At 37.8% G+C, this 488473-nt stretch overlaps 1 protein-coding gene and 1 pseudogene across 3 annotated transcripts; one reads left to right on the plus strand and one right to left on the minus strand.

Moving 5' to 3' along the window:
- Window positions 1–133584: 133584 nt before the first annotated feature.
- On the minus strand, window positions 133585–473364 carry PLCL1 (phospholipase C like 1 (inactive)). Of its 3 annotated transcripts, none has more exons than XM_012473240.2 (6): window positions 473125–473364; window positions 191966–194440; window positions 189159–189362; window positions 175972–176047; window positions 173334–173443; window positions 133585–134144 (listed from the first exon to the last, which is right to left on the minus strand). In XM_012473240.2, exons 1-6 carry the CDS (start codon window positions 473362–473364, stop codon window positions 133962–133964), a joined length of 3288 nt encoding a protein of 1095 aa, XP_012328663.2. In that variant the 3' UTR covers window positions 133585–133961. The 3 variants fall into 3 exon arrangements, with proteins under 3 accessions (XP_012328663.2, XP_012328664.2, XP_064229279.1); XM_012473241.3 differs by lacking the exon at window positions 473125–473364 and adding an exon at window positions 269796–270005; XM_064373209.1 differs by lacking the exons at window positions 173334–173443; window positions 473125–473364 and adding an exon at window positions 269796–270009 and having other exon boundaries at window positions 134017–134144.
- Window positions 140695–145004, plus strand: LOC105731474 (large ribosomal subunit protein uL30-like; annotated as a pseudogene).
- Window positions 473365–488473: the final 15109 nt, after the last annotated feature.

A 488473-nucleotide genomic window follows, 5' to 3' on the forward strand; every position in this document is an offset into this window, starting at 1 on the left:
TTTGTGGACTTACTAATCTCTTCATTTACTTAAATAATTTTAACGTCTAGCATGCATTTGGTCTATTAAGCGTTTGGATCTAGAAGATCTAAGTTAGCTGGTTATACCGTGAAAATCTCACTGTGGTTCCCCCATCCCATGTTTCAATGCTGCCTTCGTCCTCCATGTGGATCATCCTCTTGAACAGAGAGGCAATGATGTTGCAAGTCAAGACTTGTGATTTGCAAGATCCAGCAGGCTGGAACTTAAAAAGCTAGGCCATAAAGGATATTAGGCCCAGAGTTCCTGCTACAACAAAAGATTGGAAGGAGACTAAAAAAAAAAGCCAGGCCATCCCACCTCCATAGACACAGTCTGTTCACACTTGTGAGCAGCACTTTCAGAGAGGTGGAAAAAACAACTTATAGGCTATGTCTGGCAGGCCCCATTCTGGCTTAATCCCAGAAAAAGAGGAGCACCATAGAACTTTCTTTAGTTATGACAATAAGCGACAAGGCACCTGTGACTTGCTTCCTGGATGAAATCTAGAGAATGGAGAACTTCAGGGGAAAAGGTCTCTACGACAGTAAGACCTGGAAATAGGACACTTCTCTCTGGGGGTTTGCAAGGGCAGCAAGCCCCACAGCACTCCCCATGCCACCCCACGTGGGAGAGAGATGTTTGCATGGAGTGCTAAGGCCTTGGTAAGCTACCTGAGAAGTCCATGTGTTGATGATGGGGTGTGATGAGGCATCCCAATGTTTCCCCTGGCAGCAAAGAACAGTGCAAGTGGGATACTGAGAAGCAGCAGGCAGGCATGGATCTTACATTCCTAGTGAGAACTTACAGACTCCGGTGAGAGGACACAGACCAAATGGCACATGGATTGTGTAAGTCAAGCTCAAAGGGAGACTGAGCTGCCTTAATTGGTACCAGTGGGGGCTGTTGCTGATCACTACAACCAGTGGACCACTTGCATTGCCAGAAGATGCCAGGAAGATCAGTAGGACCATCTCAGTCTAGAAGTCCTACCTAACAACACAACAGGGACAACAAGGTCTCCTCCACCTGCAGATACAAAAGAGAAAGAAAAGAGAAGAGAAAACCAAGATTGACTGAGAACATCTTGAATTTGAGTAAGAAAAATCACCGCATGTTCTCACTCATAGGTGGGTGTAGAACAATGAGAACACGTGGACTCAGGGAGAGGAGCATCACACACTGAAGACAGTTGGGGGAGCTAGGAGAGGGATGGCAGCGGGTAGGAAGGGTGGGGAGGGATAGATAACATGGGGAGAAATGCTGGATATAATATGCACCTATGCAACAACCCTGCATGACCTGCACATGTACCCCAGAACCTAAAGTAAAATAAAAGAAAAAAAAAGAAAAGTCACTGAAGGGACAAAGTTTACCTGGAAGTAAAGAGACTAGGTTTTCTGCACCAAGAATAATGTCATCTCAAAATAGAGGTTAGGTCATTATAGAGAATTAAGTTAAATTCTACTTTTACACTCCTGGGTGTCTGACCCACAAAACAGTATCTGCTACACAGATAAAGTAATATTCCTTGCATTCAAGGAACCCACAGTCTAGCAAAAAGAAATAGTGCTCATAGTATTTATTATATTATAGTTCCTTGTTCCTAAGCTTGGTGTGGCACTTCCTCATAAACGCCATGAGACTGGGAACTACTTCTGCCTTTGTTCACTATCGTGGCCCGGCTGCATAGCACAGTGCCCGGCACACAGTAGATGCTCAACACTTATTCATTATACTCATTAGGGTAATTACTTTGTTAATTATACTGATGAATATTCATTGTGGATTACTGAAATAATTATTAAAGAAAATAATCGTTTTAAGTGATTTTTTTATGTGCTAGGCATTCCACCAAGACCTTCACACACACCATTTGACAAATATATAATCTTGTCTTCAGTGCTGAGTAATAAAAGTTGAAAAGTGCCATTAGAATTTGAGCACGATAAGATTATTGATTGGAAGTCGCTGTATCTCACCTTGCTTGCCTCCAACCCACACTACAGTCATATTTATCTTTCTAAAATGCATATCTGACATTGCCCATATGAATTTATGGCCATAAAGTCAGATAAATATAAAATACCATATTTCTTTAACTCTGTAAATTTTATTCTGAGCCCATAGTCAGACATACTGTGGAAAAATTCAATCTCAGTCATAAATGTGCCATCTCCTTTTTTGGAGTCACACAAAGACCCTTTAGGGTAGAAACTCCTTTGGTCTTTAGCCAACAGGGCTCCCTTCTGATGCACCCAGTGTCTGAGTTTCCTGTCCCTCAGAGTTAAGGAATCGCTGTTCCTGTACCCAGGAACAGGCGAGAAGTCCCTGCGACTGGCCAACCTCGCCTGGAGCCCCTCTCATCCACTCACCACCCGTACAGGTCCACACACCAACTCTCAGCAGGGTCAGAACCCTTGGAACACAGGTCCTTTCCAGACTTGGGGAAATTATTCTCTCCCCCACTAATACCCTTACAGGCTCTTCTCCTCTACTCAAAGTCAAGTATCCTGTCTTTCGCAACCTTCGCTTTGGTTAGCTAGATAAGCCTGTGGTCATTTAGGCAGCTTCTCCTTCACTCACTTTTAGTCCCCACCAAAAGTCCTGAGGCAAGAAGACCAAAAGACCAGGATATCAGAATCATTGGATAAAGGAGTAAATAAAGGGAGAAAACAAATTTTTAAGATTATGCTACCACCTGATTATGTTACTTCCCTGTTTAAATCCTTTAATAGTTTTTCATTGCTCCTAAGAAAAAGACTACACTCCTCTATATGGCCGACAAGATGACTTCCCTCATACCCCCCTCAACTGAACAGAGAGACCCAAAGGGGTCTGATCTCACCCCACTTCTCTAGCTTTATGGTGAAGAATATTGTCAAATGCCCAGTGAGATGATATTTTTTCCCCAGTTTTTCGGAAACTGTGGAACACCAAAGAACTAACTACCTCCATTGTAAGATCAGAGACCCAAAGAACTGCTCATTGATAGGGCTTTCTGCCTACTCTCAGGGCTGACAGAAACTGCCATTTCTGCATATAACCATAACACCACTGTCACCACAACCAAGTATTAATAATAAGAGGACTGAGGAAAGAGAAAGTTTGCTTTTTTTTTTTGGGGGGGGGGATGGAGTTTCACTCTTATTGCCCAGGCTGGGAGTGCAATGGTGCGATCTCAGCTCACTGCAACCTTCACCTCCTGGGTTCAAGTGACTCTCCTGCTTCAGCCTCCCGAGTAGCTGGGATTACAGGAATGCACCACCACACCCGGCTAATTTTTTGTATTTTTAGTAGAGCCGGGGTTTCACTATGTTGGCCAGGCTGGTTGTGAACTCCTGACCTCAGGTGATCCACCTGCCTCAGTCTCCCAAAGTGCTGGGATTACAGGTGTAAACCACCTCGCCTCGCCAAAAGTTTGCATTTTAAAGGACTACAGTGTCTGTGAAATAGACTATTCCGGCTGGGCAGGGTGGCTCATGCCTGTCATCCCAGCACTTTAGAAAGCCGAGGCAGGCAGATTACCTGAGGTCAGAAATTCAAGACCAGCCTGGTCAACATGGTGAAACCCCATCTCTACTAAAAATTAGCTAGGTGCGGTAGCAGGCACCTGTAGTCCCAGCTACTCAGGAGCCTGAGGCAGGAGAATCGCTTGAACTCAGGAGGTAGAGGTTGCAGCAAGCCAAGATCATGCCATTGCCCTCCAGCCTGAGCAACAAAAGCAAACTCTGTAGACTATCCCTATCCTAAGCTAACTCTGAGGGGAGTAAAGGGAGTTGTTACTATCCCCAAATCTGAGGTATGCCCAAGAGAATTACTCTCAGATAATGATGTTACCTTCACTCCATAAGCCGAGGACTAATGATGATTTCCTCTCTTGTCTGAAAGCTGTCTCAATCTAAAACCCTAGATTGTCTGTTCTGCTGAAATTGCCACTTTAGGGTGCTGGGGGAATTAAGGGGGAGGTAAGGGAAGAATCCATTCATTTCCTGTGGGCAAGTGAGTCAGAGGAAAGTGGCTGGGTTTCAGCAGTCTTGCTAGTGCCCAACTAAGATGTCTCACTACTGGTTAAGTAAAACTCAACATCAAGAGATCATGGAATGCAGCATGTAAGGTAGGGATTAGGGAGTAGGGATGAAGAGGTTAGACCTCAAGCAAGATCTTCCATAGCTTCTATTCAAGAACCACACATAGGCAAGCCTTTGGACAATGTTTGCCTCACAGATGCATCCAATAGGAAGTCAGTATTAGCCAGAGAAGAGGCCAACTGAGTCATCACACAAGAAAATCTCAGCCTCCATCTACCATCTTTTCTGCCTCAACACCAGAAAGAAGTGTAGAAAAGGGGAGGTGGGAAGGGATGTGAGAACTAACCACACCTGCCTTCCATTTCTTTGGTTTTTTGGAAAGATGGAGTCTCACTCTGTCGCCCAGGCTGGAGTAGAGTGATGCGATGTCAGCTCACTGCAACCTCCGCCTACCATGTCAAGCGATTCTCCTGCCTCAGTTTCCCAAGCAGCTGGGACTACAGGCATGAACCACTATGCCCAGCAAATTTTTGCATTTTTTAGTAGAGATGGGGTTTTACGATATGTTGACCAGGCTGGTCTCAAAGTCCTGTCCTCAGGTGATCTGCCCGCCTTGGCCTCACAAAGTGCTGGGATTACAGGCGTGAGCCACCACGCCTGGCCATGCCTTCCATTTCTTAGTTTGCATCTCTGCTCACATCTCCCTGTGACCCTAAACTCTTTTTCCTCCCCTTCTACTTTAAAGAACCCTTGTAATTATTGGTCCTGCCCTGATAATATAGGCCCAGCACCCAATTTTAAGGTCAGCTGATAAACAACCTTAATACCAGCCACAACCTTAATTCTCCTTTGTTATGTAATATAATATGTTCTGGGGCTAAAATGTGGACACCTTTTTCCAAAGCATTTGTATTAATCAGGGTTCTCCAGAGAAGCAGAACCAATTGGGTGCATAAAAGGGATTTAATGAAATGGTTCACATGACTGTGAAGGTTTAGTGAGTCCAAAATCTGATGGGGGATACTTGGAGGCTGGAGAATCAGGAAAGAATTACAGTTGCAGTGGAAAGGTGGTCTGCTGCAGAATTTCCTTGTCTTGCTGGGGAGAGGTCAGCCTTCTGTTCTTTTCAGGTTTTCTACTGATTGGATGAGGCCCAGTTTGGAGGGCAATATATGCAGAATGTAGGAAAGCAGTTGCTTTACTCAAAGCCCACAGATTTACATGTAAATTTCATCCAAACACATCCTCACAGAAATATCCAGAATAATATTTGACCAAATATCTGGACCCCATGGCCCAACCAGTTGACACGTAAAATTAACCATCAGAGTGTTACCTTACCAAAGAGCCAAAATGTCTCAATAATTCATTTATACTTATAACTTGTCACTCTCATCAAACTTGCCCTCTCCGGTGTAGTCAGAAAGCAGACACTCTCTTGTTTCAATCTTTCCGCCATACTGTTTCTAACTCCAATTCACCATTTAAAACTTTCTTGAGGAGTCCTTTTACATGCACTCCCACAATAATAGCTAATATTTATTGAGTGTGAGAAAAGAAAAATAGCTCAGAGCAGTCTGAACTATGTGAGGTATGCAATTTATCAGAACCAGAGAGACACAAGTATGGGAATTCAGTCACCCCCCACCCCTACACTCTTACCCGGAGGCAATTGTTTCAAGGTATTTTGTTTATAGCTGGGTGTAGTTTCTATAATCCCTTACTGCTCAGGAGTCATATGGCCAGAAGTCACAAGATATGAGACTTTCCCAATTGCTCCTATCGATATCATTACTATTACAGAACCTAAGATAATATGTAGGTTTTTTTCTGAGATGTTTTTCAGACTGGTCCAACCCAGCTTTGTGACTCATAACTCAACTAGTCCTGTGGCCTGTGGCCCCACTCAGAGGCAGACTCAGTACACAAGGACTACTTTCCACACCTGTATGGTTTTATCCCTAACTAATCAGCAGCACCCATTCTGCCCACCAAATTATCCATAAAAACTCTAACCCTCATGCCTTGAGGAGACTGATTTGAGCAATAACTCCAGCTTTCCCATGTGGCTGAGCTCTGGTCTATTAAACTCTTCCTTTACTGCAGTGCCTTGGTCTCAGTGAATTGATGGCTGTGCAGCAGGCAGGAAAAGCCCATCGGGTGATGACAGCCAGGCAAATGGCAAAATTGGGATCCAAACATAGTGGCTTCTATAATCTTCCTCTTAATTTCCACGCTAGAGCACCCAAGCAGAGAAGGTACCTATGGAGTATATGAAAACTGCCTGTATTTCTTCCATACTTAACATAGGACCATAAAGTAGACTGCTAAAGGAATGTGCCCATAGTAGGGGTATTGTTAGGACTATCTAAGGTTTCAAAACTGTTGACTCTGAATAGCTTTTGATGAGCAACAGCCTCAAATTCAACCACAATCCCCATCTCTCCCTGATTTTTTTATTTCCCCCACTCCAACTCACTTCGGGCATTTATGTTACCAACCTAAGAAAGCAGTGGAATTTGCAACCCCAGTTTCAACTTAGATAAAAGCCAAAACTACCTATATCTTGTTCACAGTTATGTCTCAGTGCTTAATACAATGATTGGCACACAGCAATGTCTGGTCATCAAAATAGGATCCAGTTAGAGGTGACAGTGAGTGAACAGGGTCAGAGAAATTATAGTTGCCTAGTAGCAGAAAGTCAGAAGGAAACAGACTTAGGACTCTATCCTCAGACTCCAAAGCCCATGTTTTAAAAGCTCACTACAATATAATGTGTAAATGATGTTTTATTCTGTTTATAGTTTTGGTCAGTTATTTCAAATAAAGCTGTGATATATAAATAAAAAAGAAAGATTGGCTTTGGAGAATAACTTAGCTTTTGACATAATAAATCAAACTTTACAAAATGCATTAGTACCAGACACAGTGGCGCTTGCCTGTAATCCTAGCACTGTGGGATGCTGAGGCAGGAGGATCGCTTCAGCCCAGGAGTTCAAAACCAGCCTGGGCAACCTAGTGAGACCCCTTCTCTACAAATAATTTTTAAAAATCATCTGGGCATGGTTGGCACATGCCTGTGGTCCCAGCTACTCAGGAGGCTGAGATGGGAGAATCACTTGAGCCTGGTGGTTGAGGCTGCAGTGAGCCAATATTATGCAGTGAGCCAATAAATATTCCAAGTATTCCAACCTGGGTAACAAAGTGAGACCCTGTCTCAAAAAAGCAAAGCAAAAAAAACATAATGTTATCACATGTGGCATTTGGGGCCAGGAGAACTCTGCATAGTCCTATTCTCTAGGAACTTATCTCTATAGAAGCTGACTTGGATAAATTAAAATCATGAGCTATCCCAATCATGAATGGAGTTTTGCAAAATAAGGTTAATGAGTCCTCTACCTACAAGATTTCAAAGATTGGAAGTCTATACAGACTTCCTTATCTGTGTGCACTTTCCTGAAACAACTGACCTATGAAGGAAATAGACAATAAACCAAGCCACAGTCCAGACAATTGCCAGTTTGCCAACCTCGATTATGATTTATTAGACAAGAAAGTATAACAGTGCTACTCAACTATGAAACAACCTCTGATTTACAAATGTCATTGTTCTGGCCTAACAGGTATTATGGAGATGGGATGAGAAAGGAATAGTGGTGAAGTTAAAGGAGGTTCAACACGTTTTTCAGTAAATCACACAAGAGCTGGTAGCAAAATAATAAGCTATAAAGTTATGAAGATGGATGTAACACACAGATAAAATTGTATACGTTAACAAGGGCCAGTGGGCTTTCCCCAAAAGCCTTTAAATAGTGCATGCAACAGATTTAAACCCTTTCAATCACAGAATCTAGCATATTGTTTAAAATAACACAAGGCCCGGCACAGTGGCTCACACCTGCAATCCCAGCACTTTGGGAGGCCAAAGCGGGTGGATCACCTGAGGTCAAGAGTTTGAGACCAGCCTGGCCAACATGGTGAAACTCCATCTGCACTAAAGATACAATATTAGCCAGGTGTGTTGGCATGCACCTGGAATCCTAGCTACTGGGAAGGCTGAGGCAGGAGAATCTCTTGAACCCAGGAGGCAGACATTGCAGTGAGCCAAGATGGTGCACTACACTCCAGCCTGGGTAAAAGAGTGAGACTCCTTCTCAAAAATAAGAAATAATAATAAATGTAATATAAATTAGGTCTCTCTAATAGAATGTTCTACTTTGTAGCATTTTTCAAAAATGAAATTATTTAAACAGTAATTTTAATTTCCTCTTATATGTCTGTTTTATTTATTGTCAGAAATCCCTAATCCACATGCCCCTTCCTTCTTAGCATCAGAACTCCACTTTTCTTTGGCTCAGCAATGCACTTAGCTACAAGGCTGAAGTTCCAGCTTCCTTCGGACTTAGGTAGAGCAGTGCAGTTCAGTGGTCAGAGATATAAATTAAACCCCTGTGTGTAGCATTTAGGAAGGTTGCTTAGAGGGAACTGACTCAGCTGAGAGAAGGAATATTTTGTTCTTTGGTCCTTTCTCTTTTTTTTTTTGAGATGGAGTGTCACTCTGTCACCCAGGCTAGAGTGCAGTGGTACCATCTCAGCTCACTGCAACCTCTGCCTCCCAGGTTCAAGCAATTCTCCTGCCTCAGCCTCCCAAGTAGCTGGGATTACAGGCACAAGCCACCATATCCGGCTAAGTTGTGTATTTTCAGTAGAGACGGGGTTTCACCATATTGGCCAGGCTGGTCTTGAACTCCTGACCTCAAGTGAGCCACTGCGCCCTGTCCCTTTCTCCCTTCTTTCTTGGAGCTGACACAAACGAAATGGATAAGATGCAGGAGGGCAGGAAGAAGGAGACCAGAGAGATACGAGAACAGCCCTGAATTCCCTAACTCCAGACTCCTTATTTTGGGAGAGAAATAAACCTTATTGTTTAAGCCAGTATTATTTCTCAATTACCACAGCTGACCCATATCCTAAGTGATAGACCACAAAGGATCATAATCTCCAGTATCAAGATAAAGTATGTCTAGCCTGGCCAACATGGTTAAACCCCATCTCTACTAAGAATACAAAAATTAGTCGGGTATAGTGACACATGCCTGTAATCCCAGCTATTCCAGAGGCTGAGGCAGGAGAATTGCCTGAATTTGAAACTGAGTCAGTCAATACAGAAAAGGTCCTCCACCCTACTCTTGGCTGATCACCTTTGCCAGATGTTGTTTAACTTGTTTTATCCCCACTGTTTCCTATGATTTGGAAGTTAGATTTCTAAATAATGTTAATTAGACTCATTTTTTTTTTTTTTTTTTTTTTTTGAGCAGGGTCTCACTCTATCACCCAGAGCACTAGAGTGCAGTGGTACAATCTCAGGTCACTCAACCTACCAGACTCAGGTGATCCTCCTGCCTCAGCCTCCTGAATAGCTGGGACCACAGGCATGCACCATCATGCCTGGCTATTTATTATTATTATTCGTAGAGATGGGGGTCTCCCTATATTGCTCAGGCTGTTCTCAAACTCCTGGGCTCAAGTGAATCTTTTGCCTCAGCCTCCCAAAGTGCTGGCACTACAGGTTTGAACCACTGTGCCCAGCCAGGTTTGATTTTTATGTGATTTTTACTTTATAGATGATGCCTTGTACTTTACCCAGCATCATATCAGGAGGCACCTCTTGTTTGGTTTTCTCACTTTTAGTAATGCTTGAGATTAATCAGAGTTTAGCTCAGGCCATAGTGCAGTGGCATGATCTCGGCTCACTGTAACCTTCGCCTCCCAGGTTCAAGCAATTCTCCTGCCTCAGCCTCCCGAGAAGCTGGGATCACAGGCATGTACTACCACCCCTAGCTAATTTTTAGTAGAGACAGAGTCTTGCCATGTTGGCCAGGCTGGTCTTGAAATCCTGAGTTCAGGTGATCTGCCTGCTTCGGCCTCCCAAAGCGCGGGGATTATAGGCGTGAACCACTGTGCCCAGCCTCCACCATCATTTCAATGACTATTACCTGCCCCAGATCATTTATCAGAGCTTACAAAATATTTTTTTTCCAATTCTATTATTCCTTCTGCATTTATTAGCCAGAATTTTTCTGCACAGAAAACATTTCCCTCATCAACCAATGCCATTTGATTATCCTGAAAAGAACAGTTAATACCAGAAAGCTGAGATGAATGCTTCATTATTTTCCTTTAGTTATCAATGTTCAGAGTAATGAGCTGAGTCCTGGTTCCTCTTGTTCTTAGTCGGCCTAAAAGACCCCAAGTACAGCTTATTCATCATTGCACTGGCCCATGCATGTTAATGAGTGTTTCGCTACTGCTCTCTGCAAGATGTTTTCCCTGGCTTTATTAAGCTTTTCTTTATGTTTGAAGAGCATGGGGGAGCAGACAAAGCAAAAGGACCAAGTCAGGGCCAATCTTGGTTAAAATTGTAAAAATAGGCACTTCTCTGCTTCCTCTGTTCAATACCCTGCCTGGTTATCCCCCTTAATTCTCAGACGTCTTAAAACACCACGTGGCTCTTCTAAGCCTGCTCCACTCAGTGAGGCCTAATGCCTCTAAATTATTCCTCTCCCCATCTGTGTACAAACTCCTTTAAGTCCCATCTTCTTTCAGTTGCCAGCTAGTACAGGTGTCTCCAGCCCTCAGGACACGGACGCCAGTACTGATCATTGGCCTGTTAGGAAACGTCCCTCACAGCAGGAGGTGATCAGGCATTGCTACCTGAGCTCGGCCTCCAGTTGGATCAGCAGCAGTATTAGATTCTTATAGGAACTTGAACCCTATTGTGAACTGTGAGGGATCTAGGTGGCTCCTTCTGATAATCTAATGCCTGACAATCTGTCATTGTCTCCCATCACCCCCAAATGGGACCATCTAGTTCCATGAAACAAGCTCAGGGTTCCTACCGATTCTACATTATGATAAGTATATAATAATGACAGGAATAAAGTGCGCAATAAATGTAATGCACTTGAATCACCCCGAAACCATGCCCCCACCCATCCCTGAAAAATTGTTATCCACAAAACCAGTCCCTGGTGCCAAAAAGATTGAGGACCACTGAACTAGTACAACTTAACATACATGGGGTTTTAGAATGGAATACGGAAGAAACATGATACTATCGGCTTAAAGCATTCCAGTAAGAACAATGGTTGATGCTGACTGGTATAAAATGTTTCCCAAGCCTTTGCTATTAACTTTTTACCTCATATTGTAGCTATGACCTGTTTAACCCTCAAGTAGAGTGGGCTTCTCAAGTATAAGATTTCATCTTATTCATCTTTGTATCCTTTAGCACCTAGCATGATTCCTGACCCATAGCAGATGCTCCGTAAGTATTTTGAGTGAGAATAAATAGTGAAATGTTTTCCATGAATAAAAGCTAATGCTGTATACTACAGACATACCATCTGTGCCAGAGCTTGGGATAGAATAAGAGAGGCCACCTTCTGATCACAAATACCTCAGCCATAGTAAATCTAGGGGTTGGCAGAAATGGAGGGGTACCTTCAAGTGTCTGCACCTGTTATGAACTGAACAGTTCAATTGTACCTATTGAAAGAGGATGATGTTTAGTACCATAAGGGTGTTACTTAAAGAAAAATGTTGGCCGGGTGCAGTGGCTCATGCCTGTAATCCCAACACCGTGGGGAGGGGCTGAGGCAGGAGGATCCCCTGAGCCCAGGAACTTGAGACCAGCATTGGCAGCATAGATAGACTCCATCTTTGTAAAAAATAAATTTGATTTAATTTTAAAAAAAGAAAATACCATTCACAACAGCTAGCACTCTAGTTATTGGCCATTGGGAAAAATTCAGTCATAATGTACCATTTCCTTATTATTAATATTCTCTTTTTTTATAACTCAGGGAATTTTTTTCTTTTTAAATAATTATTATTATAGGTTTATAATTCTACTACATTTCCCAATCTACATAAGCCCATAAGACAACAACTAAAAGAGATGCAAAAAAAAAAAAAAAATCATTTGAAGGCTCAGCATTCAATTTCCTTTCATCCACTTTTGCAATAAATCTCGAACATGATGCATTTGTATATTCTCCCTGAACAGGCAGATAGCTTTTGGAAATTTTAGTTTGATCTAGGAAATACCTAACATTTTTTGCCAACCCTTTGTTCATGTGGGTAAAGGTACATTGTTCATGTTCATTTTCAATTACACTTGCAAATGTAGCCATCATTGCTGAACTAAGTGTATTTCAATTTGTAGATGTTTGAATCACTATCTGGCTCAATATTTCAGTTTAGTTGAGGTTGGCTATTCAATTCATGCAAATCTTTGTTGAGAACCCTAATTTACACAAACCTAGACATTCATTTTATTACCAAAAGAACTGTGCCAAGGATAATATCACAAATATTGTGATTTCTAATCTTAACTGTGCAAGGAGGCTGCTGCTGCGTGTGTGTATAGATTTAAATCCTTAAAAAAAATCTTCAGTGTCACTTTGAGCTGACAGGTATTTTTATCTGACCATTCTCTGGTAATACAAACACATAACCTTCCAACTGCTATTTAATCTTTTACACTTTAGACATATTTATAAGACAAAGCTTTGTGAAGCTTAACTTTCAGATCTGTGTACTAATAACTCACTTCTTCTCCTTGTACTTCCAATTCACTAGTGAATCATCTCACAGTGCCCTTTAGTACAACAAGCAATGGGAACAACAGAGTGCAGAGAGGGACAGTCTGTTTCCCTCTCTGCACCCCATGTAATGGATACTGGGACTCTGTCTTAGCATTTATCAAACAAAGATTTGCCTCATTTCTTCATCAGACCAGAACTTTGTTGATTATTTTTCCTTTATTTGATCAAAGTGAAGCAAAAATTGTAAGTCATCAAAAAAGAGATCAGTCAAAAGAAAAGTACATTTTCTTCTTAATCTCTATCAAATTCAATGTCATGTTATATTTGCTTATTTTTTTAATGTGGTAACTAGAAAATGTAAAATTCCCTATGTGGTTCACATTTGTGGCTTGCATTGTATTTCCGTTGAATAATGCTTATCTAAATGGTACTCATCCTCCCTCAGTCCTGACCTTTCCTGGAAGGCAGAACTCTTTCAATCAGTGCAGGGGTCCCCAACTAGTTCATGGTCCGTTAGGCACCAGGCTGCACAGCAGGATGTGAGTGGCGTACAAGTGAGCATTACTGCCTGAGCTCCACCTCCTATCAGATCAGCAGAGGTATTAGATTCCCATAGAAATGCACATCCTATTGTGAACTATGCATGCAAGGGTTCTAGGTTGGCACTCCTTATGAGAATCTAATGATAAACGTAATGCTCTTGAATCATCCTGAAACCATCCCCATTACTCCCTCCTCCAAAAGAGTTTTGGATTTTTTCCAAGACCAGGGGGGAAAAAAATGTCTTCCATGAAACCTGTCCCTGGTTCCAAGACTGCTGCTCTATAGAGTCCTCAGCTTTAGAACTGGCCTTGTCACTCTGTTGTTGGGCAGAGGACAGAGGAATCGCCCACAATTTGTAGCCAAGCCTGTGTGAATTCAAACCTACCTGGGTAATGTTCCAGGTGAGGAGATGGAAGTAGCTCTGACCCCTTTATCACTTTCCAGGGGACAGAAACTCTGGCCCCATTATGACATCTCAATACTCTATCAATTAGAAACATAGGAGAGAGCAGCCTTTTATAAATATATATACATATACATACTTTAAGTTCTGGGGTACATGTACAGATTATGCAGGTTTGTTACATAGGTATACACACGCCATGGTGGTATTTTGCTGCATCCCTTGCCCCATCATCTACAGTAGGTATTTCTCCTAACGCTATCCCTCCCCAATCCCCCACCCCCTGCTGTTTCCCCCCAGCCCTCCACCCCTCAGGTCCCAGTGTGTGATGTTCCCCTCCCTGTGTCTGAGTGCTCTCATTGTTCCATACCCACTTATGAGTGAGAACACGTGGTGTTTGGGTTTCTGTTCTTGTGTCAGTTTGCTGAGAATGATGGTTTCCAGTTTTATCCATGTCCTTGTAAAGGACATGAACTCATTTTTTTTTTTTTTTTTAAGATGGAATCTCATTTTGTTGCCCTGACTGGAGTGCAGTGGCATGATCTCAACTCACTGCAACCTCCTCCTCCTGGGTTCAAGTGATTCTCCTGCCTCAACCTCCTCAGTATCTGGGACTACAGATGCGTGTCACCATACTCAGCTAATTTTTTGTATTTTTAGTAGAGACAGGGCTTCACCATGTTGGCCAGGATGGTCTCAATCTCCTGATCTCATGATCTGCCCACCTCAGCCTCCCAAAGGGATTACAGGCATGAGCCACCACACCCGGCCAGCCTTCTTTTTTAGAAACACAGAAAGCAAATTAGCATGATTCCAAAACAAAAAGGAATAGAGGCATTCTCAGCAAACTGACACAAGAACAGAAAACCAAACATCCCTCTTGTCCCTCCAAGACAAGAAGGAGGCACAGGTAGTAACTTAGCCAAAGTCACATGTGTTCCTCCTTCACATAGATCTTGTCTTGGAAGGGGACAAGGATGTGAAAAAACCCAGGCAGAGAAGACTAGTCCATCTCCATTATCCACTAGTAAAACCCATTACCGTTGCAAACAGAAATGGTCACCTGGTGATGTTAGGAAGCACAAGCCCCCACCAAAAAGGAATTTTCTAAGTGTCTTCCATGGAAGTCTTGCTAACTTCCCAGGCTGAAGAGATCAGCACTATGTCACCTGTGAACTGGGCCATAAATATCTTGGTGAGAATATAGTGCATCCATTTTTAAAGGTTTATAAAAATACTAATTATCAGGATTGCCTGGGGGAGCTTTTCAAAAGCCGGGCTCCACCTTAAACCCACCCAGTAAGGATCTCTGGGGGTTGGTCAATGTGAACAAATGGCCAGAGCCTGCATGATGCTCACCCTTCCTACTAGGCAAAGAGAAATTCTTACAGGAATAAAATGAGGCCAGCTTCTGTTTCTTGATTCCCAATGAGTTTTTAATTCTGTAGGGGAAGAAAAGGGTGGTGTGGGACATTGTGCTAAGAACTAAAATCTGGGCATATGTTATGGAACATGTATACCATAAAATGATTCATGGATTATACTCAGCAAGCTTATCATGTATAAAATATCCAAACAATATTAGTTGTTAGATACATTTAGACATGAATTCTACATATTGTTCTCACAGTATTTTAAAAATACACTAGTGTGTCATGATTCTGTTCTTAAAAATTAATACCTGAGGATGTGGTATTATTGCTGGGAGAGATTAGCTCCTTGTTGAAGAGCAGAAAACTCAAATATAAGGTAGTATGAGCACCTGTTGTTCTTACCCACTAGGCGCCCTCTTTCCAACTGGAACATGCTCTTTCCTGGTCCATGTGATATCAGAGTAAGTGTCAATTATAATTACAGGATCTTTTCTGACATCTGGCCACAAGAGTGAGAAAATGATCCAATCCTTGATTTCCCAATTATGATATTCCATACTGTGATTAATCCAAGGATCAAACAAGATCAAACCCCGAAGCAGGGGGTCACATTGCAATAGAGAATGTACAACTCCTGAGTGACTGTTTTTCTTCTCTCTGAGATTTTGACCTGGGAGAACCTTGGAGCCCAGAGCTTCTCAGAATCCTTTTCATTTGTTCCCAATTAAGTAGGAGTCACAGTTTAGGGGAACTGGCCCAAAATTCAGCTCCAGGGATGGATCCGAATTTTCATAACTGTATTCTCATCTGCCTTGCCTCAGTGAAGACTTCCATCAGTGTAATGTGCAGGATTTCTGTTTGGTGACTAGGGTAAAAGGGAACCCCTCTCTTGCTCTGGACAATATGGTGTATCACTGTGACACCTGCAGCTGCTACAGCCATTTGGCTACTGGGAGAAGTTAGTACAAGAATGTAGTCAACACATGAAGGACAGAGCCAAAAGACACACAGACATGGAGACAGCCCAGATCAAACCTCTGCCGTGCAACCTCTAGTTATGTAAACCATGCAACTCCTTCATTATTAGAGCCAGTTTAATAATATTTTCTGTTATGTGCAACTCAAAGTACTCTAACATATAGAATTAAGAGCTAAGAATGAGAAAATAAACCTCTGAAAGACAGACTTGGCAGAGAGGAAGAGGGCCAGCAGAGGGCAGTGTGGAACCCAGTGTCCCAACCTAAAGGTTGGCATCCCTACTCAGAGGCTGTGCCAGCTGCCATTTATTTATCTCTTCAAATTGCACCATAACAGTAAAGAAACTTTTTCCTATGCTGATGACTATTAAAAGGCATAAAAAGTAGAAAACCTTTTCTATTCTATTAAAAGTAGAAAAATGAAAGATAGCAGAGAGTATTGCTGGTTTCAAGAAAGAGGAGAGAAGGATCTCTGGGCCTGCTGTGCTCATCAGACATCACGGTCTGATCCCTGTAGGCACTTGAGTTTACAAGCCCTGGGGAAACTGCCACACAAGTGATTTAGGGAGAGGAGGGAGAGTCAGGGAGGAATATGGTGTTTAAACATAAGCCCAGTTTCACTGAGAGGGGCAGAAAGAGTATTCTGATAAAAAGGAATATCATGTGCAAAGACCCTGTGACAGAAAAGAACATCAGCATGCAAAGGCTACAGAGCCAAAGAGGCTGGAATGAAAAAATAATTGAGGAGCCAATATTTGGTTGACCCTGAAGAATCACTCACAGCATTTCTTCTCAAAGCTTAACCTACTCTAATATTCAATTGAGTTCTACAGCTTAAAAAGACAGTGTATTCTAATAGCCTCTATTGATTCCTTCAGACTACGTTTAGTCTTTTAACTAAGGCATACATAAAATCAGAAGGCTGCCATGATCAAAAGAGTATGGCCATGTAAGAATCCTTTTTAAGTTATTAACATTTAACTGCTTCAAATCTTCTCATTCATAAATTTATATTATATCACAATAGCTTATGCCATGTAGTATGCTAAATTTTTTTCCATTTCTGAAGCCCACTAAGAGGTGTCAGTATCTTTGTAAGAATACTTTCAAATACAACACCAATAAAGAATATCATACAAAATCCAGTTCAGATGTATCTGTTACTGTAGAGGTTTTGCAAGATGAATGATATGTGAAAGTGAGCCATAAGAAAATGTACATTTATTTGTGTCTTTCTTTAACGGCATACATTCCAGGAACAGAGCAGTAGGAAAAGAAAATTGAATTGTATACTCTTTTAAAAACTAATATTTCAAGGGTGATATAATGAACTTTAAGGCAATACTCAAGCGGTAGGACAATTAGGGTTCTGTGTTAGAGCTACAGCCTCTGTAGACAAATTTTGAGTCAGAATTTGTAACAGCCTCTGTTTCCAGTACTTCTTACGTCCTGAGTCAGGACCAGCCTGAGCCAATTTTTTAAATGACCGCAATTGAGATCAGATGTTTACAAAATCTTACTAAGCAAAAATCAATGTGATTTTATGTGAGACAGTGAAAGAGAATCAAATGTAAACCTAGATTTACTAATATTTTCTCTTTAGTTGTAAAGAATAAAGGATGGAACATGGTGTGATGATATAAAACAGAGAGGGAACTTTCCAAGCTAAGCATAGTTCTGCATGGTGAGATAGAGCTAGACTTCTTAAGAGTGAGGACTAGGAGTTAGACTGCCCAGTTTAAATCTATATCATTTATTACCTATGAAACTTTGTACAAGTTACTTACCCTCTCTACCTTTCTGTTTTTTATATGTAAAATAGAGATGATAATAGTATCTCATAAAGTTGTGAGGATTACATAAGCTAATCATGTTTAAACAGAACAGCATCTTGTACATAAGAGGGTCTTCATAAATATTTCTATGTTCCTGGTACATAAGTGTTGTCATTTGCAAGTTGTCTAGTAAGACAAAGAAATATTATAGGTTTCCAAAGCTTGTTATTTCTAGGAAACTGCTGACCACTGTCTTAGAATTCATAGATTTCTGCTGATGACCTGGAACTTTGTTGGACAATTCATAATTGATTCCCTATGCTATTTACCTTCAATATTTCCTAAAGGTCAGTTTCTGAGAATGTCTGAACAATAGTTGAATTTTACAGTTCCATGTATTAAGTAAAAGGCAAAAGATTTATTCGTTATGAAGAGAAACCAGAGCATGCCTCACTAATTCCATTTATTAAGTAAATTATGTTTGTTAAATGATTTCATTTCTGAATACTTATTGGCACATGACACAATACAATGGCTAATGGCCACTTTTCCCTTTTGCTTTATAACAAAACTCTTCTTAAGGTAATACAAGCAGCTGCTTCTTTAGGCTTAGGAATTTCCCTGCACAAACAGGATGTAAGTCAAGGCTTAAAATTGGGTTACTGTGCAAATAGGGGAAAAGTGATGTGCACATTACTTATTATCCTATTTTTAGTTTCACTGCCTGCCACACTGCTGCTAGAGTTATATCTGAAACGCAGATGGGATTGTGTTATTCTACTGCTTAAGTCTTCAAATGGCACTGCCTAGAAAATGTCCCAACTCCTTAACAAGCCCAAGGCTCTAAACAATCTGGTCCCAATCTGCCTTTGTAAGCTCGTCTCCACTCATTCCTGTCTCTACATCCGTGCTGATTTCTGAATGCATCTTGCACTTACTTCTACTCCTTTACTCATGAGATTCCTATGATTGGAATACCTTCTTTACCTGGCATATTGTCTCCCACCAAGCTCAACCAATATGCTATCTGTGTCAGGCTTCATGCTTACTCCATCTCTCACTGACTTCCAGGCAAAATTAATCATTTTCTCCTTAGATCTTGTAAAGGCTTCATTTCAAGTACTGTGCTGGGGACACAATGGTAAGTCAAAACATTCTCTCTGCCTTTGTGGAGCACACAGTCTAATGGAGTGTAAGATATTAATTGATTAATATCCCAAATATAAATTAAAACTATGATAAGAAGAGAAACACGGCGATATAAAACCATTTAGGATTTTAAGGGATTTTATTAAAAATCTGAAGAATTGCAGTAAATAAGGTGATGGGGGGTAGGAAGAGTATTCTGAGAAAAAGGCATATCATGTGCAAAGGCCCTGTGGCAGAAAAGAGTATCAGTGTACAAGGGCTGAAGACCCAAAGAGTCTGGAATGGAAAGATCATTGAGGAATACAGACCCTGAGAACTCACAAAACAGCCTTTCTTCCCAAACCTTAATCTACTCCAATTAATCAATCCTCTTTGTCATCTGGAAGAAGATAATGTGAGATTTCAAGAAAATTCAATATGGAATTAGTCATATTTTCAATATCCTATTGATACAGAAAACTGGCCCCTAAGAACTACATAAATCATATTTCATAAATAAAATAATAAATGATCTTCTAGCCCTACTTTTAGCATTCATAAATGATTTTTTATGTATTATTATTATTTTAATTTATAAAAGAAAGAGGTTTATTTGACTCACAGGTCCCCATGGCTGGGGAGGCCTCACAGTCACTGCAGAAGGCAAATGAGGAGCAAAGTCACATCTTACATGGTGGCAGACAAGAGCTTATTTTATTCTTTTTAGGTCTTTATGGACTGCTTCTGATTGACCGTTCATGAGTTACAAAAGCTGTGCTCAGAACCAGGAGTTGTGACAACTCGGAAAATAAGATACAGCTTGTTTTTACTGGAAGAAGTAAATCAACAACCTTCTTCTGACTTCCACTGCCAGTGCAGCCGTGCCCGCTGCCCCCAACACACACACACACATACCCAGTATATCCTGTAGAGCATAAGTAAACTAATTGTTAGGGAAATTAACAGCCTCTAATTTATTAGGCTACATTCTTCACAAGATTTCTAGTATCATTGATCCTAGAAAATTGAGTATATTGTTCTGAAAGTAAATTCTTTCAAATATTCCTGAAGAGATTCATTTGTTAAAGCCTTTCATAGTAAAAAATAAGGGAGATATTTGATTTCTCAGGATTCATTATAAAAACAAGTTTTTTTTAAATGGGTGGTAGATTCTCTGTTTTTTTTTTAAGACAAATAGTTTTATATTTATCTTTATTACAATTATGGTTAGAATATGCAGTGATTTGACATTTATTCCACTTATTCAATATATATTTATTATTTACCATGGGTTCCTCACTATGACAATTATGGTCACAAATATTTTTGATCAATGTGTTTTATTTCCTTAATTCAGAAAACTGGAGTATCACAGAAAACAAAGTAATTCCTGTAAGACTTACATATCTATTCTATCCATTTGATCTTCATATGCAGAAATATTAGGTATTACTTTCCACTTTGTAACTGAGGACATTAGCATGCCATAACTAATTATAGTGCCGGTCACAGAAATGATGGATGAGGTAGCACAAATTTTGAAGATGATTCCTGAATCATAGCACTCTATCACTTTTGATAGAATCAGAACAAAACTTTCCATTCCGTTTATGTGAAGTAGGTGACAGAGTAAAGCAAAAATGTAACCAGTCTCTCTCAATTCTAAAATTAGGGTTTTTGTGTTTTGACTAAGTGACTTTGTTGGTGATTCTCTCCACTCAGGACAAGAAGTCCCACAGTGATGTGGAGAAAAAGGACTCATGGCAGACAAGTCTGCACCCAATTTGTGCTAGTCACCCTTGTATTACTACAAAAGGACCTTCACCTGTTCATCCACAGGCAGCCTCTCCTCAACTAGACATCCAAGCTCACTATAACAGTGTTCCCCGCTAAGTTCAACTTCAGGTTCTCTCTGTTCTTTTTAAAGAAAAACTTACATGACTCTTTCTTTGTATTGCAGTAGTTCATACATCTGTCTCCATCTGTCAGGTCTTTAAGTCCTTACAATATCAAACACTCAACCAGAAATTTACAACTGTTGGGATACTGAATATCCTCCAAACAGAAATAGGAGAGGTGGTAGTATCTTTTTCCTCCATTAAATCACTGTTTCACAAATAGTTGTCTTCGTGATTTTGGAGAACACATTCAATATTTTATTTTCACCCAAGGATCACCCTGCTTCTTATGTTTGTGTGTGTTTAGATACCCCTTTTTGAAAATAGTGAATTTCTGGTAGGATGACCTCTTTAAAGTCACATTCTTAAGAATTTTGAAATTATTATGGGTAGAACCTGAAAAGAAAGTAAAAACTGACATTTTAAACCTGTAAAAATGTTATATTGCAAGATATAGTAACCTCAGTTCTCTTATGAGACTTACAATTTCTTTGTACTTGATTATGAGTGAATGCGCTCCCTTAGCTATAAAAATAAAACACAAATATTAATCCATTGTCTTTGGGGATAACTCTGAAGCCCCATAAACACTTAAGCTGACATTAGGAATGAGAAACTATCAGCTTGGTGTACTCGTATAAACTGGATGGAGTCTCTGCAGACATTGTTGCTTTTTTTATGAGGCAGGCAGTGAGAAAGAGAAAAATGTTTCTTTTTCCTTTGAAACTGAGAGTATATTATGCCTAAAAATTATGCTTATTTGTGTGAAGAGATTGTATTTTGGTCTGAGTAGAAACTCTTAGATGAGATGAGAAGCTAGAATCAGAAAACCTGGGAAAAGCATGTCTATAGCCTTTTTGTAATCAAATTAGAAAAATGACCCAAAAAAGACTGGACAAAACCTAATGACTTCCAAGCAGGAACACACTGTTAATGTTCTTTTTGTGCTACTTCACATAAGACAAGCCAGACTGAGAAATATGCTGACTTTGGACCATTATGTTTTGAGATCATTAACTTACTGGCCAGAGTATGAAGTCACACCCACACTCAATAAGCAGAGTTAGGACTGCCCTTGAAGAAGATAGTGGATATGCCAGTGTCAATTACCCGTGAAGAGGTAGTTTAACAAACTTAGCCTTTGGTGAGGACAAAAACTTTTTACCTATTTCTTGCCCCATGACTATTTATATTAGTCCTACAAAAAAAAAAAAAAAAAAAAAGAAGAAGACCCAATCACTGTCAGCTGCCTAAAAGTAGGCTAAAGAGAGCTCTACCTGTACTAGAGCTAAGCATGATTGCCTGATAAGACTTCCCAGGAGCAGGAGTCTAGTTCTGTGGATTCTGAAAGTCATCCCATCCTGTAGCAGTTGTATATTTTTCAGTGCTAAACTTCCATTGGATTATATGCAAGTATATGGTTTAAAAAAACAGTAAAAAACTAAAATGAAAAACACACTAGAGGGGCTCAGCAGCATATTTGAACTGGCAGAAGAATTTAAAACAGACAAGTTAATATTATCCAATCTGAGGAATATAAAAGAAAAAGGGTGAAGAAAAATGTATAGAGCCTCAGAGATCTGTGGGACACCATCAAATGTACCAGTATATCCGTAAGAAAAGCCCAAAAAGAGAAGAGAGAACAAAAAGGGCATAAAGAATATTTAAATAAACAACAGTTGAAACTTCTGAAACTCAATAAAAACTATTAATCTGCACATCTGAGAAGCTTAACAACGCTCAAATAGAATAAACTCAAAGAGAGCCAAACCTCGACATACAGTTAAATTATGCTAAATTTTACCTGAGGCTGCCTTCATACCTTTAGGCCCTATATAAGGAACTGCATCCTAACTTAGTACATAAATAAAGACTTAAAAGTATATTTTTGGTAAAAACTGGCTGCATCTCAGCCAATAACAGCAGTCAAGCTTGAGCCAATCCCAGACAGCCAACTGATCAGATCATGTCGATATAAGGCAAATGTCAAACTATAAATAATAAAGCTGTTTCTGTACCTCACTTCCATTTCCTGTCTACAAATACTCCTTGTCCATATTATGAAGTGGAGCTCTCTGAACTACTGGTTCTGATTGGCTGCCCAATTCACAAGCCATTATTTGCTCAATTAAACTGTGTTCAGTTTAATCTGTCTAAAGTTTTTCTTTCAACAATATTCACACTGTCAAAAGACAAAAGCAAAAAGAGGATTTTGGAAACAGCAAAACAATTATTCATTATATACAAAGGATTCCCAATAAGATTGACAGCTTATTTCTGATCAAAAATTGTTGGAGCCAGAAGGCAGTGGAATGATGATATTCAAGGAATTGAAAGAAAAAATTCTGTCAACCAAAAAATTTATATCCAACACAACTATCTTCAAAATTGAAAGAGAACTTAATATAGTCTCAGACTTTAAAAATCTAAGAGTCATTGGCAGATAACTCCAGGCCAACAAACACTTATTAAATTTTGAGGTAACCAAACAGAAGATTTAAAAGTATACCTTCTCCTATTTTGAATTGAAATGTAAATGCAATTCTGGCTCTCTGAATCTAAACATATGTCCATAATATAATTTATGTTCTATCCCTAAATGTATTTATTGATCCAGCAGGTAAGAATCAAGAGAGGTCACTAGGAAGGTGAAAAGAAGTCACAAATTAGAACCATTTTCCAAAAATCACATCAAATTTTCAGTAACTCCTAATAGTTGCATAGGCTAATGCACTTCAAAAAAAGATGCTCATTATTTGACAGCTCTGAGTACAGACTTTGCTCATCTTTAGCAAAGATGCTTTTTGAAAAATCAAGCACTATATTCACCTGCTTATCTGGATATACTGACTTCGATCTGATTATCTTTGACAACTCTGTTCAAATCAGCCTCCTCTACTCCTAGAAATCCTCCCACAGGGCTCTTTGGATGTTTCCTTTTTTTTTTTTTTTTTTTTCCTAACTCAGTAGTTCCATGAACATCTCTGGATTACTTGTCTTTTAAAACAAAAATACATCATCCTCTATAAATCCTTTTCTGATATCCTGAAAACTGGTCATTTCCTCCTTGGCAGTTCCATTTCTACTTTTATTTCTAAAACATACAGGTCCTATTATCCAGTAATGGCTATCCACACAGCTGCCACTACCACTAGACTGATCACTCCAGGAATAGCACCTCTCATGGATTTCTGTATCCCTGACACTCAACACAGTAACCAGCAAAGAGAAGGGTTCAGTGAGGACTGGTTTAATGAATCACTTGAAATACATTACTACGTTTCACTAATGAATTATAGACATAAAAGCCTATAATGGAGTAATTGGAGACTCTTAATGTAACAGGGTCTAACACCAATGACCTGAAAATAAGATACTCTCTGATAATTCACCAATGTAGAGAAAATCCTCTGCTTCTTCATGACTACTAGTGATATAAAAGGATGTGAGTAGTCAATGTACCAGGGTCCTTTGTGTATGTTTTATTTACTTGAACACATGAAGCAGTACCCTTAAGAAGTAATTAATATTGACCAGGTGCAGTGGCTCACACCTGTGATCTCAGCATTCTGAAAAGCTGAAGCAGGCAGATCACTTGAGGTCAGGTGTTAGAGACCAACCTAGCCAACATGGTAAAACCCCATTTCTACCAAAAAATACAAATTTAGTTGGGTGTGGTGGCACACACCTGTACTCCCAACTACTTGGGAGGCTGAGGTGGAAGATCACTTGAACCTGGAAGGTGGAGGTTGCCATGAGCCAATATGGCACCACTGCACTCCAGCCTATGTGACAGAATGAGACTGTGTCTCAAAAAAAAAAAAAAAAAAGTAATCAATGTTAACCTCACCAATTTGATCACTCATGCCAATCTATGTCTGCTCAGCTCTCTTTACAAGTATTTTGAATGTGCCTAGGCATGTGTGAAAATAACAGTGAATTCAGGTTTTGTCAGGGAATGCAGTATATACACTCAAGTAACTTACAGCATGTAAGTTAGTCATTTTATCTCCTTTTACCCAGTACAGTGTTTGGCATAAGATTGATGATAAATGGGTGTTGAGTCAGTTAATTAAACAGAATTGTCTTGATTTAAGTAATATGAGTAATTCCTGCATCTTTTTCTTATATTTACTCTTGCTTCTATTCCTAGTCCAAGGCATGATCCTCTCTCTAAACACACCTTGTCACTGAGGAAATAAATCCTTTTTTCAGAATGATTTTCTGTAGTTATTCCTCTTGAGATCAATTCAGCCTCCATCTGCAACACTTGATGTCTCAAATAGAATTGCTTTCCTAGTTTTCCATTTCAGAATTTCCACTGAAATAGTAACAAGTATAATTTGATCACACAAAAATAGTCTCTTTTCATTAAACTCACATCCCTTGTGAACCTTCTTGAGTTTATTCTCAAGACCTTTCTAAATGATTTTTCTGCAAGACAATAATGAAACTTTTCATCTCCCAATTTTTCTTCAACTCTTCCTTTTCTAAAACCTTTAATATTTCTTTCTCTACAGTCCACTCTCATTTGCATTTCTTTTCCTGAGATCCAAACATTAGTCTAAAGATCAGTCTCGGTAATGTTATCTCCTCTTGTCCTACTTTTAAATACTATCGAGTCACCGTTTTGTCTGTGGTCAAATAGATTTCAGTGTAATCAAGATACTGGCAAATGAAGTGCTTTTTCACTCTCCTCTAAATAATGGGTCACTTGGAAAGAATTAAATCTGTTATATGAGAAATAATTCTAAATATATTTCTTTATCAGCCATCTTAGATGAATTCATGCTGGTAGAATATCAGTTTCTAATTATAGTAGTCTGCTTGGGCTGCTATACAAAATACCATTGATGGAGTGACTTTAAACCACAAATATTTCCCACAGTGCTGGAGACTGGGAAGTCCAAGATTAAGATACTGATAGATTTAGTTGCTAGTGAGGGCTCTCTTCCTGGCTTATAGATAGCTGCCTCCTTTCTCACTGTGTCCTCACATGGGTGAAGACAGAAGGAGTGTAAGTTTTCTGGTATCCCTGCTAAAGCCACTAATCCTGACATGAAGGCCTACCCTCATGATCCAATCTAAGCCTAATTATATCCCAAAGGTCCCATCTCCAAACACCTTCACACTGGGAGGAGGGCTTAACATATGTGTTCTGGGTGGACACTATTTGGTCCACAGCACCAACATAACCTTGTTAAATAGAATAAGTTATAGATAAAACTCAGCCATCTCATTCTTCCTTTAAAGTATACATCTTTCTGATTCACATTCAAATTGTCATCAAAATTTCTGAAATGGTAAAATTTTAAAATAATTGACAATATGACTAATGATCTCAATGAGCAGTGTAACTCTCTGCCATATACTCTCAATATTCCTTTAATTTCATCTTGACCAAAGGAGGCAGGTCAGTTTCAAAGGTTTCAACTTCACTTTTTCCACTATGGACAAAGGCTGCAATGTGGGTATTAGTTCAACTGCCAAGTGTATCAATCCTAATTATACAAAGCGAGGCTGGGCACATTACCACTAGGTAGATCTGCAGAATGTGAGCCTGACTTTAGTTAGGATTGCATTTGTTACTGGTCTTTATAGGTCTCCACTCTACCTGGGGGTCTCATGATGAATCTATTCTCCAAATAGGAATGCCAACTCAGATCCTAGTCTGCTCTTCAACTGTGTGTACTCTTCCACTGAAGACAATAAAGACATCCTTATTATCTACAAAGAAAATTACAGAAGAATCTTCTACAATTAGATTATAAGGATGTCTCTGGCTCCCACTTAGAATTTATTCTTTTGTTTCTGTAGACCTCCTCTGTGGACACCACTTAGATTTTAACTACTTATTAATCTCAGTTTTTCATCCCTCTGCCTGGAAGCAATAAATCATAGCAATAACCAGCTATCTCCACTGTCTTTATAGGTATTGTTGCCCTCTTATCTTTTAATTGCCTGAATTATGGCACTTGCAGGGGTATTCCCTTCCACAGGGACATTTTCTCAGATCACTTCATGTGAAACCTTTAGAAATTGGACCAGCCCTATGCACCAGGAATAATCAATCATTCAGGGTGGTGCCTTTTTGCCCAATGGGAAGTGAGTAAGCTAGTCCCCAAATATTCATCTTATTGACTATTTTCTTGGACCTCCCCATGCCCGGTACCATCACTTTAGTTTGGATCCTCAACAAATAGATGCATAACAGTTCTAAGAAAATTTTGGCCAGGATGGGAGGACTTCAAAGTCACCTATTAGAGGAATCTGGTTTCCTGAACTCATACTGCTCATAGGCTGGGAGCAGCCAGGGTGAGCCTTGACTCAGAATGTGGTACTAAATTAGCTGGACTTGTCAATCAAGATCTGGAACAGGAGGTCTAAGTGACACCTTTTTTGTGGTTTTTACAATAGGAGAGAGTCCTTATTTGGGGAAATATACACTTATATTTAGGAATATTGGGCATTATGTCTAAAACTTGTTTTCAAATGTTCCAGAAAAATGATAATAGATGAGAGAGATTAAACAAATGTAGCAAAATGTTAATAGTTGGAGAATATAGATGAAGGTTATTTGAGAGTTTTCACGCTGTTCTTGCAAATTCTTTGTAAGTTTACAAGTATTTCAAAATAAATTAACTTTTAAAATTATTTTTTAAATCTAAGTTGTTTTGTAAACCTAACTTATAGGAAAAATAAAATGTTTCATATTTAAGGTTAATTACATGATAAGGAAATGAGTCCACATTCCTTTTACATATAAATTAAATTGGAGGAAGAGACAGAATAAAGGGAAGACTTTTAAAAATATTAAGGTGGATTTTTATACTAAAGGGAAGGGCCCTATTTTACCCCTATAAAGGCTTTTTTTTAAAAAAAAAAAAAAAGACAATACTGGAGGAGAGAAAATGTCTTCAGAAGGTAAGAAGAGAGTGAACCCAGAACACATGAAGAGAAATTTGCATTCTACAGGAGGGTAGAAACTATTGCAACTAGAGGCAAAGCAGACACAGCAGGATGAAATGGTTCTGGAGGGTAGATAATATTTTTTGGAAAGTTTCTATATTCTCAACGAAAGATGAGGCAATCTTAGATACTTGTTAGGGAGAGGTATCAGAGGAGATTCGTGAAGAAAGTAGCCTGGAAATAATCATTTGGGGATGACTAGTTCAGTAGGAAAGCAAGCACACTAGGAGGAACAGGGCTATGGTGAGACAGTGGTTAATGAGTGGTCATCTAAGATTTGCTCTATGTTTTGGCTTCTTATTGATGCTCTAACACATTACACATACCTGTGGCTTGAAACAACAGAAACTTTTACAGTCCGGGAAGTCAGCACTCCAAAATCAGCTTTGTGGGCCTAAAATCAAGGTGCAGTCAGAGTCATGTCCCTCTAGAGAGTCTAAGGGAGATGTCATTTCTGTCCTTTTCCTAGCTTTCTGCATTCCTTGATCATAATCCCTCCCCCTATCTTCAAAGCCACCAGGGTAGCATCTTAAAATTTCTCCCTCTGTCTGACCTCTAATTCTATCTTCACAATTCCCATTTTGAACTTAAACCTCCTACCAACCTCTTATAAGGATTCATGTGATTACACCGGGCTCACCTAATAATCCAGGATAATCTCCCCCATCTCAAGAGCCATAATTTAATCCATCTGCAAAGTCCAACATTCACAGGTTCTGGAGATCAGGATTTGGGCATCCTTGATGGGAGCATTATTCTGTCTATCACATACTATGACTTTGAAGTGAGCACAGTCAAAAAAGTTACATTTTTCTACAGCTGATGGGAAAGAAGCCATGGAAGAAGCAGACAGCTTGGTTTGACCACAGTTGTAACTCTGCCAACCTCGGAGGGAGAGAGGACCAAACTAGCTAAAGAGAATTATAATGATAGACCTTACAAGCTAAGTGGATAAGGAAGAATGAGAAGACACATTGATGGGGGTGAGGGTGATTAATAATGAGACTGTGGTAAGGCCAATAGGTTAAAGATCTGGATGGAGTCAAAGCATTGCCAAATAAGATGCCTCAAGCAGACTAGTAGATGCTAGGACTCAAGATTTCAGAAGCATAAAATCATAAGTCAAAGGTGTGACCATAGAAAAGAAGTGCCGAGGTGAGGGGAGGTAAAAGGACACTTACTGGGTTCATAGAGGCTCCTCAGGAATTGCTGTGATTAAGAAAGCTGGAAAGAGGTGATTCACTGAATAAAAGGAATTAGGTTGATATTTGTCAACAGATGCAGCCCATAAAAACTAGAGTAAAACATTTGTGTCTAAACAGGCTTATTCCAGCTAATTCTGTAGCTTTGCTCGTTAACAAAACTAAAAGTCAATTCATAAGTATTACTAGATAGAAAACTAAAATCATTCCTATGCTGATCTCTTTCATGAATTGCTAATAATCTGGGTTACTTGGTGTTATGTGGTAAATTGTAGCCCCAATGATGCCTGTGGTAAAGCCCCACCCCCCAGTACCTCAGAATATGAAGGTATTTGGAAATAGGAGCCTTAAAGAGGTGATTAAGTTAATACAAGGGTGTCATAGGATGGACTGTCATCCAGTCTGACTGGTGTCCTCATAAGAAGAGAAAATTAGGACACACACAGACACCATGGGTGGGTGTACAGAGTAACAATCATGATGACACGACAAGAAGGTGGCTGCCTGTGACGCACGGAGAGAGGCTAAGAAATGAAAGCTGACACCTCGACTTCTGACTTCTAGCCTCCAAAACCATGAGAAAATAAATTTCTGTTGTTGAAACCATTCGATTGGAACCACCACACCTACTTTGTTTTAGAGATTATTAGCTAGAAATTGTTCTTAATTTTAACACGACTTCAGAAATTTCTTCCTACCTAGAAAGTTCTTTTTCTTTAGGATCTCAGAATTCATTTCCTCTTACTTAATCCAGAGTTCTTAGAGTGTTAGTGAAAAGGAAGTGAGAAGTATTAATGGGAGCAAAGGGAGGTGATGGGAAAAATCTCATTATGGCCTGGACTTGACTTTGATCTGCATGGAGGCAATCTTGGTATATAGAGACTGTGTTGTGAAATGCTTCTCGGAAAAGACATGTCTGAGGCTCTTCCAAAGGCTGCGTCTGGAAAAGTCTGAGTGCAAGCTGGCAGTAATTTACGAGCAACCTAGGAGTCCAAGTTCTTTCTAGCCTGCCTCTACCACATGTTTTCCTTGTGGCAGCTGATTTTCCATTGACAGGCTAAGGGGTTTTGTCATCTTTGAGTTAAGATGTTTTTGCTGAAACATTCAGGAAACAAGCAGGAGTAGGAGAATAGGATGTACAGTTCTAAGCAAACAAGCAGTGAAACATAAAAATTAAGTGCCTTATGAAGGAGAGTTTAGCAAGATGACCCACATTCTCCCACCAAAGACATTAAAAAGGCAAATGTCTCCATTTGGAAATGTTACAATGGGAACATAATGTTGTGTTCTTGTGTAGTCCAACTCATGTTTTTTAGCTACTATGACATTAATATGTGGATAGGTTTCTACTCTTTTGGATCTTCAAGTTGTAAGGCCGGTTGCCTCACCGGGGGCTCAGACACACCCCCTTCCCTCTCCAGGAGCTCAGACACCCTCCCCCAGGAGCCTGGGAAAAAAGCCCCACCAGGACCTACCTGATACTATTTTGTCCCATTTGGGCCCCACTCCCTGCCTGCCATTTTGTCTTCCTGCCTACTATTTTGTCCCATCTGGGCCCCACTCCCTGCCTACTATTTTGTCCTATCTGGGCCCCCCTCCCTGCCATTTTGTTCCATCCGGGCCCTACTCCCCTCTATTTTGTCCCATTTACCTTGGGCACAACCAATCAGATGCCTCCACTCCCTATAAAACCCCCTGCCTGAGAGGAGTCTGTGAGACTTCTCCGGCCCCTCCTGTCTGGACCGCAGAACCTCACCCAGGAGCCTGAATAAATTCCTTTGCATTGGATTATTTTTATGCTGGCCTCAGTTTCTTCATTTTAAACGTGGCAAGAACCCAAGAACAAACCTTACAAGTGGTGCCGAAACCCGGGAAGGAGTTGTAAGACCCCTCCTGGGGGAAACTGACTCCTCCACTCAATGCTGGACCGGGGAGCAGCCCTTTCACTGCAAGGTAAGACTTCTGTTGCCCACTACCCCTCCCGCTGCTTGCCTCATTGCGTGGACTCCCTGCTCGCAATCGTGGCTGCGTCAGGGACTCTTTCTCATTGTTTGCTGTGGGCCCATTGCCCTGGCCTCGTCGTGAGGACTTGAGTGTAGAGGAGACATCTCTACACTCTTGTCTTCTCCCCGTGAGGGTTTCTTAGGGTCAGGATTTTGAGGGAGACATCCCCACTTTCCTGAACCCTCTCATTGTCATATCAGGGTCAGGATTTGGAGGCAGACATCCCCACTTTCCTGAACCCTCTCATTGTCAGTGCTCAGTAAGCACAGACTGGGACGCCTAGCCATTCTTCCGACCACCCCCGCAGCAGCGATTGAGGTGTGGGTATTCAGAAGCCCCATTACCCCTGGCTTATACCAAATTCATTATTTTAAATTAGTCCATTTGGCATAAAAGGCTCCCGTTTATTTAAGAAACTGTATTTTTGGCTTCTTTCTTTTTCTGTCTCTCTCTCTTAACTTTCTCTTCCACCTAAGATGATGGCCATACCGCGCCCTTAAGATGGCGGCTGCTTCACACTCCTAGCTTTCTCTTCCACCTCAGATGGTGGCTGTACCACACCCTTAAGATGGCGGCCCCTTTCTATTTTTAACTCTATTTTCTCCCGCTTTCTATTTTTAACTGCTTTCTCCCGCTTTCTATTTTTAACTCTACTTTCTCCTGCTTTCTACTTTTAACTCTATCTCCCACTTTCTATTTTTAACTCTACCATCTCCCGCTTTCTACTTTTAACTCTACCATCTCCCACTTTCTACTTTAACTCTATTTTTCTCCTTTCTTCCTAATTCTGGTGTGAGTGAGTGAGTGAGTGAGTTTATGTGTAGTCCCATGGCCTAACAGCTATGGGGCTTGTGTGGGTCTCCACCCATGGTTCCATGGGGATGTGGCCGGGAAGGCATCAGATTGGTCTCCCATCTGGGGGGCACCCACCCTTTGTCTGTCAGTCTTCCCTGTAATACTGTCTTTATTGTGCCTTCCAATTCTCACATAGCTTCAGCTTTGCCTCTCTCCATTCTCTCCCTTTTAATACCCATTGCTGCCTGAAAATTCCTGCAACCACCTTCTTCAGCAAAGCGTACTTCTGCTTGTGGTGAGTGTAATACCTACTCCTATCCCTTCCCTTACTTGCTTCTGATTGCCCCCATAAAAGTCAATTATGGGGAACCAGAATTCCCGCATAGACCCCAAGTCGCCATTACTATGCCTAGTTCAGAATCTACCCAAACTAGGGCTTTCCATAAAGAAGAAAAAGCTGGTCTCCCTTTCTACTGTAACCTGGCCACAGTATCCTCTAGACAATCAGTCCAAGTGGCCTCCAGAGGGCACACTTGACTTTAATATCTTAATAGACTTAGATAATTATTGCAAGAAGAACAGTAAATAGCCAGAGATTCCATATGTGCTGGCTTTCTGGTATCTTCATTCCTGTCCCTCTCTCTGTTCCTCTTGTACTGCTGCTCAAGTACTCCTAGCCAAAGAATCTTCCTCTCTGCCCTTAGCCCCTCTACCCTCCTCCTCTTCCTTCTCTGACCCCGATGCACCTGAGGAGGTCTCCTTTCCACTGGCCTGACCCAATCCTCCACCACCTTATGACAGACCTCAATCCCCTTCAGCTCCTCTACCTTCTACTCCTCCACCTCCTGACAACAACCTAGCCTCTCCTGTTAGTGCACACACCCACTCATGCAGTGTTCCTAGTGACGAAGACTCCCTCCTTTGTCCCCTCTGCGAGGTGGCCGGAGCAGAGGGTATTGTCCAAGTGCACGTTCCCTTCTCCCTCTCTGATCTGTCAGTCATTGAGAAACGCCTAGGATCTTTCTCCACCAATCCTACTGCTTACACCAAAGAATTCTGCTACCTTACTCAGGCATATGATTTAATCTGGCATGACACATTTGTAATCCTATCCTCCACCCTTACCCCAGATGAGCGTGATCAGATTTTTACAGCAGCCCGGGAACACGCTAATCAGGTACATCTGACTAACAACCAGATGCCAGTAGGCACAGCAGCGGTCCCCGAGGCTGACCCTAACTGGGATTATCAGGACAGTTGGGATGGCCACTGCCACTGAGACCAAATGCTACAGTGTCTCCTGGCAGGCATGCAAAGTGCAGCCCAAAATGTAGTCAATTATGATAGGTTAAGTGAAATAACTCAGGGACCTGATGAAAACCCAGCCGCCTTCCTTGAACGCTTGACTAATGCTATGATCCTCCATACCCGGCTGGACCTGGCCTTCTTAGCAGGAGCTACAGTCCTAGCCACCCACTTTATCTCCCAGTCAGCGACTGATATAAGGAGGCAGCTTAAAAAAGCTGAGGAAGGCCCCCAGACTCCCATACAAGACCTGGTAAACATGGCATTTAAGGTCTTTAATGGCCGAGAGGATAAGGCTGAGGCCACCCGACAGGCCCACTTATGGCAGAAAGTAGGCCTCCAAACCCAAGCTCTTGTGGCAGCCCTAAGGCTGGCAACCTACCAAACATCCAGTGGGAAAGGTCCGTCAAAACCCTTCCAAGATGCTCTAAGAGCTCCGTCCGGACCATGTTTTAAATGTGGTCAAGAGGGACATTGGGCCCGGCAGTGCCCCTGTCCTCGTCCACCTCCTGGACCTTGCCCAAGCTGCAAACAGACTGGACACTGGAAGGTTGATTGCCCATCCCGGACCAAAGGCCCACTCCCCGCACCTCTATGTGAGGAGCAGGCCGGTCCGCAGGAAGCAATCCCTCCCCTTGAATTTCTTGGCCTTCTAGATGACTGACACAGCCCAGACTCGAGGACCCCCATCACCCTTGCCAAGCCCAGGGTAACACTGCAGGTAGCGGGTAAGTCCATTTCTTTTTTAGTGGACATGGGGGCTGTCTACTCTGTATTGCCTTCCTACTCAGGGCCTAGTACACCTTCCCAGGTCACGGTCATGGGAATTGAGGGAAGCCCTTCCTGTCCTAACCGCTAACCGAACTCCTCCCCTAGCCTGTGTCCTTGAGGGACACCCCTTCTCTCACTCCTTTTTAATCATACCCTCATGCTCAGTTCCCTTGCTAGGATGAGATATTCTCCAGGCTGTGGGGGCCACTCTCCAACTCACTAATCTCACATACACAAAGTCAAACCCCTCACATGCACACCTCCTACTGTCTCTCCTAACTGAGACTAACCCCTGTCTTAACCCTTCATCTCAACCCCCTATCCCTCCTGATGTAGTCAATCCCTTAGTGTGGGATACTTCCAAGCCTATAGTGGCAAGACATCACACACCAGTTAAAATATTTCTCAAGAATCCTACTCACTTCCCCTCATGTCCACAGTTTCCCATTTCAAAGACCCACCATCAGGGCCTGAAGCCTATTATCGCTCGACTCCTAGCCCAGGGACTCCTTATTCCCACCAGTTCTCCTTGTAACACTCCTATATTGCAAGTCCAAAAGCCATCTGGTGACTCTCACTTGGTTCAGGACCTACACATTATCAATGAGGCAGTAGTACCCCTCCACCTGGTAGTCCCCAACCCATACACCTTGTTATCCAACATTCCCTCTAATACCTCTCATTTTACAGTTTTGGACCTCAAGGATGCCTTGTTTACAATCCCTCTACACCCTGAATCTTATTTTCTCTTTGCCTTCACCTGGACTGATCCGGACACCAATTTGGCACAATAGCTTACCTGGACAGTCTTGCCCCAAGGATTCAGAGACAGCCCTCATATTTTTGGGCAGGCCTTAGCAGCTGATCTCAGCTCCTGCCCTCTCCAACCCAGTCTCCTCCTGCAATATGTAGATGACCTTTTACTCTTTAGTCCCTCCCTCTCCCTGTCTCGACAGCATACTGCCACTCTACTTAACTTTTTGGGATCTAAAGGATACCAAGTATCCCCATCCAAGGCACAGTTGTCAGTTACCTCAATAGTTTACTTAGGCATTCGCCTCACCCCTACAACAAAGAGCCTGACAACAGACCGAAGAAAAGCACTCCTTTCACTACAGCCTCCAGAGGCAGCAGACCAAATTCTTTCCTTTCTAGGGTTTGTGGGATTCTTCTGCCATTGGATACCTAATTTTGCCACTCTAGCTAAACCTCTGTATATAGCAGCTAAAGACACACCTACTGGACCCCTCTCTCACCCTGGAGTAGTAAGTAGTAAAACAGGCTTTCAAAGCCCTACAAACTGCCCTGTCCAAGGCACCTCTGCTCCAGTTACCTGATCTCAATTGTCCCTTCCACTTGTTTACTGATGAAAAACAGGGAATTGCAGTTGGAGTCTTAACCCAACACCTAGGCCCTGTATATCGTCCAGTAGCCTACTTATCAAAGCAACTTGACCCCACAGTCAGGGGATGGCAGCCTTGCCTGTGAGCTTTGGGAGCAGCAACAGAACTCACTAAGGAATCCCTGAAACTTACCTTAGGCCAGCCCATCTCGGTGTTTTCTCCCCATCAGCTCACCAACCTTCTCTCCCATAAGTCTCTCGCACACCTAGGACCTTCTCGGTTACAAGAGTTTCACTTATTTTTTATTGAAAATCCTTCAGTCAGTCTTCATCCCTCTTCTCCACTTAACCCTGCCACTTTACTTCCCCTTCCATCCCACTCCCCTTCCCCAGTTCATTCCTGTCCTGAATTAGTAGAGATGTTTGCTAAGTCACGAGAGGGTCTGTCTAGCCTTCCACTCTCCAGCCCCGACTTTACCTTGAATGTAGATGGGAGTTCAGTAATAACAGCCGAGGGACAGCGAAAAGCAGCCTATGCTGTAGTCACAGATTCATCCACTCTCAAGGCATGCCAACTCCCTGATGGGACAACATCCCAAAAGGCAGAGCTCATCACCTTAACCCGAGCTCTCACACTAGCAAAAGGGAAACGGGCAAATATCTATACAGACTCCAAGTATGCTTTCCTTATTACTCATTGTCACTCTGCCCTCTGGAAAGAGCGAGGATTCCTTACCATAAAGAGGACCCCCACAGTCAATGCCACCCAAGTCTCTAACCTCTTACAAGCTCTGATGCTGCCCAAAGAGGTTGCGGTCATCCACTGCTGAGGGCACCGGGTCCAGCAGGATGCCGTTTCTTGGGGCAATGCAAGGGCAGATGTGGTAGTAAAGGCTCTAACTACTACCAGACCAGCTCCCGTTCCAATTCTTTTCCTTACCACAGCTACATTGCCAATGTACTCACCATCAGAAAGACAGGACCTTATGTTAAGGGGAGGAACTGAGTCTGACCAGGGCTGGATCTTCCTAAATAATAAGATCGCCCTCCCATGGGAACAGGCTCCTACAATTATTGCTGAAATACACCAATCCTTACATATAGGGCCCAAGGTATTGTACTGCTTTATACAACCCCTCTTTTATTCACCAGACCTACAACAGACAGTCAAGCAGATACACAAAACATGTCACTTGCTCTAAGGTCTCGTCTCAGGGAAGCCTAAAGCCACAGTTTCCCACCCACCAAATGTGCAGCAACCTGCTGGCCCAGGATTGGCAAATTGATTTTACTCACATGCCCTCTCACAAGAAGCTTCGTTACCTCCTAACTTTTGTAGATACCTTTTCAGGTTGGGTTGAAGCCTTCCCTACCTCTCAGGAAACAGCAGACATGGTAGCCTCCATTCTTATTCAAGAGATCATCCCCTGCTTCAGCCTACCTGTCACCATCCAGTCAGACAATGGTTCAGCATTCATAGCCCAGGTAGTCCAACTGGTCATCAAGTCTCTCAACATCTCCTGGAAACTACATATCCCCTACCACCATCAGTCATCGGGTAAGATCGAACGGGCCCATGGCATCCTCAAGGACCATTTGGCTAAACTGACTATCGAGGTAAAACTCTCTTGGCCCACTCTCCTACCTCTTGCTCTAGCTCAGATACGAGCCACCCCACAGGAACCAACAGGCCTTAGCCCCTTTGAGTTGCTGTATGGTCAGCCCATCTTGGTTTCCCATAATTTTCTGGTGCAACCACCTCCCCTAGCCACCTACCTTCCCTATTTATCTCTCCTTTGCCACTTAGGGAGCACACAGATTGTGTTCTCCCCGTTGTTCCAGGGCCTGGAGACTCGCACCCAGCAGCACCCCTTCAGCCAGGTGACAGTGTTCTCCTTCGGGAGCTCCAGCCAGGATCTCTGCAGCCTAGGTGGTCAGGACCCCACATCATTATCCTAACCACCCCCATGGCTGCCAAGCTCCTAGGTCACATCCCGTGGTATCATGTGTTCCACCTTAAGGCAGCACCTCGAGATGACCAATGGGAATCCAAACCCCTGGATCCCACTCACCTCCGCCTCACCTGTGGCCCCTGCCCATCAATTCCTAACCCTTCAAATCCTCCTCCTAACAATCCTTCTAATATCTCCCCTTAAGGCCAGTCCCTACTATGCCTGGCGGTTCTATTTGCAGGAATCCTGGAAACAAGGCCCCACTACTAAGACCCAATATATTGCTCAAGTAGATTGCCAGCCCATAGATTGCAAATCCCCCATAAAATTTGAGTTCCCAAAATCCAAGGCCAATACTATTAAGAACTCTCAGAATAGCTTTGGCCTCTGCTTTCTGTATGACCAAACCAAGAATTTTGTCATAAGTAGAGCGCTATCTTTGGTGGATGCCCGTACGCCTCTTGTGTCATGCATAAAACCCCAAAAAGTGAAGTACTTTCCACTGACAACCAAGGCAAGGTGTCCCTTACTATTCATGACCCCTGGCATGATTGATGGGAAAAGGGAATTGCAGGTAAAATATGCACCAGGTTTACAAATAGCCACCCCAGTGGTACATGGCAAATATATCGAACCTATACCCGTGTCGTGCCAGTGGAAGTAGACTGACTCAGCTCATTAGGCAACACCATTTTACAAAATGAGGCTGCTTTAACTAACCAACTTGGACCCTCGAGCAATAACCCCCAACCTTTCTCTTGGTTAACACTAGAACAGCAAGGTGTTGATATGTTATGTTTAACTGAAGCCATAAACTTTACTGCTTTTTGTGTGCCTCCCTCAATGAATCCCCCTTAGCCACAGTTCCCCTCCGGACTGAGTTCAACCTGTCACAATCACCTACGGGACCTGACATCACCCTAATGGGGATCCCGCTGTTCAAAGCACACTCCCAGGATCTCTTTCTCTGCTACGGAACACCTGACAGTCCCAGCTGCAACACAACTGTAAAAGTAAGATCCACCCACTATGCACCTCCAGGAGGATACTTTTGGTGTAATGGGACCCTAACCAAGGTTATAAATGCCTCCCTTCCCTCCCCTTGTGTACCTGTTACTCTGGTCCCACAGTTGAAGGCATATGGGCAGGCTGATTTCCTATCCCTCCTTATGCCTCCTCCCTCTGTTCGCCGAAACAAATGAGCTGTTTTCCTCCCTGTAGTAGTTGGCCTCTCTTTAGCATCATCTCTAGTAGCTGCTGGAATAGGAAGCGGAGCAATGGGCTACAGTGTCACTTCAGCCACTCAACTGGAAGACAAGCTCCATGTAGCCAGTGAAGCATCAGCCACTTCTCTAGCCTCCCTCCAGCGACAAATCACATCACTAGCTCAGGTAACTCTCCAAAACTGATGGGCCCTTGACCTGCTAACAGCAGAAAAAGGAGGTACCTGTATGTTTCTCCAGGAAGAATGCTGCTACTACATCAATGAATCAGGCCTAGTAGAGGAGAACATCAACACTCTCCACTGCTTCCAGGAAGACCTCCGTAAAAAGCAAAATACAGGAGCCTTGTCCCTAAGCTGGTGGCATCCTATGCTTACCTGGCTAACCCCCATCATCACTTCTATCATCGTAATCTGTTTGCTTTTACTAATGGCCCCATTTCTTCTCAGGTTCCTACAAGCCCGTATGCGAGAAATTGGATGAGTGGCTGTTAACCAAATGCTGCTTCATCCCTTCGTCCATGTCTCGGTCGAGGCACCAGCCAACTGACCTGTCCCCCTTACTTCGCCCCCATTCAGCAGGAAGTAGTAAGAAAGAGCGGCGCCCTCTATCTATCATCAAAAGGTCGGAATGTAAGGCCGGTTGCCTCGCTGGGGGCTCGGACACACCCTCTCCCTTGCGGGGAGCTTGGACACACCCCCATCCCTCTCCGGGAGCTTGGACACACCCCCTTCCCTCTCCAGGATCTCAGACACCCCCACCCAGGAGCCTGGGAAAAAAGCCCCACCAGGACCTACCTGATACTATTTTGTCCCGTCTGGGCCCCACTCCCTGCCTGCCATTTTGTCTTCCTGCCTACTATTTTGTCCCATCTGGGCCCCACTCCCTGCCTACTATTTTGTCCTATCTGGGCCCCACTCCCTGCCATTTTGTTCCATCCGGGCCCTACTCCCCTCCATTTTGTCCCTCTTACCTTGGGCACAACCAATCAGACACCTCCACTCCCTATAAAACCCCCTGCCTGAGAGGAGTCTGTGCGACTTCTCCAGCTCCTCCTGTCTGGACCACAGAACCTCAACCAGGAGCCTGAATAAATTCCTTTGCATTGGATTATTTTCGTGCTGGCCTCAGTTTCTTCATTTTAAATGCGGCCAGAACCCAAGAACAAACCTTACACAAGTATTTGTAGAAACCACTAAAGTTTTGGTCACCAAATAATTTGTGGAGTTACTGTAGGAAAAAAAGCGCAGAGATCGGTCAGTAAACACAAGCTGGGTGAGAGTATTCGTGTTGTTTATTTCCCATGTCACCCATCTGATTCATCTTTGGCAGCAGAGGCCTTTTGTAAAAGTCTACACCTGGTGTCCTCAATTGAGGCAGGCCACCTGCCCCAAGAGGAGCCAGTCCACTGTAACTATTTGGAGAGTAATATTTGCAGCCTTCATGGCACCCAGCAGGTAGCACACTCCATCTTTAACTTGTCCTGTGAGGCCTTCCTGCTGTTCCATCAGCTCCTGCAGCAAGTGCAGGATGGATGCTCTCATCCAGAACATATCTGGATTCAATGATGCTCCACGTGACACCCAAAAGTCTGTGTATAAACAGTCGTCCTGCCACAAATGCCTGTCACTGCCAAAAGTGCATGGCAATAGGAGAGCATGTATTAGAATACTTACAGCACAAAGGGGTGCATGCATATATTTTTAAACAGCAGAATTAAAGCTGTAATTATTACTCATGCCTCCTTCATATGAGTCTCCCTCACCATGAGAGGAAAATCAATTTTAATGTGTTTCATGAAATCAGAGAGCAAAACCCATCATTTTACTAGTGAGACCGGAAGAAGTCTGTTCAATGTCACACAGAAGGTCATGATGTTTGCTTAATATTTGATCAAAGATGCTTGTTAAAAGTTCGCATGGCCTTGGGATCACAGGTTCTAATAGAGTAAGCCTGGGTCAGGACTCAGAAATATGAAATTTAACAACCACCTCCCCTTCAGTGATTTGAATGTAAGTGAGAAATACTTGGATAATTAATTGCAGGTCTCAGTCACTCCTGTCTTCAGTGGCAGCAAGCTACCTGTGACTTCAGTAGCCTGAAGGTCTCTTGCTAAGTACCTTCATCATAACATTCTTGTTTTAAATCAGAAATAAATCTTTGGAACTCATGTTGAGCTACAGCTTGTGCATGGCTTGCAGGCAGTTAAAGTATTTGTTAATTATTTAGAAGGCAGCAAAAGGATATTTATAATAAACATTTTATTTAGAAAAATAAATTCAGCTTTGAATTAAATCCTTGAGATGAAATAGCAAAATAAATAGCACTTAGAAAATTGTAAGTCCTATGCTAAAGTGACTGCCTTTAAATGGCAGACAAAGCTGGAGCTGAGAAATGTCTCCCTGATTTCCTCCAAAGCCCTAGATTTAACCAGTGTCAGTGAATCCACATAGGAAGGGACAACTTGGCAGGGAGGGTCGCTGGCAGGTGACAGTGGAAAGACACTAACCTGAGATGCAGGAGATGTGGCCACTGGCTTTCACTGTTCTACTAACTAGATGGGTGGGCTCAATTAAGTCACTAAAACTATTTAATCTTGGTTTCCTGTCTGTAAAAAACAAGCCTGCAGTGGCTTCAAATCTAACAGCTCATGACAACTACCTGGGGGTACAGATTCTTTGACCATGCTCCCAGAGACTCTCATTTGGTAGGTCTACCTCCCTATGCACAAAGATATTTTCACATTCAGTGGGTTCCATGGAAATTCACATCCACTTCAATGTTCAAAGATTTTATTGTAGCCCAACCTGAAGGTGGAGTGTGGGAAAGACATGAGCAACAACAACCAATGAACTGTGCCCAATGATACTGGCTTCAGGCTCTCAACCTAAGAGCAACTGACCTGGTTTAGAGGTGGCATGTTCTAGAAGGTGCTTTCTGCCTTAACTAGGAATCCTAAATTTAGTACACCAAACACTGTGAATGACATGTTTATTTACATAAATTTACCTTCAGTATTGTTCATGAATTCTCCTTTAGATAAGTTCTTTTGATTTCTTTAAAGTTGACAGATAATATTGTATGCTCTTATAGTATACAACACAATGTTTCAAAGCATGCATACATTGAGGAATGGATGTTGATTCTTTTTTTTTATTATTGCATTTTAGGTTTTGGGGTACATGTGAAAAACATGCAATGTTGTTGCATAGGTGCATACATGGCAGTGTGATTTGCTGCCTTCCTCCCCTTCACCTATATCTGGCATTTCTCCCCATGGTATCTCTCCCCAACTCCCCACACCCTGCTGTCCTCCCAACTCCCCCCCAACAGACCCCAGTGTATAGTGCTCCCCTCCCTGTGTCCATGTGTTCCCATTGTTCAATACCCATCTATGAGTGAGAACATGCGATGTTTGATTTTGTGTTCGTGTGTCAGTTTCCCGAGAATGATGGTTTCCAGGTTCATCCCATGTCCCTACAAAGGACGCAAACTCATCGTTTTTGATGGCTGCATAATATTCCATGGTGTATATGTGCCACATTTTTCCTGTCCAGTCTATCATTGATGGGCATTTGGGTTGGTTCCAGGTCTTCGCAATTGTAAACTGTGCTGCAATGAACATTCGTGTGCATGTGTCCTTATAGTAGAACGATTTATAATCCTTTGGATATATACCCAGTAATGGGATTGCTGGGTCAAATGGAATTTCTATTTCTAGGTCCTTGAGGAATCACCACACTGTCTTCCACAATGGTTGAACTAATTTACACTCCCACCAACAGTGTAAAAGTGTTCCTATTTCTCCACATCCTCTCCAGCATCTGTTGTCTCCAGGTTTTTTAATGATCGCCATTCTAACTGGTGTGAGATGGTATCTCAATGTAGTTTTGATTTGCATTTCTCTAATGACCAGTGATGATGAGCACTTTTTCATATGCTTGTTGGCCTTATATATGTCTTCTTTTGTAAAGTATCTGTTCATATCCTTTGCCCATTTTTGAATGGGCTTGTTTCTTTCTTGTAAATCTGTTTTAGTTCGTTGTAAATTCTGGATATCAGCCCTTTGTCAGATGGGTAGGCTGCAAAAAATTTTTCCCATTCTCTTGGTTGCCAATTCACTCTATTGACTGTTACTTTTGCCATGCAGAAGCTGTGGAGTTTGATTAGGTTCCATTTGTCTATTTTGGCTTTTGCTGCCAATGCTTTTGGTGTTTTGGTCATAAAGTCCTTGCCTATGCCTATGTCCTGAATGCTTTTGCCTAGGTTTCCTTCTAGGGTTTTTATGGTGTTAGGTATTATGTTTAAGTCTTTAATCCATCTGGAGTCAATTTTAGTGTAAGGTGTCAGGAAGGGGTCGAGTTTCTGCTTTCTGCATGTGGCTAGCCAGTTTTCCCAACACCACTTATTAAACAGGGAATCCTTTCCCCATTGCTTATTTTTATCAGGTTTGTCAAAGATCAGGTGGTTGTAGATATGTTGTGTTGCCTCCGACACCTCTGTTCTGTTCCATTGGTCTATATCTCTGTTTTGGTGCCAGTCCCATGCTGTTTTGATTACTGTAGCCTTGTAGTATAGTTTGATGTCCAGTAGTGTGATGCCTCCCGCTTTGTTCTTTTTGCTTAGAATTGACTTGGCTATGCAGGCTCTATTTTGGTTCCATATGAAGTTTAAGGTGGTTTTTTCCAGTTCTGTGAAGAAGATCATTGGTAGCTTGATGGGGATAACATTGAATCTGTAAATTACTTTGGGCAGTATGGCCATTTTCACGATATTGATTCTTCCTAACCATGAACATGGAATGTTTCTCCATCTGTTTGTGTCCTCTCTTATTTCGTTGAGCAGTGGTTTGTAGTTCTCCTTGAAGAGGTCCTTTACGTTCCTTGTTAGTTGTATTCCTAGGTATTTTATTCTCTTCGTAGCAATTGTGAATGGCAGTTCATTCTTGATTTGGCTCTTTAAGTCTGTTATTGGTGTATAGGAATGCTTGTGATTTTTGCACATTGATTTTGTATCCTGAGACTTTGCTGAAGTTGCTTATCAGTTTCAGGAGATTTTGGGTTGAGATGATGGGGTCTTCTAGATATACAATCATGTCGTCTGCAAATAGAGACAATTTGACTTCCTCCTTTCCTAATTGAATACCTTTTATTTCTTTTTCTTGCCTGATTGCTCTGGCTAGAACTTCCAGTACTATGTTGAATAGGAGTGGTGAGAGAGGGCGTCCTTGTCTAATGCCAGATTTCAAAGGGAATGCTTCCAGTTTTTGCCCATTCAGTATGATATTGGCTGTTGGTTTGTCGTAAATAGCTTTTATTATTTTGAGATACGCTCCATCAATACCTAGTTTATTGAGGGTTTTTAGCATAAAGGGCTGTTGAATTTTGTCGAAGGCCTTCTCTGCATCAATTGAGATAATCACGTGGTTTTTGTCTTTGTTTCTGTTTATGTGGTGAATTACATTTATAGACTTGCATAAATTGAACCAGCCTTGCATCCCCAGAATGAATCCTACTTGATCATGGTGGATAAACTTTTTGATGTGCTGTTGTAATCGGCTTGCCAGTATTTTATTGAAGATTTTTGCATCTATGTTCATCATGGATATTGGCCTGTAGTTTTCTTTTCTTGTTGAGTCTCTGCCGGGTTTTGGTATTAGGATGATGTTGGTCTCATAAAATGATTTGGGAAGGATTCTCTCTTTTTGGATTATTTGAAATAGTTTCAGAAGGAATGGTACCAGTTCCTCTTTGTATGTCTGGTAGAATTCGGCTGTGAACCCATCTGGACCTGGGCTTTTTTTGGGTGGTAGGCTCTTAATTGCTGCCTCGACTTCAGACCTTGTTATTGGTCTATTCAGGGTTTCGACTTCTTCCTGGTTTAGGCTTGGGAGGAGGCAACTGTCCAGGAATTTATCCATTTCTTCCAGGTTGTCTAGTTTATGTGCATAGAGTTGTTTGTAATAATCTCTGATGATGGTTTGAATTTCTCTGGCATCTGTGGTGATATCCCCTTTATCATTTTTTATTGCATCTATTTGGTTATTCTCTCTTTTCTTTTTTATTAGTCTGGCTAGTGGTCTGTCTATTTTGTTAATCTTTTCAAAAAACCAGCTCCTGGATTTATTGATTTTTTGAAGGGTTTTTCGCGTCTCTATCTCCTTCAATTCTGCTTTGATCTTAGTTGTTTCTTGTCTTCTGCTAGGTTTTGAGTTTTTTTGATCTTGCTCCTCTAGCTCTTTCAATTTTGATGATAGGGTGTCAATTTTAGATCCCTCCTTTCTTCTCATGTGGGCACCTATTGCTATATATTTTCCTCTAGAGACTGCTTTAAATGTGTCCCAGAGATTCTGGTATGTGGTGTCTTTGTTCTCGTTGGTTTCGAAGAACATCTTTATTTCTGCCTTCATTTCAGTGTTTATCCAGTCAACATTCAGGAGAAAGTTGTTCAATTTCCATGAGGCTGCACGGTTCTGGGTTGGTTTCTGAATTCTGAGTTCTAACTTGATTGCACTGTGGTCTGAGAGACTGTTTGTTATGGTTTCCGTTCTTTTGCATTTGCTGAGGAGTGATTTACTTCCAATTATGTGGTCAATTTTAGAGTAGGTGTGATGTGGTGCTGAGAAGAATGTATATTCTGTGGATTTGGGGTGGAGAATTCTGCAAATGTCTATTAGGTTTGCTTGTTCCAGGTCTGAGTTCAAGTCCTGGATATCCTTGTTAATTTTCTGTCTCGTTGATCTGTCTAATATTGACAATGGTGTGTTGAAGTCTCCCACTATTATTGTGTGGGAGTCTAGGTCTCTTTGTAAGTCTTTAAGAACTTGCCTTATGTATTTAGGTGCTCTGTGTTAGGTGCATATATATTTAGGATTGTTAGGTCTTCTTGTTGCATTGATCCTTTTACCATTATGTAATGTCCTTCTTTGTCTCTTTTGATCTTTGTTGCTTTAAAGTCTATTTTATCAGAGATGAGAATTGCAACTCCTGCTTTTTTTTGTTGTCCATTTGCTTGGTAAATCTTCCTCCATCCCTTTATTTTGAGCCTTTGTGTATCCTTGCGTGTGAGATGGGTTTCCTGGATACAGCACACTGATGGGTTTTGGCTTTTTATCCAATTTGCCAGTCTTTGTCTTTCGATTGGGGCATTCAGTCAGTTTACATTTAGGGTTATTATTGTTATGTGTGAATTTGATCCTGTCATTTTGATGCTAGCTGGCTGTTTTGCCCATTGGTTGATGCAGATTCTTCATTGTGTTGATGCTCTTTACCATTTCGTGTGTTTTTGGAGTGGGTGATACTGGTTGTTCTTTTCTATGTGTAGTGCCTCTTTCAGGAGCTCTTGTAAAGCTGGTCTGGTGGTGATGAAATCTCTGAGTTCTTGCTTGTTCACAAAGGATTTTATTTTTCCTTCACTTATGGAGCTTAGTTTGGCTGGATGTGAAATTCTGGGTTGTAAGTTCTTTTCTTAAAAGATGTTGAATATCGGCCCCCCACTCTCTTCAGGCTTGTAGGATTTCTGCTGAGAGATGTGCTGTGAGTCTGATGGGCTTCCCTTTGTGGATAACCCGACCTTTCTCTCTGGCTGCCCTTAGTATTTTCTCCTTCATTTCAACCCTGGTTAATCTGACGATTATGTGCCTTGGGGTTGCTCTTCCAGAGGAATATCTTTGTGGTGTTCTCTGTATTTCCTGGACTTGAATATTGGCCTGCCTTGCTAGGTTGGGGAAGTTTTCCTGGATAATATCCTGAAGAGTATTTTCCAGCTTGGATTCATTCTCTTCATCACATTCGGGTACACCTATCAAACGTAGATTAGGTCTTTTCACATAGTCCCATATTTCTTGTTGACTTTGTCCATTCCTTTTTACCCTGTTTTCTCTAATCTTGCCTTCTCGTTTTATTTCATTGAGTTGATCTTCGACCTCTGATATCCTTTCTTCTGCTTGATCAATTCAGCTGTTGAAACTTTTGCATGCTTTGCGAAGTTCTCGTGTTGTGTTTTTCAGCTCCATCAATTCACTCATATTCCTAAGTTGTCCATTCTCATTAGCATTTCGTCGTCTTTTTTCAAGGTTCTTAGTTTCTTTGCATTGGGTTAGAACATGTTCTTTTAGCTCATGGAAGTTTCTTATTATCCACTTTCTGAAAGCTGATTCTGTCATTTCATCACAGTCATTCTCCATCCAGTCTTGTTCCCTTGCTGGTGAGGAGTTGTGATGCCTTGTAGGAGGAGAGGTGTTCTGGTTTCGGGTGTTTTCATCCTTTTTGCACTGGTTTCTTCCCATCTTTGTGGATTTATCCACCTGTCGACTTTGTAGTTGCTGTCTTTCTGATTTTGGTAATTTTAAGTCTGCAGCAGCAGAACTCATAAACCCCCTTTTCTTCCCCCCAGGTGTTCTGTCCCAGGGAGTTAGGGCTTTATGATTTTCTGCTGTGCTGCTGCCATTTTCCCTGCCCACAAGGTGGCAGTCTAGTCACACTCAGCCTGCAGAGGCTTTGCTGAGCTGCTGTGGGCTCCGCCCAGCTTCCGTGTGAACTTCCCTGCAGTCCTGTTTATATGGGTGTAGTTAGAACTGCTTCCGCTATGCTGGCCCGCCCCTGTAGTGATGGAGTCTCTGTAGTGGTGGGTTGCCTTGACTATGGAAGATTGCCCTGGGAACTGTAGGGTGCCTCTGTAATGGAGGACACCCCTCCTCCACAGAGCTGGACCGTCCTGGGTTCAGTTGTGTTTGCCGTGGCACTTTTTTTGCCCGGGAATCTTCTGGCTTGACTCCCTGTTTCAGCTCCCATTGCTGGCTAAGAGGGGACATCGTCTCGTCTGCTCTGCCCTGGGAGCCACTGCGTCAGCTGAAGCCATGGCTCTGAGATTTGTGGCGCTTTTTTGCCCAGTAATCTCCTGGCTTGACTCACCATTTCAGCTCCCCTTGCTGGCTTAAAGGGGACTCAGTCTCACTCACTCTGCACAGGGAGCTGCTGTGCCAGGGCGCAGGCCAAGTGGCCATGACAGTCAAACCAGTGGTGCTGGCGACCCATGGGGCTCCTCCGCCTGTGAATCTCCTGGTCTGTGGGCAGTAAAAATCCGTCTGGAAATGCGGCATCCACTCACCCTCTGCGCTTTCTCTCGGAGCTGCACTCCTGAGTTCCTCCTAACCGGCCATCTTGGATCTCCTCCCTTGGGTGTTGATTCTTATAGCATCCCACAGCATATCCTATATTCTCTTGAACACAATTCAAGGTATAAAAGAATCTAGCTGCTGGATCATTTGGAGCTTGATTCTCCTTTAAATTCACTTGTTTCTAGTTATGAATGGATCCCAAATGAATTCAGCCGTTTTTTTTTCCTCACTCTTCTGGGGTAAAATAAATGCAGTTATTATATTTTCACTAGGGAAAGAGTATCTGATGCTTAGGCTCACATAAAATTACAATGGTCAAGGTAACATACATAATAAATCAGAAGACAAGGGTTAGCTTATAGCAGTGGTCCCCAACCTTTTTGGCACCAGGGACTGATTTCATGGAGGATAATTTCTCTACAGACAGGGTGGGGATGGGGGGATGGTTTCAGATAAAAGGGTTCACCTCAGATCATCAGGTATTAGTTATATTTGCATAAGGAGGGCGCAACCTAGATCCCTTGCATGTGCAGGTCACAATAGGGTTCACACTCCTATGAGATTCTAATGCCTCTGCTGATATGACAAGAGGTGAAGGTCAGGCGGTAATGCTCACTTACCCCTTGCTCACCTCCCGCTGTGTGGCCCTGTTTCTAACAGGCCATGGACTAGTACCAGTCCATGGCTGTGGGGTTTGGGGACCCCTAGCTTATAGAATCACTCAGACACTTGGGCAAGTATGCTATGTACCAGAATCACTAGAACTTTTCTACAAAAGTACTTATTGAGCAACTACTTTCTCTAAATCTTGTGTTAGAGGTTAGAGGAGAGTCAACATCCTACAATCATCAAGATATCTGACCAGGGTAGAGGATGAATACAGAAAGACAACCAGCAGTATCTACTTCACTCACCTAAGTTGCTTATACTACAACATACAGCATAGACAGAGGTGTGCTGGAGCTGGCTAATATCAGCTTGCAAGATCAATTGTTACATTTTCAGGAATTTTGCAAATCAGTTGTTAAATACAGCCATATTTAAAAATTAAACTATATAAATTTATAATAAAATTATATTACAAATCACAATGATGAATACTCAAAACTCATTACTTCCTAATAATTTTACTACATTCTACTATTGTCTCTACTGTTGGAGTGACTTATATCCATTATATCTGTATGGTGGAAATAAAAAAAAAGATAACATACATCTCTTTTCAGCTTCGAATTCAGTGACATCATATTGATAGCTTGAAGTCAGCCATGACGGTCAGGTTTACACCATAGAAAACAGCAAATGCTACAAACCAGGGCTTGAATTATTGTTCTGTTGATTGTCTAAACTGGGGGTTGGCCAACATTTTTGATTGAAGTTCAGAGAGCAAATATTTTAGGCTTTACAGGCTATACTGTCTCTGTCGTAACTACTCAATGTTACTGTCATAGTCAAAAAGTAGCCATGGACAATATGTAAATGAATATAATGGCTATGTTTCAATAAAACTTTATTCACAAAAACAGGTGGCAGCCAGATTTGACCCACAAACAGTGAATCCCAAAGGCTGAGCTCAGCTGAAGGAAATGAGGACCTTGATGGTCCTGTCACATGGAAGCTGGAAGAGACATCCCTCAAGGCAGAGAGGGGTCGGTCAAAATACTCTGGGGCTTCTTTCCTCCTCCAGCCCTCTGGTCACTCATCCCATTGATCAAACCCTAAGAAAAGCCCGATGAAGGGGACAAAAGGAAGCGTTGTCTGCAGCTGTCACTCCACACTTAACAAAGTGATGAAGAAAATATTTATGCACATCACATTTAAAAGGATGTTGTGATATAATGTAGCCATTACATCATAAAGAGCACAAAAATGTTAAGAAAAATGTTTTCCAACATTCTAGAACTATTTTCCAAGTCAGCAAATTCTTTTCATCTCATTGATGAAACAGAATACATCATAGTTATTTCACTTTCATCTGAATTGCTGACATGAAAAATATCAACAAACACATCAGAACTTCTTTTAAAACATATTTGTTCCAAAAATAATGTGTCTCTAGACTTTTTGTCAGGTGATTGGTCAGATATTTAAAAAGTTTTAAAATTGGCTGACATATAATCACTTAGGTGTTTTTTCCTCCTTCCTTTTTCTTTCCTTCCTTCGTTTTTTAACCATTAGACTCAGAACACTTACTTCTAATACTTATTGTGCTAATTTTCTGTACAAATTAGAATACTTTACACTACAGGTAACAAGAATCCTAATGCAACCTCCCTTCAAAACGAAGGAAGTTCCTTGGCTTAAATAACTGGAAGTCCAGAACACAGAGCAGGTTTCTGAGTTGTTATCATCTGTGGCTCTGACTTTAGGTCCCTGCTGTTTTGCCCTCTGGTGTGTGTGGCTTCCTGCTTATGAAGTGATTGCAGCACTTCTGGGCCACACATCAGCTGCCAACAACATTCAGAGGAAGATTAGAAACAAAAACACTCTCCCAGAAGAGAAAAGATGCACTTTTCTCAAAATCTCTAACAGAGCACTCCTTAGTGCTTATTGGCACAAATTGGGTCCTATGTCAGTTCCTGAACCAGTGCCTGGCAAGGGGGATAAGCTTATGTAAAAGCCTACCCCTGGAGTTTGGTAGAATCATTTTGCCCTGAGATATGTGGACTGAGTCAGGCAGGGTTGAACACCCGAACAAAAGGGAGGAGGGAGGATGTGTATGATGAAAAAGGCACTGGGGAGATCCACTATTATGTATTTCTCATTTACCTTTTCTTTGGCTTCTCATTTTCTCTGCAATTTGATCTCAACTGAGATTGCAAAAAAGGAGGTGTGTTCATAGCAGTTATGCTAAGTAGGCATTGAAAATTACTCCTCTGGATATGATAAAATGACTCCATTGGTCTGTAAAAAAGACCCACAGCTCATTGACCAGAGCTTCAGTTAGTTCCAGGAAGAGCCAAAGTTCATATCCCTAAATCAATTTCAGTCAGTTAGAGCCAGTTGTGATGAAATGAAACATTATGTTTTGATATCTCCTAGGTAAGAGTAAAAGATTTTCTTGCCCAGTGCAGTGGTGAGCACCTGTAGTCCCAGCTACTTGTGAGGCTGAGGCAGGAGGAGTGCTTGAGCCTAGAAGTTCCAGGCTGTGGTGCACTATGATCACACCTATGAATAGCCACTCCATTCCAGCCTGGGCAACATAGCCAGACCCCATCTCTACAAATTTTTTAAAAAAGAAAATTATTTTTATATCACTTTGATCCCACATCATTCTGGATCCAGCAAGAAACACAGAAACCACACTACCATTTAAAGAGAGAGAATTTAAGTCAGAGAATTGGATACACAGGAGATGAAAGAGTTGAAAACTCAGTGGAAGATGAAAGATTAGCAAAAGCAAGAAGCTACTATCCCAACCCTAGGCTGGGGGGACAAAGGGAAAGTCAGTGACAGTGAAGCCGAAAGGCTGCTGTTGGCTGAAGTGAGGACCTTGATGGTCCTGTCACATGGAAGCGGGAAGAGATGTCCCTCAAAGCTGAAGGTGGGGAGCAGTGATCAAAATACCCTGGCTTCTTCCTTCCTGCAACCCTCCAATCTCGCACCAAAGTGTCCCATTGGTCAAACCCTGATTGAAACCACATGAGGGGGAAATTGGGGACAACAGGAAGCACTGTCTGCAGCTGTCATTCCAGTTCCCATCCTTTGCCTACAGAGCAGAGAAAGAATGGATCTGATCACAAATAGGTCAAGGTCTGGTACAGAAGGTCTTGAAAGTATTTGTGTGTAAATTACAGAGACACTCCTAGAAGTCCATCTACACAGAAGAATATTACTCATTGTTTTTCTGGATTATAATAGTTTTATTTTCTTATATTCAATTGTTTTTATTCTCTGATTTTTCTTCAATGAATATATATTACTATAGTCATTTTTAAAGATTACAAGCTGTTTTAAAGAATTATGTTATTTAAAAAGGAATTACAAAGATTTGTTCAACAAGTCACTGTGCTGTCATAAAATCTTCTGTATTGTTATTCATGTCCTTGTTGCCTTGGAGGGCATGTAGGTGTAATTGATCATGAGAAATAAAATCAGATTCTTCAGGGTGGAGTATTTGCAAAGAAAAAAAAACCTTCCTTTTGCTACTCTTAGCTGATTCTCAAGAATAAAATATTAACATGTTATTGTATTAAAAGAAATGATTTTTTTACTCTCAGAAAAGATCCTATCTTTTCCAGGGATAAACAGTGAAAGTAAAATAATGGTTGAAGAAAAAGAATATTTCATTCTGCCACAGTTCTAATGGTTCAAATATTTGCTCCCTATGGAAGAGTAAAGTATAATTGCAGGATTCTCACAAGGCTGGCAGGATGCAATTGACAGAAAGGTGCTAATGGACAAAGCTAAAGCTACATGCAAATGTTTGTAAAGGAGACAGCTTACTGCGCATAAATACACAGATAGGGAGGGTCATATCGTGGCATGTCCAAGCTTCCAAAGCCCTGTGAATATACACCACATTACTGGGGGAAAGTAGGAAGACAGCATGGAATCCAGTGGGCTTATTGGAAAGGCTCTTCTTTGCCATTCTCATAGGGTATTTATAGCCACATGGCACTGTCTGCAGACACTGGCCACCAGCTTGAACAGTAGATATAAGTAACTACTAACAATGCCAACCCATTCCCAAATGCCTCTTAAATGGTTAAGAGACTAGATGAACTAAAAATCAATTTTCCTGGCATGCTACTCCCTGGTACAATGTATCTCAACCTTAACTGCTCATTAAATTAACCAGGGAAGCATGTTTTAATACCAATACCAGGACCCCATGCCTAGAAATTGTGAGATATGTGTGAACCTGTAACATCCACAGTTCCTACTTTTCAATTGCAGCCAGGGTTTTAGATCACCACAGTCCACCAAGAGTTTATTTCTGAAAGTGTTCCTTGATGCACATACATGAATCTCTTGCTGGGTATGGTATCATAGCTACTCTACCTCTCTTACTCAAAGACTAAATGGAATTTTCTAGCTGTTAACATTAGACACTTTTTTTAAAAGACATTTTTCTTAACTATCATCCACTCAAAAGGAGAATTGAAGATATCCAGTTCACTTAGCCTGTGGCTGGGCAGCAGCCTAAGACTTCTTTCCCCACACAGAGTGAAGTTCAGGAAAGGCAAACTATTTACCCTACTTCTCCACAAGTGTCTTCGCTTTGTTAAGTTTTAGTTCCAAGACACGTCTGTAATAAAAATTAGGCACCTACTCATAAACACAAAAAACAGATAAATTTGCTGATTTTAGCCAAAGTCCTGTTTTGAGCAATAGGACCTTAGCTATATAACTTTCCTCATTTCACTGATGGAGAAACTGAAAAGGGATGATATGGTTTGGAAGTGTGTCTTTACCAAATCTCACATCCAATTGTAACCCACAATGTTAGACACAGGGCCTGGTGGGAGGTGACTGGATCATTGGTGTTATTTCTTATGAATGGTTTAGCACCACCCTCTTGGTGCTGTTCTTGGGATAGTGAGTTCTTCTGAGACCTGGTTGTTTAAAAGTGTGTAGCACCTCCCCCTCCCTCTTGTTCCTGCTCTCCCCATGTAAGACATCTTGCTCCCACTTTGCCTTCTGCCATGATTATAAGTCTCCTGAGGCCTCCCCAGAAGCTGGGCATGTGCCAGATCATACTTCCTGTATAGCCTGCAGAAACATGAGCCAACTAAACCTCTTTTCTTTATAAATTACCCAGTCTCAGGTATGTCTTTATAGCAATATAACAATGGACTATACAACTGGGTCATCTGGTTTTCAATTTAAAGGTCTCTTCTCCCAGGAAAAAGTCACAGTTCCTTAAGTTCATGTCCTTTTCCTATGGTTCTGCCACTCCCTCCACTTCCCTATCAAACCACATTTCATCCTGTTTTATACTATCCTGGTATTGCCCAGTGGAGCTGGGATTCTGATGATTACAGGCCATTTAGGCTGAGATTTACACTCTTAGTGGTTTGGTAGTGCTTGGAAAATAATCAGCAGTCTTATACTACTGAAAAAAAATAACATTAGAAGATGCGAGCCAATGGTACAAAGTAATAATCTCAATTACCTAAAAATCTTCCTAATTTTGTCTTAATACTATAGAAGAAGACATCCAGTGGAATGCATATTTTTAGAACCCCATACTTTTCCTAATGTTCTCACTTCAAGCAAAGCAAAGGTACATTTAAGCCATTAATTTAAAGAAAAATATCTTGTTAAAAAATATATTTTTCCCAGCTTCCACATCAATTTCCTATAGCTTTGAATAAATAAATGTTTAGCTAGTGTTTTCTAATTATTTTTTTTTAAAAAAAAGACAATTGCCTTGTGTTTTTAGGCACTAAAAGTCCCGATTAAGTAAACTGCATCTTTAAAAATGTTCCCCTTTTACATGAAAATATAGAAGAAAAAAATCTATTAAGTCTCTTTCAAACAATTCTGTAGAATTTTCTTCTTCTTCTTGCTTTCTCCATTTTGTGAACTCAAGCATTACTACCAATACTTCCGTCTGTCTTGCAGCAATGAAGATCTGCTACATACATTCTTCTCCTAGATATTTATCAAAACTCAGAGAGAAGGCTGTACTCTCTTTCACACACTGTCTTTCCTGTGCTCCATAGTCTCTCACAGGCAGGATGGGAGTGCTCTTGGTATTTCTCCACTCCTCTCCTCCCCATCTCACCAACAGATCTTTATATTCCCCCTTCCTAGTGGCATAAGAGGGAGAGAAGGCTAGTTTCTACAAACACAACATTTAGTCAAAAAGAAAAACAGTGTTAGTAAAGCAGACTCCCCTTGCTGATAGGGGAAGTAGGCAACCGAGAACTGCTGTTGGAAACAGTTGCTTAAAAACAAAAAATAAATTCAAGCACTCAAACAACCAGGAGACAAGTTGATGGGTTGTGAGCCACGCTGAATTAAAGACTAAAACATTAGGAGACAGTACGAAACAACACGCTGTTGGGCTTAACCTCAATGGTCAACATCAGTAAGGTAAATACCAGCTTATTATCAGCTTTTACAACAGAAGTCCTTGTTTAAGGCAAAAGACTGAGGTTTCCTGCCGGGCCTGTGAATTGTACACACATGACAAGCAGATCAGGTCGCAGCTGCCTGACAGCTACCCAATATAGAAGGATAATATGTTTAGGAATTAACTGAGGCTTCTCTCCCTATCCCCTGTTTTAAAAAACAAATAATAATCTTTAAACAAATTAGTTATGAAAATATATCAAAATTGTACTAAATCTTGCTTCAAGGAAAAAGGCCTTAGCAGACCAATTCAAAGATTCAGTAGGATATTTTAGAGGAATAGAGAATGACTCTATGGCTATTTCTCAGCCTCAGCACTATTGACATTTTGAGCCTAATTCATTGTCAGGATGTACAGGATGTTTGTTTGCATCCTTGGCCTCTACTCCTAAATGCCAATAGCACCAACACCCCAAGTTGTGACAATCAGAAAACACCCCCAGACATTGCCAAATGTTCCCCAGGAGACAAAATTGCCTCTGGTTAAAAAGCACAGAGATAGATTAACATTCTTAGACTAAAATAGCAAAAAAAGAATGGTTTGTTTAAAGTTACCAAATTCTTGACAGACATCAGCTGGGTAGGTGAGTGACTGGATTCCCAGAACAAGTTTTGATCCCATTAAAGTCCCTCAGGAAATTGCTTAAATATTTTATCAGGAATGCTATTTCCCACCTCCCTGGAAAAAGTTTGTGAATTACATCACAGAAAAATTCTGTCCCAGATCAAGTTTGGGGCAATTTTCTTTTACAATCTCCATGGACACACTTCTTTGTATTCATTACCCTCTCCCCAAGCATTTAAATGATAACAGTGACAGCTTTTCATATGTGCTGCTGTTGAGGGAAGAAAGATACAGCATGAAAAAATAAGATGGATAAATTTCTAAATATTATTAAATGTCTAGCTGGAGTAAATATGGGAAAGTTAACTCATGAAAGCCAGACCTCCTCTTGTAAGAACTAGGCTCTTTGAAAGACCAAACATGCATTGAACTCAAAGTTTGAGAATCTGGAGCATTGAGAGTAGAAAAGGATGCAAAATGCAACATTCCCACCAAAAGAAAAATATGATAGAAATACAGAGATAACTCCCTAGTTATTTCTGAAAGGGCTCTATCCCTGACCTTAACCAAAGTTAAAATACGGATATGGCAGAGGGGGTGATACATCAGGAAACACATCCAGATCCCAAAAGCAATAAGGGCAGGTCAAAACAAACTCTAAAGGGCTACACAGGGCTACAAAATGACCCTGTAGCAGAGACAAAAGGACTGACCACCCAAATCAAGTTTCAAATGAGAATCACAGCTACCTTGGGAGAACTTACAGCTTCACCAAGAGCTGGGTCAGCTGAGTCATCAGTATGAGACCTCTGTCCACAGATCATGCTAAAAGTATGAGGGAGTTAAACCAGTGGTGGACACCCCAACAGCGGATGCAGCAACAGCAGAGTGGGAGGGGGAAAGTGGGGCAGTGGAGAAGATAGATCTCAGATGGTACACAATTAAAAAATTTTAAACAGTTCTTGATAACAAAAGAGAGCACTAGAGTTGTGAAGCTAAGCAAACTATACTGACTTCTCCTCCCCTCCTGAGGAGTTCAGGAAAACACATCTCACCCAAACACTAGCAACAGAATGATTGTAACTGAATTCCCTATAACGTTATTATAAGCAAAAAATAAATAAAGAGTAGAACAATATTTCTGCAAACAGTCATCCAGAAATTTATGTACAAATATAAATATATAATATTTTAAGCAAGTTAAAATAATTTAAGATAATAGAAGCTATAAAAGTACAACCTCAATCATAATTTTCAAATCTCAGAAATGAGATGTTTGGGCAACAGAGAGCTGACAGAGCAGAAAATTAAAACTAATAATAAGGTAGGTCAGGAATTAAGATAAATTAGAAGCAAATAATTATTCCATAAAAGAAATAGGAGTTGAAAGAAACAAAGTATTAAAAACCAAAAGGAAATGAAGAAAGAAAAGATTGAAAAGCTGAAAGAAAGCCAGGAACCCTCAGCATACATATAATAGGAGTCAACAAAAGATCCATAATTCAATAAAGTCCCCTAAAATGAAAAGAAAGATATATATTTAAAGGACATTTCGTCTACCTGGGAAAAAAATTAAACCAGTCAGTCAAATATCAAAACACTGTCTAGGAAAACTATCACCCAATAGAACAGAGGATGTGGGGATTCAGACTAACAGACCAAGTCACTTATAAGGAGAAAATCGGATTGAAAAGAACAGTTTATAACACTAGTGTTTTATGCCAGAGGATAATAGAATAACATCAAAGTGGCTCAGGAAAAGAAATTATGAACCAAGTCAGTTTTTGTTGTTTGTTTGTTTGTTTGAAATGAAGTCTCACTGTGGTCACCCAGGCTGGGTGACCTCCACCTCCCAGGTTTAAGCAAGTCTCCTGCCTCAGCCACCCGAGTAGCTGAGATTATAAGCATCTGCCACTACACCTGGCTAATTTTTGTTGTATTAGTAGAGACGAGGTTTCGCCATGTTGGCCAGACTGATCTCAAACTCCTGATCTCAAGTGACCCACCTGCCTTGGCCTCCAAAGTGCTGGGATTTCAGGCATGAGCCACCATGCCCAACCCAAGTATTTTATATCTAAGTTTATTGACATTTCAATATAAAAGTCACAGAAAAACTGTTGTGAACATATAAGAATTGAATAAATATTGTTCCCATCAACACTTTCTGAGAATTCTAGAAATGGAGTTTTTCTAGAATCTGGAGTGACAACTGCAAAATGACTGTTGTTGAGCATTAAATACATATTTGCCTGTAATACTTACTTTTGTTTAATTTTTATATTATGATTCTAAAAATTGCTACTTTACTAAATTCTTTTTGTATATTGTACTTTTCACATTGATTTTTGGAGGCTGTTAAGATATATAATCATATTATCTGCAAGTAGATATAGCTTTGTTTTTTTATTCTAATTCTTATTTCTCTAATTACTTTGTCTTATTCAAATTCAATGCCTACTACCTCTAAGATAATGTAGAGATGTGCAACCTTGCTGTGTTTCTCATCTCAGCAGGAAGTCCACTAACACTTGTCCATTAAGTAAAACTGGCTTTAGTAGCCTGAGGTATATATATATTATCTTGTTTAGAAAGTATCCACCATATTCTATTTTATTAAACTATTGTTTAGTTTTCTCAAATTATTTTTCTGCATCTATAGAGATAATCATATAATTTTTCTCCTTATTTGTGTTAAAATGATAGATCATATTAGCTGATTTTCTCATGATGAGCCTTTGCTTTACAGGAAAACAACTCATTTGGTCATAATGTATTATTTTATTAATGGGTTGTTGGGTTCTTTTTGATAATATTTTATTTAGAATATTTTAACTGATGGCCAGGAGTGCTATGATCAAATGTAAGTGTTCTTCCCAAGTTCATGTGATGAAACTAATGCCCAAGGTGAGGTATTAAGAGGTGGGTGGTCTTTGGGAGATTATTAGGTCATGAGAGTGGAGACTTCATGAATGGGATTCATGCCTTATAAAGAAGGCTTGAGGTTACCTGCTCACCTCTTCTGCCATGTGAAGATACAACAAGAAGTTGCCCTCTATGAGGAATTTTCCCTCACTATACACCAAATCTGTGGTGCTTTGATTTCATACTTCTCAATCTCCACAATGGTGAGCAATAAATTCTCTTGTTTATAATCCAATCTAAGGTATTTTGCTAAAGCAGCCAAAATGGACCAAGACAATAAGATTGACCTGCAGTTCTATTTTTTGGAGCAAATTTTGTCAGATTTTTGGATCAATTTACTTTATAAAAAGAATTTTGAAGATTTATTTTTAAACCATGTTTTGGAATAGTTTAAATCCTGTTAGGATTAACTGATCTTTAAAGTTGTAGTAAATTCCTATGTGAAACCATCTGGGCCTAATAGTGGAGTGTTGCTTGACTTTTCTATTTATTATCTCTCAATTGGTCCATTTAGGCTTTCTATATCTACTGTGAAATTGTATTATACCATAAATTTACCCATTTCAAATTTATTTGCAGAGAGTAGTGCAAAGTAGCCTCATAATTTTTAGTTTTCTCTCCTCTGAACTTTCTTATTTCTAATTTGTGTATTCTTGAGCTTCCTTTATTATTTCTTCATTAATATGGCCAGTGGTTTATCTATTTTGTTGATTTTTCCCAAAGAACCAGATTCTGAACTTATTTTTTAGTACTCCTTTTTTGCTTTGTTTTCTAATACATCATTTTCCCTTTTTATCATTATTAATTCCTTCCTTTTTTGTTGTCTTTGTAATTCTCTAGATTTTTGTGTAAGATGTACCATTGATTTACTTTCATTTTATTGCCATAGCTATTTAATGTCCTGTGTACTACTGTTCTGACATACTCATGGCAAAAGCAGCGAATTCTGAAGATCTAGCCTCATACAGAAACTAAGAACATTACAAACACACTAGAGACTGGTTGATTTAATAGAGTTACATCCATACTATAATGCAGCCATGAAAATAAATGAGTTAAATCTATACAGGTTGCCTGGCAGAAATTTCTATAAAGAGTTGTTTAGTGAGAAAGCAAGATGCATAAAATGGCATATAGTTTTCTCTAAAATAAACAATGATAAGCCTTTAAATACATACTCAAATATGATTATCTATCCAGGGAAAAGGACTAGAAGGATAAATACATTAGTTACTTGAAGGAGAAGGGAGAGTAGGTAAAGACAAGAATATATAAAGAAAAATGTTTTTAAATATGACCAATAAAAGAAATTTTATAATCGTATTTAAGATAAATTATAAATGTGTGAAAATAAATATAAAGAGAAACACAAAAAGATGGTCACTAAAATGTAAAATCCTGATACTTTAAAATGATATGATTTAAGATGTTTTTAACTTTGTTCATTATATATTTTTTTTAAGAAAATAAGAGGATAGTTAGAAATTTATGATATGAGGAAAGCTTCTCATAGCTATGCATGTTCATCCTGATTCTCATTTATGCCAACATATAATTATATATTTTCTATTATTGTCATCTATTTTTCTTATAGACTAAAAATCTCTCAAAGAGAAGTTGATTTTCTGAGTTGAAAGGTGATTTAACAATGATTTTTGTAATGAATATTGTATAAGAATGAGTAATTATCCTATTAATTTCGAAAATGTTTAGAAATGTAGTAGCATTCCATGAAAACTTGAATCCCATAACTTTATAGCAGTATGGTAAGCTTACTAAGAATTCAGAGAAGTATCAAAAAGATAATTAAAGGACCTAAAAAATAAAATTTATGGGGCAAGTTTAGAGGAAAGTATTGTTTAGCAAAGTAGTTGACAAATAAAATCATTTTACATCTATAAAAGCCTCTTCTACAGAAGAAGGGGGCCAGCTGGTTTTAATATCCAGAAAAGGGGGCCGGGGGAGGAGGAAATTGCAGCAGATGAGACATGGACTAACTACAAACACAGTGGTGGCAAGATTTGTCAAACCTGAGATGAGTTACTAAGAGAGGTTGTGGGATTACCTCTTCCCTCTCCTAAGAAGTGCTTTCCTCATCTCTCTGGAATGGTTTAAATGTAAGCCAGCCTTGAGAAAGGTGAATGCCTTCATGACTTATAGACTCTCCTTGTGCTACATGTGGAAGATAAATTTAGACAAGGGTAAATTTAAAACTAAAACAATTACATTCCCTTCTATCACTCCTCACTCCAGTGGGAGTATACAATAATGGGATACTTAATGTAAAAGTTTATGAGGCAACATGGCAAAGATTGGCTCCAGCAGGCAATTCAACAAAGAGAATAGTCTTCGGAACAGCATAACCCTGGCTCTACTACACACAAATTTCAACAAAGAAATTTTATTGTGTCCTGTAAACCTAATCAAAATGCTTTTGCTGCTTTCCTAAACAATTTGTTTTACTTTGGACCATTCTATTGATATAGAATCTTTTTTTTTAAGACAGGGTCCCAACTCTGTCACCCAGGCTGGAGTGCAGTGGCACAGTCACAGCTCACTGCAGCCTCAGTCTCCTGAGCCCAAGCTATACTCCCACCTCAGCCTCCCAAGTAGCTGGGACTATAGCTGCACACCACCACACTTGGCTAATGTTTTTTATGTTTTGTAGAAACAGGAGTCTCATTATGTTGCCCAGGCTGGTCTCAAACTCCTGGGCTCAAGGGATCCTCCTGCTTTGGCCTCCTGAAGTGTTGGGATTACAGGCGTGAGCCACCGTACCCAGCCTTGATATAGAATCTTAACAGTGGCCATAGAGCTGGGCTTCTTTGCAAGATGACTATATCTTATTTTGCAACCATATTTCATAAGTAGCCACTTGCATTTATCATTTTGATTCTGAATATTAAGCATTAAGTAAACACTTGTCAGAAAGTAACAATGAAGAAGAGATCAAAGATTATTCCACAGCATACGCATGGAATAATCAAGTTCAAGGTGGGATAAAGTCTAAGGATTCTCTGCAAAGCAATATAGAGAAATCTATGGAAAGCAGGCTGAGAAGTCAGTGAAGAGACTTAAAATGCCTTTGAAATATTAATAGCTAATGCCTATAGGTCTCAATTTCTTAAAATTTTTAATTATGGTTAAAAAAAACCACATACACACAACGTATAATGGGTCATCTTAACTGTTTTCAAGTGTGATGATTAAGAGTGTTAAGAACACTGAAATTATTGTATAACAGATCTCCAGAACTTTATCTTGCAAAACTGAATCATTGTACTTATTAAACCAACTCCCTATTTTCCTCTCCCCCCAGTCCCTGGCAACCACCATTCTACTTTCTGGTTCTCTGTGTTTGACTACCTTAAATGCGTCATATAGGTAAAATCACATGGTATTTATCTTTTCATATTTGACTGGTTTCACTTAGCATAATGTTCTCAGGTTTAATCCCTGTTATAGCATGTGGCGGGATTTTTGTCTTCTTTTAGGCTGAATAATAATAATCCACTGTATACGTGTATCACATTTTTTTAATCCATTTATCCATTGATGGACATTTAGATATGCCCTCTAATTTTCTAAAATTCAGCATAAAGCATTTTGAGAAGTTTGTCAGTTATGATGCTATTATTTCTCAGCTTCAAACCCACCCTTCCATACACTGTTTCAGGCTATTGGACCTGAGACTGGAGAATCCCATTTCTGCTTTGCAAGCTGACTCCAGTTAGGTTCTGTCAGTAGGGGGTGCAGGAAGAGTGCTGCTGGGGGAGGAGGAAGGCACTGTCTCCTTGACCCTATTCCTTTTTATACTCTTATAGCTCCTGTGTCACCCTGCAGTGTACTGCACCAAGCAGGGCAGTCCCCTTCTGTGCTGTAGCAGCAGCTCAATGCAGTTTGCCTTTTTTCTAACACTTGCAGAGCCAGCCTTAGTGCACCCCCGCCCCAGCAGACCAGGCTCTTTCCACCTGCCTGGGTTTTACCTGCACAGGTTCCTCCTCCAAACATCTGCCTTTCAGAAATTTCAACCTGTGCCTTTTGCCCCCAGCCTTAGTGAAGGGCAGCAGCTGCAGTCACTGCCTCTGAGATGGAACAGTGTTCTCTTTTTGCCTTTCCAGTTATCTTTCCATACAGCTCTCTACATGAAATTCACACTGTTCAAATAACTGGTCTGGTTTCTTCCTCCTGACTAAACCCAGACTGGTAAGAAATCATGCAAACATCTCAAAACCTTTCAGAAAGCAATTACAAGCCTGAGTGTGGCCAAATAACTAAACACATCTGTTTAATCATTCATAAGATGAAAGCAAAGATTATGGCACAGTGTGGTAAGCCTTATTAAAAGGAAACATAGGTTGTTATGGGAAGTCAGATGAAAGACCCTCAAAGACAGAGAACAGTCAAAAACAGCTGAGGGAGGCCACCGTGCTCCTATCAGCAGTCAGTGTGAAGGACGGGCCGGTGACGCTTCAGGCCTGCACCATCTAGTGCTGCTTCTGCACTCTGCCCTCCCTCTCTAGGTGATTCTCTGTGGTCATCCTTTAAAGTTACCAAAAAAAAAGGGTGTGTGTGTGTGCGTGTGTGTGTGTGTGTGTGTGTGTGTGTATGTGTGTTTTCTCCTGTCTTCTTTATGTTCTGAGTTCTGCAAGACAGTAACAAGAACAATAAGGGAGGGCCCAGCCAGAAGATACTTGAATAGACAGTCTAGGTCTCTGTGTGCCACAAAAATTCATTTGGATGGGAGGTGTGGATGAGCAATCACAGGGACAGGTCCACAGGTGCTCATCAGAATAATAATGACATTTCCTGCAGAAGGGCTGTGTGCCAGGCATTGTCTTGATTGCTTCATATCCATTAACTTCTATTTTTCAAAAACATTATATCATTATTATCATTACCAGCATCTTACTGATACTCAAACAAATTAGACTCAAAGAGAGGTTAAGGAGCGTGCCTGGCCTCACACGTGCAGGATTTGAACTGTTTTGTCTGATGCAAGAGGTTGCAGTGTTCTCTCTACTGCCCCTGTTCCCACCCCTTTTTCAAATATATTTTTTAAATTTTCTTTTTTTCTTTTTTTCTGAGATGGAGTCTTGCTCTGTCAGCCAGGCTGGAGTGCAGCAGCACAATCTTGGCTCACTGCAACCTCCACCTCCTAGGTTCAAGCGATTCTCCTGCCTCAGCCTCCTGAGTAGTTGAGAATACAGGTGAGTGCCACCACATCTGGCTAATTTTTTGTATCTTTAGTAGAGACAGGGTTTCACCACGTTGCTCAGGCTGGTCTCAAGCTCCTGACCTCGTGATCTGCCTACCTCGGCCTCCCAAAGTGTTGGGATTACAGGAATGAGCCATATTTGTTCATTTTTTTTTTTTTTTTTTTTTTTTTGAGACAGGATCTTACTCTGTCACTCAAGTTTGAGTGCAGTGGTGCGATCTCAGCTCAATGCAGCCTCAACCTCCCAGGCTCAGGTGATACTCCAGTCTCAGCAAGTAGCTGGGACTACAGGCATACACCCCCATGTCTAACTAATTCTTCTGTTTTGTTTTAGAAAAAGGGTCAAACTACATTGCCCAGGCTGGTCTCAAACTTCTGGGCTTAAGTGATACTCCTGCCTCAGACTCCCAACGTGCTGTGATTACAGTCCTGAACCACTGTGCTCAGCCTACCCACCCTTTCTATGAATGAAAATAATTTTAATAAATTCTGTTAGTCTACTGATTTATCTTCTAGTTAATTATATTGTTTTAGAGATAATGTTTAAGAATTTTTTTTTAAACCCAGCTGTTGGCTTTTCAATATAAATTGACTCTTGCTTGACAATAGAAACTATTCATAGTTTATGATGATAGTATATATAAATATAAAATCATTTTTACATTAAACTGTTGGGAGTTAGAGTAACAGAGCTATTCTGGAGAGTAACATTATGGCAGTACTTAGTCAAAAAAAAAAAAGTGTATATGTACCCTATGACCCTAGTATCCCACCCCTGGGTATCCATCCCAGAGAAAACATCACACAATCTAGAAGAATATGCATTGGAGCTTTGTGATAGTAGAAAATGAGCAATCTGCTTGTCCACACTAGGGAAGTAGATAAGTTAAAAAGTAGGTAAGGGCCATGTGCAGTGGCTCTCACCTGTAATGCCAGCACTTTGGGAGGCTGAGGCAGGTGGAGCACCTCAAGTCAGGAGTTTGAGACCAGTATGGCCAACATGACAAAAACCCTATCTCTACTAAAAATATAAAAATTAGCTGGGCATGGTGGCGGGCTCCTATAATCCCAGCTACTTGGGGGGCTGAGGCAGGAGAATCACTTGAATCCAGGAGGTGGAGGCTGCAGTGAGCCAAGATAGCACCACTGCACTTCAGCATGGGTAACAGAGTGAGACTCCACCTCAAAAAAAAAAAAAAGTAGGTTAGTGTGGTTGATGCATATTACTGAGTTCTATGCCAGAATGCTAAAGAATCACATTTCCCAGACTACTTTGCAGCTAGGGCTGGATGTGATTGATGCTACTCTATCAGATATACTTGTGTTGCTGTAGGGGCTTCCTAATTACAAGGGCCTCTTGGTTTGTGGTAGGACAGCTTGATTCTGGCATCAGCAACTTCCCAATAAAAGTAGTTACTTGGTGGTCTTTGGGCTTTTTTTATTTAGACAGGGTTTGGCTCTGTCGCCCAGGCCGGGGTACAGCTCACTGCAACCTCCACCTCCCGTGTTCAAACAATTCTCCTGCCTCAGTCTCCTGAATAGCTGGGACTACTGGTGCACACCACCACATCTGGCTGATGTTTGTATTTTTTTGTAGAGATGGGATTTCACCATGTCGCCCAGGCTAGTCTCCAACTCTTGGGCTCAAGCCATCCACCCACCTCTGCTTCACAAAGTGCTGGGATTACAGGCCTGAGCCACAGCACCTGGTCACCTTTAGGTTCCCAAATCAATTTTTGAAGTCTCAATCCTTAACCTTCCCAATGATTCTGTAAGCTGATTAGCGTGTAATAAATTTATTTTGCCCAAACTTAAGTAGACTTTCTGTTCTTTGCCCTGACCAAAACAAACACCATTGTCTATCTTGAAAAAGAGGCCTTGGGAATAACTTGTCGGAACCTGAGAAGAGCAATCTGCCCCTCTGCTGCAGGGTAAGCAAGTTTTGGATTTTTTTCTTTTGCTAAAAATAAGACTTTGGTGTCTAGCATGTTTCATGGCTAGTAAATTTAGTGTAAAAAATAAAGCTTTTTAAAACTAAACATGTAGTGATATCGCCTACCAGCTATATACACAAAATGCTTAGAAATATAGCCTATCTGCATCAGTAGGCACAAATATGACTTTATTTATACTCATATCCTTGGTGCAAGACTTTCAGGCACCTCAAGTGAAACCTTGAATCATGTTTTGTTTTACTTTATACTCCTAGCTAAAATGGAATATACTTTCTTTGTTTGTGTAGTTTTACTTTAGCTTATATGAAGCTAACAATGGAATCTGAGGAATCTCAAGGAAGCTTCTCATATTCCCCTGCAGCAAAATCAGCAGCCATACTGCTGGATGGGATATCTACTGTGTCCCTACTCTTGCAAGGCATTTGCTTTCTTTTTCCAGCCATTTTCACCATCTAAGGAAGAAGGGACCAGATTTTAAAGCTAGTATTACAGAAGGGATCAGGATCGGACCATTTGAAACTAGTAAAGAGGATGGTGCCAGCAATGAAAGGAAGCCTCCAGTCAATGGCAACAGTTTTCCAACCACCTAGGCCTCAGGCCCCAACACTTGCAATGTACATAAACTTTGGGCACCATGGCTAGGCTTCTCGGCTTCTCTTACGTTCATCCTTTTGAGACAGAGTCTTGTTCTGCTGCTCATGCTAGAGCAGTTTTATATTTTTAGTAGAGATGGGGTTTCACCATGTTGACCAGGCTGGTCTCAAACTCCTAACCTTAAGTGATCCACCTGCCTTGGTCTCCCAAACTGCTGGGGTTACAGATGTGAGCCACCGAGCTCAGCCTTACCTCCATCCTTAATGGTATAGTCAGCTGTACCTTGGGAAAGGAATTGTGAAGAAAAACAAAAACAAACAAACAAAAAAACCCCACCATTTTCATTTGCTAAATTACATCTGGAAAAAGGGAAAAGTTTAACCCTTAATATTCCAGAAGGAGAAAATGATAATACCAAACCTAACAGCATTGCTTTGAATCGTTAAATGCAGAACTTGAAAATTAAAAATCTGTGCATAAGTGTCCACCCACCCCACTACTTATTAGCTGTAGACATTAGGCAAATCACTCAATGCAGGTTTCCACTTCCTCACTTTGGGGATAATTTCTTTCTGATCTAATCCCGGGATTGGAGCTGGGAACATAAAACTCTGTGTATGAAGCCACCTTATGAACTTGAGGAAAATCATATCATTGTCAGGTGTTAGTGTAAAAATACATTATACTCTTGTCATCCATATAATGACTACCAAGTTCCTAAAACAACATCTGCTCCCCAAACTGTTGCTAACAGACATTGATCATACTTCTTTAGTAAATATTTATCAGACATAACTGTTTGTTGAATGAAGACATGTATGAATGACTACAGTTGTGATCCGAGGGAGTGATTTGTTTCAGTCATACAGGGAATGCATGTTACAGTGTAGCACAGAGCCAGAAGAAAGGAAGGCAGATGCTCCTTTGCTTCATCATCTGTATCTCTCACTGAAAATACAGCAACTGAACTGTAATCACTTTTGAAATCCCTTGCAGGTGTTTTGTTTGGCACCTCTGCTCTAGCTCCAATGACTTTCCACATTCTGGAATCTGTGGGGATGTCTGATAATCATACATGGTGACAGTCATTAAATTAGGAAAGAGAGGAAAGTGTGTGTCATGACTGCTTCCAATGGCTCCAAAACATAAATCTTGCATCTACTATGATACTGGAGCCATTCAGTAATGGGTGTTATGGTAATACGCAGTGTCTTAATAGACTCACTGATGTTTTTTCCAAAGAGTCATTTTACCAGCATGGTACATCTGTGTTAATAACTGCACAGTCTTCTAATGCACATGGTTAGCAACTGCCGGCTCTACAAGCAGCATAGAAACACCAAAGAACTGGGAAACAATTTTGTAAGATATGTATCCAGCAGCTTCTCTTTCACTCCCTCTTTGTCTAGGGATACTGCTATGTTTGATTTTTAAAGGTAGAAGATTCTCAAATAACACTGAAATATGAACTCAATTTTGATTTTTATATTCAGCAAAAAATCACTTTTCAGATTCAGTTGATTATAGTAATGACTAGTTACATGTGTAAAACAGTAACATGTGTAAAACATGTGACTTGATTTTTCTTCTAAAATTTGAAGCAAACTTAAAGCTCTTGGAGTTATTTCTGGGCTAATGTTTTATAACAGGTTTTTTAAGACTCTACCATCCCAAAGCAAGTAACATTAGAAATGAGAAATCTTGCCAAACTCTTTCAATTTTGATGTAGGCAATCCAACTGTCTGGAAAGTGTCCTCCCCAGGATTACATGAGACATAAACTCTTTCACTAGTCCAAAAAACTTCTCCTAATACATTTACCAATCTTTGGATGGAAACTATTTCTTAAGAAAACTTGTTCTCCAACAGTAGCGTATTCCCATGCCCCACTGCAGGCCTACTAAATTAGTAACAGTGCAGGGAGGGCAACAATCTTTGGTTTAACAAGTACCTCAGGTGATTCCAATGCAGCAGTTCTCTAACTCTCAAACTGCAGCCAGCCTGAGAATTTGCATGTCTAAAAATGAATTCCAGATGGGTTAAAGATTTAAACATAAGACCTAATACCATAAAAACCCTAGAAGAAAACCTAGGCAAAACTATTCAGGACATAGGTATAGACAAGGACTTCATGATTAAAACACCAAAAGCAATGGCAACAAAAGTCAAAATTGACAAATAGGATCTAATTAAGCTTAAGAGCTTCTGCACAGCAAAAGAAACCATCATTAGAGTGAACCAGTAACCAACAGAATGGGAAAAAAATTTTGCATTCTACCCATCTGACAAAAGGCTAATATCCAGAATCTACAAAGAACTTAAACAAATTTACAAGAAAAAAACAACCCCATCAAAGAGTGGGCAAAGGATATAAACAGACACTTTTCAAAAGAAGACATTTATGTGGCCAACAAACATATAAAAAAATGCTCATCATCACTGGTCATTAGAGAAATGCAAATCAAAATCACATTGAGATACCATCTCACAACACTTAGAATGGCAATCATTAAAAAATCTGGAAACAACAGATGCTGCAGAAGATGTGGAGAAATAAAACACTTTTACACTGTTGGTGGGAGTGTAAATTAGTTCAACCATTGTGGAAGACAGTGTGGTGATTCCTCAAGGATCTAGAAATAGAAATACCATTTGACCCAGCAATCCCATTACTGAGTATATACCCAAAGGATTATAAATCATTCTATTATAAAGACACATGTACATGTATGTTCATTGCAGCACTGTTTACAATAGCAAAGACTTGGAACCAATCCAAATGCCCATCAATGATAGAAGGATAAAGAAAATGTGGCACATCTACACCGTGGAACACTATGCAGCCATAAAAAAGGATGAGTTCATGTCCTTTGCAGGGGCATGGATGAAGCTGGAAACCATCATTCTCAGCAAACCGACACAAGAACAGAAAACCAAACACCGCATGTTCTCACTCATAAGTGTGTGTTGAACAATGAGAACACATGGACACAGGGAGGGGAACATCACACACCAGGGCCTGATGGAGTATGGAGGAACTAGGGGAGGGTAATAGGGGGTGGGGGAATTGGGGAGGGATAACATTAGGAGAAATACATAATGTAGATGATCGGGGATGGATGCAGCAAACCACCATAGCATGTGTATACCTACGTAACAATCCTGCACAATCTGCATATGTACCCCAGAACTTAAAGTATAATAATAAAAAAAAAAGAGGTTTCCAAGTGATGCTGCCTGTCTGGGGACCACTTCTTTATGGTATTTTTTAAATCCTAGTATGACTATCTGAGAAGCCAAAATAGGCTTTCCCAAGTAATTTTAATAAAGCTATCAATTATTTAAACAATCGCCTTTCTTTCATAGATGCAGTATGTACTGAATAAATTTTAAAAAAGCATTGTATCCTAAGAAAACTCCCAATTGATATTTTAATAATACTATGCTTTTTGCAAACAGCTGAGTTTTGAAAACTCTATTTTGTTGCCATTGGTGTCTATGGACACACCCCTGTGAAGCTATTGAAACCTCTGTTTGGCTTTGTCGTTTTCCATGAGTGGTAGACATGGAGACAGGGTAAAACTTGATTCCAGGATCCCTCTAGTCTCAGGTACAAATTTGTTAAATGCTACATAAGTGATTTCATGGTAGAATAAGCCTTCAGCAAAGTTGAGAACAAGGATGCCACAGCAAAATTCCAGGGGAACATGATTCACATTGCTGCAGAATGGTGGTGTCTGGAGTCATGCTGTGCACAGCCTGTACAGCCTCACTCAGTCACCCTCCCACCAGGTACACACATACATTTACTACTTTCTTTTATTCCTGGCCATTAGTTAACAGTGCCTAAAGTTAACCATCATACCCTCTGTCCTAAAGAGAGAGCTCTGATAATAGGCTCATGACTTCATGCAATGTAAGACAGCTATTCAACTTATATTTGAGAAGCTGACACTTTTGGAGGTGCCCGCCCAGCCACAGTCCCCTCTCTGAAACTGCCTTCTTACTCAGGGGAGTAAACTCCTACAGCCATATCTATACTACATGATGATCTAAACCTCTGGTCATAGCTAATTAGATCATGAGGAGTATCAAACAAAGGAAAGAGATTAGACTGGCTGACTTGTGGTCAACAAAAATCTGTCAAGAATTTGAATTAAGAATGTGGGGACTAAAAGTATTGGGAACTGAATCATGTCAGTGTGAAACATTAGCAGTAAAGTCCAAGAAAGTGCTAAAGTTTTTGTACCTGGCTGGGATACCTAATGTAATAGGCCTAAAAGCAAAATGTATAAACACATAATTGTGTGCACAATTACTAACCATAGTAATGCACAACCTGAGTCTTTTGATGAGATCCGTCAAAAGCCTGGATGAGTTATCACTACATCATCACTGCACCAGTAGCCCAAAGAGCCAAAATCTCAAGAAATTTTATCTTTCATAAGTACAGATATGCAAAAAGATATCTCTTCATTTATTGAGGAAGTTTCAGTTTCCCCCCACATGTACGATACTTACACACAAAGTCAACCTTGTGATAATACATTTTCATGGAGTCACATTTGCCAAAAAGTACATAAAATGAATTAGAACTCTCTAAAAATCTACACATAATTTTATACCTCCAGTATTGAAAATGATGTAAAGATGAAATACTGAGCATGGAAAATTGTGAAAAATAATGCTGACAATTTAAAATAGTGAAAAAATCTTTTTAAAAAACCAACCACCTCAAAAAAAACACACACACACCCACACTAAAATGAAAATTTGACATACGAAAAAGTAGATTACCAGGGTAGATTATGGGCGATTGCACAGAGAGAATCAATCCATAAGAGCCTGACAATTTTCACATCAAATGTTTTGAAGTCCTACATCCCAATGAATAGCTGCCTTTTTTTTTTTTTTTTTTTTTCCCGTTTTAGAGTGTGACTCTCTTCAGAGAATACATTCACATTCATTTTCTTTTTTGAGACAGAGTCTCACTCTGTTGCCCAGGCTGGAGTGCAGTGGCACAATCTTGGCTCACTGCAACCTCCGCCTCCAGGGTTCAAACAATTCTCCTGTCTCAGCCTCTTGAGTAGCTACAGGCACCTGCAACCATGCCCAGCAAATTTTTATATTTTTAGTAGAGACAGTGTTTCACCATATTGGTCAGGCTGGCCTCGAACTTCTGACCTTAGGCGATCTGCCTGCCTCAGCCTCCCAAAGTGCTGGGATTACAGGCGTGAGCCACCACGCCCACCCCATTCATATTCATTTTCTAGATGGCTCTGCTTTTTTGAAATTCTATGATTTAATATACATCAATATAAGCATTCCTTATTAAGTTTTTTCAGCTTCTCTGTCATGCTTCTATGTTATTTTGGGTACTCGAAAATTCGTTTTGTATGCACTCACATGCAAACCACAAATTTGGCAGAAACAATACTGATGATGAAACAGCAACGCCATTGCATAAAGTGTCTTTTTGTCCTACTATACACACAATTATTTTCTTTTTCTTTTTTTCTTTTTTTTGAGATGGAGTCTCACTCTGTCACCCAGGCTGGAGTGCAATGGTGTGATCTTGGCTCACTGCGACCTCCACATTTGGGGTTCAAGATATTCTCCTGCCTCAGCCTCTTGAGTAGCTGTGATTACAGGCGTACACCAACACACCTGGCTAATTTTTGCATTTTTAGTAGAGATGAGGTTTCACCATGTTGATCAGGCTGGTCTCAAACTCCTGACCTCAAGTGATCCAACTGCCCAAAGTGCTGGAATTACAGGCATGATCTACCCTGCCCAGCTGAGAAAGGACCACTTTTAAAGTGCCATCCATTAGTCAGAGTGAAGCAAGCACTAGGTCTTCTATGTTAGATTTAGTGTTGCTCATTAAAAAGTCTATCTTCTTCAAAAAATTCTAACAAAAATAGTTAACTGTTTAATGTGTTTTTTAATACTAGAAAAACCTCTATGCCAGCCAATGTCTTTGGTTCAGAAGGTCACTGATGCTGTCAAATTCTTTTTATTCTCTAATGAAGAGTGTTTTTTGAAGGCATGCATGGTACTATGTGTGAAGGGACATGTTTGAATAATTTGGCAGGGGAAATTTCTTGTATTTTCTGCCTGTGTTTTCACTTCTATGACCTTCAAAACACTCGCCGCACTTGTATTTGGAGAGTGGTTGTGGCCTACAAATCTATGTTGCCCATTTGAAAGCCTGGTTATTGCTCAGCCATTGCAATTGAGCAATTTTCCGCTTTCATGACACCAATAATAATTCAGCTAGTGAGCCTGGAGTTCTGATGTCCAAGGTAACTGAAGAAAAAGCTGTCGCAGCTCTGAGAAAGAAAGAATCATGCCTTCTGAATTTGTTCTCTGCTGGCCCCCAGCTGATTGGATGGTGCCAAACAGCATTTCCAGCATCTTCCCCACCTAATCCACTCAGATTCATTCACTAATCTCCTCTGGAAACACCCTCATAGACACACCCAAAAATAATGTTTTACCAGGTCCCTAGATATTCCTTAATTCAATCAAGTTGATGTCTAAAATTAAGTCCATAAATTCACCCCTTGTCAACTTGGCACCCATACACATCTCCTTAAACTGTACTTAATTTCCAAGTAAAGACAAGAACAGGGTAATAGTTCCACCTAACATGATGCAACTAACACGATGCAACTATCCTACAGACAACCAAAAATCCACTAATCCCTTCCCCCAAATTCAGCTTTTAGGATTTCAACATTCAGGATTTTAATATTTTGGAATTATGATTTTCAAAAATTTAGACATTAGAGATTTTAGAGTTTAGAGATTTTGATCTTTCCAGATTTCAACATTTAGGATTATGGCATTCTGGATTGTGTCTCTCAGAATTATACTCAGCACTGCTGCACCTCTGTAAGCATTTCTTTCATTAATATTTATTTGAACCATATGGGTGAATTACGTTTCCTGCTGGAACCCAGACTGGCACCTTCCATTACAATTCCCATTACTACTAGTAATGGTATTTGTTTAAGTTGGTTATGATTGAGCTGTGGCACTTGCAAGCAAACATTACTTAACTAAGATATGCTGCCTTTTACAGGGGATTGAAAATTCCAAAAGATAACACTTTCAGGTAAACCTGGTAGATGTATCTTCTTTGAATCAAAAATTCCATTGAATGACAGAATTAAAACATTTAACAGGTACCAATCCATAAGAATAAAGGAATGGGAGAGAAGGCAACAGTGAACTAGAGAGAGAAGCAAAATTTAGAAAATACTAAGTGGACAGAGAAGTAATAACCAAATTAGCACAGAAAACTGCAATCTGGCAGAGAATACTAAGAGGCAACAGGCTGATTTCCCCTCGCCACACCTGCGAAAAAGTAAGGACTTAGAAGTAGCAGGGAAAGGTGGGGTCAGAGGTGGGAAGCTGGTGAGACTTTTGCCTTAAAGATGAAGATTAGTTGAAAGCCTGTATATAACGTTATTGAAATTCTGGATCTCCTCCTCCACTCCCCAGGAGATTTTGCACTGAAGAAATATAACCAGGATCAGCAGAGGATGAGCCTTAACATGTGGCTGAGCTCAGGGGGATTGTGTGGGAGTCTGAACATCTATTCAGCCTCCAGAATTCCAGCAGCCAGAAGGGAGTGGAGATTTCTCCTCTGGAAAAAGTGACCTACTCAGAGAGAACATGCCCAAATACTGACAACTGGAAAACTAATGAAGGGCTGGATGCATGCCTGTTCACCACAGAGAGAATCCTGCAGGTTGATGATCCTCACTGTTACACCCTGGAAAATGTCTTCTTAGCCCCCTGTTCTGATGAGTGAAAAGCCAGAGCAGAACCACTCTTGGGCCCAGACAGGAGTAGCCCCTTCCCTGGCCCTTCATTTTAGAGGCCGCCATATATCATTAGCACAAAATTTAATTTATTAAAGAACACGGTCACTCTGAACTTATCATAAAGCTAGTATAGTGATCTACTACCTTAAAAATGCCCTCTAAATATCTTGAATAAAAATAAATTTTTGACAATATACATAAAAAATAAAACGTTTACTTCTTTTACCTTCACTTTAACTTATATTTTCAATGAAAATGTTTATTGTCAACAAGTTATATAAAATTCTTCCTTATAACCTATTTGGTGCATTTGCTTAAAGGCAAGAAGAATAATTTATAGAATATATAAATTATTATATATATTCTATACATAAATTATTATATATATTCTATAAATTATTCTTCTTGCCTATATATTTTATAAATAGAATATGTAAATTATTTTATTACTCATCCACACATCTATAGATATGTAGAACACCCAGAAATGAGCTATAATAATTAAATTCAATTGTCTTTGATGCTCTGATGACTTCTAGTCCTATAAAAGCTGGCTTTACATAAATTTATAATTATTATTATCATCATCATCATCATTGTTTGGAATTATACTTGTCAAGATAGGAGGATTGTGGTATAGTCTTATATTTGTATCTTGTACTGGGCCCCACAAACAGTAGGGACAGGCCTGAACCATAATTCCTAGGATGTTTAAGGAAAATGAAAAATTTTAAAATGAATAAAAAATATAAAACAAACAAAGTAAAGAAATTTCCCAGGTAGAAAATAAATGCAGATATCAGAAGAAAACTCCCTCTAAGAAATCTACATGATTAATTAATAATCTCAGAAAGATAAGAGAAGCCATTGTATCCCATGTAGAAAACAGATCAGGATCACTTTTATTTATTTTTGGAATTCAGAGAATAAGAAATATTTCATGGAAATAGAAACAACCAAAATAAAAATTTAAAACTATGTACTGGTCAAAACTCAACAGTAAAAAATAATTCAATTAGAGCATGGACAAAAGACATGAAAAGACATTTCACCGAATAACTTATACAGATGGCAAACAAGCACGAAAAGATGTCCAACAGCATTAGATATTTAATTTGTATTAATACAAATTAAGTATCAAATGCAAATTAAAACCACAACAAAATACAAATCAAAACTACAATGAGATGTCACTACATACCTGTTGGAGTGAATTAAATTTTAAAAAGTGTGAAAAGTCAAATGCTGGTGAGTATATGGAAAAACTGTATCATTCATACAGTGCTGGTGGGAATACAAAATGATACATTACTCTGGAAAATAGTGTGATAGTTTCTTATAAAACTAAACATGCAACTACCATGCAATCCAACATTTGTATTCTTAGGCATTTATCCCAGAAATATGTAAAACTTATGTTCACACAAGAATCTGCGCAAGAATTTTCATAGCAGCTTTATTCATAGTAGCCCAAAACTATCAACAACCCAAACATTTTTCAACAGTTGAATGGTTAAACAAACTGTGAAACATTCATGCTATGTAATACTACTCAGCCATAAAAAGGAACAGACAAATGATATACAAAACAACTTGCATAAATCTCAAGGGAATTATATTGATATTCAATTAAAAACACATTAAAAATGTATCAACTTTATGACTTTGTAACATTCTTGAAATAAGAAAATCATAGAAATGGAAAACAGATTAGTTTCCAGGGGTTAGTTAGAACATTAGGGAAGGGAAGTGAGTGTAGTTAGAAAAGCCCAGTTAATGGATCCTAGTAGTGATGGAAATGTTCTGTATCTTGACTGTATCAATATCCTCATTGTGATATTATACTACAGTTTTGCAAAGTATTACCATTGAGAGAAATTGGATAAAGGGTACACAGGCTCTCTCTGTTTCATTCTTTACAATTGGATACAGATCTACAATTGTCTCTGAATAAAAAGCTTAATTTAGAAAATAATAAAGTAGTAATATTGGAAGATCAATTCAAGGGAACCTAGAAAATAGAATATAAAGAACAATACATTTAAATAGGATAAAATGGAATTTTTTTTAATTGGAAGGCCAATCCAAATGGTCTAACATTTAACTAACAAGAATTCCAAAAAGAAATTACAGTAAAAATAGAAAAAAATTATCAAAGAAAAAATATTTGAAACTGTCACTAAACTCCAGATGTGAAATGTGGGACTCCAGATGTGAAAGATAAAATGAAAGATGTGATAGTTAATTTTATGCATCAACTTAACTGGGCCATAGATACCCAGACATTTGACAAAACATGATGCTGGGTATGTCTGGGGGCATGTTTCTGGATGAGATTAACATTTGAGTCTATGGTCTGAGTGAAGAAGATGGTCCTCCCTAATGTGGGTGAGTCTCTTTTAATCAATTGAAAAATTGAATAGAACAAAATGGCTGAGTAAAAGGGAACTCCTCCTGCCTAACTACTTGAGTTGGGACATCAGTCTTTTCTGGCCTTTGGACTTAAACTGAAATAACTCTTCTTGGGCCCCTAGCCTCAAACTTTTGGGTTGGAATTTACACTGCTAGCTCACTTGCTTTTCAAGACTTTGGATTCAGACTGTAACTACACATTAGCTCTCCTGGGACTCCAGCTTGCTAACTGCAGGTCTTGGGACTTGTCAGCCTCCATAACTGCATGAGCCAATTTCTTAAAATAAATCATACTATACACATACACACAAGATTAAATATAAGGAATATCTTATATTCCATATACACATACATATAAGGAATCATCTTAGACATATATATATGTCTAAGAAAAGTGTTTGAAACTATACATACATATAAGGAATTGTCTTAAACATTTAAACATACGTCTAAGTATTTGAAACTACACATACATATACATATACACATGTGTGTATGTGTGTGTGTGTGTGTGTGTGTGTGTGTGTGTAATATCTCCTATGGGGATTATTTCTCTGGAGAACCTTGACTAATACAAAAGACCTTACTGAGCACTCTTAAAATAAATGAAGAAAAGTCTCATAGCATATCACCAGTATCAAGAACTATGAAAGGTCTGACATTTTATCCTACTTGAAAGCTAACAAGTCAGCCTGACACAGTTTCATAGATTCTGGCAGAAGACATGATACTCATGGGTCAGAGACAAATAACTTTAATATAACACAGCAAGCAATTTTATATTCACATGGTTCCCTTTGCCCCTAATCCCCCATGGGGACAACACAGAGTAACCCAGATGTGCACTGTACATGCTGTGGTTTTGTGTCACAACTGAGAAACTCTGAGCTTGAGAAACATAAATCTTTTATAGTGGGCTTCAGGCAAATCTGCCTAAAGTTTTGCACTGGGGGAGATATTATTATGCTAGACAACAAACAAGCCTGCCCCATTTTAAAAAGAAAGACATTCTATCTTTTAAGACTGCTTTCTATGCAAATATCTTTGAAAAGACAGGTCAGAACAAAAAGCTGTCAGTCCTTCAGCTCATAAGACATGCAGAAATGCTAAAGACTTAGGGATAATTGTTTCCCAACAACCAGAAATAAATAAAATAAGAAGAAAATTCTAAATGTTTACACAAGGAAAATGCAGACCTATTCACATTTTTAATTGCCAGTTCTAAAAACTAAAATACAATGAAGCAATGCTAAATGTCTAAGGGAAATTATTTTCCACCAAAAATCTTACACCCAGCCAAATCATCAATTGAGTGAGGTAGAATAAATACATTCTCAAATATGCACAGATTTTTTAGAAAATAAATTGCTAAGCACATTCTACAGAAAAATACCAGCAAGCTACACAGCAAATCAAATGAATATAGAAAGAAAAAATATAAGATATAGTATACAGGGGATTCAACATAGGTGATCAGCAGAGGGAAATTCTAAGGTGATGGTTAAAGAAATCTCAGGTTAACTGCTTAGCAGGTCATGAAAGCATGCATTATAGAATAGGAAGAAGTGATGACTTGGAAGGAAGAGATCAAGTGGAATAGGAGGGAGGGAGAACTCATAGATTTTATTTAAACTTACTATTTGAAAAATAGTACTGACAGAGGATGACAGATCTGCTCCAATTTGGGGTCTAATTAGTAACAGGTTGCTATGGTCAGAATGTTTATGCTCCCCCAAAATTAGTGCTAAAATCAATTACCAGTGGGATGATACTAGAAGGTAGGTGGGGCATTTGGGAGGTGATTGGATCATGAGAGCAGAAGTCTCATGAATGGAATTAGTGCTTTTATAAAAGAGGTTTCAGAGAGCTAAATAACCCTGTTTACCATGTAAAGACACGGCTAGAAGGTGCCATTTATAAACCAAAAGCGGATCCTCATCAGAAACTGAATCTGCTGGTTCTGAATCTCAAACTTCCCAGTCTCCAGAACTGAGAAGTACATTTCTGTTGTTTATGAGCTAGCCAGTTTATGATATGTTGTCATAATAGCCTGAAAGAAATCAGACATAGGTATATTTTTTAAACTAAGCATGTGAAAAATTGGAAAGAGTTAAGTCTAGGAAAAGAGTTACAAAAAAAGAGAATAACGCTACAGTATTTGACTAACAAAGACTAATATTAAATAGTTAAAATAATTCAAACAAATACTGACTATGGAATGACTGTGTTGTAACTAAATTGGGAAGATGGGCAGAAGAGAATGGGAAGTGATAGTTATATAAATGCTAAATACTAAATTCTCATCCACTAATAGAATATAACAAATTATGTCTACTATTAACAACAAGAAGTGACAATCCAAGCATTTTATTTTAAAATGTGGAAGTAGTATCACAAGAAATAGCTAAAAATGTTGAAAATGGTTTATTCATTGGTGAGTGGGACAAGGGTATTTATGAATGAGCTGTGGAATGGCTTGGGAGGAAGACAGAAATAGTAAGTAATTTTCTCATTGACTTCAAATTTGTTATATATCCTTAAATTCTATAGACCTTTTTAAAACGTGCTTATTTGACTCAGACAAAGTTAAACTGTGTTATAGAACTCCATGTTTATGTGGAAGTGTTTTAACCTCACCATTCTTTCAGTTATTAAAGTACCTCTGTTCCCACTTGTTTTGTATACTGGGCTTCTATTTGGATTATTTTTAAGGCATTTTTTTCTGTTAAAATATAAGTGAATGAAATAAAAACCTAAATAATATTATCTAACAAAGCAATAGTATAATTAAATAAAATAATAATATAAAATAACAAAGTACACTTGGAATATACCACATTAAAGCAACATAATAAACTGTTAAATATAGGATGTTATGTATCAGAAATGGGTTAGTATAGAGATCATCTGAAGGTGATGCGTGATTTTTCTTGTTCTTGTTGTAGGTCATCCTATGTTGGCAGTAGACAGAGCAAGCTCTATCTAATAGTGAAGTTATAATTCTTCTTTGGAAGGAAAATATTCCCTTCCGCCTTTATTCTTATAACATCCAAATCTTGCTGATACATTTACAAACTAAGATCTTTTAATTGCAAGTGTCATAAGCTCCATTTAAATTAGCTTAAGGGTTATTCCCAGCTTTCTTGTGATCAGTTAAAAATATTAGCTTAAGGGTAAATAAACCGAAACTTCCTGACTTGTGTAACTGAACAATTTAAGAATAAATTTTTATGCTGGTTAGGTCCAGGAGCTCAAATATCAGGTGTTAGCCAGAAGAGCTTACTCTCTTCATCCTTCAGCTTTGCTGCTCTATATCAGCTTTATTCCAAGGCAAGTCCTCTACTCACAGAATGGAACTCCAAACTGATAGCCAATAATCTCAGTTACCCCAAGAAAGATTCACTCTTTCAAAACAACTTCACAAAATTTCCAGATTAGTGCTGATTGAATCAGTTTGTTATGTGCCCTTCCATAAATCAAAGCCCTCTAGATCCTCATGGAACACTAAAAATGGGAAATAAAAAGAAAGAGCCATGCAAATTATTTGGCTGGACAGGTACCAATCCGGGAACTGGATGCTGAAAAAGGGTACAATTTAGCCTGCCCTCTATGTGAGTAAAGGTTGAACAGTTAGTGAGGGTGATTCCACTCCCTGCTGCCCCTGGATCCTCAAGCAAGGCCTCAGTAATGAAGGCTAAATCTTGCCTCTTGGCTAAGTTGCCTTAGATGATAGCTTGGAGGAGAACTGCTTTCCAAAGAAAGTAAGTGACCTGCCTAAGGAAGTTTCTATTAATTTGAGAGTTGTACTTTTGTTGTTGTTGTTTGTTTGTCTGTTTTTTTAAATGTGTGGGTGGATAGCATTATTATCTTTAAGCCTTTAAGTTCAACTTATAATTTCTTTAAATTTTTATAAATCTAATAATTGTTATATTGTTAAATTAAATAAGCAGGAGGCCATTGGCCCAAGGTCTTCTCCATATTCCAAGTTCCTATGTAACAAAACACAACCTAGCAAAGGATGTAAACAAACTGAAAACCTAACCAAGGAGTATAACAAACAGCAGAGTCCAACTGGTGAGGAACGGAGACTCAGTCAATCATAGGCAGTCAGCTGATCAGATGATGTCCAAATAAGGCAAACACCTAGCTTGAACAGTCAAGCTATTTCTGTACTATATTTCTATACTTCCATGTGCCATCTGTAAACACTCACTGTGCACTTTGCAGAGCAAACCTCTGAACCGCTTCTGGTTCCAAGTGCTGCCCAACTTATGAATCATATTTTGCCCAAATAAACTCCGTTACATTTGTCAAAAGTTTTCCTTTTAACATATTGAAGTTTCACATTTGATCAATAATAAATTAACTGACAAGGTAATTTATAAAAAAGATACCTCCAAAGACTGAACCAGGAATAAATTGATTTCCTGAACAAACCAATAACACGTTGAATGAAGAAATTGAATCAGTAATAAATAACCTAACAACAACAACAACTAAACTTGATAGATGCACAGCTGAATTCTACCAGATGTACAAAGAACAGCTGGTACCATTCCTACAGAAACTATTCCAAAAAACTGAGGAGGAGGGACTTCCCCCCACCCAACTTATTCCATGAGGCCAGCATCATCCTGATACCAAAACCTGGCAGAGACACAACAATAAAGAAAACGTCAGGCCAATATCCTTGATGAATGCTGATGCAAAAATCCTCAACAAAATACTTGCAAACAAAATCCAGCAACACATCAAAAAGTTTATCCACCAGTCTTATTCAACGTAGTATTGGAAGTCCTAGCCAGAGCAAGAAGGCAAGAGAAAGAAATAAAGCACATTCAAATAGGAAAAGAGGAAGTCAAACTATCTCTGTTTGCAGACAATATGATTCTATATCTAGAAAATTCCATATTCTCGGCCCTAAAGCTCCTTCAGCTGATAACTTTAGCAAAGTTTCAGGATACACAATCCATGCACAAAAATTACTACCATTCCTATACACCAACAACAGCCAAGCTGAAAGCCAAAACAGAAAGGCAATCCCATTCATAATTACCACATAAATAATAAAATACCTAGGAATACAGCTCATCAGGGAGGCGAAAGATCTCTACAATGAGAATTACAAAACACTGCCCAAAGAAATCAGAGAAGACACAAACCAATAGAAAAATATTCCATGTTTATGGATAGAAAAGATCAGTATCATTAAAATGACCATATTGCTCAAAGCAATTCACAGATTCAATGCTGTTCCTATCAAACTACCAATTATATTCTTCACAGAAATAGAAAAAACTATTTTAAAATTCATATGGAACCAAAAAGGAGCCCAAATAACCAAGGAAATCTTAAGCAAAAAGAACAAAGTTGGAGGCATCACATTACTTAACTTCAGACTATACTACAGGGCTATAGTAATCAAAGCAGCATGGTACTGGTACAAAAAAAAAAAAACAGGCACATAGACCAATGGAACAGAATAGAGAGATAAGGCCACACACCTACAACTACCTGATCTTTAACTAAGTTAACAGAAACAAGCAGTGGGGAAAAGACTCATCTCCACTAGTGCTTAAGTATTTTTGTTGTTATACATGGAGAGGATTTACCATCTCAACAAACCTGAGGTCATTGGGTGGAAGGCCTGGGATGGTGATAGATTCCTTATCTGTCAAAATTTCTAGGCCAGGACATAGGATCTGATAAATTGCAGGATGAGTCTATCTAAGCCACAGGTGAACACTATGAACCCTTTTCTCATAGTTATTCACAATCTGTGATGTCAATGAGCAAACCTAAGTCCATATCTTTCAGTTAAAATGTATTTTGCCAACCAAGTCCATATGCAAGGCATCTGTGAAGTTTTATCTTTACCAATGTTTCTCTTCCATCTGGACTTCTTTATTGCAAAATTTTATTTCGTCACTATCTGTTTATTGAATAATAAAATTATATATTCTTTTCATATTCTCTGGCCTGCTTATAGTCATTCTATTGACAGTTATGACTGCTTAAAAGAGAAAGACCAGAGCTGGAGTTAACTTGGCTGTCTTTCTCGTTCTCCCCCATGTCTACTAGGACCACTCTAGTAGACATGGGGTAGCAGGTGCAGAAAGAAGGAAACATAGCTCTACCTGGTAATGAAACACTGCCACTGCCCTCTACATTGTCCTCTATACTTTGATGCTTGTGATGGTCCCAGCCTGCTCACCTGCTTTTCACTTGGGTATGAACTATCCTAGAAAACCTGCCTTGATTATTCAGACCTCAAACATTCCTTTACTCAAGACATAGCAATACAAACATGCTAAAATTATGATAACTACTAGAAGAGCTAAAAACAAACAGAGGGGTTGGGTTAAATTGGGATACAGAAGGAATACAAGTATTATAGTTCATTTTATCTCCTACCTGTCATTTTCCCCATGGTTAGCATATAGTACATACATAATGAAAAGCTCCAAGAGGGTTGGTACCAAGTCAGTTTTGTTCACTGCTTTATCCCCAGTGTTTTGCCTACAGTATAGGCTGAATAGGTGAAAGATTGGGTGAATAGATAGGTAATGAGCCATTCACACAGTGAAATACCATACAGCAATTAAAGCAAATAGTTAAATCTCTAAACTGATATGAAAATATGTTGTATTGTTAGTGTTTTGGCAGCAAATAGCAGAAAAATTCCCAAATAAATAAGACATGTAAAATAAAAATTCTCATATAAGAAGTCCCTAAAAAGAGAAACTATTGAGTTAAAAAAAAAAAAAAAAAAAAATCCAGGCTAGGCATGGTGACTCATGCCTGTAATCCCAGCACTTTGGAAGGTCAAGGCAGCAAGATCATTTAGGACCAGCCTGGGCAACAAAGTGAAACCTTGTCTCTATTAAAAAAAAAAAAAAAGAAAGAAAGAAAAGATAAAATTAGCCAGTCATGGTGGTGCATGCCAGTAGTTTCAGCTACTCAGGAGACTAAGCTGGGAAGATCACTTTAGCCCAGGCAGTCAAGACTGCAGTGAGTTGTAATCGCGCCACTGCACTCCAATTTGGGCAACCGAACGAGACTCACTCTCTCAAAAAAAAAAAAAATCCAGTTTCTATTCATGTTTCCACAGTCAACAGTAGGCCAACAACCTGTCCTGAGGCTGGCTCTCCTCATGTTCAAGGTAGCTACTAGAGTTCCAGTTGTCACATGCCAGTGTAGCGCTGTCCAGCAGAAGATGGGTTGTCACTTTTAATTTTTTATTTTATTTTAGGGATGGGGGGTCTTGCTATGTTGTCCAGGCTGGTCTCAAATTCCTGAGTCCAAATAATTCTCCCACCTTCCAAGTACCAGGGTCTACAAGCACATGCCGCCATGCTTAGTATATTTGCTGTCACAGTTTAGGAGCAAGAAACCTTTTCTACACTTTCCAATTGACTTCCCTTCATCTCTCATTGACATTGCAAACACTCCTAAATCAATCCCTGGAAAAAATGATAAACTTGTCTCAAATAGCTTGGTGAGGCACATGGTCAGAATTCCTTATCAAGGGTGAAGAGGAGAAATGGCCTTTGGCTATGCCACATGCAGTTCCTGCTATAGATGTCTGCAATGCTGTGAATAGAAGAAATGAGTTGTAAAAAACTGTATAATATGATTCCTATGGTGTTAAAAGTATATAGATATTTATAAATTATACATATTTATAAATATTTATTTACTTGATATTTATAATATAGATATTTATAATTTATATAATTTATAAATATATATGTAGACACATTCTATTTCTATATTTCTTTTAATACTTTGGGTTTCAGGCCTATATGGTAAAAACAATTCTATTACAAAATCTAAAATCCTTTGTCCTTTGTTAGATTTATTACTAAGTATTTAATACTACTGTGAGTGGTATATTATTTTTAAAAATTATATCTTGTGTTTGCTGCTTGTATCTTTTAGAAAGAGTTTAATAGTCTTACTGCTCCTATCTCATAATCTCCAAACATTCCTCTACCTACTGAAATATAGTTTTTGCCCCTAATAGTTCTTGCTCAAAGCAGGACTATCCTCCTTAATCCATACCTTACACTTATAGAATCCTTTCACCTTGATGAACATTTCCACTTTCTTGAAATACTCTCTTCTCGTAGATTCTGTGACTACTCTCCTACAGCTCTAGCTTTCCTTCTCAGTCTCTTTTGTGTGTTCTATTCCTTTGTTCACTCCTTAGGTTAGTATTTCTCAACATTGTTGCCCTAAACCCCCTTCTCTCTCTGCACATTTTATGTTGGCAGTCTCTTCTTCATGTATGACTTTACATATTATTTATAACCAAATGACTACTAACTGCATCTTCTGCTCTATTCTTTCAGAAACTATGCCAGAGACTGTTGATGTTCACAAATATCCATACTCTCCTCTCCTTTCTGAGGCACAAGCTAGGATGTAGTTTTCAGCCATTTTTGCTGTTCAGAGTGATTATGTAATGTTACTCTGGAAGTAAAATTACTACTTCTAGGGCTGGCCCATAAAACCCTCCCATGAGGAATACTCATTCTGCTGGGGAAATAAAAGAATATCAGAGACCTGGATGAAAGTCGTAGATGAAAGGAGCCTGAAATATCACATGCAGCAGATTCCTATTCTACCACTCCAAACCACATTGGACTTTTAAGTGAGTGTGAAATAAGCTTTTATTGCATTTAGTTTAACACAGCATTCTCCCCTTATCCACGATTTTGCTTTCTGTGGTTTCAGTTGCCCAAATACAATACAATTTGCTATTTGGAGAGAGAGAGAAAGATCACATTAATATAACTTCTATAACAGTATATTGTTATAATTGTCCCATTACAATTGTTGCTAATCTTTTACTGTGCCTCATTTATAAATTAAACTTTATCATAGGTAGATATGTATAGGAAAACACATTATATGTAGAATTACATACTAACTGTAGTTTCAGTGAATATTGGGCTCTTGGAATGTATTTCCCATGGATAAGGTAGGGACTACTGTACTAAAGCATTGTCTGTTTCAATAATTAACATTATTTACTTTAACTAATAGGGACCCACATATTTAATTGCTTCCATAGCTTTGTTAAATACAACCAGACACAAAGCAAGCTCATCACCTTCCTCTCCCCCAACAACCCCCTACCTAACCTTCTTCTCCTTTAGCTCTGATCTCTCTCAGTTATTACCTTATCTACCTAATTTTTTAAAAGGAATATCTGTCAATCTTGAGTCCTTCCTCTGTATCACACAGGGCTAATTATCAAGAGCTCTCTGGAATCCAACCACTTTTCTGCGTGCCCACTTCTGCCACTTTCATTCCAGGCATCATCACCTGGCTTACTGCAATAGACGCCTGATTTCCCTGCTTATATTCTTGCCTTTCTCCAATTTATCTTCCATAGTGCAATCAGATTTGTCTTGCAAAAGTGTAAATAAAATCATGTTACTATTCTCCTCGATATTCTGAGAATAAAGCTCGTCCACCTTAGCCTGATTTAAAAAGCCCTACATTAACCCTCCCTTGTGTATCTCTCCAGCCCCATCACCTGTGCCACTTTTTCTTATACTCAATCCTCTACCATGCTGAATATTTTTCTATTCCTTGAACATATTATAAACTTTGTTCTTCTCTCTGCTACTGCCTATTAATGTGAATAATGGCAGTGACAACATTTAATTTTTATGCTATTGTGTTTTCAGAGTGTTTGGTATAAGTTAAGACCCAAAACTTTGAAAGTGATTGAGAGACTAAGTTTGGTTAGACCACAGACAAAACCTACATGTATATTCCATGTAAAGACATATGTCAGAGTTCTCAGTCACATTAATATCTATAAATAAAAACACCAAAATCAACTGTACTTTTAAAATAGTAATTATATTAGAGAAAAAGGATATATGTAGCTGTAGCAAAGAGACTCATAAGGAAAGTTGCTTAAAGAACAAAAAAACTGTATTTCCCACTCACATCACTGTTCTAATGTGGATTGTCCAGGTTGGCAGAGCAGCTATTGTTCGTATGGACATTCAAGGATCTGAATCCTTTCCTCATACAGCTCCTCCACTCTCTCTTGGAGATTGTGCCACCATCAACATGGTCAAAACTGGGTCACCATGAGTTCTAGCCAGTGAAAAAGGAGAAGAGAAGTTGGAAGAGGCAAGAGAATAGAGCATGTACCAGCCTGGCTTCCAACAGAAAAGCAGAACTAGTAGGATAGATATATAGTATAGGCTCCGTGTCCCCACCCAAATCTCATGTTGAGTTGTAATCCCCAGTGTTGAGGAAGGGACCTGGTGGGAGGTGACTGGATCCATGGGGGCATATTTTTTCCTTGTTATTTTCATGATAGTGAGTTCTCAAGAGATCTGGTTGTTTAAAAGCGTATAGCACTTCCGCCTTCACTGTCTCTCCCCTGCCACCATGTGAAGACATGCTTGCCTCTCCCTCACCCTTCTACCATGGTTGTAACTTTCCTGAGGCCTCTCCAGCCATATCTCCTGTACAGCCTGTGGAACTGTGAGCCAATTAAACCTCTTTTCTTCATAAATTACCCAGGCTCAGGTAGTTCTTTATAGCAATGTGAGAACAGACTAATACAGCAAATTGGTACCAAAGAAGTGGGCCATTGCTATAAAGATATCTGAAAATGTAAAAGCAACTTTGGAACTGGGTAATGGGCAGAGTTTGGAACAGTTTGGAAGACTCAAAAGAAGACAGAAAGATGTGGGAAAGTTTAGAACTCCTAGAGACTTTTAAAATGGTTTTCACCAAAATGCTGATAGTGATATAGACAGTGAAGTCCAGACTGATGAGGTCTCAGATGGAGATGAGGATCTTACTGGAAACTGGAGCAAAGGTCACTCTTACTACACAATAACAAAGAGACTGGCAGCATTATGCCCCTGCCCTAGAGTTCTGTGGAACTTTGAACTTGAGAGAGAGGATTTAGAGTGTTTAGTGGAAGAAATTTCTAAGCAGCAAAGTGATCAAGATATAGCCTGGCTACTTCTAACAGCATATGCTCATATGCATTCAAAAAGAGATGGTCTGAAATTGGAACTTATAATGAAAAGCAGAGCATAAAAGTTTGGAAAATTTGCAGCCTGACCATTTGGTAGAAAAGAAAAACTCATTTTCTGGGAAGAAATTCTAGCTGGCTGCAGAAATTTACATAAGAGGAGCCAAATGTTAATAGCCAAGATAATGGAGAAAATGATTCCAGGGCATTTCAGATATCTTCACAGCAGCCCCTCCCATCACAGGGCTGGAAACCTAGGAGGGAAAAATGGTTTGTGGACTGGGCCCAGGGCCCTGCTGCTCTGTGCAGCCTCAGGACATGCCTTCCTGTATCTTAACTGCTCCAGCAAAAGCAGTAGCTAAAAGGGGCCAAGGTACAGCTCATGCTCTTCCGAGGGTGCAAGCCCCAAACCTTGGCAGCTTCCACATGGTGTTGGGCCCGCAGGTGCACAGAAGGCAAGAGCTGAGCTTTGGGAGCCTCTGCCTAGAGGATGTATGTTCATTTCAGAAAGTGTATGGAAACAAATGGATGTCCAAGTAAAAGTCTGCTGCAGGGGTAGAGCTCACATAGAGAATCTCTACTAGGACAGTGTGGAGGGGAATGTGTGGTCAGAGTTCTCACACAGAGTCCCCACTGGGGCACTGCCTAGTGGAGTTGTAAGTAGAGGGCCACTGTCCTCCAGACTCCAGAATGGTAGATCCACTAACAGGTTGCACCGTGCATGTGAAGAAACTTTACACACTCAATGCCAGCCCGTGAAAGAAGCTGTGGAGGCTGTATCCCACAGAGCCACAGGGGAAGAGCTACTCAAGGCTATAGAAACTGACATGCCATGGGTGTGACACATGGAGTCAAATGAGATTATTTTGGAGCTTTAAGATTTAATGACCATTCTGCTAGGTTTGGGACTTACATGGGACCTTTAGCCACTTTGTTTTGGCCAATATCTCCCTTTTAGAATGACAGCATTTACCCAATACCTGTGTCACCACTGTATCTTGGGAGTAACTAACTTGTTTTTGATTTTACAGGCTCACAGGTGGAAGGGACCTGCCTTATCTCAGATGAGACTTTGGACTTGGACTTTTGAGTAAATGCTGGAATTAGTTGAGACTTTGGGGGACTTTCAGGAAGGTGGGGTTGGTTTTGTAATGTGAGAAGGATATGAGATTGGAGAGAGGCCAGGGTGAAATAATATGCTTTGGCTCTGTGTTCCCATCTAAATCTGATGTTGAATTGTAATCCCCAGTGTTGGGGGAGGGACCTGGTGGGAGGTGGTTGGATCATGGGGGTGAATTTCTCCTTTGCTGTTCTTATGATATTGAGTGAGTTCTCCTGAGATCTGGTTGTTTAAAAGTGTGTAGTAATTCTCCCTTCATTCTCTCTCTCCTGCCACCATGTGAAGATGTGCTTGCTTCCCCATCACCCTTCTGCCATGATTGTAAGTTTCCTGAGGCCTCCCTAGCCATGCTTCCTGTACAGCCTGTAGAACTGTGAGTCAATTAAACTTCTTTTCTTTATAAATTACTCAGTCTCAGGTAGTTCTTTATAGCAGTGTAAGAGCAGACTAATACATATATCAAGAGATTTATTGCAAAGAATTGACTTGAGTGATTTTGGGTAGGAATCCAAGGAATATTCGCTGGAAAAATCTCAAATGTGTAGAGCATACCCCTCAGGAAGGGCAGGCTGCAAACTCTATTACAGAAACTAATGTTCACAGATAGAATTTCCTCCTCCTCAAGGAAATCTCACTTCTGCTCTTAAGCACTTTCAACTGACTGGATTGGTCCCAGTTCAAGGATACCATCTTTTATGCAAAGGCAACTCAGTTATCAATTACAGCTACAGAAGTTATCTTTAAAATACCTTCACAGGCTGGGTGTGATGGTTCTTACTTGTAACCCCAACACATTATGAGGCCAAGGCAGGAGGACTGCTTGGCCCAAAATTTCCATACCCCAGCCTGGGCAACACAGTGAAACTCTGTCTCTATTTTAAATAAATAAATAAATAAATAAATAAATAACCTTCACAGCAATACCTCAATTCTCATTTTGTTGAATAACTGGGGACTGTAGCTTAGCCAAGTTGGCACATAGAACTGACTATCACAGAGGAAAAGGGAACATGGAGGAATGCATAGAGGAGAAGAACATCTAGAGAAGAATCACCCACTGAGTTCAGGCCCAGGTGAAGGAGGCATCTTGACTTGCACTCACATTCCATTGTGAGATCTTTGTCATGTGGATGCACCTAATTGCAAGGAGGGCTAGGAAATGTAGTCCACCCACATGCTCAGTATAAAAGCAAAAACAGTTTTACTGGACAGCTAAATGAACACTATGGCTTATGACAAAGTGGGTCTTTTTGAGAAAGTGGGTCTCAGTTCTTTACTTGCACATGTTTGGTCTTCATGCTACAGAACTGAGAATGGACTTTTTCCAAATAAAGTCCAACTAATACCTAAAAACCTGAAATCATTACTGATACATATTGGCTTACATATGCAATGGAACATACAAGGCAATCTCCTCAGCATTGCTTGTTCAGCTGCTGTTTTTTCCAACAAAGGTATGAGCTTTGATCAAACTTCAGTAATTATTTGTGCAAATTTTCATCATATAACCCTGATAAATGTACTGAGTCCATATTATATCACTGACATTCTACTACCTATTTTATAATAAACAATTGAGAACTACTAGTTCTAGCAATTCACCGAGAAAGAATGATAAACACTGAAATATTTTGGCTGACTGAACTAGAGAGATTTGATCCTGTAAAAGCAAGCTTCTTGACTTTAAAACAAGTGAAAGAGTGTGAGATAACTCTGGGACTGGAAACATGTTTCACTTCTTTTAGCAGCTTTATTTCATTTTCACTCATTCACTCTTTTTTTCTATCTATAGACATGACTCCAAAATAATCTTTCTGCTGGCACCCTTCCATTCATTTTCTCCTCATTGTCAGTCTTCCTAAAATCTAATTACTAAGCAAGGAAGAAAGAAATAGAAGGAGACAGCCTGGAACTTCACTGAGTTTGGCTTCCTTCCAGCTCTGATTTTTCCACAGGCATTCCCAACACTGCTAAAGAGGCTTAAGTGACTTCTATGTTGGTAAGATAGCATTATCACTATACTACTATCACTCCAGGGTCCCTAAAACATTATGTGTGGCTATGTATCGTAGTTACTATTTTAATATGTCTCACTTTCAAATGAGGTGAAAGGTAGTGAGGAATCCAGTTAAGACATGGTAACTGTTCTCCAGAAATTTACCAGTTAGGGACATGATAGATATGCACAGAACAAAATTAGAGCCCATCCCTTACTAGAAGAATCTTTGGGTTTTTATGAACTTTCTCCCTTCTTCCTCTCCAGGTTTTGTTTCCAGATTTTTCTGAAAGCATTACTGAGGCCAGCTGAGAAGAAGAGCAGTTCGGATGAGATGGGGATAAGAAGTAGTTAATAAAACTTGGTTATCTATTCTGGAAAAAATAAACAGCTGATACCATCATTCTGAACTATTACAGTGAATTCCACACAGACACTGGAAATGTAAGCTTTCATGAATTGCTTGCCTTTGAGTCAGGTACTGTGTTAAGGACATTATGTTTAGGACTAGATTTACTTCTCCATAAAGCTAATTCTATGAGGTAAGTATAATTAGTCCCAATTTTCAAATAAGAAAATCAGTGTTTAGAGAGATTGATTAATTTGCCCAAAATCAAATTGCAAACGTGGCAAAGATGTTACCTTATCTGTGTTTTTTCTGCTGCACATAAATGCAAAAGGATCTGAGTTAAAAGAAATTGTCTCTGGCAGTATCTTAGTGCAAGCTGCTAGTTTTAAAATGTTGTTTAAGCCTGGGAGACTTAAATAACAGAAATGTATTTCTCAGCTCTAGAGGCTGGAAGTCCAAGATAAAGACACCAGCAGATCCAGTGTTTGGTAAGGACCAGCTTCTTGGTTTGTAGATATCCATCTTTTCATTGCATCCTCACATGGCAGAGAACAGAAGGCAGAAAGCAGAGAGCAGAGAGAGGTGCTACCTCCTGTATTTTTATAAGAGCACGAATCATTTATGAGGGTTCCACCCTCATGACCCAATCACTTCTAAAGGCCCTACTGCCTAATACTATCATATTGGGGATTTGAATTTCAACATATAAATTTTAGGGGTAACACAAACATTCGGCCTATAGCAGGTTTATTTAAAAATAATTATTTCCACTCATTAAGAATATGAAAAATAAAAATGTTAATTATTAAAGATTTTAATGTGTATGAGACTGACTGCAGAATCTATTTTCAAAAGATCACAGAACTACTTGGATAAATTGAGTGAAAGTTTATAGAGTAAAAGTGGTGCAAGGACAAAGAAGAGAGGAGGAGGAAAGAGAACCTCTTTTTATCCTTTGGTTGCTGAAAGGCTTGCCTGAAGTTAGCCTTAACTAGATTTAGAAATAAATTCCAGCACGTACTCAAAGTTAGTGGGTCTTAAATTACAATGGTATTAGGTTTATTTACAAGCTGCAGATATTAAAAATGAAATTTTATTTGTATATATTTTTATTCCCTCATTAAATAGGCCTTTTAAACTATCATTACAAAATAATATAATTATCACTTTTTAAATGAAATGACCTCAATCTATATTCTACTTGCCCTTCAAGACACCAAGTCCTTAGCTCACATAGTATTTTCACCCACAAAGACAACTCTCAAAGCACCAAATTGTTTCTGCCTCTATTAGCATACTTTTTACATTATACTAAAATTCTTTTTATGTATTTATAAATGACATCTAACATGGTACCTGCATAGATAATAGTGGATGAATGAAAGAGGGGGAGAGAGAAATGAAAGAAAAAAGAGAGAATGAATACTCAAAGAAGGATTTTTGCCTATGATCCACTCACACTCATGGAAAAGAGCAACAGCACTGCCACCCTTGGTAGCATTCACTGAGTACTTACTATATGTTGGGCCCTACTCTGTAAATAGTTACCATCATCCTTCTCATTATTGTCTATGAGCACGCATTATTTCTCTGAGAGAAACTCAGATTATGCAATAAGACCAAAGTTAGTAAATGATGAAAGTCATTATTTAAACCCTAGCAACCTGAGTCTAGATCCCATACGCATATCCAGAACTTTCTACCACCTTCCAAATAAACAGGTAATTACAGTGTTCCATGCCCAAAGAGAACTGTGTTCCAAGTGCCAGAGGAACAGAGAAGGCATACTCTGTGCAGGTGAGAAAGAAGACAAGCCCAGGCAAAGAGAAGAGTTTACCCCAAATAATAGAACCCTGAAAGCCTGTGGCAAATTTCATGTGTTAAGAAGGTAGTTTGGGGTGGAGTGGGGGAGCAGGGCTGGAGACTCTAAATGTGGACTGGGAACTGATTGTAAATTATATTTTCATTTCATTTTCATTCAGCATTTCACAGTCAACTATTTACTGAACACCTACTACAGGCCAGCAAACAGCCATGAATAAAGCAGACAGAAACTCTTTATGGGGCTTACATCCTGAGGGGAAGGTGACAGATAATAAATGTATATGTTGTGGCACATGGTGATGAAACAGGAAAAGTTTTCCCTTATCCCCCTCACAGGGCATGCGATAGGGGTGTGGCTTGCTTCTGTGTCCCGCTGCTCAAACCCCTAGGTGGAACATGCAGAGGGGAAAGTCATGGGGTTCTGACCCCATAGTGCATCTGGGGTGGTGTGTTTACAGCTCCCGAAGCTACGGTGGGTGTGTTACAGTGTGCTGTTTCCATTTCACCATCTGCAGGTGGCTTGTGTTAATTAGCTCAGTTAGACCCTCTGACTTATCACAAGGGCAGAAGGCTTTCTGTATCCTGGGGTTCTTGCCCTGTGTACCGGAAAAATCAGATCACATGTGGGCTTGGAGGATGGGTGCAAGGTTTTACTGAGTGAAGGCAGCTCTCAGAGAGGTAGATGAGGAGGCCAGAAGGGGTATGGAGTGGGAAGGTGGTCTTCCCCTGAAGTCTGGCCACCCAGAGACTGGACTCTCCTCCAACTGAATTCCCCTCGGTGTCTGCATCATTCTTTCGTCGATGGCTTGCTGGCATTTGCCAGTGTTTTCTTCTGCTAGTGTATTCCTCTTGACGTCCAGTCACTTACGTGTATGCCCACTAGCATCTTGAGGTTTTTATAGGCACAGAATGCGGGGGTGTGGTGGTCTTGTGGTGGTCATTTCCCAGAGTGGTCTTGGAAAGTCCAACATTTGGGCGTGAAAGCAGGAGTGCCTGTCCTCACTTAGGTCTGGTCCGTGGGCACAGACCTGAGGGTGGGCCCTCACCAGGGACCCTGCCCTTCTCTACCCAGTACTGCCCTGCCCCCTCCTATATCAGTGGTAAGTGCTAAGGATGAAAATCAACCAATATAAGAAGACACAAAGTGAGGAATGGGTGCTATTTGAGATACAGTGGTGTCTGATAAAACATTTGCCCAGAGAATGCAAATAAAGGAAGGCTTTATTTTATGAGCAGGGACAGTTTATGAAGGAGCTTAAATAGGGATGTGATTTGATAAGATTTCCTTTTCTGGAAGCCACCTCTTGCTAATGGCTTGGGGTGGTGACAGGGAGTTGAGGTTGAGGAGAGGCAGAGGACCACTTAGAAAACAATTGTAAACTATTATAATAATAATGGGAAATTATGATAGACTAAACAAACCATGGTGGCAACATGTGTGTGGTTTTTAAATAACAATAAGCTTCTAGTAGAACCTAGAACACTGAGGACATCTCTTTTCAGTAACTTGGACCAGAGACAACTGTAAATGTGTTAAAAGCCAGAAGATGTTGGGGAAGCTGGCAAAGAGAAAACCTGAGAGTTATTTATTGCTCAGCCTTCAGCATCCATGAGTGACTAAAGGGAGTATGTGGACCTTTTTCTCACTTCCAAAAGCAAGTGCTACCAGAAAGGAAGAAGAAAACCTTGAAGTTATCCTAGCTTATGACAGTGGTATCATCCAGTATCTTTATTGTCAAGGATGACAATAGGAGATAGCATATTCTGATAGCTCCTAACTCTTTCTCACTCACACAGCCATTAACCACCCCATGGTCAGTCCCCCACCAGCATGTGTGCCCACCACAAAGATCACTGGCACTCGACACAGATGCAGTGAGGTTAGGTACTGCCATACAGCAGAGAAAGGTGAGGGCTGGCAGCCTGGCAATGAAGAAGAGGGAAGAGGTCAAGGTGGTATGCAGACAGGAGGGAGGGCCTAGGCTGTGCCTGAGCTAGCTTTATTGGACCTACAGTTAGAAGACTAAAAGAACTGAAAGTCAGCCGAGCACCGTGGCTCATGTCTGTTATCCTAGCGCTTTCAGAGGCTGAGATGAGAGGACCACTTCAGGCCAGGAGTTCAAGATCAGCCTGGGCAACATAGCAAAACCCCATCTCTTCAAACCATTTTAAAAATTAGCTGGGCATGATGGCATATGCCAGTATTCCCAGCTATTCAGGAGATCACTTGAGCCCAGGGGTTCAAGGCTGCAGTGAACTATGATCACGCCACCGCACTCCAGCCTGGATAACAAAGCAAGACCTTGTCTCTAAAATATAAAAATTAAAAAAAAGAAATTGAAGTCAACAACCCATAATGAGGACAAACACCAAAGATCACCGTACAGAAGGGGAACAGGGGCTTCAGGACAGTGCCCAGCCCGGAGGCAGTGGGTGGCATGAATTCTTTCTTTCTTCTTCCCTAAATCATTGCAGCACTGTTTACAATAGCAAAGACTGGAACCAACCCAAATGCCCATCGACAATAGACAGGACAAAGAAAATGTGACACATATACACCATGGAATATATGCAGCCATAAAAAATGATGAGTTCGTGTCCTTTGTAGGGACATGGATGAATCTGGAAACCATCATTCTCAGCAAACTGACACAAGAACAGAAAATCAAACACCACATGTTCTCACTCATAGACGGGTGTTGAACAATGAGAACACAGGGACACAGGGAGGGGAGCATCACACACTGGGGTCTGTTGGGAGGGGACCAAAGGAGGGACAGCGGGGCAGTGGAGAGGTCAGGGAGGGATAACGTGGGGAGAAATGCCAGATGTAGGTGACGGGGGGATGGAGGAAGCAAACCACATTGCCATGTATGTACCTATGCAACAATCCTGCATGATCTGCACATGTACCCCAGAACCTAAAGTACAATTAAAAAAAAAAGAAAAAAAATTTTTTTTTACAGGGCTTTGGGTCAGATTTTAGGGAAAAATGAAATAATTCATTAAACTAGAGGTTCTGAGAATAGATAACAGGTGTGCCACAAAATACTGATGTTTGTACTGTTTTCAGTGATGACAAAATTGAGTCATTTTAAAACAACTATTCCAAATTTGCAACAGCTGAAATTATGCTTGAGAAATATTTTTGTAAAAGTCTTTCCGGATGTTTCCTGAACTCATGAATTCTTATTTTGCTGGCAAGCTTGGATGAATGGCAATCTACAGAGAGCCCTCTATAAAAGCTACGATGTAGCACAAGTCCAGGTGTGTAATACAAAATACAGTTTTCCTATGTGCTCCATGATGTACAAAGACAGGTTAAACTCTCATTTGTTTTTTAGAAGGAATGTAATTTATGACTAAGTTTTGTTTACCACACTGTCCTTGCCACCTAGCAGAGGGGCTGGCACCATAAAAAGTTTACTAAAAGCTTGTTGAGTGGGAAAGTTGATTTAAGAGCCCTGGGAAGCTGTTTTAGGGTCTCTAGTGGCCACTTGATCAGCTGGAGGTCCACTTGGGGGCTGGAGATACCTTCAGTCTGCAGGTTATTTTTGATTCTGAAGACCTAAAAGGAACCGGAGCAGGGCAGAGAAGAAGGAAAGCTGGCTGCTTGCCAGAATCAGGAGACGGAGAAATAAAGGGGCTTCCAAAGCTTTCCTTGAGCATAGTCAGTCCAGGCTCTCCAGAGTGGAAAGAAGGCTGGGACTCTAGAGGGACCTAGCAACCATGTGGTGGACACTAGAGTTGCATGGTACACACACTTAGCTTCCACACATTCACCTAATTCTGCTCCACAACAGGTAGTGAGAGAGTGGGGGTGGGAGTCAGGGAGAAGGAGTAAAGAGAGGAGAGACTGGAAAGAAAGAGAAGAGAATAAATTAGAAATCGCTACATTGTGCTCCATGCACTGAGCACCTCCAAGTGGGAGATATATATCCATTGTTCCCTTAGCCGTTTGGTACCCACATGCCTCTCACAATATAAACATCTTGCTGAACTAATCTCTTCAAACATTTAATTTTTTGTAGCGTAAGGCATCTAAACATAGGTACTTAATCTAGTGCTAAATTATAGAAACAGGAATCTATTCTAACACTTTGTCAGACTTGTAAGAGATGGTGTGTTGATCTTTACCGTGACACTTTTCTAATGGATTTTCAAAGGTTTGACTTTGTGGGCCGGGCTTTGTATCTAACTTCAGGAGACATTTGGCATTGTTATATTGCTCAAGCACCTGTTCCTGATGAAATGGGAAAAAGCAACTTTTACCAGCCAAAGAATAAGTGCCATTGAACAAGATGTAAATTAGCCAACTTAGTAATATGATAAAAGGCGCATATATAAAGACACAGTTTGCAATCAAGTATATTGCTCCAAACATGTCTGATTTAGTCAGAACTTCCAAATTGTGAATGAGTATTACTTCTCCCTCTGATTAGGCTGATTAAAAGCTTCACCTCTGTTTCATAAACCATCTCCCTTGCACAGTTTTCCAGATGCCCTTATTGTAACCCCTAGACCATTTCTCCCTTACCACATACTTCCATGTTCTGGAATTTTTGCTTATGCTGTTCCCTCAGGGTGAGAGTCCTTTCTCCCATCTACTAAATTTCCAGAAAGCATATTCTTCTTGCAAGGCTGTGCTCTAATAGCCTCTTCTGTGTCTTCTATTATTTGCCTAGCTGTCTACTTGAAACTCATAATATAGTCAATATATTACTCTATAAGATGACAGATATGGAAAGGGCTTAGAACTATGGATAAAGTGTCCCGCAACTGTTAAACACATTTCATCACTTTTTTCTACTTTGTACTATAATTATTAACCTTCCTTCTTGTATTAGTTTCTTATTGCTGCAGTAACAAATGACCATAAACTTAGTTATTTAAAACAACACCAATGTATCATCTTATAGTTCCGGTGGTCAGAAGTCTGGAATGGACTTCACTAGAATAAAATCAAGGAGTCAGGCTACATTCCTTCTAGAGGCTCTAGGGGAGAGTTGTCTCCTTGCCTTCTCCAGCTTCTAGAGGTTACTTGTATTTCTTGGCTCATGGTCCCCTCCTCCATCTTCAAAGTCAGCATCTTCAGATCTCTATGACCTCTGCATCCATCATCACAGCTCAAACTCTGACTCTCCTCTTCCCTTTTCACTTACAAAAACCCTTAAAATTTTTGGAGGCCCACTCAGATAATTTCCTCCTTTCAAGATCCTCAACTCAATCACATCTGCAAGGTTCTTTTTGCCATGTGGGGAAACAGGTTCGCAGGTATCAGGGATTAGGACATGGACATCTTGGTGGTAAAGGGATCATTCTGCCTAACACATTTCCCTATTGAGCTTTTTCCAGCTTTATTAAAAATGACTGACAAATAGAAATTGCATATATTTGGGTACACGATACAATGTTTCCATGTATGCATATATTGTGAAGTAATGAGCTAATTAATATATCCATCATCTCATATAGTTTTGGGGTTTTTTGGTGTGGTGAGAAAACTTGAGATCTACGCTGTTTGCAAATGTCAAGCATATAACACATTATTAAATATAATTGCTATGCTGTACGTTCTATCTCAAGTACTTACTCATCTTAAAGCTGAAAGTTTGTACCCTTTGACCAATATCCCCCCTTTTCCTCACCCACACCCCAACCCCCTGTTAACTACCATTCTACTCTCTGTTACTATAAATTCAACTTTTTTAGCTTCTACATATATAAATGAGATAATGTTGTACTTCACTATCTGTGTCTGGCTAATTTCACTTAGCATAGTAGCCTCAAGGCTAAATGATATTCTATTATATATTTATATATATGTACATACATATATATGTAAATATATGCACACCACATTTTCTTTATCCATTCATCTGTTGACAGACTCTTAGGCTGTTTCCATATCTTGGTTGTTATGAATATTGCTGCAAAGAACATGGTAGTGCTGATATCTCTTTTGAGACAATTATTTTCTTCCCTTTGAATATGCAGGCAGAAGTAACATTGCTGGATCATATGGTAGTTCTATTTTTAATTTTTTGAGGAACCTCCATACTATTTTCTGTAATGGCTGTACCAATCTACCTTCTCACCAACAGCATACAAGAGTTTTTTTCATCCACATCCTGGCAAACCTTGTTATCTTTTGACTTTTTGATAATAACTGTCATAACAGGTGTCAGATGATAGCTTATGGTTTTGATTTGTGTCTCCCTGATGATTAGTGATGTTGAGCATCCTTTCACATACCTGTTAGCTGTTTATAGATCTTCTTAGGAAAAAATGTGTTTTCAGATCCTTTGTCCATTTTTAACCAGGTTATCAGTTATTTTGGTATTGAGTTATATGCATTTCTTGTATATTTTGGATATTAATTTCTTATTGGTACATGGTGTACAAATATTTTCTCCCATTCTGTAGGTTGCCTTTTTATTTTATTGTTTCCTTTGCTGTGTAGAAGCTTTTTAGTTTGATGTGGAAACAAGGGATCATGTCATATCAATCTGTGTATCTTTCACAGCACCTGCCAAAGAACCTGGCACATAGTAGGGTGCTCATAAAAGGTACATGAAAAAAAATTAATGTTGCCCTTGCACCTCCTCCTCTGGATTCTGACCCTATTAGAATCACACTTGCCTATCAAAGTCCAAACTCAAATAAATAAACTTGAGTGTCAATTGTACAAAAGCAAGTATTGTTTGATAATCAAATGTAAACAAACAGTTTATTGAGCAAATCTTCGTAGTCCTCAATCCTAGAAATGTTAAGAAGGAACTGGACAACCTTATACCCTGATGATTTAAATGCTGACCAACAAAAGGGAGAAGGAAGGATTCAATATGAAATGAGATGGTTCACAGCCTTCATCCTCTAATTTTGTTCATTTTTCTCTGAGTAACCATGTTCTCTTATTGAGGTTACCCTCCGCCCAGGGACTGATTCAAGCCATTCATGGTTGTTTCATTCTCTTGCAAGGTGAATGGTTTAAATACAAATGTATTTTGTAATTTTGTTCAGTTATAAGTAAGGGGAAATCAACTGGGATGATCACAGAAAGGTTTTCATTACTCTTAAAAAAAATAAGCAAAAACAAATATTTCCCCTTTGTCTACCTCTGAATATTCTTGTCTTCATAAGATCATTTGTAACCAAGCAGTCATTGTTGGAATCAGCAAAAAAGGATGGCATAAATAAAAAAGTGTCTCTGTTGACATTTGAGGAAAGTTGAAGGTAGGGCAAAAAAAATTGCCCTACCTTCAAACTTCTAGGTATGCAGTATAATAAGTCTTCTTATTATTTAGACCACTTTCTGGCATGTTTTCCTTTTTTTACTTGTAGCCTAAGGTAGATTAAAGATGTCCATAAATTATGTACTTCTCTTATTGAGCAGTATTGTCCAATTGCTCTCCCCTTGAATCCAGGTGGGCCCTAGTGGCTAGCTTGATCAATAAAATACAATGGATACTTACGAGCTCAGGTCATAAGAAGCTTTGCAACTCTCATATAGCCTTTTTTTATTACTTTTTTTTTTTTAGAGAGATGAGGTCTCATTATATTACACAGGCTGGTCTCAAACTACTGGGCTCAAGCAATCCTCTCACCTCAATGTCCCAAAGTGTTGAGATTACAGGCATGAACCACCATGCCTGGCATCTATACAGTCTTCTTGAAGGCTCCCTCTGAAAGACAGTAGCAGCAATGTAAGAAATCTGACTATCCTGAGACTGCAATGCAGTAAGAAGCCCAAGCAACAAGGAGAGGAAACAAACAGGTACTCTAGTTTATAGCCCAAGCTTACTTCCTAGCCAGTTTCAAAGACAAATTGCATCAAATAGGTTAAGTAGGCAAGAAATACTTAATTCAAGATGACTGCAATAGGGAACTGAACTCTGAATACAACTGGGGGTTTACAGCTAATGGGCAGGATAAGGAAGTCAATTACTGCAACAGGGAAGAGAGATGGAACTGAACTCTGAATACAACTGGGGGTTTATAGCTAATGGGCAGGATAAGTAGCAACTGGGAGTTTACAGCCAATGGGCAAGATAAGGAAGTCAGTGGATGGAAAATTAATAAGGTGAACTTGATAAGCTGTAAAGGTAGAAGATTCTTGCTAAACTGCTTGGCAGGATTCTTGATAAAACTAGGCTGGGCAGACCAAGAACAAGAGGCCAAGGATGAGGTCTGGTAGAGAAGAAGACTTGGAGAAGCCTGACTATAGTTTGTTCAAGTAGGGAGTCCTTGTCACCAACAGCCACATCAACTGCTAGTCACATGAACAAGCATCTGAGAAATCCAGCCCAGTTAAGTCTTTAGATGACTCTAGCCCAAGCTGTCATTTCACTGCAACCACACAAAATATACCAAGCAAGAACCCCAACTGAGCCCCATCAAATTATAGAATCATGAGAGATATAACAAATTGTTTTAAAACACTAAGTTTTACAGTTTTTTTATTCAGCAACAGATAACCAAAGCACAACCAAAAGCATTCCAAGTGATACAAAGATCTAGAAGATATGAACAAATGTCTTTGCCTACTAGTATCTTCTGAAGAATTCAACTGTTGAAGTGACATAACGAAAAGATACCAGAACTATTCAAAGGACCTGTATCACTGCAGCAGGAGAGGAGGTGCTACTAAGGCTTGACATATAAACAGGGATATTGGTCCATTTTTACACTACTATAAAAAAATACCTGAGACTGGGTAATTTATAAAGAAAAGAGGTTTAATTGGCTCATGGTTCCATAGACTGTACAGGAAGCATGGAGGCACTGGCTCAGCTTCTGGCAAGGCCTCAGGAAACTTGCAATCATGGCAGAAGGCGAATGGGAAGCCAGGCATCTCTTACATGGTGAAGAAGGATCATGAGAGAGAGCAGGGAGGTGCTACATACTTTTAAACAACAAGATCTCACAATAACTTACTGTCATGGGAACAGTACTAGGGGGATGGTGCTAAATCATTTAGAAACCAAATTCATTAGATCCATACCCTCCCACCAGGCCCTATCTTCAACATTGGGGATTACAATTCAACATAGGATTTGGATGGGGATACAGATCCAAACCATATCAACAGGAATCACCGGGTGGCAAGAAATTTGAACTAGACATGTTTTGGAACCCTCTCTGTTATCAAATAAGAATTGACGAGCTTTAAACAATAGCTGGAAAACTCACTGAATCATTCATTATACAGTCAACAAATAATGAGAAACTTACCAGAGACGTAGACCAACAATAAATGAGTGAATGGTAGGACATAAACAGAGCAGGAAACTGGTAGTCCACAGTGATTGTCATTTTTGCTGACACTCCCTTTGCTACCCCACACGGCTGTGCTGTGCCTGGCCTGGCCCTATCCCTTGACCGTGCTGTCTGAGTACACTTAGAGGTGCCCCTTCCCACGGCTCTCTCCTCAACCTCAGGCATGGCCACAGAGACCCTCACTGATGACTCTCAGGGCACTTGATGTCCAGTGCCACAGCCATTGTCCATCCATCCCTTATCTGTCTAGTGCATGCAAGTTGGGCCTGGTGCTGCCACTGAAGGAAACCCTCAGTGCTCATCATCTCCCCTTTTTCTGAAGATGACTTTCTGTCTCTTGGGTTTGTCCACCCTTGCCTTATCTAACCCTCGGCCATCTACCTTTGGGCCAATCCAGGCTAATCCAAATCAGTGACCTAGAAACCCTTACACTGCTCCACCCAGAGGGCTGGTGGGTAAGGATGGCCGGAGGGAAAGAAGCCCCGCCTCCAGGAAGCAAGGTCAGGTCTCCTTTTCGTGGGATGGGGGTGGGGTGTGAAAGGAAATCGTTCACAAGAAGGAAATTAACAGTTTTTGTCTCCTTTTTACTAATAGCTCATCCTATTGCACATGGTATTTAGAAAGGAGAACTCGGTATTCTAATCCATGGGGAAAAATCATTCTGAACTCTTGTAGTACATTTAAATTGTTTCTTGAACTAAAATGAAGAAAGTATATTTCAGAGGAAAGGCTTGAAGGTAAAAAGTTCACAGAAAAGATTTTCCTTATTTATAGCCCAGCCTTCCCTTGAAATGAACAGTTTTTCAGTTCATATCAAGATAATTAATAGACCCAAGAAAGCAGTATTCCTAACAAAGATGAAGGGGAGAAATGCCAGATATAGGTGATGGGGAGGAAGGCAGCACATCACATTGCCATGTATGCACCTATGCAACAATCTTGCATCTTCTTCACATGCACCCCAAAACCTAAAATGCAATAAATAAATAAAGAAAGAAAAAAGAAAACTGAAAAAAAAGTGCCTATTTCATTAAAAAGCAAAACAGACTACACAGCATAAAGTTGACCTGTGTGTCCATTTTATAAATTCAATCCTCCCAAAAAGATAAAAACATCATAAGGCTCAGCATTTCATAAATTAAACACAATCAGCTAAACATGAAAGTAGGTTTTGATACTGATAGATGAAAGTGCCAGTTTGAAGCAGTAACATTTAATACAAACTGACAGCAATTTAAAAGGGGTCATTTCCAGAGGTATAATCATTCAACCATAGTTTTTTGTAATTTATATAGAGAAAAATAATATAAGAGCTACAATTGATTGTTCCATCATGAAGGGAACATACCCACAGGGAAGTTCCCTGCAGTTGGAGTCAGAAGCCTTGGCACTTGATGGCATTGCAAACATCAGCTGGGGGAGTGGAGGCAAGTTGCTGACCCGGGAGCTCCTTGCCTCACCTCTGCCTTGAGGATACTATCACCCACACTGCCTGCCTTCCAGGGACTCAAATGGGAAATATGTGAAAAATATGTGTAATCTCTTTTCAATATATAAATGCTAACTACCATTGTGATTATTGTTGTCAAAGCCAGTTTTGACAGTACTTGAGACACGGTGCCACACAGGGCAGAGGTAAGTGTGCTCCAAGAACTTAGAGAACTTAGAGTGCTTAAGGTTACAATGCTATGTGTAGGAGTGTGTATGTGTGTTTGTGGGTGTGAGTGTGTGTGTATGCAAGTCTGCTGAGCATGTCACAAGAGGACAATAAATAAAACGAAACATTTTCACAAAGAAATATATATTTCAGCAAAATTTTTCCATGACTTAGCTCAAGTATACAGTATTTTTAACTCTTTCATTATGAAAAATTTTAAACACAACACATAAGTAGAGAGAAATACATGATGAACTCCCATGTATCTATCATACAGACTCACAATGATCAACATTCTGCTTGTTGTGGACTGAAATATGTCTTCCCCAAATTCACATGTTGAAGCCCTAACCCCCAGCATCTCAGAATGTGCCTATATTAGGAAACAGTTCCTTCAAATAGGTCAGTAGGTTAAAATGAGGTCATTAGAGTGGGCTCTAATCCAATCTGACTTGTGTCTTTATGAGAAGAGGAGACTTGGGCATAGGAGAGAACCAGGGATGTGCATATATAGTCACCATATGTGACAGAATCACTGCATCATTTATTATACAGTCAACAGAGGAGGAGGCCATGTGAGGACACAGCAAGAAGGTGGCCATCTGCAAGCCAGAGAGAGGCCTCAGGAGAAACCAAATAGAAGCTTGCTCACTTACAGAGCTGTCAGCAACATGAGCACACCTATGTCAGTCTTGGATAGGATTATAGCCTGGCAGCAACTCCAAAAAGATAAAGGTCAAAGTCAGAGCCTACAGCATGAGGGCAAATGGGAAAGATACGAACTACAAGAAGGTTGGCCCTTGCCATGCTAGATCCTTACAAATTAGCCAAACACATTCTCAGGGGCTATAGGCCAGAGGCTGTTTCCACAAAGTTCTTCAATTCCATATCTAAAACTACAGCAGCATTCAAGACTTCTGAGTAGAGAAAAGAAAATGAAATAGGAGAGAAATGGAGCCCAGATCTTGCACTTGCACTTCTGACCAATATGAAGTAACAGAGATCAGATTTATCTTCCTGTGTGACACAACTAAAAAACCCAAACATCCATATATATATGAAACATTGACATTGAACATTGCACATCTCCCATGACATTACATATCAGTTAACAAAGAACAGTGATACATAAGAGATGTGGAATAAATGAGATGAGCCCCATGAGTGCCCCAGGTTACTGCCTAAAGAAAGTTTCCAGACTGTCATGTAGGGAGCAGGAACACAGGTAGAGCCAGTGATATCTTTGTGTTGAAGATATCCAAGGTTGGGAATCTAAGGAGCACAAGGTGGCTGGAATTTAAAGATCAGGGTACTGGAAAGGTCTTAGCTATACAGAAAGAGGACTCCAAGGGTCGCCCTCAAGTACTCAGTTGAGTACTGATCAGAACACATATTTAAAAAAAAAAAAACCTGAGGTCTTGGCTGGGGTAGGGGGTGGGGTGGTAGCTGGAAAGGATTGCTGAGAATAGTGCCCAGAGATCACACAGGATCAAGAATAGCTCCTGCTCCCAAGCCAGAGTGGAAAACCTCATCACTAATGGAGAATTGGTTAGAGAACTAAAAAGTCTTTTGCTTAAGTAGTAGGAAAAAGTTAACCCTTGACTAAACACTGTAACAAGGCTTGAGGGCAAGGCACAGAAAGATCTGTTTCTAAAAAGCTTTACTGCACTGCAGAATATTGCAGAACAAATACTGCAGAATATTTAAAGGAGTACAAAAATATTTAGTATCCACCAAGGTATAATATACAATTTCTGCCATCCAGTCAAAACTTGCCAGGCAGGTAAATAAGCAAAAATATACAACCTGTAATAAGAAGAAAATCAATTTATCAAAACGGATGCAGAAATTATATAGATAATAAAATTAGTAGATAAAGCCATTAAACAGTATTGTTTTATTATTGTTAATGTACTGTAACTATTATTGTAACTGTATTCCAAAGGCCTTTTAGAGATGTCTGAGATGAAAACCTCATGGATGGTATTAATAGCAGTTAGAGGTTGCAGGACAAAGATTAGTGAATTTGAACAGATAGCAATAAAAACCATGCAAATCAAAACAGCAAGGGAAATAACTTAAACGAGCAGAGCGTCAGTGAACTGTGGGACAATTTCAAACAGCAAAATATGTATATATGTAATTGGAGTCGCTAAAGGGCAGAATGTGACAAAATATTTTAAGAGACAATGGTCAAAATTTTTCCAAATTTGATGAAAATTATAACCTCCCAGATCATAGCAATAAGCTGAACAAATCTGAGGTACAAGAAACTTGAAGAAAATTACAGCAAGGCATATCGTAATCAAATTCTAAAAACCAGTGATAAAGAGAAATCTTAAAAGCACATCTTAAAAGATATGCCATGTACAGAGGAACAAAGATAAGAGTGACAGTATGTTTCTTGTGGGAAACAATGCAAGCTAGAAAACAGTGGAGAATCATCTGGAAAGTATAAAAAGATGAAAAGTGGACAATTGGAATTATTTGCAACTGAATATAGCTTTCAAAACAGAAAATTAATATAGCTGAATTCTACCAAACATTTAAAAAAGAATTATTACTAGTACTTCTTAAACTCTTCATAACAATAGAGCTAGAGGGAATACTTCCAAACACATATACAAGGCCAGCATTACTTTGATAACTAAGCCAGACAAAGATACTTCAGGAAAACTATAGGCCAATATCTCTGATGAACACTGATACAAAAATCTTCAATAAAATACTAGCAAACTGAGTTCAAAACACATGGAAAAAAATTGTACATTGTACCAAGTAAGATTCATCCCTGGCATACAAGCCTGGTTTGCCAAATGCAAATCAATAAAGGTAATGTATTGCATTAATAGACTGAAAGATAAAAACCACATGATCATCTTAATGCAGAAAAAGATTTGACAAAGTTCATCATTTTTTTCTTGATAAAAACTCAACAGTTTAGGTATAGAAGAGGAGATTCTTAATATAATAAAGGTTGTTCATAAAAAATCTACAGCTAACACCATAACCAATGGGGAACTACTAAAAGATATTTAACTAAGAACCAGCACAAGTCAGGGAAGCCCACTTTCACCACTTCTATTCAACACAGCACTGGAAGTACTAGTGAGAGTAATCAGACAAGAAAATGGGTAAACAGCACCCAAATTGAAAATGAAGAAATAAAATTATCTCTATTTGCAGATGGCATGGTCCTATATGTTTCTACATATAGAAACCCTAAAGATTTCACAAAATATCTTAGAATTACTAAATGAATTCACTAGTGTTGCAGGGTATACAAATCAACATACAAAAATCAATAGCATTTCTGTGTGCAAATTAGACCCAGTTGAAAAAGAAATTAAAAAAATAATACCATTTATGAAAGCATTAAAAAAATCCTTAGGCATAAATTTAACCAAGGAAATGAAAGATTTGTATTCTAAAAATGACAAAACACTGATGAAATAAATTGAAGAAAAAAAAATGAATGGAAAGAGAGCCTGTGTTTATGAATCAGAAGACTATCGTTAAAATCTTCATACTATTGAACATAAGATACAGATTTAATGTAATCTCTCTCAAAATTCCAGTGGCATTCTTCATAGAAATAGAAAAAGCAATCCTAAAATTTGTATAGGACCCTGCTCACCAACAAAAAACCAACAACAAAAACCTGAATAGCCAAAGCAATATTGAAAAAGAAAAACAAAGTTAGAGGCATCACATGCCTAGTTTTAAATTACATCATAAAGCTATATTAATCAAAACAGTATGGTACTGGCATTAAAAACAGAAATATAGACCAGTGGAACAGAATAGAGAGGCCAGGAATAAATCCAAACATAAATAGTCAATTAATTTTCAACAAGGGTACCAAGAGAAAACAGTCATAAAAGAATAGTGTACTCAATAAATTGTGCTGAGAAAACTGAATCTCCACATGCAAAAGAATAAAATGGGACCCTTTCTTATACCATACACAAAAATCAACTCAAAATGAATAAAAGACCTAAATGTAAGCCCTGAAACCATAAAAATCCTAGAAAAGAACACAGGGAAGAGCTTGTTGACATTGGCCTTAGCAATGATTTTTTTTTTTATAACACACCAAATACTCAGGTTATAAAAGAAAAAAGAAAAAAAATGGAACTACATCAAACTAAAAAGTATTCACAAACCACATATCTTATGAGGGGTTAGTATCCAAAATGTATATAGAACTCTTACAACTCAATAACAGAAAAAAATAATAATAACCAGATTAAAAAATGGGCAAAGGACCTCAACATACATTTCTCCTAAGAAGACAAACATTGCCAACAAATACATAAGGTACTCAACATCACTAATCATCAGGGAAATACAAGCTAAAACCACTATATCACCTCATACCTGTTAGGATGGCTAATATCAAAAAGATGAGAGAAAACAAATGTTGGTGAGGGTGTAGAGAAAAGGAAACCCTGGTACACTGTTGGTGGAAATGTAGATTGGTACAGCCATTATAGAAAGAGTATGGAGGTTCCCAAAGAAATTAAAAATAGAACCACCATATGACCCAGCAATCCCTCTGCTGTGTATATAGCAAAGAAGATGAAATAACCACTTCATAAAGATATCTGCACTTCCATTTTCAGTACAGCATCATTCACAATGGCCAAGATATGGAACCAACCTAAGTGTCCATCAACAGATGAGTGGATAAATGCAGCATGTATGTACAATGGAGTATTACCCGGCCTTAAAAGAGAAGATCTTGCCATTTGCCACAACATGCATAAAACTGAAAGGCATTATGCTAAGTGAAATAAGCCAGACACAGAAAAAAAATATTGCATAACCTGATTTATATGTGTAATCTACAAAAAAAATGGAACATACAGAGATAGAGAAACAATGGTTACCATGGGCAGGGCATAAAAGGGTGATTTCATCAAAGGATACAAAGTAACAGATATGTTTGATAACAAGTCAGAACTCTAATGTACAAGATGAGGACTTTAGTTAATAAAATCATATTAAATATTTGGAAGAAAATATAGGAGAAAATCTTTGTGACATTTGGCCTGGCAGAGTTTTTAGATACAAGAACAAAAGTACAGTCTATAACAAAAAATATAATAAAAAAGGAGTTGACATATTAGATAACAATTTAGAAAATTTTGCTCTGAAAAACATTGTTAAGAAATGAAAAGACAAGCTAGTAACTGGGAGAAAATATGTTCAAACCACATATCTGATGAAGGACTTGTATTCAGGTTCAAGAATTCTCAAAACTGAACAAATAGGAAACAGATCAATTTAAAAAAATTTTTTTAAATGTACTAAAAATTTGAACAAACACTCCGCTAAAGATATACTGATGGCCAACAAGCACCTGAAACATCAGACTTTTTAAAAAACATGTAAATTAAAACCACAAAGAAGACCAATGTATACCTATAAAAATGGCTAAATATAAATAAAAAATAAATAACAAAAACCTACCCATACCAAGCGTTGACGAAGATGAGGAGCAACTGGAACTCTTATATGTTGCCAGTAAGATTGAAAAATAGAGCTGCTCTTGAAAACAGTTTCGTAGTTTCTTATAATATTAAACATATACTTTCCATATGGCCCATCAATTCCACTTGAAAGTATTTACCTGGCCGGGCGCGGTGGCTCACGCCTGTAATCCTAGCACTTTGGGAGGCCGAGGCGGGTGGATCACGAGGTCAAGAGATCGAGACCGTCCTGGTCAACATGGTGAAACCCCGTCTCTACTAAAAATACAAAAAATTAGCTGGGCATGGTGGCGCGTGCCTCTAATCCCAGCTACTCAGGAGGCTGAGGCAGGAGAATTGCCTGAACCCAGGAGGCGGAGGTTGCGGTGAGCCGAGATCGCGCCATTGCACTCCAGCCTGGGTAACAAGAGCGAAACTCCGTCTCAAAACAAAAAAAAAGAAAGAAAGTATTTACCTAAAGCACGAGTCACACGTTTTTGAAAACAAAGTTGTATTGGAATACAGCCACACTTACTCATTTATGTAATGACTGTGGCTCTTTTTAGACTTCAGGGGTAGTGTTGAGGAGTTACAACAGAAACTATATGGCCAGAAAAAGCTAAATATTTATAATCTGTACCTTTACAGAAAAAAGTTGCTGATCTGCTCCCAAAGAAATAAACACAAATATTCATTGCCCCCCCCAAAAAACAACCAGAAACAACCCAAATATTCTTCGATAAGTGAATGGTTAAGAAATTGTGGTAAATATATACAACGGAATTTTACTCAGCAATAAAAAGGAATGAATAATTGATACATGAAACAGCACAAATGAAGCTCAAAATAATTATGCTGAGTGAAAGGAGTCAGACAAAAATGAAGAGTATTCCAATTCTTCATTTTCAAATGAAGAACCATCCAATATCGAATGATTCCAATTATATGAAGTTGTGGGAAATGGAAAACATATAATGACAAAGTGTAAATCAGTTGTTGCCTGGAGATGGAGGCTGCTGCAGAGAGGCAGAGGAGAGGATTGCAAATGGTCAAGAGGAAATTTGAGGGATGATGGATATGTTTGTTATCTTGATTGTGGTAGTGGTATATGTGTGTACATACACAGAGGAAACAGATCAGTTTTTTTAAATGCTGTATATGTCAAATCCTTTAAATATATGGTTTATTATATGTCAATTGTCTCTCAATAAAGTTATCAAAAGCCCAGACCTGCATGAGTCCAATGCCCACACATTTCACCATGATGTTATACCTTATCTTGCATGACAGGAAGGAGCTGCACCACGGAAAATCTAACCACTGATACCAGGTTGTAAACAACAGCCTGCTGTGTTTTAATTCCACATGCTCTGATCTTAGTGTGGGGCTAGTTAGGAAGACACAGTCTGTCTCTTCACAGAGGAGCTGTGCAGTCATCAGAGCCGGAGGAACAGGCCTTCCCAGGAATAAGCCTGCGTCCTTGCCTACCACGTCTCCCCTTCCACACTGACTGCCTGATCTGGCCCAGGTAGAGTGTCTTAGAAGTCCTAAGAGAAGCCTGGACACCTCTATTTTTGAGACTTCAAGAAGCCAGAAAAGCATAGGCTTATTTAAAATAAAGAGTGTCATTCACTGTCACAGGTTGGGTTTTCTGGAAGCAGACACTGATACTGAGTAGGGTGCAAAACATTTATGAGGAACCAGCCTGTGAAAAGAAAGGGACCGGACAGAAAGAGGGTTAGGCAGAAGGATAATCAAACTGTGACCAAGTCCAGCAAAGCCTTGGTCAACTCAAAGGGGAGCTCTGAGGGGTCCCTGGCAAGTACGTCCCAAGTCAGATCCAAACAGTTGGTTCTTTGTACCCCTGCCAGTGACACTACATGCAGCTGACAAGGAAAGGGTCAGCTTAGACTGAGCGCCCTTCAGCAGCTAAGGTGGACCTTGAAGGGGCTAATGGCTAGATGCTGTCATCTGGATCACAGGGTCTCTGTAGAGTCAGGGTGACTTGAGATAATTATACTACGCTCATTTGTCATTAAAAAAACACAAGCCAAAACAAATCAGTGTGCAAAATATAAATGTGGTCTCTTGACCATTTTCACTAGCCATAAATTCAAGGCATCAGAAAAGAAATTGAGTCCTCTAATTACAGGCAGATCAACGTCACTAATTTATCTTTTGTCCCTTTCATGTGCTGTCCAAGGTTTCCCCAAGTTTTCCAAGCTTTGTCACATTGTGAGTGATAATGTCGGATGGCAGATTTCCGAGCTAGTTAAAAAGGAAAAATTTAAAAGCAAAACCACATACCTGACCTGTTAGGAAGAAACTGCATATTATATTCAGAAGGAGAAAGTAGAGAACTAGTTATTAATTATGGGTATGCTTGACTGGTTATAGAAAATCCCATAGGTGTAAAGCAGTAGAAATCGGATGAAGATAATGAGGCAGCCAGCAGGGGCCGAGGATCCTATTTATGGTGCACCAAGCTTAAAATGGGTGTCGGCAGGAGCAGCAGGAGGAACGTGGGCTGTCAGGTCTGTGATGAACAACAGAATTTCGGGGAACAGTTGCTGCAATAGTAAGATTTTGCCAAATACTGAGAGCAAAAAAAGTTAGTGTGCTGCTGGATCACGAATAGAGACAAGTGACTGAGTTGGTATTTCTCAAAAATGAACTGTCAGGAGTAAGCTTTTATTAATCAAGTGTTAATGTTTTGCTGTTGAATGGTACTGTTTGCAGACTATGGAAAAATAACGAATTAGGATTCACAGAATATGTGAAATGCTGGTCTATGAAAATATAATACCCTTGCTTTTAATGATGAAGGAAAACTTCTAGAATTTTCACAGAAATGAAAGCAGGGGACAAATGTAAGTAACAATAGCAGTGGAATACATGGTAAAAATGGACAAAAATGGGCCTCTGGAACTTTTTCTCCTCTCCATTTGTCACTTTCACAGCTTCATGCAGGTCCCTGCCAGCTTACAGATAGATCATCTTCCTCTGAGGCCCCTCTTCAGCCTACTCTACCCAGATAAGCCCCTGTTCATCAGCTGCTCTCCAGCACACCTGCTGTGTGTTTTTTATCCTGGACGATCTTAATAAGAGTACACAGCAGAGAGCCACTGGATCTTATATTAACCTTTAGTTAAAAAAATTAACCCTAATGTATATGGTCCTTACAGGAGAATTTTGATTTTTTTAAAAGGACTCCAAGACATAGTTTCCTTGCACATTGGTGGGGGAAACACTTTCAGGTTGTTTAGGAGTCCTCTGGGGATTCTCAAGTCACACAAGTTAAGCAGTGACATCTCTGCCAAGTAGTGAGACTAGCCCAGTATCTAACCTTTGCTAAATGAAGTTCATATAAGCAGGAAGAAACTCCCATCTCCTCTCATTTTCAGCAAAGTATTTTTTCCATGACTCTTTTCCTGCTTCCTTATCTATTCTCTCTAAACATAATCAGAAGGCAATTGATACAATAGAAAGAACAAGATAACCTGCATTTAAATCCTGACTTTCTGATCACCTGAACGAGGTGCCTGGCAAGTTAAACCTCTTTGAATCTAAAATTCACCTGTAAAAACTGGTGATTATAGCTACTTCATTGGGTAGTTGTGAGAATTGTTCGATGCTTGGCACATCCTAGACTCTCAAAAGTCAGTTTTTTTTCCTCTAAGCCAGAAAGCCATGAAATGAGACTGCCACGTGTTCTCCTGGGCACTCCAGGTTACCCACGGCCATAGCAAGAATCCCTGATGCTAAGTACATAGAAGAGGGGACATTTGTGTTCCTGCCATGAAAGGCCACGTAAGGGAATATGCCAAGGCTAGAGCCAGCAGACCTGGCTACAAAGTTCAGCTCTGCCACACACAAGCTGTATGATCCTGGACACTTAAGTTTGCCTTCCTGAGCCTCCAGGTCTTCAAATGGAAAAGGAAGGTGACACCCATGGCTCTCTCTATTCCAGAAGAGCATGATAAAGGTCAAGTATACATAAAAATGTCTTTATAACAACAAATTATGCAATGTAACATCACAATTCTAGAAATCCCTTGAATAGCATAAAGGAAAAGATTGTTAACAACTTTTTTTTTTTTTTTGGAGACAGGGTCTCACTCTGTTGCCCAGGTTGGAGTACAGTGGCATGATCACAGTTCACTGCATTCTCAACCTTCTGGACATAAGCAATCCTCCCACCTCAGTCTCCCAAGTAGCTGAAACTACAGGCTTGCACCACTATGCTTGGCTGATTTTTTTCTGTGGAGAAGAGGTCTCACAGCTGAGCATGGTGGTTCACGCCTGTAATCCCAGCACTTTGGAAGGCCGAGACGGGCTGATCACGAGGTCAGGAGACCGAGACCATCCTGGCTAACATGGTGAAACCCCGTCTCCACTAAAAATACAAAAAAAAAATTAGCTGGGCATGGTGGTGCATGCCTGTGGTCCCAACTTCTCAGGAGGCTAAGGCCAGAGACTCGCTCGAACACGGGAAGCAGAGGTTGCAGTGAGCCTGAGATTGCGCCACCGCACACCAGCCTGGGTGACAGAGTAACTACATCTCAAAAAGAAAAAAAAGAGAGAGGAGGTCTCACTTTGTTGCCCAAGCTGATCTCAAACTCCTGGGCTCAAGCAGTCCTCCTGCCTCAGCTTCCCAAAATGTTACAATTACAGATGTGAGCCACCATGTCTGACCTATTAACAACTTTAAAAGGAGAGCTGAAAAATAGAATCAAGAATCAATGCCTTGATTTTCAGCCATCTTACTTTCCTCCTGATATAAGATTCAACCTGGCTTCAGTTACACCAACATCTACAAGGTTAAATATATTTTTCTTATTTTAACTTTAAGGCAAAATTAATTTTTGTTTTAGTAACATTTTAAATGTGGAAATATCAAATATTGAATTACTGAGGTTATGAAATTTATACACGAACCTAGAGACTTACAAAACATAACACATTTCTTAAATTAACCAGAATATTTCTGGATCAAGAAAGCTGTACTTATACCATATCCTATATAACTCAAACTAAGTTTTGGTTTCCAGAAAGAAATTTATACCAAATTGATGTAACCACTGCTATATATACACTATTGTGACCATGATGTTATCTGTTCCAATCACCATGTCACCTCTTGCTCCCAAACAAATACTTGGAGAGGGGTCAGAATGGAAGACAGTATGAGAAAGGTATTTGTGAGCATAAGGGATATTCCCTGAGGACTCCCAGACACAACTCGGTGAGGCTTTCATCTAAGTGGGACTGCAAGTCCTATGTCAGCTATGAGGGTTAGAGGAATAAAAATATGGATTTTGCTTAATGTAACCTGCATGTGTATCCATAAGCTGTGGAGCTGAAAAACATCCTGGCACCTGTACTACTTCCTGACATGTATAGATATTCCCATAGACAAAAATGCAAAGAAACAAAATACTGATAAAGTACCTCTGGCCCTGAATATTCAACACTGAGAGTCTTCTGAGGTTCCTCAACAGAAGACTTCCAAAGTGAAATGGGTCAAATCCTTTCAATGTCACTTTCCCTGAGTGTATTTTAATTAGGAAGAAAATGTATTCACCACCAGCTCTGAATCCTGATACAGTAATTAAATGCACCAGTGGAAAAACCTGTACTGTTTGAACTAGCACCATTATCTTAAACTGTTTCATTTGATTTAGTCTCAGTCTCTACAAGGATCTTAAAACAGGATGCCATTACAGGCAAATGGGAACACGTGTACAAATGAATAGGCACAAGGAAAGCCGTAGGGTATAATCCAAGTAGAGAGTTATAAGGGGGTGGGAAAGGGAAGAGAGACCCCTTGGGAAATACGGTAGCCATAGCAAGGTTAGGGTATGTCCTTAACTGCTAGTAACTTTTAAGTTTCTGTATTTGCTTTACTTATAGATAATGAAATAAAAGAACAAGCTTTTCTGGGGGAAAAAGTATTCTTCAGTTATGGTTTTTCTAAAACCTCTTAAAAGCAAAACTTTAGCTTAACTTGAATGAGCAATGGGTTTTGAAGAGGGAGAATCATGGTTTACACACACATACTTCTCTTCAAGTAGGGTGGAGAAAGATCACTGGACACAGACAACTGTTACACATTCAAGCCCTATAAGACCACCATAAGCTGCTTAAACTCCCTAGAAAACATACTTCATTGGGTTACCTAACCTTGGTTGACAACTGGTGAAATTCTACCTTGTAGAGTTTATAAGTTTCAGTGGACATTGAGTCCCGTGTAAGACTCAGTGTTTCCAATTAGCCAAGGCAATTTCACCTTCTCCACCTCCATCACCTCCCAGCAAACACCTGTCTGTATAAAGCAGCTCCTCCTGGGAATAGTCACCGATTTCTTCCCAGCCACCAACACCTCTGAATCCCTGCTATATTCCAGGGAACAAGGGACATCACTTCCCCTCCATGTGGCCCAGATCCATCCTTTGTGGAAAGAACACCCTGCACATGTACAGTGTGATATCCCCAGAGTACATTGACACTGGTTTTGGTTCTCTTTGCCTGGTCAAAGCCTTTGCCCATTTCCCTCACGGATTATTTCTTTTTATTAGGAACTCTTGTCGTTAGCTGGCAAGCTAGCTGGTGTTTCCATAAGCCTGTTCAGCTCCTCTGGTAATAGACAAGGTTACCTCATACTCTAAGTTGTCAATTCCTCCAGATCAGAGTCTATGGCTTTTTCTCTGTGACACCAAATTTTGTTTAATGCTAATTTTTTAAAAAAAGTAAATACTGTACCCAGTAATTCCCGTTAAACTAACAAGCACAGATAGGAAGAAAAGCCTTCTTATACCACTCTACATGAGTGACTAATTGACTTCAGAGCAAAAGGTTTCCACAGTTTCTGTTTTGTAATCCTTCAGAAGATCTCCTAGAAATGTTCTGCAGAACCTGCCTGGGTTTTTCCAAGGCTCCCCAAAAGACGGCCTCTCAGTTGCCTGTTCTCACCCTTTTTTTCTATTCTGTACAAATCTCACAAGAGAGAAGCACCGCTTTCCTCACTGAGGAATGACTAGTAGATCCAAATTTCAACAGCAGAGTATAGGGAGTTGAATAGCGTCCCCCTCCCCAAATTCATGGTCACCTGGAACCTCAGACTATGACCTTATTTGGGAATAGAATCTTAGCAGGTGTAATTAGTTTACGATCTCTAGATGAGATCTCCATCCTGGATTATGGTGGGCCCTAAATCCAATGACAATTGTCTCCATAAGAGAAATAATACAGAGGTTTTGCAGCAGAAGCATAGAAGAGCTGCAAAGAAGGCTATGTGAAGACAGAAAAAGAGACTAGAGTGAGTCAGCTACAAGCCAAGGAATGCCAGGATTGCAGGGAGACTCGATTTCAAACTTCTGGCCTCCAGAACTGCAAGAGAATGTGTTAAGTCACCCCATTTGGGGTGCTTTGTACAGCAGTCTTAGAAAACAAATGCACAGAGAAAGGGTCAACCTTAATATGCCCAAACCTGTCCTTCACTTTCCACCATCCCCTTTTACCAACCTCAGGTTCTGAGAATAGAATCTGATTGATAGACGTTGATGAAGACAGTGTAGAATAGTAAAATACCAGCTTTAGAATCAGATTATATGCCACAAATGTGACTGTGTCATTGAGTTACATGATGCCTGCTACCTTTATTATCAAGAAGTAGTACATTCCCTATTAATGAGATGATTCTGAGAATTTAGTGAGATGATATGGATAAGCATACCTTGAAATATTTAAAATAACCTAGTGTATCTTGATTAAAACTGGAATGTAGGCCCATATGTCAGAGTGATATGATGCAAAAAGAAACATTTACCAAGTCAAATGTGAATAATCTCTAAAGTGATTAAGCTAGTCAACCTTGGCCACACATTGGAATCACTGGAGAGCTTTCTCAACTTGTAAGTCTCACCCCAGACTAGCCTCTGTGAGTCGGGGAGGCATTACTAATTTTTTTCATAGTCTCCTTTGTGTAGCCTTTCTAATTTGTTTTCATTTCACCAGACATGCTTCTTTTAATAGATCTTATCTACTGATGTCACCAATAATTTCCTCCCCTCATGTCCCATCATAGAAACTAGGACAAAAGAATGAGGGTTCAGATGCAGAAAAACAGTCACACCCCAGTGACCCTTGCTAATATCCCTAACAGCACAGACACTTGGTGACAAGACACCACTGAATACATTTTTTATCTCCATGACAAATTTCACAGTTAAGATGGCTGAAAATAAACCCTTCCACATTAGTGCTTGAGCATGCAGAGTGGCTGTTTATTATACTGAGGTGTCTACTGCTTTGCTGTTGATGATGTGCATGTATGCATGTGTGTGCATGTGTGTATGTGTTAGCAGTGCCTAATTTGTTATTTTCTATCTATCCCCACTCCTTTAGCTTATTCTGGTGCCTAGCCATACAAAAATTTCCAATAATGCAGCATAGCAAAGCCCTTTAAATATAATCCGTATTTTGCTTCCTTAGTGAAGAGGCATTGATTATCTTTCCATCTCATGCGTATACAATAAATAAATCATTTCTGCAGTCACGGTGCATCATAATGCATCCAAAAATAAATATTAGTAAAGCAGATAGCTTTGAATCTCAAATATAGAGCAAACCTTAAGAAAAGCTGGCAGTGTCCTTGGTGATAGAGTTGCCTGTTGCCATGGGAATGAGTCCAAAGATTCTATGACATTTCCAGGGACCACATAAGCTAAGTGGAAAGGACTCTTTTTAGACATCAACCCTGTGTTCATATATTTACCTGGTAAAATCTAGAGAATGAAAAACTCAAGATGAAAGGAATATTTAAGTAGTTTCTATGTGACTCAGGCATTACAAAATTTCTATCTGAATATTCTTTTTAGTTATACAAACTGCAAAAGAAGCAGAATGAGAGAAAATAACAATAGATTGCCTAAATTAATCCCATTAAACCTTAAAGTATAAAGCATGCGATAACAACATTGTCACTGAAAACACCAGTAGACTTATTTTCATGTCTCTAACTCTTCCCCAAAACAAACTGTACTAAGCTTTGCAATTCACACAATCATGAGGCCTGTAGGTACAAATGTGGTCACTCCATTGCCTACCTTCATGGACATTTTGTCTTAATCTAGGTTTCAAATAAGCATCCTAAGGATTTTTAGTTGACTGGTTTTGCTGCAACAGACACTCAACCAGAAAGCTATTCTGACTTGATCTGACTCTGTTCTTCACCACGGAACTCATGTTTGGAAGTCGCAATGAAAGCTGGCCCCATCAGCAGTCCGTAGACACTGTGCGAGGTCACCGCCAAGAAATAGGTAGCTTAGTTCTGCATTCACAGGGCTAGGGAGCCATTGGCCAACACCCCTACCAGCCTGTACCTTATAAGGTCCATCCTTTTCCAAAAGTTGCTACATTTTAGATATTAGGTTTAAAAAAAAGGAATTGCCTATCTTCAGCCTCTTTTGACCTATAAAAATGGCAATTCCCACCTAATAAATTGTTACTCTGCTAGGCTCTACTTAGAATGCAGCTACTAAATATTTATATTTGATATTTAAAATTCTATATGGTTTAAAATCTATATAATATGTACAGATATAACGACATCACTTATCTATGCCCCATCTAACCTGGCTAATTTATTTTTTAGACATTTCTACATTTTTATAATAAGTATTGAGTATTTGCTATGTGTCAAGCACTGTGCTAAGAACCATGTATGTTTTTTATAATTTAAGACAATATGAGGTAGATGAAATTATTACCCAATTTTAAGATCAAATTGAGGCTAAGGCAGGTGCGATATTTTGTCCTAGGTCTTATAGCCCAGAAGATGTGAAGACAGACTTTGACCTTGGGCAGTCAGACTCCAGAGCATAACAAATAAGGGTCTATGGCACATTGGGGCCAGAAAGTGTTTTTGGGTGCATTTAATCTAGTGCTTTCTTCATTTTTTTTAACAGCAGCAGGAAACTGTTATTAAGCAAAACTTTATGTGGAACTCCTGGTGATAATGCACTGGTAACAGAACTGCTTTGGTCTGTTTGGAGAAAGCAGGGACTGTTGAGACTGACCCCACTGGGAATTTACCCCTTTTAAAAATTGTAGGCCACTGTTGTGTTCCTGCTTCCAGGAGTCATGCAGCAGCACATTATGTCCAGCTGTAAGTTCTTGCTATGGAAAACTGTGTTATGGGAGAATTCCCCATGTCAATACATCCCCTTCTGCAAGCTTTGTATTCTATTTCCCCTGATCCAATACTTTCAAGAGCCCACCCTATGTGGGTTCTCCTGGTTTCACCAGTATATATTAGCCAGTTCTTTCAGAAAGTAAGCTGTGTTCTCCAGGAGAAGAGACTTACTCCCCTCTATGCCGAGCCCTTACCTCAGGTACTGGTCTGGAGGAATACAGCAAGGTGATGATCAATCTTGAGGAAGACAGGCCTCACCTTCCACGGCGTCTTTCTCAGGTCAGGATTTTAATGGTCTTCAGGCTGCTTTCTCGACCTCAAGACAAGGAGAAAGAGGCTGCTTCTGCTGACTCACATAGTTCAGAAGCATCTGGAGGCTCTCGTATTTTTGGGCTCATGCATCCAAATATTCTCGTCTTAAGTCTTCTTTATCAGGACCCTCATTTTCTGTACAGGAACCTGTCACTCTTGTGCATTTTCTCCCCTTATCTCTACCGTGCAGGCCTGATTTTCAACACAGTCTGCCTTGTGGCTTTACGAGAAGAGAATCTCTTTAAATGCCGCCTTAAATGACTTTCAGATTTTACGCTCACTCTAAGTTGACAGTTGGCTAAACTGATCCAGTGGTTTTCTTTCTTGAGGACTTTTATAGCCAGTGCCATAATCTTTCAAGTGACCATGATCCTCCTACTATTCCAGTGCTAGAGCCTTTGGGTGGGTAAATCCTTCACCTCCCACCTGTACCTCATCTGAATCTACCCAGGTGCGTCTTTGTCTTGGGGATGCTTCACCATGCCGCAGGTTACATCAGGAATCAGCCATTTACCACCAGCAGCAGGTCCTTGTTACTATTTGCCTGGTGAGTGAGTGTTCCAGAATCTGATCGTAACGGGCTCCTTTCGAAAGCGATTCCTGATACCAACTGGCTTACCTTAGTTTCCCTGCAAGTCAGTCCCTGAAATGAGGCCTGTGTGTTAGTAGTCTACTTAAGAGCTGATTTCAGGGCAGAGGAGAAGAGTAAGAAAGGGGAAACAACAACAATTTAGGCGAGTCATTGTCATTACAACGGTGATGGCAGGGGCTTGGTTTCACCAGGACCTCCAGAGCAGCAGAAAAATTGTCTCCCAAATTTGTCCCATAGGAGGACTAGAGGCAGAGAGCTTTATTATTCATTATGTCACACTTTTCACCAAAGTAATCCGGAAGCCCAGAGCTGACCCTTACATAATTATAATAATTTCACTTGCTAACATTAACCATATTCCAAGGTACCAAGTCTGGAACTAAGGCAAAAGAGATTACATTGTTTTGATTACATACGCATGAAAAACATCTGCTTTTTATAAAAGGTCAGCCTACTGTATTAAACTCAAATCATCACAATGCCCTTTTTTCAGAGATAGGATACACAGTAACAACAGATGCATTTGGGAAGAAGTTTAGTTTTTTGTTTTTTGTTTGTTTGTTTGTTTTTTGCTGGGGGTGGAGGTTGAGATAGAGTTTTGCTCTTGTCACTCAGGCTGGAGAGCAATGGTACAATCTCAGCTCACTACAACCTCTGCCTCCCAGGCTCAAGCAGTTCTGCCTCAGCCTCCCGAGTAGCTGAGATTACAGGTGCATACCACCATTCCTGGCTAATTTTTGTATTTTTAGTAGAGACGGGGTTTTACCGTGTTGCCCAGCCTGCTCTCGAACTCCTGACCTCAGGTGATCTACCTGCCTCAGCCTCACTAAGTGCAGGGATTACAGGCATGAGCCACTGCACCCAGCCAGAAATTCTATTTTAAAATGTAGAATTATTATACCTGCAAAAATGTTTCAGTAGAGATGAAAGAATTCCAGAATAAATTCTTCAGTAAAAGTCAGCTTTCCTGAAGCAAATTATGATTTTCCCTATGCAACTTCTGTTAGCTAATTTATTATGTTAGTTACTTTCTAACCTTTATGAAACATATATTTATAGGACATTTTCTATATTCCAGGCACTGTGCTAGAAGCCAGGGGTAGGGTGGTGAATAAGACAGATGAGGTCTCTGCATGTTTATATTTTACTTGGAGAAGGCAGATAATAAACAAGGAAGCCAACAAATAAACACAATGCTCCGAAGAAGTAAAACAGTAATTAGCTGGAGAGTATTGGGGGACATTACTTCAGATTGTGTGGTCAGGGAAGGTCATTCCAAAAAGGCAACATCTGAGACCAGAATGACACAAAGAAACGAGTCACAGGGAAAGAAAAGATCTAGTACAGGCAGGTATAATCTTGGTGGGTTTGAGGTTAGAATACAATGGCAGAGGGACTAGCAGATGATAAAGGCAGTGAGTAGGCAGGGACCAGAGTTCGTAAGTCATAAGGATCATGCTTAGGCATTTTGGTTTTAAGTGCAATCAAAAGCTATTTGAGGATTTTAAGTAGAAGCATGATACAACTATACACACACACCTATATCATTAGACAGATATATACATGCATACATACATTTCTTTCATTTAGTCTGACCACAGTGGAGAAAAACAGACTAAAGTGAATTTAGTTGGAAGCTATTTCAGTAATCCTGGCAATATGATAGGTGATATAAGTAGATGACAGAATTCTAGACAGAAAGATGCAGGAAAATCCCAGGATATATTTGGGAGGAGATACTGACAGAAATTGGTCATACATTGGATATGGGCAGTGAGAGGAGTGACATGAAGATGCCCTTCTAGAATTCTAGCCTGAGCTTCTAGGAAGACGTCAATGTGGTTGACTAAGAGAGAGAAGATGGGGGAAGGCCAGGTGGTAAGGGGCATGTACTTGTGAGACTTTTTTTACATGATGCTTTGACTTTAAACTCCTCTAAATATAACGGCAGAGAATACTGCTAGCATGTTTATGACTTCAGAAAGAAGGTATTATTTTGTAAATTGCAACAAAGAGGCATTCCCTGCATATACCTTGAAGAAAGAACACAATCTATCACTGGCAACAAATGAGCCCATAATCCATGAGGTCTTATTGTATCTGTGGAATATATTTTTCATAATTATTTAGAAACTGTTGAAGGACAGAAGTAATGAATGAACATTTTCTTACTCAGAAATTTATTTTAAATCTTAGAGGTATCAACATGTTCTCCACAAATGAAATGGGATAAAATCTGACACTGTTAAAAAATGAACAAATATAGAAAAAAATTTTAATAGCATTTTTCCTTGCAATTTGGTTTTTAAAGTAGCAGAATTACAATTCCCTAAATTGTCATGTTGAATTCCTTCTCGCAACTAAATTGAATTGATGGCACAGAGAAATTGATAGTAAAGAACTCTATTGTGATATTTCAACCAAAACAAAAGCCTCCTCAATTGGTGACTGCTACAATACACAGCTTCAGTGTGAAAGCCCTTTGTTTTCACAGTGGAGGGTGGTTCACTATGATCTGTCTGGCCCATAGAACAGGCTCAGAAACATCTCTTTTTCTAGAAGAATTAATCAATTAGAAGTTAGAATGGCACATAGGAGTTAAAAATCCAATAAAGATGGCACAGGGATAATAGAGGATTTGATTTGTTGGAGGAGCAAATGCAGAGTGTTAATTGACTTACCTTCCTACGGTGGCCTATGAGTTATGTTTTTAAATTTTTCCACACAACTTGATATTTTTCTTGCTTGAAAGGCTAATTGAAAATTTGAGCACAGGAGGAAATCAATGAACAGATCGTGGAAACAAGGAAAAACATCCAAAGTGTAGTGGAGCAGCAAAAAGAAGAGTGCCATGAGAAGAGAGAGAAGAAATTCAGAATAAGCAGATCTAATTGCAGACCAGGATCTTTTACCCTGTGTCCCCCTGTTGCTCTGCCAAAAGGAATGCAGGCCTTCATAGGTACCATCCACTGAAACCTGACCCAAATTTGATGGCAAAGAGGTTGGAATACTAGAAATCCAGTATGTTATTTTGGCTTTTTTTTTTTTAACCTAAGTCCTTATATTTTGTGAAGAAAAAATCAGAATACATAGTGTCTTCAGTATAGATATACTGAAGACTCTGTGCAGAAAATCTAAAATCTGAACTCTCCAGCTTGCAAGGTCAAATTACTTATACCATATACACTAACTGGTAGCAGCTGTATTTTCTAAGTAAAACAGATAAAGAGAACTTTAAAAATATGGACCTTAATATTAGCTACTGAGCTAAACTTCTAATCATTGAATAGCTACAAGGACCTTAAAATTTTATGTGAATAACATTTTTTTTCCATTCAGCTGTGCCTCATTACTTTCTTTAGAGATAAGAGGTGCTGTACAATATTTATATAAAAGCTATTATTATTCTCACCAATGTCAATGGTTTGTTTTACCCAACAAGTAATTGTGAATTCATTGTTGAGAAATGCTGAAATTTGTGGTTACATAAAAGACAGTTAAAAGGACTTTTAAGCATGTGCCAGGAGCTGTTAGTATATTTGTTTGTTTCAGTAATTCTAAAATCTAAACATTTATATGCTATATTTTATGAAGATATAGTACAGAGATGACAATATTTATGTGCCACATTTGGAAATGGACAAATGTTGACAAAAAATGAGTAGAGCAGCATCCAATCTACCAAACAACAGACAACAGTTGTCCCTCAGTAACTGAGGAAGAACGGTTCCAGTGCCTCCTTTGGATACCAAAATGTGCAAATACTCAACCCTCTGATATAAAGTATTTGCATGTAACCAATGTACATCCTCCTATATACATTAAATCATCTCTGGATTACTTATAATATTTAATACAATGTAAATTCTATGTAAATAGTTGTTATACTATCTTGTTTAGGGAAATAATGACAAGAAAAAATCTGTATATGTTCATGAGAGATGCAATTTTTTTCCAAATGTTTTCCATTGTGGTTGGTTGGAATCCAAGGATGCAGAACCCATGAATATAGAGAGCTCACTGTATACACATTCCTATAAAAATATATTCCAATTTACATATCTATTTTCCAACATGTATGTATATATATCATATATATAATATATATAGGTATATATATTTCCAGACAGCTTGGTATGTCTCTTGCTTGAAAGGCTAATTGAATAGAATATATATAACTCCTCTGAGATTTAAAATACATTCTGGAGTAAGAAAATATTCATTCATTACTTCTGTCCTTCCTCAACAGTTTATAAACAATTATGAAAAATATATCCCACAGATAGAATCAGACTATAATAGAATATATATATATTTGAAATATATATATATATTTCCAGAATATATGTATTCATTTTTTTCCCAATCTGGGACTGTAGAAATTTAAAGACTTTAGAAAGAATTTAGAACCTAGAAGACCATTTTTACATAATGTCCCCATGATGCTAACAACATGCTCACTGTGATAAAGAAAGGAATCCAAATGCCCATCATTGCATCCTCAGAACATCATTGAATTTAAACTGAAATCAACTATGACCTAAAGATATTTTGAATGACTTACTTTCTGGTTTCCTTTACCTTGTTCACAAGTTACTGCTAACATTCCTGTGAATGAATGAAAGTTCACTAAATAAGGAGCCAGTCAATATAACTTTCAGGATCTACTATACAAACAAATATGCTTTGGTTTCCCCAGAAGACAAATGAAGATTTTAAAAACTGCTGTAAAACATTAAGAAAGTTGCAAAACAAATCATTTCATAGGTACTGTCCACTGAAACAAAATTATTACACCATTTAGGAATGAAATAAACTGCTGGGTGTAGTAGCTTGCTCCTGTAATCCCCACTACTCAGAAGGCTAAGGCAGGAAGATTGCATCATGCCAGGAGTATATGATTAGCCTGGACAATGTAGCTAGATCTCATCTCTAAAAATAATAAAAATAAAATTTGATTTTAAAACCATGTAAAGTTATTCCCCTTTATTATCATATAGTTGTGTTTTTATTAGGAATTGAAGGCGCTTACACTTTGGTATGTTTTAGTTCCTTACCCCTAAAATAAGAAGATCACTAAATAAATAACATCAGATTCTGCAGCTTATGACCAAATGTTTAATTTTTCATTCATATTTAAGTAAGAGTTTTAATAACATACAAGCTGAAAAGAAAATATAGCAAGAATAAACTCATGCCATTTCTTAAGGAAAAAAACAGGTTTAGATAAAATATTATAGAGTAATCAGAAAAAAACAGAATGAATCTTACAAAAATATTTGTAATATAAAGTAAGAGACTGTAATACAAGACCATGTAACATAAAGAAACACAAGAGTAATGGAAGGTTATATTTATAAGTTCTTTAAATTGAATTAGCATCTCTTTTATATCAAACTTAAGAAGACCTGATTTCGATGAAATAAGAATTCCAGTGTTATTAGTTATCATGTGACCTTATGAAAATTGCTTAATTTATTTGTAAAACATTTTAATTTTCAAAAATGGCAACCACAATATTTCTGGTTTTACCTACTCTTCTGGAACCTCACCATTACCTCACCAAGAGTTAATGTTTATCCCACCCCTCTCCTTGATATTGGGTGTACCTTTGAGGCTTCAATGAATATAATGTGATATAAATGACCTATGTGACTTGTAAAGCTAGGTAGCTCATAATATGTAGCACAGTTTCTTCCTGGTTTGCCCTATCTAGGGATGCTCACCCTTGGGACCTAGCCACCATGTTGTGAAGAAGCCCAGGTGACATGCAGAGACTACTTATATTTCATATTCTATTTTTCCATGAGTGAGCTGTGTGCATGTGTGTGTTTCTAATTTGTAAACACACACATACATGCACACAGCATATGCAGAAAAATACAAAAATGTGAAACAGAAATCATCTATAAACTGAAAAAAGCTTAATCTACAAATTCACTAATTCCAAGACAAAAGAAAAATTCAACTATCATTTTTTTAATCTACCTCAAAATTATTAACTTAGAGATGCTTCTATGTATTTCTAAGAGCTTTATTGAGATATAATTCCATAAAACAAACTGCACATATTAAAAGTATGAGATTTAAATTTTGACATAAGTCTAACATGTGAAAACACAACCACAATCAGGGTAATGAACACATACTCATCCCCAATCCACTTTGTAATCTCACCCTCCCCATGCCACACTGGAATGATCTGCTTCCAGTAACCACTGATCTGCTTTCTGTCACTATTCATTAGTTTGCATTTCCAGAAATGTATATTACTGGGTATACAGTGTGTACTTTTTGTCTAAGTTATTTAACTCATCATCATTTTGAGGTTTGGTAATTTGTGTCTTTTAAGGAATTTGCCCATTTCATTGAAGTTGTAGAATTTATAGGCAGAAAGTCTTCATAACGTTTGCCTATTATCCTTCTAATATCCTTAAAATTTGAAGTGATGTAATCTCACTCCTTTTTTTTTTTATTCAATATTGAAATGATGTCTGATCTTACTCTTGATATTGGTGATTTGTGTCTTCTTTCTCTTCCTTGTTTGAATAGAGATTTATTAATTTTATTGATCTTCCCAAAAATCCAACCTTTTTATTTCATTGATTTTCTCTATTGTTTTCTATCTCATTGATTTCTAATCTTTATTCCCTTTTTTCTACTTTGAACTTAATTTTCTCCTTTTTTTTCTAGTTTCTTAAGATGAAAATGGAAGTCTTTGGTCTTAGAAATTTCTTTTTTTTCTAATACAAGTGTTAACTGCTACAAATTTCCTAAATATAGTGTTAGTGTTATCCCATGAATTTTGATGTTTTGACACTTAAATTCAAAGTAATTTCTAATTTCCTTTTTAATTTCTTCTTTGAGACAAGAGTTATTTAGAAGTGAGTTATTTAGCTTTTAAATGTTTTGAGATTTTTCAAAGATATTTATATTATTGATCTCTAATTCTTTTGTGGTCAGAGCACATACTTTATATAACATTAATCCTTTTAAATTTATTGAGATGTGTTTTATAAACCAGAATATGGCCCATATTGGTAACTATTTTCTGTGTACTTGAAAACAATATGTAATCTGGTGTTGGTGGTGGAGTGTTCTATGAATATCAATTGTGTCAAGGTAGTTGATCATATAATTTAAATCATCTACATCCTTAATGATTTTCTGTCTGGTTGTTCTATCTGTTGAGAAATAGATATTGAAAATTCTGACTGTAATTGTATAATTGTGTGTTTCTCCTAGCAATTCCACTGGATTTTGCTTCATATATTTTGAAGCTCTAATTAGTTGCATAAATACTTAGGATTATTACATCTTTTTGATGAACTGATGCCTGAGTCATTATTTAATAACTTTCTTTATCCCTGGCAGCTTTCGTTCCTCTGAAATCTACTACATCTGATATTAATATATCCACAGCAGCTATCTTTTGACTTGTGTTGTCATGGTATATCTTTTCCAATCCTTTTCCTTTAAACTATTTGTGTCCTTATATTTGAATTTTGTTTCTTGTAAGCAGCATATTATTTAGTCTTTTTATTTTATTCAGTCTGATAATTTCTGCCTTTTAATTTCATTATTTAAACAATTTACAATACGATAAGAGATTTAAGTAATATACCTTTTATAGCTGTGCCACAATATCAGCAAAAGATTAGTTCCAGGTCTCCTCACTCACTGCTTGCAAATACCCCATTTACCCCCTGCAACCAAAATCCCTAGATGTTCAAGTCCCTTTCATAAAATAATATAGTATTTGCATTTAACCTTTATATATCTTTGTGTATATCTTAAATTATCCTTAGATTACTTATAATACATAATAAAATGTAAATGCTATATAAATAATTGTACTGTATTTTTTATTTGTACTTGTTTAATTTTGTATTGTTATTTTTATTTTTTAAGTATTTTTAATCCATTGCTAGTTGAATTTACAGATGCAAAATCCCTGAATACAAAGGGCCAGCCATATTTATCCCTGCAGTTACTATTTCTAGCTCTCTTCATCTGTTTTTGTACATCCATATTTTTACCTGGCATAATTTTCCTTCAGCCTGAAGGATTTCCTTTAACATTTCTTGTAATGTAAGACTATTGGTGATGAATCCAGCTTTTGAAATTTTTTTGTATAACTCAGTTTTGAATAGGTATAGAGTTCTAGAATTCATTTTTACTGGGTATGGAATATAGGATTACAGTTTTTTATTTGTTTTCAGTACTCCACTGGCATCTCATTTGCATGGTTTACAATAAGATATATCTGTCTTTCCTGTTTTCTCTGTACATGTCTTTTTTTACTGGCTGCTTTTAAGATTATCTCATTATCACTACTTTTGAACGATTTGGCTATGATATGCCTTGATTGTTGCAATGGTTTGAAGGTGTCACCAAAACTCATGTGTTGGAAACTTAATTGAATTCCCAATGCCAGAGTGTTGGGAAGTGAGGTCAAATAAGAGGTAATTGGGTCCTGAGGGCTCCACCCTCATGAAGGGATTAATGTGTTATCATGGGAGTGGGGTAGTTGTAGAGGAAGGGACTTTGTTATAAAAGCAAAGCCTCCTTTATATGGGCTCTCTTGACCTTCCACCTGTTGCCCTTCTGGCATGGGATTACACTCACCAGATGCCAAAGTCATGCTCTTGGACTTCTCAGCCTCCAGAACTGTGAACCAAATAAACTTCTTTGTAAGTTATACAGTCTATGGCATTGTTACAGCAGCAGAAAACAGAGTAAGTTGTTTTTCTCATGTTTCTTGTCCTTGGAATTTTTGAGATTCTTGGATATATGGGGTTATAGTTTTCATTAAAAATGAGAATTTTTTCAGCCATGATTTCTTCAAATTTTTTTCTTTCCTGCTCTTCTCTCCAATGTCATATATATTAGATTCTCGATGCTATTTCATTATTCTCTGATACCCTGTTCATTCTTTAAATTCTCTTTTCTCTTTATTTCTCCTTCTTTAACCCTTTTACTGAGATAATTTACATACCATAAAATTCACCCTTTAAAATATAAAATTAAATAGCTTTTAGTACATTCACAAGTTATGTAAACAAACATTAACATTATTTCTAATTCCAGAACATTTTTGTCACACCAATAAGAAAACTCATACCCATTAACAGTCACTCCCCAGGCCCCCACAGCCACTGGCAACCATTAGTCTACTTTCTGTATCTATTGATTTGCCTATTCTGGATATTTTATAAAAATGGAACTGTACAATATGTGGCCTTTGTGCCTGATTTCCTTCACTTAGCATAATGTTTTCAAGGTATACTCTTGTAGCATGTATCAGTACTTCATTTCTTTTTAATGTTGAATAATCCAATGTATGTATATGTAATTTTTATTTATCTTTTCATAAATTGATAGACATTTGGATTGTTTCTACTTTTGACTATTATGAATAATGCTGCCATGAACATTTGTGTACAAGTTTTTGTGTGGACATATATCTTCATTTCTCTTGGGTAGAAACCTAAGAGTAGAATTGCTGGGTCATATAGTAACTCTTATGTTTTTTTAATCTTTTGAGGAAATGCCAAGCCGTTTTCCAAAGCAGCTGCACTATTTTACATTTCTACCAGCAGGGTAGGATGGTTCCAATTTCTCCACATCCTCACTAACACTTGTTATTATCTGTCTTTTTTATTATAGCCAAAGTATTTAGTGTGAAGTCATATCTAATTGTGGCTGTGACTTATGTGATCTTACTGGTTAATGACCTTTAGCATGTGCTTACTTCCCGTTTGCCTATCGTCTTGGAAGAAAAGTCTATTCCAATCCTTTGTCCAGTTTTTAAAAATTGAGTTGTCTTTTTATTATGTTTTAATAGTTATTTGTAAATTCTGGATGCCAGTCTCTTATCATAAGATTCATGACCTGCAAACCTATTCTATGGGTTGTATTTCACTTTCTTGATAGTATCCTTTGGAGTACAGAAGTTTTTACTTTTAACGAGATTATTGAGAGCCAATTAACATATAAATATGCATCCAATCTCACTAGAGATAAAAGATAAATAATATTTTTGTAACTTAGAAGATCAGAAAAGATAAAAATAAGAAAAAATAAATTTATTATTAGCAAAGATTTCAGCACTCTCATAAACTCCTGGTGGGGTTTTAAACTGAACAAGATTTCCAGAGACTATTTGGCAATGTATCTCAAAAGCCCTAACAAACAAAAACAAAACAAAACAAAAAACTCTATATCCTTTGACCCAACAATTCCACTTCTAGAAATTTATCCCAAAGAAAAAGTTGAACAACTTTGCAAAATGGATTTTATTACAGGAATGTTTATATAACAAGAAATTAGGAGAGTAAAGTCTAACAATAGGACATTGGTTAAATATATTATGGTAAGCCATATAATAAGATTCTATGTAATTATTATAAATGATAATTAATTTTTTTACTTTTTAAAGACATTGTTTCCCAGGCTAGTCTCAACTCCTGGCCTCAAGCAATTCTCTCACTTTGGCTTCCCTATAAATGATAATTCGCATCAAGTTTCACCACCTATCTATAATGTCCACAAGGTCCAGATGTAACATAAATGAGTGAAAAGACTCTCTAGAAAATTTGACAGCATATGCCCCTTTTGGAGAGGGCAGTTTCTATTAATTGGTACTAAGCAAGAAAGTATATGTGTGCTGGTTGTGAGGTGGGGAGTGGGAGGTGTCTGGTGTTGTCAGATTATCCAATACTTTAAAACAAACAGGACATTGAATTTTACATAACATTTTCTGAATTTCAAATGCTGTCTAATGGTTAAATATTAAAAAAAAAAAAATCAGTGGCCAAATAAAACACAGCATTTTTGGACTAGATTCAGTTCAATGGCTGGGAACTCTAATGTACATACACATTTATTGACATAGATAGCCACAACATATTGTTAAAATTTTAAGCACCCTGCTACAAACAGTTTATATAATATCTCAATTTTGTTAAAATAAAAGCATATTTACATATATGTATAAACTCTAAACAGTGTCTAAAGGGATATAAATCAAAATGTTAATAGTGAGTAATTTTGCTTTTTGGTTATATATAGTTCTCTATTTTTGTATTTTTATACTGACCATTAATATTTTGTATTCAGAAAAAAATGATATGGCTCTTTGTATCTGTGGTTATAAAGGTAAGAGTTAATAGTCTGGTTTAAAATTTTGAGAATAAACTTAAAATCAAAATCACTAAATATATAATCTTTCACATGAAATCAGACAGACCTGAGTTCAAAATCAGTTATTCCACTGATTACTTCAGTGGCCTTGGGCTTTCTCACCTTTAAAATGCCAGTGATAATACCTACCATCTCCACCTCAGATTCCACTGGTGATGTAAAAATGAATAAATAAAAATAGAATTAATATCTAAAACACTAGCTTCTTAGCATCACCAAATCTAAGTGGACAGAAGAGAGAAGGGGGCTTTTTCTACCACAGTTCAAGTCTAGAATGGAGATAGATGCTCCTTGTAGAATGTAACAATGTCATGGAGGCATAATATGCAAAAAAAATTGTTTGTTTTTGCTATTCTGTCTGAAGGAATGTACATCACAGGAGATTAGGAGATTTTTCCCTTGCCACTCCTCCACTCCCAGAATCCAAAGCACCTCCCTGCTCCATATCTCACTCCCCATCTAGCAAGAACATCCAGTGGAATGAAGCAGAGTATGGCTGATGACCCACTGCCAGAAGTAGCATCAGATGAGGTGGAATCCATATTATGTTCTCGAGAATCGTTGGGTAGGTCCTAAGTGTGAGTGGAGCTCTAGGACAAATAAAATAAACTAGGGAATCTACTTCAAAAGATTGGATTAGACCCTGGAGTAAAGAAATGTATAAATATTATTTTAGAGTTTGCCATCCTTTACCTTCTCTTCCCACCTATCTGTATATTCAGTAAAGACATGGATTTACCAAATGAAATTCAAGTAGATGAAGAGGTACCCTAGTAAAATCAACAAATCCACTGATATAAGGTGGGTTTTGTTTCTGTTTACAGAACCTTTTCACCACAAAGGGCTTAACACCTGCATTCTACTATTCATCCTACCAGCAAGTTAAATATAATAGAGAGTAAAAAAATTTTTTCAGGCCATTGTAGTACCATTGGAAACTTGCCTTAAATGATTTCAGGTACCTCCTCCTCGAGTGCCCAGTTTTAAACCCAAGGAATAATTTCATCATATCTGATCCATGGAAATAGCAAACTCTTTCAGATATTTTAATGTAGCAACCCATTTTCATTAGCTTTGCTTTCTCAATTCACAATAAAAGAAAACAATAAGTGTTTTTTTCATATCTTTACTCTTTCAGTTATGTGCAACATGAACGTAATATAGTGTTAAGAAGTCAGAAATAACTTAACACAGAAGCTATAGGAGATGTTTATATTTGCAAAATTTCAACAGTTATCTTCTCTAGGTTCCCCAAATTAGCATATTTGTTAATCAAATTAATTAAGAAGCTTTTCAAAATAAAAGCAATGTTTTAAATAAATATATTCTCTCATAACCATAGAACATTTAGTTCTGCTGGAGGTAACAAACATTACACTCAAGTACTTTATGAAGACATTAGGGTAAAAATTCTCTAGATGCAATTATAAATATACCCTAATTAGTCATTTGTTTTCGTATGTATGCTTTTCTGTGTGCATTAGGATTATATCATAGATGTTTTATAACTGGTTAGTTCTTAAATTATCACAAAGATGTTATCTGACCCACAGAATTTATATCAGCTCAATGTGATGATATGATATTGTTTGAACAATGTCTTTAAATTTAGTACCCTAAATTACATCCAAAGCCAAGACCTCTAAGCTGCCTTATCTGTTACAGAAAATGAGTGCTAGAGTTTCAGCTTGAAAGAATGAGATCTTCCTACAAATCTTGAAATTATACAACAATATTATTGTTACATCAAAATCCTAATTGCAACAGAGCTTTCAGTATGTTTCAGAGTACCACACAGGTAGGTATAAATTCACTTATGATCAGCTTTTCTAGTGAAATCATATGTTTAGTAAATGACTACAGAAAACTTTCTAAAAATTGATTTTATTTAATAAATATTTTTTAAGGTTTTCTAACTGAAGAAATGACTTGCTTATCTTTCTAGAAATTCTGATCATCTGTTTAATCTTTCATTCACTTTTATTTCTACTGTGATTCTTAGGAATTTTTCTAATCTATATTTAATCTACCAAAACATCTATGCTTTGATAAATTTGATAAATTTACTTCCTTCAATAACAAGCTATGCTAAGATCTCTAAATTAAATGTCAAAGGCAGAGACGTAAAATTAAATACAGCGACAGGTTACAGTAAGTGCTCTTTAGAATTTCAGCCATTAAAAATGAGGAGTTCGCGTCCTTTATATGGACATGGATGAACCTGGAAACCATCATTGTCAGCAAACTGACACAAGAACACAAAACCAAACACCACATGTTCTCACTCATAGGAGGGTGTTGAACAAGGAGAACACATGGACACAGGGAGGGGAGCACTATACACGGGGGTCTGTTGCGGGGGAGTGGGGGGGACAGCGTGGGGGGGAGTTGGGGAGGGATAGCATGGGGAGAAATGCCAGATATGGGTGAGGGGGAGGGAGGCAGCAAATCACACTGCCATGAATGCACCTATGCAACAACTTTGCATGTTTTTCACATGTACCCCAAAACCTAAAATGCAATAAAAAAAAAAAAAAGAATTTCAGATTAACAAAATAGTCCCAAAATGATCAAGGAATAACTCACTAAATGAATAATGCAACACAGAATAGATTTTAACAGAATTCCTCTCTCTTTTTCTCTATCTCACACACACACACACACACTCTCTCTCTCTCTCTCTGTCTTTTCCAAAGGCATCCACACACAGGTGTTGACACATGTCTCAGAATTTAAAACACTGCTACTAAAGGCTTTAACTTAGATAAATTACACTAAAATACTGACATTGTGAAAATATCTATGTCCAATACGACATAGAGGGTATCATTTTGTGAACTTCTAAAACATTTAAAGAAAGAAAAGAATGAGAAACCAGAGTCCTTTCAAGATGGCTGAACATGTCGATAATGCCCAGACTCACAGCTTCCCATTCTCCTCGCTACTTTCCTTCTCCTCTATGGCTTCCAGGCTGCGCTTGCTCTTGGCCTCAGCACTGCTGCTGGGGGCTTTACTCAGTCCACAGGACAAGCACGCCAGCTGGATCTGCTTCATGTTTTCTATAGCTTCATTCTTGGCATTCTTCAACAGATCTCCTTGGCCCTACAAACAGAAAAAATAGATATCAAAGAAGACAGTTATGGGCCAGGCATGTGCTGAGTGACATCACTCTATGCTGAATAAGGAAACAAATTTTCCAGGGTTTAGCCCAAGGTTCTTTTCTAACATTATTAGGTGACTTTGCTTGTTAAGCCAAGTACTTGAACCTGAGCCTGACTAACTGGGTATGCAGTTGCTGGCAGTCCCTTGAGATTCCTGTTGCAAGGAACCCTCCTCTTTATGTGCTGAGGACATCAACTCTCCCATCACCGTGGTCTGAGACTCTGCACACTGCTGCCATGCCTACCCCACCCAGACCTAACATCCCTAGTCTTGGGACAAAACAAGGAAAGGAGCCCTTCCTTAAAGAAGCTAAAAATCTCCCCCTCCATGTACAAGAGCTTACAAAGCAAAGTGTCTTCTATAAAGTAAGTCACATACCCTTATGCTTGGTGAGCTGGTTTTTATTATAGTGGGTTATCCTTGCAATCCACCTGTTGTTAATTATTAGTTACCTACATTATTTCTGCCTTTTCCATCATCCTAAAGAAGATTCCCATCTGGCAGATGGAGAAAAAGATTCTCCAGAGGCTCAGTATGTTAATCAAAACAAAAAAGAAATAAAGATTGCAGGAACACATTAGCTGTCATTTACATCAGTGCCCAACAGAGATCTTTTCCCGCTATTTTTTATTTCTTATTTTAGTTCATTGTTATGATGATAAAGTGCACACGCTGATACTGGCCCAAGGGTTGAAGGACTGAGTGTGGGGAAGTGGGGACAGGTGTCTATGATGTATAGACAGAGGAGGAAGTAGCTTCTTCCCTCTCCTCTCCATTCTCATGACAGCACCGTAAAGTGTGACCTTGAAAGTAAAGGTCAATGTGGGAAGATATGGGGTTATGACAATTGCTGGAGCATTATTCTACAAAGCAGAGGCTCAGAGAAAGGATAATTCACCTATTTTATGGAAGGCCATTCCATCTTGTTAATTTGATAAAAGCTTTTTCCTTAGGGCATATGAAGAAACTTGTATTTAAAAAAGCTTCGAATATTTTAGTTCTCAAAACGTAAGCATACATTTGCCAATTCTGTCCTTTGTAAAAACTGCTAAATCCTTCTAATAGCAGCTTTTAACTATATGGGATGATGTTGGGCCTTGCCTAATGTTTGTGTTAAAGAAACTTCCTCTCCAGTACTTCAATCATAGTATGGGATTTTGGAAGAAGAGTTGGAGGTGGATAGTTTTGACTTCTCATGAGGAGAAATGAAATTGAGCTGGATAAGGTTAATTGACTGGCCCAAGGTCACAGCTGGTTAATAACTGAGCTGGGACTAAAGTTCAGGTATTTGGCCTCCTGGATCAGTGCTCTATTCCCCACACAATGTTTACGATCTAGTCTGAGACTAAAGACTAGAGATTAGAATCTAAAGTCTCTGACAGTGAGAGATGTATTTTCTAAAAAAGTATTCACTACACCAGCAGACTTTGGGAAGTCTGTTCTGAGCAGTATAGACATCATGAATGAGTCTGCTCAACAAACTTGCACATTATGCACATGTATCCCAGAACTTAAAGTAAAAAAATAGAGTGAAGTCACATCCACTTTAAAAAGTGCAACTCTTCAGTAATAACAACAGACCAACATATAGAGTGCTTCCACAGTGTGGGCACTATTCGTGCTTTTATATACGTTCATTCAATCATTCATTACAACATCCCTATGAGATAGGTACTTTTGCTATTCTCAATTTACTGATGAAAAAACTGAGACCCAGAGCAATCATTCTTCTTAAAGTCATACAGCTGCTGAGTGGTAGAGCTGGAGCTTAAAGTCCAGCAGCTGGCTCAAGTCTGTGGTCTTAACCACCACCTGATAGGCATCTTTTAGCAGCAAAGCAGGCATTCTCTGCAAGGCACCCTAAAGCCTCCTATTCATTGTTACCCAAGGAATCAACACAGATAAAAAGAAAAGCACTGCCTATGTGACACAGCCTGACACAATTTAGAGATAGCATCCAGAATCAGGAAGACGGGGCACAGCAAGAACACACTGGCAGGGACAAAGGTCAGAGCATCTTCCACCAATTTTTATCTGGGCCATTTTCTCTTCTGCAAAAATGATGAAAATATCCTTTGGCCTTTCTCACAGTTCTAAGACTAAAGAAAATATATTGAAGAGCTCTTTATGATTTAAATGGCCATAAGTATAGGAATCATAATACTATAAGGTGATTTGGAAAGTGGTTAACATTATCTGCTACTATATATAAGTATCTTGGTACTATGTATATTTTATTAAAAATCTGACTAACATTTAAAATGCATTTATCATAGTCTGTTTTACAGAGATATGTATACTGTATATGCACTACTATTTTTACAAATAGAAAGAGTCCCTTTAAAATAATCTATTAGTAATGAGATTATATCCTCCTTCATTTTCAGAGTATTACTTTTAAGTGTTCCCTTTTCATTTAGTTTTGAAAATTTCATCAAGCATTTTAAAAGCATATCAGTAGCAAAAGTGGCAAGCTTCCTCATTGCAAGAGAACAGTGAAACATGCAAAAACATCATTTGATACTACTATTGCATAAAGTTCTTACATCCCCTTTCCCACAGCATGGCATGAAACATATTTTAATAATCCAGAATGTCATCTCACTGGTTCTGAGAGATGGCATCCAAATGCAAGACTGTGTCATTTCTGGTAAATAGAAGTCAGTCTCTGTAGAAAACAATGGCCAATGGGAGAAAACAGTTTGTACCAGTGCATAACTAACACAACTACATCATCTCCTGATAACTCTGGAGCCAACACATACTGGCTGCACCATACAGGGAGAAAAAAATAGTTAAACTATTAACTAATAAAAGAAGCAAAAAATGAGAGGCTGTGTTGTGAAGCATGTACATGGAAACATTGATATAAACTTTTGTTTTCTCTTTGTTTATGAAAGAGGAATAGCAGTCCTCTTTCTGTTCTGTGGTTCAAAGAATCACATTCCGAATCTCATCTCTTCTTTGGGTCTTCCTAATCAAGGCACCAAACCAGAAAAGACATTCTGGTGAAAGTTGTAAAGAGGGTGAGTTTGATTATTAACAACCACCACCCTGGCATTTCCCTTGGAGTGCTGACTCTTTTCCCATTTTATATGTAGAAATTTTCCCTAATCATCTAGCAACCTCTTTCTCTCTACTCTGTCACAAACACCCCCAAACTTCTCTTAACCAGCCAGCTCAGACCAGATCTTCCTCTAAACGTCTTTGTCCTGTGTATCATTTCCTCCAAAACTTATTAGGTACAGCGGGTATCCCCAACCCTGGGGCCACGGACTGATACCAGTCCCTATGACCTGTGAGGAACCAGGCTGCACAGCAGGAGGTGAGCAGTGGGTAAGTGAGCATTACTGTCTGAGCTCTGCCTCCTGTCGGATCAGCAGTGATGTTAGATTCTCATAGGGGTGTGAACCCTATTGAGTACTCTGCATGCAAGGGATCTAGGTTGTGTGTTCCTTATGAGAATCTAATGCCTGATGATCCGAGGCTGGACAGTTTCATCCTAAAACCAACCCCTGACACCCGCCATGATATTCAGGTCAGTCAAGCCATTTAAAAGTATTTGTTTGTAGTATATATTTAAAGAGTAATCTAACAAGTCATTCTTAGAGAGTGTTTTAATCTTACTCTCCCTAAACAGAGGTCTTAGAGGGAGAGGAGGGAGCCCAGGAGAATTCATTTTATTTGGTGATATAGAAATTGAAACACCTCTTTAAGTCTAGGGTTATTATGGCATTGAATGAAGAATTAACGTACAAGTTGGCCACTAAACACTCAACTTGAAAAAAAAAAAATGTCAAGCTGCTGCCAGCATTTCTATACTGTCAATCTCATGGGGATTTGAAGTATCCTCTGGTACTGGGGATCCTTCAGGGAAAAAAAATCAGAAGGATGCTTTAACCCAAAGGAAAGTAAGGGTAATAGAGAACACCTCAGGTAGACTGATGCTGATGGGACAACAAGACTAACAGAAGTCCCAAGAGCAATGGCCACCATTTAGGCTCCACAGTGGTTTGGCTTCTGAATGTAAGTCTCCATTGGCAGGTCCAACACATTTAGAAATTAACATGGAATCAAATAGAGCCACAGAGATCATTATAGAAAATCTGAATTTTAAAATGAGTAACAGTGAATATTTTAAAAACTAATATTAAGCATTCCTTATCAAATCTTTCCAACTGCATTAAATTGTAATTAAAGTACATTATCTAGAAATCAGGAAATAACTTATGCAATTTAGATTGCAAATTGGACTGCCGTACACTGCTGTGGTGATATATCACCACAATTTTGATTGCTACCAATACATTTACTACTGACAAGAAATATTATCACAACACTAACAGTAGTTAACATTTATTGAACACTGAATATACTAAACATAAACCAATTTGCACACATCTCATTATATCCTAACCATAAAATAGGGTAGTATTCTAAATGTAAATTATCTTTTAGTTATATATCTTATAACTTATCAAAAGACATTTAGGATTTCTGTTATCCCTATTTTTTACCAAGAAATGCAGTCCTCCCCGCACCACCACTGAAAATGGTTTTGGCTACAATCTGGCAGAATTATTCATGAAAGACATCCCTGGATCCTTCAACCACTTTTCCCATGAACCGCACTATCCCTTGTGATATTAGTACACAAAAGAGCAGGAGAATATCGTAACTAGTGGTCTCATCACATGTAAAGGAAATGCGTGGGTTGTTTCAGAGCACACCACAAATATTTAAAGCAGCTAACTGGGACTCTGGGAATGAGAAAACCCTCACATGTACAAAACTACACACATAAACAAATGCAGCTCTGTCTCCACATCAACTCGTGTGGGTATTTTTGAGCCCACATTCAGTAGCAGACTGGATTCTCTGATATTCTTTCCATGGGAGAGTCCACACCCACAGTAGAATCACCTTTGGACAGTGCTGCAGTAGAAACTGGTCACAGACACCATAATGGGATGAGTAGTTCTTTATTTGGTCCACTGGTGGACCATACTGTGGAGGGCTGTGTACAACTGCCATCTTACTAATTCAAAAATCATTCTTTGGGACTCTGTCATTTAAGAGGTTTAATTCTTTGCTCTGAAGAGGCAAAAACAACTGCTACAATAATAACCTCCATTTTTGAAATTAAAACAACAAATCAAAAATGTTTTGGTGTCATGTCAGACTTTTTTTTTTTTTTTAATGTTACATGCTTGGTATGTTACTGTGTTTGGAATACTGGGAGAAACTATTCAAAGATGGCCTGGAATTCTCTCTAGAATGAAAGTCTAGCTGTGTAGGAAATATAAACAAGATGTTAACAAGAGTTACAGGTACAAAGGTGTAGCCAGTAAGAAATTGTATATGAAAACTCTTAATTTTGCATGAAAATAGAAGTGTCCACTACACTAGGTTATCAATGCTCACATTTATGTGCAACACCTCAACAACCAAATATTTCAACCTCATTCTACTTGCCATTTAAAAAGTTAAATTTTTACTCCATGAACACTCAAGAAATATGGATGAATAGTCATAGAGTAGTTGTGTCCTAACAGTCTTGGCTGTATGAAACTATCTGTTATTCTTCTGAAACTCTAAACCCGAAACAATGAAACTCTGCTTTTCAAATCTTTGTTATATAATGCAATAAAAAATAATCTTTATAGGAATATGAAGAGAATTACAAAGGACATGCTCACCTGAGACATTAGATTTTGTAACTTTATATAAAATTCATTTTTAATTAGTTTTCTAAATGATGTATTTTAGGATTGGTCACAAACTCTGATTAATTAATTGATACTTCTGACAACTGTGGAAACAGAACATAAATAAGGCTTTTTCATTCCTAAGAATCAAATTCTCAAGAATTAGAGTACACAGAAAATTGTAAAATGCAGCAGATGACATGTCTAGTAAGCACAACCATACAAAAGGCTGAAAAAATTTTGAAATCATAGCCTGTTACAATTCAGCATAATGAAAGTCAAATGTGAAACATCTTCTTTTCCTACATTTCTTTCACAAATAACATCTGCATTGTTACAATAGCTTTGTTATCAAGAAATCTTGAATAACTTGAATGTTGAAGAAATGAAGGACCCTAGTTACTTCAAAATAGTAATTACCTGCATTTTAAGCAGAAAACCTTTGGATTAGCTATGTTTTTAAAAAATAGTTTTAATATAAGGACGCAATTTTTATGTACTTGTATATATAGAATTCTACATATAAGTGAAGTCTTTCAACATTATTTAAACACTACTCACTGATGATAATATAATAGGTCTTGATAATAGGTCCTGTTACTGGTGGGAAACATCTGTATCACTCAGTAAAACCCGCTGCATGGAGATGCACTTGTTGACCAGAGCTTAAAAAAGAATTGTGAAATTTAATATCTCAAATTCCCATTTATTGTCCCTGTTATATCTTGTTTAAAGCTATGTATATGTGAACTGAGACACACCCATCTCTTCCCTGTGCTTTAGGAACAATGGTGGTCTCCCTTAGCTATTAACAAGGACTTGCACCTTAGTTTTCATTTTATTCACTTATCCATTAAACAAATATTTATTAAATACTTACTATATACCAGATTTTGGCCTGTGGTTTTCAATCTATCAAGACCAACCCTTTGAAACAAATATTTTGTAAGGTTTCCTTTATTATCCTAAACTTAAATTCGCAGATAATATAACCTACTTATTTATTATTAAAATAAAGAAAATATAATACCCTATAATATAAAGTAGAAAAGGAAATGGTAATTTAAAATAAAATAACATGTTTTACTGTATGTGAATGCTCAGGCAGGCACACCATAAACCTGAAGTAGGCAGATGCTTGTACAAATATGATGCATAAAAGAGAAATAAGATCAGATGCCATTCCACACAAAAAATATATATTTATAGGAAAATGATAATGCAAATGTACAGATAGACACTAGCATGGAAACAAATAATGGCAATAGACCAGATGTATTTGCATATAATGAAAGAAGGAAGGAAACAACCTCAATTAAGGTAGACATAACATGCCATGACAAATACAAGCCTTCACCATAGAGAGAAAAAGCTGATGATCCCATAAATGAGGAAGTAAATAATGTCCATACACCACGTCAAAACTGCCAAATCTTTAAAAGTACTTCAAAGGTCATTTTTCTTTTGATTGATAATATCAGCTGATACCTTGTGGGACCCAGGGGGATGCCTACCGTAGATTATCAATAATAAAAAATAAGACATCAAGTTAAAACCATTATCTGACTTTCCAATTTGTTCCAAGAGTATTGTGTAGCAATTATAGAATCAAGTGGACAGAATACCCAAGGTAAGTAAATTATTCAGTAATTTGGAAACAATGTCTTTATTTCATTTAGGCTTACCTCTCAATACCTACCTTTTACTCAAGTTCTGGCCTTTCAAACAACTTCGTGTAAAACGTAATACTAATTAGTTAATTAAAACCATACACTAAAGTACTCTGTTTTTATTTTAGAGGGTGAAATGGTTTGGCTTTGTGTCTCCACCCAAATCTCATGTTGAATCGTAAACCTCAGTGTTTCAGAAGGCGACCTGGTGGGAGGTGAATGCATCATGGGGGTGGATTTCTCCCTTGTTGTTCTTGTGACGGTGCGTTCTCAGGAGATCTGGTTGTTTGAAAGTGTGTTGCATTTCCCCTTAGCTCTTTCTCTTCCCTGCCACCATGTGAAGATGTGCTTCCTTCCCCTTTGCCTTATGCCACAACTGTAAGTTCCCTCAGGCCTTTCCACCCATGCCTCCTGTACGGCGTGAGGGACTGAGTCAATAAAACCTCTTTTCTTTATAAATTACCCAGTCTCGGGTAGTTCTTTATAGCAGTGTGACAAAGGACTAATACAGAGGGTTTACTCAGGCAGGACTTAACAGAAGTCTTGCAGGACACATGGCAATTTTTCATCACATTGTACCATCCTGCCCAGAGCATGGCATCAGGTATTCCTGCCTGTTCCCTAAATGCCAGGAGAATCCTCCTAATCACCTCCACAATTTCCCAGAACACACCCTAGGGGGCAGCACTGCACTCATTGAGAATCACCGGGCTGGACTCCGGTGAGTACACAAATGAGCGCAGACATCATCCCTGCCCCTACAGAACCTAAGTCTAGTGTGGGATACAGGTATATATAAAATAACCACAAAAATAAAGTTCTTTCTAACCATAAGTTATGCTAAGTGCTTGAGGGAAAAGAACGTATTGCAGTGAGGACTAGGAGATTAGACAAGCCCTCCCATAGAAAGTAACAAGAGAGCAATCATGTGCAAGATGAGCAGGCATCTTCATTTTTTCTTGGCTTCTTACGATCAGTGAAATACAGTACAAGAATTTTTTTTATTGCATTTTAGGTTTTGGGGTACATGTGAAGAACATGCAAGATTGTTGCATAGGTGCATACGTAGCAGTGTGATTTGCTGCCTTCCTCCCCTTCACCTATATCTGGCATTTCTCCCCATGCTATCTCTCCCCAACTCCCCACCTGCTTGCCTGGAGGAGGGGCAAGAATCCTCCTCTTCCAGTTTTACAGATACAGATATGCATGGTATGGAAGAGTGTTCTGGAAGGTTGCCACCTTTATGGCACAGCATCAAATTGCCTAATACATTCCATGTTTCCTTATGTTTTCTCTATTTAGGATTTATTTTGCTTCCTTGATATTTATACTGAAAGGAACACTGAAAGTGGAAAACAATAAAGTGTCATTTAGTGACAGTATCTTTGAGTTCTACTAAATAACGGTTCTTAGTAATTATTTCAATTTTTTGAGCTATTCAAAGGACTGCTTTTATAACTTTACAGGTGAATAAATGGACCCAAAAAAGCTTTAAAAATTTTTGCCCAGATTCACACAAGAAATAAGTGTGAAGGAAATAACTAATAATGCTGGCTTCCCAGACCGAGTTGTTTTTCTTAATCACTATATTGTTTGGTTTTGTGTGTGTGTGTGTGTGTGTGTTATAATTTAGGTATATTACATTATATGGTATACACATGTCATTATACATGTCATCAAATAGATATTAGAAATGCAGAAAAGAAAAACTAGCTTAAGTCATCTTTGGTTTACAAAAGAATTACTTGATAGAACTTCATGAAAATCCCAGACATAAATACTACCTTTGTGCTCATATTTTGATTTCTGGCTTCTGTCTTCAGTGTGGGTACAGGGTTTTGAAGCATTTAATAATTTTAGTCTGAGCCAAATTTTCAGAAAACCAAAATACAAAAGCAATGACAGAAGATTCATGAGTGGGAGAAGTAGTGGGAAAAAATGACTGGTTTTCACTTCAAAGGTATCATCATAAGCCCTGATGGATCAGATCCAAAAAGGTTACTAAAGAATCATATTCATGACAGGCACCCACTGAACATTTTGAAGGATGCTATTAATGTGAGTCCTCATCAGTTAATCTCAGGGACCCTGTACTGATTTCTCCTTGGACCCTGTACTGATTTCTCCCTGAAGCACCCGTGAGCCCCCACAAGCCTTCTATGTAAGATGGCAGCACACACAAGCTGAGGAATGGAACTCCAGGAGTGATAAAGGAATACATCTGAATTTAAGGATTCCTCATTTCTCTCATAGAATAACAATCTAGACTAGAGACTTTGAAACATAACCATATTGCCATTCTTCTAAGTGAATTTACAGCACAAGCTCCATTCTTACTGTATCTGGGCTCAAATCCTGGCTCCAAGACTTATTAGATTTTGACCTTGGATGAGATCACTAGGTGCCTCAGTTTCCTCATCTATAGAATGGCTATAATAATTGCACTCACCTCATAGATTTTTTTGTGTGAGATTAAGAGAGATAATATATCTAAATTCTTTAGAACAATGCCTGCCATACATGGCAAACACTAATTATCATTAGCAATTATTTTTCTATTATATAAACAGAAATAACAATGTTATAGATAAGTCTACTGTCCTTTGCCTTATAAAAATATGAGGAAACAAAAACATCTTGAAACTTAAAAAGACAAGTTGACCTCTTTTTCCGGCTGGAACCATGGAGGGTGGAGAAGAGAAGAAGAAATAGATTGCTGCTGTGCCAGAAGCCCTTAAGAAAAAGTGAAGGAATTTCACAGAGCTGAAGATCAAGCACCTGAAAAAGAAGTTTGCCCAAAAGATGCTTCGAAAGGCAAAGAGGAAACTTATCTATGAAAAGGCGAAGGACTGTCACAAGGAATATAGGCAGATGTACAGAACTGAAATTCGAATGGCGAGGATGGCAAGAAAAGCTGGCAACTTCTATGTACCTGCAGAACCCAAATTGGCATTTGTCATCAGGATCAGAGGTATCAATGGTATGAGCCCAAAGGTCCAAAAGGTGTTGCAGCTTCTTCGCCTTCGTCAAATCTTCAATGGAACCTTTGTGAAGCTCAACAAGTTAACATGCTGAAAATTGTAGAGCCATATATTGCATGGGGGTACCGAAATCTGAAGTCAGTAAACGAACTAATCTACAAGCATGGCTGTGGCAAAATCCATAAGAAGCAAATTGCTTTGATAGATAACACTTTGATTGCTTGATCTCTTGGTAAATATGGCATCATCTGCATGGAGGATCTGATTCATGAGATCTATACTGCTGGGAAATGCTTCAAAGAAGCAAATAACTTCCTGTGGCCCTTCAAATTATCTTCTCCACAAGGCGGAATAAAGAAAAAGACCACCTATTTTGTAGAAGGCAGAGATGCTGGCAACAGGGAGGACCAGATCAACAGGCTTATTAGGAGAATGAACTAAGATGTCTACCATGATTGTTTTCTAAGCTGGTTGGTTAATAAACAGTACCTGCTCTCAAATTGAAAAAAAAAAAAAAAAGACAAGTTGACAAAGTGGAGAGAATAAACTGTGACACAATAAAAGCCAGGATTGCATTACTCATTAATCTAATAAGAGATCCCATAATGTTTAAAATAAAAATGACAATTGCATTAATGTGGCAACTTTCCTTGAGGAACCCCAAAAGGCATCATCCTCTCCTCTCAAAAGCTTATTTTCTTATTCATAATTTAGAGGCTACAACATTGTTTAGTGTCAAACACCAAAGCATTGCTCGCTATTGGAATAAAAAAATGTAAAACAGCTGTTTCATTTAAGCCAGTAGAGAAAGTAAAAATGAACTGAAGTCATTTGTCACCAAAAGAAATTAATGCCAAACATTATCTTTTGTGACAGACCTATTTTATTTCTGAAGATACCATAAGATAGATTCCTACGGGGGTGCTCTGTTTAAGAAGCCATCTGCCTGCTTTGGGCAAATGACTGCAAGCCTAATCCACTTATAGAAAATGTCAACAAAATTGCTTCACCACCAGTGAGCTGAATAATAGAAAACCCCAAGCTAAACTTTAAAAATATAATTCAACTGCAGGAAGCCTTATGAATTTAGGTTTGTGTGATGATACTGGTATCCTGAGAATTCTCTTACAGTCATTTTGACAAAAGAACCATTCAATAAAATAATAGCAGTCACTGCTTGTTGGTTCCCCTGCTCTCTGCTCTTTCCTTCCCATTATTGCAATCATCTCCCTCTATGTCAACAGAACTAATAGGATAGGACAGAAGATTAATGTCAATCTTTAGCAAGGTGATGAAGGTAATTCATTGCATTTCAAATGAAATTTAGTAATAGATCATCATTAGCACAATAAACAAACACTGTTTAAAAGTTCCAGTATTTCAAATTAACTTTCCATGGAAAATAAATGACCCAGAAATCTGAATTCATACTACCTCCATGAGTGCCATAAGCCGAATACAAAAGGAGCTTCTATAGAAATTTCTACTTGGCCAACTCATGCTATTCCCATTTCAAAAAAGATCATTTATAACCACTTGAAACACAGAGGATGGTCCAAACCCCAGAGCAAAGGCTATCGAGATAGTTATGAGTATTAGAATATTTTTAAAATACATTCTGGTATTTTCTTGGTAAGGTTTCACACTAAAAAGTTACTGGTCAATTGTTGCTCAAATTATTGGTTAGTTGATCTATCCAAAAAGTAATTCTGCAAACATGCCGGAACAAAAGTGCAGATACAATAACAACAGTGTACCATAGAGTGAACTGATCACAAAAATGGCTTCAGCTGCTTCACCACCTCCACAGTGCTGAATTCAGCAAATAAGTGGCTTTTCATGACATCTGGTCCCTTGTTACACAACTCCAGTGGCACAACGCACCCTGCCTTCTACGTACATGGCAATCCCTACAGCCCAATGACAGTTGTATTACATCTGGTCTAGATATGTTCTTTTACCAAGGACATTCATTCCTTATTCTCTGCAAAATCATAATGCTTTTAAAGAGCCTGAAATTGTCCTTTTTAATGGTGAATCATGGCATGTGTATGGCTGGCCCATCCAGTGGCCTTGGAGGCACCCATCTAGGCTGGCATGAGTTCCAGGTTCAGTGTTAATTGAAGTGGCCAAATAGTTATCAGCAAGATATTTCTAAAGGGGCAACTTCTTCCACCCTCCACCCAATGAGTCAGTTTTTAATGAATGAGGCTGAGACAGCTATCAAATAAAACAGGCTACTTCTTAATAGTTAAATCAAGGATGTGGCCAACTCAGCTTCCTCCACAATGACTGGTTTGGAGATTTGGTCACTCATGAGATATTCACTCTCAGTGCCCCAAATCCAGCAAAGCATTCATTTAAACACCAGATCAATGTTACTGCCAGGAAAGTCAAGACCTATTTTCCCTAATGTGAGACTGGCTCCAATTTCAGATTTCAGACTCAAGCCATCTACACCAACAGACTACTAGCTACACTTTTTCCTCCAACTTTTTATATTATTTAAAGATTTTTCAACCCTACACAAAAGTTGAATGAGCAGCATCCATATTTCCCAATTTTTCAGATTGTGCTGTGTTGGATTGATCAATTTATCTATCCCCATCTAGCTAACAATGTATACTTCACCCTAAATACCTCAGTGTGCAGATCATGAAAATGAGGACATTCTACATAACTGCAATACTATTATTACCACCAAAGAAATTAACGTTCATTCAGCAATTACATCTGATAAATAGTACGTATAAAATTTGCCCAGTTGCCCCAAAACATCTTTTTATTACTTTTTTTTAAAATCCAGAAGCTAATCACACATTACTAGAACCTTTGAAAATAGCAACTCAGTTACAGGAAGTTAGAGTAAAACCATGAGTGATGGAGAGTGTATTGGGAAACGGAACAGCAAATTCACAGCAGTAAATACCACTCACTCAGAAGACAAACATTTCCACAGCTTCACTCCTGTCGACTTTATGGAATACGCACGATTAAATCATCACATACACTTGTCAAAACATTTCTTCTAAATGTCAAATACCATCATTCTTACATTCTTATTTTTAAATCAACTTTATAAGTACATATGCCTGGAAAAAATTCACCATACATTCACCAAACCCATTCAATTTTTTGAGTGTCATGATAAAGCCTCCCTAGTCCTTCCTCCTATCCCAATTTCTTCCCAGAATATCTTAATGTGAAAATCAAACTATCAGCATCTAGTGGGAGAGGACATTCATATTAGATTCCTTAATATGTCAGTAGCTGATATTTCTTAGAACTTTGAATGTGTGGACCAAAAAAACCCACATTTTTAAAGAAACTCTAAATTATCACCGTGTAGAAAATCCAGAAGTTTATTTGACAGGCCTTATGCAATGCTGTCCACATCCACAGACCTCTGCTAAAGAAAACAGCCCCAGGCTGACCTTGAGTTGGAATGGCCCAGCTCTGTACTGTAAGAACCAACCTCCCCAGCCAAAACCGGTTGGACCACAGATTCACACATGGCCCAAGTGTGGCCAATCAGTAGCTGACCAGTGACCTATGAGATGTCCTGACACCAGGCAGTAATGACAGTAATTAGACAAATCAATTGGATTAACTCTTTCTGAGACTGGAACCGAAAAATTCAGATTCTTAGTCATTTGTGAACAGGAAGAAATGCTAGAAAATGGAGAGGAAAGAAAGAGCAGCAGAGCTGAGCCCCTATAAGGCCACAGCACTAGAGTGAAAAGTTACAATTCTTGCTCTCAAAGTAAGGAAAGGGGAAATGGGAAAAAAAAAAAGATAACACAGTCCTCTAAAGGATTCAATTGTGAAGGCTCTTCTAGCCTGAGATTCCATGAGGCTGCTCGTCTTTGGCTCCTCCTATTCCTAGGAGATGTGGTCCCTGCATTGTCACATGCGGTCTCACTTCAAGAAATCTGTATGAATCCTGTTTTATTTTAAATGAGAAATGACAGGCCTGCTACGATTTTAATCACACCATTTGATTGCTTGATAACCAAGGCAAAATAGAGTTTAAACCATGTCCAGGCTAAGGCTTTCAAGCTTCTTGTAGAGAAAACCAGCATCAGTCAAAAGGATACAAAGAATTGGGGTTATGGCTGATGTCTGCAGTGGGAAGAATGATTAATAAGTTATGAATTGACTTTGTGACCTTGGAAATGTCCCTAACTCCTGTGGGCAGCAGTTTCCTTTTCTACAAAACGTGGGGATTTGATGAGATGTTCTTCGATTTGATCTTACATGCTAAAAATCGATTGATTATTAATTAGGGCTCAGGTTAAAATTGATATGTTAAAATTCATCATCTAATTATTTAAAATAATAGAGACTGTCTAGTGAGAGATAAAAAAGCAATTAAAGTTCTATAACTGGAGTAACAGGACTCCTTGGGAATACATGCAGGGATACCTAACTCTGTTGAAGATGGGGGGCAGGAGAAGGCATCCTGAAGACTCTGTAGTGAGTGATCAGCCATGCAGAATGGGAGTGATTAGCCATGTAGAATGTTCCCAACCAGTCAAGAAAGATAAAAACTGAAAAATGTGTCCATGAGATTTTGTGACAAGGAGGTTACTCGTGACCTTGGTGAGAATGATTTAATGGAGTGTCAGGGGAAGAAGAAAGATTAAAGTTGGCTAAGAAGTGAGTGGGAGGTAAGGAAGTGGATTTGGCAAGTATCAACAATCCTGTTAAGAAGTTTGACTATGTAGGCAAGGAGAAAGAGGAAGGAGATGAGCTAGAAGAGGGCTGAAAGTCCTTTAGAAAAGCCCATACACACACACACGTGTGTGTGTGTGTGTGTGTGTGTGTGTGTGTGTGTATTGTTAATCAAAAAAGCCAGCCAAACTCTGTAAAATATTAAAGAGATTTATTTTGGGCCAAATGTGAGGACCATGACCTGTGACACAGCCTCAGGAGGTCCTGATAATGTGGTCAAGGAGGTTGAGTTACTTGATATTTTCCATTTTAGAGAGATATAAGACATCAGTCAATACATGTGAGGTGTCCATTGGTTTGGCAGGGAAAGGCAGGACAGAAGACTTACAAGTTATAGGTGGGTTCAGAGATTTTCTGATTGGCAATTGGTTGAAGGAGTTAAGTTATTATCAAAAAACCCAGAATCAATAGAAAGGAATGTCTGGGCTAAGATAAGTGGTGTTGGAGACCAAGGTTCTTATTATGTAGATGAAGTCTTATAGGTGGCTATCCTTAGAGGCAATAGATAGCAAATGCTTCCTATTCAGATCTTTAAAAGGTACTAAGACTCTCAGCTAACCTCTTGAGGATCAGAAAAAGACCTAGAAAAGGAAGAGGATTCTCTACAGAATGTAAATTTCCCCCAAAAGAGACAGTTTTGCAAGGCCATTTAAAAATTATCAAAGAAATATATTTTGGGGTAAAATACTTGATTTCTTTCAGGGCCTGCTATCTGTCATGTGATGCTATACTAGAGTCAGATTGAAATTTAGTATCTTATTGCTACAAAGAGTCTGCTTTGTCCGTCTTAAGATCTCTGTTTTAATTTTATGGCCCATCTGATCCTGTGATGCCCACCCAGGAACTGACTAAGCGCAAGAAGATAATAACGCCCCATGATTTCATCTTCGACCCAACCAATCAGCATTCCCTGACTCACTGCCCCTCGCCTCCCACAAATTGTCTTTAAAAAGTCTGATCCTGGGGAGACTGATTTGAGTAATAATAAAACTCCCGACTCTGGCACAGCTGACTCTGTGCAAATTACCCTTTGTCTATTACAATTCCCCTGTTTGATAAATCACCTCTATTTAGGTCCTGTGAAAGGTGAACACATTAGGTGGTTACACCATCAGGTTCCCATCATGACCTGAACTAGATTTTTGGATCTTTTGGTAATCCCCTTCCCCCCAGAGGAGAGGTCCAGTCAGTCAGTTAAGGGGCTTAGAATTTTATTTTTGGTTTACAACATAAATGCAGTTAGGCTGAACTATGAGTGAAACAAAAAAGACAAAATATGAAATGGATTAACTAAAAGCCTCTACTTCTAAGATTGATCATTATTTAAATTTGATCTTCATAGCATCCTAATTTTTTTCTCCCTGTTTTGGAGACCTTTATTAGTGTGAAGTGAAAAATTTACTCAGGAAAATACGAAGTATATAAATTAAAATATGTAAGCAAATCTACCTAAACTTAAAAGTAAAAAAGCAGGGATGACTACTTCCAGGAAAATGAAGATTTTTTGCACTGTCCAGCAGGTGGCTCCCCTGCTTTGGGCTTAGGTAGGGAATGCCTGCTGTCCACAAAAAGCTTGTGCTCCAATGATCAGAAATGGCCTTCTAAAACCATGTGCTTTATTCCTCTCCTTCCATGTAGATTTGCACCTCAGTCATTCTAAGTATATAAAAGTGACTCAAATAGATTATAAACTTACAATGTCATCAAAAAACATTGGCATATCCCCAACCTGTGTAAATAGGCATTTAAATTAGAAGGGAACACTGTGTACACAAATTTTCAGATGGACACTATCTTTCTTAGCAAAACCTGAAACTGTCGTGCCTCTTCAAAGGGAAAAAAATGTATCTAGCTATTTGCTCTCACAATTTGGTGAAAGGAGAAAAAAAATGGTAACATAAAAAATGTCCAATATTTCACATAATAAAAAATAGGTTAAAATAGCCATACCTCTTATATGTATAAGTATATATTTATACTTGCTGTTTGGAAAATCTTAATATATACAACTTAATCTAATATGATATAAAACTCTCAGGTTTAAATAATTTGTTGGTATTATACAACAAAGTTCTTTTCTCTACTTGGTAGGGGTCATTAGCATGATTTAGCATGTGGAAAATGTTACCATTATGCATTTATGATTATTCACAGTACAGAGGGTATGTGGATGGAAGGGCAATTGAAAAGGTTCACCCCATAGACACCTCCCTTTGCAACTCTCCCATTCTGCTGTGCTACAAACTGCCTACTAACATTGGAAATAACAAGGGAGAGAGAAGGGCAAAGTTCAGGTTTTCAACTGTCAGTGTACAAAGGAACTAAGAATACACAGCACACACACACACACACACACACATTCACTGTACCAGCTAAAACCAGCATCCCTCACCTGCCAATCTGCTCAGGAAATGGCTCTACCTCGTTGTTTTTGTTGTTATTGTTTGAAACAAGGTCTCACTCTGTCACACAGGCTGGAGTGCAAAGGTGCAATCATGGCTCACTGCAGCCTCACCCTTCCAAGGCTCAAGCGACTCTCCCCTCAGCCTCCAAGAAGCTGGGGCTATAGGCGCGTGCCACCAAACCCAGCTAATTGTTGTATTTTTTTGTAGAGACAGGGTCTCATCAGGTTGCCCAGGCTGGAGTCAAGCTCCTGAGCTCAAGGGATCTGCCTACTTGAACCTCCCAGAGTGCTGGGATCACAGGAATGAGCCACTGCGCTTGGCCTGGCTCTATTATTTTTAACTTGCTAATGGTATGCAATAAATGTGAGCACCTAGATTTGGAATCCTCATGGTTATTAGCTCAGAGCTAAGGTAGGGATGGTTCCCTCCACACAGCCCCTAGGTGGTCCCCACAGCCCAGGCAGCAGATCATGTGAGTTCTCACTTTTTCTATCTTACCTCATTTTCTACAAAACCTAAAGACAAAAAAAAAAAACCGAAAAGATTAGCCAGTAAGCAAAATCACCTCAGAAGGAGACATGGGCTTTTTTTATAAAGCAGGTACAGATCTATCATCATAAATGCAATTCTTGTTCAAAAAGATGTCAAGACTGAGTGTTCTAGATTATAGAGGAGTTGGAGGGTAAGCACAGAAGAGAAATAGTGTATGCAGAGACATAGAGGCAAGAATACGCATGGGATATTTGGAGAATTGCAGAGGGATGGCCATGGTGGGAACGGAGGGGCTAAGTGGAAAATAATCAAAGAAATCTGAAATCTGTTGTAAGAAAATGTCCTATTTAACATGAGGGAGTAACCCCACTAGAAACAAAGAATTATATGCACTTAGACAGGATTTTAAAACTTTTGTTATCCTAGAGATTTGAGAAGCTATATTCCACTAAAGAAAATATATGTTGACTAATACTTGAATACTTTATATGTCTGTTGGGTTGCTAAAGCAAAAATTTATACATATCTGTTCAGAACAAATACTGAAGTATTCAGCCCAGTCTATTAGCAGAATCCCATGGCCCTTTCTTCCTTACTCTTTAATTTTCCATATTTATTTGTTCAAACAGTCAGGCTGACACCTGCCAGAGGATGTTTCAGTACTAGAGAGAAATCAATGGATCCTGGCAGCCATCTCAGCTTCCTTCAAAGAGTGACCTTTAGGTGTGGCAGCCAAAGATATCCCCCACCATGACATATTATTTTTTTATAATCCTCAGATACAGATTGCATGTTTTAATAAAGTCCTCTACTAATGTCAACTTCAAGGGTATTAAACCAACACGGCCAATTTCCTTATTCTCTACCCACATATTCTTTTCTTCTTTTTTCTCTTGTACTTGGAAAAAAAAAATGGGGATTGGTGGTACTGAAGCTGAGTTTAATTCTTTCAGCTGTGAAAAGCCCAAACATTGCTATACTATTTTAAAGTAACAGATTCCAACACTCCTCATATCTGTAAACCACAGGTTGTTTATTTTATTCAGTCAGATATTCAAAATAAAAGGAAAAAATATAAAAATCCCCTAGTTCCTATGGACAAATTGCTTATATATCCAAAAATGAGCACTCCCAAAATGCAAAACTCTAATACTTATAAGACTAAGAGAAAAGGAAATCTGTCCTTGGTTTAAAACCAAGCCCATTCTTCATTTTGAAGGCCAGACTAAGATGAGATTTATACTATGGTCTGCAGCCAAAAGTGGACTATTTCGGTGTGTATATATATATATATACATATTCTGTTCTCTAAGGAATTAAGTTAAGGGCTCTCTTTCTTGACTTCACAGCTCTGGCACAACTCTAGAGCCCAGACAGAGTTCTTGGTAAAACCTTCAGCGATGGCAGAAACATTCTGTATCTCTGTGGTTCATTATGGTAGTCACTAGCCACATGTAGCTACTGAGCACTTGAAATGTGACGAATGCCCCTGAGGAATGGAATATCTAATTTTATTTCATTGTAATTATTTTGTATTACTTAAAATTGCACACCTATGGCTAGTGCTTTCTATATTGGACAGCACAGGCTAAAAGGTGCCAAACTTCAGGAAGAAAATGAATTAAATAAAATTATTTTTCATTCTCTCTAGCCTTTTTCCAGAGGCATTACTTGCCACAATTACAATTAAATAACTAATTATGGCTTGTACTTTGTACTGTCTGTATCTCCCATAAGAATATAAACTCTGAATGCAGTGGCTGCTTCTATCATGTTCATAGAGACACCCCAGGAGTTAGCATAGGGCCCAGTCAAAGCAAGGCTCCTAAGTGTTTGTTGAATGAAAAAATAAATTGGATGCCACTGAATACCTACTCTCCTCAGCCTAGAATTTCCAGGGACCATGACTACTTACCACCCAAAAACCTCATTTTCCAACTTCTTAATTCTGGCAAGGAATAGTCAACTTACCCAAAAATTAGCCCATTCTCTTATAACTAGAACATTGCCCCCAACCTTTTATGCAGGCCCATTTTAACAAAAGTTTTCTGGAGAAAACTATCAAAAGACTGACCATCATGCTAATTACTAATTTCAAGGTCAGAGGGAATTATTATTATAATTATTTTAATTACATTATATTATGACAGGTATATCTGGGGGAGGCAGAAGCCAGTGGAGTAACAATGTGTGTATTTGTTGAGAGATAAGCTAGTGAAATCCTAATCACACTGGTTAAGGAGACTGTCCTATCTGCCCACATAAAGAACGAGTCATGTGGCCATGGGCACCCCACTTTACATAAAAATGCATTCTAATTAAATTATATTTTTCTGCCAAAGATCGAGAGAAAACTGTGGAGTTTTAAATTTGTTTCCTCATGAGTTTTGCACTAGGAGACTCAAACTTTAGCTTTCACTCGTTCTCCCTCCTGGGTCCCTGTATTAGTCTGCTAGGGCTGCCGTGACAAAGCACCATAGACTGGGTGGCTTAAGCCAGGGTCCCCAACATTTTGGCACCAAGGACTGGTGTCATGGAAGACAATTTTTCCATGGACTGGGAGGCTGGAGGGGGGTGCATGGTTTCAGGATTAAACTATTCCGCCTCAGATCATCAGGCATTAGCTAGATTCTCGTGAGTATGCAACCTAGATTCCTCAGGTGCACAATTCACAGTTGGGTTCCCATTCCTATGAGAATCTAATGCTGCTACTGATCTGACAGGCGGCAGGGCTCAGGCAATAATGTTCATTGCTGTGCAGCCTGGTTCCTAACAGGTCACGGAACGAGGGTTAAGGAACCCTAGCTTAAGCAACAGAAATTTATTTCTGACAATTCTAAAGCTAAAAGTCCTATATCAAAGTGTTGACAGGGTTGGTTTCTTCTGAGACCCTACTTCTTGGCTTATAGAGATGGCTGTCTTTTCCCTATATCTTCACATGGTCTTCTTTCTGTACCTGTCTAAGTCTAAATTTCCTCTTCTTCTAAGGACACCCATCATATTGGATTATCCTCCCTGCCACCAATTACCTCATTTTAATTTAGTTACCTTTTTAAAGGCCCTATCTTCGAATACAACCACATTGTGTGGTACTGGGGGTTTAAGATTTCAACATACAAACTTGTGGAGGGGACTCCATCAAGTCCATAACAGTTAACCCCTCCCAATGTTCCAATGTCTGTTGCAAGTTGACTTGTTATCTACAGCCAACCACACTAGAAATCTCCGTATTTAAAATTGGGGGATAGTTTGCCTATTGTAACATGAATAACATGCCCTTCCCTGCCCATCTGAAGATCAGCATCTATCTCTCTACATTTATATATTTACAAGTTTAGGAGTTTAATTGTTATTATGAAGTGTGGATTTACCATTGTTATTGAGCTTTTTCATTCATTGTATATAAAACAGCTGTGTACCAGGTGGGGCAGTCTTGTCAGACTGTGGACAAGGACTCCAGGTCCACACTGCCTGGTTTCAATCATGGCACTGCCACTTATTAGCTATTACCTAACCTTTCTGTCCCTTGGTTTTCTCCTGTATAAAATGGACATCATAATAGCATGTACATGGTTATTATAATTTAATGATTTAATAAGTACAAAACACTTAGAACACTGTCTAGAGAGAATATATATTTTATAACTATAAGAGATTATTTGTTGTTGTTATAGTGTATTTTACATTTTAAAAATATATTTTAAAACTGGGACAGATTCATCAGTTCCAATCAGTCATATGCTTGATTCCAGCTTTATGGTGAATATTCTGATCTTCTCTAAAGTGTCCCATTTCTTTCTGATACACCCAATTTGTTTCACAATAATTCTCTAATTTATTGAACAGAAATAATGATGATCCCAAGATGAGAGGCTTATTCCAAAAGTATAACTGAGACCAAAGGGTTTGCCAGTTTGTAACATAAGTGAATACTAAAAAGGGGAACATTTTCTAAAAGCATTTTTATATATTTATGGCACTAGATATATGATGAGTTCTTGGTAAATATTTTAAAATTGACAGTGATGAAGACTGTGATGATTCACAAAGGAAGGAAGACACTCAAAGATAAAAGTAACCCAGATTTTAAGAAAAGATCATATACAAAATCTAACGTTCACTCACTTTGATTGTTAATATCTGAACATGCTGGAAAAAGACAATAAACCTAAAGAAAATTAAAGTGTCTTTTTTTAATCCTCTTATGAGTAACCAAAGGCAATAGTGACCAACATCTTCTTGCACTGGGATAACTAACATTTTTTATAGATTTAAATTTATATAATTCAATTCATCAATCATGTCTTGAGCACATTTTATATGCTTCTTCTACAGTAACAACAAAAAAAAAGTAAACATAGGCACTAGAATTATAAAATGTAGAATAGGACCACAAAAAATTGTTTATAATGTATACTCAGGATATCTGTGTACGTATGTGCACAGATGCCTCTATACAGCATGAATTGAGGAAAATGGCTGAAAAGAGCTGAAGCACTGATCTAGAAACCTGTGCAATTCTATCAAATAACTCTGAGAACAGTCGCCAGTTGCCTGACAGTGAAAAGATGGCTACCAGAAGGAAGAGAAAAATAAAGGTGGGCACTGGTCCTACTGAGACAAAAAGCCAAAAGCAAATTACCAGTCCAGTGCATATGGGAGCCTGCCTGTATTCTGAAAAGATGGAGTGCTCTGGTAGGAAAAGATGAAACTGAATAAAAGAGTAGGCCAGGGACTTTAAATTATACAACAGAGCTGTAATAACCAAAACAGTATGGTGCTGGCATAAAAACAGACACATCGACCAATGGAACAGAATAGAAAACCTAGAAACAAATCCACACATCTACAGTAAACTCATTTTTGACAAAAGTGCCATGAACATACAGTGGGGAAGAGTCACTCCTCAATAACAGTGCTGGGAAAACTGGATATCCACATGCAAAAGAATGAAACTAGACCCCTATCTCTCATCAAATCAAAATGAATTAACGACTTAAATTTAAGACCTCAAACTATAAAACCACTATAAGAAAACATTGGGGAAACCCTCCAAAACATTTGTCTGGACAAATGTGTCTTGAGTAATACCCAACAAGCACAGGCAACCAAAGCAAAACTAACAAATGAATTCACATCAAGCTAAAAAGCTTCTGCATAACAAAGGCAACAACCCACAAAGTGAAGAGACAACCCACAAAATGGAAGAAAATATTTGCAAACTACCTATCTGACAAGAGATTAATAATCAGAACACATAAGAAACTCAAACAACTTTAGAGGAAAAACTCTAATAACCTTATTAAAAACTGGGCAAAAGATCTGAATAGACATTTCTCAAAAGAAGACAAACGGCAAAAAGCATATGAAAAAGGTAACAACACTGATCATCAGAGAAATGCAAATAAAAACTACAATGACATATCATCTTACCCCAGTTAAGATGATTTATATTCAAAAGACAGGTAATAAAAAATGCTGGCAAAGATATGGAGAAAAGGGAATCCTCATACACTGTTGGTGGGAATGTAAATTAGTACAGCCACTATGGAGAACAATTTGGAGCTTCCTCAAAAAACTAAAAATAGAGCTACCATACAATCCAGCAATCCCACTTGTGAGTATATATTAACAAGAAAGGAAATGAGTATATCAAAGAGTTACCTTCACTCTCAGGTTTATTGCAGCAGCACTATTCACAATAGCCAAGATTTGGAAGCAACCTAAGTGTCCATCAGCACATGAATGGATAAAGAAAATGTGGTACATATACACAATGGAATACTATTCAGCCATAAAAAAGGATTGAGATCCTGTCATTTGCAAATCATGGATGGAACTGGAGGTCATTATGTTAAGTTAAATAAACTAGGCACAGAAAAACAAACTTCACAGGTTCAAACTCATTTGTGGGAACTAAAGATGGAAAGAATTGAACTCATGGACATAGAGAATAGAAGAAGGATGGTTACTAGAGGCTGGGAAGAATAGTGGGGTTGTGGGGAGATGAGGATGGTTAATGGGTACAAAAAAAGTTAGAACGAATAAGACTAAGTATTTGATAGTACAACATAGTGACTATGGTCAGTAACAATTTAATTGTATATTTTCAAATAACTAAAAGAGTATAATTGGTTTATTTGAAACACAAAGGATAAATCCTTGAGGGGATGCATACCCAATTTTCTGTGATGTGATTATTATGCATTGTATGCCTGTACCAAAACATCTTATGTAACCCACAAGTATATACACCTATGTACCCACAAAAATTAATTTTTTTTAAAGAGTAGACCAGGAAAAATGAAACTCCCCAGAGGCTGAAGTAGGAAAAAGAGGACAAAATTTCAACCCCATGAGAAAATGGAGCTGCCAAGAATTGCAGAAACACCCATCTTCCCAAATGTCACGTAGGCATCCAATGGTGACATTGGACACAACATCCATCCAATATGAAGAACAAGCTTTGGGACACAGGCATCTACAGTGACCTTGGACTCATGACTGTGGATATTAAGAAAAGGCTTTGGAGTCACACAGATCAAGGTGTGCATCCATTCTCACTGCTTTCTAGTTAGTCGCATCATCTTGAACAAATTGCAGAGCATCTGTAATCCTCTGTTTTCTCATCTAAATCTTAGCACTGTGCTAAGGCACAGTCCCCACCCTGAAGGAGCTGGATTTTGTACGAGAAAAAGGCATCTAGACACATCATTACAATTTAGTGAGTCAGGGTGGTGGGCATGGGAATAAAATTGTGTATAAGCTACAGATCTGGCACTACACAGGAGGTAATTTGGTTTTGATGAGAATCGAGGGGTGAGGGGCATGGAGGGACAAGAGCAGGGAAGGCTTCCCTGGAAAGGCAATGGATAACACTAGTGCTGGATCTCAGAGACGAAGTGGAGTTGGTGGGTGACTGAGGCGGGAGGGAAAGAACATCACAGTTGGCAGGAACAGCAGTGCGAAGGCATGGAATCCCAAAACTGTCTGATATTTCCAAGAAACAGAACTGCAGGCATGGAGAATATAAAATGTGAAGAGATCAGAGGTAAGCAAAGGCCCCATCACAGAGGACCTTCTATCCAGGCAAAGAACTTGGCATTTTTTCTTAAAGCTGACAGACTAACATCAAATCATTTTTCTCACTCAAGTCTTAGGTTCTTAAAAAGATTTATTTATTTTTAATTCTCTTAAATGAATTTAGAGCATTCTTTAGAAGATTAAATGAATTTAATTAAATTTTCTCACAAAAGAAGGATGTATTAGACTTGAAAAGAGGACTGGATATTTTTTTCCAAATGTCCACAGTTTCTACTGTCAAGTTACAAACTGAATCAAGTACATTTGGGTCAAAACCAATCAAAGTGAAGATCTAGCTGAGTTACAATTGACATTTTCCTCATCTGATGTATGTAATACTCTGGATTCTTGGGCTTCTCTACTGTGCTTCAATACACAAATAATGATAGTTTCACAGGAAGACATGTTACTGCATATGAATCCTTTTGAAATGACTGAAAATGTATCTTAAATGTAAACCTTAGGGAAAATCACTACATTAGACAATAATTATAATTAATGTAATAATAATTAAAGGCACTCAAAACTTCATGGAGAACAAAAGGCTGGAGCTAGAAAAATGCTTAGCCTGACAACTTCATGGTAACCACATGACAAATCCAGAGGGCACTATTCACATACATTCAGTGGGAATGGCACCCCCTATGGTTGTGCACTGCACAATTGACATAGTAGTATGCAGCAGCTGTGGCCAATTCAGGGATTAGATTGTTAAACCTTATGCTGCAAAAAAGAAATGACAGACAAACTGGTATAGAAATGTCTAATCAAAAGCTCCAGGAAGATAATTCTGGTTGTGCTGATGTTTAACTTCAAGGAAATTCATAAAGTTTCATGTAATTAATTTTCAAGGCTCCTGTAGTTCAGCGATCTCTATGAAAACTCTTCCTGGGTATCTTTGACAAAACAGCCAAAGGACCTGACCTTCCCAGGAGCTGTTATTTAAAGAGTAAGGACAGTAGTAATCACTTTATTATTTGCTTCACTCTTTCTTTCTTTCTTTCTTTTCTTTCTTTCTCTTTCTCTCTCTCTCTCTCTCACTCTCTCTCTCTCTTTCTCTGTCTGTCTCTCTCTCTCTCTCTCTCTGACCAGAGAAGAATCTCTAGAATAAAATTATACTTCCTGAGATGAGCCCAGCAATTTTTAAGGTGGTGGTTATTAAGTAGAGGATGACCGAATGATTGAGTATCATTGATGAAATTGTGATTTAGTAGCAAAGACTGTATTTTCCAGAATTTAAAATTGTAATTTCCATTTTGATAGCATTTATAATTATTATATGGCTTACACCTTTTTATGTTTTTCATAAGAGCAGCTGAGACTATATTTAGTTAACCAAAACCTCCGAGGAAAATTTCATTCCTCTATTATTGTTATTGTCACATCTACATGTATTATTACAGAGCTTACAATAATCAAGGCTTAATAAGTGAATTGTTTAATATAAGAAACAAGAGCCTATGATACAACACATACACAAACACACACTATATATACATATAATTGTTCCTTTCGATGGCATTCTTCCTCTCCCAGGCTAAAATATACTACTATTGATAAAAGAGAACAGGAAGGAAGTTGCTGGCTTTTTCCCTCTCTAGTTTCAGAGCACATGTAAAGACTCTATGGGCTGACTCAGAGAATACACAATATACATTGTTAAGAAGCTTCAGTCTCACTTACTTAGATTTAATACTAGGACACAGTTACCACTAAAACATACTTTTCAATATATGAGACTTTACATGCTAGCTTTGTTTTTTAGCAGTCTTAGATATCAGTTTCTTGGTTGATAGCAAACCCACAATAAACAAGAACCTGCTTCCTGCAACATGTGTGGTAAGTGTGGAGAGCCATCTGGAAGGTAAGGGAATGAGGAAGCAGTGTGTAACCATCCATGATTTCACCAGCAAATAAACTGTATGTAACTCTCAAGTATCTATAGGACTGTTTCAGCATAGGTTCAAATTGTGCCCATCCAAGCAGTTTGGAGAAATAAACTTCTGTTGCAATAATGTACCACCAGAGAACATGAGTAGTTCTAACACACATAACCTTCCTTTTCTATATATTTCTTACAAAAAAGTAAAGCCCAATTAAATCTGAAAAAAGAAACAAACAAACAGAAAATGACAGTGAGACAGACCCATATTTCTGACCCAAGTAAATCAAAATTTGTTGTTGAAACCCAAGTTATACTTTCAGAGCATCCAGTATATTTTAAATGTATATGAAAAATACATCTCTTAACTCATGCGTAAGAAAGGGAGTTCAACTTTCTGAGACTAGATTTGTTTGTAATTGATCAGGATCTTTCTTTGACCCAAGAAACGGATAATTCCCAGGCAACAAATTCATGAACCAATTTTATTCTAGTTGTTTCATAATGCCAGCTGCCCAGTAGCAGACAACTGAGAGATCCAGAATATTCTAGTTGATTAAGGAATACCTCTGAGAGATTTGAATTGCAATATTTTTTTCCCTGGAATACACTGTAAAGCAATTTAAGAACTTTCCATCCCTGAGTACAATTGACTCAAAAATCCATTGAGAATAGTTATCTTTTAAATAAACACTCAAAGACTTTAGCTATTTTTAGAACACATAGCTTCGTCCTGGCAGATTTACAAATCCCATTATGAGGGGTTAGTGTATTTCATTGCATAGAAAAGGATTCTCTTCTTTGAATCTGAAACTCTGGAGTCTCTACATAATGATTTGTTAACCTTTCCATAATATTATGCAATGATGCAAAAGTCTAATACTTAATTCTAAGTCATGATTCTGTGAGAGTCTTTTCCTTCCAGAAGTTACATTTTTTTAAAGCATTAATATAATTATGATAATGATCCACATTTCTTGTCTTATTCAAATAGTTCTCTGAACAGTTATATGTAAATTTTTATGAATCTAAATTTATTTTTAAAACTCCAGAGGGATATGTTTTCCAAAGAATCTATAATTAATATCATAAAGGCATGAATTTTTCCTTAAAGGGAAAATTCAGTTATTAGTTATTCTGCATTGGTAGATAGGTATCTTCACTTACCACAAATACTAAAAGTATCAATAATGTATGGAGAGTAATTAACAATACAAAATCATTTTTCTAAGTGAGAAATAAGGAGAAAAAAAAGATTTATCCTCCTGGCCTATTACTATGAGTATGTAATCTCATATATGATGTATCTTTGAGCACATGGTATCTACTTGAAATAAGAAAGGTTTAATTAAATTGGAAAATAACCACTTATGACTTGAGGGTAACTTTCCTGCTGCTCCATAATTTAGATCTTTTCAATATGACTTTTAAAAAGTATACTCAACCTAAATTATCCTTTAGATTTTTACATTTACATATATGTATGTACACATATACATATATACATACATTTTATATATACACATGTATAAATGTATATTATATGTATCTATTTTTATATATTTAATAAGTATATTTTTATATATTTATGTGTATATATTTTATATATGTGATAAATATATATATGAGATTTGGTTTGGCTGTGTCCTCACCCAAATCTCCCTTGAATTGTAATAATTCCCATGTGTCAAAAACAGGGCCTAGTGGAAATAATTGAATCATGGGGTGGTTTCCCCCATACTGTTCTAGTGGTAGTCAATAAGTCTCACAAGACCTGATGGTTTTATAAATGGAAGTTCCCCTGAACAATCTCTTTCTTGTCCATGTAAGAAATCTCTTTGCTCTTTCTTAGTCTTCTGCCGTGATTGTGAGGCCTCCCCAGCCATGTGGAACTGTGAGTCCATTAAACCTATTTCTTTTATGAAGTCTCGGGTGTATCTTTATTAGCAGCATTAGAACAGACTAATACACTATATAAATGCATATGTTGACAATGTTAAACTTTATCTGAGCCCTGTGTTACAGGAAATCAGGGATGGTTAAGAAATCCCCCCATCCTTCTGTGTTCCTTGAAAGACTCCTCTTCCCCACAGAACTTAGCTAAGACTCATGGAAGCTCCCTTGTTTACCTGTGACAAGGCCAAACATAGACCTTTCAGAACCTCTTTCTTACCTCATAAATGATTAGCCAAACTGTTTGTATCTACTAACAAATCTGGACAAAATATTAATATCTGCTACCTGGACTTGGCCAAACTTTAATTAGGCTTATCTCTTCCCCTTAGTCCCCTGAACTTTGACCCACTCTCAGCCTGAGTCAGCACACAGCCTTTCCTTAATGACCTCTTACAAGAAAGGGCTGACCACCGAAAAGATGCTTCCTAACTGTAGGATCAGCTGTGGGATCATGCTACCCACTCCCTCATATGTGCTTCTTTCTGAACTTCTTGGCCCTTCCCTACAAAAGAAAAATCCTTTCTACCTGATCTTTCAAATGCATACAGATCTTAAGGTAGGGGCATTCTCTCTGTTACAATAATTCCCCTATCAGAGTAGTTTCCTCTCCTTATTGTGATAATTCTTTTGAACAGACTCTCTATCTAAATTCAGATTTGATTTGATTTTACAATGTGTGTGTGTACCATATATATATATACATGTGTGTACCATGTATATATACACACACACATATTCAGAGAAGTGAACTCATTTTGCTCTGATTTGGGTTAACAATAAGGAAATTAGATAGATGTAGCCCATTTTTGTCTTCCTTGAGTAACAACATCAGAAAAGGAGCTTGTGAATGTAAAACCTACAAGAGCTGTAAGAAACCAGAATGAAACTGTTTGGTTATCAATGTTTTCTTTCCACTTATATCACTGTAAGAAATAATTAATGCAGAGTTAAAACATCAAACTCACTTAAGCTACAACTCACCTTAGGCTAAAACTCTGTGTATAAGAAACAAATTTTCTCTAAATAAAATTTTCCTGAAAGAAAAGTAAGACCTTCAAGAACTTCACTAGTTGGAGCCAAGTCCTCTGGTCTATGATGCATCTATTCATTAGGATCCTGCCACTTTTGAATTATTCAAATTCATTATAAAATGCAGCTTTCATCTGAAAAAAAAAAAAGTGTACCTCCAAGAGATGCTAAATTTAGTTCTACTGGAGATAAAGTGAAGTGGTGTGTGCTTCCATAATCATGTCAACAGCCTGGCTTTTATCTCTACTAAACTCCTGGGCAGCACAGCTGGGATGCAGCCACCCAAGGCAGAAATCTGGAGACCATGTAACCAGTCTGCCTATTGCTAAGAAGCACTGACATTCTATTTGAACTGTCCTATATTATTGGATAAGAGCTGTTTGAAATAATATTTTAAACTTGTGGCTTTTTTTATAATAGATGCATCAATTATACTTCAAAAAATTTACCTTTTATCTAACACTAACACTAATACTCTGCATTATATAACTCTCTCTCTCTCTCTCTGCATCTTTTCAGCTTTAAATTGTGGAAATCACTCAAAAACCAACCTTATAACATCCTCCTCTGCAACTATAAGCTGTCAAATGGATTTTATGAATACACATGGTTATAAAAGTTTGCTGCAGATTATATATTAGAAGGTAGATGATTAAATTCATTTGGAATTAATATGGCCAGATTTGATATAATAACAAATTAGCCATAATGCTAATGAGTAGTAATTAAATGAGCAAGGCAGAAATTTTAGAACTCCCCAGACCATGTTGAAGAGATCCAGCATGTCTTTATTTTGATTTGTTTTCTTTTCACCATTATTTTCAGATTATTTTGGCAACTACACACAAATATCAAGATACAGGGCAGGGTTTTGGAATCTATGAAAGGCTAGACTATCTACTCACTGCTCAACTGGTACTTCCTGACCTCTCTTCCTGAAGTCTCATGGAAGACTTCCCTGACCTCTCCCATTAGGTTAAATCCCATTGCACACTCTCATGATGCCATGCACTTTTTAAAGACACCCATCATAAGGACAAATTTAAGTCACACTGTGTGATAGTTAAATGATTGCTTCTCCCACTAGACTTTCAGCTCTGAGACCACAAGACCACATTTTTATTCACCAATATATCCCAAGCACAAAGCCTGTCACCTAGTAAAGACGTAACAGACATATTTGTTGAATTAATAAATTTGGTTTCACCACAAATAAAATAAAATAAAAATGTGTTAAATTATGATTTGCTAATTTATGGATTAGAAGCCTCATTTATGCATTGCACTTCCTTATTTATAAATGTTGATGTGAAAATAAACGAAGTCACCTTCTTGAGGTGGGTGAGAAGGGTCTTTATTTTGCATTCACTAGCCAAACAATAACAAGATTCTACAAATGTATCTAGGAGTATATTTTCAAATACCTAGTCCAAGGATAAATCTATCAAACTTAACTTATAACCCCCAGATAAATTCTATGCCTTCTAAATATATACTCTATACTTCACAAAGCCTAATAATATTTTCTTTTGTTTATAAAAATAATGATACTGACACATGAGATTCAACCTGTTTTTTTTAGAAGTGATCCATCCATTCTTTCCCTTCTGCCACCCACCTTCTTCCTGGTAGTCAATAACATGCATTGTAAAGCAGCTGGCTAAGATCCCAAGTGAGTTTAGAGCTTAATAGGTTGAGTGAGACTAAACTGGCTGCCACTTGAATAAGACCCTCAGTTTTGGCTTCATCCCTATTTTGCTCCACCCAGTTGCATTCACCAAATGTTTCTGACATGACTGTTACCATAACTGTTTGTCAAAATTCCAACATTATTTTTAAACATTTAATAGACAAAAAATAAAATAAAATAAAATAAAATAAATTCAATAAAATGAAAATTTAAAAAGTAAATGTTTCCTAGAGAAGATACAGAATAGATTCTGCTTTAACATCTCAGTTGATAAAAGACAGATTGTGGGTCTGAAAAGTAGAATTGTGGTTGTGAAGGAGGGGTCATGCAGAAGGAATATGAAAGGGAGGATAGCCTTTGTAAAGTTTTTGCTAGAGGTATGGTTCTTAAGCTTCCTCTGTCCCATCAAGACATGGCAGCTAGCAATATCCACACTAAAAGCCAATGAACAGCAAAGCTATCTAAGAGAAACAAGAGGAGGCTGACTGAGCTCTCAGGGGTCCTGGGTCTGGTCTTCTGCTTTGGTATTTTTGTTGTTGTTTTGCTTTGCTTTCGTGATCCCAGTGGTATCTGTCCAAGGACTCAAATGCATCCATTCACTCAGGGGTGATCAGACCCTGGGAAGCTGATTCATGCTAACCAAGCTCATAGGAGATGGACCAGTAAAAAGGGAAGTTAACTGATTTACCTACAAAGAGAAATGTGACTACTGCGCAGATGGAACTAGTTATGTCACTTGGTCAATCCATTCTATTTCCCACTAGAAAAGTATACCTGGTAAACTAGATTGAGAAAAGAAAGTTGCTTCATAAATGTAGTGTTATAAATAAATTGTTCTCAAGCTACACTCTCGCTATAGCTTTCTGCACTGTAAGCATATACTGTCAAGGAGACTGAAATGTTCATGCTAGATGGACAGGATACTCACTCCCTTAGCTTAAGTAAAATAATAAATATAAACCACTTTAGTAGTATACTTGATACACAGAAAGTGCTCGTTAATACAAACCATTATTATTATGGTGCTGTAAGTATTTTGACAATATAGCACAGTGGGATGACAACGTGGCCTTTAGAGTTAAATCCTTGCTCCATCACTCATTTCCTATATGCCAATGGGAAGGTTCCTAACCTCTTGAGCCTCAGTTCCCCTATCTGTAAAAGGGGTATAATAAGAGTAACTTTACAGGGTTATCCTTAAAAATCATTAAAATGTTGTGTAAAAATCACTTGATTATTGTAAGCATTGAATGTTCCTTTTAAGTAATAAAACTAACAAACACTCACAAAGCACTTTGTATATGCCAGACACTGCTTTATATATATTTACTCACTTAGACCTCACTGTAGCTCTATGAGGTGGGGACAGTTGAAGAACCTTCACCGATAGATTGTATTTACCAATATCCGCTCCTCTTCCCTAAGAAGGTTTACATTTGTCCCACTCCAATGAAATCATATTTGACTGTGAAATGGGAGTGGGACATGTGACTCTACTGGGCAGAAGCTTTTAAAGCCCATTTTTGCATCCCTACCTCTGGGATTGTAGAAGTGATAAAATATTTATTAATTATATTTCTTTAATATTATTTTTATATCTCTCTACTTGATACTTCTCCAGCCTGCTAAAATTGATTTTTTCATAAAACTTTTAAAAACATAATGTAATAAAATTTAGTTTCTTAAAATAGCCGACAGGACAAGCTAGAAAATTAAAATTTAGAAAAGCTCACTAAAATGCTCCTCTTGGATTCTTTCTAATTTCGGTTTTATAGATGTGACAACCTTTACATTGCAGTTCTTTTTCTGCTTAAAAAGTCAAATCACTCTGCATAGAGTCCAAGACTTTAAACAACTTTCACTTCATTGCAAATAGCCTTTTTTATCAGTGATATAGGTTAAGTCCACATCTTGCTCCCAAGAGATCTTCAGAACTCTCATGAGTGAAGCACTTCCAAAATTACTAACAATTTATTAGAACATGTTGGCTATGTAAGTGAAGTTGTAATATCCCTTTCTGAAAGCCTTAAAGAACAGGAAAATTTTCCATTGTGAGAGTTTAATATTATGTTAGCAACCAAATGTCTATAATTTGAATGTTTGTGTCCCTTCTGAACTTAATCCCCAATGCAACAATATCAAGAAGTAGGACCTTTAGGAGGTGATTACTGCCTTATAAAAAGGCTGGCAGGAACTACCTAGGCCCTTTTGCCCTCTTTTGCCTTTCTTTCCCTTCTGCCATTTGAGGAGACACCATTCCTCCCCTCTGAAGGACAAAGCAAGAAGTCACTATCTTGGAAGGAGAGACTGTGCTTTCACCAGACACCAAACCTGCTCCTGCCTTGATCTTGGACTTTCCAGCCTCAAGAATTATGAGAAATAAACCTCTATTGTTTATAAATTACCCAATATCATGTATTTTATTATATCAGCACAAACAGAATAAGACACAAAACTCATTTTTGAAGGACATCATGGAGAAGAAACAGAGGGAAAGGTCTGTTAACATGTGAGGATGGAATAGAATGGAGTTATTTTGGTCCAATGCTTGTCTTGAAAAGGTACTGATGACTGAGTCATCCTATCATCCCAAATAAACACAGTGGCTGTGTAAGGAGACCAATTTTGTGTACAACAGTGAAAAAGAAAGAAAGGGAGAGGAAATTGACTGTTACAGTTGGATATAGACATATGGCAAAAGTGTGGAAAAATGCAAAAGATATACTAAGCAAGCCCCTATACTGGACCCATGTAAGTGCTAGAATATGAATTAAAGAAAAACACAAGTATGGGGTCTTCCAGAAACACCTTGATTTCAGTTTCCTTGCAAATACTAAGTCTCTATCTCTGGAACAATTTGGACACTGTAATCATTATTCTTATGCATTATATCATAGAGCTAGTCATCTTTCTTTCTGCAATTTTTTCTCCAACTTCCCTGTCATTTTTAATATCAGATAAATATAATATTGAACTGCAGAGAACACTAAACAATTTATTTTTCAGTCTCAGCTCAATTTACTCTAAATCCAATGCTCCTTTGCACCACTCCATGCTGCCAATCCCCCATCTTTCTGAGGATACATTTCTCATTTTTTTCCAGCTCCTTCCTTACTTATTGGAAATTACACTGGAATTAAATATTTTTTAGAAATATAAGCCAACATATTTAACCAGAATTGGTTAATTCCCACTTTCTCTCTCTAGATAGTGAGGAATACTTGTCTAAATCATGAATAAGGAAACTTTTTCAGTAGGCAATGGAGAATTGTGTAGGTAATTCATGCCACAGCCTCCTAATTCAGTGATTATGTCTTTCCAGGATGGTTATTAATTATTCAACCAACTGTAAGCAAGGTAAACTGAATGTGAACTTACAAACAAAAACATTTATTAAAAGATTTTGAGGAGCTCTGAAAATTAATAGCAAGGCTGGAGAATCAAGTAGGAACTGTTTCAGCTCTAAGGCACAAGAACTAATGGAAGAATTGTATAGAGAAAGACGTCTTCTCAAACCAGCACCACTGGAATAAAAAGTCTCCAACAGAGCCCAGGCTCTTACTCTCTCAGCTAATAATTCAAATTCAAAGGAGGTCATTTGTCCAGCAAAAAAAATGAAGACAAAACACCAGATTAACAGGCCCCAAACTCAATGGAGGAGAAAAAGTAACTACTGGAAGTGTGGAAAAGTACATTACTCTTGTTAGTAGCAGTCCACTACTCTAGTGCTCAAACTGAAATACCAGCAGCTAGTATGTGAGTTATAACAATAGAAGATTAATTCTGTCTGAAAAGCTCTCTTGGAATAATTTGAACAGCATTAACAAAGAAACAAAAATAACAAAAAACCTGGTTCCTCCAATGTTTATCCTCACCTGGCAAACAAACAAAAAGTAACAGCTAACATATATACTGTCTAGTTTTGCGCACTGTGACTTACATCTTTTGTATGTATTATCTCATTTTATTCTCACAAAATCTGGGTGTAGGTATTGTTACCACCCTCAGGGAGATTACATAACTTGACTAGTCTCACTGCTATCAAGTAATCTTCACACAGGGCCTACATTCTTATCCCTGCACTAGGCTGCCTGGACCCAATGGGACTAATATGGTTTGGCTGTGTCCCCACCCAAATGTCACCTTAAAATGTCATTCCCATAATCCCCATGTGTTGTGAGAGGGACCCAGTAGGAAGTAACCAAATCATAAGGGCAGTTACCCTTAGGCTGCTCTCATGATAGTGAGTGAGTTCTCACAAGATCTGATGGTTTTATAAGGAGATTTTCTGCCTTTTGCTCAGCACTTCTCCTTGCTGCTGGCTCGTGAAGAAGGACATGTTTGCTTCCCCTTCCACCATGACTGTAAGTTTCCTGCAGCCTCCAGCCATGGTGAACTGTGAGACAATTAAACCTCTTTATTTTATAAATTAATTACCCACTCTCAGGTGTGTCTTTATTAGCAGCTTAGAACAGACTAATACAGAGACTCAGCCACATGGATGGAATTTTAGAGGAGGCAGAACAGTGTAGTAGATAAAAACCATGGGCCTGAGTTAAAAATTGCAGGCTGGCCATTTACTAGCTTTGTGATTCCAGGCAAGAAATTCCAACCCCCACAACCCCACAAGCCTCAATATCCTCATTTGCAGGATGGAGTCATATCAGAGTCAGCATGTCATGTTGCAAGGTTGCACTGTTGTGGCAAGGAAGAAAGGGTATATATAAAGTATCTAGCCTTGAGTGTTGAGCACGAATTAAGTGCTGAACAATCGATGGCCATTATTAGTTAAATGTCTGTCTCTCCTTATAGACTAGTCTTGGAGACCCAGGTAATTCTCTTGATTTGTATCCCTAGCACCTTTCTGTGACTGGCACATTAACAAGCCCATATAAAATCTTCTGAACATGAAATGTGTATATCAGGGTTCACACTGCCACATTATAATCTAGGATTATAATAAGCTCCTCTTTAACACTACAGTTCTAGGTCATCCCTGCTCCTTAAGCAAATGATGCATTATCTATCCCCTTCTTCCACTGGCCTCAGACTGTTACCTTCATGAGGTCAGGGTCTATATCTCTTGTTCTCCATGTATTCCCAGTGCCTAGCACAGAGTCTAATACATAGTAGGGGCTTATCGCTTGTGGACTGAATTTTTAATAGACATTTGTAACAGGTCTTACAGTTAAGCTAGCACTTTCACATAACGTGTACAGCATCTCTGCAGCACAGGTTAGAGACACAGGGTTTGGAGCAAGACTGCCTGAGCTCAAACTTCATTTACTAGCTGAGCAGCCTCAGGAAATATACACAGACTTTCAATTCCTCTGTTTTCCCACCTGTAAAGTGAGATTAATAACAATACTGAGTTGGCGTATTAAATTGTTAATTCATATAAACCTCATAAAACAGTACCTAGCACAAAATGAGTGTTCCTTAAATGTCAGCAATTATTAATTTTGTTTGAAGCTGTTTTTCCTCCCATTTAGCTGTCAAGAATATATTATTCTGTCTGCCTAAATCATTTCTCTTTTTACAAAGAAAATATAAAAAGTGGCATATTTACTTCAAAATCCTAAAAATTAATGTGCAGCAGAGAGCAAATCATAATCTCAAGAAACTGACTTCCAAAGCTATTTGGAAAAAGAAATGTATTTACAGGAACTGTTCTTAAAACAAAAATCCTCAATGGCCCTAGATATTCTGTAGTTTGTCTCTTCCAAATCATTTGTGTGGAACCTTCCCCAACAGCATTTGTCATTATTCTTTCCACAAACAAGAACAACCATATTGATTTGAACATACGTGTTCATGTGAGTAAACACACACAAACACACACATGCACACACACACATACACACCAGGCAAATTAATCTCACACATGGGCTATCCCCTGCCTGCACCAAAAACCTCATTGCCTTATTAAGCCATAAACCATGTCAATCCCAGTATGCAGCTCCCCATCTCCTAGAGTCTGAACCTAGAGATCAAGCCACACATTCCTTAAGGTATCACATGACCCAACTTCAAATGATACTACAAGGCTACAGTAATCAAGGCAGCATGATATTGGTACAAAAACAGACACAGAGACCAATGGAACAGAATAGAGAGCCCAGAAATAATGCTGCACACCTACAACCATCTGCTCTTCAACAAAGTCAACAACAACAAGCAATAGGGAAAGGACTCCCTATTCAGTAAGTGCTGCTAGTCAAGTGCAGAAGATTGAAATTGGACCTGTTCCTTATACCATATACAAAAATCAACTCGACATGGATTCAAGACTTAAATGTAACACCTAAAACTATAAAAACTCTGGAAGCTAACCTAGGAAATACCATTCTGGACATAGAACCTAAAAAAGCTTTCATGACAAAGACATCAAAAGCAATTGCAACAGAAACAAAAATTGACAGTGGAACCTAATTAAAGACCTTCTGCACAGCAAAAGAAACTATCAAGACAGTGAACATACAACCTACAGAATGAGAGAAAATATTTGCAAACTATGCATCCAACAAAGGTCTGACATTCAGAATTTGCAAGGAACTTAAATTAGCAGTGAAAAACAACCCCATTAGGAAGTAGGCAAAGGACATGAACAGACACTTTTCAAAAGAAGACATACACTCGGCCAACAAGCATATAAAAAAGTGCTCAACATCACTAATCATTAGCAAAATGCAAATCAAAACCACAGTGAGATACCATCTCACAGTCAGAATAGCTAAAGTCAGAAAATAACACATGCTGGCAAGGTTGATGAGAAAAGCAAACATTTATCAGTGCTGGTGAGAATGTAAATTCATTCAGCCATGTGGAAAGAAGTGTGAAAATTTCTCAAAGAACTTAAAACAGAATTACCATTTGACCCAGCAATCCCATTAGTGGGTATAATCCCAAAGGAATATAATTCCTTCTACCATAAAGACACATGGACATGTATGTTCACCACAGTGCTATTCGCAATAGCAAAGTCATGGAATCAACCTAGATGTCCATCACTAGATAAAGAAAATGTGGTACATATACATCATGAAATACTACACAGGCTTAAAAAAGATCATTTCCTTTGCAGCAACATGGATGGAGCCAGAGGGCATTATCCTAAGCAAACTAATGCAGTAACAGAAAACCAAATACCACATGTTCTCACTTAAAAGTGGGAACTAAACAATGAGAATACATGGACACAAAGAGAGGAACAACAGACACCAGGGCCTACTCGAGGGTGGAGGGTGGGAGGAGAGAGAGAATCAAAAAACTACCTATGGCATACTATGCTTATTACTTGGGTAACAAAACAATCTGCTCTCCAGCCCCCTGTGACACGCAGTTTGCCTATATAACAAACCTGCACACGTACTTCTCAATCTAAAGTAAAGGTTAAAAAATCCAAACCATCATATTTAACCCCTGACATTTCTCTACACATTGGAGAGATGAGGAGGAGAAAAGCAAAGGCACAGGGGGCATCTGAATGTTTCATCTACCTTCAATACTGTAATATTCCAAGCAAAGCTCTCAGTTGCTTTGTTGAGTTTTCTTCCTTTCAAGCCTTCTTTTGCCCCCAAATTATGAAGTTCTTCATGAAACTCCATCCCTTTGAAGAAAGAATGCATAAAAAATCTGAGTATATATCTCAGAAAAATAGGCATCTTATTATGAAAATATTATCAGTAAAATATAATTTCACATTCCTGTCTTCTCATAATTTCCAAATCCCTAAATTGAATCATCCTTTTTATTCTATTCATCCCAAGTAGCTCTCCTTATGCATAAATTGACAATAGTCAATGCAATAGGCTAAACTGCATTTAAAACAGCCAGGAGCCATAGAAAAGGACATGAGAAGTAAAGAAGTAAATTCTATGGGTACAAAAAAAATAGGAAGACTAAATAAGACCTAGTATTTGATAGCACAACAGGGTGACTACAATCAATAATAATTTAATTGTACATTTAAAAGTAACTAAAAGAGTATAATTGGATTGTTTGTAACACAGAAGAGAAATGCTTGAGGGGATGGATACCTCATTTTTCATAATATAATTGTATATATTACATGCCTGTATCAGAACATCTCATGTGCCCTAAAAATATATACACCTCCTACATACACACAACATTTAAAAATAAAAAATTTTTTAATTAAGTAAGTTAGCAGCAAATTCTTCCAACAGGTAACATCGACCTTGTTTGCCCTCTTCCTGGTTTATGCATGAAACGGCCTGACGTGTCAATGGCAACCATATGTGAGGAATCTATGTGTCTTATTTTTCTTTATGAACCATCCCTGTGACTTAACAGTAAGCCCTGGAGCCCACATAGATAACAATAAGTAATTAGTACTGTTGACTAAAAATAAAAAAGGCTTTTTTAAAAATAGCATTCTGGGAAACACTCAAGTATTTCAGATTTGGGAATGACCTTAAGGTATTTTTAGCTCAACTATCTGCTCAAGCTTGACTCTTATGAAAACCATCACCATCATGTTTCTTCAGTCTTTGTCTTAGCAGCTTAAAGATAGAAATCACATTCTCTTATGAACAGCTCATTCCATCTTTGAAAAGCTATGACTGATACTGAGCCAACATCTTCCCTGGAACTTCTACTCCTGGTGCTAACTGGACACAGACTGAGAAGTTCTAAACTCTTTTCTACAGTGCAAGCTTTTAGGTATTTGAAGAAAGATATTGGGTAAAATCCCTCAGGTTCTCTCTGGGTTAACCATTCAAACATATTCAGCTTACCAATGAAACACTTCTTTAAGGATGGCATCCAGGCAGGGCCACTGCATTGCCCAGTTTCCTGGAGCTGAGCTCTGTGGGAACCTGTGTCCAGGAGTGAACACTGTACTCAAAATGGGCTGGGAGAAGCCCACATGTGGTTGGGGATCTATCATCCATTCTCCGTGTTCTAGTTCTTGTATTTTTATTAATGCAGCCTAAGACCACGTTAACTTTCCTGGTGCTAACATCACAAACATAGCACGTGGTAAAGAACATGAATGTGGAACCCAGCTCTACCACTGACTAGCTATGTGAGTCTGGGAAAGACCTTGACATCTCTGGGCTTCAGTTTTCTCACTGGTGACATGTAGTTAACAAGTGGGTTTACCTCATGGGGTTGAGGTAAAGCTTAAGGGAGTCAATATGTATAAAGATCTCAGAACAGTGCCTGGAATCATGTAAGTATCAGGTATTATTATTTTTGTGCTTCCTGTCAACAGAAACATCTAAGCCTGCCGGTCAGTCAGTGAAAATCACCACTTTAAAAGTTTGGTCTAAATTCAAAAGGCAGGTCCACCAAGTGTTGATATGGGACCTAGGGTAAGTCAGTCTTTCAGAGTCTCAGGTGCCTCATCTGTATATCAGATATAATGATGATTACTGTGCAGAGTTGTCATGAGTAAGATAGTATGTGTGCTTGGTATGGCATATGCATACGTATCAAGCAGTTGCTACTGTTGTCGTCTTCCTTGTCATAATCATTATCATGTGTGTGGATAGAGAAGCCTGTGGATCCAGGAAATGAAAGCACAGGGGTGTGGATGAAGGCGAACTGAAATAAACAAGTGCACTCTCGCAGATATGTGACTCATCCCACACTTCAAAAGAAAGAACAAATCTAAATCTAAAGTGAAGACTACTAAGGGGGCAAAAGCCTAGAAGATTAATAGGATTTTGGTTCCAACTGCAAAACTGAAGTGGGTTTTAAGGGACTGTATGGAACCATAGCTTCGATATCAGCAGTAGAAGGTTTTGACGGGTTCCAAACCACAAAATCAGATTCAGAAACTCTTATCCCTCTAGACATCTTCAGATACCGCCCCAACCCTGTATACTCACAACCCACCTATTATCACTTGGATTTCTTCTGTACTAAACAAAGACTAAAGTGTAACTTAAAGCATAGTTAAGCAATGCCATAAAATAATTGAATTTTAAGAGAAGAAGAAGAAAGATTTTGAAAAAAAATCTATTAAGAATTATTATGGTTTCTTTTTTTTATTATTGTACTTTAGGTTCTGGGGTACATGTGTAGATCATGCAGGACTGTTGCATAGGTACATACTATTATGGTTTCTAAACAAAATAGAAAAATCAAAAAGTAAAAATTAACAATTACCTGCTTTCTGACACTGTACAATCTTTTCCTGGACTGTGTCTGCCATTTCTATTAGAAACCGGCTCTCTTGAATCATCTGTGACAAAATAAACATCGAAAAGGTGGTTGTCAGAATCCTTGAACTGGCTCATTGGGAAGATGACATACAGAGAGACCCACATGATACCTCCTGTAACAGGAAGCCATAGTCTCACCACAACAGATGGGAGGGAGAAGGATAAGATCTGTTCCAATCCCCATTCATCCTAACACTGAGGCTAGTGTCACCTTCTTTACGATTACTCCTTTGTGTAACATGCTTGGCACACATGAGCACCAAATAAGTAGCTGTTGAATAAATGTATATACATTCCTTAAGTCCCAGATCAATTCATAAACACCTAATTCCACTCCCTTAACACCAAAGATTACAACATCAAGGCAAGTGGTATTGGAACACAATAACAATAAGAACCAGAATAGGGTTGTTTATCCTTCCAGAGGCAGCCAAGTCACCTTTAAAAATATTATCTGCTCCATTTTATCAGCCCTGTCTCTCCTCTACTCAACTTCTACCAAAAAAAAAAAAAATGAAGTATCTTCTGTGTTCTCCAATCTCTCAAAGCTCCCTGTGCAGCACTCAAAGGTGGGTTTGAAGTTCCACTCAGCAACCAGCAGGCTCCAGTCCTTCCCATCTCACTCCTTCCTAAATACTACTTCCAGAATCATTGTCCAAAAATACAGTGCTAATTAATTCCTGGCTTTATCATTTTCTCCCTTGCTTACTGAATGAAGTAAACTTTTTCTAACCTAGAGCTTACATCTCCCCATGTGCCAGCTCATTTCCCTCGACAGCCTTTCTGCTATGGTGTTCCAATTCCTGTAAGTCTCAGTTGACATGGATGAATCACGCTTCTCTAAACACACCCTACTTGTTTCTCCTACTATACGTTTCTTTCTATTAGGGAAGCCTTCTTAAGCCATCTCCCTTGGCCAAAATTCTGCCAGGCCTCAAAGCTCACTTCAATGCCCTCTCCTCTATTGGTTTCTTGATTTCCCTTATGTCTCCTTCTCACTCCCCAAATTCCCAAAACATTCTATTTTTTAAATCTGCTCATGGATTTTTTTATTTTCTATCTTATAATTTATTCTTCACCTATATTATTTCCATCTTTTTACTTCCTTAGTAAATTGTAATTCCAGTAGAGCAGGGACTTCATCTTATTCAGCTTTGGATTCCTAGATTCATCCATCCATTTATATAATCACCTTTTTCCTCTGTTTTACTTCTGTGATACTTATTTCTTCTCCCTCTCTACTATCCACATATGTGTGTGCAAAAACATTTTATTTATTACTGACCACTTATCAAACTTGTAATTATCTTTTTGAACTCCCATCTCTCTTTTTGTCTCTAGATTTCTCTACTCCTTTTTTTTCTAGGATTCCCCATTTTTCTATAATTTTGTATGCTCTTAATTCACCTTCAAATTAAGTACTAAAAAATAAGTATAAACCTTTTAACAGGATTACCCCTTTAGAAATATAATATTCAAACATCAGAAAGTAAAACAAATGTTAAAATTTTATTACATGCTTATTTGAGGTAAAACAAATTCAAGATCAAAACATACTCCAAAACCTTATAGTTCAAGTTCTCCTCAAAAGCCCCCAAGTAAATATTTGTTAATCCCATAGTATAAGATGTTTCTGTTTTTCTCATTGTCTAATAAACATCATAAAGCAATAAAGCATAATTTAACCTCAAAACCAGCTTTTCTTTGAGATTCCTCAGGAGATAACCTGAAATCTTTTGGTACTAAAAGTCCCAAATTGTGTCTCGCATATCTCATCATTAATATTCTCAGAACATAAAATCATTGCTCATATGAAATTGTTTCATAAGAGCATTTGATTTTCTCTATGACAACAGCTTCCACTGTATTGAGAATAATACATTTATTCTACTTTCTGCAGTCAACTTTCAATTATTGGTAGCTATAGAAAAATCAAATGAGATGGATAGCTAAAATATACCAATAATCCAAACCACAATTTAAGTCAACAATTTCAAATTTTGCTTTCAACTAAGTAATTTATCTAAGTTGTCAGGGAGAAAAAAAATGGTTGATTTGAGTTTCATCTCCTTCCTAGGTCTCTAACAGATATGGGTGGAAATAAAATACAAAGTGCAAAAGCCAAGCAGAGAAGGTGAGAAGATGTCCTCAGATAATTCCTGAACTGGGAAGTCAGCACGACTCAGCCATGACTACTGGGTTGACTCAGTCAATAGAATCTGGCAGTGGCCTGATTTACATATCTGATGTCTCAGCCTGAGCTGCTAGTTGCCTTCGCCTGTTGTAGTAATACAAAGAGATTTTCTCTGATTCTGTCACATGAATATCTCCTAATGGATCTTATTGCCTTGTCAGGGCTTTGTCTCTAAAAGAATAGAGGACTTACCCAGATAAGAGTTGACATTACTTTATGTATTAGATGTATCCAGAGCAGGGGTGTGTGAAGTTGCCCATTAAGATTAAAATTATGTCTTTAAAAAGAAAACTTTACTGAAGGGGACAGTGATGCTGTTACTCAAAGATGGATTAAATTGTCCAGCTTTTGTGAAGAAACTATCCTTCCAGCTTTTCCCACTAAGTTTAACTAATTGCCCAGAATCATTGTAGAGTCAATGAAATTATTTAATAATACTGAAAAGATGCATTTTCATCATATTAGGACTCAAAAAACTTGCGTAGATTCCCATTTTCTCCTGAATTAGATCTAAATTCCTAGAACCACAAATCTTTCTACTTAGAAGTTATCTTAAAGACAGTCTGTCATGGACAACCACATTTTATAGATGAAAAAAACTGAGCTAGAAGTTGACTTGCCTAAAGCCACACGACTAGTTAGTGAAATAATTTAGACTAGAATCCAGGCATTCTCTAGGAGCAGACCATATTAAAGTGTAGAATTCCTTTTGCAAGTACAAGTTGGTGATACTTGTACTTAATAAAGTAACATTCTTAATTAACACTTAATTAAGTAAACACTTAATAAAGTAACATTCATCAAATTAAGCATCATGAAAATAAATTTTGCCACGACTGCTTTTCCCTCGAAGTCTAATTCACAACACACATCAACCATAATAAATATTTTCTCTTTTTTTTTTTTTGAGACAGAGTCTTGCTCTGTTGCCCAGGCTAGAGTGCAATGGTATAGCTCACAACAACCTGCAACCACCACCTCCTAGGTTTCAAGCAATTCTCCTGCCTCAGCCTCCTGAGTAGCTGGGATTACAGGCATGCACCACCATGCTTGGCTAATTTTTGTATTTTTTTTTTTTAGTAGAGATGGGGTTTCTCCATGTTGGTCAGGCTGTTGAACTCCACACCTCAGGTGATCCACCTACCTCAGCCTCCCAAAGTGCTGGGATTACAAGCAAGAGCCACCGCGCCCGGCCATATTTTTTCATATGAAACCTAGAAAGAAATGTATTTACTTGAGCCCTCTGCTTTTTCAGGAAGGAGTTAGGAACTTTGGAGAAGCTATTACTCGAGAAAATGTGAGTCAATAAAAAGCTAATCTACTCTAGACATTTTTTTTTTTTTTTTGTCCTTTCCTTTTCAGAACACTGGAATAATTCCTCTATCTCTTACTTTCCTGCTAAGCAAAAAACTAGGTTTTGAATCTTTGGTTCTACAGTGGCTCATCTTTTCAGATCAATTAAAATAAGATGAATTTTATTAAAGTTGGTATATTTGTAAATCAGATTGCTCATATATATATTTGCTAACTAGAATGAAGATTATTTCCTTTAACTCACAAGTTCCTTAAATATTTAAAATGAAATAAATGAAAGCACTGCTAAAAGATTGGCATTGTTCAGATTGCTCTTACATATATATTTGCTAACTAGATTGTTCAGATTGCTCTTACATATATATTTGCTAACTAAAATGAAGATCTTTCCTTTAATTCACAAGTTCCTTAAATATTTAAAATGAAACAAATGAAAGCATTGCTAATAGGTTGGTATCTTGCTTTTAAGCAATCAAGCCTGTCAATGTGGTCAACTCTCGGTCACACAGAAAAAAGTATAAAGTCAGAATATTTGTAAGCTCACTGGAAGTTCACTGCCTTTGGTCTATGCAACAGAGCTCTCTGTCCTGGGACTAATACATCACATTTTCAAACCCCATTTGTAATGGTGCAGGGCAAGTGAATTCGCACACAGAATTGTGTCATTTTAAATGAGGTCAGAGGACATTTATCTCCACGTTCACAATGGTGACAAAATCTACGTCAGGGAGCCCTTTTGGCATAAACAGATCACTTCTTTCTCTTATTGTTTTGTTCCCCAAACAGTTGTAAGCTATACCTTGAGTAGTCATTAGAAATATTTGTTTTTATCCAGCTGTGATTACAATTTGGCTCCTTCATAAAACTGCCAGGCGAGTAGCCTTGGCAAGTCTTCTCCAGAATTTTCAGGTCAATTTGACTACCTTACTGCCTTTAACTAAAAGTGTTACAAAGCCTGAGGATTCAGTAATGCAAAGCCAACTTTGAATATGAATGGACAAAATTCCACAAAAAAAGCCAATTTGAAATACTTGCTTAAGGATATGTATCTCTGATATCCATAATCCTAGAGATCCTAGTATCAACTGAAAATTTTGCCACTCCCCAAGATACTGATAATTTCCCCACACACACAAAATATGTCCAAAGACATTGTTGTACCCTCATGTGAAGGAAGTTTCCATGCTCCAAGTGCACAGCATCTTGTTTTTAAACACCGAGCTCTGATTGGGCACATGCCAAGCAGATGGTTCTGTTGTTGGGTTCTATTACCATACAAGTGAAGATACTTTTTGAAATGCAAACTAATAAAGTTCCACACAAACTTCACAATGAGACAGTGATGGAAGGAGAGTATCTTTGACTTAACCCAATTTTAATTTAAATTGATTTTAATAAGCAAAACTAAATTGGGGAACTATAGACATAACTACAACTCTTTTCCATCCTGAGGCTGAATATATACTGATTATAACACTGATATAAGAGAATGTATTTAATCCAACCATTGCGCCTGGCTTAATTGTAATACCTACTAGTGTATTCGTTCCATTGCAAGTGTGATCAGACAGCAATTACCCCTTTTTGCTAGATTCCTGCTCATGCTAGCACAATCAACTGCTCTCCAAATCACTCCCCAACTGACTTAGTAAAATATTAAATAACCCTTGACTTAGGTTCTCTAGGTTGTTTTGATTTCTGTTTGTTAAACAACAAATTTTTTAAAATGTGTTGTTCTTACCATAGTAAAGTTTTAACTTTTATGTTAATGTTAAATAAGTTAGCACAGAAGTCACTTTTGGAGAATGCTTTGGGCTTATTTTTTACAGTTGCAACCTTCTATAGCTATTCCACTTCATAATGATATATTTAAAACATTACCCAAATATTTTCATATTAATTTAAAATACTGGAAACAATCAAATATGTTAGGAAAATACTTCCTGACTGCATGAAAATTAGAAAGGTGAGAACACTGAAAAGGAAAAGCTCAGCCATCTAAAGAAAAAATTATATAAAGTCAGATCATATTTTTCTTTCAAATGTATTTGCAGATAAAATTCTGCTGAGTACCAGGTGGGAGTGGGGGTAGAAGAAGTGTGTTGTAAGTCACTGTGAAAAGTCTATCATTGGACTAAATGAGCTTAGACTCCAGCTAAGGACATAAAATACCATGCAGTCATCTCTCTGAACACTGCATGTAACGACTGCTTCCCTACTTAGGTGTAAGTCCTCCTTTCCCATCAGAATTGTGCATTCCACAAGGACAGAAGTTTTGCTTCATACCTTTCTTTCTCCAAAACCTTGCACAGTGCCTTGCACATAGTAGGCATCCAAAGCATGCTTGTTTAGTTGACTAATTAAAAGTCTAAAGACGTATACAAAATGACATATCAACTGAGAAAACGTTATTTTACAAATGGCAAATATATATGTTCCCACACATTTTCTATTTCTCTTGAGTTACAGAACTGTTATTTCTATCATGACTATCTGTGCTGATTCTGTCTCTGTTTATTCATCTTTGATTGTGTAGAATCAAATGTAGAAATGTGACTAGAGTAAAACATTAGGGCTGGAACTAAAGATGGGTTTTGAAAATAATACTATATCTACATGCATAAAATAACTATTGTAGAATGAAAAAAGTCAAACCCATTCAAACAAACTAATTTTGATGTGCCCTACTAAAATTACAAAATGTTTTCCAATGTAATCACCCACCATTACAACTCCATGTTAAATGACGAGTAACATGTTCACATCACCATTCGTGGACTCCTAGGGCTGGGTAGTACCTCGCCAGGTTACATCTGCTGGTAAGTTACTGAAGCATAAGGTCTGCTGAACCTTCCACAGCATTTAACGCTGTGGCTTGCACATTAAAAGGAGCTCAGAAAATGTTTATCAAATTAAACATCTCCATTTTCTGGCTATAACACTAGCTAACTCTTTCTGTAACCAGTTTTCATTTCTGACAACCCCCAAATTAGGATGAATCCTAAATGAAAAAAGTCATATTACTTTTATTTGCAAAATATAATTATACAACATTATCAGCCTTAAAAGACAATGACTCTGACTATACCACCTACTTCAGTGGGATATTTTCCCAGAGAAAGTAAAAATTCAGAGTTGGGAAGTGACACTTGCTCTTTCAGAGACCTGAGCCAAAAAGGAAAAAGAAGAATCACAGTAAAATAAATGGAAGAATCACTTAGAAATGATCTTCTGAGTTTAAATTAATCTCTGGGGACAGTTTCTGAAAAACTTTCCTCATGACCAGAAGGCCACTGAAATGGCACCACAGTGAGCAATCTAATGCCAACAGCTCTTCTCTTTGTGTCTTTAGCCTGTGAAAGAGGCATCCGTTCTACCTTTGACTTTTAGAGCCTTTTCTACTTGCCAGAGTTATTGATTGATAGTGTTCCCAGTTCCCTCTAGTGCTGTTTTAGAAGCTGTACACTTTCCACCTCCAGCTGTGACATATGTTTTATATCAGCAAAGTCATCTCTGCTTCAGTTGCACAATATATTAGATAGGCATTTACGCAGCTACATCCTATTCAGAGTATAATGGTAATAGTAAACGGGGCTGCCTGTAAGCAAATTGCAATTCTTTAAGCAATCCCATTTTCACCTTACCCAGACTTGGTAAACCCTCTGTCATTACCATCTCTCCCTTTTTCCAGGTTAAAATCTGTTTGTAGAACAGGATCTGCCAAATTCACTCAAAGGTATGAATGAATTACTGATTATCCAATGTGTTATTACTCACAGAGATGTTTCTGCATTTAAAAAAGATAAAAAGTCTTAACCCTAGGGAACTGGTTGTAATTTTGATATGTCAAGTCCTAGGAAGGAGACAGAAAACGTACACTTTAAATAAGATGTGTTAAGACAGGAGAGAGTTTGCCTTTCCTGTCTTCTGAAATTATGCCGTGTCAATAGGCCCATTTTGCTACAAATACATTTGATTTTTGATTTCTTGATACCAACAAAGATGCTATAATGGAATTTTAATTGCAAGACTAATATTAAAATGACTTTTAAGGCTGAATTTTAAAACCCTCAGTAGGAAAGAGTTTCAAATATTTAATGAGCAAGTGTTTGGTAATAAATAGTGGCCATCTCAGTTCATTAGGGAAAGCTAAATTTAGGGAAAAAAATCTGTGCAGATGAACTCAGGGTCAGTGTTTTCTAGAAAATTTTTATTTTATTTCCCCTTGATAATAGTATAACTTGATGCACTCAAGTTGGCTATCAACAAATGTAGGCTATCAAGTTGCCTGATTTATTTCTTTCCATACTGAAAAAAGCAAACATTTGTATCTGTTCAGGAAAGATTTCAGGTTGTTTTTTATTCTAAACATATTCTGCATTTTTTAGTGGCTACAATTTTTCCTCTTGGATGGCATCTATGCAGTTCATTACCATTTTTGAGAAATCCAAACATTTTAGCAACTTAAGTCTAAACTGAACCCAAGCTGTTCATTTTGGAATATGTTCTCCCCATGCCAACCCCACCACTAGGCAATAAATCCTGGATTTGGTTTTTTCCCTTATTCATCCAAATCAGTTTTTATTAATAGTCTGTGGTGGAGGGGTTAGACTGTATTTTCGTGGGAAGTTTCAAGCTTACACAAAAAGTGAATGGAAAATACAGAGAGTTCCCATCCTCTCACTCCACCCTCACCCCCTAGTTTTCCCTACTGTTTACATTTTGCATTAATGTGGTATATTTACTACAATTGACAAGCCAATATTGATACATGCTTATTAGCTAAAGTCCATAGCTGACATTAAGGTTGACGATTGGTGTTGTACATCTATAGACTTTTGACAAGTATATAATGACATGTATCTGTCATTACAGCATCATACAGATATCACAGTTTCACTCCCTTAAAAATCCTTTGTGCTCTACCAGTTCATCCCTCCCTGCCTCCCTCAAAGCCCCTGGCAAATAATAATCTTTTTTCTGTCTGCATGGTTTTGCCTTACTCTGTAAGTTTTTTAGCCAAATATAGGACAGGGAACATTTCAGCAAGGGTAATGTCAGAGAGTAAAACCAAGGGGATTTAATAATTTATTATAAAACATATTCAGTTATAGGATGGAAACTATATGATTTTCATCAATAGATGTTTTCATTTATTCTTCTTATTCAATGAACATTACTTGATAACATGCTGTGTGCCAACATTGTTTTGGGTGCTAGAGGTGACAGTAATAAGTAGACAGACAGAGTCTCTGACTTCATAAAGTGTACATTCAAGTTGAGGGATAAAAGAGGACAGAAATTAAAAACTTCAAAAAAAAAGTATTTTTTGCTTGAAAATACTGCTAAGCAGGAAGATGGAAATAAAACACGGCTATGTGACAAAGAGATGAATGAGGACAGTAGTTAGGAAAGGCTTTTCTTTTTTTTTTGTTATCACTCCCAACCTCCCCACCCGCCCACTGTACCTCCCTTGCCCCCCCCAACAGACCCCAGTATGTGGTGGATGCTCCCCTCCCTGTGTCCCTGTGTTCTCATTGTTCAACACCCGCCTATAAGTGAGAACATGTGGTGTTTGATTTTCTGTTCTTGTGTCAGTTTGCTGAGAATTATGGTTTCCAGATTCATCCACGTCCCTACAAAGGACACAAACTCATCATTTTTTATGGCTGCATAGTATTCCATGGTGTATATTGTGCCACATTTTCCTTGTCCAGTCTATCATTGTTGGACATTTGGGTTGGTTCCAGGTCTTTGCTATTGTAAACAGTGCCGCTATGAACATATGTGTGCATGTGTCTTTATAATACAATGGTTTATAATCGTTTGGGTATATACCCAGTAATGGGATTGCTGGGTCAAATGGAATTTCTATTTCTAGGTCCTTAAGGAAGCGCCACACTGTCTTCCACAATGGTTGAACTAGTTTACACTCCCACCAACAATGTAAAAGTGTTCCCATTTCTCCACATCCTCTCCAGCAGCTGTTGTCTCTAGATTTTTTTAATGATTGCCGTTCTAACTGGTTTGAGGTGGCATCAATGTGGTTTTGATTTGCATTTCTCTAATAATCAGTGATGATGAGCATTTTTTCCATATGTTTGTTGGCCTCACATATGTCTTCTAAAGGCTTTTCTGAGAAAATGACATTTGAGCTAAGAATTAAGAGATAAGGAGGAATAAATTCTAGCGTGTTCCATAGCACTGTAGTGACTATAGTTAACTATAATATACTGTATATTTCCAAATAGCTAGAAGAAATGGTGTTGGTGGTATAGTGGTAAGTATAGTGCCTTGCAAGTAGCCAGAAGAGAGGACTTCAAATGTTCTCACCACTAAGAAATAAATGTTTGAGGTGATGGATATGCTAATTACTCTAATTTGATTGTTACACATTGTATACATGTATGGAAATATCACACCATACCCATAAATATGTGCAAAGAAAGGCAATGTTGCTGGAAGAGGGTGAGTAAAATAGAGTATTGGGGTGAAGCTGGAGAAGCAGATGAGACTGGAGAGGCAGGTGAGGTTGGGGAAGGCAGGTTAAGCTGGAGAGGCAGATAGGCTAGGAAAGACAGATGAGACCAGAGATTCAGGTGAGGCTGGGAGAAGCTAGTGAGGTTGAGAGAGGCACATGGAACTAGAGAGGCAGGTGAGACAGGCAAGTGAGGCTGGAGAGGCAGTCGAGTTTGGGAGAAGCAGGTGAGGCTGGAGAAGCAGGCGAGGCTGGAGAAGTAGGTGAGGTTAGGAGAAGCAGGTGAGGCTGGGGAAGCAAATGAGGTTGGGAGAGGCAAGTGAGGCTGGAAAGGTGGGTGAGGTTGAGAGATTTAGTAAGATTGGGCAAGGATGGAGAGGCAGGTGAGGTAGACAAGCAGGGCCAAATCATAAATGACCTTGTAAAGTCACAGTCAGGAGTTTCTGTTTTATTTTAATAGGAAGCCACTGCAGGATTTTAAGCAGGAAAGTAACTTAATTTGACCTATGTTTTTATTTTATTTTATTTTTTTGAGATGTAGTCTCGCTCTGTCACCCAGGCTGGAGTGCCATGGCACAGTCTCAGCTCACTGCAACCTCTGCCTCAGGCTTCAAGCAATTCTCCTGCCTCAGTCTCCTACATAGCTGGGACTACAGGCACATGCCACCACACCTGGCTAATTTTTGTATTTTTAGTAGAGATGGAGTTTCACTATATTGGCCAGGCTGGTCTCAAACTCCTGAACTTGTGATCCACCCGCCTCACCCTCTCAAAGTGCAGGGATTACAGGTGTGAGCCACCGCACCCAGCCCCTTGATCTGTTTTTAAATATTCACTCTAGATCTGCAGAGATCTTGGAAGACCTCTTTAAAATTAACACAAACAGTAATACACCAAGAGCATTAAAGATACCAACAAATACAATGCAAATCCTAGAATGTAAAAATGGTCTTTTAATTTCAAGGCCAATATTATCATTACATGTGTCTGTCCCTACCCACCCTATTCCTCAAAATAAATACTCAACAGAGATCTCAATAGTGTTTTTAATCACTTCTGCATTCGACTGAGTTTACCAAGTGGTATAGGAATATTTACACTCAATTCCCTCCCAAAATGATTTTCCATAGAGAACTGTAAATGAAAGACTTCATTATAAGTATATCTGCTTCCACCGTAGCCTTTTTTTTTTTTTTCAAAATCTTTGGAAAACCATGCTCTGACTGCAATTACAATTTGCATTTTAATAATATAGATGAGAAAAGGCTAATATTTCAATTTTGCCTTCAGCAGATAAAACTGAAAAACAACAGGACACTGTCAGACACTCGGGGATGTGAAATAGAAATTACCCAGCCCCAGACCAGGTATCCTTCTGCTTATTACAGGCCAGCTCTAGGGAGCTCCCTCACCATGAATGATTTTTCTTTCTTAGCTTAAAAGAGAAGTGGAGGAATAAGTGATTTCTACTGTCTGTCTCTATGGCAACTAGTACCCTAATTTCACCTCTTAGATGGAAATTATACCTATTCACTGAATAGCTTTCAGTCCCCATTTTTATGATGAAAAAATTGATTTCATGAAAAATGAGATACGGGTAATAGGTAAACTTTTCCCCTAGCAAACATGAAGTATAGTTTATAACAGGTATGGTCATTCATAAGCAGCATATGTCTTGTGGAACTTTTACTTTTTCAATTATAGAATGTTTATCTCAAATGTCTTTCTTTTAGTTGTTTTTTAATGACAAAATATTATTCTTTTCTTCCTTAAGGTTTATTTTATTCAATTACAAAATTAGTTGGGTTCACTATAGTTTGGTGAATACAGAAAAAATATAGAAAATTATAAACAAGAAAATAAAATTCACTCTCATATAAAAACAATCACTATTAATAACCTGCTAGCATTTTAGGTGCATATACATAGATGTAATTTAAATCCTACTGCAAATTTTCTATAGAACATTGTAAGAACTTCTCTATATCATTAAGTATTCTTCTAACACATGATTTTAATATCTTCAAAGGAATCTATAATATAGATTATTATATTTCACTTAGCTAATCATTCTATGTCGATATTATTAACATAAATGTTTATGCATCTCTCTATTGGCTTAAAATAAATCCAAGAACACGAACTCTATAGATCAAATTAATAAACATTTTAAATTGTATTGCCAATTGTTTCTCCAAGAAATATTATATCACTTTATGTTTCCACTAGAGGTAGATGAATGAAAGTGTCCAGCCTTAAATTCTTGGTCAGAAGTACTATTTTTAAAGAGAAAAAAAAATGTCAATTTAATGGTGAGGGGAATATCTTACTACATTTTCTTAATTTCTAATTAAAAACTTATTTTAAGGTTAAATGTTCTTAATTTTTCATTGTTATTGGGTGGGGGGGCAAGTGAATTTCCTGTTTACCTCTGTAGCAGAGTACTGGTTGTCCCCTAATATCCATTCTCCCCTTATTTCTTATAACAGAAGAGACAAGATTTAGCATATCGCCCCTTGAAATGATACTCTCCTTTCTTTTTACAACTAAGTGTGGTTATCTGTCAACTCCAAGCTAATGAAATATAAGCAAACATGATCTATTCTATTTCAGAGAAATGTCCTTAAAGGAAAAAGCTATATCTTCCTTCCTTTCATCATTTCTGATGGTTGGAATGCAAATATTATGGCTGGAGCTCAGCACCCATTTCAGACCATGAGGATAAGGGGTACATTCTAGGGATTAGCTGAGAAATATAGATTCCAGATAAATTTTGTCTCAACCATCATAAGGCAGCACTGAGACATGTTTAATTCTCATAGGTACACAATTAAATGGTTATATTGCAGTCTAAAGTCATTTAGATGATGGATGTACCCATTTCTGAGGGTTTGTTTAATAATTCATTTTTTGCTAAAGCAGAGCTTTTCCACTGATAACTTGTGGAGCTCCAGGTTCAAGTCATTTTCTCAGAGGTCTCCACTGAGACTTAGCAGAAGCTGAATGGGCCGGCTCTGCATGCTACCTCCAATCCATGTTTCAAAGGTAGTCGCTGTGTGTTATTCACTGGAGTTCCACAAAAGAGTTCCTGCTATTTGTGATTTCACACACACACAGATAAAAAATATGGGTCACAATTTCCTACCAGATCATAAGCAGCCAGCATCTTTTTCTGCACATCTGGAATTGCACCCAGAGGCTCCAGGTAAGGAAAGCTGTCTTTCATCACAAGTGAGACTGAAGGAGTATTGTCACTGGTGATGAGCCGAGATGACAGTGTTAACAGGCACTGCTTCAGACTAGCAATTGGAGGGAGTCCACATAGTTCCTTAATAGACACGATTGCGTTCTGTGAGGGAGAAACATGGAATCACACTTCTGACCACCTGACACATCACCCCCAGCACTCCCAGGTTTACAGAAAAGTATATTCATTTTTAAAGGATAGTACAGAGAGCTAATTCATGATTACACTTCATCTTTCTCAGTTTTTAGCAGTCACGACAAACATGAAAGCAAAGCAGATTGGGACACAAGGCCACGAAGTGCTTTTCAAAGCAGAGCACTAGGGTATTCACACAACTAAGTACTGGCTGATCATGAATGTCATGTTTTATTTGTATCATGGTGATCAGGAAAACATAAAGCCAAGGGTTGTATACTGGAATGCATTTCGCTTGGGCTTTTTCCCTCAAGGTAGCAGGATGCTACTGCTTACTGCCCTCCATCTGACTAATCAATGGCATTCCTTTGTCACATCATCAGAAAGGCACCTACCTGACAGACACACACACATGTAGAGCTACATTTGCCCATGTTAGTCTTCAAAAAATTCATTTGAAATAGAAATCATGACTATTTTACAAGTTACCAGCAGTGAACAGTACCTAACTTATTACGTGTCTCATGAATTTCATAACAATGATCACCGTCATTTTTCTACTGATTAGACTCCAAATAATCCTTAACCCCAAAGACTTTATGTTAAGATAATATGAACTATCAATGCTACCTAGATACACTTTATAACCAACTCTCCTTTTATATAATATAAAATGTGAAAAGTACGTATTTCAAGAATTATATAAAATATGTAAAGTCTAATCTATAAAGTTAACTGTAGAAATGATTTATAACTAATCTAACATAGAGGTTTATAATAGTACTAGAATTATTTCAGAAAAAGTTACATAGAATATGCTGATACTTGGACTCTATTTTTTAAATGGCAAGTATTTAACTGTGTCATGGGTTTGTGGTTCTGCATCACTTGAATGATAATGGTCATAGATTTTGGTACTAGGCAATCCTAGATTTATTTTCTTTAATTTTTAACTTTTGTAGGTAAATAGTAGATATATATTTATGGGGTAAATGAGATGTTTTGATACAAGCATGCAATGTGAAATAAGCACATCATGAAGAATGGGGTATGCATCCCCTCAAGTATTTGTCCATTGAGTTGCAAACAATCCAGTTAGACTCTTTAAGTTATTCTAAAATTTACAGTTATTATTAACTATAGTGACCCTGTTGTTCTATTAAATACTGACAGTCCTGGATTAAAAGGCTAACATGGCTATTTGTTAACTTGCAATATTTGAGAAATGCCTTAACCTTTTCAAGTTTATTCTCTATATTGAAAACAGGGTTTTTTGGCAAGGATTATTATAAACACATCAGCTAAAGAAATGAATAAAGTGAATTGAATTCTATTCACTTTGCACTTTGCAGGTACCCAGTAAATATCTGTTGTTGCTTACCTCTCAATAACACTAGCCTAGTAAGTATATTAAGTAGTTTTTTTTTTTAAGTTTACAACTGTCTCAGATTATAATCTGCGTTAATGAAGGCAAGTAAACTTAACATTGAATTTCTAAACGTCGAGTCTAGGCAATTTCTATATACTCTAATTTTACTGTCATAATAATTTTGTGATAAGTATAACTAGTTTTCTTACCTTATGGAGAATATTGATGATCAGAGACCCGAAATAATTTGCTCAAGATAGCACAGGAGTAGATTTGATCCAGAACCTATGTTCTTTCAATTAAATCACATTTCTAAGACAAGGTTAAATATATTTCAACAAGTTTGAGTGCTGATTTTTTTGTTTAGTTTTACTTGTTCTTATGGGGAGTAATTTATTATTGTTGTCATTATGCATAATTTAAAACTAAAAAATAACCTAATAGGCATCACACTTGTTTTATATGACTTCAAATTCTCTTTCATGTTCATATCTGCAAATATTTTATATATACACTGGTAATTAGTATGTGTGTGTTTGTATACATTTTGTATATATTACACACATACATTGTACATTCTACTTTACTCCCATTGTTTCAGATGCACATTTCCATATATCAGTTCTGTTTTATAATAGAATACATGCATGGATATACAGCATTTTGCTACATCTTAGTCCAGTCCAAAGTTAACTTAGCATTCACAATTAGAAACATAATATATATCTGTTTTATCACAGACAATACTGAACTTAGTTCAATGGTACACAGATTTACACATCTTTCTTTCTTTTCTTATTTTGAGAGAGAGTCTTGCTCTGTTGTTGCCCAGGCTGGAGTGCACTGGTGCAATCACAGCTCACTGAATCCTTGACCTCCCAGGCTCAAGTAATCCTCCCACTCCAGCCTCCTGGATAGCTAGGACTACAAGTGTGCACCACCACACCTGGCTAATTTTTGTGTTGTTTTTTTTTTTAGAGAGACAGGGTTTCACCATTTTTCCCAGGCTGGCCTCGAACTCCTGGTCTCAACTGATCCACCTGCCTCAGCCTCCCAAAGTGTTGGGATTACATGCATGATCCCCTGCACTCAGACTGAAACAATCTTACTGGAAAAATTTTGCAAATCAGATAATTAATAAAACATTAGAAGGGTAGGAATAAGCAGGGAAGGGAAGGAGAGTGTGGGATTTTTCTCCTACCTGCATATTTTCTCTCATATCTATGGCTTCTCGTAATGGATGAACTGCTATTTTAAAGATGTCATCAATGGTTTTAAGACCGATATTCCTAAGCATAGTATATTCCCGAACTTTCTTCCCCATTCTCACTGAAAGACTGCGCTTCTGTGCCTTTCCTCCTCCACTTCGATTAGTTATTGCTATATGGACGAAAAGGGTTACGTGTTCCATGATGTCACCCACAAAAGAGCGCAGGGGAACATGCCGATATCCAGGCTGCAGACATTCAAATGGTATCGTATATTGCCCTATAAACTCATCCCCAATGTAGTCATCATCCAGAACAACAAAACGGATCATGGCCAGCTCAGGTAGGTTTACCTGGAACTCAAAAGTTTCATCAAAAATAGGATTATCACTGTTTTGCTGTACGGTTTTAGTTCTTTGTTCTGAACAATCCGCTGGAATTCCATGTATTTCTATACAAACATAGGGATCTATGACATCCCCTTTGGCACAAGCTCCCTTGGGCTTTGGGAAATTCTGACCACTGATGATCTTGATATGAAGAGCTAGAGGAGACACCCCAGGTACAATGCCCTTTGTATTTGCACTGAAGTAAGAAACTTCATCTCGCATGATAGACGGCCTTAGAACATAACCACATCCCCCATTTTGAAGAAACCAGCCCGTGTGAAGGTCCATCATTGGACCTGGAGTCTGAAAATTCATCGCTACAATCTGACAGCCACAATTCCAAAAGTCCTGTGGATTCAAGTTACTGGAATCGATCCTCATGGCACTTGGATAGATTCTTGATAAGAACTTCTTATTATAATTAACAAAATCCTCTGGGTACTCATTTGCAATGCGGCTGGCCTCTGTTTCACTAAATGAACAAATTTCCCAATAGTTTTGGCTTTTCATAGATAGTTCAAAATCCCTGTACTGAACAGATTTACAAATAGATACCAAATCAGAGAGCTCCCTACAGAGCCGGATTTGTTTCTGCTCACCATTGTAATCTACTGACATCCTTCGAGACATTTCGGCTTCTTCATCTTCATCTGTTACTTCTCCTTCTAACACATCTGGATCAGAAGGCAACTTCTTTCCTTTCACAATGATCATTCTTTTTAATTTTTCTGGTGATGGGAGGTAGGATTCTGAGGGCAAAGGTGCTTCGGTATAGAGCTTATTGCCAAAGACCTTTTTCATCTGTTGAACCATTACCTTCTGCTGCAGCAGGGAGCAGTGATTTCCTAAGCAAAGAATAAGTGGGTATTCAGAAGCAATGAAGGCAAATTTATTTATTACCTCTATGACACTTCGAAAGGAGACATGTGTTGTCATGTTGTTTCGATTACAAAGGATTGGTTCATTATCTGAACCATCACTTACATCAAGTTCAATGCTTCTACAGCCCATTTTCAAAGCTCTCACATACCCATTGATGTCAGCTGGTCCCCTGAACTGGTCTTCTATTAAATAGGTGTTATGAGAGGCATTGATATAGTAGTGAGATAATGGCTGGGTCATATCTTGGGCAATCTTTTTTTGCTCAGGATCAAAAATGTCACATTCTGATGACAATAAATACTGGGTAAATCCATCAATTGCAAGAAACCCTTTTTGGCGTCCCTCTTCAGAAAGTTCATATCTCTTTATGATGTCTAAGCATATATCCTCAGTGATATGAGTGACACCTTGCTCAGCTTCTAAAAAGAGCATGAGATCATTGGCATCCAGATATTCTTTGTTTTTAGATATCTGTACAAGTAAGAAATACACTTCTGGCCTGGTGCAAAGTTCACAAAAAGCTTCACAAAATTCCTCTTCGGTTACACGAGTGGTTAGTTTTTCTTTGCTCTTCTGGATTTCTTTAAACTTTAACCTGATCTTGGCTTCCTTCAGAGTAGGGTTCAGTTGTTTTATTAACTCTACAGAGGTGTCTTCCAACATAATCCCATTCCCATCAATGTCTGCTGCTTCAAACACTGTTTTCAACCACATGAACCGTGGAGTGTTCTGGTTGCCCTCTATAAAATCAAGAGGCTGCTTACTTCGAGAAACCAGGTACCGTAACCCAGACACCCAGATGTTTGCCACGTCTGCTGAATTGGCAACTAGATCCAGAGACTCATAGTTTTCCCCATGGAGTATGGAAAAGGCACAGTCCTCACAGATCTGGTCAGCAAGGCCATTGTTTCTAAATGTCTCCGTATTTTTCCCCAGTCTGATCTCTTTTATGGCAGAAATATCAAGCTTAGCTTTCTCGAGGTCTTTCTTAGAAGGTTCCCAGCGAAGAGCTTGGAGGTCTGTGTCCAGAGTGAAAAAACGGTTGTAAATGCGAGAATTTGGCCGGACTTTCTTCAGCTCACAGCCAGCTTGCATGAAGCTGATGCAGTCATTTGCACTGCTAATTTTCTTTTCCGAAGGCATGCTGCTGAAAGACACAGTTTTCTTTCTTCCACCACATTTTTGGTTTGAAGGATCCTGTAAAATAATTTGATAAGAATGAATCAATATCCTTTAGAAAACAGACAAATTCAGTAACACTCTATGAAATCTTCGAACTTCAATTCACATATTGTGATTATTTGAACAGAAGCTAGCCTAAAATTTACCTTTTCACTCTTTCAGAAATGAGAAATTGAAATTATCGAGTTCAGGAAAAAACTTATTTTTCAAGTGCCTGTGTGGTCTTTGAAACGACATCATGTATTAAGTACAAATCACTCTAATTTGCTCATTAAAGTAGATTTCTTAGGAACCTCATGCTGGTGACTCAACTACCTAGCTCAACTCCCAACAGATATGTAAAAGAAATAAAGCTATATTCCTTTTAGAAGGTTTCCTCATTTATACTTTGCACCCTTTTAAAGAGGTCTCTCTTAAAGTTGATTTAAATAAAAGGTTTTACCTTAACATACTTTGTATCACAAAGTACTTAACAGCTTAACTAGAAATCACTTTCTTTTTCTCAAACTATTTTGAAGTGTCTTGAAAGTCAAATTAAGAGCTAACAACAGCCAGTGGTTCTCATTTGAGCACATCTTCAGACTCAGGTAAACTATTCAAATTAACATTATAGGAATTCACACCTGCATTTCAGTGGAATGTTATTAGCAGGCACAGCTTAAACCAAACAGAATTATGAATGGCTCTACTAACTTTTTAAGGATCTTCCAATATAAGTTAAATTTCAAAGTCCTTTGTCAGAGATTTTACAGGGAACACTTGCGCCTTGCAAATGCCATTTCTGGAAGTGTTTTTGGATCTTAGTGTTATAGAATCCCAGTTTCCTCAGCCCATTTCACCCTTCTGTGACCAACAGGGCATCAAACTTCATCCATTCAGATGAGGGTATCTTAAGCAGGTTTATTATTTTTTTGAGGCTGTTTACTTCTTGATTGCATGTAGGCCTTCTCACCCATCATCCTTCCTAAAATACAGTTCCAGTCCTCCGAATGCTCATGAAATGGTAGATTTCACTTCATTCTTGGACTGTCCACTGTATCTATCATTCCTAATTCATTTATACTGAATATCTGACTGATGTCACCTAAATTGGATATTTCATTATACAAGTCTCTGTTCTGACCACAGACTCAATTAATGATGCTCCCAACCACATCCCAATTCACATGACTGTCCCAGGAACAAATTTTCCAAAAGCCCAGTAATGTATGTTTACCATCCCCAGTTTTATAAGCATACCAAAGAGTCAGCAAAATGTAGAGTGCAAAGTATCTTGTTTGTCCTTGGAGCAAAAATAACTTTTTTTTTTTTGAGTCAGAATCTTGCTTTGTCACCCAGGCTGGAGTGCAGTGGCATGATCTCAGTGCACTGCAACCTCCGCCTCGAAAGTTCAAGCGATTCTCCTGCCTCAGCCTCCTGAGTAGCTGGGATTACAGGCACATGCCACCATGTTCTTGAGTTGTAATTATTCCACTCCCTAAATATATAACCTTGAGTGAGTAATTTAACCTCTCTCAATCTTAATTTCTGATAGGAATTAGTAATCTTTTTATATAACAAGGTGTCATTGTGAGACTCAAAAGAGAAAATGTGAGTGACAATTTTTATAAACTGTAAGCGCTTGGGAGGTTATGCTTTTCACAGGAAGAGGAACATTGCCTTATACATCCAGTAACTGTAGGACTATGAGTAGGTACTGAACAGGATATTGGGTGTTATACAGAAGTTAATTCATTCCTGACTTCTGAACATTTCAGACAAATCTTCAGTGATAAATTGAAAATATTTTTAAAACAACTACATGAGATTACTATTTCAAATACTGAAAAGTATAACCAAAGTAGTCTGAGCCGTATCCTTCATTGGAAATCTTTTAATACAGCGTAGAATATCTTCTCTGGGGCTTCAATTCATTGGTCCTACCTATAATAAACCTACCTATCCTACGATTCAGAAAAGAAAAGACAAGATAATTTATTATTCAATTGACTAAAACCCTGCCCATGAAAAGGAAGCAAAATTTGCTTTAGTTATGAGATGTTGGTGGGATGATTCATTAACTCCAATATATATCAGATCTTCAAGTGACAAAGATATAAATTACCCAATTTAGATTACAGAATATTGCCTGTTGGTGCCCTGGCATTTAACAACTTAGCTCCTGCTTTTACAGAGTTGCTATTTTAAACTATCCCATAGTGGTCAATTTCCTCATCCTTAAGTTAAAAAACATCTACAAATCTTCAGTTATTTATACACAGATGCTCTATTAGAACACATTTAAATTCATCACAACCCACATTCTCAGAAATATCAGATGTTTGTGTGTATTTTTCCACACCATCAAGGCAGGCACCTAATGGCATTGCTGAGACGGGATTAATCTACCAAGTAAAATAAAGATGAAAACTGTGAATTGTGATGGTAAATGAGACTGTGACTCAGCTTTTAAAGCTAACCATTTGACTTGCCTTTTAAGCTAATGAGAGCTTTCACATTAAAAATGATTTTTATATAAGCAGCTATGTTCCAAATAGAATTGTTGTCAGCAGAGTGATAAAATCTCTAATAGTTTCTAACAAATATTAAATGGGAAATTAATCCTACTCTAAATGAATGTATATGGTTCCTATACCCCAAGTATGCTATTACATTAGCCTTCTCTACAGTCTATCTCTCTGCTACTTGAGCCACTGTTTATTTGTAAGAACAAAACCACTCTTGTCAGAATAGCTTTCTCTTATAAGGCTCTCCTCTGCAATATCTCCTTAAGTCAAGACATTCCCACCTAGAATGATGAGCCTTCAAGAAATATATGTTTTATATCTAGCCTGCAAAAGAATCCACCTGCCTCATAATACTTATATCTTGCTTTGACCTACAATTCCTACATGATTATAAAACTCATATCAAAATCCCACCTAAAACTTGGAACCAGTCAAAAGATATGATTCTTAGGTTCTCATCTCACAAAGGACAGAATCCAAAGTCATTACAAGTCTCCAAATGAGCTAAAACTTGGCCAGAGCATGTGTGAACGAATAATTAGCTTGTCTGCTGATGACTACAGCCAAGATTATGTATATTCAAAATATACTGGAAAAGATTCAGGACTCTGATATTTCTCCAGTTCTGCCACAGGAAAGGAAAATGTCTGGATTCAGAGAGCAATCCCGCTGTTCTTTCAATAGCCACACTATTCATTGGCTCTGACAGGTTGGGAGGAGGGGAGATGGAAATGGTGCTTCAGTGGACAGGAAGGATGGACGACTTCAAATCTCCTTCTAAGCTTCTTCACCACCAGAGTCCTACACCCCTATATCTGTATTCCCTCAAGAAGATCTTGGCAAATTGGTTGTGGGAAAGAAGGGCTATTAAGGTAAACAAAGAAAAAGTTGAAGGTTGGGTATCAGTTTTTCTTCGTGGTAAATACAAAAAATAATAATTATTATGATGATGATTGAATGAGAGTCAATTCAATTCACTATACACTTAACACAATTCAACTATACGCTTAAAAATGGTTAAACAGTAAACTTTATGTTACATATGTATTGGGAAGATGGGTACTTTTGGCACTTTCCAAAAGAAACCAAGTTTATTATCAGTTCAGGTGTGCTCCAGCCAATGTCTAGCTCATTAGAGTTAAATGATTCCAATGACCATAACATCGTTCCAGGAGATTTTTATAAACTACAAGGTCTTTCAGTTTATTTCAAAACTAACTCTCCTCACACAGGAATTAAGAGAAGAGGCTGAAGTACTAATACCCCCTCCACCTGACTCCTGCCCCACAACCAAAGTTTCTCCTAGAGCAGCTTGCAACAAAAGCTTTAAATTTCTTAAGATATATACTGCTTTGTCATGCCTCTCTCCCCTAAATTAAAGCTTGACCTTATATTGTAGTTGAGGCCAAGAATTAGTCAGACATTGAACTCAATCCTTTCTACTTCCTAACATTCTATGCATCAGTCTCCAAATTATCATTTCTCAAGAAGGGAATCACATTTAAATAAGTTAAATTAAAAAAAAAAAAAAAAACACCAAATTGGGTTTATATGGTCTCTGAACATTTCTAAATAATACTTCACACTTTGGATTACTGTCTTTTGAAATTAATCGATACCTTACAAAGGATTCAATCATCAGAATCAAGAAGAGTCTCGTGAACTAGTAAAACAATAGACAAATATTTTACTCTTTTGTTAAAACAACGCAAGACTGATTTACCTACGAGCACTGTTTCTAATATATTTCTATCATAAAGATAATTTCTATCTAATCTTATGCTATAAGGTCTGATTTCTAAACTTAGAAATCATTTCAAAATAATAGGGAAAATGGCCAAATTTCTTTTTAATGTTTTAATTATTTTCTATAATATTGTTGCTTATCTGCTACTGTTAGTAATGAAAGGATATCAATCATGATTAAATGAGACTCTTTACAACAGTTAAAGATTTTCAGCTTCCTTAATATATTTTATTAAACTAAAATTGGAAACAAAGTTCATATAAACCGAATTAACAAACATGTTTCCATAAATTTCCATTGACATTTGCTTTCCCTAAGCCCAGTAAGACTAGATATACTGCAAGTTCCTTAACCAAAATAAAACAAACAAAATCATTTTTCTTAAAAACACATTGATAAGCCCCAAAACAACTCTACTTATTCAATGCAAGTTTTGGGTCTCAATCATGAAAATATTGAATTATTTCAATATAATTTTAGGAAAAAGTATACTGAAATACAAAAAATGTGAATATACTTAATGCTTATACACTTAAAAATGGTTATGTACTTAAGTATACTTATACACTTAAAAATCATTAAATTGTAACTTTTATGTCATGTATATTTTAACATACGGGGGAAAAATGCATACTGAAGCATTGTATGAAAATTTAAAAGTGAGTAAAGGAAATATCAAGTCCAAGCTTCCCTGCCTTTGACCTGATGAATATGTTTAAACATCTAATTATATCATCACATATACTTTTTGGTGTTTTGGCAAGTTGTTTTTAAGCACACAGTTCTAAAATGATTCTTTGTTAGAACACATTTACACAACTCTAAAGACTAGAAATCAAAACATCAGTTGTCAAACTGTGATGAGAAGGAATCTTTGTTTCCTAACACTGAACTCCAGCTACGTGGTGTAAGGGAGGGAAAGATTTATATTTCACAAGTGTTCTTAAGAAATTAGTAATAAAAATTTAATAGATTATACTAAAAGATAAGCATATAGGCACATGGGTTTGATTTTCACCATAGGGAAACTATCTCTTCTTATATACCACCTATAAACTATAAAAAGATGCTATTTATTCTGGTTTTGTGAAGTTCCAAGAAAACCTGAGAAACAAAAATTTGGCTGATACATGAAATTTTCAAAGGCTTGTAGACAATATACAGTCTAGAATCCAGATAAGCTCCAACCTTGGATACTGAGAGGTCTCTGGTCTTACTCTTCATTTATTCATTTGACAAACAAGAATACGTACCTACTCTGTGATAGAGGCTAGTACATTACAGAGTTTAGAGGAAACTGATAAGGCTTCATTTTTATCTTAGATGTATCACTCCATATATGTGCTAAAGGGATTTGATATGGACAAAACTAAAGATGGTACAGTAGGTGACTACTGCATTCAGCATTACAATAAAGAGATGGTGATGGCCTGCAGTAGATTCCTAATAAAAAGGATAAAGAAGAGTGGGAAATATCAAGAAACATGAGGTGAAACAAGAACTTCTTGACTTGGTAGAGGAAGACTTCTAGGTTTTTGGTTTGAGTGAGAAGTGAATGAAAGTTTTATGAAATGAGATATGAAATATCAGGGGATGTGAAGTTGAAGCAGAAACTAAGTTTACTTTGGGCCATGGTGGATTTGAGATGACTATGGGCCATCTAGGTGAAGGTGCCCAGTGGAAAGTTGGATATATGAATCAAGCCTCCAGGGAGAAGTCTGGGCTGCAGTTTCAGTGTTGGAAATTATAGCTGTAAAGGGATAACCAGAACCTTGAGCATAGTAGAGTCACCTATTAAATAAAAGCATTTGGAGATGGGCTAAACGCAGAGGAACACCAGTATTAGAGGCTGGGCAGGGGAGAAGACCAAAAAGAAAAAAGAGCTGAGGGGCAAGAAAACCAGGGTATGAGCTTCTGCAGAAGCCAAGACTAAAAGAAAAGCATGCCGGAAAATAAGATCTGAAGACAGCTTATTCAATTTAGCAGTTAAGCAGTTACTGATAACTTTGACAAGAGAATGTCTTATGTTCCTTTTAAGATGCTGAGGATAGAAAAAGAACTGCGACCTAAATTGCAGCCATGAGAAGAGCTGAGAGTAAAGGGTTTCAGGGAAAGAACAAAAGTCTTGTGGTGGGAAAAAAAGCCAGGATGGCTACCATATACTAAGTGAGAGACAGAGTGGCCCCAAATAAGACTGGAGCAACAGGCAGAGGCAGAGAGTGATACATCCAGGAGAGGGCTATCCTCAAAAATGCTGGCCCCACTCACCTGGATTGTGATTACAGAATGGAATTCAGTTCTGATGCATACACTTTGCCTGTCCAATGGGCCTATGCCCAAAATCACAGGAAGTTAAGTGGTCTACAGAAAACCCATACCCATACACAAGGCCTAACTCTTCACACAAAATTCAAGGAAGTAGGGGAGATGGGATCATCACTATATCTGTTGCCTTCAAGTTTCAGAGAAGGAAAGTTTGCAACTGTATAATTGTACCATTAATTTCACATTAAAATTTCCCAAGTTATATTCCCATGGTCAACTCCAGTTGACCATGAACAGGTGATGCACTTATTTATGGTTAACACCATGTGACTTACCCAATGTCACTGTGTGATGCAATGGGAGTGGAAGTCCAAATAGCCACTATTGAGAAGTAGCTGAAGCATAACCCAAGCTTTGTAAACCATTGGCCTTCCCTAGTGGGTCCCTTATTGGTAAGAATCTGAACAGTTATTTTATGATCAATAAAGAAAGCATTTGTTCTCTACACCATCTTCTAAGTCAACAGGATTAAAGGCAATGTGAAGTGTATGCATGCAAATATCTCTAGCCAAGTTAAGTTCTATGTCTGAATTTAACATTAAATTTCATTTATAAAAGTGACTCATTTAATAAAACACACTAAAGCCATTTCTTTAGGAAACCCATTCTGATATATATGCTGTGGTGGGGATGGGATACTAATTAAAAGATAGGCAGACAGTGACCCTCTCAATTTTGCACATCTTCTCTAAAATGACTCTCTTCACTTGAAAGCAAAAATAATTGACGTTCTATAGGCAAAGCTGGTGATAGAGTGCCGAGGAAAAAAAGAGTTCATTTCAGAGTGGGTAGTTAGTACCATTGATTTGTTTTGTTAAATAGAAGAAGCTTCCACTGTGCTGTACCTCACTGTGATCATTTGCTCATTAGAACTCATTAAGAAGTGACACTAAATAAAAGTGATTATCTCCAGCTCTTCTTTGGCATAGTTTCCATCCAGTTAGGGTTTTTCTGCAAGAACGATTCTTATTATACACATCCCATGTATTATTTCAAATACAACTTTCATTTACACAAAGATTGACTGAGCCCTTACTCTGGGCTATGCATTGTACAAGTGATTTATTCTTTAAAAAATCATTAATCCCAACACTAATGTTGTCTGGAATAAATTTTAATGTATGAACTTTTATAGCTAATTAAATCAGTAAATAAGGACAAAGGTCATCAAATTTAATAATTAGAGCAAAATATATGAAGAATGCTTCTAAATAAACAACAGAAACAGCTTTAACTAACATTAAAGATGTTCATGAGCCAAGCCCACAAGGAGCATAAAAGGCTGATGAGGCGTATTCAACAGAAGTACTACACTCCTTTGTGCTGTCAACTGCTTTCATGAAAAGGTCTTGTTTCTTACTTTAATCTTGCCAATCTCCTCTTGTATCCTTCACAGTCCACTGCTTCATATACAGTTATGAGGTACGTGAACTTCCATTTTTCTAGTCAACAACATGGTCCTTCTCACTAATCCCACTGCTGTATGCAATGCATAGTTTTGTTGGTACTGTGCTTTAGCTGCATCAATTTGAACAAAATGAGGGTGACAGCAATAAAGGTCATCTGATGATTTATTCAGTGGCCTCTGAGGAACAACTTGTGGCTATCAGTCCTGTCCCTCTAAGACAGATGTCTGCCTCACACTCAAAAAAAACAATACATTTAAAATTAATAGGTAGTCTGTGCAACTCTTAGCAGAGGTGCCAAGAACCAAGTGGGCTTGGAGACTGAGATATGATTCTGTCCTTCCTCAGGAGACTCCTGCACAGCAGGGCCCAGGAATCCTGGTGGAGCTTATGCCAGCACTGACTTTCTTGTTTCTGGTGTGAAGATTAATTGGATGTTCTCTTTATGGAAAACAGGATGTAATGGCCCTTTAAAAGGAAAGTCAATGATGAAGACTATCTAAATGTATACTTTTAATACCTGCATTGCTAATACATCTCTTTCAATGTATTGTTATAGAGATTAAATGTAATGCTCCAATTATTTCACAGGTATAAACATATATCTTGATGCTTAATTAGGGCATTCATCAGAAAATGATATGTAATTAGGACATTCATCAGAAAATGATATGTAATTTCAAATCAATGCATACTTTTATATTTTGTTCTAATTAATGTTGCACATTTACTTAAAATACTTTATCTGAAAAATTAAAATATCAACAGGAATAAAACATTATTAAATAGAGTTCATCTCATGAACATTCCTGACAAAATTTCCCACCTCCCTTTGTGTCCTATGTAGTGAGTTCACAGAATCGTTTTTCCTTCATTGTGCCTTTTCAGTTTCTAATGGTAATATTTACCCCCAACTATGACACACCAATATATTATTTACATTGATTTTAGTCACTTTGGAGTCCAAATATATTCTTTAGTCATCTAAATTTGAATTCAGCATATTGAAAACTGAAAAGGAAATTCCCAATGTGCTTCAATATTATGTGAGTTTTGCCATTTATTATCATAGAGTGTTAATGGAGCTGAGTTTCAGAACAGATGTGATTTATAAAAATAAGAAAGTCATTTACAGTTATAGTAGCTTAAGTGGAAATAAGAGACATAATCAGCCTTTCTTCAGAGCATAAAGTGTTCATTAATAAAATAGTTTGAAAAATAGTCAACTTCCAGGAATTTGTGGTTTTCTGTGCAACATTTGGTAAGGACAAAACTCCACATTATAGGCATCACTTACAAATTTCACTCAAGGGCATTTAAAATATATAACTACTAGGGGTATTTCTTAAAAATGAAATCAATTCTATTGTACTGTACAGTAATATACCCATGTAGGTTTTTCATTACAAAAAATCTTCTATAGAAGATTTAAAAACAGTAAATTTACTTTTTGAAAACATTTTATAAATGTATGTGACTTGGGACAAGGAGATTAAATTTTAGTTTTTAAAAAAAACTAATTTTATTCAAACAAGAAATAATACATTAATAGTCTAAACTGATCTTTCTCTAGATTTGGAGAAGTCTAGTCTACCACTTAACAAATTGGCATATATATTAACAATTGGACTCCTCCTTGCATTTGTATTAAGTCTGTATTGTAAAACTGACATTTAAATTATTTTGAACTGGCTAATTGAATATTTCTTTTGCAACAAACCCCTTAAAGCCATCTCTGAGTGCTCCATAATACTGATCCCAGAAGCACATATAAAATAGAATGTCAATTCTCTTGACCCAATGCTATGTGCAAACACATCCTCAATATTTTCTCTCTTGTGACAATAATAGAATATGCTCTTTGGGATTAGTTACCGTAGAGATATAGAAGCTTTGGCTCAAATAGCCAACTTGGCTTGAACGTCAAGATGAATCTGATTAAAGGTTTTAAGTTTTATCCATAACTTCCGGAATGGGTTAGAACTATCTAACACTTTAATCCTTATTGCATTACATCTGATTAACTGAACATTGGCATCTGCTCATGTTCAAGGAACAGATGGCAGATCTCAGAGAATGAATATTCTCAGCTCAGGGACCCCTTTAGGGCGAACTCTCCCTCACCCCCATTCATACCCAGTGAAGGCTCCATGGTCAAAATGGAAACAAATTCATTCTCTTAACTTAGAAAAATGTAAAAAAATAAAAACTATGCTTACATAGTTTTTATTTGACATAATAAAACTCAAAGTCCATAACTATTGTGCTGATAGAAATTACTGAACTAATTAAATTCCTTCTCTCCAAACCAAAGTATTGAATTAGAGATTAATAAATTTTACCACCATTAACACTTACTTGCTTGACTTTTTGCAAAGCAAATTTCTACATCTATAATTTTTATTTGTCAAAAATATATATAATTCCTAGCCTGATTCTTAGGGCTATGTCAAGGAAAGAAGGAAATAAAGCATGCTAAAGCACTTTGTAAAACATAGACCACAATCTGATAAAATTCCAGAAAAGTGAATTATATATCTATCTTTTCATGAAAATAAGTAAAATATGGCAATGTATTAAAGAAATATATTCTTCAAAAAGTCAGGTTTATTCCAGGAATGTAGGAATGAGTCAACCTGAGGCAGTCCATCAATGTAATGTAACAAGTAAATAGATTAAAAGAGAAAAACAATTGATCATAACTAAAACTATCCCAAAGACATCTGACAAAATACAGTATGGATTCACAACAAAACTCTCAGTAAACTGAGAAGAGAAGAAAACTTACTTAACATAATCAAAACCATTTCAGAATCCTAAAGGAAATATTTTACCAACTGGGGAAGATTTAGAAGCATTCTCATAAAAATCAAAAAGAAAAAAAAAGGCCTACTATTTATATACTTTTTGATATGATTTTGGATGGTTAAGCCAATGTAATAAGGTGAAGATAAGAAATTAAGTGAAAAATATTGTAAAGAAAGTGACAGATCATTATTACTTGCAGAAAATACAACTGTTTACCTAGAAAATCCCAAAAGATCAAATGAAAAAATTCTTAGAATTAGTAAAAGTGATAGTGGCAAAATACAATATAAATATAGAAAACTTAACAGCTACCTTATATGCCAACCTGTTTCTAAACGTAATGCCGGGGGTGAATGGGAATGAGAATCCCATTCAGATTAGTAATTAAGATTATAAACAAGCCAAGAATAAACTTAATAAGTTGTGTGCAAAACTTATATATAGAATTTTATTTCACTTAAAGTTGAAAGGGAAAAATTAAATAAATAAAAACATTTAAAATTACCAAAAATATACTACTGACAAAATTCAAATTCTTCACTAGTCAGCAGACAAATACAATAAAATTATAATGAAAAGCCCAATGGGATAGTTTCAATTGATGCCGTTGTAAGAGGCATTTTAAATAACAAAGGAAACAATACATTATTCAATTATTAGTGTTAACAAATTCACTATTCACTTGAACAAAAAAACTAGATTTCTTCTTCATGTCAAACAAAAAGTAATTTTAAATAGATTAAAGATTGAATAAAACACAGAAATAATAGGAAAAACTATAAGAGTATATTTGTATAGTTTTGGGTGGGGAAGATCTTTTCTAAACAAATATATCAAGGCCAGAAAGCATAGAGGAAAAGACTGATAGATGTGACCATATAGAAACTTCAAACTGTATTGAATATTTTTTTTAATTCAAACTAGAAAACATTTGTCATGTGTTCCTTAATTTATAAAAATTATTCACAAACTATTTTGGAAAAGACAAATTCACAAAATTATACAACTGTTTAGAAAATGTATAAAAAAGATGTTCAAACAAATAATTATACATTATGTATATATACACAAAGGTAAACACAAATAAAATGACTATTTTGCCTATCAGGTTACTAAAGTTTAAAAAATATGAGATTGTAGGGAAGTGAAAATTTTATACGATGGTACATTGAATATAAACTTGTACAACTTTTCTGGAAGGTAATATAATAACATGTTTTAAAACATTAAAAATGCGTCTACTTTGATCCAGCAATTTAATTTTTAGGAATTTAAAGAAATCTGAAGGAAATACTTGAGTAAATGAGCAAAGATATAAGTAAGAGGTGGTTCACGGCCATGCTGCTGATATTTTAAAAAGAATAAACTAATGAACTGAACATCCATTCCCAGTAAGAACTGGCAAAATAAATTATGGTACATTTCATGTAACAGGATGCTATACAGACCTTATAATGGGTGATGCAGACATATAAATCTTAAAATGCATGGGGTTTCTGTGTGTGGGGGGTGTACTTAAAAAGCAGATAACAGAAGAATACTTATAGTATAATATGAGAGCTCACCATTTACCTATGACAAGTCTGGAAGAATATATTCCAATTAATGATAGTGGTTATCTCTAGGGAAAGGGAGCAAAATTATGGAATTTTCTTTCTCTGTATTGCTCAAATTATTTAAAATTAACATATATTAGCATATATTATGAGAAAACATATTAAAGACATTTCCATATTAAAGACAATAAAAAGCATTAGTCCTATAATTACTTCATTATCAGAAAGATACTTTGTAGATATTAATGACATCCATCTTTTTTAAATTTTTTGAGTCATAACTAAAATGGTTAAAATTTCAAAGAGCCCAGGAGTTCACGGAGTTTCAATAAGCTCTTTTGAAATTATTTTAATTAGAGTAATTACACTGATGTTATTTAAATACAATTTTTAAATATTTATTATTCTTGGGAATGGTAAATGGACCTCTAATACAATATGAAAAAATAGCTCTTAAATATCATATTTGGAAATTATTTTAGTATCTTACATTTTAGAACTAATATTGGTTAGATATCCTATGGTGAAAAGAATGTCCAAAGCACAATTCAGTTTTATAATGTATCTGTAAAATTAGTCTCAAATATTTAAACAATCAATTTCAATGCCAATGTATAGTATATCTTCTCTTAAATCAAACTTTTTCTGTCTCTAAGGTTTGAGAGTAAATGTAAGTATATGAATGTTCCCAGAGGAGGAAAAGAAGTTTAAACTTGATATTTCCTTACTAGATGTTTAAATCAATTTGATTTCAATTAAATGCACTCCATTTATAATGAGATTCAAATCTGCTATATTAAATAAGGATTTAAGTATATCCCAAAGTATTGGGCTCAGCAAGAATTCCATATAGGTTAAAAGGTCTTTTATCTTTCAGAGCATACATACTATTAATAACTGCAAAATTTTCAACCGCAATCATCAAATAGAGAATATGTAGCCTTAAAAGATCTCCATCAGGTGAATTTGGCCTATCCCTCTATTTTCATGTCTAGACATGTAACTACAAATTTGCCTTTGCATTCTGTCCTCCTAATACACTCCCAAATCTTCAGAAAATATATGATAGTTCACCAAAAAGTCTTTCGTTGTCTTCTAACCCATAATCCTTTATTTCTTCTTTAATGAAGGGTCCTTATCTGAACTCAGCTAATCTCACTCCACAAAATAATTTCTGCCCATCTCTGCCACTTAAAACACTCTTCTGCTAATCATACTTAACTCTACATTTAACATGTGAAATCTCAGGACATTCAACTAATGAATGCAATATTCCACCTAGAATGTTACTTAAAATGGCAGATATTTTCTGAATCATTTTTAGACTCTCAGGAAAAATATGGTTGTCAACATATTTTAAAAACTAAATCTGCTCAATTACCACCAGTCTTATTGCCTCCTGAGAATATCTGCAGCATGAGAATATAATTACAAGTAATAAAAAAATGGCAACTAAAATAGAAAATTGCTCTCAGCCCATGTAAATCTGAGCCAAATTCAGGTGAAATATTAATACTCAGTTCTGGTGCATATTTTTTATTTTGAGTCTAGGTCTTGCTCCATCACTGAGGCTGGGGTGCAGTGGTGGGATCATGGCTCACTGCAGCCTTGAAATCCTGGGCTCAAGCAATCCTCTCGCCTCAGCCTCCCAAGTAGCTGAAAGTATAGGCATGCACAACCACTCTAAGCTATCTCTCTATCTCTGTAAAGACAAGGTCTTGCCATGTTGTCAAAGCTATTCTCAAACTCCTAGGCTCAAGTGATCCTCCTGCCTCAGCCTCCCAAAGTGTTGGGATTACAGGCATGAGCCACCGTGCCCAGCTCTGGTACATAGCCTTGTATGTTGCTTCACTTAAAAAAAAAAAAAAAAAAAAAAAAAAGCCTGCCAGGTGACTTGCTTTCTTAGCACTGAGATAAGTTTACAAAATCTTATGAAATTTGACATAGTTATACTTGATTATCTAAGCAATTTTTTAAATGGAATAAACATCACAGTTGTTTGCAGGACTATAAGTTAGCACATACTGATCTCTAGGCTATCAATTGGTCTGAACACAAAGATATTTAACACACATTTGAATTGTGTGTAGGGTGTGGTTGTTATATAAATTCATTACCTTTACTAAGGGACTTTGAATTCCCATTTGTTGAGGAAACTGACCAGTATAACCCCTGAGAGGATAACCCTTTCTAGTACATCTACTAATGTTCTCTGAAAAGAATAAGCTATTTCTCCCCAGGAGTATGAATCCCATGTGTAGAAATACAAGAAAGATATTCACATTACATATTCTTTAGTATTTAATCATAAAAGGATCATGGCAGCAAAGATTCCAAGCCATGCTGGGTCAATTAAATTAAATTTGTTTCAAAATAATGTTTCATCTTTTAGATCTCATTTAAATTATCAGTAAAGAGAACATTAAAGTCATTTATTTATATAGAACTGGTATAGTGACAGGGAAATAAAGTACTTAATGAAACCATTTATAATCTATAATCATTTTATTAAAACAGCATTTCCACGGAACACTTTACAATGAAAAAGTATAGTAATTTACAGATAGCTTAGGGACTGAGCTCTAATTAATCTCTTAGAAAAAAAGACTTGACACCTCCACATATTTAAACTTTATTAGCTTTGCTATCAGGAAACCTTATAAAAAATGAGAAAGGAAATCCATAATGAATTCACTACATTTAATTTCATATTATCATCCTTAGGTGGTTTCTTAATAATAACTTGGGTGAATTGAGAGAAAGTGACAGCTAGTCTTAACTATGAGAGTGACTGTGTTCATTATTACTTTAAGAACCTCCAAGTCAAAACCACTTTATGTTCAAAAATGAAAATCACAATAAAAGGGTAAGAGCATCTCACATTTCTAAGAAGTTTTAATCAAGCTCTCTGAAGATGTGAGATGAGAAAATGCAAGACACAGGAGACTGAACAACATGCCAAAACCATAAATCAGTGGCAGAGTCGAATGGCAAACCCAGGTATTCCTATTCCTGGTGGAGTTTTTCCTCTAAGTTTATACTACATCTGCATATTACTACTGTATTTTCTTACCCTTCACTATGGGAAGGAATACAAGTTTTACAGTTATTGATATTTTCCCTCACTGCATGTTGAATAAAAAGAAATAAATTAATGTTCTTTTTACTGCTAATTTAAATGAGATCTAAAAGATGAAACATTATTTTGAAACAAATGTTTAATTTAATTGACCCACCATGGCAAACAGTGTGGGTAAAATATTCCATGAAGAAGAAACAACACGGGAAGATCCCGAGGAGACTCCACTAACACAGGCCACTACAGCAAGCCCATAGGAGAGGAACAGGGAAATGAAACGAAGCTGCGGGGCTGTGAAAGCCATTTTTTATAAATCTGTAGTTTATTCTACAAAGGTTTTAAGACAAAGAGGTGAAAGTTCTTACATTTTTAAAAAAAATGTATATGTCTAGCTGCTAGAGAATGGATTTGGGGATACAAATTAACAAAGTAACCACTTAGTGATTGCAAGAGAGATCAGAGTATACTGAACTAGGGTGAGGACAAGAGAGAAGTGGATTTATTTGAGGAGCTACTGATGAACTGAAGTGGGGTCAATGGGGAAAGGGAGAAGCATCCCCAGATCTCTGGTTTGGACAACTGAGAGGCTGGAGAAGCCACTTGTAGAAACAGAGAAGTCTGGAGAAGAAACAGATTTATGAGTGGCTCTTGAGTATTGAGAATGCAATTGTAAATAAGGAACTAGATCCCAAGATAGACCTCTGAGTCCAAGATAAAAATTTGGGATTTAGGAACTGTCAGGTTATTAGTGGTTTTTGAAATCATGAGGCTAAATAAGATAAGTTAAGGAAAGAAGGCAGAATAAAAAGAAAAGAGTACCTAGCAGTGACCTTTGAGAATGTACAACATTTCGAATTTAGTTGCGAGAAAAGCTAACAAAGGCAAGGGAAATGGTGGTATCGATAATCTCAGGATTTCCAGTAAATAAATCACATTCTTTGAAATTTTTAGTAATCATAATTCTTAGCCCTCTGATACTTGATACAATTAGAAATTTGACATGATTACTATTATATAATAAAAGTGAACAAGCTATTTAAAAATAAAATTGTTTGTAACACTTTTTTCCCTTATCTCAAGTTTAAAGAGATATTCAACTTAAATGTAAAAATGGCATAATATAAAATCCCTCAGTATCTTATCAACACCTAAACTGGCAAAAGACAAATTAAAAAGATGTTTTACATCTGATTTTGTATCCAAGATGAGACAGAGACTGATATTTTCCTATAGTTTAATCAAGGGAAAACAGGCTCTTTAAATTCTATTAAATTATTTAGCAGCCACAAACAGATGCAATAATTCACTCTTGGCGAAACAAATCATTTTCTCTTCTTTCTCAATGCCAATAAAGCAAACATTCACAGGTGCTTAATCAACATTTTGCATAAGGCCAAACAATACAATCATTTTATGAATGACAAAGGAAACACACATTAATAGAGTGACAGAACAATAAGTCATCGATAAGCCAAAGATTTGGGAAAGTTTAAAAAATGATTCTGAAGGATATGGAAAACAAAAGTTTACCATGATTCTAAATGTGAATGTCATTTCATTGAATTGACATTTATCAAGCAATTGGTGGAGAGAATTCTGTAAGAAGAATTAGGTTATTAAGACTTGAAAAGCTTTCTGATTTTCCTATTCATTTGGTCTGGAAAGTTGAAGTCTTACTCATCCTGGATTGAGAGTATGCATTGGACTAAAGAAATTTTTTAAAGAAGTTTCCTAAAGTTTTCTGGCAAGGTGGCAACTAAACCAGTCCAGAAAGGACTACCACCGAAGATGAAAAACTTAGATTAATATTATTCTGACTTGTTAAAAATTCCCCTTTCTTGAAATAAAATGGAGCTCTTCTCTTTATCCTAATCTTAGAGGATATTGAGTTATGTCCATTATTCCCTACAATGCAGTCTACAGAATGTAGGTGTGTGCATTTGCTATGTTCTTGAAGACTACATACACCTTGGCTGCCCCTCAGTCTTATTCTGCATTTTAAAAATCCTAATCCCTTGCATTTTCCTCATGAATCTTATTTTCTAGAGCTTTAATTATCTGTGCAGGTTCTTTCTGATCCAAGCATTTTACTTACCTGGACAAATCACTAATGGTCAGACCAGTGCTAAGTGTAAAGAAAATATGGCTTCAAGGCTCGTTAGACACCGCGCTTTACATATCCTTTATTTGCTGGTTTTTGTGTCTCACTTATACAATGAGTCATTCCAATTATCACTGCAACTCCAGATGACTTTCTGTCATATTTTTCATGTCTACACTAAGCTTTAAAGTTTCTAGGACTGTGTTTTCTTGCTCCCACTATGCAGCTTTTGCCCAGTTAGCTCTCAACACACGTCCATGGGTAAATCAGTGCCATGTCAAGTATGCTACTGAACATGCTAAAAATCCTCCAGGTAGGTAGACTTTGGAGAAAAAACAATGTTGCAATTTCTTCTTCCTGTTACAGAGAAGCTGGTTTTGGTCCCTGGGCCAGAAAGAAATCTGCCAGACATTAACATTTCTGTCTCCGTAATCTTCCCTATACCAAATGGTCCACTGAAATTATTTGCTCTAACAATTCATTTGCTGAGGATAAATGGGTGCTCTCTTGTCTGCAAAACATAAGGACTTTTCATTCAGTCTTTCCTTTGAATTAGTTATAATCCTATAGAAGAAGTACAGTCATAAATGAATCACAGTGAATACTTAATATAATTTTGACAAAAGTTCTGCAAAACTAAAATAGCAGTCTCCTTTTGGCCCAGGAAACAAATTTCACTTAAATTTTCAAACATACTAAGACTATAAAAATGGTGCGGCTGGTGGGAATCAATAGCTTCTTAGATTTTGTAGTTAAATTTGACCTCAACAAAATGAAAATTATTAAATGTTAAATAATAGAATTTCTAATAAATTTATAAATTTCTAATAATAGAAAATCGAATAGAATTTCAAATAAAGCCTTAAATTATAAGCACATCAAATAGAGAATAAAAAAACATAAAGCTCACTGTTATTTGCACTGGTAATATGGACAAAAATCTATTCATGCCTAAAAGAGGATAGAAATGAAGACTTCTTTTTAAGTCGCGAACTAGCCTCTGTTAAATCCCTGAATTAAGGAGCTCAGTCTGATGAGTAAAGTAGCAACCTAGTCAGTAAATCTAAGTCACATGTGACTTTTGATGAGCCTGTATAAGGTAAACAAACTTGAATATAAGGCACTATAATGGAACTTGGAGAAGTAGGGACTGTTTTAGTTTTGTTCATTGCTCCATCCTTAACACCTACTATTATTATATTAGCTTTTTTATTCACAGGGTTCTTGCCTGTCTCCCAGAGCTCCTTGAGAGCAAATATCTCCAGTACCTGCCACCAAGCCTGGCACCTCTCAAGCACTCAATAAATACTTGTTGAATAAAAGTCGGTAGAAATCCCATAGCTATGTACTATGATGATTATTAGCTTACTGAATATTCCTATGGCAACAGAATGGGTCCTGTCTGAAAGGTAAAAGCAAGATTGGAACCCAAATATCTGACTCCTTGCGCACTTGCTCTTAGCCACTACTCCAGGTGTTCAATTCCACAAAAACACTATCTCCTCATAAGGCTTCTGCCTGAACGTTGGATTTTACACCCAAATTGGCTTTTGTTTTTCAAATCATGAGAGAGAATAAAAATACTTCCCATGAAAAGCTGATGGATCACAGTGTATATATTTAAATAATAGTTTGAACCCTAAATGTGATGGCTATATTTCTTTCTTAGGAAACTAAATTTACAAATATGTCACTAGTCATGTGTATAAAAGAGCAGGTAGCAATGATTTTATCCTCAACTGACATGAAAAACAGCTCTCAGATGATTGGTTTCTCCATGTCAGTATTATTTTCTTCTTTTCAGTATCTGAACTTTCAGAATCTCGACAGTAATGACTCAGACAATGCATTCGAATTAATCAATGCTATCATACTCCTACAGCCAAGTGACCTTTCTCTTCTCCTTGCAAAGTTAACAGTTAGCTTGACTTTTAATAAATTCACTTTGAGTTTGCTTGTGATTACGTTGTTTTACTGATCTCTGGTTATTCTAGGGCAGTTATTACTTTGCAGGCCACTCACTCTCCCTTGAACCTACTTATCAGCCTTCTCCTTGTTCTCATTTCTACCTCCTTCTTCTCAGTTTCCATCTGTGCTCCATATTTATTCAGGGTAGCTTTTATACCCAAGTATAATATATATGTATAAGTGTATAAATTTATTTAAGGATATTTTAAAAAATTAAAAATAGGAAAAAACTCAGTACAGTATAGTATTAAGTAACTATACTAAAAAACTTTCAGCTATTAAATGAGACTGGAACCCAGATGAGTCTCATCTCGGGACTACATTCGTTCCACTACATCAGTGGTTCCCACAGTGTAATCTCTGGACTGGCAGCAACAGTATCACCAAGGACCTTGTTAAAATTGCAGATTTTCAGACTCTAAACCCACTGAATCTGGGGGTGGTGTTCAGAAATGTGTGTTTTAATAAGACAAAGATGATTCTGATACACCCTTAGGTGTTGCTGCATTACATCATTGGTCCCAATCTTACCTGATTATAAGAATCACCTGACATAGCTCATTGACATTGACATAGTATATTCTCAGGTTCTACACATCTGATTCAGTAGGTTAAAGAAGAGGGGACAGGAATTTATTTTTTTTAACAAGTGACACCCTAGGCCCACCCAAATGATTCTTATGGTCAGGGAAATTTGAAAACACTGCACCAAATCAGAATATTCAGCTTCATACACTTATGAAAAAAAGTAGGCACTGCATTTAATTATATGATGGTTCCATGTTAAGAATATAAGAATATTGAAACCATGTTTTTTCAGCACTTGAATTTTAATTCCATTGTTAGTTCAGAAAAAAAGGAAGAGTATTGTAATACAATAGGGAGTCATCACTTTAAATAGTTAAGAAATATTACTTTATATAAGCAATTCTAGAGAATTATGTATAATTGAGTTATGTGTAAATTGTAGGTAACTGAGAAAAGTCCAACCTCCATTCAAACATAGAGAAATTAATAAAGAAGCTTTATTTGCATTATAAAGGATTTCTTCATTTAAGAAAGAATTTATCACAATTGTATAAATCTGTAACTCCCCTAGAATACATAAAACTTGTTTTTTAATGCAAAAAAATTTATCAGAGAGGATAATCTTTGCCATTTTAAAAAAAATAACGTGTAAATGAGACAAATAATTTGAAGGGCAGGCTTGGAGCAGTCTGGGGCTTCCTTTGAATCTTCACTTCATTTCCTGAAGTTAGGCTCCATAATCGTACCATGTTCTAGATGATTCAAATTTCTTACTAATGAATTGTAGCTGTTCAATGTACTCAGATGAAGGGAAAGGGACCTGTCATTTTATTAAAGGCCAACCACTACCGTGCTACCCTCCATCCTGAATACATTTCTTCTCAGTATTGTGCAATACGTATGGAGGGAAAAATTAAAAATCAACGTATCTGTTGACTTTAATAATACATTCACAGCCGGGTGTGGTGGATCACGCCTGTAATCCCAGCACTTTGGGAGGCCGAGGAGGGCAGATCACGAGGTCAGGAGATCGAGACCATCCTGGCTAACACGGTGAAACCCCATCTCTAATAAAATTACAAAAAATTAGCTGGGCGTGGTGGCACTCGTCCGTAGTCCCTGCTACTTGAGAGGCTGTAGTAGGAGAATTGTTTGAACCCGGGAGGCAGAGGTTGCAGTGAGTCACTCCACTCCCACCTGGGCGACAGAGCAAGTCTCCATCTCAAAAATAATAGTAGTAGTAATAATAATAGTAATAGATTCACAAGCGAGGAATGATTTGATAATTCCTAAATCAGTGCTTCCCTTTGTCCTAGATCATATATCAATGAAGCCTATTTCTCCATTTCCTCATTTCCCCTTACTGCCTTCCCACTCTTCCTTCCCCTCTTAGGCAACAGCTGCTCCTCTCCCTGCCCACGCTCCTTCACTGTTGGGGCCGTTACAGAGGATTTGAACAGTTAACATCCCTTTACAATGTGTACGTAGTACAAATTACACTGGAAAACATTATTCACACCTCAAGCATTTCCTAATGTTCAAGAAACAATAGAAATTCTACCTGTAGGATACAAATGTATTGAAAGTTACTAATTAACAGAGAGCACGTTTTAGATCAAATGCTCACATCTTTATAACATGCCCTCACCCTCCTCACCATCAGTGGCTTTCAGTAATCATGACTTTCACATCTCATTCACTCTCACACACTGAGTTCCTAATTATAATTATCCATAATCTTTTTTTCACAAGCAGATGGAACTAGAATTCCACAATGGGACATTTCCAATGCTAATCATCACACTTGGCTGGGTCAATTTGCAGTCCTTACTTCCAGTTCGGATTTGTTTACTCCCAAAGTAGCTTATGAGAAAAGTTAAATAGAAAGTTCCATAGAGTTGCTGACTTATTAGGGTTAATGAATACTTTCAGCTAATAACCACAATATTTGATACATCAGTATCAGTGCATTGATCCTGAGACAATCCAATTAACATTCCTTATGTTCGTTTAACTTAATAGTACTTTAAAGGAAGATGACATTTTTCAAGTTACCTCAAGGGATGAAATCTGCCTCTATCTTATTACAAAAAAAATTCAACATTATTTCTTTAAACAACCAGTGATGCAAAGGTAGAAAGCTCTGATCAATTGAACCTAATTATTTTCAAAACATAAATTTAAAATACATTATTTTCAAAACATAAATTTGAAATATGTTAATCAAAAAGTTTTATACAAAAGTCAGTGGAAAGGAAAGAAAGAAAGAAATTGATCAAGATTCCAACAGCATGTACTTGTGTGTCAATGCATTCCCATAAACTATCTCCATGGACAAATTGACAGCATGATGGTGAACTGCAGGACTGAAATGTTCCAACTTGGCCAGAACTACTGTGTCAGCTCAGCAGGAAAATTCATCTGAGACCAATTCAACAAGCAGTATGTTTGTGTTTAACACTATGATATTCAGCAGCCTCCACACCCAGGAATATATATGTCTTTGCTAAATTTAACATCTGTAATGACTTAACACAGAAACAGCTTCAACTCATTGATAATTCACATACCTCTATCAAAATTAGATCATAAATTTTCTGCTGAATTTTGAATTGAGATCCACTGCCCTTTACCGTCGTCACTTAAAGTTAGTACATTTTTCAGCTGCGAAGATGGCAGAAAATGAACGGACAGAACATCAAAGATTTTGTTTCTCCACATTTTAAGTGAATGGTCATTTCTGATTTCTTCATTTTTAATGAAAAATAAGTGAGACAAGCCAACTAGTGGTCCTTGTCAAAGGATTCGAATACAGGAGGGTATCAGAAACTTGTGAGCTGTCAGCAGCACCTGTGGCCCCTGCATATGTACACAGGGAGGGGCCACCCCAGGCCATAACAGTATGTGCAGCCAGATAACCTTGCACTGCCCTGCCAACCTGATACCTTTAGAGATCAGGTTAAGCATTGCCTGTCTCCAATTCCAGAGCCCACAACAGTGCAAAGCTCCTCTATCCTTGTGCAAAGACGGAATTCCTGAAATGACAATGTCCTCTGTTTCCTACTGTTGGCCTGGGCTACCTCTATTCTCAAAGGTCCCCCTGCTTGCAAAACAGAGAGTTCAGAACCTTTCCCAGTTTCCTCAGAAATCCACACATAATTAAACTCCATGATTGTACTTAAGATTCTGAGTGTGTGTATCCTGGGTAGAGGAGGCAGGCGGCCCACTTGGCTGAACCCACTGTCCCATCCTGTCTTACCTTTCTCCTCCCTCACTGCCAAAACTACTTTCTTCCAACTACACCAGGCTCCTCAGGGTCTCTTCTTCTCTGTCAAATAAAGTGCTTCTTCCCCTCCAAATGAAATGCCTTGCCTAAAGAAATGATGTCTGTCATAGTTAATCTAAAGACAATTTTCTACCTCAAAATATGTAAAACATATAATATAAAAATCAACTTTACTGATACTATACAGAAATCAAACAGATGTGTCCAGATAATAACATCCTGATTCCTCATATATTTTTTAATAAATGAGATATGTCAAATTTAAATCTTTGATTTTCTTTTTATATGTTCTAAGACTTTTCATATGTATCAAGTCACAAATCAGAAAGAGAATTCTGTCAAGTCATGCTGTCCATTTTCACAGGTATATGTGTTTGAAGGGGAGTGTTGGTTGTGGCCCGAAAACTTGAGTTGGTCTCTGATAAATAAAGTCACGCAAGTGTATGGGATAGTAGCCAGAATAGGGGACCTGCTTATCCAGAAGAGGCAAATGGCAGGACTGCTAAGTGTTCAGCGGGGAGTAATGATATGAACTCAGCCAGAGCTCATGATCCTTGTTGGGGGTTATAGGCAATGAAACAGCATATATTAATGACATCCACAGTAAGATGTACTCAGGATTCTCTTAGGTTAGTTCCTTAGAAATCTTTAAGACAAAAATGAAAGTCATATTCTACTCTATAATCTGTTTTTGCATGAATATTTAATGTGCATAATTTTAATTCTGTCTTCAGCCTGATTGAAGGAATCACTAAAATGGAATTAAATAGAATAAAATAAAGCAATCATATGTCTTGATCTTTATACTAAAATCTAAAAAGAATGGAGAATTTTTCAAACTGAACCATATAAGACATATATTTGGATAGTAAAACAGCTATTTTTTAGATTACTATGATATCTGCTACAGGTAGATAGAGCAACTTGCTTATATAGAATATAATTAAAGTAGTTCTTAATTCTATTAATATAATTACAATTGCTAATTATAATTGTTAATATTATAAACTATATCCCTCAAAATGATTTTTAAGAAATGTTTACAAAAGCCAAGCAGTCGAGTAACTGCATGTGTTTGATCTTATTAAATGGTACTTTTCACTCCTGAAAATTCTTTCCTATGATTTGACTATAAAGTAAAATAATATTATTTTGATGTATCAAAACTCATATACTAAAATGAATTCTTCCTCCTTCACAGCAGACACCTTGAGAAGTGATATACTTAATTTGGGATGCCAGCCTTTGATTAAAGGCTGGTTTTTGATTAAAGGTTTTGTTTTATTAAAAATTAAAATTTGGGATGCCAGCCCTTGATTAAAGGCTGGTTTTTTGATTAAAGGTTTTGTTTTATTAAAAATTAAAATTTGGTGTATAGAATTGTAGGAAAGCAATGTCTATATAGCACCAACCATACAGAAAGACATAAAATTGGAAGTAAAATTCAACCAATATCACAAAAATGCAGAAGTATCACTATTAATGTTTTGGCAAATATCTTTTCAGCCATTTATTTATAGGAATATGTTACATAAAGAAAAAACGACTACAAAAATATCATCATACTATATCTTCAGTTTCAAAACCAGTTTTCACTCCACACTATATCATAGACATCATTCAAAATAGGTAAGTTCTAAGCTACATAGTATTTATTTATTGAATTCCTCTCTGATGGATATTTCCATTTTTTTCTAATTTTTTCATTACTATGAACAACTCTGCAATACACTCTCTGCATTTTCAGAACACCGTTTTGGAATTATCTTCTAAGACTAACACATAGACATCTGCAGTTTTAGGAAACTATACTTCTCTAAGTGTATCTTCCCTTTGAACTATTCAAGTCTTTCAAAATCAGGTCTAGTTAGTAAGAGTAGCGCTATTTCTCACCACACCTGGCGGTGACTGATGGAGGTAATTTCTTTAAAGCACTTGGAGATACATACATCATACTTTTTTGGTGGCAGTATGATAGAAAAGAGCACAGATTTTATCAGGCAGATCTTTTTTTTTTTTATAAGTAACTTTTTGTTGAAATGAACATATATACAGTAAAGTACATAAATTATAAATATACATCTTGATGGATTTTCACGAAATACATTGGATAAACAAAACTAATGTTTTCTCCTTTTATTACTGCTTTTCTATTCACTATGTAATCTTGGATTAATGAATGATCTCTCTATGCCTTTGAAATAGGCATGACAATACCTGCCTTAAAGGTGTACTGAGAAGACTAAATGAAACAATGTATACAAAGCATCTATCTAGTACACAGTAAATAAAGATTAGTGTCCTCCCTCCTACCCGCCCTCCACACCAGGGAATAGATCCCAGCCACATCCCCACCAGCTCCTCCTCTCTTTCAACCCAGTACCACCAAGAGCCTGGAGTGCCTTGTTCCCCAGACTGCTTTCATTACAAACCTCTCCATTAGAAAATGAGTTCTTAATACTGTTTGAAAGGAATACAATCACGTCGAGGACTCTAATTTAGAACCACAGAGTATTAACTCCTAAAAGATAAAGAGGCTCATCTCCATTAAGAAAAGTGGTCGTTCGAATAATTCATAAGTTTAATTCTGCTACTTGCTAAGTATTATTAAAAATATAATGAAATGCAAAGCTCCCTGTGTTTTCACCAGGGCCCCCACACATGCCAGGTGCAGTCTCACTCAGCAGCTCAACGTGCGCTATAGCCTATGCAGGTGCTGAATGTGGTATCCAGGGGTGCAAATGAAAGTGGGAAACACCCAGCCCTTCGACAGGTCTACCTATACTGTGAGGTCTCAACCATTGCTCAGGGACTCCTCTATTGAAACAAAAGTTAGCAATGTGGTAAGCATGCTGCCAAATACTAACAGTCACAAAAGAAAATAGTGCAAAAATACTTTTTTTAAAAGAACAGCTACTATGAATGTCTGCGCCAGGCTCCCTGTTATGTAAGCTCTTTACACACATGATCCTATTTTCCTCTCACAACAGGTCTTCGTGGTGGTTTCATTATCGCCGTTTTGCAGATGAGGAAACTGAGGCTTTGAAAGATTAAGTAACCTGCCCAAGATCATGAAGTGGAAAGATAAATTGAGATTCAAATCTGGGTCAAAGGAGAGATAGTTTAAATTTAATCCTAGGTCTGTCTGACTCAAAAGCCTTTGTCTCTAAAAATGACATAGTACCCAAAAAGTTGTCTTTGTCCCACTGATGTTTGCATTCCAATCAAACACCAATCTTTTAAACTAATAGATTTTAAACTAATCAGTCCTTATGGGGGGAGGGGAGAAGTTTGATTCATAAAGATAAGAAACAAATTCTTAAACCAAAAGACTTCCCAGATGAAAAATTTTGTTGCTAGAATTTTTCCAGTTGTTTTGCTTTTAATTAGCAGATAATTAATAATGGAATAAACAACACAAAGACAGAGAAATGTTATTGAAATTGTTGTTGTCTATAATTTTCTCCACTTCTTTGAATGCTTTTAATTTTAAAATTAAAACAGAGGCATCTTAGTGTAACTCCCTCTCAATCTGAAGCCAAGAAATGGTGGAAATTTCATACGGAAATTTTAATAATCCCTTTATCTCCAAAGCCAATTATTTTTCTTTCCGACTTGGAACCAGCCCACTCCATTTGACTTCCAGCCATGAGCTTGGAAGTTGGTTGGAAAGCTGTAATGAGCTAAGGCTGCCAGCATGTCAGGTTCCATTGTGTTTATGTGACTGCTGATCAGGGTGATGAAACAGGGATTAGTTCATCCCTATCACTACAAATAAATGTGATTTTATGACAGCACTGGAGCTTTAATCATTTATTAAAAAGGAAAGAAAAAGATGTAAAGGCGGCTATACAATACTTATCATAAAAATCTCCTTGCTCCCTGAGGCTAGCAGTTGATTTTAATTTTATGTTATCTACGTTGTTGTGAGATAAAAAGCCTTATTAATGTAAACATCACTCCAAGGAGAACCATGCTTCATGCTTCACCTCATCATATTTTAGAAGTACATAATATAAATGGTTTTCTCCAACCAAACCTAATTCACTCATAGTTGAAAAAACAACACAGAAAATAAAAGGTTTGAGAAACTATAGAATACTGATGTATTTAAGATTCAAATAAATCAATTATTCAATTATCTGGAGACTGTCTGGAAATTAGATATAATGTGATACTCAAAGGACATCTGGAATAGATCTCTCTCTCTCTCTTTCTTTCTCTCTCTCTCTCCCTCTCTCTCTCTCATACACACACACACACACACACAGAGAGAGAGAGAGAGAGAGAGAGAGAGAGGCTTTGACCAGCAGTCCTTGAAGTTTGTGAATATTATGGGTTTAAGAGTTTAAATCAATTGGTTTATGCATTTTTCAGCCTCAAGTTCCTACAAAACAGGAAACGTTATATTTGCAGAAGGCAGGTCAGAGCACTAGCTGTTTCTTCCCAGAACCTTCGACCTGCGCAACGTGACTAAGAAGTGTTTGGGAAGAGAGTTTAGGAAGGGTTTCCTGTTTGTCTTCACTTATTAGACTCTTCTCTTCTCTCTCAACATGCATATACTATATAAAACATAATGAATACCACATAATGTGCACCTTCTGATTTGCCAAAATGCTTTTATACTTGTTTTCCATCTGAGGTCATTTCTTAATATATCTAGATATTGTTCCCAAAGATGTGGAATCATTTCTCTCCCTCAGAGATGATTATTTTCCATAATGTGACAGTATATTGAGGAAGTGGATTCCAGCTTGCTATAGCAACGTTGACCATCCCCACTATGAACTATCTTATCCCATAGGGAAATCAAAATCTCAAGTATCTGCTGTTTTGCTTATTAAGTCTGAACCTAAAAGCCAGTCCCAAAAATGTCTCTGCAATTTTGCAGGCCATTTGGAAGTCAATTTTTATCTCCTCCCACAGCACTCCTCTTGCAAATGTTGCACTGACAAGAGGAACAGCCTGCTCATCTTGGTCCCTTGGTAAAGAGCTGCTGCCCAACTGGCAAAGGCTGGGTTCCTATTCCACTCCCAAAAAAGTTACAGAGATGGGGCTGGAGTCAATGGTGTTAGATGTGTTCCAGGTTTAGCAAGCCACCAGTGGACATTCCCTTCTGGGCCACACACTGCTCTCCTCTCCGAATTTTGTTAAGACTTGCCTTGTGGCCTAAGACGTGATCAATTCTAGGGAATGTTTCATGTGTACTTCAGAAGAATGTGTATTCTGCTGCTGTTGCATAGAGTATTCTGTATATGTCTGTTAGGTCAATTTGGTCTAAAATGTAATTTAAGTCCAACACTTATTAATTTTCTGTTAATCTAAACAGAAAATCAATAAATATTGGACTTGAATTACACTTTTACACCTATGTGTAAACGTGTGAATATGGGACTTGAATTACATTATTATACCTATATATTTAGGTGTTCTAATGTTGGGTGCATATATATTTCCAATTGTTATGTCTTCTTGATGAATTAACCTCTGTATCCTTATGTAATGACCTTCCTTGTCTCTTTTTGTAGTTTACTTTTTTTGTCTATTTTTGTCTGATGTAAGTGTAGCTACCCCTGCTCTCTTTCCTCTGAACTTCTATTACCCTTTCCCAAGAGAGAAAGGCAACCCATAAATACTCCTGCAGCTGCAATACACTGAAGTGGGAAAGGCAAAGTGTTCACAGGCAGTGGAATCATGAAGTTTATCTTCTTTGACATGCTCTACACCAAACCCATAGCTTCTACACCCAAACCAGCTCCTCTTCCAAGCGCCTGTCTTCACCAATGGCAGTTACAATTATCTGAATTGCTTGATCTCTTCTGCTTTTTTCCCATCTATATAACAGGTTACTGCTCTGTCTGTTTCTCTTTTGGCAGGTCTCTCCTTCCTTTCTATTTCTATCACAACCAGCCTAATTCAGCTCACAGCTAGATTACTGAAATGGACTGCACCAATTAAGGCCCAGTGAGGGAAATAGGAACCACTCCAAGCATGCTAAAGAGAGAGAATTTAATACAGTGAATTGGATATACTACTGCTAGAAGAGCTAAGAAACCAAGAGAGAATAATGAGACAACCCAGAGACTAACAACTGCAGGTAGCTACTACCACTCCTTGCTGGAGGGACAGAAGGAGAAGGTGGTATTACCAGCGCCAAAGGGCTAGAGTCATGGAAAAAGCTGGAACCACAGGGGGACTGTCTTACACAAGCTGGAGCCACAAAGCAAACACAGTGGCTATGTTCGCCCGTCTCTTGCCAGTGCCTCTCATTGGCTAAACCCAGCTAGGAAAGAGCTAGGAAATCAACCTGCAGGGCTTGAACCCTCAGCCATGTAGATAAAGGGGAGTGAAAGAAAAGGTATAGATCTGACAGCTAAAAAGACCAACAATTAGCTCATAAGATAAATTCACTCTTACGTATAGTTCTTACTACAGATCACTGACTTCCCATTTTATATAATGAAATATAGGCTCAAGAGGATAAGTGTCAAACCTAGGGTCAAATGGTGCAGCCCAGGCTAGAACTTGAAGATATCTCAGACCTTAAATCCCACTTTTTCCCAAGTATCCACTGCCTTCGCTTGTCAGTTGCTCTTCAGCTACAACCATCATGGGCTATAGCATAGCACATGATTACTTCTAAATATTAAGCAGAGACTGAAACTGTAATCTCGAGGCTCCAGTCTTCTTCCAGGCTGGGAATGAATGGAGAGGTCACCTCATTTTATTTATAGGCCTCCAGCACCTCAAAGAGATACTTAACCTAGTCAGTCCCTTCTCTCCTGCCAGGCCAAGGCCCAGAATCAACAGAGCCAGTCTTACCTGCAATGAGTGAGCACTTCCCAGGTGGAATTTGAGAAGACACAGAAAAGGCCCCACATTTCAAAACAATATTCCTTATTTTTGCTCATTGCTTCATTTCACAAATATTTATCAAAAATTCAATGATATCCAATAAGGACTATGGGAAATCTATATTGATTGATGCTGAAATAATACTTCCGAAGTTTATGTCAATTAGTATAAGGCAATTGACTTATACTATATAAGGTTTTTCCTTTTTTTTTGCAATATCTATAGCTATAAAGACAAAACATAGTGAACTCATATCACCACAGTCTGCACACTGCCAGAGGCCACCAAAGAGTCCCATTTTAAAATGTCTTGCTTTTTAAAAATGCATAAATTTTACATTATACCCCACAAGAATTCCATATAAATCTAAAAAATAGTGAGACTTGCCAAAGAAACTTTCAGTCAAAGCAATTTTCCAAGATCAAGTGCCATGGTAACATACCTAAATTTGGAAAACTTGGACATAAAGTTTGCATCCTGTTAAAATGTAAATAACCTAGAGAAGGGCTGTTTTTTTAATATATGATCAGGGGTTTTGTTTGTTTTGTTCTGGTTGATATGAATGCATTTAGAAGATATCACATATTCTCAAAGTATAAACAAGAATATAATTTTCAGGAATGGTAATGAGAATATCAGAAATGAATCGTTCTGTGTCGTCCTTGAAATGTCATTACCTATTGTTCAAAAAAGCACTTTCCCATTTGTATTTTTCCTTAATGTAATACATTTGTTTGCATCCTTCTTCAGAGAAACGGTTTGAAATATATCAGAAATGTTCTTTAATTCCAGTTGAAAATAACAATGTTTCAAGAGTTTAAAAGACACTTTAAAAAATCACTGGTGCCTAAACATATGCCCTTTTAAAAAATGTAATATTGGAAACCAATGAATCCACTCTTGCTCTCAAATGAAGATGAATATTTATTAAAAAGATTGACTGCCACTACAAAAAAAAAGAATATAATTTTCAAGTAGAAAATTATGTTTAATTTTCTTCTAATAATATAAGAAAGTAGTGACATCTATAAATCACAGACTCATGTTTATCATAACCATTAAAAATATAAAACTGTAATATGTTAACATTAGGGGAAGCTAGATATAGAGTATATAGGAACTATTTATGCTATGTTTACAAATTTTCTATTAATCTAAAATTGTTGCAAAATACAAAGTTTTTTTTTAAACCTCTGTATTTTTAAAGTCCCCATAGAACCTATGAATTGTTTTCCCTAGATATGGAAAATCCCTGTATTTGTTCCTTTTGTTATCCATTTTTCAGTTCCCTTTCTGATGAGTTTGTTCTCCTTATAATTTTCTTGTATCTCTGATCCTTTTATTTGATTTTATTTTGTGTTCAAGCCAGGAAAACCTACAATTTGAACTTGAAAGAGACAGAACTCACTCAGCGTAATTTCCATTCTTTACATTGTGGTTGTATCACGTTAAAATGTTTTCCCTTCAAATAATTATACAACGTAGCACTTTTGAATATGACATTTGCAGAAACCCAATTTCTGAAAATCAAACACAGCTCACAAAGGTGTTGACTGGAAAACAAATTCAATCCAGGATCATAGATGCCTCTAAAGAAACAGTTGCCAGATGTTCTTTTGCATATGGGAGAAAAAGAATTAGGAAAGAAGAGGCAAAGGAGAGCATAACCATGTATGAAGACAGGGTCTCTTTGGGGGAAAAGCTAGAAGGGGAATTTTTAATTCCAAATAATTTCCTGTCTGTCAAAACTGGCCAACTGATATATGTCTTAACTTAAATACCACCACCTAAGTCAAAGGAATGTTATGAGACATATTTTAAAATATTCATCTGTCATACAGCACACAAAACAACCTTTTAGCATTCAGCTTTGAACTGAAAAAGTTCTAGTAAGTGGTGTTTTCTCTTTTTTTTTTTATCATTCTCAAGTTTCCCAAAATGATATCTTGACTACATCTCCATTTTATATACTCAAATAGAAGATATCTTCTTTTTCTTTTCCTTTTTTCCCTCACTCCTCCCCTGCTCCCCCAGCACCTCATCTCCTGAGACATAAGAGGGATAAAGGATCCTTAAGCAACTACATATTAACCATGTACTGGGTATTAAAGAGTTACGGTTACTTTCTTGTTTTAGTCTGTTTTCCTCAAGTCTCTTATTTCTTCCAAATCTCACCTACCACTGTCTACAAACAGCCATTAAAAAGCAGAGAAAAAAAAAAAACAAGACTTGGCAGACAGATGTCCTGAATATTAAGCTGGAGCTGTTTCCATGCTCCAACCAGGCAACTGTGAGCTAGAACCCTTTCTGTGTCAGACTGCACACTACAGGAGGCCAACTTCCAGCTCACAAAACCTCAGCTCTTCCCCCCACAACCAGCCCAGCTTGCAGAGACTTATACTTGTCTGAGTGCTGGGGCATTTATCCTTGCCAAAGCCTTTCTCACAGCTTTCATACAAGTTCTTTCAGGACACACTGACCCCGTGGGTGATAGATGTGCCCATCAGCTCTTCATATTTACCAGTCTTTTGGTTACACAAAGACCAGCTTCCTCGGCATTCTCTTGCTATCTTCTCTGCAGAACCTTTCAGCCTCCCAATCCATCATTACTGGCACTGGCTCACCCAGTTTCATTTTTCAATGGAAGTTGCCATCTATTAACATTATTGAAGTCAGGGACAGTGTGACCACCACACAGTTGTAAGCCGGAGCTGCCAAGTTTCACTCAAGAGGCATGAAGGATGCTATGATTCACAGCACTTCTAATGAGCTGGGGATTTCTGGACCTATAGGCACCTACTGCTTCTGTAGCCTCTGCCAGCTTCACCACCACACCCTGGAGTATTGAACAGCACCATCTAATCCCCTTAAGAAAATTTATGGTTAAGCCGTATTGAAAACCTTGCTCTGCCATCCACCTTCATTAAAAATCAACACTCATTAGGAAAGTCCATTGGGATATGTAAGAGAAGGGGTCCTGCCTTTGCTTTTTCTTCTTTCTCTCAAAAGGAAAGAGATTTCCAACTAGCTCCATAGTGAAATAAAATCAGGAGGCAATTTTATTTATTTCCTATCTACATCCTCCGCTTTCCTATACAAGATTTAGAACAAAGGGTCAAAAGGCTACAAGTGCTGTCTATTAGGAAAGAGGATTTATGCTGTTGCATTGTAGTCACTTGATGTTCCTTTCCCTCCAGGAATGTGATTTGTCTTCAGTTACAACTTGGAGCAGAGCAAAACAATCTCAGTGATTTCCAAACCAGGTAGTCTTGTGCACACCATTTGGTCTCTTTGTGATTGACTCTGAGATGTCTCTGAGCATTAAACAGTCAATCCCATAGTAAAAGAATCACAAAAACCAGGCTGATCCACGTGGTACCTTGGTTCCCTTATTTCCACTACTTCCCACCCTCATCTCCCCTCACCTATCTTACTACTCAACTAATCCACTCAACTTGAGGTGTAAGCCATTCACTTTGCCCAAGTTTTTCCACAAAAACCATGCCCATTGCTAAATATAGTCTAAAAGCTTATGCTCCCCAAAATTCATATGTTGCAACTTGGTCCCCAGTGTAGTGGTATTGGGAGGTGGGGCAGCTAGAAGGTGCATATGGTTAGTGCCTGGTCATTTGTTCCTTTCATATCTCATGTTGAAATATGATCTCCAATGTTGGAAATGACGCCTAGTGGGAGGTGTCTGGGTCATGGTAACAGATCCCTCATGAATGGCCTGGTGCCCTCCCCATGGTAATGAGTTCACATGAGATCTAGTTCTTGAAAAGAGTCCGGGACCTCCCCACTCGCCCTCCTTCTCCCTCTCTGTTGTTTCTTATCTCACCATGTGATGCACCTGCTCTCCCTTCACCTTCTGCATGACTGGAAGTTTCCAGAGTCCTCACCAAAAGCAGATGCTGGTGCCTTACATCTTGTACTCAGCCTGCAGAACCGTGAGTCAAATAAATCCTCTTTTCTTTATAAATTACCCAGTCTCAGGCATTTCTTTATAGCAACACAAAATGGACTAATACAGTGGCATTATAAAAGAGGTCTGAGAGAGCATGTTTGCCCCTTTGATCATGTGAGAACACATAAAAGGTATCATTGATGAGAAACAGGCCCTTACCAGACACCAAACCTGCTAGTGCCTCGATGTGAACTTCCCATCATCTAGAACTGTAAAACAATAAATTTCTGTGTTGTCTGTAAATTACCCAGACTATGATATTTTGTTGTAGTAGCCCACTAGGACTAGTAAACTCATTCAAATCCCTGAGTCACCATCTTTCTTCTTTATAAAGGCAACTTCATATGTTACTCAGAACAGAAACTGAGAGCTAATCCAATATTCTCCACGAAGCTTTTCCCAGCTAGTCCAGACCACCACATTGACCTCTTTTTTTATTTTTATTTTTGACTCTATGAAATTCTGTGGTTGGCAATGTGTGATAAAATGTTCTATTATAGAAGGTTCTTAATTTGCCACCACTCACATGGAAGAGTTATGCAAGGAGCATACCTACTTCTGATTTTAACCTCCCTGCCCTCTGATAGCTATTTCAATATAGAGCAGAAACACTCCACTCTTTAAACTGGGATCTGCTTTACTATAATGCAAGAGACTCAAGATATAAAACCAAATGTAAATGACACAAATTATCAATGTATCATCTTGTATTATTTATGTTCACATATAAGTTCATACCAATTTATAATTCTTCTAGTGCCCCTTCCAAGTTCACCCTTTCCCCAGTATATGTTCAATTGTGTGCCATGTTATTTATTCCAGCTCCATTTAGTTCTTGAAAACAGATTTTCACCATGTTTTAATCCCAAGCCACCCTACCTAGGTTCTATTAAAATTGTGTTCTTCAGAAATAGTTGTGATGACATCCCTATATACTGATCACAGAACTACCTGAAATAACTGCATCTTTTAGTCAGGTGCAGAGACTCACACCTGTAATCTCAGCACTTTGGGAGGCCAAGGTGGGCAGATCATGAGGTCAATCAAGAGATTGAGACCATCCTGTCCAACAAGGTGAAACCCACTCTCTACTAAACATACAAAAATTAGCTGGGCATGGTAGCATGCACCTATAGTCCCAGCTACTCAGGAGGCTGAGGCAGGAGAATCACTTGAACCAGGAGGCAGAGGTTGCAGTGAATCAAGATTGCACCATTGCAACCCAGCCTGGCAACAGAGTGAGACTCCATCTCAAAAAAAAAAAAATGAAAAATAAAAATAACTGCATCTTTCCTGGCTCATACTCAGGCAAGCCTAGTACATCATCCTTTCTGACTCCACAATTTCTAGAAAAGCTCGAGATTCTTTTAGAACCCTAGCTAACCTAGATACAACCATATAACTGTATGACACAAAGTTGATGTTCCCATTTCTAGATGAAAACATCAAAAAACATCCTACTATATTAGTGTGCTAACATTGCAATTTTGAGAACTTCAGAACTCTGGCTCTCACCAGATTAAAGTGACTTTCAATTCACGTATGTTTATGATACAGAATATATGAGGGTTTTGTTTTTTGGTTTTGGTTTTGGTTTTTAGAGAAAAGGTCTCACTCTGTTGCCCAGGCTGGAGTTCAGGGGTACAATCATAGCTCACTGCAACCTTGACTTCTCAAGCTCAGGTAATTCTCCCACCTCAGTCTCCCAAGTAGCTAGGGCTACAGGCACACATCACTACACATGGATAATTTTTTGTACTTTTTGTAGAGACAGGATTTTGTCATGTTGCCTAGGCTGGTCTCGAACTCCTGAGCTCAAGTGATCCACCTGCCTGGGTCTCCCAAAGTGCTGGGATTACAGGTGTGAGCCACTGAGACTGGCCAGGTTTTTTTGATACTATAATACAGTTTAGTCCTTGATTATAAAGTGATATATCTTTCTCTGTTTATTTCACTTATGTATATCTTATCTGAAAAATTTTTCAAAGCAACGGTTTCTTTCTCCTTTAGCATCTTGGTGATTTCATTCCATATTGACATGTTAAACTGTAGTATACTGTCAGGTCTAAGGAATACAGTACTATAAGGGAAAAGTTTAAACTGAGTTGACAAACTTTTTCAGTAAAGAGCTAGATATTAATATTTTAGGGTTTGCAGTCTAGATAGCTTCTCTTGCAACTACTTAACTTTGCCATTGTAGCATGAAAACAGCTATAAACAATGCATAAACAAATGATTGTGTCCGTGTTCTAATAAAACTTTATTTACAAAAACAGACGGCAGGGTGGACCAGGCCTGCAGGCTATAGTTTGCCAACCTCAAAGTTAAACTATGAAAACATCAAAAGGGACAAATACTACCCCTCCACCAGTCATCCTTTTAATTCAAGCTCAACTAGCAGGTTTTTTGTTGTTGTTGTTTGTTTGTTTCATTGTTTTGAGACAGAATCTCAATCTGTAGCCCAGGCTAGAATGCAGTGGCACGATCTTGGCTCACTGCAACCTCCGCCTCCAGGGTCCCGTTCAAGCAATTCTCCTGCCTCAGCCTCCCGAGTAGCTGGGATTACAGGCACGAATCACCATGCCTATTTTTTGTATTTTTAGGATAGATGGGGTTTCACCATGTTGGCTAGGCTGGTCTTGAACTCCGACCTTGTGATCTACCCGCCTCAGCCTCCCAAAGTGCTGGGATTACAGGCGTGAGCCACTGTGCCCAGACAACAAGCAGTTTTGACTGCTCATTACATTGAAATGAAAAGTGGTAAGATATATGCGATGAAGATCTCTGTCAAATAAAGTGGTACATGTGTACCCTATTAGGGCTACTTCCAACATTCCTGAGGATTTTATTTCAAAAATAATCACAGCTAAACCTAAAGAGGCAATTGTATGCTATTATTGACAATTTTCAGCTGTTTTTGCTTTTCATCTGAGTCCAAAGAAATCAATTTCTAAGTAAATGTCTACTCATTAAAAATTAACACATGAATCTGGCAGAAATTCATTACTCTAGAATGCATATCCATGAATGTCTTCCTCCTTTCCTCCCACTCCTGGTTACTTCTCAAGTGCTTATATTAATTATAAATTAATGCAAAACAATTATTTCTTCTCATTGTCAATTTGGAAATTCTATAAAATAAGACAAAGTGACTCATCAAATATTTCCACAGTTAAGACAATAGTGAAAATGCCCTATGTAATAAAATTAGGACAACCTATCTAAATTACAGTCTAACTTTCCATCTAAAATAATGCAATATGTTTCATATTATCTGCATTGCTGTGATTCATAACCCTCATAAAACTACAATATTAAATAAAACTAAATAAACACTGGAAGATTAAAGCAAATCTGTCTTGAAAAGTCAGTTGACTCTAATGGACATGTGAGTTCCATTAGGAAACATAATACAAGAAACCATACACAAATGTTAAGAGAAAAATAACTTGACAACAAAAGGACTTATCACCCCAAATTAATTTATACATTTTGGGAAATAAATAAATAATTCTAATCAAGGTATAAAACTAAGATGTTCTATGCTTAGAGTTACTAGAATTCTCAAAAGAATATGGTATAAATCATAATAAAGTTAAACCGTTGTTTACCGTCTACAGAATAGTGACATGGGAGACTTTACTCATTGCAACCACATTCTTCTGAGTAAAAAGTTACTGGAGATCACAAATTAGTCAGCCTTTCTATTTCCCACAGAAATAAGCAATCTGCTAATTCTTATGTTTTATGCTACCTACTTCTAGCACCTTTATTTGCTGACCTTACAGAGTTTTCAGAAAACGAAACTAGAATTAGAAGTTAATTGACCTATTGAGGTAGGAAATGAAAGCTGTTTAATATGATTCTAGCTGAAAAAAAAATAAAGTGCCCCTCTCCTCACCCAAAAATAAATGAAGAGAAACTATCTCCAGGAAGCTGAGATTAAGAGCAATTTTTATTTTCTTTCTATTTTTCTCCATTTTTCAAAATTTCTACCTTGATAATCACTCACTTTTAAAAATCAGAAGAAAATAAGAATTTAAAATCCTACTAAATTCATCATAATTTGCATTTATTCTTTTTAACTCTTATGATTTATGTGTAGTTTTTACATAATAAAATTAGTACTATAACATATATATTAAAATTCACCCCAACATACAGAAATTGTTTCTCTCTAAGTTAATACAAACTTGAGCTTCACAGGATTCCTCCTGAGTTGAGAGCAAAATTCTTTATATAGTTCAATTACAGTGTGGAAGTAACACCAGTTAGGAAACCATGCAACACACCATCTGCCATATAATTAAAGTACCATGCTTTTTTAAGGACATTTTTAAAAATTGTGCTTCATAAACATCAGTAGGAAAAGCCACTGTGAATGGATGGCAGGTTTCAATAACACTGTAGGAACCCAAGGGTGGGGAAAATATTGCCAGAATTGGAACATTGATGGCTTTTTATTTATATAAGAAGTCTCACCAAAGTGAGATACAACTAATTAAATTTGTACCTTATTTATACTTGGCCTCAATTTTAGTTATAAGTAAATAATGCACCACAATATATTGAAAATATGCTGTGTAATTTTGCCCGATTTCTCTCTTAAAAAAAAAACAAGGAACAAGAATTAAATCTCTACTTGTAACAAGCCACTGCGTCCTGGTACTCAGAAGCAATTCTTGGATCTCACCCTTTGAAGGTCTGTCTGAGATGTGAACTTACTCTGCTCAAGCCACCATTCTTTCTCTGCCACCTCCCCCCACCAAACCTATTCTCTGGACAATCTGCCCTTGGACTTTAACCTCTTCCTGTGCACACTGGACTTCTCCTCCCTCTCCAGGAACATTGTTCTAGATTCTCTCACCTTCACAACTCACTGTGAACCTCCACCTGATGCTGAGTCTCCTCCTCAGCTTCTGGTTCTCTGCTATGGTCCTGCCTGGGAAAGATACAAAATCATACAGCCTTCCCCTTGACAATCCTTGCAACTTTGATGGCATGGTTTCAGGATTTTGTAGCTGCATGAAGTGGCAATCTCCCCTTTCACTACCACTAGCCCAGCTCCCAACACAGGACTTCACCTACCCAGTGGAGACAGCTGTTTACAAGTATATTTGCTTCCACTCATTACTTTCTACAGCCTCCTTGTCATCCCTGCCTCCAACTTCAGAGGAATATCTAAACTTCTCTGAAACTAGTCTTCTCCAACACCACACATTGCTTTTACTTTCTCTGTGTGTTTGTACCTTTCTTTCCACTTAAATGTTGGTCCTTTCTGTGATGCTCTTTCCTCCCAGTTTTCACTCTTTAAAACTATCTTTTACTAAGTCTACCACCCTTGCAAGAATCAACCTTTCTCAATTACCAGCTCCTTCAACGAATGATCTTTCACTACCATTTTCAGCTTCTACTCCCTTCCCTTCCCACTTACTGCTCAGATCTGGGCGGCCGATACATATTCTCTTGGAAATCACTGGTGTCCTATTTTTACCAGATTCACTTTTTGTCAGATTTACCAAATTCTCTCCTCATTCCTCATCTTTCTTGATCTCTCTAGAGCATTGGATACTACTGATAACATATTTATCCCTATACCAACCCTGTATTATCTCCTTTCTCTGTCTCTATGTTTACGCAAATAGCCTCTTTTCTCCCTCTCAACTCATAACTGGAGGCATCATTTATCACATTTCTGTCTCTCCATGCCCAAGGTCATAGGCTTTGTATAGATTCACCTCAATTCAAATGTTGTATTTCTGACTACCCGCATAACATTTCCACTTGGATGTTCCATTGTCATAATCTCAAACTCAACATACCTTAAGACAGAAGTCATCTTTACTATTATCTGCCTATCCCCAAAGCTGTAATGCAGTCCCACTTATCTTCTTGATTAGAAACTTTGAAGTTATCTGGCTTCCTCTATCCCTCACTGAATCTGAACTGAATACTTTTGTTTCTTCTCTGAGATGTCTGCCTTTCCTCCGTATTCCTCTGGCCACAAGTCTTGCCCAGAACTTTTTCGCCTAAGACCCATATTGCTACAACCACCACCTCAATTCTCATCCCCTTCCAGTTCAGCTGGTGTGCTATTGCAGATTAACTTTTATTTTATTTTATTTTATTTTTTGAGAAGGATCTTGCTCTGTCCCCTAGGCTGGAGTGCAGTGGTGTGATCTCAACCCACTGCAACCTCAGTCTCCTGGGTTTAAGTGATTCTCCTGCCTCAGCCTCCCAAGTAGCTGGGATAACAGGCATGCACCATCACACCCAGCTAATTTTTGTATTTTTAGTAGAGATGTGGTTTTAGCATATTGGCCAGGCTGGTCTCAAACTCCTGACCTTGGGTCATCTGTCCACCTCGGCCTCCCAAAGTGCTGGGATTACAGGCGTGAGTCACCGCGCCCGGCCTCAAACCTTTCTAAAATAATGTTAAAACATTGTAAATAACTAAAACCATAACTCATACTGTCTTGCATAAACAGAGGTTGGTTTCTCTCACGTAACAGGAAGTCCAGAGATAGAGAATTGTTGGTGTGGGTTTAGCAGTTCAGCAGTATCAGAAACAATACCTCTTTGCCTTTTCCTCATGACAGCAAGCTTGCGGTATAGCTACAAACCTTGCATCTTCATTCAAGACAAGGAGAAGGGGAAAAGGAGGTGCCAACATTTTATCAAAGAACAAAAACATTTACAGAAATGCCATCAGCAGATTTCAGCTTGAAGGCACAGCAAGATCACAGAGCTGCCCTAGCTCCAAAGGAGACTGGGAAGGCAGAGGATAGAATCATCATGAATGGATTAGACCAATCATGATTCATCACTTGCAGATAGGCACAAAATTGAGGTTCACTTATCAAGGAAGAGGGGATACTTTGCATACTGATTCTTGTCATCTGTTCTTTAATTGTCCGAAACACATGCCATGCTCAACTCCATGCTCAACCTTGTTACTTGCTCTCTTCACCTAAAATATTCTCTCCTCCACTTAAACCAGTCCTATTTATGATTCATGGCTCTGTTCATATCCCACCTATTCAATGACACATTCTAGTCCACAATTATTTCTTCCTTGAATGAACACTTCATTCATTCATTTATCCATATTCAATATTTACTTCCAGGAGATTCCTATAGTGAGTACTATATAGTTGAACATTTACTTGTTCTTTGTTTCCTCTGATTTGATTTTATTTCTCTACAAACACTGTAACCTACATGAAGACTTGAACCATGCCTCAGATTTCATTTGTATGCCTCAGTTCCTTGCATAGTACTGAAAACATGATATGTGCTTAGTAAATTACTAACTGAAAAATTCTATAATTATGTAGGAAGAACAATATGTGAATTACTGAGGTTAAGAATAAAAAATAAAAAAACACTGTAGTTGGAACTTAGAAAACAGAACATTATCTACTTATTTTTGTCAAAATATACTCTGTAAGACAAGAAAATAACGATTATATGTGTGCTTCAGTGGCAAAGGTAGCAAAATAGAATCCATTTATTCTGAGAAAGCTAAAAAGAACAGCAGAGCTAAGTAAAATTCAAGATTGTCAAACAGAGAAGCAGTTTTCAGATATTTCAAATCTAAGGGTTAGTCTCCTAAGCCATTACCTACAATGTAAGGCAGAAAACAGTCAAGTGATTTATATTAGAGAGATGCTGATCTTTATGAGGATTAAGAGATCTCAGCCTAACACTGCTGGTGGCCACAGAGCAGCTTTGGGAACGTACTAAGAAGATTTCAAACTGAGAGCAACTTACGTAAAAGACACAATTCCCCCAACCCCCTATCAACGAGGGCTTTAAACAGTCCTTGTGATTTGCTTGTTGCCTTTCCCTTGACCTATTTGCTGAGTAGACACGATCAGTCCTTCTCTATTCACACAGCTCTCTGGTTCACATATTTGGGTAAATTTGTTGTTTCATCTATCAGTTTCTACATGAAACTCTAGCAGAAGACAAATGAAGGTATACTTCAATCTATGGATCTCAGGCATTTCTTCTTAGCCAACCTATGATGTATGGGAACATGTTTTCTCCAAATAGAAAATCTGCAACCTCACCACTCAGCTCACAGAGCCTGTAGAATGGAAAGCTTTATAGTGTGTTCCTCATTCCTCTTGGGGTCAAATGAAGAGAACCTTTCAGAAGTTGGAAGAAGAAAGCAATTCCCAGGAAAGCTCATAAGCCTCCTCAGGTCTTCCTACAGAACTGAAATTCCACCCCCTAAGAAGCAGTTCAGATCTACTGTGCCATTGATGACAGTTGGGTTCCTCTCTGCCTCTCCTCCCCTGTCTCCACCAGGAGAAAGAAGACCCAATGATAGATCTTGGGGAAAACCTTTTTAAAAAGCATTCTTTATCTACCTTCCTTTCTCTCAACACCACATGACAGTCATGATAGTCCTAGGATGGCTGCATTCTCAAAAAAAAGCAAAACCTGCAAATAACCCCTGTGAGACCTCTGTACTGACTGTCCAAAACATGAAGCCCAAGAGCCAGTTTTTCAAATGCACTAATGCCCACGTGATGAAAATCTTGTCCTGTTTTGCCTATATTTTCCCCCACCCTCCTCAACTCACTATCTATGCTGAGAATATCAACATGCTCTGTAATTTCCATTAAAAAGTAAGATTCAGAAAAAGAAGTATAACTAGAAGAAATATTATTTTGGGATTTGGTATTGAGTAGTATTTAAGGCATAATTTATTGCCCTACTTCAGACACAATGTCCAAATTTGATCCATTCCCTCTTCCTAACTCCAATCTCAATGCCACTTCCATATTTTTCATGTATGTTAAGACATATGTTTGCCCCATTCTAGAAAATAACATGTTTTCCTTTTCAATTATATTTTCATATGGTAGCATACATTTTCTAGAAAGTAGCAGCTGAAAAAGGAATATTGACCAATCTTGCAGGAACAACTATCTCATCTAGCTTAACATCTCTAGTTCTCAGTAGCTACCTGACTCATGAACGTTCAGTGAGTCAGTCAATGATTGACGTGTTTGTACACTTAAATGGCTACTCTTCCTTACATAATAAAAGTTCTCACAAATTTCTGAAAGTACTATGTTGTGACTCTCTAAGTTGATCTAAGGAAGCAAAAATAATCAATTAAGTATAACAAGAATGATCAAAAACATGAGAATCTCCAAGAAGGAGGTTCAGGAAGAGTTCAACTCCAGTAGAACAAAAATAGAAGTCATTTCTCTTTTATGGGACTTACAAAATAAAAAACACAGTACACATGGGTATACCAAGAGACAGAAAAACATTTCATTATTACAATAACGAACAAATCCTGAGAAGTAGTTATGCATCAGTTCTACAAGGTGATTTGGTAGAAATTATGTGGATAACTACAGGAATAAGATTTCAGCATAACATCAAGAAGGCTCCTAAAACATCTACAGGTATCAAAGATGAGTAATCCATCCTGCTTGGCATAAAGTGTGGGCAGATAGATCACTAGAGTTTAGAATAATGTTTTTCATGTTGAATCTAGAAAAACTACTTTGCAGGTCCCAAAACATCCATGCCAATTACTCTTTTTGAGAGTGAGAAACTATGTCTTTTCAACCCTGTTCAATAACACCTCCTTCCATAGTCCACTACATCCTGACATGTTTACCCTCCAAAAAAATGTACAAAGAACCTGTCAAAATGAAGCAGACAGGGTTTGTTGTTAAGCATTCATTCAATTATTACCCTAATATCATAGTTTGTAGTATTTCAAAAAAGTAATATTGCACTGGGTGGAAATACCTTTTCATATTCAAATACCAGCTTAATGTGTAGTTTAACAAATTACTATTTTACAGCTCTGTTTCTGATATTTGTGAAAAAAACACAAGATAAAAAATCGAGTGAATTCTTTTTTCTTTTTTCTTTTTTACCTTTAATGAGAGGATCAAGGGAGCATTTTCCCTTCCTTTTCTGTTTTGTGTATAACAAAAGCATTTCTTTGCTTCACTGCTTTTATAAACTACAGATCTCTGTACAAACACAGTCTTAATTAAACCTGAGAAATGATTGTTGTATTCTACATTTCAAAAGGAAAACCTGGTCTGCAATAGAATAACTGTTTTGTTTATGCAGCACATACAAGTACAGATGCTAAAAAAATCTTACATAACAACATAACCTTAACCTTGAATTACAGGCTGCCATGGGACCAAGCCTAATAGAATGTAGATAGAAATCAAATGTTATTTATTACACAATCTTTAAAGAACTTTTACTACAAAATAACACTGAAAAAATATGCTAGAAGTAAAATTTGTTCCCAGCCATGAACCATGTGTATATATATGGACCACCCAGAGAGATATTAGATTTTTAACCCTCACTTGTTAACAAGGCATTAAGCAATCCTATGGACTTACAATAAAGTTGAGAAAACAAAAGCAGTGTGTCAAGAATATCAAAGGTTCTGAACACAGCTGAGCCTGGCTTGAGGAAATATGACCAATATCTATGTGGACTATTTTAAAACATGCCACAAAGGGTGTATGTGTGTCTGTGTGTCTGTGTGTCTGTGTGTGTATACCCACTTTGCTTTGCGGAGTCTTCTTTTTAATTCTCTCTCTCTAGAACAAAAGCCCATTTCTGACTCTTACAAGGTCTATACTTAGTCGCTTAATCAAAAAATTCAGTAAAAGCAGGAAGTAATTAAAATTGGCATATATGTACCTTACATGTTTTATTTAAATGTAAGGCTTTTGACTCCACTGATTCAAGTTCTCTACTTGAACTCTTTCTTGAATAGTGATACATTTCAGTTTCTTTAAAATGCGTCAATAACTTAAAAGATGCTTACAAAGTAAGTTGCATTAGAAATTCTTTCTTTTTGATATTTTCCCAAATCTTTCATAGTTGTCCTGCCCTCACCTTATTTAATAACACTTCCAGCAATTCTTTGTTAGAGTCTTTCCAAAGCATTTCATTTTTTTTCAAAGAAACAATAACTCTTTATATTTACACTCAAGAGTCACGGGATTATGTAATATGTAATTAAGTTACGTAATTGTAATTACAAGTATAAATACAATCGAAAGGTTTTTGAAAAAAATCTCAATTGAATCTTTGTAAGCACACAACTCAACTGATAGAGAGCATCTAAGAGAGGTGCCTATTAGCCCAGAGTTTTATAAAGGGAATGCTGAGTGTCAGTTAAGTGGATGTTGATTAAGAAAGCTTCTCCTATACTCTCTAAAGCAATATTTTCTAAAGCATGTCCCAGGAAAAACTAATTTCAAGAATACGAAGGAAAAAAGGACGTGGGGTTAACTACGTTTGGGAAATGCAAGGTCAAACAAAACTAAGCAGGTTTCCTTTATTTCAAGACATTAACTTCTAAATAGCTAACATGCATTTTTAATTTCCAAGATGGCACTATAGTATGTAATGTTCTCCCAGTGTATTTGATCAAAGACTTCGTTTTCATGAAGAACTTCATGGGACTGAGGTTCCTAGGTCCCTCCTCGTGCTTAGATCATCTCCTCCTCTTCCAATTCCATTATGATTTGTGTAATTTACTCACAAAAACATCAGCATGAACAGTGTAACATTATGTTCACACTAGTTGTTAGTTCAAGTTTTAACTCTGGGGGCAGTAGGTTGCCCTAATCAAGACTGTACACTCAGCCATTATCCTATCAGAAAGACAATACTCCAGAAGCAACCACTATAAGTACTTCTATTATCCCTATTTTTATTAACACCTAAGACTTTAATAATCAGTATAATGTATGCTAGCAATGAATTTTAATTGGTAAAACCAGTGGCTTATTAATATGAAGAACTTAGAATTGGACTCTTTTGAGTAAATCTAAAGACAACCAAGAGTAAATGGAGTAAAAATATTTTAGAGATATTCTCCCCTCTAGGTGTAATGGAAGATAAGGATCCAGAGAGGCATTCCTTCAGAGACAAACCTGAGGTTTTTTTCCTAAATTGCCCAGTGTCAACCTGTTGATTTAAGAAGAATTGGGGTTTGCCTGCTGGTGTGATAAGGGTAACAGAATCCGGCCTCTGGAATGTTGCCCTGTCTGTCTTGAAAGAGCCTTTATGCAAGGTAACAGAACTGGGACTTCCTAACAAGTTGTATAACAAGCTGTAAAAATTGTTTTTGACTTTGCTTGCTGTTAATTATTTATGTAATCAATGGTCTGTGTATGTAGCAGAATTTTGTCTGACTTGCTTTCATTGTGAACTAGTAGCAAAGATGCGTAGCACCTAACACTCACTCAGCTCAAATCTCTTTTGATGTATGAACCATGGGGAAAAATCCACTAAAGGCTATGCATGACCAGATTAGCTTAGGTCAATTCTCAACACCTGTCTTCAAGCAGAAGACAAAATTATAGGCCCATCTATTCTATGATATAGAAGAAAACTTAAGAGTCTCATTTGCCCCCAACAGACTCCCATTTATCTGCTTCCCAGGCACATAGTTTCCTCTAACTTTTCTGATTTTATCAATAGCATGTTTGAAAATGCACTTATGTCAGCTGGCAATGAAAAATGCTTTCAGCAAACTTCTCTAGCACGCCATCTTAATTTAAACTAATAGAACATTAGCTAAGTGTTCCCTTGGAACGTGTGAAGAATCTAAACAGATGAGGTAAGATGTTACTCCAATAGTGGGAAAGCAGTGTATTTTGTGGTCTTAGATATTCACTTACATGGTATGATGGGAAGGGGAAGGTCAGCTTAAGAACAGATTTGACAAAGGTAATTGTGTGCTAAAAGCTGTACACTGAATGGATGGGGAGAAAGAACAAATATAATATTATTATAAAAGAGAATTCATTGATGATTCTTGCCTTAAACAACCATTAATATGGTAGTTAACAAATGATGATTTTCAATCAATCATACCATATACATTTTTTTGAGACAGAGTCTGGCTCTCTTGCCCAGGCTGGAATGCAGTGGTGCAATCTTGGCTCACTGCAACCTCCACCTCCTGGGTTCAAGGGATTCTCCTTGCCTCTGCCTCTGGAGTAGCTGGGACTACAGGTGCATGCCACCATGCCCAGCTAATTTTTTTGTATTTTTAGTAGAGGGGATTTCACCATGTTGGCCAGGCTGGTCTCAAACTCCTGACCTCAGGTGGTCCTCCACCTCAGCCTCCCAAAGTGCTGGAATTACAGGCATGAGCTACCGCATCCAGCCATACCATATACGTTTATTTGTTGGAATTCTATTGTAATGAATAACTTTCCCTTTTACATATTTATTCATTTATTCTTATCAGTGTGAAACTCATGGATTCTTATTCCATCTGTTACTACCATTTATTTTTATGGTCACATTGTCCTGGATTCGGCTAGTAGGAGCCCCTTCAAGCTGGCTCATGTGTCCTTTTGACATGTCTCTATCATTCTTTGCTCACTTTCTTAATTTCAAATGGAAAAAAAAAAAAAAACACCTGTTCCAGGCTTATTTTGTTCTTTTCCTGCCCCAGCAAGGAAGAAGACTTGGGTGATTTTTATTGGTGAATAGTATTTAGAAACCAAGATTATGATACTAGTCATGCTAATTGCTACTGAATTATCATTGCTCCTTTATCCTCTCAGAGGATAGAGCTAGGCAATTAGATGGATTTACGTAGCTATAAAAACCATGAATTCATATGATTAGCTCTAATCTCAATCCAACAGCACATGGGTTCACTCCAGCATTCTACATTTTCACAACTATAATTCCTTTCTTCTTCAACAGTGAGAAAACTGACCCTTATTATCCATAACAGAGATATTTATTTTCATAGTCTCAGTGTGTCTCCCACAAGATAATTATTAATTACAGGGGACAAAGAGTAATTTTACAGTGCAGAAATATAGTAGATATCACATTAATTAAGTGGACACAAGTAAAGGCAGAAATAGATATCATGATGAGACATGAAAAAGAACACAACATTCTTTCTGTGGTATTCTTGCCAAAATCATATAATCTGAATCTAATCATTAAACAACATCAGACAAACCCAAAATAACTCGCCTGTACACTTCAAAAATGTCAAGGTCATGAAAAACAACAAAAAGAACTGCTCTAAGTTAAAAGAGGTTTTTTTTAATGACAGCACAACACAACATGTGATCCTGGATTGATTTTCTAGACCACAAAAATTGGTTTTTGCCCTTTGTTAGAAATGACATTAATGAGACAATCAGCAGAATTTGAATGAAGTCTATTAACGTTAATTTTTAGGTGTTGATAATTGTATTGTGGTAATAATATAAGAGAATGTCCTTGTTTTTTAAAACACACACTGAGGTATAAAAAGACAGTAAATCTGTAACTTACTTGCAAACATTAAAAACAAAAACGTGTGCACCACACAAAGACACACACATGAGGCAGGGCAGGGCAGGCAGCGGTTACCTCCCAGGCGATTCTACTGCACAGCCAGCCAGCCAAAGAATATAAATAAAAGGGCTGGAAACAGAATCTTAGGAAACAGCCAGCTTGAGGGGGTGGAGACAGAAACCCAGAGAAAGACAGAGGCAGCAGCAATCAATAAATCATGTAAACCGAGAATCAGGAAAGTTAAAGAAAGTTTCCAGCAGAAAAGGGGCTGGGTGATTTCCAATGTTACACAAAGGTAAACAAGATGAGGTTGGATAAAGGATTACAGTTGGCAGTTTGGACTTAAGGGTACTCATTCAACCACATGTATGTTTTGAATACTTGGATAGTAGGCATGTGAGGAAATACAGAAACTCAGATGCTGTTCTTGAGAGCTTTACATTGTAGTCATCCCAAGAGAAAACAGTATTGGTAAAATCTGTCACATTTGAGAACACCCAGTATCTCCAAATCTCATCTTCATCATACCCTCACATGGAGCATTCTTGATGACAGTAAGTTCTCGGGTTTGCTGTCTGGGTGCCTTCTAGTGAGGGGGCAATTCTTTGGAAATGTGGCTCTCCCTACAATAAGGGATAAAAGCCTTTGTGAGAAGAGCCTGCATTTACCAAAGAAACTTCATCTGGCCAAATTTAATTAAGATAAGGCCTTAGAAAAGTGCTAATGCTGCTCTTGGTATTTTCTGTGTCAAGTGCACTGCATAGTCTTCAGGGCTTCTCTGATTGCATTTTATCTTTGCCGTTCAGATTTGTCATCATCATTAAAATTATCCTTTTGTTCCTTGTTGTAAGAATCACATTTTACCTGTTCTACAACAAAACACATTTTCAACTTCATTCAGAAGCTGAGAGGAAAGATAATCCTGCTTTTTCTGAGTTACCTGATGACCCTATTTTTATTTGACTTTGTAAAGTTCAGGAAGCTGGGCTAGGAATTCTTGAGCAGCAAATCCCAAGTCCCAGTTCTTAGCATTTAAACTGATGCACCAAAACAAATTCCCAATTTCCTGATACAATAATTTGGGTCAGAGGGAGGGGTGAAATAAACACATGCATTTAACTTCATTTTCCAGATAACAATAATTAAGATAACAAGTAATATTTTACAAAGCTCTTTCTAGCACATTCTTATTTGATCTTATAACCTTAAGGTAACCTGAATAAATAAAATTGCAAATCCAAAGCCATTAAAGAAAGTGATTTCCATTTCCATATTCCTTTATCTCCGTAAAACAGTCTGTGATATAAGATTCCAGCACACACTAGATTAAGCCCCCAAACCAGGAAATCCATCCATAAACTAGATTTAGAGATGCAATATCCTAAAGAAAATGATTTTAATTCACAAATAATTTGGTTCACCTGATGCTTAGCAAATTGTTTAATTTAAAAAGTAACAGCAAAGTTATCTGGGTATTTGATGTCTTGCACAATCCTTTTGTCTTCATGAAAGCCAAAGACACACAGTCTTATTTTATCTTTCTGAGGCAATCTCTTGTCACTAATGACACACAGAAGCTTTAATTAAAATGGCAATTAGGTATTGGAAGGAGTTTTTTTTTTTTAATTCTCATTTATTTTGAGCCTGCTTTAGAAATGTTAACGTCAGTGTATTTGCCTAGTGCAGCCGTATCTCAGAGGAAAACGTCCAAATATTTAAAGGCTGAATTCTTTTGAATTAGGTTTTTTTTAAAAAAAAAGAAAGAAAGAAAAGAAGCCAATAGGTTTTCACAGTCTGCTAGCACACAGACAGATTGGTTCTAGAAAATAATTAGTTTTTTGAGACACTTGTGACTAAACTGTCATAGAGACCACAAAGAAATTTTAGTCATTACCTTTCCCTTTTTTACAAAACAATCGATAATTTATGTTTATCTAGATATACATGCAGAAATAATCTTTACTTTAACTGAATTTATTGTGGATTCATTCTACATGCCCAATGAATGAAAGATAATCTAAATCTATATGTACCCATCTTACATGACAATGCTATAAGATTTGTGCTCTCAAATTATTATTTTTTTTTCTTTTAATGTTATTATTTATTTTTTTTATTGCATTTTAGGTTTTGGGGTACATGTGAAAAACATGCAAGGTTGTTGCATAGGTGCATACGTGGCAGTGTGATTTGCTGCCTTCCTCCCCTTCACCTATATCTGGCATTTCTCCCCATGGTATCTCTCCCCAAGTCCCCACCCCCCGCTATCCCCCCCACTTCCCCGCAACAGACCCCAGTGTATGGTGCTCCCCTCCCTGTGTCCATGTGTTCCCATTGTTCAATACCCGTCTATGAGTGAGAACATGCGATGTTTGATTTTGTGTTCTTGTGTCAGTTTGCTGAGAATGATGGTTTCCAGGTTTATCCATCTCCCTACAAAGGACGCGAACTCATCGTTTTTGATGGCTGCATAATATTCCATGGTGTATATGTGCCATATTTTTCCTGTCCAGTCTATCATCGATGGGAATTTGGGTTGGTTCCAGGTCTTTGCTATTGTAAACTGTACTGCAATGAACATTCGTGTGCATGTGTCCTTATAGTAGAACGATTTATAATCCTTTGGATATATACCCAGTAATGGGATTGCTGGGTCAAATGGAATTTTATTTCTAGGTCCTTGAGGAATCACCACACTGTCTTCCACAATGGTTGAACTAATTTACACTCCCACCAACAGTGTAAAAGTGTTCCTATTTCTCCACATCCTCTCCAGCATCTGTTGTCTCCAGATGTTTTAATGATCACCATTCTAACTTTCATGAGATGGTATCTCAATGTAGTTTTGATTTGCATTTCTCTAATGATCAGTGATGATGAGCATTTTTTCATATGCTTGTTGGCCTCATGTATGTCTTCTTTTGTAAAGTATCTGTACATATCCTTGGCCCATTTTTGAATGGGCTTGTTTGTTTTTTTCTTGTAAATCTGTTTTACTTTGTTGTAAATTCTGGATAATAGCCCTCTGTCAGATGGGTAGGCTGCAAAAATTTTTTCCCATTCTGTTGGTTGCCGATTCACTCTATTGACTGTTTCTTTCACCGTGCAGAAGCTGTGGAGTTTGATTAGGTTCCATTTGTCTATTTTGGCTTTTGTTGCCAATGCTTTCAGTGTTTTGGTCATAAAGTCCTTGCCTACACCTATGTCCTGAATGGTTTTGCCTAGGTTTCCTTCTAGGGTTTTTATGGTGTTAGATCTTATGTTTAAGTCTTTAATCCATCTGGAGTCAATTTTAGTGTAAGGTGTCAGGAAGGGGTCCAGTTTCTGCTTTCTGCATATGGCTAGCCAGTTTTCCCAACACCACTTATTAAACAGGGAATCCTTTCCCCATTGCTTGTTTTTATCAGGTTTGTCAAAGATCAGGTGGTTGTAGATATGTTGTGTTGCCTCCGACACCTCTGTTCTGTTCCATTGGTGTATATCTCTGTTTTGGTACCAGTACCATGCTGTTTTGATTACTGTAGCCTTGTAGTAGAGTTTGATGTCCGGTAGTGTGATGCCTCCCGCTTTGTTCTTTTTGCTTAGAATTGACTTGGCTATGCGGGCTCTCTTTTGGTTCCATATGAAGTTTAAGGTGGTTTTTTTCCAGTTCTGTGAAGAAGGTCATTGGTAGCTTGATGGGGATAGCGTTGAATCTGTAAATTACTTTGGGCAGTATGGCCATTTTCACGATATTGATTCTTCCTAACCATGAACATGGAATGTTTCTCCATCTGTTTGTGTCCTCTCTTATTTCGTTGAGCAGCGGTTTGTAGTTCTCCTTGAAGAGGTCCTTTACGTTCCTTGTTACTTGTATTCCTAGGTATTTTATTCACTTTGTAGCAATTGTGAATGGCAGTTCGTTCTTGATTTGGCTCTCTTTAAGTCTGTTATTAGTGTATAGGAATACTTGTGATTTTTGCACATTGATTTTGTATCCTGAGATTTTGCTGAAGTTGCTTATCAGTTTCAGGAGATTTTGGGCTGAGATGATGGGGTCTTCTAGATATACAATCATGTCATCTGCAAATAGAGACAATTTGACTTCCTCCTTTCCTAACTGAATACCGTTTATTTCTTTTTCTTGCCTGATTGCTCTGGCTAGAACTTCAGTACTATATTGAATAGGAGTGGTGAGAGAGGGCATCGTTGTCTAGTGCCAGATTTCAAAGGGAATGCTTCCAGTTTTTGCCCATTCAGTATGATATTGGCTGTTGGTTTGTCGTAAATAGCTTTTATTATTTTGAGATACGTTCCATCGATACCTAGTTTATTGAGAGTTTTTAGCATAAAGGGCTGTTGAATTTTGTCGAAGCCCTTCTCTGCATCAATTGAGATAATCATGTGGTTTTTGTCTTTGGTTCTGTTTATGTGGTGAATTACATTTATAGACTTGCGTATATTGAACCAGCCTTGCATCCCCAGGATGAATCCTACTTGATCATGGTGGATAAGCTTTTTGATGTGCTGTTGTAATCGGCTTGCCAGTATTTTATTGAAGATTTTTGCATCTATGTTCATCATGGATATTGGCCTGTAGTTTTCTTTTCTTGTTGAGTCTCTGCTGGGTTTTGGTATTAGGATGATGTTGGTCTCATAAAATGATTTGGGAAGGATTCCCTCTTTTTGGATTATTTGGAATAGTTTCAGAAGGAATGGTACCAGTTCCTCTTTGTATGTCTGGTAGAATTCAGTTGTGAACCCATCTGGACCTGGGCTTTTTTTGGGTGGTAGGCTCTTAATTGCTGCCTCGACTTCAGACTTTGTTATTGGTCTATTCAGGGTTTTGACTTCTTCCTGGTTTAGGCTTGGGAGGAGGCAACTGTCCAGGAATTTATCCATTTCTTCCAGGTTTTCTAGTTTATGTGCATAGAGTTGTTTGTAATAATCTCTGATGATGGTTTGAATTTCTGTGGAATCTGTGGTGATATCCCCTCTATCATTTTTTATTGCATCTATTTGGTTATTCTCTCTTTTCTTTTTTATTAATATGGCTAGTGGTCTGTCTATTTTGTTGATCTTTTCCAAAAACCAGCTCCTGGATTTATTGATTTTATGTAGGGTTTTTCGTGTCTCCATCTCCTTTAATTCTGCTTTGATCTTAGTTATTTCGTGTCTTCTGCTAGGTTTTGAGTTTTTTTGATCTTGCTCCTCTAGCTCTTTCAATTTTGATGATAGGGTGTCAATTTTAGATCTCTCCTTTCTTCTCATATGGGCACTTATTGCTATATATTTTCCTCTAGAGACTGCTTTAAATGTGTCCCAGAGATTCTGGTATGTGGTGTCTTCGTTCTCGTTGGTTTTGAAGAACATCTTTATTTCTGCCTTCATTTCATTGTTTATCCAGTCAATATTCAAGAGAAAGTTGTTCATTTTCCATGAAGCTGTGCAGTTCTGGGTTGGTTTCTGAATTCTGAGTTCTAATTTGATTGCACTGTGGTCTGAGAGACTGTTTGTTATGGTTTTCGTTCTTTTGCAGTTGCTTAAGAGTGATTTACTTCCAATTATGTTGTCAATTTTAGAGTAGGTGTGATGTGGTGCTGAGAAGAATGTATATTCTGTGGATTTGGGGTGGAGAGTTCTGTAAATGTCTATTAGGTTTGCTTGTTCCAGGTCTGAGTTCAAGTCCTGGATATCCTTGTTAATTTTCTGTCTCGTTGATCTAATATTGACAATGGTGTGTTGAAGTCTCCCACTATTATTGTGTGGGAGTCTAAGTCTCTTTGTAAGTCTTTAAGAACTTGCCTTATGTATCTGGGTGCTCCTGTATTAGGTGCATATATATTTAGGATCGTTAGCTCTTCTTGTTGCATTGATCCTTTTACCATTATGTAATGTCCTTCTTTGTCTCTTTTGATCTTTGTTGCTTTAAAGTCTATTTTATCAGAGATGAGAATTGCAACTCCTGCTTTTTTTTGCTCTCCATTTGCTTGGTAAATCTTCCTCCATCCCTTTATTTTGAGCCTTTGTGTATCCTTGCATGTGAGGTGGGTTTCCTGGATACAGCACACTGATGGGTTTTGACTTTTTATCCAATTTGCCAGTCTGTGTCTTTCAATTGGGGCATTTAGTCCATTTACATTTAGGGTTAATATTGTTATATGTGAATATGATCCTGCCATTTTGATGCTAGCCAGCTGTTTTGCCCGTTGGTTGATGCAGATTCTTCATTGTGTTGATGCTCTTTACCATTTCATGTGTTTTTGGAGTGGCTGGTACTGGTTGTTCTTTTCTATGTGTAATGCCTCTTTCAGGAGCTCTTGTAAAGCCAGTCTGGTTGTGATGAAATCTCTGAGTACTTGCTTGTTCACAAAGGATTTTATTTTTCCTTCACTTATGAAGCTTAGTTTGGCTGGATATGAAATTCTGGGTTGAAAGTTCTTTTCTTTAAGGATGTTGAATATCAGCCCCCACTCTCTTCTGGCTTGTAGGGTTTCTGCTGAGAGATCTGCTGTGAGTCTGATGGGCTTCCCTTTGTGGGTAACCCGACCTTTCTCTCTGGCTGCCCTTAGTATTTTCTCCTTCATTTCAACCCTGGTGAATCTGGCAATTATGTGCCTTGGGTTTGCTCTTCCAGAGGAATATCTTTGTGGTGTTCTCTGTATTTCCTGGACTTGAATATTGGCCTGCCTTGCTAGGTTGGGGAAGTTTTCCTGGATAATTTCCTGAAGAGTATTTTCCAGCTTGGATGCATTCTCTTCATCACATTCAGGTACACCTATCAAATGTATATTAGGTCTTTTCACATAGTCCCATATTTCTTGTTGACTTTATTCATTCCTTTTTACCCTGTTTTCTCTAATCTTGCCTTCTTGTTTTATTTCATTGAGTTGATCTTCGACCTCTGATATCCTTTCTTCTGCTTGGTCAATTAGGCTGTTGACACTTGTGCATGCTTCATGAAGTTCTCGTGTTGTGTTTTTCAGCTCCATCAATTCACTTATATTCCTCTCTAAGTTGTCCATTCTCGTTAGCGTTTCATCAAGTCTTTTTTCAAGGTTCTTAGTTTCTTTGCATTGGGTTAGAACATGTTCTTTTAGCTTACGGCAGTATCTTATTATTCACTTTCTGAAGGCTGATTCTGTCATTTCGTCACACACATTCTCCATCCAGTCTTGTTCCCTTGCTGGTGAGGAGTTGTGATCCCTTGTAGGAGGAGAGGTGTTCTGGTTTTGGGTGTTTTCATCCTTTTTGCACTGGTTTCTTCCCATCTTTGTGGATTTATCCACCTGTCGGCTTTGTAGTTGTTGACTTTCTGATTGGGTCTCTGAGTTGACGTTCTGTTTGTTGTTGATGAGGTTATTTCTGTTTCTTAGTTTTCTTTTAACTATCTGTCTTCTCTGCTGTAGGACTGCTGAGGTCCACTCCAGGCCCTGCTTGCCTGGGGATCACTTGCAGCAGCTGCTGAATAGTAAAGGTTGCTACCAGTTTCTTCTTCTGCCTTGTCCCAGGATACCTGCCAAATGTCAGTCTGAGCTCTCCTTTTTGAGGTGACTCTTTGGATATACGGGGTCGGGAGCTGCTTGTGGAAACAGTCCTTTATATTAGCTCAGGTGCTGAGCTGTGTGCCCTATTGTTCATTCAGAGCTGCTGGGCTGGTAAATTTAAGTCTGCAGCAGCAGAACTCATAACCTCCCCCTTTTTTTTTTTTTTTTCCCAGGTGTTCTGTCCCAGCGAGTTAGGCCTTTATGAGTTTCCACTGTTCTGCTGCCTTTTTTTTTCTTCAGGGCTGCCCTGCCCACAAGGCGGCAGCCTAGTCAGTCTCAGCCTGCAGAGGCTTCACTGAGCTGCTGTGGGTGAACTTCCCTACAGTCCTGTTTATATGGGTGTAGGTAGAGTTGCTTCTGCAATGTTGGCCCACCTCTGTAATCACGGACTTTCTCTGTAATGGCGGATTGCCACAGCAATGCAGGCTGCCTCAGTAATGGCGGACGCCCCTCCCCCACAGAGCTGGACCATCCCGGGTTCAGCTGTGCTTACTGTGAAACTCTCAAGCCAGAGTGTTTCCAATTGCTGTTTTTTTGTTTTTGTGGGGGTGGGACCAGCCAGGCCTGATCTCCTGGCTCCCTGCCTCAGAGCCTTTTATTTTTTTGTTGAATGGTCAACCCTCTCCCAGGTGTCCTGGATGCCTGTTGAATAGGCACCGGGATCTCTGTGATTTCCCATGCAGCGACCCACTGCACTGCTGAGACCGTGGCTCTGAGATTCGTGGTGTTTTTTTTTGCCCGGGAATCTCCTGGCCTGGCTCCTGGTTTCAGCTCCCCTTGCTGGCTAAGTGGGAACACAGTCCCGTTTACTCTGCACCAGGAGTGGCTGCACTGGGGTGCAGGCAAAACAGTCGCGCCAGCCAAAACAGCCACGCTGGTGACCCGTGGGTCTCCTCCGCCTGCGAATCTCCTGGTCTGTGGGCAATAAAAATCTGTCTAGAAATGCGGCGTCCACTCACCCTCTGCACTTTCACTCGGAGCTGCAATCCTGAGCTAGATCTAACTGGCCATCTTGGAACTCCTCCCACCTATCCAGTCTATCATTAATGGGCATTTGGGTTGGTTCCAAGTCTTTGTTGTGAACAGTGCTGCAATAAACATACATGTGCTTGTGTCTTTATAGTAGAATGATTTACAATATTTTGGGTATATACCCAGTAATGGGATTGCTGGGTCAAATGGTATTTCTGGTTCTAGATCCTTGAGGAAGCACCACACTGTCTTCCACAATGGTTGAACTAATTTATACTCCCACCAACAGTGTAAAAGCATTTCTGTTTCTCCACATCCTCTCCAGCATCTGATGTTTCCTGACTTTTTAATATTGCCATGCTAACTGGCGTGAGATGGTATCTCATTGTGGTTTTAATTTGCATTTCTCTAATGAATAGTGATGAGCTTTTTTTCATAAGTTTGTTGGCAGCATAAATGCCCCCTTTTGAGCAGTGTCTGCTCACATCCTTTGCCCACTTTCTAATGTGCTTGTTTGGGTTTTTCTTGTACATTTGTTTAAGTTTTTGTAAATTGTGGATATTAGCCCTTTGTCAAATGAACAGATTGCAAAAATTTTCTCCCATTCTGTAGATTGCCTGTTCACTCTGATGATAGTTTCTTTTGCTGTGCAGAAGCTTTTTAGTTTAATTAGATCCCATTTGTCAATTTCAGCTTTTGTTGCAATTACTTTTGATGTTTTAGTTATGAAGTCTTTGCCCATGCCTATGTCCTGAATGGTATTGCCTAGGTTTTCTTCTAGAGTTTTTATGGTTTTAGGCCTTATGTTCAAGTCTTTAATATATCTTGAGTTAATTTTTTATAGGGTGTAAGAAAGGGGTCCACTTTCAGTTTTCTGCACATGGCTAGCCAGTTTTCCCAACATCATTTATTAAATAGGGAATCCTTTCCCTATTGCATGTTTTTGTCAGATTTGTCAAAGATCAAATGGTTGCAGATGTGTGGCATTATTTCTGAGGCCCTTTCCTGTTCCATTGGTCTATATACCTGTTTTGGTACCCAGTACCATGCTGTTTTGGTTGAAGTAGTTTTTTCTAATTCTGTGAAGGAAGTCAGTGGTAGCTTAAAGGGGATGGCATTGAATTTATAAATTTCTTTGGGCATTATGGCCATTTTCATGATATTGATTCTTCCTATCCATGAGCATGGGATATTTTTCCATTTTCGTGTCCTCTCTTATTTCCTCAAGCAGTGGTTTGTAGTTCTCCTTGGAGAGGTCCTTCATATCCCTTGTAAGTTGTATTCCTAGGTATTTTATTCTCTTTGTAGCAATTGTGAATGGGAGTTCATTCATGATTTGGCTCTCTATTATTGGTGTGTAGAAATGCTTGTGATTTTTGCACATTGATTTTGTATCGTGAGATTTGCTGAAGTTGCTTATCAGCTTAAGGAGATTTTTGGGCTGAGATGATGGGGTTTTCTAAATATACAACCATGTTGCCTGCAAAAAGAGACAATTTGACTTCCTCTCTTCCTATTTCAGTGCGCTTTGTTTCTTTCTCTTGCCTGATTGCCCTGGCCAAATCTTCCAATACTATGTTGAATAGGAGTGGTAAGAGAGGGCATCCTTGTCTTGTGCCAGTTTTCAAAGGGAATGCTTCCAGCTTTTGCCCATTCAGTATGATATTGGCTGTTGGTTTTTCATAAGTAGCTCTTATTATTTTGAGATATGTTCCATCAATACCTGGTTTATTGAGAGTTTTTAGCATGAAGGAGTGTTGACATCAAAGGCCTTTTTTGCATCTATTGAGATAATCTTGTGGTTTTTGTCATTGGTTCTGTTTATGTGATAGATTACATAATGTGATGGTTTCTGTTTACGATTGTGTATATTGAACCAGTCTTGCATTCCAGGAATGAAGCTGACATGATCATGATGAGTAAGCTTTTTGATGTGCTGCTGGATTCATTTTGCCAGTATTTTGTTGAGGATTTTAACATCTATGTTCTTCAGGGCTACTGGCCTGGAATTTTCTTTTTTGTTGTGTCTCTACCAGGTTTTGGTATCAGGATGATGCTAACCTCATAAAATGAGTTAGGGAGGAGTCCCTCTTTTTCTATTTTTTGGAACAGTTTCAGAAGGAATGGTACTAGCTCCTCTTTGTACCTCTGGTAGAATTCAGCTGTGCATTCATCTGGTCCTGGGCTTTTTTTGGTGGGTAGGCCATTAATTACTGCCTCAATTTCAGAACTTGTTATTGGTCTATTTAGGGATTTGACTTCTACCTGGTTTAGACTTGGGAGGGTGTATATGTCCAGGAATTTATAGATTTCTTCTAAATTTTCTACTTTATTTGCATAGAGGTATTTATACTATTCTCTGATGGTGGTTTGTATGTCTGTGGGATCAGAAATGATATGCCCTTTATCATTTTTCATTGTGTCTATTTGATTCTTCACTCTTTTCTTCTTTATTAGTCTGGCTAGTGGTCTCTCTATTTTATTGATCTTTTCAAAAAACCAGCTCCTGTGTTCATTAATTTATTGAAAGTGTTTTCATGTCTCTATCTCTTTCAGTTCTTCTCTAATCTTAGTTATTTCTTGTCTTCTGCTAGCTTTTGAATTTTTTTTTTTTCTCTAGCTTTGCTCGTTGTTTTAATTGTGAAGTTAGGGTGTCAATTTTAGATCTTTCCTGCTTTCTCCTGTGGGCATTTAGTGCTATAAATTTCCCTCTAAACTCGGCTTTAGCTGTATCCCAGAGATTCTGGTATGTTGTGTCTTTGTTCTCATTGGTTTCAAATAACTTATTTTTTTCTACCTTAATTTCATTATTTACCCTGTAGTCATTCAGGAACAGGTTGTTCAGTTTCCATGTAGTTGTGTGGTTTTGAGTAAGTTTCTTAATCTTGAGTTCTACTTTGACTACACTGTATTCTGAGAGACTGATGATTTCTGTTCTTTTGCATTTGCTGAGGAATATTTTACTTCCAACTATGTGGTTGATTTTAGAATAAGTGTGATGTGATGCTGAGAAGAATGTAAATTCTGTTGATTTGGAGTGGAGAGTTCTGTATATGTCTATTAGGTCCACTTGGTCCAGAGCTGGATATCCTTGTTAGTTTTCTGTCTCATTGATCTGTCTAATATTGACAGTGGGATGTTAAAGTCTCCCACTATTATTGTACCGGAGTCTAAGTCTCTTTGTAGGGTTCCAAGAACTTGCTTTATGAATCTCAGTCCTTCTGTATTGGGTGCATATATATTTAGGACAGTTAGCTCTTCTTGTTGCATTGATCCCTTTACCTTTAAGTAATGCCCTTGTCTTTTTTGATCTTTGTTGGTTTAAAGTCTGTTTTATTAGAGACTAGGATTGCAACCCCCCTGCTTTTTTGTTGTTTTCCATTTGCTTGGTAAATATTCCTCCATCCCTTTATTTTGAGCCTATGTGTGTCTTTGCATGTGAGATGGGTCTCCTGAATACAGCACACCTATGGGTCTTGACTTTATCCAGTTTGCTGGTCTGTGCCTTTTAGTTTTGGCATTTACCCCATTTACATTTAAGGTTAATATTGTTGTGTGAATTTAATCCTGTCATTTTGATGCTAGCTGGTTATTTTGCCCATAAGTTGATGTAGTTTCTTCATAGTATCAATGGTCTTTACATTTTGGTATGTTTTTGCAGTGACTGGTACTGGCTTTTCCTTTTCATATTTAGTGCTTCCTTCAGGAACTCTTGTAAGGTAGGCCTGGTGGTGACAAAATCCCTCAGCATTTGCTTGTCTGTGAAAGATTTGATTTCCCCTTCACTTATAAAGCTTAGTTTGGCTGGATATGAAATTCTGGGTTGAAAATTCTTTTCTTTAATAATATTGAATATTGGCCCCCACTCTCTTCTGGCTTGTAGGATTTCTGCAGAGAGATCCGCTGTTAGTCTGATGGACTTCCCTTTGTGGATAACCTGACCTTTCTCTCTGGCTGCCCTCAACATTTTTTCCTTCATTTAAACCTTGGTGAATCTGGCAATTAAGTGTCTTGGGGTTGGTCTTCTCAGGGAGTATCTTTGTGGTATTCTCTGTATATCCTGAATTTGAATGTTTTCCTATCTTGCAAGGTTGGGGAAGTTCTCCTGGATAATATCCTGAAGAGTGTTTTCCAACTTGGTTCTATTCACCCCATCACTTTCAGGGACACCAATCAAACATAAGTTTGGTCTTTTCACATAGTCCCAAATTTTTTGGAGGCTTTGTTTATTCCTTTTCTTTCTTTTTCCTCTAATCTTGTCTTCATGGTTTATTTAATTAAGTTGATCTTCAATCTCTAACATCCTTTCTTCTGCTTGATTGATTCAGCTATTGATACTTATATATGCTTCATGAAGTTCATATGCTATGTTTTTCTACTCCATCAGGTAATTTATGTTCTTCTCTAAATTGTTTATTCTAGATAGCAATTCCTTTAACCTTTATCAAGGTACTTAGCTTCCTTGCATTGGGTTAGAACATACTCCTTTAGCTCGGAGGAGTTTATTATTACCCACCTTCTGAAGCCTACTTCTGACAATTCATCAAACTCATTCTCCATCCAGTTTTGTTCCCTTGCTGGAGGAGCTGTAATCCTTTGGAAGAGAAGAGGCATCTGGTTTTTTGAATTTTCAGCGTTTCTGTGCTGGATTTTCCTCATCTGTGTGGATTTACCTACCTTCGGTCTTTGCTGTTGGTGACCTTCAGATGGAGTTTTTGCATGGGCATTCTTTTTGTTGATCCTCTTGCTTTCTGTTTGTTAGTTTTCCTTCTAACAGGCCCCTCTTCTGCAGGTTTGTTGGTGTTTGCCTGGGTATCACCAGCAGAGGCTGCAGAACAGCAAAAATTGCTGCCTGTACCTTATTCTGGAAGCTTCTTACCAGAGGGGCATCTGCCAGATGCCAGCTGGAGCCCTTCAGTATGAAATGTCTGTCAACCCCTGCTGAAAGGTGTCTCCGTGTCAGGAGGCAAGGGGATCAGGGACCCTCCTGAGGAGGCAATATGTCCCTTAGCAGAGCTTGAGCACTGTGCTGGGAGATCTACTGCTCTCTTCAGAGCTGCCAGGCAGGAACATTTAAATCTGTTGAAGTTGTGCCCACAGCTGCCCATTCCCCCAGGTGCTCTGTCACATGGAGATGGGAGTTTTATCTATAAGCCCCTGACTGGGGCTGCTGCCTTTCTTTCAGTGATGCCCTGCCCAGAGGTAAGGAATCTAAAGAGAGAGTCTGACTACAGCAGCTTTGGGGTGCTAAGGTGGGGTCTGCCCAGTCCAAACCTCCAGGCAGCTTTGTTCACACTGTGAGGGGAAAACCGCCTACTCAAGCCTCAGTAATGACAGATGCCCCTCCCCCCACCAAGCTAGACTGTCCCAGGTTGACTTCAGACTGCTGTGCTGGCAGCAAGAATTTCAAGCCAGTGGATCTTAGCTTGCTGGGCTCCATCGGGGTGGGATCCGCTGAGCAAAACCACTTGTCTCCCTGACTTCAGCCCCCTTTCCAGGGGAGTGAACGTTTCTGTCTCACTGGCATTCCAGGCATCACTGGGGCACAAAAAAAACTCCTGCAGCTAGCTTGGTGTCTGCCTAAATGGCTGCCAAGTTTTGTGCTTGAAACCCAGGGCCCTGGTGGTGTAGGCAACAGAGGGAATCTCCTGGTCTGTGAGTTGCAAAGACTGTGGGAAACACGTAGTATCTGGGCTAGAGTGCACCATCCCTCATGGCACAGTCCCTCACAGCTCCCCTTGACTAGAGGAGGGAGTTTCCCGACCCCTTGCACTTCCTGGATGAAGCAACTTCCCACCCTGCTTCTGTTAGCCCTCCATGGGCTGCACCCACTGTCTAACCAGTCCCAAAGAGATGAACTGGGTACCTCAGTTGGAAATGCAGAAGGCAGCAAATCTTTATGCTATATTATAATTATGTCAACAATGGGCTTGGAACTCTTAGGGTTTCTTTTTGTCCTTTCATTCATTACATAAGTACTGAGTGCCTGCTGTGTGGAAGATCTCTCCTAGATTCCTCTCTTACGGTAGGTAACTGCATAGGACTGAACACAACCTCTGCAGATTTAATTGGACTAAGGTACTCCTACTCTTCTTGTTCAGCCAACCTGAGTCTTCTCAGATATTACAATTTAAACCAGGCCCTCAGCACCTGAGCTCAGTTCTAAAGCTAAATCCTGTAAGATAATTCTCAACTGTCTTAAGAGGAAGCAGGTGTTTAAAACTGGCCAGAATCCAAGGTCTTAGCCCTGTGTCTATCGTTCTTTGTGAAAGTGAATTCCTATTGTGTTTTTGGAGCATGCTAAATGTGCATCAAATGTGTCACTGTGGTTTTAATCATAAAAATATACTGGGCAATTTTGGCAATGCATAGGGATTGTTATATGAAATGGCAAATATTATTCTTTTCCTGGTCACTATAATGACTTTAAGAGTTGATTTCAGTTGACTCCACCTTCATTCCCCCATTACCACCTCCCCACCAAAATCTGCAGAAGCACAGTGTGAAAAGCACCAATCTCCATGCCCTTCATGGTCTCTAACTTTGGAACACTTGTTGAAAGACAATCCAGAAGCAGCAGTATAAGCATTAAGTGCTGACTGGATTCTGAGGACTCTGCAAGGCACAAGAGAAGGTAGAAAAACATAAAATGTTTCCTGTACTCAAGATACTCACCATGCTCTGGGAAAAATGAGGCTTACAGAGGAAACAACATGAGGATAACCTGATACTGAGCATTGTAACCTCGAGTGTATTCGAAATTGAGCCCTAAGTAATAAGCAAAACAGACTAAGCACCAGCCATGGTAGAAGACACCTTACCTGTATCAGTCTTATTAATCCTCACAAAATCCTATAAGGCAAGTTTCATTACCCCCATTTTAGAGTCAAGGAAACTATAGATCAGGAAGTTAAATAATTTGCTCAAGTCACACAGCTAGAAAGAGCCACAGCTGGGATTGAAATACAGAACTACCTGTGACCCTAAAATATTTCCACTAGGCCACAGCCACTGTGCTTACAGTTGCATAGAGCATTGCAGTTTGTAAACAGCTTTCTTAGAAGGAAGACAGTCTCATGGGACTTGAAGAGAGAGGCAGCAAAGAAAGCTCCACGGTGAGCAAACTCAGTGCTTTCAAGTTGAGGGGAAACAATATCTCACACAAAACTGGTTTGTTTTCTGTGAGCAGCACAAGTAACATGAGTGTGTAGATCTTTACTCTTCTTCCAACCTGCTCTCCTATTAATTGACTGTTACCACCCTAGAAGTGAAAGACTCTACTGATCAGCCAGAACTTCAAATGTGTTACTACTGACTAGATCCATTCATCTGTCCCTCTCCAGCCACATCTACCTCCCCAATGAGTGAGGCATTAGTGTCACTATTTTATGTGATACTATAAAGGGCGTATTAGCACATTTGAAAGTTTAAAAAAGGTTTTTTTATTCACATATCAGATTCATTGTACATTTTACAAAAATGTTTTCCAACACATACAGTCTATTATTATTTAGAAAGATCATGTAAGGTGAGTAGTAAAAGAAGTTTACCTTTAGCAAGATAGCAATATATATGTGTGTGTGTGTGTGTGTGTGTACACACACACATACATTTTTTAATGCATCATTCTAAGCACCACTGCTTTACCATAAAATGTTTTCAAATGAGCACTCAAAATTTTGGCTCCAATGTTTTAAACATACTGCAACAACTTTATTTATCAGGCATATGCTTTGAGTACACTATTTGGAGTAGGTTACCACCACTGTTACCACCCTCATTCTTACGTTACCCATATGTAAGTACATTTTTATTCATTTGTTAACTTGGAGCTGTTCATGTCTCTCATTAGACTATAAAACATTTATTCGCAATTTGTATTACCAAGCAGTACCTCGCCCACTTAATAAATTTATCTGTTGAATGAATAAATCATTTCCATACATAGAAATAATGTCAATTTATCTCTTACTTCATTATTAGAAAAACAGGTATTAACTGATTACTAACCATAACCAATAAGACTTACTACAAACTTACTAAATCTAGGACAAAAAAACTTTTGCTTTCTCTGATTTTTAAGTGACTAAATTGTAAAAAAAAAAAAAAAAAAAAAAAAAAGGTGTGAAAAATATGTCTTATGAGAAAATGTGTTATATTTTTTGCTAAGTACTGTACTGCTTTTTATATTTCCTCTTGTAAATATATCTTCCAGTGACACTTTTTATTATACTCAGAGGGTCCCACTAAACTCTTCTTCATGATTCCTAAAATGAATAAGATACAAAGATAGATTGTAAGGTAGATAGATAGATAGGCAAGAACAGTAAAATAACCAACATGCAATCATAATCTCTGTAAGCTTTGAGATTTGATGAAATAGAAGGAAAACAGCCTGTTTCTAGTAGAGTGGAAATCAGGAGTTTCTTCATTTTATCTTCCGCTGAACCTCCGAATATGTAAGTGTCAAAAACAAAGCAGACAATAAGTTTTTAAACATTAAAACAAATTGACTTAGAGACTCCATCAGAGGAAACAATATGGATAACTTCACTGGGTGTTGCTATACAAAATTGCATGAGGCTCAAAAATATTTGAGAGAAAGATTTCCTGTAGCAAACCTATGTTTTTGGAATTGATGACATAAAAGGAAAGCAATTTGTAGAAGTAGAACACTTCTGTACACGCCCTAGAGATTGAAAACCTTAAAACAACCACCACAAGGGAATTCAATAAAACAAGTGAATTATTTGCAAAGGCTAATCTATGTGTACACTTGAGCTGAGCCATGAATCATTCATTTAAAATAAATTAAACACTTGAGGAAAATGTGAGAATTGCTTACACACTCATTACAGATGCTATCACACATTCTCTATAAAAAAAATCAGTATTATATATTTTTCAGCATAAAACTTCCCACATGGTTATAATAAAGATAAAACATCAACAACAAAATTAACAATTAAAAAAATAAAAGATCTAACACCTGTTGAGGGTTTATCATGTGCAGGTACTGGGCTAATCACTTCTTTATACAGAGAGTAGTACATTTAATTCCAATCAGAACCAATTAAATTGTGGTCCTATCATTGTGCTCACTTTACAGATGAGGAAACTGACTATTGGAGGAATAACTTGACCAAGATCACATTGATGGTAAACGGAGGAATTCGTATTTGAACTCAAGCAGTCTGACGCTTAAGCCAAAGTTAAGTTCTTCACTAATAAACTATTGTTACACCCTAAGAATTTTCATTCCTTTGAAACAGACGTCACTTTTCTTTCAAACCCAAACTTTTCTACCTAAGACAGCCAGGGAATCATTAAGCCAGAGCATGTCCTTATGTGTAGCACACCAGTTCCTTGTATTATGCTGTACTGCTTTCTATGAAATAAGGGGCTACTTTTTAAACCAATTATCTAAATGGACTATGCTCTGAGATGATTTTCTAGAAATCATGATCCATTAACATTCTTTTACCTAGTTCATCTTGGGAGTCGTGACACACAGGTTGAAACAGGCCAAGAAGAATTAGGAGCAAAAGCTGTGGCCATAAAGAAAGCAGAGTTTATTACTTTATAGTCTCACATGCTCAACTAGCTACAAACAACATTAAGATTTCAAAAGAGGTATGAATTATAATAATCATGCTTATTCCAAATCCCCATAGTGTTCATACCAAAGGAAGAAAAGTTTAATGTTCAAACAAAATATTGTTTTAATTTGCTTCAGCTATATAAAATGATACATTAAGCCCACTTAGATGTTTAAATCCCCAGCTGCACTGGTTCACTGGTGTTTAATAATTATTCATCTCACACACATTCTCACAGCTTTCTTACATATTTATCTATAATTGGTCTAATCACCACCTATATTTGTCTTAAATTCAGACCACCTATGGAATGCCTTCTCAGATTTTCTTAGGGAAAGTCAAAAGATTTTTAGTTAAGCTGTAGTCAAATAAAACAGCAAACTGCTTTCTAGTATACTATTAATCAGCATGATACATAGACACAGTCTTGAAGATTTACCCAAAAGATAAATCCCAAAAGTCAATTAATGGGATTCAGCTGGGAAACAAAAAGGTTTGAGGGAAAAGCAATAGTCCTAATAAAGTGGTCACAATCAAAGGATGATGATGACAGTCTCATTTAGTCGCAGCACTTAAAATCAAACTGATCTTCAATATAACCATATATAAAACCTAAAACCAGGAGTGATAGCATTAAAATGGCAAAATAGGAAGCCCTGGACTCACCTTCCCTCACAAAAATATGAACTTAAAAATGACCAAATTGCCAATGCCCCTGTGAGAATTCTAGGAACCAGTGAAAAGGATCCTGTACCTCAGGTAAGTGCAAAGCCAACCGTGTCAAAGCCCGCTAAAAAAATTAACACTGATAAATCTGGTATTGATTTGAAAAATCTTTTTAATAAAGCATAAAAAGTAATGATAAATCTATGTTCATGGATATGAAATATGACAACAGATAATTGTGTCATCAATAACATAAACATAAAGTGGGAGAGGGCAGAGATGTAAAATAAAAGTTTTTATACATGATTGTAGTTAAGTTGTTATCAGGTTAAAATACAGTGTCATAATTTTAAGACGTTTTATCTCATTACAATGGTAACTACAAAGAAATTTTCTTTAGAATATATGTAAGGATCGCTTTGTCATCAGAACACTAAACATCTTTCAGTTTGGTGTTTCCCAATTCATGAACTGTTTCTTACTCAAATAAACTCTTTAAAAATGTATACACACACACACACACACACACACACACACACAAAGGATAATGAGAGGAGAATCAAAACATGTCACTACAAAAAAAATGAAACACAAAGGAAGACAGCAAGAGAAGAAATGAGGGACAAAAATAATTAGAAAACAATAAAGTGACAATAGTAAGTTCTTCTCTATCAGTAATCACCTTACATGTAAATAGCTTAAATGCACCAATTGAAAGACACAGCTTGGCTGAATGGATTAAAAAAATAAGATCCAACCTTATGTTGTATCTATAAGAGACTCACTTTAGCTCTAGAGACAGTGCAGAACAAATTCCAAGATGGCTTTGACTGACTGCACTCTTCCCCACCTTCTCAATTGCAGTTCTCAAGAATAACTGTGCTGGGTGCGGTGGCTCACGCCTGTAATCCCAGCACTTTGGGAGGCCGAGGCGGGTGGATCACGAGGTCAAGAGATCGAGACCATCCTGGTCAACATGGGGAAACCCCGTCTCTACTAAAAATACAAAAAATTAGCTGGGCATGGTGGTGCGTGCCTATAATCCCAGGTACTCAGGAGGCTGAGGCAGGAGAATTGCCTGAACCCAGGAGGCGGAGGTTGCGGTGGGCCAAGATCGCGCCATTGCACTCCAACCTGGGTAACAAGAGCGAAACTCCGTCTCAAAAAAAAAAAAAAAGAAAAGAAAAGAAAAACTGTAGGATGTGCTAGGAGTGTAACATCTTGAAATAAGGAGAAAGTATCTGAAACAGCCTGGACTCTGTTCCTGTCTCTCCAAGAACAGGATGACCTGCAGCACTTTAGCCCAGCAATCCCCATAACCCCTAGGTATACAATCCTGAGTGGACTGCTTTCAAAGTTCTTCACCTGCACTGCTAAGTAGGTAACACACAGAAAGATTCCATTTACTCTGAGCTTTGGAGAACCACGAATCCTAGGCTTCTGTTGTCCCTTGCTGCCTATCTGTGCCTAAAAAGTTGCTTCACTTAACTTGTTTGAGTTTTCTGTCTCACCAGACTCATGCAATTGATAGAAATTAGAAACTACAGATTGGTAATCAGTGAACTTGCCTTACAGACACACATAGGCTATAAGTGAAAGGGTTAAAAAAAGATATTCTGTGTAAACAGGAACCTAAAGAGAGGAGAGGTGTCCATAGTCATATCAGACAAAGTAGACATTAGGACAAAAATTGTCACAAGAGACAAAGAAGAATACTGTCTAATGATAAAAGGGTCAATTCACCAGAAAGATATAACCGTAAAAAAACAGATATGCAGGCCAGGCATGGTGGCTCACGCCTGTAATCCCAGCAGTTTCAGAGGCTGAAGTGGGAGGATCACAAGGTCAGAAGTTCGAGATCAGCCTTGACAATATGGTGAAACCCTGTATTTTTAGTATCTACTAAAAATACAATAATTAGCCAGGCGTGGTGGTGAGTAATTGTAATCCCAGCTACTCAGGAGGCTGATGCAGGAGAATTGCTTGAAACTGGAAGGCAGAGGTTGCAGTGAGCCAAGATCACACCATTGCACTCTAGCCTGGGCAACGAGAGCAAAACTCCATCTCAAAAAAAATATGTAAAAATATAGATATCCACTTAACATTGCAGCACCCAAATAAATGAAGCAAAATTGACAGACCTGAAGATAGAACTAGACGCCAATACAGTAATAGTGGAAGACTTCTATACCCCACTCTCAGTTATCAACAGAAGCAGATGGAAGACGGTAAGGAAAAAGAGGACCTGAACAACACAACAGACCAACTGGGCATACAGATATATATATACAACATCCAACAACAGTAGAACACACATTATTCTCAAGCACACCTGGAATGTTCCCAAAATAGACAACATGTTAGGCCACAAAATAAATCTTAACAAATTTAAGAAGACTGAAAACATATAAAATATCTTCTCCAATCATAATTAAATAAAACTAGAAATCAATAGCAGAAGGAAAATAGGAAAATACACTAACGTGGAAATTAAACAATGCACTCATAAACAACTAAGGAGTCTAAGAAGAAATCACAAGATAATTTAGAAAATACCTGGAGACAAATGAAAAGAAAAACACAATATACAAAACTTACAGAATGCAGTGAAAGCAGTGGTAAAAGGGAAGTGCATAGCAGTAAACATCTACATTAAAAAAGAAGAAAGATCTAAAATCAACAACCTAACTTTAGACCTTGAGGAACTAGAAAAAGAAAAACAAACTAAATTCAAAGTTAGCAGGATAAAGGAAAACGTAAAACTTAGACATAAAGAATAGAAACCATCAACGAATCCAAGGGATGGTTTTCAAAAAAAGTCAACAAAATTGACAAATCCTTAGCTAGACTAACAAAGAAAAAAAGAGAGAAGACTCTATGGCTAAAACTAGAAAAGAAAGAGGAGACATTACAATTGATGCTATAGCAATAAAAAGAACTACAATATACTACTATGAGCAATGATATGCCAACAAATTGGATAACCTAAAAAAAGAAATTCCTGGAAACATACAGCCTATCAAGACTGAAACAGACTATAACTAGCGAGGAGATTGAAGCAGTAATAAAAAACCTCCCAACAGAGAAATTCCCAGGTGGCTTCTCTGAAGAATTCTACCAAATATTTAAGGAATAATGATTACAAATCCTTCTCAAACTCTGCCAAAAAAACAAAAAAAATTAAGAAGAGAGAACAATCCCAAACTCATTCTACAAGGCTACCATTATCCTAATTTCAAAACCAGAAAGGCACAAGAACAACAACCAAAAAAAAACTATAGACCAATATGTCTGATGAACACTGATGCAAAAACCCTAAACAAAATAATAGCAAACCAAATTCAATTGCACATTTAAAGGCTTTTACACCATGATCAAGAGGGATTTATACCTGAAATGCAAGAATAGTTCAAAATACAAAAATCAACCAATGTAATACACTAAGAAAATGGACAAAAACTAAATGATCATCTCAATCAATGCAGAAAAGACATTTGATAAAATTCAACATGTTTTTATAATAAATACACTCAACAAACTAGGAATAGAAGGAAACTACCTCAACATAATAAAAGTCATATATTAAATGCCCATAGCTAACATCACATTCAATGGGAAAAACTAAAAGCTTTTACTCTAAGATGAGGAACAAGGCATAGATGCCCACTCTTGTCACGACTCTTCAATATACTGCTAGGAGTTATTACCAGAGCAATTAGACAAGAAAAAGAAATAAAAAGCCTAAAAATTGGAAAAGAAGAACCCAAATTGTCTCTGCTCACAAATGACATGATCTCTTAAATCACACACACAAAAAAATGTTAGAACTAATCAATGAATTTAGAAAAGTTTGCAGGATGCAAAATCAATGATCAAAAATCAGTTGCATTTTCTATACATTAACAAGACCAATCTGGAAAGAAAATTAAGAAAATAATTATGTTAACAATAGCATCAAGGATTAAATACTCGTGAAGAAACTAAACCCAGGAGATACAATACTTACACATTGAGAACTACAAAACATTGCTGAAAGAAATCAAAGAAGATACAAGTAAATGGAAAGACATCCCATGCTCATGAGTTGAAATACTTAATATTGTTTAAAATGTCCATGATACCCAAAGCAATCTACAGATACAATGCAAACTCTATAAAAATCCCAATGGCATTTTTTGCATAAATAGAAAAAAATTTTAAAAATTTTACAAGACCTTAAGGGGCCCAAAAGAGCCAAAACAACCTTGAAAAAGAACAAAGTCAGAGGCATCATACTTCTTGATTTCAAAACCTACTGCAGAGCAACAGTAATTAAGAGAGTGTGGTGTGGCATAAAATAAGATATATAAACCAATGGAGTAAAATAGCCCAGAAATAAGCCACTGTATATATGGCCAAACGATTTTCAGTGAGAGTGCCAAGACCATACAATAGAGAAAAGACAATCTCTTCAACAAGCAGTGTTGAAAAAATAGGATATTCAAATCCAAAAAGAATAAATTTAGATCCTTGCCTTGCACCATATATAAAAATTAACTCAAAATGAATGAAAGACCTAAAAATTTGACTTAAAACTGTTAAACTCATAGAAAGAAACACAGGGGTAAAGCCTCAGGACTTTGAATTTAGTAATGATTTGTTGAATATGACACCAAAATCACAAGCAACAAAGTCAAAAATAAACAAATGGAATGACATGAAAATTTTTTCATATCAAAGGAAACAATTAGCAGAGCGAAAGTGCAATCTATAGAATGGGAGAAAACAATCGCAAATAATATATCTGAAAAGAAGTTAATAACCAGAATATATAAGAAACTTCAACTCAACAACAACAAAAAATTTATTTTAAAATAGGCAAAGAACTTAGACATTTCTCCAAAGAAGATATACAAATGGCCTATAAGCACGTGAAAGGGTGCTAATATTACTAATCATTAGAAGAGTACAGATAAAAAACAATGCAATATCACCTCATATTCATCAGGATAGTCACTATCAAAAGAGCGTAAAATACCAAGTGTTGGCAAAGATGCAGAGAAGATGAAACCCTTGTGTATTATTGGTGGGAATGTAAAATGATACAACCATTATAGAAAACAGCCCAGAGGTTCCTCAAAGAATTCAAAAGAGAATTACTATATAATCCAACGATCCCATTTGTGGGTTTATATCCAAAAGAATTCAGAACATGATCTTGAAGAGATATTTGCACACCCATTCATTGTGGCATTATTCTCAATATCCAAGAGAGAAGCAGTCCAAATTGTCCATCAACAGGTGAACGAATGAGGAAAATGTAAATGCATACAATGGCATATTACGCAGCCTTAGAAAAAAAACCCTGTCACATACTATAATATGAATGAAGCTCAAGGACGTTACATTAAGTGAAATAGTCACAAAATGACAAATACCATATGATTCCACTCATATGAAGTATCTAAAGTGGTCAAATTCATAGAAACAGAAAGTAGAATGGTAATTTTCAGGGTCTGAGGAGGAGAAATGGGGAGTTGTTTAATGAGAGCTTCAGAGTAACAAGATGAAAAAGTTGTAGCAATCTGCTGCACAACAATGTGAATATACTTAACACTACTGAACCCTACACTTAAAAATAGTTGAGATAGTAAATTTAATGTTACGTGTTTTTTACCATAATTTTTAAAAATCTAAAACCAAGCCCAAAGAATTACTTAAACACATGCAATATAGTATGAAAAAATTGGAAGAGTTCATTGTGATTTTAAGTCAAACTTTACATTTCTGGAGATAAGATCTGAGGTGATCATTAACATCTCTAACATTCTCAACTTGGGATAGGGAGTAGTAAAAGAATGAAATAATGAGCATTTTGTTATGTTACTGGAGTCCCTTTTTGCCTTTGACTGCTAGGAAGCTTAGAAGTATTAGTACTCACTTTCAATGACTGTGTTAGCCTAGGTTTGGGTGGCGTATTCATTTCCCCTTCTCTGTACAAGTGTTCAAATTACTAATTGCATATATCTTTCAATATAGACATTATAGCTTTTATGGAGGCAGTCAGGGTATAAATTATAGGTAAATTGAGAAATATCAATGGCTGTAGAGCAAGAGAGCTGGAATCTGAACTTTAAACAAATGCTTAGTGAAACACAGACCTGACTACATCCAGGTGCCAAAATGTATGTATTTGGGGTCTTTATGATGAAGTAAGTATAACATCCATTAAAAAAAGAGGGTTAACATTCTACTAATACAAAGACATCCTTCTTGAGAAACAGTGATATTTAATTAACATCATTTCTTTGCACTGTTTCACTGAAACTTCACATCAGTGAGCTCCTTTGTGCCTGTAATATTGTAAATTAGCTATTTTTAATATGTGTACTGAATTACAAACATATGTGTTCATAGTCCCTGTTGAGACTGATACTTCCAGCTATTCTGTATGACTTCATGACAACCATAAAGTATAACTAAACAGCCAGTAGTTTATCAGAAGATAATAAAAAACAAACAAGAGGGGGGTGGGAGTGATTAAAACACATTTTTACTCAATTTTTAGGTTGCCAATTTCTAGATTTCCAATGAGTTTCATGTTTTTCATGTGTAGTGAGCTCAATGCTGATCCCCAAATATACCCATTTCCTAGAAAAGCAGATCATTGTGCATATTATGGCTTCTTCTATGTGCCCTAATCTGATCCTATTTTTGATTAAAATACCACATCATCAATATTGAGGAACATTTTAAAATCCAGCCATCCAAAGCAATAGTTGTTTTCATTCATAACTTCTGATCCTTATCTTCATGAATCTGTTTCTATTTCATGGTATCTACACATAACAAGCTGCTCACAGAGATGCAGGGGTGACTATCACTCACCTGAAGAATCTTCCTAAGAAAAAGAAAGCAGGTGCCTTTCAAAACTAGTAAGAGTCTCTTTGGGTACAGCTCAGTTTCTAGAAGGCAGATCAACAATCATTCTACAGGGTCCTTTGCAGCAAAGGCAGCTTCCTGTTGCTCCAAAGGGCACTAAAGTAAGCAAAATGCTCCAGTCTCATTCTTGAAATAGTAACACTAGAGAGACAGAAGCCCAGAGCATGAAGACAGAATCTTGGCTATAAATCAGCAGCCTCTCCAAGAAAAGAATCCTTCATCATGTTATGTACACCCACCAAAGGTTCCAGACTGTTGGAAAAATTTAGATTCTAAAAATATATGTGGCAGAAATAAACTGAGAACAAATAAACATAAACATTATATATGTAATGATTAAAATCATGTGAGAAATGAGACAGCACGCCTCCAGAGTTCTTAGAGGAAAATTCCCCTCTTGAAAGGTATTTGGGGCATATATATACTCCAAAAATTATTCTTTATTTACTTGAAATTCAAATTTATCTAGATGTCTTCTATTTTCATTTACTAAATCTGGCAACCCTAACCTATTGTACCAAAAATTAATTTGGCCTTAAGTATGCAAGCACACATGCCCACACACATACACATTTAATGGGATGAAAGGAGCTGCCCATCTTCAGAAAATTAATGCCATTATCAACCAACAATAATGATAACTTACTTCTGCATCAAAACATCACAAACTTCATTTTCTCATGTTTTCTGCCATCAGACTTCTCACCCCTGTCTTTTAACTATTCCAGTCCTTTTATGTTGTTTGTCTCGAAGGGGAGAAACTGGTAAGCTGCCTTTCTTTTCTCTTAGTTTAAAATATTCTTTTCTAGATACCTAGGAATCATCACTCAATATATTAAGCCTACTACAGCTGCTGGCCTAAGTGCCTTAATCAGCTCTCCTATTTCAACAAGGATTTATTAAGCAGTTATTATATTCACACATTAACTGTGTTATCAAGATGTGGATGTCCCCATTTTTTTAATTAGAAAAGGAACAGTCCAAGTGTAAGAAATGTGCACTGTTTGCTCAGCTGAAAAGAGGTCCTGAGTTCCCTTGCATCTTTCAGCACTGCCTTTTGTGATGTCGACTCTCCACAGCCCCTGCCCCTGCCACCAGCCTTGCCTCTCCACCTCAGGAGAGTTGCCTGGAACCCTCTGCCTCTGTCCAGTTAGCCAGACTTCAGCCTTCCCTGACCACTGCCCACACCTGTTACACATTCACAGTGCCACATACTTACTTATCCCAGTTTGTCCGTCAACACTGGGGTGAGTCTTTAATGAATGTCTGCCTCCCCCTCAAGACTGTAATCTCCTTGTGAACAGGAATCTCCTCCCTGTGCAGGACCTAACACAGAGTCTAACATAAGTTAAGCAGTCAATAAATATGCAATGAAGAAATTTAAATGTGAAAGAAAGACTTCTGGAACACTAGCCTGGAGGGACTTTCCAGGCATTAAGCACAGTTTCCATTTCAATGCCTCAAGGAGAACTTTCCTTTGCCATCAACAGCATGATCTGCTGTGTATGGATGGCTGGAGATCATATTAACCCTGGTACAAGAAGGGCATTTCACCTTTGAAAGCTGCTGGTGAATTTGCCATAATTTCACATCTTTTTTACTCATTGCCTACACAGGGAGATAAAATGTATGCCTCACCACCCCTATCACTTAGCACTCTGAACATCTTGAAGTAAAGTTCTAACTTAACACACATAAAGAAGGAGAAATTAAGGAGGGTGGAAGTGAGGTGGGGGAGGGTGGAAGGAAGGAAAGTTTAAAAAGAAAATCCTTTAAAAACTTACCTCCCTACCCTGTCTTGTCTGAATATTTTATTTTCACTAAGCTATCTTAGGAACCGAAAGCTAGAAAATGACTATTTCTAGATGTGTTAATGGCCTCATGATTCCTTTCATGTTCTGCAGCAGCAGCTAAATTAGCAGTAAGCACTTTTATGTTCATTGGCTAAGTTGAACCTTTTTAAGAACCTGAAATTGAAAACAGAACTCAAATTTCAAATAATCAGTCTGACATGGAAAATCTATTTTCATTCAAAATACTTCTTTTACAAAAAGATGCAGGAAGTGTTTATCCTGACTAAAAATGCTAGAAATTCTTATTTTTTGGAATGTGAGGCTGAAATATATTTAGATATTGGGTTTTCAATGTTGGGGTATTTTTCTTAAATTTATTTTTTTCCAGTATTTAAGATTTATCACCAAAAAAATGTGTAACAGTACTCATCTCATTCTTAGATTTATTATTTAAACATGATCACCCTAGACTTTATAAACAATACTGACTTCTAAATCTTCGTATTACTTTCAAGAGCCACAAAGATTTTTTTAACCAAATACCTCACAAACTTGACTTGGACACACATTCTACAGACAATTTAGCCAGAGCCCCTTTAGAATTAATGTTGACAGTAAGCCTAAGTAATAGCAGTAGGCCACAGTGAATGTAATAAAGATACTCATTCAAAGAATACCCCCAAATGACAAATTCATTCAGGATGTCTTAATCAATTAAATGTTCCCTGGCATTGGCATATGCAAGTGATCCATCAAGGAACTGAATGACTAATCCACTAAACTACCCTGTAACTCTTTTCAATCTTTCTTGAAAGCAAAAAGAGGAATAATTTAAATGAATCAAGTGTTTAAGATCTATTGAGTTTCCACAAAAGGCTAGCTACCAAGCAGAACATTTATAGAAATTGATAGAAATTGGCCCAGCTTTCAGACTTGCTTTAAAAAAAAAAAAAAAAGCTAAATATATTACATTGAATCTTTAAATAATGCTTAAAGTTTAATTATTTATAGGAATGTAGCAGTGAAATGACAGTTTAGTTTCAGTTTTTAATTACCTTATAAGTTGAATAACTTATTCAAATAAGAATTTCTGGTCCTATACATGCATTGAATAATATTAATCACTTCACTTTGAGGCATAAATTAAGCCACAGACTTGCTCAAATTCCTTCTAATGGATTCTCTAATTAGGATCTTCAATTTTGTGGTGGAAAGAGGTCTTGAGGAATAACCTCAATCTATCAACCTTTTCCAACCACAACACTTTGTAATAGTTCCCCCTCCAGCTCAGAAGTTTTATGAAAATATTTGTATAGGTCTGTATAGAGAACATATAGTGAGAAGTTATTTGCATAGACCATATATTCTTCTGCATAGGCCATATATTCTTCAGCAAACCACTTCAATGATGACAGAGTTAATATTAGCTAAAAATATTAAGCACAGGTTGAGCTAAAAAGTATCCAAGAAGAAATTATCTGAAATATTAGAAGTTAGTGAAATATATAGTTCTTTGGTCTTAAGTAGAAGGTCTAAAAGCTAGAAGCAAGAGTTGAAGTTTCTGGCTATCACTTCCTAAATTGCAACTAAAGCCAATGGAACTGATAAAAGATTCCAGCACATAACTCCAAGATGTGACAGTTCCAATAATGGTTTTCATGCCTGGGTTCCATAAGGAACATCTCTATTATCCATTAATTTGCTCATAAGTGCCAAACTGTTTAGACCCGTCTTTCCTGTTCCCTATAGTGAATTCTTTCCTTGGCAACACTAGTTGAACCAATAAAGACTAAGTTAGCCCAAAATGGCAAGCAGTGCTCCTTGTTTTTTTAAGATATATATATTTTTTAAAAAAGTGTAAGTAGCCTTAGTAGAAGTTTACATTAAGAATTATATGTCTATTATTTTAAAACTCACATTATTAGTTAAAAATTGTGATTGCTAAAATTTTCTTATGACTTTTTTTTTTTTTTTTTTTTTTTTTTGAGATGGAGTTTCGCTCTTGTTACCCAGGCTGGAGTGCAATGGCGTGATCTCGGCTCACCGCAACCTCCGCCTCCTGGGTTCAGGCAATTCTCCTGCCTCAGCCTCCTGAGTAGCTGGGATTATAGGCACACGCCACCATGCCCAGCTAATTTTTTGTATTCTTAGTAGAGACAGGGTTTCACCATGTTGACCAGGATGGTCTTGATCTCTTGACCTCTTAATCCACCCGCCTTGGCCTCCCAAAGTGCTGGGATTACAGGCATGAGCCATCGCGCCTGGCCCATTTTCTTATGACTTTCTTATGATTCTCTATAGTTCATTTATCATCTAGTATAAACAGAGGGTATCTAATTACCTCTAAATCTAGAAGGATGGCCAGTACATGCATCTACTCCTTAGGAACTGATGAGAGCAGGTAGCTCCCAGAAGTTGATTGCTTAGGAATGGTACATAGTTCACCTAAAAGGCTGGAAATTCTGACAAGTGATTGCAAATAAGCCTCCCCTTAAGCAGGATGATAACCAAATGTTTAACAAAGTACACGGTAGAGGAGCAACCAACTGAAACAGATGCTCACTCAGAATGGATGCTGACTTACAGTAGTACCTTATGGTACCTGCCTGTTGAATACAAACCCCACAAGGATGGATAGACCCTCAGGATACCAGAATCAAGCCTAAAGAGCAGAACACTCAAGGTCCCACAGCCTGGCACCTGTACATTTTTCTGACCTTTTTAAAGCTTCACTCTTTAGCTTTTACTGAGTTTATATGCATAAGAATCTTTACAATAACAGCCTTCTTCCCCACGAGCTAAGTTACTGGAAATGAGGCTGTATTCCATGCAATCTAAGAACATAACTAAAATAGAATGTCAACAAAAGAAAAACATAAACCTAGTTTTCAATGATTCAAGCCGTATTTTTACATATCCCCACAGTGAATGTAACAATTTTACAGATGTTAAAAAAATATTCTATTTGTAGTCATGTGAACTGGTACAAACACTTTAGAAAATTATTTGTCAGTACTATTTTAAATCAAACCTTTGTATACCCATCCTACCACCCAGAAATTTTATTTCAAGACATATACACAACAAAAATGCATACATATGTTCTCAAAAGACACATATAAGAATGTTTATGGCAGCACTATTCATAAAAGCCAAAAATTAGAAATAACCCATATGTCTATCAACTGAAGAATAGATACATAAATTGTGGGGAACAACAGAACACTCAAGAGTAGCAGCAACCAACATTTTTGGCACCATGGACTGGTTTTGTGGAAGACAATTTTTCCATGGACCAGGGGGTGGGAATGGTTTCAGGATCATTTAATCACATTACATTCTTTGCGAAGTTTATTTCTATTATTATTACATTGTAATATATAATGAAATAATTATACAACTCACCATAATGAAGAATCAGTGGGAGCCCTGAGCTGTTTTCCCACAACTAGACAGTCCCATCTGGGGGTGATGGGAGACAGTAACAGATCATCAGCATTAGATTCTTTTTTCATTATTATTATACTTTAAGTTCTGGGGTACATGTGCAGATCTTGCAGGATTGTTACATAGGTATACACATGCCATGGTGGTTTGCTGCCTCCATGCCCCCATCACCTACATTAGGTAATTCTCCTAATGTTATCCCTTCCCAATCACCCTACCCCCTGTTATCCCTCCCCTAGCCCCTCACCCCCCCAACAGACCCCGGTATGTGATGTTCCCCTCCCTGTGTCCATATGTTCTCATTGTTCAACACCCACTTATGAGTGAGAACATGTGGTGTTTGGTTTTCTGTTCTTGTGTCAGTTTGCTGAGATTGATGGTTTCCAGATTCATCCATGTTCCTGCAAAGGACATGAGCTCATCCTTTTTTGTGACTGCATAGTATTCCATGATGTAAATGTGCCACATTTTCTTTATCCAGTCTATCATTGTTGGGCATTTAGGTTGGTTCCAAGTCTTTGCTACTGTAAACAGTGCCACAATGAACATATGTGTGTGTGTGTCTTTATAACAGAACAATTTATAATCCTTTAGGTATATACCCAGTAATGGGATTGCTGGGTCAAATGCTATTTCTATTTCTAGATCCTTGAGGAATCACCACACTACCTTCCACAATGGTTGAACTAATTTACACTCCCACCAACAGTGTAAAAGTGTTCCTATTTCTCACATCCTCTCCAGCATCTGTTATCTCCAGATTTTTTAATGATCGCCATTCTAACTGGCATGAAATGCTATCTCAACTTGGTTTTGATTTGTATTTCTCTGATGACCAGTGATGATGAGCATTTTTTCATATGTTTGTTGGCCTCATATATGTCTTCTTTTGAGAAGCGTCTGTTCACATCCTTCACCCACTTTTTGATGGGGTTGTTTTTTCCTTGTAAATTTGTTTTAGTTCTTTGTAGATTCTGGATGTTAACTCTTTGTAAGATGGGTAGTTTGCAAAAAATTTTTCCCAATCTGTTGGTTGCCAGTTCACACTAATGATTATTTCTTTTGCTCTTCAGAAGTTCTTAAGTTTAATTAGATCCCATTTGTCTATTTTGGCTTTTGTTCTCATTGCTTTGGGTGTTTTAGTCATGAAGTCCTTGCCTATGCGTATGTTCTGAATGGTATTGCCTAGGTTTTATTCTAGAGTTTTTATGGTGTTAGGTCTTATGATTAAATCTTTAATCCATCTGGAGGTAATTTTTGTATAAGGTGTCAGGAAGGGGTCCAGTTTCTGCTTTCTGCACATGGCTAGCCACTTTTCCCAACACCATTTATTAAACAGGGAATCCTTTTCCCAATGCTTGTTTTTGTCAAATTTGTCAAACATCAGATGGTTGTAGATGTGTGGCATTACTTCCAAGGCCCCAAGGCCTCTATTCTGTTCCATTGGTCTATATCTCTGTTTTGGTACCAGTACTATGCTGTTTTGATTACTGTAGCCTTGTAGTATAGTTTGAAGTCAGGTAGCATGATGCCTCCAGCTTTGTTCTTTTTGCTTAGGATTGTCTTGGTTATTCGGGCTCTTTTTTGGTTCCATATGAAGTTTAAGGTGGTTTTTTCCAGTTCAGCAAAGAAGGTCAATGGTAGTTTGACAGGGATAGCATTGAATCTATAAATTACTTTGGGCAGTATGGCCATTTTCACGATACTGATTCTTCCTAACCATGAGCATGGAATGTTTTTCCATCTGTTTGTGTCCTCTCTTATTTCCTTGAGCAGTGGTTTGTAGTTCTCCTTGAAGAGGTCCTTCACGTCCTTTGTTAGTTATATTTCTAGGTATTTTATTGTCTTTGTAGCAATTGTGAATGGGAATTCGCTCATGATTTGGCTTTCTGTTTGTCTGTTATTGATGTATAGGAATGCTTGTGATTTTTGCACATTGATTTTGTATCTTGAGACTTTGCTGAAGTTGCTTATCATCTTAAGGAGATTTTGGGCTGAGTCTATGGGGTCATCTAAATATACAATCATGTAGTCTGCAAATAGAGACAATTTGACTTCCTCTTTTCCTAGTTGAATACCCTTTATTATTTTTTCTTGCCTGATTGCTCTGGCTAGAACTTCCAACTCTGTTGAACAGGAATGGTGAGAGAGGGCACACTTGTCTAGTTCCAGTTTTCAAAGGGAAAGCTTCCAGTTTTTGCTCATTCAGTATAATATTGGCTGTGAGTTTGTCATAATAGCTTTTATTATTTTGAGATATGTTGCACTGATACCTAGTTTATTGAGAGTTTTTAGCATAAAGTGCTGTCGAATTTTGTAGAAGGCCTTTTCTGCATCTATTGAGATAATCATGAGGTTTTTGTCTTTGGTTCTGTTTATGTGATGGATTATAGATTTGCATATGTTGAACCAGCCTTGCACCCCCAGGTTGAAACCTACTTGATCATGATGGATAAGCTTTTTGATGTGCTGTTGCATTTGGTTTGCCAGTATTTTATTGAAGATTTTTGGATTGATGTTCATCATGGATATTGGCCTGAAAATTTCTTTTTTAGTTGTGTTTCTGCTAGGTTAGTGTGCTACCTAGGTCCCTCGTATGCTCAGTTCACAATAGGGTTCCACACTCCTATGAGAATCTAATGCTGCCACTGATCTGACAGGAGGTGGAGCTCAGGTGGTAATGTGAGTGATGAGGAGTGATTGTAAATCCAGATCAAGCTTCACTCACTTGCCTACAGCTCAGCTCCTGCTGTGGGGCCTGGTTCCTAACAAGCCACAGATCGTACCAGAGTTTGGGGATACCTGCTCTAGAGCCATGGGAATGAATGAACCACAACTACACAGAACAAAGTGGATCAACCTCTCAAACATAATAGAAGTCAAAGAAGCCAGAAAGGGAAGATAACATTCCATATAATTCCATTAGTTAAGAGTTCCAAAATGGGAGAAATTAATCTATGGAGTTAGAAGTTAGGATAATTATCTTTGAGATGAGGTAGTGACTGGAAAAGGAGGCCTTGGAGCTTTCTAGGAGATTCTATTTTATTATCTAGGCTCTGGTTACACAAGTATATTCATGTTGTGAAAATTCACAGCATTGTACACTCTTCTGTGTAGTTTTCTGTGTGTATGTTGTCCTTCAATAGAAAGCTTACATTAAAATAACTAAGTAAACAAAAAATCCCTCAATAAGTGATGTGACAGTAGTGCTTCACTGTTCACAGTACCCTTTTCCAACCACTATCTCCACAGTAATCTCAATGGCATGTGATAAATAGGTGGCACAGTGTCATCTCCACCTTACAGATGCAGTAGGAATGCATAAAAGAGGTACTTTATGTAGGTTATTTCATTTTACCCCCAAACAATCCCATGGGGAGACTATTATTCCCCTATGAATTACTTACACAGCTAGTAAACAGAAAAACACCACACCTTTCTGTCTTCAAAGACCATTTTTTTCTAATAAAACTTGCTGGGCCTCTAAGAAAGTTAAGGTTCTGAAAACTTAACTAGCTTAACTAAGTTAGCTTAGTTTTGATGACTTGTATAACAAGATACATATTCGTATATTCATAAATCAACTATCGGCTCCATGAAATTAAAAACTGTGCATATTTTTGGATGAATAACCAAATTAGAACACTCAGAACTCATAAATGTGGACCTTAAAAGTTTGAATAGTTCCTCGCAATAAAAGCCTCCAAGATAAAAAAAGAAAAAAGAAAAAAGGGAAATAAATAAAGTGATAGCAGGTTGTTCTCCAGCTCACCAGTATTATGACCTTGAATAAGTCACTTAGCCCCTGTGAACACCACCATTCATAAAGTGGAATTTTAAACCATATAACTTCACTGGTCTCATCAAAGTATAATAATAATAGGCCCCCATGACCACACAGAAGACCCCAAAAATGAATATTAAATGGCAAAAAAACTTTTGAAAAGTGATTAACACTAACAGCATTACTTTTTCAACTTTCAACTCACTAAATTTTCCTGGGAAAGAAGGGAATATTACCAATGTTAAACTGAGTCTCATTCATTTTTTCTTCTAAAACTACAAATAACTATGATCAGTACCTGGGTGCCAAGATCATTTGTACCCCAAACCTCAGCATCACAGAATATAGCCAGATATCAAACCTGCACATGTATCCCTTGAATCTAAAATAAAAGTGGGAAGACAATACACAATAAATAAAATTCCAAACAAAGAAGACATCTTTGCACTCACAGTATCCATGGGGTGCAAAGTATGGCAATTAAAATGTATGAAACTTGGCCAAAACTGAAACCTCCCTCCTTAACCACTCTGGCATCATCTTTCTTTTAGATAATCTAAGATACACTATGGATGTACAAAAAAAGATTCTATTTTCAGTATAAAACTGTCATCAACTCTAGGATGTCAGAGTTTATTTGAGATTATACTCTGGGTAATTTAACAATGAAAGTGGCAATTCATATATTTAATGATTTGCAGGAATTTTATCCAAACAAATATGTAATTGATAACTCATTATGTTTTCCAGCTATGTGTGACTGCACTACCTATGGAATCTGTTTTATCTTGTTTTTTTTTTTTTTTCTCAAACTAACACATTCTGTAGATATGCATACACACACACACATATGTATTTTACATATAATATGTAGTAGAGGGAAGAAAGGGAGAATGTTGATTCTATGCTATTTTCATAGCCACATCTATATATGCAATTTAAAGCTCTTGGTCCATCCCCTCCTTTCCAGAATCTGCACTAAGGAAGATGCTAAGGCAAAGAGAGAAGAAAAGAGATTTCTTTGTTATGGTATCCATTAGGGCTGCAACGCTCTATACATCTAATCTATAGAATTCTGTAGAGTTGAAATCATTAAATTACAACTCTGTACATTTCCCTCTGTCCAAATTAAAGAAGCATATAGCTATACATTCACATCTACAGGTATGAATATGACAAAACAAGCAAGTCTCACTTAAGCCTATTTCATACAAATTTTAGGATATGATAAAGGATGTTCATTATTAGAGTAGAGGGAGAGTCACGTAGTCATGATACAGCTAAAATTTAGTAAAAATGCTCTAATATTACTATCACTACTACTACTAAACTACATTTATAGGGTCCTTTTTATGGTCCAGGTGCTGTGCTAAATGATTCTATGTAGATCACATTTAATCCTGGCAGTTTACATCTTCATTTTATACATGGAGAAAGTGAGATGGTGCCAGGTGTTTGCCCCTCCCATACCACACACCACCTTTCTGTGCCCTGCTCTGTGGGAAGCTGACCTTTAGGGACCCTGGTCTTGTGTTTCTCTTGGGCTTCCACCAATGGGAAGGATCAGCTGGACAGAGAAAGATCAGGATACTGGTTCCTCTCTGATCTTTCCAGGTTATGGTCTTGAGTTCTCCTACCTATGGCCACAACTCCTGTTGGGAGGTTCCTTGCCAGAGCTGTAGCTCTCACTAGTTCTAAAAATAAATGTGTCTGTCTCCTCTGGCCACTTCAGGCTTGTAGTGGCAGTGGTTTTCTTCTGCTCCCAGTCTCTAGGTGATTCACAATCATGCAGGTGGGTTCCATTCCCACCCGTACCTTTGTTGAGTGTGTCATCTGTTTGAAGAAGATTGTAAGACAGTGAGGAAATAAAAGTAAGGTAGAAGGACCATAAAAAGGATTGAGTGAATGAGTACATGCTAACTGTGGAGAGTTGAGACAGAAGGACAAATTCATTTTAAGTCACTGGAGCAACTGCCTACGGAGGTGCTATGCAGCCAACTTCTCTATCCAGACTTAAACCAAGGGAAAACAAAAGCTTTTCTAATGCAACATCATCAGTCCTAATTTCCTACGTTGCCTTAAAAACAGGAGGCCCCTAAGATGAGAGGAAGTGGTTTGGGTGGGCAATAAATACATTGATACCTAACAGGCTAGAGATGAAGGGACAAATGATGGTTTTACAAAGGTAGCAGCATCCTGGACATCTATAAAAGCACCACTGTGTATTTCCTGCCTCCCTACAGACACACCTCACACATTTGGCACTCATGATCATAAAGTCTCCAGGGAACAAAGCATCATTCTAAGAGGGGGATAGTTAGTTGAGAAGATTGCATTATACGGTTCTTCCCAGCTATCATTTCTTATCCCAACCTTCCCACAGTATCATTCAACATATACACATACACAAATGCACATATGCACACAAGCAATCTGATCTCTCTCACACACACACACACAAACACACTCACACACACACACACACACCCTGCTCCATTCTTCTCAAGGAAACTCTCAGGAAAAACTGAATAAATAGGCACAGTTTCTTCTGCTCTGGCCTCAGTTTTCACTTTCTGTCTCCCTCTGCAGCACTCGCCACCACTCCCACCCACCAAGCCCGCATGCTTTCTCCTCCATTTGCCATATCAAAGTCTGAGCTCATGGCAACTCGTTTACCATAAAGGCTGTAACTGAAAAGAGTAATACCCAAAAGGTATTTATATTTTAACATAAAACAATAATCATCAATCTAAAGTGTTACTAAATGAAACATTAAGTATAGAATTAAAGGAATCAGCCCTCTCAGGGAATGTTTTGGGAGGCAAAGAGACCCTTTTTGAAGTTCCTGAAATGTCACTGCATGGGCCACAAGGTAAGGCCCTCTCTCTGCTGCTTCCTCTTTCTAAAGGCTCTACTCCAAGGGTTCATGAAATGAAAGATAAAGGTCATGATTGGCATATTTCCTTAGACCTATAATGCATCACTTGAGGTTCTAATCTAGTTAAATTCCAGAAACTACATAGCTCCTTCACACAGAACAGGAGAGATTTGGGTTCCCACGCTGCTGGGTTTGTCTACCTGAAACAACTATCAGTGTGTGCAGGCCCATGGAAAGGCCTCTTTGGGTGTGAATTGCTGGGACAGCTCAATGAACAAATCACCATTTCTACTACACATGGTCTCAGAACCAGAGGAAGGTGGTGTGGCTGCAGATTATGATAACAAAGTCATCACCTGTCACTTCTAATTATCAGAAGCTGAGTTCAGCAGATCACAAGAAACCACTTGGCTGCCACTCTTGCTTTGAGCCAAGACCAGAAGAGAGGAAATGGGAGTGGACTCCGTGGACTGTGCCGCTTCTGTGTGCACAGATGGGAAGGGAGAAATGCTGGGATGAGCCGGCTGTACCTGTTGGCTCCTGCCCTCCCCACAGTAGTGCTACAATGCCCAGCACAGTGTGGGCTCTCAGGATTCTGTGAGCTCAGGAAAACGACACTAAAAATGTTTGACAGTTGAGTCTGGTTCGGGTAATAGGACAAAGCACAGGCTGTCTCTCTCCTTCCCTCTCCTGCCACCTCACCCTCAACCCTTGTCCAAGCAACACTCATTCACAATGCGGTGTAGTGTGGACTAGGAGAGCCCTGGCACTCTAATGCCACCCTAATGCCATTAATGCAGCCTTGACAGCAATCAATGTCCTCCCTCCTCCATGCAGTTTGGGTTGCTTTACTAGTAAATTTAGAGGAGTTAGAAAAACAGGATGTACTACAGCCTGCATTCTGATAACTAGCGATTTGTTCAGCTGATTATTTCTCTGTGAGGGGAGTGTTATTTTTCTTTCTTTTAACTGTATTATGTAAGCCTAAAAAAAGCATGCTCACTGAGGAGATTCTGCAGAAGTAAAGTTGCTATGCATATAACTGATCTTCACTGGCAATTTTTTTAATTAATAGACTTTATTTTTAGAGCAGTTTTAGGTTTACAGAAAAATTACACAGAAAGTACAGAGTTCCTATAATATTCACCTCTCCCCAAACTGCACAATTTCTCCTATTACTAACCTCTTGCATTCTGGTGGTACATTTGTTACAACTGATAAACCAATATTGATACATTATTATTAACTGAAATCCAAAGTTTACAATAGAGTTTCCTTTGGGTTATGTAGTTCTATGAGTTTTGACAACTACATAATGTCATTTATCCAACACATTCACAGTATCATACAGAATAGTTTCACTACCCCAAAAATGCCCTGTGCTGTACCTCAGATTTTTCCTAAGCCCTCTCATCTCTCTGTGCATTCTTCAAATGACCTAGTCCACTCCTGTGACTTCCACTCCCACGTAGCACCAATGCCTTCCTAACCAACATTTCTGGCCTGGATATCTCCCCAAACTCAACAGAATTCATCATCTCCTTCCATCTTTCTTCCCCCGCCTTTCCCTTTCCCTCTTCCCCCTCTCTTCACACACATGATGTATGCAGCACCCTCCCCGTCACTACAGGCAGAAGCCTTGCAATCATCCCCACTTCCCAAATACAAAAACGTTTGCAGAGGTACTTGTTTCTCCCCCAATCACACTTCCTGTGCATATACTCATGTGACAATTTAACTTTTTGACTCTCATAAGACGACCATTTGTCACTAAGACAAAAGTTCTTGCTTTCATTTCACAGGAGTTATTGCATCTAGGATGGCAAGCAAAAGACAGAGCCAAGCAGAGAAGCAGATATCAGGAGCCAGCTAGACTCATGCCCTCCCCCCGCCATTAAGTGATTTCTTCCTGCATGCTAGCCACCCAGGGCATGAATTTCAAATTTATGCCTCAGCAAAAGTACCACTGTGCCACACCATGGACGTGGCTGACACTGATAATGTTGACTGCTCAAATGCCAGGTCTTGGCCCTCCCATGCTGTACTCTCTGCCCACGGTTGCTTTTCTTCTCCTTGGTTATGGAACTATTGCCCCATAGACCCTCACGACCCAGCTTGGGTCACCCCATTAGGCCCCTCTGTGGTGTTCTCATTATACCATGTCTCTCCTGTCTGACATGTATATCATGTGGCAGTTTCTATTTACTTGTTGCTTTCTTCTCCATTTGATGGCAAGCTCCTGGAGCAAGGGGACTTTGTGTTTCATTTCAGATTCTCCAGTACCTAGAATAATGCCCGGTACATAATATAGCATCTCAACCAATACCTCTAGACGGAATGGAAGAAGAGAAAAGGAGGGAAAGGAAAGAATGAACAGTATGGTTCTCCAAATAGGTCCATTCTTAGGAGATTCACAGGAAACAACAGAAAAAGCTTTACCTAAAATGATAGCACATGACACTACATCAATAACACAGAGAAGGCTGACAGTATAAAACAAAACAGAGCAAAATGGTAACAAATCTGCACCAGAAAGGACTAAAGTTAGCATCTGTAACTTACTAAAGTCATGGATATGTGTCATATGTTAAAACTGCAGAATTCCACTAAACTCATTTAAAACCTGAAATTTATGGGGCAAGCATTGGAGAAAGGCTTTGAGAAATGACAGCTTAATCCCTTACATGGAGATGACAGGCTCCTCCTTCCTCTGCTGGTTCTCTGATTAGATAAGAAAACGGATGCCTAAGACACATCTGCTTTGGGGATCACATATATAAGAATGAAAATGACTAGAAGCCTTGTAAACTAAATTTAGAAATTAGGTCTTCACAATTAGAACATATTTTAAAGTATAAATAATTAGATGTGAAATTATTTATGCCAAAGATACTACTCTATTAAACTCACCTGAAATTAAACAAGAATGTTTCTAGTGTGAACTTTAATTTAGGCACACCTTACCAAATGTTGAAATATTTTCATTTACCTAATTTAGATTTTAGCTACTTAAAGCTAAGAGACACTTCGATAAATTTCATGGAATTCATGAGTTATCCTATTTGGCCTGTGTTTCTACATTGGAAACATGTCAAAGAAAGCATATCTTATATCCACAAATATGAAGTAATCCCAAATATAAAGCAATCTTTTACATGTCTCACCCACATGATTTTCTTAAAAATGTGTTTGTATTTACCAAAATATACAAACTTTGAGGGATATGGACTGCATATGATATTTGTTACAGGATGTTAAAATAGAACCAATTCAGCCCCAGTTTCTGCTGAAGTTCCTAGCCCATAGCCAGCATATTCCACAGTAAGGTGTGAAAGGACTGTGTAAAGCTTACAGTTTCCTGGCTTTTACTCTTCTCCTCACTTATACTGAGGGCATAAAAATGTAGGTGGTTGAAGATTACAGAAGTCTATTTGGAGAAAGCTACTGGTATGCTATGAATCTCATCTTCCCTGCAAGAGACTGGGGAAGAACTTGTCCCTCACCTCAAGCCTAGAGTAGAGCTTCAGTGGAATTACTTAGAGCTCAAATGTTTCCTGATTGTAGTGGAATGGTAACTAACTCATACTCTTGAGAACCCTAAAGGTTGAGTGACTCGCTGGAGCAGCTTAGGGCAGCAGAGGAAAGCCTGTGGTTTGAGAAGTAACTACACTCCCAACAATGGGTAGAAGATCCTGTGGACCAAAGAGGAACTCCACTCATGTGCTGGATATATCTTGTCTACCACTCTAGACCCAGCCTCCAACTGTTACCATCCTGCTCTATGCCCAAGAGACTGACCTTGATGGAAAGTATCACAGACTTCCAGCTAGGTTTGCTCAATGGAAGGCAGCTACAGAAGACAAGAACAAGGGAAGAGAGTGAGAATGGGGTATTTATCCACCCAGTTTTCTCCCGGCTGGCTGAGGGTTAGCACAGGTTCTAGAGAAGTCGACACCTCCTGCCGGGCAGTCCTCTCCTGCAGATGTGGCTCTCCCCAGGCTCTCTGTCCTCATGCCTTCTCCTTGGCCACTCAGGCCCGGGGGTGATAATGACTCTACACTGTTATACAGGGCATTTCAACATCCCTTGTTGGTGCCTCAACACTGCCCACACTTCTGAGAATAATCTCTCCACCAAGGTTTCCTCAATTCCTCCATTGGAGTGTGCCATCTATCTGCTTGCCAGACCCTGATGATGGAGCACACAGGGCCCAGCACAAGGTCACCAGAGATCCTACCCAAGAATGCTGATGCTCAACAACAAAAACAAACAATCTAATTAGAAAGCGGGCAAAGGACTTGAATAGACATTTCTTCAAAGAAGATATACAAATGACCAAAGAGCACATGAAAAAAATGCTCAACATCACCAGTCACTAGGAAAATGCAAATCAAAACCACAATGAGATACGAGTTCACACCCATTAGGATTGCTACTATGAAACAAATAAACAACAACAGAAAAGAACAAAAGTTGGCTAAGATATGCAGAAATTGGAGCCCATGGGAATGTAAAATGATATTGCCACTGTGGAAGACAGTGTGACAGTTCCTCAAAAATTAAACATGGAATTGCCATATAATCCAGCAATTACACTTCTGGGTATATACCCAAAAAAGTGAAAACAGGGACTCAAACAGATATTTGCATACCCATGTTTATAGAAGCATTATTCACAACATCTAAAAGATGGAAGCAACCCAAGTGCCTTTCAACAGATGAACCAATAAACAAAATGTGGATATTATTCAGCTTCTAAAAACAAGAAAATTTTGAACATATGCTACAACATGAGTGAAATAAGCCAGTCACATAAAGACAAATATTGTATGATTCCTCTTATGTGAGGTTCCAGAGTAGTCAGATTCACAGAAAGTAGAATGGTGTTGCCAGAAGCTGGAGGGAGGGGCAAATGGAGGGTTAGTGTTTAATGAGTACAGTTTCAGCACTCAGCATGGGGAAATGAAAAAGTTCTGAAGATGTATGGTGGTGTTGGTTGCACCACACTATAGATATGCTTAAAACCATACAACTGTAACTTTAAAATACTTAAAATTGCCAAGCATGATGACTCATGCCTCTAATTCCAACACACTGGGAGGCTCAGGTGGGAGGATTGCTTGAGCCCAGGAGTTCGAGACCAGCCTGGGCAACATGGCAAAACCCTGTCTCTACAAAAAATATAAAAATTAGCTGGGCATGGTGGTGTGTGTCTGTGGTCCCAGATACCCAGGAGGCTTCTCTTAATGGGAGAATCACCTGAGCCCAGGAGGTCAAGGCTGCATAAGCCATGATTACACCACTGCACTCCAGTCTGGGTGACAGAGTGAGACCCTATCTCAAAAATAAATTTAATTTAATAGTTAATGAATTTGTGTTACATTTATTTTACCACAGTTTTAAAAAAGAATGCTGAGAAGCAAGCAAGAGGCCTCATCAAAAGCAAACTGGAAATGTATGCAGAGCTGAGCAAAGCATCAGGAGAGATGAACCAGAAGAAATGCTTTCACCCATGGAAGACAAGCACAGATGAGCGATCCCAGTGAAGGAAAGATTTCCAGGCCCCACAGAAGACAGTGAGTGCTTTCAGCTCCAACCTCTCATCGCTCTAATGACATACACCACCATGCTTCAAGGGGAGTAAGCTAGGAGAGGAGGAGAGGAAATAGAAGCCCTGAGCAGAAAAGAGAAGAGCTTCTCTGCACATCTCCCACTGAGGGCTCGTCTGCAGCAGTCCCACACTGGGAGAAAGGGGAAGCTTTAACTTCAATAAACTTTATAGTTTGGGATAAATATACTAAGCAGACTGTACTTCCAGTGGAAGTAGTAGTGACTGGAAGAACCATGAGGCTGTATCTAAATTTCAAACCAGAGCAATAATAAGTAGAAGCACAGAATAAATTTAAGAGAACAAAAGTGGGTGACAAAAATAAAGTTGCTTTACAATGACCATCTGTATTTGTCAGAGTTGTCCAAAGAAACAGAACCAAAGGAGATTATATATGCATAGAGAGGGAAGGAAAGAGAGAAGTGGAGAGAAAGAGTATGAATAATTGGTTCATGCCTTTATAGAGTCTGAGAAGTCCCATCATCTGCCATCCGCAAGCTGGAATCCCAGGAAAGCCAGTGGTATAATTCAGTCTGAGTGTGAAAGCCTGAGAACCAAGGGAGCCAATATTATAAATCCCAGTCTAAGGACGGAGAAGATGAGATGAGAGGTCCCAGCTCAAGCAGGAAGGCAGGATGCAAAAAGGGTGAGTTTCTCTTTCCTCTGTCTTTTGTTCTATTCAGGCTCTCAATGGATTGGATGATGCCCAACTACACTGGGGAGGGAAATCTGCTGAGTCCACCAATTCAAATGCTAATCTCATCCAGAAACACCCTCACAGACACACGCAGAATATTATATGTTAACCTTGGAATGCTATAAATTCCATGAGTTTTATCCAGACTCTCCATTTCCACTTAAAGTCATCAAACAGTTTTCCAAAAAGTACACCTTTGCATCTGTCTAAATCATTAGGGAAACATTTTCTAAATCTACCCTGATATGGTTTGGCTGGGTCCCCACCCAAATCTCATCTTGAATTGTAGCTCCCTTAATCCTCATGTGTCATGGAAGGGACGCTGTGAGAGGTAATTGAATCATGGGGGTGAGTTTTCCTATGCTGTTCTTGTGATAGTAAATAAGTCTCATGAGATCTGACAGTTTTATAAAGGGTAATTCCTCTGAACACTGTTTCTTGCCTGCTGCCATGTAAGATGTGCCTTCGTTCCTCCTTCACCTTCTGCCATGATTGGGAGGCCTCCCCAGCCATGTGGAACTGTGAGTCCATTAAACCTCTTTTTCTTTATAAATTACTCACTTTCAGATATTTCCACGTAGCAGTATGAAAATGGACTAACACATACCCTCACTGGAAATTTTATCATACACCATGAATTCCAGTCACATTAGGTTAGGAGAATTGCTTTCCTTTTGTACTGAAGTGTATATTTGTAATATCCACAATATAAATACTTGCTGCATTGCTTTAAAAGACATGTTTAAAATTATATCCAGCACCTGCAATTGCAAACTCATATATCCAGGAATAATAACAAACTGTATTTCATTTCTTTGCCTCCCTTTTTTACCCATCATGTCAGCACATCTCTATGAGCAAATAAAAATAGCCCTGATGAGGTCATTTAAGTCTAATGTGTCTTCCTCAAATAGTTTGGTGCTCAAAATAAGGTAATTGAGCAGCACCCTGTAATATGAGAGACTTTATAAGGACTCCAATATAAAGTGACTTTCATTGGTCTATACAGGAACTGAAAATTAAATAACATTCCAGACTCAGTACTATCTTTAGCAAAATGGGATTCTCCAACTGTAATCTATCACCAGCAGGCACTCATCTGTACATTTTCCTTCATTTGATGTATTAGTCTCTGTGTATCTTACATTATACCTGAGAGAATCTCCAAGTGGACTCCAGGTGCAAGCCTGGGTGGTTATTTCTGCTAAGGAAGGTTTTGATTCTCTCCTGAACAAACTGTTTTCTAAATTGCAGCTATTCACAAAGGCATTTTACAACCTCCACTGAGAGTAATCCATTCCAAAATTTTTTTTTTTTTTTTGAGACAGAGTCTCACTCTGTTGCCCAGGCTGGAGTGCAGTGGTGTCATCTCAGCTCACTGCAACCTCTGCCTCCTGGGTTCAAGTGATTCTCGTGCCTCAGCCTCCCGAGTAGCCAAAACTCTTTTAAATGTATATTATGATCTTAGCACCAAGCTCACTTGGTAAGTTTTGGAAACCATTTCTTTGAAATGCAAATTATCTAGCCTGGGAGTCAAGGCCCTCCCTAAACAAACTTCTACCATTCCTCTGGTATTTCAAATCCTACTTGTCCCCTCAGGTCTAATTCAAATCCCTGGTCCTTACCCCTCAAAAAGTCAAGCTAAGAGAAGTGGTGTCTCTTTCCTTAAGCCACCAAAACATTGTTCACATGGGCTTGCCTTATGTAGAATGTTTCATACCTTCCTTTCTTATCTCCCCAATTAGGTCAAAAGCAACTCAAAGGCAGGGACCTTTCTTCAATGCTCAGTTTGGTGCCCTACACATAGAAAACTTCTATAAATAATTATTGAATGAATAACAACAAGAACAGCCATCATAATTTAAAAAGGTTTTTATCAAATATTTTGTTTCATGCATTTTGAAGGTTCATTCAAAACAAGAATTTCTACTCTTCATTGTTTATTATAGTTATTTTTCACAAGTCCCCTAGTGAGTTCTTTCATTCAAGAGGATATAATTTATCCCCTGGGGTTTGAACTATATAATCCATCCTAGAAATTACACTTCACACAAAAAAAGTGATTCAATGAGATATCATCTTACTCCTGCAAGAGTGACCATTATTAAAAAGTCAAAAAACAATAAATGTTGGTGTGGATGTGGTGAAAAGGGAACACTTATACACTGCTGGTGGGAACGTGGATTAGTACAACCTCTGTGGAAAACAGTACAGACATTTCTTAAAGAACTAAAAATAGATCTACCATTCAATCCACCAATCTCACTACTGGGTATCTACCTAAAGGAAAAGAACTTATTATATCAAAAGACACCTGCACACATATGTTTATTGCAGCACAATTCACAATGGCAAAGATATGGAACCAAGCTAAGTGACCATCAACCAATGAGTGGCTAAAGAAAACGTGGTATATATACACCATAAAATACTACTCAGTCACTAAAATGAATGAAATAACATCTCTTTCAGCAACTTGGATGGAGCCAGAGGCCATTATCCTAAGTGAAGTAACTCAGGAATGGAAAACCAAATACTATATGTTCTCACTTACAAGTGGGAGCTAAGCTATGGATAGGCAAAGTGATATAATGGACTCAGAAGGGGGAGAGAGAGGGGCAACAAATAAAAAATGCTATGTATTGGGTACAATGTACACTGATCAGGTGATAGGTACACTAAAATCTCAGACTTCACCACTATACAACTCATTCATGTAACCAAAAACCACTGGACCTCAAAAGCTATTGAAATAAAAATAAAATAAGTGATAAACACTGTACTCACTTAGCTCATTTGTATTTCTGACACCCCTTCTTACCACTGAGTAGGTCCCAGCATCAATTCCTTTAAACTACCTATTCTCATTCAGCCTCTGCATGCTCCTTCTTGTGGCTGACAGCGCTGGCTGGCTCCTGCCTCCACGCATCCCCGTCTCTCTGCATACACTCACAATACCCCATCACCGCTCTTTCCCTCAGTTTCTCTTTAGCATATGCTATTATCTAACAAAAGTCACCTTTTTCTTCTAAAACTGACACTCAGTCTTGGTGCTGAAATTCATTCAAAAATGCACCCTCAAATCAACTTCTCCAACATAAGAAAACAAAATTCATTCAGTTTACAGTGACCCATCCCATATTTTCAAAATTGAAACAAACAATACATAGTCTGAAACTTAGTCTGGTAATGAAATATTTGAAATCTGGCTCATATGGCATAAATATAAAACATATACCAGACCCTCACTAAAACCCTAACCATTTATTTAAAAGTGTACATCATTTTGGCATTTCTAATTACCATTCCCTTGCTGTTCTGTTATTCTTCAGTAATGATAATCTGGCCATGAAGCCAGGATCCAAAAAAGGGCTTTATCTCAGGAAAACAAATTGTAATCTTGGTGCTGCCTAATTTACTTACTACTTCAAATGTCACTTCTTCATTCACAAAATGAGTGTCCTAGTCTATATCAGGGGTCACAAACTCAAATGCTTCCAGGAGTCAGGTAGGTACCCTAAATGATTAAAGTGAGGTTTGGCTGGCAAGACAACAGGGAATGATAGTGACTTGTAGAAACTAGAAAGCAAATGCCTCCCTCCAAAGGAGACAATTGTTTAAATTCAGCCTACTGCCATGCAGGAATGTGGATACAGTGTGGCCAGATCTGACTTTTCTAAAGAAGTTGGAAATCAGGACTGATTTGTGATGTTACTTGACTGCTAAATCCATGTAATTGTTTAATAAAACCATGTACAGGCCAATATTAGAGGCTAAGTCAAATACATCTGCAAGCCAGATGAGACCTATGGTCCAACAGTTTGCCAACTCTGATCTAGATGATATGTGTTTCTTTCTGGTAAAAAGTCTCTATGTTCTCTCCTCTGGATGCTTATTTTAAAAACTAATGAGATTTTATATTGTAGCTATTTTTCAATAAATTTGGCTGAGAGTTAACATCAGATAAAATAACTTGGCAGAGAAAGCATGGGATATGAAGTCAGAAGACAAATTCAAGTCCCTCCTTCACCCTTTAGAGTTGTACGGCCTTAGGCAAGTGGCTTAACTTCCTAGAACCTGAAGTTGTTATTAACTATGAAATAGGGATGATTCTAACCCTTCTAACTTGTAAGGTGATTAGGTTATTTGAAAACAGTTGTGTAAATGGAAGCACTTTGTAAACTCCAAAGCATTAAATAGCTCTCAGGAATGATGACTGTATTGTCTAACTCCCCAAGGATCAATTAAGGAGAAAAGCAAACTCTGGATAGTAGACTATTACTTATTATGGAAAATGAAAGATTTTTCAGAACTTCCAGTAGAGACCAGCAATTGATCTGATGTTAAATCTATCAATATTATTAAATTAAAGCCAGGCTCTGTGGCTTACACATATAATCTCAACATTTTGCGAGGCTGAAGTGGGAGTTCAAGACTAGCCTGCTGACGTACTGAGTCTCCATCTCTATAAAAAATTTAAAAACTAGTCTGGCATGGTGGTACATGCCTATAGGCCTAGCTACTCAAAGGCTGATGTGGAAAGACCACTTGAGCTCAGAAGTTTGGGATTATAGTGAGCTATGATCACACTACTGCACTCCAGCCTGGGCAACAGGGTGAGACCCTTTCTCTAAAATAATAATAATAATAATAAATGATTAAATTAAGTGGAATGTGGCTTCAGACCTTCCGTAATTTGTAGCGCACAGAGCCTTGTCTAGTTTTGCCTACTCTGGCACCTAAAGCAGCTACTCTAATAACTAGGTAAAATGCATTCAGTCCAGGGTATCTACATAGTGATATCTAGTTACAATCTTTTAATTTAGAATTGAGGATGGTTCATAAAGACCTTTTAAAAATAACAAAATCCACTTCGTAATGAATGCTTGGAAAATTTCCATAGCTATAAACTGATAAAGGATGCCACATAGGGATCTAATATCACTCCCTGGCTTCTCCTCACTCTGAAACTGAACCATAGGAGGTTTTGGTCCTGTCCAAATGCCGTTCTGTAGGTCCTAGGTTTTTATTCCCAACTATTCCAGAGGATCTCACCACTAATCACAGATAATCCTTGGACTTCTCTGTTTAGCCCACAAATAGCTAAGTAATGCTGTAGTCTATTCCTACAGCAATTCCCTTAAAATGGATCCTCCCATTTGTGCAAACTGCAACCTTTCATAATATAAATTAAGCAATCCCCTGACAACAGCTTAGACTAGGGGTAGCTAAACTTTTTCTGTAAAGGCCAGACAGTAAATATTGTAGACTTTATGAATCACAAGGCCATTGCCACAACTAATCTGCCATGAATAGCATGAAAGCAACCATAGACAATACTTAAATGAATGAGCATGGCTGTGCTGCAATAAAACAACTTTTTATCATTGATATAAAATAATTATACATATTTATGGGGTACAGTGTCATGTTTCTCAAATCAGGATAATTAGCAATAAAACTTTACTTACAAACATAGGCAAAAGGCCCTGTAGTTTGCCAACTTCTCTGCCTTAGACTATTTATTCACTTCATCCTATATGAAGTGAGCTGTATTCAATATCAGATGCTATTGAACTGTTGAAGAATTCAGCCTACTGCCATGCAGGAATGTTATTCAGTCTACTGCCAGATGATATTGAACTACTGAAGAATTCAGCCTACTGCCACCCTTTCTACAAAAAAGAATTCCAAGTATAATTAACAAAACACTACAAGATACTCTACATAATGGATTTATTTCCTCTCTAAGCTACCCTGTGAGGTGATTGTTTTGTTCCCCACTGGACAAGTGAAGAAACTGAGACTTTGCACGCTTAACCAACTGGCTCAGAGTTACACAGCTAGTATGATTTCACCCTAGGTTCCTCTGATCCTACCTTGCATTTGCACCGAAGTATTCAGCTGCCCATGGTAGTATGCCTGGGAATTTCTAAATGCCTCAAAAAATTGCTGTGCTAATCTCAGATGTGGATGCTCATTAAACTTTCATTAAAAAATGTTCATAATGCAAGTGAGGATTTTAAAAATTTTTAGCTGAAATGAATCATGCTTAAATCCAAAAGGAAGAATAGGGGTAAATTCCATTCACTATCCTTTTATTTTCAATTAGGGCCATAAAATTTTATTTATAAACTCTTTTGTAGAAGCCAGCAAAGAAATAACAGGCCTTTTTCTAATGCAGTAAGTAAATCATCCTTCTGACAGTTTCACAGGGCCTTCTCACTCTCTTGTTATAAACAACATCAGTAGAAACATTAAGCTTTTTCTTGCACTTAAATTTGAAAAACAAATCTCTTTTGCAAATTTAACAAAGTTGGTATTACGGACCACCCAGCAGATAACTATTAAAAGGAAGGAACCCATTATTGAAAAATCCAAATATTTAACAGAAGAAACTGTGAACATGATACTATTACTCTTGAGGCTCTAGTAGAGCATATGTAAATAGATTTTCATTTATGTATTTATTTATTTTGAGATGGAGTCTCACTCTGTCCCTCAGGCTGGAGTGCAGTGATGCAATTTTGACTCACTGTGACCTCCGCCTTCTGGGTTCAAGCAATTTTCCTGCCTCAGCCTCCTGTGTAGCTGGGATTACAGGTGCTCACCACCTTGCCTGGCTGGCTTTTGTGTTTTTAGTAGAGACAGGGTTTCACCATGTTGGTCAAGCTGGTCTCGAACTCCTGACCTCATGATCCGCCTGTCTTGGCCTCCCATAGTGCTGGAATTACAAACATGAGCCACCATGCCCCACCTAAATGAGTTATTTTTAATGTATTTTCTTAATACTGAAAATGTTTTTAATGTACCTTCAACTTCCTTGGAAATCAGAGCCAGTTACTATTGAAGAGTTTGTTCCACATATCGACATTACCATCTATGGTGCTAAGAAAAATTAGTATCAAATGTTTTTAAGGTAACCAGAGTTTCCCAGTAATTGTAAATTACCACAAGAGATAAATGCAAAATTTGTAAAGTAACTCAAAAGAGTTTGTCTCCTAATCAGTAATATGCCTTTAGCTACTAAAACATTGAAAGTAAAACATGTTGAAACAAACCGTTAAAAAATGTTTAGAATTTCAAGAAATTGGAAAGTACCCGTTTTCCACAGATCTGACTAATCAGTACACTGTCTAAACAAAACAAATCTAAAAAATTCTTCAACAAAGCAAGAATTACACTTTGATAACAAACTAGATGAAGCTTAATATAAATACAACTGCTAGCTGTATTTCAGTTATGCTTCCCTTGAAGGCATATGGAAGATGCAACTAAAAAAGTTAAAAAAGAACTTTGGAAGCACAGTAAAACTTTTTAACTAGAGGCTGCTGGGGTTCAGTGCTATGTTATGAAAATATTACTCTTTTTTCGCCTTCTGTAAGCCCTTGGTATTTTTGCAGGTCTATGTATTACATTAAAGAACAGATGCATAGACCTGGTGTGTAAGCTGGCAGAAGGCTCCAGACCCAAACTACAAAATAGCCAAAAATCCATCTTTAGAAAACAATCATAATTCTAACTCAATCCCTACAGGCTTTGATGCCTTTGAGATAGTACACTTTTATCTCCTTTCTATCTTCAGTGCATAGCATGGGGTCTGGCAATAATAACAGTAACAACAACAACTAGCATAAATTCCATCCTTTCTGTTGGCCACATACTGTGCCAATAAAACTTTAATAGAAAATGCTTATTTAGTCCTGGTGCAGCAGCTCATGCTTATAATCCAACATGTTAGGAGACCAAGGCGAGAAGATTCCTTGAGCCCAAGAGTTTGAGACCAATCTGGGCAACACAGGGAGACCCCCATCTCTACAAAAAGTTTTTAAAAAATTAACCAGGTGTGGTGGCACATGCCTGTGGTCCCAGCTACTCGAGGAGCTGAGGTGAGAAGATCATTTGAGCCCGGAAGGTCAAGGCTGCAGCTCTGATCGTGACATCGCCCTCCAGCTTGGCAACCTCGGCAATAGAGCAAGACCTTGTCAAAGGAAGGAAGGAAGAAAGGAAGGAAGAAAGGGTGGGAGGGAAGGAGGGAGGGAAGGAAAATGTTTATTTAATCCCCAAGAGAAGCTTCCTGAAGCAAATAATCACTCCCCTAACTCCTCACTTGAACATAGGGATAAAAAGGAAAAAACTATGCATTTTACAAGTAATAAACTAAAATGTATTCTATCAAAATGGTTTACTTGTAAGCCAATTTTTAATTATTACCAATTTAAGTTTAAGCAAACAACCACTTAGCTAAGAAAAAGATCTAAATTTAAATGTTAGACAAATAAAACTATCAATCTGAAAAAAAACTGATATTTAAAAATTTTGAATCAACAAATTAAGCTCTTCTGTTCTTGAGAAGCCAGTTGACTTGTAGCTAAGGATGGACACAATGTTCTCCAAGGCTCCAGCCCTGCCTTGTGGGCACTGGGGAAGTCACTCAACTCACATCTTTGGATCACAGCTACTCTCTCAGCAGATCAGGCTACCCCACATTTATATCACAAAAGGAAGCAAAACAATGGTAAGGTCCACTTAAAATGTGAAGTGATATATTAAAGTTTATATATGTAAGTGTACCCATAACTGATTATTTTCCAGAATGGTCAGTAGCTTTCAAATTTTTGAAATTAATAAAATTCTGGAAACAGAATGTGGTTTAAACTGCAGGAAGAATGATAAGAGCTGATCTAGTACCAGATGAAACAGACAGAAAGGAAGAAATCAGGAAACAGAAAAAGAAGATTAATTTCTTAGAAAGCATGAGGAGGCTTAAAGATAGTGGTTTTCTCTACTGCTCTTCAGCAAATTCCTAACTAGCTCTCTGAGGTTATACACTTGCATTTGTTTGCAAAGTGTTTGGTTATCAATAAAAGTGGAAATAATGCAAAAATAGGAAGCCCAAAGGTTAGTAGAGATATAAAAGGGCTCCTAATTGCATTAGCTTTTTATTTTGTTTCAATTTTAGGTTTTCATATATATATATGTGTGTGTGGGTGTGTATACACATATATATACACACATATACACACATATATATACACATATATATTTGTGTGTATATATGTGTATATATATATATAAAAGCCTAAAATTTAATCCCCAAGAGAAGCTTCCTGAAGCAAATATATATATATACATATATATGTGTATATATATATGTATATTCTATTGATTAAAGTTCATCTCTTTTAGTAAAAATTCAGACAAGAATAAATTTATTCACTAATTCAGTAAATCAAATTGAATTATAACAGTTTTTACTTTCCCATGATTAAACAAAATGTCCACATAAATTAACTATTGCTTCTTAAGGCAATAAAATATAATTATATTTAAAAATTAAAACTATATTACAAAGTTTTCTTTCTAACTAAAATAATAAAAATCTATAGATAAGGTTATAAATGTATAGTTTTAAGCAAACATGCAAGTTTATCAAGAAATGCTACCCACAATGCCATCCCTTCTAGGTTGTGGCTTTAGATAAGACAGTTGACCTTTCCTTGGTTATAAACTGAGGGCACTGGATGAGAAGATCCTTCTAAGCTTCTTTCCTTCAGTATGGCCCTAACTTTTATCATTAGCTTGAGAAATCTTTCTACACAGATTTATTTTATGGATTACTATGGACAAATTCATTCTGAAAGATGAAGGCTCCTTTCTAGTAACAGACAGACATTTTGGGCCCTTGATGAACTTTCTCCCTCCCTTTAGCCATCACAGTCTCATCAAAAAGTCCATCTAAGAACCAGATGAAAAATTAAAAGTCCAACTACTGTATTAATTTTTTCATAGTTGCCCTAAATGATTGACAAAGTAAAGTTTGTGTGTCAATATGATTTACATGCAAATAACTCACATGGAGGAAAAATGAATTAAAAAGGAATTGTTTATAGTTGCTTGTTCCTAAGAAACATAAGACCATTAAGAATTTAGTCTGAGTGAGTGAGCAGATAAAGTAGGTATAACTTTGTGACTTTGCTGTTTCTTAACTTAATCTACCTTAGAATCTAAATCATTTTTCTACATTTGTTTTCATATCATTTTCCTGTTGATCTTTATCACACATCAGTGAGTACAAATGAGGTAAAATTCCCCAATCCCCACTCACTACAAGCTACATGGGTGTCTTAAGGTACATGGAAAGGTGTTTTGCCCTAACCTTAGATTCTGCAATGAACTACTGCTAGTTTGATTGGTTGTAGGTGAAACAATCTGTAGGTGTAGAGCATTTGAAGGCTAGTGAATGCAACTTGCAATGATTAAGAAAAGTCTGTATTGTTTTCACATTAAAAGAAGAAGGTTTTATTAGATTGGTGCAAAAGTAACTGCAATTTAGCCATCACTTTTAATGACAAAAACAAACCTAATAAAATCTAAATTTACTTGAACTGTGCATGAAATATTCTTCTTCCAGATCTCCTTGAGACAGGCTCCTTCACAGTTCAGCTCCAATATAACTGCAAATAACTTCTCTGACCACTTACCACCACATTACTCATTTAATTTCCCTACCTTATAAGATAGTGTGAAGATTAAATTTTAAAATTCATGTTAAATGCTAAGGACAGGTCTTGACACATAATAAGAACTCCATAGCATTAGCTATTGTCATTTTTATGATCTGATATTATCTTGCTTATTTACTATATTACTGTTCCCCTACTATCACTTTCACTGCTCTATTTCCAGTGGCTAGGAGACTTCCCAGTACATAGAAGGTGCTCAATACATTATTTATTAAATGAATTAATTTTATTATTTTCTCACCCATGAGTGAACTCATGGCTGAGTGAACTCATATTCATTCTCTCACTTGAAATGAAATTTTAATGTGCAAAGCAGTATAGTAGGCACTGAGGATACAAGGTGAATTAATAAGTGAGTATCCTTCAGGGGAAACAGAGCATGTCACCAGATATACAATATGATATGGAACAAAAGAAAGGCATGGAGTACCTGGTAAATTCAGAAATCTTCCTAACATCAACTGCTATTTGCTTGTTGGAACCTCCTAGAAATTTATCTTAATCTCAGCTTCTTCTCCTGAGCTCTTGATCCATAAATCCCATTGCACACTGGACATACCACTCAGATATCCTAGAGATACCGCAGAGCTAAACTGGTCCCACTTCCCACCTGACCACCTCCTTCCTTTCATTTCCTGTGTCCATGGATGGACACATACCTACGGTGTCACTCAAGGCAGGAATATGGGAATTGTTCTCTTCCATTTTCTGCATTCCCCCATGTAGAGTCAGGCACTAACTCCTTGTGTTTGTTCTAATGCATGCAGTCTCTCTAATTTGGTCCCCTCCCAGCCTTCAATATTGTCATTGTCATTTTCTTTTATACATCCCAATAAAGCCCCTTACAGTCCAGGGACTATGGTTTCTAGGTCACTGTATCACCAGCAGTTTTTAACTACCTGGATTTAAATATGTGAATGAGTGAATGAATGTTATAGGAACACAGAAAGGGGACTTCTTTCTGAGGAAGTAGGGAAGGACATCACAGATGAGGTAATACTTGAGCTGGTATTAAATAATGAATGGGAATGGCTCAGGGTAAGAAATGAGAGGGATATTTAAAGCCTCAGAAAAGCATGGTCTTTCTGGGAGTAGTGAAAATCTCAGTGTGGCTGGGGAAAGGAGACAAAGCTGAGCAAGTGACAAGAGATGTACGTGGGACAGACAACTGGGATTCAAATCTAAAGGGACTTGGAGGTCCCACAAATGAACTTGGACTTAATTCTGGAAGCAACAGTTTATCAGAAAATGTGCATAAGCAGAGAGGTGGCACCACCAGAGATGATTCTTCTGCAGATAGATAGCAGTAGAATGAAACTGGTGGCAGAGAGGTGATGAGGGTCAGAAATCAGGCCCCTACAGTGTGAAGGGAGAGGAAGAGATAGATTCCAGAGGTCTTGTAAAGGTAGGATCAGTAGTATTTGGTGTTGTAAAGAACTATGTTAGCAACAACTGGGTACCTCAAAGTTAACTTAGTGATATTAGTAAAATCTTGTTTGCTATGTTTCTTTACTAAAACACTGCATCAAAACCAAAAAGATGAAAACAACCTCATATCAATTGGACAAAATGCCCAGGGGAACAACTTTAGTTACAGTATTTGGGCTTTTTCCAAGCAAAATCATGTACAGTCCCAAAGGGCCACAGAAGCCGGATGTCCTCTAAGCCCATAACAGATACTATTAGCTTTTGTAGGATTATAGGTCAGGAAAAAGGAAAAAAGTCTAAACAACAAAAACAACTAAACACCAAGCAACTGAAAAACTGTTCAAATGATATTATGGAAACTATGAAAACTGGGGCTACAGAGCAATCCATAGTGGAGGTACAGCAGGTCCTCGAATAGTGTCACTCTGTTATTATGTTGATGAGAACAAAAATCAATTCCCAGTCAGGGCCACTGTCTGTATGGAGTTTGCAGGTTCTCCCCATGTCTGCATGGGTGTTCTCCCAGTACTCCAGTTTCCTCCCACATCCCAAAAACGTATACCTTCGATGAATTGGCATGTCTACATGGTCCCAGTCAGAGTGAGTGTGGGTGTGTGTCTGAGTGCACCCTGGGAGGGGATGGTTCCTGGCCAGGGTTGGTTCCCACCTTGTGCCCTAAGCTGCCCCGAGCTGCCAGGATAGGCTCTGACCACTCACAATTCTGATTTGGAATAAGTGGCTAAATAATTATCTTAGTTGGTTTTATTAATCTTTCTTAAATGTATATATAACTCACATTTTGTCTTTATTCAGAAGTGTAGTGATGTTTTTGTGGCCAGAAATATACTGTAGGAATTTAACTCTTTTTTTAAATTTTATTTATTTATTTGTTTTGAGATGGATTCTTGCTCTGTGGCCTAGGCTGGAGTGCAATGGTGCAATCTTGGCTTGCTACAGTCTCTGCCTCCCAGGTTCAAGCAATTCTCCTGCCTCAGCCTCCTGAGTAGCTGGGATTACAGGCACATACCACCATACCTGGCTAGTTGTATTTTCAGTAAAGACGGGGTTTTGCCATGTTGGCCAGGTCTCGAACTCCTGACCTTAGGTGATCCACACACCTTGGCCCTCCAAAGTGCTGGGATTACAGGCATGAGCCATCACCGGAACTTAACTCTATATCAATCCACCTATGGTAAAATTAGTTTCACTTAAATTTGCAGTTTCCAAGAACATATGAACAAAGTGAGGACTTATTCTACAGTAAAAAATATATAGAGTTAAAAAGCAACCTAAGATAATCTGCTACAAAATTCAGAAAAGACTATAATTTCTTACTGAGAATGAGAGAGGTCAGGAAAGCCTTTAAAAGAAGTACCATTGGAGTTTGACCTTAAAGTGTGCAGTAATTTCACTTGCAGAGTTGAGGGGAAGTCCTCATCAGAGAAAGGGAACAGAGGTGGGGAAATCTGGGAAGCAGTAAAAGAATAGCCAGGGGATTTCCATTTTGATTGACCCCATCACGTACATAAATAGAAATAATGGAAATCAAAATCAAAAATGTAGTTCAGGGTCAGGTCTTAATGGATCCCAAATGCCACACTAAGCTATCTGAACTTCAGGAACCCACTAGAGGCAGGGTGAACAAAAAAGTGTCACACTCAGTGCTGATAACCTGGCAGGAAAGGGACAGGGGAATGAATGGATGAGGGCAAGGTAAACAATTGTTGGGTGCAAGTTAGGGTAGGGACAATAGGAACAGATATGGAAGACACTTTTGATAAAAAAAAAAGAAACAGTAGATGGGGCTTGATAAGACTGGAATTGGAAAAAGCTTAGAATAGTTTCAGTGAGGAACACAAGTAGGAGCTAATTTGTAATGAGACTGCAATGAAGCCAGAAAAGTTTATAATTGTGGGTTGATATTTTGGTAATAACCAATCAGACCAATTTTTCTGCTGAGTCTGGTCTCTACAAGGCCCCTGGAAATGCAGCAGCTGCTGGCTAGCTAGAGACTGAAGCTGTCCTAATAGGACAACAGTGGGTTGGGTGGGGGGTTGGGAGAGAATTGGAAGATCCCAGGTCTTTAATGATGTTATTGGATCACTGAATTAACCATGGGACTGTGGGTTATATGGTAAATGTTATAATAAATTTTCCTTATTGTTAATAAAAATCAGGATTTATGAACTTTTTTTGTACTCAGTAATAAGAGAGGAGGAAGAGAGAGATCAGATCATGATCCCTAGAATTGGAGATTTCCAGAGCAAGTAAAAGAGGACCAGAGCTGAAGTTCATGGAGCTATCAAATACTGAGCTCAAATGGCAGACCAAACTGTCCACATAAGTAGAAAGGCAGGTGAAGCCAGTGTGGCATGTCAATGCAATGGATGAGGCAAGAAGCTGTTACAGTGAGAATAAAGCCAAGATTAAGCAGGAGAGAAGATTGAGAAGAGGCAGACCATAACTGGATATCATCCAAGAAGATCATTTCAGATGAGGGGCAGCATCAAATGTTGAGCAGGTCTGAACTGTGGCTGTGCCTATAGGAGCAAGAGTGACTTAGAAATAAAGTTTCTTAAGGTCCACAGTCCAAAGATATCTGAGGCCAGGAATTGGAACACCAGGTAAAGTGTTTAGCAGGTTCCTGGAGATGAGCGAAGAAAGAGAGTGTCAGCAAAAGTGGACTCTTATTAGGGTGAGAAGTGAGCAGAAGGTGTGAGTTGAATGTAAGATGGAAGAAGTGTGGTACACAGGGATAGAGTGGAGTTCACAACACCAGTTCTTGAGAGATAGTGAACGAGCAATAGTCTGGATATGCTGGTGGGAAGTAGGAAATTCTCTGGCTCCTGCTCCTTACTCTGAGAGCCAGAAGAAAATGAAAGAAGTGACCATGAGTGATGAATTTGGCTCAGGAACTTGTAGCTTAGACTGAGGCCAAGAGTGAGTTTTGGCAAGGGTGTAGGGAAATGTTAAGGGGAAAGTTAAAGAATGAGAGGTTTGTGTAAGTAATAGAATCCTAGAGTGTAGTAGGAAGGCATGGTTAGGGAGAAGTAAGGTATGAAATTGAGGATGGGACTGGAAATATTTAGACAGAAAGCAAAGGCATAAGAGGGTAGTGGTGTGCATACTTTAGGGGACTTTTTGGTGTTTGTTTGTTCATTTGTTTGTTTTGTGGGGGGGATGCAAAGGCCTTGCTCTATTACCCAAGCTGTCAGGCTGGAGTTCAGTGACACAAATACAGCTCACTGCAGCCTTGACAGCCTGAGCTCAAGCAATCTTCCCACCTCAGCCTCCTGAGTAGCTGGAACTACAGACACGTGCCACCACACTCAAATAATTTTTAAATATTTTTAGAGATGGAGGTCCCACTCTGTTGCACAGACTGGTCTCGAACTCCTAGCCTCAAGCAATCCTCCCACCTAGGCCTCCCAAAGCACTGGGATTACAGGGGATTACAGGACTTTACGGGATGATTTTTAAAGACAAATGTAGATGATAGGCAATTAGGTATTTGTCTGGAAAGACATAAGAGTTTATAGGAGAAAGCAGAGCTGGAAGAATAAACTAAGGCAAATTTTTGCAGTTTAGTAGCCTGAAAGAATAAAAGTTATAGATGCTTTCAGAAGCAGGTAGACCCTAGGCCTGATTCTGCAATTTACTAGCCATGTGACCTTTAGCTTCTGTTTCCTCATCATGAAAATGGTAACAGAAATACCTACCCATGCAGGAGTTTTAATATAATGTAGAGATAATCTATGCAAAACAACTGGCACTGTCATGAGGATTTCGTGGACACTCAATAATATGAAGCATCACTCTCTTACTATAGTTAGCTTCCAAGCTCGCAGGCCTGTCAGGGCAAATAGCTTCTGACAGTGCAGCTGAGATTGGGAGAAGAAGGGGTCAGAATTTCCCCCAACAGCATTCTTCCCAAAGTACACAATACCATTACAGAATAAAGCCATGGGCTTAGCGATGAACAAGAGTGAAAATTCTGAATTAAACTCTGCACTAATTCAGCAGCCCTGTGCTGCAAAAGCCTTGAAGAGGAACTTCACATACATGGCTGTAGAAACAAACTTTGTGCTCTGCATTTTCTTTATTCAGTGAATAAGCCTTTTATCAGTACTTGCAAATTAGCTCTAATTATCAGATAAAAGTGATGCAGTTATTCTAATTGCCTGAAAATCAACTGCTACAAAGAGTCTCAGTAGTAAGCAATAATTACCATATCATTTCATAAAGGAGGGTTTCCTTCTTTTTTTTTTTTTTTTCCTGACTGAAAGTAGCACATGCTCAAGATGAATTACAGAACTGGTTTAAATTTTTACTTATCTTTTCACAATTCACAGCAGATCCATGCCAATGGTTCCCAAATTTAAACTTCCAGCCCAGGCCTTTCCATAGCAATTCAAGCTGTCTGTCTTGTATCTTTCAACATTAGGCCACTTAAACTTAACATGGCAAAATCATAACTCTTGGTATGCCTCCAAGCCAGTCCTCCCCAGGTCTCTCCCTCCTCATAAATAGCCCCACCATCCACCCAGTTGTTCAAGTCCTACATATAGGAATCCTCCTTGATTTATGCCTTTTCTTATTCTCGTTCAGGCAGCCATGAGCAAGTCCTGTGGGCTCTACTCCAAAATATGTCCCAAAAGTCATGACACTTCTCTCCTTCTCCGCTGTCACTAACCTTGTCTGAGTCACGATGACTAGATAACTAACTCTCTATTCTCTCTATTCTCTCTACTCCTCCACTATCCATTCTCCACCTAGCAGCTGGAGGAACCATGAAAAGGACAAATCAGGTCCTATCATTCTCTTGCTTAAAACTTCTAAAGGTTAACTGCTCTTACAATAAAATCCAAATTTTTCCCCGTGGCCTAAAAGGTTCACTTGACGTCATGCCTACCCACCTCCCTGACCTCAAATCCTATCATGCTCCCCTTTGCTCGTGTACTCTGGCCACACTGGATTTCTTCCTTTTCCTTGAATATGTGAAGCTCTTCCCCACCATTCCCTTGCCAGTCCCTCTCCTGGAATATCCTGACACTAAACCTTTTCATGGTTGGCTCTTTTCACTGAGAGTGAAATGTTACCTCTTCTATAAGTCTGTCTCAATTTTAATTAGTACCTACTCATTCTCTACTGCATTATACTTTTTTATTATTTTTACACTTCTCCCCACCAAAATGGCATATGGTAGGTACTCAATGAATGTAGGATTAGTGAATAAACTATACATACATTTTCTTCAATTGAATTTTGGTATACACATCAGAAAGGCTTAAAGTATCATCTTACATAGGACAGTCAGGTCTCCTAGAATTCACCTTCAATTCAAAAGTTGCTCAGAAATCTGCTGGATTTGTTCCCACCAGCTCCCAAGCCAATGAGGAAAGATGGTGGCAAGCAGTCCCCAAGCAAAATGCCTTTGTATCCTTCTACAACTTCTTAGTTCATACCTGCATGCACTACTGTGGCTGAGAGCCTCTTAGAACAGTAGGGATTTGCCTCATGAAGACCCAGATCATGTTTCTTGAAGAACCCGAGCACATCTCCCACCTTATCAGGCAGAGTCACCAGCAGCAGGGCAGCTCCAAGAAGACTTGAGGACAGGGATAATTTATCCCTGCCAGAGGGAGAACATTGCTGAGTCTCCTGATCTACACAGCCATCTCATTGATACAGAACCTGTGTCAGTTGGATTCTTCCTGTCAATCACCCCAACCCTTCTGACAACCAATCAGAGGCTTCAAAGTGGATGGAGAACTGGAAAGGATGGTGGGAACGTCCTAGTTTTAGATCATGTCTATGAAGTCAACACAATGCTTTTTACACCTATTAGACCTTGATAAAAAAAAATTGCTGATCTATATCAAAGAGTTTATGAATATGTCAAAAATAATTTGTTTTACTTAAAAAAAAAATAAACCCTAGGAGAGATCATAGCACTTTTTATATCTAAACCCTCCAGATTAGACAAAGGAGCAAAATGGACCCAGAAAATGTAAATGATGTGCTCAAGATCTCCAGCAATTCAGAATATTTTTGGATATACAACACCTTACATTTTGTACATTCTTAAAGGTGGATAAAAGTGAGCTGATGATGAAGGATAATTTCTTTACTTTACCCATGCTTAGGCGTTTTAGTAAAATTAACATTATGAGGATGTTTTCTCTGATGCTGTCAGACATGTAATTGAACTTAACGAGGTCACAGTCTCTTGGGGGGAAAAAAACTCTTTTTCTCGTTTCACATCTTGTTACGCTTTGTTTTTCCTTTCCTCTTGCTATATGTAATTTTTTGAGGTAGAATGCCTTCGTACTGAATTTATCTTGGAAAGATTTTCCAAGAAATTAGAGTTCCAAGTTTTTCAGACATTACAAAACAAACTCTGTACTTGCCTTTCTTTGACAAAACTTGGCAGCCTGCCTCAAAAACATATTACTCAGCATGTGCCCTCATGGCATAATTCCCAAATCTTCTATAAGCATTTTTTCTTACAATAGCATTTTTTTCTTTCTGAAGAAATGTCAACTTTCAGATAAGGTGCCTCCATGACCTGAACCAGCTTCTTCCCTGTATCATTTAGAAAATCAATTGGAGCCTAACTCAAGGAGAAGGACACTAGGCCTATAAACATGTACATTTAAAATATTCTCTGATAACCAAATGCATGCACTGACAGCATATTTCTGATTACTTTTATATCTATAATAATTTGACAGTTTTATCTTTTAAAATAGTCTTAAACAGAATGCAGATAATATAGACAATTTTTGGTTGAGTTCTTAAACTTTGTCCCGTTGTTACCTATAAATGCAAAAATACTAGATGAGATTATTTACTGAGTATACAAATGATACATGCTCATTTGGAGAAAAATTCAAAATGTATAACAAAAAAAGTAAAAATCATCTGAGATTCAGCCACCATCCAGAGAAAGAATCACTACTATTTAGTAACCACTGTTGTAATGACTTTCTATGCACATTCACAGAATATGTGATTTTATGCACATGGAATAGTATGTAAGTTGTTTGTGGCCAAGTTCTTGCTAATTCTATGGCCTTTTGATGGGGCTATCTATCTTCCCCTTCCCCTGTGCCACCTCCTCTGGCCCTCCTTAGCCAATGGAATAGCCTAGTATGCATCTTTCCATAACTCCCTCTGGGTTCGCACACTTTCATGACAATAGCTATAGTTTATTAAATGCTTAACATGTTTTCCAGCCTATTTGGTACTTTGGGTTTCCCCCACCCTTTATTTTTTAAGGTATGTTGTTCCTTTCAGTGACTCCTTTTACCACCTATTTTACTTTCTGTCTCACTCATCTAAAAACCCAAAGCACTGCTTCCTCATATGTGGAGTCCCCACAGCTGACGTTGTAGAAGGATTTCATGGCAGCTCTATTTCTCTTTTTCTGTTTTCTTATGGTTCATAGCACAAGGCCCCATGCAAAGGGGCCTAATTTAATAACTATCCTAAGTGGTGGATGCTGGAAAAGAAATAAAGGTCACAACTATGACTGAACAAACGGGGCTTCTCTGTTATTTTTACAAAGATAAGAAAGTGTTAGCCATAAGGAGTGATCTTGCCAAAAATTTTCATCAGGAGAAGTATTTAATGGGCATAACCCAGCCTTTTTATTATGGCATAAACATAACATCAAAATATAATATTCAATTATTTGATGGTTGAAAAATGTTTGAGTTATTCTTTAGCAAAAGGAATTAAAAGAAGGAATTATTATTTTTTTATTGCATTTTAGATTTTGGGGTACATGTGAAAAACATGCAAGATTGTTGCATAGGTGCACACGTGGCAGTGTGATTTGCTGCCTTCCTCCCTTTCACCTATATGTGGCATTTCTCCCCATGCTCTCTCACCCCAACTCCCCACCCCCCGCTGTCCCCCCCCCATCAGCAAACTGACACAAGAACACAAAATCAAACATCGCATGTTCTCACTCATAGACGGGTGTTGAACAATGGGAACACATGGACACAAGAAGGAATTATTAAACATAAAAATACAAATGAGCTTCATGTTGAGAACTGCAATATTTGTTAAACTGCATACAAATGGAGACATGGTTTGCTCACTAAACCCACATTAATGTAACACATCTCATATCCCAGACACTGTTGGATGTTGTGGCAGAAAAAAGGTAAAATGGATACAGCTCCTGTCTTCAATAAACTTGTAATTCAGTGCAGCACTATCTGATAGAAAGATAATGCAAATCGTGTAACTTTTTAAAAGTGAAAAGTACAAGGTGAAATTAATTATAATACTATATTTTATTTAACCTAATATATCCAAAATATTATTTCAACATTTAATTAATATTCAAAACTTATTGAGGTAGTTCACATACTTTTTGTCATATCAAGTCTTCAAAATCCAGCATGGGTTTTACACTTATAGTACATCTCCATTTGGACTAGCCATATACTATGGTTTGAATGTTTGTTCGCTCAAAAACTCTCAGTGAAATTTAATTGCCATTGTGACAATATTTAGAGGTAGGATCTTTGAGAGCTGATTAGATCATGGGGGCTGCACTCTCATGAATGGATTAATGCTGTTGTCACAAGAGTGGATTTGTTATTGCAAGACCCAAGACCAGGTTTTTATAAAGTGAGCCTGGCTCCCATGATTTCTCTTTTTGCACACACTCACTTGCCCTCTTACCTCCCACCATAGGATAACATAGCAAGAAGGTCCTCATCAGATGCTGGTACGAGGCTCTTGGACTTCCCAGCCTCCAGAAATGAGAGAAATAAATTTCTTTTCTCTATGAATTACTCAGTCTTAAGTATTCCATTACAGCAACAGAAAATGAAGTAAGATGCCATACTGTAAGGGCTCAATAGCCACATGTAGCTGGTGGTTATCATATTGGAAAGTACAGGTCCAGTGTATCAGTCAGAATAAGTCAGGTTATGCTGTATACAAACAACCCCCAAATCTCAATGGCTTAAATCATCAAAAGTATATTTCTAGTTTAAACTATATACACTTTGCAGGTCAACAGGAGACTGCAGTCATTCAGGGACTCAGACTTCATCTCTACACACCATCACAGTGAACAGAAAGGAAAGGTAGGATTTGCGCTATGGCTATCAAATGATTCCACCTGAAAATAATGTGCATCACTTCTGATCACATTTTATTGGTCAAAGTGAGTCATTTGGCCAAAGATGGTGGGAAGTACGCTCAGAAGACTGTGAGCTGGAAATATTTGCTGTACAATATCAATGACTACCGTATGTATTAAGCAAACATTATGAGTCAAGCAATGTGAAAAGCAAGAAGGGAGATGAAGAAGTAGATAGCTAGATCTACAACACAAGATGGAGGTGATGAAAGCTCTCAGCAAGAGAGAGATAAAAGGCCTAGGGAGTTGAGGGGAGAGTAAAGTTACTTCTGGCATCAATGGAGAAGCATCCATAAATAGCACTTGCCTGGAAGTGTCTTACACATCTGGAGGATGATCCCATCTAATTAACTCAGAGGCTAGCCTTGAGAATGCAGATACCTCAACTCTATAATAGAGAAAAAATTGCCACTACACAGACCCTATAAAAAATGTACAGTACAACATATGCTAGAATCACACATGCAATTTGAGGGCAATCTTGTGTGAACTTTCCTTTTAAATCAGTGGTCGCCAATCTTTTTGGCATCAGGGACCAGTTTTATAGAAGATAATTTTTCCATAGTGAGTGGGAAGTGGTTTCAGGATGAAACTCTTCCACCTCAGATCATCAGACATTAGATTCTCATAAGGCACACACAGCCTAGATCCCTTGCATGTGCAGTTCACAATAGAGTTACCACTCCTATGAAAATCTAAAGTTGCCGCTGATCTGACAGGAGATGGAGCTCAGGTGGTAATGCTCATGTACCTATAACTCACCTCCTGCTGTGTAGCCCCATTCCTAACCAGACCATGGCCTGAGGGTTGGGGACCCTGTTTTAAATGACTCACTCTGAACTTATAAAACAGCCATCTCTGAACCAGCCATCAGATCATCCAGAATATTCTAAGCTCTCAGAAGAGGGGTAGGGGGAACAATCTGCAGTGACAGACCTGCACTATGTTCTGAAAACCTCCAGTAGAATAAGAAAGGTAGTGAAAAAACAAAGATAGTTTCCATAAGAACAATTTTAATTTCCTAATCAGCATCCTGTATTGTTATTGAGAGACTGCTTTGTTGAGAAACAGACCATTCTGATTAGATAAAATAAATTTTTATAGAGGAATGGAAACTAAAACTGGAAAATTAAGTTAGTATCATGGTATACTGGAAGCCCTTCAATGCAAAGAAAATGATTCTTAATATCTCTAAAGAATTGGAAACCTAGAAAGTACCCCAAATGATGAATACTTTTGTTATCATTTTGTAAGGAAATCTAGAAAGTACCCTCAAAATAACAAATATTTTTGTTATTACCATTTTGTAAGGCTGGAGGGTGGGGTTTCTGATAATACTGTGTGGTGTATTCACCTTGCTAGGAATGATGGATCGGCCTTTTAAGGCTGCCATAGTTCCTGGGTTTTATGTGACCACTTGGGCTTAGTTCTCCCAAGGCCAGACTTCCATCCATGTTAATCTCATTTACTGGTGAAGATTTAAAAAAATAACAGAAAACAGCTTAATTTTTATATTCATAAAAAGCATAAAATAATTTCAGAACCTTGAAATTCTAAAGCATAATGTAACACACAAAAGCAATATCCACGTAGGTAAATTAGACTTGTATGTTATCTTTCGGTAATAGAATGTCACTAGAATAATAAGTGAAAGACAATTAAGCTTAATAATGGCTATGTTCTCAAGAAGCTACTCAGCCAGCCACACATCACCAGGGGGAAGCTATTAGAAGATATTGGTGAGTGGAAGAGAGTAGACCTTACAAGAGCAAGGGAGAAACCAAAAGTCGCCCAAGATGACAATAACTTTTCTAGCTTTGATGGATCAGGCCTTTGAGTTATATGAGGAAGCATGTAATTTCTCTCCACATTTCTCTCTTCTGAACAAAAATAATTCAAAGTACATATGCATTATAAAGTTCAGCATTTAAAAAGCACTGACATTTTATTGATAGTAAAAATAAACCAAGAGAGAATATGTAATTTTTTCCTCTGGATTTCTTACCTTTTCATTTATGACCAGGAGGCAGACATAACTTTCCTGACCAACTTTTTAACTGTCAAGTAGATAATGAACCCACATACAAGTCCTGGGAGAGTCACTAAAGAAACCCCCAAAATAAATAAAGAAATGTAAAATGGAAAGCAGTGTTCCTACTGTTGAGCAGATTAATCATTTCAATTCTAATTAGTCAGTTCAGAATGCATTCCAGCTGCCCACATGTATCTAGTGATACCCAAGTTACTTCTAAATTTAGGTCAAGATTATCAATAAGTGAGAAGAAAGAGAAGAGCATGGCCAACGTAGTGAAACCCTATCTCTACTAAAAATACAAAAATTAGCCGGGCATGATGGCATGCACCTGTAATCCCAGCTATTCAGGAGGCAGAGGCAAAAGAATAGCTTGAACCTGGGAGGCAGAGGTAGCAGTGAGCTGAGATTGTGCCAATGCACTAGAGCCTGGAAGACGAAGCAAGCCTCCATTTCCAAACAAACAAACAAACAAAACCTGCTAATATAACGTCATGATTCTTCTGTAGAAAAGCAGGGTTGTGGTTTTTTTTTTTTTTTCTTGTAAGGCTGCCGGGGCAAGTTCTCACTGGGGATCCACAACATCAGCACCCATTCAACTCCCTGACCCTCTAGTATAAGCTGGAGCAGCAGCCTCTGTTTCCATGTTTGATTCTGCCCCAGACTCTGACCTTACTCTAGCTACAGGGCCTAAGCTGGTACAAAAAATTAGTTTGGAAAGAGGCAGAGCAAGATGGCCAAATAATAGCCTCCGCCAATCATCCTCCCTGCAGGAAAACCAAATTGAACAACTATTTACAGAAAAAAAAAAAAGCACCATCATAAGAACCAAAAAGCAGGTAAGTGACCACAGTACCTGGTTTTAACTTCATATTGGTGAAAGAGGCACTGAAGACATAGGAAAGATAGTCTTGAATTGCCAGTGCCATCCCTTCCCCATCCCCTGCAGCAGCTGCATTGTTCAGAAAGAGAATCTATGTGCTTGGGTGAGGGAAAGCACAGTGATTGTTGGACTTTACACTGAAACTCAGTCTTGCCCTGTCATTGCAGAAAGCAATACAGGCAAAACTCAATGAAGGGAGAACTCAGGCCAGCCCTAGCCAAAAGGGAATCACCCATCCCAGCAGTCAGAACCTGAATTCTGGCAAGGCTTGTCACCCTGGCTAAAGTGCTCTGAAGTCCTAAATAAACTTGAAAGGCAGTCTAGGCCACAAGGACTGCAATTCTTGGGAAAGTCCTGGTGCTATGCTGGGCCCAGAGCCAGTGAACTTGGGGCCATATGAACTAGTGAGACCAGCTGGTGTGGACAAGGGAGTGCTTGCACCACCTCTTCCCCAACCACAGGCAGCACAGCTCACAGCTCCAAAAGAGATTCCTTCCTTCTGCTTGAGGAGAGGAGAGGGAAGAGTAAAGAGGACTTTGTATTGCAACTTAAATACCAGCTCAGGCATAGTAGGATAGGGCACAGGCAGAGTCTTGAGACCACTATTCAAGGCCCTACCTCCCAGATGCCCAGATGACATTTCTAGACACACCCTGAGCCAGAAGAAATCCCATTTCCTTGAAGAGAAGAACCCAGTCCTGGCAGGATTCATTACCTGCTGACTAAAGAGCCTTTGGGTCCTGAATAGTTAAGAGTGGTAGCCAGGTAGTACATGCTGTGGGCCTTGGGTGAGACTCAGTGACATAGCAGCTTCAGGTGTGACCCAGCATATTCCCAGCTGTGGTAGCTATCAGGAGAGATGCCTTCTGCTTGAGAAAAGCAGAGGGGAGAGTAAAGGGACATTTGTCTTGTAGCTTAGGTACCAACTCAGCCACAGTCAAGTAGAACACTAAGCGGGTCCTTAGGGTCCCTGATTCCAGACCTTAGCTCTTGAATAGCATTTCTAGACCTGCCCTAGGCCAGATGGGAGCCCACTACCCTGAAGGGTGAGTCCCAGGCCTGTCAGCATTCATCAAAAGCTAATGAAGAGCCCTTGGGCCTTGAGTGAACATCAGCAGTCGTCAGGCAGTATTCACAATGGTCCTAGGGCAGTGGTGGCCATGGGGAGACACTCCTCTGCTTGTGGAAAGATGAGGGAAGAGTGGGAAGGACATTGCCTTGTGGCTTGGGTGTCAGTTCAGCCATAGTAGAATAGAGTACCAGGTAGATTCCTAAGGTTTCTGACTCCAGGAACTGGCTCCCAGATGGCATCTCTGCATCCCCAGGTCTTGGGGGAACTCACCATTCTGAAGGGAAGGATACAAGTCTGGTTGGCTTTGCCACATGCTGACTACAGACCCCAAGCATCTTGAGTGAACACAGGCAGCAGCCAGGCAGTGGGTAACTCAGGCCTTGCGTGAGTTCTGTGCTGACTTCAAGTGTGACCCAGCACAGTCCCAGTGGTGGTGGCCACAAGGGTGCTCATGTCACCTCTCCCCCAGCTCCAGGAAGATCAACACAAAGAGAGATTTGATTTGTTTGGGAGAAAGTAACAGATGAGAACAAGCATCCCTGCCTGGTAATCTAGAGAATTCTTTGGGACCTTATCCAAGACCACCACCAAAGTGGTGCCTCTATAAATTCAAGAGTCATGGTGTTACTGGGCTTGAGGTGGCCCCTAATGCAGATATGGCTGCAGTGATCAAAAACTTAGATAACAGCACCCAAGTCTCTTTGAATACCTAAAAAGTCTTCTCAAGAAAGATGGATACAAACAAGCCCAGACTGCAAAGACTACAATTAATACCTAACTCTTCAATGCCCAGACACAGACAAACATCCAAAAGCAACAAGACCATCCAGGAAAACATGACTTCACCAAACAAACTAAATAAGGTACCAGTGACCAATCATGGAGAGACAAAGACCTTTCAGAATGAAAATTCAAAATAACCACTTTGAGAGAACTCAACAAAATTCAAGATAACATAGAGAAGGAATTCACAATATTTTCAGATAAATTTAACAGATTAAAATAATTAAAAACAATTAAGCATAAATTCCTCAGCTGAAAAATGCAACTGACATACTGAAAAATGTGTCAGAGTCTCTTACCAGCAGAACTGATCAAGCAAAAAAGAAAAAAAATAGTGAGCTTGAAGACAGGCTATTTGAAAATACACAGACAGAAGAGACAAAAGAAAGAATAAGAAACAATAAAGCATGCCTACAAGATCTAGAATAGAGCCTCAAAAGGCCAAGAGTTATTGGCATTGAAGAGAAGGTAGAGAGAGGTAGAAAGTTTATTCAAAGAAATAACAGAAAGCTTCTCAAACTTACAGAAAGATATCAATATTTAAGTACAAGATGGTTATAGAACACCAATCAGATTTAGTCCAAAGAAAACTACTTCAAGACATTTGATAATCAAACTCCCAAAGGTCAAGGACAAAAAAGGGATGTGAAAAGCAACAAGAGAAAAGAAACAAATAATGAGCTCCAATATGTCTGGCAGCAGACTTTTCAGTGGAAACCTTACAGGTCAGGAGAGAGTGGCATGATGTATTTAAAGTGCTGAAAGAAAAACGCTTTTATCCTAGAATAGTATATCCAGTGAAAATCGCCTTCAAGTATGAAGAAGAAACAAAGACTCCCAGACAAACAAAAGCTGAGGAATTTCATCATCACCAGACCTGTCCTATAAGAAATGCTAAAGGGAGTTCTTCAATCTGACATGAAAGAATGTTAATGAGCAATAAGAAATCGTTTGAAGGTACAAAACTCACTGGTAATAGTAAATACAAAGAAAAACACAGAATATTATAAGACTGTAATTGTGGTTTGTAAACTACTCATATCATGAGAAGAAAGACTAAAAAGATGGGTGTTTCATAAATAATAGCGACAACAACATTTCAAGACATTGATGCTACAATAAGGTAAAAATAGAAACAACAAAAAGTTTAAAAGTAGGAGGAATGAAGTTAAAGTGTAGAATTTTCATTAGTTTTCTCTTTGCTTGTTTGTTTATGTAATCAGTGTTGTCACCAGTTTAAAATAATGGGTTATAAAATATTATTCACAAGCCTCCTGGTAACCTCAAATCGAAAAAAAAAAAAAAGAAAGAAAGAAAAAGAAAATAACAAAAAAATAAAAAGCAAGAAATTAAAACATACCATCAGAGAAAATCACTTTCACTAAAAGGAAGACAGGAAGGAGGGAAAAAGGAAAGAGAAAACAAATAGCAAAATGGCAGGAGTAAGTCCCTATTTATAAATAAAACATTAAATATAAATGTACTAAATTCTCCAATCAAAAGACACACAGTAGCTGAATGGATTAAAAAGAAAAACAAGACCCAATTATCTGTTGCCTACAAGAAACATACTTCACGAATAAAGGCATACATAGACTAAATAAAGGGATAGAAAACATATTTCATGCAAATGGAAACCAAAAAAGAGCAGGAGTAGCTATACTTAGACAAAATAGATTTTAAAATAAAACCTATAAAATAAGACAAAGAAGGTCATTATGTAATAATAAAGGGGTTGATTTAGCAAGAAGATATAACAATTGTAAATATATGTGCACCCAACACTGCAGCATCCAGATATATAAAGCAAATATTATTACAGCTAAAGAGAGAGAGGGACCTCAATAATAAATGGACACTTTCATCATTGGACAGATCTTCCAGACCAAAAATCAATGAAGAAACATCATATTTAATCTACACTATAAATCAAATGGATCTAATAGGGTTTATATAACATTTCATCCAATGACTGCAGAATACACATTCTTCTCATTAGTACCTGAATCACTCTCAAGGATAGACCAAATGTTAGTTCACAAAACAAGCCTTTAAAAATTCAAAAAGTATGAAATTATATCAAGTATCTTCTCTAACCACAACGGAATAAAACTAGAAATCATTAACAAGAGGAACTTTGGAAACTATACAAACACAGAAATTAAACAACATGCTCCTGTTTATTTCTATATGTCAATAAAGAAATTAAGAGGGAAACTGAAAGTTTTCTTGAAACAAATGATATTGGAAACACAACATATCACAACCTATGGGATATAGCAAAAACAGTACTAAAAGGGTAATGTATAGCTATAAGTGCCTGCATCAAAAAAGAAGGAAAACTTCAAATAAACAATCTAACAATGCATTTTAAAGCATTAGAAAAGCAAGAGCAACCCAAATACAACATTAGCAGGAAAAAAAATAGTGGAGATAAAGCAGAAATAAATGAAGAAAACAATACAAAAGATCAATGATTTTTTCAAAAGATAAAAAAGCTAGTTTTTTGAAAAGATAAAAAAAAAAATCAACAACCTCTAGCCAGATTAAGGAAAAAAAAAAACAGAAGACCCAAATAAATAAAATCAGAGATGTAAAAGGAGACATGATAACCAATACCACAGAAATTCAAAAGGCCATGAGGGGCTGCTATGAGCAACTATATCCCAATAAATTGGAAAACCTGGAAAAGATGGACAAATTCCTAGACAAATACAACCTACCAAGATTAAACCCTGATCTCTTCAGGGTTTGGATTTCTTCATGGTTTAAGAGAACTATCATACCTAGTTGGTGGGAATTCGTATTTACCACTATGGAGAACAGTTTGGAGATTCCTCAAAAAACTAAAAATAGAGCTAACATATGATCCAGCAATCCTACTGCTAGGTATATACTCAAAAGAAAGGAAATCAGTATATCAATGAGATATCTGCATTCTCGTGGTTATTGCAACACTGTTCACAATAGCCAACATTTGGAAACAATGTTAAGTGTCCATCAACAGACAAATGGATAATGAAAATATGGTACATATACACAATGGAGTACTATTCAGCCATAAGAAAGAATGCTGTCCTGCCACTTGCAACAACACAGGTGGAGCTGGAGGACATTATGTTAAGTCAGACACAGAAGGACAGACTTTGCATGTTCTCACTTATTTGTGGGAGCTGAAAATAAAACTCATGGAGATAGTAGAAAGATAATTACTAGAGGCTGTGAAAGGTAGTTGGGGAACTAGGAGGTGGGGGTGACTAATGAGTACAAAATTATACTTAGAATGAATAAGACTTAGTATTTGATAGCATAAAAGAGTGACTACAATCAACAATCATGTATTATACATTTTATAATAACTGAAAGAGTATAATCGGACCATTTGTAGCACAAATAAAGGACAAATATTTGAGGAGATGAATACTCCACTTACCCTGATGTGATTATTAGGCATTATGTGCCTGTATTAAAATATATTATGTACCCCATAAATATATACATCTACTATGTACCCACGAAAATTTAAAAGAAATTGAATTACTTGACATTAGTTACCACACCGTGATGAAGAATTCTGAGTTGAAGAGAAAAACTAAATAGATTTTGAAGTCACTAAGGATAATCCACCTGTGGTTAATCAGGTGGTCACACAAATAAGTCATTTGTATTTTACACCACTTTAAAAGTCCCAAAATGCAAGTGATGACCCTGAGCATCAGCAGTCTGCTCATAGGTATGCTGGGTGGTCTCTACATTGACATCCTAAATGACTTATTAATACATGTTCCATCATTCCTTTTGTGTTTATATATGTTTAAAGGGAGAAGGAGGATAAGAATTAAGATAAAGGAGTTATGAACAAACTCTGCAAGCTATTCTGAGGGCTTAGAGTCTTTTACAATATATTTTTCTCTCATTAAAAAACAATTTTACTGTATACTATGCCATGTAAATTCCAAGGATAGTTTGATCACTTATGTTACTCAAATATATATTATTTGTTACTAATTATAACAGAATAACTAATTCAAACTACTTCAAACAGATTCAGCCTTCCTCCCAGTCCATTTACTTATATTCTAAAACACAATATATTTCTTGTTACTTTCCACTCTTTACCTCAGTTGAAAAGGTAGGAAATAGCTCATCCTTCGTTCCAAGAGAAAACATCATTATTACCTATCCTTGTAAATTAAAACAACCCCTAAGGTCTAAAGTTTCATTTCCCAAACCACCTCTCACATAGAGTCTATTATTTGGTTGAAGAAAAAAGATGTTAACTGCCATGGCCCTAGGACCTAAGCTTAAGTCAAATATTAATATTATAAGACTACAGTTCCTAGTGGAATATCATAATATGCAATCCTCCAACAGCTATAGTCAGTCCTTTACTAAGGTTACTCCAAAAGATAGCATAGGAAGCACAAAGCTAACATTAAGTATAATATTTCTCTTTCTATGATTTCAAGGAAAAGGGATATATAAATAACCTGCTAAGTTGATTTTAAAATAAGAAAGCTACAAATCTAATCAAAATTAAAATAAGCAACTGGCTAGAGTTAATAACGACCCTAAAATCTTCAAAATTAATAGAAAGAAAAAGTAATAGAAAATGTTCTAAGAATGAAAAATCTAGAGGCAAGCATACACCTCCCAAGCAAAAAATCTAATGCTAGACATTAAAGCCTATGCACGCTGTCTCTCTCTCTGTTCCTGAATGGTCTTCATATAATTTATCCACAGGAATCCAAGTATCAATGAAAAAACTTTGCACACAGAAATCAATATTCAAATATACACTATGGGAAAGGGAAAAGCATTTTTGCTGAAATGGAATATGGCAGCTATTTAAAGCTAACACATTTATGACTAGTATAAACCATTATTGATTAAAATTATTAAAGAGAAACCAAATGCCAAGTTCCAAAATAAAATTTGGAAACATTCCAGAACACTTCTAAAATTGTGTATCCTGTGGAGCATAAATTTATAATCAAATACTATTTGCCAAGAAACTGACAGAGATTCTAACATTCCCAAATTACTTTTATGAAGGAAGACTTCTAGAGAAACCATAATAATGCTATACATCTTAAATACCTTTTTTAAACACAGAAAAGTAAAGCTTGTTGGCAAGCCATATAGCTGATTGAATTAATTCTCAAGTCCCTAATGACAATTTCTATCTATTTTGTACCCCCCAAAATGGCCATAGACATGTTAACATGAAAAGAAAAGATGTGGCTGTGCCAGTCATACTGCACAGAGGGTAAAGCAAATCCTGCTCCTCTAAGCTTCTCCATTATTGTATACTTTTCCCCTCTACAGTTTTCAGACTATATAGTGTCCCTTGGTTTCATCTTTTCCCCAGCCCCCTATCAAAATGTATTTGCAGTATGGCTCTAATATCACCACTTTGTTCCTTTGTCAATTTAAGCCATGTGTTGCTACGCTCAGTCTCTGCTATATGAACTGCTATTTGTACTGGTTGAAGTAATTTGAGCATTCAGGGAACAACTAGGGAAGTAATGAGGCGATATAAAATGAAATCTTACTATTAGACTGACCATTCTGTTTTCCTACAAAGCCAGCCTTGCTAAAGGGAAGGTAATTCTTACATTGAAATTGCTTCATGAACTAACTCAACGCCATGCAAAATTAGCAGCTACTATTCTTACATCAATGTTCCTCCATCTTCTTATCTTGTGACCCCACTCAGTGACTCCGAAGAAGGCAGCTCACAATTTCTATCATCTCCTACCAAAAAGTAGTATGCAGAAATATAAAAGCATGCTTTTTATAAATGCAAAAGAAGGCAGTGATCTGAGGAACCCAGAGAAGGCAACTCTGGGAAAGGTGATAAACCACACACAGACACACACACACACACACAGCGCTCTATTTTCCAGCCCAAGCCCAGGCATTCATTGTGTTACAGAAACCCTAGTTCTCCCCTTGTCATTTATAATTGTGAAGTGGAGCTGCCACGAATGTTTAGTAGCTATCGAGGCAAGGATCAAAAACTTTAAACATCTACAAGAGCTCTGAAGCTCACAGAAATAAGTGAAGTGAACCAGGTGAATGAGATAGGAGGAGTGGTAGGGACCCAGAAGTTTGCAAGCCACTCCTACAGGTGGCATCTGTGGCTCAGCTACACTATTGCCATGCAGTGCTGCCAGATCATCAATTGTTTGTTATTACATTTTTTCCCCAAGAAACCAGAAATACAGATTTTTATGTAGAACTTGTTAGCAGCTTCCAGTAATTCAAACAATTTTTTTAAACACTGGTTGTTTTAAAAAAACAACTCAAGATGAGCCAAACTAAAGTCATCACTTTTCATGGTATGTTCCATTGGTCACCACTTTAGTGCATCTATTACGTAGTTATGATCATCTGGCCCAATCCCTGGTGATCTTATCAATGAGATTTGATCTATGGAACTCAGAGGGGTTGAGTGATATGATGAATAATTGTATGTGTCAACTTGGAGAATATTTTTGGATGGGATTAACATTTAAATCTGTGAATTTGGGGTAAAGCAGATCACCCTCCATAATGTGGGTAGGTCTCATCTAATCAGTAGAAGACCTATATAGAACAAATAGATCAGCATCCCCAAGCAAGAGGGAATTCTGGAGAAGACTTATTTCAGACATCATCTGCACCATCAGCTCTCCTGAGTCTCTGCCTGCCAGTCAATACTGCAGATTTTGAAGTCACCAACATCCATAGTCATGAGCCAATTCTTTATTTTATATATATATAAAAAATATGATATATTTGATATATATGATATATGATATATATCCTATATATGATATATGTCATATATAGGATATATATCATATTATATGTATGATATATATAATATATATTATGTGATATATATGACATATGATATATATCATATCATATATATAATAGGATATATACACATATCCTATTAATTCTGTTTCTCTGGAGAATCCTGACTAATACACGTGATTTGGCCAGAGTCACATAGCTAGTTTGGAACACACAAAAAAAATTTTCTAATTCCCTGTCTAGAGTGTATTTCAGTATACTGTACTGGAACAGTAATCCTGGTAGAGTGAGAGATGACATTACAAACATGTTTATGTGCATATAGTTCTATTATAAAAGCCTGAGACTGCACACACAACACAATAATTCTCAGAATGTAGTTGAAGGACTGCAGAATCATGTAGATGCTTGTTTATATAAAGATTCCTAGGCCTATTCCAGCTCTTTTGAATCTAGCTCTCTAGGAGTGGGACCCAGGAATCTGTATCTTGGCAGCTGCCCAAGATGATCCATATGCATGCCAAAGTTTGCGAACCCTATAGTAATTAAGAAGCAATACAGATTGGTGCTTAAGAGCACAGATTCTAAAGCCAAAATGCCTGAATTTAAAGTCCAACTCTACCACTTACTAGCTATGTAAGTGGCCCTGGACAAGTTACATAGCTCCTGTGCTTGAGAGTAGAGTACACTTCACAGCTCACATCATCTGTGTTATGAGGATTGAATGAGGTAAGGGTGTAAATATTCACACATAGTTGGCATTTAATAAATAGTAGCTTTTATTACTGAATTCTCCTGCCATGGGTGTTTGGGCATATTTTCACTATCATGCTAACTTGACATTTACAGTGACCATCACAGTGGCACATCTTGAAGTGTGCCACTTGAAATATCTTGAAATACTTTCTAAAGCAAAGATCAATGTGGTTGGACATTATGTATTTCATTTTACACAATTTTAGGATAAGGTGTATAGTTTAGTTTGGAGCAAACTTGTCCAAACCGTCGCCCATGGGCTGCATGTGGGCCAGGACAGCTTTGAATGTGGCCCAACACAAATTCATAAACTTTCTTAAAATATGATTAGGTTTTTCTGTGATTTTTTTTTTTAGCTCATCAGCTATGGTTAATATTAGCTTATTTTACGTGTAACCCAAGACAATTCTTCTTTCAATGTGGACCAGGAAGCCAAAAGACTAGACATCCCTGCTTTATAACTTGATAACTTGGTACAAAAGAAAACTAGAAATAATATGGATTCATAGAATATTTAAGTCTTCTTCCCCATCAAAAAAAAAAAAAGGCTAATTTACTTATATGTAAACATTTTATTCCACCAAATTCTTAACCAAAGAGTTGTTATCAGCTAATAAACCGAAACTATACAAATATAGAAGCTATTAGACAAGGGAAGCCACATGAGAGAAAATTGAGAGAAGCCAGAAATATGATGGTCTTTTTGATCATTTAGAACCAGAAATAAACTTGGGATCACTTTGCATTTGATTTTATAAAGATTAAAATTAATCTATCAATAAAGTGGATCTGCTTCAGGACAACTTAAAACATCGAAAATATTCTATAGATCTTATATAACAAAAATCACTGAGAGTGAAAAATAAAAATAATGAAAACCAACAATTATCACAGAATTTAACTTGGGATAGAAGGAATATGCTCGAGAAAGTAAGGTCACGGGCAAAATAAGGCATTTGGCATAAAAAGCAATGTTCTTCCATTTTGAGCTTGGAGTAGGATGTAGGGCTCTCCAGGAAGGATTGTCCAGATTGAGCAGAGGCCAATAGGCTAGGAGTGGGGAGGCTGTTCCCTGTAGATGAGATGGTCTGAGAATATGTAAAGGAATCAGCAATCTGGGAACTATATCCAAGGCTAGAATGCCAGTTGTCACAACTTAGCAGCCTAAGGACAGACTACTACATCTACATGTATCCAATATCATGCAAAACCCACCAACTTTATACTGGTGAGAGGCTTCTAAATCAAAGAAAGAAGCAGGAATAAAGAAGCTACAAGAAAAGAGGTTTCACCAAAATTAAAATCCTTCATCCACTGGCCCATTCAATTAGCAATTATAAAGGTCAACCCTGTGCAAGGTACTATCCAAAGGAAAGCAAAACAGAACAAAAGACATGGCCCCTGCCTCAAAAAAGTCACAATCTAGTAGAAGAATACAACATAAAGTACATATACACAAGAAATAATCATAACACAAGGGAGCAATCACAGTGTTTTAAGTGAGTTTCAGTATTCCGGAGAGTTAAAGGAAGAAAGGGGATTCCTAGTGGAAGTGAGTTGGAAAACATGGATGGAGTTAAAAGCTTTTAAAAAGATCTGATCAGTTGGGCTTGACTTGATTATAAGATAGAAGGAGAACAATATCAAAAGAGGAGGCACAAACAAATGCCTATGAAAGGAAGAACAGAGAATAACCAAGTAAAGAAAGCAGTTAACATGGGTAAAAACTTCATGACAAAAACACCAAAAGCAAGTGCAACAAAAGCCAAAATTGACAAATGGGATCTAATAAAACTAAAGAGCTTCTGCACAGCAAAGGAAACTATCATTAGAGTGAACAGGCAACCTACAGAATGGGAGAAAATTTTTGCAATCTACCCGTCTGACAAAGGGCTAATATCTGTAATCTAGAAGGAACTTAAACAAATTTCCAAGAAAAAATCAAACAACCCCATCAAACAGTGAGCAAAAGATATGAACAGACACTTCTCAAAAGAAGACATTTACATGGCCAATAAACATATGAAAAAAAGCTCAACATCACTGATTATCAGAGAAAAGCAAATCAAAACCACAATGAGATCCCATCTCACACCAGTCAGAATAGCAATCATTAAAAAGCCAGGAAACAATAGATGCTGGTGAGGCTATGGAGAAACAGAAATGCTTTTGCCCTGTTGGTGGGAATGTAAATTAGTTCAACCATTGTGGAGGACAGTGTAGCAATTCCGCAAGGATCTAGAACCAAAAATACCATTTGACTCAGCAATCCCATTACTGGGTATATACCCAAAGAAATATAAAAAATTCTACTATAAAGACACATGCACATGTATGTTTATTGCAGCACTATTTACAATAGCAAAGACATGGAACTAACCCAAATGCCCATCAATGACAGACTGGGTAAAGAAAATGTGGTACATATATTTGTTGCAGCACTATTTACAAAGAAAAGACTTGTAACCAACCCAAATGCCCATCGTTGATAGACTGGATAAAGGAAATGTGGCACATATACAGCATGTAATACTATGCAGCCATTAAAAGAATAACTTCATGTCCTTTGCAGGGACATGGATGAAGCTGGAAGCCAACATTCTCAGCAAACTAACACAGGAACAGAAAACCAAACACCACATGTTCTCACTCATGAGTGAGAGTTGAACAATGAGAACACATGGACACAGGGAGGGGAACATCACACACAGGGGCCTATTGTGGGTTGGGGGGCAAGGGGAAGGAGAGCATTATGACAAATACCTAATGCATGTGGGGCTTAAAACCTAGATGATGGGTTGATAGGTGCAGCAAGCCACCGTGGCATATGTATACCTGTATTTAAAAACTGCACATTCTGCAATATGTATCCCAGAACTTAAAGTAAAATTTAAAAATAAAAATAAAAAAGTGAAAAAAGGAAAGAAAAAAAAGAAAATGGGGTACATATACACCATAGAATACTATGCAGCCATAAAAAGGCAGGAGATCATGTTCTTTGCAGGGACATGGATGAAGCTAGAAGTCATCACCCTCAGCAAACTAACACAGGAAGAGAAAACGAAACACTGCATGTTCTCACTCATAAGTGGAAGTTAAACAATGAGAACACATGGACACAGAGTGGGGAACAACACACACCAGGGCCTGGTGGCAGGGTGAGGTTAAGGGGAGGACAAATCAATAAGTTCAGCAAACCACCATGGCACACGTATACTTATGTAACAAACCTGCACTTTCTGCACATGTATCCTGTTTTTTTTTTTTAGAAGAAATAAATAAAATAAAATAAAAATAAAGTAGCTGAATCAACCAGGGCATAGAGTTCTGGCTAGAGTTATAGGGACAAGGCTGGACTCACATCAGACTGTCAAGGACCTTCACTGCAAAGGTACAGTGTTTGGGTTTTATTTGGTAGGCACTAGAAAGCCATCAAAGGCTTTGACCTGACCCCATCTGGGTTTGATCTATCTGATGAGTGTCTGCAAAGCTATAGTAAGAAAAGACTGAGAGCTAGGAGAAAAGCTAGGAGACTCCTACAACTATCCAGAAAAGTGGTTTTAATAAATACCTAAATGAATGTAATAGTATAGGAATGGGAAGGAAAAGATTAATGAAAGTGACACCTGTTCCTAAAATGTAGCATATTCTGATGGTAATTAGTATATACGCTACCTAGAAAATAAATACATATCATGCCCTCTGGAATTAGAAATTGTTTCTAATTCCAGGATGATAATTCTCCACATAGCAACCTCAAATTCTTAAAATACTTTTTAAATGTTTCCTCTCAAAGAGACAACTTCCTGTAATATATTTTAACCTCTAAATTAAAATAAATCAAAATTATCACTGACTGTTCCTAGGTCCTGTTGAAGGTTCTTTCCTAACTGCCATTTAAAGAAAGAACAAAGATGCTTAGAAATAGTGCACATCCCAGAATACCAAAAACAGTCCCTGCCATTAATGAACTTAAAGTGTTAAATTCATAGAAGTCAGTAGCTACTATCAAAAAGCTAGTTGTTTCTGAATATAATTATACTTTGGGAAAGAAGCACCTCCAAAACTGCTATTCTCAAGTGCACAAGCATTACATGATGCCATCGTGTTATACTAAATTACCATATAATTCTTGACACTCACCATGATGCTTGCTCATGAACGAAACCGCAGATGCTGAAACACGATAGAGATTAAAATCTCTTCTGATCATTTTCAAGGAAACAGGAGGCAAGTCATCTGAGAAACTAAGCTGAGGCTCTCTGCAGGCCTTCCTGTCTTTAAATTCTATCCCAATACAGTGAACAACATAAAGTGTGGTCAGTTTTCTGCTATTTACAAAATGTTTTGTGATCAAACACCAGAAAGCAAATCTTCAATTATTTGGTATTGGAGAATTCCAGCTTTTAAGTTGAAATGAAACTTGCATTTCACTTCATTTTACTCAGTTACCTCATTCTAAGGCTAAGAGAAAAAGAAGATCAAGGTCCTTTAGCTGGTTTGGAAAAACATAAAGCTTTTCAAGACAGTTTATTGCCCTCCATGTTCTCTCTCATGAGCTTTCAGTTCCAAATATCTATGCATCCAAATGATAGGATGTCAGACCCAATATTATATACTGAGTCACAGTTGAGTCAGAAAAATTTTAAAAAACAAGCTGCCATGTACACACAGGGCAAATTTCAGTTTTGCCCCATCATGGAGATGTGTATGTTGCCATGTTGTAGGCCAGTAAAAATACATGCGGACTTATTCCACTGTGGCATTGGTGTCTACTCAGGAAGCTAGCAAAAATAGAGCAATATTTTAGAAAAAAAAAAAAAAACTCTAGAATACATAAAAAATTTTTACCTTAGAAAAGATAACAAAAACACATAGAAAATATGTTGATCCGGCCAGGCGCGGTGGCTCAAGCCTGTAATCCCAGCACTTTGGGAGGCCGTGGCGGGTGGATCACGAGGTGAACAGATCGAGACCATCCTGGTCAACATGGTGAAACCCCGTCTCTACTAATACAAAAAATTAGCTGGGCATGGTGGCGCGTGCCTGTAATCCCAGCTACTCGGGAAGCTGAGGCAGGAGAATTGCCTGAACCCAGGAGGCGGAGGTTGCGGTGAGCCGAGATCACGCCATTGCACTCCAGCCTGGGTAACAAGCGAAACTCCGTCTCAAAAAAAAAAAAAAAAAGAAAAGAAAATATGTTGATCCTTAGATGTCTGAGATATCATTCAGTTTGGTAGGAGAATATTAATACATTTTTCAATCCAGATGCTTCTAAAATTGAGTAAATGATGAGATGTTCATTACTGATATTTTAAGATATAAGTAAGAGCATAATTGTGATCCATTTAGAACCTTCAGATCTGAACTCTGATATGCCTCTAAGAATGAGAATCAGAATCACAGGTTCTCAATCAATAACTCAACCACCTTTAGGTAACATACAATGATTCCCAATTACCCTGCGGAGTTAACCTCTGAGCAAAATGGCAGTCAAGCAACTTGCACTCAGCCTGTGTATCATCAGTTAGTGATTCTTGGTTGATATCAGTACTCTTTGACAGCTAAGTTAAGTCATGATCCATGGTGGGTTTCCAGAGGTCTTCTGTTTCCTTGATATTAACACAGCATCCACTGCCCACTCCACAACTAAGGGAAGGTAAGAAGGTAACTCACACAGGCAAGGAGTCCAATTTGAAGGAAGCAGCATTGGTAAGTGTCTTCTAGGTTTATTAGAATGGTATGGAAAACCAAGCTTTGGAAATTATATAGACAAAAGAAGTTTCAGAGTAAGCAAACCCGAGTTACATCCCCCCGTTAGTCATATGACCTTAGCCAACCTGCTTAACTTCTTTGTATGTTATCTCTGAGGATAATAATACCTACTTCATAACATTGTTCTGAAGGCTGAATTCAATGAGATACAGTGTGGAGGCACCAGCTGTATCTGGCACAGGGCAGCTCTCTACAAATGGAGCCTATTCTTATACTACATGAAGGCATGGTATTAGTTTGTTTTCATGCTGCTGATAAAGACATACCCAAGACTGGGTAATTTATAAAGGAAAAGAGGTTTAATGAACTCATAATTCCATGTGGCTGTGGAGGCCTCACAATCATGCTGGAAAGTGAAAGACACATCTTACGTGGTGGCAGGCAAGAGAGAATGAGAGCCAAGTGAAAGGGGAAACCCCTTACAAAACCATCAGATCTTGTGAGACTTATTCACTACCATGAGAACAATATGGGAGAAACCACCCCCATAATTCAATTATCTCCCACTGGGTCCCTCCTACAACATGTGAGAATTATAGGAGCTACAATTTAAGAAGGGATTTGCCAAACCATATCTGGCATGATTCATCCACACAAGAGCAATGATGTAGGATCTCTACCAGAATATAGACATGAGGTAAAATACTGCTTACCAAGAACGGTTATGGTTGTGGAGAGGCACTCCAACAAAAGAAGAATTTCAGCATCAATTAATTTAATGACATCTATTGCTGTTACTTGGATGCTGCTTCAAAAAAAACAATCCTTCTTGCCATGCACCTTAAAGCCACAACTAACTCATCCAGTGAATTAAAAGCCAAGTGCTAACTGAAAAGACCAACAAAATAAGCCATTATTCATGAATTTCACTTCAGTACAGAGCAGGTTATCACATTCTTGAGCTGATCATCAGCAGGGTACTAACTTAGGGCTGGGAAGGTTTAAGATAGGACATAAATAAAGTAAAAAGTCTAGAGAATGTCGCTTGACTTCCTAAAAGACCACTTTCTTGAACACCAGGGAATCCCACAGAGAAGAAAAGAGGCTATCAGAAGATAAAGAAAACTTTCACTGCTAAATTATGTTGCCAATAAACAATCTTGCATGTATACACCCAGGCTGTTCTCCTTCAGGTTTGAGAAAGGACTTGTTTGCTCAGTTAGGGGTCACAGTGACAGGATCCTATCAGTCCTAGCAAATTAATCATGACGGCTTATAACAAAGACAGAATGAGTTTGGACAACTGTCCCGCTAATCTAAAGAGACTGATTAGTCTTCAGGTTTCTGGACTGTCCTTATGAACCATTAAATATTTATCAGAAGACAATAAATCACTCAATCAATCAATGGGGATTCTACCAACACAAGTTCATGTTCCTCAGGTACATCCCACAAGCAACCAGTTCAGAGTGTTTTTTAAACCTCAGAATTATTTTGATGCCAGCAGTCTTCTAGTCTTTAATAAAACATCCTTCCTATGAACAGTGCCAACGTGTTTGCTGGGATTTTTGTTGTTGTTGTTGTTAAGTGACAGAAACCCAGATTAGATTACTTAAAGCAATATGAATATATCTTAGAATACTAAAATAGCCTATGTTATTAAGGGATTGAACACTCAAACTACAGAAAGTATGCTTCTCTCCATGGTCTGTCCTTCTCACTGAAGACTGGCTTCTTCCTCTGGCAGCAAACCTGGCTGTCAGAAGCTCCTGGGTTTCACCTTTTATAAATTCCACAGCCAAAGGAACTCTTTCCTAATACACTTGAAAATTTCAGTGGAAGAACCAGCTTAATTCAGGTACCCACCTTGGCCAGTCCACTGTGGCCCTGGTAAGAGAGCAGATAGGAGCAGCGAAGGGGCAGGGTCATGTGAAGCACAAGGAAGTATCCAGTGGAAGCTCGAGTCATTCCCAAAGGGAAGAGAGTGCTGTTACCAGAAGAAAGGTGGAGGGAAGGGCTGCATAGACAATAGCAGACCATTATAGGTACTTATATGCAATTTCATTTCAGGGATAAGTATGGCATGAAAACATGTATGTTTGTTCCTTTTGTAATTATACCTTCACAAAACATAATCATGTAAATTCTATAGCCATTCAAGTCATGTAACCTATTGTATCCCTGACCTTCTTAACCCAGTATTTCCATTGTTCCCATCTCCAGACTCTTAGCTGGAAGACAAGGAGCTTCCTAAGTAGCAAGTTCTACAGAAGGGAACACAATATGGTATTTCACAATCGTGCTGCTTCTGTCTAGAGAAGCCCTCAGGCGAGAATTATTTTCTTGCTATATTCTAGGTGTCTAATTTTGGCCTTAGATAACCTAAGCAGTTTTTGCAATGCAATTTTATTAGTGGAAACAATTTCATTATAGAAGAATATTAGGCAACTGTTCTAGTGAAGTCAAAAGGTTAATATCCACGTTTAAACCATTCCTGTCTTACAATTCTGCCTACTTACATTTAGCAAAATCAGAAGTAGCAAAATAGACTCCGTAAAAATATTAAAATACATTTTTAAATTATATTAGCATTTGTGAATGTTTCCTCCAAAAACATGTGTGCTGACTGTAATGTTTTCAATATGTAGAGTACTTTCAAGCACTGATTCTAGGAGTTACAACATGGCTAATAGTGAATCTTCTATTGCTTCTTCCTCTCTTCAGTGACCTATTAAAGTTACCTGATATACCGTATTCCTTTCTGGCTTAAATCTATCTGATCCTGCAATATATGATCTTTGAAAAACAAATGCCCCATCCATGCTTATGCTCAGCAAAACAATTTCCCAGAATATTAGTCATGTCTGACCTCCCTTCCCGGGTTATCAGAGGTCTGGCTAGATTCAGGTGCTGGACGGGATACAACACACCCCCAGCTGTGGAAGTGAAGAACTGGTCTCCCACAAAGCCAAAAGGGCAAGAGAAGGAGAACAAGATCCAAAGATCCAAAACAGGAAAAAAGTCAAACAAAGGAGACTCTACTAGTTGGAAGCAGCCAGTGAAGAGGCCCTTCAATCAGAAGCACGGGTTTAATGAAACATCCAGCAAAGCTGAAGATGAGCCAAATCACTTTAACAGAGAGAGAGAGAACCCTAAATTTTATCAAGAGAAATTGTCTTTGCTATCCAAAATTTTGCAATACAAGTGTCACCTGGATTTGAAGTCTCCTGCCAAAGCTCTGCCCCAAATTTCTGAGGATTCCTGAGGCACGTGCAGGTGGAGGTGGGGGCAGAACTTGCATTCTCAAAGTCATCTCAACTCCTACTTCCATAGTCCTCTCTATTCTCCACCATTACACTGAATATGAAGGTCAGACTTTCTTGCATTCTCCACTCATAAATCCCACTCACACAGTGCATCCATTAATATAAGAGACTTTGTCAATCATTTAAAGTGAGGTATAAGAGAGTTTACATGTCAGCAAAGTAAACAATTTCCAACTGAAGATTGACCATCTCCCTTCTTAAATTAGCTTTCAGCCATCTTACCACTAGGTTTTTTACTCAGGTCCCATCACCCTGAAGTTTCTCTCTCCTCCCTCTTTTCTCTATTTACCTCCTTGGAGAAAGAACAACGAATTCCCCTCCTTATATAAACGTATCAGCCCAGCCATTCTCCTCTGCTACCTTGAATCTAACTTCTGATTTGTTCTCCAGTTTCCTTTTGTAACCCTAATTAACTTATCAAGGTATTTTCACAAATAGTTCCCCTGCTTGAGAAGAACTTGAGTGACAGCTGTTAAGATCACAAGTTTAACTTCTTACCCCAATACACAAGATTGAAGTAGAATCACTGGTCCCTGGATGGAGTTGATAAGGAGAAATGAGTGCAGATGTCTATTTCATAATCTTCAGATACAACATCCTGGACTGGAGAGAAATCCCACCTGCTCATTCACAAATCTGGGCATCTGAATACAGTCTGGGAACAGTTTTCAGCAGCCTCTATGATCTCTCTAGTTGTAGAATTGATTCCCCTGACTAAAACCAAATTCTGACTTTTGGTTTATCAGAAAAGGCACTTATAGACAGATATTGATCATCCGTGAAATCTTAGATAATCAGCTATGATCCCAGCTAGACTCACTCAGCACCAAGCTGGCTTACAGGAGCTCTTGTCTCTGATCTCTGAATGCTCCCCCTGGCAGGCTCTGACATACAGAGAAGCAGGAGGACTTTCTGTGAAGGCAGATCCCAAACTTGGGCTGATTTTGCTGAAATCACACAGATTACACTGACTCATTTCAAAAGGCAAACAGATAATCAGAGACATGGGACTAGAAACCCACAGGCGTCTTAGATCCTATTTACTGCCCCTTTTCCCTGGATAACCCAAGGAATACAACCCTGTTTATACCAAAACCCTCTGCCCCTTTGGATTCAGTGGATTCATTCAACAGTTACTTTATGATAATAATTGAGACATAATCTTTAACCACTGGATATTTGATATTCCCTATACAAAATGATCTAAATCCACATCTTCATCAAAATGATAAATGGGATTGATATATAAAAGTGAGTTCACTCATTCATTCAACAACTATACACTGAGTGCCACCAGCCTAAGCTCACAGGTTTAAGCCTCTAGAAAGCTCCTACCCTGATTCTATTTACCCATTTAAAAAGCCAAATTTTTACTGTGGGTGAAAACAAACAAACAAAAATTTAAAGCTGCACATTACAGGAAAGTTTACATATTTCAAAATGCATATAAAGTCCACATAAAAAATAATCCTATCCAAGCTAGCTATCACAAGCCTGTCAAAGGAGCAAGGTATCTGTCTACCCTTAGTCCCCTTCCCTTTCTCTAAATATAACCTGGTGCTTAACTGTTCCAGAAAGGCATCTTAGAGTTAATAAATCCAAAACAAAGTTTGTTATTTCTCCATAAATCCCAGTATACTCAGTTAATGGTGTCACCTTTCACCCAGTTAAAAGATGACCTTGGAGCCATCTTCGATTCACTCACTCTCTCTCTCACTGCTTATATGCAATCCATCAATAAATCCTTTCAGCCCTTCCCTCAAAATTCCATCTACCACCCTGTGTCCCATTTCTCACCATCCCCACCACTACCACATAAAGTAAGCCAGCATCACTTTTAACCTGGACAATTATGACATTTTCTGACTGGTTTCCTCACTCATTCTTAACTCCTTACAAAATCTATTCTACAACCAGCTACAACTACCCCCTAATTATGTCCTCTACTGCTTAAAACTCTCCAATGATTTTCATGACAGTTGAAATAAAATCTTAACTTCCCATGGCTGCAAAGGATCTATATCCATCATTCTCAGCCTCTGCTGCTTAGTAGAATCAACTAAGGAGTTTTGAAAAATACTTCAGTGCCACCCCAACTGATGAAATCTGAGTCTCTCTCTTGGGGTAGGCTCCGGTATGGTTGGAGGTTTTTGTTAAGTGTGCACTCAGAGCAGAGGATCATCACTCTGCATGGCCTATCTTCAGACCATCTTCCTCTTTGCTTTTATCTGCTGCCACCGTCTCCATTCATTACACTGCAGCCTCAGAGCCTTTTTGCTTTCTTCAAACCACAAACAGCTTCTCTGCTTTGCACATTCCCAGCCTACATCCCCCACCACTGATCATCTTCACATCAATGGTTGCTTCTTGTCATTCAGGTCTCTATCCAAATATCACCTCTTGGCAGAGGCTTTCCAGGATCACCCTCTCCCCAGTTCCAGTGGTTCTCAAAGTGTCTCCAGAGCAGCAGCAGCAGCACCTGAAAAGTTGTTTCCCCAGGCCCCAAACCAGGCCCCTACTGAATCAGAAACTCTGGGGACAGGGCCAAGCAATCTGTGTTTTAATAAGTCTTCCAAGTAATTCTGATGCACACTAAAGTTTGAGAAGCACTATTTTGTTCATATATGATGTGTATATATGTATATATTTATCTAAGCACCTCCACCCTTTACTGTTTATTACCTGATTTCATCTTTTTCATAGCAGTCATCTGAAATTCTTAATTTTTTAAATTATCTATCCCCATTCCCCTAAAAGATAAGCTTCATGAAAACTTTATTCACTCCTATATGCCCAATGATTAAAATACTATCTGACACACAGTAAACACTCAATAAATATTTACTGAGTAAATGAACCCATAAGCAAACCAATCTAGTCCCTTCTCCTCCAGAAGCCCTAAGCGTTTGCTTTATTTTGTTCTCCTCTAGAGTGAGGGCCCCTGAGGAAGATGTACACAGGGATCTGCAGCAGAAGGTCTCAGAAAGCAATCTCAAAACCCAACCAAATGGCTATACACCAGCCAATACAGGCTTGTTCAGAAGGGAGGCTTTTTAAATGTTGAACATGCTTGGCTCATATAAATGTGAAATAATTGCTAGCTGTGACTAATACACAGCTGGAAGGCCTCATTAAATCACAGGTAACCTGCCAAGGCATTTTTCCAAGGAAACAAGTCTGCCGGAGAGCTCTAACTCAACAGAGTATCTTGAAAGTGGAGAGGAGGCCAGGTAGTCAGGGCAAAGGCCAAGATAATCCCGCCCACAGAGAATATTCTCCCTTGATTCTAGAATTCTGGAAATGGTAGTTATCTGTTTCTGTATCTTTCTACCTTCCACTGGCCCTCCCAATTCCAATAAATGATTTTTTAAAAATCATTGTTTTAAATTTCTTTAAAATATAGTGAGGACTTTTGCTTATTTTTGTTTGCCATCTTTAACTTCTTTTTCTGTAAATGGTCTGTTCTTATAGTTTTCTTTTAGACTGTTGCCATTTTCCAAGTGATTGGTAATTAAATTTACTCTTGTCTATCATATGTACTGTCATTCTTTTTCCCAGTTTGTGTTCCCCTTTTTACTTGTTTTGGTGACTCCTCCCTCAGGCAAAAGTTAAAATTTTATTTAGTCAAATATGTCAATCTTCTATATTAGAGTTTCTGATTTTTCATGTCTATAAATAGAAAAGCCTCTTCTACTCCAAATATATAAAAACATCCAACCATATATCCCATCAATACCTCTATGGCTCTCTTTTTTTGTTAACAGTTTTAAATCTTTTATCTATCTGGATTTCCTTTTTAGTGTTAAGGTTGAGGAAACATTCTAGTTTTATTTTTTTCCAAATAGCAATTCCACTTGAAAAACTCTGTAACCTTAGCATTTAGCATAGTACAATTGTACATGGTTGATACTAAATTTATGTTTGTTAAATTATCAGAGGAGTGACAAAGGTACAAAATAGCTGTGAATGACACTCAACAACATATTCTAATAAAATGTGTATACATATACATGTATGATTTTAATGCAATATTGAAGTATATTGATATAAATTATAAGTAAAGTGGACTGGTGTTAACCATTGCCGATTTGATCATCACTTGTGCCATTACAGAAACAATAATAACTACTGTGTATGTAGCACTTTTTATGCTTCATGAAGTATAAGAGCTTTAAACATATTAACTCATTTAATCCTCAAAACAAACCAATGAAGAGCTTCTATTTCTACAAAGATGAGAATACTGAGCACCAAGAGTTGAAGAAACTTGCTCAAGTTTCCACGTTCAGCAATTGGCAGAGCAGCACTCTGGGACCGAGGCACTGAGGAGTACCCCAGGCCCTCACCATTATGTTATCCTGTCTTGAAGAACACTGTTGACCATGAAATAGAAAAAGCAATTGGTTGTTTGTGCTGTTAACATCTAAGGGGTGTATATATTTACTGGGACATTCTGCATTTCTAATTCTGTGTTTCTAATCTGAAAACTGAATAAACATGCCCTTGTCCCCACCCTCTCCTACCTCCCCTAAAAAACATACCTATCTTAGAGCTCAATGCCTTTGGCTACAACATCTAATAAAGAACCTGTGAGGGTCCAACACAGGTAACTCAAAAACTGATATCTCTCTAGACAAACCCACATTCTCTCTAAACCTTTTAAGTTCAAAATGCCGCCATGCGCTGCTGTAATTCCCAAGCATCCTCTGATCTGAAATGGGTATATTACAATGCTTCCCTGACTAATTTGGTCTATATAGCAAGGTCAAAAAGTACTTCCCAGGATTTTATGCTATAAATTAGAGTTTAATTAGACAAGATATTCAAAATACTGTGAACAGTAAGGAGTGTCAATCTACAACTCTAGTTTTTATTTAGAAAAAATGAGTAGAACTTTCAGTTTCATTATGGCAAAGAAAGATAATTTTGCTCTTGTTACTTCTTTCAAAATTCCATAACCACAAAGATGATAGGAAACACAAACTCCAATTTCAATGAAATAAAGAAGTGACTACAATCTAACATTTGAAGATGAAAGCAATTGGATAAAGGAAACAGCAAAGAGAAGAAAAGTCAAGCCAATGACTACAAGAAGCAAGCTGATTGGTCCCTGGAAATGTTTAGGAAATTGAGATATTGGATATTTTAGAAGCTAAAGGGAAGGGAAGTTGCTAAAATGAATGGGTATTTAGACTTTCCATCACTGGTGGGCTGCAGCTGGCTTATACCCGCTTGCAAGAGCTATTGTTAACATCTCTTTCCCATTTTGCAGGGACCTCACATTCTTAGCTTGAAATCAGTGCTAGTGAAAGTATTTACATAACACAAACTGCATATGCTACAAATCAGAGTTTTGCTTTGTTTCAGAGAGCTAGTTGTTAAACATTTACCAGCACATCACTGATCCCAAGTCATAACCTCTACCACCCAGTAGAAATCTGAGGTTTATTCTCCAGAGAATGTGAACCAAAGGAGCTTGATTCTCTGGCACAGCAGTCACAAAGGAGGGCAAGCAAAAACTCCCCTGCTGAAAATAGAGATATTGTGTGAAAATCTGTATGTTGATCACTAAGTTTCTTCAACCCCTGAACATCAGCATTCATGTTACGTTCCCCTGACAGGAAACTGAGAAATCTTCTCTGAAGAAGCAAAACTGTCCAAGAAAAAAGATTTACATAGAATGATATGTTGAGAGGGTCTCAGTGAAAAATTGAGCTAACTTGTTTGATCACCCTACACTGAATTAGTCTACGCAAGCTATCCACCCAGATATGCAAACTCTAATGAATTCATTTTCCAAGTACCCCTTCTCAAGAAGTCACTAAAGGATATACCCTATGAAAACAAAGGAATAAACCAAGAAGAGAATATGGATTTAGGAAACAGAGAAGAGAGGCAATGTGCATTCCAAGAGTGACAGCTGTGCCTTATGCCCAGAGAGCACAGTGCACTCTGGGGCAGGAAACAAAGGGCTCCAAGAAGCAGGAATGAAAAAGGAACTGGTAAATTATCTGAGTGTTTGACCACATGAAACACTGTAATGACAGATATTTTACAGAACTGTCAGGGGTTGTTAGAAGACTTAGTTATTCAAAGAAAATTAAAGGAAAAAAAATGAGGCAATTACTAACTTTAGGTAAAACTGACAACAAAAACAAATACAAAAGGCAGTCATACATTCCAGTGTAGATCACTCAACACTGGAAAGCACTTATGTAGTCACAATAAAGTAATGAAAAAAAGATATAACCAAAAATTTAGACATATTCAATTATACAAGGAAGAAATGAGGAAAGGAATATGAAGTATAAGGTATAAATGAGTTAAAATCCTAACATTCCTTACAGAAAGTAAATTGATTTATCAAAAGGAATATTATTTTCACATAAGGAGGTAAATACCAGAACAAACAGTTAAAAACAAAGTGATTCTTCTAGTAAATGGCACAAGTCAATGAAGTAAATAAGACAAATCATTGAGAGAAAAGAGTAAAGAATATTATTTTAATATGTTTTATAGAAGTACTTAACAATCATTTTCATGTAATACTTTCACCATAATTTAATTTACGTAATCAAGAAATAATGAAAGATAAAAATAGTTTATAAATTAAGGCAACTGCAGAGAATGTAGGAATTATTCTGATTTTTTTTTTTTTTTTTTTTTTTGAGACAAGGTCTCACTCTGACTCAGGCTGGAATGCAGTGATGCAATCTGGCTCACTGCAACCTCCACCTCCTGGGATCAAGTGATTCTGGGCCCCCCATCCCCCACCATCCCTTGCATGGCCACTGCACTTGGCTAATTTTTTAAGGTTTGTTTTTTTGTAAAGGCAAGGTCTTAGTATATTGCCCAGGCTGGTCTCAAACTCCCAGGCTCAAGCAATCTTCCCAGCTGGGCCTCCCAAAGTAATGGGATTACAGGCATGAGTCAATATACCTGGTTTGATATTCTACTATAAAGAGATTCTTGCATTGTAACAACAGTAAAAAATTTCCAAATCAGGAGAGGTCTGGTTAAAACATCTTCCAATAAACTATTTGATTATTCATCAGCAGATGCCATAATCAAAGCCTCAGTTATGGGCCATTAGACAAGAGAACCCATGGGGAATACATTGAGGATAAATCAGGATGGTACTTCTGACCTTATCCTTTGCAGGAAGCCAGAATCTTTACTGGGGCACCCACACTTACTCATCAAATGTTCACGAAAGATAAAATTCATGTGTCTCTTGTGTTAAAAAAGTTAAATGGTGGTGAAAAGGGAAACTAAAGATGGAAATGGATTGATTGAAAAGCAAAAGTGGAAGGGTTTGCTTTGTGAACAGAGAGCCCTTTCCTGTGAAATTCAAAGAAAGGCAATGACTATCTAGAGATGTTTTTCTGATGTAAAAAAAAGGAAATATGAAGAATATTTCCTGGATGGCCTTAGATTTTTAGTGAAAGAAACGACCAAGCCGTCTTCTAAGGGGGAAGTTAGAACTGGAACCTTATGAAACTGGAAAGAATTGAGACCAGCCATTCTCCAAGAGTGGACTACCAGGAGTACCCAGAAGTCATTCCCTGGACTAGCAGAAGGCTGACTGCACCAAGAATCACCAACTTGGAGAGACTCCCCAGTTCCATCCTCAGAAACTCTGATTCAGTAGGTCCAGGATGAACCCAGGAGGTCATTTCTAACAGGCTCCCAGGGGATCTCTATGGGTAGCTAAGCTTAGATGCCACTGTATAGGGATCCCCAAGAAATGAACAAAATAATTCCAAACAGTATTAAAGACACCAGTGAGGCTAAGACATAAATGTTCGTAATAAGGCTATTACATTTTCTTATCTTTTCCAACGACAGAGAGAGAGAAAGTAGAAGGGTGAGGGCTAACCCACACAATTAGTGGGAATTACAGGAGCATTGAGTTGCTGACTAAATCTTACCTTCTTGTTCCAAGGTGAAAATGATTAAAACTAAAATACAAAACCTCCTTTCTCATTCTTTTTTATTTAATCAATTTTCAACCAAAAGTAGCTCCCAGCCAAGTGCAGTGGCTCACACCTGTAATCGAACACTTTGGGAGGCCAAGGTAGGAGGATTGCTTGAGCCCAGAACTTAAGACCAGCCTGAGCAACATAGTAAGACCCTATTTCTATAAAAAAAAATTTTTTTTTAAATATCTGGGCATGATATCACATATCTGCAGTCCCAGCTACTAGGTGGAAGAATTGTTTGAGCCTGGGAGGTCAAGGCTATAGAAAGCTGTGATTGCACCACTGCACTGAAGCCTGGGGAACAGAGTGAGACCCTGCTGAAAAAAAAAAAAATATATATATATATATATATATATATATATATATATATCCCCCTTCACTGATAAAATCATTACCTCAGTCTGTAAGGCACTTGCATCCCAGGTCACTACTTAGTTCAATAAAAGGAAAACACATAATTTGGTTCCTCTCTTTGGGTACTTTGCTAGTGGACTCCTAGGGCTGCACTCTTAAGTGTTTTTAAACAAGATATCTAAACTTATTGGTATAGCTAAGTCTAGTTTAATCTCAGCACTTGGAATTCTTGTAGAACTTTGAGAAAGACATACGCACCATGCAACTTTAGAAAATGATTAGTTTTTTTAATTTAAAAAAACATATCAGTAAATATCTGTAACTGATATTATTAACACAGAGAAAGGACAAAAATCAATGACTTTCCTAAGACTGTATACTTTCATCATTTAAATAATGCTTTTCTGATCTTAAATACTGCTTCTTTAGTTATTTGATCAAAACTACAAAATTCAGTCAAAATAGAAATCATAGTATTTAAAATAACTTTCCAAAAAGATTAAAACTAAAAATACTATTAGAGTGCAGTGTCTCTATGTGTAATATGGCATAGTAGACGTGGTGTTTTGTCATTGAAATAATAATGTTTCCTCACCCAAATGCAGGCTTCTTTTAAGTCCAGAGAGTGAAGACTCGTACACGTAATCAATTTAAGCAAATTACAAAGGCAGCTGATCCATGGCTTTATAAAATAATCTCTGTCACGCACTGCATTCTGGGAAGCAGCCAGCTGTTGTCAAGCCTTAATGAAAAATGCCAGATAAGTGGCTTTACTTCAAAACACAGAAAGTGGCCTGATTAAATCAAGAAATTTTGATCAGATTTTGATGTCATCTGGAAAGGAAAGTCTAGCCTTCTTCTGAAAGCTGAAAAACATCATTTCTTTAATCAAGAAATTACCTCACTAAAAGCTATGACAGTTTAGTCAACTTAATCATTAAAGTGTCAATTTTTTCACTTTATTTGTTGAGTCCTATGCCCAAGTTCCTTTTATTTTTATTAAGCAAGAAAAGACTATAAGTTGCAGAGAAAATTATATTACAAAACTCATGTTTGACTTGAAACATAGCACCTTAGAAGTATTTCATTCATTTTTTCAGACCTGAATACTACATCATTAAATATACATCTTTCATTAAAATAACTTGTATTTATTAAGAATTTTCAGTAAAACAATTTGGAGAAAGGCAAGAAATATGCTTCCATTTAGACAGTTAAGAAACACATATTAGTGTAGTGATATTCAAAACTGGTTCACATTAAAATCACCTGGGAGACTTTGTAAACTAACAACATCCCACCCCATAGCGATCAAATCAAACCCCTGAGGTAGTGATGCCTAATTATTGGTGTGTGTTGTTTCTTGGTTTAAGTTAATCAGCTGATTTTAATGCAGACAGATTTGAGAATCCCACCTAGGGCACCGACTCTCAAATTTGGCTGCATATTAGAATCACTTGGGGGCAGAGGGTGGCAGGTTAAAAACACCAATGCTTTGGTCGTATTATAGGCTGAATTGTGTGTCTCCTCCTCTGTCAATAAATAAATAAATAAAAACATGTTGAAGTCCCAATCCCCAATACTTCAGGATGTGACTGTATTTGGAAATGGGTTATTTTAAAATGTGAAGAAAGGCAACTGGGGTGGTCCTACTCTAATAAGACTGTTGTTCCTATAAAGGAAGGAGAACAGGATACGGATAGGTACAGAGGAAAGATCACATGAAGAAACCAGGAGAAGAAGATGGCAGAGAAGAGAAGCCTCAGAAGAAACCAAACCTGCCAACACCTACCTCTTGGACTTCTACCCTCCAAAGTTGTGAAAAAAAATCAACTTCTGCCGTGTAGGTTACCCAGACTGTGGTATTTTGTTATGGCAGCCATGGCAAATGAATACAGATCCCACCTTCAGAATTCTGATTTTGTAATTGCGGATCCAATCCTGGATCTGGGCTTTCTAAATGCTCCCAGGTCAGTCACTCTCATGTACATCCAGGGTTAAGAGACACTGCTTAAGTATCCTAAAATCTGATTTCACCTGTTTTCTACTTAATATTAACTTAAGAAGGCAGCAGCTACTTACATTTAGCAACTTCTCTCTACTAAAACCAATAGATGTAATCAAGAAACTAAATAGAAAATTAAGTATTTTTTGATGATATAAATGAGATAACATTTAATTTACAAACACAAATGAGTGGGTGTTAATTACCTACTGATTAATCAGTTATACAGAATTGTAACATAATATCAGTTACACAGAATTGTGTACTGGTAATATCAGTTATACAGAACCTTTTAGAATATTATACTTTTCCTAAAGAAGTAGTTGAAACTCTCTGATTCATTTGATACATTGTATTAAAGAGCTTCCATAACAATTACATTAATTTTTCTATTGTTACATAGAGATTTGAGAACATTGCTTCATCCCAGTTAAGAATTCCCATGGGAGATAGTGCCATTGATCCTCCTTCTCACCTCTGTTTCCACCTCCGTCAATGGAAGTTATGTTCTTTTCTTATGAAATATTTAATATCTGGTTCATATAACTTATAATCTACAAACAGGATCATTCCAACCATTTGTATTCACAAACTCAAATGTTCTGATTTCTATTTATTTTTTCACTCCTAATATTGCCATTTTCCTGTCACTAATTGAGATTAATGAAACTTTGCACAATTATTTCAAAATATGGATGTTAATAGCTTCAGTGTCCACTTGGAATGCAACAGCTATATCTTATCTTTCTTTCCCCATAAAAGAGGTCTAATGGCTTCTGAATCACACAAACCTCAGATCCAATCAGCCCTGCCACTAAACAGCTGTGTGACCTTCAGGAAGTTACATAAATTCTCCAAGCTTCTCGGGATCCCCCTTGAAAGGACTAGGTATGTGTTCCCCTGGCCCTTTCCCCACTAACTACTGGTAGAAGATGGCAACAAGTGGAGATTTGGGCCCAAGATAAAAACTGTGTTTTGAGAATGGTAGGACAACCCAAGAAGCTAAAGACCCTTTGCCTAGCTTAGATATTACTTGAGGGATAAATGTCTATCTTGTCTGAAACACTCTATTTACAGGACACTGCACCACAGCAGCAAAGCTTGTACCATATTCTACATATTCTCTTCTGTGGAGACAAGTTTGAGGAAACTCTTCTGGAAGTTTGGAAGATACTTGTATGAAAGATACAAAAGTAGTTAGGAGGTTACTATAGAAGTTCAAACGCAAGAGTCAGTGACTTGGAATAATACAGTGTGACAATGGAGGTGAATGTGGAAGTTGGTAAACATACACTTTGGAAGTACAGTCGACATAAACCAATGATGCACTGAATGTACAGGGACATGTCAAAGATGGCTCCGAAGGTCCTAAGAAGATAGAGGCATTATTGACTCATGAAGACTTGAAAATAACTATAATTCTAGGGGAAATTAAGAAATTTAAACATGTAAAACGTAAGATATCTGTGAGACATAGATGTGATCACATTAGAATTGAAAGTCTGTGTCAGTGACTTGGGAGTAACTTCTCTATTCATCTCCAGCCTTGGGATTGTTGCCCAATAAATTGCAAGTACAATGCACAAAGTGAGCACAGCTGCACAAATACCACCTTAAATATTTAGGAAACATTATGGGACCCCAAGTCATTCGTTCCTCTATTTGGAAAAATAATAATAATTCTTTTGATCTTTCTCTTAGTTTTATTTTATAGCCTTTTTTCTTGGGCACTAACTGACCTTAAGTTCTTTTAATTTTTTTATAAAGCACTTGATTGATTTCTATTTAATCTTTCATTGTGGATGTGTATAGTTTATGTTTGTTTTCAAATTTCTATGTCTAAGATTAATTTGTAAAATGTCTTTGTCCAAACAATCTCTGAAACTTTCAAGGATGATATGGCAGAAAACATTATCATGTGCTTTGTGACCTAAATCAACAGAAGTAGTTGGTGGGGAGGTGAGACAAAGAGGCCTTACAAAATTTATCCAACCCATTTACAATAACTTCAAAGAAACAAAATATTTAAGAATAAATTTAACCAAGGAGGTGAAAGATCTGTACAATGAAAACTACAAAAGATTAATGAGAGAAATTGAAGAAGACATAAATAAATGGAAAGATTATCCATGTTCACAGATTGGAAAAAATAATATTGTTAAAATGTCCATCCTAACCAAGTAGTGTACAGATTCAATGCAGTCCCTACCAAAATTTCAATGACATTTTTCACAGACACAGAAAAAGCAGTTCTAAAATTCATAAAGGATCTCATAGGACCCCAAATAGCCAAAACAATATTGAAAATGAACAAAGTTGGAAGCCCACCTCTTGATTTCAAAACATCCTAAAAGCAATAGTAGTTGAGACAGTGTGATACTGGCATAAAATAGCATATATAAACCAACAGAACAGAATAGACATCCCAGAAACAAATGTATGTATTTATCGTCAATTGATCTTTGGCAAGTGTGCTAAGAACACACAATGAAGAAAGGACAGTCTCTTCAATAAATAGATTTGGGAAAACTGGATATCCATATGCAGAAGAATGAAAGTGGACCTCTATATCATACCAAACACAAAAAGCAACTCAAAGCAGATTTATGACTTAAATATAGGACCTGAAACTATAAAACTACTAGCAGAAAACACAGGGGGAAAGCTACATGACACTGGTCTAGGCAATGATTTTTTCTACATATGACCTTAAAAGTATAAGCAACAAAAACCTTAAGCACCTTAAAAGCACAAGCAACAAAAGCAAAAATAGACAAATCAAGTTACATGAAACTAGAAAGTTCTGACAAAGGAAACAATCAACAAAGTGAAGAGACAGCCCACAGACTGGTAGAAATATCTGCAGACTGTACATCTGATTAGAAGTTAATACTCAAAATATATGAGGAGCTTGGGCAATTCAATAGCAAGAAAACAAATTAACTTCATTTTAAAACTAGAAAAAGACCTGAATAGACATTTCTCAAAAGACATACAATTGGCCGACGGGTGTATGAAAACATGTTCAACATCACTAATCATCAAGAAAATGCAAATTAAACCACAATAAGATATTACCTCATGCCCATTAGAATGGTTATTGTCAACAGATAAGTGTTGGAAAGATATGCAGAAAATATATGCAGGCTTATACATTGTTGGTAGGAATATAAATTAATACAGGTACTATGGAAAACAATGAAGGTTTATCAAAAAAATTAAACATAGAATGATCATATGATCCAGCAATCCCACTTCTTTGTGTACATCTAAAGGAAATAAAATCAGTATACCAAAAAGGTATCTGTATTTCATGTACTGCAGTATTATTCATGATAACTAAGATGTGGTATCAACTTAAGTATCCATTAACGCATGAATGAATAAAGAAAATGTGTGGGGGGGGTGTTTAATACGTGTATACATGCATGCAACGGAATACTAAGCTGAAAAAAAGGATCCTGTCATTTGTGACAACATGAATGAACCTGGAGGAATTATGCTAAGTGAAATAAGCTAGGAACAGAAGAACAAATACTGCATGATCTCACTTATATGTGGAATCTTAAAAAAAAGTTGAACTCATAGAAGTGCATAGTAGAATGACAGCTGCCAGGAGCTGGAAATTGGCATAGGTGGGAGATGTTGGTCAAAGGGTACAAAGTGTCAGATAGAATAAATAAGTTTGGGAGAGCCATTGTATAGCATGGTGACTATAGTCTATAATAACGTATGGTATACTTGAAATTCACTGGCAGAGATTCTCTTTTAACTTTTAGGTTCAGGGGGTAAACATGCAAGATTGTTGTATAGGTAAATTGCATGTCATAGAGGTTGGGTGTACAGATTATTTTGTCACCCAGGTAATAAGTATAGTACCTGATAGGTAGTTTTTCGATCCTCTCCCTCCTCCAACCTCTACCCTCAGATAGATTTCCGTGTCTGTTGTTTACCTTTGTATCCATATGTTCTCAATATTTATCTCCTACTTATAAGTGAGAATATACAGTATTTGGTTTTCTGCTCCTTCATTAGTTCACTTAGGATTATGGCCTCTGGCTCCATCTATGTTGCTGCAAAGAACATGATCTTGTTCTTTTTTATGGTTACATATTAATAGTATTCTGCAGTGTCTATATACCACATTTTCTTTATCCAGTCTACCACTGATAGGCATCTAGGTTGATTCCATGTCTTTGCTATTGTGAATATTGCTGTCATGAGCATACATGTGCATGTGTCTTTAGGGTAGAATTAATTATGTTCCTTTTGGTGTACACCCAGTAATGGGATTGCTGGGTTGAATGGTAATTCCGTTTTAAGTTCTTTGAGAAATTGCCACACTGCTTTTCACAGTAGCTGATCTAATTTACATTTCCACCCCAGCAGTGTGTTGTGTTCTCTTTTCTCTGCTAACTTACCAGGATCTGTTATTTCTTTACTTTTGCATAACAACCATTCTGCCTGGTGTGAGATGGTATCTCATTGTGGTTTTGATTTGCATTTCTCAAATGACTAGTATGTTAAGCAATTTTTCATACACTAGTTGGCCGGTGTGTGTCTTCTTTTGAAAAGTGTCTGTTCATGTCCTTTGCCCACTTTCTAATGGGATTGTTTGTTTCTTGTTTGTTAATTTAAGTTCCTTTAGATTCTGAATATTAGACACTTGTCAGATGCAGAGTTTGCAAATATTTTCTGCTGTTCTATACGTTGTCTGTTTACTCTGTTGATAGTTTCTTTTGCTGTACAGAAGTAAAAGAGATCTTAAATGTTCTCACAACAAAGAATGATATGTATGCTTGATTTAATCATTTCACAACATATACATATATGAAAACATTACTTGGTATACCATAAATATATACAATTTTTGTTTGTCAACTATAAAAATTTTTTGTCAACTATAAAATATTTTTTCTTTCTTAATAAAGAAAAAAACTTATCCAGAGGTCAGAATTTAAGTTTATGCCTCTCTTATCTGCAAGGACCTCATTCAAATAAAATCAATCATCTTAATAGTGCTTTGAATATGAGAGAGGAAAAAAGAAATCTGTCTTAGTCACTATGGATACAGGAAAGGCGTTGTGGATGTGAATATGCTGACTTCACAAAGTCAAAAGCATGAACAGTAATCTTCTCAGCACTAATAAACACTCTGCCACTACAGCTGCATATTTACAAACTTCCATGAACTCAATGCAAGTGGATTCAGGAATCCATTAGGCATTTTATCATATTATATATCATCCCCAGCTCACACTACTTTTAAAAGAGCTGAAGAAAGAAATCTCTTGAAAGACAGCTTCCTGTCCATTACAGTCTAGGAGGTACCTAACAAAAAAAAAACAAAAAACTTGCTGGCAAACCAAATTGTTTTTACTGAGATAAGAAAGGAAGCATAAACACATTCATTTTAAAGCACTCATATTTTAACCATAGCTGCTAATATTGAATGACAGTTGCCATAAACTCTAATTGGATGAGATGCATTAGAGTTAAGTGTGTTGAGCCAAAATGCTCTTACATTTGCCTTACAGATTTCTGTGAGCATTTCACAGTATGTATTTCTGCAGCTATAACCATTTTTAACCCAGATTACTCTTCCAGGAAGTTTATTTTAAGCTCAGAAATTTAAATACCGTACCCAAAAAAATATAGAGAAAGGCAGAAAGTAAGACTTTACAAAATCATTATATAATACAGGCCATAACTCAGGACAATTATCCAGTCTACCATAATGGACACTTAATATAGAATAAAGAAGAGCTTTGTACTGTATCATATCAAGAACCTTCTTCCCACCCTTAAGAAAAATCCTGATTTTAAATCATCCTGCAGGCCCAGTTCCAATGACTTCCATTAGTTCTCAATTACCCATGATGATAATGAACCAGAACAAATAGTCAATTCACCAGTTACCCTCATTTTGCCCAAATATCACAGCCTTTTCCTTAACTAATATTTCTAAAGATTTGCAGTTAATCTATTAATCTTGTTCTTTTCCTTTCTACCAGCTCTGGGGTAATTAGTATGTAGAAACAACACAAAGGTCAGATGGGAGGCAGAAAGAAAAGAAGAAGAAAAAGAAAACAACTTAGATAATTCTCCAACTTGATATTAGTTCCTGAATAATTAAGAATCAGCTAAGATATGATGCCCACCCCACTCACTGAAATTTTTAAAAATTCTCTTTTCATACCTTTAAGTTAAGGGCAAGGATTTTAAAAAGCGGAGGGCCAATAACTGCTTCTCTCACCCATACTTTGCTTCTAGGAGTAGATGCTTTAAAATATTTCCTTTAAGAAATTCTAACTTATTTTATTAAGTTTTGTTGATTGGCCCTAAACCTCACCAAAACAAATCCAATAGACCTAAGCAAGTCAGGATACCTCCCAATTTAAGGTGATCTCTTTTTCCTTTTAACACTCACAGTGAAGTATGTAAAATGCTCTTCTATTTCTCCAGCATTCTGAATGCCATCCCCCAACTCTACTTTAATATCAATTTACTACCACAGTCCATGTCTCACTTACCTTTGAATACCTAGAGTAGTGTCTCGCGTATAGTAGGTGACTAAGAAATTGATCTTGAGTTGAAGTAAGTTAAAAACATCTTTCTACACACATGCAAAATAGTGAGTTAGCAGGAACAGAAAACCAAACACCACATGTTCTCACTTATCAGTGGGAGCTGAACAGTAGAACACATGGTCACAGAAAGGGGAACAACACACACTGGGGCCTGTTGGGGTGCAGGGGTTAAGAGGAGGGAGAGCATCAGGATAAATAGCCAATGCATGCAGAGCTTAATACCTAGGTAGTGGGTTGACAGGTGCAGCATACCACCATGGCACATATTTACCTTTGTGACAAACCTGCACATCCAGCACATGTGTTCCGGAACTTAAATTAAATTTTTAAAAAGTAGTTATCAAAACATAAGTGCCTCACAATGGGAAATAACTGTGTTCAGTGCAGTGTAAAAAGAGGTCCTAGACAGCAATTCCTAAAAAATCACAAGCTGAAGAAAATACCCAAGTTCCATGCATAACCTCATTCTACAGAATCAGAGCACTGAAACTAGCCACATCCCATCAGATGGTAACTGTGGAATGAATGAGATCAGAAGGCCATGCAAACAATATGAGTGGCAATGACTCAACAAAGGGAGTACAGGGAGGATCACAGAAGCCTAAAACTGAGAAATTGGCAGTTTTTCAAGTCATTTAGTCATACCATGTCTTGCTCATTACCCATTCAAAAGAATTTCCTTTAAAATAGTCCAGTTCTGCTCTATGCAGGATATTTCACAATCTAGCCTTAAACAAAATTGAGTATACATATGTAAATTATGTAAAATAACCACAGCCTTCCAATTTTGACAATTTGAAGCTTTTTTAACCTCAAAAATTTAAACCTCTCCACTTCCCCTTTCATGTTCAACTGACCTGTGTAGTAATAAAACATTCAAGAAATAATTTTATCATAGTCTTTTATGCTTCCAACTGAATTTAAAACTGGGAATAAAGGCCTCTATCTTATGGTCAAAAGGTCAGATCATTGGTTGGTTGGTTGGTTGGTTGGTTGGTTGGGTGAGTGGGTGGGTGCGTGGGCGGTTGGTTGGTTGGATGGTTGGTTGGTTGGATGGTTGTAGGTTGATATGAGGAAGGCAAGAGGTCCTTCTATATGTTTCTTGAATCATACTCAATAAGGCCACCTTCAAACAGGAAGAAAGAAACTCCACTAAGACCATTTGTGTAAAGGTACTGGTAGCTTCTGTCATGAAAAAGAAAAGAATGGGTGGAATTTGGATTATTCATTTCAAAAATGAAAAACTTAATTGAAGACCAGCCAGTGTAGACTGCCTTATAAGTTGTTACCTCCCACAGCAACAGCTGAGCTTCCTTGTAATTATAGTTCAATCAATGACTTTATCCTTTAAAGAAAAAAACAAAACCCTGAAATATCCTCAGAGCACTATAAATGATAGCAACTATTCCAGAATGCTGCTCTGAGATGGGTGAGGAAAGTTTAACTTTCACCGACCAGATCTAAACAATTTTCTGGGGGCAAAGGGAGCCCAGGCTTGGTGGCTAGCAATAGAGACTACTTCTTAGGCTCTGTCTTCCCTTCTGAGACACCTCCCACTTTCTTTTTCCCATCAAGGTGGCTCTTAGTTTTATTCCAGCTGGAATTTACCCTTATGAAATTTAAGAATTTTTATTTCAGCTGGAATATACCCATATGAAATTTAAGAAGGTGAGCACATAATGTGACTTAGCTCAAACCTTCACTTACCTGCCCTGCCATCCTCCAACTGACCCCTCCCTCATGTCCTTCTGTCCACAGCCACTTCTCATTCACCACTAATGTAGAATACGGTATAAAGAGAGTAAAGAGTAACTGTCTTCCTCTTTCAGCACCCTATCTTTATAGAAAACAAAATCATAGAAGGCACAATAAACCAAATAAGCCCTTCCCAGATAGAAAGAACTTTGACAGTGCTGGTCTCCTTATGTGGGAACTTTTGGCAGTTAAAAATGTTATTAATAAAATTGCAAATGTGCCCCTCCACATGTGTCCTGGTAGGAGCAAGATGGCTCCCTGAAAATTATGGAGGAAGATGACCTACTGATTACAATTCTTCCTCAACATCTGCAGCATGTTGCAGCTCAGAAGGCCTGACCAATGGTGGCTGTATGGAACCTAGAGATCTAGGAACACCCGTTACTTTTCCAAAACATAAAAGGAGACGGAAAGCATCAAAAAATAAGGCATAGTAGGAAAAGGGGGCTTCTTTACACAATAAGCTATTAAGAAGAAAAACAAAAGACTCAGTTATTTCATTTTATTTTAACCCCTCGATTTTCACATATGTAAAGTTATCAAGTGTAAAAGAACCCAAACATCTTTCTCTCAAGACATTTCACCGAATAGCTCAACTGCCAAACGTCTGAAGTTGAGTTCATCCATATCATGTGCATGTACTCTATTTTGTGAAGAACAGATCTGTTGAAGTAGTGTTTTTTTATGACCAAAATTGTATATTTTCCTGAAGCAATGTAGTAATTAAAGATTCTCCCGGATTGATATTTTCAAAAATGTCTATTTCAAGTGGGAGGTTGGGATATGTGCTAAGTCTTATGAAAGTGTGAAGTAGTTAAAAGATCTAAATGGCACATATTCCATTACAGATCACTTAAGTTACTTTCAGGTTGTTGATATTTATACACAGCAGTAGTAAGGGATTTTTCTTTGCTTCAGAAGTTACAAGAGTAGTAGTCATTTGCACAGATCACTGCACACTCTTCCATGCAGATTCACCTTATGGGAATGATTTTTTCCTCTCTCACCCTTTGATACTTAATGGGATATCTGTGTATCACAGAAGAAAAAAAATGTCAGAAGAACAACTTTAAATAATGTTTGATTCAATAAATGGATTGATATTAAATATATTATTTTTGTTTTCTTTTTCTTTCTATTAGTTTATAACCTCACACTGATCGAGTAGAGAAAGGATGAGGCAACGCAAGTCAAAGAATGAGAAACAAAGATGGATGAAGAAACACTAAAGGAAAGTCTTCTGTGTCACCTACTTTACTAGTCACCTGACACTACTTTTAACTATCTCATTAAAATTCATACTGCCCATAATCCAAATGTGAAGTTGTCCAGTACTCTGTTCTAAAGTCAAAACATTAAATGCCCAACTTGTGATTATTCCTACAAAATACATTTTAATAACTCGTATCCCTTCTACCTAACCTTCTGAAGTACCTGAAAACTGTCAAGAAATGGAAGGAATTTTTGATGCTGATCCCACTGAGTCACTGTGAGTCACAGAAATGGCCAGGCCACTCCTGCTGATCTGCTAATAACTGAGCTATAGCCACTTCCAAGTGAAGAGCAGGAGCCTTCCTGCCCACCAAACAAAGAGTGGAAACAGGAAAGAATCTTAATTAACCACTTAAGGAGCCTGCTGCCTCATCTTCTGGAAAGTGGAACTTCCTTCTGGAGTGTTTATAAGACTGCTGACACAAATGTATAAAACCCAGATCAGGAGAAGGCGTTTACAGTCGGCCCTCCATATCCATGGGGGATTAGTTCCAGGACCCCAGAAGGACACCAAATTCAAGGATAGTCAAGGCCCTTATAGGGACTTATAATATGGTACAGTGCAGTATAATAAATGTCACTATGGCTAGAAAATGACTGACCTAGAAACTTTGTTTATTCATTAACAAGTTTTAAAACTAACAATTCACCAAAGCATATACATTAGCAATCACAGAATCTCATTTAGTTAAGTGACACATGCCCATGCTAAAGTGTTCTCATTATAGAAAAGTTGAAAAAATTAAAGAAAAGTAGAAAGAAAAAGATTACCAAAGGGAGAAAAGATATCATCCAAACACAAGGCAATGACTATTGACATGGTGGCATATTTTTCCAGATATTTTTCTAGGCATATTTATTTTTGCATTGTTGTGCTGAGATGTATACATAATTGTGAATCAATTCTGTTGTTTCATTTACTATGGTAACATCTAAGTTATTAGAAACTCTTCATAAATATGATGTTTATGACTAAGTTTAATCTTGGAATTAAGCAAAGGTGAAGACAAGGACTCATCAGTGATTTAACACCTTTTTAAAATCAAAGTTCAAAGATAGATTTCCATCATTTATAAATCATATGATTATTTATAAAAATCATCATACTGTTTTTATAAATACTTTCAGAATTGTGGGATCTAGTGCAAGTTAAAAAAAAAAGAGAGAGAGAAGTCCCTAACTGTCCTTAATGCTTTCAAAATAATAATTCATTTCATAAATCTTCAGAGCAAAAAACTATACTGGTGGTAATAATGTTAGCACAGATTCCATTCAGAGCATCTTGAATATTTATCTAAGACATATTCGCAGCACTGGCTAGTTATCTATACTTCTTCAAAAAATATAATGGGGTCAAGAGAGAATTTTTGTGTTAAGTTAACTTTCTGGAAGGTCCTAACAGCTCTTTATAGTTAGTACTTAGTGAAAAATAAGCAATACTTGCTTGCTTAATGCCACCGAGTACATAGTCAAGGAGATTCTACCATGACAATTAAGTCATGTTGACTGATCATATAAATTAGAAGAAATTTATTCTCCAAAGTGGAGAACTAATACAAATATAATTCTTGATTCTTACTACTAATAACGTATTGAGCAATAAATGCTAAAGGAAAAATTGACATTTGATTAAAGGAACTGTCTAAAACTGTATACCTTTGGTTGAAATATATGCACATAATGACTAGATGCAAATATAAAGCAATATACCAATCCAAAAAAATCACACCATCAAATTTCATTAAAAAATAACCCTTGGTTCTAAATTTAAGATTAAGAGTTTGCACATTTCTCACAAAATAGGTCCTTCTTTGTGCTTTTCCTAAAAGAGAAAAAACTACACCATATTTACTTATCAATTTTCACATAATCTGGCCATAACCTCACTACTGCTAATTATCAGTATCTGTTTGGTTTATTCCTGAGAAACCACATAATCTTAAACTTTTCTATGAAAAAGATAGATTTTTATACTTAAATTATTTCATCTCAGGAAAAATATTGGTATCTCACCCAGCCACACTTGAATCAAAAGTTTGACACATGAAGGAAGGTGTCCAGTGATAGAATCTTTCCTCCCAAATAGTCCTTTCAAGGGAGCCAGAGAGGTTTCTACATCTGGAAACCAGCATAGCCATTTCTCTAGAATTTTTGCAAAAATGCCCTGTGAGTTGACTTATGTAATAGTTGGCTGTTTGCCTTGAAAACAGTAATTTTGTTCATTACAATGCTACTTTTGCCTTTCTAGCTCTCTTCTTTGTATTTTTAGCATTAGGAAAAGGCAGAAAGTAACCCTCAAAATGATATAAGAATTTATCAACCAAATTCTTCTTGAAATCCCAAAGGAAAGAGACATGAAGTGTCACAGAAGAGGGTGTATACATTGAAGAGGGGCTCAGTGACATCGGAAGTGCCAAGATGAATTAAATTAATGAATGGAGACAGAATTAAATAACATTAAATTACATGGTAGAAAGACATTCCCCTTTCAGTTCTCTTTCAATCCCTCTGATTACAACACATAGAACATTTAAGTTTGCTAATCTTTAACACCTCTCCAACAATAACTGATAGATAAAAGATGGCCACAAATTCTTCCCTACTATTTTCCTTGAATCTGAACCAGACTTAATCAACAGAAAGCGGTTAAGATGTTGCGGGACTTCAGAGCCTAGGTCCTAAGAAACCTCAGTGTCCACGGAGACTTCTTTGAGCACTCACTCTTGGAACTTAGCTGCCACATGTGATGACAAACCATATGAAGAACCAACATGTAGGTACTACAGGAAACAGCTTCAAGTGGTCCCAGCTAACAGGCAGCAGCCCTTGCCCAGCCAAATAAGACAACCACCACGGACATCCAGTCCAATCAAGCCTTCAGGTAATTCCTACCACAGCTGCCAAATGAAACCTCATGCTAGACCCCAAGCAAGAACCACAGGATAGCCAAGCCAACCCACAGAAACCTGAGTGATAGTAATAAAATGTTATTTTAAGCCACTAAGTTTTGGGTGGCTTGTTTTGCAGCAACCGATAACCAGAAAGCTTCCTGTGCCCCACTTTCAAGAAAGAAAGAATAGGCTACAGATTCAGCAAATACACAGGCCAATAGTAGATAAACGATAAAAAGACTACTTTTGATCTTATGTTTGTGGCACGTGATATTGGGTTTCTATTTATGGTAACAGAAAGAGAAACATCAAATGAATACAAAGTTAAAGAGACAAATTTTTTAAATATCAAGTAAATTATAACTTGAATTTGAAAGCTTATAACAAAAAAAATAGGACAGTGAATGGTCACAAATGGCTGACATATGGGAAACATTGCAAAAAGATGGGGGTAACATGGTAAGGTTCTAAGAGAATAAACTAGGCTCAGAAACAGAAATCTCTTATTTTGCAGAAAGAGATAAAATGACAGTGCAAAATCCACAATTGGGTTCAGCCGTTGCTTGTCACATTCTGATGCTTTCTGCCCATGTGTCACTACTTATTCCTGAGTCTCTACTACAAAATCCGAGAGCAATTCTGACCTCTCCCATAAGGGTGGTTTGGGAGCTCTGCAGCATGGCTCTCCAGTTATTGAACCTACTCATACACTCTTTGGAGGTAGAAAAAAATCACAGTGAGCCACTGAAGCTTGACAAGTTATTTGCTGACATGCTGAACAGGAAATTTACACATGTTGTAGAAGCAGCAAGTAAGGATTCATAAAGATGAGAGGGAAAACAGGACCCCTTCAAAGACAAACCAGAAGCCATAACTGACAAACATGGTTTGAATAGAAGGAAAGCTGACCTTCAAAACAAGACTGAATTTCATTCAGAATGTGTTTAAGATCCAGATGAAAAGACAGAGGTGCTATACATGGAGCGACAAAATATGATACTTAAGAGCATTTAAAACTGAGTAGAAAAATCAGGCCTTCAGTTAACAGAGAGATCAAAACGAGAAGGGTTAATGATAAAGGTGTGGGAAGATTTGGCAGGAGGCTCTAGTGTAAAGGAGGTCTGAGGGAGGGAGGAAGGGAAGGAGGGAGCGTTAGTGAGTACATGGAGAAGAGCTGTAATTTAAGTACAACTAGTAGACTATTAACATTTGTGATGGATGTCCTCAGGCTTTTATAAATACCACTATAACATATGATTTCTTCCATAAAATACACACTTGAGAAGATGTGGGTACAGGCTTTCTCCTTGACTGTGAGTGGCTCTAACAAATTAGTCTTGCATTCTCACTGTCATATTTATGATTTGACAGAATTACAAATCACCACACTGAAGAGCTTAAAGTTCATTCCCAAATAATAGAAACTGAAAATGTTAAATCTGTGAAAGCCAAGAGTCTACTGTATTCACTTGGGAAGAAATTTCTTCCCAGAAGCTAAATGTTGATGACTGATTAAGCAATTCACTGGCTAGAACCGAACGACCCCACTCAAAATTCAAGCTGATTTTTTTTAACTAACCAATTTTTAAAACTTCCTCCAATATATTTTTATAGCATACAAACAAATCCCCCACAACTCTGAAAATTTTATTTTATATTTTTTCATTTTATCACCCATACAAATACAGATTTTTTTTCTCAATACTTAAAATTTTTCAGTGTGGAAAACAGCATGTGGTGTTGATAATTTCCTAGCCAGCACATTCATAAATTCAAGATTATTAAGAACTACAACAGTGTTTACAAAAGCTCATCAGGAAAAGTAAAGAAAGATTCTTTATCTTTTCCATTTATAAACCACTTTTTCCATCTTAAAAACCAAAGCCATATTATGTTACATTTCAGAATTGTTTGATTGTCCTAATTTATTCAACAAATGGGTAGGGAATCAGCAAGAAATTTGCATTCCTTTCACTTTATTCTATGATCAGTTCTAGATTATTCCCAATTATCACGGAAACCCTAAACGTAATATCTAAATGTGATGTAAAAAACCCTAGATGTGATATCTGACATGCTCTTCTACTCATGACCCCTCAGGTGAGACGGATGCTAAGTTCAACCGTTGCTCACCCTGTGCTGACAAGCAGGCCTGCGCAGTGCTCAACAGCAAGCTGGAGCCAGTCCCGGCTCTGTGGGCGCTTAGTTAAATCAGTTTAGCCCTCTGTGCTTCAGTTCCCTGGTCTGTAAAGTGCTGTATCAATAATAATAGTATTGCTCGTGGGGTTGTTGTAAAGATTGAATAGATTGATACACATAAAATACTTAACCTAATGCATCTACATACATTTGAGCTGCTACTGTTGTTGTTGTTGTTCCTAAGATTTACCACAACTCAATTGATTCATATCTAAAGGTGAATTTCTCAGAGCTTCCTCCATTGTCAATACCAGTGGAGGGTTCACCTGAAAAGATGTTTATGTATGCGTGATATGACTGCTCTCAATTAAAAATTCATCCATCAACCTGCACTTGTCTCTATCTATACCTAGAATTCTGCTACATAAGGCACTTTCCTTCTCTAACACAGCCCAAATACAAAGGGAGAAAATATAGAAACATGAAATATAAAGATAACATGAGTTTGCATGACTGTTACATTGTAAATACCCACTACAAGAGTTGTAAAAATTCTGATCAGAGAAATATCAGTGTGAACTAGAGAAATCAACTGATATTTTGGATAAGATAAACAATTTCTGTTGGACTTTAAACCCAAAGAAGTGTATGTTAGTTGAGAGAGACAGTGTGGTCAAAGGTACAGAGGCGGGACAAGATTGGAGTATGCATAAAAATTAAGTCATGAGACCAGGCGCAGTGGCTCACGCCTGTAATCCCAACACTTTGGGAGGCCGAGGCGGGTGGATCACGAGGTCAGAAGATGGATACCATCCTGGCCAACATGGTGAAACCTCGTCTCTAGTAAAATATAAAAAAATTACTTGGGCATGGTGGTGCATGCCTGTAGTCCCAGCTACTTGGGAGGCTGAGGCAGTGGAATCGCTTGAACCTGGGAGGCAGAGATTACAGTGAGCCCAGATCATGCCACTGCACTCCAGCCTGGCGACAGAGCACGACTCCATCTCAAAAAAAAAAAAAAAGAAAAGAAAAAGAAATTAAGTAACGAAAACAGATCTTGGTGGGTAAGTATGGGTATGTTTGTTTCTCCAAGCATAAGGTAAAGAAATGCTTATTTATTTATTTAAATTTTATTTATATTTTTTGAACTTTTATCCATTTATTTAATTCAACTATAAATTCTTATATCTGTCTAATTAAGTATGAGTACATTTTTGCATTCCAATATTTATAATCAAGGCATACATTCTTACCATAACTAGCAATTTTTCACCCCCAGACTTTGAAAAGGACCCCAATTAATAGAAGTACCTCTTATTTTCCTATTTCATAGGTTCCATGCCATTATAAGTAACCCTCAGCAACTGATAGATGCTGGTTTGCTATCATTCAATATAAACCAAATTTTCAGAAGAAATACAGTCATGCACCACATAATGCTTTGGTCAACAACCAACCACATAGATGACAGATTATAGTACAGTATCTTTTACTGTCCCTTTTCTATTTTTAGATATGTTTAGATACACAAATACCATTGTTTATAATTGCCTATGGTATTTAGTACAGTAACATGCTGCACTCTTTGTAGCCTAGGAGCGATAGGTTGTATCATGTAGCCTAGGTGTGTAGTAGGCTATACCACCTAATTTTTTCAATGTGAGTATACTATAGGATGTTTGCATAACAACAAAATCACCTAGCAATGCTCTGTCATTAGCAACACATGACTGTACAATCACTAGATACTAAAGGCATAAATATACATTCAATTTCATCTCCATGCATTCATTTATCATTAAGCTGGTAAATTAAACTGCTCATAAATCAAAATACGAAAGGCTTTCATGGTTTGCAAAGAACATTAAATTGGCTTGCAAATAATGCTGGATATTTGCCCACTTTTGGAAAACGGCTACAACAAATTTATAGAAAACATGCCAACTCATTCCACCCTTAGTTCTATATATATTCTTCAGAGGACACAAGACCATAGCAGGTGTATCTTTTTACACTAGATACTGTCTGTAAGAACTCTAATTGTTTGAGCAGCACAAACCTATGCGAGCAACCTTAGCTACTTTTGCATAAATTATTGTATACTTATTCTATTTGGCAATCATTTTATTAATTTTAATTGTTTCACTTAGCAGAATGTCATAATAAAATGAAGCAGCCATTTGGTTAATTTTTTTTTTTTAAGATGAAGTTAGCATTTCAAAGGAGCTAGAAAAATAGTAATAATTTCCAATTCCAAGAAAGAAATCTCAGTCTTCCTCAGGCACTCAGTCCTCTGCTTGTCACTGATGTAGCATCCCATGCTACGTGGTAGTGTCCAGTTTCTTCATGTTTCACAAACCACTCAACATCAAAAGCACTAGAGAGAAAGATGATACATACAAGTCTTCCAATGAGCATTCTGAGACAGTCTGTGGAACAGCTGTCCCTTTCACTCTCCCCTGTAGAAATAGCTGTGCTCTTCTGAACAGCATTGCAATTAATGTTTCATACTCAAAAGCTTAATTTGAGGGAGCACTGATAAATTTTGAGTTGCAGAGTCAAAAAACAAAAAAACGGATAAAGAAGAACCAAATTGTTACTGACTTTGTGCCAGAAGATGATATATATGATCTTATTTCATTTTCACAACCACCCTATGGCTAGGCATTATTATTACCCTCATTTTCCAAATAAGGAAATCAAAGTACAAAGAGGTTAGGGAACTTGCCCAAGATCACACAACTAGTAAATGGTGTGTAGCCAGGATTCAAACCCAGACAATCTAAGAACCTGTCATTTTCTTCCAGAGACTGAACACAATGAGTTTATTTCTCATTCATGCTTCAAGGCCAACACAAGTCATCAGGAGAATACTCTCTGCTCTCCTTAGTCACTCAGAGAATCAGGCAAACAGAAGTTCCATTTGGACGCAAATTTCCCCATTCATGCAGGCAGGAAAATGAAATGTAGCAAACCTTGTACCAGCCCTTAAAATTTCCTCTTGGAAGGAACATAAGCCACTTCCTCTCTTGTATCATTGGTCATTACAAGTCATATGCCTAACTTCAAAGAGCCTAGGAAATACAGTCTTACTCTGTGTCAGGAAGGCAGACAGCCAAAATATTTTGGAACAGGACTAATGACAACCACAAAGGAAGTCAGTGAATGGGAGTTTTGAAGACACAGGAACATCATTAGAATTGCCAAGGAGGTGGAGCTTCTAAGAATTACCTGAATATTTTTTAGTTATACTAAAATATCATGATAGTAAACCACATGTGGGTAAATGCCCTATAAGGAAAGCTTTGTGCTTTGGTAGAAAAATATACATTGTCTAGAAAACAGTCTTCTGGCTATCTGATTCTGATCCTATGGGTGTTGTTTTACAACTCTATAAATTATAGAAAACTGATTGCAATACAAAATAATTCTTGTCTATAGACATGCACATTCTGTCCTGTCCAGCAGAGGTTAAATTGACTTACTTTCCTCACAGCAAAAGAAGCTAGTTTTGCCTCTATTTGCACATTCATTTCAATATTTTCAATCTATAAATATATCTGATTTTTGGATTAGTCTTTAAACTAGTTACAGCATATGCTTGTTTCCTTTATTATGAGTATAGTAAAATCTTTAACACTATAATAACTGTTATATCTGTGTGTGAGTCATTATTTGTGTGTGTGTGTGTGTGTGTGTGTGTGTGTGTGTGTGACAGTGTCTCCCTCTGTTGCCCAGGCTGGAGTGCAATGGCACAATCACAGCTCACCGCAGCCTCAACCTCCCAAGCTCAAGTGAACCTCCCACCTCAGGCTCTCCGAGTATTTGGGACTAGAGGTGCATGCGACCTAGTCTGGCTTGTTTTTTTTTTTTTTTGGCAGAGATTGAGTTTCACCATGTTGCCCAGGCTGGTCTCAAACTTCTGGGCTCAAGCTATCCACTTGCCTTAGTCTCCCAAAGTGCTAGGACATGAGCCACCATGCCTGGCCACCTTTACCTTTTTTAAAAATCTTTTAACTGGACCACTGTTTTTATAATAAACTTTCATTTTTAGAACAGTATCAGACTGTAGAAAAATAATATAGTACAGACAGTTCCTATATAATCCACAGTCAGTTTCTCCTATTTATATCTTACATATAATGGTACATGTTTTTATAGTTAATGAACTATTACTTATGTATTATTATTAACTAAAATCCATATTTTCTTCTAATTTCCTTAGTTTTTACCTAATGTCCTTTTTCTGTTCCAGGCTCTCACCCAGGAAACCACACTGCAGTTTGTTGACACGTCTCCTCCTTAGGCTCCTCTTGGCTGTGATAGTTTCTCATTCTTTCCTTGTTTTTGATGACCTTACTGGTTTTGAGTCCTGGTCAAGTATTATACAAAATGTCCCTCAATTGGGATTTATTTGATGTTTTTCTCATGATCAGACTGGGGTTATGAGTTTGGAGGAGGAAGACAACAGAGGTAAGGTGCCATTTTTATCATATTAAGTAATAAATATGTATATATGGAGAGTACAGACTATCACATGATTTCTCACTGTTGAAGTTAACCTTGCTCACCTGACTAGTTTCGTCATGTGTCTCCACTGTAAAGTTATTTAACCCATCTTTCCACACTGTACTCTTTATATCAGTATGAACTCACAGATATATTTTATTTGGGGCCGCAGTGGGGGCAAGTTCCAGTACTACTTTATGTTGTAGCTCAAACAGTTCCAGTGTTGGGCACTGGGAGCTCTTTCAGTTGGCTCCTGGGTCCCTTTCACATAACCCATTCTTGTGGATGTGTTTGTTGTTGTTGTTTTATTTTACGCTCTTCCTTACTTCATGGCATTACAAAATACTATAGGCTCATCTTGTATATCTCCTGCCCAGTCCTAGAATCATCCACTTACCTAATAACCCTTGGTTCCTTTTACTGGAGAATGGTATTAGAAACCAAGATCTAGGCACTAAGTGTGCTTATTGTTACTAGAAAGTCACCATTTCTAGGTCCTCTCAGTTGATGGAACAAGGAAATATATGTGTGTACATTAACCCATTTATATGTATATAAATATACATATTTAATATAAATATTCCATATGTATCTATAAACATTTCTATATGTATCCATCTTTAGCTATATTAAGCTAAATATGTATTCCTATTGGTGTCTCCAAATCTAATCCATTACTACTTGGATCATTCTAACCTCCTCCCTTTGATTATCTATAAACTCTCACTCCAACTGTAAGAAATCTGGCTTCCATCTTCCACCATTCGTGTCATTCATTGTTCAATTCCAGTATACATGCATAGTAGCATGAGAATTGTTAACCCATACTCCCATGGGAAACAATGTTTACAACTAGATTACAGGGCTTATGTACAGTTTCTTCTTTTGCCTTCATTCTTATAGATCCCACAAATTACCAAAGTTATAGAGGTCAACATATTTTTCCCCACTCCCTTCAGTAAGACTGTTCATACATTTGTAATATACAGAAGTCTTCCTGTATCCTTGGTTTCACTTTCCTAGGTTTCAGTTACCCATAAGCAACTGCAGTCTGAAAATATTAAATAGAAAATTCCACAAATAAACAATTCAAAAGTTTTAAGTTGCACCCCATTCTGAGTAGTAGGATAAAGTCTCACACCATCCCACTCCCCCTGCCCAACACAGGAATCACCCCTTTGTTCAGGTGTCCATGCTATATATGCTACCTGCCCATTAGTCACTTAGTAGCCATCTCTGTTACCAGATGAAAAAACATAGTACCCATAGGGATCAGTATTATCCATTGTTTCAGGCGTCCACTACAGGTCTTGAAACATATCTTCCAAGAATTAACAGGGGAACCCTGCAGTTAAATTGTCTTGTCACATTCTGCATTCAATCCTAGGATCCTTTAACCCCTAAAATTATTTTTTATTAACACACATTAAGTCTCACTCTGTGTACTATAAAGTTCTATGGATGTTAACAAATACATAGTATCATATATCCATAATTACAATATCATACAAAATAGTGTCACCACCCTAAAAAATTCCCTGTACTTCACCTACTCAACCCTGCTTCCCTTTGCCAGCAACCATTGATAGTTTTACTATTATTAGTCTTCCTTTCCAGAATATCATATAATCAGAATCATAGAGTATGTAGCCTTTCGCTTAGCAATATGCATTTAAGATTCATCCATTTCTTTTTGTGGCTTAATAACTTATTTCTTTTTATCACTGAATAATATTTTCTTTTCTGAATATACCACTGTTTATCTAATCACCTAGTAAAGGACATCTTTGTTGATTCTAGTTTTCAGAAATTATGAATAAAACTGTCAAAACATTCACATGTAGGTTTTTGTGTAGACAAGTTTTCAAATCCGTTTGGTCAACACCTAGAAGTATAATTTTTGGTGTGATAAGACTATATTTAGCTTTGTAGGATACTGTCAAACTTTCTTTTAAAGTGGCTCTTCCATTTTGTTTCCCCAGAAGCAATGAATAAGGGTTCCTTTTGCTCTGCATCCTTGCCAGCAATTGGTATTGTTGGGTTTTTTTGATTTTTGCCATTCTAATAGATGTATACTAGTATCTTATTGCTGTTTTAATTTGCAATTTCCATCTACAGTCATACCACCCTGAACATGCCTGAACCTGTGTAATTTGCAGTTCCCCAATGACATCTTTTCATATGCTTATTTGTCGTCATGTATCTTTTTTAGTGAGGTTTCTGTTCAGTTCTTTTGCCCATTGTTTATTTGAGCATTAATAACTTTTTAGCCTACATCATTTTGTTGGGCACTGGGCATCAGAGTCCATCCTTGATTTTCCCTTCACTCTAATTTTTGGGCAGTATCTGGTATGCAGTTTGAATTGGCTGTCTCTAAAAACCTGCTCTCTTAGCTATGACTCTATCCTGTTCTCTAAGCTGCTGCAGCTGCTGGTGATGATGATGATGATGATGATACATATTGAATGCTAACTATGTGCCATTATATGGACTGCATTGTACATGTATAATTATAAGTGTTTGGCATAGATTATTCTATTTCCTCCTCATAACCCAACCCTAAATCTAAATACTGTCAATATCCCTGTTTTATAAACGAGAAAACTGAAACCTAGAGAACATTAAGAAACTTGCCCATGTTTACAGTTAATAAGTAAATGAGCCACTGCTGAATCCAGAGAGTTTAAGTCCAGAGCCTACAGTCTTAACCACTATAGAATATACATACTTCCTAGAAACTAGAAAGATAGAAAGCTAAAAACAACTAATATTCTTTCCAAGTGCTTAAAAATACTTCAAACACCAAATCAGTCATTTTTGGAAACTGCAAAAAAAATCATTATCTGTGAAAAAGGAATGAAACAAATTACTGATAAGTAGTCAAAATAATGTTATCTGAATGCTGAAAATGTACTGCTATCAAGTAAAACACAGAGAAGAATTAGGCAGTCTTTGCCTCAAGAATTAAATGCTTAGGACAAAGGACAGGTTTCAACATCTCCAAGTCACAGCAAAGATATGACCACAAGCAACCACAGACGTATGCCTACCAGGCTCTCTAGCAGGTGTAGCAACTAAAGCTGGTATATTGTCTGATGCTAACTTAGCCATTTCTCCAATTGTCCTCTGAAAAATCTTATGCTAATTCTAGAAATAATAACAACTGAGATACCTAAAGAAGTGTCATTGGTAAAGAAATGACCCTTCATCTCTGTTATCTCTCTCAGCCTTCCCATAGCCAAGCCCCTCCAGCCACTTGAGTCAGAGCTTTGAGATGAAAGGGAAATCACCACCTTATCAGACACAAATAGGGTGTCAGTGCCTCATGGAAGGGAAGCAGTCAGGCTGGAAATCATCACTAGGTTGTCTGAAATCCTTCTTGAGGATTAACAAGCTGCTTCTGTGAAAGGAGCACATACTGTGAAGAAGAAAGATCTCCACCTTCTTCTGCTTAACTCCCAGAACCACTAAACTGGGAACTTCATATCCTGCTGTGATTGGACTTAAAAAAAAAAAAAAATCTCCTTCTGAAGAGTAAAAGTTTGAGGGTTAGTTAAAAAAAAAAAAAAAAACCCTCCTTTTATCCACAGAATTCTTGGAAAGAGTGTCTTCTGACTCTTACTGTCTTTCACACTTGACAAGTAAAATTCCTCCCAAACTTACTCCTCATTTGAATATGGGTAGGAAATAGATTTAGACTTGGCATCTTGAAAAATGGGACTGCTGACATATAAATCCTGCCACTTTACGTGGCATTGTTGACACTGCTATCACTTCTTTTACTAGTTGATCCTTGAGATCAGCTTTAATCAGGTGAATCATTACTGTTTCCAAACTTTGTTTTTAAGTTAGCAGATGATTTGAAGATTAAACCCCTTCTAGGCTCTAAGTTTATTCACCACTTTAATCTCATCTGGAAGATGGAATTGTTCTTACCTGAATGGCAGACTATCTAGGGCATGCAGTCAAAACAAGAATGTAGGATCTCTAGAACTCTAAATGGTATTTTGGCTCCTTGGGAAGAGCTCCATGTCCCTGACAATGTTTTAAATAAATGCTTGTTTATCCAATTCTTAATTCCAACAGTATGAGTCATGTTCCAGGTTACTTTATGAGGAAACAACATGCCTGCTCAGCCACCATGTTTCTCCTTCCAGGCCACTACTGCAGGGCCTGCTGTTCACTTGTAATAAATGGTATGCCCTTCCATTGTGCAGCAATTGCCTTATGTTGTGATCCTGCTTATGTCAGTTAAAGTGAACAGAAGACAAGAACTGTGTCCTTTTGTTTCTGTAACCCCCGCACACAGTAGGTATTCAATAAATGTTTATTGACTTAACTGATTTAATAAATCACCCTGAGACACAGGACTGCTATTTGATAAAGCTCTTTAATAGTATCTCTTTCATGTGCTGAGTATTTTAACATAAAAATATGGCCAGGCACAGTGGCTCACACCTGTAATCCCAGCACTTTGAAATGCCGAGGCAGGCAGATCACCTGAGGTCAGGAGTTCAAGACCAGCCTGGCCAACACGGTGAAACCCCATCTCTACTAAAAACACAAAAAACTAGAAGGGTGTGGTGGTGCACAGCTGTAGTTCCAGCTACTTGGAAGGCTGAGGCAGGAGAATCACTCGAACCCAAGAGGTGGAGGTTGCAGTGAGCTGAGATCATGTCAGTGCACTCCAGCCTGGGCTACAAGGGGAAAACTCAGTCTCAAAAACAAAAACAAAAACAGAAAAAAAACACAAAAATATAATGTGAAAGCAAATAGGACCTATGTATTTCCACTACAACATAAATCAGATATTCACTTTTTGCTTTTTCTTTATAACCATGTCACGATGTCTGTAATTTACTCTTAAGTGCTCCAACATTATGAATGTGTAAATTAATTTAATCTACCCCAAAGTGTTTCAGTTACCCTAATTGGGGATCCATACTCCTGGGATGGTTAGCTAACATTTAATCAGAAAGGCCACACTATCAGTGGTTACTGCAGATGCTTCAACTCTCTCTATTTCTAGTCATGACCAAAGGCTTTACTAATTAACACAATGAATGTTAGAAATGAGTTTTCCTTGGTTAAAATAATGACATATTAATTAGTATAATGCATATTAAAAATGGATTGTCACCAGCAAAATTAATGTATTCAAGCCAGGTAAACTGGTTAAAAAAAATTACCCAGACATTCCCTACCCTTTTATGAAAAGGAAATAGAAAACTTTCCCTCCACCACAGGTTCCAACACTGATCCCCAAACAACCACAGTTTATGTCCAGCCATAAGTTTGGAGGATTCTGGCAAAAAGTTAATTGACTTCTTCCGTTAGAGTATTCTTATCTGCCTTGAGTAAATCTTTCATGCAATATGTAGACAAAGCATTTCTTCCCTAATCATTTGAGACTTCCACAAGTTTATAAAACAAGTTGTCTAATAAATGTTTACTTAAAAACATGTAAACATTGTATGTATGATGAAATTTGACCAAGTCTTGATTTTATTGTAACCTGATAGGGGAATGTGTATCGGAATAGCTAACCTCTCCCCACCTCTAACTATGGGTAAATGTGATTTATTGAAAGAACCTAATTGTTCCACATGACACATTGGCTTAGGTCAGTTTGCAACATCCCTGTAAACTATTTGCTTTTTGTTGCCGCTTTCATTTTACTTGTATTTCATGCTAAAAAAATTTTAGTGATGAAGCAGCCTTTTCCCACAGCTGAATATCATTGATGGAGAATAGAATTAGCAACTTCATTACCATATGGGACTCTAACTTGGCAAACTGGCCCTTGGAGTCTAAATATGTTTAATGTATACATGGATATCTTCCAAGTGTTTTCACATTGGCTTTCTTTTTTTCCTAGTAACTAAGAGCAGCTTCTGCCTCCAGAGGGAACACCCATGAAGTCTTGTGACAGGAAAAGCTATTCATTTCCTACTCATTAACCCAAAATGTACACTTTCAACTTTGCTCCCATCATTTTACCTCTACGTATTTCAGCTTACATTGTTGGAGTCAAAAGACCTTTTCCAAACCAAAATTTGAAGATTCAGAATAAAAGAAAGCTTTTAATTTTTCTTCCCTATTCAGAAAACCAAGTTGACAGATGCCAGACAGCACCCTCTTCCCAGCCATCACCTTGTGTGATAGCTAAGGCACTTAATATAGCTCCAGTGTTCCTTGTGGAAGTGTCCAATGCTGTGACTCAAATGTACTTTTAAGGAGGTCTAAAGGGACTGGCATTAGAAAATAACCCTAGAAGCATTAAGATGTATGAAGCGGTAGCAGCTCTACCATTTTCTTCAAAAGTATAACTTTCCAGAGATTCCTATGCATGCAAGGAATGCATTCCAGGTGGCCAAGAATGTTTCTCCCTGTGTTCTGACAGGGATTCAAGGACAGCATAGACTCAAACTCAGGACAAAAAGCACTGGCTATGTTGCAGGTCATTGAGCAAATGCCCAATGTTACACTGAAAACTCTTGATCTATTTTCCCAGTGAATATTATATGCTAAAAGTGTTCAGGTCCCAGACTCAGGATATCAGGAATTGCTCACAAATTGAGCAGGATGCTAATGAAAGAAGAGAAGGAAAAGAGGGGAATAATTAACAGTATTAGCAACTCCCAAATCCTGGCCTACTTAATACTCTTAATGCCTGGAAGCAATATATGAGCTTCCAAAAGTAAATAAAGTACAATATTTTATGCAGTTCTAATTAATATTTAAACCATAATTTCTGAATCAAGCCTGATTATTTTTTCTGTTCTTGAAAAAACTTGATTTTTGGATATTCTCTCAAATGCTTTTCTTTTCTAAATTGCTAAACTTTATTTTATTTTATTCTTGAGGCAAGGTCACACTCTGTCACCCAGGCTGGAGCGCAGTGATACTATCACAGCTCACTGCAGCCTCAGCCTACCCAGGCTCAGGTGATCCTCCCATCTCACCCTCCAGAGTAGCTGGGACTAAAGGAACAAGAAACCACATCCAGATAATTTTTGTATTTTTGTAGAGATGGGGATTCCCCATGTTGCCCAGGCTGGTCTCAAACTCATGAGCTTAAGTGATCAGCCCGCCTCAGCCTCACATAACTGAAATATTATTAAAAGACTACTGAATCGATACCACAACTGTGTGCTTTTGGCGCTTTTGAATAAGGTGCATTATACCCAAAATATCAACATTCTGGATTATGATTTATTTCACAATGTGTTCAGGCTTAGTTTACTTTAATGAACACCATGTCCATTAATTTTATATCAAAATATAAAGCTTCCACTTCTAGATAATCTTTATTCTAGCTCCCTCTTGTAATTTTGCAGAACAATATTAGAAACACCAAGTTATTTTACTTTGAAATAAATACTAAATGTAATATGCATTACATTAAAAACAAAACTATTTACTTCTCAAATCATTTATTGCAGGGTATTTGAGTTGGGCAGAAAAGGTTAAGAAATTAACTCTGATCAACCTGGAATTCAAGTTTAAGGGAACTGGGAGGAAAGGGGATATTTTCAGGTTGCCAGGAATAAAGGAATATGGTTTGACATCAGAGGCCTATGAGAACAGAGTTGAATAGGATGAAGACTCTGCTTCAAAGCAATTGAACATCAATTAGAGAAGAGACTGACGTGCAGTAAGAAATGGAGTTTCTCACCCAGATAGTGACATGAGGTGATAAACAAAATAAAAAATTAAAATACCTGAAACGGCAAGAAAAGGAGCAATTGTCTCTGAGATGGTGGTGGGGTGGAAGGAGGGCTTGGGTAAAGCCCTTGGAGAAGGTGAGCTAACACTTGTTGAGTGCCTACTAGTTCCTGCCCAATAGGACAAGATGGTCCACTTAAATCTTAAAACAGTTCTCTGAGAATGGTAGAGTTTTATAGAAGATTAAACTAAAGGTTACAGAAGAAAATGCTTGGGCATCTTCAGTGACCAATTGTGCAGCTAGAAAAGAAGAGATCCACCAGGGAACCCAAACGTGAATGGTGCCAAAATCCATCTCCTTTTGACTAAAAACACTGGCTTTCCTGAGAAGATATGCTAACCATCTTGTATACATTAACCCACCTAATCTCATTTAATCCCCACCTAACTCCCTGTGCAATAGGCATTGTTAACCCCATTTTACAAATGAAGAAAACAAGTCAATAAGCAAGTTAACTTGAGCAAAGGACCACACTTTGAGCAAAGTCCAAGATTCAAACACAAATCTGTCTCACTCTCACTTGAAATCTAAGAACTGCAATAGGTGGAGATGAAGAAAAGATTCAAAGAGAGCTCACTTCCCATTTCCCTACACTGATACCTGGAGGTCACAGTACATGCAAAGCCAGAATTGAGGGTTAACTGGACTTTTTATTTTCCCAAAGAATATTTACTACATCCTATGACCCTTATCAAAGGGCAGACAGTATAAACTTTATAAGCCGACTGCTACCAGCACAACTTTTCCCTAGAGAACTCCACTCTCCAGAATTCCAGGCCACCATCCAAAATTCCAAGTACCCTCAGAGAGGGAACTCTGAGGTAAACAGATCCCATCTTCCAAGAGTAACCAAAGAGCCTCCGGTCATGACTCAGGAGATTAGGCACTGCCTTGATTCATCTCTGCAAAGGCAGCCTGTGGGGCTTTCCAGAGCCACCAGTAGGAAGTGAGCCAGGAAGGAATCAATAATTGCCACCCACAGATGTGCCTGTGAGTGCTACAAAGGGAGTGACGAAGAACACTGAGGAGAGGGGCTCAGAACACGCAGCCAGTCCTCTATGTTGGAGCAAGTCTTAGCTCTTCCAGGAATGAATTTTTAGGGCCCACTTCTGTTCCTTAGCTAAAAAGAAAAAAAAAAAAAGAACGCAGGAATGAACTTTTAATAACATTCTTTCAAACCAGAATGGGCAACAAAGGTTTTTCCAGCTATATGTGGAAAAACGTCCTGTCTCTGCCAAGTACCTAAAGAAGACTCCCCAATCCTTCTCTGACGTATGAATCATGATCTAAACAACAAATTCCAGGCTCAAAACAGTTTCCAAGGAGAGAAAAGGGAGCTCAGTTATCCAAATGTGTGCATACCTTCTGGAATAGCAGCAGTGGGAAACTGAATGCTGCATTTATCCTGGAAGATTAAATCTTCTACAAGAGAAATAGCACAAGTCTCATGTTGGTCCTTGAGTGACTCCTCTCTTCTACAACTTTAAAGACTCTTAAATGACCATTATCATCAATCTTGAAACAAAACAATCAAGTACTTGTCCACATTGAGATAATTCTTAAAACAATTATAAAAATACTTTATTCAACAAAATATAAAGTATTTTTACATACATCTTCTATTTTTAAATCTAGTTTTTTAAAAAGTATAATGAAGTAGAGAAAAAAAGAAGAACATTATTTCATAGAATAATATCACCTCTTCTATATGCAAATATATCAAGAGGTTTTTTTTAAGTTAGGGTATTAAACGTCATTAAATAAAGACATGATTAGGAAATGCTTATTCCCTTAATCAGGTCTAAGGTATCTCATTAACATTTATGTTTAGCCGATTTGGTAAGAAGATAAGTTAGAAATTATGGCTATTACAAGCATATTAAATGAGGACCTGGTGACCATGGGCCCAGGGAAGAGAACTTTGAGAGTAAATTTCTTCTGAGGCTTGACGACCATCTCATGGAAGAGAAAGTAGACTTGTTGTGAATAGCTCCAAAGGCATAAAAAGGATCACTGGACAGAGTTTAGGAGCAAGGCAGACTGGAGGTCAAAATATAAGGAAGAACCTTCAAACTATTTTAGCTGCCCAAAGATAGCATGAGTAATTTGTTCTCTTTTGCTAGAAATATGTAAGCAAAAGTTGTTAAGCACCTAGCAGGGATTCTTTACTATTTTCAGCAGCAATAGCGAATACATTCCTATTTTATTTCTTCAGCTCTAATATTTCCTAACAATTCTTATTTTCAAAGGGATATCCCCATGGGTTGCTCAGATTCTCTTGTTCAAAACTAAATTATTATTTTCTCTCTTAAGCATCATGTCTATTTTTGCTGTCTCAGTAAATGGCATCTTGATCTATCCATTGCACAAGCCCAAAGCCTATGCAACATATTATACTCATCCTCTTTCTCATGCCAAAAATGTGATCACTTTGCAAGTCTTATCCATTCTCCCTCTCAAATATCACTTACATCAGGTGATAGTTAAAAAAGATGACCCTCTTGTACAAGAGCAGTGGCCCTCAAACTTAGCCACTCATTAGAATCATCTGGAGAGCTTTTTGAACTGTAAGATGATTTTAATATGCTCAAGTTGTGCCCCAGACTAATTAAATACAAATCTCTGTGAGATAGACCAGGCATTTTTATTTTAGCTCTTAGGTGATTTCAACGTGCAGCCAGAACTGAGAACCATTAAAAAAAAGAGGCAAGAAGGCCAGATAAGAAGGTACTGAATTGAAGTAATCAACTTATGAAATTATGCACTAGGGTAGTTACAATTGGAATTGAAATTTGAAAAATATTTTGAGATAACTGAGCCAGCCATTGGAGCATAGTGCCAATCTCTCATGGCAGTTCTTTTCATCCCATGCCATGGTCAGAAATAACCCACCAACCAGTTACTTCCCAAAGTAACTGAAAGTGAAGGTATCTGAATGGGTCACCTAAAACTTTTCACTATCCCTGAGGAGCAGCCTACACTGAGTTAGGCAGGTGGATCACTTGAGGAGTTCAAGACTAGCCTGGCCAACATGTAAAACCCCATCTCAACTAAAAATGCAAAAATTAGCCAGGCATGGTAGCACGCACCTGTAGTCCCAGATACTCAGGAGGCTGAGGCAGGAGAATTGATTGAACCCAGAAGGCGGAGGCTGCAGTGAGCTGAGATCACATCACTGCACTTCAACCTGGGTGACAGAGTAAAACTCTGTCTCAAAGGAAAAAAAAAATGACTATTTGAATATCTTTTATTTCTTTCTCTTGTCTGATTGCTGTGGACAGAACTTTCAATACTAGATTGAATAGGAGTGGTGAGAGAGGGCATGCTTGTCTTGTGCCAATTTTCAAAGGGAATGCTTCCAGCTTTTGCCCATTCAGTATGATATTGGCTGTGGGTTTGTCATAATACCTCTTACTATTTTGAGATATGTTCCATGTCTCTGTTTGCAGATAACATTATTGTATATTTAGAAAACTCCATCATCTTAGCCCAAAAACTCCTTAAGCTAATAAGCAACTTTAGCAAAACCTCAGGATACAAAATCAATGTGCAAAAATCACAAGCATTCCTATATACCAATAACAGACAAACAGAGAGCCCAATCATGAGTGAACTCCCATTCATAATTGCTACAAAGAGAATGAAATACCTAGGAATACAACTAACAAAGGATGTGAAGGACCTCTTCAAGGAGACCTACAAATGACTGCTCAAGGAAATAAGAGAGGACACAAACAAATGGAAAGCATTCCATGCTCATGGATAGGAGGAATCAATATCATGAAAATGGCCATATTGCCCAAAGTAATTTATACATTCAATGCTATTCCCAACAAGCTACCATTGACTTTCTTCACAGAATTAGAAAAAACTACTTTAAATTTCATATGGAACCAAACAAGAGCTCGTATAGCCAAGATAATCCTAAGCAAAAAGAACAAAGCTGGAGGCATCATGCTACCTGACTTCAAACTATACTACAAAACTACAGTAACCAAAACAGCATGGTACTAGTACCAAAACAGATATATAGACCAATGAAACAGAAGAGAGATCTCAGAAATAACACCACACATCTACAAACATCTGATCTTTGACAAACCTGACAAAAACAAGCAATGGAAAAAGGATTCCCTATTTGATAAGTGGTGTTGAGAAAATTGACTAGCCATATGCAGAAAACTGAAAGCAGACCTCTTCCTTACACCTCATACAAAAATTAACACAAGATGGATTAAAGACGTAAATATAAGACCTAAAACCATAAAAACCCTAGAGGAAAACTTATGCAATACCATTCAGGACATAAGCATGGGCAAAGGCTTTATGACTAAAACATCAAAAGCAATTGCAACAAAAGCCAAAATGGACAAATGGAATCTAATTGAACTAAAGAGCTTCTGCACAGCAAAAGAAACTATCATCAGAGTGAACAGGCAACCTACAGAATGGGAGAAAATTTTTGCAATCTATCCGTCTGACAAAGGGTTAATATCTAGAATCTACAAGGAACTTAAACAATGTACAAGAAAAAAACAACCCCATTAAAAAGTAGGTGAAGGATATGAACAGACACTTCTCAAGAGAAGACATTTACATGGCCAACAAACTTATGAAAAACGCTCATCATCACTAGTCATTAGAGAAATACAAATCAAAACCACAATAAGATACCATTTCATGCCTGTTAGAATGATAATCATTAAAAGGTCAGGAAACAGCAGATGCTGGAGAGGATGTGGAGAAATAGAAATGCTTTTACACTGTTGATGGGAGTGTAAATTAGTTCAACCATTGAAGAAGACCGTGTGGAGATTCCTCAAGGATGTAGAACTAGAAGTACCATTTGACCCAGCAATCCCATTACTGGGTATATACCCAAAGGATTATAAATCATTCTGCTATAAAGACACATGCACATGTATGTTTACTGCAGCACTATTTACAATAGCAAAGAATTGGAACCAACCCAAATGCCCATCAATGACAGACTGGATAAAGAAAAGGTGGTATATATACACCATGGAATACTAGGCAGCCATAAAAAAGAATGAATTCATGTCCTTTGCAGGGACATGGATGAAGCTGGAAACCATCATTCTCAGCAAACTAACACAGGAACATAAAACCAAATATCACATGTTCTCACTGACAAGTATGAGTTGAACAATGAGAACACATGGACACAGAGGGAACATCACGCATTGGAGGGTGGGGGACAAGGGGAGGGATAGCATTAGGAGAAACACCTAATGCATGTGGGGCTTAAAACCTAGATGACGGGTTGATGGGTGAAGCAAACCACCATGGCACATGTATCCCTATGTAACAAACCTGCACATTCTGCACATGTATCCCAAAACTTAAAGTTTAATTTTAAAAATTGAAAATTAAAAAAAGAAAAAAAATGAAGCACGTGTGCAAGTAGATAACAAAATGTTTCAGAGTCACCTATGGCATGCCCTGAAAAATTAGATGCTAAAAAAGTTTGGTTACCTACAAAGCAAGAAATGTGTCTATCTAAGTCACATTCTAAGATAAATATTCACCTATGTGATATTCATAAATATTAGAGCTAATTATGTTTTTTATTATTGACTAAATATTATTCTTGAGATTGACATTTTTGTTTTTAATAGACAACAAACAAAATTTTTCTTTAAAAAAATTCCCAATTAATATAACTTAGAATTATGCATATATCATCATATACATTTAATTCAAAGACAAAATCACTATCAGACCACAGACCAATATACCTTTCCAGTCCTAGAAACAGCCCTGATTTACCACAACTATTTCCTCAGGAAGCGGGGTGGGAGTAGAAAGCCAAGAAAGCCACTAAACTCCTATACTTATGTGTCAGCCCACGACACTCTGCGATGGCATGAGAAACCCAAGAATAGGCCATAAAATGAGTTAAAGTCATATACTGCAGACACCCTACTCTGGCTTCCTGGGTCTGCTCAGTGTATTGCTGAGAAAAAAACCAATAAAGGAAACCTGCAACTACCCACTAAGCCAAATTTGACTATCTTTCTCTAAAGCTTCTAGTACAAGAGAAATTAAATAAAACCATCTAAGAGAATGACTTTTTAAACCCTACAAGAAGAATACAAGTACATGAGATGAGACCATGAAGAAAAACAAAGGAATAAAGAACCCAAAATTCAAGTAAGAGTTCTCTCCTCTGAGGTGGAGAGAAAGGGAAGGGCCTAGGGTGGGGAACATACAGAGCTCCAAAGGAAACAGTAATGCTCTGCTTCCTAAACTGACTGTCTGATGTTCATGCCAGATGTTTGTTTTATTGTTATTCTGTAGAACTTTCATATAGCAAATGAATATTTTTGTAATTATTTAATAATTAAAATATTTAAAGATTAATTTTAAATGGAGTAAAAAGGAAGTTATCTAGATTTTTGTCCCAAGCCTGGGACTGTGTAACCTTTAGCCAGATATTTCTCTGAGATTTAGTAAAATACAGGCATTGGACTAGAGCAGGAGTCAGCAAACTGGGCTCATCACCTGCTTTTGTAAATAAAGTTTTATTGAAACAAGCAAATCCACGCATTTGCATAGCATCTGTGGCTGCTTTTACAACAATGACTAGTAGTGAGTCATAGAAATAGAGACCATATATTCTGAAAATCCCAAAATATTTATTATATGATCCATTAAGAAAAGTTCCCAATCTTGGACTGGGGAATTATCGTGGTTTCTCCTAACAAAGACTAATATTAAGGGAAAATGGTAGTATCAAAACATGTTAACACCTGTTGTCTCACTGATGGACCAAAATTTCTTTTTGATACTCTCCATAAATGTTTTGTTTAGGTTAAATGCCCACAGCTATAAAATCTCATGAACTGTATCAACAGATCTTAGACATATATTTTGTGCAGTGTATCAATAGTAACATAAGTGCAGAATCAGCACTCTCTTCCCCTTCATGCTGAGATCTGTCTCTGAAACTAAAGCTTGTAACTGAAAACCTGGCTGGGAAATCTCTGAAGCCTAAGACACCCCAGCTCTTGTGAAGACTCTCAGCTCATTTAGAATCAGAGAAGTTCATTCCCAGGACACCCCATATGCTGGCCAAGTGTTTTCTAAAGGAGAGTTTTAGTCTCTTAGCATACACATGTATGCACATGGAAAAGCCTAGCATTTGCCACTTTAAAATGCCAAGAGTGGTAAGTTCATCCTGTTCTTCATACCAGTATGTTCACTTTTATATCTAGGCAAACAATCCATTAGCCTACAAAACTACTGGGGAGCTGCCTGTTCCAGAGATAAAGAACAGGAAAATATTGTCTCCTCAAATTTGTTCCTGTATAGCCATAGCTCTTTGATCTCCTTGATGTCCTTCTGTGACACTAATGATCCAATGTCATGTTCACACTTGAGACTGACAGCTGCCAAACCCAAACTTGCTATGCTGCCTAAAGTCCAACAATTACTTGAATGACCAAGTGGCATGAATGACCAGAAACCACTTTGAGTACCTAACTTCTGGTTCTGTGAAACCCATGAAACTAACTAAAACTAAGTCATTGGTTGGAACTATATCCATTCCAAGGTCTATAGATTTACAAGAGCAGCAAGCCCAGAATTCTCTTTCTTGGCTGTCATAGGATAGCTGGGTACCAGGCCCACAAAAGGGTTAGTAATGAAGAAAATGGGCTGCTCAGTGCCCCAGCAGTCTCTGGAGCCACAGCCAGTATGCCATCCTTGTCTGACATATAGTGCTTCTGTTGTTTTCTTTTAACTGAAAGCAACAAATCTTTTTTCCCTCTAAAAGTCAAATGTTTATGAGGGTTCATATGATTTCTTTTCCAGGCTGCATTTCATGTGCATAGTTACTTGTTTGATAAGAAGTGCTTAACATAGAAAATTATTTTGGTATATAGGTCTTTAGGGAATTTTGACTTTTGGCAAGAAAGAACACTTGAGTTGAAATGAGAGGACCTGGATTATAGTTTCTTGTATCAAACTGGACAGACACCTAAGCTCTCAAGACATATTTTTCTAAAGTAAACTTCTTGGAATAAGTGGCCTGAAGAAAACTCTCATCCACCTCCTTTCAACCAATAACTTTCCCCCAAATCTAATGAGCCTGAAACTTGGAAAGAATCTCCTGAACATCTTCACTTCAAATTGCTCTGAATCTTTATCCTCTTGATCTCTGTTTCTCTCTCTCTCTCTCTCTCTCTCTCTCTCTCTCTCTCTCTCTCTCTCTCTCTCTCGCTGTCTCTCGCTCTCTCTCTCTCTCTGTTGGAAATATCCTTCCTTCTTAAGGTATATTTTCCACCCTGGCTCTTGACTTGCTTCCCGTCTGTCTCTTCTGGAACATTGCTGTTGCCTGAATGTGACCCATAATATTCTATCTCTATGCCTCTGCTCATGCTAGATTGTCATCCTACTTCATCAGAAAATCTCATGCAAGATCCAACAAAAATGCCACTTACTGTCTTTTGCTGTTTCTAAATCTCAGTGATCCCTTTGTCTTGTGCATCTCACCAGCTTTTATTTTATTTATTTATTAGAGTACTGACCTGTATCAAAAAGATTGTTACTTTTGCTTTCTTCTAGATTATAAATTCCTCATTACTTAGCTAACTTATTTTGCCTTATAATGTCTTACACAAAATAAGCACTCAACCTGTACTGAGTAATAATAAATAAAGTAGACTGAAAGTCTCCTCATATACTGGTTCTGGATTCAGATTCAAAAATGCTTCACTTCTACTGTCTGTAGTCCTTATCATGAAAGGGGTACACTTTATAAACACATATCTTTATTATGGAGTAAATTACCAGGTAGTTACAAATTCAATCCCAAAAGATATCACTTCTCAATGTGTGTGTACCTAATCCATTTTTCTGTTTTTCTAGTTTAGAGATTTTTTTCAAAATCCCAGAAATTATAGTTGATTAAGAGAGAGACTGGCAACAAGGGCTTAAACAAAATGCTTACAATCTTTGAAGAAAAATCATTGTAGAAGGGGAGCCTTGAGGTAAGGATGGGACCTCCACTCTAACCAATTTACTCTTGCATCTTCCAAGAAAAACCCTCCAGAAAAGCCCTTGGGTTTTACTGCTTGTCAAAAGTTAGCATTTTTATCTTGTTTTGAAAAAACATGATTTATGACAACCCTTTAACTTTGAAACATACAGTAAATAATTAGTTGAGTAAAATACAACTTACCAGTAAGATCACAAAAGACTAAGAGTTCGTAATAAAAACTGAAATGAGAAGTCAGTTGTTCAATTTATTTTGCCCAGATTCTTCAGGGATTTTGTACCAGGGCTAAGTTAGACAATGATCCCAAAGTCCAAGGACTGTTCTTTCACACATTGGTGAGACCCACAGCATCTTCTGCACTCAAAAATACACAACACTAAATTGCCTGCCTCATTCTGTTTTCTTATTCTTTTCTCAATTTTCCCAAGATTTTCTTTATTTCCTCTGAATCCATTCCATTCGATCTTAATCATTATTTCTTACTCCCCTTGTGAAAACAGTCATGATCTTTAGCTCCATTTCACCTAAACTTAGAATGTACTCTGTCCCACTCAATAGATTCTAAAATATTTCCTCTATAAAGTTGGTAAGCTATCTTGCATGAATTTATTCAATTAGTGAATATTTGCTGACCACTTACCATATGCACTCACTCTTCTGAGTGCTGGAAATACAGTAGTGATCGAAACACACAAATGTGTGCTCTCAAAGAGCCTAAATTTTAGTGGTGAGGATAAACAATAAACATATGCATGTCAGGAGGTATTAAGTGCTATAAAGATAAGAGACACAGGCATGGGACTAGAACATGCTGTGAGGAGAGTACTAGCTTAGGTACCATGGTGAAGGGCAGAGTGGGGTAGCAAACCTTACAAAAGTCTACCAGAAGAACATTCCTGGTAGAAAGAACTCATGTGCCAAGGCCCTGAGGCCAAATCCTTCTTCATCTTGTTAAGGAATAGCAATGGATAGTTAGAAAACTCTATAGTCAATCAGATTACACTAGCTGAAGGCTTCATTTAATTAAGGTTCATAAACATTCTACTATTTTTTAAATTACTTTCCAAATAGAAATTGTCATATGAAACACAAAATAATCTAAACTACACTGTCCTCTTGAATTAATTATTGCTCAGTACCAGTAGAGATTCAGACAGTTCCAGATGGACAAAACGAAGTCCTGGTGCTAAAGCGTCCTAGATGTGAAAATAACTTTGTGTGACAGTAATTCAGCTCCTCCAAGTCGTATTCTTATCCTTAGTCTAAGTAAATGAAATGACAACCTAAATATATATAAATTATGAGATATATGTCTAAAAATTCTTCATGATACTTAATCACTAGCATTATTATTCTTACTTATGTACTCTGTTTCTCCTCCACTGGATTGTAAGTTCCATGAGAGCACAGACTCTGTTTAGTTTAACACTATTTCCAGTGTCTGGAAAACAGTACTTGAGCTGTGTACTAGATACTCAATGAATATTGAAGATCAAATAGGAATATGCCAAAAAGGAGACAGAAATATGCTGTTATTTTGGTTACAGAGAGCCTACGTTGTTGAGGTGATGGCAATAAGGAACCCAGTAACATTGTGTGAGTCTTTATAGAATAGCAGGCACTGTGCTGAATGCTCTACAGTGCAGTATGCAGTGTATACAACAACTTTTCAAAGTAAATACTATGATTATCCTTATGCTACAGTTGAGGAAACAGAGGCTGAAAAGGTGAGTATGATCAGTTTGCAAGTATCAGAGTTCAGGTTTGAACAGAGAGTATTTGAGTCAAGGACTAAGAAAACAAAGAAATACATATACACACAATTTTATATTAATACATTATAAGTATTGTAAGAAATGTTCTATCAGGAAGATGAAACTAGGAACAGAGCACAAAGCTGAGGATGAACAGGTACTTCTCAGTTAGAAGAAGGGCAAAACATAAGGGTTCTCTTGGGCATGATGCCAAGCTCAGCCTTGCAGTACATTTTATAAATGGACTAGAAGAGACTGAGTAATCTGATGTTTCAAATTTTGCAAATGACACATTAAGCATCTCTGGGGTGTGAAATGCCAACCTGATAAAAATAAAACAAAGTACACTTAGAGAATGACAAGTTATAAGTTCACAGAGCCCAAGAATGAGATCTGGCAACTTCATGAAGCAGGTAGGTTTCTCTCCAATTTCCATTTCAGTACTTGCTTTCCTGGTTCAGAGCATTCCACCATCCTCTGATCTATCAAGACCCTTGAGCCCAGTAACCTACCTCATGGCATAGTTAAGGCAAGAAGGCCCCCAAGAACTCACAGAGCCAGCCAAGACCTGAAATTTGAGCTAACTACACTTGGTGTTCAGATCAGGATGTTCAGCCCTGCTGATCAGAAAGATCTAGCAAGTGCCAGTCTGCAAGGGAACAAATGCCAGAACACTAAAACTCAGCTGTACCTTCTCAAACTGGACAGATGCCTTTTAGCTAAAATGCCTGGCTGCTCTACACAAAGATGTTGAGCCTGTTGAAATTATTACTATAATACATGGCACAAACTGAAAATACAAACTGGTTTAAGAACTTTTAAATGAATTCATTATCATTAATCTAAACAGGATTTCAGGTAAACTAGGGCTGTTTCTGACATAACAAAAAATCAGCTTCAGCTCCTGTCACATGCTTCTTGAGGCAACATTGGATATGTAATACTAGAGTTGAATGGATCACAGGTCTGACATATATGAAAATTCTCATATAAAATATTTAGTAGCTACCAGACCTCAGAATAACAAATTTGCCTCTTAATACTTTAACACTCATAATTCTTTAATGCATATTCACCTGATATCCAGAAGCCACAATCTTTATGTTTTTGGTCACTAAACAGGTAATTACAGCATCAAAAATGTTCATTAACAAATAATTGTCTTCTTAATTAAAACCAACAATAATGATAATTTTTGTTTGTTTTTATCTCATTTAATGCATATCAAAAATATGTTAGGTACCCTTATTATTCTGATATTTTAGATAAAGAAACAGGATTTTAGAAGTTCTGTGACTTAGCCAAGACCCTATGGCTATTAGTTGGTAGAGCAGGTACCCAAACCCTGACGGTATGGCCTCAGAAGCGACACTATGAACCACAAACACTCTATATTGCCTCCAGTCTCTTCTACAAAAATGCAAATTCATTATAATGTACGTCCTTACATATTAATCTGCAAATTAAATCCTGTATTCCAGCACAGCTAGATACAACATATATATAACAAGTTAAACAAGTTAAAGAGGAGGAGGAGGAGGAGGAGGAGAAAGTAGTCATACTTCTATCCCCAAAACTATCATTATGAAAACGTTCAGCTATACTGCTTGGCTTAATCGCAAAATACTAAAAGCAGTATATAGTTTTCTAATGAAAATGACATGTCTGTCATAAGCCCCATATCTCAAATTTAGAGGTTTTTATCTTCTTTCCAACTGCTCTAAAATACAGGGGTAATTTTAAGACAGAAAAGCACAACTGGAGAATCATTGGTGGTCACATGGAGCCATTCTTAGAGATAACATTTTCATGTAAAACAGAGACCAATTATTCTGTGAACACACACAAAAATGTTCTATCTGGAAAAAAAGCCACCAATGAAAGGAAAACAAATGCAAAACTCTTTTATCATTTTAACTAAATTGCATGTAAACGAAGACCACGAAACTTTAAGCAGCAAAAGTCGTGGCTTATAGGAAATGAGCTTGAACGCAGACAGATTTGCCAAAACCATGTCGGTCTGCAGTTTATTATGCCTGATGTTAAGCAGCATCTGTCTCACGTTTTACACATCTACCATGTATAATAGCCATTTCAAACTGTTTAATACTGGGGATTCGTCTTTATCTTTCAGAGTCATATGCTGAGATATTTATGGATAAAATGATATGACATGCTTCAAAGTATTCCAGATTGGAAAAAGCAGAGAGTAGAAGGAGGAGGTGAAACAAGGGAAACCATGAGTTGAGAACTGCCGAAGCTGGGAGATGGGCACATAGGGCTTTGCTCTAGGATGCTCTTTGTTTTTTATTTATACCACTCTACTTACTTACTCATATTTCTGACATGTCCCATGATGAAAAATGCTTTTTTAAGCTAAGAGTTTGTAAAGTACATATTATACTTGAATTAATATGGAATTTTGTATTAATTTGTATACTAGATAGAATAATCTGTACAACAATTTAAAATTCAGAGTACTAACAGAGCATAAAGGCCTCCGCTAAACAGTACACAGTTTATAATCTGCCTCAATTAGTTCAGAGAAAGCCTGAGACTACTGAGTCAAAGCCACAGGTTCCATTTTGTTAAGAAGGAATTTACTTTCTTCTGTTTCTCAGATTTATAATTCTAATCTCAGCCAGGCATTCCAAAAATGCATTTCAGCCCCTAAAACACAGAATAATATATGATGTTGAATAAGGAGAGCAATTACCAAAAAAAAAAAAAAGCCACATCATTATATGTGACAATATTATTGAAAGACAATCAATTCAGTAGGAATTGAGGCTATAGTTCCAATAAGCTTCAAAACCAACAGTCCTTAGAGCTTCACTGATGTGTTCCCTACTCCCTCAAGACTTCTAACTTAAAGCCCACATTTCAGATGTTAATGTTGGTTCTCATGATCATTCTATAACATTAAATTGTGAAGTTCCAGATTTTGCTTCTAATAAACACAAATGGCCCTTGTATGGTGAGATCCAACTTATTATGGAAATGCTTCTTGATTATTTACCAAATATGTGCAAAAAAAAAACGTTTCCAGAGCACACTATTTAAAATACATAAAAATGTTCTGAATTTTTCATTATAACTAACAACCCAAAGTGATAGTAGTATTTAATTTTATTTTACAACTTGCTTTATAACTATCACAAAAGCAACTATGTCAGGAAAGTAGTGCTCCTTGATTTCATTAAGAAATATATGAATTTCTACATATGGAAATTTGCTGTATATGTATATATATATGTGTGTGGGTGTGTATATAAAATACTTAACAAAAAGAAAAATAAAAAAGATTGTTATTTTATTTACCTGTATTCTTCTCCTAGGTGCACACATCCTAATTAATATTTTCCTTTCAAAATGGCCCTAGAATGGCACTTTTTACTTTCTCTTACTCGAGACAGCTTAGTGAAGTAAAATGGAGATGAAAGGAGGGTGGGGAGAGATGTCAATGGATTCCATTTTGAGGGATCACTTTTGCTCTTGGCAGAGAGTATGCTCTCTGCAAAGTGATAACTTACAATAATTTTATCTGGCACTTGTGTTCCTTTTATTAAACATGATTGCTGTGTATTTAATCAGAAGGGAAGTCCACTGGGCCAAAATTTTTAAATTACTTCCCCTTTCTGTAAGAAACAAAAACTAAATCTTTTTATCAAGGGAAAAAGATAAACATCTTCCAAGTTCAATAAGCCATGGTGTTGTATGGAAAACAAATAACTAGAAAGAGAAAGGAGAGCTAAAACCCAGTGAACACCTTTTTTAGTTAGCCTAGCTCTGTGGTGCTGCCAGTCATGTGCCATGTCATGAATCCCTTATCCTCACTTGAAAAAGGAGGGACCATGGTTCAGGAGCTGATCCAGGATTATAGCACAAGTCCATCTGACTCAAACTTCTCTTCCCGTTCCACTAACCTGAGAAACAGAATATACGTCATCACTCGGCTGCAGCTTTAAATAGCCTCATGAGTAGGTCTTTGCTTCTTCATAAAACACTCAGCTCTGGGCAAACACACACAATTCAAGGCCTGCTGATCCTACACAATTCTTCAGAAAAGCGGCCACAGTTTAATTCCTATTCTTAACTAATTCACATGCAGGCATAAAATAAACATTTACAAAGGATGATAAGATAGATGTGTAACTATTGCACTAAAAATTTTAAAAATCATGAGCTAGTTATACTGGCAAAGGACTATTAAGCAAAAAACAATCCAACACCTCTTCCCTTCCCCCCGCCCCATGTAATTATAGTTATTTAAATTTGACTTTCACCAAAAGTGAGCCGAAAAGAGCTGCCTAGCACTCAGAAGCAATGATCACAAAATTCATCAGTGGCAGGAAACTATGAGGATGTTCACTCAATGTTTATCCAATGCTGTTTGCTCCAAATAGACTTACAGTAAGTCTGTAACAGGCACTGTAGGCTGGCTCACTCAACATCTGTTACCAACTACCTGTCTCTCTTGCCTACCTCTACTTTTAAGGTTAACAAAGCCAAATATTCACTTTCCCTGCCTTTTCATAAGGTGAGAGCAGGCCATGGACAGGGGATAAACAAGAGGACATGAACCAACTCTCTGGCCAATATGACTTAAATAGAAGCCAACTGGTGGAATTTCTGAGCAGCTTTTTCTTTTCCTGACAAGAGAGACAGATGAATCTGGCACTACCCCCACCCCTCACTGCACACACACTCCATCACCCTTCTCCTAGAACTAGGGCAGCCATCTTGCAAGTAGGAAGAGACAAGCCTGAGAATGAAAGTCAATGTATGCAAGAATGGCAGAGCAAAAAGTCAAAGGGCCTGGGTCACTGAACAGCAGAACCAGCACTAGCAACTGCCTACCTCCAGCTTCTAATTATTCAAAAACATTAAATCTCTATTTGTTTAAACCATTTTAAGTCAAGCTTTCTGTTGCCTGAAGCTTTTTCTCTAACAGATTCAAATATACACTGTGGGTCACGCACAGTGGCTCACGCTTATAATCCCAGCACTTTGGGAGGCCGAGGAGGGCAGATCACAAGGTCAGGAGTTCAAGACCAGCCTGGCCAACACAATGAAACCCCATCTCTACTAAAAATACAAAAATTAGCTGGGCGTGGTGGCAGGTGACTGTAATCCCAGCTACTTGGGAGGCTGAGGCAGAAGAATCACTTGAACCCAGGAGGTGGAGGTTGCAGTGAGCCGAGATCACACCACTAAACTGGTGTTTTGAGACCCAGACTCCGTCTCAAAAAAAAAAACCACCACAACCACCACCACCACCACTGTGGTAAATAGCCACTTAAAACCCAACTAACATACAGCATTTAAGTATCTAACTTTCTTTGGGTTTAAATTTGCATGCTGAAATGAAAAACACACTGGACTCTAGACCAGGCATTGACACTGACTTGCTTTTGACCTTAGCCAAATCATTTTACCTCTCTGAGTCTCACCCTTCTCGAATTTGTAAAGCGTTAGATAATGATGCCTGTGCTGCCTGTCTCGTACAACTGTTCTGAGGGTCAGATGAAGGACCTGACTTTGAATAAACCCTAACGTGCTATAAGAATGTAAAAGGTGTATACTCCTTGCATGCATTATGCTCCCTGTATATATTTAGTTGCCACCTATCTCACTCCCAAATCTGACAACAAATATACTACGGCACTGAGTTTACTCAAGAACTCTAGACGAGATACTAATTTTTAAATTATTCTTCCCTAAAGGATATTTATGCTTTCTATCCAACACACAGAATCGATTTTGAACCAAAAAGGGTTCAAATGTGTAGTGAAGGCAAACAAAAGAGGTTCTCTAAAGTTACAGATATTTTAAGTTCTAAGTTCTACTTTATAATTCATCTGACGGTTATATTTGATTAAGAAATTTGATTAAGAAACAACTATACCAAGAAATAAGCAATGGTGGCTTTGTAACTCAATACAGTTAACTAACTTCAAACCTCTTATTCTGTGAAAGTTCCTCCTATTCAATAGTGTTTTTCAGTTTTTTGAAAACAATTAAGACTTAACTAGAAAATTGACTCTGAATTACATGTATATTGATTGGCTCTGCATTAAAGCTTTCACATAGTAAATCGTGAGTAAACAGGATGTTATTTGCACAGAGAAAGGGGTCAACGGAAGTAGAACTTTGCTAGAGATATTATCATAACAGATCGTAAAGTGGGCTTCCTGAAGTCCTAAGATCATAAGTACATTCACATGTAAAGAATAAAGTAGAAATTCTCATTTAATCAAAAATCCTCTTTTGGCACATCTACGTCTGTGTAGTGCACGGATCAGGGCCTCAACATCACCTAGGAGCTTGTTAGAAAGGCCAGATCTCACATCCTAACCCTGACCTATCAAATAGGAATGCGTATTTTCACAAGATTCCAGATAATTCATAAGCACATTCAAGTTTGAGAAGTGCTGATCCCTGCCCAGCCAGCACTTAGTTTTGATTTATTGTTGATAAAAATAACCAGCAAACCAAGAATTTATTACCTCTACACAAGAAGCTGGGAAAACATTTCCATAATATTCTCCATGTCAGATTAGCTTATCTCAAACACAGTTCCCATCATGACATTCAAAACCTTCAATGACTTCCTCTCACCTATCAAAGAAAAAAAATCTAAAGCCCTCAGTATGACAGTCAGGCTCCTCATCTGGTAGCAATCCCCTTTCCAATTTCACCTTAGTCCCCTCACATGCCCAGTGCTATTTCTCAACATGTCAAGAGCAGATCACCTGCAACAACAGGACCACCTGAGGCCCCACCCTTGACCTTCTGAATCATGCTCTCTGGGAGACAGAACTGGGATGGAGTAATCTTAATCACTCTCCCAGGTGATTCGTGGAAAACAGCTGCTCATGCTTTAAGACTATCTAATCCATGGTCAAGTTTCTCAATGTAATAGCACAGAAGGGGTCACTCCATCCTCAGTGTCAGCATGGGCCTATATGTGGCTCTGTTGTTGTCCCTCACACAGTATTGCAATTACATGTTTCCACGCTTGTTTCCTCTTTAAGTATCTAAATGTAAGAGATGCATACGATGTATCTCTGTATCTCCAACATCTAGCACATCCTTGACAGATAGATGTTTAATATTTGCTGATTTACTGCAGTATTACTTATACTAAGTAAAAAATCAAAATTGAAGAAACCTAAATCATTTGGAAGCTACCTAAATTAGTTATAGTACAACCATCCAGTGGAATAGATATCCATTAAAAATGACATTGATTATGTATTGATTGGAAGGATAGCCAGGATACATATAGTAAAAATATAAAAAAGCAAATTGCAACATAAGCCTATACTGATCCTGGAGAACATACACCAAAATGTTAACAGTGGTTATCTCTGGGTGGGAGGTTTATGGGTAACATTTATTTCTTTATTTCTTTATTTGAATTTTTTATAATGAGTATGTATATCTTTTTTACATTTTCAAGCTGTTCTCATTTTAAATGCTTAGGGAATAAATGCTGTTACAGTAAATTATGGCTTTACTTATTCTCCTTCCAAGTATAGGGATTTCCAAAGGTTGGCAGTGATCCAAAGGTTGGTGTTGTTGCTATGAGGGAGAAGGAGAAAGTAGGAAATGGATTGTCCTTAGCAACTGGCTCTCACAACTGTTCCTCCTGTTGTCTGGGATTCAGAAAAATACTTAAATAGCCTTAGATATCTTCTCTTACAACACTTTTCTAATAAGAACTGTGGCTTCCAGTGGAAATGATGTCGTTCCATTTTGACAATATCAATTAGTCATAAAGCATAAAGACACTATCTGTTGTCAATTGTTTCAGTTGTGAAAATCAGCTTCCAACCTCATTTCACCTTCCCTGTTGGCCTTCTGTAGCCTTTCAGAGTGTTCCCTGTGCAAGATGAATTTGTTAAATACTGTTTTATTCTATTTAGCATGATAGCAATGCTGCATATGTAAGCTGTCAATGACTTTCTGTTAGTATCACCAAACTGGGGCATTGCTTCTGCTATGAGAAGGATGAATGGGGAGGTGGAGGGATATCTCCAGCCTTTTTTCTTATACTATACAAGAAACCTACAAGCAACTTTCATTTCAATTAATATTGTATGTGAACTCAAGATAGTTTGGAGAAAAATAAGAAAAATAAATTAAAATTAAAATCACACCAACCACAGGAAGAACATGTCAATTTATTGGTATTTATTTCCTTAATTTTAACATTTAGCCTAAAACACAAACAAAACTAAGATTTGCAAGGAAAAAAATGGAAACAAAATTTGTTAGTCATGCTAGGATTTTACTACAGTTTAAATCAACTTTGAATGCTTTAAATGCATATTATGCTTGAATATCAACAGAAAATGTGTGTTGTTATAGTCTAAAAATTTGAACATATCTGCTTCTTGGGTTCTTCTAAAATGTCCTTACTCTATGAAAACCTGAAGTAAATAGGAAAAAAATCTTTAAAAGGTTTAATAGAATATTAAAACTCAGTGCAAGCAGAAGTATAGGAAGAGTTTTTAAAGCCTATTTTTTTGTTAAACCAGCTCAAAATCATATCTCCAAAAGAGCAAAATTTGAGTATAAGTTATTACCCTCTAGGCTCAAAAACCATGGCTGTTCATTTTATAAGTTTAAGGAGTATAGCTGGTGTCATAAACCCTGAACATGTAGCAGACATGCGACCTATGCATCCAAAATGAATAGGACGGTGAAAGGGGCCCTATGCCAGGAGACAGGAGACAGAAGATTTCTTCCCTTTTGTTCTGCAGTGGCCACATGACTTGCTAGTCACTTTGCTTCTCGGAATTTCTCACTTCCTCATCTGTAAACACAAGCCCGAGGCTAGATGATGTCTAGGTTGTTTCCAGATCAAAAAATTTTAAAGCTCTAATTCTACACATTCTTTCTACACATACACAAAACTGAAAACATCCTATTTTTATAGTCTAAAAAAACTGCAAATGAAAGAACTGCATTTTAGCAAATTTTTCCACTGACATTTTAAAAAAGGAAATAAGATATAGCCTTACCATTTTAATATAATTAATTTACTTTTCAATACTAGTATCATATCATCCTTTATTACTCATTAGCATTTAATAACCATATCTTTTATTTCTAGTTCCAATATTAGAAAGAAATTTGTCTTCCTTAATTACGGAATCAGCAGGAATCATGAGATATGCTAACAGCAGAAAAGCATCTGAGATATAAAACTTAGTTTTGTCTTTCAAAAGATAATTGAAGACAGAAATTTCAGCTTCCTGAAGTATTGTACTCCAATATTCAAGATAGTTCAGTTATCAAATCAGTAATAAAAACTAATATTCGTATAGTCTTATTTATAGAGCACTTTAACATACATGATGTCACTAAATCTTTACGACTCTATGAGGAAGTATTGTCATTATCCCCACTCTGTACTTGAGGAAACTGAGATCCCCTGACATTTAGTGGTTGTCCAAGATCATAAAGCTAGAAAGCACCAGCCCCATGACTCAACTTCTGACCTTTTCTCTCAATTTCTTGCTCTCTCTCCATGCTGTTCTGCCAGTTCATAAACCCTTAATGTATCTGATTAAGCCCACTTTCATATAATTTAATGTAGATGGTTGCTCATAAACACCATAAACAATTAACTGGGAACAAATATTTGAAACACGTGTAAACAGAAAGGGTTCATTACCTATCTTTAACATATGAGGAATCTTTACAAATTAAGAAAAATAAAAAGACCAACAACTCAATGAAGTTAGATGAGAAATACAACCAGAGAGTTTGCAAAGAAATTTATTGTTAATAGCTTTGAAACACTAGGGGGAAAAAATAAAATGCTCAATCTCAATTAAATAACTGCAAGTAAAAATAAGCTTTTTTTTTTTTTTTTTTAGAGAGAGTCTCATTATAGCCCAGGCTGGAGTACAGTGGCACAATCACAGCTCACTGCAGCTTCAACCTTCCAGTTTCAAATGATCCTTCTACTTCAGCCTCCCAGGTACCTGGGACCACAGCCACACACCACCCCACTTAGTTTTTGGGAGAGACAAGGTCTCATTATGTTGCCCAGGCTGGTCTCGAACTCCTGGACTCAAGTGATCCTCAGCCTCCCAAAGTGCTGGGATTACAGGTGTTAGCCACTGAGCCAAGCCTCTCCCCTACCTTATTAACAAAACTTTTTAAATTTTTCATGTGCTAGTACATAGGGTGTGAAATAATAGACACTGGAGACTCCGAGTGGTAGGAGGGAATGAGGGATGAGAAATTACTTAATGGGTACAATGTACATTACATGGGTTATGGCTATACAAAAAGCCCAGATTTCACCACACCCCAATATATCCATGTAAAATAACTGTGCTTGTACCTCTTAAATTTATACAAAAAAGCAATGTTTTAAAATAAAATTAAAATTTTTCATATACCGAATTGACCGTGGTGTAGGAAAAAGTTACTCTCATATACCATCAGTGGAGCATGCATGGTTAAAAATTTTTTGAGGGCAATTTTACAGCAATTCCTCTCCTTGGAATTTATTTATTTTATTTATGTGGGCAAAGAAAAAAAAGATCATCATGTAAAAGATGTTCCTAAGAGTATCAGCTATTACAGCAAAATACTGAAGACAACTCAAATGTCCCCCCATCAGAAGTAACTGAATTTTGGATACTTCATACAATAAAACACTACACTCCAAGGTAAAACAGTATACTTTTTATAAAAAGCTGAATATATTGTAGTTTACCCTCCATTTGCCTATGAAAAATATACATGGAGATCACACCCAAAGATCTGAGATGGTATGTGCTTATTAAAATATGTTTGGAAAGATCCCAAGAAATTCTCTTTTAGAGAATGGAACTAAGGATGCAGGACTCTAGGGAATTATATTTAAGTTATTTTTAAATGTAATATTGTTTGAAGTGTTTAATTCTTTTTTTTTTTTTTTTTTTTTTGAGACAGAGTCTTGCTCCGTCACCAGGTGCCAGGCTGGAGTGCAGTGGCGCGATCGTAGCTCACTGCAACCTCCGCCTCCCAGGTTCAAGCAATTCTCCTGCCTCAGCCTCCCAAGTAGCTGGGACTACAGGTGCGTGCCACCACACCCAGCAAGTTTTTTGTATTTTTAGTAGAGACAGGGTTCCACTATGTTGACCATGATGGTCTTGATCTCTTGACCTCGTGATCCGCCCACCTTGGCCTTCCAAAGTGCTGGGATTACAGGCGTAAGCCACCATGCCCTGCTCAAGTGTTTAATTCTTTGCATGCCTGTACTCAACTTGGTTGATGTGAGGAGTCAATTAGATAAACTAATGTATGTTAAAGCATTTTGCAAACTGAAGAGAATATACAAACCTAAAGCTTCCTTGTTATTGCATTGTTCTTCCTTGTATAGCATTTCAGGAAGACTTTTTATTGATTCAACTTGTTATTATTCCTTGTATAGCATTTCAGGAAGACTTTTTATTGATTCAGCACCTACTGCCCTGAGCTATACCCAGTAAGCATAATTCCTTAAAAATGCTTCATGATGGATTGAAGAACTCTCTATCAAAATGCAAATATTCACCCAAGAGCTAACACCTTTAAATAGTACTTTTCAAATTTCATCAAAAAGCCCCTAGTGTCAAAGACACTGAGCTTGTTCCCCCAGGGACCTAGAAAGTACACCAAAAGGCCCTCACATTTTTAATATGTCCATACTCTTTCTGATAAATTTTTTTTCACAAATCTTCGAATAAACTGACAATCCAGGAAGTGGTACTAGGTTTATTCTGAGACCTTACCCCCAGGAACTGGATGCCCGTTTGAAGAATTTTACTTTTTTTTTCTTTTTTTGAGACTGACTCTCACTCTGTCACCCAGGCTGGAGTGCAGTGGTGCAAGCTCGGCTCACTGCAACCTCCACCTCCCCAGTTCAAGCAATTCTCCTGCCCAGCCTCCTGAGTAGCTAGGACTACAGGCACACACCACCACACCCGGCTAATTTTTGTATTTTTCTTAGAGATGAGGTTTCACTATGTTGGCCAGATTGGTCTTGAGCTTCTGACCTCAAGTTATCCACCTGCCTCGGCCTTCCAAAGTGTTGAAATTACAGGTGCGAGCCACTGCAACCAGCCAGGAATTTTATTTTAAAGGATATTTGTTGGCATCTTAGCAGAGGACACTTTAAATATGGGATGAAAGATATGGAGAAAAAAGGAAGTTAAACAGAACTTGAATCACATACTCTGTGATTTAATCTTAAAAATCACCATTATTTCAACAAGTTACTGAACCCCTACTATGGCCATAGTCTCTTTCCCTCATGAAGCTATAGCTTTTAGTTCTAATTGATACTGTACAGGTTTTAGCCAATGCATTCATTTCCCACTGATGATGCAGAATACGTCTTTCTCCACACTGTAGTCAATTCAGCACATGGCCAAATGTTTTATCTAGTTAGAGGAGCAGAACGGAAGCACATGTCAAGCCCTGAATCTAATATAATTAAATAGCAAGACAAAGGAGGTCTTGGCCATGAAGTTAGAAAGATGGCTAGAGAAGGCCTATCTGAGGGAAAAATGTTTGAGCTGAAACCTAAACTGTAGGAAGGTATGATGGTTAATTTTCGTGTCAACTTGATGGGACCATGCGTGGGGTGTCGAGATTAAACATTGTTTCTGGGCATGTTTGTGAAGGTTTCCAGATGAGATTAGCATTGGAATCAATGGACTCAGTAAAGCATATTGCCCTCCCCACTGTGGGCAGCAGCCCATTTATTTTGAATAGAATAAAACATGGAAGAAAGAAGAATTTGTTCCCCCTTCCCTGTTTCTTGTTTCACTGTTTGAGCTGGGAAATCTCACCTCATCTTCTCTTGCCTTTGGACTGGGATTCACACTATCAGCTCCTCTGGCTCTCAGCCTTCGGACTCAAACTGAATTACACCACCAGCTGACTTGGGTCTCCAGCTTGTAGATGGCACATTGTGGCCTCCATATTTGCATAAGCTAATTCTCCATAATAAAATCTCCTTAAAAATATTTTTAAAAATTGATTCTGTTTCTATGGAGAATCCTGACTAATATAGAAGGGGTTATAATCATACAAAAATGAGGAAGAATATTCCAGAGCAGAGAGAGATCCAAGATGGCTGATGATTAGCAGCTCGGGCACGTACCTCCCAGTGAAAGCGCAAAGAACGAGAGGACGCCACACTTTCAGACGAATATTAGTTGCTCATGGACCAGGAGATTCCCAGTGGAGGAGCTCCACGGGTCGCCAGGGCGACTCTTGTGGCCGGCGTGGCGGTTTTGCTGGTGCCTTAGCACGCCAGTTCTTGGGGCAGAGTCCGGAGATTCCCGGGCAGAAAATCACCATCAATCTTAACACCGCTGTTTTGGCCAGCTCAGTGGATTGCTCAGATTTCGGCACAGGGAATCAACAAGTTGGACGTCAGAGACCCAGTTAGAAAGTCAGTAATTATAAAGACGACAGACGGACAAATATATAATGAAGGGAAGAAACCAGCGTAAAAAGGTAGAGAATACTCAAAATCAGAATGCCTCTCCCTCTACAGGGGATCGCAATTCCTCATCAGTAACGGAACAAGGCTTAATAGATTACACGGGTGTTCCAATAACAGAAGCAGGTTTCCAAACGTGGGTGATAAGAAACTTCTGTGAATTAAAAGAACTTATTCTAACCCAATGCAAAGAAACTAAGAACCTTGAAAAAAGGTTTGACGAAATGTTAATGAGAATGGACAATTTAGAGAAGAATATAAGTGAATTGATGGAGCTGAAAAACACAACACGAGAACTTCGCGAAGCATGTACAAGTTTAAACAGTCGAATTGATCAAGCAGAAGGAAGGCTATCAGAAGTCGAGGACCAGCTCAGTGAAATGAAACGAGAAGACAAGAATGCAGAAAAAAGGATGAAAAGGAATGAGCAAAGTCTCCAGGAAATATGGGACTATGTGAAAAGACCTAATTTACGTTTGATAGGTGTACCTGAATGTGATGAAGAGAATGAATCCAAGTTGGAAAATACTCTTCAGGATATCATTCAGGAAAATTTTCCCAACCTGGCAAGGCAGGGTAATATTCAACTCCAGGTAATACAGAGAACACCACAAAGATATTCTTCAAGAAGACCAACCCCAAGGCACATAATCGCCAGATTTATTAGGGTTGAAATGAAGGAGAAAATACTAAGGGCAGCCAGAGAGAAAGGTCAGGTTACCCATAAAGGGAAACCTATCAGACTTACAGCAGATCTCTCAGCAGAAACCCTACAAGCCAGAAAAGAGTGGGGACCAATATTTAACATCCTTAAAGAAAAGAACTTTCAACCCAGAATTTCCTATCCAGCCAAACTAAGCTTTATGAGTGAAGGAAAAATTAAATCTTTTGCGAACAAACAAGTACTTAGAGAGTTCACCACCACCAGGCCTGCTTTACAAGAGCTTCTGAAAGAAGCACTATACATATAAAGGAACAACCAATATCAGCCTTTCCAAAAATATATCAAAAAGCAAAGAACTTTAACACAATAAAAAATTTACATCAACTAATGGGCAAAACAGCCAGCTAGCATCAAACACCGGTATTAAACTTATATATATTTTAATTGGATAAAAAGCCAAAACCCATCGGTATGCTGCATCCGGGCCCATCTTACATGCAACAATACACAAAGACTCAGAGAGAAGGAGGAAGATTTACCAATCAAACAGAGAGTAAAAATAAACTAATAAACAAAAAGCAGGAGATGCAATTCTCACCTCTGATAAAGTAGACTTTAAAGCAACAAAGATCAAAAGAGGCGAGGAATGACATTACATAATGGCAAAAGGATCAATGCAACAAGAAGAGCTAACGATTCTATAGATCAACGAGATAGAAAATTAACAAGGATATTCAGAACTTGAACTCGGACCCGGAACAAGTAAACTTAATAAACATTTATAGAACTCTCCACTTCAAATACACAAAACATACATTACCACCTCACACCTATTCCAAAGGTGACTATATAATTGGAAGTAAATCACTCCTCAGTAATCGCATAGCATTTCATAGGCTTAAATTAAATATTGGTTGACTGTTTGTTTGTTATCTTCTTCCCTTATTCCTTCCTGACTACATCATTAAGTATAATTATCAGTATAAAAGAGGTTTTCAATACCCATTACTAAATTGCATTCTAGCCTGGGCAAGAAAGCAATACTTCCATTCTCTCTCCCTCTTTCTTTTCCTTCTCCCTCCTCCCCATTCTCTCTCTCTCTTTCTCTTCCTTTTTCCTCCTTCCTATTCTCTCTTTCTCTTTAAAAAAAAAAAAAAAAAAAGAATATTCCAGAGCAAAAGTCTGAGGTAGTAGATACTTAGTACATTCACGGAACAGGAAGGTAGCCACTATGGATGGAGCATGAGAACCTGGGGACAAGGGGTAGATGCTGAGTTTACAGAGGCAGGAGGCCTTATAAGCCAAATAAGGTGACATTTATTTTTATTGCAATGGAAAGCTGTTGGGGGGCTTTGAGCAAGAGAACAATACCATCTCAATTATTTTTTGAGGAAATCATTCTGTTTGCTATGCAAGCAATGATCTGTGGAAAGCAACACAAGAAGCAGGGAGTCAATCAGGAGGCAACTGAAAGAATCCAGATGAGAGCTGATGGTGATTTGAATTGTGGGTTTAGCAGGGGCAATAGAAGGTTTCCCTTTCAGGATGTATTTTAGAACTGTGGGATTGCTGCTAATTTGGATATGGAGAATGAGAGGAAAAAAGGATTGTTGAATGAATCTCAAATTTTCAGAGTGGGCTATCTGGTGGATAGTGATAGAATTTGCTAAGATAAGGAGGTGGGCCATGAAGAGTTTTGTTAAGAATATCCTGGCTGAGATTCCTGGTTGACACGCAAAATCACTTTCCACTTCTTCCTTAGTAACCAATCCCCATTTTTCTTCCAGCTAAAAGACTACATCTCCCAGCCTCCTTCTGTTGCTAACTGAGGTTTTGTTGCTAACTGAGGTTTTGTTGCTAACTGAGGTTTTGTTGCTGAGTTCTAGCCAATAAGAAACAAAATGGAAGTATCGTACAAGACTTCTAGGACAACTAAAAGAGAGAGAACTCAGCTGAAAGCTAAACTTTTTGCCCTATGCACCATCTTCCTGCCTGTTGTCTGAAATGAGGAAGATGGCTTGGAGCTCCAACATCCACTTTGAGTATAGAACTCATGTGCTGAGAATGTCAGATTAAGGAGTTAAATGGAGCCTAAGTTGCTGGTCATTTCAGGGAGCAGATGTACCAGTGCTAGACTCTCTATCTCTGGACTTCTTTTTTTTTTTTTTTTTTGAGATGGAGTCTCACTCTGTCACCCAGGCTGTGGTGCAATGGCACAATCTCAGCTCACTGCAACCTCCGCCTCCTGGGTTCAAGCAATTCTCTGCCTCAGCCTCCTGAGTAGCTGGGATTACAGGCACCTGTGACCATGCTGGCTAATTTTTGTATTTTTAGTAGAGACAGGGTTTCACCATGTTGGCCAGGATGGTCTCAATCTCTTAACCTCATGATCTGCCCACCTCGGCCTCCCAAAGTGTTGGGATTACAGACATGAGCCACCTCACCTGCCCTTCTCTGGACTTCTTATAAGTGGAATAAATTATTGTGTGTTTACAGTTATTTTGAGTTTTCCGATTCATGCAGACAAACTAAGTCCTAGCTGATACAAAGATTTAAAGACAGATTGATATATCTATTAAATATCCCAGTTAGGTAGAACCCTCATTTTAAACATGAAAAAAATAGTGTCAGAGAAGTTACTTGCCAAAGTTAAACAACTTAGGATAGAGACAAGATTTGAACTAATAGCAGTCTCACTCCAAAGTTCATGTTTTGTTTTCATATGATACCATCCTGTACATAAAACAAAAAGAAGAAAAAAAGGCACCAGAGCCAAATGTTCCCAGTAGCAAAATCATATCTAGGACCAGTTCTGCATATGATACCAAAAATAGCCCTACTCAACTTGATATAAGGAAGAATGATCTCTTATCTAAAAGTGCTACTATTTATATCATGTGAGTATCACTTGCTTTACCCTTTTCTAAAGGCAATACATATTTTAGTATATTCACCTATCAATTCAGTCCTAGGCTTATTTCCATTGTATTAAAATGCTACTTATATTTATAGCTGCTCTTGCAACTAAATATATGCTGAGCTTCATTCTGAAGTCCTCTTGTCATACTACTTTGGCAAATATAATACATACTCCGACCCTGAGTCAGGACCTTCCCTTATATGACCCATTAATTATGCACCCTGTAAGAAAATAATGGTAAGTTTTCCATAGCTCCCAACACTGATGTATCCAACTAGTACTTTATTGTAACAGTCATTTCACAGTTTATTGATGTTATTATCCCATGAGACAGAGAAACAAATACTTTGTACAGTTAAAAATCTTTTATGTCTAAAACTTCTTCCTCAATCTATCAGGTCTATCTCCTATAACACAGATAAAATCTGATTAGTAAGGCCAGTCTTATTTTTTATATGGTCAGGATGACAACAGGTTTAAACTTTAGGTGTTCCTAAATAATCAAAAGGAAAAATTTTTTCCTTTTACTTTTCCATTTAAATATAATTACATACTGTGAAGTACATAGATCGTAAATGAACAGCTTGATAAAATTTTACAAAATGAGCACACCTGTGAAGCCCCCACCCAACTCAAGACACAGAACACATGCAGTATCTAGAATCCTCTCTCAAGCCCTGGCCAGTCATCACCTACTCCCCCATAACGTTAACCATTCTCCTGACTTCTGATTCCACAGATTTATTTTGCCTATTTTTGAACCTGATATAAATGGCATAGTGCAACATATAATCTCTTACTTAACATTATGTCTGTAAAATATATCCATATTGTTGCAGGTAGCCATAGTTTATGCTTTTTAATTACTGAATAGCATTCCACTTATCCATTCTGTTGTTAAAGGACGTTTAGATTAGTTGAAGTTTTATATTTGCTATACATAGTAGGTATACATATAGTATATATTTGCAGTTTTGTATTTACTATATATAATGCTGCTTTTAACATTCTTACCCAATACTTTTAGTGCATAAAGGAAAGTTTTTCACTTGGAATTTTTTATTCTTGTTTCTATTTTATTTGTGGTATACAGACTATATTGTCTATACATTTGGGAGTAATACATCCAGAGTAAGCATGAATACTTTGGCTAAAATATATTATGCCTAATTCAAAGCTCAGCAAAACTCCCTTGAGTGCTTTAGTATTGTTAGGGAAATAATGAAAAAAAAAAGAAGGACATGACACTATTGTGAAGGAGAAAGAAAGTTTAGAAAACAGGTAATAGAAAATGTAAAATAAAGAGAAGTATCAAGTGTCAAGTCCTTGCCATAAATTTTAAAATTCCCATTAAGTTAGATGACCACGGTTTGGCCTTCAGGTTGTGCTGTCTCCTATTAGTATCTCCTAATACTAATATATTTCCTCAAGATGCTCCCATAGTGTTGTGTGCCTTTTTTTTTTTTTTTTTTTTTTTTTTTTGCTTATCTTTGGCATGTACCTTAACTTCTTGGAACATTCTGGGCTCCCTAGTGATACAGTGATTACATGTAATAGATAAAGTCACCCTTAATATTCCATACCACATTAGGATTCCCAGTAACTGGAAGCCTTGGCTCCCCCTCCTCCACTACCCTGAGAAATTAAATGTTAACCATTTTTTCCATTGGGTGGGTGTTCAGGTGCCTCATCTCTTACCTTTCCCAACCCACTCTCATTCATTTATTCAAAATCTATCTTCTTGTTACCTAATGTATACAAGGTTCTGTGTTATGTGCCTGAGAGGTGAGAAAATATATAAGTATAAAATATTTACAGATTAAATAACAAGTATCTAAAATTTGCTTCCAGATAATAAGGAAAGTAAAAGGATGGAACAGAATGGGACAGAATTGGCCATGAGTTGATGGATTGATTGATTGTTGGAGCTGGATGATGAATCCTTGAGGGTTCATATTATTGATCTATCTGCTTTCATTTGTGTTCAAAGTTATCTATAATAAAATTTTTTTAAACACACAAAAAAATGCATAAGACAGCCTCTGACCTCCAAGAACATACAGACTAATAAAAGTGCTAAAACATGCATTCAAAGAGCATAGTGAAGTTTAAAGGGGCCATAGCAGTTATGAATCCCAAACTTAGCATGAAAGGAGTAACTCTGAGGCCTAGAGGTTAAGTGAGTTGCCAAGGTCACATGGGTGGTAGCAGAGGTGATACTAAAAACTAGCTCACTTATACACACACACACACACACACACACACACACACGAGACACTGTTCCTTCTTCCAGACAGACTGCTCCAATACAGAGCAGTATATGGCAAAAACCAAGAAGCTGGTCCAAACTAGATGCATAAGATCTCAAAACACCACCTGGGCCTGAAAACTATGGGCTCTTTCACAAACTGTGTTCTGCTCACAAACCTAAGAGGGCTGTTCCCCTATAACAGAGATGAAAATCTCATTAGTGAAGCAAGAATTTTACATTTATTTGCATGATGGTTTGGTTAACCGCTGTTTCTCCTGAAGTCGCACACTTGCCTCGCAGGGTGCTGAGATCATCACATATTAGCAACAGAAACATTAGCAACTGTAGCAGCTGATTACACCTTCCTTCACTTGTTAGTTAGATAAGAAAAGTGAGCATATACTACATGCCAAGAACTGGGTTAGGAGTTGGAGATACTGCAGAGATAACCACAGTGCCTGCCCTTAGAGAGCTCACGGGCTGGCCGAGAATTTTTAAACAATTCTGAAGGAGAACCACAGAGTCCCCTAGCAACCTAAATTCCCTACAGCTCTAAGTTCAGATTGACTAACCTGTAAAAGGTACATTTCTGCACATTTAGACATTTTCAGGTGGGCATCATTTTAAAGAAATAAATGAGCATAAGTTACGGTTCTATTCTAACCAGCAAATTGTCAGGCACTAACAAAGGAAAGGCAACTGCCTAAAAGAAGACAAAAACTGTCAGGCATTGGTAAATGTTTGCTTTTGACCACGATACCTTTATGCTGGACATCTTTCCAGGTGATTCTTCCCATAATGGAGCTATATAAAGAACTTTCCATGAGATTTCATCTCTTTAAAAAACAAAGAAACTATAAATATTCCATTTTTCTTCTATACATAATGTTGTTCATTCTAAACTCTCGATGTGCTAGATAAAATCCTAACCAAGCATATTCTTACCTCCAGTTCTTTTGGAGTAGATTGCCTTTTTCATTATAATCTAGCAAAGGAAATTCTTTTTTTTTCCTTGTGTTTTCCACTGGGTCTTAGAACATCTGAAGACAAGTAAAACAATAAAATTACTTAAAAAGTAAAAAAGCAGTTATCAAAATTAACTCTTTCAGAGCATTTCATTTTTACTTTTCACATAAAAATAGATGTCACCTCTGGTCACCTAAAAAATCACAGAAATAATATAATCTGTACTCAGAACATTCAAACATATTTCTAAAAATTTCACTGTTGGGGAAATTTAGCAAGTTATGGTGGTTTACTTCAAGTCCTTTGGCTGCCTCTATGAGGAAGAAAATAGAAAAAAAGAGAGAGAAAAAATATAATTTCATAATCATTAGATCATTTCTCTGTTCATATGTACATAAGCATTGCCAAAAGTGATTTATAGTATTAAAAAATGTTATTGATCTGGACATTCATAATTTTGTGAAGCTTTTATTTCTAAGTGTCGACAATAATTCTCTTCCTCATTACAAAACATTTATCCATTCCCACATTCAAATCCCCTGAGCTTTTATGAATTTTAATGCATTGCTAGGCTAGCAGTATGTAAAAACAAAATTGTTTGGAAAGAAATATAATTGTTCCAAGTTAGAACACTGGCAAGCTTTTACTTTTTTCTTTTAGAAACTAAATACTAATTACCTTCAGATTCATGATATTACTAGATACATTATGTTTCAGGCACTCTATCTTAATTAAATTGCAGAATTTAGTGGGATTAAAATGGCTTCCAAAGACCTTAGGTGGCAAGATAAAGGCTAGCCCTCCAACAAGTTGAATATGAGTTTTGGCAAGGAGATTTATCCATAACCAGAAAGGGTTGTTAGGAACAACTGGAAAGGGAGACTACCTGAATTTGCACAATGCTTCATCCTAATCAAAATAATTGATCATTTAAAATTAAAAATTTACAGCCTCCTGAATTAAAGAGACAACCCAAATCTACTAAATTTTCCTCAGGGTTTTGTCCAAAGCATAAAGAAATCATAACATCCTAGAAGTCTACATATACCATAATGCCTTTTTAATCAATCAACTCTTTGTCTTAAAGCCAAAAAAAATCCATTTTTTATCATCAAATTCCAGAAACAGCAAGTACAAGTTAGTTACAGCACCACTGCAATTACAGCTTCTGATCAGCTTTGATGGACAACAACAGAAATTGAATGTTTGTAAGGAAAGATAAGCATTTTAGGCATTTATGTTCTATTTTTATTTGCACTCCTTGCCAACCCCGAGCCCAAATTAGAAATTCTAAATCTTTTGAACCTGAAAATGATTAGATTTGATGGTCAGATATCTATGTAATATTAAGTAATAAGGTTCTCCAGGATCAAGAAGATAGCTTTATACAAAATCAGAAGACTAAGGCAATCTCAAAGGCAGCCTTAAGCCAGTCTCAAACTCGGCCGCCTCCAGCAGTCAAGCAGGTAAATAACTGTTTAGGCTGGTCATGAGTGCCTGAAGTCATGGATGGAGCTGCAGAAGGAAGCTGTGGTCAGGGGTAGGGAGACAACTGACCCTCAGCTCCAGCCAGTTATTCCCATGTCTTCTGATTTCTCAAGATAATGCAGAAATGCAGATTCATATGTGAAATCTTCCTATTAAAATGTTGGCACAAACACTGTAAAAGCACTGCATGGGCCAAATAAAACATGTCTGTGGGCAGGCTCCAGCCAGCTGGCTGCCAGTTTGAGATATCAGGGAAACTATGGAGAAGGAACAGAGTAAAATATTTCCTTGACATTCCCTCCCCCAACCTAATAATGCACAATCTTTGAGATTACTGTGAGAGTCTTATCAAACGAGGGTGGAATAATGGTGTGGAAACTTCAGTTTGATCGTAAGGTAGACACTACTTTCCTACCACACTTTGTTCAATGAACTTTGTACACACACACCCACACACACACATGCATGCACACACACACACACAGTTTGTCACAGATCCATGATTACGTATCATTTCTGGAGCACTTCCATCCCTCATAGACTTGAGGAATATCTTGCTTGTGTATCCTAGAAAATGGAAATCCATTTAAAATATATTTATACTCCAAAAGATAGGCTGACTTTAATCACAGTTGTCCTTGTTCTTGACAAAAAGCAAAATGTACATAGCATTTTGTTCTTGGGGAAGCAAATTGTTCTTGGGGATATAAAGTAACCAATTCAAAATCCAGTAAGCTCATTTTAAGCGACAAGTCAAATGCTTGCTGCTACCAGGCCACCCTTGCTTTATTCATTACTCAATCTGTGATATGGTACAAGCAAAGTGTGGTAACTGAAGAAAAATAAACAGAGTGTCCAAACAACCAGCTCTAATCGTGGAGAATGTTATTTCTCATTGTCTGTTTGCTGGGCAAGGCGACCTAGCACAGAGGGAAATAAAAGTTTTTCATCTCGACAAAAGAATAAAATTCTCTATGCAAACATTTTAATAACATGGATATCATTTTATTGCATTCCCAGAAATACAGGCTCCTTTCATCTTTGTTACCATATACATAGGCATATTTTATAGGTTTGTTATATTTCCCAACTATTTACCCACTCTCTGTCTATAACTAACACACACTAGTAATTGGTTTAATCAGTGGTTCTTAACTTTTGAGAATCTGATAAAAGTGTAGGAACTACTTACTCCTGAAAAAAGGCTTTGATTTACTACATTTTGCGCAAAATTTTAAGAGGTTCGAGGACCCCCTGAAGAAGTCCATCCAAAGGCCCTCATTTAAGAACTCTGTTGCAAAACTACTGTAATTTCATTTTTATTTCATTTACTCTAACCTCCCAAAACATTTAGTTTAGGATTTGCTCTAAGAAATTAAGGCAGTGGACTTGCATTCCTTTCCTTTCTTTTTGACGTATATCTAAGTAATTGTTTATGTTTTAGAATTACCACCTGAGAGGCAGAGGCAGAGATTGCAGTGAGCCCAGATCGCGCCACTGCACTCCAGCCTGGGCGACAAGAGTGAAACTCCATCTCAAAGGAAAAAAAAAGAATTACCATCGTTTAAACCAGCTAGGCCTGGGCAGATCATTAGGCTACAGATTAGCTAGGAATAGGTTACTATTCACTTAGTGAAATATATGACTTCTTTTTATTTCTGGATCATAAGTGCTTTTTCCTTTCCATCGTTAGGTTGTTACAAATATTAAGATGATGTGGAAAAGTGGTAGAGTATGAGAGTATCACTTCCAGGAGATATTTCCCACAACCACCCTATAAGATGGGCCAATAGTTTACATTTTATAAAATTTTTTAAATGGTATAATTAACTTTAAAAGCCAATATATAAACACCAACCCCTCATGCTTCTTCCTTTATCACTAATGTTCTGCTGTCTCCCACTTGAACTTTCATTTATTTTCCCAGGCATTCCTCTTATAAAGAAGAGAAAGGATCTAAGGCATTTTCTCCATATGACCTAATGACTTATCAGCGACTATAAAATATTTTAGAGAACTACCTTAGTGGATGTCATTAGAGATGCCAGGACATGTCTATCAGGAAATGCAAAATACCATTTCTTGATAAAGGTTTTGATGCTATTATTTTCTCTTTCTGTAGCTGAATTTCATTGCTGAAATTTGGTTAGGCCTGACTTCTGTTTACAAACAAGGGATCATCTACTGAAACTTGCACAAAGAATAAGGTGATGCAGACATCACATCTGAAAAACAAAAATGTCAACCTTGAAAAGTGGCCTATGTGGTATTGTACATGAGATTTTGCTTCCTTAGAGCTTTGCACTCATCTAAATGCCTATAAATCAAATCTATAGCATAACCTACTTTTAAAAATTAGTACCATCAACAGGCTGTATGCAACTCAATTGAATTTATTTGTAACTGGATTTTTATATGCATGACTTGATGTTAGAATTCAGCTGAAATAAAATATCTGAACAATCTCAAACCTAACAGCTCAGCACTTTAGATTCACTGACAAAGAAGGCAAGTGTAGTTTAAAGTGAAGAACTCACTTCTACCAAAAATAGCCCTATGCAAAAGCAATTCCACAATGATCAGTGAAGAGGCTACTATGCTGCTGGACCCTGGAAAAAAAACAAGGTAGCATAAGATGTCCTGTCTTCAAGGAGTTTACCATCCAGCTGCCATCTCTGGAAATTCAATCTGTTCTTCACATTTAAAAAAAAAAAACAAACAATGTTCTCTAAGAATCTAAAGTTTCTTAAAATTGGGAGGTCAAAATGTCATGAGGTGAAAAATGTAAGAAATCTAACTACCTATCTAGTTTTATATACAACAAAATGCATCTCTGTATATTTCAGATCCAATTCAGGCATCCCCTCTTTCAAAAGACCTTCCAAATGCTTCTTTCCTAAGATGCTGTTTACCAGCCCCTCCTCTAGGCCAATATGTGGGATTCTCTATTATTTCACTTATCACATTGTATTATAGTAATATTCCTAGCTCCATCTCCTGCAGAGGCTGGCACAATACCCAATGCTCAGAAATGTTTGTTGAATCAGTGAGTAACTCCCCTCAATGTGCTTAACCATACTTCTTAGAAATAAATGTAAATTTCATCTACAAAAATGTTTTTATAGTTAGTGCCTATTTGTGTTCATGGAAATCTTTTTTCTCTAGGAATCCAAGATTTTGGGAAATTCTGAGTTATCTATGACTGTAGCAGTGTTCTGTAGTCAGACAGCACAGAAGAATGTCAAAAGAACTGCGTTTCAATTCCAGGCTCAGCCAAACATTTACTCTCCCCGTGTCTACTTTCCTTATTTGAACAATGGAGACCACAATACCAGCCTGTCTCACACATCTGCTGTGCACAAGAACTAATAAAATTTATCAACCATCTAGAAAATATTTAAATGACTTGGAAATTTTATCACAATGGAGATAAAAGAAATGGTAGCAGTTCTACCTTTTTTTTAAAGCCTAATGCATTCTTGGAAACCACGATAGTAAAGCAGATCCTATTTCCCTGAGGAAATAATAGGAAGATTATGTCGGGAGCAAAGAGTAGATATCAAATAAATATGACCTTTGTAGTAATTATTTAGCTTTTTATATTGAAGTATATCATATACACAGAAAAGTACACAAAATATAAAGGAAGCTCAATGCAGTCTTTTTAAAAGTGAGTACACCTTACTAGCCATCAACTAGGTCAACAAATAGATCATTTTGAGTACACTAGATGTTCCCTCATGCCTTTCCCAATCACTATCCTCTTTCTCCTTTCAAAAGCAACAAGTATCCTGAATTCCTAATGGTATTATAATTTCCTAACTGTCCTTATTATCCCATCTATAGTTTAGTTATATCTATATTTAAACTTTATGTAAATACACTCATACAGTACTCTTTTTTTTTTTTTTTTTTTTTTTGAGATGACGTCTCCCTCTGTCTCCCAGGCTGGAGTACAGTGGTGAGATCTTGGCTCACTACAAACCTTCATCTCCTGGATTCAACTGATCCTCCTGCCACAGCCTCCTGAGTCGCTGGGACTACAGGCACACACCACCCCACACCAGCTAATTTTTGTATTTTTAGTGGAGATGGGGTTTCACCATGTTGGACAGGCTGGTCTCTAACTCTTGACCTCAGATGATCTGCCCACCTCGGCCTCCTAAAGTGCTGGGATTACAGGCATAAGCCATTGCACCTGGCCTGAGTATATGTATTATTTTGTATCTGGTTTCTTTCATTCAATATTATGGCTGTGAGATTTATCCATGTTGTTGAACATGGCTGTAGTTCACTCATTTTCATCACTGCATAGTATTTCATTACATAAACTATTATTTATCCTACTATTAAAGAACATTTTGTTTGTTTTGACTATTATAAATTTAAATTCATGAAATTACATTCCAAACCCTAAAAAACAAGCACGAATATACTATATGCTATCAATGCATAAGAAACCTTAGTGTACCATATGCAAATTGAATCCCAATACAAAATTATGCTACATAACACAAAAGTCTAACTATTAAATCATACACCATCTAAATCTAAAACATCTGTGTATGAAACTTAATATTTCATTTGTGCTTTTTTGCCTTTTAAAATTTCAAATAAAGTATTTATTTGCTTGTTTTTAAATAGTTTGGAAGGCTTGGGCTTCTTTTTAAAAAAAATCTATCAAGGTTAGTGTAAACGGATAATTTAATTTTCTGTTAGTATATTTTCCTGCAATAAGCAGTAAATTTTTTAAAAAAATCTTTTCATTATAAAAACCAAATTTTAACAATGGCTATCTCTGGATGATGAGATTATTCATTATTTTTATTTTCTTTTTGTTTATCTACATATTCCAAGGCTTCTAAACTATAATGATTATAATTTTTAAAGTTACTCTTTTCTTTAATGAAAATAATTTCATCAGCTTTCAAATTGTAATATTCAAAAATAATTTAAAGACAATAGAATTTATATCAAGTAAGTTGATGTTAACAAAGTGGGAAAATTTGAAATACCAGAAAGGACTTGTGGCTGCATATTTACTATGGAAATGTGATACATGCCATTGAGATTTGAATCAGTCATTATTTTGATAAGCAGCCATTTCAGAGCAAGTGTTATAAAATGAAAAATTTATAAGTAAAATTTCATAAGCTTGCTTTGAAATTATGCTTACATTTTGGTTAAAGAACCATTCTAAATATTATTAATAATATTGTGTTACTCAAGTCAACATCAATAAGTACTAAAATTATTTCCTTTAAGAAGAAAAGCTATCAGTGAACAGCTGAGTGTGGAGATGAAATTAACTACACTGGGTCATCAACAAGAAATAAGCAAACAAACAACTAGCAATGCTGAGCCTTGTCCAAAATGTTTTGCATCACAATTTAAGCTCAGATTGTGATGTGCCAAAAATCTGGCAAAAATCGATACACCAATGTCAGGACTTTTTTTTAAGATTTTCCTATTGCAGGAAGGTGGCCTGATGCATTGGTGAGGCACAGAGATGATAAAGTCAGACTGCCTGAATATAAATGTTCTAATCCCCCACCCCTAGCTTTGGCTGTATGACATTGTAGACAGTATGGATGCATGCGTTGTGACTCATAAGTCCCAGGGATAGCCACAAATAAGGGTTCCATTATTTGCATGTGCATAAAACTCAGCCAGATGGATGGGGGTAGCAAAGCCAACATGCTTGCTACTTTGCAGAAGCCAATTATAGCATGGCTGTGAGCAGTTATAGCCCAGAAGAACCTCTCCCAGCAAGAAAGTTCCCCACCACAAAGTGTAAGAACCTGCCCAGCACAGCTTGATGACAGTCTCTCTGCAAGGTCCACGCTATTTCTCTACTGGCATCAGGCACTGACTGGGCTTCCTGCTGGCTCTGTAACCTATGCAAACACCAGAGAGAAAAAGAGCACTCCAGGCCTACAGCCTCCCTTCTAGAAGTTAAGATACTGGGACTTTTTACCCCCACCCCAAAGGAACATGTGTTTGTGATATGTGTATAAATAGATAGTTTTTAGAATAATGTTATAGTAAACACTTTGTATTAAACAAACATAAACATCATGTTGAATAATTATATGATAAAAATGAGCAATGTGAAAAACCTTCCCTCCATTAATCTTTGGAAGCCAGTGAAGTGACTATAATGTAGTGTGTGGTAGATCTTAGATCCCTGTTAACTCTGACAAACTTTGAACAAGATACTTAATCTCTCTGTGCTCCAGTTTCCTCATCAGGAAAATGAGGTAATAGTAATGGTTCTTAACATGCCATGATGATTAAATGAGATCATAGATGTGAGAACTTTGGATTGTGGTAATGCCTATTAAAGCCTAACACTGTTGGTTATTATGCAAATAATTGTACTCAGCCTGTCATCCTGTAGTTAATGGCTTCTTTCCTAGTATAAAAAAAATCTTTTACTCAAGCTTATCTTACTGGCATTTTAAACAAGCAATAATAAGATAACTATAACTGTAATCACAAAATAGTTAACTAATCATTTATTATATACCAAGCCCTTTATAAAGCTTACCTAATCTAATTCTCACCATCATCTAATAAAGAGGATATCATGATCATTGTCATCATTGCCCCCATTTGTCAGATGGGGAAAATGAAGCTTAGAGCAGTTCAGTAACTTGCCCATGATCACAAGCTAGTAAATGGTAGAGTTGAATACAATCCTGGAGCTTGTGCCGTAACCCTTAACAATTAGGGCACAGTGCCTCCCAGCAAGGAATGCCAATCATATGTTTGGTATAAAACTTATGGTTTGCATTGATGTCTACAGTTTAATGGGAAAAACAGAGACAGATTACAAATGAGAAGGAGGGAGGACACAGGCAGGCAAAGAGATTCAAGACCCTAAATGCCTTCCAGACTTAGTATAAAGAAATTAATAGGATAGATGATTGGTGCTGTGCTGATTTGGCTATATTTCATTCGAGAGCTTCTGCTACTTGCATGGAACAGGAATTTTGCTACCTAAACATAAACTAAGGTCACCAGAGGACCTGATAAACTAAGCAGATAGCTCTTGGATCAGGCCAAGGGAAAAAACTCACAAATTATTTCAGATCAACTGGCTTTTTAAATTTTACCTCTTCCAGCATTGTAAATATTAGTCTAAGTTGTTCACAAAACCTTTGTAACCCAGATTGGAATTTAGTGTCTACAGCAATAAGGTGACAGCACAGCTGAACAAACTAAACATTAACCAGGAGTCCCAGGAGCTAAGTACCTGCCCCAGCTTCTTTCCCACTGAAAGCATGTCGTTGGGTTGATTAAAGAGCCTCCAAGTCCCTTTTGAGAGGGTGTAGAGGGAAAAGCACAAGTGTCCTTGTCAGATAGGTGAGTGTTGCAGTGCTGGTTGTGTCTTATGGGTTGGGTTAACCACAGCAATCAATGCTAAATTAGAGATTTAGGCAAAGCACTGGGAGGGAGCCACTAAGGAGTGCACCTAACTTAATTTAGGTTCTATTTTCTTATATTTGTTTTGTATTGTTTGAGGCATGATGCTTCTATAAGCCAAGGATTTCCCAGTCACCAAAAGCTACGAGACAGATGTGGAACAAATTCTCCCTCAGAGCCTCCAGAAATAACCACCCCTACTGACATCCTGATTTCAGATTTCTGACCTCCAAAACCATGAGAAAATGAATTTCCATTTTAAGCCACCAAGAGTGTGGTAATTTGCTACAGAAGCCCTAGGAAACTAATGCACGTCCCTCAGTGGATCCAGATGGGGGTCTGGGAATCTGCATTTTACCAAGAGCCTCGGGTGTTTCTGGTGCTCATCAACACCTGAGAACCTCTGCCCTATCCTATTCCCTCTGGTCTCAGGAGGGCCACACTGTCCTTTCCCTTATGAACCTCATTATAAAGAACAGGCCTTCAAAAATCTCAAGCCAGGGATGCAGAGAAAACCAGGGGTTTCTCCCCAGACAGCACAGGATCTGTTTGGGGTAAAACAGATGTATCATGTACCACTCACATCCCTTAGCTAACTCTTTAAGTGTTTAAATTAGGAGTCTAAATTCAGGATTCTAATCAGTCTAGTAATTTAAATGTACTTCTCATTCCTGCTGAAGGGTAAGTATCAAGCCTCTCTATGTGACATTAGGCCCCGGAAGTATCTCTGCCTCTAACACCATCCCAAACATGGAATTTTACAAAAATACAAAATGTTCACTCTTGGTCACATATCTAATATCTAGAAAAACAGCTTCTCCCCAGGTGTGAGCATCTGAATCACAGATATCAGATATAGTGAACTGGAATAATCAGGATAAGGGAGTGTGATGAGGAATAGGGGCAGCCTGGTCTTTTTTTTTCACCCAAGTAGTAAGAATCTCGGCTCTAGGAAGAGCATCACTCCCATCTACCTCACTTCAATTCCACATCCAAGAAGAAGCACTTCTATTAGAGCTCAAAGGAAAACTGCAACTCAAGAAACATAATTAGACCAAGGCAGCTGGGCTTGGAGGTATGGATAGTAGAATAAAGAGGTTCAAAGTTTTCTACTCTTCGAATAGATGTTCAACGTTCTCCTCCGTTCAAAGCTGACACTTTTCTCTCTTCCCTTTCTCCTAACAAATATGGTAACACTCTCTGAGGGTAGAGATGACACATATTTAGAAGGGGTTATCATATTTAGGATGCCTGTGCAGAGGTTTCCAAATATACATCAGACTCACTCAAGAAGAATATTTAAAATGCCCATCACCAAGAGATTCTCATTCAGTGGATCTGGGGTGGGTGGGACTCCATGAAAAAGAACCATAGGCCTCCAACCTATATTCTATGTTAAAAACGTCAGTGTGGCTTACAAAGATATGACTAGATAGGGGTTTGGAGCCTGCATGTACCTGAGTGTCCCTTGTATAGTATCAAATAGATTGAAGATAGTAAGTTACCAGATAAGAATTCACATCAAACACCCTAAAAGCAGCAAGACATCCCCTTAGCATTTACTTTAATTTCTGCATGTTTAGTAATTCTAATTATAGCATGAACCAATTCTAATCAGTTTTTCATATAATTTATTTTAGCTAAAGTTCAGTAGAACTGCTAAAAACCAGTTAACTCCACAGGGAAACAAAATAAAACTCCATGATGCTTCATGGCCTCCCAGATACACTGGAATTTTTATTACCCTTCCTGTTTGACAAAGTTTGGTTTCTACCATTTAAGGTTTCTGATAACCACTGATGAAAACAAAAAGGTATGCTCAAAACCTTTTTACAAAATCAGGTAAGAAGCTAGAAGATAATGCTGTGGTTTTCTTTCATGTGATCCTTGAATTATGTAAGAAGTCTCACCATGAAATTTACCATTGCGGCATATCTTCTACTATGAGCTGTTGCTGCTGTTTTTACATGACAGATAAAAATCGATGGTATCAAGAGGTGGGGACAGATTAAAACCAAACACCAGGATAACATCAAAACTTCTTTCAGTCACATCTGCCCCCGTTATTTTGCTATCTGCACCAGTGATGGCTCAGCAAAGAAATTACTTTCACATAACTATCTGTTCTCTTTAATTACTATACCACCAGTGGCAGTTGTCACAATTATCTTGGTACTTTTCTGGCTGTTCCTTCCTTCAAATGATCCACACCACAACCATTTAAGGAACAAGTATGTTGAAGGTACAAGTCAAATATCAACAGGCCTGAGGCCAGAAATAGTATTATTAGAGTCACAAACTGAACCTATACAAAGTGAAAGTTATTATGTAAATATAAATCAAAATAATCATGATTTTGGTTTATATCCTCACTTAGGCAAAAAAAGATATGTAAATTCAGGGGAGTCAGAGGAGGTTATTATTAAGTTTCTCTATGAAGTGTATTGCTCTTAAGATAATAGTTTCACTAAGTACATTGTGGAATGGCCCATGTGGAAGCAATTCGATAAGACAGAAACAACAGGGCCTTTAAATCTGACAGTCCTGGTTTTAATTCTAACTCAGTTACTTACTACTTGGCCTTGTGCAAATCATTTCACTCATCAGAGCCCCAGTTGTTCTCTAATTTTTAAAATGGCAATAATAATGTCTATCTCACAGACGAGATGTAAGAGCTAGAGAGGACACTGGTAAACATTGCATACATTGCGCAGCGCATAACAGGCACTCAAACCGTTTGAAGCCTTCTAACACAATTATCAGTTTTTAAGTTAAAATATGACTAAAACCCTTTCACTAACCTTAATCATTTAAGTATTAAAATAGTATATTTTCTTAGTATTTTTCTCTGGTAATCTGTTCTTTTCACCATTCTTGCTTGCTACTAACCAGGAAAGCATATAACTGAACCAAACCTGTTGAAACCATGTGTAAAGGCCAGGCACGGTGGCTCACACCTCCCAGCTCTTTGGGAGGCTGAGGCAGGTGGATCACTTGAGTCTAGGAGTTCAAGACCAGCCTGGACAACATAGCAAGACCTTATCTCTACTAAAAAAAAAAAAAAAACAATTAATCAGCCAGCCATGGTAGCCCACACCTCTAGTCCCAGCTACTTGGGAGGCTGAGGTGGGAAAATCACTTGAGCCCAGGAGATGAGGCTGCAGTCAGCTATGATAGTGCCACTGCACTCCAGCCTGGGTGAGAAAGCAAAACCCTGTATTTAAAAAATAATAATAATGTGTAAAATTTAAAAAGAAAAAAAACATTTTGCATGGGGTTGTAGAAGGGTTTGCCAGTGAATAAAGTACACAAGAATAGGTACTGCACAGACACTGGGATATCTCTTAGGTTATCTCATGAGCCAATTCAGCTTCCTACCTGATTCTTGCCTAGGTTTCACCTAACTGAGATTGTCAGATAAGCAACAGCTAATATGAAAGACATTGCAGTAATCTACCATTAGTAAATAGCTCACTTTTTAGTAAATACCTAGTCATGTATTTAAATGGAGAAGAATATATGAACACTTGTTTAACTAGAAGCAATATTCATAAGCAAGCATATGCTGAGTTTGCAGTTTTGACTGAACACAAAGGTTCACAAAACTTCTAGAAGTTATAACAGCTAAGATAATACCTATTTCTAATGAATAATGCAGTTTTTAATTATAAAAATACTTGCCTTGCCACTTGTTTTCAGTCATTTGGTATTTTACCTATAGCATCGATCATTGTCATGTTTAAAGTATACAGGATACTCATACAGTTGTCACAGCAATGATGAAGGGTGGTTAAAGCGATATGACTTCAAGTTGAGAAAGACAATTTACAGCACAGAGCAGCATACTCAATTTTTTAATGAGTAATTCTGTGAGATCACACAAGAGTCAGAGTGATGTCTCTAAGGAATTGCTGATAAGGACATCTGGTTGGGAACGGTGAGCCATGCTAGGAATCCTTGAGCAGAGTAGGGAAGATGATGGCAGTATTCATCTAACTACCACCCTGGGGAAACAAACCACAGCCAGAGAAGGGAGGTGTAGCAGGGATGTGTCAGCAACAACTGTCTTGATGACTAGCCATTAAGGCTGAAAGATTTCCTTAGCTTATGAAAGTTCCCATTCACAAGATCATGCACAGAACTACATGAGACTTGAAACAAAGGATAAGAAATTGTATCTATTTCATTGATATTTTATCACTAATTTTCAAAAATAAATCATAAGACGCTAATTTTGCCAAGGACTTTTTGAAGAGAAAATGAAATATTTGACAATGTTTCATAATGTAATAGCAACAAAGACCACGAGGCTTATGGTACAAAAAAAAAAATACCTACAGATCCCAGAAGTAACTGATATAACAGAATTTAATATAGCGCCTGACAGCACAGCACAGTGGCCCATTAATCAACAATTATTCACTATCTATGTGTATAGTGCTACAGAAGATTTAGGGAGAAAGAATAAAATGAGATCACTGCCAACATCAGTCAGGCCAGGAAGGACATGCAAAAGTAAAAGGGGGCATTGCAGAAATGCCCCTCCCTGAACCTCCAGCTCCACAGCAAATCCAAAGCAATATGACATAGCACAAGGAAGCCTCATCATTCTGACTTCAGTCTTACTCTCCAGGCTCAGATCAGAGGCTTTCTCCCAATGTCAGGTTTCTTGTGTTTGCTAATGCATCTCAGGTCATGCTAGACAACTCTTTCAATCCATTAGTGTGCACTATTGATCCTACTGGTCCTTCTTTAGCTTTATGAACAATGCCTTTTATGTAAAACACTTGAGAATTCCTAAACCATGATCACCATGGGGTTAATCCAGGTAGTGCATAGAAGTGTAATAACAATAATGCTTAATTTTAAGATTTAGTATGGATTCTCCAGAAGCAGACCCCAAGTAGGGAGCAGTGGTAGGGAAGTGGGGAAGGGAGACAAAGAAGGAAAAGCATCTAAGAAGTCAGCTACCAGAGTGGGTGCTTGGAGCTGAATTCTCTGGGGAAGCTTTGAGAACTAGTGCAAAACATAGCTTCAGAATTATCTCATCTGAGGGTGAGGGAGCTGGGGTATTTTATATGGCACCTTTAGAGAGTTATTAGATGAAGGCTGCTGGATAAGCAAGCATATTAATTCCCTAGAATGAACTGCTGTCCACGGGCAAATCAGCATTTGAGGGGCAGGTGCTGACAGTAGAAAGTTCACAAGAGCAACGTGAAAGGTCCTGGGGGGTTAAGGGTTGGCTCTGATAGCATCTGCCACATTAACATTCAGGTAATTAGCTCTATTCTTGTTTATCCACTAGAATAAGTGACAAATTAATTCAATGTGAAAGTACTAGGAAAATAACTAATTCTTTTTAAAAATAAAACTGTGGCTTTTTTCTCACTGTTTATGAAGAACATTTTCAGCCAACGCAAATGTTCAAGATATTTTTGGTGTTTAATCTAAGAAAAGCTGTCATAAATTTCTGCCTAGCTATTCATTTTTGCTCTTTTCTTAAACTATAATATTTTGAGAGAGAGGGTCTCACTCTGTTATTCAGGCTGGAGTGCAGTGATGCAATCATGGCTCACTGCCGCCTTTAACCTTCTGGGCTCAAGCTATGCCCCCACCTCAGCCTCCTGAGTAGCTGGGAGTACAGTTATGCACCACCACACCCAGCTAATTTTTGTATCTTTTATACAGACAGGGTTTTGCCATGTTGTCCAGACTGGTCTTCAACTCCTGAGTTCAAGTGATCTGCCCACCTTGGCCTTCCAAAGTGCTGGGATTACAGGTGTGAGTCACTGCACCCAGCTTAAACTATAATGTTTAAAATATTAAAATATATCATTTGAACCATGAAGTTTGATTCCACTGATATGTTTCATCTAATTTAATGCGCTAATTAGCACTTCCCATTTATATTTGTGTTTTTTTTAAGTCAAAATTTTTTTTTTATTGCATTTTAGATTTGGGGGTACATGTGAAAAACATGCAAGGTTGTTGCATAGGTGCATACGTGGCAGTGTGATTTGCTGCCTTCCTCCCCTTCACATAAATCTGGCATTTCTCCACATGCTATCCCTCCCCAACTCCCCACTCCCCCCGCTGTCCCCCCCTCCCCCCCAACAGACCCCTGTGTATAGTGCTCCCCTCCCTGTGTCCATGTGTTCTCCTTGTTCAACACCCGCCTATGAGTGAGAACATGTGGTGTTTGATTTTGTGTTCTTGTGTCAGTTTGCTGAGAATGATGTTTTCCAGGTTCATCCATGTCCCTACAAAGGACGTGAACTCCTCGTTTTTAATGGCTGCATAATATTCCATGGTGTATATGTGCCACATTTTTCCTGTCCAGTCTATCATCGATGGGCATTTGGGCTGGTTCCAGGTCTTTGCTATTGTAAACTGTGCTGCAATGAACATTCGTGTGCATGTGTCCTTATAGTAGAACGATTTATAATCCTTTGGATATATGCCCATTAATGGGATTGCTGGGTCAAATGGAATTTCTATTTCTAGGTCCTTGAGGAATCTCCACACTGTTTTCCACAGTGGTTGAACTAATTTAATTTACACTCCCACCAACAGTGTAAAAGTGTTCCTATTTCTCCACATCCTCTCCAGCATCTGTTTTCTCCTGATTTTTTAATAATCTCCATTCTAACTGGCGTGAGATGGTATCTCAATGTAGTTTTGATTTGCATTTCTCTAATGACCAGTGATGATGAGCATTGTTTCATATGTTTGTTGGCCTCATGTATGTCTTCTTTTGTAAAGTATCTGTTCATATCCTTCGCCCATTTTTGAATGGGCTTGTTTGTTTTTTTCTTGTAAATCTTTTTTAGCTCGTAGTAAATTCTGGATATCAGCCCTTTGTCAGACGGGTAGACTGCAAAAATTTTTCCCATTCTGTTGGTTGCCGATTCACTCTATTGAAAGTCAAATTTGTTTTTACAGATTTGTAAAAAGGTGAATTCAAGAACTTACTGACCCTAAGCTTCCATGCTCTTATGGCCATATCAGTTGTTTTCTGTGCTGATTTCCCCTGCCCCTTTGCCTGTGAGCTCCTTAAAGTTAAAGGGACTAGGTCTAAAATTTCTCAATATTTTCCAAATTTTTAACAAGAAGTCAGGTTTACTTTCCAATTTTTAAAAACAGTCCTGTTTTGCTTTTAGTAGTTTGGAAAGGTGAACTGGAATCTAGTGAAATTTCTCCAGTGCTGAGAAATGCTCCTTATAATATACAACCTATAACTCGCCATTATAAACTGTCTGACCGCCTCACCTGATGGTTTCCCCATATTTCACTAAAGGACCCCAGACCAGGGGAATTCTCCCAGCAGAGCACTTCATTAAATGACTGAAACCTTCTCTTTTATTCTGAACTCTGTCTCTCAGTAGGTCACTTATCTTGCACTACCTTAGATTCTTCAATTATAAAAAGATGATTTGTTGCTAATTACCTTGATTCACACACTAATTGGGCACTAGAGTACAAGTCACTACACAGAATTAGAGGGTCTCTATGCAGCGGGCCCAAAAGCAACTAACTTTAAATAAAAGGGTTTAACATCAAGTAGCTTACACCAAGGTGCAATTAGTATTAAGAGCATTCAAGTCACTTGGATGATAAAGACTGAGTGAACAGTGTTTTCACAAGGAAATTCTTAACTGTTTCTGTAACTGCTGATTTTTAATACGTTTTTATGGTTTATAAAAATGTGTCCAGTTGAAATAAAGATTTTTTAAAAGAGTAAAATTAGCCAGGCACAGTGGCTCATGCCTGTAATCCCAGTACTTTGGGAGGCTAAGGAGGGCAGAATGCTTGACCCCAAGAGTTCAAGACCAGCCTGGGCAACATGGCAAAACCCCATCTCTACAAAACAATTTGCCAGGCATGATGGCACACTGCTGTAGTCCCAGCTACTCGGGAAACTGAGGTGGGAAGTTTGCTTAAGCCCAGGAAGTTGAGGCTACAGTGAGCTGTGATTGTGTCACTCACGCCAGTCCAGGTGACAAAGTGAGACCCTGTGTTAAAAAAAGATGCTATTGAAATATGAATTCAATTATTAAATTACTATTATAGAACAAAAATTATACTTAACAAAGAGAGTCCATTCCTTAAAAAATAAACAGATACATAGAGAAACAAAAAAACAAAATGAAAGAGTTGATATGATATTTGTTGCCTTCATTCTCGGGCCCTCTGTTACCATGATACTCAAATCTTAAATGCCACTCACAGGGGCGAGAATAACAGAAAAATAACTTCCATGTGATATACTGAAATTGGCAGAGCCAAGGAGGCAGGGGACAGTAGAAGACATCTCGTTGTTCTTCTAACCTCCACTGCCTTGAGGTATTGTCAATTATACCATCAAGGATCTTTATCAGGCATTATTCTCATAGTTTACTTGACATGATCTATTTTAGTCTAAGAGGTGACAAGGGACATGGTTGGAGAGCTAAATCTGTCATTCAAAAAATTAATTATTCTTCCTACTAAATACTCTGCTAGAAAAATGCAGAAAGCAGCAGTGGGACTTTCCAAATGCTATCACATCTATGAGTGTTTAAGATGATATTAGTTCTTAAAGGAAAAAATAGGCCATACCAAAAAAGTCACATGACCAACAGCTATCTTATCAAAGCGCTTTGCAGTATAAAAAAGTCCTCTAACATTGTCCCTTATACAGAGAATTTAACATTAAGTGTACAGGCAATAAAAGTTGTACTGTTTATACATGGGGTGACTTCAAGTCCTGATTTGTCTAGATTCTGTCTGGTCTCTCAATCCAATTTTCCCCTGTCACTCTCAACAATGTCCTGGTTTGGACTATTGATTAGATGATCACCTATTTATATAGTAATCTATGATAATAAAAGGAAATTTTATGATATTTTATTATATAAAACCCCCATACTACTTAAATAGGCCAAGTTGGCAGGAGCTAATTCATCTTTGACTTGAATTTTACCAACAGACAGAACAAATCAGAATATCCATCCTGATTTTTTTTTATTGTACTTTAGGTTCTGGGGTACATGTGCAGATCATACAGGATTGTTGTATATGTACATACATGGCAAGGTGGTTTGCTGCCTTCATCTCCCCATCACCTATATCTGGTATTTCTCCCCTCATTATTCCTCCCCACCCTCCCCACTCCAGCTGTCCCTCCCCTAGCCTCCCTCTACTGACCACAGTGTGTGATGCTCCCCTCCCTGTGTCCACGTGTTCTAATTGTTCAACACCGGCCTATGAGTGATAACATACAGTGTTTGGTTTTCTGTTCTTGTGTCAGTTTGCTGAGAATGATGGTTTCTAGATTCATCCATGTCCTTATGAAGGACATGAACTCATTGTTTTTTATGGCTGCGTAGTATTCCATGGTCTATATGTGCCACATTTTCTTTATCCAGTCTATCAATGATAGACATTTGGGTTGGTTCCAGGTCTTTGCTATTGTAAACATTGTCGCAATGAATATACGTGTGCATGTGCCTTTATTATAGAACAATTTATAATTATTTGGGTATATACCCAGTAATTGGATTGCTGAGTCAAATGGTATTTCTATTTCTAGGTCCTTGAGGAATCACCACACTGTCTTCCACAATGGTTGAACTAATTTACACTCCCACTAACAGTGTAAAAGTGTTCCTATTTCTCCACATCCTCTCCAGCATCTGTTGTCTCCAGATTTTTTAATGATTGCCATTCTAACTGGTGTGAGATGGTATCTCAATATTAGGTTTTGATTTGCATTTCTCTTATGACCAGTGATGATGAGCATTTTTTCATATGTTTGTTGGCCTCATCGATGTCTTCTTTTTTTAAAGGAATACATTAAATGTGTCCAAGAATTCTAGAAATGGTTATGATATGACCAGCTACCCAGAAACATGCAATAATTGATCATATTTATCTATCTGTTATCAGACTAATAGTCACAAGACTATTTTATTTAACTGATGGATGCAAACATAACTATCTGTTTTGAGTACTTTTAGACACGACTTATAAATTTTTAATGGAGAAAACATTTTAAGTTTGTTCAACACTGAATTTTATAAACAACATCAAGCCTTTTCATCATATTCAGTGTCTTCTGTCTGTAAAATCAGAACATTATTATTGCTAACTAACTGTGTGAAGGGAACATAAACATTTAAAAAAAAAAACACTTTGAGAAATGATCAGAGAGTGCAAACTCTTATCTATATTTACCCATCAGAGTTCTGAGAGCAAAATACACAAAAGCTCAAAAGCCTCCACAGAAAAAGTACCTAAAATATCCTTTTCTAACTACCATCTGTAATTCAAGACATATTATTAACATCTACTATATTCCAGGAACATACATGTTACATTTATAATAGGCCCTAGCTGTGTTTGGCTTGCCATTTTGGCTTTACCCTACTTCTAAAGCCTCCTGTTGTTGTCTAGAATCTACTCTTCCCCAGTCTCAGTCTGTAGGGTTAGGATGAGGGTCCCTGACTTGTTCCAGAAGAACAAATGAAGCAGGAGAGAGGCCTGAGACAGTCAATGTATTCCATCCTCCTAGTCCATCTGGGGATGGACAGACACATGACTCACACCAGATCAAGCAGTCCTAAACAGAGCTAATCTCAGGCATTTTCCTGAAGAGCCATTCTTTTCTACTGTACTTAAACCAAAAGAATACAGGGTTTAAACTATTACAACTAAACTGTTCCCACATCAACCCTGAGACTGGCACCAACACAAAAGAAAGAGACTAAAAACACGGAGAAAGAAAAACTGGGTCTTCATTACCTCCTCAGGCCCCTACATCCAGCTGTACTGGAATGTATTCCTCTTAATCCTCCCTTTATATGACCAATAATTTCCCATTTTACGTTTTCTGTCCTTTCCAACTAAATGTCTTGCTTAATAGAGCTGATTTTACTAGAAATAAACTAAAGACAAGTAGTAGCTTATACTTCCTTTTCCTTTTATTTCTGTATCTCTTTTCACTCATTAGTCTTAGCTCTCCAATAATCAAATCAAGTTAGCATTCATCAGAAAATATTTATTATTGTCAGTTATATAAAGAACAGTGTTTCAAACTAATTCTCCAAATGATTGTTTTTAGTTGCGATGCTGATTATTATGATCATGGCGTCACCAGGAGGACCTGGTTGATTCTCATAATCATTTAACAGGCTTTTAAAAGTTATAGATGCTATCTAAATTATTAAACATGCATGTAACTCATCTATCTGTAGACTTGGATTAATTTAATTACTCAACAAGCAGACAATTAATTAACACTTAAAGGGGAAAATGCTAGAAGTTTGCTTTATTGGTTTTCTTAATTACATATATATAATTCCATTAAACTGAAAAAGAAGAGTGCCATGAGCCTTTGTCAAACTGCTAAACACATTCCTTTTTCTGTATTTTAAATTATTCATTTTCATTCCAAAACCAAGCTTTCTTCAGCAAATTCCTTATTTAATATTGAGGATATAGGAAAAAACCAAAGTCAGTTTCTCCTGTACTCTCACTCAACAGTCAATACAAAAGATTCTGTGACCAAATGTAGAGGTAAGGGTTCCCCCCATACATCAAGCAAGCCATCAGTTCTGCAGTAGACATCAGCTGGGTGTCCTCTAATTCAAGTCAAACATGACACTCTCTACCTGGAGGTAGTTCAGACCCCACAGGTTGAGGTCTCAGTCCTCAAGACTTCCCCTCCCTATCCTCCATCCACCACCATTCTGATGCCAATGGCAAGTCCCAGGTTATTTTACCAGTGCTTTTGACCAATCGGCTATAATCAGGGTTCCCACAATCCCCTCATCAAGTTTGACTAATTTGCTAGAGTGGCTCACAGAACTCAGGGAAACACTTACTTACATTTTCTAGTGTATTTAAAAGGCTATTACAAAGGATACTAATGAACAACAGATAAGAGATGGACAGGGCAATGTGTGGGGGAACTGACACAGAGCTTCCATGCCCTCTCTAGGTGCTACACTTTCCAGAAACCTTCATGTGTTCAGCTATCTGAAAGCTTATCCAAAGCTTTTGTGGAGGCTTCATTATGTAGGCATGATTGATTAAAATATTGGCTATTGGTGATCAACTTAAACTTGATCCCCTCTCTCCTTCTCAGAGGTTAGGAAATAGGGCTTTAAAAGTTCCAACCACATATGCATGCCTTGGTCTTTCTTATATTAGCCCCCATCCTGAAGTTACCTAGGGGCTGCCAATCAGCAATCATCTCATTAGCAAACAAAAGATACTTATCACTTAGGAGATTTTAAGGATTTAGGATTTCTATGCCAGGAAACTGGGTGAAGAGCAAATACAGTCATGTGTCACTTAAGACAGAGATCCCAATCTAGGCAATACCATTCTGGACATAGTAATGGGCAAAGATTTCGTGACGAAGACACCAAAAGCAATTGCAACAAAAGCAAAAATTGACAAATGAGATACAATTAAAGAGCTTCTGCACAGCAAAAGAAACTATCAACAGAGTAAGCAGACAACCTACAGAATGGGAGAAAATTTTTGCAAACTATGCATCTAACAAAGGTCTAATATCCAGCATCTATAAGAAATTTAACAAATTTACAAGAAAAACAATCCCATTAAAACCTGAGCAAAGGACAAACACTTTTCAAAAGAGGCATACATGCCACCAACAAGCATATGAAAAAAAGCTCAACATCACTAATCATTAGAGAAATGCAAATCAAAACCAGAATGGGATACCATCTCATACCAGTCAGAATGGCTATTATTAAAAAGTCAAAAAATAACAGATCCTGGTGAGGTTGCAGAGAAAAGGGAACGCTTATATACTGCTGGAGGGAGTATAAATTAGCTCAACCATTGTGAAAAACAGTGTGGTGATTCCACAAAGAACTAAAAGCAGAACTTTACCATTTGACCCACCAATCCCATTACTAGGTATACACCCAAAGGAATATAAATCATTCTGCCATAAAGACACATACACACATATGTTCATTTCAGGACTATTCACAATAGCAAAGACATGAAATTAACCAATGATAATCAGTGGTAGACTGGATAAAGAATATGTGGTACATATCCACCAAGAAATACTAGGAAGCCATAAAAAAAAATGATATCATGTCCTTGGCAGGGACATTAATGGAGCTAGAAGACATTATCCTTAGCAAACTAACACAGGAATAGAAAACCAAATGCCACATATTCTTACTTGAAAGTGGGAGCTAAATGATGAGAACACATGGACACATAGAGGGAACAACAGATACTGGGGCCAACCTGAGGGTGGAGGGTGGGAGGAGGGAAAGTATCAGGAAAAATAATTAATGGGTACTAGGCTTAACACCTGGGTAACAAAATAATCTGTACAACAAACCCCACCCCCCTGACAGAAGTTTACCTATGTAACAAGATGCACATATACCCCTGAACTTAAAAAAAATTAAAAAGAGATCTGTTCTGCAAAGTTCATTGTGAGGCAATTTTGTCATTGTGCTTACATCATAGAATGCATTTATCCAAAACTGATAGTATAGCTGACTATACACCTAGGCCTACTGCTCCTAAGCTATAAACCTGTACCACATTTTACTGTACTGAGTACCATAGCAATTGTAACACAATAGTAAGTGTGTATCTAAACATAGGAAAGGTAATACATATAATTATGACTTTATGACCACTACAACTCCTGAGACCATAGAAATTCTTCAGCTCCATTATACTCTTATGGGAGCACTGTTGTATATGTGGTCCACAGTTGACCATAATGTTGTTATTTGGTGCATCACTGTATATATTTCACAATTTCACAGATATAAACTGAAAAACGGCAAGACATTTTAATGTCTCATCTATAAACTTTTTAAAAGAAAATACCATAAAAATTTTAAGCATTTTGTTTTTAAAAGGTATAAGTAGGTTTAAAATTCAATCTAATCTAAACAACAGATTAATAATTTATAAAATTGAATATCAGACACATCTGAGGGAGCCTTATTTATGTCTAGTTCTTCTCTTCTTCATGGAAGCTTCTTTTCAATTCTTGTTTATTTAACCTCAGCAGAAATAAGAAGCAAGGTAGGAAGAGGAAGACGAGAAAGCTAACATATTTCAGGATCTCCTATTTCAGGTACAGAGCTTGTGGTAGATTATAAACAGTCACATTTCTTTGCAGCTTATTCTATCAGACAATGGAATCTACTTTCGACTCCTTAAATCTCAGCTAATCTTATGCCTTGCTTTGATAAATAGAATCCAGCACAAGTGGCACTGTGGGAATTCTAAGCATAGACTTCAAGAGGCCTTGCAGCTTTCTCCCTCTCACTCTTTAAAGGCTATGTGAACACTTCTGAGCTAGCCCACTATAGAGACCCCATGGAGGAGAAACAAGGTAACCAGCTGATAGCCTGACAACTGCCAAACAGTTGACTGATGCCATCCTAGACCATCCAGTCTCTCTGCCAACTGACTGCTACCACAAGAGTGAGCCCAGGCCAGACAAGCAGAAGAACCACCAAGCAGAGCCCAGGCTGAAGTGCTGATCCACAGAATTGTGAACAAATAAAATAGTTACTGTTCTAAGCTACTAAGTTTTGGGATGGGCTGTTATTTAGCAATAAATAACTGATAAAGTGCTTTACATCGTTATTTTACTCAATCTTAATAAGAAAGTTATGAGATAAACATGGCAAACCCAGGGGTTGTGAGGCATGAAATTTATACAATTTGGGAAGCTTTCATTAGGCAAAATAGTACACATAATATAAAAATAGGAAAATAATACAAATGAACATACAAAGGAAGTAAACATATAATTATAAACCCAAAAATACCCATGGCCACTTTAATTCCACCCCACATAAGGGAAAATGGGATAGAGGAGAAATCAGAATGGAGACTACAGGCTTAATAAAAACAGATAGCTGTGTGAATACATGGCTCAGGCCCTTCGGAGGGCTTCATTCACTAAGCCTAATTAACTTCACAGGAAATACACTTCAACAGTTAGCATTACTTTATTTTACAAGAGGAGTTGCAATTCAGTGACTGTCACTTGCCTTGGGATCACATGGATGGCAAGCTGAAGAGTCAGGATTTGAGCTCAGGTCCCTTTGTTTCCAAAATAAGTGCTCTTTGCAATACTCAGGCTACCTCCATGCTAATAGATCACATATTCATTTTGACCTTGCAATCTACACACCAAGTTTTATATCAATTGAAAACACCTCTACTTCAGTATCCCAAAACATACCCCACTGCAGAGCCCCTCTAAGTACTTCTCTTTCATGAGGTATCTTCAACAGCCCCATGATGTACGAGTAAGAGGGCCTGGTTTTCTGTCCATTTCTCTGATTAGATGAAGAAACTGCAGGCCAAATGCTCTCAGTCAGGGACCCTTTTGGCTTCCTTTTTTTCCCGATCCCTTTCACCGCATGTCAACTTCCTCATGGGCAAGGTTATATAATGCCAAGAACATTAAATGCAGCTATTTTGCTCTCCTACCTATTTTATGCCCTTGCCTTTGCATTTTTTCATTCACTCTTTTTGTATCAAGTTTCTTCAAGTGCATATATAAACTTGCTTATGCACAATGAGCCCAAAGTGAAGCCAGGTTTTAATAACTTCTAATTAATCATTCTGTGTTCAGCTAAACTTTTCACCACTCACCCTCCTTTCAAATGACCTTCACTAGAAAACTAGTGAATCATTACAACATGGAAACCAAATTTCTTCTTTTTTAACATTTACATAGACTGTGTGTTTGCAAGGAATTCCTAGCTTTTCACCTCACTAATCACCCAATCAGCTGATCATTTGTTTTGCAGCTCAGTTTCAAGGTCAGAAGCCCTGATCAGCAATACTGCAGTAGTTTATTCAGTGTACCTATTCCTATCGGAGAACAAACTTTCTGTGTATGGTTTAACCTTGGGAGAAAAATTAAGCTGCTGGAGAATACAGCTGAAGCTCTCTGCAGAGGTTGTACTGGTGGTGATTTAAAAGCATGCCAGGCAGGCTGGTATAGAGAAAAGAATATAGGAAGGGTTCAGAGATGGCCACATGCCATCTCTGGATCTCAATCTAAGACACTTTGCCTAGGTGACTTTTCTGGTAGCTTCACCTGTAAAGTTCTGTCAATCTATTGACTTTCTCCTTATCAGAGTGATCTTTTCTTTAAAAAAAAAGTTCAATCTCTTTTTTTTTAACTTCCAAATTTTATCTTAAGTTCAGGGATACATGTGCAGGATGTGCAGGTTTGTTATGTAGGTAAACATGTGTCATAGTGGTTTGCTGCACAGATCATCCCATCACCCAGGTATTAAGCCCAGCATCCACTAGCTACTCTTCCTGATCATCTCCTTCTTCCCACCCCTCATTCTCAATAAATATTTTTAAAGTATGGGAATTCTAAATACACAATCTTCTTAAAGTTAGACCACTTTGAAAAACTTCAAAAGCCTCATCATAATGTATTTTAAAAAGTAGTTATACACAACAGAATAAAGATAATGAAGAATAATGCAGGTAATAAATGTTAAGTCACAAATATTGCAAATAATGGCAAAATAATAGTTCATTTTATCTTTATCTATACATTGGTCTTTGGTTGTCTGAACTAAATTGGCAACAAATCAATGAAATGTTCTGTAAAGGGTTTTTCATATCTTATATATTGGATAAACCACTAGGCTAGCTGTAATTCTTCAACTTCCAAGTAAAATAGTTCAGGTTGAATTTTAATAAAATTCCAACTGATTCTTCCCTACCATAGTAAAATATGATGTTCAGTTGGTAGCCAAAACTCATTTTTTTTTTCAAAACTCATTTTTATATAATTTGTAACTGCATACATACAATAAATTTTAAAATGTTGACAATAACATTCTGTTAAAAATAAATGCTTTTGTGATTTTTTTCAAGTTCACTTCCTGCATATGTACCTTTTGGTAAATTTTTTTTAAAAGAAATAACATTTAGAAACTATTATTGTAGTAACCCTAAGCCAAACAGCATAAATCTAAGAAATTTTACATCATTCTTCTCTAACTTCTTTCAACTTCTATCTCATGTATCAATTGTCTTCACGATAAGCATGGATGGATATGACAACTATAAAGAGGAAGTGAACATTCGGTCACAGTGTCACTATGACCTGTGGGGCTGGGCCTGTGGAACTCTAAGAAGTCCATGAACTCCCTAAACTGGAAAACAAAATGTTATGCGTATGTGTGTTTCCTCTAGGACCAATAAAATAAAAAGCACAGCTAGACAAGTAAATCAAAATTGCCTGATACGTTCTTAAAGTTCCATTCAAAATCACCTTAGAAAGCAAAGTTTATGCAATGAGAGAAAATTTGGTGGGGACACTTGCTGTACATATGGCTGGATTCTGTTTTAGGTCCAAAAGAGGTAACCAAGCTAAAACATGCCCTTATTGAGTAACATTCTGAAGTGACGTATTTTATGGTGCTCAAATGGCACATTTGAACAACTGGCTGAGAAGCAGAGGTTAACCAGGATGTTTCTCCTATAGTGGATTAAAAGCACAGATGTTAACAATTTAGCCACTGTCTGGTCTTTGGTTGTCTGAATCGGGATTCAGCTGAAGCAGGATGGGTCCCGTTAAAGAAGGCTAGGACACGAAGACTAACCCAAGTGCAGAGGTGACTTGGGACAAGTGAAGGACATCAAGTGGGCAAGCCTACATTAGGCAAGGAGTAAGGTTAGCTAGAGGTCTAAGTAACTACACTCTTGGCATTATAGAAAGATGTGACAGCAGATAAATTAAAACCCAGCCAACTAGATTGTTCTGGAGAAGCCTGTAGAATCCAGGAGCCCAGTGCCAGACTAACTGGGCTATCATAAAAGATGGAAAGAGAGTGATAGTGCAGAATTTTGGTCACAAGGAACAAGAAAAAGGCCTATTAATAGAATCAGACAAAGGCATAGCAAAACTAACCAAAGATTGATTTGTTGTGAATGACCAGACTAAGTCACTAAGAACAGGACTGGAAGAAAAATCTAAAGCAGGGCAGAACCCACACGTGGGGATTAAGTAGCTTCAGCTCTGAAAAAAATAGCAGTGTATCAGAAAAAAGGGCAAAGCTAAAAGGAAATATGGGATTTAATTAGAGTAGAAAGGGCAAGCATGTCAGCTGAAAGGAAACTAATGTCAGGTCCCAGTCACAAACATGGATGCAAGAAACAGTCTATTCCTTTAGCCCATCTCTCAGTTTAACCAAATTCTTTCCCCAGTTGCCTTAAACTAAATGAAGAAATCAGTTTACTGACCTGAATATTTATGAGCTTTATTAAATTACTTGCTCCCAGAATATTAGCTAAAAGAGGGCCTCATCTAACACAGGGATCAACAACTCCACTTGTTAGGAAAAAGCAGAGTTAATCCTAACCCCATACTATTGCTGGTCACACCTAGATTCCAGCCCCATTTCAATTCAGAGTACCCTCCTTCTTCAACAAATATTTTTGTGTAACTGCTTTGTGCCAGGAATTGCACTCAGAGCCAAGGATGCAGTGTTGAAGTGACACAGGGCCTGCCCTCAAGGAACTTCTGAACTCACAGGCTAATAGTATGCATAAGAATCACCAAGGGGAATGTTAAAATTCAGATTCTCAGGCCCAATATGGGTCCCCAGAGCTTCCAAGGATTCTGATATAGATGGTCTTTAGGAACACACTCTCAGAAACTGGTCCAGATGAAGTCCCCTGCAGATAGATCTTGTAGGTGTCTGCTGGAACAGAATCCCCAGCACTGACCACATTAGATATTTCAGTATGTATTAAATTAGTCTACAAACAGGAGATGGAAGAATGAAGAGATAATCCCTATTCAGTGTGGTAGGTACAAGGATAGAGGTGCCATAAAAGCATAAAAAGGGGCAATATAACTTGGGTAGAAACCGGAACAACTTTCTAGAGAAGGCAGCCCTTGAACAAGTCTTACAGGATGCATCGGAGGGAGACAGGCAAGAAGGGGCATGACAAACAGAGACAGCAAGAGCAGAGGCAAAGTGAGAAATAGCAAGATTTAGGCAGAAACTACACATTTTGTTGCTGCTGGCTCTAGAAGCAAGAAATGCTAGAACTTTACATTGTCTCTAACCCTGACAGCCCTGTTCCAGTTATGGATGATTATCCTGTTTCACAAATAAGGAAGGCAAGGCACAGAGAGATTAAAATTTGTCCTAGGAAATGATATCACAGTTCCTCAAAATATTAAAGCTAGAATTACCATATGATCGATCCAGCAATCTCACTTCTGGGGAATATACCCCAAAGAACTGAAAGCAGGAACTCAAACAGATATTTGCTCACCTGTGTTCATATCAGCATTATTCTCAATAGCCAAAAGGTGGAAGCAACACAAGTGTCCATAATGAGATGAATGGATAAACAAAATGTGGTACATACATACAATCGAATATTATTCAGAATTTAAAAGGAAGGAAATTCTGATACCTGCTACAACACAAATAAGCCTTGAAGACATTATGCTAAGTGAAATAAGCCAGTCATTAAAGGACAAATATTGTATGAGTCCATTTATATGCAGTACATAAAAGAGTCAAATTCATAAAGACAGAAAGTAGAATAGTGGCCACCAGGGAGTGGAGAAAGGAGAAAATGGGGAGTTTATGTTTCATGGCTATAGAGTTTCAATTGGGGAAGATTAAAAAGTTCTGGAGATGGATGGTAATCGTTGCAGAACAATGTGAATGTACTTAATACTTAATGCCACAGTGTGACTGTACTTAATGCTTAAAAATGGCTAAAATAGTTAATTTTATGTTAAGTATATTTTACCATAATAAAACAAAATGTATATAGATAGACATTGAAATATATTGTAGATACATAGATATTCTAGTGACTGCTCTGGGATTCAAGCCTAGCTCTGTTTTCTAAAGGGAGTGACTATTTTCACCCTCAGGCCCAAAATAGGAAAGATTTAAGGAAAGAGCCTTGGCCAAAGCTACCAACAGCCTGCCAGCATCTTAGAATCATAACATCAATTAGCAGTGACTGGCATCTATCAACATTTCTATACATATTTGAACATTGAAGAAAAATCCATCAGTGTAAAAATGTTAAATGAAAGAAGCAATATGATATATTAATCCTGAGAGCAATAGTAAAAGATAGTTACACACTTTTGTCTCCTTCTTTATAATAAATGCAAATGAATGAGCATATTAAGTGCTTCCTATTTCTTTTTAATCACTACCATGCCATTCCAGGCATAGAGATATTTTTTACAAGGTGTAGCAAAGAGATAACAGTTATGAAGGTGGTAAAACAATATGTAATCAGTTGACAATCTAGAGACAGGATCAGTACTCTCCAGCTGCTGTGTCAGAGTTTCGCTGGCCAGGGCAGGCTGCAGCACACAGTGGTGCCATCTCCCTACCATCCTCCCTGCTCCCTCCCCCACCCTGCCACATTGCAGCTGTGCAGCAGGGGGTGCCAGGAATTGAAAGGCACATTGCCTTGAATGATATTTTTGCCCTCATTCCACATGCTGTTAAGTCCCTCCTACCTCCAACTATCACCACCTGGTACATCAAAAACATGCCCAAAGCCTGTTGCTGAATTCATTCACTGCATTTGCTGCAACTTTCAAACACACAGCAAAATCAAATGCCAACCATCCTTATTCATATATGAGAGAAGAGTTACTTGGAAATTGTTCTACATTCACCTTTTACTACTAACAGCAAATCCAAATGCCCGGCCATAAGCCATCTATCATGTGGTCTCACACTGGTACAGAGACACATTCTTCATATATAATCATCAGGGTTTTGGTGAGGTGGAGTCAGGTGAACGTGGCCAGATGCCAGTACTCTTCTATTTCATCTTGTTGGAGTTTAAAATCTCCTTGAACTTTGTCCAGGGCTATACCTTCTTGTCCTCCTGGTCTCCTCTAATATGCCTATTTCCATACCAGGACCTGCAGGTGAGGGGTAAGAGTGTGAAATTGCTCCCCCTGGAGCCAATGTCTTTTCTCCCCCACTGTCTCTGCAGCTTTTCACTACTTTCCCCAATTCTTGTTTCTTCTCTTTCCTATCACTTGTACCCAGATTTTAGGTGTCACTGGAAAAGTCTTTCTTCTTATTACTTGGATCACAGAAGACATTTCCCAGAGCAGTAGTATTAAATATAGTCGCTCAGGCAGCATGCCTTCCCATAAACACCAATCGCTTCATATCCTTCTTCAAATAAAGACCACTGCAGCCAATCAGAGCACTGCTTTTATTCCAGGCAGATAGCTAATCAATACTCCCATCACTGTGCAATAGAAAAATTCTTCAGATTCTAGATTGATTATCGCTTAATAATCTTCTTCATTACTAAAAAGCATCTGTACTGACTTTTTTTGTGGTATTTTTTCTATGTCTGTAGAGCTGCTCCCAAAGTCTGAAGTTTCCAGAAATCCTATCTTTGTGTTTACAAAAACTGCATTCACATAAAACAGATGTAAGAGAGGAAAAAATTTTTCCACTGCTCTCTTAGGTTTATTTCCTGGAGGTATGTGAATTCAACTGACAGAAAATAAAACAGCAAGAGAAAGGAGTTTATTTACATATGCAATGCACATGCATGTGGGAGTGCCCAATGATGACTAACTCAAAGGTGGTTAGAATATGGGACTTACATACTTAACTTTGTGGGGAAAGGGGAGGAAAGCTCCTGTGGGAAAACAGGTAGGCTTCTTTAGAAAAGGCAAATCAATTTTTAGGAGAGCAAATGGTAAATAAGAAAGATTGTGATAATGTTTGTTTATGCAGGTGAAAGCAGTCTTTCTGTCTTCATGGCCTTGAAACTCTCCTGGAGAGAGGATTTATGGTAGCCTCATTTCCCACGAGTTGCTGCTTTTGGTTAGATAAGGGAAGCTCCAACATGTGTTCTTGAATCTCAAATGTCTTCAGCTTAAAATAAACTTTATACCAACTCAGGGATTCTCTGTAGGTCCCCACTCCAAAGATGAAGACCTGGAGTAGGTAGGTGTGGGTGTTGTATAGACAATATAATCTGTCCTCTATAATATTGGAAGGGAAAAAAACATGTAAGTAATAAAGTAACTCTCCTGATGTGTAGACGGCCTTCAGGTTTATTCTATTTATGAAATCCACATTTTCATCAAGTGCTGAACACTCCTAATTTTTCTTATTCCAAATATTACTAAGAAGTATAAGCTTACTCATTTATTCCTACATGTGTTCTCTATTTCACACAAACACACATACCATATTTATCAAGATAATTCTGGTAATCACATACTCTGAACTCCACACAGGATTCACACTTTCTCAAATCATTGACAAAAATGTGCATTTCTTGAATTCGTATGTTCCAAAAAGCACTTAGCTCACTGTCTGAACTGGAAATGGCTTAATTACCCTGGGGCAAGGGGAAACAGTGGGGTGAGACAGACAGGAAGAGAAAATGATATCAGTGCCTCAAAACAAAAGGGTTAGAGCAGGTAGAAACCTTGGAGAAAATCTGATTCAATCCTGTTGCGCTATTAATGAAGAAATTGCTAAACCTTAGAAAGGTTAAATCATCTGCCCAAGGACATACCACTACCTGGTGACTGAGCCAGGCTTCCTGGCTGCAGTTGTGTGTGTGTGTGTGTGTGTGTGTGTGTGTGTGTGTGTGTGTCCTCTAATAGAAGCACTGAAAATTTGTTAAAAGGCAATTTTAGATACATGCTTCAACAGTCAGTGATACTTCAGGAGCACCTGAGAGAACTTGAACCAGTCACTCAAATGATAATCTACACTCATTTTAATAATCTCCCCAGAGAGATTGCCTCTTGGGAGACATTTCTATATTGATTTAAGCCCAGTTCTAAAGATCCTAAATGAGATCTGTTCAGTTACTTTCATTGATCTTTAAACCCTCTTGATTTCCTCAAAGTCCATGAGGAGTTTCTTCCTCTCACTCTCTACCCACCACCACCATTGAATATTTCAAGAAAAAATAAAAACATTTTAAAGTTATTTTTAAATGCCATTCTCCTTTTATGTTTCTCCAAATTTCTTGCTTTGAGCTGTATTGCTTTTGTAAGCAGAGGAGAAAAGGTAATAAAGATTTATATTTTAATTTCCATTATTCCATGTCATCTGCACATCTCATAATTACTTTAATCATTATTTTAATCATTTAAATGTTCCTTTAAAATTCAAGGCAAAAATTAAGATGTCCCCCTTCCCCCTCCCACCCACACACACAAAAGCCTTTTTTCTTTTGCTGATTTCTTTTTTATTTTGTAGGGATGGGGTCTCTCTATGTGGCCCAGACTGGTCTCAAACTCCTGTCCTCAAGCAGTCCTCCCACCTCAGCCTCTCAAAGTGCTGAAATTACAGGCATGAGTCACCTAACTTGTATTTTCTTTTCTATTGTTATTTTGTTGTGGCTTTCAATTATACATATGACAGAATACCAAGGGTACTGCAAACCTACTGTTCCTTGCATTTGTTACTCTCATGCCTGCTACCATCACCCAGGGATTAAAGGGGCAGGGAAGAAAGTTATACTCTACGGACTGTATCCTTGAGAAGAGAACCCCACCTGCCCTTTAATTCCCTCAATACCAAGTCTTCAGTGTCAATTCACTTAGCACCAAGGGTATAAAATATACTTCGTATCAGAATTCGAGGCACGTATAGCTCTGCAAGTACACAGGTTGACTGCAGGATCTATCCCCTCTAGTTAAAGAAAGGAATTTTCCTTCTCTTTACTTCCCCAGGGCTGGTAGCACTTGTCTCATCTCTGTGGTCTTGTATTTCTCCTGATAAAGGTCTGGCTCCAGACACCATCACTTGGGTCAGGTCAAACCAGTCTCCAGGCAGCAACATAACACCTCTAAGTGGTTTGATTGTTCTTCTTGCCCAGAAATATTTTGACCTTGTCTGTTATTTCCAAAGTCATTTGTTCTAGTTTACCTTCTCAATCAGCCCTTCTCCAGGATCTGCCTTAGATAACTTGCCACAAAATTTTTTGTTTATGTTTTGACTCTGTTTATTTTGTTCACAATGTTCTCCTACAGCTGTCTATTACGGATTCATAACAAATGAGTGTCCACATTTACATCAAAGATACCTTGGCCTAGTCCTTGTCTCCATTTACACTCTATAAATCAACAAGAAAACTCTCAGAATAGGAAGCCTAGGAATAAGCTATCTTTATCTCTCCTTTTGTAAGAGCCCATTTCTAATCCTGAAGTACTCCCATTTTACCAAGTAAGCTGAATTTCTAAATTTTCTTCCACTCTTTCTTTTCAGAAGTCCTAGTCTCCTTCCTTGACTTTTCTTCATAAACAGCATGTTCACATCAGAATTCAGTGGTTAATAGTGCTGACCACTCACCTGTGCCAAGAAGTCTGGGTGCTCCCAAACCCAGTGTTTTACCTTTCAATGAAACAATTTAGAAATTTCAGAAGCTCATCTGTTTACAATGAGCCTACCTAGGTTTATCTGAAATAAATTCACTGGAATACTTTAATATATATGTGCTTTATCAAAATTCATCTACTTCATTCTATTGTATGGGTTCTAAATAGTTTGATCTCCTTTGACACTTTAGAAGTCAAAACTTCTTTAGAAGTTTTATTTTATTTAGCTCTCTTTAAAGGATAGAATAGGAAAAAGCATCTTAAATTGCACAGCTGCACTCTCTGACTCAAGCTACCTAGCAACTGTCAAAATACAACCCAAACCACAAAGGTGTTTGAAGCTGCGTGTGAAAGCTTATTCTAAGAGAGAGACTGCCAACTCTTCTCCTGTCACATGCAGCTTGGCATTTCAGCACAAATACAATAGGGAGACAGCTTGAGAGTGGGAAAAGTGTTCTGATGGCCTAAAATGTTTGAATATTCTCCCTTGCATTATTCAGAATATAACATAAATGCATAATTAGAACCAAAGCAATACATTCCATGAATTACATGAGGGAAAATGTTATTAATTCCAGTTCCTCCAGGAACTCCATGTTTGGGTCCCCTTCCACAAACACTCCCTTCATGGAAGCCATCTTTCTCTCTCCTGAATTTCCCCTCTGAAGTCCCCTTCCACACTCTCTCGTGGAAGTCTGTCTTCCCCTCCTAAACTCCATCTCTCTCTATTCCCTTCCACTCAGTATGGAAGCTGCTTTCCTCTCCTGGATTCCATCTTTCTGGATTCTCTCACTCAGTGTGAGAATTAGCTGTTTCTTTCTCTCTCCTTCTTCTTTTTCTCTCTCTAAATAAATCACTTTCTATAAACACACACAAAAAAAATAAATAAATTCCAGTTCCTCCAAATTTCAGTTTCAGTGAGTACATGTCTACATAAAAATCCAAATATCTGTGTCTCTTAGGTCAGGGTACTTAATCCTGCTTCTCAAAACTCATGTTTCAGAGTCTCTTTGGAAAAAGAAGGCAAAAGTCATTTGCTAACTGCATTGCAAGGAAACTACAGTTACCTTTATGCCTTCCAGAGGTCAAGTAAAAGCCATTCTCTCTCCAAAAACAAAAACATCTATTGTGTGAAAGACCCACTAGAAACTGTTAACAGTATTTGCCTCTGGGGTGCTAATGATCGGAGGCACTGAGGATCTGGGGCTTACCATTTATTATATGTTCTTTTATACTGTTACACTTTTTTCCATGTTTCACTTGTTGCTTTTACAATACTGAAACAAACATTAAAAATAAGCTGACTTGAAGGCTGTACAGGTTTAATAATGAGATTATCCCCCTGGGTTGAGGAATGGGAACATATTTTTGCTGGTACCTGCAGACAATCACAGGTTTCTATAGCAAACACTCCTCCGCCAAGTGCTTTCTGACCATATTTAAGAAATATATCTTTTCTCCTTGGGACTACTGAGAAAATAAACTGGAGTTCTATTTTGAGAATTCCAAGTACATACCATTCATGCAAACCAAAGAACACACACTTATTCAAGGACCCAGCCTACTACCTCATAGTTATAAAATGTAGAAAAGAAACCATAAGTCTAATATCACCAATACAGCTGCACAATTCCTCAAATACTTCTTTAAAGAATTTTCATTGTGTATACTAAACCCATAAAACATCCTTGAGGATCTATCATCCATTTAAGTCTCCACTTTGCCAACATTTACAATAAAACCACAATATTTGTGCAACTTCTTTGCTTTCTCACCCTCCTACCCTAAATATTTGCACTACTTTTTCTTGCCTGGGCCAAATTAAGTTAGAAAATAATTATTTTGTAAATTACTGGGCACTCATCCATCACTTTTCATCCCAATTGTCTTAAGTTCTTTATTCCTTGCCATATTTTTCAGCTTCTTGAGGTTTAGGGGACTCTATCATATTTATACTCACAACCCCAGAACTTACCATAGTATGTTCTCAATAAATGTGTTTTGAAACCTAAATGAATTCCTCCCCAAGATAATTCCTAATTTTAACTTTCAAAATGTATTTCCCTGGTTATTTGCATTCTGGTCATCTAATACTCAGAAAGAAACCCAATATTTGCTTCTCTCCCACCACCATTAATATTCCCCCAGGGTTTGGTTAGCTGTTCTCTATTCTACACAGAGCCTCTTAAACATAATTTGCCTTTGTGATTATAATGATCTCTATATTATTATTAACGATCTTGGAATCATTTCCAAATATAATTTTTCAGTACTGATTGTTTTATTAACTAATCTTTTATTTCCTGTACTTAACAAATACCTCCACCAAATGCCATGCAGACACATAATCCTTCAAATGACTAAAACAAAACACTTCATTTTCTATCCAAAGTCAAAACAAAAAAACTAGAAAAAGCATATATATAGCTTATTTTAGTAGTTTAGTTTAGAACCTTAAAATTAGTTCACAACAGTACTTTAAGATTTTTTTTTTCTTCATATTCGATTTTATCCCCATCTTCCTCTCAGAGAAGACTGTTCGGTCAGACCTTAGTTCTTTTATTACACCCATTTCACTAAATTTCCATCCTGTAGACCCTAATTTCAATTAGTATCAAATGCACTGGGGAGGATACCTCACCTTTCTCATTTATTCTTTTGGCTATGCCACTTAGCCTTGGTGATTTTCAAAGGATGGTGGAGAAATGAAGAAGTACATACACACAGAGCATGTTAGAATGCCCCCGGGATGTATGTAGTTATTAACTTAACTCAATATTTTAATCTAATTTACATTTGGGGGGAATCCTTTCTCACAATATATACTACAGAGAATGAAGCTCAACAAAATTATCTTGACTGAAGATACGTAGAAAAGACAATCACCCATATATTATGAGGAGAAAGGTATTCAGAGTTTTAGGATGGAGTGGTAAAGATATATGTTTATGTAAAGGAGGCATGAGCTTAAAAACTACCGAGAAGCATAGGCATAGGCAAGGACTTCATGACTAAAACACCAAAAGCAATAGCAACAAAAGCCAAAATAGACAAATGAGATATAATTAAACTTCAGAGCTACTGTACAGCAAAAGAAACAATGATTAGGGCAAACCAGCAACCAACAGAAAGGGAAAAAATTTTTGCAATCTACCCATCTGACAAAGGGCTGATATCCAGAACCTACAAAGAACTAAAACAGATTTACAAGAAAAAAAACAAGCAAACCCATCAAAAAGTGGGCAAAGGATATGAGCAGACACTTTTCAAAAGAAGATATATATGAGGCCTACAAACATATGAAAAAATGCTCATCATCACTGGTCATTAGAGAAATGCAAATCAAAACTACATTGAGATACCATCTCACGTCAGTTAGAATGGCAATCATTAAAAAATCTGGAGACAACAGATGCTGGAGAGGATGTGGAGAAATAGGAACACTTTTACACTGTTGATGGGAGTGTAAATTAGTTCAACCATTGTGGAAGACAGTGTGGCAATACTTCAAGGATCTAGAAATAGAAATTCCATTTGACCCAGCAATCCCATTACTGGGTATATATCCAAAGGATTATAAATCATTCTATTATAAAGACACATGCAGACATATGTTCACTGCAGTACTGTTTACAATAGCAAAGACCTAAAACCAACCCAAATGCCCATCGATGATAGACTGGACAAAGAAAATGTGGCGCATATACACCATGGAATACTATGAAGCCATAAAAAACAATGAGTTCATATCCTTTGTAGGGACATGGATGAATCTGGAAACCATCATTCTCAGCAAACTGACACAAGAACAGAAAATCAAATACCACATTTTCTCCATCATAGGTAGGTGTTGAACAATGAGAACACATGAACACAGGGAGGGGAGCATCACACACTGGGGTCTGTTGGCAGGAGGCTAGGGGAGGGACAGCAGGGGGAGGGGAAGGTGGGGAGGGATAACATGGGGAGAAATGCCAGATATAGGTGATGGGGGATGGAGGCAGCAAACCACCTTGCCATGTATGTACCTATGCAACAATCCTGCATGATCTGCACATGTACCCCAGAACCTAAAGTACAATTGAAAAAGAAAAAACTACTGAGAAGCACTGCATTGGCATTCTTTTCCCTGGAATGATAATTCAAATTCCAAGGAAAAGGCTGACCACGTCCTCATTCCCTCTCCCTCCACACCAGTGAATCTTGTCTTTTCTTGCTAGGCTCCTTTATGCCTTCTTCTTCCATGGCGATGGCTTTCACCACTTCATGGCCAACAACATTGCCAATTACCTCATTTCTCCTACTTTCAAAATCTAACCCAAATATCCTATCTTTCTTCCTAGTCTACATAAGAGAAATACTCTATATTCTTCCCTCCTTACCCCTCTTCAATTACACACACTTAGCTTGTGTGTGTTAAATATTTATTTTAGTATCTAATTGTCAAACTTGTAGAATCTTTGATTTGTCATTTTCCTGAATAAATTGTATGCCACCCCTCAAGGGTGGGAATTCAGAGCTCTTCGGTTATTTCTTCGCCTTCGTCTGGATTTTTTTATCCCATGGATGTTCTACAAATATTAATTAATTCAAATCTGAAAACACAGCCATAAGACTGAATAGTTTGTTAATCTACTAGAACCTGTACACACAGCACCGAAACACTCACCTGTTATCTGCTTTGAGCTGAACTGGATAAGATACTAATATATATAAATAATATGTTGAAGTCTGTCCTCCAATATCCTTGCACTGACAGGAAATCTCCCTCCCTCATTTTCCTTCTTCTGAATAAGCCATCATTTATAATGTCTAAATGACTTCCTAGGGAAATTGAGATGACCTTTAATCTAAGAATTCCTTCAGTCATTTCAAGAAATACCATATATGAAGTTACAAGAACAGAACACAGAGAGTTAATCCTACAACAAACTAGTATTTTCAGATAATGTCTACTTTAAAAACCTTTCCAAAGGACTACTATATTGATTCATTGTATTCAGAAAGCTAGAATATAATACTAAAATTTTGGAGCTCATATTAGAAATCCTTAGCCACAATTTCCATGAAGTAGATTAAAATAATGAAAATGATAAATAAGTTAAATAACACAAAGATCTTATAATCTTAGACATTTTTATACTCAGTTTCTCAACTCCACTTTAAGAATGACAGTAAGTGTAAAAGAATCTTTTAAAATGCAGAATATGGTATATGTACTCAATGGAATACTGAACAACCATAAAAATAAACTATTGCTTCACACAAAAATACAGGTAAATCTCACAAATATTATGTGGAAGGAAAGAGGCAAAACACAAAGATACATATTATATGACTCATTTATACAAAGCTCAAAAATGGGACAAACTAACCTATGGAGTCAGAAGTTAACAGAGTGGTCACTTTTAGGATGAGTCGGTAGCTGGGAGAAGGTTTGAGGGTGACATCTGGGGTGCTGGCACCATTTTATTTCTTGATCTAGGTTCTGATTACACAGATGGCTTCACTGTTTTGAGAATCCATCAGAGTATCCATTTGAGATTTGTACCACTTTTCTGTATACATATTTCATATAAAAGTTTACTTGCCAAAATATAGTAATGTCCATAAGCTTCCTCCTAATGAAAAGTTATTTTGCAGAAAATGTGTGCCTCTTTAACAAAAGCCATGGGTTAATTTCTGATTGCATAAAACTTGATAGGTGACAAAACAATAGCACAACGAATACATGTTCTCCCAAAATGAGTAATATAATTATTAAATATGGTGCTGCATTGCCCAGTAAAAAGATGAAAAACCTGATTCAGAAATCCATGGTTAATGTTAGCATTACCTGTGAAACTGGACAAGTCACAAATGTTCCTTGGTTCTGTTCCAACTATTTGCAATAAGAGTAAATATCTATAGTCTTCAACAGACCTAGTAAAGTTGTTCCTTTCAGATCTAGGAAATCTTTCAATTTGTGAGTATGTAAAGTTTTGGGAAGGACAATCAAGTGGAAGCTGAGCAGTAGCAGAGCCTGAGATGGATACTTCCTCCATTATTCATCTTGACCTTTACTTTAAGTCAAAAGTGAGTTCAGGATTCTCCATTTGTGTTCATGCCAATTGTTTGAGATTCTGCTTGTAGATTCTCATCATGCTTCCATTGTGATCAGCAAAATAGGATAATTAAGAATTATTTCTACCTTGGAGGAGCTAACAATACAGAAGGAAGAAGAATACAAGTACCCATATTCAATAATACCTGTCTTCACACAGGAAATATCTAAAGCGATATAGTACTCTATAAAAAGAAGATATTCCACATATATATATAATAAAAACATGTTTTCCTTCCATTAGCAATTAATCTGAACCTTGAAAGATGTATAGAATCACACATGAAGATGTAAAGCAGGAGGGGAAAATATGTGGCAAATGCTGGGAAAGCCCAGCTAATGCATGGTCCTTACATCTTCCATACCCATGGTGGACATTACCAGTCAATCGTTGCAATCTCTTGCTGAGCTGGTTCTGAGCCTCAGCATCCTTCTCAACATAGACCTGCTCATTACCACGATTAGCAGAACAGTCATATAAGATGAAATCTATTTGCCATCCCTGGTGTAAGATAAAACACACAGATGAATAAAGAAATATGAGAAAAGTAAGCAGTACAGTTTGGCAGGAGAGGCTATAAAGGAGCAACAGAGTACAAGTCAGAAAATTTATGTTAAAGCCAGATCACAGAGTGATAGAGTGACCTGAATGCATTCACAAATTTGGATTCTTTCCTATTTCTTACTGTCTACCAAATGAGGCTCAGTGTTAAATATCACTCTGTGCATGTATGCGAAATGAAAGGGTTCTAGCTTATAACTTTCTTCATCAAGTGAGAGATTGAGTTGAGAAAGCATACAATGGAGGTTGACAAGGCAGACATGGCATAAGGACAAGGGAGAAGAACAATTTTAGGTGCCAGTAGTAGCCTTGTTGATAGTGGATCTGAGAAAGGAATCAAGGAAGCTAATGGGTTAGAATATGGTTGTTGAGAAATCAGAAAACACAAAAAAGGTTAAGTACAGATTCATTAAGTGTAAGCGAAGATAAAATAGAATTATGATGAACAGATAAATGAGATAAAAGAGATTCAAAGTTTGTAATTTTGAAGCTAGAACATTAGTTCCTAGAGATTATATGACCCTTTGAGAGGCAGTGTTTAGAGGTGCTGATGGAGGATGACAATTTTGAGGAATGACATAGCGAATAAGAATAATAAAACTAAAGAGTGTGAGAAAGTCCTGAAGGGCAGTGGAAAACAGTAATGTGGATGAGAAAAGTCAGAATGCCAGCTGTCCATCAGCCTCCAGAGAGGAGTAGGGTTCCCTAAGATGGCACCAGAACTAGAGTTTAAAGCTTTAGAATGAGGCATCAAGGAGAAGTGTGCTCACCCTTTCTCCTCAAAACTGGAATGAAGGGTAGGAGAATAAACAAGACTATTTAAAGACCATATAAGGGGCAGGTAGGCTGTGGTTATAGGAAAAGATAGGAAAAATGATAAAGAAACAGATAAGAATGTAGGGGAGTTTTGACACAAAATTTAACAGGCATTCCTAATGAGCAATCTCAGATCCTATGAGGCCAAACAAATCTGGGCTTACTGAAGGCTTTGTTTTCTCCCAGCTATTTTTAAAAAACATAGGCTAAAACATTCTGAGCAGTTTTTACCTAGGACAAGAATGGAGACGGGAAGATCTTTCCTACATGTCTTCAGTAAAACTAAGCTAATACATTTAGCAATAGACCACATTTCCAATCAATTGCAAGAGTCTCAGCTCTCTTAAAGGCATCACATCATTTCTGCTTCATGTTTGTTTCTTCAAATCTACAAGAATTTACAGAACATCAGAAGTTACCTTGACATTTCTTACAAAACTAAACATGCTCTTACCATTTGATCCAGCAATTATGCTTTTTGATATTTACCCAAATGAGTTAAAAACTACATTCACACAGGAGCCTACACACCAATGTTTATAGCAGTTTTATGCATAATTGCTAAAATTCAGAAGTAACCAATATGTCCTTCAATAAGTGAATAAATAAACAAACTGTGGTACATCTATACAATGGAATATTATTCAGTGTTAAAAACAAAGGAGCTATCAAGCCATGAAAAGACATGGAGGAACTTTAAATGCACATTGCTAAGTGAAAGAAGTCAATCTGAAAACACTATACATATTTGAGTCCAACTATATGACATTCTGAAAAAGGCAAAACTACGGAAACAGTGAAAAGATCAGTGGTTGCCAGGGGATTGGAAAGGGGAAAGAGGATGATAGGCAAAGCACAGGAGATTTTTAGGAAACTACTCTGTATGGGGTGAAACTACTCTGTATGGGGCCATAATGATAGATACATATTATTATACATTGGTCAAAACCCATAGAATGGACAACAGGACAACACAAATGGTGAACACTGATTTAAACTATGAATCTCTACCTATGGGTTCATGAAGAAAAAAATAAAAAATATAAATAACTATGATCTCGATATATTAATATTGGCTTATCAAAGTAACAAATGTATCACACTAATGCAAGACATTAATTATAGGGGAAACTGATGTGGATGGGATGCGAGGAATATATAGGAATTCTCTGTATTTTCTGCTCAAATTTTCTGTAAATCTAAAACTTCCCTAAAAAATAAAGTTTATGAACTTAAAAAAAGTTAGCCCTGAGGTGTTGAAGAAATTTAACTACTTTCCAGGTCTTTATTTCTGACTTATATCAAATTTTGAAATACACTTCTATGGTCATAGGTAGCAGCTTTTTCCATGATCTTCCACTAGAAGATTCATTGCATTTTGTTGTTTATTCACATGGCAAAGAAGTAGGCCATCTCCCTCATCTGATAAAACCAAACAAAGGGGATTACAAAGGAAGGTTGAGTGCTATGGTCCATTTGGGTTCCACATGTGAGGATCATTGGGCCACACATCAGCTTACAAGTTGGGCTCAGATCATAGCATCTACCCTGCCCTTCCTTACTGTGCATCCATTTTAGGAATGTTTATTCATCCTATTTCTAAAGAAGATGATGCAAGAGAGTAGGATTTGCTCTTTCATCAGGACTTATTTGAAATAAAATGGAGCAGTTTGAGTGTGCCAAAATGCCTCACCCACCATCAGTCTCAACACAACACACAAAGCAAAGTAGCATGAAAAGGTGAGCTTCTGGTGATTAAATGGAGAAGTTAGTGAACAAGCCTAAATAAAAATTCGGGTTTGAAAATGCATTTTATCTCACCTATGTTTTATGTAGACAGATCTCTAAACCTGACAATATTAAAATTATTTTATCACCAAAAGGGATGCTATCTGCATTTTAATCAACCAAAGAAGTTTTGCAAGATCTCTAAAGATGAAGTGCCTTCCTGACCAGACATAGGGAAAGTAAATTGGGTGCAAAAGAGCTTCCATAGAAGGTGAAACAAACTCTCTTTAATTCATCTCAAAGTTTCAAGCTCTGCTTCAGAAATGCTGCCAAGTTTCAAGGTGAAAAAAGGAAATTTCCCTTTCCCTCTAGCCAACTATTTCATTTACCCTTCTTAAGATACACTCTTTCCTTAGAAACTTAAAATCTTTTACATTTAGAGATGACCTTGCACTTTCTACTATAATACTTGGTAGACAAGAGAACAGTCTTCCACTGCCAGGTTTTAAACAGTTCTTGTAGAGAAGAAAAATAAATTGAGCCAGAGTTATTGCTTACATATATTTTCCTAGAATTCATCTCTAATAGGTATTTCTGGCTCACTCTCCAAAAATTACAGCCACAAAAGAAATGAAAAAGAAGCTTTAGAACATACTAATGCAGTTTTTAAAAATAATAATAATATACGTGGGTTTGGCTAACGGGAAGCAAAAATTAAAAATAATATATGGATAATTTTGCTGAATAGTCTAATGGTTTTAAAGACTCTCTGGAGACATGAAATATAAAACCTGTTTCTTCTAACATTTTACTTGATCATGGACTGCATTCTTGAATTGAATACTAAGGTCGCTTGTTAGAATTACTATTTAGAAGAGGGGTCCCCATCCCCTCTGGCTACGGACTGGAATCAGTCTATGGTCTGTTAGAAACCAGGCCACACAGCAGAAGGTGTGGAACTGCAGGTGAGCAAGCGAGCATTAACACCTGAGCTCCACCTCCTAGTGGTGGCATTAGATTCTCACAGGATCTCAAAATCATCTTCCATGAAACCAGTCCCTCATGCTGAAAAGGTAGAGGACTGCTGATTTAGAGCATACATTTGTTTGACATAAACTGTGATTCTAGACTATTTGTAAAGGTTGTTTTCAAGGATTTTTATAAAGCTACCCTATTCAGAGTTGACAAGGAGATATCAAATAACAAAATCTTGTGTTAGTGAAATGTTTTTCTTTTTAAGTGTTCAGGGTAGCATTGAGTAACAACTGCTTTTCAAAAATAGATGTAAGAAATAATGTGGTATTAAATCCTTCTGTTGTAAAAGTTGACAATGGCATTAGAGATTCAAAAACTGAACAGAGTAGATATATAAGGCAATATTTTTCCAATGAATAGTATTCAACATAAATGCATATGCACCAAAACAGTATTAAAATTTCACAATTTTATTCATTGTCATATTTTCAAGATAAAGCAGGTTCCTAACAGAATTTTCACAATGTCTTTTTTCACAGAATTTTCACAGTCTCTTTCGATAAATCGGAGAAAATTACAACTGAACCATTGATTCTACTGTGGGTCAGGATGGTGACCAACTCTGACTGATGGTCTTGACATATCCAGGCAAAACCAAGTCAGCTCTTCTTCAAATTCCCATCTCTTCCCCTGTGAAATAGGAAGTGTACCGAGGAGCTCCATTGCCACTCACCTCCTTAAAGTCAAATTTCAATCATTTGTGATATATGTGTTTAGATTTCCTTTGATTACTGTCTCCAGAATGGTATAGAAGTACCTATAGAAAGCTTTTAAAACTTTTTCAATTCATGATTTTTTTTTCTCAAAGAAACTGAAGGCATGCTACATGTTATATTCTTTGTGATCCAGTACGTTTCAAGTTAAACTATCATTCATTTCCTGAAAAATCCTAGCCTTAGCCTTCTCCAATACTAAAACTCAGGAAATAATAACTGTCTAAATTTTTTCTGCCACTACAGAGTAAAACTGAGATATTACTAATGAAATGCATTTACACCTCTTGTGATTCATTACTTGGTTAAGTGATTTTCTTCAGAGAAGCTAAAAGCTCTTCGAAAGTAGAATCACATGGGCCCTTCCATCTAAGTGAGGAAAGCAGAAGGCAGTTTATCATACTCGACCTCTTGACATAGCCAAAGGGAAACTGAAACTCTAAAACATGCTTAGCTAATATCACCAGAAATAACAGAACTCAAACTAACTGAGCTCCCAGGCGAGAGCTTCTTCAGAAACATGCCGCTTCCTTCAAGCCCAGTGTAAATGCTAGATATTTTCATCTTTAACTTAACCTATCAATTTCAGCTACAATTTATGTACCATATACAAATTTTAGAAGGTAAAAATTAATAAACACACAGCTGAGGTAGCAACTGAAAACTATTGTTAAACTTGATTATTTTGTTGAACATTTAAAATATATTTACTATTTAGGGAGCAAAGTTTACAAATTGTACCAACATTCTGCTTTTTTCATTAATGCATATAAAACTCTTTACGTTGGATAGCATGCCCGTCATTTGTCCTGAGATCCAGAATCTCATTTAAATTAGTCTATCCCATCTTCACCTCAAATATGACATAGCTACAGCCTAACTCGTCATTAGTCTCCCAGATCCCATGTCTCTAACCTTCTGAACTGCAACATTAAACATTCATGCATAAGTGACCTTGCTTTCCAAGGAGACTCTAAATTCTTTCAGGGAATAGACCATGATTTAGACTTTTTTAAATCTCTCACAGAAACTGATGCTTAATACTTTACAGTTAGAATCTGCTCAAAAAAGCCAGGCACAGTGGCTCACACCTATTTTCCCAGCACTTTGGGAGGCCAAGGCTCCCAAAGTGAGTCCAGGAGTTCAACACCAGCCTGGGTAATGAGGAGATTTTGGGCTGAGATGATGGGGTTTTCTAAATATACAACCATGTCACCTGCAAACAGAGACAATTTGACTTCCTATTTCAATGCCCTTTATTTCTTTCTCTTGCCTGATTGCCCTGGCCAGAACTTCCAATACTATGTCGAATAGGAGTTGTGAGAGAGGGTATCCTTACCTTGTGCCAGTTTTCAAAGGAAATGCTTCCAGCTTTTGACCATTCAGTATGATATTGGCTGTGGGTTTCTCATAAATAGCTCTTAGTATTTTGAGATTGGTTCTATCAATGCCTAGTTTATTGAGAGTTTTTAGCATAAAGGGGTATTGAATTTTATTGAAGGCCTTTCTGCACCTATTGAGATAATCACATGGATTTGTCATTGGTTCTGTTTATTAGATGGTTTATGTTTGTTGATTTGCATATGTTGAACCAGCCTTGCATCCCAGGGATGAAGTCAATTTGATTGTGGTGGATAAGCTTTTTGATGTGCTGCTGGATTTGGTTTGCCAGTACTTTATTGAGGATTTTCACATCAATGTTCATCAGGGTTATTGGCCTGAAATTTTCTTTTTTAGTGTGTCTCTGCCAGGTTTTGGTATCAGGATGATGCTGGTGTTGTAAAATGAGTTAGGGAGGAGTCCCTCTTTTTCTATTGTTTGGAACAGTTTCAGAATGAATGGTACCAGCTCCTCTTTGTACCTCTGCTAGAATTCAGCTGTGAATCCTTCTGGTTCTGGGCTTTTTTTTGGTTAGTAGAGTATTAATTACTGCCTCAATTTCAGAACTTACAGGTCGAGTCAAGGATTCAACTTCTTCATGGTTTAGTCTTGGGAGGGTATATGTGTCCAGGAATTTATCTATTTCTTCTAGATTTTCTAGTTTATTTGTGTAGAGGTGTTTATACTATTCTCTGATGGCAATTTGTATTTCTGTGGGATCAGTGGTAATATCCCCTTTATCATTTTTTATAGTGTCTATTTGATTCTTCTCTCTTCTTCTCTATTAGTCTGGCTAGTGGTCTATTTTGTTAATTTTTACAAAAAATCAGTCCTGGATTCATTGATTTTTGAAGAATTTTTTGTGTGTCTGTCTCCTTCAGTTCTGCTCTGATTGTAGTTATTTCTTGTCTTCTAATAGCTTCTGAATTTGTTTGCTCTTCCTTCTCTAGTTGTTTTAATTGTGATGTTAGGGTGTGAATTTTAGATCTTGCCTGCTTTCTCCTGTGGGCATTTAGCACTATAAATTTCCCTCTAAACACTGCTTTAGCTGTGTCCAAGAGATTCTGGTACATTGTGTCTTTGTTCTCATTGGTTTCAAATAATTTATTTATTTCTGCCTTAATTTCCTTCAGGACTACATTTTTCAGTTTCCATATAGTTGTGAGGTTTTGAGTGACTTTCTTAATCCTAAGTTCTAATTTGATTGCACTGTGGTCTGAGAGACTGTTTGTTATGATTTCCATTCTTCAGCATTTGCTGAGGAGTGTTTTACTTCCAATTAGTGGCCAACTTTAGAATAAGTGCTATGTGGTGCTCAGAATAATGTATATTCTGTTGATTTGGGGTGGAGAGTTTTGTAGATGTCTATTAGGTCCACTTGGTCGAGAGCAGAGTTCAAGTCCTAAATATCCTTGTTAATTTTCTGTCTCGTTCTGTTTAATATTGACAGTGGGGTGTTAACGTCTCCTGCTATTATTGTGTGGGAATCTAAGTCTCTTTGTAGGTCTCTAAGAACTTGCTTTATGAATCTGAGTGCTCCTGTTTTGGGTGCATATATATTTAGGACAGTTAGCTCTTCTTCTTGCATCAATCCCTTTACCACTATGTAATGCCCTTCTTTGTCTCTTTAGATCTTTATTGGTTTAAAGTCTGTTTTATCAGAGACTAGGATTGCAATCAACCCTTGGGGTTTTTTCATTTTCATTAGCTTGGTAAATATTCCTCCATCTCTTTATTTTGAGCCTATGTGTGTCTTTGCACATAAGATGGGTCTCCTGCATACAGCACATCGACGGTTCTTGACTCTTTATCCAATTTTCCAGTCTGTGTCTTTTAATTGGGGCAGGCATTTAGCCCATTTACATTTAAAGTTAATATTTTTATGTGTGAATTTGATCCTGTCATTATGATGCTAGCTGGTTATTTTGCCTGTTAGTTGATGCAGTTTCTTCATAGTGTCGATGGTCTTTACAATTTGGTGTGTTTTTGCAGTGCTTGGTACCAGTTTTTTCTTTCCATATTTAGTGCTTCCTTCAGGAGCTCTCGTAAGGCAGGCCTGGTGGTGACAAAATCCCTCAGCATTTGCTTGTCTGTAAAGGATATAACTTCTCCTTCACTTATGAAGTTTAGTTTGGTGGATATGAAATTCTGGATTGAAAACTCTTTTCTTTAAAAATGTTTAATATTAGCCCCCACTCTCTTCTGGCTTGTAGGATTTCTGCAGAGAGATCCACTGTTAGTTTGATGGGCTTCCCTTTTTGGATAACCTGACCTTTCTCTCTGGCTGCCCTTAACATTTTTTCCTTCATTTCAACCTTGGTGTATCTGGTGATTATGTGTCTTGGGGTTGCTCTTCTCGAGCAGTATCTTAGTGGTATTCTTTGTATTACCTGAATTTGAATGTTTGTCTGTCTTGCTAGGTTTGAGAAGTTCTTCTGGATAATATCCTGAAGAGTGTTTTCCAACTTGGTTCCATTCTCCCCATCACTTTCACGTACACCAATTAAAAGTAGGTTTTGTCTTTTCACATAGTCCCAGATTTTTTGGAGGATTTGTTTGTTCCTTTTCATTTTTATTCTCTAATCCTGTTTTCACACTTATTTCACTAAGCTGATCTTCAATCTCTGATGTCCTTTCTTCTGCTTGATCAATTGGGCTATTGATACTTGTGTATGTTTCACAAAGTTCTCATGCTGTGTTTTTCAGCTCCATCAGATCATTTATGCTCTTCTCTGAACTGGTTATTCTAGTTAGCAATTCCTCTAACCTTTTTTCAAGGTCCTTAGCTTCCTTGCATTGGGTTAGAATGTGCTCCTTTAGCTCAGAGGAGTTTGTTATTACACACTTTCTGAAGCCTACTTCTGTCAATTTATCAAACTCATTCTCCATCCAGTTTTGTTCCCTTGCTGGCAAGGAGTTGTGTTCCTTTGGAAGAAAAGAGGTATTCTGGCTTTTGGAATTTTCAGCCTTTTTGTGCTGGTTTTTCCTCATCTTCGTGGATTTATCTACCTTTGGTCTTTGATGTTGGTGACCTTCAGATGGGGTTTTGTGTAGACATCCTTTTTATTGTTGATGATGCTATTCCTTTCTGTTCATTAGTTTTCCTTCTAACAGTCAGTCCCCTGTGCTGCAGGTCTGCTGGAGTTTGCTGGAGGTCCACTCCAGACCATTTGCCTAGGTATCACCAGCAAAGGCTGCAGAACAGCAAAGATTGCTTCCTGTTTCTTCCTCTGGAAGCTTCATCTCAGAGGGGCACCCACCAGATACCAACCAGAGCTCTCCTGTATGAGGTGTCTGTCAACCCCTGCTGAGAGGTTTCTCCCGATTGGAAGGCTTGGGGGTCAGGGACCCACTTGAGGACTTAGTCTGTCCCTTAGCAGAGCTTCAGCACTGTGCTGGGAGATCCACTCCTCTTTCGATAGCCAGGACGCAGGGACATTTAAGTCTGCTGAAGCTGTGCCCATAGCCACCCCTTCCCCCAAGTGCTCTGTCCCAGGGAGATGGGAGTTTTATCTATAAGCCCCTGGTGGGGGTGCTGCTGCCTTCCTTTCAGAGATGCCCTGCCAGAGAGAAGGAATCTAAAAAGGCAGTCAGGCTATAGTGGCTTCACCGAGCTGCAGTGGGCTCCTCCCAGTTCAAATTCCCAGTGGCTTTATTTACACTGTGAGGGGAAAACTGCCTACTCAAGCCACAGTAATGGCAGATGCCCCTCCCCCTATCAAGCTGAAGTGTCCCAGGTTGACTTCAGACTGCTGTGCTGGCAGCAAGAATTTCAAACCAGTGGATCTTAGCTTGCTGGCCTCCATAGGGGGTGGGATCTGCTGAGCTAGACCATTTTGCTCCCTAGCTTCAGCCTCCACTCCAAAGGAGTGAACAAACAGTTCTGTCTCACTGGTGTTCCAGGCACCACCAGGATATAAAAAAAAAAAAAAAAAAAAAAAAATCTCCTGCAGCTAGCTCAGTGTCTGCCTAAACGGCCACCCAGTTTTGTGCTGGAAATCCAGGGCCCTAGTGGTATAGGCACCTGAGGTAATCTCCTAGTCTGCAGATTGCGAAGACCATTGGAAAAGCATAGTGTCTGGGCCAGAATGCACCCTTCCTCATGGCACAGTCCCTCAAGGATTCCCCTGGCTAGGGGAAGGAGTTCCCTAATCCCTTGTGCTTCCCTGGTGAGGTGACATCCCACCCTGCTTCGGTTCGCCCTCTGTGGACTGCACCCCAGATGAGCCAAGTAACTCAGCTGGAAATGCAGAAATTACCCGCCTTCTGTGTTGATCTTGGTGGGAGCTGCAAACCGGAGCTGTTCCTATTCGGTCATCTTGCCAGCCACCGATCACAACTTTTTTAATGGCCTTTAGTGTCACACCCATTTAGTTGGTTTCTTACAAATTCTATAATTTTAATATAGAATTCAAAATACTTTAAAATAATAAATGCTTCAATTGTATGATTGTTATTGTGGGAAATTTCAAGAACATTTGAAACTACAGATTGAAATAATAATAAACATTCTAAAATTTTTTTTAAAGTATTACCATAATTGATACTTTTATATCACTTAATATAATCTCATTAGACTCTTTCTCCATGTTTTTTAAATTAAAAAAATGTAGATTAAAGAACAAAAATTCTGAAAGACATTAATTCATGCATTGCTATAATCCAATATCATTATGTTTAATTAAATAAATTACTTAGTAAATAAGTTCCTATCATCTTTCTAAATAATTTCCAGTCTACTTTTTTAATTATTTAATCAAAATGTTGTTCTTTGCTCTTGAATGTTCTAAATTGGTATTACATTGGATGGTCCTATGAGGAAAGCTTCCATTAAAGCAGAAAAGATAGCAATGTATTTTTAAAAATCAAGCTAAGTCATTTTAACCATTCTCAAAGGTATATTTTTAATTAACGGAGCTTATGATGTGATGTTTTCATCTTTATATTTAAGAGGTTCCAGTTTCAAGGTATTTTTGTGTCTGTTATATTTCATTTATTTATACTTACAAATGAGTAAATGTAGATCATAAATTATTACAAGATCTCATATGTAATCCCTGCCTAATTATTAATGAGGGCTAAGTCATAAAAGGCAACCACTGTCGCTCATGGAGAAAAATATGTCCCATAGCATGCAAAGAGCACTGGATGATTGATGGCTACAGCAGAAGAGACCAAGCCCAGCCAAGCTAAAGAAACAAGCAGAGCAATGTGCTGCTCCAAACCATGGCTGCTTCCCAGTTGCATAGCACAAACACAGTAATTCAACCTTAATAAGAAAATGAAAGGCAAATCACTATTAATCATAGAGCAAACAAAAACATTTGGTTAAACTAATGAACACTACTTAAAATAGAGCAGCAAAAATCCACATTTTTTTAAAAAATCTCATCAAAAATAGCTAACTTTTAAAAAGAAACAAAAATTAATTTATTAAATAAGTTAATTTCTCAATGTAAAATTTAAAAATGAATTTTTCTAATTTTAATGATGCATAACTTCAACATAATACAGTATGAAATAGTGTGTAACACTGGAATTGAATTACTTTTAATTTCACTAACACAAACACCAGTATATGAGGGGTGGTGATAGGGCACGGCTCTTAAGGCTAACTCTCTAAGTTCAGGTACTAGCTTCAAATATGACTCACTAGCTGGGAAACCAAGATATTCTTTATTTGACTCTGGAGGAACTTTAAGAAGAAATTCTGTTTCATCAGAAAAATCTGTTTCTTTACTGTTACCTATAGTCTACCCAATCACCTACAGCTAGGGTTGCCAGATTTAACAAATAAAAATACAGGATGCCCAGTTAAATTTGAATTTTAGACAAAAAACAAATAATTTTTGCCTAAATTATACTTATACTAAAAACTTATGTGCTGTTTATTTGGAATGCAAATTTAAATGCATGCCTTGTATTTTGTCTGGCAACCCTACCTACAGCACCTCTACTAATACTATGCTTACTATTTTTCATTCTTTTTAGTAAGCACACCATAACAATAGCATCATAAATCATGCTTTGTGGTATATGGCATGTAATTACACAATCATCTGGCAGCCTGTGTAAAGCACTGCAGTGGATTCAGTAGGATTTCTAACTTTTGAAAGAAAGTAGTAACCATTTATGGAATTGTTTTAAGACAGTTAAAGACATTCTGTTTCAATCTGTTCTTGATATGCTTCCTAAGGGGACATAACAACTTTTAGTATTTACTTTTACCCAAATGGCAATGATTGAAATATTCAATTATGGATTTATGTATACAATTATAAAATTGATCACAGCAATCAGTTTTCTGCACACATAAGCACATTTCACGTCACTATATGTATGCTTTCACAAAATTTCCTTTGACGTTGCAAAGCTACGAGTTTTAAAAGATTTGTTCTAAACTTCAGAATTAGCATTACTGAATATATTTTCAAAATCCACACTTGATTGGTAAATTATAATAATCCACACATAAGAATTTTAAATCCTATGTTAAATAACAATTCTATGTTATCAAATATAGATATTGAATTAGCAAAAAATCAAAACTTTGACTACAATTTAAAATCACAAATACATTAAACAAAATGTTTTGTACTTTTTTACTGTTGGTAAAACAAGTTTTGAACTCAAAGGTAATTTTGATCATCAAAACGTCTCAATAATAAAAGTCTTCTATGTGACATTTATACTATTTCAAAGCAATTTGACAACAGTTATCAGATGAACCAACCAATCTCTTGCAAATGGTTTTATGAAATAAGGCACAATTAATATAAACACTAGTGAAATACTGATATTTACAAAAGATCTATTTACTCCAAACTAATGAAAATGGATCTTCCAACCCAAATTATAAAAGTACACACAAAAAAAAACTGTAATGGCAAACTTTTTTCTATTCCTCTCTAAAGTATGACCTAAATGATTCAATCTCAAGTTATCAATAGTATTTGTAATACTAGACACAAAAAGTTAGTAAAATTATATTTTATTTCATCTTTTATAAAAAAAATATGTGCTCATCTGTGAGAGTTATAGAAACACAGACTCTTGACCATGTGAAGATAAAGATCAGTAAGCTGAAACAGAAAACAGTTACATTCCCTGTGAGTCATCATATTCCATTGACTAAAAATCACAATTTAAGGAAATTCTGTAGCCAACTAAACACTTAACAACCGAACTATGACCATTTGGGAGACTTTGGCAAACAATGTAAATCTTGAAGAGCAAATATCTGGCAACTTTTCTAAACTAGATCATAATCTCAGGAAACGATAAATTTAAGATCCAACAGAGTACTTTTTTAATGCTACACTGAATTATTTTTCAAAATCAATCCAAAAATATGTTTTTCAAAAGTTGAATGGATTTAATTATTTTTTAACCTTTATCATGATATCCACTTTTCTGCCAACACCTAGATTATATCCTCTTGTCGATGCTGAGCTTCTCTCCCTTCCAGTCTCCCTTGTTTAATGCTCCTAAAAACATTTTTCACAGCTGTGCCAGTTTAGAAAAGAAAAGCATGTTTAGAAAAATAAGAATAGCCAACATATATTGAGCAACTATATACATATTTATATGAATACATATTTATATTTATATGAATATATACACACAGTGTCATCTGATAGACTAGAATGTGAGAGTTAGGAAGTGGCAGGAATTGGAGCTGGAAAAAAAAGCAGGCTCCACATTGCACTGGTCGTCCTGAACTGTGTAAAGAGATCTGCACATTATTGCCAGGACAATGAGAAGTCATCAAAAAGTTTTAAGCAAGAAAATGATGCAACTGGATTTGCCTTTTAGAAATAATACTCTGGCTACTATTCTGGAGAATTAATCAGGCAAAAGAAAATGGTTGGAGGTGGAACTACCAGGTGGGAAGATGCCACAGTGATATAGGCCAAGCTAGTGGCCTGAACTAGCATAGCAGTGAGAACTATTTAGGAGGTAGATCCAAGAGAATGTGGTGATAGATAGGATATGATAGAAGAGGAGGAAAAGGAGCCAAAAATGACATCCAGATTGCTGGCAAGGGCAACTGAAGATAGTAGTACTATTCATGAGATGAAGGACAGAGAAGGAAAAATCCAGGAACTTGGAAATATCCAGCAAACAGATATCCAGGCCTGGTTATATTCCTCATTCAATAAACATTTTTAAGCACCTGGCTTGGAGCTCAGCTCTATATTGTACCTCTGTCACAGCACCTATATTCTAAATAAGCTTATGGTTTTAATACATTGGGCATAATGTATGTCTGCCTCACCTTTGAATCTCTATATTGCGAATATAGTCTTGTCATGAAGGTTAGAAGCATCAATGAACAGATGAATGAACCAATCAGTCATTAAAAGTAATTTTGCCAAATGTATTACAGTGCAAGAAGAATTGATTAGCATTGCCAAAAAGGCTGTTAGTAGAGTTAAATTTCAATGGCCTTGGCTCCACAACAGAGATATTAAGTATACATTTAAAGATTTAACATAAGACATTGAATAATAAGAGACAAGGTCCACATTCTTCCTCACCCTCACATATAAATCAATTATATGTCAACTCAATTTTCAATATTTGAAGAGTCAAAATCTATTATAACTAAGAAATTCCTTTATATATAATTATCTAAAGAATTAACATTGTTTTCACTTTAGTTGTATCTCACAGGATGAAGTATAGGTAGATGACAGGCCACCCATGCCAGATGCAGGCCATATTCAGGCACATTCACTTATGCTATTGTGAGTAAGGTATCTCAAGACAACTGATGGGTAGTTTGACTAAATACATGCCATACGTGGTTTGATTAAGAGACAGTGGCAGCCGACAGGACTGCTTCTCATATACTAGTCCACTGCTGTTGTGAGACTTACTGAAAAGCCTCCCAGAAGGAAATACTGGTGGCTACAACTTCTAGGAAAGTATATGAACCCTGTCGTAAAATGTTTTAGAGAAGTACCAGCTTTTCATTACTAGCCAATGGGAAGTGCTTTTATTAAAGAAACTGCTAGATAAATTGATTGTCAAGTCCATTTTCTTAGGTACAGCCTAAAATACTTCTAAAATATATATCAACAAATATATTGCATTATTCACCTGCAAGCCTTATGGCAAACTTGTGGAATAGGCATTAAAATTCCCATTTTACCAATAAAGAAACTGAGGCTCTGAAAAATTTTTGAACTTGCTTATGATCACACAGTTAGAGAGTAGCAAAAATGAGATTCCAGGATCCAAGATCAAATTCTCAAATCTGTGTCCTCTTACCTGCCCACACTGTCTCTCAAAGACTTAAGTTCCTATTAAGGAAAGTGAACCTTGCAATGATAGACTACATTAACTCAGGGCAAGATTCCTTCCCTTAAGGAAGGTAGAAGAGAATGAGTTGTCTTGGTTTAGTTTGGGTGGGAAGTAGGAGATAAATCAAGTACATGTTTAACACTTTGTAGGAGCTACAGAAGATTCAAGAAAAGTCTAAAATGTGTCCCTTTCTCCACGGAGTTGGCAGGAGACACTGTAATTTCCTAGTGTTTCTAGGATAGTTTCTAATATCAAAATCAAGGTTATAGCTGATTAGCTAAGAGAATACTGCCTATGCCTTCTAGTGAAAGAGCTTGTAGCCTTACAACTTCCAGGAACGCTGGCCTCTTTTTACTGTGGTGCTAGGATTGGGTCCAGTGTCATTCAGCAGCTGAATTTCAGAGTGAATCCATGAGTGGCTTGCACAAAGATTACAGCCAAAATTCAAATTCTTTCAGAATGCTTTTGTAAAGAAAGCTATGTTTAAGTCTAATTGGTATAAAGAAAAAGGCAGAAAAATGTTACATTCATTATATCCTCCTGCACCCACTAACTTGTGTCTTGCCCAGGAGAACCTGGCAGGTGACAAACACCTCAGACAAAAAAAAACAAAGGCACTGCTGATTTTCAGCATGCTTGGTCAAAAAGCCTGCAGAAATAAAAAGCAATATTGCTCCCTTTACCAAATTATTACTTATAATAAAATGAGTAATAGCTGCCAATTTTATGGTTCACTCCTTTCCTTGATTTTAAGGTTTTATTTTAAGATCAATCATTAATTATTTAAGGCCCCTGCCTTTATAGAGCATCGTTTTGGACCACAAAACTGAACAGTTTGAAAAGGTTCTGGCTTTTAAGGAATTTACAGCCTAACGAGGAAGACAGATTGTTAAACAAACAAGTTGAATATATGAGCATGAGTCAGACATGGTTTTTGTTTGTTTTTCTCTGTTGCGCAGGCTGGAGTGCAGTGGCACAATCACAGCTCACTGCAGCCTCAACCTCCTGAGCTCAAGCAATCCTCCCTTCTCAGCCTCCAGAGTAAATGAGGCTACAGGTATGCACCACCACACCTGGCTAATTTTCATATTTTTTGTACTAATGGGGTCTCACTCTATTGTCCAGGCTGGTCTTGAGGTGCTGTGCTCAAGTGATGCTCCTGCCTCAGCTTCCCAAAGTGCTTGGATTACAGACTGATTTTTTTAAATACTTAAATTTTCATTCATATTTTGTATATAGTCACAAATTTTACCAAAATGGCCATAATTCCAGGGTTAAGAAAAAAAAAGGAGTGTGAAGTCATCCGCCATAAGAGGTCTTTTGCTCAGTAAAAAGCAAAATTCAAAGATGTCATTGAATTGTAAGGTCCAATCTTTTTGGATAAATTAAAGAGGAGGCTATCCTAACAGATGCCTTCACAAAGTTTTAGGTGTCTCTTAAGTCTAAGTTTGTGCCAAGATGGGAATTACGGGGACTTTTCTAAAATTTCAATCAACCTGAAGCAAGGAAAAAAAAACCCATTATGTATTGTTCATTAAGATGAAATTTTAGATAAAGGAATGATCAAAACCAAGGACACAATACGGTGTCAAATTCGGTAAGTACTTAAAAATCATTTGCTGAATTAAATTGAGTGATGCTAAATTCATTTAAAGCTCATTCTTTTACTCTATATTTTGAGTAAAGTGGAGGCCACCTTTAAACAAAATTGACCCTTTAGTAAATTGTGCTATTGTTTGTCAAGAAGGAACAGAAAGAGTAACAATTATATATACTGAGGGTGGTTTACAAAACTTTTTTGGAAGAAATTTTAAGCTTAAAAAAAGTAACTATTTACTATATCAACCCAAATCAAAGTTTATGGGCATTTTTCTTTGTAATACTGCAAGCAATTAGAGAAAACCAATGATGACCAATCTGAACAGAGACACTGGAACTGCTGCATTACCAGAAAGATGACCAGTACGACTATAACCTGGTTAGATATGGCAGCCAAAAGACAAGGTTTGTTCCATGACTCAAATATATCGCTTTATTCAAAGACCTCTATGATCAAAGGCTTAAGAATTATTATTTATTTCTTCATATCTGAAAAGTCCTGACAATTCTTTCAAAACTAGCCTTCAAAACTAGATTTTATTTTCCTATTTCCAAATAGTAATAATCAACATTCATCAACTATCTACCTTGTATCAACAACTTAGTTAAGCACTCTACATGAATTCTCTCATTTAAATCCTCCCCAAAACCACCAACCACATATACATACACACACAAATGTGTGTGTGTGTGTGTGAATGTGTGTTCTGCCACTATGATAAAGCTAAGGATCAATGAGATTAAGTAACCTGTTCAGTATCACACAGCTAATAGACAATCAGTATTCCAATTCTGGTAGTCCAATTCTAGGGCCTTTTAATGGTAGTGCTATACCCACCTCTTAGATCTAGCACTTAGTTCTAGAAAATCATAGCCATTCTCCTAATCCCTAATTTATTTCTATTGTTTCACAGTTATTAAGAAAATCATCTTTAAGCTGGGTGCAGTGGTGCATGCCTGTAATCCCATCACTTTGGGAGGCTAAAATAGGACAATCACTTGAGCCCAGGAGTTCAAGACCAGCCTGGACAACATAGGAAGAGCACATCTCTTAAAAGAAAACCATTTTTAACTGATTTTTTTACCTATTATTTTTACCTATAATTGCTTCCCTATTGAAGAAAAGTACAATGGCTTTATACATCATATTAAATGGAATCCAGCTGCCATATCAAGCCTACCTTTGGTCAACTCATCATGTCCTCTCAAATTCAGGAGCATAGTGTCTTGAATATAAAGACAACTTTGCTGAACTGTGGTCAAGAATTTTTTTTCCAGAAGAAAAATTCTCCTGATGGTTACGTTTGTAGAAATATAGGATCCAAAAAATGGAAGGTAAAACAGTCCACTACAGTAGACCACAGTGCGTCTGGCATAGCAACCAAGGTTGCGGCCTAGGAACAACATTTCAAATGAAACACTGACAAATCAGAACATGCCACTTACTGTGTGAATCTGGGCAAATACTTAACCTGTTTGTGCCTCAATTTCCTCATCCATGAAATGGGGTAGAGAGTCCCTACTTCATAAAACTAATAAGAATTGGTATGAGTTAATACATGTAAAGTGCTTAGAATAGTGTCTGGAACATGGTAAGCACCTAATAAATGTCAGGGGTTATTTATTATAGTGGAAGTGTGGGAGGAGACACATACGCAACTCCCTTCAATATGTCCAGAGCTGTCATGTGAGAACTTAAACTTACTCTTTATGGCTCCTGAAGGTAGAAATAGGACTGCCTAAGAAAAGTGTCAGAGAATAACTTGATTTGGGCTCAACATAAGAATTTTTTCAAACAACAAAAACAGACTGAAAATGAAATTGGCTTCCTTGGGAGAGAGGAAACTCCCTGCTGACTGGAAGCCAATTCTGCACATCTAGAAGGGTTCCTGCCCTAGAGTGGTTAATTGCAAAATGACCTCCAAAGACTCTCCTACCAGTTCACTACAGGATCTTTCAGACAGTATATGGCACACAACAGTTACTCAAGGCATCCTAAATTGTTCTTGCTTGGTGTGTCTCTGTGATTCACATATGGTATACATTTGAAAGTCAGGATAAAGAGTGCAGCCCATGTCTGTGAGACATCATTTTGAAGCTAACTGGTTCATACAGATATTGAAGCAGTCCCTAGTAGCACATGAGCCATGTTCTGGTCTATTTTCCTAACCAGATTAAACAATGTGAACCCAAAAATGGAGGACTGTCTGATTCCCTCATATTACAAAACACTTTGGTTCCTTCTCCAAATTAAGAATATATCCCATGACTAACTGTTTTAACCTTAAAAACTTACAGTCTCCTCTTGTTCATTTTACTAATAAGAATCTCCTAATCTTCACGTAAGCACATGGCCACCCAGATAAAGACTACATTTCCCAGCCTGCTTTGCCACTGGGTATGGTCATATGACCAATGGGCCAATGGGCCAGTGGGCTATGAACAGAAGTGGTATGTGCAACTTACAGGTCACTTCCTTAAAAAGAAGCTAATCGCCCTCCACTTTCCTTATCCCCCTTCCAGAGGCCATTTTCATCAAAGGGACAAGTCAACATCTTAAGGAGTGGCCCAAAAAGAAGACCAAAAAATCTGGATCCCTGAATTACTTTATGGAGCAGAGACACCTACCTGATTTGTAATAACCAGCTTAGTGTTACTTATTAAAGAAATAAACTATCTTGTTTGAGCCACTATGTGTGGGGATCTCTTTGTCAAAGCAACATAGCCTCCTATCAAATGAAAGTATTTATAAACATGGAGGTTAGACCTCTCCACTCCAAAAGCTCAGAAGCTCAGCTAAATTCCTCCTTAAAAAAAGATTTTTATAGTGAAATTTTAAATTCAGATGTAGATCAAGACAACTATCTAAAGCAAACAATACTTGGGAAGGCTGAGTATCACCACCAATGAATATACTTCCTGAAAGCTGAAAACAGAATAGCTTATAAAGGAAAAGACCCAAATGATAGGGGAAAAAAGAGTACTTGAAGAAAACTACTAAGACAGTCCTTGTGGGTTATAGCACCATGATCCTTATAGGAATAAGACAAATAATATACCTTAATCATCTACTCGATCTTTAAAACGCTTATGCCATTTTCAACTGCAAGACCTAAAATCAAAATTGAAAACATTAATAAGAACATAAAAAGATTTAAAACATAATCAGGTAAACACAGTTAAGCTTTAATGTCCATACAAAGCCTTAGAGTAATGTTTTTGTAGCTTGTAAAAAAAGGAAATTCTTTAAAAGATAGTAAGGTATTACGCACAGTGGATAAAGAACTTCAATCACAGTTTGGCTTTCTCCAGATTTTTCTTGAAGAAGTTCAGAACAGCACAACTATCCACTTCAGAACTTTCATTTCATATAAATAAACATTTAATATCTACATCTAGGGATTTTTAAATTTTGATTTCAACTTTTTTATCTTATTTAATGCCACTAAGCCCACTACATTCTCAGTTGATCCCAATGTCAGCAGAAAGTACTGTTTTTCTCTTCTGGCTTTTAACAGGCTTTATGCAATGACAAACATTCCGTAAGCTGGTCTTATTATCCATGAAACAAGATTGCAACTGATTCCCTATGATTTGAGCTTATATGGAAATTACATTTTGATATAAGGAGTACTAAGGAAACTGGGCTTCGTTCTTACTTTAATATCTGACACTGCCATACAGGCTAGCAAGCATACCCCATAACACTGACAATGTACACAGGAACACAATAAACGACTCTACTCTAGAACTATAAGATAATAAATGTGCTGTTTTAAGCCACTAAGTTTGTAGCAACTTATTACAGCAGCAGCAGGAAACTAATACGTGGAGTTTCTGACACGTAAATTTTGAAGAGTAAGAAGCCCAAGTCCCAGCCTTAGGAGTTGTGCCAAAACAATTACTTCAAATCCATTGCTTTTTCTTAGATCCTTCCTACTTCCAACTTAAATGACATAACATATATGCACCTAACTCAATAGATGGTGGTTACTTTTATTGGAGAACAAGGCTGGGTTGAACCACCTTAACTTTGTTTTTCCACTCAGCTCCATTCCAGTCAGATCAATATATTCTGAAATCATTGTTTGTTTTTTCAGTTTGCAGGTTTGGAAAACAAAAGAAAATGAAGATAAAAATATGCCTTCCCCCTAACCCTAGTACACACACACACACACACACACACACACACACTAGTGAGCCTTGGCTTTCTCATCTGTAAGGTAGAAATAATAACGATAGCTCTTCTCAGGCTGTTATAAAAGTTGAAGATACTGTAAGATTTTGACAATGTTGTGCTCGTTGTTACTCTATAACATGAATACTTGAAAGAAACCTCCCCTACCTATCCCTGGTATCATAAACAATTCTTATTAAATTGTCTAATTATCACAAATAATCTCATTTTAATGATTCTCTGAAAGAATGGGAATGATGGTAGACTGCCAGCTTAGTAAAATGAAAGGGGAGAATTGGACAATTGTTTCTAAGCTCCCATTCAGCTCTCCAATTCTGTATTAATGTAACTGAAATAATTAAGCAGTCCCGAGTTGGGGTATAAACGTGTTATTTTTTTCCCTAACTGCCCAGTCTCAGATCCTCTTTGTCTCTGTGTACTCCAGTTATTACTGATAGCTTACTCAGATTTCATAGTGTTTCATTCCCATTCCATAATCGGGAGGGTTATTTTGAGTCCTTATTCAGTCTTTTTCATTTTAAAACTTCAATTTCATGCTTGGTTCAAGGTCTTCTCTATTTTACAGCCCCCACAGCAAGCTAGAATGGTGCAATTAGTGGCTAGGACTGGGGGCATGTCTATTTTACCCACATCTCCCTTTCTCTTCCCCCCTACACTTCCTTTCTAGGCTTGAGCTGGAGGATGAATAAATGAAGACACAGTCTCGCCATAAAATGGCCCCATAGGCATGTTGCAGTCCCCATGGGTTCGTTTTCTCTACTCCTCAAGTTAATACTGAACTTGACCACTGGTTCTTTCTGTGAGTCAGGCATCCAAAGGCTGACTCTCCATGAGGTTGCTTATTCCCCATAGTGCCCTTCTTCCCTACACATTCATTATCCTGGTGTGGGAGATTTGGCATGAACATTGACCTTTCCCTTCCACCTCTCACCAGCCCCTGTCCCAGCCTTTTGTTACAAGGGTCCCTTCACCCAAGAAGCCTCTTTGAGTGGGGCAGCAACAAGAGGACTGGATGTCTTCTAGAGTGTCCTCTTTCTCCACAAACAGGACAGCATCAGGGGGATCTGATGGTCTAGTAACTCAGTGTGTTCCAAGAAGAGACAGATAGGCATCAGTCCAAACTTATGGGGAGACTTGGTGGAGGAGAAGACAGTTAAATGCCACCACCATTATCTGCCCAATCTTATGTGCTGTAGTCCCAGCTACTTGGATGGCTGAGTCAGGAGGATTGCTTGAAGCCAGGAGTTCAAGTTCAACCTGGGCAACATAGTGAGACACCATCTCAAAACAAATGAAAAAGGATTATCACTTGAGTCCTTTCTCTCTCAACCTCAGAAAGAGACATTATCTCTTCCCCCTACAATGAGATAAGTGGAAGGACTAGGCTTTCTTCAGGAACCATAGTGACCCCCCTCTACCTCCAAGTCTACTTTCTCCCTTCCAGTCATCCCCTTATTTAGCCTGAGGAAAAGGGTTTGGGGAAAAGAAATAGTGAAGGTAGTGAAGGCAGTTTCTTAGTAAGGAAGGGAGGGTCATTCATAGTTGCCTGAGTATGTGAATACTTAGAGCCTTTTATAAAGCAGTGGTGACTAATTCCAGCACTCACAACTACTTCCAGCCTAGTACACCGACTTCTATGATAATTTGTTTGTCAGAGATCATTTCTCCTTATTGGTAAATCTATCATGCTGAAGGTGCCACCATGAAGAATCGCCCTGGACTTTCTTAGGTCTGGGGTTAGCAAAATAGCCAAGTAGACAAAGCTTACTTTTAATGCCAGTCATCACCAACAACAACCCAGAACAGTCCTCCCTTGATTCTTCTCAGGAATCTTTAGACTCAGAGAGCTTTGTGTCCAACCATCACTGCTAAGTGTGTTAAGGTGTCAGGTGCCCATTAGTTAAAAGGTTCTCCAAAGGAACCAAAGACCATCAAAATTTTAAAAATAAATAAATTCCAAAATGTACAACTTCTGGCAGAATGATTCAAGTAAAGACATTTGTCAAAGTATTTACTCAGCCCACATATAAGCATGGTCCCATCTGACTCCATTCCTCTCTGGCACAACTTGACCTTTCTCTTTCTCTTTGCTCCTTTCGGAAACCTCAACTACTGGTCAAACTTAGTGGCTAACATTTCTGAGTGTGACTTCTCACACCCTATGCAGTTCTTACTTTGATGACAATGTTGCTGGATAAAGACCATCTTCCCAGTTGTAGGAAAGAAAGTTGGGAATCAAAAGGTTACCTAAACTAGGCATGGGGGCACAGGCCCATAGCTCCAGCTACCCAGGAGTTTGAGGTGAAAGGATCCCTTGAGCCCAGGTGTTGAAATCTATCATGGGAAACATAGCAAAACCCCTATCTCTACTAAAAAAATAAAGGTTACCTCCCATTGGGACTTCTGACTTCCAATATACCTAGCATAAGTACACACACACTCACAGAAACATCACTTCATTTATCACAAAACTAGTTTGTTCCCACACTAAATAAACATGAGAAAGTATCAGGAAAAAGAGTGTTTTAGGTTTCAAATGCTTGGGAGAATGCTTTCTTTTTGGATTAAAAAAAAATCACTTTAAGAGAATGTGACCAAATGCTTTATTGCATAAGTGCTGCAATACAAGAGAGAGTCAAAGACCTGTAACTTTCAATAATTTAACATAACTTCAGACAGATAATTAAAACTGAGGTACAAAAGAGAGCCGACTGTACCTTTAACACGAAGCAGTCTCCAAGTTATGGAGACAAACTTCTGGGTACCATTTGGCCATGATACTATATCTCTGCACAGCAGAATGGGTTCATTACCTTTAACACAATAAAGCATCCACAAGGGCACTAATTTCATGACATAATCATATATTTGCATTTCCTACATACTGACTTTGGAATTTCTACCAAAAGTAAGAAATTAAGTGATCAGGCAGAATTTTAGTTTAATGAAATTTAACAAACATTTAACACTTTCCTCCTACATATGAGTCACTGTATCTACCTCAAAGCTAACTGGGAAGAAATCGCAACCATAAAGCATCATGTCTACTACCACTAAACGAAAGTTACAACTTCCTTGGACTGGAAACTTAAATACTCTTTATAGATCTATTGATAGACAAAACTATCAAAATATAAAATAATTCATAACCGGTTGCAATAATTAAGTAATGGTCCATCCTTAGCTGATATAATATATACCAAATCAGACCATAAATTCTTGCTGCATAATAAAGAAGATAACTTCAGTCAAAGAATAAAAATACACAGGCATACCTCAGAGATATTGTAAATTTAGTTCTAGACCATCACAATTAAGCAAATATTGCAATAAAGCAAGTCACACAAATTTTTTTTGTTTCCTGTGCATGTAAAAGTTATGTTTATCCTATATAGTAGTATATTAAATGTGCAATAGCATTGCATCTAAAAGCATAATGTATATAACCTTAATTTTAAAATGCCTTATTACTGAAAATGCTAATGATCATTAGCCATAATCATAATGATTATGAGCCTTCAGCCAGTCATAATCTTTTTGCTGGTGGAGAGCCTTGCCTCCATTTTGAACACTGCTGACTGATCAGCATGGTGGTTGCTGAAGGTTTGGGTGGCTGTGGCAATTTCTTACAACAAGATAAATGTGAAGTTTGACTCTTCCTTTCATGAAAAACTTATCTGTAGCATACAATGCTGTTTGACAGCATTTTACTCACATTAAAATTCTTTTAAAATAGGAGTCCACTCTCTTGAAAACTAGGAGTCCACTCCCTGCTGCTGCTTTATCAAATAGGTTTATGTAACAATCTAAATCCTTCATTGTCATTTCAGTGCTCATAACATCTTCACAAGGAGTAAAATCCATCTCAGGAAACCAATTTCTTTGCTCATCCATAAGAAGCAACTCCTCATCCATTCAATTTTTATTATGAAATGGAAGCAATTCAGCCACAACTTCAGACTCCACTTCTAATTCTAGTTCCCTTGCTATTTCCACCCCATCTACAGTGACTTCCTACACCGAAGTCCTGAACCCTTCAAAGTCATCCAGGAAGGTTGGAATCAACTTCTTCCAAATTCCTGCTAATGTTGATATTTTGACCTCCTTCTATGAATCACAAATGTTCTTAATGGTACCTAGAGTGGTGAATCCTTTCCAGGTTTCAATTTACATTGCCTAGATCCACCAGATGAATCATTATCAATGGTAACTATAGGCTTGTGAAGTGTATTTCTTAAATAATAAGACTTGTTGTTCCATATGCTGCAGAATGGATGTTAACAGGATGAAAACATTAATCTCCTGTACATTTCCATCAGAGCTCTCAGGTGACCAGGTGCATTGGCAACAAGTAGTAATAATCTGAAAGGAATGCTTTTTCTGAGCAGTAGGTTTCAACAGTGGGCTTAAAATATTCAATATACCATGCTATAAAAACATGTGCTGTCATCCAGGGTTTGTCATTCCATTCCTAGAGCACAGAGTAGATTTAGCATAATTCGTAAAAACCCTAGGATTCTCAGAATGGTAATTGAACATTGGCTTCCACTTAAAGTTACCAGCTGCATTAACCCCAGACAAGACAGTTAGCCTGTCCTTTGAAAATTTGAAGCCAGGTATTGATTTCACTGCTCTAGCTATAAAAGTTCTAGAGGACATCTTCTTCTAATTTGAGGCTTTTTAGTGCAGCCACCTTCGACAATAATCACTGCTGGATTTTCTGGTGAACTTGCTGTAGCTTCTGCATCAGCATTTGCTGCTTCACCTTGCAATTTTACATATAGAGACAGCTTCCTTCCGTAAACCTCATGAATCAATCTCTGCTAGCTTCCAACGTTTCTTCCACAGCTTCCTCACCTCTAACAGCCTTCATAGAATTGAATAGAGCTAGGATCTCGCCATAGATTAGACTTTGGCTTAAGGAAATGTTATGGCTGATTTGATCTTCCATCCAGACCACTAAAACTTTCTCTATATCAGCAAGAAGGCTGTTTTGCTTTCTTATCATTCATCTGCTCACTGGAATAGCACTTTTAATTTCCTTCAAGCACTTTTCCCTTACATTCACAATTTGGCTAACTGAAAAAAAAGGCCTCACTTAAAGCCTATCTCAGCTTTAGATATGCCTTCCTTACTAAGCTCAGTCATTTCTAGCTTCAGATTTAAAGTGAGAGACATGAAACTTTTCCTTTCACTTGAATATTTAGAGGCCATTATAGAGTTATTAACTGAACTAATTTCAATATTGTTGTGTCTCAAAAAGTAGGAGGCCCAAGGAGAGGGAAAGACACTGAGAATGGCCAGTCAGCGGAGCAGTCAGAACACACACATATCAATTAAGTTTACAGTCTATATGGAGATAGTTTGTGGCACTCAAAAGCAATCACAATAGTAACATCAAAGATCACTAATCACAGATTGCCATAACAGATATAATAACAATGAAAAAGTTAGAAATCTTGTGAGAATTACCAAAATGTGACACAGAGACACAAAGTGAGCACAGGCTGCCAAAGTGAGACATGAAATGGCACCAGTAGACTTGCTCAACACAGGGTTGCTGCAAACCTTCTATTTGTTTTTTTTTTTAAATGCAATATCTGCAAAGTACAAAAAAGCAAAGTGTGATAATATGAGGTATCTTTGTACTACTAGGAGCCTCACTCCTGTCAATGGAAAATGGAATGCAATATTAATGTAAAGTTATGGGTAATATATGCGAAATGCTATGAAACTGAGAAAACAATGTATACTCAAGTAATCCTTGAGTTTCCCAAACTGTTTTAAAAATTGTTTCTTTTTCATTTGCCAGCTGAACTGAGTGTTTAAGATAACAATAAAAAATCTGCTTTTTCATCCATACCAGCTAAGCTTTAAATCAATACTGTCTTAGAGAATAAGAATATACAGCATAAAGATTAAAAGCAACCTCTGGAGCTAGATAATTTGGACCCACTTCTTGGCTCTGCTATTTATTAGCTATGTGACCTTAGGCAAGTAACTTAACATCCCTCCATCTGTAAAAACTGAGACAATAATAATACTCATATCATACGATTATTGTGATAATTAAATCATTTGATACACATGAATGCTCAAAACAATGCCAGACTCATCATACAAACCATATCGGTATTTGCTACTACTATAAAGAAAATTGATCAAGAGGAAAACCAGTTAAGATGTTACTAGGTGTTTTACATATTAGGTTAAACATAAAAATAAAACTACTTACTATTAATAATATTTCTAAATATATAATATTTAATTATGGTATGAAATCAATAATTCCAAAATATTTCAAAGCTGGAGTTCACTAAATGCTGACGATGACTTTGCATCTTTTATATATGCCTCTAGGGGAAGCACGAGGCTCCATTTCCTCACCTCCATCCCTATCCCCACTTCCAAAAATCAGTCATCACCAATGATTAAGAAACTGCAAGTTTAAGGACATTGATGAGCTGTTATATATGAGGATGAAGCTTTCAAAGCAGAGAGAGGTCAGAGTGCACATAGCATCATCTGCTCTCTCTCCTCCCCAACCCAACAATCAGGGCTGACCTGTAGGAGAGCAGGGCCATCACTCTTCTGACACCATTGCCCTTTTTCTGAGCCAGACTTTAACCTAGCCTAAGCCAAGGGAGGCTTAGAGGGGAAACACGTTCTCCCCCTGCTGACTATATCCCTGATTCCTTATTATCTGGCCCTAGTGGGTGTGTCCCTGATTAGAACACCCTCATCATCAGCTGTCAGATCTGGGAGTAGGGTGTGGGCTTTAAGTATACAAGCTATTTGGCTTGCTTTGGTTTAAAGTCATTTGGGCCTTAGGGAAAAGTGCCTACAACATGGTCAGGTCTAGCTTTCTAGAGTTCTACATTGTATTTTTGGTCCTAGCTAACACTAAAGTGTTCTTTGGTCTCTTTTTGCCTTATTTGTACGTCCATCTCCCTCATATCAGAGAATGTCTCACAGAGAAGGTGTTCTGAATTTGAGTATCTCTGTTTTCTAAATACTCAGCAGCATCATAATCTATTTCTGTGATTTGTACCATGCAAATAATACAACTTTGCCTGCTTGTACATATTGCCTGGGCTTAGTCTGTGTTCAGTACATACTTGGCATCTTTTAAAGGGCTTTTGAAAGACATGCATGCAGCCAACAAATATATTTTAAAATGCTTACCATTACTAAGCATTAGAAAAATATAAATCAAAATCACAATGAGATACCATCTCACACCAGAATAGCTATTATTAAGAAGTCAGAAAACAACAAATGTTGGTGAGGTTGTGGAGAAAATGGAACACTTATATATTGCTGGTGGTAACGTAAATTAGTTCAGTCACTGTGAAAAGCAGTATGGAGATTCGTCAAAGAGACTAAAACAGAACTACCATTTGACTCAGCAATCCCATTACTTGTTATGTATCCAAAAGAAAACACAGCATTCTACCAAAAAGACACATGCACTTGTATATTCATCACAGCACTCTTCACCATAGCAAAAACATGGAATCAATTTAGGTGCCCACAAATGGTGGACTGGACAAAGAAAATGTGGAAGATGTACACCATGGAATACTACACAGCCATAAGAAGGAACAAAATTATGTCCTTTGCAGCAACATGGATGCAGCTGGAGGCCACTGTCTTAAGTGAACTAATGTAGGAACAGAAAACCAAATACCACATGTTCTCACTTATAAGTGGTAGCTAAACACTGAATACATATGAACACAAAGAAAAGAACAATAGACACTGGGAACTACTTGAGGGGGAAGGTTGGGGTAAGGGACTTGGGTTGAAAAACTAACTATTGGGTACTATCCTCACTAGCCAAGTGACAGAATCATTTACACCAAACTTCAGCAACATGCAATTTACCCATGTAACAAACTTACACATGTATACCCCTGAACCTAAAATAAAAGTCAAAAGAAAAGAAGTAAAAATATTAAAAAATTAAAGGCTCTTGAAAAAGGTCAGCATAAGAATTAATAAAGCAGATATTATCTTTCAAAGGTATTTTAAACTTTTGAATATGAAGAAGTATGGTTAAGAAAAAACACAATAATCCCATTACTGGGTATATATCCAAAGGATTATAAATCGTTCTACTATAAGGACACCTGCACATGAATGTTCATTGCAGCACTGTTTACAAGAGCAAAGACCTGGAACCAACCCAAATGCCCATCGATGATAGACTGGACACAGAAAATGTGGCACATATACAGCATGGAATATTATGCAGCCATCAAAAGTGAGTTCGCATCCTTTGTAGGGATATGGATGAACCTGGAAACCATCATTCTCGTAAACTGACACAAGAACACAAAATCAAACACCGCATGTTCTCACTCATAGGCGGGTGTTGAACAATGAGAACACATGGACACAGGGAGGGGAGCACTACACACTGGGGTCTGTTGGGGGGAAATAGGGGAGGGACAGCGGGGGGTGGGGAGTTGGGGAGAGATAGCATGGGGAGAAATGCCACATATAGGTGAAGGGGAGGAAGGCAGCAAATCACACTGCCATGTATACACCTATGCAACAATTTTGCATGTTCTTCACATGTACCTCAAAACCTAAGATGCAATAAAAAAAAGAAAAAACACAATATTCTTGACTATAATAGCTACACACTTTCATAAATTTAGAAATACAAATTAAGAAATATTTGGAAACTACCCACACTAAAGTAATTCATTGTTTTGTCTTGACAGATTGTATTATTTTCAAAATTAACTTTCTTTCTGGAGTGATAATGATAATATAAATAATGCTTCTTTTCTACTCACTGTTTACAATCCTACTTTTCTCAAAGTAATGCTAGATTGATTATTAATAAAATGAGTTTAAATGGCACTGTTTAAAATAAACTAGATTATATCTCTCTCTTACAGTCACAAAAGATGTTACAGATAAAACTACAAATGAAATCCAATTTTAAATCCAAGGGACTATTCCAGTAGTTTGTCATACTGTGATTTTGTTGCCATCAAATGTTAGCTGAAATACACAATGCACATGCCAATACGTAAAACTGAATGTTGTTGTTACAGAAGTTGGCCATTTGGCCCTAATAGTTATTGTCAGTTTAGTATAATTATTAATTACAATAAACTCTGTCTATTGTTTCCTATTGCAGAAACTGGAATACAGAGATGAACTAGGATGCAGAGGTGAATAAGAGTTAATGAACTACAAATAAACCTTTTTTACATTATTAAAACACTTTTCAAAATATAAGATTTTGCGAAACTGACAGGTTTCACTATAATAAAGTTTACTGATTTATTACCTTAGATTTCGATTTAAAGTCCAATACAATAATTGTCTCCCCACTTCTTATAACCAATGGCTCATTTACTGGTCCTGAGATCCTACCTCTTAGCTCTATCTAGGCATCTGAAGTTGGAGAGTTTTTGTTTTTTTTTTTTAATATACAGTGTTAAGCACATCTCAGTTTGGACATTGCTCCTGAACATGGAGTTATTTTAATATTCACAGTTATTAAAGCTGAACAGAATTGAGTGAGGGTGCAGAGAAGACTGCCGCAATTCCTTCATTGAGTTACTGCCTGGGCCACTGCCTGATTAGTTTGCTCTGGCATTGCCTAGAAGCAATTAATGAATTGCTTGTTCAGTAGAACCAAGGTAAAGTCGGCTGTCTCTTGATATCTTTTCATAATGCCCTGCTGTGCCTGAGGTGTTATTTGGCAATAAATGTTCAATTGACATTTTACTGTACAAAATTTAATTACCTGTTTTCTCCATTGTAAAAAGAGAAAGGTTGGGAAAACACTATTCAGTCTCAATCACAAAGCGTGTTTAACCCCTCAATGGCTATGTGATTAACTTCCACTTTTTCACTTTAATATATTTTCCAAAAGGGAAAACAAATTTTGTAAACTCTAATAGTAGCAGCAAACACTACTCAACAGACACTTATAAAACCTTTCATCAAAGTATGACAATGCTCTTTACCTAAAGTTTATTCCTAATTTTCTTGAGAGGTGCTATAAGAAATCACATCAGAAAGGCACTACAATTAGAAGCAACCACTTCTAAGGTGAAATGTGGCCATGTTACTACAGCAATGTGAGAGAACATAAATATTCTAACTGAAGTTTCAGGGATCATAAACCAGATCTACCTAAGAGGTTCATGCCATTCATGCAGCTGAATCACATCTCAGGAGGACAATCACAACTGAAGCCACCAGGGCACACTCTCAGCAACCCTTACAGTAAAGTAAAGGCTGGTCAGCTCCTCTGTACAATCTGGTTATTTTTCCAAAATCCATCCACAAGTTGGTTATTTGGAACTTTTAACACATATTTGTAGAGAATAAAATCTATAAATGCTGATTAATTCCCAGGTCAATCTATAAACACCCATGTAATCCATAGGGTGCCTACAATTTTTAACTGATTTTTAATCATATTTAATTTCCCTTTGTAACAGTCTCTATTTTTAAAAACACACACTTTCAGATCTCCAAATGAAAATTCCTCATTTTCTTACTCCCCTAGAATAATATATATTCCTGTGACTCAGGTATTTTTTCCATCTGTGTATCAGCCTAAAAGAGAATACAACACTTCACAGACTCCACTGTCTGCAGTGCATGGGCGAAGTGGGCCTGGGGTAAAACAACAGGTGTCAGCTTCATGTATTGACACCAAGCAGAACACCTGCCAGATTGCTCTACCTTTTCAAGTACAGCACAAGCCTAAAAAAATAGCCAAAGACAGAAAAGGTTGTAATCCCTTTCTAGAATCATCAAGCTCCAAACCTTCTGAACTGGGGGAAAGAGGGCTGAGAAAAGATAATTTACCCCACAAACCATGGGACCTAAAATGCATACTCTTCTGTCACTGTCTTATGTGTTCAGGCTGTTTCTAACCTAGAAAGTATTCATGAATTGTGGACTTCTTGCATCTGAGAACCAGCCCAAGAGCACAAATTCTGAAATTAAGCAGACATGGCTTTCAGTCATCACTCCACATTTTAACAGTAGTTCTCTGTGCCTCCCTTCCCTACTTTAGAGAGTTTCCTGTGAAGTTTAAGTGATAGAAATTTACAAAAGCTCCTAGTTTAGTATCTGACTCACAGTAGTAGTCACTTAATGTGAACTGCATTCCTCTTGCCCCTCGAGGAAAGCAATAATCTTGATAGGGGTCATCTGGTACCCAAGAAGCATATTTGAGGCTGCAGCTCAGAAATCCACCATACCAGCCCACGATGAATACGATGGAGTGGGACTCGCCATGATATAAAATAATGAGACATGAATAACACCCAAGTAGCTGCTCCAGTGCAGGTCGCAGTACTCATTCCCAACTCCCATCTTCATCCCCCACACCCACGTTCATGATATCCAAGTGACAATTTCTATTCTTCCTTGCCTAGAAAATTTGTTCTTAAGTAGAACAAAAGGGAGTAGAAAATAGTAGAACTCGTCAATGTGTTACATGCAATGGAAGAAAAATCCACTGCTATTTTAAAATATATATATAGTTCAGTTCCCACCATCTAATATAGTAAATAAGCTATGCTACTTCCTATTTCCAGAACATTACAGAGTTATAGAGCTATAAGCTATACTCTAAAATGTTAAATATTTTAAATATGTAAGTTTGATATCAAGTACTAGATAGATAAATGGTCTTATTTCTTAATTAGAAATATATTCAAATGCAGAATAGTAAACAACTGCTAGACATTATCAGTACTGCAGTATCTAACTTGTCATTTCAAACTACAAGTCATCAAGAATAAATTAAAATGAATTCTATTGCATTATTGTGGTATATAACAATGCACTTACCAGAAAAACATGCAGCATTTATCAATGTCAATGCTGTTGAAACAATCACACCATAAACATAAGAAAAAGTAGACAGATTAAAGAAAACTTAGTTTAATTCTCACATTAAATGTTTTTAAACCTAGGATTGGTTATATGAGGGGAAGAAATACAATGACAGCAGAAAGAATTTCTGAAGATGCATACAGATAAATGTTGTCATTGTTTTCATCAGCTCAGAAGGAAATTGTTTTCTCAACTAAACACATGTTTTCACAAATTAGGGAGGACAAATTTACTGAAAACATTCTTTTTATTAATATACAAGACAGTCTGTTTTCTGCCAGGATAGCACTAGTCTGAAACAATACCCTAAATTGAGCTGAAAAGAATTTAATATTTGATGATTCCCAATCTTTTAGTGGCTCAGCGTTATGATCATGAATATCAATTATTACTGCACTATAGCTATTTGGAACAGCGTTTAATATTTTGATTAATATAAAATATACTAAAACCTTTCTTTTTTGTATATATTTCAATGCCAGATTAAAAAAAAAAAAAAACTCTTGGCAAAACTGTGGAAAATGCATTTTCTCTCAATATAGAACATGTGCTATGTATTTCTTATATGATCTAGACTTTTTTTAGAAACTCATTTTTACTATGCTAAAGGGAACAAACCACAGGGTAGCTGATTCAAGAGTGTCAACAGAATGGTTCTTGATCTCAGAGAAGGAGTGGAACAGAGCCTACCACCTGCCTTTTTACCCCCAGAAGGGAGTTAAGGCCTCTGGGAATAGATCCCAATGAATGCTGCCCACCAAAGACCTACCAGATTATCCTTGAAGATTAGTTTGTTCAACACAATGACCTTAGACTACCCTCTAGGCTTCAAAAATGTTTAAAGCTATGAGGTCTGAAAAGCTCTAGCCAAATTTTTTTGTATAAATCAGGAACTGCTATAGTTCATCATAGATATGTATAGCTATACATTCTTACATATGCATGGAATATTTGGAAACATACATAAGAAAGTGTTAACATCTATGCGGGTGGACTAGGTAAGTGGGAATGTGGAGTGTCTGAGGGTCTTCCCTTCACACTCCTTTGCAACATTTGATTTTTTAAATTATAGGTATGTGTTACTTTTTCAATAAAAGCCTAACAGAATAACTCATTTTATTTTCGAATATCTTTCATTTTAAAGTCCATTTACCAAATGTTAATTGCATTTGCTATTAAAAAGGGGGAAAATCAAGTTAATACTCTGCTGTCTCCCTCCTTTTTTCTCACAAAAAGAAACTTCAAAACAAAAGAGACACCATTACTCAGCAATGACCCTTCTGAGAATATAAACCAGCGTAATACAATTCAAAGTGGCAAACTCAGTTGCAAGAATTTGCATATTCCTTATACTCCATTGCTTTTGATTTTTACAACATTATAGAGCCCTTTGCTCTTTACTATCATATATTTTAAAGTATCTTGCAGTGCCTGTTTTACACGCACAGGACAACATGTAGCATCAATATCGTAGAATCTAAAATGTATGTGTTTCCTAATTGTGATGTTTTTTAAATTTCAAAACAGTATGCTTTCTGATCTGTGGGTTAAAAGCAAAATGGTAATTTCCCTTTGTCCAAATTTACACCCAAAATAGAACACTCCTTTTCACACAATCAAAAAGCCACAAGATAACAGAAACTACTACAAGTCATTTGTAATTACCACCCACTCTTCTTTTAATATAGAAACCTCTTCACTGATTTTAGACTTCCATGTGTCAGTGTTGGGAAAAAGACTATACTGGAGCCACATTCTGTGGTCAGTCTTAGGTAGACTGGTACGGGGAGCTTGGATCATGTATGATGTACTAGTCACGCAGCTTCACCCTGAACAGAGTTTTTGAATGTATTAGTGCACCCAAGAAATTCAATAGTAAATAAAAGTCCATCTTTCGTTGTCATTGAGAGGTGTGTGTGTATGCACACACACATATATATTTATATGTATACATATATAGTTTTATACTGACTGCTCCACCAAAATCAATTTTAATCTGACATGCATATGATTGATTACTCACATACATTCACACTGAAGCCCTTTTCCAGAGCCTGTTCGGGATTCTTACCCAAATAACCTTATCCCAAAGTCATGCTCCTGAAAGAAGAAATCTCAAACAGAATAAAATAGCCCCAAGTGGAAGGAAGATGGAAAGAGAAAGGGGAGAATGGAGGTTTACAAATTCCTTGCCAAATGGATGGAGAGAAATTTTGCGAGGTGATTAGCGGGTCAGGAATCGTTTTCCCTGGATGTGGTGGCAACCACAAGGACCAGGGATAATGCTTGGGGGATTGATTGCTTTCCGGTTGTGCTTTCTGCAGCTCAAAAACTCTGGGCTCTTCCATTGCTCTTTATTGTAGTGCAGGGTCCACTCAAAACTCTGCCTGCCTACTGGGAAAGTTCACATGTCTTGGGATTTCGGGATCATTTAAGTCTAGAGGGGATTTTTTTTTTTTTTTCACTTGAGAGTAAGCTGTGCTTTTTCTTCATTGTACAGGAAAAGCTAACCCTTCGCTGGAAAGCAATGCACAACCATCCGGTGGGTCTGCATTTATCGTGAGTTCTCCCTTCCTCCCTCCAACAACGGTTTAGTGAAGCTTGCAGAGAAAATGAGGGAAAGCATCCATCAGAACGCAAAGACGCAGAGCGGAACTTTTCCTCTGCTGTCAGGGAGAAAAAAGTCACTTGTGCGTCTCACCGCTGAGAGCTACTGAGTCTGGGAACCTCCGGATGAGGAAGGAAGGTTTGGCGTTGAAGGAGGTGGGAGAAAACAATGCCTAGCCTGGCTGCCTCCGGACACCGCACATCCTGCCCGGGTCCCCGGCCCACCCATCACCCACAGCCACGCTCCCCGAATGGTGCGGCTTCGCTTACCTTGATGATGCTGCTGCGCCGGGGGGTCGCTCGTGCAGCCTCCAGGAGGCCCGCCTCGCTGTCGGCTGGGGTCCCCGCGGCGCCCGGCAGTACGATCCCGCTGCGACGGTCCCTCATCCGGCCCCCAGAGGCCGCCGCCACGCAGTCCCCGGCGGCATCCGGGCCCACTCTGGGGTCGTCTTCGCCCCCCGCCGCGTCGGGCGGCGCCGGACCCTCCCTGCCGGCCGCGCCCTGGGCCATGGCCCGGCGCGTTTCGTGCTCCCCGGGGGGAGGCGGGACGCCCGGCAGCGGAGTTCAGCCGCTAGGCACCGGTGCGCTCCTGCACCGGGAGGCGGCCCCGCCAGACTTTGTTTCACCGCCCAGCGGCGGTGGCCGTGGCGGCGGCAGCGGCGGCGGCGGCAACTTTCTGGAGAGGAGACATCGCTCGGGCAGAGATGTCCTCTGGCTTTGGTCCAGGTGGCTAGCAGTCCGGCGGGAGACGGTGGCGGGAGTGGGGAGGCGATGTGAGCGGGAGGCAGAAGGAGAGACGAAAAAGAGAGGGAGGTATCCGAAATGTGATGCAAACGTCGGCTCTGCGCCAGACAAAAGGCACTGGGCGCCCAGCCAGGCGGCCTCCGGAACCCGGACGCGCGCGACCCGAGAGGGGCCAAAGCTGGGCGACTGCGGCTGGGCGCATCCGCCACCTGCCCGCGGACTGCAGCGCAGCGGTCCCAGGAAGTGCGGCGGCGGCGGCGGCGGCCTCCACTCCGCTCTGTTGTGACAGGGAGGGAGACTTGTTTTGACAGCCCGTGGGGATTGGCAGGCGTCTGGGCCTCTTAGGAGCCTCGCCTCGCCAAGGGGGCTCGGCCCGACCAATCCTCACTGCGGAGGGGTGTGCCCGAGCGAGAAGAATGGAATGTGTTCTGCAACTGGGAGCCGGCCCAGCGGGGCTCGTGTACTCAAGCCAGGGTGTACGCAACCGCGCTTATGCGAACCCGGAGGCGCTCCGTGTATATTTTGGGAAGTTTAGATTTGCGAAACGAGCCTGAGACCCAACAAATCCAGGATGGAGGCAGAGAGTTAGGGGAAAGAAACCTTCTTCTGCCAAACAAAGCAATTTGGAGGAAAGAGGGCATTGAGTACCAATGTCAAAGAGTTTGGGGTGACGGAGTGAAGCTTCGCATGGTCAAAGGTTAACTGCAGGGTCTCGGGCCAATTCTTAGAAGTCAAGTCCATGCAGAGATAGACTAGGGTTACTGGGATCTTGAAGTTCCATAATTTGCTTCAGGTTCCAGGAAAGGATTCTAAGTTCATTCTGCAATGTGAGTAAATATAACAAGGAAGGTGAGTCAGATGAAAGCGAAAGGAAACTAAACCAACTAAATCCCTCGAAGACTGACTCTTAACAAAGCACAGATACAATCCAAGTCAGATAAATGCAGGTGAGGAGTTTAGTCCCTACCCTAAAACATTCCTATTTGACAATGGTTCAGCCTCCCTTCTCTATATAATCCTATATTAAAACATGTTTTGCTCATTTCCAGTAAGCTGGCGACCAAGAAGGGAAAGATCTTTGGATGATGCATTAAGTCACTGAAATTATCCATAGAATGCTCAGCTGCAATACGTGGCTCTAAGGTTCCTTGGTAGGACAAAAGATATAGCATTTTAATTTTAAATTTCTTTGATATTAGAATCTATATTAAACTTCACTTATAACATTACATTGTATCTTAATTATTAATAAATTAATAATTTGAGATTTTACTTGTTCCTTAGTCTGACCAAGAGCATGAGAAATTATTCAGCATTTTAGACCAAGAATTTTGTTTGAATCTCATAATTTTAGAGATGTATGGGGATTTCGGTATCAACTAGGACATCCTTTTTGTTTTACAGATGTGACAAAGGCCCGCCCAGGGAGCCTTGTCTACCAGTTAGTGCAGAAGCCGAAATTAGAATCTGCCACCCAACTCCTCTGGTAATCAAGCTTCACTACTTTATCTGTCTCCTCTGGGCTACAACCAGCCAGAACTGAAAGGAGCACTTGGGAGGTTTCAGATTTGACATTTACCAACTACTAGGGAAGACTGAGAAGGCTTGACTTTACCTTTTCTTTAAACATAAACACAGCCTAGTAATGAATGTACTGTAATGAGTAGCGGTGACCTCTGGTTTTAAAACCAACACCACCCTCTAGTGAGATTTTGAGAACTGCATCCCTAACAGCAAAGGCTTCTTTTTCCCCCTAATCTTTAAAAGACAGGAGGGGTAATCCAATAAAAGTTTCCTTTTCAACCCATATGCCTTTATAACGCACAGACTAGAGGAAGAAAATAAAAGTGAATACAGAGACTTAAAACAACCATACATGTCTTCCATCTCCTTTGGTTCAAGGAATTCCCAACTATGCTATATAGGAAATATTTTTCATTGCTATCCTCACAAATATATCCTATTTTAGGCTATCATTTTTTCCTTTAATATTCAACTATCATTACATTTGACTTCTGTCGTTTACAGTGTCAGTGCTTCATTTTTCTTTGTCACTCTAATAAAAGTTCCATTCTTGGGTTGTCCTCTGAGAAATGTAAAACCGCCTTTATCTCATTCATGATCTTGTTATAGGATATTAATATCATTTATAAAGATTCTTCATCCTACATATTTGTATACCATTATGATAATAATGTATTTTTACAAATATTAAAATTAGCATCACTTTATTAACAAACATTAAAGGTAAGTGATCTTAAAGAAAAACATAGGCCAGAAAGTATAGCATATAATTTGCAAAATGTTTTATCTTTCAACTAGACAATGTCCAGTTGGACTCTTTTCTCTTCCTTGGCATCCTTCCCTCTCACCCTCATGTGAAAGCATGCACACACACAAACAAACACACACACACACACACACACACACACACACACCTCTGATTCGTTTGCTCTGAGCCTCTATCCATACTCTGCTTTGGTAAATTAGTTGGATGCTGATCTAGCAAGTCTTTTATATTGTTGTCTTCCAGCAAAAGCATCAGGCTTTTCCTGATAATCATGTTTGCAATTTAAAAAGAAACCCTCCTGTGTACTTGTGCCTATCCAGGAGTGGAGTCTGCTTTGTGGACCCACTTCAAAAACAGAGAAGAAACTAGCCAGATTCAATTAAGTCAGCAGCCATGGGCACATTTCTACCCCTGCATTAACAGTCCCTCTTTCCAAATAACTGTCACCTATAATTCTTCCCTCCCAACCTTTTACTAGGTCATGGTGACAATTGCTAGATTAGCACATTGGAATTTGGGGGTGAGCAGGGGTGGGAAGGCACTATGTGAATAATAGTAACAAGCAGGAAATTCAAATGTTACTACATCAGAAAGGCCTTCTCTAACTACAAATCTCAAGTTGCCCCTACAACCCTTAACACATGCCATGTCACTCATATTATTCTGTTTTGTTTTCCCACAGGATTTTATCAATGCGAACAAACTGTCTTTTCCATGGAATTGTTTACTTACACACTCTGTTTTACTTTCCCCCATCTCTGCCTCACTTAAATGTAAAATGCAATCTCCATGTGCAGAAAGACCTTGCAATTTTATTCATTGCTCTATCTCCAGCTCCCAGAACTATGTCTGGAAAAGAATAAGTTCTCAATAAATATTTATGGACAGAGGACTTTTTCAGTCCTGTGACTAAATAAAATAATCAATCTGATAAAGAAAAATGGTTCTGTCACTGTCTGCATGGTAGAACTTCTCATCCTCAAGGATCCTAGAATTCCATTTTAGAGCAGAAATCAGAACAGATCTAGAGCAAGCAGCTATAAATCTTAGAAAGGCACTTATACATTGGAATGACTTGAAATCTAGAATTAGACTGAAAGACAACCAATAAGAACTAAGAAAGGTCTAGCAGTCCTGAAAATACCTAGACCAGACTAAAAGACTAGATATGTCAATACAGTCCTTCCAACCAGGGAAGTCCAGAACCCTGAACCTAAGAAAAACCCAGTGAGAATATTAAGACTTTCTATATACTACCAGGAAGTCATAGTGGGGGGAAAAGAACTCTCTTTAATAACTGCTTTCTATGTACCAGATAATCCTCTCTGTAGTATTCTGATCTCCACTTCACAGACAAGAAAACTGAGGATCAAAAGAGTCAAGTTCCTTGCTTGAAGTTAGAGCCAACTAGGAAGTGAATGAACCAGGATTTGTGGTCAAGTTAGTGACTTCAAAGCTTGCGTTCTTCCTGCTACCTAAAGCTCTCATAAAATACAAGTCCAGTAGCTGTCTTGGAGAATGAAGAGCCACTCCTTCAGATCTGGAACCACTCACATTAACCAGGACAACCTCTTCTCTTAACATCAGCATGACCTTTATGTCATCAACATGGACCATCAACATGACTGATTCATTAGTGCGTGAGAAAACACATTTATCATCTCATTCACATATGTGTAAGAAAAATATTTTATATTGAGACAATTCTCCTGATAAGTCAAAAGATGCATTGCATGTATTCAAAGAAAAGGACATACAGCATTTTCAGTTGAGTTGCATGCATCTTTATATTTAGTCATAGTCCTCCCCAATATACATGGTAATCATTTTGCTTTGCTAGCTCAAGAAAACAGAATTTGTAGAGTAATTTGTAGAGTGAATATTATAGTAGAGTAAATACATACAAGTCAATAAAAGAGAAGCAAAACTTGATATATGACCTCTTTGAAATTCAAGCTTTTTCTTGAAAGTTATTCCTTTGTCACTTATATTAGGAATTAAATATGAAATCTCAGTAACTAAAACATAAAAATCAACTAATCTTATTTCAAATAACAAGTAAAGTGTACTCCATGATAACAGTCCTACAAAAATAAGAAGTTATGAATGGCTTATAATAGATCTAGATTCCCCAGTTTAATAAATCTTTAAAGTACTGAAAGGCAATAAATCTAAGAAATCTTTAATTACAGATGATATTCTTCAATGTCTGATTACTGCTGCTTCTTTCAGAGGTTTAGAAACCTCTACTGTCTGCAGGAGAGCAGAATGCCTGGGCCTCTGTCCATTAACACCTATCCCTCAGGAATTACCCCATGAAGACCCTGGGCTAAGACACTATCAGGAGCTCCAGGCCAATCATCTGGTAGTAGTCTGTATTATGCATGGCAAAGGTCTTTTAAAAATAGACAGTGTTGATTTATTTTCTATGTATTAACTTACTTTGACATGGATCCTGGAGTTGGAGCTCATGTCATGGGTTTTTTCCCTACTGACGCAGAAGCCAGAAGCACTTATGAAAAGTACCACTGAAATGGCACAAATAAGGCCTCCATGAAAATGTGTTTGTCTGTTTTATTTGACAAGCAGGATCTTTTCAATGTACAAAGTTATGACAGAAAACTTTTCAAACCGGATATATACCCCATGCCTGACATTTTCAATGCATAAGTGAATATACAATAGGTTCCTCCTCCCTTCCAGCCCCCAAATCCCAGGTACATTCCCCAAATCTAAATCACCTACATGATAGTGTTGGGGTTTTTATCCTCCAACTTATACCAAGGTATGAAGTTTATTAACGCTTTTAAATGTCATAGGGCCCATTGGAAGAAACTACAAAGTCATATTTCTTTTTCTCATGCACTTCTTTTCTCCACTCATAATGTATATGACTCTTATGACTATTTTATAGACCTTATTGATAGGCCTTTGTTCTAGTCTACCTTAAACCTTTTGGGAGGAAGAAGCAGAGTGCAATATTTGAATAAATACAAAATCAAAATGCATGTTTTACATTAAAATATAGGACAAAAGTAAAGTATAGTTTCTTTTGTAAGCCCTTTTTTCAGAGTTAGTTTTCAGGTATATAGTTCTTTTGTTAAGCACAATACGAAGTTTGTCTGCTTTACAAAATGAGGAGCTAGAAAAAGTGAACCCTTTCTTTAAAAAAAAAAAAGAAAGCAAGATGGCTGATGATTAGCAGCTCGGGCACGTACCTCCCAGTGAAAGCGCAAAGAACGAGAGGACGCCACACTTTCAGATGAATATTAGTTGCTCACGGACCAGGAGATTCCCAGTGGAGGAGCTCCACGGGTTGCCAGGGCGACTCTTGTGGCCGGCGTGGCGGTTTTGCTGGTGCCTTAGTACGCCAGTTCTTAGTGCAGAGTCTGGAGATTCCAGGGCAGAAAATCACCATCAATCTTAACACCGCTGTTTTGGCCGGCTCAGTGGATTGCTCAGATTTCGGCGCAGGGAATCAACAAGTTGGACGTCAGAGACCCAGTTAGAAAGTCGGTAATTATAAAGACGACAGACGGACAAATATATAATGAAGGGAAGAAATCCGCGTAAAAAGGTAGAGAATACTCAAAATCAGAATGCCTCTCCCTCTACAGGGGATTGCAATTCCTCATCAGTAACGGAACAAGGCTTAATAGATTACACGTGTGTTCCAATAACAGAAGCAGGTTTCAAAACGTGGGTGATAAGAAACTTCTGTGAATTAAAAGAACTTGTTCTAACCCAATGCAAAGAAACTAAGAACCTTGAAAAAAGGTTTGACGAAATGTTAACGAGAATGGACAATTTAGAGAAGAATATAAGTGAATTGATGGAGCTGAAAAACAACACGAGAACTTCGCGAAGCATGCACAAGTTTAAACAGTCGAATTGATCAAGCAGAAGGAAGGATATCAGAAGTCGAGGACCAGCTCAGTGAAATGAAACGAGAAGACAAGAATGCAGAAAAAAGGATGAAAAGGAATGAGCAAAGTCTCCAGGAAATATGGGACTATGTGAAAAGACCTAATTTACGTTTGATAGGTGTACCTGAATGTGATGAAGAGAATGAATCCAAGTTGGAAAATACTCTTCAGGATATCATTAAGGAAAATTTTCCCAACCTGGCAAGGCAGGGTAATATTCAACTCCAGGTAATACAGAGAACACCACAAAGATATTCTTCAAGAAGACCAACCCCAAGGCACATAATCGCCAGATTTATTAGGGTTGAAATGAAGGAGAAAATACTAAGGGCAGCCAGAGAGAAAGGTCAGGTTACCCATAAAGGGAAACCTATCAGACTTACAGCAGATCTCTCAGCAGAAACCCTACAAACCAGAAAAGAGTGGGGACCAATATTTAACATCCTTAAAGAAAAGAACTTTCAACCCAGAATTTCCTATCCAGCCAAACTAAGCTTTATGAGCGAAGGAAAAATTAAATCTTTTGCGAACAAACAAGTACTTAGAGAGTTCACCACCACCAGGCCTGCTTTACAAGAGCTTCTGAAAGAAGCACTATACATATAAAGGAACAACCAATATCAGCCTTTCCAAAAATATATCAAAAAGCAAAGAACTTTAACACAATAAAAAATTTACATCAACTAATGGGCAAAACAGCCAGCTAGCATCAAACGCCGGTATTAAACTTATATATATTTTAATTGGATAAAAAGCCAAAACCCATCAGTATGCTGCATCCGGGCCCATCTTACATGCAACAATACACAAAGACTCAGAGAGAAGGAGGAAGATTTACCAATCAAACAGAGAGTAAAAATAAACTAATAAACAAAAAGCAGGAGATGCAATTCTCGCCTCTGATAAAGTAGACTTTAAAGCAACAAAGATCAAAAGAGGCGAGGAATGACATTACATAATGGCAAAAGGATCAATGCAACAAGAAGAGCTAACGATTCTATAGATCAACGAGATAGAAAATTAACAAGGATATTCAGAACTTGAACTCAGACCCGGAACAAGTAAACTTAATAAACATTTATAGAACTCTCCACTTCAAATACACAAAACATACATTACCACCTCACACCTATTCCGAAGGTGACTATATAATTGGAAGTAAATCACTCCTCAGTAACCGCATAGCATTTCATAGGTTTAAATTAAATATTGGTTGGCTGTTTGTTTGTTATCTTCTTCCCTTATTCCTTCCTGACTACATCATTAAGTATAATTATCAGTATAAAAGAGGTTTTCAATACCCATTACTAAATTGCATTCTAGCCTGGGCAAGAAAGCAATACTCCCATTCTCTCTCCCTCTTTCTTTTCCTTCTCCCTCCTCCCCATTCTCTCTCTCTCTTTCTCTTCCTTTTTCCCCCTTCCTATTCTCTCTCTCTCTTTCTTTTTAAAAAAAAAGAAAGAAAGAAAGAAAGAAAGTAAGAAAGAAAGAAACATTTGAGGCCAAATGTCTGGTGAAAGCTGGCTTGCCAGCGTTTGCTCTGTCATTAACCCCTGTGAGAATCCTGCAGTTCCCACTCTCACTAAGTCATATAGGTCACCATGGCTACAACTGCCTCTTCTCAGCCCACAGTAGAGGAGCAAGAGCTGTTCAACCACACTTGGGACTTTTGCCATTCACTGTTCTATATAAATTGTACTGGTGAAACAATTCAGATAATGTTACAATTGTTTTTGAAATTTTGTTTAAGTATGTTGTAGGAAACATCCAAAATATTAGACAACAATAAAGGACTGAAATTTAACTTGTGAAATGGAATAACAAGTAAGAAGCACGGTATATTTTGCGTAATAAGAGGCTGCAGCACTTTCTTCAAATTTTGGCCTAACCAAAATGAAATTTCAATAACTAAACTGATAGCTGCAGATAAAATCTATTTGGAAGATTCTTTGACAAGCAAATACTTAAACTCAGGGCAAAAAAGCACAAAACAGTACTGTTTGATACTATAATTTATAAAGAAATGAATATGTTTTCTGATTTGTGATGATCATCATATTTCTCATCAATACACTGATGTGAATTCTAAAATTCAGAAAAATAAAATACATAGTTAAAATAAAATTTTACCCTTCTGCCTACCATAATTTTCCTATATTCAGAATATGGATTAAAGGGATTTTACTTTGTTTGTTTTCTGAAAATGTTATGAGATGGTCTGTGATCTATGATTGAAACAAAAAATAAGATCAAAAGGAATGTCTTTATACTTAACATCCAGTGGATAAAAAAAATAACATTTATTTAATTATAAAAAGTATCATACACAATGTATTTCCTCTTATTTCTCATCTTAATTCTCACCACCCACCAATCATTAATAACATTCACTAGTGTGACCACACAGAAACACTTCATTAACACTCTTTGTCATAAAGCAGATCTTTATACTCTGAGGAATGTTTACTGATCCTACCTCAAGGAGGGTTATACATCCTCATCCCATTGACAGTGGGCTCAGCTATATGACTTGTATGACTTGCTTTGACCAGTGGAAGAGACCCCTTCTAAGCAGAAGCTTTAAAAGCCAGTATAAATTTAACTGTGATCTCTTGTTCTAAACCTTGAGATTAATTGTTCACCAGATAGTGGCTGACTCCTGAGTGAAAGTGGCATGGAGCAGAGCTGAAACCAATCTGTAATAGACATGTAACATGAGCAAGAAAGCATCGTTTGTTGTAAACCCCTTGGATTTGAGGGTCATTCGTTACTGTAATATAATCTAGCCTTTGCTGAGTGATAGATGTAAGTTTACTGAAGCCCCATGCTTTCCACAACCATGCTTTCAATTCATATGGCTGGATACTGTTAGATTTTTATATAGCCAGTAAATATTTCTGGCATCTAGTAAACTGGTACAAACTAAAAACTTTTATATATCCAATAAAATTGCAAAGAATGATTTCCATTTCTGTGACCTATTTTTCTCATTTATCTCTTTACTGCAAACTGTGTAAGCCCCAATTCTGCCTTTCTTATTAGGTTTAGAAATTACAGCATAATAAGATTATATGCATGCTTTTTTGGGACAATTTGTTTGTATCTTCTTTTGCCTGTCTTGGACATATCTTCCCTCTTTTGCCCACATCAACCCTCCCTACTCCTTGCATGGTAGCTCAAGTTAACATTCATCTGTGTGTGTGTGTGTGTGTGTGTGTGTGTGTCTTTGTGTCTGTAAACAAAGTATATTTTGTCATTGTTTAACCAAAAAAATGAAGGAGAGAGATAATTTTATACATAATTGATATGGTTTGGATGTGCCCCACCCAAATCTCATCTTCAATTGTAGTTCCCATGATCCCCACTTGTCGGAGGGATGAGGTGGAGATAACCGGACCATGGGGGCAGTTTCCCCAGTCCTATCCTCATGATAGTTAGTTCTCACATGATCTGATGATTTTATAAGGGGCTTCCCCCTTCAATGGGTGCTCATTCACTCACATTCCTGCCACCCTGTGAAGAAGAATATGTTTGCCTCCCCTTCCACCATGATTGTGAATTTCCTGAGGCCTCCCCAGCAATGCTGAACTGTGATCAATTAAACCTTTTTTCTTTATAAATTACCAGTCTCAGTAGTATCTTTGAAGCAATGTGAAAACAGACTCATACAGTACATTGATACAGGTAGAGTGCGGTGCTGCTATAAGGATACCCAAAAATGTGGAAGTCACTTTGAAACTAGGTAATAGGCAGAGGTTAGAACAGTTTGGAGCATGCAAAAAAAAGATAGGAAAATGTAAGAAAGTTTGGAACTTCCTAGACACTTGGAGGGCTCAGAAGACAGGAAGATTTGGGAAAGTTTGGAACTTCCTAGAGACTTGAATGGCTTTGACCAAAATGCTGATAGTGATATGGACAATAAAGTACAGGCTGAGGTGGTTTCAAATGGAGATAAGCAACTTCTTGGGAACTAGAGTAAATGTCACTCTTGCTATGTAAAGAGACTGGTGGCATTTTGCCCCACCCTCGAGATCTGTGGAACTTTGAACTTGAGAGAGATCTGAAATTGGAAATTATGTTTAAAAGGAAAGCAGAGCATAAAAGATTGGAAAATTTGCAGCCTGACAATGCAGTGGAAAAGAAAAACCCGTTTTCTGGAAAGAAATTCAAGACCAATGCATGAATTTGCATAAGTAATGAGGAGCCAAATGCTGATTGCCAAGACAATGGGGAAAATGTCTCCAGGGCATATCAGAGACCTTTGCAGCAGCCCCTTCCATCACAGGCCTGGAAGTCTAGGAGAAAAAAATGGTTTAATGGGCCAGGCCCAGGGTCCCCCTGCTGTGTGCAGTCTAGGGATTTGGTTCCCTGCATCCCAGCTGCTTTAGCCATGGCTAAAAGAGGCCATGGTACAGCTTGGGCCATTGCTTCAGAGGGTGCAAGCCCCAAGTCTGGGTGGCTTCCACATGGTACTGAGCCTGTGGGTTCACAGAAGTCAATACTTGAGGTTTGAGAACCTCCACCTAGATTTCAGAGGATGTGTGGAAACCCCTAGATGTCCAGGCAGAAGTTTGCTGCAGGGGCAGAGCCCTATGGAGAACCTCTGGTAGGGTAGTGCAAAAGAGAAATGTGGGGTTGGAGCCCCCACAAAGAGTCCCAACAGGGGCACTGTCTAGTGAAGCTGTGAGAAGAAGGCCACTGTCCTCCAGATCCCAGAATGGTAGATACACCTACAGCTTGCACCATGCACCTAACAAAGCCACAGACACTAAATGTCAGCCTGGGAAAGCAGCCAGGAGGGGGTGCTGTACCCTGCAAAGCCACAGAGGCCAAGCTGCACAAAGTCATGGGAAACCATCTCTTGCATCAGTGTGCCATGGATGTGAGATGTGGAGTCAAAGGAGATCATTTGAGAACTTTAAGGTTTAATGACTGCCCTATTGGATTCTGGACTTGCATGGGGCCTGTAGCCCCTTCATTTTGACCAATTTCTCCCATTTGGAACTGGTGCATTTACCCAATGCCTGTACCCCCATTGTATCTAAGAAGTAACTAAACTTGCTTTTGGTTTTACAGGCTCATAGGAGGAAAGGACTTGCCTTGTCTCAGATGATACTTTGGACTTGGACTTTTAAGTTAATGCTGGAGTGAGCTGAGATTCTGCGGAACTGTTGGAAAGGCATGATTGTATTTTGAACTGTGAGGACATGAGATTTGGGAGGAGCCAGGGGTGGAATGATATCATTTGGCTATGTCCCAACCCAAATCTCAGCTTGTGTTGTAGTTCCCATAATTCCCATATGTCGTGGGAGGGACCAGGTGCAGATACTTGAATCATAGGGGTAGTTTTCCCCATCCTGTTCCCACTGTAATGAGTTAGTTCTCACAAGATCTGATGGTTTTATAAGGGTCCTACCCCCTTACTGGGTATTCATTCATTCTCCTTCCTGCTACCCTGTGAAGAAGGACATGTTTGCTTTCCCTTCCACCATGACTGTGAGTTTCCTGAGGCCTCCCAAGCCATGCTGAACTGTGAGTCAATTAAACCTCTTTCCTTTATAAATTACCCAGTCCCAGAATCTTTGCAGCAATGTGAGAACAGACTAATATAATACTTCTCTGCATCTTCTTTTTTCATTCAATAAGAGCTAGTAAAAATCCCACTACCTCTTCTGCAATAGCTACTAATTCATTCTTTTAAATAAGTGCGTAATATTTCATGGTGTGAATATATCATAATTCATTCAATCATTGCCCTATTTAGGGTATTCAATTTATTTCTAGTTTTTCACAACTACAAACAATGCTGTAAAAATCATTTTTATACACATATTTATGAACCAAAGGTTTTATTTCTATAAGATAGAAATAAAAGGTGTCAAATTTAAAGTCTAGGGGGTATATCTACCTTTAATAGATAATGCGAGATAGCTTTCCCAAAGAGCTACAATACTTCACATTCCACCTTAAAAAGTATTGTAGCTCTCATTAATTTCTGTGATTATTATAGGTATAAAGTTCTATTGTTATTTTAATTTTCACCTTCCAAATTACTAAGCATTGTTTCAAATGTTTCTTGGCCATTTGGTCTTGATCTTCAGTAAAGTATCTACATATGTGCTTTGCCCAATTTCTATTAGATCAAATGACATTTTCTCATGATTTGTAAGAGTTTTGCGGCAAACATGGAGTTACCACACACAGACCCTGCTACAATAAAGTACTCAGTCCTCAGCTGCGAGGAGTATGGTTCACTGACAGCCTGCAGCTATTCACTTATTCAGGGTCCACCTCAAATTTGAACGAAGACCATAATGTTCTTCTTCAGGCAGCCCATGGCCAATGAATAAGTGGGGCAGTGATAGCTGAGGGCATGCTCTTCTCCATTTCCACCATCACAGGACTCCACCAACATACATCCTTGCTCCACAGCTCCCGCTTGGCTTTGAGTCAGGTTGTAACAGGTGTGGTGGCTCCCCTTGCTCCTCCCTTTTCCCCTAAATATTTTACCCCCCCAATAAACCCTTTGCACCCCTAACTCCATATGCTTCCCAGAGAACTCAAGCAGCAAATTGTAAATATTATCCTTATTATGTCATCTACATTAATATTTTTCTAGAACAATCCTTTATTAACTATATGGAAACTTTTGCCTACATAATATATTAATTTTCACAGAATCAAATATGTCTATCTGTTCTATTACAATTTTTGTGTCTCCATTACTGATTAAAATGCAGTTTCCACCCCTAGATTGTAGATGTAAATCCTACCTTTTCCTGCGATATTTTTATTGCTTTTTGAAAATATTTATGTATTTGGTCTGTTTGTAATTTATTTCTAAATTTGGTTTATATATTTATATAAGTGTTTATGAGGGTGTATAAGTGTCAAATAAATTTTTAAAAATAAGATGGGGGTCTATTTTTATTTTCTTCCAGATGAATGTTTATTTGTGCCAACACTATTAAATAATCTGTTGTCTCCTCACTGAATAGAATTATCCTTCTTGTCATATATCACATTTCTACATGTACTTCAGTCTACTTTTGGATTGTCCTGATTCCCATCCAATACCAATCAAGTTGATTACAGTGACCATGTGTTATGTTCTAATATCCATTTTCCCTCCATATTGTAGCTAAAGGGATTTATGTAAAGTATAAATCTGACTTCCCACTATTAAACTTTATTGGCTTCTCAATGCCAGCTGAATAGAGTCCAGGCTCTTTGGCACATGTGGCCATGGCTCCTATTTACATATCTGGAATCCTCTGTGGCTATACCACTTCTCTTCTTTCACACTTTAGGACTATCAGACTACTTGAAGTCCACTGAATACTAAATGCCTTTCATGCTTTCACATCTTGGTTATATGAAATCCCTTTCCCACCTCTTCCTTGAACTAACCATTATTCCTTCTTCAAAATTCAGTTCAGACATCATCTTTTCCAGAAAGTGTTTCCAAAACCCTCAAGTTACCATTTATTCTCCATTAATACCTTTTATATCTAGTGTACTATATTTACATCTTTTTAAGTGTGTCTGCCTTTTTAATTGTGCATTTCCTCCACCTTCTAGAACAAAACAAAAAAAAAAGGAGATCTCGAGAACCAAAAAGGAGCAGATCTTGAGGACCATGCTCTTCTGTAGGAGTTTCCACACATTTTGTTTGCAAATTCTTGTTGGTTTTTGAAGATAACTATTTATGTATCTATTATTTACTATGTCTCTATATTAGTATTTATGCATATTAAAAACATACACACAAAAAAAAGTTTAAAGAAGATGAAGACATTAGCTAATAGTGGTATAAGGCCATCACCATTAGCAAAACATTTTAAAGTAATATATTAAAACATAATATCCATTTAGGATCTTCTGTTGTTTACAGAAGAAGGTGTACATCTACATTCCAAAAAGTCAATTTTGGGGAGAAGACTTCTTATAAGATAATATTGTCATTGTTTTTACTTCATGAAGTGGCTGAGATATGCTTATAGTAAGAATAGGAGAAGGGTCAGCTCTGCCATTTTTGAAATGTTCACTAGAATTATCTTTGATTCATGTTCTCTGGAATATTTAAGCCACGCATCCATCTTGAGTTAGTTTAATTCAAACTAACACAACATAATTTAAAATTCATTTAACTGGACTCATGGACCAGGCGATGGTCCATGAGCTGCCAACTTCTCCATGTTCTAGAACTCCCAATCTTCCCTCAAAATATCTTCTGATATGTAGATTCCACTCTTACCCTTGCTTGATTCATCAAGCAAGGGTAAGAGTGGAATCTACACATCAAACATCAGCAAAGCTTGATTTACTTCTTATCAATTTAGATAAATAAAAATATGAGCTCTAATGATTTATTCCCATATCCCTGGGGTACCACTGCTCTTCCTCAATAGTTTAAGAAAAAATATTGAATGCCTGTTATGTGTCATTACAGGGTTAAGTTCATAGCATACAAAAATGAATAAGACCTGACACACATCTCCGATCATCAAAGAAATGCAAATTAAAACTGCAATGAGATATCACCTCACACCTGTTATATGGCTATCATCAAAAAGGTGAAATATAATAAGTGTTGGTGAGGATATGGAAAAAAGGGAAGCCTAGTTGGTGGAAATGAAAATTAGTACAGTCATTTTGA

This window comes from Aotus nancymaae, unplaced genomic scaffold (genome assembly GCF_030222135.1).
Source record: "Aotus nancymaae isolate 86718 unplaced genomic scaffold, 86718_ANA_hifiasm-v0.15.2.pri h1tg000008l, whole genome shotgun sequence".
NCBI lineage: Eukaryota > Metazoa > Chordata > Mammalia > Primates > Aotidae > Aotus > Aotus nancymaae.

Excerpts from the sequence above, each read along its gene's own strand:
- PLCL1 (XM_012473240.2), bottom strand. The coding sequence starts at position 473,364 with ATGGCCCAGGGCGCGGCCGGCAGGGAGGGTCCGGCGCCGCCCGACGCG. Across the intron at positions 173,444-175,971 it reads TGTACAGTGTCAGAAAGCAG|GGATGGAGTTTCATGAAGAA; the intron begins GTAATTGTTAAT and ends CTTTCTTCAAAG. Across the intron at positions 134,145-173,333 it reads GGAATATTACAGTATTGAAG|GGCCAAGGAGATCTGTTGAA; the intron begins GTAGATGAAACA and ends TTCTGTTTGTAG.